Source organism: Rhinolophus ferrumequinum (genome assembly GCF_004115265.2).
Source record: "Rhinolophus ferrumequinum isolate MPI-CBG mRhiFer1 chromosome 15 unlocalized genomic scaffold, mRhiFer1_v1.p scaffold_54_arrow_ctg1_1, whole genome shotgun sequence".
Classification (NCBI taxonomy): Eukaryota; Metazoa; Chordata; class Mammalia; order Chiroptera; family Rhinolophidae; genus Rhinolophus; species Rhinolophus ferrumequinum.
Window position 1 is genome coordinate 116,686 of NW_022680357.1, and position 546,042 is coordinate 662,727.

The 546,042-nt window shown below is 53.3% G+C and overlaps 35 protein-coding genes, 2 long non-coding RNA genes, 3 other non-coding genes and 1 pseudogene across 80 annotated transcripts in view; 18 read left to right on the plus strand and 23 right to left on the minus strand.

Annotated features, from left to right (window-relative positions):
• Positions 1-4,033: 4,033 nt before the first annotated feature.
• LOC117019453 (integrin alpha-X) lies at positions 4,034-22,154 on the minus strand. Its single transcript, XM_033101137.1, has 30 exons — positions 21,735-22,154; positions 21,092-21,197; positions 20,522-20,625; positions 20,118-20,188; positions 19,884-19,998; positions 18,291-18,421; positions 18,044-18,189; positions 17,682-17,835; positions 17,260-17,410; positions 16,992-17,065; positions 16,691-16,820; positions 16,452-16,594; positions 16,127-16,267; positions 15,825-16,034; positions 12,981-13,111; positions 12,694-12,851; positions 12,424-12,578; positions 11,589-11,720; positions 11,422-11,495; positions 11,063-11,204; positions 9,037-9,153; positions 8,852-8,931; positions 8,679-8,762; positions 6,713-6,791; positions 6,513-6,620; positions 6,334-6,417; positions 6,034-6,147; positions 5,775-5,876; positions 5,400-5,510; positions 4,034-4,909 (listed from the first exon to the last, which is right to left on the minus strand). Exons 1-30 carry the CDS (start codon positions 21,769-21,771, stop codon positions 4,811-4,813), a joined length of 3,483 nt encoding a protein of 1,160 aa, XP_032957028.1. The 5' UTR covers positions 21,772-22,154; the 3' UTR covers positions 4,034-4,810.
• Positions 22,155-31,563: 9,409 nt separating this feature from the next.
• Positions 31,564-65,140, minus strand: ITGAM (integrin subunit alpha M). The gene is made up of 30 exons (XM_033101138.1): positions 64,989-65,140; positions 63,764-63,869; positions 60,821-60,924; positions 60,445-60,515; positions 59,688-59,805; positions 55,174-55,304; positions 54,635-54,780; positions 53,761-53,914; positions 52,658-52,808; positions 51,997-52,070; positions 49,040-49,169; positions 48,676-48,818; positions 43,411-43,551; positions 43,109-43,318; positions 40,356-40,486; positions 40,100-40,263; positions 38,213-38,367; positions 37,993-38,124; positions 37,754-37,827; positions 37,391-37,532; positions 37,174-37,296; positions 36,266-36,345; positions 35,394-35,477; positions 35,062-35,137; positions 34,118-34,225; positions 33,847-33,930; positions 33,575-33,688; positions 33,392-33,493; positions 33,044-33,154; positions 31,564-32,620 (listed from the first exon to the last, which is right to left on the minus strand). The coding sequence occupies exons 1-30, from the start codon at positions 65,113-65,115 to the stop codon at positions 32,549-32,551; spliced, it is 3,558 nt and encodes a 1,185-aa protein (XP_032957029.1). The 5' UTR covers positions 65,116-65,140; the 3' UTR covers positions 31,564-32,548.
• Positions 65,141-78,867: 13,727 nt separating this feature from the next.
• Positions 78,868-78,941, plus strand: TRNAN-AUU (transfer RNA asparagine (anticodon AUU)). Its single transcript has one exon. It is a non-coding gene; the product is annotated as a tRNA-Asn (tRNA).
• A 738-nt stretch (positions 78,942-79,679) lies between these two features.
• Positions 79,680-80,193, plus strand: LOC117019712 (60S ribosomal protein L23a-like; annotated as a pseudogene).
• A 9,905-nt stretch (positions 80,194-90,098) lies between these two features.
• On the minus strand, positions 90,099-101,839 carry TRIM72 (tripartite motif containing 72). 2 transcript variants are annotated; one of them, XM_033102070.1, is made up of 9 exons: positions 101,652-101,839; positions 101,223-101,409; positions 99,605-99,695; positions 97,834-98,230; positions 95,122-95,217; positions 94,802-95,032; positions 94,330-94,352; positions 93,242-93,360; positions 90,099-92,375 (listed from the first exon to the last, which is right to left on the minus strand). In XM_033102070.1, the coding sequence occupies exons 4-9, from the start codon at positions 98,221-98,223 to the stop codon at positions 91,801-91,803; spliced, it is 1,434 nt and encodes a 477-aa protein (XP_032957961.1). In that variant the 5' UTR covers positions 98,224-98,230; positions 99,605-99,695; positions 101,223-101,409; positions 101,652-101,839; the 3' UTR covers positions 90,099-91,800. The 2 variants fall into 2 exon arrangements, with proteins under 2 accessions (XP_032957961.1, XP_032957960.1); XM_033102069.1 differs by lacking the exons at positions 99,605-99,695; positions 101,223-101,409; positions 101,652-101,839 and adding an exon at positions 98,641-98,991 and having other exon boundaries at positions 90,100-92,375.
• Positions 96,158-97,207, plus strand: PYDC1 (pyrin domain containing 1). Its single transcript, XM_033102071.1, has 3 exons — positions 96,158-96,485; positions 96,795-96,837; positions 97,080-97,207. Exons 1-2 carry the CDS (start codon positions 96,220-96,222, stop codon positions 96,796-96,798), a joined length of 270 nt encoding a protein of 89 aa, XP_032957962.1. The 5' UTR covers positions 96,158-96,219; the 3' UTR covers positions 96,799-96,837; positions 97,080-97,207.
• Positions 101,840-104,045: 2,206 nt separating the features above from the next.
• PYCARD (PYD and CARD domain containing) lies at positions 104,046-105,315 on the plus strand. The gene is made up of 3 exons (XM_033101687.1): positions 104,046-104,436; positions 104,646-104,690; positions 104,983-105,315. The coding sequence occupies exons 1-3, from the start codon at positions 104,163-104,165 to the stop codon at positions 105,237-105,239; spliced, it is 576 nt and encodes a 191-aa protein (XP_032957578.1). The 5' UTR covers positions 104,046-104,162; the 3' UTR covers positions 105,240-105,315.
• An 11,274-nt stretch (positions 105,316-116,589) lies between these two features.
• On the minus strand, positions 116,590-126,076 carry FUS (FUS RNA binding protein). Of its 2 annotated transcripts, none has more exons than XM_033101638.1 (15): positions 125,941-126,076; positions 124,506-124,530; positions 124,265-124,416; positions 123,414-123,555; positions 123,061-123,248; positions 122,643-122,859; positions 121,001-121,035; positions 119,490-119,522; positions 118,839-118,942; positions 118,325-118,454; positions 118,002-118,103; positions 117,752-117,875; positions 117,331-117,431; positions 117,061-117,208; positions 116,590-116,793 (listed from the first exon to the last, which is right to left on the minus strand). In XM_033101638.1, the coding sequence occupies exons 1-15, from the start codon at positions 125,951-125,953 to the stop codon at positions 116,754-116,756; spliced, it is 1,554 nt and encodes a 517-aa protein (XP_032957529.1). In that variant the 5' UTR covers positions 125,954-126,076; the 3' UTR covers positions 116,590-116,753. The 2 variants fall into 2 exon arrangements, with proteins under 2 accessions (XP_032957529.1, XP_032957528.1); XM_033101637.1 differs by having other exon boundaries at positions 123,414-123,558.
• A 13,164-nt stretch (positions 126,077-139,240) lies between these two features.
• PRSS36 (serine protease 36) lies at positions 139,241-149,041 on the plus strand. 3 transcript variants are annotated; one of them, XM_033102091.1, is made up of 15 exons: positions 139,241-139,398; positions 139,695-139,730; positions 139,933-139,965; positions 140,189-140,351; positions 140,771-141,057; positions 143,590-143,756; positions 145,300-145,549; positions 145,650-145,779; positions 146,137-146,393; positions 146,476-146,639; positions 147,027-147,264; positions 147,372-147,513; positions 147,794-148,059; positions 148,137-148,253; positions 148,523-148,695. In XM_033102091.1, the coding sequence occupies exons 1-15, from the start codon at positions 139,362-139,364 to the stop codon at positions 148,555-148,557; spliced, it is 2,322 nt and encodes a 773-aa protein (XP_032957982.1). In that variant the 5' UTR covers positions 139,241-139,361; the 3' UTR covers positions 148,558-148,695. The 3 variants fall into 3 exon arrangements, with proteins under 3 accessions (XP_032957982.1, XP_032957981.1, XP_032957980.1); XM_033102089.1 differs by having other exon boundaries at positions 139,242-139,398; positions 148,137-148,258; positions 148,523-149,041; XM_033102090.1 differs by lacking the exon at positions 139,933-139,965 and having other exon boundaries at positions 148,137-148,258; positions 148,523-149,033.
• Positions 149,042-151,003: 1,962 nt separating this feature from the next.
• PRSS8 (serine protease 8) lies at positions 151,004-156,951 on the plus strand. Its single transcript, XM_033101714.1, has 5 exons — positions 151,004-151,536; positions 154,948-155,110; positions 155,391-155,662; positions 155,747-155,913; positions 156,017-156,951. The coding sequence occupies exons 1-5, from the start codon at positions 151,452-151,454 to the stop codon at positions 156,335-156,337; spliced, it is 1,008 nt and encodes a 335-aa protein (XP_032957605.1). The 5' UTR covers positions 151,004-151,451; the 3' UTR covers positions 156,338-156,951.
• A 90-nt stretch (positions 156,952-157,041) lies between these two features.
• On the minus strand, positions 157,042-166,937 carry KAT8 (lysine acetyltransferase 8). 3 transcript variants are annotated; one of them, XM_033101712.1, is made up of 11 exons: positions 165,997-166,298; positions 164,669-164,743; positions 164,417-164,592; positions 161,067-161,120; positions 160,808-160,972; positions 160,056-160,145; positions 158,411-158,551; positions 158,221-158,314; positions 157,986-158,136; positions 157,457-157,611; positions 157,042-157,202 (listed from the first exon to the last, which is right to left on the minus strand). In XM_033101712.1, exons 1-11 carry the CDS (start codon positions 166,205-166,207, stop codon positions 157,138-157,140), a joined length of 1,377 nt encoding a protein of 458 aa, XP_032957603.1. In that variant the 5' UTR covers positions 166,208-166,298; the 3' UTR covers positions 157,042-157,137. The 3 variants fall into 3 exon arrangements, with proteins under 3 accessions (XP_032957603.1, XP_032957604.1, XP_032957601.1); XM_033101713.1 differs by lacking the exon at positions 165,997-166,298 and adding an exon at positions 164,852-165,875 and having other exon boundaries at positions 157,044-157,202; XM_033101710.1 differs by having other exon boundaries at positions 157,044-157,202; positions 157,986-158,314; positions 165,997-166,937.
• A 1,930-nt stretch (positions 166,938-168,867) lies between these two features.
• Positions 168,868-174,736, minus strand: BCKDK (branched chain keto acid dehydrogenase kinase). 3 transcript variants are annotated; one of them, XM_033101706.1, is made up of 13 exons: positions 174,415-174,736; positions 172,999-173,277; positions 172,048-172,415; positions 171,854-171,922; positions 171,635-171,745; positions 171,291-171,338; positions 171,091-171,210; positions 170,917-171,015; positions 170,647-170,720; positions 170,180-170,308; positions 169,997-170,086; positions 169,431-169,589; positions 168,868-169,341 (listed from the first exon to the last, which is right to left on the minus strand). In XM_033101706.1, the coding sequence occupies exons 3-13, from the start codon at positions 172,240-172,242 to the stop codon at positions 169,197-169,199; spliced, it is 1,239 nt and encodes a 412-aa protein (XP_032957597.1). In that variant the 5' UTR covers positions 172,243-172,415; positions 172,999-173,277; positions 174,415-174,736; the 3' UTR covers positions 168,868-169,196. The 3 variants fall into 3 exon arrangements, with proteins under 3 accessions (XP_032957597.1, XP_032957596.1, XP_032957598.1); XM_033101705.1 differs by lacking the exon at positions 174,415-174,736 and having other exon boundaries at positions 172,999-173,447; XM_033101707.1 differs by lacking the exons at positions 172,999-173,277; positions 174,415-174,736 and adding an exon at positions 172,575-172,837 and having other exon boundaries at positions 168,898-169,341.
• Positions 174,737-175,994: 1,258 nt separating this feature from the next.
• On the plus strand, positions 175,995-179,185 carry VKORC1 (vitamin K epoxide reductase complex subunit 1). Of its 2 annotated transcripts, XM_033101708.1 has the most exons (3): positions 177,098-177,337; positions 178,136-178,245; positions 178,707-179,185. In XM_033101708.1, exons 1-3 carry the CDS (start codon positions 177,111-177,113, stop codon positions 178,913-178,915), a joined length of 546 nt encoding a protein of 181 aa, XP_032957599.1. In that variant the 5' UTR covers positions 177,098-177,110; the 3' UTR covers positions 178,916-179,185. The 2 variants fall into 2 exon arrangements, with proteins under 2 accessions (XP_032957600.1, XP_032957599.1); XM_033101709.1 differs by lacking the exon at positions 178,136-178,245 and having other exon boundaries at positions 175,995-177,337; positions 178,707-178,812.
• A 1,528-nt stretch (positions 179,186-180,713) lies between these two features.
• On the plus strand, positions 180,714-185,509 carry PRSS53 (serine protease 53). The gene is made up of 11 exons (XM_033101198.1): positions 180,714-180,798; positions 181,786-181,806; positions 181,913-182,075; positions 182,378-182,643; positions 182,777-182,931; positions 183,087-183,306; positions 184,036-184,186; positions 184,264-184,508; positions 184,586-184,731; positions 184,931-185,153; positions 185,389-185,509. Exons 1-11 carry the CDS (start codon positions 180,738-180,740, stop codon positions 185,406-185,408), a joined length of 1,671 nt encoding a protein of 556 aa, XP_032957089.1. The 5' UTR covers positions 180,714-180,737; the 3' UTR covers positions 185,409-185,509.
• A 173-nt stretch (positions 185,510-185,682) lies between these two features.
• Positions 185,683-194,526, minus strand: ZNF646 (zinc finger protein 646). Of its 3 annotated transcripts, none has more exons than XM_033101193.1 (3): positions 193,908-194,197; positions 187,429-192,776; positions 185,683-186,244 (listed from the first exon to the last, which is right to left on the minus strand). In XM_033101193.1, the coding sequence occupies exons 2-3, from the start codon at positions 192,692-192,694 to the stop codon at positions 186,123-186,125; spliced, it is 5,388 nt and encodes a 1,795-aa protein (XP_032957084.1). In that variant the 5' UTR covers positions 192,695-192,776; positions 193,908-194,197; the 3' UTR covers positions 185,683-186,122. The 3 variants fall into 3 exon arrangements, with proteins under 3 accessions (XP_032957084.1, XP_032957083.1, XP_032957082.1); XM_033101192.1 differs by lacking the exon at positions 193,908-194,197 and adding an exon at positions 194,390-194,526 and having other exon boundaries at positions 185,684-186,244; positions 187,420-192,776; XM_033101191.1 differs by having other exon boundaries at positions 185,684-186,244; positions 187,420-192,776.
• Positions 194,527-194,565: 39 nt separating this feature from the next.
• Positions 194,566-201,602, plus strand: ZNF668 (zinc finger protein 668). Of its 3 annotated transcripts, none has more exons than XM_033101196.1 (3): positions 194,566-194,956; positions 198,988-199,656; positions 200,176-201,602. In XM_033101196.1, the coding sequence occupies exons 2-3, from the start codon at positions 199,010-199,012 to the stop codon at positions 201,386-201,388; spliced, it is 1,860 nt and encodes a 619-aa protein (XP_032957087.1). In that variant the 5' UTR covers positions 194,566-194,956; positions 198,988-199,009; the 3' UTR covers positions 201,389-201,602. The 3 variants fall into 3 exon arrangements, with proteins under 3 accessions (XP_032957087.1, XP_032957088.1, XP_032957085.1); XM_033101197.1 differs by lacking the exon at positions 194,566-194,956 and adding an exon at positions 195,432-196,458; XM_033101194.1 differs by lacking the exon at positions 194,566-194,956 and adding an exon at positions 196,477-198,665.
• Positions 201,603-209,667: 8,065 nt separating this feature from the next.
• STX4 (syntaxin 4) lies at positions 209,668-214,766 on the minus strand. Its single transcript, XM_033102109.1, has 11 exons — positions 214,494-214,766; positions 214,209-214,310; positions 213,997-214,096; positions 213,800-213,874; positions 213,222-213,292; positions 211,727-211,835; positions 211,580-211,656; positions 211,230-211,367; positions 210,216-210,326; positions 210,014-210,112; positions 209,668-209,918 (listed from the first exon to the last, which is right to left on the minus strand). Exons 1-10 carry the CDS (start codon positions 214,521-214,523, stop codon positions 210,032-210,034), a joined length of 894 nt encoding a protein of 297 aa, XP_032958000.1. The 5' UTR covers positions 214,524-214,766; the 3' UTR covers positions 209,668-209,918; positions 210,014-210,031.
• Positions 214,767-224,484: 9,718 nt separating this feature from the next.
• On the plus strand, positions 224,485-241,988 carry STX1B (syntaxin 1B). Of its 2 annotated transcripts, none has more exons than XM_033102125.1 (10): positions 224,485-224,661; positions 232,856-232,930; positions 233,149-233,248; positions 233,338-233,412; positions 235,858-235,931; positions 236,307-236,415; positions 236,609-236,682; positions 238,094-238,231; positions 238,324-238,434; positions 238,713-239,333. In XM_033102125.1, the coding sequence occupies exons 1-10, from the start codon at positions 224,632-224,634 to the stop codon at positions 238,791-238,793; spliced, it is 867 nt and encodes a 288-aa protein (XP_032958016.1). In that variant the 5' UTR covers positions 224,485-224,631; the 3' UTR covers positions 238,794-239,333. The 2 variants fall into 2 exon arrangements, with proteins under 2 accessions (XP_032958016.1, XP_032958014.1); XM_033102123.1 differs by lacking the exon at positions 224,485-224,661 and adding an exon at positions 224,783-224,922 and having other exon boundaries at positions 238,713-241,988.
• Positions 241,989-242,075: 87 nt separating this feature from the next.
• HSD3B7 (hydroxy-delta-5-steroid dehydrogenase, 3 beta- and steroid delta-isomerase 7) lies at positions 242,076-245,376 on the minus strand. 4 transcript variants are annotated; one of them, XM_033102130.1, is made up of 8 exons: positions 245,227-245,376; positions 244,959-245,063; positions 244,711-244,882; positions 244,366-244,521; positions 243,956-244,064; positions 243,783-243,882; positions 243,462-243,624; positions 242,076-243,135 (listed from the first exon to the last, which is right to left on the minus strand). In XM_033102130.1, exons 3-8 carry the CDS (start codon positions 244,874-244,876, stop codon positions 242,720-242,722), a joined length of 1,110 nt encoding a protein of 369 aa, XP_032958021.1. In that variant the 5' UTR covers positions 244,877-244,882; positions 244,959-245,063; positions 245,227-245,376; the 3' UTR covers positions 242,076-242,719. The 4 variants fall into 4 exon arrangements, with proteins under 4 accessions (XP_032958021.1, XP_032958022.1, XP_032958023.1 ...); XM_033102131.1 differs by lacking the exon at positions 244,959-245,063 and having other exon boundaries at positions 245,227-245,368; XM_033102132.1 differs by lacking the exon at positions 244,959-245,063 and having other exon boundaries at positions 244,711-244,879; positions 245,227-245,360.
• Positions 245,377-245,871: 495 nt separating this feature from the next.
• On the minus strand, positions 245,872-267,246 carry SETD1A (SET domain containing 1A, histone lysine methyltransferase). 3 transcript variants are annotated; one of them, XM_033102126.1, is made up of 19 exons: positions 266,579-267,246; positions 265,671-265,835; positions 265,359-265,454; positions 263,345-263,615; positions 262,139-262,260; positions 261,696-261,925; positions 260,570-261,419; positions 259,632-260,417; positions 258,928-259,104; positions 258,746-258,833; positions 257,884-258,041; positions 257,673-257,760; positions 255,660-255,983; positions 249,415-250,443; positions 248,880-249,052; positions 248,677-248,787; positions 248,401-248,520; positions 246,787-246,924; positions 245,872-246,688 (listed from the first exon to the last, which is right to left on the minus strand). In XM_033102126.1, exons 2-19 carry the CDS (start codon positions 265,818-265,820, stop codon positions 246,515-246,517), a joined length of 5,085 nt encoding a protein of 1,694 aa, XP_032958017.1. In that variant the 5' UTR covers positions 265,821-265,835; positions 266,579-267,246; the 3' UTR covers positions 245,872-246,514. The 3 variants fall into 3 exon arrangements, with proteins under 3 accessions (XP_032958017.1, XP_032958018.1, XP_032958019.1); XM_033102127.1 differs by lacking the exon at positions 266,579-267,246 and adding an exon at positions 266,413-266,533; XM_033102128.1 differs by lacking the exon at positions 266,579-267,246 and adding an exon at positions 266,162-266,318.
• Positions 267,247-268,728: 1,482 nt separating this feature from the next.
• Positions 268,729-273,466, minus strand: ORAI3 (ORAI calcium release-activated calcium modulator 3). The gene is made up of 2 exons (XM_033102043.1): positions 272,994-273,466; positions 268,729-270,233 (listed from the first exon to the last, which is right to left on the minus strand). Exons 1-2 carry the CDS (start codon positions 273,219-273,221, stop codon positions 269,577-269,579), a joined length of 885 nt encoding a protein of 294 aa, XP_032957934.1. The 5' UTR covers positions 273,222-273,466; the 3' UTR covers positions 268,729-269,576.
• Positions 273,467-273,861: 395 nt separating this feature from the next.
• FBXL19 (F-box and leucine rich repeat protein 19) lies at positions 273,862-293,260 on the minus strand. Of its 6 annotated transcripts, XM_033101724.1 has the most exons (12): positions 292,370-293,260; positions 290,931-291,131; positions 289,420-289,563; positions 289,226-289,312; positions 288,916-289,134; positions 288,398-288,430; positions 288,065-288,160; positions 286,653-287,164; positions 280,092-280,255; positions 279,848-280,009; positions 275,677-275,895; positions 274,511-275,571 (listed from the first exon to the last, which is right to left on the minus strand). In XM_033101724.1, the coding sequence occupies exons 2-12, from the start codon at positions 291,105-291,107 to the stop codon at positions 275,393-275,395; spliced, it is 1,992 nt and encodes a 663-aa protein (XP_032957615.1). In that variant the 5' UTR covers positions 291,108-291,131; positions 292,370-293,260; the 3' UTR covers positions 274,511-275,392. The 6 variants fall into 6 exon arrangements, with proteins under 6 accessions (XP_032957616.1, XP_032957614.1, XP_032957619.1 ...); XM_033101725.1 differs by lacking the exon at positions 288,065-288,160 and having other exon boundaries at positions 273,862-275,571; XM_033101723.1 differs by lacking the exon at positions 288,065-288,160 and having other exon boundaries at positions 273,862-275,571; positions 288,269-288,430.
• Positions 293,261-293,359: 99 nt separating this feature from the next.
• Positions 293,360-349,482, minus strand: LOC117019680 (uncharacterized). 3 transcript variants are annotated; one of them, XR_004422535.1, is made up of 5 exons: positions 349,343-349,482; positions 297,224-297,377; positions 295,207-295,272; positions 294,767-294,931; positions 293,360-294,384 (listed from the first exon to the last, which is right to left on the minus strand). It is a non-coding gene; the product is annotated as an uncharacterized LOC117019680 (long non-coding RNA). The 3 variants fall into 3 exon arrangements; XR_004422536.1 differs by having other exon boundaries at positions 294,767-294,945; XR_004422534.1 differs by having other exon boundaries at positions 294,767-295,272.
• LOC117019679 (NADH dehydrogenase [ubiquinone] 1 beta subcomplex subunit 4-like) lies at positions 298,950-299,374 on the minus strand. The gene is given in 2 exon segments (XM_033101733.1): positions 298,950-299,329; positions 299,332-299,374. Coding segments are annotated over 2 exon segments (387 nt in total). The 3' UTR covers positions 298,950-298,985.
• Positions 306,558-310,502, minus strand: CTF1 (cardiotrophin 1). 2 transcript variants are annotated; one of them, XM_033101731.1, is made up of 3 exons: positions 310,447-310,502; positions 309,132-309,250; positions 306,558-307,651 (listed from the first exon to the last, which is right to left on the minus strand). In XM_033101731.1, exons 1-3 carry the CDS (start codon positions 310,469-310,471, stop codon positions 307,205-307,207), a joined length of 591 nt encoding a protein of 196 aa, XP_032957622.1. In that variant the 5' UTR covers positions 310,472-310,502; the 3' UTR covers positions 306,558-307,204. The 2 variants fall into 2 exon arrangements, with proteins under 2 accessions (XP_032957622.1, XP_032957623.1); XM_033101732.1 differs by having other exon boundaries at positions 309,132-309,247; positions 310,447-310,500.
• Positions 312,680-316,523, plus strand: BCL7C (BAF chromatin remodeling complex subunit BCL7C). The gene is made up of 6 exons (XM_033101730.1): positions 312,680-313,086; positions 313,613-313,691; positions 314,021-314,129; positions 314,207-314,368; positions 315,706-315,791; positions 316,329-316,523. Exons 1-6 carry the CDS (start codon positions 312,995-312,997, stop codon positions 316,452-316,454), a joined length of 654 nt encoding a protein of 217 aa, XP_032957621.1. The 5' UTR covers positions 312,680-312,994; the 3' UTR covers positions 316,455-316,523.
• A 5,280-nt stretch (positions 349,483-354,762) lies between the features above and the next one.
• LOC117019402 (uncharacterized) lies at positions 354,763-359,319 on the plus strand. The gene is made up of 3 exons (XR_004422489.1): positions 354,763-355,012; positions 355,123-355,360; positions 358,934-359,319. It is a non-coding gene; the product is annotated as an uncharacterized LOC117019402 (long non-coding RNA).
• A 12,562-nt stretch (positions 359,320-371,881) lies between these two features.
• ZNF629 (zinc finger protein 629) lies at positions 371,882-381,250 on the plus strand. 2 transcript variants are annotated; one of them, XM_033101823.1, is made up of 3 exons: positions 371,882-372,651; positions 375,446-375,553; positions 375,708-381,250. In XM_033101823.1, the coding sequence occupies exons 2-3, from the start codon at positions 375,481-375,483 to the stop codon at positions 378,239-378,241; spliced, it is 2,607 nt and encodes an 868-aa protein (XP_032957714.1). In that variant the 5' UTR covers positions 371,882-372,651; positions 375,446-375,480; the 3' UTR covers positions 378,242-381,250. The 2 variants fall into 2 exon arrangements, with proteins under 2 accessions (XP_032957714.1, XP_032957713.1); XM_033101822.1 differs by lacking the exon at positions 371,882-372,651 and adding an exon at positions 372,787-372,960.
• A 3,149-nt stretch (positions 381,251-384,399) lies between these two features.
• RNF40 (ring finger protein 40) lies at positions 384,400-395,797 on the minus strand. Its single transcript, XM_033101821.1, has 20 exons — positions 395,659-395,797; positions 395,346-395,549; positions 394,785-394,952; positions 394,509-394,650; positions 393,669-393,875; positions 392,993-393,114; positions 392,724-392,870; positions 392,560-392,634; positions 391,702-391,821; positions 391,430-391,609; positions 391,131-391,266; positions 390,185-390,306; positions 389,667-390,094; positions 389,469-389,586; positions 389,210-389,359; positions 388,903-389,115; positions 388,705-388,830; positions 387,762-387,902; positions 387,544-387,645; positions 384,400-385,602 (listed from the first exon to the last, which is right to left on the minus strand). Exons 2-20 carry the CDS (start codon positions 395,475-395,477, stop codon positions 385,426-385,428), a joined length of 3,006 nt encoding a protein of 1,001 aa, XP_032957712.1. The 5' UTR covers positions 395,478-395,549; positions 395,659-395,797; the 3' UTR covers positions 384,400-385,425.
• A 212-nt stretch (positions 395,798-396,009) lies between these two features.
• On the plus strand, positions 396,010-399,644 carry CFAP119 (cilia and flagella associated protein 119). The gene is made up of 9 exons (XM_033101827.1): positions 396,010-396,430; positions 396,728-396,759; positions 397,276-397,341; positions 397,464-397,633; positions 398,169-398,239; positions 398,398-398,514; positions 398,603-398,669; positions 398,742-398,837; positions 399,429-399,644. The coding sequence occupies exons 1-9, from the start codon at positions 396,227-396,229 to the stop codon at positions 399,605-399,607; spliced, it is 1,002 nt and encodes a 333-aa protein (XP_032957718.1). The 5' UTR covers positions 396,010-396,226; the 3' UTR covers positions 399,608-399,644.
• A 78-nt stretch (positions 399,645-399,722) lies between these two features.
• PHKG2 (phosphorylase kinase catalytic subunit gamma 2) lies at positions 399,723-409,813 on the minus strand. 2 transcript variants are annotated; one of them, XM_033101824.1, is made up of 10 exons: positions 409,677-409,813; positions 409,238-409,350; positions 404,027-404,202; positions 403,788-403,842; positions 402,697-402,762; positions 402,436-402,599; positions 400,768-400,858; positions 400,541-400,694; positions 400,347-400,472; positions 399,723-400,258 (listed from the first exon to the last, which is right to left on the minus strand). In XM_033101824.1, exons 2-10 carry the CDS (start codon positions 409,330-409,332, stop codon positions 399,965-399,967), a joined length of 1,221 nt encoding a protein of 406 aa, XP_032957715.1. In that variant the 5' UTR covers positions 409,333-409,350; positions 409,677-409,813; the 3' UTR covers positions 399,723-399,964. The 2 variants fall into 2 exon arrangements, with proteins under 2 accessions (XP_032957715.1, XP_032957717.1); XM_033101826.1 differs by lacking the exon at positions 404,027-404,202.
• Positions 409,814-413,644: 3,831 nt separating this feature from the next.
• TMEM265 (transmembrane protein 265) lies at positions 413,645-417,059 on the minus strand. The gene is made up of 3 exons (XM_033101835.1): positions 416,522-417,059; positions 415,358-415,525; positions 413,645-414,143 (listed from the first exon to the last, which is right to left on the minus strand). The coding sequence occupies exons 2-3, from the start codon at positions 415,520-415,522 to the stop codon at positions 413,982-413,984; spliced, it is 327 nt and encodes a 108-aa protein (XP_032957726.1). The 5' UTR covers positions 415,523-415,525; positions 416,522-417,059; the 3' UTR covers positions 413,645-413,981.
• A 109-nt stretch (positions 417,060-417,168) lies between these two features.
• Positions 417,169-454,454, minus strand: SRCAP (Snf2 related CREBBP activator protein). Of its 7 annotated transcripts, none has more exons than XM_033101832.1 (34): positions 451,511-451,788; positions 450,254-450,327; positions 449,403-449,665; positions 447,799-448,050; positions 446,353-446,538; positions 445,978-446,118; positions 444,845-445,067; positions 444,452-444,729; positions 443,762-443,855; positions 443,549-443,638; positions 442,912-443,097; positions 442,499-442,821; positions 442,221-442,398; positions 441,592-441,728; positions 441,206-441,375; positions 440,907-441,099; positions 439,526-439,662; positions 439,254-439,440; positions 436,823-436,992; positions 435,608-435,873; positions 435,112-435,399; positions 434,490-434,651; positions 434,008-434,193; positions 433,525-433,791; positions 431,772-433,186; positions 426,072-426,337; positions 425,731-425,933; positions 423,961-424,130; positions 423,609-423,805; positions 423,400-423,514; positions 423,117-423,236; positions 420,437-420,631; positions 420,232-420,315; positions 417,169-420,130 (listed from the first exon to the last, which is right to left on the minus strand). In XM_033101832.1, exons 3-34 carry the CDS (start codon positions 449,454-449,456, stop codon positions 417,485-417,487), a joined length of 9,579 nt encoding a protein of 3,192 aa, XP_032957723.1. In that variant the 5' UTR covers positions 449,457-449,665; positions 450,254-450,327; positions 451,511-451,788; the 3' UTR covers positions 417,169-417,484. The 7 variants fall into 7 exon arrangements, with proteins under 7 accessions (XP_032957723.1, XP_032957724.1, XP_032957722.1 ...); XM_033101833.1 differs by having other exon boundaries at positions 423,117-423,233; positions 434,490-434,654; XM_033101831.1 differs by having other exon boundaries at positions 434,490-434,654.
• Positions 443,939-444,067, minus strand: LOC117019902 (small nucleolar RNA SNORA30/SNORA37 family). The gene has a single exon (XR_004422587.1). It is a non-coding gene; the product is annotated as a small nucleolar RNA SNORA30/SNORA37 family (small nucleolar RNA).
• Positions 454,455-471,024: 16,570 nt separating the features above from the next.
• TRNAM-CAU (transfer RNA methionine (anticodon CAU)) lies at positions 471,025-471,098 on the plus strand. Its single transcript has one exon. It is a non-coding gene; the product is annotated as a tRNA-Met (tRNA).
• A 6,175-nt stretch (positions 471,099-477,273) lies between these two features.
• FBRS (fibrosin) lies at positions 477,274-487,963 on the minus strand. Of its 3 annotated transcripts, none has more exons than XM_033101768.1 (18): positions 487,390-487,963; positions 486,921-487,097; positions 486,122-486,157; positions 485,972-486,001; positions 484,978-485,026; positions 484,595-484,889; positions 482,842-483,143; positions 482,423-482,628; positions 482,267-482,311; positions 481,901-481,996; positions 481,631-481,699; positions 480,884-480,913; positions 480,430-480,501; positions 480,035-480,155; positions 479,850-479,930; positions 478,906-478,989; positions 478,547-478,754; positions 477,274-478,447 (listed from the first exon to the last, which is right to left on the minus strand). In XM_033101768.1, the coding sequence occupies exons 1-18, from the start codon at positions 487,837-487,839 to the stop codon at positions 477,877-477,879; spliced, it is 2,922 nt and encodes a 973-aa protein (XP_032957659.1). In that variant the 5' UTR covers positions 487,840-487,963; the 3' UTR covers positions 477,274-477,876. The 3 variants fall into 3 exon arrangements, with proteins under 3 accessions (XP_032957659.1, XP_032957658.1, XP_032957660.1); XM_033101767.1 differs by having other exon boundaries at positions 486,921-487,100; XM_033101769.1 differs by lacking the exon at positions 482,267-482,311 and having other exon boundaries at positions 486,921-487,100.
• Positions 487,964-490,495: 2,532 nt separating this feature from the next.
• PRR14 (proline rich 14) lies at positions 490,496-495,474 on the minus strand. Its single transcript, XM_033102104.1, has 12 exons — positions 495,325-495,474; positions 494,450-494,521; positions 494,158-494,326; positions 493,424-493,545; positions 493,161-493,350; positions 492,836-492,879; positions 492,524-492,633; positions 491,631-492,219; positions 491,426-491,495; positions 491,252-491,343; positions 490,918-490,989; positions 490,496-490,827 (listed from the first exon to the last, which is right to left on the minus strand). Exons 2-12 carry the CDS (start codon positions 494,470-494,472, stop codon positions 490,569-490,571), a joined length of 1,740 nt encoding a protein of 579 aa, XP_032957995.1. The 5' UTR covers positions 494,473-494,521; positions 495,325-495,474; the 3' UTR covers positions 490,496-490,568.
• A 12,560-nt stretch (positions 495,475-508,034) lies between these two features.
• Positions 508,035-514,106, plus strand: LOC117019853 (zinc finger protein 689). Its single transcript, XM_033102076.1, has 3 exons — positions 508,035-508,590; positions 508,805-508,918; positions 510,614-514,106. The coding sequence occupies exons 1-3, from the start codon at positions 508,386-508,388 to the stop codon at positions 511,765-511,767; spliced, it is 1,473 nt and encodes a 490-aa protein (XP_032957967.1). The 5' UTR covers positions 508,035-508,385; the 3' UTR covers positions 511,768-514,106.
• Positions 514,107-519,212: 5,106 nt separating this feature from the next.
• On the plus strand, positions 519,213-529,317 carry LOC117019869 (zinc finger protein 764). The gene is made up of 6 exons (XM_033102105.1): positions 519,213-519,903; positions 520,213-520,326; positions 521,100-521,617; positions 524,453-524,972; positions 525,140-525,253; positions 525,987-529,317. Exons 1-6 carry the CDS (start codon positions 519,714-519,716, stop codon positions 526,898-526,900), a joined length of 2,370 nt encoding a protein of 789 aa, XP_032957996.1. The 5' UTR covers positions 519,213-519,713; the 3' UTR covers positions 526,901-529,317.
• Positions 529,318-532,319: 3,002 nt separating this feature from the next.
• ZNF768 (zinc finger protein 768) lies at positions 532,320-535,496 on the plus strand. 3 transcript variants are annotated; one of them, XM_033102074.1, is made up of 3 exons: positions 532,320-532,520; positions 533,040-533,175; positions 533,467-535,496. In XM_033102074.1, exons 2-3 carry the CDS (start codon positions 533,088-533,090, stop codon positions 534,957-534,959), a joined length of 1,581 nt encoding a protein of 526 aa, XP_032957965.1. In that variant the 5' UTR covers positions 532,320-532,520; positions 533,040-533,087; the 3' UTR covers positions 534,960-535,496. The 3 variants fall into 3 exon arrangements, with proteins under 3 accessions (XP_032957965.1, XP_032957964.1, XP_032957963.1); XM_033102073.1 differs by lacking the exon at positions 532,320-532,520 and adding an exon at positions 532,549-532,838; XM_033102072.1 differs by lacking the exon at positions 532,320-532,520 and having other exon boundaries at positions 532,878-533,175.
• A 2,276-nt stretch (positions 535,497-537,772) lies between these two features.
• The window catches only part of ITGAL (integrin subunit alpha L), a 34,705-nt gene continuing 26,435 nt past the window's right edge, over positions 537,773-546,042 (minus strand). Inside the window, exons 25-31 of one of the 2 annotated variants that reach the window (XM_033101916.1) lie at positions 545,505-545,580; positions 541,261-541,374; positions 540,947-541,003; positions 540,755-540,856; positions 540,316-540,411; positions 539,554-539,664; positions 537,773-537,972 (exon numbers count right to left, since the gene is read on the minus strand). In XM_033101916.1, the coding sequence (XP_032957807.1) occupies positions 537,799-537,972; positions 539,554-539,664; positions 540,316-540,411; positions 540,755-540,856; positions 540,947-541,003; positions 541,261-541,374; positions 545,505-545,580 (730 nt within the window). In that variant the 3' untranslated portion in view covers positions 537,773-537,798. Of the gene's footprint in view, positions 537,973-539,553; positions 539,665-540,315; positions 540,412-540,754; positions 540,860-540,946; positions 541,004-541,260; positions 541,375-545,504; positions 545,581-546,042 lie in introns of both variants that reach the window. The other variant, XM_033101915.1, reaches the window with a different exon arrangement.

Here is a 546,042-nt window from a genome sequence, read left to right on the forward strand (position 1 = left end):
GTAAGCAATTACACACAAAAGAAACTTACGTGAAAATAGTACCTGTCACCTACTTGTTAGACAAGAACCCACTGCACTCCTTGCAATCCACGAACAGCCTTTAAAAACACAATTATTAAAAATATAGCAGGATTTCTGTGAAAGCCACCAATTTCAAATGGGTGAGATGTATGGGTTTAGAACTGTTCCTCTTTTTATTGAAGTATAATTGACATACAATATTTATTAGTGTCGGGTGTATGACATAGAGATAAGACCTCTGTATATATTGAAAAATGATCACCACAATCAGTCTAGTTACCATCTGTCACCTTCCAAGTTAACACATTATTGACCCTATTCCCCATACTGTATATTGCATCCCCATGACTTATCCATTTTGTATCTGGAAGTTTGTACGTCTTGATCCCCATCGTGCAGTTTTTCCCCCCAATCTCTTCCCTCTTCCCTCTGGCAACCACCAATCTGTTCTGTTTATGAATCAGTTTGGTTTGCTTTGCTTTGCTTAGTTTTGTTGTCTAGATTCAAACATCAGTGAAATCATGCAGTATTTGTCTGACTTATTTCACCTAGCATAATGCCCTCCGTGTCCATCTATGTTGTCGCAAATGGCAAGATTTCATTCTTTTTTATGGCTGAGTAATATTCTATTGTGTATATACGGGTACCTACCACATTTTCTTTATCCATTGGTGGACACTTAGGCTATTTACATGTCTTGATTATTATAAATAATACCGCAAAGCACATAAGGGTGCATTAGTGTTTTTATTTCCTTTGGATAGATACTCAGAAGTGGAACCTCTCCTGATAGTTCTAATTTTTTGTGGAACCTCCATACTGTTTTCCACAGGGACTGCACCAATTTACATGCCCACCAACAGTGCCCAAGGGTTCCCTTTTCTCCACATCCTCACCAACACTTGTTATTTGTTGCCTTTCTATAAAAGACATTCTGAAAGGTGTGTGGTGATGTGGTTTCGATTTGCATTCCCCTGATTAGTGATGTTAAGCATCTTTTCATGTGCCTGTTGGCCATTTGTATGTCCTCTTTGGAGTAATGAATAGTCAGATTCTTTGCCGCTTTTTTTTTTTTTTAAAGATTTTATTGGGGAAGGGGAACAGGACTTTATTGGGGAACAGTGTGTACTTCCAGGACTTTTTTTCCAAGTCAAGTTGTTGTCCTTTCAGTCTTAGTTGTGGAGGGCGCAGCTCAGCTCCAGGTCCAGTTGCCGTTTCTAGTTGCAGGGGGTGCAGCCCACCATCCCTTGCAGGAGTCGAACCGGCAACCTTGTGGTTGAAAGGATGCACTCCAACCAACTGAGCCATCTGGGAGCTCAGCGGCAGCTCAGCTCAACTCAAGGTGCCATGCAGGGGGCGGAGCCCACCATCCCTTGTGGTAGTCGAGGAATCGAACTGGCAACCTTGTGGTTGAGAGCCCACTGGCCCATGTGGGAATCAAACCGGCTGCCTTCGGAGTTAGGAGCATGGAGCTCTAACCGCCTGAGCTACGGGGCCGGCCCTGCCCGCTTTTTAATTGGATTGTTTGTTTTGAGTTGTATGAGTTCTTTACATATTTTGGATATTAACCCTTTATTGAATATATGGTTTGCAAATATCTTCTCCCATTCAGTAGGTTGCTTTTTTGTTTTGTTAATAGTTTCCTTTGATGTGCAGAAGCAGTTTTAGTTTGATGTAGTCCTACTTGTTTATTTTGCTTTTGTTTTCCTTGCGTTTGGAGTCAGATAAAAAAAAATCACTAAGACTGATGTTAGGGAGCTTAACACCTATATTTTCTTCTAGGAATTTTATGGCTTCACATCTACATTCAAGTCTTTATTACATTTTGAGTTAATTTTTGTTTATGGTGTAAAAATAGTGGTCCAGTTTCATTCATTTGCATGTAGCTGTCCAGTTTTCCCAACACCATTTTTTGCACAGTTTGTCCTTTCCCCATTGTATGTTTTTGCTTCCTTTGTTGTAAATTAATTGACCATATATGAGTGGGTTAATTTCTGGGATCTCTCCTCTGTTCCATTGATGTACAACAGGGGTGTCCAAACTTTTTTCAACGTTTTTCACCAAGGGCTGTATGCGGTAAAATATACAAACAGCCGGGCCACTCACTCGAGGTGAAGTACGTATTGCCTCGCCTGGTTTATTTAAGTAAACTAAATATATTTTTGGAATTTGCTGCGGGCCAATTAAAAATGGATTGTGGGCTGCAGTTTGGACACCCCTGATCTATGAGTATGTGTCTGTTTTTATTATACTACCACACTGTTTTGATTACTATAGCTGTGTAGTATAGTTTGAAATCAGGGAGCATGATACCTCGGCTTAGTTCTTTTTTCTCAAGATTACTTTGTTTTTTTTTGAAGTTTTTTTGTGGTTCCATACAAATTTTAGAATTATTTGTTCTAGTTCTGTGAAAAATTCCATTGGAATTTTGATAGGGATTACATTAAATATTTAGATTGCTTTGGATAGTGCAGACAATTGAACAATATTAATTCTTCCAATCCATGAGCACAAAATATCTTTCTATTTATTTGTGTCTTCTTCAGTTTCTTTCATCACTGTCTAATGGTTTTCAGTGTACAGGTCTTTCACCTCTTTGGTTAAATTTATTCGTAGGTATTTTATTGTTTCTGACGTGCAATTGGAAATGGGATTGTTCTCTTAATTTCTCTTTCTGATAATTTGTTTTCATTGTATGGAAATGCAAAAGATTTTTGTATGTTACCTGTATATCCTGCAAATTTACAGATTTCATTTATTCGGTCTAACAGTTTGCCTAATTGCTGTGGTAATGATTTCCAACAGTATATTGAATAAAACTGGTAAGAGTGAGCACCTTCTTTTGTTCCTGATCTTAGAGGAAGGGTGGGATTTTCTGGGTAACCGCAATCTGTGCCTCTCTTACCCATCTCAATGTGGTCCTTTTTTCTTTTGTCCTGTAGGAGCAGTTCATTTACTTTTCAGATCTTTTTCTGAGGGAAATGGTCCATATGTGGCTGTAGATTTGGTGTGTCTATGGGAGGAAGTGAGTTCAGGGTTTTCCTATGCCACCATGGGGACCCTTCTGTTGCTTACTTCTCTCTCTCTCTCTGTAATTTAGCACCTAGGAGACCACTGAAGACCCCTAGTGGTTCATGGAACACATTTTGAGAAATAACACTCTAAAACCAGATTCTCATGAAGTCTAATCTGGAGCCCCACTTGAGGCTATTGCCTAATAATCGGTCCTTCTGGAGACGCCACAACTTCAAAACATAAAAGGATTCTGGACCCTATGGTTGTTGGATGGGAGCGATATTTTTCCGTGGAGGTGAAGGGTTACTTTCCAGCTTCCCCTCAAATCACATCATCAACTGTCTCCCCTTCTTTCTTTCTAATTAAAACATCCACACGGCCTGCTCACCGCAGTGGTGGCACCAACGGGGGGATGTCTCCAGGGCAAGGAGGAGCCGTCTCTGTGTTGACTCCCAGCGTAGTGCCAGGCACCACTGTAAGCTCTAGGCCGAGATGGGTGGCATAATAATGACGGTGATGGTCTTATCGGAGGCAGCAGGTCCCTGATGCAGGACTTCAAAGTGCTCTCCAGTCACTAACCATATGCAAACAACGTTCCCTGGGACGCATCTCAGGATTTGTCAGAAACACTGTGTCTCAGCTCACTTCACTGACCTTTCCAGCTGGAAGAGTAGCCACTGAGGGCTGCCCCTTCTCTTTGCCCTCCCCCAACAGCCCTGCCAGTTTCCCCTCAGTGACATCCCTGAGAATGGAGTGAGTAGACTGAGGTCAGGTTACCCCAATGAGGGGTGTTTATGACCCCGATCAGTTTACCTGTCTTGCCCTGGCCTCAGGCCGCAGGGCCGCCTGGGATCTACCAGGAATAGGGGACCCCATCAGCGTCATTGTCCGGGACTCACAACCATCAAAGACCTTAATTTTAGACCTTTGACATATATCCCAAAAAAGGCACATACATCTCTTTTGTTAATGCAAGTATTTTAAATGCACCACTTTTATAACCATGTTCTGGCATTTATTCATTTATATATTTAAAGCCTCAAAAAGTGGGAGTGGCCTGAACCTCTTTTGCTAAGAGACCCTGGAGCTGAGTGAGCCCAAGTGGCATTGGGCCGATGCCCCTCCCAGCGGGGGGGCCTTCCCTCATAGCCTGCACTGGTGACCAATCCTGGAGGCCACGTTTACAAAGTCCAGGGTGCAGGCATTTCATTCCCAACTCCATTTGGGAAATCTGGACTAAGATTCCCAAGACAAAGCTAAGAACTGATCCTAACAGTATTTTACTGAAATGAGGGAGACAGAGGGAGATAAAGCCCATCTTCTGAAAACAGAACTGGATTCCTAATATCCAGCTGAACAAGTTCCGAAGTTATCATACGAACCATGGGGAGTCACTGAAGGTGGGTGAGGATGAGGATCTCGCCCAGTGGTGTATTTTGGAAAGATCACTGGCGGCTCGTGGAGGAAGGGACACTGGAGATTGAGGATATTGTGTGTGTACGTCTAGGTAGAATTCCAAGTCAAGTCCTTTGGGGACGTGGCCAGGATCCCATCCTGGGGTTTCCAGATGGAGCCGTGACAAGACACATGGCGCTTCTCAAGCAAAACACTTTGTGCAAGTAAACGGTACTCTCCCAAAGAGAGAAAGGAGCCTGTTCCCAGCCTCCCTCCTGTGGAACATTTCTTCCCCCTCAGATCTGACCTGGGTGAGAAGAAAAGGGCCAGGAAACCTCTCAGGGGAGAGCTGGTCCCAAAGAGAACAGGAGGTAGTTTCTTATTGGGCAACTTGGGGATTTGGTGTTGCATTTTCTGGGGCAGTCTGTCCATTTGCTTCCTCCATCATTTCCTTGTACTGACGTTTGAAGAAGCCAACCTGGGGGGTGGAAGGAGAGGAAAATCAGGAAGTCCAGCAGAAGAGAGGAAAAGGCATGGCGGGGGACGAGAGGGGTCACCATTTCAGGAACCGCTGCTCTGTTTGCAGCCTGCAGTAGGACATTTATAAACAGCGGGACCTTTAGACGCAACCACAATTCTGGGAGCTGGGTAGAAGTCCCTTCAGAAGGAGAAACCCAGACACTTGCCTACAGTCACAGAAAGGATCTGTGGCGGTGTCAACTTCAAATCCAGGGCGGCACTCTTATGTTATAATTTGATGTAAAGGGAAACATGTGGAGAGGCAGAGCCGAGTGGGAAAGCACAAACGTGGGGGACGGTTGGGGGCTGCTGACGTCACAGGTGGGTGTGGATTCCTCACAGGCAGTGACTCAGCAGAATGAGTACCTGACGCCAAGGTGGGCTCTTCCTTATACGGTAAAGAGTGGGATCGCATGCTGGTGGCGTCAAGTGGGGACGAGAACACGCACCTTGTACAGTGTGGCCGTGATGAGAGCCAGCAACAGCAGGCCCCCCACAGAGCTGCCCACGATGAGGGGCACCGGGTTATGGATCGCGTACTCCTCTAGCACCGTCCCCATCTGCAGAGGAGGGGACCCCACCAGGAAGTGTCAGGCCTCTGGCTGCCCCAGACTCTCCCAGGTTCCCCGACCTTTCACGACCCTCCCCCTTCTCCACACCAGACTCCAAGGGGTGAGTTTCAGATGCACTTAGGCCACTGTCCCGCCCAGGGACCTCCGTCCTCCCTCCCTCCAGGCTTCTGAGCCCCCACCCACCCAGCATCGCAGATTTAGCCTCAGAAGCCCCCTCACCCGCCTGGCCACTGCCCACCCCACAGTCACTACCTGGGCTCTCAAAAACGCCTCCTGTCCTGGGAACTGGGAATACACAGATGTGTCGAACGTGATTTCAGCCACACTCACCACCAAGACCTTCTTCTGCAGTGTCTGCAAAAGGGAGCAGGACAGCCGGGGGACCAGCTCTAGGGAAGCCTCAGGGTAGAGACGTGTCCCAGCTTGAGGCTGGGTGGGCCCAGACCCACCGGCACCACCTGAGTCTCGGGCCGGGACTCTGCTGCTGGGCCTGCACACCTGGCTGACCCACCTGGCTGACCCAGCCGAAGCTGAGGTTGCCCTTCAGGATGAAGTCAAGTTCCTCCTGGATGCCGAAGGAGGGGACGTCACAGCGGAACCTCAGGCAGTCAGCGATGGAGCAGTTCTAGGGACCGGGGAGGATGGGTTTGAAGGCAGAAGACAGCATTGAGCTGTCTGATTTGAGGGGAGAAAGCAGCCACATCTGAACTCAGGAGGGCTGTTCAGCAGACAGCCATCTGAACAGAACGTGATTCCCGAATCGAGTTCCTCCGCTGTGTGGTTTAACATGGGGACAGCCCAGAGTCCTCACCAGCACACGGTTCTCCTGAATGTGGGTCAGGAAGTTGGACTCTGTGGGCGCTGTTCTCTGTGAAGAGCACTGAATCGACGGGTTCTAGGCAAAGACACAGACGCAAGCGTCTCAGTGGGGACATCAGGAACTCCTGAGGGACTCGGGACTCCAGGGAAAGGGCCTTCATGGGGGAGTACCTGGGGGTGGGAGACCTCGATGTCTGTCCACACAGGCACCTGGTTCAGCTCCGTAGGAACCAGGAAGTTGATGCTGACAGGCAGATCCCTGGACCCCAGGTTGTTGACCTGCACGGAGGGCAGTAAGGCAGGACCATCCAAAGCCCCATCCCCACCCCGTCTCTGGCCCCAGCCCACGCTCCTTCGTCGCCACCACTCACCTGGTATCTGTGCTGGGCCACGCTGCTTTCTTTCTCCTCCGAGGCTGAGAAGTTGACATACTTGGTGGACTCTTCATGGCTGGGAGAGAAGAGGACCGGTGGGTTTAAAGTTCCATGGAGGCCTCCAGAGGAGACCCTGGCTGGGACACAACAGGACAGGTGGACAGTGGGGTCTTGGGGAGGGCGGGCCAGGAATGACGTCTGCGGCTGACTTGAAACACTGGGGAGACTTAGGGAGCAGGGTAGGCAGGCTTTGAGCTGAGGGCAAGGTGCTGGCAGAAGCTGCCCACAGAGGAAACGGCCAGGGTGGGGCTAGGCCTGCGGTGAAGTGAGAAGGACCTGACACGCTGGGCGAGGGGAAGCCAGGGCCTCTCCCTCTCTGGGCCTCAGTTTTCCTCTCAGGCCTTCGTGGGCACAGAGGATGCTGGATGGACCTGGGGGCACAGCAAAGGTTTGGGGAGATTCGGGTTGACACTGGCCACCCCTGGGGCCCTTCTTTCCTGTTTCCTTGGCTTTTCTGGGCCTGGGGCTTGGAGGTGAGGGAGAAGCCACAGCAGATGAGTCACTGCATCTCAGTGTAACAGCGCTTCCTCTGGCCTGCCTGGGCCCATGCCTGAAACCCAGTGGCCCCCCTAGCCCCTCACAGGGGTGGCTGGCCTCCCCTCTGCCTCTCAGGGCTCCACACCTTGGGTACCTGTCCTCTGCCTGCACAGTCCAAATCCTAGACCACCACTCCTGCTCTGAAGTCTCAGCCCTCCTCTGCTGAGTTGCTCCCCCAAAATGCCCCAGTCTCTTCTTGGGGCCTCCACGCCCAGAGTGCCCCTATCCACAGAGTTGCATCTGCAGAGGACAGCTGAACTGTGGGGCCACACTCTCAGACATGGCCTGCTCTGCCTGTGGGCGCCTGCAGGGAGGTGTGCTAAGCCCAGTGCACACTGAGCAAGCCAGCTCAGAGCGTGCCGGCGGCTGGGCTCCTGTGAGCCCCGAGAGCCGAGAGCTGGCGTGACTGCAGCTGAGGCTCTGGGTGGGAGGAGGACCTCCACCGAGACACCTGGGCGGAATCCGCCGGGGATACAGCCAGGCTAAGCCGCATGGGCCTGCCCTATGTCACAAGTGCACACACCAAACAAAGCCAGGGGTTTAGTCTGGTTTTGATTACACATAACAGAGGCTCAATGCATCCCTGTGAAGGTCACATGAATGTATGGAAAGCAGCCACACCGCTGTGCCTGAAGCGTAGCAAACGCCAGGAAGGTGTCTGCTCAGACACTGGGCTTTGACCCCTTAGTTTCAGGCCCCGTGTCTGCCCCTCCTTGGGCACCATGTCAAGGCCTTTTCCTTCCACCCAGCTTCTCCCTGACAGCAACCTCTGCAGCTCATTTCTCCCTCTATCCGTTTCCCAAAGGGGGCTGGGGAAAGGAAGAAGGGTGCTTCTAAGAGCCCTGCAAGTTGTAAATCTGTTCCTTGCAATGAAAAATTGTCTTGCCCCAATGCCAAGGACCAAGTCCAATGCCAGGGACACTTGGCGTTTAGCTGAAGCCTCCTCCCCTGACACGAGGCCCTACGCCGCTCTTAGAAATTCACATCGCTCAGGGTGCAGAACCACAGACAGGCCTTTGGTGAGATCCTGCTTTGGTTCAGGGTAACCTCGCTCCCCAAAAAGACTGTAGGAACCTTGAAGACAGAGACACATCTCCTATTAGGGAATTCAGGACAGTCTTGGGGCTTCTGAGAACTGCAACCTCATGAAATATAGGATGGAAAATCAAATCATTCTTCTTATTGTCATAGCTAGTGCACAAGAAACACCCAGAGATTGGTGAGTAAGTGCTGCTAGCAGCATCGTCTATCGATTGAAAGGTTGGCAATAAGACCTCCAGAGCCCAGAAGCTCCGCGGATGCAGGACTGAGCCCCTGAGCCCCACCAGTGATGGAGAAGAACCCCTTCCAGGGTGTGGTGTGGCACCTGCTGATCACCACGTAGATGGCATACTTCACAGGGAGCTCCAGCTGGGAGGTGCTCTTGCTGGTTCTGGGGGAATTATTCTCACTGGGGAAGTAAGAGGAGCCCAGTTAGCAAGTGTCCCAGAAGCGGAGGCCGGGCGGGCGGGGGCGCTGCCTGGGCCTGGCCCCACTCACCTACTCACATTGGCCGTCAGACGCAGCCGGTCTCCCAGCTCGGCCTTGGGGGAGACGTCAAAGGTGGCTGTGAAGGTGATCTGACGAAGAGGCAGGAAGGCAGGTGTGGGGGTTGGGCGGGGGGGGTCACCGAGGAGAGAGGCGCAGGGGGCAGTGAAGTGGGTGTGGGCAGAAGCAAGACTGACCTGGGCCCCCTCGCGGAAGATGACGTGTTTGATGCTGCAGTGGGTGCTCCGCGCTCCCTGGCTCCCCGCAGAGGAGCTGTCGCAGGTCAGGGGCAGGGAGCGCAACTGCCCTTGGTTCTAGGCGAGGGCAGGTGAAACGGCCATTGGTTAGTGTCCCAGGCAGACGCCACGAAGCAGCGACAGCTTCCCGGACTCTCCCTTAAGTTTCTGGTCTTAAAAATTCCCTAAGACACTACCTGGTCCCACCTCCTGCTCATGTCGAAATCCCAGATTTATTAGTTTCCCTCTTTTTTTTTATGTATTGTTATTTTAAAAAGGCTTTCTTATTATGGAAACTTTCAAACACATTCAAAAGTAAACACTCTAAGTAAATCAACCCCCACCCCTGTACCCATCACGCAGCTTAAATTACCCACATTTTTCTACTTTTGTTTTTTTCAGCTGCTCTCCACTTTTTTTCCCCCTGGATAATTTAAAACACATTTGAAACATCACATCGCCTCATCCAGAAATACCTGAATGTATACCACCAACAGATAAGGGTATGTTTTAACATAACCACAAGACTCAACAAATCACACCCAGTAAAATTAGCAATAACTCAATATCAGCTAATACTCAGGTCATGTTCACTTTTCCTAGATTGTCTCCAAAAATGTTATTTTACAGCTCATTTAAAATTTTTTTTAAACAGTTACTTTTTTTTTCTACATAAAAAATTATTTTATATCAGTTTCAGATGTCCAGCACGGTGGTTAGACATTTATATAATCTATAAAGTGATTTTCCAGCTCATTTTTAAAATCAATATCCACCATGGGTCCACATGTGGCATTAGGTTGATATGTCTAGAAGCACTTTCAGGGATGGGGCACCCACCCCTCGTGCAGCTGGATCTAGCCCCTTCTAGCGTTTTCCTTTGAATGCTAATGAAAATAGTATCCCGTTGGGAGTACTAACCTAAGAGAGACATAGGAGACCAGCCACCCAAATGTCATGTGTGGACCTAGTTTTGATGCTGGTTCAAATAAATCAGGCGTAAAAAGGCATTTTTGAGACAACTAAGAACGTTCCATGATGGTCTACATACTAAGGACTCACTCATTCCACTGTGTGTGCTAGTGGCACTGGGTCGTGTAAGATGTCCCCAGTGTCCAGCACTAAAGCTGAAACAGACAAGTGACATGATGTCTGGGACATATTTTAAAATACTTCTGCAACAGGAAAAAACAGACGAAGCAAATGTGGCAAAATGTTGATCATTGTTGAATCCGGGTGATAAGTTTCGGGGAGGTTCGGTGAACCACATTCTACTTTGGTACATGTTTCACATTTTTTATCGTAAAATGTTTGTTAAAAATCTGTTTCCCTTCGACTCCCGCTGGTCCTAGTTCCTTCTTCTAGAATAAGGATTGCCAAACGACCGGCCGCCACCAGTTTTTGTAGATAAAGTTTTACTGGAACACAGCCATGCTCGTTCAGACACATATTGTCGGTGGCTGTTTCCACTCTGAACAGCAGAGCTGGGCACATGCGACAGACACTGCGTGTCTCACAAAGCTGACGTATTTACTTCCTCGCCCTTTTGAGAAAGAGTATGCCAAGCCCTGGTCTGGAGTAACCCATCGATTTACGTCTTTCTTCTACAGGACAGTGTTTTAAAATATTTGAAGGCCTGTGGGCATGTTTTTCTTTAAAAGGGGAATACAGATAGGACGTGGACTACAGAGACATTTAAGGCAGGGTCCCCTCTCTCTGCACCTTCACGGTTTCCTGGGAACTCAGTCTTAACCGTCAGTGCCCTTAAAATGGGATGGCCAGAGTTGGGCACAACATGAGCTGAGCAAGTCCTACCACAACCATACCCGTCCTCAGACCACATCCAAAATCAGTCAGCTTGGACCTCTTGGTTTATGAGAGGCTGCAGAGCAATGGCAGCACCAGCCTGAGCTCTGAGCCCAGCACAGGAGTCTCTGCCGACCGACCCCCAGCCATCAGCCACGTCCTTCCCCTGAGGACTTAATACCTGGCTTCCTGCAACTCGTCGATAAGACAGCCCCAGTGGATAGGAGAAGGTGACTGTGGTTCCATACGAGTCCTCGCCATCATTACACAGTGTCACCTCCGTGGTCAGCTCTAGGTGAGTCCCCACTACCAGGGACTTCAAGCTAGATGTTGGGGCAGAGGGCGGGAGATGATTTGTGACTGAGGCTAGCAATGGTCTAGGGATGAAACACAGAGTGGGGAGGGCGGGCAGGGATAGGGGACAAGACGTCTGGGTTCTGAGCACAGGGCAGACAAGTTAGGAGAGCCGGGTGGCGCCCTCGTGTCCAGGAAGAGGGCGGGCGGGGGGACCAGGGCAGGTCTCAGGGGCTAGATGCTCACCCTGAGCGGCCAAAGGAGATGCCAAGGTCGTCCTGGCAGACGTGGTCGGCTCCACAGTTCTTCTCAAAGGGGAGCTGAGAGGGAAGGCAAAACGGGGGTTTTCCCCAAGGTCTGGAGTCCCCGCCTTCCACCCCCTCTGGGAGGGAGAGCCCAGCATCAGGACTCACAGAGGTCGTGAAGTATCTGGGGGCATCCACATCCAGCATCGGCTGGAGGTTCCCAAACGAAAGGATGGGCTTGCCCACCAGGGAGAAATTGAGACGCAAGATGACGGGGGTCACAGAGTCCTCCACACAGGCCTAGAGAACGAACGCACAGTGAGGGAGCAGGTGGCTGAGGAAAGCACCGCCACACGCACCAACTGTGTCCCATTTCCTTGTCTGTAAAATGGGGCAACAATGACACCCACCTGCGCTCGTTAAACACTGACTGCTGAAATGCCACCGTGGGCTCTGCGCCTCCATCTCCCTCCCCCTAGCTTCCAGCTGGCCCACTTCCTCCCTCAGGGTCTTCTCTCACTCCACCTGCCCACAGGCCTGCGGGCACCCCTCTGTTCTCCCCCTGGCTTTATCTTCCTTCTTAGTGTTTGTGGCTACCTGACCCCCGTCCTCTCGGGACTGGATTGTTTGGGGTCTTCCCCCAGAGCTCCCTGTGGGCAGGGACTGCTCTGTCCAGGGCTGTGTCCCAGCACCCAGGCCAGGGCCTCAGGGTCTCAGAGACCCAGCTCGATACAAGAATCTCAGCCCACTGCTCCACGGTTTTCTGAAGGAGCCGTACTCCTTCCTGAAATCCGGCTGTGTCATTTCTGGCCGTTCCCGTCCACGTGTTCTCACGCACTCACTCCTTTGGCTGACAGATGTGAAGCGGCTCCGGCATGCCAGGTGCCACACTGGGGCTGAGCCACAGCCAGGACCAGAACACACCCCATTCCGTCCCTCCCTGCCCAGTCGCTGCCAGTCTCAGCAGCGCCTGCACCCCCAGGGCCCCCCCCAGGCCCCTCACCGAGAGGAGCAACGCCACGTCCTCACAGTGCTGTCTCAGCCCAAGGTCTAGAGTGCGAGTCAGGTACCGAGCCCTGGTCTCCTTGAAGATGGCACGGGGACTCAGGCGGCCAGGATCGAGGGTCAGGTCAAAGGTCACAGAGCTTTCGAGGTTACCTGCAGGGGAGAGTAGGGGATGGGAGAGAACCAGGAATGCCCCAGGTGGGCAAGGGGCCAGGCAGGAGCTGGGGGACTCCAGGATTCGGGGTATCCTGGGGAAGAGAGGACTCACCCAGCTGGGTCTTGGTACTTTCATAAACATGAAGGCAAACAGTGGCATCACCCAGTGTCTGGAAAGAGGGCGTCTGCTCCCGACACTCAGACATGGACCTAGAAATCTCTGTCGGCGAGGTGCGAATGCTTGCATGCACCCAGAGCACAGGCCTGGTCCTGGGGGCAGAACGCTAAGCTAAGGACAGGCCCCTGGTCGCAGGAGGCCAGCCTGGGCTTGGGGTAGGAGGCCGGGGCCCTAGGGGGGCCGAGGACCCCTGGGGAGGGTCTACAGGAGTCTCTTCTCACCTGAGCAGCAGTGCGTGCCCCCGGGCCCCCACGGCCAGGTCCACCAGTCTGTCCATTGTGAGGTCCTGACCCCCGCTCAGTGACTGCCCAAAATACTGGAGCCTGGGGGACAGCTGGGAGCCTGCAATCCTCTGGCCAGAGAGGGAAGGGCAAGCATGGTTAGCGGGTGAGGGAAACAAGAACGGGGTGGGGGGCATGTGGGAGACGGAAGGCGTGAGTCGTGAAGAGACGTCACAAAGGAGGGCCTAAAAAGAGGGGTGGGGAAAGGATGACTGGAGAAAAGAGAAGATTTCTAAGACATCACAGGAGAACTGGAGTCTGAGGGACTGGCCTGGTGACCTGAGTTGCATCGAGTCTCAGGTTCCAATTCTGGCTCCTCCCAGGATGAGCCGGGGGCACAGATCCCACCCTTCTGTGCCTCACTTTCCTCATCTTTCACGTGGGGATAAGTGTACGCAGCGAATGAATTAATTCACAGAGTTCTTAGACCAGCACCTGGAACATGGTCACTAGTCCCTTACGAACGATGCTGAGTATTAGGGCTGGAAAGGACCTCAGGGCTCAGGAAGCTACACCTCCTTCTCGGCAGGCAGTGCCAAGGCCACTCGGCCTTTAAGAAGCCAACCCCAGACCTAGAGTGAGACCCTCTGATGCCTGCCGACGGCCACCCTGCCTCTTCAGAGGACAAGGGGGGATCCAGTCGGGGTGGGGAGTGGCTACACCTGTACGAAGACCTGTGGGTCCCTCTGCTATTTCCATTGCTCCTGTAACAAGCAATCCCTCGGAGACTGTGCCCTATAACTCTCCGGGCACATGAAGAGTAGTACTAATAAAATAAAAGAGAAACGTACCAATTACTAAGGAAGTTTAGAGGTGAAGAGGGGGGTAGAAAGCACACACACAGTCAAGTGTCCTTGTGCCCAGGAAGCTGACCTCATGGTGCGTGGGCCCGTGGGGAACAAGGCCCGACTGCCCCAGACCAGGGTGTGGTGAGACCCGTCATGGGGAAAAAAGGAAAATCACACGGCCATGAGTTTCGGGCGAGGCCTCGTGGGGATGACCCCGGGACTATTTGAAGTCGAAAGGCTGCGTGGACATGCCTCGTAAAGACAGTGTGACCCGAGGGCCGTTTCAGGGCTCTCGTTACTCTCAGCAAAGCCTTTCCAAGTTGTTTAGAACCCTCCCATTGTTAAACCGTATGGCAGTAATTGATTCCAATACAACGTCTGTTGTGGGCGGGCACTTATGTACACATGTGCAGAACGTGTTCTATATGCACCTATGTGGACTAACGCATTGAAGCCTCACAGCAGCAGCCCCGGGAGGTGGCTTTACTATTACTGCCATTTTACAGACGAGGACGCTGAACAAAAGAGGTGACTTAGGACCAAGGCCACAGAGCTGGGAAGGGACAGAACTTTCGGCACCTTCGTTGACTTGTTTTTCTAACAACTTTTTGAGATATAATTCACACACCGAACAATTTACCCTTCGAAAGTGTAAAACTCAACAGTTTTTAGGGGGGTTCACAGGTTACGCAACGAATTGATTTTAGGACATTTTCGTTACCCCTCAAAGGAAGCCCGTACCCCTTAGCGGTCACCTCGTGTCCCTGCACCCCCAGGCCCTGACGACCTCCAATCTACTTCCTGTCGCTATGGATTTGCCTGGAGGTTTCACAGAAATGCAATCAGACAATGTGTGGTCCTCTGTGCCTGGCTTCTGTCACTCAGTGTCAGGTTTTCAAGGGTCACCCACGTCGGAGCCTGTGTCAGCGCCTTACTCCTTTTTATGGCCGAATAATATTAATTGTACGGCTAGACCACACTTTGTTCATCCATTGTTCAGCTGATGAACATTTGGGTTGTTTCCACCTTTTGGTGACTATGCATAAGGCTACTATGAACTTTTTGTGTAGACAGGTTTTCAGTTCCCTTGGATGGAACGGCTGGGTCGTACAGTAACTCTATGTTTAACCCTGTGGGGAACTGCCAGATACTTTCCCAAAGCAGCTGTACCATTGTACATTCCCTCCAGCACTGTATGAGGGTTTCAATTTCTCCACATCCTCTCCAACTCTTGTTATTATGGTTATTATGTCTTTTTTATTCTAGCCATCTGGGGGGGGTGCAGAGATGTCTCATTGTGGCTTTTGATTTGTCATCAGCAAAAGTCAGCATCTTTTCACGGTGGTCCTTTGCATATCATCTTTGCAGAAATGTCTACTCAGATCCTTTGCCTGTGTTTTATTTGGGGCTTCTCTGACTTTTTGCCAAGGGAAGCAGCCCTTCCTGGCAGGGAACCCTCCTGGGTGGGTGGAGAGCTCCTGCCCGGTTAGGCATTTGGGAGGATTACTGATAGAGGGAGGGAATAAAGTCGTATAGCATCCAGGGAGATGCAGGCATGAGTGCACAGGCTGGCTGAGCAAGCAGGAGCCACCAAAAGACCAAGCACTGGTCAGAAGTCCGGGGGCTGGAACCTCCCTCATCACCATTCACGGTCTACTATAAACCTTGGACAAATGAAGTCACTTATCTTCTCCAGGTCCCAGCTTTCATCTCTATCATGAGTTTGCTAATGCCTGGCCTACATACCTTGTGAAGCTGCTGTGGGATTAAAAGCCTTGGGTGGAAAGCCCGTTCGAGTATCAAGTCCCCATACAAAGCAGGGAACACACCAGTCAATATTTCCGTTTCTTAAATTCCACAGATTTTGCCTCCTGCCTTTGCCAGTGGTGGGAAAAGGAGGAAAGATAAGGGAATGGCGAGTTCTCCAGGGGGCAATGTGGAAGATGGGGGAAGCAAGGAGGAGACTGTAGTGACATGATCTGTGACAGGGCCTCACCTGGCTGTGGGAGGGGCTGATGCCCAGACCTGTGGCTCCACGGAACAGGTAGACAGCACCTGAGTTCTCCTGCTCCCCCGGGGCCCCGATGGCCACATCGGTCAGCCTGTCCCCATTCACGTCCCCCAGCACGGTCAGGGCTGCCCCAAAGCGGCCCCAGGGGTGGCCCTGCTCCCCACGGAGAATGACGTCACACTGCCACTTAGCCCTCTGCAGAACAAAACCAGTGTCAGGCCCCAACCCAAGCAACCCTCCACCCCACACCCAAGCCCCACCCAGGCCAGGTCTCATCAGCCACTCACCCCCCGGGGCAAGGGGCACACAGACACCTGGCCCCCCCGAGTCAGCTCATAGTAATGGGGAGCCCCGATGAGGACCAGGTCGGAGCTGCCATCTCTGTCCACGTCCACGGAGCAGAGGGAGGCCCCAAAGTAGGAGCCGATCTGCCGGGCAGAGCTAAAGTCACCCTGCCTGCCCCGGCCAGAGGCACCCCTTCTGGGCCGGGTCCTGCCTCTCCCCAGGCAGCTGGACCTCCCCCCATGAGCCCCGAACCCCTTCCTCTGCCCCCTCTCCCCCCCGGAGACCGCGCCACCCTCAGGTTCCACTCTGGCTTCCTCCACACCCCACCTGGGTCCCTGTGACTTCAGCCTTCGGCTTCCATTGCCTGGACGCCTGGGTGAAGATGACCACCTTCCCAGTGTGCTGATGGCGGGGGGCTCCCAGGACCAGGCTCTGTACCCCCTTCCAGAGCGCCAGTTCGGTGGCGTAACCTGAGGGGCCAGGCCTCAGCTCAAAGGCTCCCCTCAAGCCCCTCCCCCCAGGCAGCTCCTGCCCCACCTGTCCTCACAGCCAAAGCCTTTTCTCACCCAGGTAAGAGTCCCTCATGTCCTCATGCTCCTGAGACATGTTGATGAAGGTGGGGTTTGCATTTGGGGGGTACAGGAAGGCCCCTCCAGACCAGCCGAAGCTCCCCACAGCCCCCAAAACGGGTCCATCCTGGGAAGATAAACGGGTCCATCCTGGGCTGAGCAGGGCGGAGAGGAGAGGACAGCCATCCCGGGGCAGTCCTGCAGCCGACTGCACTCACTACCTGCTGCCCACCCTCGCCCTCCCTCCTCCCCGCCGCCCCTCCTCCCACACCCGTGGCCTGACGGGGACCCCACTCACAGGTGTGAGCACAGCGCTAAAGCCCTCCTGGGACATCTCCAACTCGAAGGAACTGCTTCTTGAGGTCTTCGTACCTAGGGGAAGCCACGACACCTGGGTTCTGGGGGTGGGGGGATGGGCTTTGCCAGGTCTGAGCCGGGTACCTCAGCTTTAAGAGGATCTCGTGTTGGAGACTAAACCCCAGCAACCCATGGTTGCGGCCCATGACATGGGGTCCAGTGTCTAGAAGGAAAAGCGCTTATGACTGAGGCTGTCACCTCCGACTTACCCTCAATGGCGAAGATCTTCTCTTTCAGTTGGTTCTGAATGTCTCTCAAAGCATCGAAGTTCTCCACTTGAAATATATACTCTTGGGAAGGGCGCGATGCGATGTCAATTAATTCTTTCCAGGAAACTCTGTTCTGAAAAGCCGACCCCACCTGTGCCACACAGACCACCTCGGTGAGAATCATCACAGATTTCACGTCGCCGCCCTGGGCCGGGGGGCTGAACGCCTCCCATCACACCGCACGGTCCGTAATGTTAACATTACATCCAGCGTGTGGGTGAGAACGCTGAGGCTCAGAAAGGGAAAGCGTCAGGGTCCCCAGGCGAAGCAGAGCAGTCACCCTGAAGTCAGTGGACGCTCAGAGAGCTGGGTTGTGTCCTCCAAGGGGGAACCCACCGAAGAGGGCGCGACCCACACCCTACCCCGACCGCGTAACGGAGGACGCCAGCCGCCTCCGCCCGGGGGATGACGTCAGCATAACTCAGGTGGTCGCCGGTCTTCTCTCCGTCGGTGATGACGATGAGAATCTTTGAGGCATCCTTTCGGGCCCCTTTTAAGGCACTGAACAGCACTTTTCTGTCAGGAAAGAAGAGGGTCCAGAGGCCTGTGAACAGAGCTGCCACCAGCCCTGCCCCCTGCCCCCCCACCCCCGCACTGTGAGAATGAGGGGGTGCCCCTTCCGCTGGGAGGCCCCCAAAGGAAGGACACCCTGGGTGGGACGTGTTCCTCTCTCATGGAGACAATGAGGCCCAGGTCGCACATGACGCTCTGGGGAAGGACTCACGTGGCCCTCTGGATGGCTGTGGCCGTGTGAGTGTATCCTCTCAGCTGGTACACGGAATCCAGCAGGCCTAGTGGGTCTGAGCTGTCCATGAACTCTTTGAACGTGAAGTGCTCCCGGAATCGGTCAGAGAACTGCATCAGGGAGAACTGGGGGAGCCGCGTGGGGCTGGCACCACGGCCACTGCCCTGGACCCCGCGCCTGCGCCTGCGGCGAGCCGCCCACCTCCCTGCCTCCCCTGCCTGCACACCTGGGCGCTGGGTCTCTGGAACTGGCTCATCACGGCCTTGACGAAGGTCAGCATCTTGGCGAAGTCACGAAAGTTGATGCTCCCTGAGCCGTCAATCAGGAACACGATGTCCTGCTCCTGCCTCGGGCACTCTGGTGGCGGGGGAGGTGGCACTGGTCCTTGGAGGGGCCTCCAGAGCTGACCCCGCCCAGGACAGGGCCCTTTGGTCTCCTAAAGTCCCTAAAGAGGCTACATCTGTGGTTTAGCTGCTCACACCTGTACAGCCTGCCTGGCTGATAAAAAAGTGGAAGTTCCTCCAATCCAGAGGGTCGGAAGATTCTACCTTCGTGGCTTGGTAGTCCGTGGCCCTCGGGTAGGGGGTGGTCCTCCATACCTTTCCCCACAATGTCTCTGCCATCCACTCACAAAACGGCTCTGCTCCCCACCCCCCACCTCCCACCCCCGCCAGGGTCTGTCCTCCTTGGTTAGTGCTGAACTGTACTTCTGTTAAATTTTTCATGTCACCCTTGAGAATAGCCACACACTGGTCATGTTCTGTTCTCAGCTTACATACAGGTTCCCACTCCCTTCTGGGAGAATACGGAACCTGTCCTCAGAAAAGGGACCCCTCCCAGCTCTCAAGAAGGGAGCCCCATGCCATGTTTACCTCCCAGCTTCCCTTTTGTGCCCCAGAGGCCTCCCACCAGAGAGACTAGTGTGCTGGGTGTTCTCAGGGGAACCCAGGCACGTCTGGGAAAAGTTTAGAGCCTAGTAGGTGCTGAAAGAGATGCCCCACTCAGTGGCCAGATACCCCTCTCCCCAGGGGCCAAGTGTGAGTGTGAATGTGAAACCAGGGAGGGGCCTTGGTCTGCTGTGGGCGGGTCTGAAAAGCTCAACATCCCACCTCCTTGTCTGCTCTTCACAGCAGCACCAGGGATCCAGCCCCTGTGCCTGAGCCTGCACACACCCACACGCACATATGTACGGATGCACACGTGTACACATAAACACACACATGCATGCACACACACGTGTGCACACAGGCATGTACGTGTACACAACAAATACATGTACACAAACTACACATGTACATACACACATACACCGGTCCATGCATGCACATACACATATACACACATGTATCTGCACACAGGTACACACATCATACACATACACATCCAGACGGTCTACACCCTCATCACCATTTCCTAGCCTGCTGCACAAACCAGTCACTGATACCCCAGGGTGCACCGGGGGAAAATAAATCCCCTTCTCTCTAAAAATAACAGCAGTTGGCATTAAGTGAACCATGACTATGTGCCAGGAACCATGCTAAACTCTGGCCGTGGAGCATCTAATGTTACTCTCAGTGTTGGGTGTGTTATTATACCCATCGGACAGACCAAGAAACTGAGGCGCAGAGAGGGTAAGGTCACAGGAAAGGTTCTACGTGGGACAGTGACTCCCCAGTCCGTGTTTGAAACAACGACACCATCCCGCACATGTTTTTCCAGATCCCCTTTTTATCTACTCTGGTAAGAGTGTCTCTCAGCCCACGGCACCCCCAGTCCGATGTGTGGGCTCCTCAAAAGTCCTGGTGGCCTGAACACTTACCCTGCAGGGCAGAAGGGAGCTTCTGGGGCTGCCAGGAGCGGGGGACCAGGAAGAAGCAGAACCCGGTCAAGTACACGTTCTCCCTGCATGTCTGATGCACAGTAGGGCCACAGGCCTGGGGACAGAGGGGTGGTGGAAGGAGCTGCGTCAGCTCCCATCCCACCCACACCTCCCCCTTCCGCAGGAGCTCCAGGTCCCCACTCTGTCCCCAGGATGTGACTCAGGGCAACTCACCAGCAGCTGAAAGGGTTTGGTGGCAGCTGTCAGGGACAGGCCCAGCGACATGTTCACAGCCTCCCGGGGGACTAGCGGACAGACATGTGCATGTCACCCTCTGGGTCACCAAAGGGCACAGTGTACAATCTGGACCCCACCCCCGTCCCGTTCCTCAAAGCCCCAGCTCACCCGTCAACCTGGGGGAAGGAGGCGGGACAGATGAAGGGGCTTCCTGACCTTGGTGGAGCTACGGGGCTGCAGGGGTGCAATGGGCCAGGCAGCCTTTAAGGGGTCAGGACGTCTGTCTGAAGGTCTGGGTTGGCAGACAGAGCTGAAGCTGGGAAGCGAGTCCCCTGTTCTCCCCACAGGAGCCCCCAGCATGGGAGCCTGGACTTGGGTCCCAGGGAGGGGCAGCGACTCACCCTGCAGGTGGATGGGCTCACAGGTGCCCGTTCTGTAGTCACACTGGTAGAGACCGCCTGTTTGGTCGGTAGCCCTTATCTCCTGGGGGGCTCCAACCACCACCCTGGGGGGACAAAGAACACAGCAGTTGAGAGTGGAGCACGGAAGCCAGACCGGCCCTCCAGCAAGCTTGCTCCAACTCTGCAGGCCTCAGGCTCCTCGTCTGTCGAGCAGAGATTAACATCATGGCAGTCTAAGTTCTGCCTGGGAGGGGTTTTTTGCCCATTTTATTCTCTGGTAAATGCCTGGCTCCTGAGACAGACGGTGGGTGCTCCATAATTATGGAATGATGGATTCGTACCTCATACGGTTGCTGTGAGGCCTAAATCAGTACCCCATCCCGGGGGCATGGGACTAAGCAAGTGTTCAGTCAATGTTAGCTGTGGTTATCGAGATGGCAAGGCAGTATCTGTGTTCTGTCCAGCTCTTTGTAACCTCGGAAAGGAAGGCTTGGAGTAAAGGGAGGGACCGGACCCTGTGCGGGGACAGGAGTTGACGGGAGCCACGGGGGGTCCCCACCGGGTCCTCACCTGGAGTTGGAGTACTGGGCCACGCTGTGTCCGAACCCAGCCCCGTCCATGGAGAAGATTGTCGGCGTGTCCGTGTCCACGTTGAAGCAGACAGAGGACCCCAATGCTGGGGGAAGACGGTGAGGAGAGAAGCTGTGTTGGAGGGTCCTCCTCCTTCCCCATCCCCCACTCGCCCCTCCAGGCCCAACGCCCCATGTGTCCTGGTCTTCTAGACTCCCAGGCTCGGGCCTCCCCCGCCCGGCTTCTCCTTTCACACGGACAGCTCTCTACCCGCGGGCCTACTGGCAATTCCCAATTCTCCGTTTCCACCCAGCAACCTCTAAAGACGCTCCTTCCACGCCCACCAATGGGCTCCTCAGAGGGACAGTTCAGGAACACTTGGCAGCACATGGGCAGTGTGCACAGAGCACAAGGTGAACGGGCCGTGCCTACTTGAGAAATTTCCGGATTGTCCAGGCAGCTGGCTTCTCTTCCACCATCTCTTGAACTCCCCCTACAGTGGTTTCTCAAAAGCCGCTCTCTACACAAACTACACAATAACCCTAGATCCCTCCTCTAATGTCTGAGCCCAAAACGTGGGCTTTCTCAGCTCTCTCCCTACCTGGACACCATCCCGTCCCCTTCCTGACAGCCCCCAGCTCACCCGTCAACAGGAAAAGGGACGTCCCGGTGTTGGCCATGGCTGGACAGTCAGGCACTGCTCACGAGCCCCTGAGCTGCTCAGGGACACCTGGACCAAGAGGCCAGGAAGTGAGTGAGCAGCTCTGGTCAAGAGGCACAGAAGGAAGTTGACAGCATGACTCAGAAGTGAAGGGTGGAGAATATGACAAAAACAAGCAGAGAAGTGGACCGAGGCAGCCCACACACTCCTTTCTGGGAGTCCAGCTAGAGACGACTTGACTCGTTTCTCTTGCCTCACCAACCTAGGCTTGGGCATGTGCACCCCCCACCCCCCGCCTTCCCCTGCACTGGGTCTCCCCATTCCCCTGGTCTTACTGGCTGATGAGCCCCTTGACCTTGAAACTTCAGTTAGCCTGGGGAGAGGGAAGACACCAACGCCAGGGTTGGGTCGGGACCCTCCTGGATGGAGACTCTGGTGAGAATCCTCCCCTTCTGACCTGGAAATGTTTGGGTCGCGGTGTCACTCAGCTGGAGGGGCGCAGAGGGGGCATGCACTCATTTCTTCAACAAGTATAACCTGAGGTTGACTTCTCACACCCTCTGTTAGTGAAGGGAGAAAACACAAACCACAAGGCCTAGCCCCTAGTCGGTGGAGAGGGCAAGTGTGTAGACAGCGTTTTTTTGCTCAGAGGGGAAGCCCACTGACTACAGAGGACCTCACCCCGGCCGGGAGGGGCCGGTTTCCGGAAGGCGTCCTGGAGGAGGTCCCATTGGAGTTAAGTGAAGGAGACGGATGACAGGGGAGCTGACAGGGGAGCCTGTTTTAGAAGGAGGCCAAATGTGGAAGAGGCGCAAGACAGGAGGGACTCTGGGAAAATCAGTGATGGAAACCAGACAGAGGGAGGAGGGAAGTGGCCAAGGAGAAGAGGAAGAGGAAGTAGGCTCCGACCCCGGGAAGCCCCCTCAAGCCATGTTGGTTTTGTCCTGAGGGCAGAGGGAAGCATTGATCTTTACAGTCATATTTTGGAAAGCTAGAAAGGGGGGCTGTGTGGGGCCTGGTTTTATTGGGAGCTGGCTGGGGACAGATCGGTCAGGAGGGAGGTCACAGGGGGCTGTGGAGTGAGCTACCGCCATGGGCATCGACTAGAAGTGACTGGCCTGTGTGGGGCGGGGGGGACAGTGGTGATGGTCCCTGAGCAGGAGCAGGGGACGGGGTGGGCTAGCCCAGCTGTGGTTTTGAGAAAACCAAACACAGTGGTTGAGAGCTTGGACTCTTGCAGACTCTCTATGCCTCAGCTTCATTTGCTAAGTGGGGGTGTTAATAAAAGTATGCACCTCCTTTCGTTGCTGGGAAGGTTGAGTTCATAAGTGTGAAATGCTTACAAATGTAAGAGCGCCATTCGTTGGCGATTATCATCACAATGCCATGATTGTTGTGTCTGGTCAGAGGGGCCCAGAGGCTTCGAAGAAATGTCCTAGAGGCACTGGGTGCGTGGGGCTGGGTCTCAGCAGAAAATCTGGGCTGCAGAAGAGTTTGGGAACCATCCACGGACGTGCTGTCCGTGTGAGATCCTGGTGGGAGTGTGAAGAGGGAAGAGAAAGATGGGCCTGGGGTGAGTGCCAGGGAAATACCCATGTAGGCAGCTGAGCAGGAGCCCCTGGCACTGAGGACAGAGGCCCCAGAGGCAGAGGAACCCCGGAGAGAGAGGGGCAGCGGGGAAGGGCAGCCTCGAGCGGAGTGTGAGCGAGGTCAGGCTGCCAGACCGAGTGAGGCAAGGGATGAGAGAGTCCCCGGACCTGGCAACCGAGGCAGCTGGTGACTCCAGAGCGGGCCGTGGGGGTGGGGGAGCCAAGGGGGTGGGATGTGGGCACCAGTATCGCTTAGAGGGAAGCCGCCCTCCAGACCCCAGACACAACATGGCTGGGAAAAGGCTCTGGAATTCCTAGATATGAGGATGATGATGAGTGAGAGAGAGACAAATTCCAAGATGGAAACTGTGGCAGGAAAACCAGATAAAGAGGAAGAAGAGGCTGAGATTCGGGAGAGGGGACATGACAAAGCAGAAATGACTCGAGCCAGAAGAGGTCAGGGCTGGTCTTGAGGAGAAGGCCAGGACCAGAGCCCCCAGCCGTGAAGGGGCCTTGGGTTTGGCCTGTCCATCGCTCCCTTTCCTCAGGCTTGTGTCCACACTTGGGTGAGGGTGGCCAAGGCCAGAATGCTGGACGACCAAGACTCCACCTCCTCTCTCAAGATGCCCAACTTACATCCGTGATACTGCTGAGAAACACCAAGGTAAGAAACCCCACCTTTGGCCAGAATGACTTGGAGGATTAGAAAAGTGCAGAGCAAAAGGTATCTTCAAGCCAACATGCCCCCCCCACCCCATTTTACAGACGAGGGCAGTGAGGCTCCAGCCAGAGCCTTGGGGTGTCTAAAGCTCACAACCCCATTTCAGTGACTCATGACTGACATTTCCAGAAGAAGGATGGCAGCTGAGGGGATGACACAAGCAAGGAAGGAGCAGACAGCCAGTTTACCCATCTCCTCAGCCCAGGGGAATCCTGAGTCAGAGACACCCAGCTGGTCCCACTCAGGTGTTCGGAACCAGGCTGTGCCTGTGGTCAGAGGTCAAGGACAGACAGAGCACCTGGGGGAGTCTGGAGAGCGGCCAGCCCTGCCCACTAGCTGGCATTGCTGCCTCACTGCTTCTGCCCTGTCCCTGGGCCTGAGGTGCTACCTGAGGAAGATTCCAGCAGGATGGTGAGGCGGGAGGGGCTGATCGGCCACATCTTGGGGTAGGTGTTGGGGACGGAGAAACCAGGACAGAAGCTGCTTTAATTCAGGTCCGATGTGCCTGAGCTAAGTGGAACCGAGTCATTTGGGGTCCATCTCACAGGTTGTTTCCTTACGGGAAGACGAGGACAGAATTCTGCTGGGCACAAACCGTGGGTCCGTTCCCGCCCCACCCTCACCCGCAGGGCCTGAAGGACCTTCCTGGAAGTGTCTGCCCTCCTCTTGCTACATAAAATCTGTCTCACTCCTCTGTCTTTAAAGGATTATTCTCCATTCAGCCCCACATTTGCTCACAACAGAATTTATTTCAATTCTATAGTGAAGAAGCACACACGTTCATGGAACTTGGGGAGAGCCTCTTGCCAAAAGCACTTGGTTCTCCTGCTCTCCTAGATCCCTGGGCAGGGAGCCGGGTGAGAGGATAATGTGGGAGCAGGAAAGGTGGGAGCCAGTTGCAGGAAAGCTTGGGACACGGAAGGGAGAGGCAGGCCCAGGGTGATAATACGTGATGGCAGAACCAAGGGGCTGGGGCTGTGCAGTGGGTGTCTGCTGGCTTCCTGAACACACAGCAGCCCTTTGCGTGGGCGGACACTGCTCTTGTCCCCATTTCACAGATGCAGCATGGAGGCACAGAGAACCAGAGTCACATGTCTCGGCTCGCCTAGCTCGTACAAGGTGAGGATGGGTTGCAAAGCCCCACAGTCTTAACCACACTGCTAACGGTCTCAACTCCGTCCTGTCTGCACCACCTGCCACCTGTGTTGCTGCAGTTGTTCCAAGCTGAGGGCGAGGGAGGGTGTCAACAATCAGTCTTCCTTCCAATGACTACCCTGACACCTCTCTGGACACGCCGAACAGTATACCCTTTGCAAACAAATCTTTCCCTCGACTTAGTGCCTGCACACGCCTGCCGTCAGGCAGGCACTGGTTTACAAGTGGCGTCCCAGACCCCGTTCATTCTCTGCAGCCGCCCTGCCACGGCTCGCGGTGAGCGGAAGTGGCCGCCTGTGCTTAAGCAACGTGGGGAACTGAAAGTTGATGTAGAAGCTGGCCAGATGCTGCACTGCTCAGAAGCCCACTCTCCTGCCCCACGCACACGCCCACTTCCCCTTTCCTGTCTGTACAGTTTTTCTCATTTGTAACACGCTGCCAGCTCCCTTAATAAAACACATTTCCATCCGTGCCGTGGAGGTGCCCTGGCTGCGGCTACTACATAATAAGCTTGGTTATTCACGCATCAGCAAGTACGCATTGAGCGCCTATTACTAAGCTCCCAGGATGGTAGCCAGGACCAGGAAACAAACTCGAATAGGTTTTCAGATAGTGATAAGGGTTATAAAGGCAACAAAATGACGCAGTGAGCCAGAGAGTTCGTTGGACGAGTGGTCACCAGAGGTGTGATTTCCTAGAAGCAGAGTCTGAGATTAGAATGTGGGTGCTGACAATTTATCGAAGGAGGCTGTTGGGAGAAGAGGGAGAGGGAAGCAGGGAAGGAAGTGGAGTGACAATGAGACTAGAATCGAGCCACAGCCTGATCCCAGCGGGAGCTAGGGAACAGGAACCAGGAACGGAAGTACCGAACGGGTCCCACCTTGAGGCCAGCAGCACTTGCTGTCGGTCAGCCACTGACCGCTGGCCACTCTTCCACCCCCTCCCACACCTGGGATACACAGACCCTGCTCCTGTTCAGCCAAGAGCGACCCAGAGAAGGGCTGGGAAAGGTGAGCCTTTAGCAGCCAACACAACTGAGACATTGGTGTGAATCCAGTGGAGGGGTCTGGGAGGAGTCCAGGAGCAGCTAGTAACTACAGAAGGGTTGCATCTTAGTCTCTTTTTTGGGCACAAAGGAGCAAGGTGTCCAAGGAAGGTGGAGTGGGAGATCCGAACAGCAAACGTCAAGCGTCTCAGGAAGCTCATGGCTCAGGAGGCACAGTGACCAGAGGGGCTGGGCGGGAGGTGCCTGTAGGACCAGGGGATTCCAGAGAGGAGAGAGAGGCTGGGTCCTCGGCTCAGCTGCTGTGTCTGCGCCTTGGCTCTTTAGCAGGGCTCTTCTCCACAGGCAGAAGTGCGTCCGGAAGAACCTAGCAAGCAGTGCATCCAATTCGTGTTTACTCAGCCGGCCTCCTGAGAGGCCTAGAACTGTACCGACAGCAGGAGCAGGAAAGGGGACCGGTTTTGGCAATGGCTCTTCAACGTCTGTGCCAGCATGAGAATGTCCACAGAGAAAATGAAAAGGAAATAGCTCTATACTTTTTTTTCTCTCTCTCCCAGCAACTGGACCAGAGAATTGTGGCCATAAGTGAAGACCTCCCAGAAGCAATCAGACAAAGGTTGTTTTATGCTGAGCTCGTGCCAACAGAGCAGCCAGCCGCCTTTCCTTGTGTTTGGACAGACCCCTGATGGCAGGCAGGTGGATGGGAAAACTTTATAGAGGGAAAAAAACCGGGAGGCTTCCGGTGGGCTCTGATTGGAGGCTGTCACCATGGGGAAGCTGGAGGCGGGCTCACTACAAGCAGGCCATCCTGTGATTGGTTAAGACACATATTCGGCTGTCTCTGATTGGTCCTAAGTTGGAAGCAGGGACAAAACTTAGGGAAGCTCTCAGTTATTCATCAGGTTTTGGTCATTTTGAGCTGATTTTTACAGAAGTTACTGTTTGGCTTCCTGGACGGGTTGCCAGAGACAGTGATGGTCTGACTTCCCGCCAAATCTGACACAGGTAGCAGGCTGGACCCTTGACGGGTCACCGTAGATTGTGGGTCAGAGTCCCGTTCTTATACCTGGTCTGCCCATTGCGCATTTGTATATTCAGAATCTCAGGATTTAGAAAATATGAAGCAGGCACATCTAGATACTATATGGTCCTGAAGGAATGTGTTGCAACATAAGGAAACAGGTTTTTGGGAACTCTGTCTTCTGGTAGAGGACATAAAAAGTAGAGGAAGCCACCCAAACCTAGTCAGTCATTCATTCCTTCATTCATTCACTCAACATATATATTTGGCAATTGTTTTGTGTGTTTTTTGTGCTCCAGATATTGTCCTAGGGCTTCCTGTCCTCCATGAATGTCGTCTCCAGGTTACTGTGGCAGCATATGGGAGACAGAACTTCTCAGCTGGAGAGTGCTGGGAGGATCTAAGGACAGTCAAGCTGAGACACAATTCAGATGAAGGAAGAGAGCAAGTGAGAGCCGGGCAGAGGGTACAGCGTGGACAAAGGCCGGGAAGTGAGAGGGAATGTAGGGGACCACAGACCCATTCTGACCTGTCCCCAACAAATCATGTGTAGGGCTGACATTCCCAGTGTCATTACTGATAAGACGGGGATTATCATGGTGGCACTAACGCTTCTATTTTGAGAGTTCGACCTCGGGTATAATTTAACAAGTGTAATTCAGTTGGGGACTTTTTGAAAGCTTTCTTTTCCTTCTTTCTGCCACACATTTATGACTCTGCTTCCTATACATTTATGATACAGACCAGTTTCAGGGGTTCTGTTTACTGTGGCCCAGTGTTGGCCCTGGGACTTGGGAGAGGCTCTGGGCCAATACGGGATCCCCTCCTGGCTCCAACTTAAATCTACTCAACATCTGCAAGGGCTGTGATAACCAGTTTAACAGCACCTTCCCCCACCCCAACGGACGAAGCCAAACTCAACAGAAAATTCCATGCCAGGCCGAAGCAATTTACATCCTGGTTAGAAAATACAAGACCTCAGATGAAACAAAGACTCAGGGCAGTAGTTTCCAGCAGACTCCGCCCGGCCGACCCTTTTCTTACCACAATAACCCTTCTGTATTTCTACCTGCCTCGTGGATTCTTTCACAACCTGCAAGCGAGCAGCCACAATTACCAATAACATTCTCTTTTCACTTTCAATAGGATCCTGGTGGGTTGCGCTCAAGTAATATAGTGGCTGTGTGTGATGTCAGCGGGGCAGTAGATTGGGGGAGGAGTTGGGGCTTTGTACATCTGAAACTGATAATAATAATAATAAAAGATGGTTCATCTGAACACTATCCATTGAGAGGAAAGAGCACGAGCAGGCAGAACCCGAGCTGCAGAGGCAGGCGTGGGCCAGATCACACAGGAAGCAAAGGTCACCTTCACTACAGCGGGTCCTGGCCTCAGAGGCAGGATGGGATGTGGAGGGAACTGCCTGACAGGGTGTCTCTGCCGACCTGCAGCCTCGTGTTGCCAAACCCTCCCGTTTTTCAAGAGAAGCCATAAATTTGGATTTCTCTGAAAAATCTTTCAATTAAACTGTCAGCAACTCATCAAAATCAAATAAAGAAATAAAACCAGTGTGCTAAGATACCTGGATGTGGCTCAGAGGTTGCCAGCTTGAAATCTTTTTTTCTAAACTGTAAGTGGTTAAGAACTAAGGGTTTCAAAAAAGAACCAAAAAAATCCTGTGAGTTTTCCCTGGGGAAGGGAAATCCATACCGTCAGGACACACGTCTCTAGATAAATCTCTCAAGAGAGAGGGAAGGGAAGTCCCTTCCCAGTACCTTTCTTACACACATTTACAGGAGAAACAGTTCAGTTAATATCTCTGTCAGGTCATTTTGCCACCAGGAGGGAAGGGCTGAAGGGACAGGAGTCTCCCATGGTGCTGTCAGAGGTTGAGGAAACCACATTCCTGAACCCCTGGGAGAACATCTGAGACACAGGAAAAAAACAAAGCAATTGCCGAATATATGTTGAGTGAATGAATGAATAAACGAACGAATGAATGAACAGGTTTGGGTGGCTTCCTGTTCTTTTCATGTCCTCTATCAGAAGGCAGAGTTCTCAAAAATCTGTTGCCTAACACTGCAACACTGGTCAAAGCAATCCACGAGACCAGCCCAATTTCAAGGGGGTAGAGAGACAGGCCCCCCCCCCCCCCGAGGGAGGAGTGGCAAAGCAGCAGGACGGAGGGAGGCACAATACTTTGGGGTCATAATTATAACAATCTACCAGCGTGGCCCAAACAAGAGCCCTATTTCTAAGAAAAGGAGGGTGCAGACTGAAGATTATGTGTTCAGAAGCAAGAGATCCCAGGAAAGGAAAAACAAGTACAGACTTTCCTGGATTTCACTGCTTATCACCAGAAATTTATGGAATCGCTTGTTACTAATTATGTGTTCATGCCAGGGTAATTTGTCACTAGAAATCATTTACTTTCCAGCCTGTCATAAAGCTCCTAGTTGGCTGACTTCAGTGCCCACGTGGACTCTGAGCCCACAGGACCCTAACTACCCAGCCAGGGACAAGGGCCCGCACATTCAGAGGCCGTCTCCTTTCCTGGGTCAATTAAGGACCTCTGGAGATACCGAGGTCTTTTACCTTTGAACTGAAGAAAGAAGAAAGGCATTTTTAACAGGTTTTAAAGTCAGAGAGGAAAACTGTACAGAACTGTCAAAAGGTGACCTGTGTGTGGCACCCCCGAGGACACAACGGGCCATGGTCTCAACACCCTTTGATGACACCTTATTGTCCTTGGAATCAAACTGAAACGCCTCACTCTGGCTCACAAAGCGCACGTGCCTGAGGTCCTGCCCACTCTTCCAGCCTCACCTGTGCTCCCCTCTGACTGGAAACCCCCAGGAGAGCCAGGTGCCCTCCCCTCCCCAGGCTGAAGTGCCGTCCGTCCTTCTGGAACTGACATCCATCTAAGCCATGATTTTCTTACATTTCAATGAACGAAAGGAAATTGCCATTTTGGTCAACACATTTTACACGGTTCACCTAATATTATAACAGCTGAATGACAGCCTCTCTACCCACACCGCCCGCGTGCTGCCGCAGGGTCATCCCTCAGAGGCCAGCAGAACAGTAAGAGTTTGGCTTTGGAGCCAGACAGAGCCAGGCTTGAATCCCAGCTCCATTCCCTCTGCATTTGCGAGACCTCAGACCATTGGTCTGATCTCTAAGCCTCGGTTTCCTCATAAGTGAAATTCAGACACGATTAAATAGCAAGCGGCAGCCACATTGCAGGGCTGGTGAGCATGAGACTGGATGCACGCTCAGGCCAGAGCCCCGGGAACTGTGTTGACAAACGCATGGGATATGGTTTGGTCCAGGGGGTCCTCTCCCAGGAAGGGGGCCACCAAGACACAGCTACCAAAACTTCACTGTCACACACCCGGGGGACAGGCCGTCCATGCACTGCCTGGGTCCCTGTGCCAGAAGCTGGGCTCACCTGTCAGACTTCCAACTGGCAGCACACGCGTCCTTTTCTCCAGCCACGAGAACCCACTGTGCCCACATTCAAAGCAGGCCTGAAGAACCAGGGAATGAATGCTCCCCCACCCCCGCCCCCCGGCCCCAGCAGCCCTCAGCCTGGAACTGTGTGGCGCTGATGTGTGTACACTCCTTGTAGTGCAGGGGACCCTGCTCGCTGCGCCATGTGTCGTGCAGGGTGTCAGGCAGGGTCTCTGGTCCCGCTCCCCACATAAGAACACAGGATATGGTGAGGCCAAAAAGGAACACCCACGGAGCCATAAGTAGGGGAGTCATATCTCTATACTCTCACTGGCGGCTGGGTTGGAGACACAGGAACCAGGAGCAACACAATTCACAACCCTCACTGTGCCGCTTGCAGGCTCAGCCACCATCTTCTTGCCAGCCCCCATTTTCTGCTAGCCTCGCCACGGCAGTTATATTCATGGCTAATGGCTCACTGGTAACAGCTGACGGCCAACTAGCCACAGCTGCTGGCCATTTGATCACAGTCGATGGCCATTTACTACCTGAGCCAGCACCTTTCTATGTGAGGCCGAGAGCCTGGAAACTGCTTTTTGGGGCTCTGTCCCCACACTCCTTTCTCCCAGAAGTCCCCAGTGGGGTTTTGCTCCAGGGCTCACAGTAGTGCTTCTCTTGATAACACACCCTTTACTGGCTGCCTTCTCTTCCCCAGTTCACGTCTCTCCCTACTGGTATTTCCTGGGGCCACTCTTAAATAAACTTCTTCCATTCAAATTCTTATCTTGGGTTTGCTTCTGGGAGAACCCAAACTTCTGAGAATACGTCCTATAAACTATCCTTACACATGCAACATGACATACTCACTATGAATGCACAATTGTTTTAATCATGAGCGATTAGAAATAATATATCAAAAGGATACTGGTTAAACACATTGTGACTCCCCCACAGGATGGAATCCCATTGAGCTGTATAAAAGCGTAAGATCTTATGTCTTATACGAAACAATGTCTGAGGTACAGGAATGGAAAAAGCAAGATGCAGAACAGTATAAGTAATGTATGCTATCCTCTGTGTAAACAGCGCTCGCACGTGCGTGTGTGTGTGTGTGTGTGTGTACGCGCACACCTAGAGTCTTTGTGAAAGAGACCCTGAAACACGTAGCCTAGACTGCCTGCTAGGAGCGACTTGAATGGTTGGGGGACCAGGAAGGAAGGAACACTTTTCACCCCACACCCTCCACGTCTTTTGATTTCTGCACTATGGACCGGTTAATCAATTCAAACAAATAAAACAAACGTTAAACTAATAAATAAACAAGTAGATAGAAGGCAGCGTGTCATTGCTCACTAGACATACTCAGTTCTAGGGTTGGGACAGGCTCCCCGGCTAACCAGACCCTGGCTCTCGCAGGGCTTCTCCGGGTGGTGTTGCCCAGCTGCCAGGCCCCTGCAGGCCGCATGCTGACCCATGGAGGGAGGTCGCCCTTCCTGCTGCAGGGAAGGGATCTAACACCCTCCCATTGTGCTCATCCATAAGAGCTACCAGCCACGTGTGCCCCAAGGAAGCCTAAGTAACCCCCTTGTGCCTGAGCGGGTGTGCTGAAGGCACCTCCCCACGCAGGAGCCGTCTGCGTCACAGATGCAGCCACATACACACACACACACACACACACACACACGCACGTTTACATGCACACACACAGGAATGGAAACGGAAACCCAAGCAAGTCTTTCCTGAGTGTGACGTCACTGTCCAGCCTCCTGAGGGACGTGTCTGTCCAGCAGCCTGCACGTCGGCCTAACCCAGGTCCTGCTTGCTTTGGGGGAGGCCACTCGCAGACAGGAGCTGTTACTGAGACGGGGCAGCTTCGGGACCAGCTTCGCCCATCATGTCTTTGTACTGCCGTTTGAAGAAACCGAGCTATGGGGCAGAGACAGAGGAGTAAGGGCCACCGAAGCCAGGGCACTGGGTGCTGGCCGTGCAGACCAGGAGGGGACACAGAGGGACCAAGAGGTGTAACGTGGCAGGGTGTAGAAGGGACCCGGGAGAAGTGGGCAGGGAGGGAGACGGCATCGACACGGGGGCAGGAAAGAGAGAAAGATAAAATGTCGGGAGAAGGAAACGACTCCTTACACGTGGTCAGTCTGTGCCAGGGGGCACTGTGAGGGCTCCCACATCTTAACTCAGACGCCGTCACAGAATGGGCATTTATATCCTTATCTTAATGCTGAAGAAATTGGCACTTGTGACCTACCAAAGGTCGCATAGCCAGCAGCGCCACTGGAAGTCACACAAGGCAAGGAGGATGGATGGGAGCGGCAGGAAGGGGCCCTGAGGACGTACCTTGTACAGGCCAGCAGTGATGAGGGCCAGCAGCACCAGCCCGCCCACGGAGCTGCCCACAATAAGGGGAACCGGGTTTGGCATTTCATGCGGCTCCACTTTGGTCTCTGTCTGGGGCCGGGAAGGGGGCGTGTCAGGGGAGACAGACTGGATTCCTGGGGGGTCCCCAGCCCGACTTTGTGCAGGTCCCAAACCCAGGAACCCAGCCCTCCCGATGCTCCCCAACCCCGCCCTCACATGTGCCTCCTGCTCCCCACTTCTGTCTCTCTCTCCCCCACACCCAGAGATCTACACCATCCCAGCCTCCCCTCCTGCTTCCAATAGTCCCTCTGTGCCCAAGACAGATACCTGGGCCCTCACAAATGCCTCCTGTCCCGGAAGCAGAGCAAACATCATGTCATCGAACAAGATCTCTGCTGTGCTCTCAACCTGAAGGTGGCCGTGTGGAGTCTGTGGGAGACAGGGAGGGATGTGGCCGCTTGGCCCCCCAGAACCGTGCCCGGCCCGGCTGAGCCTCAGAACCCCACATACTTTGATGTACCAGTCAAAGGAGAAGTTGCTTTTGAGGGTGACATTGAATGCTTCCTGGCTCTCAAAGGACGGGAGGTCACACTGGATTCTCTGACAGACAGCAATGGAGCAGTTCTGGGAGAGGGAGGAGAAAGGCCAGGCCACTCGGAAAGCTGGAAGCAGCTAATGCGGCTTGAACCCAGCCCACGCAGCTGAGAGATGTGTGGGGCCGCAGCGAGGGGACATGGCAAGTGTGCGTGTGGCCCCAGAGCCGGGCTGGGGCCTCTCCTTACCAGCACTGGGGCCTTCTTAAGCTTAGCCAGGAAGTCAGAGTGCGGAGGGGCCCTCTTCTCTCTGCGGCACGAACTGGAGAGGTTCTGAGGAAAGGGAGACACGGTGACGAGAGAGACAAACGAGGGCTCCTGGGTGCCCCCGCCAAGGATGAGGTGGCCTAAGTCCACAAAGGCTCCAGAATCCAACAGAGGAATCTGAGACTTGAGGAAAGACCAGGGCTCTGCAGGGAGGAGTGGGGCCCACTCCTCAGGCCCTGTCTGTGGGGCTTACCTGGGAAAAGGTGACCTGGGGATCGTCCCATACGGTCACCTGGTTGAGCTGGATGGGAACCCAGAAGACCACACTGATGGGGAGGGCCCTCTGCCCCAGGTTGTTGAACTGCAAGGCGTGTGTTGGGGTGTCAGGGCTGTGTCTGTCTGTCCCCAGCGGCTCCCCCCCGCCCCCGCCCTCCTGACAGCCCAGCACCCGAGGGTTGCACAGGCCCAGTGCCCTGCCTGCCACACGACGCTGCCGGGGAGGGAGCAAGTGCAGTGATTTAAACACGCTCATGGGCGGCTTGTCCGCTTCCTGGCGAGGCCGCGTGTGTTTGTTAAGCTCTCGGAGCTCGTTTCTCCATCTTATACAGGGACGCGATAGCACCTCCACCGTGGGCATTATGAAGGTGAAATGCGTGAACTGTGTACGTGCGTGGACAGCCGGCCCTGTGTATCCCCGGGCCCTGCATCCTCCGGGTCAAGCAACCCTGGGTCGGAAACATCCGGAAAAAACTGTTCCCTTGTTGCTGACGTGTGCTGTGTAGTTAGGCCTACGGTGGTCGCCTCACGGGTATAGACGTTTTCTTGTCATTCGCCCCCAAACAAGACAGTGTAACAACTGCTTCCATGACATGTGCAGCCCATTAGGGATGCTAAGTAACGGAGAGACGCTTTTGAGTACACAGGACGGTGGGCATAGGTGACGTGCAGATCCTGCACCATTTTGTATAAGGCACTTGAGCATCACGGATTTCGTTTGTGGGGGTCCCAGAACCAGTCCCCCGGATACCGAGGGGCGACTGCAGGTGCGCGCGTGTGTGTGTGTGTGTGTGTGTGTGCACGCAGTGAGAGCACGCTTGCAACGGGGCCTGGCATGCACTGGGCACCTGACACGTATTTCCCATCAGTCTCTGCAGCCCCCACACACGCATCTCCCCGCCCAACCCCTCAGCTCCGCACCTGATACTGATGCGTTATAACGTGCTGGGTCTTCTCGGAAGCTGAGAAGTTGAGGTATTTGGTGGAGGCCTCCTGGCTAAAGATAGAAAGAAGAAGGGGCAGGAGGTGACAGGACATCAGGGGCGTCCTGGGAGGGGTGTGAGAGGGTGCACGCAGGGTGGGGTTCAGGGGCGATGTGTGTGCTGGTTTGGCCTCACACACACGTACACACTATTGCACACCCATGTACCCAGGCACCCCTGCACGTACATCCTCAGACACACACGCAGGCACACGATGGGCTGCGTCCAGCCCAGGGGCACGGGCGCAGGTCAAGCCCCAGAAGCCAGTACCTGGTGACCGCCATGTAGATGGCATATTTCACAGGCAGCTCCAGCTGGAACTCCGTTTTATTGGTCCTGGGTACGTTGTTTTCACTGAAGGGAAACAGAGAGCTCTTTCCTTCTCTCCTTACCGTACCCCCGACCTCCAGCCAACCCCAAGTCGGGTTCTCTTTGCATCCTAAACACCACGGTTCTCCGCCCCTGCCTCTGCCGAGCTCAGGCGCTCCTGGATGTCTGTGACACTTTCTTCTCACTGGTCCCTGAATTCCAAACTGCTGCCATCCCACCCCCAGCCCTCCCGCATGCAAATATCATGGTCATCATGTGACCCCAGGTTACACTGCAAATTTCCCAAGAGCACCCGTCAATCATTGGATGGCAGGGCCGGGATCTAACCAACTCCCTAAATCCCACATCCGGTACTCAGGCCACACTGCAGTGCAGCCTGCCCTTCCCAGTCTTGAGGTTTTGCTGGGTACACTCTTCTTTCCTTCTGTCGTCATGCCCACCCTCAATGTATGCCTTTGCTTGGCTAACTCACAGCCTAAACATTCCTTCAGGAATCTTCTCTGGACACCAGGCTCCCAAGAACACAGGACATAGTTCATTTTATACGGTCTTGTCACCACCAGCTTTCCTGTCTGTCCTTGCCACTAGATTGTCAGCTCTGTGAGGGCAGTAACCTCAGCTGTCTTGTCCCACCAGCACTGGACACAATGTCTGACAGATGGTAGGTGCTCATTCAGTGTTTGTTGAATGAATCAATGAATGAATGAATGAGCTGAAGGGAAAACCAGTGGGGAGAGGGCAGTGGTCCGCCTTCGGCAGAGGGTTGGGGTCCCAAAGGGGGAGACGCTTGTGGGAGGCCAGACACAGCCTACCTAGTCACATTGGCTTTGAAAAGTGCTCTGTTTCCAAAGAAAGCATTAGATTCCACGTCCAGTGTGATATTAAAGGTGACCTGCAGTTGGAGAAAGGAGAGGTGGTGCCAGGAACAGGAGAGAAGAAATAACCCAAGTGTTCATTAACTGAAGAATGGATAAATAAAATGTGATGCCGCCACAGCACAGAATATTATTTAGCCATAAAAAGGGGTGAAGCGGGGGCGGCCAGATGGCCCAGTTGGTTAGAGTGTGAGCTCTGAACCACAGGGTTGCCGGTTCGATTCCCACATGGGGTGGTGGGCTGCGCCCCCTGCAACCAAAGATTGAACATGGCGACTGGACTTGGAGCTGAGCTGCGCCCTCCACAACTAGACTGAAGGACAACGACTTGACTTGGAGCTTATGGGCCCTGGAGAAGCACACTGCTCCCCAATATCCCCCAATAACATTTATAAAGAAAAACAAAGGGAGTGAAGCACTGAAATGGGCTACAAATTGGGTGGCCCTGGAAAACACGATGCCAAGTGGTGACAGCCAGGCACAAAGGACCACATGTCACACGATTCCATTTGTAGGAAATGTCCAGAATAGATGGCCTAGAGACAGAAGTGGGCTGGTGGTTGCCCAGGGCTGGAAGACACAGGGGTACTGGAGCCAGAGGCTAAGGGGAGCAGGGTCACTTCTGGGCGTGAGAAAATCCTCTAACATCGATCCTGGTGACAGATGAATAACCCTGTGAACAGCCAAAGGGCCACTGCATCCTTTAAATGGCTGAATTGTGTGGTATAGAAATTATATCTCAATAAAGCTGTTTCTCCAAAACAGAACCTCGACTTTAAGAAAAGAGACGTAGAGAAGAACTCAGAAGACAGAGGAGAAAAGGTGGGGGGTGCCTACGGCCTGACCTCTGAGCTGCCTGGAAAGATGGGGTGGTTTATGTTGCATCTGCTGCTCTGCATGGTCCCAGGTCCTTTGCTGGAGGTGTCAGACACACAGATCACATGCCAGGACCGCCATGCGGGCTGGTTCTGGAAGGCAAGGGAGACAAAGAGGGTGATGTCACCCACCCTCCCTGGGGACCAGGAAAGCAAAGTCAGACAGAGCCTACAAAAGATTGGCTACCTGGACCCCGGACACCGTCCGATAGGACAAGCCAGATGGGTAGAAGAAGGTGAGGTGGGTGCTGTAGGAGTCCTCGCCCTGGTTCCTCACAGTCAGCATGACGTTGAAGTCTCGGGGACCGCCCACCACCAGAGTGCTCAGGCTGTGGGAGGAACAAGCCAGGTGAGAGGCTGAGGGCTCCCTGTGCAAGCGTCCTCTGGTGGGAAGGAGGCACGGACGTTGGAGAGAGACGACAGTGGAGGGGGCAGCCCACGAACAGCTCCAGAGCAGCTGATGGGCCAGGCTCCTTCCGGGGCCGAGGGGAGAGCAGAGCACCGGGTCTCGGTGGAGGCCTGGAGGTGGCAAAGATGAGAAGAAACTCGCCTCATGAAACTGAAGGTGACACTGAGTTCATCCTGGCAGATGGTGTCATTGCCACAGTTCTTCTCAAAGGGTAACTGCAAAAAATAGAATGTGACGAAATGAAATGAGAGGAAATAATGAAACGGTGTGAAACGAAACAATAAAATGAAATATTGAAATAACGTTCTTTGAAATGAAATCAAACAGGCTTCCACAATCTGGGCCTCAGGTCCCTTCCATGCCCCAACTCCAGGACTCACCATGGCCGTGAAGAGTCTCTGAGCATCCTCCGCCAGCACAGGCCGGAGGTTCCCGAAAGAGGGTGAAGGCTGCCCCATCAGAGAGAAGTTGAGGCGCAGGACGATCGGAGTTACGGAGTCCTCAACACAATCCTGAGAGAAGGTGGGGGCTTCCTCAGCTTCCCACGTGCCCCCCACTCCATGCTTGGAGGAGCCAGAAGTGTGGTTACCCCCTGCTCACCGGTAACTGTAGCTTCAGGGTCTCACATTTCTGATTCAGGCTAAAGGCCTGTGTCCGTCTGCTTGTGCGGTTCTTTGTCTCATCAAAGATGGCCCGGGGATGAGAGCGACTTGGGTCCAGAGCCAGGTCGTAGGTGACAATGCTCTGGATTTCTCCTGAGGGGGTGGGGCATCAGAGTGAGGAAGAGCCTGGCTTTGGAGTCAGACAGGCCGGAGTTTGCAGCCCAGCACTTCTCCCCAAGTGTATGACTTTGGGCATGATATCTGACCTCTTTGAATCTCGATTCCTTATTTTTAAATGGAGGACAATAATTGTACCTTCCCCGTGGTGAAAATGAAATGAAATAGTGTCTATAAAGCATTCAGCACAGTGCCTGCCAAATAATAAGTGTTCATTCAATAAATGGTAGTAGCTATTCTGTTACGTACTAGAAAATTAAGTGTATTTCTCTGGCTTCTTGTAACTTTTTTTCTTTGTCTTTGGTCTTCAGCAATCTGTGCCTTAGCATGGTACAATGCATAATGTTGTACACGCTACTTTAATGTGCCATTGTATGGTTTCCTTTGTGTCTACCCTGCTTTGATTTGATAGAGAATCTTGATGTCTTTCATCAATTTTAGAAAACTCTTCAACATTATTTCTTTAATTGTTGCTTCTTTCTTATTCTCCTTCTGTCTTTTTCTGTGTCTCTCTCTATCTCTCTGTCTCTCTCTCTCTCTCTCCTCCTCCCCCTTTGGGAATTCCAATTACATGTTTGGATTTCAAGTCTTCTCTGAAGTTCTCCATCATTTCCTGCTTTTTAAGAAGATATTAATTGAAGTTATCACCTCTAATTCCTCTAATATCTGAATCACATGTGGGTCTATTTCTATTGTCCATTGTTTCTCTTGGTTGTTAGATTCAATGGACATTGTCCCAATAGAAAGACCAAGTTGTTGGCCAAGGCCTCTCCCAAATCTCTGTTTCCCCAGGACTGAGAAGCTGCGGAATTTCTGCTCAGCTCTTTAGTTCTCCAGTTTCTGTCTTCTACTGACTTCCTTGGAGAATTGACCTGCACACGCATGGTTTAAGGGTCAGCCAATGACTTGAGAGGAATTTCTATGTAGATCTTGGGGAATTTTCTCTGCAATCTTCTACTCTCCAAGAATTTGCTCTCATTCCTAGCCATGCTGGCTGCCCCAAACTCTGACTGCAGTCTCCTCAGCCCAGTAAGATTACTACTACCGTGTTTCCCCGAAAATAAGACCTAGCCACACAATCAGATCTAGTGCATCTTTTGGAGCAAAAATTAATATAAGACCCAGTCTTATTTTACTATAAGACCGGGTATAATACCGGGTCTTATATTAATTTGTGCTCCAAAAGACGCATTAGAGCTGATTGTCCGACTAGGTCTTATTTTTGGGGAAACACAGTAGCAAACTAATTTTATGACCTCCCCTATTTTTCTCTAGTACCACCACTACTATTCCCCAACCCTGAGCACAATGCCACTCTTTAAAAGTAGAAACAAGGGAAGAAGTTAAGTGAGTTGTAATAAAAAAATGCATGTCTGAATGCTCTGTGAATTTGTGTTTAGCTGCATCAACACAACCTCCCCTTTAAATGAGTCATCGCTCAGTTAAAAAAAAAAACAACTCCCGATTAATTCACAGGTATGGTGCCCTTTTTATCTGGAGAACTCAGAGAGTCAGAGAGTGCCACATGCTCATTTCTTTGATGGGGGTCGCTGGACTTCAGCAACGGAATCGCCTGCTTACTCCAGCCAAGCTTGGAGAAGGCTGTCAAAACCTGTGAGAACTTTGCTCTGGACTGCCAAGAACAGCTGGGCTGCCCTTCAATGTCCACGGTCTCATTTAACCTGTTGAGACGTACCCCCAGCCTCACCTTCTTGCAGCCGGTCCCGTATGCTCTTGTGAACACGGAGGCAGACTCTGACCTCTCCAGCACTCTGGCCTTTCACCACATGTTCATGACACTCAAACACCTTCCTGGCCAATTCCCTGGGGGTGAACTCCATGGTCACGGCAAGCCTCAGCACAGGCTGGGACCTGGAGGGATACAGAGGGCCATCAGGGTGTTCAGACAGCAAAGCTGCTCCTTAAAGGGAAGATGCCTGGTGTGTTCCGAGAGAGGTGCTCACCTGAGCAAAAGTGCGTGCCCCTGGGCCCCCACGGCCAGGTCCACCAGTCCATCCATTGTGAGGTCCTGGCCCCCACTCAGAGACTGACCGAAATACTGGAGCCTGGGGGAGAGCTGGGAGCCTGCAATCCGCTGAGAGAAGAGGAAGGGAAAAAGGGAGTGGGAAAGAGTAGGGAAACCTGTGACTCAGTTGCCCAGGGTGACCCAAGGAAAGATTGTCGAGACACCATTCAAGTCTCCTCTCCCACAACTTCTCAAGGAATTAGGGCAACTATTCAGCTTTAGACCACAGTCTTGAGGTGACACCCAAAGGTTCCATTAATTGCCTGGACTGTTGAGTGAAAACAAATAGTTTTGCAGGAAAGAAGTGACATAGTATACTACTTGACTCAGCTGAATCTCATTTACATGGTCAGGATAACACGAACACTGAATATTAATCTAACCAAAATTATCATGTAAATATAAGGAGTGGGGGAGAGGTAGAAGGCACGTGAATATGTGAGGAGGGGTCTGAAAGCGCTCAGTCCTCACCTTCCATAGTGGAAAGTCAAAGCTAAAACAAAAATCAAGCCGCAGCAAAATAATCAGGTCCTTGGGAAGTATAGTGAGCTAAAAGTGGTTTCCTCAAGAGAAGGGGAAATAAAGAGGAAATCACAGTGTGGGTGCGGAAATTGTTGTTTTTCATGAGTCTTAAAGAATGATTTTGACTATCTAATCTATGTGCAAAAGTCACACTGAAAGAATAACAGCCAAATAAATTAAAAAGAACATTTTAAAGTGTTTTTGTCATGCATGTAATGCCACTGAACTGGACACTTTAAAATGGGTAAGATGGTGAATTTCATGTCATGTGTATTTTACCACAATTTTATAAGTGATTTTGTCAACGGAAAGGAAGCATGGGACGCTGGAAATCTGTTGCTTGGGTTCCACAGATATGTGAAAATTCATCCTTTAAGATTTGTGCGTTTACTGCATGTACACTGTACCTCAAATTTTTTTGAGAAAAATTGTTTGTGCTTTGTTGGGAGGAAGTTTTGTTTTGAAATGATGTATAATGTGGTAGTTGGGAGATCCACAGCCGGTTTGCTTGTCCAAACACTGAGTACCCCCTGCTCCAATCATAGGGGAAAAATGCAAAAAGTAGAACAATAGGATAGCATGACCCTTTTCGCATTTGTTTTCAACTCCAAAGACTGTGGCACTTGTGTGCATGCATGTGTGTGGATACGTAAATTATCTTCCTTGATCCTTGTTTTTTGTGTGTGTGGTGAGTTATGGCACCAGTAAGGGGAGGGAAGTAGGGCTCTCACTGTTTAGGTTAGATTTATAATTTTGTACAAGCATGTAAGGCTTTTGTAATAAAAATAAAGTAAAACCAGAGCCTTCAAACCCAATTTACACAGAGAAGCAACAGACACCAAATGAAAAGAGGCATTATTATAGTCACACAGTTGTGAACAGCGGCTCCATGACACAGGGAGAAGTGGGTGAGGCAGTGATTCTTAGCTCTGGCTACAACGAAAGAGCCTGTACACAATATTGGGGCCCACATAATGTATGATTCCATTTATATGAAGTTCTAGAATGGGCAAAACTAACCTGTGGTGGAAAATAATCAGAACAGTTGTTTCTTGTGGGATGGAATAGGGTCAGAAATTGAGTGGGAAGGGCCAGGGGAGAACTTTCTAGAGTTATGAGGTTCTGTATCTTGATACGAGGGTGGGTTACACAGGTGTATGCATTTGTCAAGTCACTGAATGGCTAAAGATTTGTGCACTTCCTGTTTGTAAATGTTATCTTAAAAGTAACAGTAAGCAAATACTGAATTCTAGTTAATGATATACAGGCTGGAGTATTTACCAGTGAAGTGGACTAAGATTGCAACTTACACTGAAATGCATTAATGAAATAAGATGAACTGTAGGAAAACAATGGATGTGTGGTCAAGTAAATGTAGTAGAATGTTAATTGTAGATTCTAGGTTGTACCGTGTTTCCCCAAAAATAAGACCCAGCTGGACCATCAGCTCTAATGCGTCTTTTGGAGCAAAAATTAATATAAGACCCTATATTACATTATATTATATATATTACATTATATTAATTATATATATTATATTATATTATAGCCGGTCTTATAATAAAACAAGACTGGGTCTTATATTAATTTTTGCTCCAAAAGACACATTAGAGCTGATGGTCTGGCTAGGTCTTATTTTTGGGGAAACATGGTAAATATATGGGTGTTCACTGTAAATTCTTTCAAATTTGCTTGTAAATTTGAAAATTTTCTAAATTTGCTCAGAGAGGAGACTTGTGTGACTGCACAAATCACAAGCCCCATGAAGCATGCAGTCCTGCTGGGGTGACCTACCGTATGGGTTTCCTGAGAGGGGAGACATTCTGTGCTAAAACCGGGACAGATCTCGGCAGACCAGGACAACCAGTTGCCCACCAAAACTGAGATTCAGTAGAAACAAATGCCTACATCCCACGCTTCCAGCTTACCATTTACCACCTCTCAGCATTAATCTCCTCGTCTGTACACTGTGGGTGCTGGTGCCCCCGTGCACTCCCTGTGGCTGTGGTAAGAATCAACCTAAAATTAAGAAGTCTGAGGTTTCTGTGAAGTGTGCTATTACTTTTAAAGGTTCTGAAAAGAAGTAATGGAAGAACCAATCTGGCAGCTGGGGGAACATTGAATTAGAAAGGGACAGATCAGCAAAGAGGATATTGTCAAGGGCCTCACCTGGCTGTGGGAGGGGCTGATGCCCAGACTTGAAGTTCCATGGAACAGGTAGACAGCACCTGAGTTCTCCTGCTCCCCCGGGGCCCCGATGGCCACGTCCGTCAGCCTGTCCCCATTCATGTCCCCCAGCACTGTCAGGGCTGCCCCAAAGCGGCCCCAGGGGTGGCCCTGCTCCCCACGGAGAATGACGTCACACTGCCACTTAGCCCTCTGCAGAACAAAACCAGTGTCAGGCCCCAACCCAAGCAACCTTCCACCCCACACCCAAGACCCACCCAGGCCAGGTCTCATCAGCCACTCACCCCCCGGGGCAAGGGGCATACAGACACCTGCCCCCCCCGAGTTGGCTCATAGTAATGGGGAGCCCCGATGAGGACCAGGTCGGAGCTGCCATCTCTGTCCACGTCCACAGAGCAGAGGGAGGCCCCAAAGTAGGAGCCGATCTGAAAGAGATGAGACCAAAATCACATACCTCTTCCCATCCAAAGAAGAATGTGGGGGTTTTCTCCCTGTGCAGAAAAATCATGCCTACTAGGAAAAGCCCCTTGGACCAGTTATGATCCTCTATGTAATTCATGATAAATTCTCCTTTGAACGTGCTACCAGTGAGAGGAGGCTATAATAGAGTTGGTGGTTTGTGGGTTAGCATTTACCCCAAACAGTGTTCCAGGGAGAGATTACGAGAGCAAAGAAGAAGGATGAGAAAACACAGACAGAAAAGCCTGTAAGAGCAGACAGGCTATCATTTCAATACATTGGAAGTCTTTAGAGGGATGGAAAAAAAAAAAAAAGCAAAGCTGGAAGTCTGGCTAATAAAGAATCAGCTGGCTTGAGTTAAAAATAACTATTGCTATGGGAATCTTTTTGTGTGAATATTGAGAAATACTGTCTACTTTTTAAAAGAATTTTAGGGACAGTCCAAGATGGCGGAATAGGTAAATGTCATGCCTGTCACCTCCCAGGATCCCATTAAAATTACAACCACGTTATAGAACAACCATCATCGAGAACCACTTGAAAACTTACTGAACAGAAGACCTATAACTAAGGATATAAAGAAGAAGCCACATCAAGACTAGGGGTGGAGACTCGGAACGGGCAGGTCCCATACCCATGGCATGGCAATTGAAAATCGGGAGGGATATCTCAGCTGTGAAGGACACCCCCCCTCCAAGGAGTTAGGCACCCCAGCCTCACACCAGGCCCCCCAACTCAGGACACCAATGCCCAGAATAAGAGTCTCCATAACAGCTGGCTGTGAAAACCCACGGGGATTGCACTGGAGAAATGCAAAGGGCTGCTAGAGACCAAGGCACTGCTCTTAAAGGGCCCAGACAAGACTAACTCGTTAACAAACCCATTCACTCTAAGCTCCAGCACTGGAGCAGCAGCTCGAAAAGTGCCAGGGGCCATACAAGGAGGAATTAAATTGACTAAATTCAGGACAAGGGCTGGAGGGGCAGATTTGGGGCAACTCTCTCCAGGGATGGACATGCTGGCAGGTGCCATTGTTCCTTTGTCAAGAGTTCCTCCTACACAGCAGGCCCAGCACAGGTAGGCAACAAATCTGAGCTCTCCATTAACTTGGCTTACACCACTCACCGTGCCCTGGTGACTCCCTGAGAACTCGCCCCATCCAACTTGTCCACCTAATCCAAGCCTCTTCCAGCAGCTCCTACCTACAAGTGGCCTGCTTCAGCTCATGCTGTGGACTTTACTAAAATCTCTAAAAGGTCCACAAACCCCAAACAAGCAGCAGCAGCCCTGACATGTCTTGTACTTCTTGCTAACTGGCCCCGAGCCTGGCACAAGTAGCAATCGTTCTCAGCTTGTATTGTAACACCCATCAGGTGGCCCCAGCCTGACATAGCAGTAGATAGTTTGGCTTGGAACATAGTTTTAACTAAGCAGCCATAAGCCCAGCACAAGTGGCAGCTGGCCTCAGCTTGCATCGTGGTGCCCACCTTCCTGACACTAGCGGCAGCAAGCTTGGTTTGCAGCACAGCCTCTCCCAAGCACTTCCAAGCTCAGCACAAGTGGTAGCTGACCTTGGCCTGCACTGCAGCCCATCCCAAGAGGCTCCAAAACCAACACACCCAGTGGCCAGATTCAGACCACACCAGAGCACCACCCAACCAACCCCACAGATAACATATCCAAAGGGCGAACTTGGCTGACACGAAAACCCTGCAAAAGTGATACAATGTACAATGTACAATGGAATATTGCTCAGCCATGGAAGGGAATGGGTTCTCACCATCTGTGGTGACATGGATGGACTTGGAGGGTACTGTGCTGAGTGGAGTGTGTCAGACAGAGAAAGACAGATGCAATGAGATTTCACTTATATGTGGAATCTAAAGAACAAAATAAACAAACAAAACAGAAACAAACTCACAGATAACAGAAAATATTTTGATGGTTCCCAGATGGGAGGGGGTTTGGGAGTGTGGGTAAAAAAAAAGGAGGGGGAAAGGGGTTAAGACGTACAAATTCATTATTACAAAGTTGTCATGGGGATGTAGGGTACAGCGTAAGGAACATAGTCAATAATATTGTAATAACTATGGTGTCAGGTGGGTACTAGATTTGTTGGGGTGATGGATGGAAGGGGGTTCGGGGGCAGGGCGAAAAAGGTGAAGGGATTAAGAAGTACAAATTGGTAGTTACAAAATAGTCCTGGGGATGTAAAGTAAAGCACAGGAAATATTGTCAGTGATACGGTAATAACCATGTATAGTGCCAGGTGGGTCCTAGACTAGTCAGGGGGACACTTCTTAAATTATATTATATTTATATTTATATATTGTATTATAATTATATTAAATTATAGTATATTCATTTCAGGTGTACAGCATAGTGGTTAGATATTGAATAACTCTGGTGTACCCCTGATACTCATATAATATTGCATGTTAGCTATATTGTAATAAAAATCTTTAAAAAATAAAATAAAAATGCTTTCATAATCCCAAGAATTAACTAACACTCAATACGCTATCTTGAATCATGAGATCCATCAGGTCTTGACGTCATCTAGACCTGCACCTAGAACTTCACTGTAAAATCATTTTAGGCATGTGTTAGGTTTCTGTGAAAACTTTATGGAAATGTAAACGTCACACCACAGTGTCAGTTTTCGTCTTCATAAAATGATATGGATTTTTTTTTTTTTGAAAGACTATCTGGAACTTTAAGCAAACAATCAGTTGGGAGGGTCTGTGAGAGGAGCGAGGGCTTATGGAAGTTCCTGCCCTTTACATAATCGCAAGAACCCTGCAGGAAGAAGCTTGTGTGTATAACAAAGCTCTATGGTTCTTACTTCCCCTTCCCTTTTCCCTTCTATAAATACCCCGTGCCCACGCAGGCCCGAGTGGGCACAAGGCTTGCCAGGTCTGCATGCAGTGGAAATGAATTGCAACCCTTTTTTTCCCCCAAATGAATCATTTTTGGTGACGAAACACTTAGCCGATATTATTTTTCACTCAACAAATAGTAAGTTTTGAAATTGGGAAGTGTGAGTCCTCCAATTTCATTTTTCTCTTTCAAAATTATTTTGGCGATTCTGGGTCCCTTGCATTTCCAGAGGAACTTTAGCATCAGCTTGTTCATTTCGGGACCGTTATTGAACAAGCCCTGCATTTCCGGGATAAAGCACACTTGGTCTTGACTATTATCCTTTGAAAGATTTCTGGGTTTAATTTGCTCACACAATTGACCCTTGAACGACACGGGAGTTTTGACCCCCCATGTAAATGAAATTCATGTGGACCTACACAGTGCAAACCCATATTGTCCAAGAGTCAACTGTATTTGCTCGAGGATTTTTCAATCTTTATTGGATATTGGTCTGTAGTCAACAAAGGGTCTTAAACTGAAGACTGATATAAATAGTTTCTCATTTAGGAAGTTCACCCTTCTTCTATGGATTAGAGGGAGGCAACAAGGGATTTGGGGGGACCAACAAGGAGGCTACAGCTAGGTCCACAGAAGAGATGGTGGCCTGGGGCAAGCTGATGGCCGTAGAAATGGAGGGAGCGGATAAGCTTGAGATTAATCTGTTTCCTACTCTTCTTTCCAGCGTTTTCTCCCACATTCCCCCAACCCCTGTACACACACACTCTGAACCCACGTGTTCTCCTTCCTGTGACCCTTTTCTTTCCTGCCTCTTCACTTCCCTAGTTCTTCTACCTTCACTGTCACTTCCTTCAGGAAGCCGTCCCTTATGTCCTTGTGGGGGGGGGGCCCTTCCATGTGCTCTCATAACCCCCAAACTGTCCCCGGTTAAGTATTCACCATCCTTGATTATAGTTGGCCATGGAATACCTGTGTGTGGTGGGGAGTCTACCAGCCACCCTTCCCTACGTGATCCTGAACCATGCACACAAAACAGAGAAGTAGAATCACACCCACGCTTGACTTCCTGAAAGGCCTTGCACATTCTCCCCCACCCCACCCGTCTAGTGCCAGGCAGTGATGCCATCAGTGTCCAAATGTGTTGGTAAAACCTTTGAAGATCATGTGGAGAACGTGACTATTAACAAACAATGACAAGCTTGTCACAGCAAACTGGTTTCATCCACATAGGATGCATTTACTGTAGACCAAAGAGAACTACGGATGAAAATGAAAAGAATACACACAGAACTACAGGCGGAATAGCGTGGGTAATGTCCTATTTCAGGGATTTCCAAGGATAATTTTGACTGAAGATTCATGCCTCACACACCATGTAAGGCACCACCCCACTGCTATTGCAGGGGTGGTATTAAAAAATTGAACTGTTCGGAGGGCTCAGGAACTGACCAGGGAGGGACTTAGCTGGAGTAGGTCTAGAGGTCCACTGAGGTGCCCTGCCTCAGAGTTGCTGGGGAAGTTCAAAGAATACTGGGGAAGGGCCCAGTGTGCAGGGGTAAGGGGGCACCTCAGGGAAACAACTATTTATTGACAGGAAATTATTTTGTATTTTAATAACGAATATGGCTACCCTGGTGTGTACTGTCAAATACCAGCTCCATAGACAGGTAGACTCATAAAGAGTTCTGCACAGCTCAAGTGCTGTTATTTATTGTTGTTAGAAAAGTGAGGGTCCAGCCCGGTGGTTCAGGTGATTGGAGCGCCGTGCTCCTAACGCCGAGGTTGCTGGTTCGATTCCCACATGAGCCAGTGAGCTGCACCCTCTACAGCTAAGATTGTAAACAACGACTCTCCCTGGAGCTGAGCTGCCGTGAGCTGCCGTGAGCTGCCAGCAGCCAGAGAGAGATGCTCAGCCCCGGGGGGTGGGGGGCGCAAGGCTCATAACACCCGCATGGGCCAGGGAGCTGTGTCCTACACAACTAGACTGAGAAACAACGGCTGGAACCGGAGGGGAGAAGGGAGGCGGAAGAAGGGGGGGAAAAGTGAGCCCACAACGTTCTCAAGTGCAAAGCTGATCCTGTGTCGCCAGCTCAGAGCCCTGTGAAAGCTCCTTTATGAAACTCTTCCACTCATGGCACCTGGGGACACCTGTCTTGGACTCTCCCAGCACCCAGGGTGCCTCTGTTTGCACATTCGTGACCCACACTCACCTGGCTGCCCTTGATGACAGTGCTGGTCTCCCAGGTACCAGCATTCGGTTTGAACAGCACCGCCATGCCCGTGTGTTGGTACCGCGGCGCCCCCAGAACGAGCATCTGTACCTTGCTCCGCGAGATGACATCGGCCGCATAACCTGGAGATGGTGATCCGAAAGAGGTCACCATCGCAGACCCCGCCCCCTCCAGCAGGCCCAGCCACTGAGCAGGGGCAGCCCCAGGTGCGCTCGATGGCTTTGTTAACATAATGAAATGAAGGTTTTAAAATTCTGTCTTAAAGCTATCCCAAGGGCCTGGGAAAGATCCAATATCCTCTCACGGGTTGAGTTCTGCCACATGCCCTGTCCTCTGTACTTACCCAGGTAAGCATCATTCATGTCTGAGTCCACCCTGGTTGTGTTGATGAAGATGATTTTATCTCCTGGCATGTGCAGAAAGGCTCCGCCAGCCCAGGCAAAGCTCCCGACAGCGCCCAGCAAGGGACCATTCTGGGGAAGAGGAGAGAGGACTGAGCCATCTAGAGCTTCCTGCAATCCCAATCAAAATCCCAATGGCATTTCTCACATGAAGAGAACAAATAATCCTAACATTTGTAGGGAACTACAACGACCCCATATAACTGAAGCAATTCTGAGAAAAAAGAACAAAGCTAGTAGCACTACACATCCTGATTTCAAACTATATTGCAAAGCTATAGTCATCAAACCCGTACGGTATAGGCATAAATACAGGCATATAAACCACTGGAACAGAACAGAGAGCCCAGAAATAAACCCATGCATATATGGTTAATTAATTTACAACAGAGGAGCCAAGAATGTACCATGGAGAAAAGACACTCTCTTCAACAAATGGTGCTGGGAAAACGGAACAGACACGTGCAAAACAATGAAACTGGACCACTATATTACACCAAAAACAAAAACTGAATTAAAATGGATTAAATATTTGAACATAAGACCTGAAATCATAAAACTCTCAGAAGAAAACATAGGCAGTAAGCTCCTGGACATCAGTCTCAGCAATGATTTTTTTTGGATTTCACACCACAAGCGAAAATAAACAAGTGGGACGACCTCAAACTACAATGCTTGTGCACAACAAAGGAAACCATCAACAAAATGAAAAGGCAACCTGCGGAATGGGAGAAAATATTTCAAATCATATATCTGATAAGGGGTTAATATCCAAAATATATAAAGATCTCATACACCTCAGTAGTAAGAGAACAAACAACCTGATTCCAGAATGGGCAGAGGATCTGACTAGACATGTCTCCAAAGAGGACATACATTGGCCAACAGGTACATGAAAAGACGTTCAACGTCACTAATCAGGGAAATGCAAATCAAAACCACCGTGAGACATCACCTCACACCTGTCAGAATGGCCATCATGAATAAATCAACAAACAAGTGTTGTGGAGAACAAGGATGTGGAGAAAAGGGAAGCCTCGTTCACTGTTGGTGGGAATGTAAATTGGTGCAGCCCCTGTGGGAAACAGTATGCAGGTTCCTCAAAAAATTAAAAACAGAACTACCTTGTGACCCAGCAATTCCAGTTCTGAGTATATACCTGAAGGAAATGAAAACACTAATTCAAAAGGATACCTTCATGTTCATTGCAGCATTATTTACAATAGCCAAGGCATAGGAGCAAGCTAAGTGTTGTGGATGGAAAAGGGGCCACATGTTAAACCTGACAAGCTCAGGAGACTGAAAATAACCACATAGGATGGTGTGAACATAAAATCTCCTAACTAAGGTGGGCCATGGCAGGAAGTCACATCCTTGTCCTGTAGCTTCCTTGAAAAAGGTCAATCTTTACCTTAAGTGAGACTGTCTGTTGTCTTTTTGCATCTAAGATGACGTACACTTGGAATGTCAGAGTAATCCCTTTTTCTGGACCCCCCCCCAGGGGGCACAACCCACCACACCAGGGCAGGAAACTACAAAATCCCTCATTGTCATCTTGTTCCCCAAAGACCATCTCTGTGTGCTGTAAAATGCAATTAACTATCCTGTACCCATCAATGGAAAAGAAGTTTGTGTCTCTCCATTTTGCTTTTCATCCAATCCCAGAGATTTCCCCGCTTTGCTTTCTCCCACCCCCTTAATCTACAACCAACGGATTTCATGTCACCCTTCTCCTTTGATTCTAATGTATAAAATGAATTGCAAAACAGCCATTTTCTGGAGCATTTTCTCAATTCATTGAGACTGCTTCTCGGCAATTGTTGTCAGTTTGGCTCAAGTAAACTCTTGTAAGCTTTCTCTTAGGCTGGATGTTTTCTTGTTGACAGTGTCCATCAGTGGATGAATTGATTAAGAAAATGTGACACACACACACACACACACACACACACACACAAATCAGCCATAAAAAAAAGAAGGAAATGCTGTCATTTGCGACAACATGGATGGATGGAGCTGGAGTGCATTATGCTAAGTGAAATAAGTCAGATAAAGACAAATACTGTATGGTCTCACTTATATAATCTAAAAGAAAAGTCAACAAAAACAAACTGATAGGTACAGAGAACAAATGGTGGTTGCCAGAGGCAAGGGGTGGGGCCTGGGCGAAATGGATGAAGAGGGTCCAAAGGTACAAACTTCCAATTATAAAATAAATGAGTCCTGGGGATGGAAAGCACAGCATGGTGACTATAGTTAATAATACTATATTGTATATTTGAAAGTTGATAAGAGAATAAATCTTGAAAGCTCTCATACAAGAAAAACAATTGTAACTGTGTGAGGTGATGGATGTCGACTAACTGTGGTGATCATTTCTATACAGACAGAGGGAGCCAAAAAAATGTACACACCTTTTAAGAAAGGAAAAAACAGAATAAAAATTACGCTGATGGGAACCACGCTGAGCACCTCTTGTCACTGCAGAAGTCAGACGTGACTTGTATCCATCTTTTGTTATCCGTACATATTGAGAATTACAATTTTAATCGTTTTTTTCCTTTATAAACATGTGTATACATTTTTTTGGCACCCACTCTCTGTATATGGAATCATTCTATATAGAAACTGATTCTATATAGAGAGAGACAATGATTATATATACGTATATATATATATATATATATATAATGATGTAATACACCTGAAGCTGATATCATGTCGTATGTCCATCATATCTCAATTTAAAAAGAACAGGACCCCCCCCAAGGGGCACAACCCACAACAAGGGAGAAAGGACCACTGCTCCCATTAAAGAGGTGACTCCCCAAATTCCCACCACAGAGCAAAGCCCCTTTGTCTCCACCCCCACCCTGCCCCAATTTAACACAGGACCACTTACAGAGGTGATGGAGGCACTGAAGCCTTCCTGAGACATCTCATACTCAAAGGAGCTGGTACTTCCCGTCTGAGTACCTGCGGAGAGGAGCGCGTGCTACAATGAAGATGGCAGAAGAGCCTAGAACAGGGGCTGGAAATTCAGCGCCATGGTGGGCAGGCCAAAGGAGGCTCAGAGGACAGTGGGGTGAATGAGAAAGCTCTGCTGCTTTGGGGATGTGGCCCTCAAGGTACAGCATGTCCCAGCTATTCAAGAGAAGCCATAAATCCAGACGGTGTGTGGACCTTCACCCAATTTTTAAATTCTTTTATTCAACGAACCGTTATTGAGTGCTATCCCAGGCACTGGCAAAACAGCGGAACCAGACAGACCAAGGCTGGCAATGTATTCCAAGTTGGGGGAAAAACACTGTGTGGGATTTGGCTCCCCTGCCCTCCAATTTGTCAGCCAAGAGTCACAACATTACGTAGAAACGCCTAGCTCCTTCTACCCCAAAGGGACTGACCAAGTGAAGCCAGAGTTCCTGGGACGTGGCGGGAGTGGCAAGCTGGTGCCCAGGGTCAGGAGACCAAGGGTGAAGGGGGCTGGTTTCTAGAGAGGAATATGTGTCTGGGGGTGAGGGGCTGTCTCTGGGCTGCTCCAGGGACACAGAACCTTAGCTCACCCTCGATTGCAAAGATCTTTTCCTGAAGCTGGTTCTGAATGGTCTTCAGAGCATCGAAGTTATTCACTCGGAACACATGATCGCGAGCCGGCGTGGAGGCAATGGTGTTAAGCTCTTGGCGCGATCGCTCCGTGCTGAAGGCCGATCCCACCTGTGATCAAGGGACAGTGGCTGCGTCAGACGCCGCCTGGGGGGAGCAGTCCCATCCAGCAAAGAAAATGCTGCAGAAAAAGTATCTGAACCCATATGTGTCACGTGAGGGAATGCAGTAGACGGCCCCAGCGACAGGACTGCCAGGTACCTTGGAGCAGGTTGTGCGCTGTGCAGGGCATTCTGGGATTGGGGGATGAAGGGTAGCCTGTGGCTGTTTGCCGTGCCGTGCCGCCTGACGAGGGGTGAAACTCTCTCCAAAGGAAGGGGAGCCTTTTGTCTTTATAGGAAGGTGTTTCCTACTTGCCCAAGCCACGCACCTTTTTCTGTCACACAAGGTACTGTGACAGTTTGATTACCCTGATCATCTCAACCCTTTCCCCACGCCTGTATCTAAGCCATTTCCCCCAAACTTTGCTGTGCCTTCCTATTCTTGGCAGAGTAATCTGCCCGGCTCATTGCCTCTGGCTTCAGCCACGTCTCTTGCAAGTTACTACATGTGATGCAAACAGAGGCTTGTGAAGGGCTTGCCCCATTTCCTCCTACTCTTTTGTTCCTCTGCCTTCACCACAGCACATGCCCAGGCTGCCCCACTGGAGGATGAGACCCAAGCAGAAGAGCCAAATTACCCTGTGGTTCTGGCCATTCCAGTCCAGCAGACAGACATAGCTGGCAACCCTCAGAAATGGAGAGAGCCTGGCCAAGACCTGCAGAGCTGCCCCCCAGCCTGCCGCTGCTTACAGGGCATGAGGGAGCCCAGCTGACCCACACCCTCACTGAATTCTGGGTTGGTTTGTTACGCAGCATCACTGTGACAATAGCTGACTGATACACACACATACGGGCCAGCAGGGGCCCCACTTTGATTTTATGGGTATTTGCTAATTGAAGGGAGGGTATATCCAAGCAAACACCCTGCACAGAAACATCAGCCTGGAGAGCCCATCTCCTACCCCAATGACATAGCGAACGACACCCGCTCTGTCAGCTTCAGGGATGACGTCCTTGTAGTCCAAGGGATCACGATATTTTTGTCCATCTGTGATGACAACTAGAATCTTAAGGGCATTGTCCCGGGCTCCGTTTCTTCTTTGAAACAGTTCCCTTCTGTGCAGGGAAGAGGAGGGGAAAGTCAAATGCAAGAAGACAGAGACACCCTTCATGCTAGGGAGATGTCAGCAGTCCAAGACACAGAGGCAGTTGGGCTCTGCCTGGGAGGAGCTTTGGCTCCCCTGCAAGGAACACAGAGATGGGGCTGCCCCGAGACCTGACAAGGCAGGAGGAGAGGGGAGAAGAGTGCGGCAAAAGAAGCCTCCACTGCCGGTTTATACTTTTGCATAGGTTGATTTTTTTTATATATATAATTGAGTATTATTCCTTCTAAGTTAAAAAACATTTTTTAAAAAATAAGCTTAATTTGGCCCTCCTCACACCTCTCCTGGTTTGATACAACAGCTCTCTAGCTCATTTTGTACATGTGTCCCAGCCCCCACCCTTCCCTCTACACACACTTGCACACAGAAATCAGAGTGAACTTTCCAAAACAAGATATGCCCACTGCCTAAACCCTTCAGTGGATCCCCACGGGCTTTTCAATTACATTCAGTGACCTGGCCGCATCTCATGCATCTTTCCAGCCTCCCTCCAGCACTTCTCTGACTCCTTTACTCCCAACGTGTTTTGCCATGAGCAGTCCCCTCTCCACAGCTTCACTCGTGCCGTCCCCTCTACCAGAAACATCCTTTACTCCAGCCCTGCCTGAACAACGAAGCCCAGCTAAAAATATCACCTCCTGCTTCCATCCCAAGCAAAGAAGGAAGAGCTTACACCACTTTGCGGATTGCTGTGGCAGTGTGTGTCCACCCCTCCAGCTGTTCTATTTGGTTCACCAGCTGTTCTGGGTAAGGGTTAGCTTCGAACGCTTTGAAGGTGAAATGAGTCCGGAAGCTGTCCGAGAACTGCATCAGAGAGAACTGGAAAGAAATGCTTGGCGTTACACTGGAGAAAGTGCTTCCCGCTCCTCTAGCCATCCTCCAGAAAGCCCCATAAAGCTTAAAATGCTTCAGTCTCCAAATTCTACACTGCCCACCCGCCTTCTGCTTCACCAGGAAAGAGATCTGCTTAGGACTAAGACTCAGCCAGAGATGGCATGTTGATTTCATCTCCCACGCCAACCCCTACTGAGTGGGAGCTGCCCAATTGACAGAGAGCTGGAAGAATACTGAGGCTGCATCCAGACAGCACCAGAAAGAGAATCTCAAAAGAAAACCACCACCGACTGGCCATTTGGGAAAGTCTGCAGTCGACGTAGGAGGGGGAAATGGCAGCCTTTGTGGTTTATTCCCGAACCGACCCCTGGCCCTCACCAAGGTTTTAGACTTTGTAAATTGATTCATCACAGTTGAGACAAACGCCTTCATCTTCTGGAAGTCATTTGAGTCGATGCTTCCGGAGCCATCGATCAGGAAGACAATGTCGCTTTCCTGCTGCGGACACTCTGCAGAGAAGGAAAAGGAAAGGTGGGAGGTGAGTGAGTCCTCCAGACCCCAGGTCCACGTTTTGCACGTCACTCTCTGCTGACAGGAGAGCGACTTCACGAAGAATGGCAAACAATTTGCCAGAGATTCAAAGGGAGAAATAAGGGACAGGAAAAAGGAATCGCACGTATAAAGATTTGCTGGATGCTCGCGTCCCTTCCTCCCGAGTCACAGCAACATGCGTTTTAGCCTTCAGGCTTCTAGTTGGATTTGCCAGTTACGAGCCTCAGCAGGAGACCGGAGGGAGGGAGGAAAGTGAAATCAGAGGATTCTTCTCTCAGCTCTCTCCCTGCAAGGTTGCTTGGGGCCAGCTGTGTCCCTCGACAGAAGATCGCAGCTTGTCTCAAGGAGACCCACTCCGCACGACTCTCTCTCCTCTGGATTCTGGTGGCATTTCCCTCTCCCTGTCCCACCAGCTCAGGGGTGGTAATAGCTCTGGTGCTGCGGGCCCTGAGCTCCTAGACTGTCCCTTGTAGTTCCCTTAGACTCTGCCACACCTTTATAATTAATCCCTTTGCAAATAGACCCTCCTCAAATTATATCAACTGGCGTGTGCCATCTGTTCCCACAGAGAGCCTGACTGATGTGGAAGGGGATGGGCCTAGATTCTGGCAGAATCCAGGGATGGATGCACCTGGGTGGGCAGGGCAGGCAGGAATGGAAACGGCACCACTAGGGCAAATCTATACGACGGGGGTGGGGACAAGGCGATGACACTAAGCAGAGAACAGTGGAAAGAGCCCCTCGATGCCCCCAAAAAGTGTGGCTTGATCCCTTAGGCAGTGAGGGGCCAGTGAAGGTTCTTAAGAAAGGACATTTAAGGAAGGTTCTCAGAAATGAGGCGATCTGTTTGGAGTTTAGAAAGCTTGCCCTAGCAGTGAACCGTTTCTAGCAGCTGTACTCGCTCCTGTGAAACATTGATGATAACGCAGACCTGTTTCAGTCGGTGGATGGCTGGCTCGGTGAACAGATGGTGGCAGATCCACGCAGTGGACTGTTACTCAGCAATTAAAAAGGAAGACCTACTGACCCCCAAAACAACATGGGTGAAGTGCAAATATATTACGCTAGTGAGAGAAGCCAAACTCGAAAGGTTACAGTCTCATTTATGTAGTGCTCTTGAAGAGACAAACTAGATGGTGACAGAGGACGGATCAGTGAGCTCCAGGGACTGGGGGTGAAAGGGAGGTGGCGATTCTGAAGAGAGAGTCAAAGAGTGTTTCAGAGGACGTGCTTGCTGTGGTTTCCACAAATCTACACATGCCTTAAAAATTCATGAAACTGTACACTGAAAAACTAGTCATTAAAGTACAGCATAAGGAATCGAGGCAATTATATGGTATAAGGTTGGTGCAAAAGTAATTGCGGTGTAAAAGGTTAAAAAAAAAAAAACTGCAAAAAACGCAAGTACTTCTGCACCAACCTAACAATAACTATGTACGGTGTCAGATGGGTACTAGACTTATAGAGATAATCACTTCATAAGGTATATAAATTTATAATTACTATGTTGTACACCTGAAACTAACATAATATTGTATGTCATCTGTAACTGGAAAACAAATTAATTTTTTTAAAAAGAAGAAAATAGGTCAATTTTACTGTATGACATTGAAAAAATAAAATTACCCAAAAAAGTATTGGCTTTTTTAAAAAAATAAACAAGCAGATTCTAAGGTTTATATGAAAAATATACAAAGATTAGCCAGAAAAATTTTTTTTTTAAATCTGACATATGTTAAGAGAATCAGGGTGCACCGGGCCCCACTGTGGCACAAAGCGCAGAATGTTGGGGTGCATGTTTGTGATACATGGAGCAGCTCCACAAGACACGAGAAATGGTAGCACCAAGGAAACAGGAGGCTGGGGGACCCCAGAGGGAGAGGTTTTTACCATACATCTTTAGTGCCTTTGGAGTTTTGAACCAAGCGCATGTATTATCTATTTGAAAAGAAATGAGATTTTGTTTTTTAAAGAGTCTTGAACTCCTGAGAAGTGAGGACGGGAGAGAGAAATGTGGGGGTGGGAGCTGAAGCCACAGAATCGGATGCAGAAAGGCAGGAAGGACACATGGGGAGGGTAGAAGCTCTAAGCCGGTGCCCCTGGGCAGGCAGGGAATGCAGAAGAAGGTGGCCTGGGCTGAATGAAGCCCTCTGCAGGGGGGGAAGTGCAGGGAAGGGAAAGGAAGGGCAGGGGAGGGGAGGAGAATGAGAGAGGGTGGGGGGAGGCAAAGTATAGAAGAGGAAAGGGAGAGAGGGAGCGTAGGGGTGGGGAAGGGAAGGGGAAGGGAGGGAAGCAGGGGAGGAGAGAAGAGGGGAGGGGAAAGATCTGAGGCTGAGGTGTTTGGGGAAGGGAGAGGTGATCTGCAGGTACTTCAGAAAGGTCAGTGAACGTGAGGACGGAAAAGAGATTTGTCCCTTAGGGGGTCACAGATGCCATCTGCAAGAGCAAGGTCTTACAGTGGGTGGGTAGAAGCCAGATGTCAGGGGATGAAGAATCATGACATGGGGGAAAGAGAGACGAGAGGAGAGAACCCCTTCAAGAAGCTTGGTGGTGAAGGGAAGGAGAGATGGCAGAACATGGGGAGGAGATCAGGAGGAGGGAAGGTCATTTTCATTGGTATCAGTTTTAGTGGTTGATTGTTTTTAAGATGGGGGGGTAGCATGAACATGTTTACATTCAAAGGAGGGGGAGAAATTTAAGCTACTGGAGAGAATGAGTGATTGAAGATATGGGCCCCAGCGCTGATGCTGTGCGAACCTCCAGAGCCCGGATGGCAGAATCCTTCATGGAAAGGCAAAATCAGGTCCTCCTCTAAACCAGTGACACACCAAGGGTGGTTGGTGCCTCTGTGGAAATTTGGACGAGGAAGAGGAGGAAGTGGAGGGAGCTCATGTCTGGCAGCCTTGGTTTTCTCTGCGAAGGAGGAGGGAAAGTGATCTGTTGAGAATGAAGTCCCAAGGAGTTTCAGGAAAAAACAAAAAAGTATGAAAGGAAGGCCCATCTGCCCTTGGTTCCAGAGCCAACCTGGAGACAAGCAAAAGGATGGCCACACAGTTGAAGAAATAAGTAACAGAAAGCAGCTGTAAAAAAGATCCAGTCACTACTCACTTTCCTTTAATCAACGAGTGTTTGGGGAACGGGGCTACGTAGGCAACCCCCACGATGGTCCCCAGGATTCTCTCGTCCTGGTGTTTATAGAAATACAACAGTCCCTGCAGTCTTGAGTTTGAGCTGGATTTTCTGACTCACTCGAAAGGAATGAGCTGTTAATTCCAAGATTAGATTATAAAGACTGCTGTCCTAGGTGCCTGTGCTCTCTTCTATCTCTTGGTTCGCTCCTGGGGGGTGAGGGGGGAAGCCAGCTGCTCTGTCCTGAGCTGCCCTATGGGGAGGCCCATGTGACAAGCCATGGAGGGAAGCTTCCAGGAGCTTGGCCGGGATCTTACCCCAGTCCAGCCCTCAGATGAGACCACAGCTCCTGCCTGACAACTTCACTTCTAGGCAGCAGCATCCAGCTTAGACATGCCCAGATTCTTGACTCTTTGAAAAACAAGACAGCTTAGCGTTTGTTGTTTTTAGCTGCTAAGTTCAGGGGTAATTAGGTAAGCAGCTATAGATACAAGGGCATTGAGTGGTGGATAAGCTAGACGATATCCCTGCTCTTGTGGAACCTACATTCCCAAAGAAAGCGCAGATAAGAAACAAGTAGAATACGGACATATGGTGATGAGGATGGTGAAGTCAGCCAATGTGATGGGGAGTGATGGTTAGAAGGGCCACTCGGGGAAGGCCTCTTTGCAGAGGTGACGTTTGAGCCGAGGAGAAATCACGGGTTGTCTGCTGAGATCTGGGGGAAGATCAGGCCAGACTGAAGGAGTAGTGAGTGCAAAGGCCCTAAGGCAGCGAGACGTCCACATGGTTCCTGGAGAAGGATGGCAGCCAGAGTGGCTGGAGCGCATGCAGTGAGGGATGCAGAAGTGGTGGGAGAGAAGCGGGAGGTGGTCGGGGCCTCAGCATCCAAGGCTTCAAAGGCCAAGATCAGGAGACTCAGAAACAATGGCTGGGACATCATCTCACAAAGATGAGTGGCTGTATCAGGACTGTTCTTAAAATGTAAGACTTTAGCACCTTCCCCCAGTGTCTCTGTGTCTCTGTGTCTCTGTCTCTCTCTGTCTCTCTCTGTCTCTCTCTCTCTCTCTCTCTGTCTCTCTCGGTGGGAGCCCCGTCCCCTCACCCTTCTGCCCCAGAACTCTAAGTGGCCCCCCGCCCAGAAGCCACCAGCCCCAGTCCAGCCCTGTCCCTGCTGCAGTCTGGTCCGTACTCTGCCAACGGCAGCCTACCTCTGAGGGCCTTCGGGAACCTCTGGGGCTGCTGCAGCAGGTTGCGTCCAAACAGGAAACACAAGCCGTTCACGTAGGTGTTCTCCTTGCAGGCCTGGTGTACGGTGGGGCCGCAGGCCTGGGGGGCAGGGTGTGGGTTGGAGGGGCTTTCCGCCCTTAAACCCAGCATCTCCACCCTCCACAAGACTCCAGCCACAACCTCTGGTCTCCAGGCCTCCCCTCAGGGCACTCCCCTTGAAGCAGGGCCCGGCTGGCAGCCCCATAATAGAAGCCTCACAGAGGCCCCAGCCGCACCCTTTCCTGACCCGACTACAGCTTAACAATAGGTGACCCCTGTGGCTTGAGCTCGGAATGTCCCCTGTCCCAGTTCCCTGTTTTAAAAAAAATTACTGTGAAACTTCTGATTAATACCCTTAGTCTTATTGATCACAATCTCAATGCATTCTGGAAAGAACAGCATTCTTTCCAGGCTCCTCCCGTCCTTGCTCCTGGGTTGCTGACACCACCAGAGAGCCACGTTGCCAGAGGGAAGGCTCCATGCAGACCCCCAGAACAGGCACTAGCTCCTGGAGGAACGCCCAGATTTTCCCTTCAACACCTCAAGCTGCTCTGAGAACCTTAAGGCGGTTTTGAAGGTGTTAACCCGCTGCCTTCTCGGATCACCAACCCCCGTGTCGGTCTATTGGCTGAGGCGTAGGCACTACGAGCCCCTAACTCAGTTGCCCTCCGGTTTCACCTCGACCCAGGGGCAACTCACCAGCAGCTGGTCAGGGTTGCTGGCAAATGCCAGAGACAGGCCCAGGGACATGTTCACAGCCTCCGGTGGGACTGAGGGGACAGATGTGTGCATGGTTACACTCAGGGAGATGAAAGGGTCTGTGTAAGAGCTGGGCAGGGATCACCTCGACCTCCTGGGAGACACGATAAGTCCGGCAGGTCAAGGGGGCACCCAGGTCGGGAAGAGAACACAGAGGGGGCGCCTGAACGTGTCTGGGGTAGAGTCTGCTCACCACACAGAGGCTGGGGAGCTGGACCCCTGGGCCCATCACCCCAAGTCCCCCAGAACAAAGGCAATACTGACAAGTCTGAGTGTATGCACAGGTGGAACCCCAACTCTGGGGGCAGCGACTCACCCTGCAGGTGGATGGGCTCACAGGTGGACGTGCTGTAGTCACACTGGTAGAGGCCGCCTGTTTGGTTGGCAGTCTTTACCTCCTGGGGGGCTCCAACCACGATCCTGGGGGAGAGGTGGGAACAGATCACAACAGGAATAAGAGAAAACTGACATCAGAAGAGAATGTCAGAGACCGTGGAAGAAGTTCTGCCCCCCGCCAAGGAAAGTGGGGGAGCCAACCCTCACACAGATTCCCCAATTCCTAGAAATAGAAGGAAGACTCAATACAGACCAAAAAAGAGGGAAAAATTTAAATCTCAGAGTGGGAAGGACCTCTCTAAGAATGACACAAAACACAAAGGTCATTTAAAAAAATGCTTAGGGGCGGCTGGTTTGCTCAGGGGTTAGAGCGCGGTGCTCATAACACCCAGGTCGCCGGTTCGAGTCCCACACGGGCCAGTGAGCTGCGCCCCCCACAACTAGACTGAAAGCAACCATTTGACATGGAGCTGATGGGTCCTGGAAAAACACACTGTTCCCCAATAAAAACTTTTTTAAAAAGATGGTTAGGGGGTGGCTGGTTAGCTCAGTTGGTTAGAATGTGGTGCTAATAACACCACAGTTGCTGATTCGATCCCCACCATTGTGAGCTGCACCCTCCTTAAAAATTTTTTAAAATTTTAAAAATTAAAATAAAAATAGTTAAATCCAACCAGACAGTCATTTTAAATAAATTTCTGTCTGTGACAAACTACCATCGGCAATTCAAAGACAAAGGATAAAGTGGTGAGAGAAAGATTAGCAACTCACACCCCAGCTTACTGTCCTCAATTATAGTTACAGCTCCTACAAACCAATAAGGAAAAATAATAATACGAATAATCCAACAGAAAAATAGGCAACAGGTACCGTGTTTCCCTGAAAACAAGACCTCACTGGAAAATAAGTCCTAGCATGATTTTTCAGGATGACATCCCCTGAACATATGCCCTAATGCGTCTTTTGGAGCAAAAGTTAATATAAGACCCGCTCTTATTTTGGAGGAAACAAGGTAAGAAAAAAAGTGTTCCCAGAAAAAGAAATAATCTTTCATTTAAAAAGAAATGCAATCTTGATACAGGAGAGCCCCTCCCATTATAGGAATTTTAAGTCTCCTTTCCCCCAGTTTCTCAGGTTCACCTTTCAAATCAGCTTTTTAATCTTAAATAGAAGATTGTTTCTAGCCTGAATCATAGGATGTCTCCTCGCCCCCGCTGCAGATAATTTCCCTGGAACCAACTGGTGATTTATACTTATTGATTGTAATCACTATGGCCCAGCTCCTGGGCGAACACCGCCACCCGAATGACCGGATTAAGCAGAAAAAAAGGCCCCAGACACCATGAAGCTAAACACGTTCTATCCCACAGCCACCTTGCGGCGATGGCTTTGGGTCCTGCTTCTTGGGCCCACACTTTTACCTCTGTTTCACCAAAATCTCTCTCTCCTTATCTAGGAGCTGAGGGGACACAAGTGATGCCCCAGCAAGACTTCCAGTACATCCCAACCGAAGAGGTCAACAGGGCCTTTCGAGCCGTCTCGAGACCCCTTCCCCTCCTCGAACATCAGATAGGGCGAGAGTCCCGTGAATCCCCAATACGCAGGGACAATGGCCACAGTCAGCAGGAGGCAGATACAGAAGAGGCAATCTCCTGTCCCTCAAGTTCCCACAGATTTATGGGGATCACATCTCTCCAGGGGGACATAAGGCAGGCAGTTAGAGATAGGAATTGGGTCTCTGAGACGCCCGCCCGAACACATCAGGTAACATTCCTGCACGTCCAACATGGCCTAGGACCGCCCAGACCTCTCCTTTAGCTACTATAACCACCATGAACCACTGGGAGGGAGTTCAAGGATACAAAGCACCCAACTAGATTAAACAGGCCACTCACACCTAGGCCACAGTGACCTTCATTTCACCTGGGCCTCATTATACCATCATTATAATATCATGCATTTGCCCGGAAGTTCATTAATATCATTATAACAGACTGAATTCTGGGAAGGAACATGCACAGTCTAAAAAAATGAGATAATCGCCTCTTGTCAATCACAGGTGTCAATCAAGTGATCCCACACCCAGAAAGGAACAGCCCATTCTGGAGAAAAGAAAAGAAAAACTCCAAGTCCTCGCCAGTCGGCTCCTTTTGAGCCACTGTGTTGCCCGGCCCGATCCCGACCCCATCTCTTTGGAGTGTACTTTGGCTTCTAATAAACTGCTCTCTTACACTGCCTTTTGGTGTCCCGCTCAATTCTTTGTTTGGGATGCCAAGAACCTGGACACCACACTGAGAAGAGTCTGCTCTCCAGTAACAGAAGCATAAAAGTAAGCTCTTTGTGCACTTATCTGGTAAGATTACCGAGCTCTACTAAGAAAACCAAATGCAAAGGACCGTATAGAACAGAAACCAGCAAACTTTGTCTGCAAGGATACTACTATTTCCATAAATATTATTTCTGTAACGGTAAATATTTCAGGCCATGCGGTCTTTGTCACAACCTCTTGATTCTGCCATTGTAGCACCAAAGCAGCTGGAAACAATAAATGATGAGTTGGGGCACAGAGTTGGAGGGGTGGGAATAATAAAACGTTATTTACAAAAATAGGCAGCAGCATAGTTTAAATGTAACATGTGCTACAAATTGTGTGTGGGCTGGGGTTGGGGAAATGTGGACGTCTGCCCAGCAGAGACCCTCTCTGGAAGAATGCACAGAAAAACCCTCCTAGGACGGGAACTGGGGAAAGCAGTGTGGAGGATTTTTCACTGCTAGACTCTTGTGTCTTTTGAATTAAGAACCCTGTCATTGTATGACCTATTCAACACTAGATCAAGGAAAATAAAACAACATCAAGGAAATTACGTTTTCTTTCTGATACGCAGGTCTTAGAGGGAAAGCCTGTGAGACACGCAGCCCTTACCGGGATCCCTCAAACTGGACCACACTCTGCCCGAAGCTCCTTGTGTTCGCTTGAAAGATCTTTGCGTTTTGAGTGTCCAGGTTGAACCCATGACACAAGCCCAAGGCTGGAAGAAAAAAAGGAATGAGGATCAGGTGCCGGTGGGGACGTAGTTAAGAAAGCAGCTTGTCCATCTTCCTGGCAGGATTCACCCTAACCCAGCACAGAGATGTCTGCTTCCCAGATCCAGTTCCAATGGCCTGGGGCAGAGGTCAGTGCACTTTTTCTCTAAAGGGCCAGAGAGTAGATATTTTAGACCTTGGGAGCCAACGACCTTGGGGGACGTAATATAACAAGAGAGAAAATGTGTTTCCAGAAATTTGTCATTAAGGAAATTCAAAATATAATAATTGAGCTCCCCCCCTTTTTTATTTGTAATTACAAATTTGCTAATAAGACCAATGGAATTCTTTGGGGGGGGATCTAACATTTCACTTCATTGGGATTCCAAATTAGTGTGCCCAGTCACAAATCGATTACAAGTGTGCACCTGCAGCCTGTGGTTGCTCTCAGACTGTACAGAAACAGGAGGTGCAATCCCTGCCTCATGCCCCCAGGACAGTTTTGCCACCACTACCACTGGTGCTTCCAGCCCCCCGCCGAGCTCCACTGTTGACCTGACCAACAAACAAGTTCCTAAACCCTCCCAGTTAGGCAATTTCCTTCCTGTGCAACTCACAAGCATTTCTTTTCCTTCTTTGACCCATTTACCACAAGACACAGGCATATAAGGAAGTAATGTCATTATGAGTGGTCAGTCATTCGACAAGCATTCGTACCAGGGTCCTTGAAAAATAGAAGTGGAGGCAAAGTGGACGTGGAACCCAAAAAGAAACACTCAGAAAGGAATCTGGTACTGGCTGCACACCCTGGGGCATGTCATTTCATCTCTCTAAGCCTCAGTTTCCTCATCTGTGACATCAAGGGGCCAACCGAACCCCCTCAGATCAATCGCCCATGAATTTAGCCGTTCACCTGGGCTTCTCTGGTCATGCCATCTTGGGCTAGCTCTGCTCTGCGCTCCTACAGGACTCCCTTATCCCGCCCCAATTCGCTTTATCTCTCCCCAGTGTAACTCCTAGATATTCTACATCCCTTCTAGATATTCTACTTGTGAGTAGAGACTCACAGTCTCAAAAGTTTTCCTCATCATCACGTAAGCCCCACCCTCAGACCCCTGGCCCACCTGTTAACAGAAGGACTCGGTGAATCATAGCTGAAAGGAGCAGGAATCCCGGGGCTGCAGGTGCCACGGAGCCACTTGAAGAAAGCCAGCAAGGACAGAAAAAGAGAACTAGAAAGCAGGAATACATTAGAGGCTCAAAGGAAGAAGGCGGAGGCTCAGAGAGCACACAGCACAGCTTGACCATCCCCCCGGGGCTGCCACAGCTTATGCTTCCTCTCTCCCCAGCGTCCGAGCCCAAACCACCACGGTCACTATTTCAAAGGTGTTGCTTGTTTGTCCACCTGCTTCCAGGGTTGGCCAAAGCATCATGAAAAGCCAGCTGCATAGATGGAAGGGCCTGCGTCCTGGAACATGTACTCTAAACATTAATTCAGACCAAGCAAATGTGGGAGATCACCCTCTGTGTCTCCCTGGAAGCACACTTTACAAAGTCTCTTTCCCCCCTGCCCAAGGAAACAGGAGAACCCTTCAGCCAGAATTGCCCTCCTTTGTAGACTTCAATACGGACAACTCCGGTACAGAGAAACCTAGTACTTTTGGAATAATATTTGTGTTTTTTAAAGCCTCAAACCCTTGGAAATTGCCCAGGAAATTTCACTTTCCAGAAGTTATCCTAAAAAGTCGCTGAGATGTACAGTCGAACATGGACGCCTAAGCTTGTGCTTTGCAGCATTGCTATTAATAGTGAAACATTAGAATGGCCTAAAAATCCAACAACAGAAAAATGGTTGAGCGATGTCTCACCCTGTGATATGTCCTTACCTTCCATCTAGTGACTTCAAAATCTGTTTCAAAGACACAGGAGCATACTTGAAATACATAGAACGCCAAACCATACCTTGTATCCCTCCAGTCCAATGTCAGAAAGCTGAGCGTGCGTTCCAGGAGCAGCTCGCATCCAGCTTTCAGCAGCAAGGGTGGGCAGTGAGACCTCACCCCCAAAATATTGGGGGTAGTGCTCTGTTGATTGCAGCTCCTGATCTCAGAAGTTCAAGCACAGAGGTGAGCAGCCATTGTTGAGCCCATCTCATTTTGAAAGCCTCTCCACCTCTGGCTGAAGCAACTCCCAGGGGATTTAAAGGCTAGCGCTTCCCCCCCTAATAAGTTCTTAAGACCTTAAGATCCCGGGCTGATCCCTGGCACAAAGACAGCCTATAGCAATAAAAATAAAATAACAGCAAACCCTGGGAAAGGAGAATAATCTGATTTTGTATTATTAGATTTGTTTGCCTAGTTTCCAACAACAACAAAAAAATCACAAGGCAATCCAAGAAACCAATTGCCTTTGATTGCCAATCTTTGAAAGCATGGCCCATTCAAAGAAAAAAAAACAAAAAGAAAACATTCCAGAGAAAGACCAGATGGCAGACTTACTAGAAAAGTACTTTAAAGCAACTCTCTTAAAGATGCTGAAGTAACTAAAGGAAGACACTGAGAAAGTCAAGAAAATGATGTACGAACAAAATGGAAATATCAATAAAAAGGATACCTAAAAAGAAACCAAAAGGAATTTCTGGAGCTGTAAAGTACATTAACTGAAATGAAAAATTCACTACAGGGATTCAAAGGCAGGTTTGAGCAGGCAGAAAACTGACTCAGAAAACTTCAAGATAGGACAATTGCAGTTCCTGAGTCTGAGAAATAGAAAGAAAAAAGATTGAAGTGAAAAGAGCCTAAAGGACCAGTGGAACACCATCAAGCTGACCAACGTACACATTGTGGGAATGCCAGAAGAGAGAAAGAAAGTGTCAAAGAGATTATTTGAAGAAATGATAGCCGAAAAGTTCCCAAATTTTATGAAAGACACGAATACAAATATTGCAGAACCTCAACAAAGTCCAAGTAAGATGAACTCAAAGAGGCCCATACCAAGACATATTATAATAAAACCATCAAAAGACAAAGACGGAGAGTCTTGAAAGCAACAAAAGTGAATGACCACATATTAGGGATCCTCAACCTGATTTCTCATCAGAAACTTGGAGGCCGCAAGGCAGTAGGCTGATGGACTCAAAGTACTGGGGGGAAAATATCAACCAAAAATTCTGTATATGGCAAAACTGCCCTGCAAAAGTGAGGGAGAAACCAAGATATTCCCAGATAAACAAAACCTGAGGGAGTTCGTTACCACTAGAACTGCCCTGAAAAAAATGCTAACGGGATTCCTGCTGGTTGAAATGAAAGAACACGAGACAGAAACTGGAAGTTGTATGAAGAATAAAAGATCTCAGTGAAGGTAAATACACGAATTATGAAAGTTAGTATTATGTATTGTAACAATGGTGTGTAACTCCTCTTTTATTTTCTACACGATTTAAAAACTTTTTAAAAACTATTCATTTTTAAGGCATTTTTTTTTTAAAAACGATTAGTCTAAAAGCTAGTAGTATTGTAGCTTTGGTTTGTAACTCCACATTTTGTTTTCTATATAATTTAAGAGACCAATACATTTTAAAAAAACAATTATTCATCTACAGTTTTGGTCACACAATGTATAAAGATGTAATTCTGTGGCATAAATAACTAAAATGAGATGGGGACGGAGCTGTATAGGAACAGAGGTTTGTATGTCATTGAAGTTAAACAGATATAAATTCAAATTAGAACGTTATAACTTTAGGATGAAGTTATAAATGAAAGTTATAAATGAAGTTATAAATGAAATCCCGATGGTAACCATTAAGAAAATAAATAAACAATATACACAAATGGAAATGAGAAAGGAATTACAATGTCTCACTGCGGAAAAAAGAAAAACTAAACACAAAAGAAGACAGAAATGCAGGAAATGAGAGCGATAAAAGTTATAAGGCATGTCAGAAATTAATAGCAAAATGACAGAGGTAAATCCCCCAACCTCTTCCCCTCTGGAAACCACCGATCCAACTCATAGATTCAAACAGTTTATTACTTACGTCGACGGCAAAAACAAATTTCCCACGGTTCTTTGCCCAGCAAAAAGGATGGCATCAGAATAGGGGTGCTATGGGCCGGCCTGGTGGCTCAGGCGGTTGGAGCTCTGTGCTCCCAAGGCTGCCGGTTCGATTCCCACATGGGCCAGTGCGCTCTCAACCACAAGGTTGCCGGTTTGACTCCTCGAGTCCCGCAAGGGATGGTGGGCAGCGCCCCCTGAAACTAAAATTGAACATGGCACCTGGAGCTGAGCTGCGCCCTCCACAACTAAGACTGAAAGGACAACAACTTGACTTGGAAAAAAGTCCTGGAAGTACACACTGTTCCCCAATAAAGTCCTGTTCCCCTTCCCCAATAAAATCTTAAAAAAAAAAAAAAAAGAAAAGAAAAGAAAAGGGAGGCTATAATCTAGACCAACAGACAACGCAGTTTTAGTCTATAGTTCTATTGGTGATGGCCCCAGAGCAGCTCCTCACAGGCACCCGCACCCCCACCCCCACCCCACCCCGTTCTCTCTGTTCTGGGAAGGTCACAGGTATTCTGCCAAACCTCAGACGATCTGTGGTCAAACCTTTGCTTTCGTGGCTGGTGTGGTAGCACCGGGGGCCAGGGCTCCATGGCAGAGCTGTTCCTCCACATTCAGCAGATGGCAACCACGACTTTCCACTTAGTCCCAAAGTCTCAGGAAATCCTAGGGCACTACCTTCTAACCAGCCTCGCTATTAGCAGAAGTGTGGAAGCCACCCCCATGCCACCTGGACTACGGCTTAGCCCTTTCCTGTGCCCCACTGTCTCTCTACTCCGCCCCCGCCAAGTCAGTTTTCAGCACAGTAGCCAGAGGGATCCTTCTAGAACACAAGCCATATATTGTTCCTCTGCTCAAAACCTTACAAAGTCTCCTTGCCTCACGGGGAGCAAGCCAGCCCTTTCCACAACCGATAAGGCCCTGTGAGACCTGCCACCATGGCCTCCCTGAGCTCATCTTTTCTTTGACCCCTTGCTCCTTCTATTCCAGCCATGCTGGCCTCCTTGAGGCTCCTCAGACATGCCAGGAACACTTCCATCTTAAGGCCATCACACTGGCTGTTCCCTTTGACTAGACTGTTTTTCCCCAGGTATCTGCATGGCTCACTCCCTCTCACCTCCTCCAAATATGTGGGTTTTGTATCACAGGACTCTCTATATTCAACTTCACAAACCCTTTCTTGCCATGTTTCTTCTCCCAAATTTCTCTGGCTTTGCCCTCAAAATAATGAAGGTGGTAGGGTCTCCGTCATCTCCCTTTGCCCCACGTGGCACCCAGGATCATGACTTCTCTCTTCCCAACACAATCTCCCAGACCCACCTGTCCGAATCTCTGTCCCTTGGCTACACAAACAATTTACCTCTGTCTCAATACCTCCAATTTGTTTGACCCACACACGATCTAGCCCCCTGGGAAGTACAAATAACAAAATATTGTTTTTCCATTACACCGAATTGCCAGTCAAGTTTTCACCCGAATATCCTTCTCAGCAATCTAGTTAAGGCTTTGGGGTGATAAAAGTGAACTGGCATCTTAAAATGCTCAAACCACAGAGCTGTGAGGACTATGGGTGGAGCTGGGCCCCTTGTTGACTCTTTGATCCTGACTTCCGGTTGGACTTTGTGGTACCTTCCGGGGGAGGGATGCTAATAAATAGAATAGCTGTCTTGGAACCGGGTTATTCTTCTTCACGTGGGCAGTCAGCTGGAGCCCCAGGTGGGAGGTGTGTATTCCCGCACTGCAGAGGTGGTTTTTGTTTCTTTTTCTTTTCCCGAATAAACCGCTCTTTGGGTGGATTTTCTGGTGAGTCATTTTTGCCAGTCGACAGGAGTCTGGGGCCAGACTACAAGGGGGTTAAAATCCTACCTCTGTGATTCTTGAGGACGTGATTCTCTGTATCGCACTGTCTTCATCTGGAAAATGATGGGAACAGCCGTACTTGTCTCTTGGGGTGATTGTGATGATTAAATGAGATAATAGATGTCAAAGTGCCTGTAGCGAATATTTAGTCAACTTTACCTGAAATTATTCTACCCACTGTGTCTTGGGTTGACCAGCCCCACAGACACATAAGTGGCACTGACACATAAAGAGTATGTTGTCCTCAAAGATGCCTGCTGCTCCATTAAAAGCATTCTAGACTGCTCCACCTACTGCCTCAGTCGTCCAAGAAGGGGGCCAAATGTCAAGCAGGTCAGAGAAATGGCCCTACCATCAGCTTTGTGGGACACTTGGATGCTTCCACCAAGGTCATACTAAGAGCAAGTTTGGCCAGAGGTCACTGACAGGGCAGGGACAGCCATACACAGCCAGTACTTCTGAAATACTTCCTCCTGCTCCAGCCTTGAAAGAAGAAGTAGCTCAGGTCCTGACCTGATCGGTACAGAGAAGAAAACTATGAATTCCTGGATTAGGACAAGAAGTTAATTGTATTCCCTTCCGAGGAGGAGAAGTACAAGAGAAGAACCACACTCCTCTGTGTGGATTATTTTGCTTCTAGGGGTGAGGAGGGTAAATGCAAATGTCAAAAGGCAACCACCTCTCCCCAGATCCACAGAACAGGTCATTTCTGGAGAGCGGTTCAGCTATGTCCAAAGATATGAGTCTGTCCCACCCCTAAGTGGTTGAGCCCAGGCCAAGGAAACCACTATAATTATATTCTTTGTCCCAATTTTTTCTAACTACACAAACAGTATTATGACAATATTAAAGAAAACAAGAAAAAAGAAGAGACAGTTTCACCACCCTAATATATCAGCGTTTCTTCATTCACTCCCAGCACAGATATCGTTTACACACTTGTCATGACAGGGTAGGTTTAATTCTGTATCACGGTTTTGACATATAATATTTTAGCACAAATATTTTGGGGAGCTTTACAGAACTCAATTTTAACGCATATAAAAGATTCCATGAAGTTAAGCGATTTTAGTGTTTTACTATTTTAGGCAATGCTGCATTAAATAATTTTCTACATACAGCCTTTTGCTTCTTTGGAATTCTTTTCTCTGGATGTAATTTTTACAGTGAAACGACTGGGGCAAATTAGATGCACGTTTTTGGGACCTGTCATACTTACTACCAAATAGCTCTCCAAGTGGGTTGTACCAGATGCATTTTATTTTGAAACTAACATTTGTAGAGTGCTTTATCGTTTCAAACCATTTTATAAATTTCATCTAAATTTCATCTCAACCACTCTGGCAGGTTGGTCTGACTTCCACCTCCCCAGGCAGGTGTTTTAGCAAATTAACTCCAGCTGCCTCTCCTTCACCTCTCTCCAGAAGAGACCTGAAAATCTGCCTACAGGCTCACCCAGCCGGCCTGGCAACTAGGAGCGGCCCTGTGACCCCATTCTTACCAATGAGATGGAAGGGAAAGCCTTGATGGACAGAGGGGCTGACACCGCCCCTCCCTGACACCTGGAGCAAACTAAGTTATGAAGGAGTAGAGGTACCAGGAAAGGAATGGAGTCTGTTCACAGACAAGAGCCAAGATACTTGAGGGAGCCACACAGCCATTCAGAGAGGAGACTGAACCCTGGAATAGCCTAGGTTCTGAGTGCTTTCCTGTTGAGTGCAGCCCTCACACATTCTCACACCTGAGCCCCATGTATCTTCACACCACACCCCTATTTTCATGTAGAAATTCAGGTGGGTTTCTAGTTCTTGCAGACAACCAAGTCTGCAGGGATGACAGCTATTTTTTTCTCACAATTTATATTCCATGTTGGTGGACTCAAAGGAACAGGGCAGTTAGGGGCTTTGTTCTTCCCAGGCCACAAGTGTTCCTACGTTACCAACCCACTCATCAATGTCTGAAGCACATGCATCGTGGAAGATGTGCTGTTTGCAGAAAGAACAGGGCTGCAGGGAGGGGCTGGGGAGGGAAGGAGGAAGTGCAGGAGACCAAGAAAAGAGATGAGAAAGATTTCTAAGAAAAGGTGCAGATACAGCAAATTGTAGTGGATTACAACACTATTAGCCTTGCTGGCAGGGAAAATATTTTCCAGCCGCACCCCACCCGCCCTGTGTCGCCATGACAGTTCCCACAAGGGCCAAGTAAAAGCAAGGGAATCCCACCTCCCAACAGGAAGGGGTGTCCATCCACAGTGAAGACCTGCCCTTGGGACACCGGGGACAACTGTGAGGCCAGCCGTGAATATTTTGCGCCCTCATTCAAATACAAATCTAAGTTTCTTTGTTCTTCTGGGCAGTTGCCCTTTATCCTGGTCTGCCCACTCTCAAGTCATCTGTCATGCGGGGTCTCTGGTCCCGCTCCCGCACAAGAATGCAGGATATGGTGAGACCAAAAAGGAACACCCACGGAGCCATAGATAGGGGAGTCATACCACTAGATTCTCGCTGGCGGCTGGGTTGGAGACACAGGAAGCAGGAGCCACAGGATGTTCAATCCGCTGTCTGCTTCTCTGCCAACCAACCAACCCCCTAGCTCAGCCATGGCAGTTATACTAGTGGTTAATGGCTAACCGGTAACAGCTGACTGCCAACTAGTCACAGCGGATGACCATCTACTACCCAAGCCAGCACCTTCCCACGTGAGGCTGAGAGCCTGGAAACTGCTCTCTGGGACTCTGTCCTCACACCGTCTTAAGAGTGTACTAGACTATTTCCTTTGATTTAATAAATCCTCTGCATGCTCAGCTTGCTTGGCGTTGTTTGCATGGATTACTAGTTGTACATCCTGGAATGCCTTCCTGAGACGATACAAGCACCTTTCGTACTCTCATTAACAGATGAAGCAGCATATTGGGATGAGAACCACATGCCCCTGATTTTACAACAATCTCAATTTCAGTTTTTTTGTTCTGTTGTCAAAGGTGCCCCCAGTATATGGCCAAACAAGACAGATTCACCAGAAAACGGCTCAAATTAGACTCTCTTTAAAGCGGCAGGTTAGCAGAAAGCTAATTGGGCACAGAACTGCTCTGTGGAGACTCAAACATAAATGCACCTGGTCGGAGTTTAGAAAGCTAAATACAACCCCGGGAAAACCTTGAAACTCAGATCCCGAGGACCATGAGCAAGAAATGGACCTAGTCTGCACCAGAGTGAGAAAAGGGCGCCCCTGACTACCCGTGGCAGCCAGGCTCCCAGAACACTGCATCTCTCCAATTCTTTCTTCCTAGCATCTCACCCTGGAGGAGCTACAATGAGAAGAGGGAAGGAGGAGGAGTGAAAGAGCAGATCGCAGCCCATCCCCTCTGAGCCCCTAAAGCCAGAAACAAACGAGACCGGTGTGGTGAATTGTGTGTAGGTTCATCCCCCAGACTATTCATTCAACAACTGTTTACTGAGCGCTCGCTAAGTGCCAGGTGCTATTCTCAGCTCTAAGGATACAGATGTGACCAAGAAAGGGGAAATCCCTACCGTCAGAGAGCTTGTGTTCTCCGGGGATTCTACAAAGTTGGACAATTAAGTTCGCAAACTTGTTGCAATGATGTTGCTAACCTTTTTTTGATATCAGAGGGATTATTCATTATGAATTTGTACCAACTGGACAAACAGTTAACCAAGTTTACTATTTGGAAGTGCCTGAAAAGGCTGCGTGAAAAAGTTAGACGACCTGAACTTTTCGTCAACAGTTCACGGCTCTTGCATCACGACAATGCACCAGCTCACACGGCACTGCCTGTGAGGGAGTTTTTAGACAGGAAACAAATAACTGGATTGGAACACCCTCCCTACTCACCTGATCTGGCCCCCAATGACTTCTTTCTTTATCTGAAGATAAAGGAAGGCCATTCCAGAAAAAGAGTTCCAAAATCGCTTTGAAGGGTGGACTAGGCACTGGTGTCAGCACATAGCTTCCCAAGTAGGGTACTCTGAAGGTGACCGTAGTGATATTCAGCAACAAGGTATGTAGCACTTTTTCTAGGATGAGTTCGTGAACTTCACTGTCTGACCTCGTGTACTGGGCCCCCCTTGAGAACGGACTACGCCATGTTTTTGGCTCTAGCCCATGGCCCAGAAATCATGGGAGATAAGAAATAATTATTGTTGGGTTTTTATTTGTTTAAGTTTTTTTGATACAGATTTAATTTTTTAGAGTAATGTTAAGTTTACAGCAAACTATATTTGGCTAGGGCTCAGTAAATGTTGTTTAGATAAACCACATCACATGTTTGAATTTGTGTTGGACACTTGTGGTTGCCTCCCCAGCACCCAATTTCCCTCTTTCTAGCAACTCTCAGTTTCCATCTGAAGGACTATGTTATTTGGGGAAAACTGACTTCACCCCCAGCTCCAAGGGCGGTACATGTGAATTAAGCCAGACGAATCAAAGTGGAACTGAGGACAGAGATGCGTTTTGTCCTTCCAGTGTAATGTAGACCCTGAAACTATTTTTGCTGCCATGAAGGAAATACACTTGAGGATGAACCTACACATCACAAAAACAGAACCCTCGGGCTGGGCCGGTGGCTCAGGCATTTGGAGCTCTGTGCTCCTAATGCCGAAGGCTGCTGGTTCGATTCCCACATGGGCCAGTAGGCTCTCAACCACAAGGTTGCTGGTTAAACTCCTCAAGTCCAGCAAGGGATGGTGGGTTCTGCCCCCTGCAACTAAGATTGAATACGGCACCTTGAGCTGAGCTGCAGCTGAGCTCCCGGATGGCTCAGTTGGTTGGAGCACGACCTCTCAACCAGAAGGTTGCTGGTTCGACTCCCACAAGGGATGGTGGGCTGCGCCCCCTGCAACTAGCAACGGCAACTGGACATGGAGCTGGGCTGCGCCCCCTGCAACTAGCAACGGCAACTGGACATGGAGCTGAGCTGCGCCCTCCACAACTAAAACTGAAAGGACAACAACTTGAAGCTGAACGACACCCTCCACAACTAAGATTGAAAGGACAACAACTTGACTTGGAAAAAAGTCCTGGAAGTACACACTGTTCCCCAATAAAATCCTGTTAAAAAAAAAAAAAACAGAACCCTCATGAAAATGTGAAATGCTGGATCAAACCACACCTGAAATCGTCTCTACCTCTGGACTTTTCAGTTGCATGCATCAATAAATTCTTTTCATTGCTTAAGTCATTTTGAGTTAATTTGTTTTCATTTTCAACCAAACGTATCCCTTTTGGTTGAAAGGGATGAAGGTGTATGACTGAGATAATAAATTTTACATAGTGGAAGAATATTCAAGCTGACATATGACACAGACTAACATTTTCCAAGGAACAGTCCCACACAAAATGAAAGAATGAGATGTATGCAAATCTACATGAGGTTTCAAACACCCCAAAGAAAAAGTACAGAATATCAAGGAGCTTACTTAAACATATTGGACAGCTCTTGCTGCCAAATTTGGATAAGAAGAGACAGTTGGACCCTCTAGGTGCCTTCTTAAAAACCTTTCAACATTTCCCTATCACCAACAGTTAAAAGCCAAACTCCTCAGCCCCTGACAATTTAGTCCACAAATAACTTTCAGTGTCGTGTCTATTTACAGCCCAAGCACACTATGTCGGTTACACTTAGCAGCCCTACGTGGCAGCCAGCATTAAGGACGGCCCCTAATCATGTTCCCCTAATATTCATTCCCTGTGTGGTCCTCATTGAATCATGGCTGGCCTGTGTGACCAACAGAATGCAGCAGAGGTGAAGGTGTGTGGCTTTCAAGACTAGCTTTGCCACTTTTGCCTTGCTCCCTTGGATCTCTCTCTCTCTCTGGAGGCTGGAGGAAGCCACTTGCCATGCTTTGAGGACACTCCAGAGCCCCAGGTGGAAAAGCACCGAGGCCTCCCAGCAGCTGTACCTCTGTGACGGAGCTCCTTGGGAAGCAGATCCTCAGCCACAGGCAAAGCTTCAGATGAGAGCAGCCCCACTGACATCTGACCATCACCTCGTGACACTGCTTCTCCACACCATCCCCAATTTCCTGACCCAGAAATCCTGGGAGATAAGAAATAATTATCGTTGGGTTTTTGTTTGGGTTTTTTTTTTTTTTGATATAGATTTAATTTTTTAGAGCAATGTTAAGTTTACAGCAAACTTGAGTGGAAGATTTCCCAGGTACCCCCGGGGCCCTACATACACCTCCTCCCCCACCATCAGCTTCTCCACCAGAGTGACACTTTCACGGTCTCCACAGTTTTGCCTTTTCCAGAATGTCAGAGTTGGAATTATACAGTATGTGGCCTTTTCAGACTGGCTTCTTTCACTTGGTCATATGCATTTAAGCTTCCTCCAAGTCTTTTCATGGTTTGGTAACTCGTTTATTTTTAGCACGGAATAATATTCCCTTGTCTGGATGTCCCACAGTGTATTTATCCATCACCTACTAAAGGACGTCTTGGCTGCCATAAACATCCACGTGCAGGGTTTTGTGCGGACGTATTTTTCAGCTCCTTCGGGTAAACAGGAGCTGGACTGTATAAGAGTATATTTACTTCGGTAAGAAACGGCCAAACTGTCTCCCACAGTGACTGCACCATTTTGAATTTCCACTGGCAATGCTTATTGTCGTTTTAAGTCATTAGGTTTGGGGTCGTTTGTCATGCAGCTTTAGATAACTAATACAATCTACCATTAAACATGTCTAGAATGCCTTTTACACCTTTTTGTCATCCTTACAAACTCCTACTTTTCCTCCAAGGGCCAATCAAGCTGTCATCTTTTCTGAGAAGCCTGCCCTGATTTTCCTCCTCTACCCAGGCTCTCTTAGCAGCTCTCACACTGTGGTCTCATTAAGTGTTTATTAATATAAGGTTATTTCTCCGACGATAGCTTATTGAAGGCAACAATTTTTAATTATCCAAATGTATATTCCCAAGACTGAAAATGTACATGCCACATTAAAAAGAGCTTAGCAAATGTTGATTGACTGAATAAACAACTGAAACGTCCGCTCTGGACAAGACAAAGAATACCTTACACTGGTCTGAGGAGAAAAGGAGGGGTAAGAAAGAAGGAAATAGTGGAGATAAGAACCAAAGATATTATTGCAGGACTGGTCTAGTTTCTAGCTCTTCAGTTCACTTTGAAAATTCCTTTCCCTGGTCGTAAAAATGCCAACAAGATACCAAGATGGCGCAGCAGGTAAACGCTGTGTTTACCTTCTCTTACAACCACATCAAAATTACAACTAATCTATAGAACAACCATTACTGAGAATCCCCTGAAATCTTGCTGAACTGAAATCTTACTGCCCTACAACTAAGGACATGCAGAAGAAGCCACCTCCAGACTGGGGCAGGGGCAGAGACACGCAGAATGGGCTTGTCCCACTCCCACGTGTGACCATTAAACATAAGGAGGGATATTTTGGCTGTGGGGGTCCACCCCACCCCCAGAGGAGCCAGAGATCCCAGCCCCACCGCAGCCCAGTGTGCCCGCGCCAGGGGGAGAAGTCCCCATAATTTCTGGTTGTGAAAACCAGCAGAGATTGTGACTGAGTGAGGCGAAGAGCAGCTGGAGCCCCAGGTGCTCCTCCTAAAGGGACGGCCCGAGGACTTACCACCAACGGAATCACTGGCTCTGAGCTCCAGCGATGGGGCAGAGGCTGGAAAGGCGGCAGGGACATATGGTGGGGAATTGAGTTGTCTGGCGTGGGACCGGGGCTGGAGAGGCGGCTTTCTCCTGGACGGGGGAGCAGGCGGAGACCACTGTTTCTTTGCTGAGCCCTTCCGTCCCCATACGCTGACGCAGGCGGCCGCCGTACTGAGTCTGCGCAGTTTGTTCGCCACGCCCTGGCGATTCGAGACCCGGCCCCAACTTATAGGCCAAACCGCTTGCAGTGGGTTTTTCATACAAACTGCCTGCCTCAGCTCATGCTGCAGACTTTAAAAGGTCTCTTAAAGGTTCACAGAACTCAGACAGGCAGCATGTGGCTTGAGTGTGTCCTGTACCTCTGGCTGATCAGCCCTAAGCTGGCACTAGCGGCAGCTGGCCTTGGTTCACGGCTTGGGTTCTCAAGGCGCTTCCAAGAACAGCACAGGGGGCAGCCATCTGCGGATTTCTTTGTGGCTCCTGCCGGGCGGCCCCAGGTGGGGCACAGGCTGTGGCTGAACTTGACCTACAGCAGGTCCCCTCCAAGGTGGCCCTGGGGTTAGCATCCCCCAGTGGCCAGCTTCAAAAGGAGCTGGGGCATCACGCAGCTGGCTCCAAGTATGACACACCCAAGGGGCAGATTGGGCAGGCACCAGAGTCTTGCTGAGGCAGGTCCTGCTCTGTGGGCTCAGCCCCTGCACAACCACTCTTCCACTGTGGTCATGGCCAGTCCTCACAACCACTGAGCCCACAAGTCAGTCCCTCACATTGATGGCAGTTATCAACCAAGGCTCAACCACAAGAGGAGGGCACATACACCCCACACAAGGGACACACCTGGAGCGTGTGGCTCAAGTGACCAGAAAGACTATGCCACTGAGCCCAATAGGACACCTACTACATAAGGCCACTCTAGTAAGACAGGAAGACATAGCAGCTCTACTTAATACATAGAAACAAACACAGGGAGGCAGCCAAAATGGGGAGACAAAGACACATGTCCCAAATGAGAGAAGAGAGCAAAGCTCCAGAAAAAGAACTAAGCGAAACAGAGATAAGCAACCTATGAGACGCAGAGTTCCAAACACTGGTTACAAGGATGCTGAGTGATCTCAGGGAGAACTTCAACAGAGAGGTAGAAAGCACAAAAATAGAGATGGAAGTCATGAAAAACACCCAGTCAGAAATAAAGAATAAAATAACGGAAATGAAGAATATATTACAGGGAATCAACAGATTAGATGAAGCAGAGGATCCAACCAGCAATGAAGAAGATAAGGTACCAGAAAACACCCAACCCGAACAGCAAACTGAAAAAAGAATTAGAAAAAAAAAATGGAGGTGGATTTAAGTGACCTCTGGGAGAATATCTAGCATACCAACATTTGCACAGTAGGGGACCAGAGGAGAAGAGAGAGTGTTGAGGGGGAGGCCGATTAGCTCAATTGGTTAGAGTGAGGTGCTATTCACACCAAGGTTGCTGGTTCGATCCCCGCATGGGCCACTGTGAGCTGCGCCCTCCTTAAAAAACTAAAGAAAGAAAGAAATATTTTAAAAAAGAAAACCTATTTGGAGAAATAATGACAGAAATTTCCCTAACCTGATGAAAGAAATGGACATACAAGCCCAGGAAGCACAGAGAGTCCCAAAAAGATGAGCCCAAAGAGGCCCACACCAAGACATATCATAATGAAAGTGCCAAAGGTTAAAGACAAAGAAACACTCTTCAAAGCAGCAAGAGAAAAGCAGTTAGTTCCCTATAGGGGAGCTCCCATAAGACTGTCAGCTGATTTCTCAACAGAAACTTTGCAGGCCCGAAGGGATTGGCACAAAATATTCAAAGTGATAAAAAGCAAGGACTTACAACCAAGATTACCTAGCAAGGCTGTCACTTAGAATTGGAGGACAGATAAGGAGCTTCCCAGACAAGAAAAAGCTGAAGGAGTTCATCACCACCAAACCAGTATTACGAAGAATCTTAGAGGGACTTCTTTAACATGGGAGGGGAGTTAAGGATGGGTGAAAGGGGAAGGGATTGAGAAGTACAATTTGGTTGTTACACAGTAGTCGTGGGGATGTAGGATACAGCACAAGGAATATAGTCAGTAATATTGTAATAACTAGGTATGGTGCCAGATAGGTACTATAATAGATATATCAGGGTGATAGACGGGAATGGAGTTGGGGGTAGGGTGGAAAAGGTGAAGGTATTAAGAATTACAAGTTGGGCCTTTTCACAAAGATGGCGCCGAAAGCGAAGAAGGAAGCCCCTGCCCCTCCCAAAGCCGAAGCCAAAGCGAAGGCTTTGAAGGCAAAGAAAGCAGTCCTAAAAGGCGTCCACAGCCACAAAAAAAGAAGATCCGGACGTCACCCACCTTCCGAAGGCCCAAGACACTGCAGCTCCGAAGGCAGCCTAAATATCCTCAGAAGAGCGCTCCCAGGAGAAACAAGCTTGACCACTATGCCATCATCAAATTCCCCCTAACTACCGAGTCAGCCATGAAGAAGATATAAGACAACAATACACTTGTGTTCATTGTGGACGTCAAGGCCAACAAGCACCAGATCAAACAGGCTGTGAAGAAGCTCTATGACATTGACGTGGCCAAGGTCAACACCCTGATCAGGCCTGATGGAGAGAAGAAGGCATATGTTCGACTGGCTCCTGACTACGATGCTTTGGATGTTGCCAACAAAATTGGGATCATCTAAACTGAGTCCAGCTGGCAAATTCTAAATACAAACTTTTTCACTGTAAAAAAAAAAAAAAAAAAAGAATTACAAGTTGGGCCGGCCCAGTCGCTCAGGCAGTTGGAGCTCCGTGCTCCTAACTCCGAAGGCTGCCGGTTCGATTCCCACATGGGCTAGTGGGCTCTCAACCACAAGGTTGCCAGTTCGATTCCTTGACTCCTGCAAGGGATGGTGGGCTGCGCCCCCTGCAACTAACAACGGCAACTGGACCTGGAGCTGAGCTGCGCCCTCCACAACTAAGCATGAAAGGACAACAACTTGACTTGGAAAAAACTCCTGGAAGTACACACTGTTCCCCAATAAAGTCCTGTTCCCCTTTCCCAATAAAATCTTTAAAAAAAAAAGAATTACAAATTGGTAGTTAATACAGTATGGGGATTATAATCAACAATGTTGTACAGATTATGTAAGGTGCCAGATGGGCACTGGGCTTATCAGGGGGATCGCTTCATAGACTGTGTAGATGCCTGACCAATAAACTACACACCTGAAGCTGAAGTAGAATAATATTGAATGTCAACTATAACTAAATATGTAGGTAGATATAGTCACAGGATGTGGAGTACAGCACAGGGAATATAGTTAATGGTATTGCAACAGCTATATAAGATGTCAGAGGGGTAGTAGCTTGGGGGGGGGTGCGTTATCACTTTATAAGGGGTTTAAATGTCTATTACATTACTTTGTACACCTGAAACTAATTTTTTTAAAAAAATGCCAACAAAAACCTAAGCAGTAGTGGGTGGTTCTATAGTGTCTTTGCTCTGAAAAATTAATCTGCAGGTAGAAAAATGTAAGAGCCATTGCAACAGAGAACTAGAGCAATAATGAGGCCAAAACCTGAGAGCCAGGGGCATAGCGGGGGGAAGGGACAAAGACTGGATCTTGACAGCATCTAGAAAGGAGGAAAAAACATTGGTTTCAGACACTTCCTGCTCAGAGCAAAGGGAGATGTGGTTTTAAAGGGGGCCAACCAGTGAGGGTAGAAAAGCTATGGGCTAGGGGTCTTTTTCCAGCATCTTGATAATAAAGATTATTTGGGGACAGAGGACAGAAAGGTCTGGAGGTAAGGCATTGAGTCTAAAAACAAAGTGAAATTTGAGAAGAGGTTGGATCGATGTCCAGTTAGAACGTAGCAAGGAGAGGAAGATCTTGGAAAGATTTCCAAAGTAGTGTCGAATGAACTCAAAGAGAGTCTGGAGACTTTGCTAGAAATTATGATAAAAGATTTAGTCAACGTTCTTAAAGTTTGCAAACTGGGGACACAGCTAGGCGAAAATCCAGAAGCATTCCAAAAAAGAAAGAAAAGTTAAGAGTTCTTACAATAAAAAGTGCTTTCTTAAGAAGACTCAGTCTTGAATTCTTAGCCCTAGGATTGGTCCAGGATGGTTATCAGTCAGATGTCAAGGTGTCTGGATGATACATACCCAGTGGTCTGGAGGATGGGTGCTAGGACGTCTGGTCACATACGGTGGTCTGAATAATGGATGTCAGGTGGATGTTAGGTGGCCTGCGTACGTGAGTCCTTCAGGGGGTAATCAGAGAGTTGTCTAGAGGTCTGGTGCACGTCCAGGTATTGACACATTATGAACTGATGTGTGTCCACATGATGACACAGGAACTGGGAATTTCAAAAGTGTAAATTCCCAGGCAAGTTAGAACCAGACTAGAATCGTTTCCTCAGGCCTCAACTTATTTGATTTTAGTAATTTAGCAGCTTGACTAGTGTGACTCCATTTTATTTCTTAAACACATTCCTCAGTAGAAATTGAGGACAAATGCTGATTTATAGACGTCAGTTAAGTGATTAAGCTGAGCAACACGACTAAAATGGCAGTATTAATAAATACACATGCATCCTCATATGTCAAACATTCACTTTCAGAAATAGACCAGTCTTTTAAGAATAAAAACACATTTTTTGCACATCTTTTCTTACAGTAATAATCTGTTCTTAACTTTATTAAAAATAACATCAGCATTATTAATAACTACAATTATTTAATGTGTTTGAAATTTCTCTGTATGTGTTTTGTCTTTAGAATATATTACCACATTTCAGAGTCCAAAAAAAGAATCAAAGTACAAAAACTATTTCAATTTTATGCCACAAAAGGGCAGAAATGATATATGCTATATTCTCTGATCATGTACATTAAATAGAAAATAAGAAATAGAAAATATCAAAAATACAAAAAAATACAACTAAAAATGCCTAATTCTGAAAATTGAACGTTTTAAGAACATAGAATAGTTAACATAGTATAATAACATGCTATATTTTAAAATAATAATAATCACTAATAACAACTGACACTGAGCATTGACTGCAAGTGCTTTCCATGTGTTCACTCATCTAATCTTCATAAAAATCCTAGGAAGATATTATTCCCATTTTGTAGATGAAGAAACGGGGCCCACAACACTTATGTAATTACATACCGAGTTTTTACAACAGAGCTTATATCTGTTGGGATGTTTTGGGCTACAAATAATAGAGATCTCAACTCAAACAATGACCAATGAGTCACATCACAGATATGTATTAAAAATGTATTAAAATTATAACTCAATAGACACCAATAACGAAAGATGAATACAAGTCACGTTTGACTTCTGCAAAGACAAGAGGTGCTCAAAGTGGTTACCATCAGCGTAATTTTAATACAGTTTTTTCCTTTCTTAAAAGGTGTGTACATTATTTTGGCTCCCTCTGTGTATGGTTTTTTTTTTTTAATTAGTTTCAGATGTACAGAACTTGAAACACAGGTTTGAACGCTGCATAACCTACCCCAGCAATTCCCCTTTTAGGTATTTGTCTAAATAAATTTAGCACTTATGCATCAGGTGACATGTGCAAGAATACTCATATACACACTCTATCCATAATGGCTAAAATCTGGAGACGACCCAATGGTAAGAAAATGGGCAGATCTAACGGATAAACAGAATATCAGACAGCCAAACAAACACCAGGATGAACAACGTAATGTTAAGTCAAATTATCAGGCTCCTGGTATTGCACGCTGCTGAGGGAGAAGTGCTGGTTTTGCTAGGTGTTGTAATACATATGTGGTTATGTTAAAAAATGTCAACAGTGTTTAGACATGAGTACTCAAGTATGTAAAATTTTTTGAGCACTGCATTGTAGTCTTTATTCAAGTTTATTTACAAATTCCTATCTCCCTAAGGTTGCTTTTTACTTTAACAGGTGCTTTGCACATTTACATCAGCTGTAGGAAGGGCTTTGCTGAAATGATGTCTAAGATTTATTTTGAACTATTCTAGGAAAAGAAGAAGAAAAACATGATAGATGAACCAAGGGCAGCAAAATCATGGTAACTATTGAAGCTGGATGGTCGGTATAGACAGGTTCGTGATATTCTTCATCTCTCTGTTTGGTGGATTTGAAATTTTCAGAGCAAAAAGTTTTTTAATAAACAAGCCAGTCCCAGAAGACAAAATATTTTCATGCCCCTCTTATACAGTTCAAAAAACAAGGAAAATGAAACTAAAAACATGTGTGACAATTAAGAGGAGGAACGGGGAAAAAACGAAAAACACAAATCCCGGCTCATGATCCCTCTGAGAGGGAGGCAGAGGCTAAGACGGGAGAAGCACATCTGTGAGTTCTTAGAAACAATCGACTTGTTGGGTTCGGCACTGGGCTCATGAATGCTCAGACTTTTTAACAGGTAACAGGACCCACACTAATGATGGCGCTGTGTATCCCCCAGTTCTGTGCCCCTGAGGTGAGAAGCAGGTAGGGTTCTGTGCCAGGGATCTTACTCTTCCCCAAATGGGAGTGATCTCTGCACTAGCAGTTGGGAAAGAGCGCCTCGGTTTTGTCTGCTACCAACTCCCCAGAAACTTTGGCAACTAGTCGCTTTGGGAAACTAATTCCTGTGTGTGACTGTTTCCTCACCTGTGAAATGAGCAATCTGGCCAAATCGTTGCTGAAGCCCCAATGCAAAGGGGAAACATGACTGAAGATCGGGCCGAAAGGCGAAACACAACAGGTGTCTCTGGCAACAGGTTTCCCTCCCGACACAGAGACCTCACCCCATCACACTCCCCTCCAAGGCCCTGGATGGCGCCTCCACTCTTCCCTGCTTCCTCGCTCTTGTAGAACCAGAGCTGAGCCCATTCCAGACCCAACACCCACCCAGAAACCCAACACCCTGGCCTAGCCGCTAATTATTCTCACAGGGGGAAATCCATTCTGCCTTCTTACCTGAAGACCCAGCGCAGGCCCGGTGGTTCGTGGGGCCATACGCCCAGTCCTCTCTTCACTCCTGGACATTGCTCCCACACACCCAGATGCAGGCAAGGCCAGAGGATGTCATTTGGTCCTCACAGTAAGGAACACTCAGAGAGCCTGCTTGGTGGCTCTGTGCCTCCCAGGCAAGTTCCACATGTCCCCTGCCTGTCCCCTCTGCCTTGCTCACAACCAGGAACTGGGAGTTCCCTGGAAGCCTCCTGCTGCCTCCAGCTTTATCTCAGGAAGCCCTCTGAGGCTGACTCCCAACCAATCAGAGTTGGGGGTGTGACGGACACTGGCTGGCTCCCTGGGCCTCGCTTCTGGGTGCTGGGGACTCCCCACTGCTGGAGCGGCTTCTCCCTGCCCGAGGGCTTGCTCTGAAGCCTCAGAAGGTAACTTTGCCCTTGCAAAGAGCAGACTAGAAATGCAGGGGAGTTAACCCCTCACAGCTGCCTTCCACCGCTGGCTGACTGGAGCCATGTCTGAGTTTCCAGATCCTTCGCCCTCAGGGGGGAGGAGGCACTCCTCCCAAAGAGCTAACCTGCTTCATAAAACACCTTTCCTGACTCCCTGGCTGGCTGCCCCACAACTCATGGATGGTCCCTGCACCTCAAAAACAAAGCTGCTTTTACTGGAATCTTTGTCTTAAGATCTGCTTCATTCATGTGGTTCAAAATTCAAAAGGTATAAGAATTCATACAGTGAAAGTTTCCCTCCCAGTCCTGCCCGCAGCCTCTGAGAACCCGTTTCTTATTTTTTTCCCGGGATAACCTGGGCCTACACAAGTGTGCATGAGTGTGTTATTTCTCACACATCTTATTTTACAAGTTAATGTTATATCAAAACCATAAATAAAAATCAGTATCACTTCCTTAGGAATAGAAAGGAATGGTAAAAGTAGACATAATGAATACAGACAAAATGAAACTCCTAGGAGACTTTGCTTGTTAAAGGGTCTGAGCCTAAGATGTACTCCTTTTCTGTTACCAAGAGGAGTAAGCGTCACAGGGAGGCAAAGGACCTGAAGATCCCAGGGGGGACTTTCTCCTGGATGGAATCAACAGAATTACAGAGAACCAGAAAGGGAATCCCATTCTCAAGTGGGAGCCACCGAAGAAAGCCACGCCTGTCCCAGCAAAACCAACTTAGAATTGGCAAAGCATCCCTCCAGAGACAGAATTGCCTTCATGGTCCTGAGCTGCAAAACCAGCTCTGAATTAGAGAGTCAGCTTTGCCACTTCCTATGTGCACCCACTGGCTTGATAAAGAAAACCCGCCCTGATTGTCCCCACCTACTGCGCACCTACTGCCTACTGCGTGCGGGCCCTGAGACATCCTGCATCTTCCTTCCTCCACCTCGAGGTCATTCAGACTGGCTCACTATGCAAAATGGGGAGACTGCAGAGAAAAATGTAAAGAAGAAACGTTCACTCACCAGGAATCCCATGGGTGACATGTTTTGGAATTTCTTTTGTCTTTTTTTTTTCAGAGACATTTTTTTCTCTTAATTGCAACCATGGTGGACACACAGTCTGACATGATGCTTTGTTGTTTCTCACTCGTGAATATTTCCCATTTCATTAAAAACTCTTCAACGTGGTATTTCATACTCCGGTTCATAAAATTTCACGATGGTGATCACTGCACTGTATACCTGAAGCTGAACAACAATGAATGCCAACTATAATTTTATATATATATATATATATATATGTATATATATATGTATGTATATACTTACAAGAAGCGGAGTACAGCATTAGGAATAGAAACAGTGGAAATGTAATGGCTCTGTGCGATGTCAGAGAGATAGTGGATGGGGGGAGGGGGGTTCACACAGTGTGAGGGATACAAATGATAAACGTCTAAGTATTACTTTGTCTTGTGCACCTGAAACTAATAAAAAAACATATATATATAAAAAAATAATTAAATTAAATTAAATTAAATTAAAAAAAAGAGTAAAATTTAAAAAAAAAAAATTCACGATGGTTTAAAGGAAAAGGCACCATGTTTACACCATGGGAATGGTTTTGATCCCTTCAGCTTTGAGCAACGGAACAGAGGTGTTTCCTGGCTCGAGTCTGGCCCCTCTTGAAACGCCCAAGCCTTGCTAAGTCCTCTCCTCCGCCTCTACTTCTCAGGACAAAGCCAGAAAAACAGTAGCAGCAGCTTAAAGGGTCTATGATCACCTTCAACTTTCCTAAACATTGGTCCTGAGGGTCTCAGGTTACGTGTCACATCCCCTGGAAATTCTCAGAATTCTTTTAAGATGGAGACAATATGTGACAGAAACACTGCCCCACGGTCTAGAGAGCGGCAAACACGCCCTTTGGGACTTGCCAGTGAGAGCAGGCCCAGCCCTGCAAATTTCCTCTGCATCACCCTCAACAGAATAGAGCTGTAGTGTTTCCCCTCCATGGACAGCCCCCCACACCTCAAAGCCAGTGAGAGGTTGCTCCAGAAGGACCCCTCCTGGTGCTGTGGGCATGGAAGGCCCACACGAAGGCTGGCGAGTTCTTAGAAGAACCTGACACATGTCCCGAAGTCCGGAGACCTACATGCACATGGAGACTAGCGCTGGCCTCCCTGCTGAGAAGTCCAGAGGAGCAGCCCAAGAGTCACACCCTGGCCTTTGGAGGACACACCCTGGGCCCCGTGAATGGTGCCCAGAATAGCTGCCCTTCCCGTTTTTGGGATAGGCTCCTGACCAAGACAACCGCTGTGACGTTTTAACCACTTCATGCCCAGACTCCTTCAAGCCCACCACTGTTTCTTCATTCACAATTTAATAGTAGAACCACTGAAATTTTAAAGGCACACATGCTAGGCACTCAGGATCTACCTCTGCAGGCGTGCACACTGGGGCACGCTCCCTCCCTCCTTCCCTCCTGCACCCAGGGTCAGACTGGCGTTCAATCTGATGGCGCCACTTTCTCTCACAGGGTCATGGTCCCTCATGGATCTGCGTCCATTTAATCCTGCCTCGGGGCGCTTCTCAGAGCTGTTCTCTCAGAAGGAGGCTTCGGGCTCTGGGACACCGCCACCCCCCACCCCAAATGCCCGCGGTGGGGGTTCAGTCACTGGCACGCATGTAGGACGGAGGTGCTGGGGTGAAGAGGGGATGGGGTGAAAGTGCTGCAGGATGAGGGATGTTCATTGGACAAAAATAACCTTTTCGCGTGTTCACCAAAAAAAGAGTTCCTTTGGGACAGAAAACAAAACCGTCACCTCAGGGTGGGAACACGCACCTTCCCGACAGCCGCCCACGTGCAAAAGAGGTGGACCTCTCAAGATGGCTCCTCTATATACACCCCCCCACAGGACGTTCCAACGCTGAAGCTTAACAGGAAGTGGGGTCTAGAGAGCACAGGACGCCCAGCTCCAGCCATAGACCTCCCAACTCCCTGGTCCATTTCCTTAAAGTGCCAGTTCGCTTTTATCATTCCCCTCTTTTAATCAAGATCTTTTCTCCAGGAACTGGGACCAGTGGCTCAGGCATTTAGAGCTCCGTGCTCCTGACTCCGAAGGCTGCCGGTTCGATTCCCACATGGGCCACTGTGCTCTCAACCACAAGGTTGCCGGTTGGACTCCTCCAGTCCTGCAAGGGATGGTGGGCTCCGCCCCCTGCCGCTAACAACTGGCAGCTGGACCTGGAGCCGAGCTGCGCCCTCCACAACTAAGACTGAGAGGACAACAACTTGACCTGGAAAAAGTCCTGGAAGTACACACTGCTCCGTAATAAAGTCCTTTCCCAATAAAATCTTTAAAAATGTGTATATATATATATATATATATATTTTTTTTTTTTTTTTTCTCCAAAAGCATCGTTGATCAACAGTCAGGTCTTTAGAGCTTGGGTTTTCCAGCCCTCAGCCTTTGGTCCCTTTAAAGGGAGTCAGGAAGGACTCCCTCTGGGTGTCATCTGTTCCATCAAGAGGAGAGTCATGGATCAGGAACAGCTGGTGTCTAGGGTTAGATGGGCATCAGGAGCAGAATGTTGTCATTTTTTAAGTGGGAACCATCTGTAAACCATGAAGGATCAGCTTTACCCAGAGGAGTCAGGAGAGGATCTGTCAGCCTCAGGCACTCAGGAGGGGCTTCCTCAGTCTCCGAATGGAGAAAAGTAGGTAGATTAAGGTTGTCGCAACGTGAAAGAGTTAAATAGAAGCAGTTAACAGAAGGATTTCATAGGGAGGAAGATAACTGACTGAAAGATGCTGGGTATAGAAAGTCAAAAGTCTAGGCAAGCTCACTGGCCAAATTCACCAAATCTAGGGTAGGCACAGTTCCCCATCCCGTCCTGGATCTTCTAACCAGGAGGGAAAGGTTTTTATTTAGCCCACTGATAAAGAATTAAAAGTTACACGTGTGCTGTCGACATCTGAAGAAAAACCAGAATTCTCCTTAAAAACCTACCTGAAGTCTGTTATAATTGTCATGAACAGATTCGTCAGGGCTTTGTGAGCATGAGTGAATTTTGCTCCAATCAATAGACCTTGGGACGTTCTTAGGAATTGCTCCAGGTGGTTTTCCAGTTCCCTGGTTTCCTCCCAGTTGGAGGTTTGCTTTTCTAAATCTTCATCAGGATGTTCCCATCCAGCAATCCTCAGCCAATGTCTCCCTCGGCCTTTATCAATTAACATTGATTAGCTGATACAAATCAGAAAACCCAGGCTGACAGGCCTGAATAGCAATGTCAAATTCTTACAGTCCTCAGTTATTTTAGGGAATTCTTTACGGTGGCTCGTAACTCAGCTTTAGTCCAGGGGACATGGGAGAGGTGGGGTTTTTTAGGATCTCCAGAGGGTTTGTCATGCAGGGTCTCAGCTCCCGCTCCCCACAGAAGAACGCAGGACATGGTGAGGCCAAAAAGGAACACCCACGGAGCCACAGATAGGGGAGTCATACCACTAATATTCTCGATGGCGGCTGGTCAAGACACAAAAGCCAGTACCCCAACGAGGGGTCTTCCTGTACCCCAGCCTCGCTGGTGGCTGGACGAGACATAGGAAGTAGGATCAAGATGATCCACAATCCACAAACCACTTGCTAACAGCACTTCCTAGCCCCTCGAAATAGGCATTCCATTCCTGTTTCATAAGTACAGTGCTGTTATCCAATTTAGTTTTAAGAAAATCAAGTTTGGGAATCTCAAAGGTTCCCCAAAATGGCGACTGATTTTCTGAGTTACTCTTAGTCAGATCTGTCCGTTTAGTTAACTACACGCACGAAAATTCCCCACCGGTTTTAAACATACACTCGGCCAGTGACCACGTTGGAGGCACAGTTTAGAAGGCTTAGACAGCAGAGATCCCATTTTTAATACTGGGCCCGAAACAACTCACAACTCGAGCAACCTGCAGGCTTAGCCAACTCTCGGGGAGTTCAGCTAAGGGCTGAGCTGGGTGGCAATCTTCTCACTCTCTCAAGGAGACAGCACAGTTTAATACCACTCAAGACTAACCAATTTCAGTAGAAATACCCTCTAATCCCAAGATAATTTTAGGCAAAGGCCAGTCTTTGTCTCAAAGGATAGCTTGTAAAGAATTCAAGCTGACATGCCACCACAAGCACTCATACAACAACAGACAAATAAGCCTCTAATGCATTCACACACACACCCCAAAAAAAATTTTTTGGTCTTTAATATAATTCCCGAATAAAGCCTGGGGCATAGAACCCAAATGGCTCAGTGAGACCTCAAAGCTGGCTTGCCCATGGTTCAGAAGCTGCCACAGTGCGTTCTTCTCTGGATCCTAGACGAGCCCCCCAAAATAACCTTTTAGATAGGTTTTATCGGCGGGAGGGAAAGACATTCCTGGCAGAGTTGTGTGGTGTCGGGAGTGGCCCGAGATGAGGCTGGAAGAGAGCAGGGTACCTCAAACGCACAGCAGAAGACAGGGCTTTCTCCTCTAGGCAACAAGGAGTTGTTGAAAGTTTTGGGTCACTGAGTCACATGAGTACATTGGTGTTTTTTGAGAGATCTGACGGCATGAAACTGAAGGCTGGGAGGGCAATAAGTAGGTCACTGTGTAGCAAGAGGTCATTTGTCTCTTCACATAGATTTAATGAAGAAGGACTCAGGATACAATCATTTTTATTAATGCTGCTGGATTTTACAACCAAATAACCCTTCTACTTTATTGTTTTATTTTCTAGACGGAAGAACTCCTACATGAATCCTCTCTTCTGTGACCCAGAGCCAGGGCCCAGCAGGCCTTCCTCCGGAGGACACACCCAGGAGTGCCCCTCCCCAGCAAACTTGTGAAGTCTTTCTTACCCCATCTACAACCTTCCTTTTTTCCCTACCTCTTAATGTCATTGCCCAAGAAAAATCCCCACTTTGGCACCAGGTGCCAAGGGTCGCCAGGCCTGTCACACTCAATAGCAACACCCTGCCTGGCAGAGTGAATGGCCCTCAGCCATCATATCTTCCCTTAAGATAGAACGGGCAGCGGCCTCCAGTTCCACCTGCTGAATCCCCAAATGCCTCTCCCTCCAGGGAAGAGAGACCCTCACTCTCAGCCTCACCAGTCATCAGAAAATGAGCCTTGGCGCTAAAACCACAGAAGGTGCGAACCAGCAAGCCAGTGGGTGGGGAGCCAGCTCAGGGGATGGGCTGGGGAGCCTTCTATTCTCCACAAGCAGCAGAGTCCAGGGTGGAGGGAGCATCAGGCTTTTCTAGTTTAGCAACTTGGGGGGTTTTCTGTGTCCAAAACACTCAGTAAACATGTTCCAGAGGCAAAGGGAAATAAGTTGGAAGTCAGTTTCTTCACCCAGCACAGGCTCTGGCTGTTTTCAAATGACTCCATCGTGACCTGCAGCACCTGTGTACTTGTCAGAAAGGCAATTTTGTGACCTGTCCCAGACCCACTGAACCAGAAACTCAGCCTTCTGCGTTCTAACAAGTCACCACTCTGTGCTTTGAGAAGGTGGTTTTGATCCACCTTCCAGCCGGAGAACTCCAGCTGGAGAACCACTGCCTGAAAGGCCTTTTGGTACGGTTTGCCCCCGTGCAGGGGAATGGGGGGCTGCAGGGGCTCCCCACTCCACAGAGCTCTCTAGCTCCCCAGGCTCCTGACACTTCCCTTCCTTCTCTCAACCTCAGTTTCTTCCTGGAACCCTGGGACCTCCTGGTTCCCACACCGGGATTTCCTCGTGGACCTGACTTTGGGTCTCCCTTCCCCACCAGCACCCCAACCACTCTCTGGCAGCCCCCTGTTCATGCCAACCCCCAGCTTCCCAGAATTCTTCTTAGTCCCCAGTCCCCAGCCCTACCCAGACCCCCGTGGCCCTCCCCGGCCGCTCCCTGCAGCCTGCCAGCCCCTGGACCCCCGCTCTCAGGCGCTCAGGCCTCCTCGCCGTCAGGCCCCACGAGCACCAGTGGCTGAGCGTTCTTGCCCTTGTCGTGCCAGCACACGTCGAAGAAGGGGTACACGGGCCCGGGGAGGCGCTCGCGGAAGGCAAAGAGCAGCTCCAGCGCGTCGGCGTCGCTGGCGTCGTAGAAGGAGAGGACGCCGTCCGCAAAGCTCAGGTAGAGGCCGATGCGCGCGGGCCGCGTCTCGGGGCTGCGCAGCGCCCGCGGCTCCTTGGCTTCCACGTGGGCCTCCAGCACCTTACCTTCGCGCAGCCCCAGGATCCAGAAGCCCTGCGAGGGCACGGTGTGCAGCCGGCCGCGGCGGCTGGCCTGGGCGGCCACGACGCCCAGCGCCCAGCGCGGCTTGTCGCCCACCGCCACCTCCCAGTAGTGCTCGCCGGTGGAGAGCAGCTGGTGCGCCACCAGCGCCACGGCCTTGTCGAACTGGCGCGGGTCGTCTCCTGCCGGCGGTGCCTTCTTCTCAGAGCACTCCACGCGGCGGCAGGACGGCGACAGCACCAGGCTCGGGTGGGCAGTGCTGGGGTCGAAGGTCAGCTCCTTCATCACTGCCAGGACGAGACCCATCAGGTTCCTGCGCCCCCGAGCCTTTTCCCACAGCCGGCTGAGGGGCTACCCTGGTCTCCTCTAATCCTCCCAGCCCCTGGGGAGAGGTAGGAGGGGGCTGGGAACCCCTCTCTGCTTACAGACTTCTGCCAAAGACTGCACCTTTCTGAGCTTCAGACTGCTCAGCTGTAAAACAAGGTCGTATGTGCCTCCTCACAGGCTTGTGGATGGATTAAGTTGATACAAGGCCCAGATCACAATGTAGGAGGCCGTCAGGAAGCCTGGTCCCAGGCCAGCCTCTACATCAAGGGGCTGTGTGACCTGCCAGTCTTGACCTAGTCTCTGGGTCTTAGTGTTCTCTTGGATAAAGCAGAGGCCCCAACGTCCCCCCACCCCATGTGCACGCATCCTGGAGCCTGTAACCTGGAGGATGTAACCTGTAATCACCCCATGTGATCCAGCTCTTGTGGAGACCAGTCTGAGCCCTTGGGTCTCCCCAGGCACAGGCCACCAGAATCAGTGTCCGACCCAGGCCCGTCCCCAGGGCTCCAGCTCTGCAGAGCCTCAGGCCCCAGTTAGCAGGCATTGTCGTCTCCATGGTCCAGAAGGGGCAGGGATCACACAGGGCTCAAACCCAGGCCCCAGCCTCCCCTGCTGCCAGCAGCAGCAGCAGGAGCAGCAGCAGCTCCCTTTCTGGAAGCAGCATCCTCTCCACATCAGACAGCCTCCTGCAAAGGTCCCCTTAGCGCAGGTTACGAGTGTGCAGGGGAACCCCAGAGGTAAAGGGGCACTGGGCACCTTTTGCCAATGACCGTCCCATCAACCACACAGTTACAAACATAAACCTGGAGTCAGATCCGCCGAATACCTGGCATCATAGCACGGAACATCTTCCTCCACACTTGGAATTTGAAGTCATCTGAGATGACGGGCAGCTGGATGTCCAGACGTGCAGGCGGCGGTGACTCCGCCAGGATCTTCCGCAGCCTGGGGTGGAGAGGTGTGGGGAGGTGTCTGTGAAGGGACTTCAGAGGAGGCATGGGGTGGGGGGGACCAAGAGACAGCACCCCAAAGAGAGGAGGGCAGGGCTGTGCCGGAGTTCCAGGATCTCCCCACATCACACCCTGGCTTACCACTTTAGCTGCAACAGTCGGATGTATCCAAACAAATAGATCCGAAATTTGTATACGTAAAAATGTTACTTATATACAAAGCAGCTCAAATTGTTCTTAAATGCATAAAATACTCCATATATCAATTTTTTGTGTGTTTTTTTTTTGTGTGTGGATTTCTGACACATTTTGGAGGGGAAAAAAACAACAATTTGGAATCAATTAACATAGCAAAAGAGTTAAAACTCCTCTGCTGAATTTCCAGTTTGAAAAGGTGAGAAGTTCTGGAGAGGGACAGTGGTGATGGTTGCACAACAGTGTGAATGCACTTACCGCCATGGAACCTAAAATGTATACTAAAAAATGCTTAAAATGGTCAATTTTATGTTATGTATATTATACCGCAATTTGTGTTTTCAATCTTCGGTTAGGATAAGGCCCAAGCTTCTCAGTCTTCACGGTTTGCCGCCACCTGCCACACCAGCTTCATCTTCTCTCCCTCGTGCGAGTCTTTGTAATGCTCTTCCCCCGCCAAGTGCAGTCCATCCCCCAGCACCTAACACCAATGTGCACCCCTCTGGGAAGCCGGCCCTGGCCACCCACGTCCCTCTTCTGCAACACGGAGCCCAGAGTGCCCATGGCCCTGCCCATGTCTGCCTAGGAGGTCACTGAGCAGCTGGACCTGGTAAAGTCCATGTCTATGTTCAACACAAAATGTAGGGAAATTGCAGTGGGCTGAACAGGGGTTTGCTGGCATGTCGTAAGGAGAGGGGAGCCAGCCAGTGTCCCTAAAGACAGGGCAAATTTTGGGGGAGGGGGAGGTGCAGGGCCTGGTTGGTCTCACCTGTTGGTCACCAGGCAGTATTTCTGGAGAAAGAGAAACAGAAAATGGAGGTGAGACAGGCAGGGGAGACTGAGACTTCTGAGGATGGGTTGAACCAACAAGAATGCCAAGTGAGGGGTCAGCAAGAATCAGAAAAAACAAAAGAAACCCAGAGTCAAGGCCACCCGCAGCCCTTTATCTCTGTGTAAATTAGAAAAAGGCACCTCCTTCCTCAAGAAACTAATTCTACCTGGTCGAAGATTGTCCTGATACATATGCGAAACTACAGTCGGTGATAAGAATGGTGCCTGCTTGTGCAGTGCCCAACCTGAACAACCATACAATAGGACTAGGACCCTTTCCTCCTCCATGTGTGACCCTGGCTTGTCCCTGCCTCTCTCTGACCTCAGGATCCCTGTCCAACAACAGAATGAGGTCTGTACGGCCTGAAACCCAGCCAACGGACAGAGAGGGGAGGCTGTTCAGTGCTCACCGTGAGAAATTCAGTCTGTGGCTTATCCGCCACCTGCTCCAGCACCTTGTCCATCTGTCGCAGTTGCTCCAGGTAAGAGTTCAGGTGCCCCAGCTCCCGCCGCAAGGCCACCCCTGCCTCATTCCGCACACGCTCGGCCTCACGATCCAAGGAGCCCTCCAGTGCAGCCAGGAACACCCGCATCTTGCCCAGCTGCTCCCCCACTGCCCCCCGGAACTGACGCACTGTCTCCTGTGGGGCAGACAGGCAAACACAGTGTACTGGGGCCCCCACAGCCTGGACCCCCCCCACCCTGGGCTCTGCCAGGCTGAGACCCTCACCTCCACCTCCACCAGCTGATGCTCCAGCACGGCCACGTTCTTCTCCTTACGCGTACAAGCCTCTTGCAGCTGCAGCTTCTGCTGTGGGAGCTGTGTCTGGGGGGAGACATAGAGAAGTGATGCTGTCACACACGTCCCAAGACCACACCTCTCACCCTAAACCTGCCCTCATGACTCAGCCTCAATGCCAGCTCCTCGTCCAACCAAGCTGGCATCTTTCCATTCCCCAAACGTCCTTGCAGGTTTCTGGGCCCTGGCCCATACTGGTCCTGATGTTTGGAATGCCTTACCCTCCCTTTGTCCATTTAGGTAAGGCCTCCCCAGCCTGATCTCAGCCCCTCAGCAGTCGGCCGCCAGCACAGGTCTTTGGGAGGATGATAAACACAAATGTGGTTGGGCCTCCTCCACCAGAGTTTGGCACACAGCAGGCAGGCTTTGGGGTGGGGGGTCGGGGTGGGGAGTGTAGGATGTGTGAAGAAGAAATGTGGCCTCCTCCAAGCCTGGGCTTCACCCCAGACTTAAAAGCAGAACATTAGTAAAGCAGCCCACTCAATCTCCCTGCACACTTTGGGCTGGGGGAGGGGGGCGGGCAGACAATTTAATAAGACTGTCTGCACATCAACCAACCCAACAGATCTGTGTGCGGGATCCTATCCCAGGCCTGCCAGTTTGTGACTCCTGAAATGGGGGTTGTCGGAGGGTTCCTAATACCTCCTGCCAAAACCACTCTGCTGGGAGATTCACGGCCCTGGAAACAGACGGCTCCAGTCCTGCCTCCATGGCTTCCAACCCCCTTTTCCTCTTCTGCAGAATGGGAAGAGTCATCCGCACCTCACCTGTGGCTGCACCAAAAGGGCAGCCTCCTTCCCCTCCCCCTAAGGGAAACTGGAAGACCCCACCATGTGCTGTTTGTGGGTGAGTGCCTGCCAGCACGGGCTACAAGATTGAACCACGGCCTCCCTGGCGAGTTGCCAGGGCAATCTCCTCCCCTAGACGTACTCCAGGCGGACAGCCCCACCTGCTGCAGCCCCACCCGCCTGGTGGCTCTGAGCACGGGGGCCGGGCCGTCAGAGGGGTCAGAGGAGGCAAGGCTGAGCCATGGGGAAGAAACGCGACGTCATCCTGGAGGTGCTGGAGAACCTGGATCCCAGCGAGCTCAAGAAATTCAAGCTGAAGCTGGCCGTGGTGCCGCTGCGCGATGGCTTTCGAAACATCCCGCGGGGGTCGCTAGTGGCGCTGGACCCCGTGGACCTCACTGACAAGCTGACGGCCTTCTACCGCGAAGACTACGGCGCGGAGATCACCGCAGAGGTGCTGAGAGACATGGGCATGCAGGAGGAGGCATTCCGGCTGCAGGAGCTCCAGTGAGTCCCCAGGGCCTGGCAGATTCCATTCAACTACTCCTGAGTCTTAGCAAAGGGTCAGGTCTGGCCCCAGCCCCTCCTGCTCGCCAAGGATCCAGGCGGCCAGTCCCACCCCAGCCTTCTTGTCCCCCCTTTCTTCAGGCTTCTTCTTGGGGTCCCCCTTCAGACCTCTGGCCAGCACCTCCCTGCGGCTCAGGGCTGAGCGGATGCAGACCCTGGCAGACTATACCCGGCTCCACTTGCCCCCTGGAGGCTCCTGGGGCTCCTGGTGCCCTGTCCGGTTTCAAGGACTCTGTTCTTTGTTCGCAGATAAAGACGGACGAGGATGAGAATTACGAGATTTTCAGCAGAGGTGAGCCTGGGTTGGGAGGGCTTCTGGGCTAGGAGAGCAGGGCACTGGACTGGGCACGCACGACAGGAGTGGGAGGCAAGCGGAGGCTGGGCCCCTACGTGAGTCTTGGGACCTTGAATACGAGCCTGAGGACTAGGGTGTCCCCACTCAAGGAGTCTGGGGGCCAGGGAGAAATGCAGAGCAATGCGGGTGTTTCTGGGCAAAGATAAGCCGCAGAAGCTCACCCCGACCACCGGTCCTAGGAAGACGATGGCAGTTTCTCCACCGCGGGGACAGAGGACCGCTCCGTGCCTCCGGACCCCGCCGCCTCCGCCCACCCTTGCACCTGTCGTTTATTCTTCCACAGGCGAATAAATGCTTTGTGACAGACCGTCCTGTGCCTGTGTAGACCTACGTGAGATTTGCCACACGTATGGCATGGGCGAGCCACTGTGTGCCCGTGTCTCCATTTGCCAATGTCTGGGTGTCTGCTGGGTACCGGTGGGGATCGCACACCTTCGCGGCGTGCACAACTACGTACGTGTGGGCACTGGAAGCGTTCAGGACTTCCAGCGCCAACCAGAAACACAGTCCGGACTCGGGTCTCGGTGCCAGCCAGGGCTGCGTGGCCAGGCGTGCCTTGCCCTCCCCGCCTCCCCTTCGGTTAGGCCCCATCTGGGGACCGTCAGGCGCGCCCAAGTACTGCAGCTCCCGGCGCCAGTGGGCCTCTGAGAGGCGGCTGTGCTGCGCTGGCCGGCCCCACCCCAGACTCCTGGCCACGCCCTAAGCCCCGCCCACCCCAGCGCCCCAGGTGCCCGCGCGCACGGGCTCCAGGCCCGGACTCAGTCCTCTACTCCGCCCCCAGCTCCTCAGACTTGGCTCAGTTCCTGCGCCCCCCGCGCCCCCACATCTCCGGGCGCGCTGCGTCTAGGTTTGCGCCGCGCCCATTCCGCCACACCCCGCCCCGTCCAATGCCATCCAACCCCGCCCCCTGCCGGCGGGCGCGGGGTCCCACACCTTGAGGCGCGCGTGAGCTTCGGCGGCGGGCAGCAGCTGGTGGCCGCGGTGCGAACCCAGCGAGGCGCACACGCCGCACACGAGCAGGTGGTCCTGCTCGCAGTAGATGCTGAGCGGGTCTAGGTGCTCCTCGCAGTGGCCCTGCGGCACCTGCGCCAGGCCCTCCACCAGGCGCGCCAGCTGCAGGTTGGTGCTGAGCGCCTGCGGTCGCGTGGGTGCCTGGCAACAAGGGCAGGGCGCCGTGCCGTCAGCCGCCGGCTCCCCTGCCACGCGGCTCAGGCAGGCGCGGCAGAAGCTGTGGCCGCACTCGGCGGTCACGGGCGCGTCGAACAGCTGCAAGCACAGCGGGCAGGACAGCTCTTGGTGCAGGAGGCCGGGCGCGGCCGACATGGCGGATCTGGGGAGAGGAGAGGTCGGTCAGCCGGGCTCAGCGGGGCCGCGATCCCGGCCCAGCCCCAGCCCCAGCCCCAGGCCGGGTCTGCGGCCCCACACACAGCAGCCCCAGCCTAAAAACACTCACATCCCTTACGGGATGTGACTCGGGTTCCGGCCAAGGGGGAAGGGGGATTCAGTCTCAACCCCAAAGACGATCTCAACTACAGTTCTCAGCCCCAGACCCCAAAACATCCCCTATCCGGGACATTGTCTCAAGCCTAGTTCCTAAACAGGAGCCCGCGGTGCAAACCCAGGTTTTCCCCTGTGTTAGCCCCCAATTCTCCAGAGACCCCACCCCCCGCTCCTCTCCAGGATCTCCAGCCCTCCCCGCCCCCATATCTCCAGGAGGCCCCCAGGATCCACGGGACTCACAGGTCTGGTTGGAGATCTTGGGCAGAAAGGAGATTCCCAGGAGGCTCAGTGGAAATCAGGCCTACCTAACCGTGCGGGGTGGGGGCAGGCAGAGCTGTGTCTTCAGATGTGTTAGGGGCGGCCGGCTGCTGGCTCAGAGCAAGGACAGGGGACTCTCAGGGGCAGCTAGCTGCGAACACCACAGCACCCGCAGCGAATAGCAGACAGACCCTCCCAGACTGAGCCCTGACCCCATGCCTATATTTAGTAGCCCTGCCGACTCCTTCCATCTCTTCTGGAAACCGTTCTAAAAGGACTGAGAGGTCAGGGAACAAGCATCATATGTCAAGGCCACCTGTCCTGGACCATCTTAGTGTCCTGTCCGCTGCCCAGTCTGGAGCCAGGGCTCAGAGCCAGCAGGAGACAGGGCCTCAAATACCAGAGAAGACAGAAACTTGGTTGGGAGGGGTCCCCTTTTCTCCCACCCCCACCTCCAAACTCTCCAGCTTCCCCCTTCCCCGGTGTGCCCTCCATCCCCAGCTTGTCACACTTATTTCCTCTGTAAGCTTAGGGCTCTCCAAGGTCACATTGAGACTATTATCTCCACCTGCCTGACAGGACCTCACCCCAGCCTGAAAGATTTTCTTCCTCCAGAGCTGAGGGGGGAGTCTTTTTTCTGTTGGTCTCTCCAGCGTCCAGTGCAAACCCTGAGGCAAGCGGGCCTCCCCAAATGCTTGGAAAATAAGTGATCAAAGGACAGTTGGATCCTTCAAATCAGTTTAAATTTCGTTTTGAAGAAAAACCAAAGTCCTCACTGCGACCTACAAAGCTCTACCCAATCGGACCCCATTTATCTCTCCTCCCTCCCCCACCCCGCAAGCCTTGGCCTTTGCACTTGCCGTGCCTTCTGCCTGGAAAACTCTTTTGAATCAAGGTAGTGCACTGTCCCCTCCATGTACCCCCTCAGATCTTTACCCAATGTCACCTTTTCAGTGAGGCTTCTCCAAACTCCGATTTTACTTTTCTTCATAATGAGACAGGTTAGCTAGGATGTCGCTAGGCAGACAGGGAGGTCCCTGGTGGAATAAACAAAGACAGCCATATCCTAAAACTCCAGGTTTTGAAATCACTCCTTCCTTGTAACACCCCCTTGAGGTTAATCATAAAATGCCTTTTGGCCTGACAAATGGAACAGATCTGACAGATAATTCCTTCACGATGGGCAAGCAGAACAAACCTGGTAGACAAATTTCATTATGCCAGCTCCCTTTCCCCAAACAGGAAAGGGAAGGTATAAAAGTAAGAGCTTTTGCCTCTGTCACTGGACTTGCCCCTCCCACTCAGGAGCTCGGACCCTTTGCTTTCAATAAACTATCCTCTTTTAAAAACTCTTTGCCTCTCCTGGGTCCGTGTTTCCATTCTTCAGTCTCACAATCCCGGCACTCACTCCCTCAAAATTCCCCTACAGCATTTGGGGACTCACAGAGACATGTTCCTACTTCAATAACATTTATCACCATCTGACATGCAGTGTATTTAACTTGAGTTTTTGTCTGTCTCCTCCTACCAGAATGTAAGTTGGTCTCCAACTTATAATAGAGTGTGCGGAACACAGCCTGTTCTTGATAAATACACTGCAAATGAGTAGACGCCACTAATTCACTCAGTCCTGGGCTTTTGGCCGCCAAGTCACATTTTCTCTCAGCTTCCCTCAGCCTTTCCCTGAATTTACTCTCTCTCCCTAGACCACTCTCTCAGAGTTTCTGTTTGTCTCTTAATTTCCCTCTTTGGACGCACTTTGCCTCACTTGGGTTTTTAATGTTCATGTGTTTTAATTTTATCCCCAATGTGCACACGAGGCATTCTGGATCAGTGACAGACTTCTCATTAAATACCTCACAGTAAATCGTAAATGTTTTGGCCCCCTATGCCCTAGGGTGATGCGATGAGAGCCAGGTCCATCATCTTATGAGAGTAACCAGACCCCCCATCGGTGAGCACCAAGAATGATTTTTCCTGCTTATAAAAAGGAAGGAGGCAGCTGTCCCCCTCCTCTTCTCACTCCAACTCTTTAGCAGGTCAAGAAATCTCCCCAGGGAGCAGACAGCTCCTTACACATCTTGGTTATGACAAGCCTCCAAGTCCTGGGGTTCATTTCTTCTTGAATGCGTGAATCTCTTGCATGGTGGCCAGCTTAGGAAGCTACTCCAGGCTTCCTGGCACCTTGGAGTCTTAACCTAAGAACCTTGCTCAGGCTGTAATCATTTGGGCCTCTCAGAGAGAGATAAGATAAGTTTTATTATTCTTTTAGATCAGAGCAAATGAACTATAAAAAAGACTCCAGATTTAATTCGCACGGTGTGTGAGCAGTCTCAAGAAGCCAACGCTTTTCACTGGAACCCTGGGAAACCTGGGGACGTTTAATGTCCCCCTCTATCTCTAAGCCTCTGATTTTCTCTCTGCCATTTTTGATGGCTCAAACTTGGCCCTAGGTTAGCAAACAGGAGTAGGGGGGCATCCGAGCATATCTAGAGCTGGTCTCTGAAACCACAAGCCATTTCACTTTGGCTCAGAAAAGTTCACATCCTGAACGTCCATCTTACCTGGAGTTTCCATCACTGCCAGGCTGGGGCTGAAGTTTACGGTCACTACGAGTGGGTAGCCAGGACAGGGAGGGGACAGTCAATGCAATTCCTCTCTGTCAATGGGCCAGGACTGACCTCTGACCCATGGAAAGGACATTGATTGTCTACAGCAGGTTGGAGGACAAGAAGTGGCCAGAAACCACATCTAGGGAAGGAGAAGGGAAGGACAAGAGTGGCTGACCCTGCGCCGGAGCTCAGAAGGGGCAGATTTCAGCTTGTGCTAAGGGAAGGGAGAGCTTCCCAACAGCTGCAGTGATGAGTGCACAGGGGATGAGCCCCCTGTGTTGGACAAATGCCAAAGGAAGCCAGGATCCCCCGGCAGGGCCAGTGCACACACAGGTCCTGCGTTCTGACATTGCGAGTGTATGCTCTGAAGACGTCACCTACCTCTTTGGGCTCTGGCATCCTCAGCTGCAGTATAAGTAGGATAATGCCGTCCCTGAAGGGCTGTCATGAGGATTAAATTTGATATTGTAACAAACACCAGGGTCGCTGTGCTGGCCCCAAAGGGCTTAGGAAGTGCTGTCTTCCACTACAGGTTCAAACTTCGACTCTGCTCTTTCTTTGTTGTGTGACCTTGGGCAAGTCCCTTAACCTGATTGTCTCAGTTGTAAAGCAAGGATCATTAAAGACTAGTATCAAGAATATTGGACTGTGGGCCAGCCTGGTGGCTGGGGCGGTTGGAACTCTGCGCTCCTAATGCTGAAGGATGCTGGTTCAGTTCCCACATGGGCCAGTGCCAGATGGCTCAGTTGGTTGGAACGCATCCTCTCAACTACACAGTTGCCAGTTCGATTCCTCGACTCCCGCAAGGGATGGTGGGCTGCGCCCCCTTGCAACTAACAACAGCAACTGGACCTGGAGCTGAGCTGCACCATCCAAAAAAAACAACACAACTTTTGCATTGTGATAAAGATTCAACAAGCTAATTCATGTAAAGAAAGCTCCTAGAACAAACAATGGCAGGCCCCCCAGAAAATGTTCAATCTTCCCTAGAACCCTGTAAGGTCAATAACATCATCCCCACTTCACAAGTTGGGAAACTGAGACTCAGGAACTTGAACAATGACAAAAGCACCTACTATTTGCTGGGCCTGTTCCAAGCATGTCACAATTCTTAATCTATGTATAACTTCATAACAATCCCACCGTGGTTCCTATTTTACAGGGAGACAATGAGGCACAAAGAGATTAAGTGATTTGCCCACTGTCGTTCTGGCCTTGGGAACAATCTGGCTCCAGCAAACAAAGGGTTACTTTTGTTGGGTGGAGGGTCACACACAGAAAACCTCTTACCACCACCAACTGCTCTGGCTCTAGTCCAGCGGGAAAGGGTGGGCCTGAGGTGAGACTGGAGGAGGTTCTTTCTTGCCAGGGGTCAAAGCCCAGGGCTATGAGACTTTCCCCAGAAACGGAGCTCAAAGGAGAAGGGGTTAGTTACTAAGGACCCATGAGTGCATTGCTGAACCCAGAGAGGGGACGACCCTTCCCTACGTCACATAGCTAAGAGGCAGAGGGTCTGGGAATCAAATTTGTGTGGGTCCAACACCTCTCACCTCCTGCTCTTCCCACTATCCAACAATCTTCTGAATGTGCTTTATAAATTCTAGAGCATTCTGGAAAGAGGAGGAAGTTAATATTACCATCACCATTCCTGCCTGAGAGAGGCATACATTTCCATATATATAATCTCTCCAAGCAATTTGTCAGTTTTTGAGGACACATTCGCTTTGAAGATGTTGGTTGACTTCGGAGTCAGATGGACATGGGGTACAATCGGTTTCATTTTCTACCAGCATTTCCTCCTCTGTAAGGTGGGAATAAATACACACACCTCAGGGGCTTACCGAGAGAAATAAATGAGATTATGCCTGTTAAGTGCTTAGCGAGTGCCTGGAACAGGAAATTCAAAAAATGGAAGCTGTTGTGGCTATTATTAATCTTCCACGGCTCTTACCACAGGGGCTGGGTATCGATAGATCATTAATACATGTTGTTAGAATAAAATAGATTCTTCAAAGACGCTGTCTCCGTCTGAGTTCAGAGTCTACCATGGACTCACGGAGCACAGCCACCTGCCAAAATATGTTCCGACTGAGCTCCAACCTGACACCCATGACTCACCTTCCAGGCGAGAATTTTAACCATTTCACATGTCTGTTGTCATCACTTCCCAAGACACGCAGCTCCTGGGACCGAATCCTGGCTCTCTCAGAAAGCATCTGGCAAGGTTTTAGGAGCCAACTGGTAGTCCATGTTAGGCTGGAATATTTATAAGTGGATGAGCAAATGGTATCCCCATTTTACAGACAAGGAAACTGAGGCTCAGAGTGATAAAGCACACACAGCTAAGCTCCACCCCCCTTTTTTTTTTTAACCCCTCATTTCTCTCCCATATGTGGAATTTGGGAAGCTACATGCTTCTGGCTGCTAGGCTTCTATGATTCTAACGTTCTATGATCTGTGCGAGAAGATGCTAAATTCAGGGAAACATGGAGGCTTCAGGGTTCTATAATCCCGATGCTAAGCCTTGGCGTTCCAGGAAACTGGGTTCCTGGTCTGTGTTAGCCAGTGCAAGCCTGGAGACGCAGGCACCACCCAGGAGCCCCTCTCCGCCCGGTCTTCCGGGGACCACCTGGCCCACCAGCTGGAAGATGGCATCCTGGCGCCTCCCGATGGCCAGGTGACTGAGGCCTGAAGTCTCAGTGGGTGGGAACCAACCGGGTGGTGGGCGGCACCCGATACCGGTGCCCCAGCGCAACGGGCTGGGGCGGAGGCGGGAGGCAGGAGAAGGCGGGGAACTACAGGTCGCGCCATAGAGCAGACTTCCTCGTCGTCGGCTAACACCCGGGGGGAGAGGCAGCGCGGCAGCCGAGGCGGCAGGGCACCCCAGGAGCCATGGGGCGCGCGCGCGACGCCATCCTGGAGGCGCTGGAGAACCTGACGGCCGAGGAGTTCAAGAAGTTCAAGATGAAGCTGCTTTCGGTGCCGCTGCGCGAAGGCTACGGGCGCATCCCTCGGGGGACGCTGCTGCCCCTGGACGCCATGGACCTCACCGACAAGCTCGTCAGCTTCTACCTGGAGGGGTACAGCGCCGAGCTCACGGCGGCCTTGCTGCGGGACATAGGCATGAAGGAGCTGGCCCAGCAGCTGCAGGAGGTCACAGGCCAGGGTGAGCGCGCCCCTCCACAGGCCCCATTGACCCACCGGCCCGGACGTTGCCCTCGGACTCTTTCGCTTCCTGTTCTTCCCACCCTCTGGTTAAAAGCCTCTTCTATCCTGCTGCTGGGGAGGGAGCCTTCCAGACCGAGGGGCCCGTGACACTGGGGCCTAGAGAAGCGGCGGAAAGGGAAGGGGACCACTTGACTTATTTCCTTACAGGCTCTGGGGCCGCACCAGCCGGGATCCAGGCGGCAAGCGTGTCAGGTGAGGCTTCACACCCAACCTCGCCTGCTTGAGCACCACCTCTCCAGCCCTGCCCCACCACCACCCTGCACAGCCTGTCTGTGGTCCCGCACCAGGAGAGAGCAGGACTGGGCCCGCCCTTCCCACCCACCCACCCACTCACGCCGCCTTGGGCGGAGCCTAGCTGGGGGAGAGTGCCACTCATCCCGGGGGGCTGCCCCCCTGAGCCCCACCTTTGGGGCGCGGCGTTCGTGTAGGCACCCAGCACCTGCCTGGATGCCCGCCCACCTGTCCGCTTCCCTCCCGCCCCTAGCACTGCACTTTGTGGACCAGCACCGGGCTGCCCTCATCTCGCGGGTCACGGACGTGGACGGGGTGCTGGATGCCCTGTACAGGAGGGTGCTGACAGAGGAGCAGTACCAGGCCGTGCGCGCTGAGCCCACCAACCCCACCAAGATGAGGAAGCTCTTCAGCTTCGCCCCCGCCTGGAACGTGACCTGCAAGGACATGTTCCTTCAGGCCCTGAGGGACACCCAGCCCTACCTGGTGTCCGACCTGGAGAGGAGCTGAACTGCCGCTGCCAGAACTGCCAGGGGGGTGTAGTATATGCGTCTACTTTTTAATACAGAATATATGCATGAAATCAGCTTGTCTTCGTGTGGCTCTTTCCACTTGGGCCTGGAAGCACACGCCAAGGTAAGCTACATACCCAGATGTCCTGGAGCATCCGGCTCCCTTCCTGCCTCAGTTGCCTGGGAGCTCTTCCAGAGGTCTGCCCTGCAGACTAGAGTGGGTCCTGTGGCCTAAAGTTAAAATAGAGGTACGTGCAAAGGGCCTGGAACTGCCGAGAGCCAGATTTGTCAGAGGGCACTGAGGACCAACACTTTGCTACCCTCCATAGCTTCTCTAGCTTTCACTTTCTCCATGGGAAGGAAAGTAATGGTACAACTGAAGCAGTTTTGAAGGGGAGAGACAGTATCATCTAAACAGGTCAGAAGACCACAGCCACCAAATCCAATCCCAGGGTCCCTTCTGGCACCGGCAGTGACCCCAGGGGGCTCCCGCCCATTGCCTGAAGGAAGGGGTTATAGGGTTCCATTTGCCCAGAAAACATACCAACCACAAAAGCAAAACTTCAGGAAATTAATTCTAGGAGCCATTTCCTCTCTCCATGGAATTTGTGCCTATGGAAGTAAACAGTACTTGACCCTTGAATACCCTTGGAGTTAGGGGCCCTGGTCTCCTGCAGTTGTGAATCCACCTAGAAAACTAGCCGGCCTTCCGCATATGGGCTTTCCCAACCACAGAGTTGACCTTTGAACAACTCACGTTTGATTTGTGCAGCCAACTGAAAAAAAACCCACGGATAATGGGACCCACACAGTTCAAACCCCTGTTCACGCATCAACTGTATCCATCTCCCAGAAAACAGCACTTACGGAGCCTTTCCAAAGGCTCTTAGGGAACCAGGATCCTCGGCCAACAGCCCAGGTACACCTTGCACCCAAATTCTTTCTAGCTTTTGGGGGGCGGGGCAGGAAGCCGTGTGTGAAGCAACAGGCAGGCCCCAAGGAGGGGTGCTTGGGAATTAGATCATTAGACACAAGGGACCCCGGCGTGCGCGTGCAGGCTGGTTCTGTGCCATTCACAGCACCAGCGGCAACCCATGAACAAAGCACAGGAGACCTCACGTGAATACCCTCATGAGGTGACACAGTCAGTCAGTGCAGTTTGTCCCCACACACTCCCTGAGGGGTGGAGGTACGATTCCTCTGACAGTCTGTAACACATCCCTGTTCTCATTTCCTGAGTCACCAGGAGGAAACAGGTGGTCAGCTACAAGCGGAAGCTACCCAGGAGCTAAGATGTGGCCACTGGCAAGGCTCCTAATGCTACTTGGGACTCCAGGAGGAAAGCTGAGCGGCCCCCAAAGTGGGAACCCACCCGCACCCCCTATGTCCTATGCCTCGGTCCTGTTTAAGCCAGTCACCCCCGTAAAATAAATGCTGGTGCTCAGCCTCTATCTTCAACCCTCTCCTACCAAGTCTCCTTGAGTCTTACAATTCCAGCCTCATTCAATCTCCGAGGTGTCACTAATACGTTCTGCGAGGACCTCACCATTTCCACTCCTTAAGTGCTGTTTTCCTGGAGCTGGATACAGTTGACGCGTGAACAAGTCTTCCTGTTACCAAGTGTCTTCCTGTTACCAACCTTCTCTGTAGCTTGACATATGGCAGCAGCAGCAGCCTACCCAGAAAACAGGAAATTCTAGCACATTCCATAAAGCCCAAACTTAGTTCGTCTGGCAACCATCTTGCTTTCCCATTTTCAAGTTCACGGCCACCTGGCTAGTGATTAACGTCTAACCTGCATCTCATCTATAATCTTCAAGGGCCTCAGTGATCAAAAGTGGTCATGGAAATGGACAGTCTCGTTTCTAACTTAGGATCTCTGCTCTCCTCCAGCCTAGCCCTCAAGGGCCCCACACAACCTCTCCTGTACCTTCCTCTCCCCATACCCAGGGATCCCAACAGCCCTACCTGCTCACACCCTGAAATTTTCGACCTGTCCTGGCGTGCCCACAAAGTATGGCGTGCCTTCTGCTGGGCTTCCCATGGTGTGTCTGTGGTGAGGCAAACCGCACTGTCGGTGCATTTTCACAAAGGACTCTAGTGAGACTGAGCCCCAAAACAAAGACATCTTTTCAACCTCTGTACAAGTGTCTTGCACAGAAAAAGTCAGAAATGGCAGTGTATCGCCAGCATCTAACAGGCTTTTGTAAAAAACTCATAGCAACCGAATGATTCTCATGAGACGGGGCCAGAACTAACAGTTCCTTGCGCAACAGATGCCCTTAAAAAGAGAAGCTACAAAACCAGTGCAGGCCAGAGGCAAAAGAAACGGAGAGGAAACAGCTCTACTAACTCAGAAAAACTTCGGGAGGGTCTTCCTTTTCCCCTTTAGGGATGCTAAGGGGGCAGAGCAGGAGATCTCAGAGTCCTAAGTCTTTAAATACAGTAAAACACGTGGTAAAGGTCACAAACCCCACAGCCGCAGAACACAGGGTCAGATCCCTGCACCCACCCCAAGGGTGCCTCTGCATCCACACCTATAAAGAAAACAGGACAGAGCTTGTCACCTCACAGCCACTGGCCCACTGCACGTGCACGTTAGTCAGCAGTCACCTCTAAGACGTTTGTCCCTGGCTCTCCAATGGCTTAGAACAGCCTCTGAAACAATCAGCAACTTGTGCTCAGATCTCTAAGCATCCCTAGACAAAACAAAGAAGGAGCGGAACAAAAGTCAGGGCCTGTGCTCATTACAACAAAAAGCCTTACGCAGGTCCCAGCTTCCCGGGAGCGACGTTTTTCTTAACCCCTAGCTAAAAACCCCTTTACGAAGAAAGTTTTATACAGTCGAGTTCCCCTTCACGGGAAGGTGGAGGAAATTAGCAGAAAAGGAGTCTGTATGACACAAGCACGGCTGTCAGTGTGATGTGGGACCTGCAGCCACAGCACCGGCAACTGGTACCCCAGCTGGACCTACGGGCTGATTAGAATCCACCTGCTCACAAAACTGCCTGATGACTCACGTGACGCTCAACTCAGACACACCGCTGCAGAGAACGCAGCCCCGCCATGTCAGTCTGACTGCAGACAGGCCTGCAGAGACCTTCCCACAGGGGCTTTGCTTGTTAGTCAGGAGACAGGACACAGAGTGAGTCGACCTGCCCTCGACATCTGAAAAAGCACAAACAAGCCCCCTCAGCCTAGATCTAACAGAAAGGTCCCACCCTGGAGGGGGGCTGCAGTGAAACCCTAAGACACTGAACAGCTTCAGGGAATCTGAGCGATTATGCAACACTGCCCCCTTGAGGTGTGTGCAGGGTGCTACATGGAAAGCTGGACTCCACCTCCCTCCCAAAGTTTTATTTTCCTCCCCACTCAGCCCACCTTGGAATTCTCCACTTACAGCCACCTAAGCTTGGTCCCCCTACAGCACAAGGAACCCCCACACTGGTGGGTCTCAATTTTTCTATTAAAGGAGCCCTTCTCTCCAGCACTGTAGCCAAGGAGTTGGGAGTACTGTGCCTGTACCCAAACCCCCATTCATGGCTACCCTTGTCCTCACTCAAGGACAATGGGAATTTTAGAATCAGGGGTCTCCCAAAGCTCTTGTAAGTGCTAACACTACAGGGTTGATGGCCTGAGCATTTCTACAAGCCCTGACGTCCCATCTGCTGGCAAGATCCACCTGACACTATTTCCTCAGCACCACGAACAAGATAATTTATGGAAACCTTCTTCTGAATCTAAAATTATCTCAAAATGCAAGAATGGTCATTTGCGTTCTGGTCAAGATGGCGGACTAGGTAAACACTGAGCTCACCTTCTCTAACACATCAAAATTACAACTACGAAACAACCATCGAGAATTGCCTGAAATCTGGCTGAACCAAAGTCCTACAACTATGGACATACAGAAGCCACCTCAAGACTGGTAGGAGGGGCAGACACACAGAACAGGCTGGTCCCACATGCGCATGTGACCATTAAAAATAAGGAGGGAGGGGTGGCCAGTTAGCTCAGTTGGTTAGAGCGTGGTACTAATAACACCAAGGTTGCTGGTTCAATCCCCGCACGGGCCACTGTGAGCTGCACCCTCCCTAAAAAAAAAAAAAAAAAAAAAAAATCAGGAGGGAGATCTCAGCTGCAGAGATCCCATCTGAAGGAACAAGGAATCCCAGCACCATATGAGGACCCCCCAGGCCAGAGTACAAGTGCCAGAGAAATTAGTCCTTGTAACTTCTGGTTGTGAAAACCAGCAGATTATAGCTGAGACGAAGGGCAACTGCCCTCCCAGGAACTCCTCTTTTTTTTTTTTCTTGAGGAAGACATAATTTTCTTTTTCAATTATAGTTGACATTCAATATTGTATTACTTTCAGGTGTACAGTATAGTGGTGAGACATTTATATAACTTACAAAGTGATCACCCCAGTAAGTCTAGTACCCACCTGGCACCATACACAATTACTACAAATATTATCAACTATATTCTCTATGCTGTGCCTTACATTCTTGTGTTTATTTTGTAACTACCAATTTGCACTTCTTAATCCCTTCACCTTCTTCACCCAGCCTCCCAAACCCCTCCCATCTGGCAACCAATTTGTTCTCTGTATCTATGACTCTGTTTTGGTTTTGTTTTGTTTTTAGATTCCACATATAAGTGAAATCATATGTGTTTCTCTTTCTCTATCTGACTTATTTCACTTAGCATGATACTCTCTAGGTCCCAGGCACTCCTCTTAAAGGGACTGTGCTCAGACTTAACCAATGGAATCACTGGCTCTGGGCTCCAGTGCTGGGGAAGCAACTGGAGGTGACAGGAACATGGGGGGGAAGAGGGGAAATCGAGTTGTCTGACTTCAAGACTAGGGCTGGGGGGGGCAGCTTTCTCCCAGACAGCCCTCCCCCTTCCCCGCATGCAGGCACCCTGAGTCTCCATCATTTGCCCCACGTTGGTGATTTTGAGACCCCACCCCAGCCAACTTTCAGGTACATCCAATCAGCTTCCAGTGGCTTTTTCATACAAACCACCTGTCTTGGCTCATGCTGCAGACTTTCCTAGGGTCTCTCAAAGTTTCACAGAACCCACACAAATAGCATCTGGCTTGAGTGTGTCCCATACTTCTGGCTGAGCAGCCCTAAGCCCGGCACCAGCCTTGGTTCATGGCTTGGCCTCTTGAGAAACTTCCAAACATGACATGGGCAGTGGCCATATGTGGACTGCTTTGTGGCTCCTGCCAGGAGGCCCCAGGTGGAGCATGGGCTGCAAGTGAACCTGACCTGCAGCAGGTGGCCAGCTTTGAAATGAGCTGGAGCATCTCCCAGCTGCATCCAAGGACAACGCACCCAAAGGGCAGATTGGGCAGGCACCAGAGCCCTGCTGAGGCAGACCCTGCTCTTAGAGTCAGCCCCTGCACAAGTCCTCCACTGTAGTCACAGCCAGTCCTCAGAACCAATCAGCCAAAAGGCCAATCCCTCCCAATGGCACGCAAACAGCAATCAACTCTCAACCACAACAGGAGGGCACACACAACCCACACAAAGACCACACCTGGAGTGCGTGGCTCAGGTGACCAGGAAGACTGCACCGCTGAGCCCCACAGCACAACTACCACATAAGGCCACTCTACTAAGATCAGGAGACAAAGCAGCCCTCCCTAATACATAGAAACAAACACAGGAGGCGGCCAAAATGGGGAGACAAAGACACATGTCCCAAATAAAAGAAGAGAACAAAGCTCCAGAAAAAGTAACAAAATGGAAAGAAGCAATCCACCATATGCAGAGTTCAAAACACTGGTGATAAGGTCACTTGATCATCTCAGGGAGATCTTCAACGAAGAGGTAGAAAACATAAAAATGGAGGTAGAAAACAAAAAAATCAGAAATTAAAAATAACAGAAATGAAGACTAAATTACAGGGAATCAACAGATTAGATGAAGCAGAGGATCAAATCAGCAATTTAGAAGAGAAGGTTGCAGAAAACACCCAATCAGAGCAGCAAAAAGAATCTAAAACAAATGAGGACAGTTTAAGGGGCCTCTGGGACAATATCAAGTGTTACCAACATTCACATCATAGGGGTACCAGAAGAAAAGAGAACAAGGGATTGAGAACCTAGTTGAAGAAATGACAGAAAACTTCCCTAACCTGGTGAAGGAAATAGACATACAAGTCCCAAACAAGATGAGCCCAAAGAGGCCCACACCAAGACATATCATAATGAAAATACCAAAGGTTAAAGACAAAGAAACACTCTTCAAAGTAGCAAGAGAAAAGCAGTTAGGTCCCTACAGGGGAGCTCCCATAAGACTGTCAGCTGATTTCTCAACAGAAACTTTACAGGCCAGAAGGGATTGGCAGGAAATATTCAGCGATGAAAAGCTAGGATCTACAACCAAGATTGCTCTACCCAGCAAGGCTATCACCTAGAATCGAAGGACGGATAAAGAGCTTCCCAGACAAGAGAAAGCTAAAGGAGTTCATCACCACCAAAACAGTATTACAAGGAATGCTAGAGGGACTTCTTTAAGATGGAAAAAATAAAAAATACGAATAAAATGTCAATAGTTACATATCAACAATTTTTTTTTTTTGCTCCCGCCCCACCCCCCCAGGTTTTTAAGCCATTGTTTCTCAATCTAGTTGTAGGGTGCAGCTCCCTGGCCCATGCTGGTATTATGAGCCTTGTGCTCCACCCGACTGAGGCAGTCGGTCACTGGTTATTGTTCGGCCTCTCATAACAGCTCCCAACAGCTCTCACCGGCTGCTGGCCACTCACGATGGCTGCCTGCCAGCGTAGCCACCGGCCACTCATGGCAGCCCACAGTAGCTCACAGCAGTCCATGGCAGCACACAGAAGCTCACGCCTAGAGTTTCCGACGGGAAGGGGGAATTCCTGCCCATTCTCAGGAATTTTTTTCACTTCCCCATTCCCGAATCCCGAGATACAAACTGTTTTCTGTTCTTCACGATGAATCGTTTCCACAAAGTGATGGCCAATACTACTACCAACCACCTGGGTTCAAGGAGCCGATTTTCCCACCAACTTTTCTCAGGATTCGGGAACTGAAAAGCAAACATAAAAAAATTCCCGAGAACAGGCAGGAATTCTCACCCAGAAACCCTATTCACGCCAACCTCTGGCTGCTCACAGGGAGAGCCGCTCACAATCTTAGCTGTAGAGGGCGCAGCTCACTGACCCATGTGGGAATTGAACCAGCGACCTCGGTGTTAGGAGCACGGAGCTCGAGCCACTGGGCAGTCCCAACAATTATTTTCAATGTGAATGGATTAAATACTCCAATCAAAAGATGCGGGAGGGGGGGTGTGAATGAATAAGAAAACAAGACCCTTACATATGCTGCCTATAAGAGACTCACTGTAGAGTGGAAGACACACAGACTGAAAGTTAAAGGGTGGGAAAAGGTGTTTCATGAAAATGAAAGAAAAAAAGCAGGGATTAGCAATACTTATACCAGACAAAAGGGACTTTAAAACAAAGGCTATAACAAGAGACAAAGGACCCAGTAATCACATTCTGGGTAATTATCCAAAGAAAGCCAAAATGCTACTTCAAAGGAATGTGCTCATCCATACGTTCATTGCAGCATTATGTACATAAGCCAAGACAGGAAGACCACCTGGGTGTCCATCAAGAGGAATGGATAAAGAGGTGGTACATTTATACAATGGAATATTACTCGGCTGTAAAAAATGGAATCTTGCCATCTGCAACAACATGGATGAATCTAGAGGGTATTGTGTGGTGTAATCAGACAACAAAAGACAAATGTCACTTCACTTATAAGTGAAATCTAAAGAACAAAATAAACAGAACACTGATAGAGAACATTATTTTTTAAAAAAATTTTATTGGGGAACAGTGTGTTTCTCCAGGGCCCATCAGCTCCAAGTCGTCCTTCAATCTAGTTGTGGAGGGTGCAGCTCACTCACTGCCCATGTGGGAATTGAACCAGCAACCCCGTTCAGAACTCGAGCTCTGAGCAACAGCCATTTGGCTACCCCAAAAACATTTTGATGGTTGCCTGATGGAGGGGGGTTGGAGATGGACGAAAAAGGGGAAGAGATTAAGTACAAATTGGTTGTTACAAAGTACTCATGGGGATGTAGGGTTTAGCATAAGGAATAGAGTCAATGTATGTAACATGTATGACGTCAGATGGGTACTAGATCTATTGGGGTGACAGATGGGAGGGGGTATGGGTGAAAAAGGGGAAGGGATCAAGAAATACAAATTGGTAGTTATAGTCATGGGGCTGTAAAGCAAAGCATAGGGAACACAATCAATATGGAAATAACTATGTATAATGCCAGTTGGGTACTGCTGAATAACTGACAGCACACCTGAAATATACCAGGGGATGCCAAAAAAACGTATATACATTTTAAGAGCTGTTAACACTTTGATAGTTTCTCAAGCAGTAGTTCGCTGTAATCAGAAGTGTGTGGACACTGATGGTAACCACTCTTGTAACTGCAGAAGTTAAACGTGACTTGTATTCGTCTTTTGTTATCGGTATATATTAATAGTTTTTTTCCTGTCTTAAAATGTGTATACATGTTTTTGGCACCTTCTGTAATGCATGTTAACTATATTTAATAAAAAACTTAAAAAATAATTTCAAAATCAAAATTTTTTAAGTGAAGAGGTTGTGTAAGTACTCAGGGCCCCACGGTAGGAAAGGGGGCCCGAGTTCTGGGAGAACTGGTTACAGATGATACCCCACAACTCACACTGAGTTGAACCTCTTACCAACAAGTAGAGGAAGTGAGATCTGGTTGGTCATTAGGAGACTGCAAGTGGGAAGAAACATGCCTAAAGATGTGTTAAGGGCAGACGGGCAGCTCAGTTGGTTAGAGCGCGGGCTCTAGGCAACGGGGCTGCCAGTTCGATTCCCACATGGGACAGCAAGCTGCGCCCTCTGCAACTAGAATGAAGTCAATGAGCTGCTGCTGAGCTCCAGCATGGCTCAATTGGTTGGAATGCGGGCTCTCAACCACAAGGTTGCCGGTTCAACTCCCACAAGGGATGGTGGGCTGTGCCCCCTGCAACTAACAACGGCAACTGGACCTGGAGCTGAGCTGCACCCTCCACAACTAAGACTGAAAGAACTTGATTTGGAAAAGTCCCGGAAATACACTGTTCCCCAATAAAGTGCTGTTCCCCTTCCCCAATAAGGGGAAAAAAAAAAAAAAAAAGGCACCTAGTGCTTGAAGACTATAGACTTGTTAACCATTCAGTAAATAACATATTCCTCAGAATACAAGACTAGTCTAAAATCCTCACCAATTGGCACCACGATTGGCTATTACTACTGGCCTGGCTGTTCCAAGAGACTGCAGTGGGGAGCAGAGGACCCAAAGTCCAACCCTCGAGCGTCTCACTCTTAGTTTCTCACCAAGGTGACAGCAGAACTGACTCCACAGAACCAACATTTCCTCTGCTTTGTCTTCACCCATTCTATAAAGGCCCCTAAATTGGACCTACCCACTGATCAAGACACCCAGGACTCTACTTCCTTTTATTTAAGGGCTGGCTAGCCAGTAACACTTCTGAAGCCCATTAAAGGACCTAAGAACATACTACCAACAGCCTGTCAGTAACCAGCTCTCACGAGGAGCTTCAGCGTCCGTCCTTCACCCCCAGCAGCAGGGACCAGGGAGCCACAACCAAACCTTAACACCAGACTCCTAGGTGAGGTGGAAAACAAGCTTATCAGAAGACACCACTCAGGCCATTCAAACCAACACTTAGGAAAGAAACAGCAGCAGCCAAGCCACACCAGGATGAACTAACTGCTGCTACATCCTTGGCTGTGAGGCTTTCTCACGCAGACCAAATTCAATAAGCCAAGTCAAAGCGTTGCCTGTCAGCCTACTCTTGGTTCCCAAGCACGTTCAGTAGGGGGACAAAGCCACAGCCTCTGTCTGAAGTCACCAGATTGGAGGATGAATCAACTCTTCTCTAGAAAAAGCCTCCAGCAAACTTGACAGTCGAGAGGAAAGCACTTCCCAAGGAGGGCCCCCAGGCATTTGAGATATGCTTCCGCCAGCGAAGTACTTTCTGCTGTTGGCTGATTTTCAGCTCTGCATAACTAGTGTTTCCCCGAAAATAATACCTAGCCGGACATTCAACTCTCATGTCTTTTGGAGGGAAAATTAATATAAGACCTGGTTTACTTTACCTTAAAACATAAGACCAGGTCTTGTAATTTTTGCTCCAAAAGACCCATTAGAGCTGATTGGCTAGGTCTTATTTTCAAGGAAACAGTAAGATTCACGCTCAACAACTGAGTGGTAGGCACAGGCAAGTTTCATAAACTCAAGACTCGAGAAACAGAAAAGGGTCTCTCGAGGTCAGGGACGGCTTCTCGTAAGGCCAAGGCACGGCGGTGACATTGCAACTCATTGGCCCCTCCCCAGGTGGGAACACTGCCCCCTTGGAAGGAGAGCCCTTTCCACCCCCCACTATTAAAGCTCCCCACTCAAGCCTCAAACAGCTACGACCACAACCCTCTGGGTACAGGCAGGAGTGGCCCAGGTAGACCAGTCTCCCTACAGCCCTCTGCCCAAGCCCTGCCACCTTCAGAAATGGGGCGCAGGGTCACTCACTCTGAAATACAAAGTAATGCCTCTACCTTCCTTCTCTTACCAGCTAACCTTCACCAACCACCCCCGCCCGCCCTTACCATCTCATTCCAGGGCCTCTTCCCTCAGATTTAGCCTCTCCAGGCCTGAGCAGGCAGATGCGTTTGTTTCCTTCAGAACAGATTTCAGAATGAAAACGAGGTCACAACACTAGGGACTCCATCCTGACTCTACCGTTTCGATTCCCAGAGCCACACCCCCCACACACACTTCACTTTCGGCCTGTAAGGTAAGCGAGGTCACAGGATCTCTGCAGCGAGCAGATTGCTCAGTTATTCTCCTTCCTGCGGAAGACCCAGTGGGTTGTCCACGTGGACAAGTCTGAACACTGTCCGTGCCAAAGACAAACCTGATTTGTTTGAACCCCACCCTGAGAAAAGAGCCAAAAGTACCACTTCAAGAGGTAAGGCTGCTATAAACAGTAAATTCATTTTAAGACCAGCATGTAAATACATGTGGCAAATTTGGGGCAACACTAATGACAACACACATGCTCTTTACTGACCCCATTCACACACCCAACCTCTGCGGTGACCGGGAAGTTTCATCTCTACTTTCAAGGACACTGCGTGACCGTTCCCCCCTGGACCAAGTATCAAACACTTTTTTATTCCAGTTACTGCCCTGGAGGAGGATCCAAAAGAGGAAAACTCCCCACATTCCTGAGGAGGGGGAAGAAAATTTAACTAAAACGATGGTTTTTAATGGAATCCAGAAATATGGTTACAATTACATAGTCCGACACAAAAAACCCGTGGGTGATCAGGAGTTGGAAGGTTACAAAATAATGGGGTAACACTGGGTATAGAAGAAAAGCTGTTCCAGAGCCTCAAGAGGCAAGCTAATAGGGCCTCTCCCTGCGGTCCTGTCTGTGGTCACCCCTGCAAGAAAAAGTATCCATTAAGCTCTGAGTCCCAACATTTTACCCTCCCACCCCACAATCCGAGCCCAAGACGTGTCTCATCTCTGTAGGTATAAACACGTGTGAGTCTACAGATCCGTTTCCTGAGATCATTTCCTTCCCTCCTTCCCCACCCGCTCTGCTGCTCTCCCAGCTTTCCAATCGAGCCCTCAAAAGGAAGCCACTTCTCAACAAAACCTTGCTATCCCATGACCTCTGTTCAAGTACAGTTTTGAGTTTTACTTACCTGGAGTCCATCTTGCCAGGGCCAAAGCCACCTCTGTCCCCACCACCCCGGCCCCCTCGGAAGCCCCCGCGGTCCCCGCCTCGGCCTCGGTAGCCTCCCCGATCGTAGCCTCCTCTGCTGCCGCGGCGGTCATCTCCATAGCTACCCCCTAGGACCAAGAAACATGATGCGTCACACCCCAAAGTCCCTCCCACCTTCCCTTGAGCCTCCCTGCTTAAAACTAAGGGCTTGCTGATCCCAAACCTCACCCCAGCTGTGCCTCTCCCTTACCCATGTGAGAGCCTCCTGGGCCCCCTCCGGGGCCGTCTGGTTTAGGGGCCTTACATTGGTTGCATTCATTCCTCCAAGAGAAGTTCATGTTCTCACATGTACTAAGGAAAAGCAAAGACCATTAGTTTGGAGGGGGTGGTGAGTAGACCCAGACCTAGAATTAGGAGCAGACCCGGGACCTTACAGACACAGTGAGAAACTGAGGCCTGAGGCCTCCAGCAGAACTAGAACAAAAACTGCAAATTAGTCCAGTACCTCCCACCAGTGACCTTACCCAAGAGCAAGTTCTCGGCCACCTGTCCCATCAGTGTGGCCTTGACACTCATTAGCTTGGAAAACACACTCCTCCACCACAGTCCCACGAGAAGACTCACGTGTGAGGAGACAGACAGAAACATGAGGCCCCCCTCCCCTCACTCACGGGTTGGGACACTTCCAGTCGCCAGCTCGCTGCTGTCCCCCGCCACCGCCGCCGCCGCTGGGGAATCCACCCCGGCCCCCACCACCGCCACCGCCTCCACCGTAGCCTCCACGGCCCATGGGTCCTGGAGCAGAGACAAGCGTGCGTCTAGTCTGCGTCCCAGTTCAGCCAACCTCACCACCTCCTCCACACGAGCCCCACCGTTCTCCCACCCGCCCGTCACGCCCTTAGTGGCATCAGGACAGCTCACCTCCACGCCCTCGGCCTCCACGCCCATTGCCACCGCCCCGGTTGAAATCTGCTCGCCGAGTAGCAAATGAGACCTTGATGGGATTCCCAGAGAATTCTTTACCTACAGAAATAAAGGAGGTGTGAAAGGGAGACTTTTTATGAAGACCCATGGGTCCAAAAGAACACTTGGTACAATCAACGAGGTAAAACTGCCTTCCAGGTTTACAAGCTGAGATGTAAGCGAACAGAAGACGACCAGAGCAGCAGGTGCACACGTGCTGGCAGACGCCGTCCATCTCCCAAGGCCCATGTGTCCTCCCCCTGCCCCGCAGCCCCACATACCGTCAAACCAGTCAATCGCCGCTTTAGCAGAAGGCGGGTCATCGAACGACACTGTTGCCTCTCCCTTCAGCTTGCCCGTCTCCCTGTCCGTGTACAGATTAATCATGGGCTGTCCCGTCTTCTTGTTCGTCTGAATAAAGCAACACGAGGTCACATCAGGCTTCTGGGATATGCAGTCCCACCAACTCCCAGCGTCCCCCTCCAGAACCGGGGACTGCTCATGGCCACATGTCAGGTCCTCTTCCTAATGTCCACTTCCTTCCTCACAAGCAACGAATGAAAGCCACTGATGCCGTCTCTTATCGTATTAAAAGATTCAACTAAAGATTGTAGACTACGGTTAAACGTTCAGGGTGCTCTTTTTTTTTTCACTGATTGTGCTTTGTGTTCTGCGATTTCTTTTAGCTAATGTTCTGTACTCAACAAACTGAGCTGACAGCCACCTCCTTTCACTAATGTCTGAGATGCAAAAGCCGGCAGCATAGACAGTTATCCCCTGCTTCCCCCCCATTACCTTAATAATACCGATCTGCTTGAAATAGTCGGCCACAGACTCGATGGTGACATTCTCGCCCAGGCCCTGCACGAAGATGGTGTTGTTGTCGGAATTGTCCTGTTCTGCTTGTGGAACGTTCCGGAACACAGGAGGAAATGTGAGTCAGGAGAGGGAAAACAAAGCTAGAATGAGTCCGTGACTCTTAACCTAACTTTAAGAAACACCCTACAGGGGCAAGCCAGTAAGCTCAGTGGGTTAGAGCACGAGCTCTCAACAAGGTTGCCGGTTCAATTCCCACACGGGGACGGTGGCTGCGCCCCCTGCAACTAAAGACTGAAAACGGTGACTGGACTTGGAGCTGAGATGCGCCCTCCACAACTAGACTGAAGGACGACGACTTGGAGCTGATGGGCCCTGGATAAACACAGTTCCCCAATAAAAATTTAAAAGCACCCTACATTAAGCTTTCAAAATGACTGTGGGGGGAAACCACTGATCAGTTGTTTCTGATACATGCTCATTTACAAACCACCACGAACTACAGCTACACGTAAACCCGCTTCGTTTTCCTTCTCCAACCCCGCTTTTTCACATTCCTTTAAGTTTCAAAGAGCATCCAGAAGTGCTGATACCACTTTAGCCATTTTTTTATGCTACCTCAGGACTCACCAGAGTCATGGCGTGATCCTTGGTCCCGAGGGCCTTAAGTGACATGAAGGAAAAAAAAAAAACAGGGAAAGAGAAGCGGTTAGTCAACAGGTAGACAGACAAGGAAAAAAATTATTAAATCCAAACTCTTGTAAAGTATCATTAAATGCTCACAGCCTCACTTCAAACCCTGTCCTGGGTGCCTGCCCAGAGAATCCTAGGCATGGCTGGGGAAGACACAGGCCCCTTTCCTTCAGATCTGTATGTAACTTGAGTCCCCAGAGGAACTCCACACTTCAGAAAATGCTGCCTCCCCCAGCTCAGGCTGGGAAATGTCCTCAGCACAGATGGGGGTGGCGGGGGGCAGGAGGGAAACCCATTGAAGTTTTAACAAACCAACTCATAGCTTGGCCCTGGTCTCTCAGCCGGAGAGAAACGGGCTTACCACCAGCAATGTGATATGCATCCATCCAGTTTCTCCAGACTTTAACACCAAAGACAGATTATCCCTTGTGGAACAATTTTCAATTTCATCTTTAGAAACCATTCTTTAAAACCATGTTGTTTCCCCAAAACCACTTGACAATAAAAAGACATAATAGCTATTGTATTTTTAAAGCATGTCCCAGGGAACAGACCAGAAATCTTATTTCCATAATGCAGCCTCTATTTTTTTTTCCAGAGACCATCTTTGACCAAAGTTTCTCTGAATTCACCATATAGAAATGTCATACCCACATTAAATGACACCTAAATCATGAACCGGGCCTTTGGCTTTAAATGGTGAGACAAATCAAGAAACCTTTTGTTAGTTAACCAAACCAGTAAAGTTCCAGCTTACTGGGAGACTTCTCAAATTTGCCCTTCTCCATGAATTGTTTGTGCCGTTTAAGACCTGGTTATTTCCCGTGAGCCACATGCTCCCAAGCTTTCTTGCAGTGCACACCTTCCTTCCCACAGCTAGTTCCTATGTGCCCAACTGAGTTAAGTACGTGTACGTAGAATTGAATTGACATCATTTAGGATTTAATATATAAATACACCAACATCACCATCCTCAGGGCAGGGTAGGATTTCACATCCCTCTTCCAGAATTCAAACATTTGGAGGTTGTTACGTATACACACACACACGCACACGCGCGCGCACACACACACACACACACAAACTAGCCTTGAACACACTGACCAAAAGGACCTAAAGCCAAGTTGGTACGTGTTCCAGCGCACACTCCAGTTTTTCATAATGGTGACCACTAATGCCAGGTGTGGCGACACTGTCAGGCCTACTAAACACCGCTTTGTGACCCTGGGTCAAACCAATTTGGTACAAGACCACAGCTGAGTCTCCCTTGGCCTGCCTCCAGGTTAGCACGCACCTGGCAGCAGGTGGAATTCTACCCCACCCCTTTCTGGAGGTGGTTCTGGACACTTCAAACCTTCGACACTTAAAACACGCTAAGACATCTGCAAATGAACAATCAGACAAAGCATTGCTGGGAGTTGGGAATTTTGGAAACTCTGTTCACTTACCACCAAATTTATTGAAGCCACCTCGGTCACTTCCGCTGGAGAAGACAAGTTAGAAGAAAGGACATGAAGCTTCCAACAGCTACAAAAGGGCGTTTTTTTGTTTGTTTGTTTAATATTCCCCAAACAAGGGTATGTGTTTTGGGAAAAAGATGCAAGTGGCTACTAAGATACATTCTCCTTCCTGACCACCCCTTGCCTGACCTTTGAGCATGTCACACACACGTGTGCAATTTCTCAGACACAGTTTTTAAGAATTTTGCTTTAAAAGGTTATATGTCTATTTCCACTAGAAAAAAAAATGACCCATTTTCCTTGGTTGTTCTTCCAACGTGGATGTTTTTTCCTCTTGCTGCATGTGGTTGACAACCTAGTAGTTGGTTTAAAAACTACCCAGTTCACCCAGTAGACATTTCACACCAGGCTGGGGTAGCCCTGAACACATTTTTGTGGTTTTTTGCTTTGAAAGCAGCAAGCAGACTCAACCCCCATTGCATAAAAAGTCAAAACCAAAGGCAATTTCCCCTAAAGCGAGACAAACTTAGCTAAACCCTATCCTAACTACTGAGCTGTTTTTGATCTCCCCCAAGCCCCGGGGTCACCCCTTCTACACTGCGAGAAGAGCCGAGTATTTTGCAATGTCACCTTTCATACCTGTGGCACATAAAATGCAGAGCAAGTTAACAGTCACATAACAGTTGTTTTTTTTTTAAGTTTTGCATTAAACACACTCACACAACAGAGTTTTCCTCATTTTTGTATAGTTTTTGAGATTGCCCCCACCCACCTCTGAATACTTACCATATGTATATGCATACATATAAACTCACATTTTAAAAACCTACTTTCTCCAAAAAAAAAGGAGAAACACACTGACGTTCCTCCCCTTTTCCAGGGAGACAGAATGTCGTCGTTCAGATCACATTTACCAACAGATTTGACAAATACTGTAACATCAAATCGAAGGTGTTACTTCAACTACAGCAGAAAGGGGAGCAAAGACGGTCCCGTTGGACAAGTGACCAGGAGAAGGGGGACAGTGGAGCAAATAGGGGGGACACCACTGTCAATCGTATTTTGTCCAAAAGGTCTGCACACTTCAAATAGCCCCATAAACCAAGTCACAAACAAAATCATCCGTCAGTCAAATTACTGCAAATCAAGCTTGTGGATTCAAAGGACTACAGAATACGGGAAGAGTAGCCAATTCCTGGAAGCTCAAGTCAGGTTAACCGTTAACAACTGCCCTCGAGGACACATGGGAATACAAGGTGACAAGTTTCCCTCCTACCAGGAATGGGATCATCAGTGTCCCTTGCACAGAAAGAAGTCTTTACTTCCATGTTTCTTGCCTAAGATATCAATGACTCCAACCCATACATACCCATGTGTTTTTCGTTTTCCTTTGGAAATATAAGTGTCAGTACTCAAATCTCTATTCAGAGGTGTGGGTGGGAGTTCAGGCTCCCAAGTTGTCACAAAAATAAAATGGGGATGTTGGAAGAAACAGTCAATGCCCCTCAACGAAAGCCCTCACAAACCCCTAGAATAAGACCACCCATGCACTAAGTAAGAGACTAGGCTTCAAAAGAGTCATGCAACCCCCCCCCCCACTGTGGCACTCCCTGGCTCACTAAACACCTACCCCATGCCGCCTCTGCCTCCACGGCCACCTCCACGGCCTCTGGGTTCATAGCCACCACTGCTGCGGTTGTAACCGCCACCACCGCCCCGGCCGCGGCCCCCTCGGTCCTGCTGGCCTCCCCCGTAGCCACCGCCGCCACCACCACTCTGGTCCTGACTGCCATAACCGCCGCCACCGCCGCCAACACTCATGGGGGGCTGATCTTGGCCGTAGCTCCCTGTCAACAGAAAAAACAAAGATACTTTAAGAGAAAACTGAAACGGTGTAAAACGGTTCAACAGCATCAGGGGATGAATACAAATAAAAGGACTAGGGAACAAGAAAATCAATTTTAAGAAGCCTTTTAGGGTAAGGGCCAAACAAAACACAAATCCTTCCAGAAAACAGGTATGAGACAGAACTGAAGACACCTGCTCACCTCCCCCGCCTCCACCACCCCCTCCGCTGCTGCTGTTGTACTGGTTCTGTTGTCCGTAGCCCTGAGGGGGATTATAGGAGCTTGGCTGCTGTCCGTAGCCTTGCTGTTGGCTGCCATAGCCAGACTGGGGCCCATAGCCTCCACTCTGGGGCTGCCCATAGCTGCTGCTCTGAGAACCGCTACCGTAACTATGGAAGAGGAAAAAGAAAAATGCCAGCATGTCCAAAACTTGCTTTCACTTTGTACATCCCATTCTCTGAACTCTGACCTCAACAGACACCCCCGCTACCCCTCCTAAGTGCCCCTTATAGATTCAGCCCTCCTGTTTCTGGCCTCCCCCCACAACGCCTTACCTTCCCGACGTGTTGCTAGGAGCTGGCTGCTGGCCATAGCCAGGGTAGGAAGACTGCTGCCCGTAGGACGACTGAGAACTCTGGCTGCCGCCATAGCCACCCGCTGAGCCATAGCCCTGGGGAGCTGACTGAGTGCTATAGCCTGCTACGTGGAAAAGAGAAAGGAAGTCATAAAAGCTACAAGGAAAGAGAAAGGCACAGAATGAACTGAAGAAAGCATTACATGTTACCTAATGCTCTACTTGAAAAGTCGCCTCTTAGAACCTGTTTAGAAATCTTGCAACTCATAGACAAAGGAGTTACCCTTCTCTTCTATGCTAAGGCTCATGTTCCAACTTCCACCAGCTTCAGAATTCCAATCTCAACGCCTTCATCCCAAAGCCCGTCTCCAGGACCACCAGTAAGCACAGCCCCAGAGGCCCCACTCGTTAACAGCACTTCAACCTACTCAGCTGTGCAGTATAAAATAGGACAACCCACATTCTCTACACTGCAGGACCTCAGGGCAAACTCCACCGCTCTAGGTAGCACATGATAACAGTCTGACTTCAAACATCTTCAGGCAAATCATGTCCTTCCTGTTAAGTATTAAAAGCCTACAACTTGCTCCCTTTAGTGAATACTTTCCCCACATTTCACCTTCATGCAACACAAATAGAAAAGTAAAAAGCCAAAAATGAAAAGAAACAAGCCCATAAGCGTTTGGTTTGAAAGGACTCAGATGCCAAGGGTTATAGACTGGATGAGGGACAAAGAAACATGTGACAGTTAACACTTCAGCTTAGGTTTAAGAAAAGCAACATTCAGAAAGAGCAGGAAGAGGCGGGGTGGCCCACTAAAAAGAGACTCACTGTTCTGGGTCTGTCCGTAGGAGCCGTAGCTGCTCTGGCCATAGCCGGAAGTGTCCGCTGACTGGCTGTAACCACCGTAACTCTGCTGTCCGTAGGGCTGATTGCTCTGCTGGGAATAGCCCTGTCCAGGCTGGGTGGGGTAGGCCCCATAGCTGGAGCAAAGAAAACCGGTGCAATCAGGAAACCTACCTTAGCAACCCTGGCCCTCCGCAACCTCTGGACGCCCAGAAAATACACTCACCTTTGGGTTGCTTGTTGGGTATAGTCTGCAAAAGAAAAAACAATCATGTCACCTTCGCCTGTCCCTACGAGAGGAGAGCACAAAGCAAAGAAAAGGCGCATTGCTACGAAGACTAAGAGGCCGCAACACCCACCGGCAACACCAAGTCTCGGCGGACACCCACCGTTCCCGGCCCGCAAATTCAACCGGCATCGGAAACCACACGCACTCACACACGTCTGGTTTCCACCACCGCTCTGGGAGGAAGGCCCGGCCGAGGGTCGAGCTACACAAGCTAAGGTCGGAGCCGCCGCAGCGGGACGGCCTTGAACGCAGGCCGGAGGCAGGAGGCAGCGCTGCTCCGGATGTGGCTCCGTGCTCCAGCCAGAACACAAAACCGCCCCCGGAGCGGGCCGCCTTCTACTGTCCGCCCCCCCTGGTCTGCGAGGCTGGGGAAGCGGCCTTTCAGCGCAAAGCTAGACACCCGAGGGGGGACCCCGGGCGTCATCGAGGCGCTGGTCTCGGGAGACGAGGTCACCGGCTCTCGAGCCCCGGGGCTGAGGCTCCCCGGAACCCGTTTTCTCACCGCCCCGCCCTCCCCGAGGCTTCCAGAGGGGGCGAAGCGCCCCCAACGAAGACGCACCGGCCAGACCCCCGCTCCCCACGGCGCCGTAAACGAGGGGCTTCCCCGCAGGGACGGGCCAAAAGACCGGGGGAGGGTGTGGCCGCTCCTTCCCGTTCCCACCGCGGAAAGAGGAAATTCAGGCGGGAAAACGCGGGGGCCCGGGCCCCACTCCCCTCGGACGACCTCCAGGCACCCCGCCTCCGGGAAACGGGTGCGCGGCCCGAACCCCGAGCCACCGCCCCCGGCCGCGTGGCACCCGAGGCGGGAACGGGGAGGTCCCGCCCCTTCCCGAGGGACCCCGGGGGCGGGGCCCACACCGGACGCGCCCCGCCGCGTCTCCCGCCGAGGGTCTCGCGACAGAAAGCCGCCCGACACGGGGCGGGGGCGGGGGGGTTCGCGCCACGAGCGAGGGGGGAGGGGCCAGCAGAGCGCGTGCGCCCGCCGAGTGCCCGGATGCAGCACTGCGACAAAGCGGGCCCCACGGCCGGGCCGGGGACCCGGGGGGAACGGCCACGGACGCCGCGCGTGTCCATCCGCGTCCCGCGTTTCCAACCGCCCAGGGGCTTCCCTCTTACACGGGCTCACCGTCGTGGGGCTTCGTAACGGGGCTGCGAAGGGAGGCCCTCCCGCCCCGCGCCAGGCGCCAGAGCGGCGAAACAAGATGGCGACATCGGCCTCCCCCTTCCACCCTCCGCCGCCGTTTCCCGCCACCGCGGTACGAGACGCTCCTCTACGCGACCGCCGCCCGGTCTCCCCGACCCACAAAACCGCCGCTGGGCGGGAACGAGGCCCCCCGTCGGCGCGCCCCTGCCGCCTCGCGCCCTCACATACCGTTTGAGGCCATGTCGGCGCACGCGCGCACGGGCCGACACGCAGCGAGATCCCGACACTACGGAGCACCGACGCCTAGAGGACTGAGCAGCCCCGCCGCCTGCGTCGACGTTTATGTACGCTTCCCCGCCTACGTACCGCGGAGGAATGTTCCAAAGGTGAAAGTAAGGGGGGGAGTCCGAGCGGCCGCCTCCCGCTCTACGGTGAACATAGACGGCTGAGCCGACAGAAGGGAAGCACGTCGACTAAGAGGCTTCCAATAGTATGTAGAACCATGTGTTTTCTAACAAAAAACTCCGATTCGCTCTGCAGGACTGGCCCACAATGATCTCTACCCCCCTAAAATAATGGTACGGTCTGATTACCCTCTGGGGGCGGGACGAGGGGGGGCCCAGGGCATCGGCGGACGGAACTGTAGTCAAAGCCTGGAACCGCAGGGCGGAACCGAAATTTCTCGGGCGGGCCCGTTTCCCTGGGCCCCACTTTCACTGGGGACGACGCGCCCCTACGCTGCACTCCCCTTGCACTGCACCAAGACGCCTCGTAGCTCGGGCGCCATCCTCCCCGGCTCTTGAAAGGACGTTTGTGTCTTCCCTGAAACACCCCCGCCCCCCCCCCCCCCCCACCCCGCACCCCCCCCCCCCCCCCCCCCCCCCCCCCCCCCCAACCCCCCCCCCCCCCCCCCCCCCCCCCCACCCCCACCCCCCCCCCCCCCCCCCCCCCCCCACACAACCCCCCCACCCCCCCCTCTTGCAGAGTCGCGTTTCCTTCGTCCTTGCCAGGGTGTGTGGATTGTGACGTTTCAGCTGCAGGACAGCATGCAGCGTCGCCTGACGCCGCGCTCATCGCCCCCCCAAACCCGCGGGACCTCAGTTTAGAGATGAGATGAGGGGTCTCTCAGTCTTTTACTGATAAGGAGCTTCTCTTTATTTTCCCGAAGCCCTACCAAGCACCACTGTGGACATCCAGTAGTGACATGTTTGTATAGGGCTCAAGTGCACAGTTAATGGTTTTTTTTTTTTTCCCCATCACGATCTTGGGAAGCAAGTAAAGCTGTGCCCATTTGATAGGGAAGGAAAGCGAGGCTCAGAGGCCAAGTGCAGCGAAAGGTCAGGGGTTCTCATTCGACCCCAAGTCTGTGTGGCTGCAAAACTCGCCTCTCGTTGGTGACGTGAACCCTTTGCGGGGCCCTGAAGTCTGTCCACTCCCTGGGAAAGCAAGGACAAAACGCGACGGTCGAAGTAACCTGTAACTTGCCTGGAACGGGAGATTTGAACGTATGGAATAAAACACCACCAAGGAAGTCATTCCTGGTTCACAGGCACACAGATTGTCCTTCCCTACATACCTGTGACCTCGGTTCCAGAGTTCCTTTGTAGGTTGGACGTGTTTTCCCGGAGAAACAATTGAGGGCTACGCCCTAGGCCTGCCCACAAACTGCTGCTAACCCCGATTTAGGCCCTGATGGCCCTGTCCCCCACCCCTACCCGCATTGAGAGGGCAGTGTGACTCTGGAGTAAGGGCAAAGGGAAATCCATCACTCATTCATTCGTTAATTCTACAAATATTAAGTGTTCTGGGCACTGAGGATGCACAAAACAGATGAAGTAATTTAACAACAAACTAACATTTAACCATAATAGTGTTTATATATTAAATGTGTAACGTTTATAAGAGCATAACAATTTCATAAAGCTTGCTAAGTATCAGGCACCATTCTGAGTGCTTTGAGTATAGCTTGTTCGATCTTATTCACAATAAAAGTTGGTGGAGGAATACATTTTTACAGATGAGCAGCCTAGGCACAGAAAGGTCAAAAGCTATGCCCAGGGCGACCCAGAAAAAGTGGCAAAGCCAAGTTCCCAACCCAGGCAGCCTGTCTCAGAGTTCCTGCTCTTAACCCCTGTGCTTCAACAAACATCTCTTGAGCACTGTGTGATATGTACAAAGCATAAAAATGGGTCAGTCCTGGAACCACAGCACCTTATAACCCGTGGCTGAGATGTGGGTGAGACCCAGAGACACCAAAGTGTACTCAAATTAAATGTGCTGTGACATAGAATCAAGGACTCCAGACACTATAGGGAAAGCGAGTCATCCATCAGGTAGACACCCAAGGACAGAAGATGAAAGAGAGGTGGTAACACTGAAGCCAGGCCTCCCAGGATAAGTAGGAGTTCACCAGCAGTGAAAGGAAAGGGTGTAACTGACAGAAGGAATGGCAGAGACAAAGCCATGGGTGAGGAAGGGCACTCGTGGGCAGAGTGGCAGGGAGAAATAGGCTCAAACTGTGACCTCCAGGAGGTAGGTTTCTCCGGACTCGTCTCTCTGAGTCACAGAACACGGGGCCTCTTACTTCTCCTTAAAAGTCTCTTTACACGAAGGACACCCCTCTCCCGACCCTCCCACCTTTCCCACCGTCATTCTATCTCCTGCCCCTTCGTTCTCTGCCTTTACTCACCCTCCAGGGTTCTGTCTTCAGCCTTCTTCGCAGCTCCTCTGAGACCCAAGACCCCAGCTGTGGGCCTGCTGTGAGATGCAGCTGCAGACAGGTTCTGTGTAGCCTAACGTTGTTTTTAATTTTTGTAACGAGTTGCCAAAACATAGAATAGGGCAAACTCCACGCTTCTGTCTTTTCTTGAAAACTGAGGGCTCGGGCCATCCTGTACATACTGTTGTTCAAGTATGTTATGGTGACCCCGTACACCCAATGCTAAAGAACACTGGGGTTCAGTTAGCAAGAAAGGAGAGGAATGGCTATCGCAATCTCCTTCTCATTTTTGTTTTGGTCTGTTCTCACACTAGCCATACAAATAGTGTATTGAAATAGGCCAGAAACGTAATTAGGGTGTATCTCTTAAAAGGGAAGATTCCATTTATAGCAACACTTGCCTGAAAGATACTCAAACTGAATACTGTATTTCATCACAACTGGTTCTGACCAGCTGAAGCTAATAAACAGGTGTGGCCTTTGAGTGACTCACTGGATGCCGGACCCTTATTGGACCTAACGAAGACTCCTTCCTGGCCAATGAGCAATGGGACTCTGTTTTAACCAATTGGGTCAGACCTATGAATTCATTCCCATCCATCCCAAGTGTTAGTTTTTCGTTGTTAATTAGCATATGACCCTGACAATCCCTTCCTAATACTCAAACCTCTCTTGACTTCTCACTCTCAGCAACCCTGCCAGTGAATGCCTCTTCACTGATGAGTTCCTTTGACTGTCAAGTACCGTCAGCCTTTTTCTTTTTTTAAACTTCGATGATCTTTGTTTCTTCACTGACGATCTTTAGAAATCATTTACATTTAGCTTTATAAAATAGTTTTAAATGAGAATCAGGGCCACAGTTTGACCATCTAGGAAAAGGGTCATTAAACTTTTCTGTTTTAATGGGGAGATGGTAAATACTTTAGGGTGTGTTGTTTTTTAACTTTATTTATTTTAAGTGTGTTTTTCCAGGACCCATCAGCTCCAAGTCAAGTAGTTGTTTCAATCTTGTTGTGGAGGGCGCAGCTCACAGTGGCCCATGAGGGGATCGAACCGGCAACCTTATTGTTAAGAGCACCACGCTCTAACCACCTGAGCTAACCGGCCACCCCCTACTTTAGGCTTTTTAAAGGTCTCAGTGGCAAGTCCTCAGCTCTGCCTTCATATCTCAAAAGCAGACATAGACAATAGGTAAATGAATGGGAGTGTCTGTGGTCCAATAAAACTTTACTTCAAAAACAGGCTGATGGCTGGAGTTGGCCCTAGGGCCATCATTTGCCAACTCCTGAACTAGGATTCAAGCCATTAAGCTATGGTCTATCATAAAAATCAACCCAGGGGCGGCCGGATGGCTCAGTTGGTTAGAGCACGAGCTCTTAACAGGTTGCCAGTTCAATTCCGCATGGGATGCTGTGCCCCTGCAACTAAGATTGAAGACGGTAACTGGACTTGGAGCTGAGCTGTGCCCTCCACAACTAGATTGAAGGACAATGACGTGGAGCTGATGGTCCCTGGAGAAACACACTGTTCCCCAATATTCTCCAATTAAAAAAAAAAATCAACCCAGAAGTAAGGTAGAAATCAAGTTGGAGATCCCCAGCTGTATTTGACTCTCCCCAGATCTAGCCCTCTGCAGAATGGTCCCTAGCAGAAGAGGATCAGAACGCCTCACCATTTCTTCCATGAGCTGAGTGGGGATAGCCTGTCGGACCCCAGACAGTTCATGTACTAACCTAACCAAGGCTTTAGTGATCAGAAACTTAAGACCATTGATAAGAAAGGTTGTAGCTATCAACGGATCCAACCCAATTCCAAAACCAAGATACAGAGCGGGCCCCCTCTGTAGATAACTAGGAGAAATACCAACCCTTCAGAGGGCAGGGCTAGTCAGAATCACCAGCAGGCCACCATCCCTGCTAACTGATTGGCCCAGCTTGAGACGATTGTCCTGGATCAAGAACTGGCCAGGGAGCTTAGGCCGTGTCCTTAGAAATGACTGATGGTATGAGATTGGAAAGAGCAGTCAGGAACCTCTTTCTTCAGGGCATTTTAGGCCATACCGAGGCGTTTGGTTTATTATGAGAGCCCTGAGCTGTCACAAGCAAGGGCAAACAATTTTTAAATTTGATTTAATAGCAGCTAAGCTTCCACCCCTGTGGAAAGCAGACAGGAGGAACGGTTATTGTGAACTGGACAAACCATCTAGAATGCTGGCTATCTAATGAGATATTCTGCAATGATAGAAATGAGCTGTCCCCCGGGTAGCCACAGGTGGTATGAACACTGGACATGTGGTCAGTGAGACTGAGGAACTGAACTTTAAATTCTATTTAATTTTAATTAATTTTAATTTTAGTAGCCACATGTGTTTAGTGTCCACTACAGTAGGACAGCACAGGTCTGGAAGTCCAGCACACATAGCTCTGATCTCCTGGGATTCAATAGGAAACCCACCACATCCTTATAATAATGTGCCCCTTTTTTATTAAGAGAGTTCGAATGGGTTTCTGTTACCTATACTTGCCTGCCTCATACGCACTGTTGTTTGAGATTTTTAGAATTCGGAACATGCAAACAAGCGACGGGAGAAATATCTGTGACAAGAGAAAAATTCTAAGACATTCTAAATTCAATTACAGCAGGCAGGAGAGGAAGAGAAACACAGGAATAATTAACCGGTTAATAGCTGTGGGCCAAATGACAAACGACTGCTCACATTCCTGAATGTCTGTGGGAGCTTTGAATCAACCTGCGGGCATCTCTCAGCCGACCACTAGATGCCGCCACGTCCTGAATGTGCAGGAACTTTCAGGACTGTCACCAGGAACCACTGAGAAGCAGTAAATATGTCTTCCTTACAGACCGTGCACTTATCCTAGAACTACCCCCTTTCACTTCACCTCTTCCAAGCCCCCATAGCTGCAGCCAATGTAAATCCTTTCGAAACAACTTACATCTTCCTCCCCCCAAAACATAATGTATGAAAGAGCCCTTCAACTCCAGGACGGTGGTTGTCTTTTCCACCCAGCCCTGCTGCTGCTGCTGGTGATTTCACGCCCCAGGACCGGGTTAGTTCGGGGCTACCATATGGCTCAGTAAACCCTTTCTTTCAGAAAAGCTTTCGGTCAGGGACGTTTTTTGATTAACATCTGCTATGGTCTGAGTACCTGAGGTCCCAGCATGCCTGTCATGCAGGGTCTCTAGTCCTGCTCCCCACAGAAGAACGCAGGATATGGTGAGGCCAAAAAGGAACACCCACGGAGCCACAGACAGGGGAGTCATACCACTATAGTCTCACTGGCGGCTGGGTTGGAGACACAGGAGGCAGGAGCCACATGATCCGCAACCCGCCGTCCGCTTCTCTGCCAACCAACCTCACTTGCTAACTGCAATCTACGCCTCTCTGCAATCCGCAATCCGCGCTTGCTAGCTTAGCCATGGCAGTTATATTAGTGGCTAATGGCTAACTGGTAACATCTGATGGCCACCCAGTCACAGCTGATGACCATCTACTACCCGAGCCAGCACCTTTCCACGTGAGGCCGAGAGCCGGAAAACTGCTCTCTGGGACTCTGTCCCCACAATGCCCAGTGCCCCATGTTTCCTGGAAGGGTCCGGAAAGCTCTCTGAGCTCAGAGGTCCCAGTCAGGACCTTATTGCCTCCAGCCACTTCTCAAAAATCCTGCCCTCCCATCCTCTCCTGGATTCCTCTCTCACCCCCAGGGGCTGCACTGAGCTCGCCCACACCTTCCAGTTTGTGCAGGAGGGCCCCACAGCTGCTCTCCCAGATGCCCAGGTCATTCCCTCTGTTTCTCTGGAACCATCCTCCAAACGGCATACAGCGCACCTCACTAAAGTGAGGTATTCTTGAAGTAGAGCTGCTCGTCTGAGACCAAAATGCCAAGTCCTGGGACAGTTTCTGACTCCAATAGGCTTCCGTTGCTGGCTGGCAGGGGAGCTGTATTGAGGGAAAGGATGGGGGACACAGGTGCCAGCGTGGTCCCAGGAGACCAGGTGATGGAGACGGGGTGGGGGTGTCTGGCCGTGCACTGGAAAGAGGGGCTGTTACTCTTCCTGCCACAAGGGGGAGCCCCAAGGGACTCGTCTGGATCATACCAGGTAACGCTGTGTCTGGTACAGACTGCAGTCTGTACACGTTCTGTCCTCCATTTATCAATGGTCTCTCAGATATTCTCCGATATTCAGAGGATCACCCCATTAAGTACCGTGGAGTGTGCTTTCAGACCCCACCGGAAGTTATTCTGCAGCACACTCCAGAAGTCTCCCTCTTCCACAGAACACACAGTAACTTAGGGTTGCCCGAATTAGCAAATAAAAACACAGGCCACCCAACAAAGTCTGAATTTCAGATAAACACAAAGACATTTTCAGTGTATTTCCCAACTATTTCATGGTGCATAGTTATCCAAAAACAAATATGCGTTGATTATCTGAAATTCAATTTTAAATGAACATCTATGTTCTCTGGCAAATTTCCCAGGGGTTACACCTGCTTTTGCAGCTTCCAAACTAAAACGTTTGCAGCCTTGCTCTGCTATGGCACCTTCTGGTGTTCATGAGAGCAGGTACCCCAGATTCTTGTCTCGGGAGACGAATGGCTCTGCCCACAAGATCTTCACAGCCCTGACCAGAAGTGCGGTGACATCTGTCTGCTTTGCTCAAGGAGGTGCATTATTGGCCAGCTTAGCTTGTGTGGAGCATCCATGGCCCTGCCCTCAACCTGTGAAGCCATGTCCTGCCCCCACCGTTCAGCACCTTCAAAAGCTTGGCTGAGTGAGAGAAACAATATTTTTCAAGGACTATCTGAAGAATGTCTTTTTTCTAGGTCAGTGATAATCAACCTTTTCAGTGAGAAGGCCAATTCAGAAAAAAAGTAACCCGTCTCCAATTTTTTTTTAAAAGAAATTATTTTTTTTATCACGAATGTAATATCAACAACTTTTGCTTAAGCATGCTTTTATTGGTTCTCCGGTTGCTAAAGGTTTTAATTATTGTGCCTACACTTTTGGAAACCACATAACACGGTATCTGAGGTAATGCTCTACCTTTTAGCGAAGTTTGCAGTCAAGGAAAACATTTTTGAAGCTGGTTCAATTAAATTTTTCCTTAACTGACCCTGGAATCCACTTAACTGCAAAATGTGTTTTGTCTCTTTTTATTCAGGTATAACGACCTACAATAAAGTGCATAGAAGTATACTAATCTTAAGGGTAGAGCTTAGTGAAATTTTGCATTTGTATCGACCCGTGTAGCCACCACCGAAATCAAGATATAGAGCTGCCCTGCACTCAGCAAGCTCCCTCATGCTCATTTCCGGAAAACATGTCCACCCAAGGGTAACCTAACCACTATTCTGAATTCTGTCACCATCGAGCGGTTTGTTCTTAAGTTTCACATCATTGGAATATTACAGTGGGACACATATTCTTTGAGCATAATTCCTGTGATAGGCATACATGTTGTTGCCCATGTCAGTAATTTATTCTTTTTTATTGCCGCATAGTATTCCACAATTTGTCAAATTTCCTGTTACTGGACGCTTATGTTATTTTAGGATTTTGGCTCCTGTGAATAAAGCTGCTATGGGAAGTCCATGTGTGGGAGGAGGTCATCGAGGGAACATGACAGCCAGCTGACCTTCAGGCTGGACCCGGGCAATCAGAGGCTCCTCACCCCGTCCCCTGTCACTGGAAGGTACGTTCTGCGTGCCAGTCCCACAGTGGGAGCCATTTTAAAGGATGCAGCCTTCAGAGAACAATGTGTTGTTGGGACCACCTGGATGGTATACATGACTAAACTCAGTCAAGGTCTCTATATAAACCTTTAAGACTCTGGCAGACGAGTGTGGAGAGCTACTCCTTGGGGCCACCCAGGGCGAGCCTTGTATGTAAGTTCACTGGCTTGTTAAACCTGCCTCCTCTCAATGTGGAGTGCTCTGCCCCTTCCTTCAGTCTTTCCTTGCCCTTCGTGTAGGTACAAACCAACACCACATAGAGTGACCACAGAAAAAGGAGAGACCTTGAGATTGCATGAGAAGGAGAGAGGCTCAGCCATCCCTGGTTAATCTCCAGGGGTTTCCAGGCCCAGTGGCAACGACACGAGAGACACCAAGACCAGCAGACGGACCATCTGATGAAGACCAGTCGCCCCACAAAACCATGAGAGATAATAAAATGGGTTTTGTTTTAAGTCACTACGTTTTGGAGTGGTTTATTACACAGCAATAGATAACTGAAACAAAATCTTTTGTCCCCCCCTTTTTTTTATTTGAGTCATTTGTCTTTTTTCTTAGTGCTTCTTAATGAAGGATTCTTCAAAGCAAGAGTTTTCCAATGGCAAACATAGTTATAGTCGTTACCAATCCACTCACTTTCAAATACAGGATTTTCATCAGCTGGTTTTCATTTTTTTGGTGCCTCCATAACTAGTGTTAACTGTTAGTCATAAAAATCAATACTCCTGGGGGCCGGCCCGGTGGCTCAGGCGGTTGGAGCTCCATGCTCCTAACTCCAAAGGCTGCGGGTTCGATTCCCACATGGGCCAGTGGGCTCAACCACAAGGTTGCCAGTTCGATTCCTCGAGTCCCGCAAAGGATGGTGGGCAGCGCCCCCTGCGACTAACAAAGGCAACAGAACCTGGAGCTGAGCTGCGCCCTCCACAACTAAGACTGAAAGGACAACAACTTAACTTGGAAAAAAGTCCTGGAAGTACACACTGTTCCCCAATAAAGTCCTGTTCCCCTTCCCCAATAAAATCTTTTTTAAAAAAATCAATACTCCTTCCCACAAATGTACATGAGCTGTTCCATAAACCACGCTTCTGATCCCTGCAATACCCAAATTGAACCGATATGCATTTGTAGCCAGCATGGCCAAGAAATACCAGCGCAGAGCTAGACCAATATTGGTGCCATTTGAACCTCCATTTCCCCATCTCAATATAAGGGACTCCCTAAAATTAGGTCTCAGGACACATTGAGAAGACAGGTGACATAACAGTCACCACTTATCTGGCTGTAGTAGGCAGAATAATGGCTCCCAGAGATGTCCACGCCCCAATTCCCAGAAATTGTGAGTAGTTCACCTTATGTGGCAAAAGGGGCTTTGCAGATATGATTAAGGACCTTGGGACAGGGAGAGGATCCTGGATTATCCTGGTAGGCCCCGTGAAGTCACCTGAATCCTTAAACTCAGAACTTTCCTGGTTTTGGTCTGAGAGAAAGCTAGGCAGACAGAAAAGGGGTCAGAGAGATGCAATACTGCTGCCTCTGCAGATGGAGGAAGGGAGCCATGAGCCAAGGAATAAAGAGAGCAGCCTCTGCAGGCTGGAAAAGGCAAGGGAATGGATTCTTCCCGAGCCTCCAGGAAGGAACACAGCCCTGATGACACCACAATTTTCGACCAGCAAGACCCGTGTCAGACTTCTAACCATCAGCATTGTCGGATCATAAATGTGGTCGTTTTAAACCACTAAGTGTATGATAACCTGTGTCAGGGAAAGAAAACGAATACACCCGCTACCACTAATCAGATCAGCAGAGAACGGTGTATCCAGGTATCTCCTCTCTTAGCCAGAGGCACCCCTCCCCTATAGTTATTTTATTGACTGTGGTTGGTTTGATTGTGGTGTGATTGGCTGACCTTCAACAGCACTATAAAATCAAACCCTGTGAAGCTCTTTGCTGCTCTTGCCATAATTATGTGTTGAGGAAGATTTCATTATGCCAAAGTGTCCCCTCCATGAGAACGTACAGGAGAAATTGATTTTCAGTCCTAGTACCTGGAAGAGAGAGACTCCTGCTTGGGTTTCCCTCTGTGTTGGCTGTTAGGAAGGTTGGAGCAGAGATTCTCGGGGTGGAAGAACACTCAGAATCTGTACTTGCACCCCCCAGAAATTCCAGTCTGTCTCACTAAAGGAGATCTCCCTTCCCCCACGGGATTCTCTGCTTTGGCGAGCCACCGTGCCATTTATTTTATGAGGAGCAAGTCCTACTCCTCAGGTCTCTTAGGTTGGGGAAGGAGTTACAAATCATTGTCTTAGAGCAGCAGTGCTCCAATATGGTCTGGGAACTCCTGGAGGGGTCCCCAAGATCCTTTCAAGGGGTGCCCAAGGCCAAAACTATTTCCATGATGTCATGTGGAGGTTTTTATTTTATTTTTTATTGTTTTTAAACTTTTATTTATTTTGTGTGTTTTTCCAGGACCCATCAGCTCCAACTCAAGTAGTTGTTTCAATCTAGTTGTGGAGGGTGCAGCTCACAGGGGCCCATGTGGGGATCGAACTGGCAACCCTGGTGTTACGAGCATCATGCTCTAACCAACTGAGCTAACAGGCCGCCTCCTACAGTGTAGGGTTACTTGATACATGATACCCCAAAAGGCTGGATGCAAAAGCTGATATGAGAATATGAATATGTTTTCATTTATGATGTTTAAATGAATTCACACGTCTTTTAAGTGTTTCTCGGTTTTAATTTTAAATGCAGTAAATATTGATAAATATAACCCACATAAGCCAACACTCTTTGGATTCCTCGATAATTTTTAGGGTGCAAGGATGTCCTGAGCCCAAAATGTTTGAGAACCACTGAATTGGAGCAGTTTGCAGGTGAGGAGCTTCATGGCTTGCATGTTTTGCTTTAATTGCCCTACATACTGTATTCTTCCCGACCTTTAAACAATGCCAGTTGCCTCATTTTTCTGAGTGTTTGCAGAATAAATGACTGGTTCTTTATCCTTGGAGGGACTAATGCCTACAAATGAGTGCCCGAGGGGACTTAGAAACTCCAGGGTTGTGTTACCAGTACCACTAACTTTAGCTTCCTTGTCTGCCATGGGCTAGCAAAGGCTGCCAAGATGAGCAGTTGAATCCAGTCAACTGTCCGCATTCCCAACCTCCCACATCACCTCTCCTTTTCCCTCTCTCTCTCTTGCGCCCAATAAAGCCAGCACGTAGCTTTTCCCTAGGCCTCTGTTTTCTAGGGAAACTGGACTAACAAAGTAATATTATTATTAGCTTATATTATTAGTAAGAAAATAGATATGTGTGTGTGGATATTCTTTGTTGGACCCTTGTCAGACATTCTCAAAAAGAGTCAGGAGGCTTTGCTAGAAATAAATGACAAGGGGCGGCCAATTAGCTCAGTTGGTTAGAGTATGAGCTCTTAACAACAAGGTTGCCGGTTCGATTCCCCACATGGGATGGTGAGCTGCGCCCCCCCCCCTCCACCCCACAACTAGATTGAAAACAACGACTTGACTTGGAGCTCATGGGTCCTGGAAAAAACACAGTTACCCAATAAAAAAAACAAAAATTTTAAAAAGAAAAAAATGACAAAGGTTTATTTAAGGTTCTTAGGGTTTACAAACCAAAAACACAACTAGGCAACACCCAGTGTTCCAAGGGCAAAGTAAACAGTATCTTCTTGAGGAGAATCAGTTCTGCATTCTTAGCCCCTGATTGAGTCAAGATGTATCCATCACGTGTCCAGTGGTCTAGACCACAGAACATTTTCTTGTTGAGGGCGTGCAGATGGCTAACTGAAGGCCTGACGGATGTCCAGGCATTAACACACAACACACTGATGTGCCTCCCAGTATCGAGGCCGAACCGTCAAGTTCAGAAGCTTAAGTAAGTTCCCAGAGTCAGTTTAAAACAGAAATAGTCGTTTCCTGGTGCTTCAGCCCACGTCAATCAAGTTAATAATTGAGCAGCTTGACCTCAGTGATTCCATTTTATCTCTTCACTCTATTCTTCACCCTCCTTTTTCCCTCTCCACCCTTCTCTATCCTCATCTGTTTCCCCAGGGCATGACATTTATGGGCCACACCGTGGGTACCTGTGCTTCTGTTAGGTTTCAGATGAAGGGAGGAGCGGGCCGGTGATCAGACAACAGGAGGAGAGCGGGGGACGGGGATTTTTATTTCCCAGCCCTCCCTGCCAAGCCAGTTTGATAGAGGCTGCTGTCCATGGGAGGCACTGCTTGGATGGCTCTCGTTTACATCTGCAGCTCTCTCTTTCTGGGTTCCAGGAACTTCCCCGTCTTTTGGCCTCGTCAGGCAGGGCTCTCCACTACTGCTAGCCCCCAGCTGCTTCACCGTCCCTTCTTGGTTTCCCTTAACCCTGCCTACACCTCTGCGAATAGTTCCCTCATTAAACTCTCCTCAATGCCACTTTGAGATGCCATCTGTTTCTTCAGTGGGGTTGAGTGACTTCCCCAAGGTCACACAGAGTGACAGAACACCGGAGAGAACTCACTGGAACACAGAGAAGGGTGGAGACTTTTCCCGACCTTGACAGCCGGCCCAGCCTCCTCCCAGAATCTTGTACCTGCCCAACCTGCCGGCCTCTGTGATCCTTTTGTTAGGATGGGATTGAATTCCCTAGGGCTCCTTTCCAGGACGTGGCCAGCAACGCCAGTAACCAGAGCTGTGTGAGACGAAAAGCCCAAACCACTAGGGTAGCCGCACCCCAAAAAGAGGTGAGGTCTCGGGTGAGTCATGCCAATGAGGGGCCACTTCCCTTGTTCCAAGGGCCCACCTGCCTCCCTGAGGACCCCGAACATCGGCCTCCCAATGCCTGGCTACGCTTTCCTCCTATATGTTCACAGGGTTCTGCACTCCTCCCTCCCCCACCCAACAGGTGTCCTGGATCTAGGACATCTGCCTCCCACTCCCAGACGGGGCCTCCAGAGATGTGAGATGGGACAGGGCTCTGGGTTGGGCCTTCAGGTTCCCTACTTCCCCCTTCCAGCCCCAGATCCTCTCAGATTCCCAGGGATGGGCTCTGGCCAGGGAGGGTGGGGCTGCTCCTGGGACCATCAAGAGTCCTGGGTGCCCAGACAGTGACAGCGCTGTGGCAGACAGCAGACACTTCACCCATCTCTGCCTCCCGCTGACTCCGATGTGCCATGTTCCAGCACCTGTTTCTCCCACTGGTGACCCTCGGTAACCTCAGGAGATGGGATGGGCTGCAAGGGACCTTGGTTTTGTTATCTGGAAAGATGGAAAGCAGGACCCTCGGCTCTGCGTAGGGACTTGGGTGTCACAAGAGGAAGGGGAGGTGGCTGTCAGAGGAGGGAAGAAGGTGTGAGGTATCAGGAGGGAGAGGAATGGGGTATGAGAGGAGGGGAAAGGAGGCCTGGCTGCAGTGGCGAGGAACAGCAGCGAAGCCTGGGGAGGGAGCCACGGAGGGTGTGTCGTAAGTGTGTGTCTCCAGCCGCTTCCTGCCTCCCTCTTTCCAGCCATCAGCCCCATCCCAGGAGTCTCCCAGGACTCAGGTAAGGCAGCTGGACTGGGGAAAGTCAGGGACAGAGGCAGACAAGATAGGAGGGGTAGCACAGAAGCCGGTGGGGTGGGCGGTTGCTGAAAGGGCAGGGAATTGGGGAAGAGGGTGGAGGATGGAGAATGAAGATGAGGGCAGGGCACTGTCAGGGTCTGGAAGTCTCCAGCCTCTGCCCCTCTTTGCCCTCTGCCCCTCAGCTCCCAGTCCTACCCAAGAACCTGAAGATCTGGGTAAGGAGGGGGGTGGTCTCAGCTCCTAAAAGAGGTTAAGGCTGGCTGGGCAATGAGGGAGGCGGAAATGACCAGAAACTTATAAGTGCCTAGATCCTCTTTGTTCTTTGTTCAGGGGGGCAAACTGAAGCAGAGTGGGGGGTGGGGTTTTGTCCTGAGTTACCTGGGCCTCCGGCGTGGGGGTCCCCGGGCGGGTGGTGACCCCCACTGCACCCCATTGCAGACTGCGGTCGCCCTGAGCCCTCTGACCGCATCGTGGGGGGCTCAGACGCGCAGCCGGGCAGCTGGCCATGGCAGGTGAGCCTGCACCTGGGCGGGGGCCACGTCTGCGGGGGCTCCCTCATTGCCCCCTCCTGGGTCATCTCCGCTGCTCACTGTTTCGTGGAGTGAGTATTCGCCCTTGTACTGCCCCTCTCCTTTGAAAGCCAAGCCCGGCCGGCAGCGTGACTCAGGCTCACTTGGAGACTGGCTGTCCCCTCTCCGCCTCCCCGCCCTCCCCCAAGCTAGGTGCCCTGCGCGGGTGTCCTGGTTCTGAGTGTTTTGACGACGGGTCCCACCACCTCACTCAATATCCAAGTCTGAATTCCACCTTCCCCGCCTCACCAAGCAACCACCTCCGAACCGGCTCCGCTCTTCCCGCACGCGTTTAGAACGTCCATCGCCCCAGCCCACCAAAATGGATCCGACTCCGCCCCCACCCTCCGGGCTCCTGCAGACTCCACCTTCTTCCAGGCTCGAGCCCCCACCCCCATGAGGGTCTGTCCCTTCCTTAGGGTCAATCTAACCCGCTCCCTCCTTGGCGCAGCAACGGGACAGGGGCCATGGAGCCCATGGAGGAGTGGTCGGTACTGCTGGGCGTGCACTCCCAGGACCGGCCCACGGACGGCGCGCACGTCCGTGCAGTGGCCGCCATCCTGGTGCACGACAACTATAGCAGCGTGGAGCTGGGCGCCGACTTGGCCCTCCTGCGCCTGGCTTCGCCCGCCAGGCTGGGCCCCACCGTGAAGCCCGTCTGCCTGCCCCGCGCCTCGCACCGCTTCGTCCACGGCACGGCCTGCTGGGCCACCGGCTGGGGGGACGTACAAGAGGCGGGTGAGTGAGATGGTTGGGGGCCCCAGGGGTGGGTTATCCGAGAGGTGGAGTTTGTAGAACCATCCTCTGGGCCGGACCTGGCGGCACGTCCTAAAATCTAGGGCCCCAGGTGCGCGCGCCCCGGGGGTGGGGCCTCGGGAGTGGGGCTCACGGGGCGAGGCTGGGGACGGGGTTTGCAAGTCCAAGGGTGAGGGCTGCGCCAATCTCCATCCGTCCTCCTCCTCAAGGGCTTTCAAACTAAGATCCCTGAATCATCCTTACCTCTCCTTCTAGTTCTTTCTTCCCCGGATTAAGGATCAGAACTCGAGTTCCCATCCCAGCTTTGCTATTTCAGACAAAGCAGTTCACCATTTCCTCCTCTGAAATTTAAGGAAAATAGTGCCCACTTCATGGGGTTGCTGGGTGGATTACATGAGAAAAATCCACGTAAAGTTTATAACACAGTGACTAGCACAGCAGTAATTCGTGCATTTAAGGTAGTTTTACCCTAACCCTTTTGCCGCGACGGTCAGATATACCCGAATGAATATACCCGAAATTTAAACATAAAAAAATGTCATTTATATACAAAGCAGCTCAAATTGTTATTATTAAATGCATAAAATAGTCAAAATATCAATTTTTTGGGTTTTGTGGATTTCTGACATATTTTGGGGAAAAAAATCTTGAAATCATTTAAGGTGAAAGAGCTAAGTGGTCCGGCAGTAAAGCACAGCACCAGCCTTATGGCAGGCGCTCAGCAAATATCAGTTTCTGCCCTCTTTCCTCCCCTCCCCCCCACTCATCTCTACGCCCCACCTCCTGTCTCCCCCGTGCTTCCCCTCATTAATTCAGCCTGTCTTGCATCCATTCAGCAGATAGTTAGGCGTTAGAGCTGTGCCATGAACATAACAAGCGAAATCCCTGCCTTCCCAGAGTTTACTTTCCAGTGGGCAATCACACTCACGTAGCTGAATAAGCAAACACGTCAGGCAGCCTGGGGAGAAACGGACCTACGTTCCCCATCAAACCTGTTATCCAATGCTAACCTTCCCTGTCAGCAAGTCCCCACCATAATTCCGCACTTACTGTGACCAGGTCTGCAGTGCCCGGGGCCCTAGGTAGGATGCATTGGGAGCAGATGCCACAGCCACTGCTGCAGGTGCCCCATCGGGGCTGGAGGTGACAAGGAAGGGTCAGTCTGAACACCTAGGAAGTCTGTGTGGATGGGACCAGGCTACACTGACAATCGGCACCCAGAGCCAATTTTTTGTGGAGGTTTTGTGAAGTCAGAATCTAAGCTGGCATCACAGGAAGGTGGGGAGAAATAGAGGCCATCCTGGGGACCTCGGTGAGGCACAGTCGATAGAGAAGGGCCAGGCTGCCAAGCTGGAGTGCAGGGGGCAGCGGCAACAGAGACCTCAAGCACCAGCTGAAGGCCTCCTCAGACTGACGGCCAAAGCACCCCACCAGCGCCAGGGATCCCCAAGACAATCCCTAAACCTTCCTGGTGGACCCTACAGTATAGCCTCAGATGTCACTGACCTCTCAGGTCTGGAGGTGGGGAGAAAAGGGGGTCTGTCCACACTCTCCCCCACCCTTTCTGGATGCTGAGACTTTGTCTCCATTGGAAGCAGGTTCAGCTCAGGAAAGGACTGAGGCCTCCCGTTTAGACAGTGGGATCCATTGATTGTTCTTGGAAAGAGCAGAGCAGGGCTTTAATGACATTTGTCCGACAGCAGCAAGTGGTGGCTGGGTTGGGGGACAGACCCGTGAGGAGGCCGGGCCAATCATCCAGGCCCAAGGTTATGCCTCCTGGACTAGGGCTGTCACGGTGAACATGCCCCGAAGTAGGGCTTCCGGGTGGGAATTCCCACCCGTTCTCAGGAATTTTTTTCCCTTTTCCGTTCCCGAATCCCGAGAAAAGTTGGCCGGGGAAATTGGGAAAATCGGCTCCTTGAACCCAGATGGTTGGTAGTATCAGCCACCACTTTGTGGAAACGATGCATCGTGGAGAACAGAAAACAGTTTACATCTCGGGATTCGGGAATGGGAAAGCGAAAAAAATTCCTGAGAACGGGCAGGAATTCCCGCCTGGAAGCCCTACCCAGAAGTCACAAATGAGGTGTTCTGGACTTGGGGGCTCACTGGACGACACCCAGATTCCACGCTTGGCACCTTGGTGCAGGACTGCGTCTAGTGTATGTGGCATCTTCTTGGAAAAGGGTGCCCTCTCAGGACCAACACGGCCCAATCAGGGCTGAAAGCTTAGTGCTTTTAGCCCCCACATGTCCTCTGTTGGCTGGGTACCTTTGTATAGTACACAACCGTCCATAGTAGCTCTCACTGTGTGCCATTCCTGAGACGGGGATGTAGGAAGAAGGACGGAGAGGAGCAGGAGACAATAATTGGCATTGGATGTGGGGGCTGAAGTGCCACAGGCCATCGAGGTAGAGATGCCCAGGAGGCAGCTGGAGGCGACATAGCTGAGCCCTGGGGAGTGGGGGACTCCATACCTGCCTCACAGCATTTTCTCTCTGGTTCCGCCCACAGACCCCCTGCCTCTCCCCTGGGTACTGCAGGAAGTGGAGCTAAGGCTGGTGGGCGAGGCTGCCTGTCAGTGTCTCTACAGCCGGCCAGGACCCTTCAACCTCACTTTTCAGCTGTTGCCAGGGATGCTGTGTGCTGGCTACCCAGAGGGCCGCAAGGACACCTGCCAGGTGAGGGGAGGCCCCTGCACCTGCCTGGAAAGGCTAGGCAGAGCCCTAACCAATAGGAAGCAGTGTGAGAAACAGGTCTCTGTGAGCCTTATCTGCAAAAAGAGGACAAGATTCCCAATGGATAGGACTGATTCTAAATGGACAGGACCCGGGATTCAACGAGTGGGCACTGTTATTGATGACAGCACATCACTGAGGTTGCGTACCAGACTCCAGAGTGATTCAGCCTGACTTGAAGCTCGGCACCACCACTTATTAGCTGTGTGACTTCGACCAAGTTATTAAACGTCTCTTATGTCCAGACGTTGTCACCTGGAAGATGGAGAACATAGTGTTACCTCTTTCATAGGATGGTTATGATTAAATGAATTTGTATATGTAAGAGCACTCAGAACAGCATATGGCCCTTAATAAGAGCTAAATAAATATTAGCTATTGCTATTAATTATTATTATCCCACATCCCAGCCCATAGGACAGCGCCTGTAACTTAGTAGGTAATAGTCATATTTAAAATGAATTATTCCTCCACAGAAGGGAATTGTCCAGATAACCTGCTGCAGGCCAAAACATAGTATAGTTTAACCATTTTCCCCAGAAACCTTCCTCAAATGGCACACATTTTTTTAGGGCACTCAGCATGCATGATGGTGATGGGGATTCAAGCCAAATGGTCTTCAGGATCCCTCCCAATTATGAGGGTCCAGGACCCATGGACATAAATAATTCTCTGGCTTCTTGAACAGGATAGCAAACAATTCAAATTCCTCTGGACCAGCGCTGTCCAGTAGGACTTCCTACAGCGGTGGGAATGTCCTGTATCCGTGCTGTCCAGGGTGGTAGCCACCAGCATATCAGCTCCTGAACATTTCAAATGTGGTTAGTGTAACTGAGGAATTACATTTTTAATTTTATTTAACGTTAATTAAAATAGCCACCTGTGGCTAGCGTCTGCCATGTTGGACAGCACAGTTCTAGAGCCTGTTTCTGAGCCTCCTTCGTGACGCGGTTCAGATCACAGTGATGGACTACCTCTGTATCACTGCCTCTGACGTCTTAGGGATAATGCCTGGAAGGATTAAACAGCCTAGAACCATTGTTTTTGTGTCTGTTCATGGTAGTTCTTCCTTCTGACTTGCTTTCAAACTGTCTCTTCTTGCTGCCTTTAAATTTCCTATTTCTAACAGCCTCTTCCTCCTAGATGCTGGCACCTCTGATTTACTTTAACAAGTGGGTGAACTTAGAAACCCAGCCAGCCGTCATTTGAACTCTTCATTGAACAAGAATCCTTCGGCTCCGAGTGAGCCCTGCAGGCCCTCTGGCATGGCCATCAGTGTGGCGCTCTTGGCTTTGGCTGTTCGTCATCAGCCTTTCTTCTGTTTAGAGTTGTAGGGAACGCAGAAGATAACGCAGCCAAGGTCGATTCCTAGGAGAAGGTGGCTGTATGTTGGGCCAACAAGAGGTGTAGGACCTTTGCATGATGGCACAGTATAAGCCGGTGGGTCCCTGGGCTGATCCCCTGACACTGAATCATCTTTCATCAGGGAGACTCTGGGGGGCCGCTGGTATGTGAGGAAGGCGGCCGATGGTTCCTGGCAGGAATCACCAGCTTTGGCTTTGGCTGTGGACGGAGAAACCGCCCCGGAGTCTTCACTGCTGTGGCTCCCTATGAGGCCTGGATCCGAGACCAGGTGATGGGCTCAGATCCTGGACCTGCCTTTCCCATCCAGCCCCAGGGGCCCCAATCAGGCGCCTGGGAGCCCATGGATGAGAACTGCACCATCGCCCTGCCAGGTGAGGTGGCAGGCCCCCAGATGTCTGCTAGACATGGGAGTTGGGATGGAAAGTGTTGGTGGTTCAAGGGGCCCGCTGACCCAGGCCTCTCATCCTTCAGAGTGCGGGAAGGCCCCGCGGCCAGGGGCCTGGCCCTGGGAGGCTCAGGTGATGGTGCCAGGATCCAGACCCTGCCATGGGACGCTGGTGTCTGAAAGCTGGGTCTTGGCACCTGCCAGCTGCTTTCTGGAGTGAGTGAAAACCCACGTCTCAGACAGATTCTTGCCCCTCCTTCCAACGGCCCGAGACACTATTATCTGGCCCCAGCCCTTGGGCCAGGTAGGGGTTGGGGGGACACCTCAGAGTGGAGTGCAGAGCGAGGTTTCTCCTTGGTAGGTGAGGCTCCAACTCGCAAAGTGGGGTCCTAGTCTATCGGGGGCGAGTAAAGGGGTAGTAACTTCGGTCCAGGATGCGGGGGTCTGAGTGCGCAGTTCTCAGGCCGGCGATGCAGGTTCCCAGCCTGGGGTGTGGAGCTTAAGCCAGGGGTGCGGGGTCTCGAGCGGAGCGCGCAGGCTCTGGCCCACGTCCCCAGTGTCCGCATCCCGCAGCCTCAGCGGCTCAGACCCCCCGCCTCACCACCTGGACAACTGGCGCGTGCTGCTGCCCTCGCGCCCGCGCGCGGAACAGGTGGCGCGCCTCGTGCAGCATGAGAACGCCTCCTGGGACCCCGCCTCTGACCTGGTGCTGCTGCAGCTGCGCGCGCCCGTGAACCTGAGCGCGGCCCCGAGGCCCGTGTGTCTTCCTCACCCCGAACACTACTTCCTGCCCGGGAGCCGCTGCCGCCTGGCTCGCTGGGGCCGCGGCGGTGAGCAGGGGCCCGGCGCGGGGCGGGGTGGCGCGGGGCCCGACGGCGCTGCAGTGCGGGCTCCTTCCCTTCTCTCTCCCAGAACCTGCGCCCGGCCGCGGCGCGCTGCTGGAGGCCGAGCTGTTAGGCGGCTGGTGGTGTCACTGCCTGTACGGCCACCAGGGGGCGAAAGTGCCGCCGCCGGGAGACCCGCCGCACGAGCTCTGCCCCGCCTACTGGGAGGAGGAGGAGGCGGGCCGCTGCTGGGTGAGCGGCGGGGGCGGAGCCTACGCGTCTGAGTGGGTCCCAGAGAGATGGGCCTGGCACTGGACTGAGCGCTTCAGGGCGGGGGCGGGGTCAAGGCGGGGCCAGAATGCGTTGGGGGCGGAGCCTGGGCCCGGAGGACTTTAGGGAGGGAGGGGCCTGAGGCGGGCCCTGGGCGCTGGAGGTTATTCTCCCTGCCCCCGGGTTTACCCCTTATCCAGATTAGTATTGGAGCCTGGCTTGGAGGAAGTGGAACCTGTGTCCGAGAACGGGAGAATGTGGGGTTCAGGAAAGCCCCAGGGCCCTTAATACCCTCTCATCAACTGTCACACACGCACGCACACGCACGTGGGGGCGCAGAGGTTGGTAACACACACTCTCTTGCTGCAGAACGAATCGAGTTGGAGTCTTCTGTGCCAGGAGGAGGGGACCTGGTTCCTGGCTGGAATCAGAGACTTCTCCAGTGGCTGCCTGCGTCCCAGAGCCTTCCACCCTCTGCAGACTCACGGTCCATGGATCAGCCATGTGACTCGGGAAGCCTACCTAGAGGACCAGCTGGCTTGGGACTGGGGCCCCGAGGGCGAGGAGACTGAGACACAGACTTGTCCTCTCCACACAGAGCATGGTGGTGAGCAGGTCTTTGGGCCTTAGTTCTCGTGAGTGCTTAGCGCTGTGGTAGGGGCTTCAGGGTTCTGCTGTGGGGCCCCCACTGAGGCACTTACCTCCTCTCCCTAGCCTGTGGCCTAAGGCCAGAGCCTGCTCCCGTGGGGCTCCTGTGGCCCTGGCTGGCAGAGGTGCATGTGGCTGGTGAACGAGTCTGCACTGGAATCCTGGTGGCCCCAGGCTGGGTCCTGGCAGCCACTCACTGTATCCTCAGGTGGGTCTCATCCATCTCCAATCGGCAAGAGGGAACGATTGGGAGATAGGCCACAGGACTCTTGAAATAGTGGGACACTCCCTGTAGGGCTCCTACAGCACAGGGAAACTGCTGTGAAGTGTGTTGAGACAGACAGATCTGGAAGGAGGAATAATGAAGGAGTTAGTGGAATGACCCTGGAGATTCATTCCACGCTTTCCCCAGGCTGGGAAGGACTTTACCGGCCAGGGGTGAGGGTGGGAGAGTGGCTAGGAGGTGACATTGGGCCTTGTTCCAACAGGCCAGGCTCTACAACAGTGCCTTATATTGAAGTGTACCTGGGCCGGGCAGGGGCCAGCCCCCTCCCACAGGGCCACCAGGTATCTCGGTTGGTCATCAGCATCCGTCTGCCCCGGCACCTGGCACTTCGGCCCCCCCTGGCCCTCCTAGAACTGGACTCCCGGGTGGAACCCTCCCCTTCAGCCTTATCCATCTGCCTTCACCCAGGGGGTCTCCCCCTGGGGGCCACCTGCTGGGTATTGGGCTGGAAGGACCCCCGGGACCGAGGTGAGAACCCTGGGTCTTGGGGGTGAGGAAAGGCTGGAGGCCAGAACCCCAGGGACAACCATCTTTCCTGTCTCCAGTCCCTGTAGCCGCTGCTGTTTCCATCTTGACACCACGCCTCTGTCACTGCCTCTATCAGGGCGTTCTGCCCTCTGGGACCCTCTGTGTCCTGTACGAAGAGGGGCAGAAAGAAAGGTGTGAGGTACAAGGGCCTGAGCATCCTGGTCCAGGGAAAGGAGGGGCAGTGCTGGGCAGTGGGACCCTAGAGAGAGAGAGAGCAGGGTTGGGGTTCGTGGGTGCTGGGCCCCAGATGGAAGGAAGCAGTGCTCCCTGGCTACCTTGGAGAGCGACCAGGGTCCCGGATGCCTGAGGATGGAAACAAGTAGGGCTTTCTGGCTGGACCCCAAGAGAAGGTACAGGGGACCAGGAGGGAGGGTAAGAGACGGCCTTGGCTCTGACTCTGCAGGTGACCTCAGCACCTCCACTCCTGTGCCAGACTGAGGGAGGCTCCTGGGTCCTCGTGGGCATGGCTGTGCCAGGAAGCCGGGAGCTGTTTGCCACCACTGGCCCTGACGAGGCCTGGATTTCCCAGACAGTGGGAGAGGCCCATTTCCTCCCCCCCAGTGGCTCCCCCTACTGGCCCCCTGAAGGCGGCCACCTCTGCCCCATGGACATGGCAGGGGCCTCAGGCTCTTCTCCTGCTGCTCTGTTCCTGCTCCTGCTGACACCCCTGATCCAGGGCTGAGGGGGCCTGGGTCCCTGGGCCGCCTCCCCTTTTCCTGCGCCATCCCCTCCAGCCCTCCACTTCCCGCCCAGTGGGCCTGGAATGTGACCTAACTGGCTCTCGTTCCCTTTGCCAGAACCTCCAGAACTCCCCACCCACCTAGACAGCAGTGGCTTCAGATAATTGGGTCTCAGTGCCCAGCTATTTTGTGCCCAGGAATTCTTGGGGGCAGCAGGAACAGACAATAAAGTTGTCAACACAAACACGTGGCCTTGTGGCATTGCTGAGGGCAGGCTGGGGAGCTCAAGGGAAGCCCAAGGCACAGGGCGCCTCCCTCCTGAGTCAGGCCTTGGGCTCCCAGGAAGCATGTCCCTGATAACGTACGTGGCAGCTGTCCCTCATTCCTGCCCCAGAGCGGGGGTGGTGGGGCGGCCAGCTGGGTGTGTGTCACCTCCCCAATGGAATCAGCTTCCCCAGCACCTGCGGGACACCTGAGCCTGAGCTCTGACCCTGCTGCCCCTCTCCCAAGAGCAGGAAGGACTGAGGGTGAGGGTCTTTGGAGGAAAGACCCAGAAGTCTGGAAGTCCAGGGTCTACTTACCATGTCCTGTACCTACAGGGGGCCGCCCCCATCGACTCACCTGAGGAACGATGTCCCAAGGTGTACACCTCCAGTGTCCCCGGTACACACACCACATTTGTATCCTTCAAGAGCCCAGCACTGTCACATCCTGCCCAGTGGCCCCGGGCTTGGACCCCCTCACCCTTCTTGTCTGCACGCCACACCTTACCCACCACTGGTGCCTCCCTGCACTGATTCAAGCATGACCCCTGCCACAGCGAGGGTCTCAGGGATAAGCCCACAAAGTACTTCCTATGTCGTGGGGAACACGTAGGGACACCCCTGGCTGGGGTTCAGGAAAGGGTCATAGAAGTGATGTTTGAGCGTTTGAGCACAGAAAAAGGGCAAATGGGGACCTGGGAAAGGGGGTTCCCTGGGGTGGAAGCCAGTGGATGAGGGTGGCAGAGGGGTCACCTCTGGGGCCGGAGTCAAATCTCTGGGTTGAGTAGGCAGAGGATGGGCGAGGGGAGACCTAGAGGGCAGTTCTCTCGGGAGGGACGGGGGAGATGGACAGGGGTTCTTAGAGGGCCAGGCTTAGTTTTAGCTGTCAGGTCCCAAATAGAATATTGCCTGGAATCTCTGCAGGGACATACTTCCCCACCTATTCCCCATACCCAGTCACCCATATGCCATTCCCCTACCCTCTACCCACAAGGCCCAGTGTCTTGCCCCCTCCTCCCCAGTTTAGGCCCCTTCCACGGTCAGCACTGTCTTCTCACCCAGGGTCCGGCCCTCCCCCCCGTCCCCCTCCCCCAGCCCCCTGCTCCCACCACCTGGACCCTGAAGATCTGGCCCACAGGTCCAGGTGCCTAGTCTACATGGAGGGTGGGTGGGGAGGCGGGGCTGTTTTCCTGAAGCTTAACGCCAACATGGCATTTGCCCCCAGACTCACCCTCTCAGGGGATGTGCCTGACCCCTGACCCGGTGGCTGGGACCTTCTTTCTCTGAACCTCTGCCCCCTGCGCCCCCCCCCCCCCCCCCCCCCGCCCAGAAGGCTCCGCTCTTCCCCCGTTGTCCTGGGAACTACTTTTCACAGCCCCGTTTGGCCTCGGGGTTGAAGGCATTTCCTTGCGGAGCCCTTGTCCCCGCCAGCCTACGTCAGGCTCCCGTGAGCGGCTCCCGTGAGTGGCTCCCAGAACCTCCATTCTAATTTTCTTCATCACAGTTCCTTGTTGGAAATCATTCTATAATTGCTTGTATGATTGTTTGAGTCAAGTTGGTCATCCCTACTTCCGGGTGAGCTCAAGGAAGGCAGGGACAGTGTCTGTTTTGTCTCTCGTGCTTGGAACAGAACCGACACTCAGTAAATATTTGTGAGATGATTGTCCTTGCCAGACACGCTCACCGCAGCTGAGCACACATAAGAGGTTTCAGGCTTTACAGAAGGGCCCAAAACAGCCCTAGCCTGGGGCAAACCCAGGTGTCCTAGGTTCAGGTGCCGGCCTGAGGAGGGAAGGGGGGAGGAGCGGCTGTGGCCCCAAGATAACAAAGGCTGGGCCAGGCCCTGGGGGACATAACTGGTCTGGGAGACCTGAGAGACCTGGGACCAAAGGGTTTCCAGTTTCCTGCCCTGCCTAGGGCTGCTCTCTGGTTAATCAACCCCCAGCACGCAGACACACGCGCAGACACACACACACACACACACACACACACACACACACACACACACGCTGGGGGGCTGGGAGGATTTAGGACTTGGGTGGCTCCAGAAGTTGGCCGACCTGAGCGGAGAGGGCGGGGCCAGGGGAGGAGCGGGCAGGTAGATTCCTTTCTCCCAGGAGCTGCCACTCAGGAAGGTCTCTGCGTAGCCAGGCCATGCTGGGGACGAGTCCTCACTGACGGACAGCTGTGGACGCAGAGACTGCAGCATTTCCCCGTGTGCCCGCGCCCTGCCTTTGAAGTGGCCCTTGGACACCTGCTCCGATCTTCCCAACGTGGATTCCGGGATCCCGGCCCTCTGGGCCCAACATCTGGATCTTGCCTTCTCAACCAGTCCTAGGTCCCTTCCTTTGGGTGCCTGGCGTCTCCCCAGGGGCCCTCATCCTGGGCCATGGCCCAGAGGGCAGACCTGGGGCCTAAGCGGCTAAAGGCTGTGGCCATTCTGCTTTTGCTTGGATCATTCCGGTCTGGTCTGGGTGAGTGACTGTGTCCGCGCGGGTGGGAGCATGGGGAGGGGTGGTGCACAGGGGCCAGGGTATAACCCTTCTCTGGGGCACATCTCTTATCCTGGACTCCAGAAGCCCAGCTCCCTAGCGCTTGGCTTCTCCCTCTCCCTTCAGCTTTGAGCTCGGGGTGGGGGGGTAGGGGAGGGACAGCTTTCCCGAGAAGTGGCACGTGCTAAGGGGTCTGGGATCTTGGGTCTTCCCTGCTTACCCCTCTCTCTTTCTCTTGCCCTCCAGGAGTTGAGGGGGCCGAGGCAGAAGGTGAAGCTTGCAGTGGGGGGGGTCGGGGGGAGGGGAAAAAAGGGGTTGGGGGTAGCGGGGGAGGGGAAAAGGACAGGACGTGGATTCAGATTTCCATGGAGTATTTAACGAGTACCTGACCCTCTCTCTGCCAGAACCACCCACCCGTTAGTGTCTTAGTATTTAAGTCCCCCCAGTAGCTCTGTGAGACAGAGATTATAGCCCTGCTCCACCGATAACTAAGGCGCGGAACCTGTGTGCCCAAAGGCACGCAGGCAGGAAGTGGTAGAGCTGGGATTTGAACCCAAAGGTGGGCTGTTTTGAGGGAAACAAATCAAGGGTCTCCTTTATTCAAGGGCACACCCCCAGACTACGTCGGATTTTCAGTCCCTTCCCCTCTGAAATGAAGTTGATTCTGTGTGTCTCTTGGGGCTGTTTGAGGAATCCAGAAGATAAGGAAGTGAAAGCCCCTTCAGGGCCTTGAACAGTCACTAAATAGTAGCTATTGTCATTGTGGGGACAGAGCCCCAAAAAGCAGTTTCCAGGCTCTCGGCCTCACATAGAAAGGTGCTGGCTCAGGTAGTAAATGGCCATCGACTGTGATCAAATGGCCAATAGCTGTGGCTAGTTGGCCGTCAGCTGTAACCAGTGAGCCATTGGCCATGAATATAACTGCCGCGGCTATGGAGGGAAGTCGAGGAGAGAGCGGAGAGAGGAGGAGACTGAAGGAGAGTGGAGGAGAGTTGGTCAGTTGGTAGCAAAGCGGACAGCAGGTTGCACGTCGTGTAAACCCAGCCTCCAGTGAGACCATAGTGGTATGACTTCCCTACCTATGGCTCCGTGGGTGTTCCTTTTTGGCCTAGCCATATCCTGCGTTCTTGTGTGGGGAGCGGGAACAGAGACCCCGCCTGACACCCCGCACAACACATGGCGTAGTCGGCAGGATCCCCTGCACTACAAATGGCGCAACGAGCAGGGTATGGTGTCGGCCAAAGCTCCCCAAAGGGCAGTGGAGCAGTTTGTGCATATGAACACTCAGTTGCAGGAAGACCAGGAGGAGCAGCTGCCTGAGAGCTGGACCCCTGTGGAGGGGTGGGAAGACATGGACAGTTCCCCAACCAGCAGAGGCCAGAGAAAGCAAAGGTTGTTGCAGCCCTGTGATCTGGGACGTGCTTGCTGAGGCAGCCCGGATGCAGGACCTGTAGTCCCAGGAGGAAATGCTTGCTGAGTCCTCCGTGGGAGCTGAGGGTGAGGTCAAGGTCATCCCTCACCCCCAGGACAGCCCTGGCAAATGACTATGGACTATGGGGAATTGCCTTCCATCCCTAATTTAATTGACCACTTGACTGTTTGGGAACATACCACCATGTAGTGGAACTGGCAGATGTTTGCTTTTGTGTCTTGACCGGCTGCCATAGAGAATATGTAAGCACCTTGACTGTGAGCCGCTGTTGTTCCAGCACAGTGCCCTGAGAGGCCCAGAGAGAGTGGCAGTGCCCTGAGAGCCCTGGCTGTGTCCAGGAAGTCTGGCTGTGTCCAGAGAGAGTGGCAGTGCCCTGAGAGCCCTGGCTGTGTCCAGGAAGTCTGGCTGAGCCCAGAGAGAGTGGCAGTGCCCTTAGAGCCCTGGCTGAGTCCAGGAAGTCTGGCTGTGTCCAGAGAGAGTGGCAGTGCCCTGAGAAGCCCTCGTGTGCCCGGGGAGACTAGTGGTACCCTAAGAAGTCCAGGAAGTCTGGCTGTGCCCAGAAGTACTGGTGGTGCCTTGAGAAACCCTGGCTGTGACCAGAGAGCTTGGCTGTGTCCAGGAAATAGCATTCACCTCCAGGCTCCTCGCACAGGGCCCCTCGCGGAAGATGCTTGTCACGTAGATTGTGAGGCGAGACCCTGTAGGGGTGGAGTGTGGGGACAGAGCCCCAAAAAGCAGTTTTCAGGCTCTCAGCCTCACATAGAAAGGTGCTGGCTCAGGTAGTAAATGGCCATCGACTGTGATCAAATGGCCAGCAGCTGTGGCTAGTTGGCCGTCAGCTGTAACCAGTGAGCCATTGGCCATGAATATAACTGCCGTGGCTAGGCTAGCAGAAAAGGGGGAGCTAGCAAGAAGATGGTGGCTGAGCCTGCAAGCGGCGCAGTGAGGGTTGAGAATTGTGTGGCTCCTGTTTCCTGTTTCTCCGACCCAGCCGCCAACGAGAATATAGTGGTGTGACTCCCCTACCTATGGCTCCGTGGGTGTTCCTGTTTGGCCTCACCATGTCCTGGGTTCTTATGTGGGGAGTGGGACCAGAGACCCCGCCTGACACCCCGCACGACAGTCATTATTATGAGGAGGAGGAGCCTGGCTGGGCAGTTTTTTCTGCTCCTGGGAAGAGGAGAAGGGCAGTTGAAGGGCACTTGGGTCCTATTCCAAACAGCTGGCCCCTGTGGGGGTGGGGCAGGAGCCCAGCTGTTCTGTTCCTTTGTTCAGCAGACATCCAGGACTCTATCTGTGTGACCAACCCGTGCGGGGCGCTGGGGACACGGGCGCCTGCCCTTAGGGAGTGCCCAGGTTGGTGTGGTTGAAGCAGCCACAGAACAGTCATGGTATCGGGCAGTGTCAGAGAAGCACAGGCCCTGGGAGAGCCTGGCATTGCCCAACTCAGCACATCAGGGCAGGCTGAGGAGGGGCTGCCATCTGAACAGTCGCCGTAGGCAAATCAAAATCTGCTGGGCAAAGTAGGGATGAGCAAAGGTATTCTAGGCAGAGTGACCTGGAGAAGCCAACATCTAGAGGTGAACAAGCGTGTGGCCCCAAGCCTGGAACAGGCAGAGGGCCAGCTGGAGTAGATGGCAGTGGCACGGAAGGTGACGTGGCCAGGTTTCTCGTTTATAATAAGCTTCAGACTCCTAAGAGGTGGACTGGATGGGAGGCAGGAAGGCCTGAGAGCAAGGAGGCTGTGAGACCTGAACTGGGTGATGGGGCAAGGATGGCACCGCGGCAAAGCTGATACCTGGGAAGCTGTGGGAAGGGGACACGGGATGGCTGGCTTCTGTGAATTCACTTCCCGGGGTCCACACCAGATCTCCAGGGCTTTGTCAGGGTGGCGGGCCAAGGACCTGCTGTGGCCCCCCCTCCCCCCGCAGGGCCTGACTCCTCCTCTTCCTCCCCGGCAGCCTCCTGCGGTGTGGCTTCCCAGGCACGAGTCACCGGTGGCAGCAGCGCCGTCCCTGGCCAGTGGCCCTGGCAGGTCAGCATCCTCTTTGATGGCACCCACGTGTGTGGTGGTTCTCTCGTGTCTGAGAAGTGGGTGCTGTCGGCTGCTCACTGCTTCCCCAGGTACCAGCAGAGTGGGTGGCAGGGGGCAGAAGTCAAAAGGGGGCTGGAGGCCCAAGTTCAGGGAGCAGTTTAGGTCGGAGGTTGGGGTTCTTGAGTTGGGTCTGGGGGTATTGGTAGTCTGAAAGGACGTGTCAGGGGAGAAGGCCAGAGGACACAGGTCCTAGGGTAACATGAGGGCACCATCTGAGCCCTTTGCCTGGGATCAGAACCTGGGCTGGATGCCCAGTAACGGGTCGGGGGAGCAGGACAGATGTCCCGGGTCCCTGTGTCCTACTTGCAGGGAGCACCAAAAGGAAATGTACGAGGTGAGGCTGGGGGCCCACCAGCTGGACTCCTTCACGCCTGAGGCGGAGGTCCGCACCGTGGCCCACGTCCTCGTCCACCCCAGCTACCAGCAGGAGGGCTCCCAGGGCGACATCGCCCTCCTGCGACTCAGCAGCCCCGTCAGCTTCTCCCGCTACATCCGGCCCATCTGCCTCCCCGCGGCCAACGCCTCCTTCCCCAATGGGCTCCAGTGCACGGTCACTGGATGGGGCTACGTGGCCTCCTCAGGTGAGGGGGCGGGGACAGTGGGCGGCATGGAGGGAGCCTGACTCAGTGTTGGGGGCCCTGGCTAAGCCTCTGCTGCCCCCACAGTGAGCCTCCAGGCCCCCCGGCCACTACAGCAGCTCGAGGTGCCACTCATCAGTCGGGAGACGTGTAACTGCCTGTATAACATCAACGTGAAGCCCGGCGAGCCCCACTACATCCAGCAGGACATGGTGTGTGCTGGTTACGTGAAGGGGGGCAAGGACGCCTGCCAGGTAAACACAGGGGCCAGGGAACAGACGAGATGAGTGTATCCTGAGCAACAGGATTGTAGCCTGGGGCCGGTCCTGACTGCTGTCATATGGCTTTTCTCCTCAGGGTGACTCTGGGGGGCCACTGTCCTGCCCTGTTGGGGGCCTCTGGTACCTGGCAGGCATTGTGAGCTGGGGTGATGCCTGTGGCGCCCCCAACAGGCCTGGCGTGTACACTCTGACCTCCACCTACGCCTCCTGGATTCACCACCAGGCAGAGGTACAGCCCCGTGTGGTGGGCCAGACCCAGGAGTCGCAGCCCGACATCGGCCTCTGCAGGAACCATCTGGCCTTCGCCTCTGCCCCTGCCCGGGGACGGCTGGGGCCCATCCTCCTGCTGCCACTAGCCCTAACCCTGGGCCTCCTCCACGCACACTGGGAGCTCTGAGCTGCTCCCCTGCGAGCTGACCCTGCCGCCAGGACTGCCATGCCGCACCCAAGAACGGATGCCTACCTGTCTCCAGGAACGCACCTGGACCCTCTGTGACACTCGTTGGGCCTGGGGCCTGGCTTGTCACCCCTTCCTCCCAGGAATCCGTGGACCTGGGTCCCATCCTGGACTTCTGTGCCTACTCAGTGGGGTGTGTTCTTTAGGACCACAGCCCAGTTGGGTTTTACTGCCCGTGGTACTGGCAGTAGCTCTGGCCACCTGCTGTCCATGAGCCCACTGGCTGTGCTCCTGTGGGGCCCCCCACGGAAATGGGCCCTGGCTCTTGTGTCTTAAAGACTGGGCAGTTGCCCGCCGACTGCTGCTGAGGGGCTGGCTCCGTGCCCCCATTCTGCCTGAGGAGCCCCCATCTCTTCACGCTCCTCTCGTCTTCCGGGCTCGGGTCACCTGTGGGCCACACATTTGCGAGGACAGAACAGGCCCCCATCCTGCCTCATCGGCTGCCAGGCCCCCCTTGAGCCCCGACTCGTGGACTCCGGAGGAATGAGCCCCCACCGGAACTGGGCTTGGGCTGGGATCTCGGGGAGGGGGGCACAAGGAGCAAGAAGGAGTAAAACATTTTGAGCACAGCTGGCTGTGTGTGTGACGTGCCTCGAAGGAGATCAGCTCTTGGCATCTTCTCCCACCCCCGGAGCCCAGAGCCACCAGCAGAATGTTCTTTATTAAAAAAATGACGGAACAGGTCTGTACATATTTACAGGCAGGGGAAGGAGGTGCAGGTCCAGCAGGCCCCAGGCTACTCACTTCTTGGAGAGTTTGACTTGCTTATGCTTGGGGGGCGCCCACTTGAGGCAGAGAGAGTCCACTGTGGGGAAAAGAGGCGTGAGGGGCGGCTGCACCCCTGGGCCCAGGCCAGGTTTCACCTCCAGGTGAGAACAAGGGCCGACTGAGTCCTGGGAGGGGGCAGGGAAGCCCAGGCATGAGCAGCCTGCCCCGGGCCTGGGAGCTGGGAGCTGGGAGCTGGTCCGACTGGTTTGGGACCATGTGACAGCGAAAAGGAGGCCTGGGTTCCCAAGAATCCTTAACTCCACCCCCCAGCCCTAGGCAGCCCCCACCTACCTGTTATGGGTGGTTTCTTATACTGGGCACTTTTGAGGTGTTCCTCCACCAGCTTGGGCGTGACACAGATGACATGCTGGCCTTTCCAGTACTTGACCATGTTAAGGGACTGCAGAGTGCTGATGATGTCATTCTGCGTGATGCTGGTCATCTGGCTGCACAAAGGGGCCGGAGCAGATGCCAGAGGTTCCTTAGTGGGGGTCTGCTGGGCCCGTAGGGGTCAGGGGTAGAAGCCTGGCCAATCCTAGGAGGACCCTTCCCTGTGTGAGGGTCCTAGGAAGCCCGCCTCACAAGGGCCCCGATGGACAGGGCTGGGGCCGGGGCCTCACCTGGGGTCCCTGATGGACAGGGCTGGAGCCAGGGCCTCACCTGAGGTCCCCGATGGACAGGGCTGGGGCCGGGGCCTCACCTGGGGTCCTTGATGGACAGGGCTGGGACCTGGGCCTCACCTGAGGTCCCCGATGGACAGGGCTGGGGACAGGGCCTCACCTGGGGTCCCTGATGGACAGGACTGGGACCTGGGCCTCACCTGAGGTCCTTGATGGACAGTGTGCCACGGAAGTCTCGCAGAATCTCCAGCAGGACCCAAGACCAGTAGCTGCGGTAGCTGAGTTTGCCCAGGTCTGACAGCGGCTTCTCAGGGGAGCCGACCGTACTTTCCAGCTTGGATAGCTCATAACCTGGCAGTGGGAGAAACGGAGTCCTGCAAACCCAGCTCTGCCCACGCACTCCAGCCCCTTCCTGGGAGGCCAGGAGCCACTCACTGAAAGCAATGAGGAACTTTCCATAGCCACGGCGCTGGTAGGGGGGCAAGGTCAGGATGCAGGCCACGTTGTTCCCATCTGGAGACTCCTTCTCCTGCAGGGGCGGGAGGTCAGGACCTTTGGGAGGGCTCAGCCCCCCCCTGCAGCTCACACGCCCCACCCTCCCTCACCCTGGGCATCCGAGCTGCACCTTGGAGAAGTAGCCAACGATGTGGGCTCCCTGCCTATCCACCTCGGTCAGGATGTAGAAGACGAAGGGCTCCACGTCGAAGTACAGCGTTTTATGGTCCAGGAAGAGCTTGGCCAGCAGACATAGGTTCTGACAGTAAATCTGAGGCGGGGGAGGTGGGCGCAGGCTCAGGACCAAGGACAAGCAGCGCACTGCGGCCTGGGCCAGAGCTGCCCCCTGCCCTGCGAGGGCCAGGCCAGAGAGCAGCAGCCTTCTCAGCAGAACGGCAGCGTGGGGTTTCTGTGTGTGTGTGTGTGTGTGTGTGTGTGTGTGTGTGTGTGTACACGTGCACAGTGCAGCTCAGGTGGTTGGTTCAGGCTGTGTCCCAGCACCTGGCCCAGGGCTGGCTAAGCGCGGAGCTGGGTGTTTGGTCACTGTTTACTGAATGGACGAGCCTTGAGCCCGCCTCCAAAGCCTGAGTGGTTGGCCCGCCTGGCCACTTGCCGAGTCTCACCAGCCGCCCTGCTGCCCAGACACCCACCCAGGCCAGAGACCAAGGTCGGGAGGAACAACGGGACTTTGAGGTTGGCTTCCTGGCACAGGTCAAGGGTCCCTCTGGGGTATGACCTGTTTTGTATCCACTCTCATGACCCAACAAGGTGTAAGCCCAGCATGGCTCCTCCCATTCACTCAGGAGGAAACAGGTTCTGGGCGAGGAAGCGTGTGCCTGAGACCTCAAGGCAGCAGAGGGCAGAGCTGGCAAGAACAGCCAAGTCACCCGCTGGAGCCCTGTCTGCCACTCCCCGGTGGTGCTCAGGAAGGCACCACCCGGTGGTGGGGAAGACCTGGGCTCAGTGGACAGCCCCCAGGCTGCTCCTCACAGGACTGCCTGAGCCCCGACAGGGCACTGATGATGCCCCGTCAGTAAGCACCGACTGGCTGCCAGACGCCCTGCAAAGACGTGACTGCGGTCGCAGGTACACCGCTAACAACCCCTGGGGTAAATACTGACTCCTGTCTCACAGATGAGGAAACAGGAACACACAACGTTAAGTAACTTGTCTGAGGTCAGCCAGGAAGTGCCAGGGTGATGTGAAGCTAAGAGCCCCGAGAAGCCTGCCCTCTTCGTCTTCGTCTATTGTCCTTCCATGGGAAACAGGGACGTTTGGTGAGACCTTCCCGGACTGAGTAAGGAAAGGCCATGTTCTCAACGACAGCAAAGGCAGGTCCCACAGGCCCCACCTGGCCCCACTGAAGTCTCTTTGTCGGAAACAAGGAACTGAGCCATCAGAGACGCAGGGCTGGCAGGCAGGAAATCTTACACAAAGCAGTTCCCTCCCAGGGAGAGGCAAACACCTTTTCTTCAGGCAGAAAGAGACAGTGGTTCTAGCAGCAGCCGCAGGCACGGCAACCTCCCCTCTGGGTTCCAGAACCACCCAAACCTAAGCTGCCCCATCAGGAGACAAGTCCTCAGGGAAAGAACAGAGCCCGGTCCCCGAGGCTGGCACCGCAGGGCACGTGCTCACTGTGCACCAGGTGGGCCAAGCGCCAGGCTGAGCCTGACCCCGCGTGCCTGTGCCGCGGGGCTCCTAGTGAGGTGGCCTCTGTCTTCCACCGGCGTGGAAGTCGTCCGGGAGGTCACCCCCACCACCACCACCTGGCTCACCTTGTGGTCTTTACCATCCACCTCGTACACAGATATGTTGCTCTTGCGGTAGATCTCCTTCCCGGGCGGCTGCCGCCACTGGCACTGGCCCTGGGAGGGGGGCGGGAGGCAGAGGCTGGGACCCTGAGGTTCTCTGCCAGGCGCCCCACCCTGCCCGTGGGGCTGCTTCTCTGAGCGTCCCCATATGCAGACCCTGTGTTCAGCCTTCACCTCCCAACCACCTGAGGAGGCAGGGTGTTTTACAGGTGAAGAGAGCAAGGCTCAGAGGGGCTGGGTGAGTGGCTCGTACATCCCACCGCTAGGTAGCTTCTAGTCCCAGCCCGCTGGGCTCTAGGGAGCTCGGGCAGGCTCGGCTCTACGATCACGGTATTTTCCAAAGTGCCTGACTTTGGCCCGGACCCCACCTTGGAAAAACACCCAGGGCAGTGGCCATGTGCCAAGGCCTCCACCTGCCCACACCTTTCGGGCCCACTGCTCAGGGCTGTGCTGGCTTCTGCTTTGGCACTGAGCGGGCCTTCATAAACTGTGGTCAAGGGCAAGGGACCTGAGGAGGGGGAGGGCAGGATCACTGTCCCCATTCCACAGAAGAGGAAACTGCAGACTGCCAAGGTCACTGCAGCAGAGGCAGACAGAGCCAGGCCGAATCCTGGTCTCCAGACCCACGGGCAGCTTTTTCCCGGACGCCATGCCGCGGGCCCACCCGTCCCCAGGGCTGCTGTCCCCACGCCCCAGCGCCCCACGCGTGGCCTCACCAGGTGGAAGCGGTAGCTCTTCTCGTACTTCATGTACTTGAGGCAGTACTCGCACAGCCAGAGCTTTGGCTGTTTGCCGTAATCTTCCGGGAAGGGCGAGAAGTACCAGGCATCGATTTCATAGTTCCCGATGTGGATCTTGTCCACGTACTTGACCTTGGTGATCTGTGCAAGGCAGTGGATGGCTCAGGGGGAGCAAGGGAGACGGGGGGGGGGGGGGGGGGGGGTTGTGCCGCGTCAGGACCCCTGCCCTGCTTACCGCCTCATGCTCCTTCTCCAAAGCCGCGGTCGTGGGGTCCATCTCCGCATAGGTCTGGGCAAGGAAAGAGCCGTGAACAGGCGTGAGCACTCGTGGCAGGCAGGACCCAGTACTTCCCTCCCTCCCGTCTTGCAGACCTCTCCCCCTGAATGGCAGTAATCACATGAACAGCTGACTTGTTTTACCTGGTTCTGAAGCTCGCTGGTCCGCGCTCCTCTCCCGCCTGCCTGTCTACAAATACACCCCAGCCATCCCTGACGCCCGCGTGTGCATCTTTCGTCAGACGACCAGGGCAAGGATACAAGGGGATCAATCTAGCTCAGCCAAAACTGTGGTGAGATGAACTAACAGGTCTGGTCTTTCATGCCCTTCACAGGAACTGCCTGCCAATGTGCCCGGACCTCTTTCCTGACCACCGAGGAGCTGCGTGCCCAGGGAACGGCTCCAAGAGGTCCTTCCACATCAGACTCAAGGCGCCCCGAAGGGAACTGGGCCTTTCCTCTCTGCAAACCTCCTCCTCCTCCTGGGCTCCCCATCTCACTGGGACCATCACCTCCCGTCCAACTACCCAAGACCAATCATGGGCCTGCTCTTAAGGCTCTTCCCCTCAGCCTGGCATCAAATTAAAGGCCAAATCCTTTCAACCCTACCTCCCTGAACTCTCTGGAACCGGCCCCTCTCTGGAATGCTCTGTCCCACTCCAAATGGCCACTGCCACCACCTCAGGTCTGGACAGTTGACTGGGTCTCCTTAAGAGTCCCAGTCTCCGGCTTCAGCCCCTTTCAGTCTCCCCTGCTGCCAACTCCCCTCTTCCAGCCTCCGTGCCTCCGTACATGCAGTTCCTTCCACCTTGAATGCCCTTCCCAATCCTACTGCTACCGGAAAAATGCTTCTCAGCCCAGACCAGAGCGTGAGCCAGGTGAGTGCACGGGGTGAGCTACAGCTTGTAATTGTTTTCACTGTGCTCTTTCCGGTCCTGTGCCTTAGGGCCCAGCTCCCTTCCTCCCCCCAGGAGGCAGGGTATACTGTCTCCTTTCCACGTCAGGAATACGAGGCCAACGACAGTTTTCCCCACTTGGTTTTCCCAACCAGTGCCCCCACTTGGTTTTCCCTATTTTCCATGTCCTTAGAGCAGGGACGTCACACTCACAGCACAGCCTGTTCCCAGGCCAGACGCTGTAGGAGGAACCAAGTACAGCCTGACAATGGGTTGGGGACCCTGGAAGGCCCAGGACCTTCATCAGAGCAGACGGTGGCCCTGCCCTGGAGCTGAGCAGGGAGCAAGGGGCCAGCGTTTTACCCAGAACCCCCTCCACAGAGCACTTTGCAGTGTGGCCTCATTTAACCCTTTTGGCAACCCTGATACACAGAGAAGTAAACAGGCAGGGAGAGGTGACATCACTTGCCCTTGGGGACAGGCTAGCTGCCATTTATTCCAAGTGCCAAGCACTCCACAGGCATTATTTCATTTAGTCCTCACAATAAGCCCGAGACCAGAGTGCTCATTATCCACGCTGCACAAAAGAGGAAACTGAGGCACAGAGGTACGGTCACTTGTCCAAGGTCACAAAACTGGTACTCAGCACAGCTGGGCCTAGGCTCATCATCTGTCCAACTCCAAACCTAACTGACAAGAGACGGGAAGAAAGGTTTTCTTCCTCATATGGTTTCTTCCTTAAAACATATTCCCCAACTCTCACAAAACAATCCTCTTCAAGCAAATGCATTAAAGAACTACAAAAACACTACTTTTCATAGATGCTGCAATTTATTTAGAATTAAACATGAATTAGGTTCTGAAGAAACTTGCCGACTGTTAGCTTGACGATCAGCCATTCTTTGATTTTCTCACCACTGGCCCACTGCTCCCCATCCGGCCGATGGCCAGCTCCAGGGCACATCTTTGGGACGTAACTGGCCAGTGCAAACTGGCTGAGAACCTGTGCTGTCCAATCGAGTAGCCCATACCGACCTGTGGCTACTGAAATTCCAATTCATTCAATTTAAAGAAAATTGATTTCTTAGTCACACATTTCTGAACACATTTCAAGTTCTCAACAGCCACAGGTGGCTAGTGGCTATTGCACTGGATGGCACAGATATAGAACATTTCCATTTATCACATGAAGTTCAATTGGACCTTGAGGGGTCTTTCTAGTTCAGGGTGTTTCAATTTTCTTTTTTTATCAGAACCCACAGTAGGAGGTGCACTTAAGCACTCTACGTTAGCTGATGTTGGCGTGTGCGTTTGTGTGAAATAAAAGGTTCTCAAAATAATACTTACCTTTAATAAAGTGCAAAGTACTCCTATTTCTTTCTTTCATTTTAAACATTTAAATGCTGGTCACAACCCACTGAATTAACTTGTTAATCTATTAACAGCTGTGCCCCACGGTTTGAAAAACACGGCTGCAAGCACCAGGTACTCAGAAGGATGAAATCCCACTGGTTGAAATAACGAATATCTGTGCCTTCAGAGCTCAAAAAACCCAGTTCTCCTTTGCACCCCCATTTTACACATCAAGAAACTGAGGCACAGAGTGGAAGGAAGGTAATCTCCCAGGGGCAGGCAGGCCAGGGACAAGAACCCGGGTTTTGGAAACCAGTGGCCTGAGTTTCTAGGATGTGTCAAAGTCATGGTTAAGGATGTGTCCCTGAAGTAGGACAATCTGGTTGGCAAATCTAATTCTGACTGAGTTCCTAAACCTATCCGTACCTCCCTTGTAAACTGGCGACAATAATGCTTACCTCACAGGGCTGCTGGGAAACATGAGTGGTATTAAAATACTTAGCCTAAAACTCTGGGTCCGGAGCCAATAAATGTTTGCCATTATTATTCTAAGTCCAGCCCACCCTTTTACTAGCTGTGTGACCTTGGGCGTGTTACTTAACCTCTCTGAGCCTGCTTCCTTATCTACCAAAACAAAAAAAGTGTCCCTGTGATACGGAATGGTTAGGGTGGACGTGATGAGCTCACACACGTACAGTACTCAGCGTGGTGCTTGGCAATAGCAGGAGTCCAGTATCATTCATTCTCTTCCTACCCCTTGGACTTCAAGTCAATTTGTCTAATATGGCACAACCAACGAAGACCAAACACGCTATCAGTGCAGAGGCCCGAGTTCAGGCCCAGCTGTGCCATTTCCTTGTTGCAACTGCAGCCAAGCCCTTGCCCTCGCTGAGCCTCAGTTTTCTCATCTGTGAAGAGGACATGAAAGTCGGTAGGAAAAGTCTCTGACGTACTGCAGGAGCTAAGAAACGGAAGTGCTATGGTTTTGGCACTGGGACCCAGGGGAACTGGCAGAAGGAGCTGAGCCTCCAGGGGCCCTGGGGAAGGGGGGAGCCCGGACCTTCTGCACATGGTTGATCTCGTCATGCTTGCGCTTCTGGTTGCGAGTGATCTTGCGCTCCGGCTGCTCAGCCAGCTCGCTCAGGTACTTCTCAGAGTTCTTCTGCACGGCGTCCTTCACCGTCTTGGTGAGCGCCAGCCGGTTTTTGTCTACCCATTCGTCCAGCCGCCGGTTAACTGTGAGAACGGGCCATGAGGTGCCGCCCTTCCCTCCCTCTGCCCCACCCAGGCCCAGACACCCCCAGTCACTCACAGCCCACATAGTGTACATAGAATTCCTCTCGGCCCTCCTGGTCATTCACTCGAGACTGGATCACTTCGGCAGAATCTGTGAAGGAAAAAAGGCTCCGATCAGGAGGCAGGCGGGCCTGGAACACGGGCACCCTTCACACTGAGGAGCTGTTTCTAGATTCAGATACAAGTAAGTGAACCTCACCTGTCCACATCTGCCATTCCATCCAATCACTGCCTGTGAGGTGTGCCGGGTTGGGGCTGTTATTCTTATTTTACAGATGAGAAAACTGAGGCTTCTCCAGGCTCACAGATTTGAAAAGTGGTAAGAGCCAAAACTTAGCTGAGCTTACGCCTGGCTTCAAATCCAATGCTTGTTTTACTATATTTGTTTATTTGCAAGTTATTTTGGCATTTCTTCATCTGTAAAATAGAGATAAGGTGCCCACCTTTTAGTATAGTGGCCAACAACTAGCCGATTATTCACTAAACGAGGGCCACCGCTGCGTGTCTGGCCCTAAGCTGTGTTGTTGCGGGGTTCAGAGGACACAGCAATGAATCACAAGCAGTCCTGCCCCCCCAGAAGTCCCCACTTTGATAGAAGACAGACAACGACAACAATGGTACATATATCATGGCTGAGGTATGAGGAAAACGTTTCAGGAAGATACAGAAGGGAATGACTCACTTTGCCTGCAGGGAGTCCAGAATGACATCACGGGGGTATATGGTGTTAAAAGGATGAGTAGGAGCTGGCCAGGTGAGCAAGGATAAAGGGAAGAAAGGGCAGTCTAAGCAGAGGGCACTGCGGCAAAAGGCACATGGTGGGTCTTTCAAGGGTGTAGCGTGGTCTGGTCTGGCAAGGCGTTTGTTAGGGGTGGCCAGAAACCAGAGGGATCACAAAGAGGAAGGCCCTCCTACGGAATTTGGGCTTTATTTTGAAGACGAGGGGAGGGGAGGGAAAGGAAGAGGTGACATCGGAAGGAGAAGGGGAGGGCGGGGAGGGGAAGGTCGTTTGTGTGTTCTGGGAGGTCCTCCCCGCAGGTGACTGCAGGGAACCGGTGGAAGGCGAGTCGCAGAGACAGGAGAGACCAGTGAGGACGCAGGGTTCACAGGAAAAGAGAATGGAGCCTAAGGTTGGGCAAGGAAGTGGGATAGGAGCTTCACATGCACAAGAAAAATTCGGTAATTGCCTGACTCGTGGGGTTTGTAGGCGGAAGCCGGGACAGCCCGAAACTCCACGCTCGCCTCCCCTCAAGCCCCGCCCCCAGGACTCCCGGCCGCTCACAGAACCCGCCCTCCGACTCCACCCTGTGGGCCCCGCCCCCTGGCCCTGGGCTCCGCCCTCACGCCAGGTGCTATCCGGCCGCCGGCAGAGGTACGTTTCTCCGATCTCCACGGTGACTTCCGGTTCGCCGCGCGCCGGGGTTGGCGGGGAGACGCGGCCCGGGGACGGGGCGGTCCCTTCGACCGCCGCATTCTCCCCGGGCCCTGGCTCGCCCTCCCCCGCGACCCCTGAGATCGCCGCCGCAACCGCCGCCGCTGCTCCCTGGGCCGCCATCGCTGTAGTGGAAGTGACGCCAGAATTCGGCGCCGCGCAGCGCCTTTGGCTCCGGGTCAGCTCCTGGGGCGGGGCCGCAGCCGCCCTGGGGGTGGGGCCTGTGACGTGGCGGGAGACCATTGGTTAGTGCGGCCGGGTCGTGGCCGCGGCGCTGTGTACCGTGCCGGTTGTCCTTTACTTAGTTCTTTTCCATGTGAAACTCAGGCTGCACCCTTGAGCTGAAAAGAGGTCTTTCCGGGTGTGATGCCTCAGCTCCGTGTTTTTAAAGGCCCTGGTACCTGAGGAAGCCAAGACGTGCCCGTGTCCACGGGGCGCTATCCCCGCTTGAACCGGGCGGCGCCAGAGCAGCCTCCCTGCCTACCAGATTTTAGGTCTGTGGGCCTGGAATTAATACCCCGCGCTGCCACTTCCACCAGCCTGATACCGGCCACCCGTTTTTTGAAGATTGAAGAAATGGGCCCTCCTTGTTCAGGGTGGGAAAAGGATACAGTTGAGGTGGGGGAAGCAGGAGGACTGTCAGGGACAACCAGTCACTCTTCTCAAAATCAAGTTTTTCCAAAGCAAGGACCAGGCCCCCAAAACCAAACGTCCCCGGAATGGAAACGAGCGAAAGGCAGTGGGACATAGTGGAGAGCATCTTGGGCTTAGTGGGTGAAGAATCCTGGGTTCTGACCCTACTCTTTGTACGCTGTACAAGGTTAAACCATGTTATTTATCTACTAGTGTATACACGGAGGGTGCCAAAAAAAATGCATACACATTTTAAGAAAAGAGAAAGCTATTAAAATTGTAATAGTATATACCGATAACAAAAGATAAATACAAGTTATGTGTGTACATTTTTTGGCATCCCTGGTATAAATACAAGTGCATTGCAGTTCAGTAAACTCCCCTTGGCCACTCTCTGAATCTTGTTTGACTTGTAATTTGGTTATTGGACTTAGAAACAATTCTAGGAAGGGCAAAATGCTCAGGGCCAGAGAATGGGGCTCAGAGGTTACACATCAAGAAATATCTGAGTTAGGGATTTGTGGGGAATGGCAGTGGGACGTGCTGGTAACTTGTGAGTGTGGGGACAGAACCAGGAGTGCAGTTTCCAGGCTCTGGCCCTCACGTGGAAAGGTGCTCACTTGGGTGGTAAATGGCTGTCAACTGTGATTGGATAGCATTCAGCTGCGGCCAGTTGGCCATCAGCTGTAACCAGTGAGCCATTCGCCACTAATATAACTGCTGTGGCTATGCTAGTAGCGAATGGGGGCCTAGCAAGCAGATGGTGGCTGGCGGAGTGTGGATTGCGGATTGCAGAGAAGCACACGGCGGGTTGCGGATCGTTTGGCTCCTGCTTCCTGTGTCTCCAACCCAGCCACCAGCGAGAATATAGTCATATGACTCCCCTATCTATGGCTCCTGGGCCCCACTATGTCCTGCGTTCTTATGTGGGGAGCGGGACCAGAGACCCTGCACGACACCCTGCATGACACTTGGCTTTTGAGAAATGGAGTTTGGGGAGAGGGGCAGTGAATACCAGGTGTCTGACAATATAAAAAAGGCAAGAAAAAATTAAAATTGTAATACCTTCTCCCGCTCTCTACCCCACCCCTATCTTCAAGATTGTTATTCTGTCCACCCAGGGTCAGTTTGCAGCCTGGGGAATTCAAGTGCCTCCCCACCCCCACTTCCCAACAAGATATTAACCAATGATTGTCAAGTGGAGTTCAAAGACCGGAGCTTAGCTCTCTTGCCCCCAGCTGTGCTGCAGAACTTACTGGCTCTGGAATTTTGCCTGAAATCACATTCTTCCCAGGCCGGCTGCCCTTCCCTTCCTGCTTCCTCTGCACCTTTCCGGGAGCACTTTCTCGACAAATCTCTTGGACACAAATCTACCTCTCAGGGCCTGTTTCTCGGGAATCCAACCTGAAGCGTCCCCTCCTAGCTTAGAGCCCATCCATAGATCCCTGCTGCCTCCAGGATAAAGCCCCTGCTTCTGGGTTGTACATCCATGGCCCTGCGCCCTGACTGCCGCCTCTCTCTCCAGCCTCACCCCCTGTACCACAGCCAGCAGGATTTTCAGCCTGGCCCGTCACCAGTTTCCTCTCCCTCCTCAATCCCCCACTTCCTTCAGCAGTTCCAAGAAGCAGGCTCCCGGGCCTTTCTTCTCTACAAAGTGGGCAGGGGGGCCCCACCTGTTCTGTGGATCCCTTTCACCCTCCCTACCAGGCACCCCACTCCTGACTACCCCGTCCTCTGGGGCCTGCCAGGGCAGACTCTGTGTGCTCCTTTCCTTGGCAGCAGTAGGCACAGGTGTCAGGCGGTATTTTTAACCTTCCTTGGGCTCAGGAATCAGGTGGCTCAGGAGGCCGCCCAGCCTGGTGACCTTCACTTCCAGAAACTGTGACTGCCAGGCAGGGAGGAGTCAGAACCAAGGCCTTGAAGCTGGGCCGACCTGGGCCTTCAATATCATGTGGGAACCAGAAACAATTGTTCAATGAATGAAAAGGTCTTCGCACAACATGCCAGGGTCACCTCCACTCCCACCAAATCAGATGTGCGAGAGACAGAGGGCCCGTTCTACTCCCGGTCTGCAGGCTGTCAGGACAGTTAAGTGACTAGCTGAACCCAAGGGCCCAGGGAACCTGAATGGGGTCGGAAACAAAAGCTCTCCTGCCCTGTCCACACACGGGGCCCAAGAGGGCATTCAAAAATGTGAACTTTAATAAACAGCAGGTCAAAATGGGGTTCCCCAGGAACGAGAATGATGGAGCTGGTGCTGGAGGCCTCAAGGGTCCCCACGTCCTCCCCTCTCAGGCCTGGAGTCAGGGAAGCAGTAATCCCTGATGAGCTGGCACCGGCTCCTTGGAAGTCCATTTGTTTGGGGTCCTAAGACCCAAGATGCAGCAGAGTGTGGAGCAGGGTGGCACCCTAACCGGCCCAGGTCCTTGCAGGGTGTGTGGCCCAGGTCGGGCAGGCAAGCGAGTCATGGTCTGTGGGGTCAGATGCGGAAGCTTTCCTCCCGGCCATCAATGTGACGCAGCCGCAGGTAGACATCTGTGCCGATACCCTGCAGGGACTGCAGCCGCAGAGAACCTCCCAGGTACTCCGCATAGGCCCGTGACGTGGGCAGCCCGAAGCCAAAGCTGGGGGAAAGCAGGGGACAGGACAGGGGTGTTAGAGGCCAAGTCTCCTGGACCCCCCACCCCTCCATCCTGGCCGGGTAGGGCCTCACCCATGCATGGGTCCTGACTGGCCACCACTGTGCATGTCCAGGTGGCCGAAGAGGGGGTTGATGCGGGGGTCCTGGGTGCTGGACTCGGCTGTGGTGAAGTGGTAGTCCATGACTCGGTCCAAGTCTTTGTGGGCGATTCCTCCGCCCCGGTCGGAGATCCTGGCAGGAGGCCGAGGACAGGGGCTTGGCTCGGCTTCAGTGGGGAGCTCACTGCCTCCCAACCATACGGTGCTGTCCTGTCCCTTCCACCCAGAGGTGGGAGGTGGTCCACCTAGAGCCTTGGCCTTGTGTTTCACCTCCACCTGGGCCACTGACTGCTTACACCTTCTCACAGCATTGGGTTAGGACTGGTGTTTCCTGACTCCTTCCCCATTCTGTACCCCTCAGTTGTTAATAAGGACAGGGCCCTGGGGCCTGCAGCCGCTCCAGGCCCTTTCTTATCCAGCTCACGGCAATCTTAGGACCAAGTCTCCAAGTGGGGCGGGTACTGGCTTGAGGTCACAGAGCAAGTCCCAACCAGTGCCTGGAAACCCTGACCACCCCACGCCAACGCCCCCTGGGCAAACCTGATGACAAGATCAATATCATTGTTGGCGATGGTGACAACCACATCCGGAACGTTGTAGGGAGTGTCGAGGTGACTCTCCATCGTGGCTCTGTGCAGGGGGAAAAGACCAACAGTGGGTGGTGGGACCCCGGCCACACTCCAGTTCCTGTCCGGCCCCTTTCAACAGGTGCAGCTGGCCCACCTCATGGCATTCTTCAGCAGCTCGGGCAGGATGTAGTCCAGGGGCATAGGGATGAAGGGGAATCGGGCAGCCACGTGTCCATTGATGCGGACGCGGGGGGCGTTGCCATACTTGTGCTCACACAGGCGTCTGTGGATGGTAGCAAGGGTTCACACCTTGACCAGGGGTCCCCAGCTGGAGGTGCCTGTCCACATGCCCCACCTCCAGGGAAATAATTCAATTTCTAAAGACATTTTTGCTTGTCACACCTGGGGAGTGCCCCTGGCATCAAGTGAGTCAAGGCCTGAGATCCTTCTAAACCTCACAACTGGCACAGGACAGCCCCCCACAAAACAGAATTATCTGACCCAAAATGTTAATAGTGCCACTGCTGAGAAACCCGCCTTAGACCATGCCCCGGGCAAGGGCTCAGACCCCAGCCCTCCCTGCCCGAAGACATCCACGGCCCTCAGCCGTTCCAGCCTCACCTGGCAAAGTCGACCCACTTTTCAATAATCTTCTTTGGCGAGAGACGAGCACAGATGATGCCGACAAAGTCAGGCTGGCAAGAGAAAGGCGGTCAGGACTAGGCGGCACCTCCACCCACACCTCGGCCACCAAATGCGTGCAACCTCTGGCCTGCGGAAGTGGCTCCAAGCCTCTCCCCAGGTCCTTGGCCCAGGATCCTAGCCCAAGGGGGCCCCTGGCTCAGTCCCCTCTGCCCACTTGTCAGTGGGTCTCAGGTCCCAGAGACTCACCTTGTCCTCATGCAGCGCCAGGTGATGTGTGGCCAACATGCGGATCCCAAGCCTCGACGTCAGTGTCTTGTCCAAGAAGTAGCGGACGAGCTTCTCATCCTGGGAAGAGTGGGGCCTCAGTAACCCTGGGTCCTTGCCAGGCCCCTTGACAGACCCCCAGGCGCCACCTCTGACCTCTATGTGCTTCCGGCTCTCACGCAGGCCCTCAGCTAAGAGGGTCACCACGTCCTTGTGGTCGTCCAGCAGCTGACGCACCAGCTGGCAGTATCGTGTCTCATCTGCCTGGTCCTTGATCTGCCGGCCACAGAGTCATGAACATGGACGGTCCAGCCCTGCCCTCTCAGCCCCTAACCATGCCCTGGCCCAGCCCTCACCGGAGGGAAGTCTGTCAGCTTCTGGAAGGCACGGATGTACAGCTCGTGCTGCAAGGAAGAGGTGTTGGAATCACAGAGATGCTGTGGGCAGTGAGTACACAACTGTCCGGGTCTACCCGTCACTCCAGCTCTCTAGGTTCAAACCCAATCGTGGCCTTTCCGGCTGCCATGAATATGCCGCCCTGGCCTCAGCAGGTTGGGTCTGAGTCCTCTGATCCTGAAACCTTGTGCCTGGCAAGTCTCTGCCACTCTGGTCCCACCTCCCATTTGCCCCTTGGGTGGTGGGCACACTGATCTAAGGTCCCCTCTATTAGGGAACCCAGGCCCTCTGGAGGCCACCTTACCACATGCAGTATGGTGGGGTTGCAGCCAATGATGAAAGGAAGGCTGCGGAAGCCCTTGACGCGATGAGCAATCCTCACTGGCAACTCTTGCTGCAAATACCGGGCACTTTTCTACAAAGAAAAAAGTACAGAAGGCAGAGCTGGGGCCTGAGAGGCTGGGCAAGAGCTTCAGGCATCAAGAGAAAAACGGGGCGGAGGGGCGGGGGGCAGGAATCTTACCAGAAGGTGGCTGCCATCCTGAGAACGGCCCGAATAGAGCATCATGGTCGGAGTGAGGCGGACTGAGGGCTGCAGGGGCAGATGGGGTTTGAACACGATCTCCCACGCCGCGCGCGCCCCGCCACATTAGCTCCACCCCGTCCCGGGACACCCACTCCAGCGCGGGACCCGGGCCTCCCTGCCCAGCGGCGCACCTTCTCCGCTGCCACGTCGATGGCCGACTGGTTGTAAAAAGAGGTGACGGTCTTGGAGCGCTCCCGCGCCATCTCCACGTGGTGCGTGTCCGTGGCTGAGGTGGAGCGGGCCCGGAGCAAGAGTGCGGGTCCCAGGAAGGGACGGAGCGGAGGCCGGCTCCGGGGGCCACTGGCCAGCACCGACGCCAGGATCATCGTCCTGCTCCTTTGTCGGACTAGCCGGCCACTAGGGCTAAGGACCGGATAGACGGAGGCGACCCCAAAACGGGGCAAGGGGGATGCCGGTGAGCAGGGGCTCTTCTCTAACTTCAGGGTCGAGGGCCGTTGCAGGATGCTGACAAGCTCAGCCCCCAGGGAGCAGCTCCCATCTACCGGGGCGGGAGAAGGGGAAGTTGTAAGAATCCGAATCCAGACGGACCCGCACCATCTCTCCACGTAGACACTGGTACCCTCAGACCTGGGCAATCTCTGCCCTCCCTTTCAACCACCTCCCCCCCCCCCCCCCCCCACACACACACAGGCCGAACCTGGACAACCTTGCTTTCCAGAGCTCGTATTCTTCCACCTAAGGCTCTGTCTGGTGGTCTGGAGCGGAGGGGATCCTCAGACCCGTCCAGCCCGAAAAACCTCGCCCCCGCTCCCTCCGTTCCTGGGCACCGTCGTTGCGAGGCGGGGCGACCCCTCGCCAGCGCTTTCCGACCCGGCCTCCTCCCCCAGCCTGGCCGGCGTTCGCGCGGCACACTGCATTGTGCGCCCGAGGGCCCGCTGCATCCAAGCTGTGACCCGGGAGTCCCCATCTGGATCCCCCCTCCGCAGGTCACTTGGTTCGGCCCGGATCACCACCCCCCCCATATGGTAGATGCCAGCCCGGAGTCCAGCACAGCGGCGGAGGCTGCGGGCGCGCGCGGCGAGGCCTCGGCAGGCCGGATCTGTGCGGGTTGCTCCACTTACCGTGGGGTTAGAGCCAGGGCCGGGGTCCGCGCCTAAGGGCCCAACAGTCGACGGGCCGGGCTAGCGGAGCTGACCTCGCCCTCTGCCGCTGTGACGTCGCGTGGACTGTGGGCACCCGGTGCCTCCCGGGAGTTGTAGTTTGGAGCGGAGGACTCGCAACCCCGGTGCCGGCCCATCCTGGCCACGCCGGTGCTCACGACAAATAAATGCCACGGCTTCCTTCACAGGGCTCCCGGAGTTATCTGTGGTCTCCGTGGTCTAGTCTATAGGATGGATTTCCTGGGAGCGAAACGGGAGAGGGCGAGAAGACCCTTGGACATAAAGCGTAAAGCGCACAGACCAAATTCTACCTGAATTGCTTCCCTGAGGTCCCGGCTTTCTGCTTCCAGCTCTTGATTCATTTATCGGAAACCGGACAGCCTCGTTCCAACCCCAGCTCAGACACTTAAAATCTGAGGCAAGTTGCTTTAAGTTGCTCAATGATAAATGGCTCAATTGAAATGGGTAAAATGAGAATGTAGTAGCCTCAGGGAGTTGTGTAGTTGCTTACATGAATGTCTGTATGTAACGTGCCTAGAACAGTGCCAGGTGTGGAATTAGCACTATACACGCGTTAGGCGTTGTTATTATTTATTTTATCATTATTACGAATTCATTCATTCATGCCTGCAACAAATTCTGCTTGGGTAACTTCTCAGGGCCGGAGAGGAGATTGGGTGTTGAATCAAATAAATAAGACCCCGCCCTGCCCTGAGGACAGTTTCAGTGTCTTGAGCTATGACGAGGGCCGCACTGGAGGCTGCAGGAGCCGATAGTAAGACTTGGCCAGGCCCCAGAGCTGAGTGGGAAGGGCATGAGGACCGTGTAGAGAACAACCTGGGTAATCTGAGCATGTGGCTGCAGCCATGTGGAGACTGGGAACTAGAGGGGCTGAAAGGGGTGACCAGAGCCAGATCACGAGGAGAAAAGAGTCTGCATTGGTCCTGCGGTAGTAAAAAGCCACTGGAAAGTTTTAACTTGTCAGCTTTGCTCCTTAGAACCCTTGGGCTGTAGTGATTGGGAGGGTGGGGATGGGTGAGACCAAAGGCAGAGGGACCAGTGAAAAGACAATTCCTTTTTCTAAGCAGGAGATGATGGGAGACTCTGTGTGTGTGTTCTTGCACTAATTGCATTGTGCTTTACTGTGGTTATGTATTTTCTAAATATTTTTAAATGTTTTTTTTAAGAAAAAGCTAAGTGAAGCAGGCGACATCTTTGGAGCCCAAAAGCTGTCTTGGAGCCTCAGCAGAGGTGGACTGTTCACTATGGCTGGCCTATCTGAGGAATTGAGGGAAGCACTGCATAGACCATGAGAAAGGGGCTCTTTGAGTCTCTGGATTTCCGTTTGCCCACCCCCCATCCCCACAACACACCCACCCTTTTTTTTCCAGCATCCTGGCAATATCCTGAAGCAGGCATGGCTTGAGCCCGTGGAAGAAAGGAGAGGGAAGGGTCCCCCGGCCGGGAGGATGGCACGGGCAGAGAAGCAAGGACTCGAAGTGCTTGTCTTGTGCCAGACCTCGGCGCTCACCGGGTGCGGCAACCGGCGGCGGTGGCTGCCACAGAGTGGGAGGCGCCTGGGAACGGCGTCACCCTCACTCTGGCCAAGTGCTCTTTCGGAACACGTTGCTGCCACCCGGCGGCCGAGGTTAAACATGCAACTCACGGGCCCTCTTCCAGAATACTCCGAGCTTAAATAAATGAAAGAAATACTGGGCTTTATTCTCGGAGCTGTTGAAACTGAGGGTCCCTGTTATCCATGGCTGGCTTCCCTCAGAATGCGTGATCTAAGAGGAAGGAAGATGGAGGCCGCAGTAGCTTTACGACTGAGGCTGGAAAGTCACACATGGTCATTTCTTTGCATCAGGTTAGCCTTTTTTAGTGTGAGGAAAGGCTACGCAATGACACGAATACCAGGAGGTGCAAATCATTGAAGACAATTTTGGAAGCTGGCTGTTGTAGCCTGGAGGCTACCGTGCTGTGAGGAAGCCCAAACTTGCCTCTATGGAAATTACATGGATACCTGCATGGCCCCTGAGACTAGGAGAAGAGAGAGAGAGCTGCTAGGTTATCCTGCCGCTGCCTCCTCTCCCACTGTTCCAGCGTTAGCCGTCCCTGACTGCAATTATGTGAGCAGAACTGCCCGGCCAAAATTCTCTTCCCAAATTCCTAACCCATAAAACCTGAGAGAAAGTAAAATAGTTGTCATTGTTTTAAGCCACTATTTTTGTGGTGATTTGGTGAACAGCACTAAGTCCTCAATGATCCCCGCCCCCCTCCTGGTACTCAGACCACTCTAGTCTCTTTCCACACTGATCAGGGCTGACCTGAGCCACCAGGATCATGGAGAAATGATGGTGTGTTACTTTTGAGGCAAAGTCGTAAAGATATTGTGGTTTCCATCTTGCTCCCTCTTAGATCACTCATTCTGGGGGAAGCCAGCCATAGATAACAAACACTCCAGGAGACTGGAAAGAGGTCAGGCCCTCATCCTCTGGATTCGTTTCCTATTGCTGCTGCAACAAATTGCCACACACTTAGTTGCTTAAAACCACACAAACTTATTATCTTACAGTTCTCTAGTTCAGAAGTCTGACATGAGTCTCTCTGGGCTAAAAGCAAGATGTCAACAGTTTCTTTCTGAAGGATCTCGAAACAGTTCCTTTCTGAAGGCTCTAGAGGAGATGCCATGTCTTTGCCCTTTCCTGCTTCTAGAGGCCACCCACATTCCTTTGCTCATGGCCCCCTTCCTCCATCTTCAAAGCCAGCAACATTGCAGTTCATGTGCCTTCCTGCTGTAGTCACACCTCCCTCTGACTCTTCCTCTGCGGCCCTTTTCACTTTTATGGACCTTTGTGATTACACTGGAACCAGAATCTCTCTGGAATCTCTCTATTTTATAGTCAGCATATTAGTGACCTTCCTCTCATCTGCAATGTTATTTCCCATTAGGATATGGATGTCTGTGGGGGCCATTATTCTGCCGGCCATACTGTCTCGAAGAAGAGAAGCGGGTCTGAGAAGGAGCAGCCAGAGAAAGGAGGAGAGCCAGAGGAGAGTGACATGTCCCAGAAGAGAGGTAGTGACATAGTGCTGGGAGGTCAAGCCTGATGAGAACTGAAAAATACCTGCTGGTTTAGTGTCGTGAGGACACCAGCCATTCGTGGTCAGCGGTGTGTCGGGGGCAGGAGCTGGTTTCTGGTGCCCTGTGCAGCAAAGAAGAAGTGAGGAGGTAGAAACTGGGAGTGTAAAATCTTCCCCAAAACCTGATTGCGAAGGGAGCTTTGTTGCCGTTTCTAAAATGGGAAAGGGAAATAAGTTTCCCTGGGATGGGAAGGAAGGAGAGGTATAGGAGAGATGGGTCATCATCAGATGCGATGTCTGTGAAAGGGAGAGTTCAGCTAGACCACGGGAAGCTTGGAAAAGCGGGACAGTTGGATAGACCCAGGCTCAGAAAACGTTTTGCCAGGCGGGCTCCACCGCAGAACAGAGGTTAGGATGCTGTCAAGGGTGTGGCGGAAGTGATAGAGCTGGGAATTTAAAGGAGAGAGTGATCAGCCGGCAGGAGGTGCTGGCGAGGCAGGAGGCGCTGGCGAGGCAGGGGGCAGGGGCTGAGCAAGTTAGGGAGATACTAGTCCTAAATGGTGTCTGAAATAAGTTCAGAGAAAATGCTTGATTCTTGATTGGATCGCGGTACTTGCTGGATTCCCTGATCTGCTGGTCTCTAGGTCCCGCATGTTCCAATCCTTAGAACAGTGTTTGGCATCGAGTAAGTGCTGTATATTGTTAATCACGATTAATATACCTTCAGTAATTTTTAAAACTTCGGAGACTCCATTTCCCTTGAGGCATTGCAGCCGTTCGGACTACAACTCCCATGATGCCCGGCAGGCCGCCTCATCCGTAATTATTTACCTACGCACGTCCCTTAACTTGGTTTTCCAGTCCCAGCATTCCTCGCTGTTTTCCTACCTCCCCAGCACGCCTACCCGTCCTAGGAAAAACCAATTGGGTCAGGGAGTGCGAGACCAGGCCCGCCCCCGCCTGGTCAGAGGGGCGGGAGGGGCGTGGCCATGTCCTGCCCCGCCCCTGCCCCGTGGCTGGCGTCTCCGACGCGACCAGGAGACATGGGCGCTACCTGGAGGGGTCCCGGCTGGGCTCGGCTCGCGCTCTGCCTCGCGGGCTTGGTGCTCTCTCTCTACGCGATGCACGTGAAGGCGGCGCGCGCCCGGGACAGGGACTACCGCGCCCTCTGCGATGTGGGCACTGCCATCAGCTGTTCGCGCGTCTTCTCCTCCAGGTGCGCGCGGGAGTGGAGGACTTGGGGCATCGGGCTTGCTGATGGGAGTGGTGCACTGGGGCCAGGTGTGCACGGCGGCTAGGTTGCCAGATGATTCTGGAGTCCGGGATCGGGGTGTCAGGGAGCGGCTACGGGGAGTGGGGGGTGGGGGGTGGGGGGCGGACTGCTCGAGGGGAAGCAATGCCTGGCGAATCAGGTGTGTTGGAGATGGAGGGGGCGCACATAATGCTGGGGACTGTAGTTATTCTGGGGAGTAGAGCGTGGATCTGGATGCCAAGGAATAACGGTGATGGGGCAGGAGGGGGAGGTTGGGTGATGCGTAGAGACCGGGATGGTCTTGAGGATGGCGGTGCCTGGAGACAAGGTAGCCAGGTCTGGCTATGCTTGAGGGCCCAGGGTTAGGAGGGTGACCAAATACAGAAGCGGGGGAATGGGCTTCCAGGGAGCTAGAGATTGAGGGGTCCAGGGCAGAGAGATTCTGCTTCGGATTCCCAGTCTCTTAACTGTAAAGCAAGGTCAACCGTTATTACCCACGTTGCCATCTTAATAATTATTGAAGGTCTAGGATGAAAAGAGGGGCCTGGGGATCGGGGAAAATAGGAGCAGACACATGGAATCCTGACATGGCCAAAGGGAGACCAGGCCAGGAGGTCATCGACCCTTGGACTCAAGTGGGGGTGGAGGATTGGGGAGAAGGGGAGGGAGGACAGCCCAGGTGGCTTTTTGGAAACCACCTCTCCAGGACAGGGCCCAAAGCACTGGCTTGACACTTCTAACCTAGGTCCTCCCCTCTGCCAGGTGGGGCCAGGGCTTTGGACTGGTGGAACCCCTGCTGGGCCGGGATAGTGTCTTCAATCAATCCAACAGCATATTCGGTTGCATCTTCTACACATTACAGCTGTTGTTAGGTGAGTGGCCCTGCCCTTCCTTGCAGGCCCTGCCCCTTCCTCCCTTGGCCAGTCCAGCCCCATCCCTGGCAATGTTGGGGATCCACACAGCTGACAGCCAGCTGCTCATCTCTGAGCACCCTGGAGCCGGGAACTAACAGGAGTCTTTCAGTTGGTTTAGGTACCATCAGAGCCAGAGGACCCTTAAGCGCTTGCTCGGGCACCAGTTTTGTGTGGAAGATCAGAAGTCCCTTTCTGGGGGGATCCAAGGGTTGTCTTTCATCTCCTGTAGAGCTGAGCAGAAAAATTCACTGTCTGGGTCCCAGAGATCATTGACCAGAGAGGAGAACCAAGGCCTTGGTGGGGCCTGTCAGAGTCTCTTGTTTTACAGACTCTTCCCCAGCAGCCCCTGCTGTTGGGGTGGCACCATGAAGTCATGACCAGCCCCTGAAGTCCGTGCCTGACCCTTTTCTGCCTTGCAGGTTGCCTCCGGGCCCGCTGGGCATCTGTCCTGCTGGTACTGAGCTCCCTGGTGTCTCTTGCTGGTTCTGTCTACCTGGCCTGGATCCTCTTCTTTGTGCTCTATGATTTCTGCTTCGTTTGCATCACCACCTATGCCATCAATGTGGGCCTGATGATGCTCAGCTTCCGAGAGGTCCGTGGACCCCAGAGCAAGGTCAAGGGGCACTGAGCCCTCACCCGAAGCCAGGCCGACTTCATCTGCTCTGCTTCGGCATGTCAGCCTTGCCCAAGGGGGCCACGTCTGGGTCCTTAGAAGAGTCGGCAACCCGCCTCCGCCATATTCCCAACACAAGACAATGGACCAAATGTGCCACACTCTTTCCTCTACCCTAGTGCTTCTGGCTCTGTCCCCAGGGGCTGATGTCAAAGCCTCTGCCGTTGCCCAAGGAAGGAAGGTTCTGAACAATAAAATTTCTTAAATAAATTGGCCAAGTCTGAGGCACCTGTCTACCAGTGACCCTCATATTGGGCCCCTGCCAGTCTTGCTTCCTCTGGGACTGGAACCATGTGAGTCAGAGGGAGCGTGGAGGGCCTTCCTGGGAAGGGTGGTGAGCTCCTTCTCCAGCACGCGGAGTCAGCAAGACCTGGGGCCCCCACCCCCAGGAAACAGGCTGGCAGCTTCTCCCTGCAGCCCTTGGGAGCCACGCCTGCTCTCCTGGGAGGGCCAAGCACATGAGTGCAAGGACAAACGGCCCTTCTGGTTCTGGGCATGCTTGCTGGGAAGTTCTTCCCATAATCTTACCTTAATCCCTCTGGCTGCCTTATTTACCATGCCAAGCCAGTCCTGGCAGCCCGGAAGGGCCAGGGACAGGTTGTAAGTGTTTTTGATTTGTTTTTCGTAATATTTACCGAGTACTTCTGTATGCTAAGCACAGTTTAAGAACATGAAATCGGGGTGGCCGGGTAGCTCAGTTGGTTAGAGTGTGGTGCTGGTAGCACCAAGGTTGCCGGTTCGATCCCCACCTGGGTCACTGTGAGTTGCACCCTCCTTAAAAATAAAATTTAAGAAAAAGAGTAGCTTAAAAAAAAAAAAACATGAAATGTGTTAATTCACTTAATCCTTAAAGCAATTGTATGAGGTACGTACTACTGTTAGTATCCGTATCTTGATGAGGAAGCTGAGGTACAGAGAGGCTAAGTAATTTGCCTAAGATCACACAGCTAGTGCTTGAAAGGGGGCCGGGGAGCCCTCAGGATTTTGATCCCCCGGGGCCATCTGGCTCCAGGATCTGGGCTCTGAAGCTTCGCCACTGCTGCTTCTGTGTTGGGGGCAGAGTTCCTGAGCAGCCTGGGTTGGCCTGAGTTAGAAGTCAGGAAGAGACTGTGTTCCATCCTCCTGACCGAGTCTTCCAATACCTGTGAGAAACGTGGGCATCACCGTCAGCCTGTCTGCCAGACAGGTGGCAAGCCCAGAGAGGTGCCGAGATCTGCCGGCTCATAGCCAGCAAGTAGCAGAGAGCCCTGGCCCCTCGGCACCCGCCCTGCACATAACTGCGTCTGAAGCCGGATGGGAGAATGTAGGTGGAGCCCACCTGGCCCTGGTCCTGGGGGAGTCGGGGAAGCTGAAATGAAAGCGGGAACTGGGGGCGGGGGGGCTTGCCCCCGGGACCCTTCACAGTTGCAGGACAATAGCTTCCATGCTGGGAGCAGCTATACTCTATGCCAGGCTCTGGTCTATGCATTTTTACATTCAACAATTGTGAGTTTTTCTGACAAGGCATAGACTGGCTAACTGTCCACGGTCATGCAAGTAGTAAGCCGGAGACCCGGCATTTGAACCCAGGTATTCTGACCGTGGCTGAGGCCCAAAGATGGTCGGTGAGTACCCCAGGACCACACAGCCACAGCCAGCCCCAGAACTCGGAGCAGCTGGCTTCCTTCCAGCCCAGGAAAAGCAGTGCGCCTACTGGGGGGGGGGCGGAGCCGAGGCGGAGCCAGGGAGACTGGCGGCCTCTCTGAGCCCCAGCGCAGGCAGAGTTGTCTGGAGCAGCATGAGGCAGAGCCGCAGACCCGGGCTGCTGCTGCTCCTGGGAGCCGTGGTCCTCACGGAAGGTGAGCTGCCCGAGTCCGATGGCGGAGGGAGGGGTGTAGGAGGGTTGGGGCCCCCCTCGGCCCCAGCAGCCCCTGCAGTTTGGTGTGTGAGGGAGAATGCCTGTGGGGTCTGCCTGTGGTGCTGTAACTGGGGGGGCGGTGTCCAAATGAGTGGGGTTTTCTTGTGTCCTTGGGAACTGTCATGGGGCCTGTATGTGCCCAGTGCCCCATCTGCCTCTACCGGGGGTGCCAAAAAAAACGTGTCCACATGACTAGTAGTCATCTTCTGTTATCGGCACATACTGAGAATTTCCATTTTCATAGCTTTTTTCCTTTCTTCAAATGTGTGTGGACATTTTTGGGGCGCCGTCTGTATTTCCAGGACGACTTTAGGCAACAAGTTGTGGCCCTTTGGCCTCCGTCTGCCCATCCTTCTATCCCATTTCTCCTGACTCAGGTGTGCCCTGGGTGTGTTTGTGTGGGCCTGTCATGGGCCCCAGGCAAGGCAGGGGACCCTTCGGTTTCTGGGAAGGAGGGGAGTCTGAGCTGTCAGAATGGGTGGGGTGCGTCTCGACCTCCTGGAGCCCTCCCTCACTTGGACATGACGCAGGCCTCTAATCCTTCCTCTCAGGCCTCCATGGCTCAGGGCACAATTACACTAATGCTCCCCGGATCCACAGGCCGCCTCCCTAGCTCGGTGGCAGGGGCAGGAGTGGGATTCGGAAGCCCGGGTGAGGGTTGGACTGGTCCCAGGTGGAAGCCCAGGCCCTGCAGCTCAGGCCCAGGAGTGCTGAGCACAGCTGAGGGAGGAGAGTTAATTACTGAGCCCAGGCTCTGAAGAGGTGCCCATAAAAGATGCTTCTTGACCTCATATAAATATTTTCTTTCTGGGAGGGGCTGGTGAGGTAGCCACAGAGTCATGGGCCTGCCCCCGACGTGTCCCCTTCACCGAGGCTGGGCCAGGCAGGGAAGGATCCCCAAGTCTCACCTGTGTCTCTGTCTCCCCAGGTTTCCAGGCAGCTCAGCGCGGTAAGCTCTGGGGATGTGGGGCCTGGGCCTTGTCTGGGTTTGGGTCCGACCCAGGTTGAGGGCAGGACGGGGGCCTGCTATCCGCCTGACCCACTCCTCTCTACAGCCTGTGGGCAGCGTGGCCCTGGCCCCCCCGAGCCTCAGGAGAGCAACACGGAGCCTGGCGAGTGGCCGTGGCAGGCCAGTGTGAGGAGGCAAGGGGTCCACGTCTGCAGTGGCTCGCTGGTGGCAGACGCCTGGGTCCTTACTGCTGCCCACTGCTTTGAAAAGTGCGTTATGGCTGGGGTCAGACGGGGTTTCTGGCTTTGAGGGTGGGTGGTTTGTCCCCAAACCCCACAAGACTAATCCCGGTCCCCAGGATAATGAAGCACCATTTATTGAGACGTGCCACGTGCCAGGTACATGAATCAATCAAGTTAATCTTAACATTTCATGGTAGCAGCCTTACAAATGAAAAACAATTTGGGAGAAGGAAGGACCTTCCTTCAAGCCATGGGCTGATACATTGATTTCCATGGTTGTCACTGTCCCCCTTTGCGCTCCACACCTGGCTTTGTCCCTCTCCTTCCAGGGTGGCAGTGACAGAACTGAACTCTTGGTCAGTTGTGCTGGGTTCTCTGCAGCGTGAGGGGCTGAGCCCAGGGGCTGAGGCCGTGGGGGTGACGTCCCTGCAGTTCCCCAGGGCCTATAACCACTACAGCCAGGGCTCAGACCTGGCCCTGCTGCAGCTCACCCGGCCCGTGGCCCGCACACCCGTCTGCTTGCCCCAACCTGCCCACCGCTTCCCCTTTGGGACCTCCTGCTGGGCCACCGGCTGGGATCAGGACATCAATGAGGGTAAGTGCTGTCCCCGACCGAGGCCCAAAGAGACACTCCACTGGCCCAAGGGCACTGCCTCAGCGGCCAGCTGTCCCTGCTCCGTCTCCCAGGCTTCCCAGAGCCCAGACCCCAACCACCTGTCTCTTGCCAGCTCCCCAGACCCTGCGGAATCTGCGCCTGCGTCTAATCAGCCGCCCCACGTGTAACTGTCTCTACAACCGGCTGCACCAGCGGCTGCTGGCCAGCCCGGCCCGGCCAGGGATGCTGTGTGGGGGTGCCCAGCCTGGGGTGCAGGGGCCCTGTCAGGTCTGAGGGGGAGGAGAGGGCAAGGGAGCAGAAGCGGAGGGGTCCTGGCCTTGGGCCGGGTGCTCCGTCCACAGGGGTGGGTGGGAGGGCTGCACAGGAGGTCTGCCCAGGGCTGGGGCTCAGGAATCTGTCCTTGAACCCTTTGTCTGCTCCAGGGAGATTCTGGCGGTCCCGTGTTGTGCCGAGAGCCCAGTGGACGCTGGGTACAGGTTGGGATCATCAGCTTTACATCAAGCTGTGCCCAGGAAGACACTCCCGTGCTGCTGACCAATATGGCTGCTCACAGCTCCTGGCTGCAGGCCCGAGCTCGGGGGGCAGCCTTTCTGGCCCAGAACCCAGGGACCCTGGAGATCAGCGATGAGGACAGCTGCGTAGGTATGAGCTGTTGAGAGTGGGGTGTGTGGGGCCACTCGGGCCTGCATGCGGACGTGTGGCAGCTGGTGGAAGCCACCGCTCAGATTGGAGAATTGACACAGAACATCTACCAACTGCCACACACCAACGAGGGGGCCTTGAAAGGCCCCCTGCAATGGGAATGGCCCCCCGAGGGCTGAGAGGCATAGACACTTCAGAACTTTATAGGTTTGGAGTTTAGGTAAGAAGAGGGATCTCTGAGGTCTGGCTGAAGGTTTGGGGTAAGCTCTGTTTCTAGGCAGGGACCCAGTGAGATTGGAGAGGGCAGGGCACCCACTCAGAATTCTAGCATTAAGTGACTAATGTGCAAATGGCATGCAAAATAATTCCTGGGAAGGAAGCTGTGTCTTGATGGTGAGAAGCACTAGTGAGGCAGGAATTCTGGGGCCAGTCCAAGCCTGGAGGGGTGCAGACAGGCAGAGTGCAGGAATGGTGATGCAGGCCACGCCCTGAGGCTGGACCGGCACAGTTAAAGCTCAGGCGGTGGCTGTTGAATCCGAGTCGGCTACTCGCCTGTGGTTACCGAGCTGGAAGCTCACTCGGCCTCTCTGGAACTTTGGTTCCAAGGGTAACGAAGTTCAACTTAGAAGGCCGTTGTGAGGATCTGAGCACGAGAACGCTTGCTTAGCGCAGGGCCTGGCCTCGGGGAGCTCTGAGCAGGGAGACAGGTGGTGTGATCCTGTGTTGCAGCCTGTGGGTCCCTGAGGAGAGACGGTCCCCAGGCAGGAGCCCCGTCCCCATGGCCCTGGGACGCCAGGCTGAAGCACCAGGGGAAGCTGGCCTGTGGCGGGGCCCTGGTGTCAGAGGAGGCCGTACTGACCGCTGCCCACTGCTTCATTGGGTGAGCCTTGCCTCCCTCACCTTCGCCCCCAACTGCTGGCACCCCACCCCCCGGTGCTCAGTGCTCTCTCTGTACAGGCGGCAGAGCCCAGAGGAATGGAGCGTAGGGCTGGGGGCCGGGCCAGTGGAGCGGGGCCTCAGGCAGCTCATCCTGCATGGAGCTTACACCCACCCCGAAGGGGGCTACGACGTGGCCCTCCTGCTGCTGGCCCAGCCCGTGACACTGGGCCCCAGCCTGCGGCCCCTCTGCCTGCCCTATGCTGACCACCACTTGCCTGATGGGGGACGTGGCTGGGTCTTGGGGCTGGCCCACCATGTTGCAGGTACGTAGGACAGGGCCACCAGCAGCTGTCCCTCCAGCATGGAGGCTGCTGGGCAGCGGGGTCTGTCACCCCTGCAGGCCCCGGCTCCCCTCAGACAGTGCCTGTCACGCTCCTGGGCCTCAGCGCCTGCAACCGGCTGCTCACAACCCTTGAGAGTGATGGCATCACCCTCCTGCCAGGGATGGTGTGTACCAGCGTGGTGGGTGAGCTGCCCCGCTGTGAGGTGAGCCCCGGAACCCCCAAACCTTACCCCACAGACCCCTGGCGTCCTCTCCCTGCAACTCGTAAGCAGACCTTCTGCCAGGCTTGGCCTCCAGACCCCTCTCCCCCGAAAGTCAGCCTTTCTGCCAACTGGCTCCCAGCCTGAGCCCCTCGCAGCGGCCTCCCCTCAGGCAGTCAGCCAGCGTCCCCTGACCCGACAGGGCCTGTCTGGGGCGCCGCTGGTGCACGAGGTGAGGGGCACCTGGTTCCTGGCTGGCCTGCACAGCTTCGGTGACGCCTGCCACGGCCCCGCACGGCCTGCGGTCTTCACAGCACTGCCCACGTACGAGCCCTGGGTCAGCGGTCTGGACTGGCAGGTCTACTTCACCGAGGAGCCCCAGCCCGAGCCTGAGCCCCAGCCGCAAAGCTGCCTGGCCAACACGAGTACGTGGCCCCGGGGTCTCCGTGACCGTCCTGGCTGGGGTGGAGCAGTGGGCAGGCCCAACGGAGTCACATTCTGGCTCCAGTCACTGTGTGACTTGGGGCGGCCCCTCAAACTCTTTGAACTTGTTTTCTCATCTGTCACGGGGGCTAAGTGGCACCTCCTTACTCCTGCAGGGCGGGGGGCCAGCTGCGAGGATGAGGCCAGCCCCCCACCCCACCTTCCTCTTCCTGACAGGCCAACCAGCTGGCTGTTGACCCTGGGACACTGCAAACATGTCACTGCCTCTGCCCCTCCAACCCACGCCCAGGCGATGCCAGGCACTGGGGAGGCCCACAGCCGGGGGGCTTTGGGACGGGCCTGCCCGGGTCGGCAGCCCCACTCCTCACCCTGCAGGACAGCATCGCCGTGGACGCTGCCTCCTGGGCTCCGCTCTCTGACCCGGCTGCCCAGCTTTCCCTGTACGTTCATCCCCTCGGATACAATCACACCCGGCCACATAGTTTGAAAAAAATTTTTTTGGGTGGGGGGGGGGTGCAATTTTCCTTTTTTAAACTTAAATAAATTGTTACAAAATAGATTTTAGAAAATAAGTTACAAATTGTAGCAAAAGGCCCCCCCTTCCACAGGCAAGGTTCCTACCAGCAGCTCTTTGAATCGGTCTCTTCCTGGTATTGGCATCTGGTTGGTGAGGGGGGCCCGGCAGGTGGCAGAGCCTGGCTGCCGCCAGGTATCTTGCAGGGCTGGTCACAGGGAAGAGCGAGGTGACAGAGGCTGGGGACGGAGGTCCTTCAGGGGCAGGGGCGTGAGGAACAGCTCACTCCCTACTTTGGAAAGATACCACACCTGGGTCCTCTTCACGGGGCAGGAAGAGGTGGGGAGGCCCACAGCTCCCGAGCAGAACACAGCCAGCCAGCCTCCCTGGCAGCCTGCACTCCCGCCCCGTGCGCTGATTTTTGGAGACTTGAAGTTCAGAGGGAGAAGCTGAGGTCTGCAGGCCACTGGGGTGAAGAGTCCAGGAGCGGAGTCGTGGGGGTGGCTGGAGGGGGCAATGACAAGTCCCCTCTGCCTGCTGCTGGGGTCTTTGGGGCTCCTGGGGAGAGAGGGAGGGAGAGAGGGGAAGTCAGTGCCGGGGTGCGGGGTGGGGCACAGTCCACACAGTTTGTCCCCTCCTCCCCAACCCTGCTCATCGCCCCCGAGGCCTGTACCAGAACCCCAGAATCCCAGGACTTCAATTATTTTCCCAGACCGGCTGACTCCTTACTCATTCCCTTCAGGTCCCAAGAAATCCTTCATCCTGAAAGCCACCTCCTCAGCTCTCTCAAGGGAATTTCACCCACCATCAGCTCCTTCCCTGCCAACCCCTGGTCAAAGCCCCATCTCAGCACCCCCACCCTTAGTGGCTGCTAAATGGAACGTGTCCGGGGAGACCTCTGCAGGAGCTGGGGCTCCGGAGGGAACAGGCTGTCCCCCCACCCCCTCACCTGCAGCTGGCCTGGGTGGAGGTGACTCGGGAAGGACATTCCCGATAGAGGAGGGAGATAAGGCTAATGACTATTGTTGCTACAGCTGGGCCTGGCTTCAAAGAAACAATTATGTGTGACTCAGTCCTCCAGTTACAGGGGTGCTGGCGGGAGGGGGTGTGCAGGTGGAAAGGATGGTTTGTTGGATCCTGAAGGGTTGAATAAAGGCAAGAAGAGACGGGAGGCGCTTCTGGTAGGAAAGGACCAAAGGTCTAGTCCAAAGGGGACTGGGGGAGCAGAGACCACATACAGGGACAGAAGGACAAGGAGCTGGGGGCTCGACGGTGACAGATTTCTCCGGCCCAGTCAGCACCGAAGCCCCAAAGTCCAGTCGGGGGGTACCTCCCACACCCCAGTCTTCACTGCCTGGCTCCATGCCTGCTCTAGGAAACAGAACTCGGGTGACCTTTTTCTCTGGAGGGTTTCTGGATGAAGCAGCTAGATGGTACCCCACGACCGCCCCTCCCAAAACACGACCACTCCTCTTTGGCTCTGGCACGGCTGCCCCCCGCGCTCCCCCCACGGCTGGCCACCGTGCTGTCTACTTACCTGGCCCAGGGCTCAGATCTAGGCCACTCAGAAGGCAGCGTCCTCAAAGCAGTTTTTCTCACTCCACACCCAAGCCCCTGGCCACCTCCTGGAATCCATGTGACCCTGTCCTCTTACTCCTTGCTCCCCCACAACCTTGGGGCCAGACTTTGCCCTCCACTGTGTGCCCACCTCCTCTGCCCAAGCCCATTCATACCCCCGGTACCAGAGCTGTCCACAGCCCACTCCTCCTGGTGCTGCTGCAGGTGCTGCAGGAAGCTGACGTGGCGGCGGAAGTGGCGGGGACAGTGGGGGCAGGCGAAGGGCCCCTCCCGGGGGGCATGGACCCGCCTGTGGCCCTCCAGCCGGGCCGCTGTCCGGAAGCCCTTGCCACAGATGCCGCAGCGATGGCGCTTGGGGTCCGTGTGGGTCCTGCCGTGGTTCTTGAGGGAGAGCAGGTTGGGCAGAAGTTTGGGGCAGAGGGAGCAGGGGTAGAGTCCGGTGGCATGGGCCTTCTGGTGGTTCAGGAGGCTGCCGGCATGGCGGTAGGAACGGCCGCACTGCGCACAGCAGAAGGGCCGCTCGTCTTCAGCCAGCGCAGACTCAGCTCCCTGCCCCCCGTCAGCCCTTCCAGCGCTCTCTCCTGGGGCCCCGGAAGGTTCTGAGGGGGCCTTCTGGGCTCGCCCCTGGCCAGGGGGGCCCACCTCATCCTGCCTGGTCCCGGCGTCAGGACCTCGGGCCTCTTCCATCTGGGGTGGCACCTGACAAAGGGCACTGGCATGAGAGTGCAGGTGGCTGGCGAACTCGCGGTGGGACTCGAAGGACTTGCCACAGTCCGAGCAGGCAGAAGCCTGGGCAGCTACATGGTTGTGGCAGCGGCTGTCAGGGGCCACAGGACCCAAGGGCTCCTTGGAGCAGAGCAGGCAATAGTGGCAGTCTGTCTCACGGGAGTCGTGGCTCACGGGCCCTTCCGACTGGCGGCAGGAAAAGGGGGGGCTGTCTGGCTGCAGCTGAGGGCTGCTGTCTCCACCGTCCCAGCTATCCACCTGACTCTGACTAGGCTCACTGAGCTGGCTGTTGCCCAAGTGGCAAGGACTTCTGGGGACACTGTCCCCTGACGCGCCTTCTGTCTTGGTTAACACATGACCTGGAGGAACCCAATCTGCTTCCCGACTCACTGGTCCCCCGACTGCTCGCCACCCACCTGCCTGCCCCATGCCCCAGGACACTGGCTCTGTGGCTTCGGGACCTGCTGTCCCGGTGGGGCTGCGACTCTGCCCCCCTGGCCTCCCGGCGCCACACTCCAGGCGGGGTCCCGACCCGGCACCATTCCATCTGCCCTCTAGGTCCTGGTCAGGGGCCCGGCTCCCCTCGCTGCGGCCTCCCTGAGCTCTTCTGGTCTCCTCATGCTGCCGCAGGTGCTCCGGGCCGCTCTGGCCAGGGAAGCCCCGGCCGCAGCGGGCGCCGGGCACAGCTGCCCGCCGGGACCGCCCTGCTCGCCGCCGCTGGCTGGCCGCGTGCAGCCTCTGGTGGTCCCGCAAGGCAACGCGGTTGGAGCAGGTGCTGGGGCGAGCGGGACAGCCGTCGCGGCCCGTGTCCCGGCTGCACCGGTGGTTCAGGAGGCTGCCCGCATGGCGGTAGGTCCGCCCACACTGCACACAGCGGAAGGGCCGCTCCCCCCGCGTCCCTCTCTGGGCGCCCCCGACCCCACCCGGCTCGGCGTGGACCCGCTGGTGGCTCGCCAGCTGCTTCCGCAGGCGGAAGGCCTTCCCACAGTAGCTGCAGCGGAAACGCCGAGGGTCTGCATGGACGCGGACGCACCGGTGGCTCTTGAGGGACACGAGGCTCGAGAAGCCCTTGGAGCAGGCCCGGCAGCAGAAGTGGGCGGCGTGGCGGCTCTGCCGGTGATTGCTGAGGCTGCCGGCGTGCTTGTAGGAGCGGCCGCACACCTCGCAGCTGAACGGCCGCTCGCAGCCCGGGTCGGCGGCCTCCAACTTCAGCCCCAGGTGCTCCTTCTTCACAGCGGTCTCCGCCCACGCCGCCTCCTCCGGGGACTCCACTTTGAGTGCCTCCCGGGGCTTCCCCACTTCTGCCGGCGCCGCCTCCTCGGAGGAGTCCTGGGGCTCCCTGCCGCCTCCCGCCTCGGGGAAGGGGACAGGGACGGGGCCGGGCCCCACCCGGGGCTCGGAGCCTTTGCACAGCGGGTGGTTGCGCAGGTGGTTGCGGTAGGCGGCCAGGTTGGGGTAGCGGCGGGCGCACACCGCGCAGCCGTAGTCGCCGGTCTGGTGGGTCTTGCGATGGTTCACCAGGCTCCCTCCGTGGCGGTAGGTCTTGCCGCACTGGTTGCAGCGGAAGGGGCGGGGCTGCGCCTCCAGGGCACCTTCCCCACCGTGGGCGCAGAGGCGGCTTGCAGACGGGGCACCGACACCCTCGGCAGACGTTGTGTCCCCACCCTCTGCGGAGACGGACGTCCCGGTGCCCTCAGAGAAGCCATCCGTGACCATCTGCCTGGCATCACTGGTCTCTCCCACGGGGCTGGCAGCTCTGTCCGTGGTGTTCCCGGAACTCTGACTGCGGTGGTGACGCTCCAGGCTCCCCAGGTCATCGTAAGTCTGACCGCAGCAGCCACAGATGTGCCCGTACCCGGCTCCGTCCAGCGCCTCCACCTCCCGCTGCAGCTGGTTCAACAGCTCTGCTTCTGAGAGCTGCAGCGGGGCGCTGGGCGTGGAGGGGGCGGCGGCCGCCCCTTCCTCGTCGCCCTCCTCCTCCTCCCCCTCAGTCATGCCGGAGGAGCCATGAGCCTGGCGCCTGTGGAGCCTGTAGCCTGCCCGCCCGGGGAAGATCATGCCGCAGAGGCAGCAGAGGAAAGGCTGTGCTGGGGCCACCTCCCCGGGCCCGTGGTTCTGGAAGTGGCTGCGCAGGGCGGGCAGGGAGTCAAACTCCTTGGGACAGAGGGAGCACTGGTAGATGCCGGGCGGGTGGCAGGGCCTGTGGCTCAGCAGGCCGGTGGCGTGGGGGAAAGAGTGCCCACAGTCAGAACACGTGTGGGCCACCTCAGCCTGACAGCCAGTGACAGCTCTGGCAGAGTGGGCAGAGCAGCTGGGCTGGCCAGGGGCCAGCTTCTGGTCTTCACCCGCCCCCGGGAGGCCATCACAGAAGCGAGGCCCACCGCTTTCCTCGTCACCTGGGATGTCCAAGCTGTCAAGGAAACAGGCCTCCTTCCTCTCCAGCCCTTCCTTAGGGCCTCTGCTCTCCTTATCACCCTGGAAACAGGCCTCGTCCCTCTCCAGCCCACACCTGTCCCTTGCAGCTTGAGCCTGCAAAGAGTCCCCCTCGCTTTCCAAGCTGCCCTCAGCTCCATGAGGACTTTTCCCTGGCAGGTCCTGGGGACAGTCCAGGCCCTCACTGTCTCCCGCCAGCTCCCAGTTCCCAGGGAGCGTGGCGCCTCCGTCACTGCCGGCACTGTCGGCCTGGCCCCGCAGCTGCCTGCCCCGCCGCCGACTGTGGCGACGCAAATGGTTCTTCATGGCAGCCATGGTGTGGAAGTGCTTGGCGCAGGCAGCACAGCTGAAGTCCCCCGTCTGGTGGGTCTGCCTGTGGTTGATGAGGCTGCCTGAGTGGCGATAGCTCTTTCCACAGTCTCGGCAGGCAAATGCCCGGGGAGGTGACAGCCTGGTCTCTGTCCTGCTGCTTTTCCCTTCTCCGAGGGTTTGGCCATGCCGTTCAAGGTTCTCAAGGTCTTCAAAGAGCACCCTGCCCATGCTACATATCTGTGGTGCTGTCCTATTTGCTGCTGGGGGGCCCTCCGTGGACTCCTCTTCGTGTTTGCACCCATCGCCCTGATCTGTACATGGGGCTGCCTTTGCTCCCCCCTGGTCAGCGGGAACCTCCCCCTTGAGGTGGCTGGGGGGACCTTCGGCCCCTGAGCCAGTGCTGAGGCGTGCAGACTTGCAATGGACTCGCACGTGGTTGCGCAGGGCCATCAGGTTGGGATACTTGCGGGGACAGAGCGAGCACTGGTACTCTCCTGTCTGATGGCTGTGGCGGTGGTTCACGAGGCTCCCGCGGTGGCGATAAGCCCGACCACATTCATTACACTTGTAGGGGCGATGGTCCAGGGTGGGGCTGGGGACCTCTGTCTCTTTATGGGTGGTCTCGGCCGGGGGCAGGGAAGCTGGTAGCACTGATGGCCCATCCTCGCCAGCTCCTTGCCGGGGTCTGTGATGAGCCCGCACATGGTTTTTGAGAGCGGCTGCGTTGAACAGCTGCTTGGAACAGATGGAGCAGGGGTAGACACCTGTCTGGTGGCTCTTGCGATGGTTGATGAGGCTCCCGGCATGGCGGTAAGTACGGCCACAGTCCCCGCAGCGGAAAGGTCGATACTCCTCCAGGCCACTGTCCTCCAGGTCCCCAGAAACGCTGAGCTCCTCAGCGCCATTCAACATCGGGGCACTAGGGAGCTGGTCCTGGCTGCTCTCATCTGTGTGCCCGTTGGTGGTGGGTACCCCTTTCTCTTCCCACAGCCGCTCCTGCCTCTCACCCTCATGGGACTGCTGGTGTTCCAGCAGCTCTCGGGGGAGCCGGAAGGCACGGGGGCAGTGAGGACACTGGTAAGGCCGGTACTGGGCATGGAGTCGCGAGTGGTTCTTCAGAGCCATGAGGTTAGAGAACTCCTTGAAGCAGATGGCACAAGGGTAGATGCCGACAGTGTGGCTCTGGCGGTGGTTGGTGAGGCTCCCGGCATGCTTGTACGTCTTGCCGCATTGACTGCACTTGTACCGCCGTTCCTCCTCAGCAGGAAGGGACTGGGGTGGCTCCTGACCCCCCGTGAAATTCACCATTGACTCAGCTAAATACTGTTCCAAATTGCTAAGGAGGCTGCTGGCCGGAGTAGGGAGCGGTGGGGCTCTGGCAGAGTTGGTGGTGGGCCCCCAGCCCTCTGCACCCTCCTCAGAATGTGGCTGGCTTTCCCAGCCTTCCCTTTGTCTGGTGTGTGGATCTTCCCAAGTGCCCAGAGCTGCCTTAGGGTCAGGCTCAGATGCACAGATAGATGTCTCTTCGGTGTGTTTTTTCTGGTTTCCCCAGCTTTCCCCATGGCCAAGCCTCTGGCCCCAGGAGTCAGTGGATACTGTCTCCCCCTGAAGGTGTTGAGTGGCTTCCTTGGGGCGGGGGGGTCTGCGCCTGCGGCGGCCCTCAGGAGCATGAGTCCTCATGTGGCTCTTGAGGGCCATGGGATTGGTGAAGTCCTTGCCACAGGTGGTACAGGGGAAAAGGCCAGTCTCGTGGGTCCGGCGGTGGTTGACCAGGCTCCCTGGGTGGCGGTAGCCCCGCCCACACTGCTGACAGCGGTAGGGCCGAGGGATGCTGTCAGCCTCCTCACTGTCCTGGTTGGAGGATGGATGGAGTAGTTCTCGGTGCCGTGACAGTTCCGGGAGGCTAGGGAAGTGGCGCTGACAGTCACAGCAGCTGAGTGAGGTGGGCGCGTCCTCCATGGGGCAGTGCGACAGAAACCTGGAGGTTTAGGAGGACCAGGCAGGTGGCAGCGGCATCTTCCTCCGGTGTTGGGGCCAAGGCCTAGGAAGATGGGGCAGTGGTCAGAAGAGAGGCCTGAATCAACTTTGCCCTTTGGCTCTGTAAGCAAGTTCACCAGCGGTCACAGAGAGGTTCCCCAAGCAGCGATGCCCAGGGACCGGCTTTCTATGGACTAATCTGGAAGCACCATCAGGTAAGACCTCCCTGCACACAAGCTCCCTAGGCCTACCTCATCCCCACAGGTATAGAAAAGGAAACTTAAGTCTAGAGAGATGTACCCTATCTCTGATCACAAACCTCTTAAGCTGTTCTTCAGACCAAATCCAGAAAGTCTTCCTGCCCCAACCCTCTCCTCTCTACAACCAACCAACCTATCTTCTGTGTCGTCTTAACAGGAAACCCGAACCTTTTCCAGGACTTTCAGTAAGAGATGTCCAATCCTCCCTTCTTCACCCCTCAGCTAAACAGAGTAGCCTCGAGGCGTTGACAAAGCAGCCTCTTTCTCCAGGTGACCTGAGAGGTGACGTCAGGGGCCCCCTTCAGAGAAGGGGCTGGCTTGTTCCCCCACATCCGCATGTGATTCTTTCAGGGTCACAAGGTCTCCTTTTCAAAAGACTCTCTTGGCCACTTCCTCCACCTACTTCCCCTGAACCCAAACTCTATTCCATCATGGAAAATTCAATCCCATTTCTGGTGTCCTTCACCCCTTTTTTCTTTCCCACACCTCCTCACGATACCGTCACCACCCCTTGTCATTTTTTTCTTCTAATACTGAGGATGACAGCAACGCATGTTAGCTGGGCACCACCGTGTGCCCGGCGCTGTGCGAATCGGAGACTATTCATTGTCACTTAATCCTCAAAACACACCGCAAAGCGGGAGGTCCCCGTTTACACAGGAGCAAACCCACTGATTCAGGCAATCGTCTCTCCCAAGCCCTTGCCCTCCCCACAGCACGCCCCGCGCTATCTCTGCCTCTGCTTCTTCACTCCCCTTGGACCCAAACACAACTCCTCCCTCCGACGAAGCCCCTCGCTAAGCCCCTCACGGAACCTGCTCCCCCAGTTCTCACCACACAAAGCCCCTTCGCTCAAGAGTCCTGTCTCCTGATCGACCACCGAGGTCCTCTCGCCTCATTCATCTCCCGGGCCAACTTCCTCTTGGGACCCCTACCTGGCACGAGTGGCCCCTCCTCGTTCCCGCCGCGGGTGCGTCCGTTGGGGACCGCGAACGGGAGCGCGCCTGCGCACTGGGACCCTCACTCTAACTGCAGCCGCGCGCCCCACGGGGTGGCCGTGGGGAGTTCTCGCGCTCCCACACACGCACCCTCCGCCAGAGCTCCCAGGAGGTGGGAGGGGAGGGAAAGAGGGAAAGGAGAAGGGGAATAAGGAAGGAGGCAGAGCAGAGAGGGCGCAGCTGATCCGAGCCAGGGGTCTAACCCCAGCTCCGCGGATACTTCCTATTGTTACTAGGAAACAGGAAGTGTCCTAGCCGCAAAAGCTTCCCCGCGAAACCTCGGTCTGGAGAACACTTCCGGACCCGCCTCCAAGCAGCCCTGCTACACAGACACACTTCCGGCGCTAAGCAAGTAGTAGCTACAATGCGACTCTGGCCCCGCCCACGTAGGTCACAGCGCGGCGTCGTTTCGCACTAACCTCAGCCACATTTCCGGCCAGAGGGGCTCAAGCCGTTCCGGTGCAAAGTGACCGAGTTCGGAAGAGGACAACAAAAACAGGGTTCTGCAGCCGCAGCCTTAGGACTTTGGCGACACTTTTCGTGGGGCTCCCTGAAAATCTTCTCAAGACAGATGGAGGGAGCTTCACGCACGCACTCCTTGCTGTGAAGGGAAATGTGAAATATAAGAGGATTTAGGAACTGCAGTGCTTGAGCATGGCCTTTCTGTATTCCCACCTTCTAGTTCTTGGTGATCTGGCCCCAAGCTAGCAGTAGCCCTGTGTCACTAGGAAGCCTTTTCGGCGTCCCCTGGCCTGAGTCCCCACAGCGACCCCTTGCAAGGTGTTTCTCCGCCACCTTCGGCCGGGGATGCGCTGGTAAACTTTGCCTTCCTCCCCAGCGGGGGGAGCTCCCTTCCACTTCCGTCCCCCGGCCCCGCCTCCCCCACCCGCTGGGTCCTAGCGCCTGCCCCTCCCTGCTAGTGTCCCGGGCTCCGTCGCTGAGCGGAGCTGCCACTGACGCCAAGGAGCCAGCCCAAGTCGGTTCAGGTAGGAAACGCTGCGGGAAGCCGCGGGGACCCCAGCACGCAATCCGATCGGACCTCAGTTTCCCTGTGGGCGCCGAGGGCGAATGGTGTTGGCCTGGCGCGAGCAGCGCGGGCGGGGCGGGAGTGGTGCGGCCCAGGGAGGGAGCGGGCGGGCTCCGGGCCCAGCGGGTCCTAGAACCCGCCGGCTGTCCCCACCGGAGGGCTGCTGCGGATGCCTGGGCTCGGCCCGCGCGGCTGCCCGCCTTGAGCTGTGCGGGCTCGGGGGTCCTAGAGCCCACCATGTTGCAGGCTTTTGTCTTAGGCGCGGGGCCCGCTTAGGTAGGGCCCCGGCGCCTGCGACCCCCCTCCCCGGTCGAGGTCCTCGTCGCCCCTCCCGCGGTCCTAGAGAACGCCATTTGCAGGCCTTTGTCCAGCGCCGGGCCTCGGTCCATTCATTTGTTCATTCTCTCATTCTTCGTTTCCTCCTTGCCACGTTCTCCGAGGCCACTTTTTCCCAGGGCTTATTACGAGATGAGTCAGCCCAGGGCCCTGCCCTGCTAGGCTGTCTGGCGGGAGCGCCGACAGAGAGAAGGTTGCAGGGAGCGAGAAGCGCAGGTTTTCTGCAGCTCTCAGCCTTTCCTCGGCGCTTCTCGGATGCCATAACGCTCTTCAAACTCCCACGTACCCCAGAGGCCCCAATTTATTGATGGGAAAACCGAGGCTCAGAGCGCCGTGGCGCCCTTACTTCTGCTGCCTGTTAAGTATTCCTGAGGGCACTGGGGAAACAGGCATTTGAAGGATGCAAAAGAGTTTTCCCTTGGGGGAGAAGGCAAACAATGGCTTCCGAGGAAGAGGGCACTCACTGCCTGTGGAGATGCATTTAGGTGGGGAAGTTTGAGAATTGTGGCGGGAGGCTTGGGAGGGGGACATTGCTGCTGGAGCCTAGGCTGGAAAAGTAGGTTGTTTACTGACCAGGGTGGAGGCTTAGGAGATGATTGGCTCTAACCTTTGCGCGGTTCACAGTTCCCCATCCACCCTTCCAAATCTGTCAAGGGCTGTGAAGCCTGTGGGTGACTGCTTGTTTAGATGTAGGGAGACTAAGGTGCAGAGAGGATAAAAAGTGGCTCCCTTTTCACCTCACCCCTGTTCGCAGGGCCCGAGCCTAAACTCTCCGGGAATTAAATCTCTGCATCCCTAGATTTAGAGCCTGTTTGGGTACCAGGACTTCATCCCAGTCCTGAGCCAGTAGTGAAGCGCACACCTCCCTCACTAGAGTGACGAACCCAGTGTGGAAAATGGGGTGCTATTTGGACTTGGGAACTTGGACAGGCAGAGAAATTCAGTTAATAGTTGTTGATGGACGTTCTCACAAATGCCTACTGTAGCTCCAGGCCTGGGTTTGTTTTGGGGGCGCCAGTAACAGTTCTAGGGGTAGGGGATCCAGAATAATAAAGGTTACGGACTCCTCACCAGCCTAGACTGTTGTGCTGGAAACAGAGAATTAACAACCAAGCTGTAAAATGGGTAAGTGCTACCGAAGCAATAATCAGGGGGCAGAGAGTGGGAGTCTGGGGGGCAGACCGCCTGACTCTGACTCTCCTGCCTGTGACTGTGACTAGATATTTCGTTTGTGTGGGCCTCAGTACCCTTGTCGGTAACATGGGGGAAATGATGCCGTTTAATTGAGTCTGTTCAGGCTATCAAAACAAAAACCACAGACTGGGGGGCTTAAACACCAGAAATGTATTTCTCACAGTCCTGGAGGTTGGGAAGTCCAAGATCAAGATGCTGGCCAATTCAGTTCCTGGTGAGAGCTCTCTTCCTGGCTTACACAAGGCCACCTTCTCGCTATGTCCTCACGTGTCCTTTCCTTCTTGCACACACACATTCAGCCCATAACACATTTCTAGGCAGTTATGAGGCTTAGCTTAAGCGGTACACGTAAAATTCTTAGGATGATACCGGCCCGTGGTAAACTTGCAAGGAATGTTGTCCAAATGAGCACCGTAAAGGAAATTCAAGGGGTGGGGGGTATAGAGAGTGATCAGCAGGGGTGCAGATGGCATTAAGAAAGGTGTTCAGGAACGCCCTCTGAGGTGACAGGGAGCTGAGAGTGAAATCAAGGAGACAGCTGCACAGATATCCTTGGGGATAGTGGTTCCGGTGGAGGTAAGTGCTAGTGCAAAGACCTTGAAGTGGGAAGGAATTTAGCTCTCAGAGGAAAAGAAAGGGAGCCTAGGAGCCAGGGAAGAGGGGTGGGAAGTGAAATGGGCAGGAGTTAGGTGGTTCAGGGCCTTGTTGACCATGAAAAAGATATTGGTCTTTGTCGTAGGAGCAGTGGAAAGTGTCATGATTTGGCTGGTAAGCCTTAAGTAAATGAAGACTCGTAGACAAAGAGCCCAGCCAGAGATCTGAAGATGTGGGTTTAAGTCTGGGCTCCTTGACCAGCTGTGTGCCCTTGTGCATGTTGTCCCCCTTATGGGGGCTTAATCTCCACACCTGAAAACAAGGTATAGTAAGAACGCTTCTCGCCTAGAAGCTGTGACGATGTATGGGCGTGTCTTTCGTTCTTAAATGCTGAGTGTTGGTTGGAGTGACACAGAGCATGTCCACGGTACAGATTTTGAGTTGTGCCCCTCACTCCCCAGATTGTTATTTTCATATAGGGGGTGCCCAGACCTGATGTGGAGAATTGGGTGGACACGTCCTCAGTCAGGTGTGAAGCGAGGAGCTAATGGTGGGATTTGAGGCAGGGGCCTAGCCTGCCTGGCCCTCTGTTCTGTGGATTGTGTGTGTCGGGGTGGGGGACTGAGGCAGGCTCCAGGCCGAGGGTGCTGACTCTAAAGATGCAGCCCCTGCCACTCACCCCAGGGGCTTCCCTGTCCTCCCGGGGTCATAACTTAGAAGCCACCCATCCCTGGGGCGTACAGATAAGGAAACAGTCTTAGAATAGAGGAGGGATCTCAGGCTTCCTACCTCCCAGCCTCGGCTCTGGGCACACCAGGCTCCCCACTCCCCTTCTCTGTGGCAAAGCCTCAACCCCCCCCCCCAGGCCACCCCCAGCAGCAAAGCTGCCCAGCTCCTTAAGTGGATCTGCCGTAATCCTCTTCCCTTCATCCTCCAGGGAGGATGAGCCGGTGTTAGGACTAATGCAGCTGTTAATCCTATTTCCTTCCAGCCATGATCCCCAGGAACAGCTGTGTGGAGGGTGTCTGGGCTCTGAACCGGGAAAGAAGGGGCCTCCGCTAAAATGGGTGTCCCGGGAGCCAGGCTAGATCAGACACATTGATTATGACTCAGAGGCTTCTAACTGCTAGCAAGCTGCCTTGAGAGTAACTGAACTTTCCATGGTCAGAACTAGAACTATGGGAACAGGAGCCCAACAGCGATTCCAGAGCAGAAGGCAGACCGGGATTCCTGTCTGGGGTGGAGTCCCTCACTTGTGCAGGGCCAGAATTCTGCATGGACAGTTGCTGTGTCTGAAAGCTAACCAACCAGAGGGGAAAATAAAACACATGTGCTGGGGAACTATCACTTCCAGACAGGCGGTGCCAATCACCACCTTAGCCCACTGGTTCTGCTATCTTCCGGACCCACCTCTGTCTTCACTGGGCACTTGGAGACCTTCAGACCAGACCCACAGCTGGGTAGCCTATGTCTGCAGCCCTGCATTCTGGCACAGGCTGACTTGAAGAAAGAAGATATGAGATGGATAGAACCAGTGCCACCAGGTGTGGAAAAGCTCAGAGGCTGGGGAAGGAAGTGAGGTGGCGTTTTGATGACCCCAGACTCCTCCCTTAGCCCCTCTGAAGTCACTGGCTCCGACTCCCTTCATCAGTGAACAGATTAGAGAGGAAAGTTGAGCAGAACATCAGAGCCAGGAAGTGTTAAGGAGAAAGGATGTGGCGGTCCCAAGTGGGACACGCAAATGAAACAGGGTTCCTTGGCAGGCCTCAAGAGGGCATTGGGGAGGGGAGAGGCCTTGGAGAATAGCAGGGGGTGTGGTTTGGAGAATAGCAGAGGGATGTGCTTCTAACTCTGCTTCTCTCGCAGAGAAGCTTTGCCCATCAAGGCCATGGAGGTGGACGCTGTGGAGGCCCGGTCCCAAGGCCCCGGCTATAAGCGCTCCGGCCGGCGTTACAAGTGCCTGTCCTGTACCAAGACGTTTCCAAATGCGCCCAGGGCAGCGCGCCACGCTGCCACTCACGGGCCTGTAGACTGCACAGAGGAGGCGGCAGAGGTGAAGCTGAAGCCAGAGGCAGAACCCAATGCAGAAGATGCCGGCGGGGACAAGGTGTCAGGTGCAGCAGCTAAGCCTCGGCCCTATGCGTGCCCGCTGTGCCCCAAAGCCTACAAAACGGCCCCCGAGCTGCGTAGTCACGGTCGCAGCCACACGGGTGAGAAGCCCTTCCCTTGCCCCGAGTGCGGCCGCCGCTTCATGCAGCCGGTGTGCCTGCGTGTGCACCTGGCCTCGCACGCTGGCGAGCTGCCGTTCCGCTGCACGCACTGCCCCAAGGCCTATGGCGCGCTCTCCAAGCTAAAGATCCACCAACGCGGCCACACCGGCGAGCGGCCCTACGCCTGCGCCGACTGCGGCAAGAGCTTTGCCGACCCGTCAGTGTTCCGCAAGCACCGGCGCACACACGCCGGCCTGCGTCCGTATGGCTGCGAGCGCTGTGGCAAGGCCTATGCAGAGCTCAAGGACCTGCGCAACCACGAGCGGTGAGGGCTCCGTAAGGGGCTGGGAAGAGCAGGCCAGCGGGGTAGAGGCGGGACGGCAGCAGCTCCCCTGTGGGGACCAGTGGGGCCCCTGGTTGGGTCTTAAGGAACGGGATGAGCCAATGGGAAGATGCGTGGGGTGGAACCAGGATTGGTGAGCACGTGGGAGAAGCTGGTGGCCCTGATTGGTTGGTGCGTGGGGCCGCCTGCTGTGGGATGGGGCCTTGGAGGATGGGAGTGCAGTCTGATTGGCCTGAGTTCCTAGGCAGCATGAAAAGGGGCGGGGCTTCAAGTTGGGCTACCTAGAGGGTCTCTGGGGGAGACCAGAAGGCCTGAGTGGGGCCTGCTCTGTCTAGGTCTTTGGGGTGCTGAGAAGGGTCTCTGAGGTGCAGCCCTGTGGCTCTTAGAGGATTGGGCCAATGCTCCCAGGATGTTAGGGGGCCCGAACTGAGCGTACAGAGGGCAGCAGGGGTTGGGTGATGGGCCTGCCACCCTCATGCCGGGTTCCCCACACTCCCGCAGGTCCCACACCGGTGAGCGGCCCTTTCTCTGCTCAGAGTGCGGGAAGAGCTTCTCCCGCTCATCCTCGCTCACCTGCCACCAGCGCATCCATGCAGCGCAGAAGCCCTATCGCTGCCCGGCCTGTGGCAAGGGCTTCACGCAGCTCAGCTCCTACCAGAGCCACGAGCGCACTCACTCCGGCGAGAAGCCCTTCCTGTGCCCGCGCTGCGGCCGCATGTTCTCGGACCCCTCAAGTTTCCGGCGCCACCAGCGAGCGCACGAGGGCGTAAAGCCTTACCGTTGCGAGAAGTGTGGCAAGGACTTCCGGCAGCCTGCGGACTTGGCGATGCATCGGCGGGTGCACACCGGCGACCGGCCGTTTAAATGCCTGCAGTGTGACAAGACGTTCGTGGCCTCCTGGGACCTCAAGCGGCACGCGTTGGTGCACTCAGGCCAGCGGCCCTTCCGCTGTGAGGAGTGCGGGCGAGCGTTTGCCGAGAGGGCCAGTCTCACGAAGCACAGCCGGGTGCACTCCGGGGAGCGCCCCTTCCATTGCAACGCCTGTGGCAAGTCCTTTGTGGTGTCGTCCAGCCTGAGGAAGCACGAGCGGACCCATCGAAGTAGCGAGGCCGCAGGGGCCCCCCCACAACAGGAGCTGGTCGTGGGGCTGGCACTGCCCGTCAGTGTGGCTGGCGAGGGCTCGGAGGCCCCAGCAGCAGGGGCGGGGTTAGGGGACCCTCCACCAGGGCTGCTGGGGCTGCCCCCAGAATCAGGCGGGGTGATGGCCACCCAGTGGCAAGTGGTGGGCATGACGGTGGAGCATGTAGAGTGCCAAGATGCTGGCGTTGGGGAGGCTCCTGGTCCCTTGGGGGGCGCAGGCGAGGTGGGGGCTGAGGAGGTAGACGAGAAGCCCCCGCAGTTCGTGTGCCGGGAGTGCAAGGAGCTGTTCTGCACGCCGACGTTGCTGCGACGGCACGAGCGCTCACACCCAGAGCTGCGGCCCTTTCCCTGCACCCAGTGCGGCAAGAGTTTCTCAGACCGGGCTGGGCTGCGCAAGCACAGCCGCACACACAGCGCTGAGCGCCCCTACACCTGCCCCCACTGCCCCAAGGCCTTTCTGAGTGCCAGCGACCTGCGCAAGCACGAACGCACCCACCCTGTGCCCATTGGGACCCCCACGCCCCTCGAGCCCCTCGTGGCTTTGCTAGGAATGCCTGAAGAGGGGCCAGCCTGAGGCCCATGCCACTTCCTGGGCACTCCTGGGAGCCCAGCCCCCACAGGGTGCCTCCCGAATCTCCCTTTGCCCAGCTTACTCTTTAGACCAGATCCCTGCTCTCCCGGCAGCCAGCTCACCTTCCCAACAAAGATCTGGGGACAGTGGAGGCTGGCCCCCTGCTGGTGAGAGTCATGGCTCTCTCTGAGTGACACTATTAAAACATTCACTTTGACACTGGGTTGTCTTCTGTGTTCCAGTTGGGAGTAAGGGAGGTTGGACATCAGATGAGGTTCAGTGGAGAACCTGGATTGATAGATTAGAGACTAGAATGTCTTGGAGTGCTTTGTTTCTCAAAGTATGTTTCAGAATGTCTTGTGACAAAGGGTTCCATGGTCAAGTAAATACAGGAAATTCCCTGTGCCTTAGGGATTCTTGGTGATTAAAAGTGCAGTAAAGTCAGTGATAAGTCCTGCAACGAACAAATCTATTTAGCTCTGTTTATCCTGTGTATATATATATATATATATATATATATATATATATATATTTTTTTTTTTTTTTTTTAAAGATTTTAGTGGGGGAAGGGGAACAGGACTTTATTGGGGAACAGTGTGTACTTCCAGACCTTTTTTCCAAGTCAAGTTGTTGTCCTTTCAATCTTAGTTGTGGAGGGTGCCGTTCAGCTTCAAGTGGTTCTTTCAGTCTTTGTTGTTGTGGAGGGCGCAGCTCAGCTCCAGGTCCAGTTGCTGTTGTTAGTTGCAGGGGGCACAGCCCACCATCCTTTGCAGGAGTTGAACCGGCAACCTTGTGGTTGAAAGCCTGCGCCCCAACCAAATGAGCCATCCAGGAGCTCAGCGGCAGCTCAGCTCAAGGTGCCGTGTTCAATCTTAGTTGCAGGGGGCAGACCCCACCATCCCTTATGGGATTCGAGGAGTAGAACCGGCAAGCTTGTGGTTGAGAGCCCACTGGCCCATGTGGGAATTGAACTGGCAGCCTTCGGCATTAGGAGCATGGAGCTCCAACCTCCTGAGCCACCGGCGGCCCCTCACTCTTCTGCTCCAACTTCCTTTACCTCCCTGGATCTCTACCAGGGATCTCTACCAGGGCTGCATCTTGGGAATGCGAAACCATAGGCCCTGCTGCTGGGGCAAGAGCTGGTATCACCCCTGTCTGTGCTGGGGACTATAATCGTCATCCCCTCCCCCGCCAAATGACTGGGTAGATTGGAGTCCTTCGCAGGAATGCTCCAGGACCAGGGGTGATGCACAGGCAGGGCAAGACAGCAGGCTTTGGAGGTGGGACAGTCATTCTGGATTCAACTGAGGAATCTTGGAGACTTTCTCAATGACGTACACACAGCCCACTCTCAACAGAAACCCCTGCCCTGGAGCCCGCCTTCCATTCAGTACCTCCCCCAGCTCTGACCTCATCTCTAATGTAGTGCTTCCACTCAGCATGTGCCAGCTGTGCTGGCCTTCTGTTTTGTTTGTTTGTTTCCTCCTACTCTTGGGCCTTTGCACTTGCTCTTCTCTGGAGATGGGACCCATTACCCTAGATTTGCCCGTGATGGTCTTTGTCTGCATTCGTCTCAGCTCAAATCTTACTGTATTAGGTCCCTATTGCAGCATCGTAATGACCACAAACTTAGCATCTTACAAACGGCACCCATTTATTATCTCGTAGTTCTGTACTTCAGAAGTCCGGGCTGACTCAGTTTCTCTACTTAGGGTCTCACAAGGCTGAGGTCAAGGTTTTGGCCAGCCTGGGATCTCATTTGGAGCCTCTGGTGTAGAATCCACTTCCAGACTCATCCAGGTTATTACTAAATCCAGTTCCATTTGGCTGTAGGACTGAGGTCCCCCATTTCTTTGCAAGCTGTCAGCCCAAGGTGGTTCTCAGCTTCTAGAGGCTGTCTACATTACTTGGTGGGGAGCCCCTCCATCTTCGAAGCTGGCAATAGCACATCAAGTCCTCCAGCTCCAAATTTCTCTCACTTCTCATTCTGTCTCCTGCTTCTGTTATTAGCTGGAGAAACTTCTCTGCTTTTAAGAGCTCCTGTGATTACATTGGGCCCAGCTGAATAATTCAGGATACTCTCCCTATTTTAAGGTCAGCTGATTAGTAACCTTAATTACATCTGCAAAGTTACCATCTAAGGTAACATATCCATAGAGATTCGGGTATGGACTCTGGGGGCCGTTACTATCCTTATCAGAGTTTATCTTCTAGCCCTCAAAAATTCACATCTGTCCCATACTCAAAAGTACATTCACTTCTTCGCAAGGTCCCTAAAAGTTGCATCCCATTACAGTAACAAGTCAGAGTCCAAAAAAAAAACAAACAAAACAGCTAAATCTCATCAAACCAAAGCCCCTCCTCTCCTTGCCTAAATTAGATTCAGATGTGGCTCTGGGCATCATCCTGGAGCACAAGTCTTCCATTTGTGGACCTGGGACAGGCATAGAATTATATAGACATTATGGTTTAAAACGGGGAGAAATGTAAAGTAAAAAGTAGTCACTGATCCAAAGCAATTTCAAAACCCAGTGGGGAGAATTCCCCTGGGTTTCCAGGCCTAGAAATAACCTTCCATGGCTGTGTTCTGCCCTCTGAGCTCCCAGTTCTGCCATCTGGATTAGTCACCTTCCCCTAAGACACCATTCCTGACTGTCTCCAGGGTCCGCTGGGTGGATCAGGTTAACGCCAAGGTCACCAGTTGGAATCCCACATGGGCCAGTGAGCTGCGCCCTCTACAGCTAAGATTGTGAACAACAGCTCCCCCTGGAGCTGGGTTGCGGTGAGCAGCTGGAGTTCGGCGTGGGGCTGTGAGTGGCCTGAGTGGACGACTGGCGACCCAGGGAGAGCAAGGCTCATAATACCAGCATGGGCCAGGGAGCTGTGTCCTACACAACTAGACTGAGAAACAACGGCTTGAACCGGAGTGGGAGGGGAGGCGGAAGAAGGGGAAATGAAAAAAAAAAAAGACAACCACCTCGAATCCCTTGTCATTTTTTTGTCATATCACACTGTTTAATTTTTAAATAATGCGTATCGTGGGTTTGGACTACCTTAGCTATTTTTTTTACTTATCCTCCCCATTAAAATATAAACTCCATGGAAGCAGAGACCTTGTCTATATTTTCACCTTTATTTCTTTAGCATCTGCCATCATGCCTGGTACGAGAAAGTCTTGCTCAGTCAACATTTTGTGAATAAATAAATGAAGGAAGGCAGTAAATGTGGAATGGGGTGGTGTGGTAGGCTGAACACGGGCCCCCTAAATAAGTCCACATCCTAACCCCTAGAACCTGAGAAGGTCCCCTTATATGGAAAAAGGGGATTTTGCAGATATGGTTAAGGTAAGGCTCCTGAGATGGGAGATTACCCTGGAGTATTCGGGTGGGAAGGAGTCCTTCTAAGAGGGAGACCAGAAAGTCAGAGGAGAGGGTGACGTGATGAGAGAAGCAAGACTCGAATGCTGTGCTTTGAAATGGAGGATAGAGCCGGTAGCCGGCATCCATGAGAAGCTGAAAAATGCAAGCGAGGGGCGGCCGGACGGCTCAGTTGGTTAGAGCGGGAGCTCTGAACAACAAGGTTGCCAGTTCAATTCCCGCATGGGATGGTGGGCTGCGCCCCCTGCAACTAAAGATTGAAAATGGCGACTGGACTTGGGGCTGGACTGTGCCCTCCACAACTAGATTGAAGGACAATGACTTGGAGATGATGGGCTCTGGGAAAACACAGTTCCCCAACATTCCCCAATAAAAATTAAAAATTAAAAAACAAGAAAAATGCAAGCCAGTGGTTCCTCCGGAAAGAACCTGCCAACTCCTTGACTTGAGCCCAGTGAAACTAATTTTGGATTTCTGACTTCCAGAACTGTAAAATAATAAATGGGTGTTGTTTAAAGCCACGAAGTTTATGGTCATTTGTGACAGCAGTAATAGGAAACGAATACAGTTGGGATGGGTTAATACTCAGAGTGTGAGTATTATTGGGGGACTGCTGGCAGCCCCCCAATATTTGTTTTTCCAGAATGGGACTGCTTCTTGGGGATAGTTCCCTACTTCCCCTAGAAATTTTATATGGGCAAAAATCTGCCCAGAGCAAAGATTCTGTTCCTCAGCCTCCCTTTCACCTCGATGTGGCCATGTGACTACATTCTGGCCAATAGGATTAGAATTATTCACGTTGCTGAGGACTTTATGCAAAGACCCACCATACTAACTTGGACTTTTTTCTAAAGCAAAAGAAACTACTGTCTTGTTTAAGCTATGGTCAGTTTGGGTCTCTGTTTCATGCAGCTATACCCATACTGAAACTGGCACAGAATTTCCATTATGTTGGGGCATCTTGGAAGGGTGGATATCCATGCAGTTAAGGAGAGATTGAGCTTTACTTTTACACTTTTCTTCCCTTTGGGCAATTCCTTTGTAACAGTGCCATTGTGGTCTTAGGGTGTATGTGAAACGGACTTACGAGGCACCAAGTTGATGCTAGAAGGTTGGGGCCCCATCCCTCCAGATGTTTCTCTAGTTCCCATGAGCAGCTGCCAAGAATCAAGAAGGCTCACTGGACCTGAGGGGAAATATCGCTGAACAGGGGACAAAGGTTGTGATTCTAAAATCCTGCTGGGCAGATGCTGAGAAGGCCCCCACCTTCCCCTGGGAGTGGGCCTGTGTCCTGGGACTAGCTCCCCAGGTCATTCTCCTCTTCATCCTTGACTCTACCCTTAGAGTGGCCCATCCTTTACCACTGTTTTTCTCCTTGAACACATTTGAGAAAATACTAGAGGTTATGCCTTTCTGAGGTAGAGCTCTCTTCATGCCCATAGAAATTTGGGAGCCCTCAAGGTCATATTCTTTTTTTTTTTTTTAGCTTCAGATCAGATTAAGTCTTCAACACTCACAATCTTTCAAGAATCCAAGCTAATGGCTTTTTTTCTTTGCGGGGGGAGGGGGCTGCTTACCTATTTGGTTCTAGTCAGCTCCATGGGCCAACAGCCAAACCCGCAATTGTTTTCAGACATGTCTCCCTTTAGACTTAATTGTGGGCAAACAGAGCCTACACTCTCCTCTGGGGGAGTCACGCCCTTTGTCTCATTTCTCTGAATCATCTTGACGAACTGAAAGGATTTACTGGGAACCAGGCGGACAGATTCAGAGGTTTTCACAGAAGGCGGGAGAGCCGGGCACTCCATATGGTCCTTGCCACAAAGATGAGTTTTAGTTCAACTCTATGGCTTATGGACCTTGTCAGGTGTATCTGTGGGGACAGAGTGCCAGAGAGCAGTTTCCAGGCTCTTGGCCTCACGTGGAAATGTGCTGGCTCGGGTAGTAGATGGCCATCAGCTGTGACTAGTTGGCCATCAGCTGTTACCGGTTAGCCATTGGCCACTGATGTAACTGCCGTGGCTGAGCTAGCAAGCGCGGATTGCAGATGGCAGAGAGGTGTAGATTGCAGTTAGCAAGTGAGGTTGGTTGTCAGAGAGAAGTGGACTGCAGGTTGCAGATCGTGTGGCTCCTGCTTCCTGTGTCTCCAACCCAGCCGCCAGCGAGAATATAGTGGTATGACTCCCCTGTCTGTGGCTCCGTGGGTGTTCCTTTTTGGCCTTACCATGTCCATGTGGGGAGTGGGACCAGAGTCCCCACACGACATCCCGCATGACAGTGTCTCTCCCTGGTTAGGATGTGGACCACTTGCCTGGAGTTTCTATGTTCTCTTCCATTTCTGCTTAAAAACTGGCCAATTACTTTCTGAGGCAACTCTTTCTTACAGTAATTTGTTGACTGCTCCCAATAGCAACCAAGGCATACTACTAATCGTCTCTTCCCGACACTTTTTGCCGAAAGCCCCAAGCTCATTGGACAGAATTTGTATTCTTAGATATTTGCAACTTACAGTTTAACCAAACGCGTCTCCACTACATAACACGCATCACCATCTTTCCAACTTTCCGTGGTAGTTTCTTCACCAGCCACTGTCCAGCTCCAAGGTCAAAGTCATATAATTCAGGTTTATATTTTATTATAGCAGCACCCACCTCTGGGTGCTAGTTCTGTAAGAGTTGGTTTAGACTCATGATGATGTGGTAACAACCAACCTCCAAGAAGCAGTGGCTCACAGCAGGAGAAGTTTATTTCTCACATTACACATTGTTTTAGAGGTGGGCTATGACTCAGCCTCGTGTCATTTTAATGCTGGGTTCCAGGCTGGCAAATGCCAGGCTCAACGCAGCGGGAAAAGAGAAGGGAAGCTGCCAGACTATCTGTTGGTGCTTAAAGCTTCTATTTACATTTCTATTCACATTCCACTGGCCAAAACAAGTCATGTAGCCAAGCCTATTGTAAGAGGGGTGTGAATGGTACAATCCTCCTACAGTGAGGGTCCTAGTAGGAAGAACAGTATATATTTGGAACTAATACAGGGCAGGTACCAGAAATGTCAATCATGGAGCTCATCCACTCCTCCTCCACACATACTCTGCTTCAGCGTTTTGTATCATGTAACCCCACATACAGCTTGGTCAAGGATAAAGTCTTGACTCAAGGTAGATAAATCCCAGGCAGGTCATGTAGCCTGACCTAGACCAATCAGGTTTCTTTGCTTTGGAATTGGAACCATGAAACATTGAGTGAACAAGGCGGTAAGTGGAGAGAGCTGCAGCCGAAAGATTGTGATGCAAGATGGATTTAGAAAAGCCGCCACTAACCAAGACCCTGATTTCTGAACGTTAGGCTGACAGCAGCCAAGCCAGGATTTCAGTGCAAAACCTGCCCTTAGCGCCTCACTCGTGTCAGTTTCCCACAGGGAAGGGGCATACACACGGAGCCCGTGCATGGCTCCCCCTGTTTGCTACGTCTGCTCCAAACCTGCTACTCACCTGTTCAAAAACCTTCAAGGCGTCCCCTAGCCCACAGGAAAAGCTCAAACTACGAAGGCCGACCTCTGAGGCCTCGGCAGGTTCGGACAGCTTCCTATCATGTTTAATCCGGGGGTGCTCAGTGCCCCAGGACTCCCGGAACGACGTTGAGGTCCGCTGGCCAATCGTTTTCCAGTTGCGACCCAGTCACCACCTCCACCACGCCCCATATACTCGTGGCCAAGTGTACGCACTCGCACCGGGCGCAGGTGCCATGCGGCCGCCGCTCCAGGGCCACTGGGAGGAGCCGCAGGCGGGCACCCAGCCGCGGCGGGAGGTAGAGCAGCAGGACTTGGGTCTGGGGCGCGATCCCGCTCTCTGGCCCCGCCCCCAGCCTGCTGCCCCGGCCCCCAGCCCAGGTCCAGGGGCGGGATCGAGACCGCACACGGACCTCGCATCCGCCGGTCCACAGCTCTCGTGCGTGCGTCACTGCTGCACCCACGTGTGTGCTCCACACTCGGGGGCCGAAGCAAACGGTACTGCGGCCGACCGGCCGGCCAAGAGCAGCAGCAGCGACAGTCGCAGCACAGGCCTGTGGGGTCGAAAGTGGAATGGGACTTGGCAGCCGAAACCCGGGCTCCGGACCGTGGATGGACCTTGGATGGGGTCAGTCGCCGCCGTATTCCAACCAGGCTTCGGAACCAGGAGACGGCTTAGCCCTGAAACCAGGTGTCTGGGTACTGGCACCACACCTGGCTCCAGCAAGTCGGCATCTGGACTTGGACTCATTTGGAGTCAGGGCCTGGGGCTCAGGTGCCTCGCGGAAACCAGGTTCCTACCTGCCTCCTCCACCTGCTTCAGCCACATAACGCTTTAGGAACAGGGACTGCGGCCCCGGAGCCGCTGGCCCTTCAGGCCGAACTCTTACATAAAACGCATTGCCTTTTTCTGGGCATAGAGCCTGGACCACGGTGGGACCTGGCCTGGCAACCTCTTCCTCTGTCTTCCCTTCACTGGCTCCATCCCACTCAAACGTCACCCCTCCCCAGACAGTCCATTCCTTATCCACTGTATCCAAAATAACAAGTTACAGGGCCTCTTCTTGGCTTTGGGAATGCCCGCTGATGGGTGTCCGCCCCCCCCCACCCCCGCCGGCCCCATCTCACCTGTGTCCCTGCATGACCTGGCCCAGCTTCGCTTCTGCCTTAGGTGCTCACAGCGGTCTTTCCCCAGGGACAGTACTGAGCGCCGGGTGGCTGTTACCCCCTCCCAGCCCCACCCTTTCCTGTGGGGGAGTAGCTGCAGTGACAGTGCTTAACAGCCTGATTTGAGCTTGCCCCAAGAATAGCCAGGAGGTGGGGAAACGACCCCTGCAGGCCCTGCGCTTCCAGGAACACACATGCACAGGTGCATTTCCAACCTTTTTTTTTTTTTTTTTTTTAATTTCTTACAAAACCATGTGTCCCCGCCAAATAGGACACTGTAGTCCGTCCTCCCCTCCCCAGGCATCATGGCCCAAGGGGGGAGCCTGTGAACAAGTGCCTGCCAACCCCAGAAGAGCCGTCTGTCCCTCTGCACATGACCAGTGAGAGGAAGGGGTTCCGGCTGGGGGCTTTGTCCTGCCCCCCCTACCGCCCCAGCTGCTGGAAGAGAAGGCAGACCCTGGGTCTCTGCTGCTCTTAGTGCCTACAAGGGAAGGGGGAGAAGAGGGTCTGAGGGGAGGGGGACAGGCTCGGGGACGGGGAGGGGGCAGGCCAGGGGGCAGGCCCACAGTATCTCACCGAGAAGGTGCGATGCTATCAAACGAATATGGAGACGCAAATGATAACTGCCAGAATGAGGACTGTGATGGACACACAGATGGCGATCAACACTTTCTTCTGCGGGAGAGGTGGGCGTCAGGGAAACCCACGCAGCGGGGAGGGGTGGCCCCCCAGGCCCGCCCCCCCCCCCCCCCCGCCCCCGGCGGGGCCGGACGCTCACCTTCCGAGCCTTCTTCTGGTTCTCCAGCGCCATCTTGACGTGTTCCTGCCCACGTTCCACGTAGTCCGCTGAGCTCAGGATGTTCTTTTCAATCCGATTGATCATCTCCCCCTGCTCCAAGGACATGGCCGGTCAGGCAGGCAGGGGTGACTGGGGGAGGAGGGCCCAGTAGTCCACTCTGCCACCCCAGCCCCAAATGACCCAAGGACACTCCTAGCCAAAACTGATGCACTAAGAGACGTGGAGGCAGGACCCATCCGACACACGGTCACGCTCCCAAGGGTGGCTTCTGCCTCCTGCTCCCTGGCCTCATACAACCTCCGTTTGCAGCCTGGAACCAAGTGCCTTAAATGACTCCTACCTTTTCAGAGGGTAAACGTTTGTCCCCTCACAAAATTGTCTGAATTGGCTTGTCTCCCAGCAGTTGCAAGGCCCTTCCTACCCCTGCCTCCTTGTGGCACTGCCAGTCTCCAGCTTCTGGTACTCCTGCTGAATGCAACCCATTCCCCACCACTCCCAGCGGTAACAGGGTGTCGGCTGCAGCACTCGTGGGTCCGGTCGTCCAGGACAGGGCTGGAGGCCGCCTCACCCCATGCACCAGGCCCAGGGGAAGAACACAACGCCACGTCCCATGGGAACCTTGTCCAGATTTTAGGAGGCATGCCCTCTAGGGGGAAACTCTGAGTACAGCTTTTAGAGGTATAGGCTGGCTTCTATTGGTAAAGGAGGGTTGGGGCCACACCTGGGGGGGGCCTCAAGCTTGTGGCTGAGGAATGCTGTGCACATAGAAGTGGCCACCTGCCTAGCTGTAGAGGTAGATGCAATGCTGGGGTGTTGGCTATGGATGAAGAAAGGGCCAGCCTGGGGGCATGGCCCAGTCTGGAGGGGAACAAAAGCCTCGGACACACAAGCTAAGGGTGGGGGTGGGTGGACAGTCACAGCTGGGCTTCTGACTAAATAAGGTCTGACATCTGGACTCTGGGTTAAGGCCAGCCAGCTCCCTGGGGTACCGACCTGCATCTCCACCTCCGTTGCCAGAAAAGTGAAGATCTCGTGAAGTTCACGGATACTGCGTTCAAGCTGCTGGATCTCACTGTGCCGGGCCGAGATCTCATTTAGGGCCTGTCGAGTCACCTGTGTGTCCTTCAGTATCTGGAAATGGACAGGGGTAGAGGGACAGGTAATAGGGAAACCAGCATCAGTTTAGAAGTTCCTGCTGGGCTTTGGGGCAGCCCTTTGGCCTAGAAGTGGGCCAGCGCCTTGCTCCGGCACTCGAGGCATAAGGATTCATTTCCTTCTGGCCTCAGTATCCCTTCCGTCATAAAGGGCCAGGCTGGGAGAGGACGGCAGACGTGGCCACTTACATTGGACACAAACACCTCACTCTGCCCGCTGTCCAGCATCTGCTCGAGCTCCTCATCGGACACCATCCCAGCGTTGGCTGTGAAGGAAAAAGCCAGGTTCAGAGCCGGGTCAGGCCCACCACCCGGCAGCCAGGCGCCACGACTCACTGATCTTCAGCTGCCTCCGAATGCGTTCCACGTTCTTCTCCCGGTACTCGGACTGCATCGAGTTGCACTTGTTGATGAGCTCCACGAATTGCTGGGACAGGACCCCGTGCTGAGGATGGAGAATATGCGCTGGGCACCTCTGGGAGGATCTCCACCCTGTCTGGACCTCGGCACTCCGTGAGCCAGCAGCACAGGCTTTCTAGGGACCTGCTGCCTTCATGACCTTGCAAGGTTGTTACCAGGACCTGGACCTGCCCTCCCCTGGCCTCCCTGGGACCCACCTCCTCCCACTGTGCCGCCCTCACTCCCTCCAGCCGCAGTGGGCTCCTTCCTCTTCCGGCACAGAGCACACCCCACCTCAGGACTCTGCACTCACTGTTCCTTCCGCCAAAACACTCAGGCCCCACAAGGTCTTAAGTTCCGATGGTACCTTCTGAACAAAACTGTCTCCACCTTACTGAAATTACAAGCCTTCTCCCAGCACTTTCAATCCCTCTTCTCCCACACCTTTCCCCTTAATACGTAATGATGTTATACAATCATGTTCTAGGGATGATTACGATTGTCTCCCCTCATGAGAATAGAAGCTCCCTGAGGACAGGGATCTTTGGTTCAACACTGGACCCCAAACAGCTGCTTGTTGAATGCCTGTTGAAACCAGCCTCACTGCTTAGAATGGACGGGTGCTAGTATGCATGCAGTTCAGACTGCTGCCCAGATTTTACAAGCCCACCTGGGCCCCCAGCCTCTCCCACTGATGACCATGGGTCCCTTTTGAAATGCCCTCCTGCCTTGTCCATGTGTCTGACGCCTTATTCCTTGGAGTTCCTTGCTCTCCTGGCCTCAGCTACACCCTTTCAAGATACCCAAATTGTGCCATCTTTAATCTGGGCTCCTTGCTGAGCTCTGAGCCCACCTACTCTGACTCTGACCTCCAAGAACTGCAAACCAGTTCTCAATGGACACACAGAGGGGGCCAGTCAGATCACCTCAAATCACCTTCCAAAGATGTTGACCCCAGGAGGTTCCTTTCCCTGGTTTCTTGAATTCTGCCCACGGGGCAGAGGGTGTCCCTGCCACCTGGGCAGGAAACCTCCCAGTCATTCATGATTGCACTCTCTTCTTCGTGGGCAGAATCACTAGCTACCAAGTCCTACCTGACTAATATTCTTGTTACCTAGTCAAGCTTAACTTCCTCTCTTGGCTCCTAAAAGCATGTCTCCCACAGCTGAGCCCAGGTCACCTCTGGGGAATCAGCAACGTCTCATTGAATGGAGCAGAAGAAGGCAGGGTGTTAAAATGGACTCGGAATCAGAAGAATCTGGCTTCTTGACCTTGAGTGAGTCCTTCCTCTCTTTGAGCCTCAGTTTCCCCATTTGGAAAATCATCAGGTTGGACTTGATGATCTCCAAGCACCTTTCCCTCTTACTTCTGTCGTCTAATGAGCTATGAAGCACATACTGAAATGTGTTCGTTCTGGGACTAACAAACCCACCTGGGTTTTTCTCATTCTTGTGTTGACCGAATTATAATTCTCATCGGCTTCCTCCTTCTGGGGCTCTATGGCTGTGGGAAGAACAAAGGTGTGGTGGGGGAGGGGGTTTGACCTGTAGCTTCTGAAAATTGTTTGGGCTTCAGGACACAGGGCCAGGGCCACACCCCAGCCACACAACAGGGAGGTGCTTGTCTCCATAAGATTTTTTCGGGACATATAATTTATCACTAAATGACTAATTCTGAGCCTCTGACAGGAGACAATACATTTTTCTTTGCAACACATCAGAGAATTCCCACAGCTATGCAGAGGCCACAGAACTAAACCCTCATCTTCCTGCCCAAAGAAGGCACACTGGGCAGCCAGAACTGTAGGAGTAAACGGTTTCATAATAAAGGAACCTGAGAAGCAGCCATGTGCTGTGCAAAGTGCTATGGACTGGCAACCCGGGAGATGGACATTCTAGATTGCTGTGACCTGGATTTATCACTGGCTTCTCTGGGGCACACACTCCCCAGATCTGTCAGGAGCTGGGCAGAACCCCAGGAAAGGATGTGTCTGAGGTCCTAGGAGCTCACCCTTCAGCTGCCCGCGGATCTCCCTCCCCAGCTGTTTGATCTCGTCGCGCAGGTTCTGCAGGTCCTGTTTCATGCCTGAACAAGAGAAAGCAGTCCCTACATCAACACATCTCCCTGGCCACCACCTGCGTGGAACTACAATCCCCAGAATCCCCTGGTTGAGCGTCTGTGCGTTCTGGATCCAGGTTTTCACTCACTCTCCTCGGGAAGGGGCGTGGCCAGGATGGTGACCTGCTGCTTCTCCAACTCTCGGACTTTATTCTCCAGCTTGACAATAGCCTGCCGAATTATCCGGACCTGGGAAGGGTGACCGAGAGGGCTGAAGGAGATATGGGGGTACTGCAGACCGCACTGCCCCTCGGGTCCTCCAGCCCTCTCGTGAATCCTGGCGGAGACCCCAGCCTTTTACCTTCTGGAAGAACGCATCGTCCGGGCTCTCCAGCCGTGCCGTGCCCGGGTGTACCACCAGGGCGACCCGCTCCTTGTCCTCGTCGTCCGAGCTGTCATCCCCCTGCCAGGGCCGGGTGCACTGGCATCACTTCCTTGCTGTGGCTCTGTCCCCGCAGGACTCTCGGGCTTCCGGGTCTTCCTAGCCCTCAAGCCACCCCTCCCTGCTCCGAAGACCAGGAGCCCTGCCTTCCAGCCAGACCCCAGCCTGTCCTCCCGTCCCACCCCTGCAGCCCCGACTTCTCACCTGCCTCAGCTCATGGGTCCTGTCCCGCATGGCGGCCCGAGCTCCCTCTTCCCAGCGCCTCAGCCCCGAGGGCCTCAAGATTCTAAGTTTGGAACTCCCGTACCCCACTCACACCCTGACACTCCCAGTCTGCCCTCACCCTGCGGATCCCCAAGCCCCCCGCGAGCCGCCAGAGGCTCTGTCCCTGACACCATCCACAGTCAATGGTAAGGAGCCGACCACAGTGACCCCCAGGGTTCCACAGGTCGGAATTCCCTTTTCTTTCCCCCCCTCCCGCTCCAGCAGCCTCGGCCCCGCCCACTCTGGGTTGACTCGGGGCATGCGCACCGGGTGGCGACTCTTCCCCACCCGAGAGAAAGGCGGAGGTCGGAAGCGACAGCGCCCCGAGCGGAAGCACCGCTGCCAGGTTGTGAGAGCCCGCCCCCTTGACCGGAACTGGGGCATCTTCCAACCGAAGTCCTGTTGCCAAAAGGAGTGGGGATGCGTCATGTGTATGTAATCGGAGCGGCCCTGCATCTCACATCACCCCATGGTACTCCCCTCGCGCCACGTGACTGGCCCGGTCCCAGCCTCCCGGGCCACCGAACGTGACGCTCTCACTGTCACGAGTCCCGGATTCTGTCAACAGAGCTCGTCTCTTGGAACACCCCTCGCCACGACGTCCCCGACCCCCGGCGCCCGAGCCACGGCCCTCCGGCTCCCACGAGGCGGGGACGGGGTGCTGACTCTCTCCAGAGACCTTGTGAGGCCCTGGGTGGCAGGGCTATTGATGAACTCGGCTCTGTTGCTTTTGAGTCCAGGGGCGTGTGCAGACGGACGACCTAGAACTGGAGGCTGTCAGCGCGATGGGACCTTGGAATCCAGAAAATGCTAAGCTCCGGCGTCAGAGACTTGCAGGGTTTTGAAGGCAGAGAAGCTGGGGGTGGGAAGTGACTTCACTCGAGGCAGAACTCTCTCCTCCCGCAGACTCGGGGTGCAGCCTCTGACGTGGGCGGCTGGCGCCCCGCTTGAACACAGCAGGCCGCCACCTTCTGAGCAGCCAGGGCAGTTAGACTGAGAAAAGCCTAGTCTGTATTGTATCGAGCCGTTTGCCTTACACCTGGGTCTACCCTCCGGGGCCCACACAAAAATCCGTCACAATGTTCCACTTTATAGGGAACTGAGTGCTCCGGAAGTACGGGCATGACTGTTTGGTTTTCACCCGAATCCCCAGCGCCTAGTTCCGTCCCTAGCACCTAATGTACTCCCAATAACTGTTTGTGGACAGAGTATTAGCTTTTCACGTGTCTGGAGAGAAAGCTCACGGTTCCTTGGTCTTCTCTTTTAGGCTTCAGGCTTTCACAGTGACGCTACCCTACTCAGGACCCTCTAGAGACATTCATTCATTCAGTAGATATTTATGGGGCACTTAATATGGGCCAGACACAGTTCTAGGAGCCAGAGATACATCACAGCCTAACAGATAAGAATACCTTGCACTTGTGGAGCTTACATGCATGAGGGAGAGTCCCCAAGGCGGCAGATTGAGTCTCAGCACACCCGGAATGACTGACAGGTCCCCGGGATCCCAGGGCTCTTTCCCAGGGAGATTTTATGAAGGTTCAAGCAGGGGAAGGAATGTCCCCTCTCTAGTATGTCCTGGTAAGGAAACCTAGACTCCTATGCCCGAGTTGCTGTGGACTTCTGGAAAGTCACTTGTCGTCTTTGGGCTTCCGTCTCCCATCTACGCAATAGGAGGCAGTAGGGGGATGGGGAGATAATCTTTATGTGTATTCTCTGCTGTGAAATTCAATGTTTATGTGGTTGGAAACTGGCAAGTGCTGTCTGATTCTGTATGAGGGTTTTGATCCTTCTTCTCTTCCCTTTAGAACCCAGCTGGGCTGGGAGCAGGAATGAAGGAATGAGAATGCTGCCACACTGATCGAGTGTTGCAAGCACCTATAAGGGCAATCGCTACACTTCAGTCTCTTCCTGAAAGTCAGGGGGACATTAACCCCTGGGCAGGGCCCTACGTCCCTGCGTGGTACTTGCGACATGAGTGGGGAACAAAGTCCTGGCACACAGGTTCAGATAGAGTAACACAGCTTTATTTGGGAGCCAATGTCCCTCCAGAGGCCAGTGCTCTGGCAAGCACAGAAGGTTGTACAGAGTAGAATAGACTTTAATAACAAACCAAGTCCCAGAGTCAATCGGGATGGAGAAGGTTCCTGGTCCGGGAGAGGCGACTGGGCCCACGAAGTGTCTGAGGCGAGCTGGTCTTGCGAGGAAGAACTTCGGAGAGTCCGGGAGTATCACAGCTTGCATCTTGCAGAGGGTCTTAGCCGGAGTGCCCAGTTGACCACTCATGGCACTGCTCTGGAGTTCTGCTTTTATCTTCTTTTCCTTGCACTTGTTTACTTCTTAGGTGATAACCAGAAGTGGTTTGCCAGGAGTTGTTTATCTCTTAGGTGATAACCAGAAGTTGTTTTGGTAAAGATGTTTATCACTCAATTTTGTTATGCTCAGTTTCACACAAAAACATGTTTTTCACTTCACTCTTATCCGTCTCACACATGTGTGGCCATAGTCCTGTCCCTAGTAAACAACTTGTTTTGCAAACATATATAATACATTTTCTATGCTCTATACATCAAGCCACTGGAAAATTAAGGCTTGGAGGGCTTTTCAGGAGCCAAGCCCTGGCCCGTGGGCTCCTCTGATGGTCCTAAGGAAGGGTTTCTTCCCTTCTCTTGGGTGTTCCATATCAGCCTCTCTGCCCCCCTGAACCGCACCCCTTTTCTCTCTGTCTCTGTCTATCTCTCATACTCCGTCTCAAGCTTGAGTGGTACAGTGGAAGGAATTTTGGATATCTCGCTACTGGTTCTGGGTGTGATTTTAAATAATTCATTGCTCCTCTCTGGGGCTCAGTTTCTCCCTGGTTATTTCCATCTTGCCTAAGGTAAGAGCTGAAGAGTACCAAGAGCGGTTAGGAAGGACATGGAAGGGTTTTGTGAAGTATCGAGGGTTCCCACTCTGCAGGCTTTTACTGCTGTGGGTTCAGCTCTCTGGGCCCACCTGTCTCTCTCTGCTTCTCAGCCTTTGCTGACATGCCTTCTTGGTTCCCAGCTGTGTTTTGGAGTTGTTGCTGACTTTCTTAAATTGCTCAGGAGTATGATAGTCATGATTTTATTTGTGGTCTTTGGGTGGAATCGCGGGGCTTTGGGAGGGTGTCTTAACGTTCCCAGGGATCAAAGCCTTGTGGACCGGTGTGTGCAGGGGATAGGGGTGAGGGGCCGTCTAGGGAAAATGGCTCTTGGGATGGGGCCCTCCAGAGCTGAACCCCTATCTCTGTGCCATGGTCCTCTGTTGCTCAGGCCCGCTCAGCAGCCTGGAAGTGGGTATTAGGCATATTGGGTCTTGGATGTGCGGGTGTTGGTGGTGTGTGTGTGTTTTCCTTTCAGTCCGTGTAAGGATCAGGTCCTACCTGGTCCTGTGGCTTGGCAGCGTGCCCTGTCCCTTCCACTTGTAGGCTCGTCCTACCAACACTGGAGCTAGACGGCCTGGCCTGGAACCCCAGCTCGTTCACCTACTGTATGACTCTATAAGGCAGGTTACCTAACCTCTCCCTGCCTCAGTTTCCTCATTTGAAAAATGGGAACAATAACAGTACCAGCCTCTTACACAGGGCTGCTGTAAGGATGACATGAGATGACACATGTAAAGTGACTAGAACAGTGCCTGGTAGGCAGTAAGCGTCGTGGAAGTGTTTGCTGCTATGACCTGAGGTCTGACGGTGGTTGTTACTAGGAAGGCGTCTGCAGCCCCAGTATCCTCTCCAGGGACCCCACTCTGCTGCTTATCCAAGGTGTCTGTCCCCTTTCCATCTCCTGAGCCCCACTGTGTTGGTCCTAAGCTGCTAGCCTTGCCAACTCCTGCAAATCTCTCCTGTCTGTGCTTGGATCTGACACATCATATTTTGCTTGTTTATTTTATACATTGTCTGTCCTCACCCCTCCTCTCCACCCTACTAGAAAACAAGCTCCCTGAGGACAGGGATTTTCACCTGTGTTGCTTACGGCTGTGTCCCCGGCTCCTACGGCACAACTCTGCCTGGCACAGAGGAGCTGGTCAATATATATTCAAATCGAATGAAATTATTTCTCTTTAATTTAAAATGTCTATAGCACTTACTGCGTGCCAGGCACCGACAGGCACTTCATAAATATTTACTCACTTAATCCTCGTATCAATTCTGTGAGAGTTCTATTATCATTCTCATTTCACGGAGGAGGAAACTGAAACACACAGTCATTAAGTAACCGATGTCCATATGCCAGCTCCCCGACACAACGTGTCAGGATAAACGCCATAAAAATACTAGAAGAAAATATGGACGAAATCCTTTCTAACACTTGGAGTGAGAAAGGCCTTTCCAACTGCAGCTAAACTTTCAGAAGCTATAAAATAGAAGATTAATATATTTGTCTACATGAAAATTTTCTGCACGGCAAAAACATCAAAGCAAAATCAAAAGACAACAGACTGGAAAAAAAATTGTAATTCTTATCAAAAGGCTAATATCCCTACTATTTAAAGAGCTCCCACATATTGACAAGGAAAACCAACAGTTCAATAGAAAATATGAAAAAAAATATGACAGACAGATCACAAAAAAATACATAAAGACTTGAAGACATATGCAGATGTTCCACTTCATACATAATAAGAAATGGAAAGTTAAGACAATACTGAAATACCATGTTTTATTGCATTCGCAATAAAAAAAATTAAAAATCCATATATTTGATAAAACACTCTTTTGGCAAAAGTCGGGGGGAGACAGAGATTTTCACCCATTGTTGGTGGGAATGCAAAATCATATACCCTAGACAATATTTATCAAAATTCCAAATGCATGTGCACTTTGAACCAGCAATCCCACTTCTGATCTATCTGAACGGTTTTCCTGCTGTATCAGCTACTACTTTGTAACAAGCCACCTCACTACTCACTGGCATAAAACAACAATTTATTATTTCTCCGGATTCTATGGATGGCTGGTGGCTGTTCTGCTGGTCTTGCCTTAGGTTACATAAGTGTGGCAGTCAGTCTACTGTGTTTCCCCAAAAATAAGACCTAGCCGGACAATCAGCTCTAACACATCTTTTGGAGCCAAAGGTCTTATATTAATTTTGGCTCCAAAAAAATGTGTTAAAGCTGATTGTCCAGCTAGGTCTCATTTTTGGGGAAACAGGGTAGTACCCACCTGGCACTATACATAGTTATTACCACATATTATTGACTATATTCCCTATGCTGTACTTCACATCCCCATGACTATTTTGTAACAATCAATTTGTACATCTAATGCCTTCACCTTTTTCACCATGTCCCCTGACGCCCTCGCCATCTGGCAACCATCCAAGTGTTCTCTGCATCTATGAGTCTGTTGCTGTTTTGTTTGTTCATTTATTTTATTCTTTAGATTCCATATGTAATTCAGTGCATATGGTATTTGTCTTTGTCAGTCTGACTTATTTCACTCAGCATAATGCCCTCTAGGTCCATCCATGTTGTCACAATCAAACTTTTGTTTTACAAAGACCCCTCTGGCTGCCACGTAAGGGCCACCACAGATGGCTGTGCCCTTTGCACTACTACACAAGACGTGACGCACGACGGCCACCAACCACCTTGTAGACATCATATATTTGAATATTTATTACAACAATTATCTGACAGATGGAGGTAGAGGGTCATGAGGAAGAATCGCCATTTTTTATTTGCACGAGGGTTGGTAGTAGCCCTGGCTACGTGAAGGTTGATGGGCAGATCAGTTAGAAATCACCCCAGGGACAAAATAAAAAGGAGAGGTGAGGGTGGAACATCCAGTAGAGTCTGTCAGACCAATTGCAGATGGAAAGGGTGGTGAGGAAGTGGACGGGGCCTTGATCCCTCCTGGGTTTCTGGCTCCGGAAGTATATGGAGGCAAGTTTGCTGGAATAAGAGAAACGTCTTAAAATAAATTGACTGTATAAATTACAGCAATAGACATGTAGGAAATGTAAAAACACCATCTATAGAAACATATAGTACCTACATAAATCTTTAAAATGTATGTGAATATTCTTTATGAGAGAAAGTGTTAAGATTTTTTTTAAAGCAGTCCTAACTAATGGGTAGACATACCATATAAATGGACAGGAGACTCAATATTGTAATGATATCAGTTCTCCCAAAATATACCCCCAACGTCAGCACCGTGATCCGGTCTTCACTGCATGGCAGTGACTCTGATTTTGGTGGAGGGAAGGGCTGGAATGAGCCTCCCAGGAGGCAGATACTGGTCAACCAGGAGAATGTTTCTAGCCCAGGATTTCTGCCTGGATTGGATCTCAGCTCCCACCTTGAGTAAGCTCCTTCACCCTCAGTGCTTGGGTTTCCCTATCCGTAAACAGAGGCAATAGCAGTCCCCTTAGATGTTTGTTGTGAAGATTCAATCAGTTAACACATGCACTTAACACCGCGCTTGGCTTATGACAGGTGCTACGTAACAATCAGCTTTTCATACTGTTAATATAACAGTCGCTTTTAAGGCTCATGACAGCTTGAGGGGCCATGGGAATGGGAGCGGAAGGACGTGTTGCCAAATTCCAGTGGCTGGATGAATAAAACCTGAAGGTTGAGGGTTGGAGGAGTGGGAAGAGGCACTGTGGGGACAGAGTCCCAGAGAGCAGGTTCCAGGCTCTCGGCCTCACGTGGGAAGGTGCTGGCTCGGGTAGTAGATGGTCATCCGCTGTGATTAGTTGGCCGTCAGCTGTTACCGGTTAGCCATTGGCCACTGATACAAGTGCCGTGACGGTGTTGGTTAGTTGGTTGGTTGGCAGGTAGAGAAGCAGACAGCGGATTACGGATTGTGTGGCTCCTACTTTGTGTGTCTCCAACCCAGCCGCCAGCAAGACTATAGTGGTATGACTCCCCTATCTATGGCTCCGTGGGTGTTCCTTTTTGGCCTCACCATGTCCTGCGTTCTTATGTGGGGAGTGGGACCAGAGACCCCGCATGACAGGCACCCACCAGCGTCACAGGCTTGTTCACATCTGCTTGAATCAAGATTTTCAAGTTCCAGGTGGCTTTCTCCAGAAACCCTCACACTGTGCCTGAGGGGTGAGTATTATGGCTCATTGTACAGATTTGGACATTAGGGCTTAGAGAAATTAGGTGACTGGCTCCCCAGGGACAGGTGGACATCTGTTTTGCTCACCTCTGCGTCTCCAGCAGAGTGTAATCTTAGTACAAAGAGCAGAGTCGCAATCGACAAGTCCTGGTCCTGTGCCTGGTACATTGGGAAGCAGAGATGAGTCAGACAGGTCCGTGAGCATGAGGCATTCAGAGTCCAGCCTGTTGATAAACTATGTACAAACTTCTCCACCTGAAGCACTGAGTCTTCTTCAAAGGACAGAGGCCCTGGGAAGTAACCCAAACCAAACCCACTGCCAAGACAGAGCTTAGTTGTTGAGTCGCTGAGATCTGGGGCGTGTTTCTCACACAGCATCACCTGGTCTTGGTCTTGCCTATCTGATAATGGCTGCAGATAAGAACTGCCAGAGGTAATTATAAATTCCTGGACCCCAACCCAGGTTCCTGAATCAGAATTTCCAGGGTACAGTCCTGCTCATTTATATATTTCACAGGCTTTCCCTCCAGCTTCAGGAAGGTCAGGAAAGACTCCAACAGCTAAACTTTGGAGAGCCATAAAAAAGAAAGAAATCTTACCATTTGCGACAACATGGATGGACCTAGAGGGTATTGTGCTAAGTGGAGTAAGTCCGACAAGGAAAGGCAAATGTTATATGGTTTCCCTTATAAGTGGAATCTAAAATAAACAAACAAACAAAGCAGAAACAGACTCATAGATACAGAGAAAAAACTGATGGTGTCCCAAGGGGAGAGAGATTGGGGTGATGGGTGAAAAAGGTGAAGGGATTAAGAAGTACAAATTGGTAGTTACCAAAAAAAAAAAAAATGTTAGTTACGAAATAGTCAAGGAGATATAAAGTATAGCATAAGAAATATAGTCAATTATACGGTTACAACTATGTATGGTGTCAGGTGGGTACTAGTCGGGGGGAATCACTTCTAAGTTATACACATGTCTACCCACTACGCTGTACGCTTGCAACTAATATAAAATAATATTGACTGTCAACGCTAATTGAAAATAAATAAATAAATAAATTTTTTAGAAAAGAAAGAAGAGTAGGAGTTGGGCTTCGGGGTGTGAGGGGGCAGGGTGTTCTAGGAACAACATGGAAACGCCTGGCAGTGGGAAGATGCCGAGAACGGCTGGGACTGGAATCAGAGCACAGGATGGATGGTCGTGTGCCCTGCCGTGGAAAGTCAGGTGAGGAAGCCTGAGCCACGGGGAACCAAGGAGATTTTCTAAGCAGCAGCTACTAGGAAGTTGGGAGGATCATGGGAGCTAGTACCTGGGACCCAGTGGATGCTCCGAGTGGATGGGGGAGGGAGCCAAGGGCAGCTTTCTGTCTGCTTCGAGTGCCAGGCGTACGGAGATCCCATCTCTGATGGAGATACAGGAAGGAGCACTGTGGGGTGAGGTGAGGCCACCACAGGCTTGGAGCTTCTAACGTCAGAGCCCTGGCCTCACTCTCTGTACTCAGGGATCTACTCATGTCTCCAATTGCATCTGTGGTCTCTGTGTCCTCGTGCCCACTGTGTGCTCAGGCACATAGTAGGTGCTGCCTTTGAGGGGCAGGATCTGGTGGGGGGGTATCATAGACACAGAGGTACAGCTGAACCTGGGGGGCAAGAGGGTGAAGAAAGAAGAGAACCTGGGATGGAGACCAGGGAGCCCTGGCGCTGTTGAGGAGTGGTGGGAGAAGGGAGGGGCCTAGAAGGAGGCTGGGAAACAACATCCAGAGATTTTTTGGGGTAAGGGATGGTCAGCAGGAGGTGGGCCAGGAGCCAAGGAAGGGAGCGCTTACAGAAGAGAGAGGTCATCAGGGTCATATGTCGCTGAAAGACCCTGGAGGATAAGGCCTGACCCGTGGTCCGTGGATTTGGTATTACTGGGTACTTGGCAAAAACAGGTTGCCCCACTGCGGGAGTGGAGGAGCTGACGCGACATTAGGACATGGAGATGGCGAGAGGAGAAGTGGGAGTTAAGGAGAGCGATGCAGGGTCCTTGGGCCCTCAGGCTACCAGAATTCCCCTCCCAATATGGAGGGATTTCATTTCTAGCAGTCAGCGCCATCTAAAGATAGGCCGAGTGTGTGGGGAGGTAGTGAGTTTCCCGTCCTCGGAGGTAGACAACCAGACCCACTGCTGCCCAGCGACTCTCACACTTAGCGTGGGGCAGGCTGTTCATAAGAACCTGTCCCTTGCCCTTCTCAGCTAGGCTTGGTTGGTCCCTTGCATCACAAAAGCCACCTAGAGGGTCAGTCTTGCTATTTCTAGTGTCCAAAGAGCGTCCTTCAGGGACACACACTCTCACACACTCACGCTCGGGTGGTCCTGCACAGGTTCACACAGCTACCCCCAGACACAACATAAAACCTGTCTCTGTCTCCCGGTGTGGAGGGAGCCACAGCACCTCTCCCGGGTTATTCCCTCAATTCATTCCCTTACCCGCTCTCTGCTCTTCACCCCACCCCCACCCCACGCCAGCATCTCGGTGCCTCCCGCAGCATCGCGTCCGTCTCCCTGCTTCTCTGGCTCTGCCCTTCCCCACCCGCCTCTAGGACTCGAGTTCCCCTCTCCCCGGGTCCCCCTCCCCGGACTACAACCCCCAGGCGCCCCCAGCCCCCGGCGCTGCGCATGCCCCCTGCTCCCCGCCCCCTCCAGGTTCCCCCCTCCCGCTCTTCCTCCTTACCTCCCTCCGCCCCCCTCCCCCGCGCTTCGGCTCCCGCATCCCTCCATCCAAGCCTGTGCCGCAGCCGCATCGCCACCGCAGCCCCGGCAGAGCCGAGCCCGGCCCAGGCCCCTGCTCCTGCCCGGCCCTCGACCCTCGGCCCGCCGCCCCCGGCCCCGCCCCCGCCCGCGGTGCTCCCCGGGCGGCTCCGGTGTCCCCCCGGCGCCCCCAGACCCCGGCCTCCAGCACCGAGGCAGGAGGACGAGGAGGAGGAGGAGCCGTCGCAGGATGAAGGATCGGACTCAGGAGCTGCGGAGTGTGAGTTTGGGGGTGGGGAAAATGGGAGGGACCCCAATGTTGGGGGAGCGCGTGGGGTGGATTGGGGGAGGTGCCGGGATGTGGGGGCAACTGGAGGTTGGTGGCAGGGGCGCCACGACATCGGGAGGCACCTGATGTTCTCCAGTGAGCATGCATTTTGGGGACAGTGGCCGGAAGGGTTGGAAGCCCATAAGACACAGGGGGCGGTGGACACCCCGCGTTCCCAGCAGGGCCCGGAGTTTAATCTGGGGATGGGAAAGAGTGAGTGTCAGGAGAGAATTGCAGGGTGCTGTCAGCCCTCCGCGGGTTGGCGGAGTTGGAAGGGTGAGGATGTTACTGGGCCAGGCAGAGTCTGGCTGGACCCAGAAATGGGGGTGCCATGGGAAGGACACAGGCGGGGACTGAGATGCCAACACCTGGCACTGAATGAAGTGCGTGTGTGTGTGTGCACGCGTGTGTTGCTCTCTGTGGGGAGGGGACACCTCTCAGAGATAAGAAGGGAAGGGGTGGGCTCAGAAGACAGCCAGAGGGCCAGGGCCTGAGACGGGGTGACCCCAGAGGTGGGAGATGGGGTTGCAGAGGAGAGGGGAGGAGATTCCACTCACCGGGCCGGAATTGGGTTGTATGCCATGGACTGTGCGCTGTGGGGGTAATTGGGGCATCCGGAACAGTCCGGGCCGGCTGACGTGGGCCCCTGGTCGGCAGGCCTGAAGAGCCCACACTCCAGGAGTCTGGCCAGGCAGTTAGCTGTGTTTGGGTGACGGGGGAGGAGGGTGGCACGGGTGTCTGCACTGCAGGCTGCCGTTTGGAGGGGCCGGGGAGTGGGGCCTTGATGAGAATGGTCTCTGGCACCCAGACAATGCTGGAGGATTTGGAGAAATGACCTGAGATTCCAGGAGGCAGAGCTGACAGCCTGCTGTGTGCTCAGATTTTGTGGACTTATGTTCATAAGGTACTAGCCCCAGACGATCTACCCCATTTGACGGATAAGGAAACTGAGGTCCAGAGATGGGCAGGAAGTTGTCCAAGGTCACCAAGCAGGTGGGAGGATCTGACTGGACTCTGGGTTTCCTGTCTGCCGTGTTGACATGTGTCTGTGTGTGTTTTGGTCTTTGAAACAGAAGTCTCAACACTGGGGGTAAAAAGCTCTGTCTTTGGAGAGCCCCCTGGATTTGAGGGTGGGAAGACAGGTTACAGAAAGACAAGAGGAAAGAGCTTGGAGGCAAGTGGTTGTTGTCTCTGGGGAGAGATGGGTGGGCAAGTGGGAAGGAAGGCGGAACTGCTGGGTGAGGGAGGGAATTTTAAAGGTTTATTTCTTTATGAGACTTGTACTGAAAAGGCATCAGGAAAATGACAATAATAAAAACAACCCACACTCATGTGCCAGACATTGTTCTAAGTGTTTTATTCACTCATTTTGATCAACCCTAGGAGGTTGGTACGAGTATTATCACATTTTATAGATAAGGAAACTGAGGCCCAGAGAGGTTAAGTAACTCGACCAAAGTCACGTAGCTGGTAAGAGGCAGCCAGGCAGGCTGGCTGCAGCATCAGTGCTCTAAACTACCCTTCTCTCACGATGCAGTTTTCCTCCAAAGCAGAAAACCATCCATAACCTCGTTAGACCTTCACCAGCCTCCTGGTAAGACAGGCAGACTGAAAGACTGCCTCATTTTATAGCAGAGGAAACTAAAGCCCAGAGTGGTTAACTAGCTTACCCAAGGTCACACAGGTAGCAAGTGAGGAGTCTAAATTTGAACCCAGATCCCCTGCTGCCAAGACTCTTCCATGACTCCAAAACCCAGAGAAATGGACACTTGGGGTTGGAATGAGATGGTGGAATTGTGGAATAATTCGAGCGAGAGAGGGAGGGAGGGAAAAAGGAGGAAGGAGGAGGCTGAGTGGGTCAGGGGACCCTGCGCAGAGGTGAGGAACCCTGTCTGCTGGGGGCAGCCAGGTGGAGGAGGTGGGAAGCGGTGTGGAGAGGTGAGGGGGCTGGGTGAATCCTGGTAGCTCTGGTGTTAGTCACATCTCAGGGAAACGAGATCTGGGAGAGGGTGGGTGGGGCAGCAAGAAGCTGCCAGATACAAAGAATACTGAGGGTCTCCCTGCCTGTGCTGAGAGCAAGAAGGCTGGGAGGCAGGAGAGATTGGGCAAAGTGTGGGAGGCCTGGGAAAGGGGCCTCTTTAAAGCTCAGAGGGCTGGGGGCGGGCAGTGGTGGGAGGGGATGTCAGCCCCAGGGGCCTGATCATCTTTCTAAAAGTGCCTTAGAGTTCCCAAAGGGTTCTCAGATCTGTTTATCATGTAGCAGTTGAGGGCACAGATTTGGGATTCAGACTGTCTGGGTTCAAATACTACCTTTCCTACTTCCTGTGTGACCTTGGACAAGTTGCTTAGCCTCTCTGGTCCTCAGTTTGTTTGTTTTTTTGTGAGTTGAGAGTAATTCACACTTTGCTGGGTTGTCCTCAGGGTTGAAATGAGTTACTATGCAAAAAGTACCTAGGAGAAGGTCTGGTGCCCAGCTGTTCTCTATGAGAGTTTGTTATTCCACAGCTGACTTGTTTATTTCTGTGGAACTTCACATCAGCCGCCTGGGCAGGATGTGACTCTGAATTATTTTGGAGTCAGTTGAGGGCCACCGAGGTAACCTGACTTGCCCAAGGTCACACAGCTGTTAATGGCAAAGCCAAGGTTGAACCGGGCTTTTCTGTCTCCAGTTCATCAAGCACCTTTGGTTTGGACCTGGGAGGCGCTGGGCTGGTGTGGAGGTTGTGATGGGGAGATAACCAGCTGGGGTGGTGTTCCAGGGCCCAAGGCCCTGCAGGGGGAGAAGGGGGGAGCCAGTGAGGTAGAGAAGAAGGCTGGTGGGGAAGCGAAAGCAACCACGAGGTGGGCTAGAGCCTGTGGGGCGGCCATGTGCTGGGAAGGCAGGAGACAGAAGAAATGGGCAGACTGGGAAAGGGGGAAGGTGAGGCCCGCTTGAATCTGAGGCCAGGTGGGAACGGAGGCTGTCACAGGTGTAGCACTGTGTGTAGCACTGAGGTATGGGACAGGCGCAGTAGGTGTTTTAGAAAGGCAGATCTGAAATGACAGAAGGAAAGAGTGGCCCAGTGTGCCAGAGAAGGGGCAGGGACCCAGAGGACCCGGGTGATGGGTGGCACCGGTCAGCAGCACTGGGCTTGTTTCTGCTATTCCAACACCAAGTTCACCCCGGCTCGAGGTGCTTTGCCCTTGTTCCTTCTGCCCAGAATGCTGGTCCCTCTGCCTGAGATACTGTCCCCTCCACTTTGAATTCTGTGTTCTCCAGACTGTGGCACAGTTGACTCCTTCAGAACTTAGCTCAAGTGTCACCTCCCGGAAAGGCTTCCCCCCCACCACCATCCTGTTGCCCATTTCTCTCTCTCCCATCTTCAGGTTGATCTCCCTTCTGCTACTTAGCACAACCTGAAATTGTCTTGTTTCTTTGTCACTGTCTGTCTCCCTTCACTGGAATGTCAGCCCCTGGGACGCAGCCCCTTCTTCCTGCCTTGCTCACCTCTGTTTGCTCAGCAGCACCTGGAGGAGGACCTGGCACAGATCACACGTACTTGTTCGATGAATGAAAGACTCGGAGGGACAGAGGGAGGGGAGGGAGGCAGTACGTGGCCAGGCGGGAGAGGCAGAGGAGAGAGGCTGGGGTGAGGGCCAGGCCGGAGGACAGGTGGACAGCAGCGGGGTGCTGTGGAGAGAAGCTGCTGCCTCTAAGTCCAGCGACGACACTTGCAGCCCTGAGGAGCCCGTGTGAGCACGTGTGTGTGTACATGGGCCCCCTGTGTGTTTACACACACACACATGCCCACACACTCTGTGACTTTCCTATCCCCCAATTCCAGTCCCTTTCCTCCTGTCACCATCTGTCTCTTCGGTCACTGGCATGCTGGCTCCGGCGCCTCCTTCCATCTCCGCATCAATGTTGTCTCCTGCCGCTGACACCCACACGAGGGCCGGTGGTGTCTCTGGTGGGGAAGGACTGAAGCTAGAGGTTTGGCTCTGATGACCCCTATCCCAAGGTGGTTCCAGAAGGGCTCTCAATCCCTTTGAGGAGTTTGCAAGCACCACCCTGTCAGCACCACCAACTGTGTGGTCTCTGGCTTCCATCCCTCTCAGCCTCAGTCTCCTCATCTGTCAAATGGGAATAGCAATAGTATCTACTATAGTGGACATCGGTATTAAATGAGAAATGCGCGGCATTGTAACAGGGTCCATCTCATGGTGATCAGTGCCTGTTAGATGTGTAAGTCTTATCTTCCTCTTTTTGCACACGAGGAAACGGAGGCTGAAATTTTCCGTAAAGTGGATTGGGGTACACTGGGTCATCTTTTCCTGGGTAGTCTCATTTACCCACAGCCTGCTTTCTTTCTTTCTTTTTTTTTTTTTTTAAAGATTTTATTGGAGAAGGGGAACAGGACTTTATTGGGGAACAGTGTATACTTCCAGGACTTTTTTCCAAGTCAAGTTGTTGTCCTTTCAATCTTAGTTGTGGAGGGCGCAGCTCAGCTCCAGGTCCAGTTGCCGTTGCTAGTTGCAGGGGGCACAGCCCACCATCCCTTGTGGGAGTCAAACCGGCAACCTTGTGGTTGAAAGGACGCGCTCCAACCAACTGAGCCATACGGGAGGCAGCTCAGCTCAAGGCAGCCCAGCTCAACACTGCCGTGTTCAGTCTTAGTTGCAGGAGGTGCTGCCCACCATCCCATGCGGGACTCGAGGAATTGAACTGGCAACCTTATGGTTGAGAGCCCACTGGCCCATGTGGGAATTGAACCAGCAGCCTTCAGCTTTAGGAGCACGGAGCTCCAACCGCCTGAGCCACCGGGCGGGCCCCTGCTTTCTTTTAGGCTGGCCAACTTCTTCCAGAAATGGAGGCTGTACTCATGACAGAACACCCACACCTCGGAACAGGGAGGGCCCCTGGTGAGCACACGACCAGCCAGAAAAGAGCTGAGATATTCCTAGGGTCACACAGCAAGTCAGGTGGAGGCCAGAATGCCTGGGTTCTTTCCACAGCCAGGTACCTCCTACCGGCGTTCTGTCCTGGCCACAGGAGGTGAGCAGCAGTGAGGACAGCAGAACGGCCTCTATGGGGCCAGGTAGGAGTAGAAGGATGGAGGGAGGAAAGGAGCCTGGGATTTAGCAGCAGACAATTCAGGTTCCACCCTGGCCTTATTGGTTGTGAAGCCTCAGGCAGGTGAGGCAGCTTCTCTGAGCCTGTCTCCTCACCTGTGACATGGGAGCAAGGGGTAAGCCAGCCCCTGCTGAGCTCTTGTTCTCTTGCTGGCAGCATCAGGCATTCTTCCTGGCTGGTTTCACTGCTGGTCTCACCATTTGGGGCTGACATCACTGCCAGTCAGCAAATACAAAGGCTGTGGCCTTCTGGCTGCTGACCTGGGCAAGTTCTTTAGCCACAAGGCCTCAGTTTCCCCATCTATAAAAGGGGGCTATAATGTCTACCTCACGGGGTTATGTGTAAGAATTAAATGGAGAAATCTATGCAGAGTACAGAGAATGGTCTCCCTGACATGCTAGGTAAATGTTTGCCATAATTTATAATTACATTGGTCAATGGTGCCCATAGAGTTTTATGAAGATTAAATGAGATAAGAAGGAGGTAAGGACTATGCAGTGATGCTAGTAAATGAGAATCTTTTGCTAGGATTTCAGGGCACAGAGCCTCACCCAGATGGGCCTGAGCAGAAGCCACCTGAGAGGGAGAATAGCTGGGAGGGTCGAGTGGGGAGGCATGTCTTAGATGCCGTGGGTCTCAGCCCCTTTCAGCCTGGGTGACCTCGGACAACTCACTTTCCCTTCCCCGCTCTGACCTCCTGGTGCCTCATCTGTGAAATGGGGACAATGACATTTGCTCCCTCTTTCCCAGCAGGGTCCGTGGGGGTGAGGATCAAAGGGAATATAGATACCAAAGTGTTGGTAAACTGTAGAGGTTGTTAGCTGTCAGCTTCCTGTAATTACTATACCAAATAAGCCACACTTGGGCCCTCTGCCTTTCTTCCTATCTCAAGGTCAGGGAAACAGGAAGCCCAGGATGCCTCAGGGCAGAACCTAAGGGGACTGGCTCAGGGAACAACAGGAGAGAGAGAAATTAGACTTCGGGAAGTCTAAAGTCAGCATGAGGAAGGGAAAGAGAGAACGGGAGAGTTTCCAAGCACCTCATTACCTGTGGGCAGCTGGGCTGAGGCTTGAAGGCACAGAAGGGGCAGAAGAATGGCTTTTGGCGTTAGGGGTGGGAGACCTCGTGGGGCAGCTGGCTCTTTGAGGACAAAGCATCACGGGAGGCCCGTAGGGCCTCAGAGATGAGCCAAACGTCCCAGAGCCTCTGAGGGTCCAGGTCTGCTGGGATGGTCCTGGGTCCGGTGGCAGCTTGAGAAGCCAGAAGTCCCATCAAGGTCCCCAAGCCCCGGCTGGTGCCACGTCTACTTCTTGGGCAGCTGTGGGCAGAGATGGAAGAGCCTCTCTTTCCCAGTGGGTATTTGGGATTGTCTGGAAATTAAATGTAAGCGCTGACCACACTTTCTGACACTTGTGGGGCCCAGTGTCTATGAGGAAAAGCCTGGAGTTTTGGGGCGGGGCTTGGGCAGAAAACTGGGGTGGCTTTGAGAGTGTCCGGCTGCGTCTCCTGTGGGCTTGCGGCTCTTCCGCTGCTGTCGGGGTCTCTGCTGATTCTAAGTGTACTCGGCTGTCTAGATCTCATCTAGGTCCCATCTGGCTCTGTCTGGGTTCGATCTGAGCTGTCTGGTGTCTGTGTGCGCCGAGTCTGGTTCAGTCTGACTGTCTGGCTTCTGTTAGGTCCGGTCTGTGCCCTGTTTGGATCCGTTGAGGTTGAGTGTGAGCTCTTCTCTTTAGAGCCCAACTGGCCATACCCCAGGGAGACGCTTTTTGGATCTGGTCTTGATTTTATGCAGGCTCTGGGCGTTAAGAGGCTGTCGGAGTTTTGGCCAGGTTCTTTCTAGAAATTAAGGTGAACCGTGTTTCCGTTTCCACTGGAGCTGATTAAGGCTCCAGATGTAATTAAGCTTGAAGGGCTCAGCTTTTGTCTTCAGCCTTCTGTCCCAAGCATAGAAGAGTCTTGAGTCGGAGTGTGTAGCACTGGGGAGCTCTCCCTGCCCCCGTATCCTCTTTCCCAGATCTGAATGAGTGTGCAGACCTGAGGCTGGAGGGGCTGGGAGAACAGGCTCAGAGGGCCCTGCAGAAGGTCCCTGGGGCGCTGGTGACCGGCTGTGTCCACACATGGCAGCATGCAGCTCTGCTGTGGGTCTGTGTGCGGCTCAACGTCAGCATGTCGCTGCATCTCCGTGTGGGTGTCCGTGGGCCTGTCTCTGTGTGCCTTGTGTGTCAGCCCTTCCGTCTGTGCCACTAGTCTGCCTGTTGGTGGAGGTGTGGGTGGGTACGTCCCTTTGTGTCTCTGAGCCCTGGGGGCGGAAGGCTGAGCAGCTGCAGGTGGCAACTGGGAAATCCAAGCAAGTGAGAAGAGGTGGGTGTGAAGTTGGAAGGGTTGCTTGACAGCAAGGGAGAGTGGGGAGGGGCAGAGCCGAGGGGGTGCAGGTGGGCGAGAGGAGGAAGACCGGGAGCGAAGCGGGTCAGGGTGATGCTTGTCTCTCCTCCAGCCCTCACTGGGCCTGACTGCTTGCTCAACCCATTGCCTGCAGCTGGCAGTGAACTGACCTTGCATCGGGGACAGTGGCTGGAGGGGAAGAGGAGGGGAGCCAAGTGAAGCTGGGGCAGGAGGAGCTGGAGGGAGGGCGGAGAGGGTCAGCCACCTGGGGCTCCATCCCAGGCCTCTTCTCAGAGCCCCGAGTCAGTTATTGCACAGCTGACATTCAACTGGTTGTTACAATATTGAAATCCTTCCATCTACTGGTTGGTTAATAGCAGGTGTTGTGAGTGCCACCTGTCTCCAGGTGACTGCATTCAGAGGGCCGCATCCACCCCGAAAGGATGCCTTTTGCTGATTCCCTCCCAAGTGTCCTTTGGCCTATCAGCTCCCTGGCCTCTGGACCCTGCTGCACAAGACACGCCGCGTTGGTTCTGACTGCCTGGGGCCCTGGCTGTGCCCCCTACACACGACCCCTCTCAAGACCCCTGCTCTGAGCCTAGAGCTGGGTGGGGGCGGCTCATGGTGTCTACCTTTCTTTGCTCCCTCCAGGCGAAAGACAGCGACGATGAAGAGGAGGTGGTCCACGTGGATCGGGACCACTTCATGGACGAGTTCTTTGAACAGGTAACAGAGCTTCCAAGGCCCCCAGACCCAGGACGTGGCCCCCAGCCAACAACTCCCTTCTCTCTGCCCACCGCACCCCGCGTTCCCCGTTCTCTACTCCCAATACCCCTCGGTCCTTTATCAAGCCCTCTGGGTCTGGCCCATCTCCCTGACCGAGCCCCCTGGATGCCCTCGCCCGGCCTGAGGACTTGGCCGGCATAGCTGATTCGCTGCTGCAGGTGGAGGAGATCCGGGGCTGTATTGAGAAGCTGTCAGAGGATGTGGAGCAAGTGAAGAAACAGCACAGTGCCATCCTGGCTGCCCCCAACCCAGACGAGAGTGAGTGCAGCTGCTCGGGGGCTGTGGGTGCTATGGAAGGGGTCCGGTCCCACTCAGACCTCTCATCCGCCCTGCCCCGCTCCTCTCAGAGACCAAACAGGAGCTGGAGGACCTCACTGCAGACATCAAGAAGACGGCCAACAAGGTTCGGTCCAAGTTGAAAGGTGAGGACTGCCATCCCCCGATGAGGAGAAAAAGTTTGCCTTCCAGTGAGTCAGGCAGGCCTTCCCCGTCAGGAACGTCTACAGACTTCTAGAAGCCAGATTCCTAAACAGGGAGAAAGCACAAGACCCCAGAGTTCCCTCCTTGCTTCCGCTAATCAGGGAAATGCAGAAGAGGAGGCTGTGTGTTCAGATTGCATTGGAGCTCTGCCGGTTCCATCAGCGTGAAGGTCCCCCTAGAAAAATAGAGTCTTCCAAGTGGCTTTAGTTTCATTGAGGCCTCATTTCTCCAGAGCAGGTGCCAGGCCTAGCACTCAGCACCCAGTAGGTGGGTTCAGCAAATGCTTCGGAATTGGTATCCTCGGCTCAGGACAGATTGGACTGTGTAGCTGACATCAGGGGCTGGCAGGCTTTCAGGAGGGACTTGCCAAAGACTCATGGATTCACTCTAATTTAAGGACTTGGGTGCTGCTGATAGCCCCTTTTCCCCAAAGCTCTGTGGGTTGGGGACCCTGTTGTCTGCTGCCACCAGAGGAACAGCAGCGTTCCCGTGATGCAAATTTGTATGGTCATAGTAATTCGGCATCAGAAAACATTTGCCAAGCACCTACTCCACCCACGGCCCATTGCCGGGCTTTGGGGAAAAGGAACCATGTCGAATGACTGGCCCTGGCCCTCTGACCTTGGTCCAGGGAGAGGGGGATAGAGGACTGGATGCCCTCCTGGACTCAACAGGAGGCCGTGTGTCAGCCTCCAGGGCGGGTCTGTAAAAACATAGCTTTTGCTGGGAAGGAAAATGACCTAAACTGGAAACACATTCAGTGCACATCCCGGCAGACAGAGGCCAGCTTACATCATTCGTTCATGCTGGACAACTACCCTACCCTCAGCTTCCTCAGGAGTATAGTACGAAAAACTGAAGCCGTTTCAAAACTGGCTTTTTTTTTTTTTTTTTTTTTTGGCAGCAAAATTCTTTTTTCCCCAAATAAAATCTTACAAAGAATTCCAGTATATACAGCACGTTTAAGTCAGGCTGTTCTGGGTGAACGAGGGTCGGGGCGCCCAGGGCTCCCCTTCACTCCTATTGATAGCCCCTGAGGTGCCTTCTTAGAAGCAGGGTGCCATGGGACAGCTGAAAAATCCCTGGGCGCAACGATTTCTTTGGGCCCATCAAGCTCTGACCTTAATAGTTTCTAGTAGACCACGAGGAAGGCTTCATGATTTAGGGGTTCAGGAATAGACCAAGAAAGAAACTAGGACAAGTGGCAGTGGCTTAGCGATGCCGACCTTCCAGACCTTCTCAGAAGTTTCTCTTCATCGTCTTCCTCCAGCTATGGGGTGGCACGGGCTCAGGCCTTGTGTGTGGCTTTGAGTGAGTTTTTCACCCCTTTGAACCTCAGTTTCTAGTTTGAAACATGGGCTGATATCACTGAACTCCCAGGATTGTTGGAAGAAGTCAGTGAGCCCCTGTAAAGTAAGGGACCCCTTCCTTCAGGGTGACGCCCCAGCCCCCAAGTCTGACAATAGGGTTCCATCCTGGACGAGAGGTCCCGTATCCCCGTATCCCCCGTATCCCCGGGTGTGTGTTCCTGTGCTTTTCCTGCAGCAGCTGGGCCCCAGCTGTCACTCAGTCACTGCCTGATATTGCTGGCAGGGAGGCTTCCGGTGCCATCCCGCCCCCTCTGCTGCCAGTAGAATGGAGAAGTGATGGAGGCTCTTCCCGGTCGGAGAGGGCCTGTGATTCATCCTGCTGCGTTTTTGTAGCACAGTAGATCTTACCTCAAGCTCTTTTTTAGAAAATCTGAATACGTGTCGGGAGTGCTTGATCCGGAAGGAGGAATCCCAGTTAATCTGTGCGCTTTCCCAGACATCCTTTCAAAGTGGGAATTCCCAGGACAGGGATCCCCTTGGAGGGCAGGGGGCAGCTATTTTCTCTGTGGGAACATCTACCCTCTCACCCCTGAATTTTCCAAGGAGAGGGTGGCCACTGGAACCTGACTCACCTGGGAGTACCTACCTTCGACCAGAAAAATCCCAGGGTGGGTTCCTGCCCCTTTCCAGAAGATGTAGGAAGTGGAGTCCTCTGCACACAGGGGACCTTCATGGTGCCCTGGGCCCACACCCCTCCTGAGATTGGGCCGCAGTCACAGCTACCGGACTTTCCAAGACCCAATCTTTCCGACAGAATAAATAGATCCCCTTCTGTCTGCTGAGCTGCCGACCTGCAATCTCCCTCCTACCTGCCTTCCGGACCCCCTCAAACGTCTGTGCCTTGACTCGCCCCACTCCTGTCCCATCCTGGATCTTTTACCATCTGTCCTCGCCACGGGTGTGACATCTCTTCACAGGCCTAGGGCCTGCCTCGGGGTGTCGGCCCTTCAGACATCCCGGACCCCCGCCCCACACGCCCCTGGTCTCCCGCGGGTCACTGCGTCCTCTCTCCCGCAGCGATCGAGCAAAGCATTGAACAGGAGGAGGGGCTGAACCGGTCCTCCGCCGACCTGCGCATCCGCAAGACGCAGGTAGGAGGCGGCGGCCAGGCAGGGACTGGACCTGGATGGAGCAGGGGAGGAGAGGGAGGGGTGGAGTGGGCGGGCCGGAGCGGAGCTCGAGTCCGGGGCGTGGCCAAGGGGCAGCCGGGGCGGGGCTATCACGGAGGGCTAATGGGAGGGGGGCGGAGGGCTAATGGGAGGGGGGCGGGGGGGTCCCTCGGGACTCCAGCCAGGGCCACAGCTGGTCTGGTCGTAGGACACGGGGCGGCTGGTGGGGGACGGTGCACTTGTGAGGGGTGGGTGTCACGGCACTGTCCCCCCTTTCCCACCCGTCCCCCGCACCGCCGGCTCAGCCCCTCGGTCTGTGTGTGCTCCCTGCCTCCTGATATGTGTACCCCCACCCAGCACTCCACACTCTCCCGGAAGTTCGTGGAAGTCATGACCGAATATAACGCGACCCAGTCCAAGTACCGGGACCGCTGCAAGGACCGGATCCAGCGGCAGCTGGAGATCAGTGCGTGTGCCCCTCCTCCAAGCTCCCCAGGCCGCCCGAGCCCCTTCCAGGGCCCCTTCCAGGCCTTTCTTCGCAGAGGGGGCGCCTGGCCCAAGGCCGGGTGGAAGGGTGGTCTCCCGGGTCCCTGCCCCATCCCACCACCCCAGGCCCCAGGCTGGCCCAACTCCGGAACATGAGCTCTTTCTCCCCACAGCGGGAAGGACTACGACCAATGAAGAACTGGAAGACATGCTGGAAAGCGGAAAGTTGGCCATCTTCACCGACGACGTGAGCTCCAAGTGGGGGTGGGGCTGTTTTTGGAAAGCCTTTGCCTCTCCTCCCCAAGCTTAGGTTGGGCTAAAGTCCTAAGTCTACCCTGGAATAACAGTCAGCGGGAAGCCTGGATCTGGGACTGGGGGAATTCCATGGAGGCCCAGCCGGAAGGCACCCCCCCTAAAAACGGCTCAGTAGCGTGCCAGGCGCTGTTCTAAGCACTTTACACATTTACACTTACCTACAAAACTCATTTAATCCTGCCCACAACCTCTGAGGGAGCCACATTTCACTGATGAGGAAATCTGGCCAAAAAGGTTGAATAGCTTTCAGTGGTCGCACAGCTGGGGGCAGGGCCAGGATTTGGTTCAGAGTCGGATTCCTGGGTACTGAGATACACAGCTCCCTATTGAAGCAAGTCATTTCACCAAATGACTAATGTGCTGCCATCCTGAAGATTTTTTAAAACCCCTATTTGGGTTTTGCACACTGCACTGCCCGTGGCATCTTATGTATGAATGGATGGGCTTCCCCAGCTGTAGTTCCTCTTCCTCTTTGTTAACTTTTGCCCTCCTCTACCCAGTTCTGTTGATCTATTTCTGTTTCTGGTGGCAGAATAGCTCTGGTTAAGGTTTCTAGGCCAGGATTAAAGTATGTTCAGTGACTGTCTAGCAGGTTTCAGCAAGTTGTGGCTTAGATCATTGGTCTTCGTTAAATGAGCTTTGACCAATTCGATGGTGAGCAATTAGCCTGGAGCCCTCCCAAACAGCTGTGTCCAGGCTGTGTGTCTGTCTGAGAATGGAGGGAAGGCCGGGATGGTTCTAAGGAGACAGGGCTGAGCCCAGCACTGCAGGGGAGCCAGCCGGTCATTCCAAGGCAGGGTGGTCTCCCTCCCACTGACAACGTGAGGCCTGTGGTGCACTTCTTTATGGGGTTTTCCCCCCATCTCATGGCATGGGGATCCAAGGGACTTGTGGGCACACTGCCTTCTCATCAGGGCTCCTTCTCTGCTTGCCATGCTCTATGCTATGTCCACTTGCATTACCCTGTCTGCCTGACCAGATGGGAGCCCCCATCCTGGTGGGGTCCTCGAGCCCTGTCTCCCTGCTGTATGTGGTACAGGGAGTCCTGGGCTGAGGACAGGTTTTGCTTCCTATAATTTAACAGACTTCTCTTGAGCGTTTCATGTGTGTCAGAGACTGTTGTAATCAGTGTACACATATTAAGTCATTTCATCTTCTTAACAGACCTAAGGTGGGCACTGTTATTAACCACATTTCCTAGGTGGGGAAACTGAGGCCCCGAGAGGTTAAATAATTTGCCCACAGTGACAGCCCGATTTGAACCCAGACACTCTGGCTGTAGAATCCAAGCTCTTATGGGGGTGCAGGGTGGTGTTCAGCGCCCCCTCCCCTCATCGCCCTAGATCAAAATGGACTCGCAGATGACGAAGCAGGCCCTGAACGAGATTGAGACGCGACACAACGAGATCATCAAACTGGAAACCAGCATCCGCGAGCTGCATGATATGTTCGTGGACATGGCTATGCTTGTGGAGAGCCAGGTGCGGCCTCTGCCCTGTGCGCCCCGCCCCCATTCCCCTGCAGCCCCCTTCCAGCCCGGCCCCACCCCTCCCTGTGCACATCCCCTCTGCAGGGCGAGATGATTGATCGCATCGAGTACAACGTGGAGCATTCAGTGGACTACGTGGAGCGGGCTGTGTCCGACACCAAGAAAGCTGTGAGATATCAGAGCAAGGCCCGGAGGGTGAGCCAGGGCAGGGCCGTGGGCAGGTGGGCGCAGCCGGGGCGCGGCTGGGGGCAGGCGTGGAGGGTGAACCAGGGCGGGCCGTGGGCAGGTGGGCTGGGCCAGTGATGAACCCCCCCCCCCCCACAAGGCCTTATCTCTGGCTCTGACCTCTGCCTTCTTCTGTTTTCTCTCCCCTCTTTTCCTCACACTCTCCTCCCTGTCCGTCTGCTTCTCTCTCTCTCTCTCTGTCGCTCTCTTTTCTTCTCCTTCTTCCCGGTGGCCCTTTCTACCTACAGAAGAAAATCATGATCATCATTTGCTGTGTGGTGCTGGGGGTGGTGTTGGCGTCATCCATTGGGGGGACGCTGGGCTTATAGGCCCCCCACCCCTGTCTCCCCAGACCCTTCCCCCACCACATTGGGAGCAATACCCCCACCACCCCTTTCACTCCACTCCCCCTGCTCCAGGCTCAGCCCCAAGACAGACCCAGGCAACCCTCCATTTCCACCCCCATCAGACTGGAGTCCCGGACCTCGGCGCCGTGGATCACCCCGCCCTGCCCATAAATAGCAGGCGTGCACACACATGCACACCAACATGCATGCCGCCGGTGCGTGCTCGAGATGTGTGGACAGCCCAGCGTGCGTGCGTGCGTGCCCGTGCCCGTGCGCGTAGATGTGTCTGGAGGCGCCGCCTCCCCCTTCTTGCCCTAACCTCAAGTCTGTGTGTTGTCTGAGCTTCCCTCCCCACCCCCCCATTCACTTGGTTGTTGTGTAGACCGTGGCGGGTATAACACAGCAACCCACCAAGCCCTGCTCTGTCTTCTCTGTGTGTATGTGTGTGTGTGTGTGTGTGTGTGTGTTCACACAATTTGTGTACGTGGACTTTTGTGTTTATTTGAATCTAAGGCGACAGCACTTCTCTCACTGAATCCCCCCCATGTCTGCTACAAAGGGGGTGCGTTGTGAGTGCACAGACGCTCATGCTCACATTCCCAGAGGCTCCAGGCACACCCCAGTGTATGCAGAGCAAACTTTCCTGGCTTAGTCGCCCAGGCATGTGTCCTGGGGCGTGTGGTTGTGTGTGTGTGTGTGTGTGCACATGTGTGTGCCTTGGAGTTCTGCCAAGATGAGTGGCAGCGTATACGTTTAAATAACCGAGCTTGGCTTGTGCATACATTTGCATTTCCCCCAGCAGGTGATGTGAGAAACGTGCGTGTGTCAGGATGTGTCTGAAGTGGGGTTGGGACTCCCTACTGCACTGGCCCCGGGTTTGGGTGGCGCAGCCTTTCTGTGCCATCTAGACTATGTCCTTATGTGTGCGTGTGTGTGTGCACGTAGATGCTTTCTGCGCAGTGTGTTTCTGGCCCCCTGGGTATTACGTGCACACACGTTTCCCTTTAAGGACTTGTACCCATCCAGGTTGGTTTTGGTGGGTTTGTTGCCCTCCCTCTGCCCCGTCGCTGGAAGGGCCTCCTACAGCCACGTCGTAAACAGGGTTTCCTGCCTTGTCACGTCCAGCCCTGTGCCCACCAGCCCACATGCTTATCTCCCTGTTTCCACCACACGCCAGGCTGCACCGTAACAGCTGGTACAGGCCAGGGCGGAGGGGCTCACGAAGGTGGCCACACACACACACGCACACACACACACACACACCGGAGCGCACGTGCATGCTGACACACATGGTTCCCACACAGGACTGCACCCATTTGCACACGAATGCCTCCTGGAAGGGCTGTTGTGAGAACGGCAGTGCTGAGGCGAGTGGCAGGGGTACTCCCAAACGCACTGAAAATGACAGCACCCCTGCCTTCCTCACACCACAGAGCTGGGAGAGGCCGATACTGGCCCCACTGCCCTCCAATGCTCTGGGCTATGCCTTGGGGCTCTTGGGTTTGGGTAACTCTATTTCTGACACTCTGGAGTGGCTGGTGTGGTAGCAGCCACTCAAGGTGGGCTACGTCCCAGGATCCATCTTCTCAAATGTCTACGATAGCTGTTCCCCCAGCAGGGTGCGACTGGGGGTGGGACACGGGCCAGGTTTCGGATGCTAAGGAAAGAGCTAGCTCCTCCCTCATGTAGACAACCTATGCACCGGTGTGTGTGTCTGTGTGTGCGTTTGGTGGCAGGTGGGAGGTGCGTGGGCAAAAGACAATGTTAGAAGCCCCCCAGGCCACGGCCAAGAAACATGGACACACAAGTAAGGACTGTATTCTGCCCTGGGGTTGGGCATACATATGTACGGGGTGTGGGCAGATTGTGTCCCAGGGTCTTACTTCACGGGAAATGTGTGTGTGTGTGTGTGTGTGTGTGTGTGTGTGTGTGTGTAAGAGGCAGAGAACGTAGACGTGACCTGGAATAGTTACTCTCCCCACCCCCGCCCCAGCTCAGATAGCCAGCTTCTTCCCTACTTGGCTGTTGGAGCCCCACCTGTGTGTGGCCCACACGTGTAACCCAAGGTGGCCTGGCCTGGGGAGGGCCTCTGGCTGCCCGCCACTCCCAGAATGCCCTTCTGCAGGGCGGCAAGTTTGCCCATGTCTGACTGCAGCCCTCCTGCTCCTTCTCAGGCTTCTTTGAGACCGGCCGAGCCGCCCCATTTCCTCTTGCTGCCCAGCCAGGACCCTCTTTCAGCCCAGGTGTTTCTGGAATTCTCACAGCCTAGGGGCTGCAAGGAGAAGGGTGGGGCCATGGCTGGAGTGAGGCCACTGCCTCCTCGAGTGGTAGTGGTTCTCTAGCTGCCCATCTCTGGGCCTCAGTTGGACTGGAGGGACCCCGAGGGTCTGCTATGCCCCAATTTCCACAAGTCCCGTGCTCGTTGTTTGCTTGGTGGCTGCTGTATCTGTGTGTGTCCTGGAGTGTTGTCTGGGGGCTAGTGTCTTTTGCATGTTCTCAGAGGAGTGTGTGCTGCCCACCCTTCCCACACCTACAACCACGTGTGCCCCGTGGGTGGTCCCGGGCCTGGCCAGGGCTCGTTGCTTCCCTTCCCCCTTCTCCCTAGCCCTGCCTCTCACGAAGCACACTGCGCGTGTCCATCCCATGTGCCTGTGGGTTGACGCACACTCTTGCCACGCCTTGAGCGTGTGTACATGATGTGTTCTATGCATTTACCCTGCCCCCCCCGCCTGCCCCGCAAAGGACAAGATGGGTGGCCCCCGGCTCCCTTCTCCCCCACCTGCCCCTGCCCGCTGTGCAGCCGTGTGCGTTGGCGTGTGTTTCCGTGTCGCTGGCGTGTCACGTGATGTAGCCGTGTTTGCTGACATGAGCCCCTACCCCTTCTGTTTCTCCATTGGTTTCTAGAGCTCTTTTCCTCCCCGGAGGGGACAGGACTCTCGGGGCCTGGCTGGGGGCCCAGAGCCAGGCCACCCTCTCCTGTTAGCCCTCAGAGACCCATTTCTCTCTATTGGTGACCAAGTTGCAAATGGATAAAACACAGGAAAATTCTGCCCTCTCTCCCCAGCCCTGCATGTCCTGTCCCCAGAGCCCCCCACCCCCACCCTGGGCCGGGTCGGGCCCCGTGGGACGGGAGAAATAGCAACCAATCCAACAGCGGGCATGCTGCGTGCTGACTTCCTTCTGTCCCCACAGGGGATGGGCGCCGTGGGGTCAGGGAGACACATGGGGGTAGGTGGGCTGGGTGACTGGGCAGGCGGCTGGACGCAGGCTTCGTAAGGTATTTTAATCCAGGGCTTGGGCAGGTACAGAATTACTGGGGCATCCTCAGGCAGGGCTCTCACAATATTGCAGAAACTGAACGGGGCTTCCAGGGGTGGGAAGAAGTGAAGACACAGGTTTCCTCAGGTTTCATTCAAGATAATGAGAAGAGAAACATCTAAGGATGGTCAAGGTTTTCCAATAATGGGAATATGACGCCCACCCCACCCCTCGCCCCCAGGAGGGACAAAGGTGGTAGGTAGGAGGAACAAGAAAGCCTCTTCGCTCTAAATCCAGGCCCGAGGCTCCGTCTGGATGTCAGAAGGCCAGCGCGAGGCTTGTGGAAACCTACCCACTTCCTGACTGAAAAGCCAGTGTGGGATGGGGCAGTTGAGAACATCGGGAAACTCAGACCCTCGCCCACCCGCTGTCAGGCCTGGGTGGAGAGTGACGACGTGCGTGCCCTGGAACTTGGAGGCATCAGGACACGGGCTCAAGGCTCACGGGTCGATTTAACGCGTGGAGAGCTCTAGGACGGCCATCTGGCCCCGGACCTTCCCCCCAGCTCTAGAATGCAGGTTTCCCTCCCCACCCAGGGTTTGAGGGCTGGATGGACGTGCCAGGCCGGGCCCCAGGCCCCAGTGCCCTTGTCACGGGGCTGAACCGTCCATGGCCCGCACCCAGCCGATGGTGCGGGTCCGACTGTCTTCCCAGGAGAACAGGGGCTCGTAGCCAAAATGGCGCTGAGCCTTGTTGGTGCTCACTGTGAAGGTGGTGTTGGCCATCGCCAGCGTGTAGGGGTTGAGCAGGGGCGCGTAGAGCAGGAGCGGCCGCAGCAGCCACTGCAGCAGGGCGTTGAGCACAGCCAGGAACATAAGCAGCCAGTAGGGCAGCAGCGGGCGGGTGCCCACCAGCCGCAGCCCGCAGGGCCCCAGGATCTCCATGTTGAAATCCTCGTAGCTCTTGTAGGGCGAGCTGTCGTAGCAGAAGTACGCCTGGCCACCCATGAGTGCCCCTCGCTGCTGCAGCTCCCGGGCCACCAGCACGTGCATCCAGGCCACGTTGCCTGTCGGTGGGGATGGGGTGGACACGCCCCTGAGCGTCCTTTCCACCAAGCAATTCAGCTCTTTCCTGGCCAGCCCGGGTACAAGCCACCTCCTGTTGGGGCCCTGCTCCTCCCAGGGACACGCTGCTGCCATAACGGTAGTCCTCTCCTCAGCCCGTGACTTGTGTGTCTGCCTTTCCCAACGTGCTTGGATGCTGTTCCCTCTGCGGCCCGTGCCGACAATGCCTACAGACAGTCGACCCTGGCCTGTGCATAGACCATCTTTTTCTAGCCAGGCTCCAGGGCAGCCCACCCCCCAGAACAAGCGGGTCCTGCCCAGGCCTCACCTACGTAGACCCGGCCGTGCTCCACAGAGGCTGGGATGGCCCGGAAGAGCCGGCCTCCCAGGCGCTGGCCCTGGTAGAAGATGTCCCTCATGATCTGGTGACCTTCACCGTAGATGCCGGTGGGACGCAGGGCACAAGTCACCAGGGGCCTCCCTCCACGGACCTGGGGACCAAAGGTAGGCACTGCTTAGCTTGGGACCCCGTGGCCCACCCTCTGCCCCAGCCTCCTCCAGCTGGAGGTGGGAGGGAGGCGCCCAGGGCAGGAGGCAAAGAAGCCCGCTGGCCGTGGCTCTGCATCGCGTCGGCTCCATCCAGCCTCACCTTCCTTCCATTGGCTTCCAGGACTAGCTGCTCAGCCAGGGCCTTGCTGCGAGGATAGGGGTGTTTGTGTACTGCTTCATATGGGGTGTCCTCATCGCCTCTGTGGGGGAGACGGAAGACTTAATGCTGAGGGGAGGTGGGGCTCTTAAAGAACCGGGGGGACGTCAGCTCACCTGTAGAAGGGGTGACCTTTGATGTTGGGCCCCACCACTTCCATGCTGCTCGTGTAGACCAGGAACTGGGTTCCAGTCTGCACACAAGCGTCGATCACGTTCTGTGTGCCTGCAGGTGCGGGGTATGTGTCCACACTGAAGCCTCCTCCCTCTGCATCCTCCCCTCCCCCATCCCAAATCTGGATGAGGGCACGTGGCTTCCTTCCCCAGGTCCAGGGAAAACCGCAGCAGGCCTGAGAGGGCCGGCCTGCCGTGACAGGGGCGGAAGTACACACAGGACAGACAGAGTGTTACAGGAGAATCAGAGGTCAAGGTCAAAGGGGGGAGAGGGACACAGACAGGCCAGATCAGGCTGTGTGTGCGCCAGGAAGTGTTAGGTGCTTTTTCAGAGCAGGTGGAGAGTCCCTCACCCTGCACGTTCACCTCATGAATGGTCTCGGAACTGGCCCTCCCAAACACGTCCACCAACCCAGCTGTGTGGATGACCACGTGGGCTCCAGCCACAGCCGCTGCCACCTCGTGGGCCTGGGTCACATCCCCCTGGATGGCAGTCACCTGCACGGGCCCTGGGAGGGGACAGGGGCCGTCAGAGCTGGGGCCACCGCCAGCTGCTGGTTCAGCCTAGTCCCTTGGGAGGCAGACATTCCCAGTGTGACTCACTCCACCCACGTGCACTGAGGAACATGAACAGGCAGCATCTTTTCCGCCAGTGAAGGGAGCCCACATCCTCCCCCCTCCCTGCCTACCACGGTCACCTGTCTGCAGCTCCTCCAGCCAGGGCCCCAGGTGCAGGTCAAAGACCCGCAGCTCATGCAGCCGGGGTTCCCGCTGTAGGAGCATGCGAACTACATGCTCCCCCAGGAAGCCACAGCCACCTGTGACCAGGTACACCAGCTCCTGGGCTTGTGCAGTGTCGGCCATGTCCTGCTGGGGAAAGACAACCTGGCTCACCTGGGTGGCTTGTCACCACCAGCCACCACCTGCTCCAGCACCAGCAGCCCACCTGTTACTCCTTAAAGGGGCCTCCGGCCAAATGGACAGACCAGGCCTGGTCCTAGTGGATGCAGCAGCCAGGCTACCTGCCCTCTGACCCGGCCAACGGCAGTTACTGAGATAAGAAAGGTGAGGGCTTGGCATGCAGGGTTTGAGGTAGAGGGGGAGGTTCTGGGACAAAAAACAGGGCGGGAGGAGGGGAGTTGGGAAGGGAAGGCGGAGAAATGTGGGCAGGGCCAGGACAGGGGGAAGGGACCCCTGGTATCACCTCTGCCTACCTGCAGCGTCGGTCCCAGGGTGCCCAGACTGGCCGCCGGAGGGGCTATCTTCTCTCGTGTCCTGGGCCAGCCGGCCAGCAACACACCGTCCTCTCCTTCCGCTTGCTTCTCCTACCTCCTCCCCATTCCAGGAACAGCCCAGCCCAACCTCCACCCGTTCGTTCCCCACTCTTGCTACCGGTCGCCCCCTGGCGGCCACTCTGTGCTTTTTCTGGCATCTGGTTCCAGCAAAGAACTTGGGAAAAGGGCGGTGGGGAAGCCAAAACCTGCTGGGTGGGCGCTGCGGGGTTTCCGGCCTCAGAACGGAGCAGGCAGGGTGACCTCACTCTTACTGCATGACGTCAGCCCTCCCGGCTTGCTGGATTTCCCAGGGGCCAGCTCAGCCGCAGCTGTGGTCCTGTGAAGGGGAGGGAGGCCTGACCTTGGCCAGCTCTGGCTGGCCTCAGTGGGGGATTTCTAGATGGCTGTTCCAGCCGATCAGGTGGCTCAGAGCAATGGTGGCTGAGTCTGCAGGTCTGGGCTCTGGCCCGAAGCCTCTCTATTCACGCCAACTCCAGGCCACCCAGTTCCCCCCTTCACTTGTCCCACCCTCTGTCCTCAACCCCGATCCCACCCTACTCTTCCCCAAATATACCAAACAAGCACTTTTGTACAATAAAGTTTAATCACAATTATAAAAATGTGGCATTGGGTTTGTGCTATTAACATATGTACAATCCAGCCCAACAGAAAGGGCCTGCCCCCTCCACCGCCCGGCCTGGCTGCGCGAGCCTCCAGACACCAGGGTGGGAGGGTGACCCACGGGGCCTGGCAGGAACAGACGATGAGGCAGGGTTCCAGGCACGGAGTCCCCAGGACTGGGGGGCGCAGGCCCCCCCCAGGGGGAGAACATGGCCACTGCCCCTCGAGACCCCTGAACTGGGGAGGGGTGCACGCAGGGCACGAAGGGGAAGCCCCATTAACACAAAGCGAGGGGGGTGTGCATCCCCCAAGGACAGGATCTGTACAGGCTGGCACCCCAGGTTTCCACAGGAAACAGCTGCTGGCAGCTACAAAACATTTACAGCTTCTTCTCCGCAAAGAAAAAAAATTAGGGGGTGGGTGAGGAGTGACAGGGGAGGCACAAGTTGCCTCAAGGGGCTGAGGCTCCCTTGCAAGGCTCAGGGCTCCCCGCTCCATATTCAGAGTTGGGGGCATGTGGGCCCTCTTGAGCCCACTAAGGCTGGGGGGCTGGGAGCTCAGGGCACCAAGGGGAATAAATAGGGGTGTGGGCGCCAGTTGGCCCGCCTCAGTTGAGGGAACCGCGGCAGCTCTCGGTGCCGCACAGACACGGGATCTTGTTGTCCTCCAGCGGGAACTTGTAATCGTAGGTGATCTCCTCATCCACGCCGATGGGCTGCTTGGAGTAAATCACGATCTTCTTCTGGGCCTCGATGGTGATCACCTTGGCATAGCAGTTGGGCTGCGGGGTGGGGGGGGCGGAGTGAGCCGCGCCCCGCCCGCGGCCCCGGCCCCGCCCCCATGGCCCCGCCCCGCCCGCTGGCCCCGCCCCCCACACACCGTGCAGCAGTGATTGATGAACCTCGCCAGGTTGCCACACTTGGTGGCATCGATGATGGTGTCGTGGTCCACCCGGAACAGGTAGCTGCTGCCAATGCCCTCCTGCGCGTAGCGCTTCTCCCGCATGTCAGCCACCATCTGGTAGGGGGGGTGCCAAGTCAGGGAGCCGCCCCCCAGCTTCCTGCCAGACTGGCGGGTCCCCCAGCCCTGTGATGGGAGTCTGGATAATCTCCATGACCCCCTGGGGCCACTGCAGGTCTCCTCTGGCTCCCACTCAGCCCAGGCGTGGACACCCCAACGTTGCGTCCCTCCTACAGCCACCCCACTGTCCCTTCGGCTGCTATTTAAGTCACTCGGAGGACCCCGGGCGGGGGAGTCCACACTGGTCACCGGGCAGAAGCAGCCACTGGCCCCCAGTGGAGCCCCCAGTGTGCCGTGGGGCTGCGGCAGTGCCCGAGATGACAGTGGCCGTTTCATGGACCAAACCCGACTCGCCTCCTCACAGGACCCACTGGCCTGTAACATTCTTACGTGACAAGGAATAACTAACTCTTCCCCAGAAAGTGGGGCACAGCCCCCTGCACTCTCCCCGCAGGGGGACTCTCGCTCGGGGCTTCAACTGCCAGCTAAGTGCTGGGGGCTCCCCCAATCGTCCAGCCCCAGCCCCAGTCCACCTGAGGGCCTGCTGGGTGTCACCCTCTAGAGGCCCCCCGGCACTGGAACCTCAAGCGTTCTGACTGGAGCCCATCTTGACTGCACATCTGCGAGTCCTCCTCATTCCTGACTCTGGCACGGCTCCAGCCCTGCCCTCATCCTCCAGAGCGAACTTGTGGCCTGGCCTGGTCCTGCCAGCTCCTTTGGCGGCCACTGCCGGGTGCAGGTGCCCCGCCTTTGTCTGGTCTCTACGACAGCCCCCCACCCCCCACTAGTCTCAGTCTAGTTCTCTCTTCACCCGAGGGAGCTGATGACCCCCGGAGTCCCCTCTTCACGTTTAATGCTCTGCACTGTTCTCACCATCAGTCCGAACCTGACGTGGCTCGTAAGCTCTGGGCAGTCTGGCGGCCACTGGCCGCCCCAGTTGTACACGGCAGCCAATGGCCTGCAGTTTCCCACCTCGCCTCGGTACCCTCCGGACTCTCTGCCTGCAGGCCCGCGTACATGCTGCCCCCCTCCCCCACCTGAGGCTGGAGCTCCTCCTCCTCCAGCTCCTGGTACACACAGCACTGCTCAAACTGCCCTTGCCTCTCTGGACTTCCCTTCTGCATTAAACAACTGCCATTCTTTACTGGCGTTGCCTGTTTACCTGCCTTCCCCACTGAACTGAGGTCCTTAAAGGCAGATACAATATTAGTCTTGTTTCTTGCTGGGTCATTACATCTAGTTTACTACTTTACTAGGACCCATTACCCATAGGGAGGGAGCGGGAAGGGAGAGGGTGGGGGTGAGAGAAGGAGGGAGGAGGAGAAGGAAAGAAAGGAGGAGAACAAAGGCAAAAAGGAGGCAGGCTGCACTGGCTAACTCTTGGAAGGTCTGTGGGGCTCTGTGCAGAGGTAGGCGGGCCTCAGGTCGGCATCCCACGCTGCCATCAGACCTGGGCCGGGCATGGGGCCTCACCTGGCGGATGTTCTGACCCACATACTCGATGACCATCTCATCTGCTGCAATGGGCTCCATGGCAAACAGGCCCCACTCGTGGATCCGGCTCCGGCCGAATCGGAGCTTCTTCTTCCGGAACTACAGGCAGAAGGCAGGCTGCTGGAGGCCTCCCTCATGCGGCCTCCTGGCTTTCCCTGCAGCCCTCCAGGCCAGGAGCGCCTTCTGGCTTCTGGGCCCACCCCCACCCCTAGGGGACTCCACAGGGACGCTGCCCCTCCCCAGCTCCGGGCGCACCTTGAGCTGGTTCAGCTTCAGCAGATCGCTGTCCACGATGGCAGAAGTGCCGATGGCACTCAGCAGCCGCCGCTGCTCAGACCGGCGCTCGGAGAGCACCCGGTTAGTCCCCTGTGAGAAGCAGGACACCGAGGGAGCAGATGACGACAGACCCCGGGACAGGGGCGCATGCCTGCGGGGCCTGTGCCAGGGCAGAGCCTCACCTGAGTGTCCGCCCCTTCCAGCTGCCGGGCTGAGACGGGGCACACGTCCAGGTACCGGTCCTTTTCCTTCTTGCTGATGGGGTAGTAGCCTTCGCTGCGGGCCGAGCCCGTCTGGTGCTCCCGGGGCCCGTCCTGGGGCCGCCGCCGGCGTCTGGGAGCGCTCAGGTTGGTGAGTGCAGGGCGCGTTAAGGAAGAGAGCGGGTTCCTGCCGCCCAGATCCCTACGACCCCACTCCCGTCCCCCTAGGCCCAGCCCCAGGCTGACCTTCGCTGGAGGGCCTGAGCGTGTGGCGTGAGGAGGACAGAAGGATGAGGAGAAATGAGTCTTAGAGCACCTTTCTGCCAGAAAAACTTTGGGAGGCGGAAGAGAGGCAGGGGGCAGAGAGAAGGGTGGCTTGGTGGCCAGAGGAGAACCACCACGCAGAGGAGAAAGCCAGGAGGCCGGAAGATGGCAGAAAAGTGGACAGGGAGGGGGACACTCCCGCGTGGCCTCGGGAAGGCCGCCCCACCCCACTCGGGGCCTGGACTCAGGATATTGGTGTGGTGGACCCAGTGGGTGTCGTTGAGCCAGTCCGCCCCGCTCGTCTGCTGCAGCAGCTGCTCATAGGTGAGCCGCAGGTAGCCCATGTCCTCCAGGTCCAGGCCCGAGTTCCAAATGTCATACAGGATGGTCATCTGCTCAAACTCGCTGCGAGCCTCGAAGGCGGAGGGCGGGGCCGGGGGCGGGGCCGGGCGGCGGCGGCGCGTGTGCGAGCGGAGGCTGCGCCGCCGGATGGCGCCGTCGCTGCTGCTGCTGCTGCCGCTGCTGCTGCTGCTCTCGGACGACTCGGAGCCCTCCTCCTCCGCGCCCGGCCCCTGCTCGCGCTGCGGCGGCTTCGGCTCCTCTGCCTCGGTCACCACCACCTCCGGGGCCTCCAGGACCTCGTCCGCCGGGGAGCTGAACAGGGCGGCGGGGGCAGGCGCAGGCTCCGGGGGCCGCGGCGCCGGCGTGGACGGTGGCGGCTTGACGGCCAGAGCGTAGTTGTGCTCCAGCAGGACGTGGCTGAGCAGCGGGCCCAGGCGGTCGGCCTCGTCCGACGTCTCCGTGGCCTCCGAGTCGTCGCCAGCAGGCAGGGCGGCCAGCCTGCGCCGGGCGGGGGTCAGAGCCAGGTCGGCCAGCACCGCCAGGTCCACCTCTGTCCCCGACTCGGCCTCTTCTTCCTCAGTGGAGCGTCCTCGGCCGGCAGCCCGGCTCCGACCTCCTCGGGACACCTCCTCGGGCCAACTCTTGACCAGAGATGCATGGTCCAGGGGCAAATTGCGAATGGTCCGCTCCACGCCGCGGGGGACTTTGCGGGAGCTGGGGCCAGGAGACCGGACCTGCAGGGGGGCCGCCGGGGAAGGCTCTGGGGCTGGTGCCTCCTCCACGGCACAGAAGGACACGGTTTTCCGGCGTTTCTTAGGTGGGGGCAGGAGGGGGATAGGCGAGGAGGGGCGCTCGTGAGGGCGGGGGGCAGGGGTGGGAGGCCCCGCCGGTGGCTCTGGCGGGGGCTGCGGCACTCGGTGAGCTGGCTCCTCCGCAGATCCTGGGAAGGAAGCAGCACAGGGAAGGGGAGAGGGTCAGCTTCTCGGCCCACCATCGCCAGACCGACCAGCCGCCCGGGGCGTCCACAACCCCCCAGCTGCCTCTGCACTGGGGGCGGGGAGGGGGCGCACTCATCCTGTCCTCCGTCCCTGACACTCCTGCCCGTCACACCTGCAGTGTCTCCAGCGCTGTGGTCCCCTCCACAGGAGGGGTTTGCACCTGTGCGTTCATACACTCCACATTACTGAGCACCAACTTCATGTCAGGTATGGAAAAATCACTGAGCAGATACTTCGAAGTCCAACAGTTACAGGAAACAAATCACAGCCCCAAAGGGGAAGGGGGAAGTGGGGAGAGGGGGGCTCAAAGGAAACAAACCCTCGGCCTCCAGAACTATATCCACCAAGTAGGTGTCCAGACCGAGATACTTTTGCCGCGGCATTTACAGTGAGGATGCAACAGCCACATCTGAACTAAAGTATCCATTATTTCAACCGCAAACAACATTCTATTTAGTGAGGTGGAAGAGATACAATGTAAAAAGCTGAATCTTTGTATTAAACTATATTATAAAATTTGCCTCCTCCCCACTGCCTCCCAAATGGCACTGGGGATCTGCTCAAGTGGGGAGGGTGTCAGGAGTCTCCCCTAAAGAAGCTGAAAGGCAGCTGACACCCCAAAGATGAGGCTGGGCTGGGGGGGTACCCGGCCTGTCTGAGCAAGCCCTGCCATTCGTCAGTCCCCAGCTGCCGCCCCCAGGACCGGGAGGGAGCGCATCCTCCCTCTGTCGGGACCCTCCAAGTCTGCTGCAGGTGGACAGCCCTTTCCCTGGAGCGGGCAGACCCTGGACAAGCCCTGTGAGGCTATTCTACGCCTCACCCGCTCACCCTAGGTTTTAGCCACCCAAACTTGCATGGCCTTTTAGGGTCCTGGCGCTTGCTGACGTGTACGTGGTTCCCTTGGTTTGGAATGCCTCCCCCCGTGCCCATGGGCAAAGCTGACACGCAGCTTTTAGACCCGGCTTAATGCCGCCTCCTCTGTGAAAGCTCCCAACTTCCTCAGATGTCGGTAATATCTTCCCTCAGAACCAGCAGGCTGGTTGGTGGCTCTCAACTGCCCGTCTTCAAGTTGGCTGCAGCAGGTTAATAGCTGGTATTGGATGCCAAGCACTAATCCACACCTTTACATGTGTTAACTACTCATTTAATTCTCCCAGCAACCCTAGGAGATGGGGACTCATATTAATCCTATCTGACAGACAAGGAAACTGAGGCAGAGAGAGGTTAGTGACCTGCTCAAGGCCACACAGCTAGCAAAGGGCAGAACAAGGTGTGCCCTGGGCAGCCCGAGCTCAGTCCATGCTCTGGCCTCCTGCACTGGGCCTCAGGGGTTTCACAGCTGCCTCTGCCGCTCAGAGCTGGACAGCACCTGCACCAGGCCCATCGAGCAGGCCGTCATCACGTGTCCACTGCCTGTGCCCCCGTCCAGCACCCTGAGCAAGGTCTTCGGCTGCGCGCCCCACGGCCTGAGGCCATCTGGGGTCCACTGTGAGGCCAGCGAGGTCCCAGGAGCTCGGCCCAGGCTCTCCAGGATCTGGGAGTTCTCTCACCAATTCTCCCAGAGTTTTGGGGCAGCCTCCCCTCTGAACCATCCTCCCAGCCTGGTGCCCTGTGCCCTCTGGAAGCCTGGCTCTTGAGGAGAACAAACGCCCATCTGGGCTCAGCGTCTTCACACAACATTCCCTGCCCTAAAGGACACCTTCCCTTTAGGGAGACAACTTTCCGGATAGTTTCCCAGTCTACACAACTCCCAGAAGCCACTGTTTCTACTGCAGGACCTGCCCTGCTCTCTGCCCCCCGACCCTCATTACCTGACGGCTACCTGACCCTAGTAAGCCGAACCAGAACCTTCCCCAGAAAGAGGATCTAGGACAGGACGTCTGTCTGAGGGCGAACCCCCCCTTATGGAACGGACAGCAGAGGAAGCCCATTCGCAGGAGAAGAGAAAAACCCGATCAGAAGACAGAAAAAAGCAAGTCCTAGAGACACCAGGTCCTGTCTTTGGGTTCCACCAACAAGCCCCCTCCCCCAGGCTCCTGCCATTCAGGCCACACAGTCCCCTATCTGGTCGCATTTGTGGTAACTGGGATTTCCCTCTCATTCTCTAAAAGCCAAGGGACCTGCCTTAATCGTCCTCTCGTCGCTCACCTCTGCCATCTGCCTCCGGGACTCTGATGTCCCCCGTTTACCCGATTTCACATGTCCAGTAACCTCTTCCATCTTGTTACCCTTCACCAGCCACACACCTGACCTTGTCACCCGCAGCACAGTCCCCCCTTGGGCCCTGACCCTCTGACCACAGTTTCGCAGGTCCCTTCAGCTTACCCCAGGGCACCCTTGCAATTTCCCATCCTCTCACCGCTCTCTAGCCCCATCACCTTCCTCCCAGATGCACTTTCTTTCTTTCTCGTGCCCAGACTGCAGGCACCCTCACTTTGCCCTCTTTCATAGCACTTTCCACCCTGCGGACCCCCCACCCCTGCCTTCTCTCCTCCTTTAGCCCCACCCTCCACTGCACGGAGGGCTTCTGATTCTCTGGCAAACCCAGCCAGCTTTCCTCCTCACTCGCCTCACTTTCCAAAGCTCCTACTTCACCGTAAGGCTCAGAAAACTTCCCACTTTTCTGCGGCAGAGAGAAAAGTAGGCCTTGAGGCACGAGCCCCCAGGTGTGTGCACGACCCCCACGTGTGCTAACCCAGCAGGTATGCCTCTCTCCTGGTTCCTCTGCCGGCTTGGGAACACACTCAAGTGTCACCTCCTTTGAGAAGCCACCCCTCCCCCCATCCGCCCTGCATTCTGTCCGCGCTGTCTCCAATCACAGCTGGGTAACCTCGAGTAGTTCCCTAAACCTCGACGTCCTCCCCTGTAAAATGGGAGTAAGAAGGATGTGGTGAGGACTGACCGAGAAAGGGAAAGTGCAGGCCTGGAGCCTGGTACTCAGGCACTCAACAAATGTTAATAAGTGTCATTAATTACACCCCCAAGTCCCTCTCTTCTTTCCCAACAGAACAGTCCAGAAGGTAGGCCAGGGCCTGTCCTCACTCCTTCACACCCTGTAACTTGGCTGCAGTCTGACCCACTCCACTGAAACTGATAAGGTCACCAGTGACCTAACTGCCAAATCCAACAGACACGTTTCCTATCGTACACCCTCCCCTGTGGTCTGCTGATACGAACCACTCCCTCCTCCTGGGACTCGAGCGGCCTGCTTTCCTTCCCACCTCGCTGATCCCTCCTTTTCAGCCCCTCTGGCTCCCTCTGCCCGCCTGGCTCCTGGAAGACTGCAGGGCTCTGGCCCTTGCTCTCGTTTCACGCATCCTCCTAGGCAGACGAGCACACCACACCCACACCGTCACTGCTCTCAAGCACCAGCCTCATTCCCAGGGCTGCGGATCGATTGCTTCAACTACCTGTTACTCAACTGGTCAATTTCTACCTGGCGGTCCCAGAGGCATGACAAACGCAAGCCAACGAAACGCACCGGCTTTCCTCCTAACTGGTTCTCCCTGAGCTTCCTTTCCTGAGAAGGAGTTTAACCAAGTGGTTCTGTCTCCTCCATTTCTCTCAGATCCTCACCCCACGTCTACTTCCTGCACCCCGTAACCACCCCGCTTTAGTCTATGCCCTTCACTCACCCACACCCCCCAAACCTTCTCATGGGTCGTCTGCCCGACCACTTTCCTCACGTCTTCCAAATCCCTCAGCCTCTTGCCAGACTGATCTTTCTGAACTGCAAATCCGACCACATCCCGCACTTTCTTCCCACCCTAATGAAAAAAAGGTACCAGACTGATAACCTCTGACCCATGACCCCACTGGCTCTTCTGCTACGGAGGGTCTGAGGCCGGCGGGCACCATGGGGTTAATGAGCCTCCAAGCCTCCTCTCCAGGGGTCTGCACCCGGACAGAGCGCCCAGCCTGCGGTCCCCTCATGTGGCCACTGCCTCTCAGACTGCAGAGTCTCAGTCACGTGCTGGCGATCTCTGAGGACGGGGCATCTCTCAGCAGGTGCGCAAACAGTTCCTCACCCCACAGACCACCCTGCTGCACGGCGCCCGCGCTGCCTAATGACAGCAGCGGCCTCAACCTTCCTGTATCAGCTCTGGCCCTTCCCAAGTTCTCTCCACACTCCATCTTTTCAAACACCAATGCAAGCCTGTCGCTCCTCTGATGCCATTTCCCACTGCCTTCAGGTGACGAGTAAGTGGCCTCTCATTCTGCACTGCCCGGGCCAGCCCTGCTTCACTGCTCACCCCAACCCCCTCCTTTCAACCCTCCAGGTTCACTTTCTTTCCTGCCTTCCTACACGCCGCTTCCATGCCTTCGGGCCTTGGCACATGTTCATCACACCCTCCTGTGGGATTGGCAGGATTTCACAGCCCTGTGAGGCTGCAGCAGGAAGGACGTCTAACAGGTGTGACGTCCCCACAGATCGCAGATGTGCTCAGCTTCTCAGAGTACCCTGTTCCTTCATGGTGCTTATCACAGCTGGAAACAGATTCTTAGCTTTCATTACTCAACTGTCTCTCCCTACAGACCATAAGCTGCATGAGGGCCAGACGGGTTGTGCGTACATCATCATAGGCTCTCCCCTATGCTAAGTACTCGGTGAATAAACAGCGATTGCCTGAACACACACAGTCCGCGCAACAGGATAAAATTACGCGTGTGCTAGAAAGTAACAATTGAATGTGCAAGTCTACAAAGGAAGGCTGAGCTAGAAATAAGTTCTGAGTTAACGTTTTTGGTAGTTTTCTACCGATCTGTCCATTTAATCCCATGCAAGTATATACTACACTTGCATGTAGTATATGCAAGTGTATAGGCGTATCAAGGAATAGGCGTAACAATAGCACAGGAGGAACTGGTCGGGTTGGGAGTTTTTTCCTTAACTTACTTGGGAAGAGACCACTCTGCTTTACTTCAGTACCGAGTGCCTGGTCTGGCTCTGAAGCCACTTACGGCCACGCAGCTGGAGTGTGTTGGGCAGTCAGCATCCTCCAGGGACGAGGGACAGGACAGTGACTTCTGCCCAACTTTGTATGTTGTCCAGCAAAGCCAGACACGTACGCACGGCTGATAAGCGCCAACCCCAGCACTGCCACTGACACACACGCGCACGCGCACACCCTCGTAAAGCCAGTTCCGCGCCACCTACCTGCAGGCCTTGCTGGAGACTTCTCCTGCTCGGGGAGCAGCGTGACGGGGGAGCCCACAACCCGCTCTGGCCTGGGCTCCTCCACCGGGGCTGGCAGGGGCGCAGGGCTGTCTCTGGGGGGTGGGGATGCCGAGGGGATGGCTGCTGGCGGCTCTTCCTCCTCCTCTTCTTCAGAAGAGGATTCAGATGACGCCGAGGATGCCAAGGAGGAAGAGGAGGAGCTGGACGAGCTGCCACTCTCGGAGTCCGAGGCGCTGTCGTCGTCCCCATCTGAGTCGGCATACAGAGAACATTTGGAGGACGAGCCGCTGTCCTCGTCCTCGCCTGCAAAGCCAGAAGGGGCAGTCAGGCGAGGTGGGAAGACCCTCTCTGGGCCCCGACGGGTCGCTCGCTGACTCCACCATGAGGGTGTGCCAGCCTGTGCCAGGTGGGCCAGTCCCGCCCGCAGGGAGCGGGGGACCACTCGTTCAGGGGGATAAACCACAGTGAGAAGGGTGGGGGGCCTGGATCCTGCCTGCAGGGCCAGCTCAGGGGAGGCGTTCCTGGGCCGGGGATACTGAAGGTGAGGACGATGATGAGAACGGACACGGGGACTAAGCAGGATGTCAAAGGTCAGGAGAAGACGGGGCACTGGAGACTGGCGGGCAGCCTGCTGACGATCGAGCTTTTCCCCAAGTGCCTGGATGACAGGCGGAAAAAGGGCTGAGGCAGAACAAGCTCAGGAAGCAGCACAAGCTGTGCCTCTAGGTGATGATACGTTGGAAGGGTTCTAAGAAATTAAGAGTTCTGCAGCCTTCGAGAAACATAAATGGGTGAGTTGGAGTAGAAGGCGGTGGCAGCCGGGCAGGGGTCTGGAGAATGAGAAGATGGAGCTGAACAGGTGACACGGGAGCCAGATCCTAAACAGCCTGAAGCATCAGGCTGAGGAATCGCCTGTGGGACACGGGCAGCCAGGAAAACACGTAGCGGAGGAAGAAACAGGATCCGAAGTGGTCATCCCATGAGCAGGCTGGAAGATGGGCTGGGACATGGGGGGAGGATGGAAACAGACAGGGAATCCTGTCGACACTTCTGCAGCCTCCGAGTGAGAAAAGGCAGGGCAGCAGGAAACGGAGAGCGGGACTGACACAAGGCGGGGACCCCAAGGACGTGCGGGGTCTGCACAACCCCCCGCCCCATACACAGACGACCTGTCCTGTGCTTTACTGCGCAGGTGTCGGGTCACCAATCTCACCGTTCTGGCCTCTGCGGACACGGCACCTTCTTCCACCATCGGACATGAAACAGCTGCTCTTTCCCCAGCCCCCACCATCACTACTTCACTAACCTACGTTACCTTCTTCCAAGCACGCATCTGTGCCACAAACGCTAGCTACCATTTGTTCACTTGTTTGCCAAGTCTCCTCCTCCCCACCACTGGTCACAAGCTCCACAAGAGCAGGACCCACATCTGTCGTGGTCACTGATATGTCCCCACCACCTACAAGAGTGCCTGGTACAGAGCGGGGCTCAGGACATAGTTCTGCACAAACGCGTGAAAAGACACCATGGACGCGAACACCAGTGAGTGTGGAGGGGCAGACAGGTGTCAGCTGAGGAAGAGAAATTGTGTCTGCGGATGGCAGCCGCAGGGAAGGGAAGAGGGAGGCATGGCTTAGTGGCTGAGCCTTAAAGACAGCTCAAAGCTTCCAGGCGGAAAAGCAGTCTGGTGGCATCGGGGACAGCAGGAGAGGCACCCCTTGTCCCGACTGCTCGGCAAAGGATCAGGCTCTGCCAGGCTGCCTTAGGGGGAGCCGCGTGGGCAGCAGAGCGGGGAGGAGGGAGCATTCCGGGTCCTGGGCTACTGTTCACAATGGGCCCAGGCTGCCAAAGGGCGGCACCACAAAGTTGATTTGCGGGAGGACACAGTGGCCGTAAGCCAGCGGGAAGGTTCTGTGGGTCAGGAAAGGGCTGCCTGGGGAGCGGAGCCCCTTGCCCCCCGGCCGGAGTCCTGCCGCCTCTGGCCCTGCTTACCATCCGACGCCTCTGTCGTCTTCTTCGCAGTATCCATGGCTTCCTCACGCTCTTCATCTTCCTCATCTTCCTCATCCTCGTCCTCATCCTTAAGGAAAGGGACAAACGGGCACTCACAGGAGGAGGCCGCTGGTCCTCCAAAGGACAGAGCTGCCTGGGCCCCAGGGCCCAGGAAGGAGACGGGCCTTGCAGGCCGGGTGCTGGCTCGTACCTTCTCCGAGGAGGACTCCTGGGACGCCTCCTCCCCCTCACTGTCCAGAGCGAAGGCCTTGCGCTGTTTGCCCTGGGCCTTGCTCCGCTCTTCGTCTCGCTTTGGGGGTTTGGTCCCCGGCCGCCCCGGCTCTCCAGCCTCCTTCTCCCGCTCAGGATCTAGGACCCGGGAGTAGCAGTTAGGGCCGTGATATGAGAAGTGACATCACTGCTTCCTGACCTCGAGGGACGGGCTCTGCGTACCCTGACCTTCCTGACCGTCCCACAGACAATTTATAGCCAAGAAGTTGAAGCTCAGCACAGAAGCACAAGGACCTCAGAGGCCAATTAACATCTGATATGGTTTTAAACGCATCACACTCGTTTTGCCTTTCACTGTTTTCTGGGCAGCGGACTGACTAGGTCTGGTCCAGGAAGAAACTACTAAGGCCCAGGGTTCCCAGGCAGACGCGGCCGACGAGGGAGTGGCCCAGCCACAGACGCTGTCAATCGGGGGCTCAGGCTGAGACCACGGGTAAGGAGGTTACAGAAGGGCTTAAGCGTTAGGCAGTAAATGTGGGGAGATGACCTGTTTGTCCCCCATATTGTGATTTTAGGTGCTGCGGTTAGCATTTCTGTTTTACAGCAGGAAACTGAAACAGAAAACTTGACTCCGCATACCAGAGTAAGAACCGTAACTAAAACCCCGGGAGCAACCCACCTGAAGCTTCTCACCCCTCTCAGAGCTGCTTCTTACAACCCTGCCCCCCAATCTCCACTGCGCCCTTGCCTGTGAGACACCTCACCCCTTCACCCGCCTCCTGCTTTCCTCTTGGGGTCTCAGCAGCCTTTGCCTTTCTCCTTCTACCTGACCCGCCACTCACCATCTTCATCTTCCTCAGCTGGGGTGGAAGGTCGGGGCCTCTTCTCCTCACTGGCCTCTGAAATTTCTGAAGGCTCTTTTCGCTTCACCTGACGGACGGGAAGAGACGAGGCCCGCTTAGAGCTCAGACACTCCGGGTTCCCAGCCACCCTCCCCACCGGGCGAGGCCCCGGCTCCGGGCACCTTGAAGGACGGCAGCCGCAGGGCCCCTCGCAGGCCTGTCCCAAAGGCGAAAGCCTCCACGCCGGTGGTCCCCCCGCTCTTCGCCCAGTCTACAAGGGACAGCAGGCCTGGCTCCTTCAGCTTCGTCTTCTCTTTATCCTCCTCCTTGGCTTGCTGTTTGGCTGCATTCTGGAACGGCTGTGGGCACGAGGGGACTGAGCCCAGATCCCCGGCGCTCCCTCCTGCCTCCTGCCAGAACTACAGCCAGGCTCCCGGTGCACAGAACACGCCTCCTGGCTCATCCGCCTGGCGCCCACCCCTGCCGTACCTCTGCTGCACCAGCCCCCAGATAGGCATTTCCTCACAGGTCTGCGAGCTTACAGTCCAGGACCCTGAGGAAATAGTTCCTATCCTCCCCACCCTACAAACGGAGACGCTGCAGATTAAAGCCCAGAGACAGACACTGAAGAGCCTCGTCCACCGCAAGCAGGCATCGGAGCCGGCACAAGGCTCTTCGGGCTCTCGGGCTCATGCTCTTCTGCGGTGCTATGCGCCCCCCGCGACGCTGCCCACCTGGTGTCCCCCAGGTGCCCCGTGTCTGTCCACGTGCCCTCACCGTCCATCCCTTTCTCTATTCTGAGCGGCGTCTCCGAGAGAAGCCCGAGGGCTGTTTCCTCCAGCGGAGCCCCAGCTTGCCCGGGGCAGGCCCTGGCCCTGGCCCTCACCTTGGCCTTTTCCTCCTTGCTCTCCCACCACTGGTCGAACGCGCCGAAGGCCACGTTCTCCACCATCTTGCGGTTGAGGTCTCGCTGCATGATGCTCTTCATCTCCTGGACCAGGGTGGCCAGCACGCGGCCCACGGTGCCGGCCGACGGCAGGGCCTTGCCCTCTGCCAGCTCGGCTTCCTCCCTGGGGGGCAGCCGGGCCTCCTCTCCTGAGACTGAGGACGAGGGCAGGGGCTCGGTGGCCATGGGCAAAGGCAGGTGGTACGCCTCCCGGGAGTAGGCCCCGCGGCCTTCTTGCCCTTGTGTGTACAGGGCGTAGGGTAAGCCATAGGCCGCCTCTTGGGGTGGCGGGAACGGGAGGAAGGCTTCCCCGAAGGCCCCGCCAGGGGGGCCCGTCGAGGCTGCAGCCAGCCCCTTGCCCTGCCGCAGCTGGTGGAGCCGAGTCAGCATCTGGGTCTGCATCTGGAAGGACATGGGCATCCCTCCCCACTGCGCCCCAAGTCGGTCCATGAGCTCCAGGGAGTTCACAAAGTCATAGATGTGGGGGGGTGGCGGTGGAGGCGGCGGGTACTCAGGGGGCGGCGGCCCCTCAGGTCGGGGTGGGAGGAGGTAGGCAGGCTGGTGGGGGGGGTAACCAAGGGGAAGGGAAGCCAGGTAGGGGGGCGGGGGAGGGGGCGGAGGGGGCGGGGGCGGAGGCTGCTGGGGGGGGGTGGGGGCCGGAGGGGGCGAGCCGCCCCTGTCGTCATCGGAGATCTCCATGTCCTCTCCGGAAGAGCATGGAGAAGCCTGGGGATGCAGAGGAGGGTCACAGGAAGCTTCTGCCCGTACCCTGGACTTTCCCGCAAACCCCTGCTTTCTTGCCAGTGCCCTCCCCGCTCCCCTGGGCCTGACCTCACCTCCCTGACCCCGGGCACCTCTGCTGGCTGACCCCACCTCACCTGGCTCTGCCCATTGGCCTTGGGGGACTCCCGGGCAGCCACTGGTTCCCCACTCCCTGCAGGGGCCACGTCCTCAAAGCTGGCTGGAGCTGGAGGGGGGGTGCAGGGCCCGTGACTTGGCCCCGCCGGCACCTCCATCCCCGTGTCTCTGGCCCCAGGGCCCGTGGTGCTGTTTTCTTCCTCTTCCTCTGTGTCAGAGGCCAGGAAAGAAAACTTGGAGCGCTGCTCCTTCAGCAACATCTCAATGCGGGAATCCAGGCTGCTGTGCTGAGCGAAGGGCACACTCTCATTGGTGGTCTCTGGGGCTGGGGAGCCGGAACGGGCAGGTGAGGCTGGGCGGGGGGAGGTCCGGGCTTCTTCTCTCTCAGGGCTGAGCCCCCCAGCGCCGCTGCCTCCACCAGGTTCGGGAGGCTCCGGGGGCGGAGCCTCTGAGGCCGGAGGCCGGTAGTCCTGGTCGGCGGGCCGGCTGGGCTCCGGGGGCAGGTAGGAGGTGTAGGCGGGTGGAAAGCGTTCGGCGGTATTTTCAGCAAAAGGTGCCCCAGGGGCCTCCTCCCGAGTTGCCCGGCGGGGTGGGAAAGAAGGATGGCGTTGGTAGCGATTCCAGCTTTCGTAATATGCTGGGTAGTTTGAGTCTGAACCACGAAAATGAGAGGACGAGGAAGAGGAGGACGAGGAGGAGGACGAGGACAGGGAGGAGGAGGCGGTGGAGGAGGTGGCGGTGGCTGCAGTGGTGACAGAGACGGCGGCAGAGGTGGTCGTGGGGGCCGAAGACGCAGAGAAGTGGCGGCGGGAAAAGGAGTCCTGGTAGCTGTTCTCTGACCGCCGGGGCTTGAAGGAGGCCGACGTGGTGCTGGAGGGAAAGCGCAGGGTGAGTCAGTGGGGCTGGCGGAGCTGTGGCGAAGCCCAGGTTCAGGCCTCAGCACCCAGCGCCCCTCCGCAGCCCCCAGAGGAGACCCACTCGCTGCTGACACCCAGCCAGTGCGAGCCCTGAGAACAGGGATTTGTCGGCTGAATCTAAGAAAAACTAGGACAACTTATTCCCAACTCCTTCTTCGGGACTCTGGGTTTCTTTTTCGCAGCGGCCGCTCCCAGAACCTGGGGGTCCCAGAGGGCAGGCAGTCTGTACCTGCTGGAGTAGGCAGAGTCCTGAGAGTAGGGGGTACTGCCCCGAGACGTGTACGGGGTTCCTTGGGAGGACTGAGGGGTAAACTGGCCAAAGGAAGATGGGGTGTCTTGCCGGCTGCTGGAGAAGCTTGTGTCCTGGGAGCAAGGGGTGCCGTTGCCAGGCGTGCCCACCCCAGCGGTGCCTGCCGGGTAGGCAGCCGTGTCGGAGGAGGACCGGCGGCGGGATTCGGTCTGCAGGGGAGAATGGAGCACGCAGAAACGAACAGTGAGTGCCATTTAACACCTTACCTTTCTCCAAACCAAGAACCCCAGTTCCCTGTCTTTCGAAAGTATCGAGACATCTTTTCTTGGCTCTTCTAATACTTGCAGAACCTCCCGAAGACCGGGCGTCGCACTCAAGCCGCCGCTCACATGGCGAGAGCTATGGCCCCACAGGCTTCTCACCGTCTCGGCGGCTGCACTGGAGCCCTGGAACTTCTCACTCAGGGCCTTGCCCCCTGTGGGCACCGTCTGAGGGGTGTAGGAGCCATTGACTATCAGCTCATAGTACTTCATGCGTTGTTGTCCTGGAGCAAGAAAAACGGGAACCCACAGGGTCAGATGGGGGAAGACAACTCCTTCCGGACTTGGTATTCTCACGTCGTCCTCAGATGTCAAGGTAAGTATCAGGTTTGGGGATTTCAATTCTTCTACCTTCTGTCTCTACCTCCGGGACCTTCTACCTCACCTCCACCTGACAACTACTACAAACGACATGGATTATGACACTTCCGCTTTCTCAAAAGGGGTTAATATACTGGATGACCACGGGGAGGGAAAAGTGTTGGTGCCCCTTCGTTAGAGACTTAAAAGAAAATGGACCTGCACAAAGTCACAAAGTTGGTCAGTGGCAGAACTGGAATTCAAGCCCAGGTCGTCTGGTATGAGGTCCTGTCATACTCTTCATCCTACAAACAACCTAACGGCAGCCTCAGGGCTAAATCCAGCCCACAGCTGTTTTGTTTGCCTTACACAGTCACTTAAAAAAAAAATTTTTTTTTTTTTGGTGGGGGTGGGGACCCAACATTTTAAAACCATGAGATTTCACATAAAAATCTAGACTTCTGGCTTTAAAAAACCGGAATATTTGGCAATATTAGTCCTCATTCCCACTTGCAAATTGGCTGATACCAACTAAGGACTGCCCCCCTGTAGCTGGCACTGCATTACAGCTCGCCATGAGCCCCACCCTCCCTGTTACCCTGACACCGAAGCCTAGAGTTCTTCCCTCACTCGCCTATACAACAGGTCCCTAATTCTCAATCCAAAATTTCAAAACCCCAAAACCTCAACACCCACTATTTTGGGGAATTCAGTGTCACAAGCTGAGCTGAGCTGAGGCTACTTACTAGTTTTCATTCATCCTACCTAGTGTGACCCTTCATCCATTTTCTTACAAGTATAGTCACGTGCTCCCCAAGCCTGCTGGAGATGACACAAAACATTATGTACCACAACACCTCTGTAAGATCCTGATTCCAGAAAGCCACCTGGCTCCAAGAGGCTCAGGTAAGGCTCATCGCGAATCTGATCGCCTGCCTGGCCGCAGCAGCCATCGGGGGCACGGTCTCCGCTGGGGCCCTACCGCGGCGGCGGGCAGGGGAGCCTCACCTTTGATGTCGAGCTGCGCATGGATGATATTGCCCATGACCGAGGTGAGGTGGAGGTTCTTGACCGTCTCCTTGGCTCCCCGCGTGCTGGTGAAGAGCACGCGGGCCAGGCCCAGGTGCTTGCGAGTACGGGGGTGAAGAAGGATCTCTACCTCCTCCACCTCGCCATACTTCCGGCACATATCCTTCAGGAAAGTCTCCCGCACGTTGTCGTTGAGCCTTGCAAAAGTCACTTCCTTCAGCGGGATCTGCCCGATGTAGAACTCATCCAGCTGCGGAGAGGACGAGAGCTCAGTGTGGGGTCTCAGAGCTGACCTCTGTTTCTTTGTCCACTGGGAAACTTAGAGCAAGAGAAACTTAGAGCAAGAGTCAAGAGAAACAGAACTGGGAAACTGAGAGACAAGGGAATAGGAAGGGACTCCATCAAGGGATACATCACTTTTGACCCCTCTCTTCCCTGACCTCTTCTCACCACAGCACAATGGCAAGAACCAGGAAAAGTAATGTACAAACTGAGGAACAAACACACACGGAAGGAACTATTTGTAGAGAAATAATTCACTAACAGCTTTTACGAAGTGATCACCATGGACGGGGCACTAGGAATCCACAGATGGACTGCTGGCCCACCGTCTGGGAACGTCGGCAAGACAGAAAGACACACACAATGCTAACAGGACACAGGACGCGCTGGCAGAGATGCAGACAGAGCGTACAGGAGCCCACAGGAGGAGACCTCTGTTCAGAGTGGGAGGCAGGGAAGATTGCATGGAGATGGTGTCACTCATCCTGGGCGTTTTGGACAAGCAGGAGTTCACCACCAGGACAAGCACTCAGAAGGCACTGGGTAGAAAATAACTTAGCATTTCCTGGAAATTGCAAAGTGTATGGAACACAGGTACGCAGTGGCAAAGGCGGAGGTGTGTCAGTCATATGTATCAATACGCAAGAACACAGACTTGGCAACCGGAGTAAACTCAGAGAATAGTGAAATAAAAAAGACAAAATGACAGCACAGCGGAGCATAAAATGGAGAAAGGAGGCAAGGAAACCAGGTGAAATGAAATGAACACGAGTCTACATTACAGAAATAGCAATGAAGTGGAATTATTAAGGTAAAAATATACGTTTAGGAAAAAGAGTCAGCAGAACTTTGTTACAGATGATGTGATAAATGAAAGGAGAATCACAGAATGGTTCCCGGGTGTCTAACTTGTGCAGCTGAGTAGATGGAAGGGAGAGCAGGATTAAAGGGGGAAAGGGAATTTGCTTTCGAGTCTGAGACGGCCGTGGGGCCTCCAGGTGGAGCTGTCCCACTCCCAGGCACCTATGTCTGGAATTCTAGAGACTGATCTCATCTGGAAACCGAGATTTGGAAGTCATGGACATTTCAGCAATAGTCAAACTCATGGGTGTGAAAGAGATTGTCCAGGCAAAGTGTACGAACTTAAAAAAAGAGGGGTGAGAGAACCCAACACACGATTTACTTACAAACGAAGAAGAAGAAAGAGTTAGTGAAGGAAACTAAGAACCACCAGTTTTCTAAGCCCAGCCTGTGGAGTATCCTGCCTGGTCAGGAAAATGGGAATCTTTGAGGAAACGTGATGGAGGATCCAATGGCCAAATGAAGGGTGAGGCACAGAGGACTCCAGGGATGGGGTTCCTGGCCTTGACAGTCCCCTTAACCGTTGAGAACCTGGGGTATCACACCAGGGCACTGTCAAGCTGTGCACTGTCTAGAATACAGAGTGACAGGGAGAGCAACTGAGCCTGTCTTTATAATATCCTTCAAGAAGTCGACACTCCTGCTTGGGACCCCTCACCTATACCTTTCTAGAATGTGAACCACACCTCCTGTCTAGAACAATCCCCTCACAGCTTCAGACACTGCTAGACCTGGCTGAGACCCTTTCATCGGAAAACTCCCTTTTATTGGCTACAGTACGGCCAGACAGCGAGGACGGACCCCCACCCCCTCCAAAGGCCACCACACCAGGACACCAGCAGACACATACCTTAAATTTAGGGACTGGGAGGGAAAAGTCTCTGTTTTTGGACCTGACGTGGCAACGGGGGTCTTGGAGGTCTTCGACCGGTATATACTTTGAGTCCTAGAAAGGAAAGCAGGGATAGAAAGCACACGATGTGAAACCACATTATGGAGCGCGAAGAAGCCCCTCCGGAGACCCCTCTGCAAGAGCTGGCTGCTGGGTACCCACTTTTTAAGCCAGCAGGTTATGGGCACAGACGTTCTGGGGGCTGCACAGAGCTAACCGGAGAGTGGGGCCGAGTTCCCCGGCTGGCAAGGAGCGGCCCGGGGCACTCACGTTGACACTGAAGTGGACTCCATCGTAGCGGTACACCTTTTGCGAGGGCCTGCGCAGGGCAGGGTCCAAGGCAGGATCCACGATGAGCTTGTAGTTCCTCCACTGGAAGCTCGGGGCCTTCTGCCCATCTCCCCCACCTTCCTGATCCATCTTTGCTCATTTACACTGTGAGGACAGAGGGACACGCAAAGAGGGGGGCGCGGGGTCAGGTCTCAGGCTTGCCTCCCTTGCTGCCCCTCACCGACCAGCCCAGACTCGGGGTCCTCGCATCACCCCAGTTTCCCCACCTCCCCATGACCCGTGGCGGCCCCCGATGTCCCCCCAAGCACACTTTCGCCACGACACCCCATTCTCTCTCCACCTCCCAACTCTCTTCGCGGACCCCAGGCCCATCTCGCGCCCCGGCTCTCCCCAGCGCGCGCCCCACTTGGCCTCGGCGCAAGACCCCTCCCCCGCCCCCTGGCAGGCCCCGCCCCCTCCCGCCTCCTCACCGGCCAGCGGCCCGGGCCAAGCCCGGCTCCCGCTCCCACACACCCGCTCGCGTCCCCGCGCCCCGATCCTCCAGCCAAGAGGTGGCACCTATTCGGGGCGTTGGAAACACCGCGAGACCGAGCCCGAGCCCCGGCTTCGGCCCCGAATCGGAGCAGGGAGGTGGCAGGAACGCGCGCCGCTGCCCTCTCCTCCCGCCCCGGCGCTTTCTGCCCCCCCCATCTCCGCGCACGCGCGGCGCGGCCCCACTCACCCGCTCGTGTCGAGCGGCTCCCCCTCCCCCCACCCCGCGCAGCACCTTAGTGGCGCGAGGCGGCGGCTGCGGCGGCAGCGCGAGACCCGGCCCCGCAGCGGTGGCGGCGGCGGCGGCGCCCCCCCACCACCACCTCCCCGGCGCGCGCACCAAACACCACCGCCACCTGCGCGAGGCCCAGCGGGCACAGTGTCCACATTCGCACTTTCGCCACGGGCGCCACCGGGAGACCCACGGTGCCGAGGATAGCGGTTTCGCCTCGGCCGGCGCCCTGTAAGGGTCGAGAATTGCGGCCCAGGGAGCCTGGAGACGGGCCGCATCCCCCGGAGAGTGGGTTTCTCCACGGCTATCCAGCTGCTCGGGCCTGGGGTCGTTGACGAATCGGCGGCGACGAAAGCAGCGACTAATCCCTGAGGAAAAGGGGGCGGGGCGGAGGGGAGGAGGCCAGCCCGAGTCGGGGAGAGGAGTGGTGCGTTGAACGGGCGCAGATTCGTCAGGCGGGCGGGGCGAATGGGTGGACGGGACGCGCGCTCTTTCGCTCCTCTTGCCTGCCCCTTCCTTGCGCGGCCAAAAGTCTAAGAGGCTGCAGATTCGCCACAGGTCCCGGCCCCAGCTGTTTCCTCCCTTTCCCCGCCTTGGTGGAGTCAAGAAAAGAATGCCTGGTTAGCCAAGCCCTGTTGGCAAGAGTCGGCCACTTTTTATGGATCTTTCTCACTAGCACAGCTCGGGGAACTGCCCAGTTCCGACCCGGGGGAGATAAATACGGCCCAAAGCTCCTCTCCGAGTCCCATGAGAATTTTCGGTCGAGCCCAGAGGCCTGAGTAATTCTGAGGAACCGGCCTAGCGAATCTGCGAATTCTCCTGTGGGCGGAGCCAAGGCGTCGTGCGCAGAGGGCGTGGTCAGAGCGTACCGAGGCCGGCGTCGCGGGGGCGCTTCCTGTAGGACCCACCGAAACGGGGCGGGGTGGGAGGGGCTCCCGGGAGGTGAAAAAATACAACGAACGGCGGTGACTCAGGCCGTTTCCCTGGCGCCTCGCGTAATGCAGGGAGCGGTTTCCTCCCGTTATCCCTCTTGGGCCTCTCGCAGTTTAACGTGCCCACTTGACAGATGGGGAGACTGAGGCCTGCAGAAGGTGCCACATTTTCCCCTGCTCGGCTCACCGTTGGTGCTTAAATCCGAGGCTGTCTTAAAGTTCTGTGGTAAACTTGGTGCGACCTAAAGGCCCTTAAGTGGGTCCTGTAAGAATTAAACTAGGTTTTACGGGAACTAGGGTGGGCTTGTCGACTCTCCAGGCATCACGGTCCCAGTGCCCGCCGTTTTCAGCCGGTGGTGGTGGTGGGGGGGGTGCCTATGCTTACGCGGTCCCGCCGCTGGAGGGCAGCACCAGCACAAGCTTACACCGGGGATCCGGGGCTAAGCCCGCCCTGACGCTGGTCACCCTCTCTTGGATGCAGGGTGTCCCGTCTCCAGATAATGGCATTCCCAGGAGGCACCTCTGCCCTAAGACCCAGACATCTCTATATACAGCTCTTGCTGTATGACTTCTCAAAGCTTCAGAGTCTTCCTCTGAAATGGACATTAATCCCCGTCACGCAGGACTACCGCAGGTATCAGAACAGCACAGGAAAAGCCCCAGAAGCCTGGTGCATGCAAATTCACCATTTTAAGTAACAGGAAAAGAGCAAAGGAGACTTGTTCTCAAGACCTCACACCCTAAGAATGGAAGAGAGAGGATTGGGACGCTTTAAATATTTGAGGGAAACGAAGCTGGAAACAATTCATTTACGTGGAAGCACGTGTGATGAGATCATATCCCTTTTTCTTGTCCCAGTGGAAAGGTAGGGGCTCCTTTTCTCAAATCAGAGATTCCCCATGTGAGGGTCAAAGTAGTCCTAGTTTTCACTGACTGGCTGTGTGGCTCTGGGCACAAGCCTGAGTCTCGGGCCTCAGCGTCCTTACCTTGGAAATGGAAACAAGAAAGACGTCTCGCGATGGAGGTGAGGTCTCAAGGAGATAACCTAAAAGCTCCTCATAGGTAGCAGTCACTCAAGAAAGAAACTTATACTAAATCCTCAGTGGAAGAGAGAGCACCTGGGCTCGGGAACCAGCGTGCCAAAGCCCTTTGCCTTGGAATAACTCAGTCTCCACCTGCAGAAGCTACCGGCCCGTCAGCACCAGGAAGGGTTCACACCTGGAACCCACTCTCCCCCAGCCGTGCCCCGCCCCCAGGTACACTGGCCTCTGCTGGGCTTTTGGGAACAAGTCGCCCGATCCCAAGAGACCTCCCCTTCACCCCACTCAGAGCCACAGGGACATCTGTGAAATACAATTTATTATACAAAACAAGGTGCATCAAAAATTCAGTGTCAGGATACCAAAGGCTCGGGAGGGGCTGGACCTTCTCCTTTAAAACCTCACCCCAACCCTTGATAAGGCAGTCAGTCTGGGGCTCACAGGCCCTCGGTCTCCAAAGACCCCCGTGCCCTCCACCCCCAATCCTGGCACAGAAGAGTGAGAACCAGTTATAGAAGCATCCAGTGTGGGTCTAGGGAAGTTGGACAGGCGCTTGAACCTCCAAAAACAGGGAGGCTCCTTCTAGGAGAGGCTGGACCTATGCCAGGGCAGAAACGCCCAAACCCCTCTCTACAGCAGCTACAGCAAGAGTGTGGAACCCATCAAAATCTGGGGATGGGAAAAAGCTTCCCAATAAATGGTAACCACAAAATAGATTCTACAAAAATAATAAAAGCCAGGGTTTGCTGCCTTCTGGGCAGCTGGGAGGGTGTGTCCTATACCGGACTGCTACGTCTTGTATAGGGGCAAGAAGTAGCTAAGGGTCAGCACCAAAGGTCTGACCAGGGTCTCCCTGCCTCCCCTCCACCTATCCCAGGAGCCTGGACTGAGCACTTTTCACTCGCTCCTCCAAGCCAGTATAGAGCAGAACTTACAAAGCCCATGGAGCAAGCTGACAGGGAGAATCCCTTGGAATGTGGGAGCTGCTCCAAGGCCCCGCCCACAGGACCCTGCTGGCAGGAATCTGGTCTCTACCTGAGAGTGGCCTCAGGAAGTGGCTCCAGGCAGAGTCAGGGCAGCGGTCGGCAGACCTGGGATCTGTGGTTGAACCCGGAGGGAGGCAGTGTTTGTAGAGGTGGCCATACCAGCCTCACACAGCCTGCAGCTCCCCCTGCAGGCGACTCAGCTCCTCTAGCTCCTGCATGTGGCGGTCTGTCTTGTGTGCCACCAGGGAGCGGTAGAAATGCAGAGCAAAAGCCACAAACACAAGCCCTACGGGTACCATGATTGCTGTGGAGGCCATGGCTGCTTGCCAGCCTGGTCCATGGGCCCCGCCGCCACAGACCTGCCGGGGTGGGCAGGCCTCAGACGTCTCAGCCTGTGGCGGGGTCACAGGAGCAGAGGATGGCTTGGAAGCGGGACTAAGGGAGGTGGCCACGGGTGGCAGAGTCCCAGGCACGTGGGAGGGTGGTACCACGGGGGCAGGCGTGCCCACGGGGGCCCCAATGGGCACGAACTTGACCCAGCCCACCAGGACAACTTCAGCAAGGAAGAGGAAGGTGCCCAGGGCAGTGGAGAAGCCCCAGGCCAGCTCCACATAGCGGTGGAGTCGCTGGTGTGGAGACTGGTGGACAGAGTTGAGGTTGTGGATGTTGCTGACAGCTTCAATGTGGGGCAGCAGACACGTGGAGACCATGAGGGCAAAGAGGTGAACCGCCACCAGCACAGTGGTGCAGGCACTGAAGGCCACCAGCAGGCCTGGCGGGTATTGGTAGTTGTTCTCCAGCTGTACCTCCACCATGGCCACCTGTGGGGACAAGAGACCACGGACTCAGCGCTCGTAACCTTCTCCACATAGTGGGATCTGCCTGCTGGCGCATATCCCTTACGTGGCCTTAGGCCCTAGAATGGTGGCTGGCGGGAGGAAACAAGGCTCCCAGCCTTTGTTGAGTGCCTGAAGGGGCAGCCTTGGCAAGGCTCTGGCCTGTTCTGGGTCTGGGTTCTCCCACCGAGCTATCAAGAGGGCTGGGTGACATGTTTCTGACGATCTTACCTCGTTACCACACACGGGTTAAAAAGCACAGGTTCTGGAGCTAGGCTGCCTGGGTCCCTTCTCAGGTCCACAAGCGGTGTTGTGTTGAGCAAGTGACTTAGTTCTCTCTCTGTGCATCAGTTTCCTCCTCTGGAAAATGGGGATTAATACCAGTACCTACCTGCCTTACAGGGTCGTTGTGAAAACTGACTGATGGTATATACATCAAGTTATCAGAATAGTGCAAGGCACGAGTCAGCACTAGGTGTTTCGGTGATTATTGGAGCCAGTGCCGAAGTGCAAGGCCAGAGTTTGCAAACTGGCACGCTATGAATTCAAGCCAGCTTGCAGACATGTTTTTCTTGGCTCATCCAGTGTGTTTCTTAAAGAATTAAGTTGCCAACTTTTAAAACTCAAGAGATTTCATATAAATATTCCTATTTCCAGATCCTCCAGAAAATCTGACAGACCTGGTTACACCAGGCCCATATTCCGGCGTGGACACTAGCAGCTAGAGTTGAGTCACAGCTGCTGCCTTGGGACAGGTCACATATATCCTCAGGCCCCACACAGCCAACTTGGTATCCATATTACAGGCCTGGCCCTTGCAAACATTTGATGATCCTGTTCTAAACTTGTATAAATTTGGACTCTAGAACCAGACTGCTTAAGTTCCAATACTGCCACTTACTTGCTGTGGGACCCTGGGCAGGTGTCTTAACATCTCTGATCCTGCTTTCTCACCTGTAAAATGGCCATAGTAACGGTACCTACTTCATTCGATAATAGAAAGATGATAAACACAGAAGCACTACCAGCCTGATACTTAGTGACAGTTTAGTACTATTTTTGTATGTTATTCTAACCCAGGCCACCGGGATTCCAGAATCTGGATATTACCCCAGCCTCGTTCTTGTGGGATCCATTAGATTGCTCCGGGCTGAGGGAAGGAGGAAGGTGCAGAGTCTGGAGAGTGGTAGTAGGAAGACAAGTCTGAGTATTTTGGGAAATTGGGCCATGACGGGTGTTAGCAGGTGTCTTCCACAAACGGATCTGGGCCAGGCCGTCCTGGTGTCTCCTATAGCCTGACCCAGCCACACTCTCCCCTGGCAGGACTGGAGCCGATCCTGCCCCCAGAACGTTCCCATCTGGCCTCTCGATCCTGCAGAGAAGATCCTGACCCTTAAGCTGTGACCCCAGCAACACCCAAGTCCAGCAGCAGGCCAGGCTGTCACCACGGGAACAGATGGACCACAAGGTTTTGGAGGTGAAGGTCCACGGGACTGCTTCCCTCCCTCTGCGGTCTGTACTCCCTGTCCCTAGATGACCACATCAGGAAGCGTGGACTGGCCTGTGGACCCCGGGCCCCCACACAGAAAACCATGGACCTAGGATAACCGTGAGAGGTAGAGACTTTCCTTTTCATCATTTCAGGTACAGAGGCCGGGACCCAGAGAGGGGCAGGGACGAACCAAACCACCTAGTGCTATGACCCTTCTATTCTCATCTCCAATTGATCCCAGCAGCCTAGTCCTATGAGGACCTCCCCCCACCCCACCAGCCGCTGCCTCTGTCCTGTCATGGTGGTGGGGAAACCCTGGACGAACAGTCCAGTGACCCTGGGTCCTAGTTTATTCTATATCCTTCACCTACTGAGTGCTCTTGGCAGACCCACTGTCCCGTCCTGGGCCTTGGCCTCCATGCCTGTCCAATTAACAGGTAGTTGGCGCCATCTTTGATGTGTGTCTTGCTCTAACATGCTGGGATGTAGGATTTGATGACAACAATCGGCTCATCCTGTGGCAGGTACTTGGCAGGCTACAGAGGGCACACCCTCCAGCATCTCACCTTTTCCCACTGACCTGCGGAGTGCTGGCCTGTCCAGGGTGACACCGCTGGCCACAAGCAGGAAAGAGCCAGGACTTGCGTCTGTTGACTCCTCACCCGGAGGCCAACCTCAGTACCACCTTCTAGGAGGCCTCCACTGGGACCGTTAGCTGATAGCATCGTCCCACACCCCCAGTGTTATCAGCTTCCTCATCAGCTTCTTTACCCAGAGGCTCCCTCACAGCCATTCTCTCTTCGCAAAGCTTCCCTAGGCTACACTGAGCACCCTTTGCACCTGCTGGGGCCAGCCCTCCTCGGGATGCGCCCACCTTGTTGGGTGGCCACTCCAAGTTTATTCTTTGACTCCACCCCCTTCCTGCCCGGTTTCTACAGCCTCCACCCAGCTCTGATTTGCCTCTGAACTCTCTTGGGGATCCGGTCATCACTCCTGCCTGGACTACGCTTTCGGACTCTGTGACCCATCCTTGCGCATGTATACGCCTCAGTGCTACCTTTGGTACTTGTTTATCGTCCCTGTGGCCCAGCTCATGCCACGGGTGTTCACACACACCCCCACCCATTAGAAAGGGACTTGTGCCGCCCATTGGGACCCCGTTTGCTCTCCTCTTTCCCCGTCGCCCTCCTCCAGTGGGTACCCGTTCACTGTGCCCACGACCCCCGCGCTGTGCGTGCCTTCCCTCCCCTCACCATGGCGAAGCCCGAGAGCAGGGCAGACGTGCGGCTGGAGGCTTTGAGCTTGGCCCGGCTGAGGTAAAGGCGGCGCCAGCTGAGCGCCCGCAGGGAGTGCTGACTGGCCCCCATGAGGTCCAAGTAGCCGCGGTGCACGAACTCTCCGTACGTGGCCGAGCCCGCGGGGCTCTCGGCCTCCGGGTTCAGCGGGGCCTGTTCGCCCGTGTCCCCCTCGCCGCCCTTCATGCTGGGGGCCGCGGCGCCAGACTGCAGAGCGGTCACGGCGGGGCCAGGTCGCCTCGGAGTCTGCAGGAGGGCCGGCCCGGGCCGGGGGGCGGCCCCATCCCCCGGTGGGGCGAGCAGAGATGCGCAGGCGGGCTCCCAGAGAAAGGAGGCCCGGGGCGGAGGAGCGGCTGGCGTCTACTGGGAGCCCGAGGGACCGCAACAGGACAGCACAGGCCGAAACAGGAACTGGGGCGGAGGCGGAGCCGGTGGCCACATGATGGGGTGGAGCCGGGGGGTCTGTCCGCAGAGCTCCCGAGGGACCCCGCGACCCTAGACTTAGCATGTCATCCAGACGCCAGAGCCCCGCTGCCGTGAACGGCCGGCCCCAGCCCGTGACCCGGAGTTCCCGGGCCCCGCACCTTTCCAGCACACTTGGCCACCTAACCCCTACCTAAGTTGTGAACTCGGGGAAGGCGAGCCTGTTCGACTGTGGGGATCCCGGGGGACCCTGCATGCTCGGCTCCAGGAAGCCGTCAGGCCCAGACTCCCAGATCCATCCAAACAGCCCCTCCTCCGAGAGCCCCAAAGGGTGACCACTGCGGTCATCCCCTCCCTACCCCAACGCCCCCGACGCCGTAAACAGACACACAAACTCGGCAGCCCCAGCTGGAAGATTTTGAGTTTTATAGCAAACCGTATTGTACAGATCCGGGGCCCAGCCCGGCTGGGTCCCCCATTCGTCCCCCGCCGGGCTGCCTCCTCTCCCTCCCCCAAGCGGCCTCATCCTCAAGCCTTACGCGATCCCCAGGACCCCCTCCCCTCGGCCTTTGGTCCGCCCAGTCCCTCCCCCCACCCGCGCACCTCCCTGTTACCTGAGGTATGTGGATTCCCCCCTCCCCTACATGGTACAACCCAGCTCCCACCCTGGCCGGGGCTGAGGGGCGGGCCCTGGCTTCCCAAACCCCGCCCCGCCCCGGAGGCAGGGGCAGGGACGGGCCAGGAGAGTTACTAAGTTCCCATGGCAACCAAGAGGGGCCATTTCCAGCCTTAGTACTGGCTTTGGGACGTGTCCATTGGCTGCTATTTCCATGGCAACCAGGAGTGGCAGTTCCCTGGGAAAATGGGATACAAATTTCCACGACGATGAGTGGGAAGAGCCAAGCTGGAGGAGTCCCCCATTCTCATCGTTGGGCCGGCATCCCACCCCTCCCCACCCACCCCACCCCATCTCAGGTCCGGAGGGGTGGAGCTGCTCAATACAGTAAAGCAAGAGAGCCTGCGAGTGGGGCGCAGTCCAAACGGGGCGGGGCGCGCACCGGCCCGTCTCCGTCCAAACTGGTCCTGGCCCCGCACACTCCGGCTCCCCCAGGTCCGAGGTTCCCCAGGTTCAAGTAACACTTCAGTACAGATGAATGTTCAAGTATTGAGCGGGGAGGCAGGTAGGGGGCTGGGGTACCCCTCACCGCTCCCCTGGGGCACGCTGAACCAGCGGGTGGGCCAGCGGGCCCCCACTCCTACCAATAGCTGCCATTGTCAGTGACGTTCAAGGAGTCAGGGTGGGGGAAGGGACTGAAATCTGGGGAGGGATTAAGGAGAGGGGTGACCCCCCCAGGGGGTACTACTGCCCCCAGAGCTGGTCGTGCCCCCCACCCCTCTCAGCCCTGCCTGGTTTTCCCTGGTTCCCCAAGTACCCCCACTTCTGACACCTGGATTCCCCAGTTGCTGCTCTGGTTTCCCTTTTTGGCCCCCCACCCCACCCCCCAACTCCAAGAATCTGGGCTGTTCCCTGCCTCCTCGGTGGTCGGCTTTCTGCTGCCCTCCCCCAGCCCCTGGCTGCCAGTATCTGGTGTGCACCCATCCTCCCCCGTTCTCCCTCCCTCCAACTTGCACCTTAGCCCCCTCCCACCATCCCTTTGGCTCAGCACCCCCAGTACCTCTGACCCACTCCCCCCAGGGGATGGACAATGAAGCAGGTGGACGGGGGAGGGGATAGGAAGGACAGACCCCCAGAAATATCAGTGCAGGGGGCAGAGAGTGGGGAGGCTGGCTCGAGTCCCTGGGCAGGACTCCCAAGTCAGAAAACTCAGGACTCCCGAGTCATGAGGTGGGTAAGCTGGCCTTCTGGCGGGGTGAAACGAAGGCCCGAGGTTCAGGCTCCGGACGAGTCCTGGGGAAGGGTGGGGGGCACCCAACTAGCTGTCCTTGAGAAGCAGCTTCTCCTCTGGGCAGCGGAAGGGGCCGGGGGGCCCGGCGGCTGCCAGCCGGGCACAAGCTTCAGGTGAGAGTTGGCGGCAGGAGCGCAGATCTAGACGGCGGAGGCGCGGGCAGCGGCGGAACAGCGGAAGGCAGTGGTCAGTGAGGCGGTGGCAACCTGGGGATGGGGCAATGGTAGCCGACACCGGGAAAGTTAGGGGGTAGGCACTGGTCATGGGGACCGACAGGCTAGCAGGATGCACAGACAGGGGACCATGCTTACCAGCAAGATTGAGGTGCACCAGGGTCTCTCGGAGCGGGGAGGTGGGGGCCGTGAGGAGGTGGACGCTGGGGTCCCCGACGTGGGCGCAGTGGCTGAGGTCCAGGGCGCTCAGCTGGGGCGCATGGCGCAGCAGGAGCCGCAGGGAGGCATCTGTCAGCTCCAGGCCTGCCAGGCGCAGCTCTGCTACCCCCTGCAGCCGCCCACGGCTCTCCGTTTGCCCTGGGCAGGCAGGTCAGAAGTCAGTACTGCCCGCTGCTTCCATCCCTGAGCCTGGGCATGCAGACCAGCTACGTCCCCACACTCATGCCTCACCGCCTCTAAACCTGCTCCCTCTATACACGGAGCCTTGGCTGGCCCTCTGCCTGGCTTGCTCTTCCCCCAAACACCCCCACAACCTGACTTTATCTCATCTGTCCACGGCTCATGTCGCCTCCTCGGCTCATGTCGCCTCCTCGTTGAGGCTTGCCGTGATTATTCCATGTGCAGTTCTAACACTCCATCCACTCCTACCCTTCCCACCAGCTGACATGTGTATCTTTTTCTCTCCTCCCAGTGGAACGTCAGTTCCACGAAGGCGAGAACTTTCCTGTCTCGCTCTTGCTCTGTCCCCAGCAACTGGGATACAGGTGCTCAGGATACAGTCACTCATCCAACAAATGACACCCACCGCCCTCTCCTGCCATGACTAGTGACGCCACCAACGGGATCCCTTTCTCTCCACTCACCGTCCACCACTCTTCCCTGAACCCTTGCCCTGGCCTTCTCACTCACTCAAGTCTCTCCTTTCCACCCTGGAATCCAAAGAGCCATTCTTAGCCCACGTGGGACTTCTCTGCTAAAGCCTCTGAGGGCACCTCACAGAAGTCCAATCTCCTTGGTGGAGCACCCAGTTCCTAGAAGATCTCATCCTTTTCTCAGCTCTCAACTCATCTCCCTCGCCCCCAACAGCTGGGCGGCCCTGAGAGACTCTGCCTGTGGCCACCTGTGCTGTCCTCTGCCTGGCCCGTGTCCCCGGCTGTCAGGTCTGCGATCCAGGCCTCCTCTTCCCCCGTCTCCAGAGTAGAGGAACGCACACAACTCATCTCTGCATCCAAAGCGTATCGTCTGCTTCCCCTTATTCTATCTACCATGTTCCTGCAGTAGTTTTTGTTTTGTTTTTAAACTAAATGCCTATGGTATTGAGCACTCACTGTGGGCCAGACACAGGCTCGGTGGCTGCCTGCCCCCAGGCCAGGGGCTCACAAACCACATTAGTGGCAGGCTAGTGACAATGGACTACTGGCCCTGCCCCCCAGAGTTTAGGTCTAAGGTGGGGGGGCCTCAGAGTCTGTTTTTCTAACAAGTTCTCCGGGAATGGTGCTGCTGGTCCAGTGACCACGTTTAATCAACCATGCTCCATCTTCCACAGCCCTGGGAGACAAGTTCTCTGATTATCATGTCTGTCCACAGATGAGAACACTGAGGATCAAATCATTAAGCCATCTGCCCAAGGTCACATAACTATGAAGTGACAGAGCCAGGACAGCAGGCCTGGTAATGAAGTCCAAACCCTTACCACAAGGCCATGTGTCTCCCAGACACCAGCCTAGCCCCTGGATAAACAAGCTCAGATGCCACCAACTCATGAACCTCGCCACACAAGTGTCTGAGGGAGTCTGCAGAGGACGAACGATTTTCTTAGTGACTAAGGCTACAAAAAGGACATTTTTATAGGGAAATGCAGACATTGAACTTTGTGAGTTCCGGCATCACCTGGGCACCCCTTTCACCTGACAATGACCGCCGGGCCGGGTTGGTAGGGGCCACTCCCGAATGCCCTCCAGCAAACCCAGCACTCGTTCGTTACCTGCCAGGCCGCCCACCCCTGTGGGTACCTGACCGGCACGCTCTGAATTCCACCCCCTGCTTATTTTCCTTTGAGAAGCCAAGGGCCTGGGAATACGTCTACAGATACCCTCAACCTTGGGCCACAGCTAAAAGCCATTAGAGGGGAGTAGGGGAAAGAGGTCCTTTCTGGCTTGGGTGGGGAAGAGGAGGCATCAGCGAGGAGTTCACTGACATGGCAGCATTTAAGCTGGGCTTTCAAGGACATAAGAGAGGTGGCATAAGAGTGTGCCCGGCAGAGAGCAGGAGGGGCAGGAGCAAGGAAGCAGCCCTTGGCTTTGCTCCGGGAAGGCTGCACAAATCAGGGAGCTGAGACCGGAAGGGCAGGCCAAATCCCCGCACACACATCAGGCCTCAAGCGCCCAGAAGGTTCCTGTTTGCGAGCTCCTGCTAACGGGCTTAGACTGAAAGGGACTCAGGCAGGAGATGCGTCCGTCTGCCAGTCTCACGGGACGCACCGTTCCCAACACCCGCCCTTACCTGCCCCATCTTCCTGGCTCAGGAAAAGGGGGGCATCGGCTGAGAGGGGTGCTCTGGCCCGGCTTTGCCTGGTGACTTGCACCAGTCACTCAACCCCTCAGGGCCTCATCCAGAAAACGCAAAGAATCCTCACTGCTTCTCTAGTCCTTTTCCAAGGTTGCTGTGACCGGGGTAGGTGGGAAGAAGGGAGCCATGAAAGAGAGCTGTGAAAGCAAGGTGCTTGTCCTCGCAGAGATTAAAAACCCAGCGAGAGGAAACAGATTTTAACCAAACCACTTCACAGCTGTACCGTGACATTCCAGAGGGGACCGCTCTCAAAGCTGCAGAGGGGCTCTGATCCGCAATGCGGGAGGGGATCCTGGAGGGCTTCTAGGAGGAAGTGGCATTTAGGATGCCACTGAGGATGATTAGGTGCTAATTAGACGGCGGAGGATAGAGCATTCGAGGCAAAGAGGAGCGGGCAGAGGCCCTGGGGTTGGAGGGGACCGGCCAGGAGGTTGAGGTGGCCCAAACGCAGTGACGGCAGAGGTCAGTGGGGACCCGACCAGACCAGGTCTTAGCAACGATGGCACAACACTGGTCTTTGTCCACTGAACACCACAGAGCAATGAGAGTTCAGCGCGCTCAGAGACGGGGCAGGGCAAGGAGTGAGGTGGTTAGATTTGTCCTTCTGGAAGGTTCCCCTGGCTTCCGTGTGTAGAACACACTGGTGGGGGCCACAGAGGATGCCACTGTGAGCAGCCCCCCTCCTGGCTGGCCGCGGCGCCCCCAGACCTCAGTGCCCCCACCCCACATGGCCGCGTGACCCCAGCGACTGGGCCTCTGCTTCTGCACCTGACGAGCCTCGGCTCCCAGCACCTCCCTCGGCCAATACAGGCCTCCGGCCCCACGAAACCTCTTACTTTGCGTCACACACCCTAGAACATCCCTGTGCTTTCAGGACCAAGTTCAAATAGGTCCTTTTAAGGAGGGCTTCTCTCACTGCCCCGACTGTCAACCATCTTTACCACATGCTGCCACGACTTCCTATTTCTGAGTCTCTCTCCTGAGTGACGGGGGCGCCCCCAGGCGGGTTCCGTTCAGGTCCCGAATACGCGCTCAACAAGAAAAGCCAATGTTCCCTGGCAGGGTCCCCGGGCCTGACCCCGGGGAAGAGCTGCCCAGTCTGACCGGGCGATGGCACCGCATCTCCACACAACCTGCCAAATCAACTGGCTCCGTCGTTCTGCTCTCTGCCCTCAGGAAAACCCTCATCCTCTTATTGTAACCAATCTAGGGGCCAAATTTATCGTTCAGTCACATTTTTACTGGGTCTACACGGGAACTTGAAAAGATTCTGAATTAATTTCCATCACTTAAAAACCAAGAGATTTCACAGAAAGCTCCCCCTTTCTGGCTCCTCGTGACAAACGGAACTGACTGGCCCCAGGGGCCCGGGCTCTTCCTGCATCGGCACTGCTCCCCTGGGGGACGCTCTTCAGCAGAGCCCAGGACACCCGCGACGTCACTCACATCCCCGGCTTCCCCCAGAATCCTGCGTCATTCTCCTGTCCTGTACTGAGCTTCACCCCATAATTCCCTCCCCCTGGAGGGAGGGGCTGCGTCCTTATGGGGTTCCCTCTGCTCCCATCACAGGGGGGCGGGGGCGGGGAGGGGGGTGTGAATGAATGAACAAGGGCCAAGTAGGGCCTTCCTAGGCAAACTCAAGTGTTCTCACTGTTCTTTCTTCAAATCTCTGAACACCCAGCACGAGTCGGAAGGGTCTCAGAGCACCCCCTCGCTCTGCGGAGGAGTCGAGAGGCCGCACCTGGTCTGGTGTCTGGTGGCGGCAGCAGCAGCTCACGGAGCTGGGAGTCTTTGACGTCCTCGACCCAGCGCAGGTCCAGGAGCCGCAGGGCAGGCAGTGGGGCTGAGCCCAGGGCAGAGACGGAGAGCCAGGAGCAGCCGGACAGCACCAGCTCCTGCAAGCCTGGGGGTCAGAGAGCGGGTGCTGGAGGGCTCTGCCCCGCGCCGACCCCTCCTCTCTAGCCTGCCCCACCTTCCCGCCGTACCTTGCAGTCGGTTCAGAAGCCACATGAGCTGCTTCTTGGAGACACCTGTCCAGCTGAGGTCCAGGGCTCGGGGCTGGCGACGAACCACACCGCTAAGCATGGGCGGGGTCAGTGACTTCCGCCGGCTCAGGTCCATTCGGGGCCACAGACGCTTGTCATAGCACCTGTCGACCACAAGGGGGAGACAGCCCTCAGCCCTCAGGGAGCCCACAAACCTCCCACACTCAATGGTTCCCCGTTTTCTCCAGGTCCATACAGACAGCGAGGGAGGTAGGGTGGGGGTGCTGCAGGAAGGTCTAGACCCCAGGCCAAGAGCAATGAGCTTGGGGCTCAAGCACGTCACTAACTAGACGCAACACCCTGGGGAAGTCCCTTCCTTTCCCTGAGCCTCAGAAGCCGCATTTAGAAAGCGGAGATAGGGATCCACACGTGGTCTGCCCCGCATGGGGACTGTGAGGTCACACGAGGTCGTTCTGGTTTGCGGGCCATTCAGCTTATACACCATTCTGCCAATGGCACACCCACTGCACTGATGTAACACCCCAGGGGTCTGCCTGCACCCCCAGCCCCTTGGACTGCTCCTGCTGGCTCCGGGGCATGTCCCACCTGACCTCTGCCCTCGACCCCCACGTGGCCCGTCCTGATGGCCATGGCCCCCAGGGCTGGCCTTTCGGCCCCACTTGCTCTCTTTGTGTCTCCAACTGGAATGTAGGCTCCCCAAGGGCAGCACTGGCTTCCCCGTGTCCCCAGGGCCAGCACTGTGCCAGGCGCACAGTGGGTTATCTGCTGCACATCTGCTGAATGAACCCATGGTGCTGAGCTTTCACGGAGCAACCCCACCACACAGCTCCTTTACAGCTTTCCGTTACTCGGTCGATGTGTACGGAGGACCTGGCAGGTCCCAGGTCCTGAAGCTACAAAGACGAATCAGGCCCCAACAAAAGTAGACTGAGGTTTCCCAACCCCAGCAGTTCCCAGAGCCTTGACCAGTCTGACACGCAGAGAACTGCAAGGGCTTCCCAAACTTATTCTACCAGGGAACTCTTCCCCACCTCTTCCAAGGTTATCTATGAACACTCTGGGGTTCACGGAAGGTCCCTGAGACTCCGTTTGAAAACTCTTTTAACATAGCAGTCTCAAAGGCATCCCAATTTCTACTGTGCAGGGTGAACTATGTCAGAAGCAACAGGGGTGGGGAGTGGCGAGGAAGCTGTATCTTACCTCCCTCCCACACCCCAATTCTGACGGGCTCTTTCTTCCAGAAGTTCTGGGCTGGAGCAGTGAACCCCAACTCCAGTCACTGGCTACCCACTTATCTGCAGACCGCGAACTTATCTTTAAATCGATCCCCTCTGCACACTTAAAACCAGTACTGTTTCACATAAATATGTTAACCTTAGAAATAAACATAATAAAAAACACACCAGGATTATGAAATTCTAGCCGGGTGGTGCTGTGTCTTCACGCTACCACCTGAAGACTGTTTTTGTTAAACAGGGAGATAAGTATTAGGATGGTGTTAAAGATATAATAGCGCATAATGGAGAGACTTTCTTTGCAAAATTAATAAAAGGATCAAGCCAGGTTTTTGTGTCACTTAAAACTGCCAGGCATACACCAGAGCCCCTGGGTGACATTTCAGGGAATGCTGGAGGCAGACAGGAAGGTTTCAAACTGCACAACCCGACCCCCATGCCCCACCCACACCTCCTATCATTCCCCCTCTCCTGGCATCCGAGCTTCTCCCTCTCCCAATCCCATCCCCTTGGCCAATAAACATTTGCAAATCTCTCCAATTCTAAAAAGGAAAACAAACAAACAAACAAACAAACAAACAAATCCACCCTCAACGCAGCTTCTTCCCCTGGGTCCTGCCCCCTTTCTGCTCAGTAAATTCTGCTCCGTCCCAAACCTCTCTCTGCCCGCTCTGTCCCAGTCTTGAGTCCCACCACCATGAAGCCCCTCCCGGACCTTCCATGGCTGGAAGGGAACCCTTCCCCTCGGGGGCTCACACAGGCCCTTACACAGCTGTGTTTCTGTACCATGTCCCACAAGAGCCAAGCCAACCACCTGCCTGCCTATAGACACACAATGCTTTCTGGTGCCAACACATCTGGGTACAAATTGTGCTTCAGCTGGAAATGCCAACCAGCCCAGATCCTTCCAGGCTCAGTTCCAGTGCCTCCTCTTCCAGGAAGTCTCCCCAGACTTTTCCTGGCCAGAGCTAATTGGTCCCTTTGCCCTTGTGTGACCAGGACACTGGGTTGAAACCTCAGACTGGCAGCCAACAGTCCCTGAGGGCCCTACTGAGACTGTGTGTCCAGCCTCCACTGAGCACAAAGCAGTCAGAACAACGGGGAAACAGACAGGGCCCAGCAACCGAGGCAACAAGGGACATGGTGGAAGTCAGTGAGAGGACTGGGTAGAAGAGCCTCCCAGAGACAACACCTGATGAGACTTGAAGGCAGGCAGTAGTTATTCAGGGGAGGAGAGGGGAGTAAGAGGGCGTAGCTCTCCAGACGGGGGAGAACTAGTGTGCAGGTCCCAGACCCATGAGACAGCTTTGAGAACCTCAGGCAGAAGGACCACAGGGCGATGCATCATCTCGTAATAATGAGGATGACGGCGGTAACTACAGCTCTAGTGACTCGTGTTCACCGCGAGTTCATCGTGTGCCAGGTACTGTTCTACGCATTAACCATGTCGCCTCCCAACGGTCCTAGGAGGGAAACACTATTACCATTTCCTCTCAGAGGTGGAGGAGGCTCAGAGAGGTTAAGACACTTGTTCAAGGTCCCACGAGATGGTAGCAGACGGCTTGAACCAAGCGGGTCTGGAGCTCTGAGTGGGACAGAGACAGGAGTGAGGCCGCAGAGGAGGCCTGGGGAGGGTGCCATGGTGAGGAAGGCTGGATGCCAGGCCGGTCGTCACGCCCGAGTCCAGGGGTGAAGCGTGAGCCCTGCGGGCACCTAAATCCCAGCTCTCCAGCTCTGTGCTTTTGGGGACCTTAGGCAAGTCACTTTCCTTCTCTGGGTCTCCACTCTCCAAACCACGAAAGGGAGGAAATGCAGCACGTAGTCCAAAGGTTTGCTGCAAAGAGGAAGACAGCTCCTACAGAGGAAGCGCTGAGGGCAGGCACGTCCCAGTGTCCAGCAGGACACTGGTGAGGGAGCCATGGATGGGTTCTAGCTGGCAATGACACCAAGGCAGGAAGCATGAAGAACGTTTCAGAGGCCAGGGCACGCCATCATCCAGGCAGTCAGGGATCCACGTCCAACTTCCCGAACCCACTTACTTCGTCCTCGACTCCAGCCTGCCCCTGACCGAGCTAACCCCCTGCTAAGCTGGCCTCCAAAATCCTACATCCTGGTCCTAAACCTCCCTCTGGCAGAGGCCCTCTGGGGTCACACAGGTGGACCAGCCCAAACCACACCACCAGTGAGGAGCTCATAGCCACCTGGGCCCTGGCCAGAGCCAGTGTTTCCCTCTAGCTCCCTGGGCTCCCTGAGGCCACCTCTGTCCCCCAATCTGTCCACGCCCAAGCCTTTACTCCCACCCCCAACTGGCCTTGACTCTGTGTTCCAGCCCCTTCTTTGCCTCCCCCCCGCCGCCCATGGCCTCCAAAGTCCCAACCCTCTTCCCTGCGACCCCACAACTCCCCCACTTTTCTCCCACCCACCCTCTTGTCCCTCCCTCTGCATAGATCACTTCACCTCCCAGTTCCAAGACAAGATAAAAGCCACCAGACAGGAAAGCCTGCAACTTCCTGCTCTCCCACCTACAAATGTCTCTCCAGCACCACCCTCACTACCTCTTTCTACACTCCATTCTGATTTCCTCACTGCCATTCATTCATTTATTCATTCAACCACTCACCCGTTCATTCAACAAGTATTTTTTCAGTACCTACTGTAGGCTACGTGCCACCTTAGAAACTAGGGACACAGCGGTGAGAAAACAGATCCAGCCCCTGCCCTGAAGCTGCTATCCTGGACCCCACGTGACCTGGCTTTGGTCCCTCCACCCTCACAGAGCACAGCCAAGGACACCAAGGCCTCCTTGTAGCAAAATCCAACCACCACTTCTGGTCCTTGATCTCTCCGAACCTTTGCCAACACCCGACACTTTTATCACTCACTCCTTCCTCAGTCTCTCCCCCTTTGGACATACATCCACCCTCGATCTCCTCCAAGTCTGGCTGCTCGTTCTCTACCTCGTAAAGATGGACATCGTATCTTCTGCCCTCTTCCCTGAAGCTGACACCTATAGATTGAAAACTCATAAACTTGGATCTTTCCCTCGGTAGACATCTTCGCTTTCTAGTTCCGAGAAGACAGACGCCACCATACAGGACAGCCTGTACGTTGCTGCTCTGCCACCTCTTTATTCACTGCTGTGTCCCAAGTTCCTCGATGTGGATCTTCCTCGTGACCATCAGAGCCGTCCACCCAGCTGTTTTCCTGCCAGCTCCCGACTGGCCCACAGGCCTTCGGCCAAACCTGTCGAATCTGAGCACTTCACTCCCCTCGGGAACCCACGTCTCTTCCTCCGGCACTCCCAGACGAGGGGAATGGCACTGCTGCCCATACAGACTTGTGGGCCAGAGGCTCAGCTGAGTCACCCTGCTGCCCTGTAGCCATTAGTCACCAAATGCAAGCTACTCTGCTTCTTAACCGGAGTCTGTCCTTTCCACTCCCACTGGCCCTGCCTCCTTCTGCCCCCAGGCCTGACAGCCTCCTGACTGTTGCCACTGGGTCCACCCCAGACCCCTGCTCTGCCCTACCCTCATCTGACCAAAAGCAACCATTTTACTGAGTGTTGTGTACCCTGCAGGTACTACGCTACGTGCTTTGCAAGGAGCATCTCATTCAATCCACACAAGGTCTTAATACGAACCCCAGACTACAGATGAGAAAACCGAGGCCTGGACAGGCAGCTGTGCCCCCATCACCACATATCCAGGAAGTGCCCGCGTCACAGCTGATGGCACTCATGATGACCAGACTCCAGGGCCCACGCTGGGAAGCCCCGGCCAGTCCGGCCTCTCTCCACTTTTGGTCACAAGTCTCTCCTTGAGGCAGAAACAGAGTTCTCTCCAGGTGTGGATCCCACGTGCCAAACGTTCCCTCAACGACGGCATAAGGCGGGGGTCGTCACCCCAGCAACTGCTCTGACAATTCGCTTCTATGCTGCAGGTTGACTGCGAGCTTTTGCAGGACACAGGTCCGTGTTCCGAGGATGGAACAGGCTGTGCTTTCTGTAATTACTTCTAACTGAGAGAATAATCAGCATTAGCGTTACGGCACTGAGTCGTTTCTATTTCCCAAGAACTGTCCTGTTTTTCAGGTATGTTTGCTCACAGCACCACTCTCAAGTAACTGCTTTGGTTCTCCTGCTTTAACAGACGAAGAAAATGAGGCACAGAGAAGGTAAGAACCTAGCCCAAGGGTACACAGCTCACCAGAGAAGAATAAGATTGAACCACAGGTAATTCATATCCGGAGCCCACGCTCCCGGCTGAGCTCTACCTGCGGCCTCCACGCAGACCAGCAGACATCACCAGCACCCAGCACCCAGTGGAAAAGGACGCGAGTCTAGTGCTGCCACTACTCTGCATGACTTCAGCTGCCCCTCTGCCCTCACGGGGACAGACATGAGAAACACAGCAGCGACCATTCCCGAAGTGGCCAGCAGGACACGCGGCCCATGTGAGCGCCTGGGGAAGAGCCTGAATTTACCTATTTAATAGAATATTTCTTGAGCACCCACACTGCCCCTCGTCCACAGGTGGGAACATGAAGGTGAAACAGACACAGTATCTGATTGGCACATGAAAATGAACGAACTAACGAAAGACTGTCAACGTGCAGAAGGCCTCCAGGAGCTGAGGGGAGCAGATCTGTGCGAGTTTGACCGGGGGACGAGAGGTGTCAGAGGCAGGATCGAAGAGGGGGAGCAGGCTGGAGAGGACGACCAATATTTATGAACAAACGAGGCTGAAGAAGCAGTGGGAGACGGACGGGGGACGATGGTGGAGGGTGGCTCTGGTGCACGAAGAAGTTACAAGAGGGGCCGAGAAGCCCAAGGACGGCTGCCTCTAGAGGGCAGGGACCACCGCAGCAGAGCTTCCTTCTGTGTAAGGGGGACCCGTGAGACTGTCCTCGGAAGGCGCGAAAAGCAAATCAGGTGACGCACGTACCACACTGCACTACGCTTGGCACACACTAAGTGCTCACAAACGATACTTATGATTAAGAGCAGAGATCCTGGAGCAGGCGGGCCTGGATTCACGTGCCTGGTCCCACTGCTTCCATGTGACCTCGACCTCGGCTTTCCCTGTCAAAGGGATCACCTCACCGAGGGGCTGAGGGATAAATGAGCTCAAATATGGAAAGCGGCCCATGTACAGCAAACACGGAAGAATCTTGCTGTAACATGTACACACGACAGGAGTCCTGGCAATGCCAGAACAGTGACCAGAGAGGGTCAGGCACTGGCCGCAGGTCACACAGCAGGTGAGGAGTGTCAGCAACGGGCCCCAGGCCCATGTGGGCCACTCACCAGCGGCTCCAGGTCCGGCAGACTCGCATGCAGACGCACAGCTCCCGGGGCCCAAGGTGCTGGAAGACGCGAAGCCAGGCAGCTCGGGGCAGGGGGTGGTCGGATCCAGCGGCCAAAGGCAGCGTGTCGGGCTCGGGGCTTCGGGGTGGGGGCCGTACCACATGCCGCTCCAGCTGCGGGGGCCGGGGCGGTGGGGCGGGGCCCAGGGGCCAACTGAGGAGGGGTCCCCCACTGCCAGGGCGCACAGCCCGCCGCCCCCCACGGTTCTCCTTCTCGCCTGAGCTGCCCCGGGCTGGCCGTCGCCCGTTCCGGGCCTCGCCAGGGGCCTCATCCTCACTCAGCGACGTGCCTGATGAGTCGGAGTCTGAGTCCGAGTCTGAGGAGGACGAGGAGGTATCAGGCACGCGCTCCAGCAGCTGGCACATCCGCTTGAAACGCTCTAGCTTCTCCCTCTGTGGTGATGGCGACGGCGCCGCGGGGCCCTCAGCAGAGGCCAGAGGTGGCTTTGGTTTCTGCAGGGAGACAAGAGACTGTTCCAGAGCCTGACACACACTGCCCCACCCCCTGCCCGAGGAGTCACCAGGGATGAACAGCCCAAGGGACAGTCCTGAGCTCCGCCCGGGCTCTGCTTCTGATGTGTGGCACCAGCCGAGCCATGCCCCTCTCTCAACTTCAGTTTCCTTCTCTGTCACACGAAGGTGCTGATTCAAAGATTAAAAGCCTAATGGGTTTCAATAGCTTATGAATTCCCAAAACCACTGAGCTAAAAGGGCGAGCTGGAGTACTGGCTTGCCTACCAACTCTGTGTGTGACCTTGGGAAGACCCCTGCCTCGTCATCTACAACGTGGGATGCTGGACTAGAGGATTCCAAAGTGTCTCACATTCAGCAGCATGAGAATAACAAAGCTCGCCTGGCCCCAGGCACAGCATCCCACACCCTGACGCCCCCATCCTCACGGTGCTCGAACAAAAGGGCAACCTGGTCACCCTTTTTAGACAAGGAAACTGAGGCTCAGAGAGATGAAGCGCCCACGGTTACAAACTGACAAATGGCAGACACGGGGTTTGAATGCAATCAGCTAGACCCTGCATTTAGCATGTCCCTGCAAAGTGACATCTGAGTTCTAGCTTTGCCATGGGACTTTAAGCAAGTCTTTTCACCTCTCATTTCCCTCGAATCCAGGTAAGTTTTATAGCTTACAAAGCTCACCTACTTTCATTAAACAGTTCTGTGGGACAGGCGGATAAGGAAGCAAAGCTATACCATCTCTATTTCAAAGACGAAAAAAACTGAGGCTCAGAGCAGCTGACAAGTTGCCAAGACCACATAGGGAGTCAGCGAGCAAAGATTTAAACTCAGTTCTTTCCCCTTTAAGGTTTGGAAGGACGAGACAAAAGGGTCAGGTAATACCCCAAGGGTTCCTGGAAAGTTAGGGGGTCCTTGGCATGGCCCCAAAGCACTCTCCCCTCCATTCTTCCCAGGGGTCCAGATGCCCACGGTGGCCACCTGGAGCAAGGGCAGGACAGGTGAGCAGGAAGGGAGAGATCTCTGTCTCCAGGGTGGAGGGTGGGGCAAGGACAGGTCGGAGGGGGAGGGAGGAGGTCCCCAGCACACCTCCCAGTTCTCGGGAGGGAGCCCAGGGTGGCAGGACGAGAAAGCCTGGCTTGGATTCAGAACCCTGGGGGGCAGAAGGCCTGGGCCGCCTGGGTCCGATCCTCGGAGGAGGCAGGCGTCTCCACCCACCTTCTTCAGGTGCCTCTCACGGCCTCCTTTCACCTACCAGGGCAAGAGGCAGATATGGGGAAAGGGAGAGATCCCCTTAGCCACTCACTGTCCATAAAACTATGAATAAGATGTGTGCCCTCCTTAGACTACAATTCCCAGAAGCCCCCATCTCAAGGAGAACTCTGAGCATGCTCGTCTTCTAACCAGTGTCCTGGCTCACCGAGCATGCTCTCATCTCCTCTTTCTTCCCCCTCGGGCCCTTCCAGCCCCTCCCCTTTGTGCTGTGCCAGCTCTGAGCATGCTCTTCCCTGCTCCCTGAAGTACCCGGGCTCCCAAAGCTTCCCCGTCCAGTGCCAAGTGCCCCTCACCTGTACCTCTCCCCCACCCCCCATACCTCCTGAACTACCTCTCCCAGCACCCCCTGGGGGCACCCACGAGCACAGCCTCAGGCCCACCCTCCCCGAAAGGGAACAGGACAGGACGCCTGCTCTCAGAGTCCCTTGAGCTAGACCTCATGAGCATGCTCCTTGGCTCACCTTTTTCCTTGGGGTGGGGGGCTCATTCCCTGCCTCCCTCTCCTTTCTTTTGGGGGGCCCAGGCACGTCCTCTGGGGGGGGGCCAGCAGGCAGGGGGCCCTTGCGCCTGGGCGGGGGTGGGGGAAGTGGCGGCTCCTCCGTCAGCTTCCACCCGCTCCCCAGGCTGGCGCCCTCCTCTCCGTTGTCGGCCCTGCGGCGGCCTGGTCCCTCACCTGAATCCTGAGGACATAAAAGCTGGTGTGAGATTCCGCACGGCCCCCAGCCCGTTGCCCACCCCCAGCCCAGCGCCCAGCCCAGCCCCTGCCCCAACCTTGCTGGTCCGGCCTTCCTGGGTGCAGCGAGGGCACTCCCAACAGTTAGGGATTTCCGCATTGATGACACCCTCGGCCTTCCCCATCTGTGGGCAGAGGGCAGGGAGTGGATGCAGGGTGCCAGCAACCTGGAGGCCGCGCTCCCCACCTGTGTATGCCCCAGGCCGGACGGCAGGGCCCCCAGGGCCATCACCTTCAGGCAGCCAGGGTGGACGATCTCATTGCAGATTGTACACTCCATGAGGCTCAAACCAAACTTCTCTTCCTCTCCTTCCACTGTGTCCTCCTTCCCAGCCTCCCCACACAAGAGGCACACAGCTGTGTGTGGGAGCACGGGCTGTTGGGGGAGAGGGGGCATCAGGGACCCTGAAAGCCAACAAGGACAAGACCCTTCCTTGCGGGAACCCCGGCCAGCTGCTGGATGAGGTTCAGCACGGATGGGCCACGCGGGGTCAAATCCTGAATTGCTTCTTTCTTGGCAGTATGACCTTGAGCAACTGATTTACTCTCCTTAGGCCTCTGTTTCTCCATCTGTAAAATGGGGCTAAGAATGTTCCCACGCGGGACCGCTGTGAGAATGAGATAACGCACGCGAGCCACTCGATACAGTTTATCCTCACTATTGTGAAGGTTGCAGCAGGATCCGGGGCTTGTGTGACCCTGGAACTGCAGCTGTGGCAGGGACAGAGACCACGGGCAACTAGGACAATACTCAGAGGCAGCCGTAGCCTGTGATGAGTCTGAGTTTGCTCAATGGGCAGCCCAAGGGTGGCTCTGGCCCCCACAATGAGCCTGGTTTTGGTAAGAGCCCTGGGAACACCAAAGGCTGTTCCTGGGGAAAAGAGGGTAGCCTTCAGAGAATGGGACTTTTGGGAGGGCAGTGGTCACATTGAGTCGTATCAGGGATGCTGAAAGTTGTGAGACAGGCTCAAGGAAGAAATAGGTAGGGGGAAGAAGGAACAGGAAAGGAGGCAAGGGTTGGGGGACAAAGGAAGAGACGAGAGGGGCTCCAGGGTGAACCGACCAAGCAGGGAAGAGTGGCTGGAGGGAAAAGGAGGTGGTGGTGTGGGCAGGGGGACACAGGATACAAAGGCTGCTTTCTGGAGCCCTGGGAAGCTCAGAGGATGAGGACGGCCAGGAAGAAAGCCACGTTCCCCGGATACCTACTGTGTGCTGAGTCGTGCAGCAGACCCATTCACATCCCTGCTACTGTTTACAACTCAGCGAAACAAACATTTTACAGAGAAGGTACCTTGAGATCCAGTGACTTGCTCAAGGTCACACAAAGGGTAAGCCCGGCCTCAAATCCAAGACTACTTTTGTGGGTGAAGAAGAGGCCAGAGCAGGCTAAGACTTACTCACTGGGGCCGGCTCTGGGGGTGGGCCCCTGTGCACACATACCTCCAGGGCGGGGACGACAGGGGCCAGGCTCTCTATGGGTCTGAGCCTCTGCAAGTTGGGAAAAGTACGAAGGTGGGGACTGGGCTGGATCCTTCTGTGTGCCCGGATAGTGCCCCCCGCTTAGAGCTGAGGACAAACACGGGCCTGGGGGACACGTGAACAACACAGTGAATGAATGAATGAATGAATGAATGAATGAGTGCACAGGCGGCAATCTACCGCAGACCCTAGAAAGCAGCCACCAGCCCCCTAACCCCCGGAAAGGCGCCCAGCATCCCATGGTGGTGGTGCGGGGGGACTCACGGCGGTGCACTGCCGGAGCAGGCACGACTGCTTCATGCGCCCGGGCCCCCCGAACTTCTTCATGTCTCGACAGAAGTGGCAGTCCCCGCACTCAGTGCGCACACAGGCGCGACAGCGGCGGCAGCGGGTTCGGCGTCGGCGCGCTCCGGCCCCCGGCCCCCGGCTGCTCGACGACATTGGGGGCGTCAGCAACGCCGAGGGCTGTGGGTGAGTGGTGACAGGGTCAGGCAGGCCAGCTGGGGCCGACTGGGCAACCTCCCGGCAACTCCCCCACTTGTAGGCAGCCAGAGTTCACCCTCCCACCCCTGGAAACAAGGCACGGGGAGGTCACTCCTCCTGCAGGGGGTGGGGAACCCGCCTCAACCAAGGCCTCTGCCTCCCAGGCCGTTCGCCGGGCTCCTCTGGCTTCCTGACCTCACGCGCCTGGGGGTGCTGAAGGAACCCTGGCCTCTCCCGCGGACATGCCCCCCATCAAAGCTCCCGGTAAAGCCAGGGGCTCCCTGTCTGCAGTTACATCAGGGGGTCCCAACGTTTCCCGTTATCCAACTGTACCCCACTCCATGCTCTCCCCAACCTAAACGTCCCTACATTTAATTCCAAGACACCCAGAGATTCCTGGGTGAAGCTCCAGACCTTTCTTCCTCCCTCCTTTCTCTCACACACAACTACCACCCAAAACCTAGATATCATCCCCAGATCCAGTGGGATCTTCCCCCCTGGTTCCTAAAGATTCATTCTGCTGCCCAACTTTCAGGGCTCTGTGACACACACCTCCTGTCCCCTCCCCCAACCTCCTCAAATGGTGCTTCAGGGACCCCTCCTTGGGCCCAAGATCTCCATTCCTCTGCTCCCCACGAGCTCCCTCTGCTCAGACACCCTCCTCTTGGATATCTCAGGTCAATCTGGCCATCTCCCAGTTTCCCCCGGATTCTAGAACCAGCCTGACATCCTTAAAGAACTCAGGATGGGCTCCTACGGGTGCCCCCCCACCCCCAGCTTCCCAGGCTGCTTTCCATCCCTAATTGTCTAGAATCTCTTGGGCTCCCCTTCCCATGGAAACCAGTTCCTCCAAGATCCCACACGGACTCAGCAGGCCTGGAGGGGCTCTCTCTCCATGGCCTGAGTCTTACCCCAGCTTCCCCCTTTCCAGGGACTTCCAGACCCATCCATGGGGGTGGGGAAGGGACCCTCCTGCGCTCCAGGGGAGGGGCCTGGAGGGCGACGACTGCAGGCGGGGATGGGGGTCTGCAGGGGGAAGCAGGGTCTAGGAAGGAAGGCCAGTTCCCCAGGATTGAGAGGTAACAGGATGGACTGGAGATGAGGAGTTTGGAGCAAAGAGAGGGTGAGGCTGGGGGCGGGGAAGGTGGCGAGCCAGGCTGAGATGAATGGAAGTCGGAGCTGCCCAGGTCTGAGGGTGGGGGGGGGCCGCACGAACCCACCTCACACGTGTCCCGGGAGCCATCTCTCCCTTCTCGGCAGCTCCCGGCGGGTCGGCGGCCATCGGCGGCGGGGGGGCCGGGCGGCGCGGGGCGCAGAACGCTCTGAACGCAGGGGTCCACGGCCCCCCGAGGGCGCTCGGCCCCTCCCTCCGGCGGAGGCCGGGACGGCAGCGAGTGGAGATGGGGGTCGCCGGGGGCGAGGCCCTCCCACGGGCTGCGGCGCGGCCCTTCCAGGGGGAGGTCCTGCTCTGGGGGGCTCAGTCCCTCAGCCCCCCCTGGCCAACGGGGGCTCCTCGGGCGCAGTGTGCTCAGCTCCTGCCCGGGCCCCACTCAGTCCGGGGTCCGAGTCCCAGCTCCCCTCCCCCCACCCCGCCCCGCCTCGCCTCTCCCCAGCGCCCCCGACCCTTTAACTGGCCTCTTCCCGACCCTAACTGCCCAGGGGTCCAGGGCCAGGCCTGGGCCCCCCCACCGTTTCCGGGGTTCAAGCCCCGCCCACCGCCGGTTCCCGGGGAGGGGGGGGTCCCTGTAACCTGCCCCCCTCCCCTGGGCCCGCCCCTGGGCTGCGGCCCCTGCCCTACGGCTACCCGGCGAGCGGAGGGGGGTGAAGGAAGCTGCTCGGGCCCCGCCCCCCCAGCCTGCGCGTGCCCCCGCCTTCTCCCTCCTCCCCCAGCGCTCGACCCTCCAGAGATAGGGATTTAAATAAAATTTGAATAAACCCCCTTCCTCAAGCAGGAGGGTGGAAGGAAAGGATGGAAGGAAGCAGGGAAAGGGGGAGGGGGGATTGGGGTGCCTCAGCCCCCTTGGTCCCCCGGCCCCGCGCTGCTTCGGCCCGGGGCCCTGGCCGCCTCTCTCATCCTTCCTGAGCTCCTTCCTCCTTCCTCCTCTCTTCCCCCTCCCCTCCCTCCTCCTTCCCTCCTCCTCCTCCTCTTTACTCCCTCCTTCTCCCAGAGGAACCCCGCCCCCTGCCCTCTTCTTCCCCCACCACTCCACTTTCCAGGCAAGACGCGCGCAGGGCACGACGGAAGTCGTAGTCCTGAGGACGCTGGTGCCTCCGTGGGAACAATGGGACGCTGGGGCCTACGGGGACTACAAGCAAGATGGCGGAGGGCGTGCCAAACCGAGAGCCGAGAATGCCGGGAGTTAGAGTCCAGTTGCCCCGAGGCTCCCCGTTGCAGAGCATACAGAAGGAGTGGGAACGAGGACTACAAACAAGATGGCCTGCTTCCCTGACCCGACCTCCTTCCCAGGCACTCACACGCCCCCCTGTCCACAACTCTCCGCGTGTGTGGTACCTGACGGGAGTCGCAGTCCATCTGCTGCCATCCCGCTGCCATTTCTACTCGTCAGGAACAATGGAAAGGTGAAAAGGAACGCGGACTACAAGCAAGATGGCGGAAGAGGGGCGTACACCTGACTAGTAGTCTATTTTATGAGGTGCGATGGGAATAGTAGTTTTTCTTGCCTTTTAGTGTTCCTTAAGAATGACGGAACCGGGAGGTTAAGGAGACTACCATAAAGATGGCAGGCTACCTAGCCTCTACCCGTCCCCTCTTTTTACCACCTTGGGCACCTCGCCCGCGTCTATAATCTCGAAAAGCCCCTCCCCGTGCCGCAGAGCCTGACGGGAGTTGCAGTCTTCCCGGCGCCTCTCTATTATCTTCGGTCGAGACAATGGAAAGGAAAAAGGGGCGGGGACTACCAGCAAAGATGGCGGCCGAAGGAAAGGGGCGGGGACGACCTGGGATTTGTAGTTCACGCGCTAAAGCTACTCCCTGCGGAAACGGGGGAAAGGACTACAGTAAAGATAGCGGCCTACCACTCGCTCCCTGCGGCAACACCTGCTGGGGGACGTAGTCCCTTCGGTAGCTTCTAGAGAGAAAGGAAGTGGGCTGGTGAAATGTGCATCACGGTGGACACGCCAAATTGCAAGCCGACGGAAACCGAGTCTTTCCTCCTCTCCGTCACCCCTTCTCAACGACCTGCCGGGAATTGTAGTCTCACGCCTTCACTCGCTACTGGAAAGGGGAAAATTTATGTCACCAGTGGGGATCAGTGTGGATGAGGAGAAAGCAGTCTGGGCGACCCAGTAATATATGATGTCCCCGTGTGGCGTGGGCTTCATAGTTCAGGGCTCGGCTCTTACAGGAAAGCGCCGGGAATCGGTATTATCGCCAGGCAGGCGTGGTTCTGGCCGAAAGGATGGCCAAGCTGTTGTCCCTTGGAAAGCTTGTACACCTCACACCCGACGCCTGTTCCCCTAAACCTCAGGGAGCCAGTGTCTTCCAAGTCGTGAGCGCCCCAGGGAAAAGGCTCAGGAGTCGTACAAAAGGCCCCGCCCCTCTGGAAGTCACCAAACCTCGGTTTTCCCATCTGAAAAATGGGGACAAGGATCCCTACTTCTCGCAGCAGAGCTAGGCGTGTTAAGACAGTGTTCGCGAAAGCGCTCAGCTCAGGGCCTGAATGGGGGCACGGGTTGGTTGATGCTTTTTCGAGGTTCCTGGTTCCTGGTTGCCTGGTTGCTCTGGGACCCCAGGAATCCATCGTGCTGGAAGGAGTTCGCTCCTGTGAGGACAAAACTGGCGGGCAGGCAATTTGAGCCGCACCCTCTCTCCCGTCCCACTCCTTCCTCAGCTCGGGCCTCGGCGTCCACTACCCGGCGCTGCTCCCAGGGGGCGCCCATTTTCCACTTGACTGAGGTCTAGCTTCAACCTGAAGTTGCCGGCGCAGTGCCGGGCCTGGTCTCATCTGCCGCCCGCCTTGGAGGCACCCCGCCCAACCCCCAGACACCTGAACTGCCAAAGCAAACAGAACTGCTTTCCACCTCTGTGCCTTCTTACCTGCCTTCTTGGTATTCCTTCTCTGCCTGGAAAATGACTCACTTTTGACCCCACAGCTTCCCTCTCCTGTGTTTGAAAAGAGAGGGTTAGAGGGCCCTGCGTTGAAACGTTGGGGGTGGTTTTTCTGTGTCACAGGAAGTTAACCTCTCTGGTCAGTGAGGTGTGAAGACCTAAGTCTGCAGGGGCTGAACTCCGGCTGAACTGAAGAGGCTCCTTGTCGCTCACGCTTTGTCATGACATTCAGGAAACCCTTGGCTGCCAAAGGATTGTCGTCTCTACTGCTTTAGCCTCAGCTTGCATGATTACTTCAGGGCTTTGTCACAGCTGTTCCCTCTGCCTGTTGGACCCATCTCCTCCTGTCCCACTTCCCTACCCAATTAGTTATTCATCCTTCGGGTCTCTGTTTAAATGCCACTGTCCCAAGGAAGCCTTCCTGTAATTCCCAGATGAGATTCATTTATTGACACTTCCACTAGATCGTGAGTTTTATGAAGGGTCCATCTCACACGTCAAGTGCTTTCAGCATCTCATTTGATCCTCAAGAACCCTATAAGGTAGAATCCCATTTTACAGATGAGGAAACTGGGGCTCAGAGGGACGACTGCTAGAGTCCGGATTCAAACCCAAGACTGCAGAGCCCATCCTTGTAACTACTGCAGCACCCACATACTGATCAAATCCAGCCCCTGTGTGGGGTTAGGGTGGTGGAGCAACAACAAATGTCTTAGGCAAAAATGGGTTTACGCTTTCACTTGAAATCCTGAAATCTAGCAACACTGAGTCTGCGTTCCTTGGACAAGAAACAGCTGGAGCTGAGCAGTGGCTGCCCCTTTTGGATGGGACGCCAAGTTTGACACCAAGTCCCCACCTAGTTTGCGTCCCTTCTAAGCACTTTCAACCCCACTCAATGCACCAGAATACTCCTATTGAGGGTCAAGACCATTTCTTACACTAGCACCGCAGTGCCGGGCGCTGGGCTTGTGCCCACAGCCGGGTGGGTAAGGGGATGGCAGAGTGGGATTGCACATAAAGGTACAGGAAAACTTAGGGTGGCCAGTTAGCTCAGTTGGTTAGAGCATGGTTTGCCACTTTGATCCCCACATGGACCACTGTGAGTGGCGCCCTCCTTAAAAAAAAAAAAAAAAGAGGAAAACTTGTCCTTTCCACTTTATAACCTACTCTACAGTTTGAAGTTCTTACCATGAACACATATTATGTACTTAACACATGAGTTGAAAATACTATAAGCCAGCCAGGTTGGTATTAAATTATAAAGATGATAGAGCCCAGACGTAGATGAACTCAGGGAATACAGCACCCATGAGCCCCGTTTCATTTGTACCAAAATGATGTTTGTTCACTGTCAACCTTATACATGCATTTTGTTTAAGAATCTTTGGAAGGATGGCTTAAGACCACTTGGTTTCCTCTGTGAGAGTCTGTCATGCAGGCTGTCATGCGGCGTCTCTGCTCCCACTCCCCACATAAGAACGCAGGACATGGCGAGGCCAGAAAGGAACACCCACGGAGCCATAGATAGGGGAGTCATACCACTATATTCTGGCTGCCGGCTGGGTTGGAGACACAGGAAGCAGGACCCACACGATCCGTAACCTGCCGTCCACTTCTCTCTGACAACAAACCTCACTTGCTGTCTGCAATCCGCCGTGCTAACTGCAATCCGCTCTTGCTGCCTCAGCCACCACCTTCTTGCTAGGCCCCCATTTGCTGCTAGTGTAGCCACGGCAGTTATATTAGTGGCTAATGGCTCACTGGTTACAGCTGACGGCCAACTAGCCACAGCTGATGGCCATGCAATCACAGTTGATGGCCTTTTACATTGAGTGAGCACCTTTCCATGTGAGGGCCAGAGCCTGGAAACAGCACTCCTGGCTCTGTCCCCACAGGGTCTGGGCTGTGGGGCTGCAGACCAGTTTCAGAAACAGGTCGGACCGTTCCGGCTCCAGTGAGGAGCTGCTAAAAGGAATGGAGGGGACCTGCCCACTTTCAGACCTACCTGCAACCTTGCAATGAGCACACGGAATTCAGGAGCTGGAGTGGCCCATTGGTCTTGCGACTCCTTTTTAGCAGTGGCTGCCCCTTCTTCTCTGCCTCTCCTGGATCTCTAGGAGGTTCCAGCTTCTGGAGCAGCCAGGGTAGGCTAGGGTCTCCTGCAGTGACAATAACACCCACATTTTGGAGGCTTGTAATGACAAAGGTCTGCTTGCTCGTGCTGCACGTCTAACGTTGCTCAGGGGGAGGTCAGCCTGTTCCAGTCACTCGGAATAAGGCCGAGGGAAGAGGCTCCATCTCCATGAGAGCTTCTGTGATCACCATCCAATCAATCCAGGATGGATGGTGGGGAAGGGCTTGGTGAAACACACAACGCTTTTTATGCCCAGAAGTGACACGTGACAGTTGTGCTGACATTGTATTGACCAGTCCATAGCCTTATGTAACTTCAAAGGGGGCCAGAAATAGAACTCTCACCATGCCTGGAAGGAGAACTGGAATACTTGCGAGCAGCCCTAATGCCAAGCACAGCTCCCTGTGGGTCCTGGGGGAGTTAGTGCTGCCATAGGTAGGATTTCTGGGCAAGCACCCCTCTGCAAGACACGGAGTGGGCTGGTTTTTTTTTTTGTCACATCATGGCAATAGCCACGTAAACTGGAGAGGACTCTGAGCTACACTGAATGATGGCGGACAAGTGGACAGAAAGATGTGTCAGTGAGTGGTTGACGGTCAGCCCTGGAACCAGTATTCACAAAAGGCAAGGCTCCCAAAAAGCTGTGTGGATCTGCTCAGTGTCCGGTCCCAGCCGTGAAATGCTGGGTGTGGCTTCCGGTGGCTTCCCAGGGCTCCTTGGCCAGTGTTGCTGGGGCCTCTGATGTCAACGGTAGAGGAGTTTCTACTGGGAATCCATGTTGCCAGTAGGAACTTCTGAACGTCTTCAAATTGATCACGTAGATGATATAATATCAATTTTCTTTTTGCAGATGTGTCCTTTCATGTGGGAGCCAGGACTGATGCTCTCAGTGGCTTCCGGCAGCGAAGGCTCTGGATGTTGTAAAAGTTTCCCTTTGGAAGATGGTAAATTACATATATATATAAATTAGACAATTAAGTTCACGAACTTGTTGCAATGATATTGCTAACCTTTTTTGGTATCAGAGGGATTATCATTCATTATGCCGTTGCACCACCTGGACAAACAGTTCACCAAGATTACTATTTGGAAGTGCTGAGCAGGCTGCATGAAAAAGTTAGACGACCTGAACTTTTTCGCCAACAATTCATGGCTGTTGCATCACGACAATGCACCAGCTCGCACGGCACTGTCTGCGAGGGAGTTTTTAGCCAGGAAACAAGTAACTGTATTGGAACACCCTCCCTACTCACCAGTGACTTCTTTCTTTACTCAAAAATAAAGGAAATATTGAAGGGAAGACATTTTGATGGCATTCAGGACATCAAGGGTAATATGATGACAGCTCTGATGGCCATTCCAGAGCTGAGTGTCCTGCAGTGGGGACAGGACAGATCCCTTGGGAGCGTATGGATGGCTCGTGGGGACTGAGCTCCAAGCATGGGTTGTGGGGTATTGACAGAGCATTACGTGCCATTGGGGACACCCTGGAGGGGCCTCATCGCAGACAGCGGTCAAGGAACATGGTGGGTGGAGTCAGTGACAGCCTGAGAGGTGGCAATTCTTTTTTTTTTTTTTAATCATTCATAGGAGATTTATTTAAACAATAATACATATGTCATCATTGCCAGACTTAATATGAGATGTTAAATGTTCGATCCCATTTTCTTTCCCGGATAAGTTTTTCTTTCCTATCTCTGTCACTTTTGAAAACATAATACCAGAAGAAGAGAGGCCCAATTCCAGCCAGAGCTCCTAAGAGGGAGGTCTTGGGGGTGGGTCTGAAGTTGGGGTAGACATTTGCTGATCTTGCATAGGTCCAACGAGCCAAGGCAGGATCTTCGATGAGCCCGTGACGGCTGGGGTCGTTGTACTGAAGCAGGTACTCCCTTTTAAGCCGGGATCTTATGGCCAGCCGCTCGGCTTGCGCTTTCCGGGTTTCCGGAGATATGTCGTATTCAATCGGGTCGAGGGTAGGGGCAAGGTGGCCAGGCACGATGGCTCGTACTTGGGGGACTTCATCTTGGGAACCCGGCGCTCAACTGCCGAGAGGTGGCAATTCTTATCCTGGTTTCCAGATGAGGAAATAAACTGAGGCTCAGAGAGGTTAAGTAACTTGCCCGAGCTAGTGACAAACAAAAGCAAGATTTGCACCCAAGTCTCCTGACTCCTAAGTTCCTGGATTCCTCAGGTATCAGCTTCTGGTGAGACCAAAACAGACATGGAGCCAGGGGGGCTGCAAGGTGGGGTTGGACAGGGTGGCAGAGCGAACGACCTCTGCCAAGACAGGTGCCCAGGACAAATGGGACAGTTGGGCCAGGGATGGGGACCAATTCCTCCAGCTGTAAAGATGCACCTGGGGTCCAGAGAGAGAAAGTGAAGCCCCCGAGAAAGGTGGGAGGTGGTGGGGTTGGGTGAGGGTGATTCTTCCCTCTTGGACAAGGCCTAGCCCCACGTACACGGTTCACCTGTGAATAGTACCAGGCTGAGGCTCTGCCTCCCTCCTCCCTTCCTGCCCTCCTCGCTCCTCCCTCTGCCCTCCTTCTCCTCCTCCCCTCCTCCAAGCTGGCCTGGCCCACACCTCAGTGCACCTAGACTAATCCCCTGACATCACGTCTGCCCTGCACGTGTCCTGCCTGAGAGCACCGGCAGCCCCTGGCCTGGAGACTCAATTTAGGATACCCCATCTCAACATCCATCTTTCTCTTAACCTCTTTCCTCCTTCAACTCACAGTTCAGGTCGGGGACACCCCTGATCCAGTCCCAAGCTTGGGGGCAGGAGTCTAGGGTCTGTCCTGGCCTTGCTGTGTGACTTCAGGTAAGTAGCTGCCCATCTCTGGGCCTTGGGCTCCTTACCTAAGGCTCCTGGACCCTGTTTTATCTAATTACATCAACCTGTTTTGGCTTCTCAGAACCTTGTTGCTTTAGGAAATTTTTTAAATCCATTTATAAGTTTGTTGTTGGTCTCCCCCCTGGAGAGTGTGTCCCATGAGAGAGGGAACTGGCTCACCTTATTATTCAACCTGGTGCCAGCACACAGTAGGGCTCCATCAATATCTCCTGATGGCTGAATGAGTGAACAGATGTGTCCCCTGCCTCAGCAGAAAGGGTGTGGGCCTTCTTCCTCCACACCAGCCCCTAACAGAGAGGGGGTTAGAGCAGCACTCCAGCCCCCAACTGGATGGAAGTAGGATGGGCTCTGGCAGACTACTCTCCAACTCAGTAGGTGGGCAGGGACTGAGGACTGAACAATGACCCCTTATGGAGAGATGGAGAAAGTGCAGAGAGAGACCAGCCTGGCATCTGTCTCCCCACCCTCCCCCTCTGCCATAAGCCTCCTGGGGACCTCAGATATGTGTCTGTGTGTGCTGTCTGGTCGAGGGCAGCCACTGGCTCAGATTTCCCAGGGCAGCAAAGGCTGAGACGGAGCTAGCTCTCAGGACTCCTGCAGCCCAGCTGCCTGTGTGTCTGTGCACACATGTGGCCCTGACGTGTATACACCGTGTGTGCATGTGTGTATTTGTCTGCTCTGCACATGCCCCTCCAGCAGGGCTCCCAGATGTGGCTGTGCATTCACATGTCTGTGCATCTGTGTGGACACGTGTGCTCACCTGTCTGGCTCTCTCTGCATCTCGTGTGCCCGCCTGGCTGGGTGTGTGTGATACAACACGTGTGTGGGCATGCAACTCCACAGAGGCCAGGATTTCTGTCTTACTTGTCCCCTGCTCTATCCCAGCACCTGGTACAGGGACCAGCATGCAGTAGGTATACGTATTTGAATGAATGAATGAATGAATGAGTGTGTGTGTGCACATGTCTGGTGTGTGTCCACGGACCAACGTGGGTGTAGACGTGTGCACACGCCTGTGTCTAGTGTGCACCTGGGGTGGGTGATGTCGCTCACAAGCCACCCCTCTTGTCCCTTTTCCAAACTCCTCGGGAGCCAGGGCCCAATGCCTGGGTCTCCATGGGGCGGAGCAGGGGGCCGCCTCCTCGTGGGAAACTGGATCCCAGGACGTGAGGAGCTGCAGGGAGCAGGGCGGCCCCTTTGTCCCCCATAATCCCTCCTCGCCTGACCCCCTCCCTCCCAGCATCTAGGATTTAAGGTCGAGTTGGGGGCTATAGGGGACGAGGGTGTCATGTCAGCCTCCCCTTCCCTGTCTGTCCCCTAACTCTGGGGTTTCTGTACCGCCCCCACCCCGTGTGACTCCTTCCCTCCCTCTTGGGTGGCTCCAGGGCTCAGCCCCAGGTATAAAGCCACCTGAGGGACAGGCCAGGTGCTCCAGAATGAACCAGAGACTGCAGAGAGGAAGCAGCCAAGGAGAGAGCATGAGGTGTTGGCTGGGTGAGTGAGGAGGTTAAAGCACCAGGGCCCGGCGGTCAGGAGGGCAGGGGGCACTGCCAGCTGACTCAGGCACCTGGCTGCCTTTGCATCTGCTGCGAACCTCCAAATGCTTGCACACCGAACGTTTCACTCACCATTCATTCATTCATTCATTCATTCATTCATTCATTCAAGAAATAGTTATGGAGTGCCTATTTTGTGCTAGGTAGTATTCTGAGCATCTGGGGAGAGAGCAGTGAACAGACAAAAATCTATAGCCTCATGGAGATTTCATTCTGCACACAGACAATACATGCAATAAAGCAGTAAATTAGAATGCCAGTGTGACAGGTGAGAGCAATGATACAAGTTTGTGGGAGGGATGGATGGATGGATGGATGGATGGATGGATGGATGGATGAACGAACAAATGAATGAAAAGACCTTCACTTTCAGCCTTCCCTTAAGTTCTGAACTTCTGGGAACTCTGTAGAAAGGGGAACAGAGGAGGCCATCCTGGTTGGCCTCTAGCCTCTCTCGCTTCCTGCTGGGAACGTCTTCTCTGAGCCTCACACTGCTGATGGGACATAAAGTCGGCCCAACCTCTGAGAGGATAATTTGGCAGCATTTACTCGAATTTAAAATAAGCATGCCCTCCAGTCCAGACATTGCCACTTCCAACAGTGCCCACAGAGGCCGGGAGAAGGACGTTGATGGCAGCATTCATTCATTCAACAAATATTTAATAAACGGGTGCTAGGTCCTGGGGAAACAGCAGTGAATGGACCAGGTGAGGTTTCCTGGAGCCAGCATTCGAGGGGGAGAGACAGCATCAAGCACGTAGACAAATAAATACATGAGGTAGTGGCAAACAGCAAAAATCTCTGAAGACTGTCAATCACGGAGAGGGAGGGGCTTTGGGTACCAGGCCTTCGGGCCACACAGAGAACCTGGGCTTCACCATGGGAGGGTTCAGGCAGGGGAGGGTATGTAGCTGGCCTCAGGGGTGGGCATGCAGAGGGGAGTCAAGGGTGGAAGCAGAGACCAATGAGGAGGATGCTCTAATGTCCAGTGGGAGGTGCTGGTGGCTGGGACTCAGGTAGATAGGTAGTAGCAGCAGCGGGAGGGGAGAAGCGGTTAGACTCTGAATGCATGTTTGCCTGTTCTAAAACTTTGTGTTAAGACTAACAAGGATACAGAAAAGAGCACAAGTCATAAGTGTTCAGCTCAGTGAATAGTCACAAGATGAAGAACCCTTTTCAGGAGCACTCAGATCGAGGAACAGGCTTGTGCGGGCTGCTCTTTAAGGACAGAGGCCGCAGGACTCTGACCGTGCAGAGGACGAGAGGACCCCTGGTTTCGACACGGGGAGGCTGGGGCAGGGGAATCCAGAGTTGGGTGTTGGGTATTTCGAGTTTGAGCTGCTTATTAACATCTAAGGGAAAATACGAATACATGGGTTTGGAATTTAGGGGGACACTCTGGGCTGGAAATAACCGTCGTCCAGGGGGACGCTGTCCTGACTTGGATACAGAAGACGGTTGTAGACCACAAGGGCTGCGCCCGTTTGAGGAGTGATGAGGGGGACGAATGAGCTGAGAGGTGGGGTCGGGGAGTTGGGGCTGACCTCTGATTTCTTCTGCCAGGCCTCCTCTGTCTGCTGACCCTGCAGATGGCCCCGCTCAGTCCGGGCGCCCCCATCTCCCCCGCTGAGCCCATCAGTCAAGCCTATAGCCTGGCCATATACATGCAGAAGAATACGTCAACACTGGTGCAGACTTATGTGAGTGACACTGTGCACAAGCGGGGATCAGGGGACAGGGACACCACCTTCCTGGCCCAGCCCTGCATAGGGGAAACAGAGCAAGGCCAGGAGAAAGCTCCTTCGTGGGCCTGAGGGTACAGGGTTCCATCAACTGGAGACACACCCACACAAACACGATCACCGATGGTTTGTGACCTCGGGCCAGTCATTCTTTCTCTCTGCCTCAGCTCCCTCATCTGCAAAATGGGATGGTGATCCTACCTTTGCTTACTTCTCAGAACTGTTACGAGACTCAAAGAAGCACACAGAGGGAGCGGCGTGACCATTTCCACAACCTCTGTGTGCCTTCTGCCATGCTGGGGGCACTCTAACACCTCACAAAGTTCTGAAAGACGGAATTATAATGCACTTTACAGATATGAAAATGGAGTCGGAGAGAGGATCGCTAATTTTCCCAAAGTCACACAGCTAATAAATGGCAGTGCCAGGATTTTTTTCCCCCCCTTTCTTCCACTTCGCCCCCCCACACTCCGGTTCAAGCCGTTGTTTCTCAGTCTAGTTCTGTAGGACACAGCTCCCTGGCCCAAGCTGGTATTATGAGCCTTGCGCTCCCCCTCAGTTGGTCGCCAGTTGTCAGTCAGCCACACACAGCAGCTCACGGCAGCTCTCCCTGGCCGCCGGCCATTCACGCCGGCCACCCATTCATGCTCATGGTGGCACAAGGTAGCCCACGGCAGCACACAGCAGCCACGGCAGCTCACACCAACCTCTGGCTGCTCACGGCAGCCCAGCTCCAGGGAGAGCTGTTGTTCACAATCTTAGCTGTAGAGGGCGCAGCTCACTGGCCCATGTGGGAATCAAACCAGCCACCTTGGTGTTAGGAGCCCGGAGCTCCAAAGGCCTGAGCCACCAGGCCAGCGCAGTGCAGGATCTTAAACCAGGTCTGTGGCATTTGATGCCAATTCCCCCCGTCCCCCAGAAATTCAAACTGTCAGCCTGTTGGCCGGGTCTGACCCACAGATGTGGTCTGTTTTGGCCATGCAGTGCTTCTTCAGAGTTTGAACGCAAAAGCCCATCTCAGACACGCACAGGGGTTCTTCTAACCCAGCCATCTTAGTCCTGCTTTCTTCCTCAAGTGACATGACCTGCCTGGCCCTGCCCCTGCGCAGTGTGTGACTCCTTCACGGGACTATATTCTAGGCCTGTGTGCAGTCACTTCATCCTTCCTGGGCTATTTCCTCAGGTGCAACATGGGGGTACTACGGTACATTTGGTTTCTGGCCCCATACATGGTACCACTCCCTGGGTAACTCGGGGCACCCTGAGCCTGTTTCTCCACCTGTAAAATAGGACTAGGTGATCTGTCAATCGGGGGGTTTATCACCATGCACCCAGATTGTGTGGGTCCAGGTGTGTGCAGGCAAGAACTGTCATGGAGAAGGCACTCGACTACATTGAATACTAAGAACGATTGTTCATCAGTGGTTATAGTACAATTCACAAGCACGAACTACTAAATGCTCTAAATGAAAAAGAAATGTATTGGGCTATGACTACATTGTCCTAACATATTTAGACTGAAAATATAATCATAATGATCACTGTAGTAACATGTAGTAATTCATGGTGGCTTATCATGTCCTTCTCATATGCCAGGTACAGCACTTAGGACTTTGTATATGTGCTTCTTGTCATCTGCATGATGACACTGCCATGTGGGAATTAGTGACGCTGGGATTCAGAGTTGCACACCTCGTACTCGGAAGAAGCGGAACTGGAGCCTCAGAGAGCCCCAGCTCTGTGCTAGGACATCCCACCGATTCTCTGGGGGGCTGTGACTGGCAACTCCCCCTGGGAAGATGCTAGTCTCGTAGAAGGCAGAGGGGAACTCGGGGGAGCGGGGGTGGGGTCCTCAGAGTGCCGATCTCGTCCCTTTACCATCTCTGTCCCTTGTACAGCTCCAGTACCAGGGTAGCCCTTTTAGTGACCCAGGATTCTCCGCCCCCGAGCTCCAGCTCAGTAGCCTGCCTCCTGCTGCCCTTTCCTTCAAGACCTGGCACGCTTTGGACGATCAGGAGCGGCTGGGCCATGCCCAGGGGGCCTTCCTGGCTTTGACCCAGCACCTGCAGCTTGTGGGGGACGACCAGAGTGACCTTAACCCCTGCAGCCCTATCCTGCTTGCTCAGCTCAGGGCTGCGAGACTCAGAGCCCAAGGCCTCCTGGGCAATGTGGCTGCGATCATGACTGCGCTGGGCCTGCCCATCCCCCCAGAAGAGGACACCCTTGGGCTCGTCCCCTTCGGGGCCTCAGCCTTCGAGAGGAAATGTCGAGGGTATGTGGTGACACGGGAATATGGCCACTGGACAGATTGAGCTGTGTGGGACCTGGCTCTGCTCAAGGCCAAATACCCCGGATAGAGTTGGGGGGACTTCTTGTCGGAGGCTGCAAAGCTTCTGTCATAATGGACTTTTCTCTGCCTTGCTTTGTGGCTGGAAAGACTGCTTGTTTAGGAGACAGGGCTTGTGTGCCATGTCCTGATAACACTTCCTGGGAGCCAGGCCTGCCTTCCAGGTCTGGGTGGGACTCCACGGAAATCATTTCATGGATTACCAGTCCAGTGGTACTGGGTGCCCACTTCCTGGGTGGAGTGGGCTTCCCTCCTTCCTGGGCTCTGCCTAGAACTTTGGCTGCCTTCTGGTCTCCGTCTACCTCACCTTCTCGATGAAGATATGGACGTTGGAGCAGACAGACCTGCCTTCTTGCTGGAGTGCATTTCCTCCCCAAGTGTACTGCTCCAACGGTGGCCACTGTGCCAACTTCCCATCTTAAGGGGCTTCACTTCCCGATCCATGGCAGCCCAATTGAAAAACTAAGGATTCTTGTCAAATCTGTTTCCTGCGGAGGACACATCCGCTTCCTGCTCTGGGCTGACAGACGGCCTCCCTGAGGGGAGGGAGGGAAGAGGGGGCTCAGGAATCTCGTATTTATACGGTGGGTTTGGGGGATGTCTGGGGGACCGGGCTGTACCCCAAGGATCCCATTCTCCTCAAAGGTGTATCCCCATTTTCAACAACTATATATACTGGTAACTTGAGTGTTCTTTTGATTGTATTTTTAACATTTTATTTACAAAAAAATTTAATTTATTCTCAGAAATAAAACTCTTTGAAGGTGTTGATTGCTTCTCTCCACAGACCTGGCTTGGGGGCGGGGGCGGTGCAAGGATAGGGCAGAGGGAAAGGATGAAGGGGAAGGACCTCAAAGGGAGAGTGGGCAGGGCCCCAAGGCCCAAAGAGATGGCATGGGACCGGAAGGGAGAGGACAGCAGGTGGAGTGACCCTGGGGGAAAGAGGCTGACCTTTGTCTGGAGCGGCCCTCCCACCCAAGGGCCAGTAGCAAAGGACAGGAAACAGAGTGACGAGGTGTCTGTCCCCTCCTTGAGATGAGCTGAGATGTACATGTGCTCACCTGGCGCCAAGAGGAGCTAAATGGGAGAAGGGGAAACAAAGTGGCGCCCAGACGGTGGCCATGAGAGCCTGAGGCAGGCCCGATTGATGGAGAAAAGAGTGGGAAAGCAAGCATGTGATGGACATGGACAGTCACATACAGAAACAGGAAGGTCCTGAGAGAGAAAGAGAATGAGAGCGTACAAAGCAAATCGGGACGACAGAGGCAGAGAGATGGAGAGGGTCCGAGCTCCTACCGGCCCTAACAGAGATGGAGCAAGACCAGGAAGTGACAGCGAGCCGCAGACCGCCCGCGCTCAGGCGGGGCCCCCGGGCACCAGCTGGCTCAGGTCGGCCTCGGTGCGGCTCACCCACTCGCTGTAGAGGCCGCACACGCGGAGCCCCAGCACCTTGGCCGGGAAGACGCCGGCGGCGGAGGCGGCGGCGGGCTCGAGCCGGGGCCCGCGGGGCTCGGCGCCCAGCGCAGCCAGCACGGCCTCCACCGCAGCGCCCAGGGCCCGGGCCTGGCGCGCCGCGTCCTCCAGGCGCCGCAGCAGGCGCAGCGCGCGCGGGTTCAGCTCGGCCTGTCGGCGGCGCACCACTTCCAGCAGCGGCGGCAGCGCAGCCAGCGCCCCCGCGTCCAGCTGCAGCTGCTCGGGCACCGGCAGGCCCGCGTGGCCCGGGGCCGGGGCGCTCAGGCCGGCCACCGGCAACCGCGGAGGCGAGAAGCCAGGGAGCCCGAAGGGGTCTCCCTGGTGCTGCACCTGCGAAGACAGGGCTGTCAGTGGGGATCCCGGAACTCCTCCCCTCTCCTGGAGCCTCACTTTCCCCTCTCACAAAGGATAAATTCCTCCTAACAGAGCTGCTATGTTTGAGATAATAAACAACAACAACAACAAAAAAGTGGGCTCTACACCAGGGCCTTCATTTCCTCATCTCCAAGATGGAGGTATTAACACTATCAACTTCATAAGGCAGTTATGAGCATGTTAGAATGCTTACGGCAGGTCCTGGTCCACTGGAAGGGCACAATAAATGTTAGCTCATTTATTAATAAGATTTTACACCCCAGTGTGCAAATCCTGTCTCCACCATTTACTAGCTGTTTGGTTTCCCACAAAACCATTTCCCTTCTCTGAGCCTCAGTCTTCTCATCTGTAAAATGGGGAAACACTCCCTGTCCTGTCTCCCTACCAGGCGTCTCCTGAGAATCACACAGATAGTGCAGGGACCAAGTCTGTTTCCCTCCCTCCCTTCCTCCTCCCCACCTCTGTACCTGCCTGGCACACAGCAGGGGCTCCATGAATAACTGTCATCTGAATGAACAAATGAAAGTTAAAGGTGATTTGTAATTTGTCAAACTGCTATAACAAAACCATTTATCCTTTGCTAACATCTTGCCTCGGGTTCAGCATTGTGCTTACTGCTCTAACACCCTATTCCTCGTCTTCCCAATGATGGGTGTGGTAATGATGATTTTGTAAGTGAAGATGTAGCGGTTGACGAGATACAGTGAGGCCCTAGGCCCTACATCTAGGAAGGGACAGAGCTGGAATTTGAACCAAAGTCGGCAGGACTACAAAGGTAGTTCTATAATCCCACTACTTACTGTCAAAATGGTGACATCCTTATTTTAGGGTTATCATCCCTGCCCAAGGTCACAGCATGGCGGCAGGCAGACCTACAGTCTATCTGATTCCAAACTGTATCCTCCCTCCACGACAAGAGTCATTTGGGGAAATATCTTCTTTCCCTGGGCAGGGCCTTCTGCCCAACCAAAGACGTTGACAGATTCCCCTCCTTTGTCAAAGTCCCCTCTTGGGATGGAATTTCTGCCCCTGTACTGAAACCCCTTCTGGGTCTCTCGGCCACGCACTGGTAGAAGAGTTCACAGCTCATCCTTTTACAGTTGGGGAGACCAAAGCCCATGGAGGTGAGGTGACAAGATCACACAGAGCCTAGAAACCAGGTTTCCTGACTCACAGAGTGCAGTTCTCTTCACTCTCAGGCGGCCTCTGTCTTAAGCCCCAAGGAGGGAGCCTACAAGCTGAGGTGGCTGGAAGGGCATTGGAGGCACAGAGATGGGCCTCCAATGTGTGGCCAGGGGCAAGTGACTGAGCTCTCGTAGGAGCCCCCATTTCTGCAGCTGGGAAACGAGGCCGAGAGAATGGGTGGTGAAGAACCCTGACGAGCTGGACTTGCGCGTTCCCCAGGCCCCGGCTCCTCCACACCAGCCCTACTCACATATTCCTGGAGCAGCTGCTCGGCGTATTTGGTAAGGAGGCGGGCAAGGCTGTGTGTCTGCCGGATCTTGGCCTCCAAGAGCGGAAGGGGTGAGACTGAGGAGTCAGCCTGGGGGTCTTCTGGTGGGAAAAGGGGGGGAATGAGGGTAGCCCAGACCCCTACTCCTTGACCACTTTGGTCAAGCTGGCTCTTCCTTCCAGAACCCAGAAGCTCAGCTCTGACTTGTGCAACTTGAAGCCAGGCAGGCTCTGTCCCATTCCAACTGAGGGGAAAGGAGGCATCAGACATTTGCCAAACGGTTGTTCTACTGGAAATGTGTTCCCTGTCTCCGAATCACTGTTGAAATCCTATTATAGCCAAACTCAAATACTGTCTCCTCAGTGCAGCCTGGGAATCACCTCTCCTTTAAATTAACTTCTTCCTTCTACTTAAAGCCATTTGTTCATACTTCCAAGGTAGTTATTTTAATGGCTCTTTGACCTATGTGATTTGGCCTCCACCTCGGAGTCCTTTGAGAGTAGGACTCACATATCTCTGTACCTCAACGAACTGTGGGTGGAAGTCAACATCTCTGTAGCACAGAACATCACATCGGAATGTGCCTTTCAGCCCATTTTACAGACTGGGAGACTGAAGTCCCATTCCCTCCCTGATGGCCCTTCTGTGGAAGGCGCTGGGCTGGGTAACCGGCAGTATCAATGCCTGAATCAGCGATCAGCCGTCCCTAGCACAAGCTACAGGGTGGCTCCCTGGCAGGACTACATTTTCTGAGACGCCCAGCGCAGCGCCCAGGGCATGCTGGGGAATGTAGTCAACGCCCGCAACTCCTACCCCGCCCCCCACCCCCATCCCCGCCCCACTCGTCCCCCTCGCCTGAGTTTCCCACCGCCTATCCCTATCCTTAACAGCCTCGACTTTCCTTTCCAGTTTCCTTTCCAGTTTCTAGCTCTCGGGACCCAAAGACTTCCTCCCCTAACTCTAACCTTCCCTGTGGCCCCCAGCTCTGATTCTTTATCAATACTGAAGGAGAATCCTGGCGTCCAGCCCCAGCCACCACCCTCCCCCAGGGTGTACTCGAACCAGTGATCTAACCCTGGAGCCCACGTCCCTAAAAGCACAGCCCCAGGCCTCTAAACTCTGGCGCTAGCACCTTCCCACAGCTCACCGCTTGTTACCTGACACCGGGGCCCTGCTCTCCTCCGCTCAGGACGATCCCTTCCCGGACCCAGGGGTGGTGGGGACCCAGACCCCAGCTTCCAGCCCTTCGGACCCCTGCTCCCCTTGGGCACTCGGCACAGGCCCTTCAGCCCCTTACCCAGACTTCCCTCCCTCCGGCTCATGCTGGCCCCTGGTTGATACCGGTTGCCTCCACGCCCCCCTTCCGAGGGGGAGAAGGGGGGAAAAGGGTAGGGGCGTGGCCCGGGCGCAACCAATCAGGGCTCAGACCCCAAACAACCCACCCCCGCCCTCCCACCCCCCGCCCCAGGCAAGATTCCTTGTTCCTGAGCTCAGCTCCCTGCCCGCGCCGCCTTGTCCAGAAACGGGCCTGAGGAGGGCGACAGGTTGCCTGCATGGTGGACTCGGGACCTCGATGCTGGGGGCGCCCGGGCCTGGGAGGCAGCCCAGCGTCCCGCCGGGAGGAGGCTGAGGCTCTGATCTGGGGCAAGGCTTGGGTGCTCGGTTTGCTTTTCGGAGAAAGCTGAGTAGATAGGAGAGGGTGGAGCTGGCAGGGCTGGAATGTGGTGCCCCTCCCTTTTGGCTGGAAAGCAGGGGTAGAGAGGGTGCGAGAGAGGCCGGTGGAGGCCCTCAGGCTCGGGCCACACCACGCCTGGCCTACCTTAGATACTTTGTGCTGCTGGTCTCATTGTCACAGCTACCAGGAGGGGGACAGATACACCAGCTCCTCTCACTTTACCAGGCTCAGTAAGAGAACCCCTCTGACACACCTACTACATAGAAATACTGTAGTATTTCTACTACATACAGACTTTCATTCTTACACAGGAACAAGCTTCAGAGACAGGTACAGGAAGTCATACACTGCCAACCCCACTAACCTGGTGCAGACAAACACCAGGGCCCCTCTGTTTTGGGCCCTGGTATTGAGGTGCTTCATACTTGGTCTCTGGTCCTCTGAGGAGCTCACAGTCTGATGGGGGAGGCCACAGACAACAAGTAATGGGGTTTGTGAGTGAAGAGCCTGGGAAGGAGGTCTGTGTGTCTGTGAGGATATTGCCAGAATGAAGGGAGAGGGCACAGCAGGTGCAGTGAAGCCAGACTGTTGATAGCAAGCACGATCACACACTTACTAACAGCGAATATTTACTGGGTGTTGAGTATGACGTACAAGACGCTGTTCTAAGAGCGATCCACTGCTTAACTCATTCCCACGTCATCCATGAAGACAAGTGACTTCTCCAGGGTCATTGGACAAGCAGATGGGGTTCCCCCCAGCAGTTTGGCTCCAGGAATGCTGTCATAACCACCTTCCTACACCTTAATCCCTGTGGACAAAATCACACCAAACCGCACAGGCACAATAGTCACTCTTGAAACACGCACACACATAGCAACACAAATTTAGACGCGTTCTATCTGCTGGCAAACACAGCCTCAAATGAAACCAACCAAGACACGCTCCTTTGAAGTAAACTTTTCCTTGACGTATGATGTACATAGGGAAACGTGCACACCTCCTAACTGTAGAGCTCCGTGAATTTTCACAGAGTAAATAACCTGCAGGGAACCGGCCCTAGGTTATGAAACATGATCAGATCCCAGAGCCCCCTCTGAGCTCCTCTCAATCCTGAGGATGACCACTGCCTGACTTCTCACACCATACATTGGTTTTGTCTGTTTGGAGCTTCCGATCAACGGAACCATACAGTACGTACTGGTGTATTTTACTTTCATGAGACTTGTACCGGTTGTTGGGTGTAACCGGACGTCATTCTCCTTGCTGCATCCAAGGCGTGAATAGGCTTCTTCCACTCCCCTTGATGGGTTGTTTCCAGTTTGAGGCTATTATAAATGGTGCTATGAACATACCGACGCTTTTCGGTTGGGTGTTACTGACCTAGGAGTGGAATTGCCGGGTCATAGGGTTGGGGTGTATGCTGGGCTTCACTAGAAAACGGCCTTTTCCAAATTGTCTCTACCAGTTTACTCTCCCCCAGAAATGTGAGAAGCCCAAGTTGCTTTACTTCTTCGCCTACCCTTGGCATGCATGGTCCGTGGTCCGTCATTGTCATTTTAGCCATTCTGGTGGGTGGAGTCCCACTCATATGTAGCGTCTGGCATGTACTTGGCACTCAGTTAATAGATTGTTGAATGAATGGCTAAAGGAACAGTTGGACAGTGTACAACTGGACAGTCTGGCGAGGGTGGACACGCACACGCTCACGGCGTTTCAGGGACGCCCACGCGCAGCGGACGCACACCGGGACACCGGCCCTCTCGCGCCCCTGGCGCCCACGTGGTCTGAACGCACCCCTCAGCCCCGCCGCGCGCGCGTCCACTCGCGGAGCTTGCCGGCAACCTCCCTCTGGGCGGCGGGCAGGGGGCGCTGCGCGTCCGGGCGCCCCGAGGGGGCGGGCCGGGGCGGGGCGGGGCCGGGCGGCTGCCAGGCCTGGGCTCAGGACGTCCGCGCCGCCGGGCCGCTCCGGAGACGGGCCGGGGCGGGGCGCAGCGGCAGGAAGCGGGGCGGGGACTCGCGGAGGCGTTGGGGAGCGAGGGAGGGCGCGGCCAACTCCCGGAGGGACGACTGGCAGAGCGAGCGGCGCCCGGGCCTGGCGCCGAGCCTGAGCCCGCCGGACGGGAGGCGGCCCAGCCACGGGCTGGGCCTCGGCTCCAGCCCAGCCAGCATGGCCGGTCGGACTGTGCGGGCCGAGACCCGGAGCCGGGCCAAGGATGACATCAAGAAGGTGATGGCGACCATCGAGAAGGTCCGGAGATGGTGAGCGCTGTCCCGGGGTCAGGGACGGGACATGGCGGGGCCGCCCCTCCTCCAAAGGCGTCTACCCTCCCTTTGCCAGCTGTGGCCCCAGGTGTTCTGTGCGCTTCCCCCGGTCCCCCCACCTGCGCCCTGGGTCTACAGGGCTCTGTGCCCCTTATCCTGGCTACACCCTGGGGTTTACAAAGCGTGTTCCCCAGCCGTGCCCTCTCAGAGCGGTTGCTCCGCCTCCTAAAGCTTTGACACTCCTCCCGCAAGTATGCCCGCATCCCCAGCCAGGCTCGTGGCCGCGAGCCCCAAGTATACCCCAGGGGTCTGCGAACCATGGCCCTAAGCCACGCTCTTACTGGAGACACCCCATGTATGCCCTGGGGTCTGCGGGGCTCTTTTCTCCCTCTATGCCCCATTAGCAGAACTGCCCCTTCCCTCTTGCACCACCCAGATCTCTGCAGGTATCCCCAGATGTGTCCAGCTGCTCGGGGGCTCTGTCCTCTGGCCTTTCTGACCCAGTCCCCCCACTCTCCCACAGGGAGAAGCGCTGGGTGACTGTGGGCGACACTTCCCTTCGTATCTTCAAGTGGGTGCCAGTGGTGGACCCCCAGGAGGAGGTGAGCAAACCCCCCCAGCCCAGACCCTGCGTCTGTGCCGCCACAGGCAGGGCCCTCCCCATCCTGGCCTCCCCCCCCACTACGCACTCTGAGACCTCCAGAGCAGCTGCCCAGACAGGTGTTAACAATTACGCGCACCTCCGCTGGCTCTCCCTTTTTCCTGCTCCGGCCAGACCCTGGAGTTCAAGACCTAACCCAGTGTGCGCCTCTCTGCCCTCTCGTGCAGGGCCTTTTGCTCCTCTGTGCCTCAGTTCACTTGTCTGTAGAGTGGGGGCTTTGCAAGTGGTAACTGGAAAGCGGGTTCTGAGCCTTCCCTCTCTAATCGCCAGGAACGACGGAGGGCAGGTGGCGGGGCAGAGAGGTCCAGAGGCCGGGAGCGGCGGGGCAGGGGTGCCAGTCCCAGAGGAGGGGGCCCTCTCATCCTGCTGGATCTCAATGGTAGGTAGGGATCCTGGGATTTGGGAGGAGGGGGCTGCGGGCCTCAGACCCAACCCTTTCCACCTTTGCTCCCACAGATGAGAACAGTAACCAGAGTTTCCATTCGGAAGGCTCCCTGCAAAAGGGCACCGAGCCCAGTCCTGGCGGCACTCCCCAACCCAGCCGCCCTGCGTCACCTGCTGGACCAACGGAAGGGGTCTCAGAGGAAGCTCAGCCCCCACGGCTGGGCCAGGAGAGAGGTAGGACCAGGTGCCTCTCAGGAGCCCTGCCCTCTCAAGTCTTGTCCTCTCCCAATTTTAAGCTCACCCCCGTACACGCACTCCACACCCCACTGGGTCCCTTCCTTTGACTTCGTCTGATCTCTACATAACGTATCACTGTGGGATTTTTCACGCAAATTTAATTTTTAGTACCTAAGTGTCTTTCTTCCCCCCTCCCACCTCACGTCTGCTTCCTGAATGTTGGGCTCCTATTGACCTTGCTCACTTCAGAGCACCATAGGACACATAGTAGGTGCTCAATAAATGGTTGTTGCGGAAAACATAATAGTGACCATCCTGAGTCATTAATAATAACAGCTGATCGTTACTGAGCTCTTAGCACATGCCTTGCACCCTTCTAAGCACTTGACACGTGTTATCTCATCTAATCCTCACGACCCACCACCACCCCCCGCCCCCGTGAGGGTTTTTAATCACCATTTACACCCAGAGAAGTACAGTCAGTTGCCCAGGCTCACGCAGCTGGTGAGCCAGCCTCCTAAGTCCCGCTCAGCTCCTCTTTTCTCCAGAGTCAATCCCCTTCCTGTCTGGTCAGTACCACCTGCCAACTGTCCACCTGCCTGGCCCTGCCCAGGCTCTGTCTTCGGTCATCCACACCTGACTTCAGCCTCCTTGTAGGGTCTCCTACCCTTCAGTCACCTCCACACAGTGGCCAGAGCCATTTTATCTAAAGCACAAGTCTGACAGGGTCATTTTGCAGCTAAAGCCTCCGATGGTTCTCTGTGGCCTTTGGCTCCTCATCCTGGCACCCTGGGCCGTGTGAGCCGTTCCCTGCTGACCTTGTTGTCCCCTTTCAGGACACCATGACTTGGTGTGGTATGGGCTGTGTCTAGACTGGGCCATGCACCTGTGTATCTTTACCGACATAAAAACAGTAACTGGCATTTACTGAGCACTTACTATGTGCCAGACAGTGTGCTACCCGCTTTACCTGTATTATCTCATTTAATCCTCCCAACTTTTAAGTGGTAAATACTATAATTATCCACATTTTACAGATGGGAAAACTGAGGCCCAGAGAAATGAAATCACTTGCCCAAGGTCAGGGTTTGAACCCAGGCAGTCGAGCCCGGGTTCTGTGCTTGCTCAGAATCTGTGCTTGCTCAGCATATGTTCCCTCTGCCTAAGACATGCTCCATCTGCCCACCTGCCTACTCACCTGTCAAGATCCCACCTGGATGCCCGTCCTGTGTCTTCTTCCTGGGTTGTAGCCAGGTGCCTGGCTCCCTCCCCAGGGCTCCCACAGCTTGGGGGCTTATGTGACTCAGGGAATGTCTGTTACCTTGACATTCCAGATCCTGGGGGCATAACGGCAGGTGGCACGGACGAACCCCCCATGCTGACCAAGGAGGAGCCTGTTCCAGAATTGCTGGAGGCTGAGGTGAGAGAGGCCAGAAGGCTGAATTCCTGGGGCTTGGAGGGAATGGGGGCTCTGGGGCAGCCGAAGGCTTGGGGGCTGTACCGCTGAGGGCCAGGTGGGACACGGAGACTTCAGACACAGCCAAAGGCTTAGCGCTGGGCTCTTGGGACGGAAAAGGAAAGGGTATTTTAGAACTAAAGTCCTGTGGGTTGGACCAGGGCTGGTTTGAGACCATTAGAAGCCTGAAAAGATTGCGGTGCTCCTCTGAAATTCCCCACTTCAACAATTAGCTTAAGAAATCACCCCCTCAAATTTCTGACTTCCGCCACAAAGGACTGCCGTGATACATTTCCCAGAAATATCAAATATCGACTCTTGCCCCAAAGCAGTGCTGTTTCCGGTGCCCTACTTCATCTGTATCCTGGGTGCCTGGCTCTGGGCTAGACTCCTGGGTCTGGGAGGGGAGTGCAGTGGAGGCTTTGGAGAAGGCAGACGAGGCTAGGAGGCTGCACGCCTGGACTTGGGTGGAGCTCATGCCTGTCCACCCTTCCTCTCCAGGCCCCTGAAGCTTACCCCGTCTTTGAGCCAGTACCACCTGTCCCTGAGACAGCCCAGGGTGACACAGAGGACTCGGAGGGCGCCCCCCCACTCAAGCGCATCTGCCCCAATGCCCCTGACCCCTGAGAAGCCGGCCTGCCTGTCCTGTCCCCCAGGGCCCCCTTTGACTTTTTACAAATAAAGACCCTTTTGTAATTTTGTGTCATGTCATTTCCCCGTCAGGGCTGGGGAGGGTCTTTGGAGACTGTTTTGTCTCAGGCTCCATTTCTCAGATGGGAGTCCCTGAAGCTCTCAGGGACCTTCCTATAAGTCACACCGTGAGCCAAGCATGGAATGGGGGCTTGAGCCAGGACCCTGCCTCCCCAACCCTCTCTCCCTCCACCCTGCCCTGTCCCTGTTACCTCCAACCCTTCCTGACCTGCCCTTCTCTGGGAATCCCAGGATCCCTCTTCTTCCTGCTCAGCCCTCCCTGGGGCCCAACAATTACCAAAGGTCTAGGCAGCTAGGCCCACAATTGCCATTCATACACAGGTACACAGTGGCTCAGAAAAACTTTGGGGTCTGGGACACCCCAACCACTTCCCTGTCCTCAGGAAGCTGTAGCACCACGCCTCCCTGCCTCTGCTTAGTCATTCCTCTACTGGAACCCTTGCCCACATTTCTGGTTGAGTTTTACTTGTCCCCAGCTCCATCACCACCTCCTCCAGGAAGCCTTCCCTGACCCCAGGCAGTCAGCTTCCCCTCCTTCTTGGGCTCCCACACCCCTTGTGCTTCCTTTGCTTTGTCTTGGCATTTATTTGGCTGTGTGGGGTGTCTGTCTTGTTCACTAGGCCATGGGCCCCTGAGGGCAGAACTTGGTCCCCAGCTTTGCCTGGCACCACACTGGTGAATGAATGAAGGAATAAATGAATGGGCTGAGGCCATCCAGGAAGGCTTCTCTGAGGAGGTGGCACATGAGCTGGGCTCTGAGATGTAAACCTCTGAGTGAGAGATCTGAAGGCAGAAGTCCTGGTTCGAGTTCTGGCTTTGTGACTAGCTGTGTGTCTGTACACAGGCCACTTCCCCTCTCTGAGCCTTAGTTTGTTCGTCTGAGCAATGGGCACAAAAAACTAGGCCTCATCTGCCCCAGTGGTTTGTGGGAGCCTTTAAATAACATAAGGCATCTTCACGCTGTGCCTGTTAAGAGTCAGGGTCCTATTTTGATTTTTAACCAAGGAAGAGACTGAGGCTCAGAGAAGACGAAATTGGAACTTTAAAGAACTATTCAAAACTGTAAGGGTGTTGGCGTGATAGCAGCCACAGTAATAGTTGGGCCAGGGCTGGCGAGGGGAGCCTGGTGTGCGGTGATGTGGCCTATTCATTTTCTGTTCCTGCTGTAACAAATTACCACAAATTTAGTGGCTTAAACAACACCAATTTCTTGTTGTCTAGAGGTCAGAAATCCAAAATTAGTCTCACTGGCTAATGTCAAGGCATCGGCAGGGCTGGTTCCTTCTGGAGGCTTCTAAGGGAGGGTCTGTCTCCCCGCTTTTTCCCGTATCCGAGGACCACCTGCATTCCTTGGCTTGTGGTCTTGCCCTCCGTCTTCAAACCCAGCCGCGTGGCATCTTTCAAACTCTCTCTCTCTGCTTCCTTCGTCAAACGTCTCCTTCTGTCTCTCTTGCCTCCCTTTTATAAGGACTTTTGGGCCCACCTGGACACTCCAGGATAATCTTCCCAGCTCAAGAGCCGTAATTTACTCACACCTACAAAATCGTGTTCGCCATGGTCAGCCACATCGTCCCAGGTTCTGGGGACTAGGGTGGGGGCGGTTTGGGAGGGCTGTTCAGTCTCAGCCAGTTTCCGGAAGTGTAGGTCATCTCATTATTCCCCTCGCGCCCCCCCACCCCGAGGTGATGAGCGTGCTCTGTAAACTGTAAAGTACCTTGTACGGGTTAGTAGTACAGAATTCAGGCCCTGGGTTTGAATCTCAGCATCTCCATTCATTCACTGCGTTACCTTGAACAGGTGACTTAACCTGCCTGGGCCTCAGTTTTCTCATCTGTAAAATGGATGTAATAGTAACATCAGCCTGGTGAGACTACCGTGAGGATTAAATGAGGCAGTGCGAGAGGAGAGCGAGTCCTTGGCTTGGCACATAGTAAGTGCTCGATAAAGTGGCAGTTCTTTTTCCTATGATCCATGTTACAGATGAGGGTACTAGGGTGCAGGCCAGAGACGTGCCTGTCAGTGAGGGGTCCATTTCTGAGCAGCCTCGAGAGGCTAAAGCTTGAGTCTCCCCCATTCCTGTCTGTCCCCTAGCCCAGGCCTGCACACACACCCCTACTTGTGACCTGGCTTAAAAGCCACCTCTTCCATAACCACACCCCTGACCATCATCTTGCCGTGCCCACCCTGCCCCCTCCCCATGTCCAAACTCTCTTTTTGGAAATTCTGTCCCTGGCTCTGTGGCCCTGGCCTCCACGCTACCCCACTGTCTTCCCCTCTGGCGTTCCCCTCTTCTGGATCCCTTAAAGATCTCTTAGCCTGGCCTAGCTCTTCTCTCCCTGAACACTCTTCTGCGGGGGCCCACATATTCCTCGAATTTAACAGTTCCCAAGTCTCTGCCTCCGATCTGTCCCCTACCTCCAAGCTCAAAGAGCCAAATGCCTTCATGACACCTCCACTGGGGTGTCCCACAGACCCTCGTCCTCCTCCCGACATGTTCCCACTATCCCAGAAATGGGAGGGGAACAGCCATCAGGGGAGCCTGCTTGGAAATGAGATCAGTGCTGCTGGAGCACACGGGGTGGGGAGGGAGAGGGGGTGGGAAGTGAGGTCAGGTCGGGAAGGGTCTCACACGCCAGGCAGGCACCTGATCTGTCATTCAAACTTTGAGACTCACAGAGGATGATGTTTATAATTACGCCCCGATAACAGGTGAAACCTAGGATGACCAGAATGTATGGCCATCCTGCTTGGAGGCCGTTGTCAGGACTTTGGCTTTCACTCTGTGTGAGACAAAGTGCTACTGAAGGGGTCCAAGCAGGGGAGTGACATGCTCAGACATAGGTTGTTTTCCCTTGATGTTTTATTATAGGAAGTTTCCAACATACAGCAAAGTTGGAGGAGTTGCACTCCCCAACTGGATTCTGTAACATTTCACTGTATTCACTTGGTCACATATCCATATGCGTCCATCAGTCTCTGATTCTCTGATGCATTTCAAAGTAAGTTGCAGACATGCCTTCTAAACACTTGGGCACGCGCATCATTACCTAGAGTTCAGTTCTTATTTATTGTTTAGTTTTTCTTTTCCTGTGAGGCAAAATATCCACAGTGAAATTCACAGGTGTTGGCTGCATGATGCAGTGTTTCAACAAATGCAGACATCTGCGTAATATAAGCCCTTGTCAAACGCTTTACTAGCCTCCCGGAAAGGGTCTTGTTGTCCCTTCCCTGGGCCAATGTCCATTGTTCTGAGCTTGGTTTTGATTAGGTGACTGGTGGTAGGACTCCACCTGCATGGAATTACAGGGTGTACACATTTGCATGTTTTCTTTCACTCAGCATAATGTTTTTGAGCGTCATCCATACTGTTGCCTGTTCAGTAGTTCGCTCCTTTCTACTGCTGGTTGTATTCCGTGAACTTGGCTTTGACTAGGATGGCTCTGCAGGGTGGAGAACAGATAGGTGCTCCCAAGGAGATGGACGGCTCTTTCCCGGGGATCTTTCTCAAATGTAGAGTCTGGGGAGACAGGCCTCTATCAGGGGTAGGATCTAGGGTGACCACGCATCCTGGGCAGACTGGGATGGTCGGTCACCCGAGCAGGATCCCACCTTTGTCACCCCAGACGACATGCGCTTCCACCTAAGAACTGATGTTTCTGAAACTCTCAACCGGTCTGCGCTTCCCCTGCTCTAAAACTTCCCAAGGCTCCCCATGCCTCTGCCCGACAACCCAAAGGACAGACAGGAACACTCAGGGATATTGCGGGGTCTGTTCCACCCCATCCCAATAGAGCAAGTATCACAAGAAAGCGAGTCGTAGTCTTTTCGCGGGTGGAGGGTCTTGCCTTCCATTTGTAAAAAGGGCCACACCCGTGAAGTACAATAAAGCAAGGTGTGCCTATACTCAGCCTACAGCAGTGGGTCTCAAACTCTGCTGCATCTTAGAACCCCCTGGGGAATTCGGATGCCTGGCTTCTATCCTGACTTTCTCATTGGTCTGGGAGGCGACTTGGGCATTGGGAGTTTTCAAAGCTCCACAGGTTGATGCTCATATCCTGCAAAGTTTGGGAACCATTGGCCTATGGAGATGATGCACTTGGCTTTCGTGGTGTTGAATATGTGGCCAGCATTTAAAATCAAGGGATTGCATATGAAAATCTGGACTCCCCGCTCCCTTTGACAAAGCAGGTCTGAGACGTGGCAGTGGCCTCCAGGTGTGGTTGTCACCAGGTGTGTCACCACTGACAGCACGGGTTTCCCTGGGAGATGGAGTGTGGGCTTCCCACTCCCCGCCACCCTTTCGTGGTTTGCTCTTCTCCTATGTGTCCATTTGCATGGCCGCCGTCTGAGCTCTGCCCCCGGCACTCCCAGGTGCAGGCATCTGCTCACTTCCTCAGCCCCTTCTCTTCCATCCCAGCATGCTCTTCTCACTTCTTGCCCTCTGGCTGCACCTGCCTCATGGTTCCCTTTCACACCTGCCTTCGCCCATGCAGTTCTTCCACCAAACTCCTTATCACGGCAGAGGAGACCCTGCTCAGTTTGGCCCCTACCCCTCTTTCTTGCCTCTCCCCAACCCCTGCCCTGCTGAGTGCTCTACTGTAAAACACGCAGAAATTGGACCCTGCGGTTGGCCAGGCTAGTTTCCATCTTTGCACTTTCTGCTCCCTGCCTAGGAAACTCTTCCCTTCCTTCCTTCCTCTTTCTTCTTGGCTGATGCCTACTTCTCTTTCAGGCCTGGGCCTAGATCTCAAGTCCTTCAGGAAGGTTCCCTGACCCTCGAGCACCAGATCTGCAGTTAGTCACCGTACTTCCTCCTTCACTTGACATGTCACTTCCTCTGCTAGAACAAGGTCACTCATGTTGTTCATCTCTGTGCTCCCAGGGCCTGGTGTCGTGCCTGGTAAATACGCGTAGTAGGTGTTCATTAATGATACATGAATGAAAGCACAAAAGCAAGCACGACCTCCTTTTCTCCACTGGCAAAACTCCTACCCTTCTGGTTCCATTTCTATGATAGTATTCAACTCCCTGTGCTCCGGGAGACCCCAAACCTCGCTGAGCTCAGGTCTGGCTCACAGTGGGCCCGAGAATCCCTAACCGCATCCTGTGCTTGTTTTCCTGGGTTTCAGAAGGTGTGACTGGAGCAGACATCCTTAGCACCAGCAGAGTCGTCAGTCACATCAGTTGGCTGGGTCTGCACTGCTGGGAGGCAGGGCTGTGTCTGGTGGGGGACCAGGGCCCCACCCAGGGCCCAGCACAGTCACTTCCTCTCCACTCCCTTACATGGCTATCGATTTTCAGGTGGCAGTGGCTTTTCTGCCGGTCTCCTCCATTGTTTCTCCAAGCACCTCTGGGAGGCAGCTGTGATGTCGATAGAGAAGGGTTGGGCCGCACGGTAGGAATGGAGGTTTCCCAGGTTCAGCTGAGTGATCGTACCTGTGTGATCTAGGGTCACGTCACTTCCCCATCATCTGAAACGTGGAGCCAATGCTCTTTCCCTCCTCTTTGGGGTCCCCCACCTTTGAACCCGGCCAGGAACAGCGGGACCCAGTGCAGAGCCTGCACTTGAGAAGCTGGATGTCAGCCCGATGTTTGTAAAGCGCGGAATAGGTACAACCTTTAATTTTTTAGACTCACCGGTAGGGTCCCTGGCACACTAGGAAATTTAGGAAACTCAGTGCCCGACACGAGTGCACTGAAATCGCTCATCATCCCCCATGACGTTTTAATGGACCTAGTTTACGATAGTGCGAGGCGGTTGGGATACGTGAAAACATGCCCCCAGAGGGGCGCCGGGACGTACCCAGCGGCTGGGTGACTTCAGTGGCCTGGTCTGTAGACTGGGACCCTCGGGCCCGGCTCCGCTCGCGACCGTGGTGAAGCTCGGAGGAAACAAAGGAGGGCGGCGCGCTCCCAACGGCGGCGCGAGGGTTAAAGCCACCGAGCGCCGCGCGGCGTCCTAGAGGGGCCGCGGGAGGACTTCCGGCCTCCGGCGCTGCGCTGCGTGACCCGCGTGACCGGGCGCGCGCCACCACACGTGCGCGCCGGGTTGAGGCTGCGTGGCGACCGGCGGGGGGTGGGGTGGGGGGGGTGGGGACGTTTCCTCGGGCGCCCGCCCACGTGTCCGCGTCCCCCGAGGCACGGACAGACGCGCGGTGTTGACCGTGGGCTGCAGCCGAGCCTCTCTGGGCCTGGGTTTCCCCGGCCGCCCTGCGCGCGTGAGCATCCGGGGGCTGGCCGAGGACCGTCGGGGCTTCACTTTACTTGCCCCTGGGAAATCCGCTGCGTCCCCATTATACAGCCAAGGCAACTGAGGCCCAGAAGGAAGACGTGGCCGTGGAGCGGCGACGGCGTGCTTTCCCCCTGGCCCGTCCGGCCCGGCGCGGGCAGCGCCCGGCCGCATCCCTTGAGTCATCCCGGAGTCAGACCGCGTCTCTGATCAGGGCCCCCGCGGAGAGCCAAACGGTGCCGGGAGCGGTCCCCCTATGTCTCCTCTTCCCCTTATTGCAACTCCCGAGGCAGGTGCTGTTTACCCACATTTTACAGGTAAGAAAAGTGGGCTCAGGGCGATTTTCTGCAGAATCGTGAGGCTGGTCCACGGCGGCGTAGGGAGGAGTAGGAACTCAGAGTTGCCTCACTTGGCTGGCATATCCGTTTTGGGGAAAATATTAGCTAAAGTTTGAGCGCTTACAGCGAAATCCTTTCCCAAAGGGGCAAAAGCGAACCAAGGAGGTGCTGGGGGAGTGGGCAGGGGGGTCCCAGACCCAGCAAAGTCTGTCGTGGCCCTGGTTCAGGTGTCTTTGCATCCCTTCCTGTATCTCAAGTAGAGAGAACCTAGTTTAACATCGTCCTTTCTAGTAACTGCTTTGTTGAGCTATAACTCACTATACAATCCACCCATTTAAAAGGTCCAAGTCTGTGGTTCTTCGTATGTTCACAGACGTGTGCAACTATCACCATTGTCAATTTTGGAACATTTTCATCACCCGTCAGCAGTCACTCCCACCCAGACCTCCCACCTGCAGACTTTCACTAATCCTCTGTCCCTATAGATTTGCCTATTCTGGACGTTTCATAAGAAGGCCGTATGTGACCTTTTGTGACTGAGATCATTTTTTTTTTTTTTTAAACTAAGTCCAGGCTTTGGCCTGTGACTGTAGGCAGCTAGACTTGAATAGCATCATTTTGATTTTGTTTGTAGAGTGGTATTTTTACCACTCTAGCGTAGGCTATAGGCATTTCCGGTTCATGACAGTGATATAAAGTTTCCTTTTTGAATACTAAATCATTTTCACAGGACAGTGAGTTGATATTTTTAAAGAACAAGATTGACGAATAATAGAGGTGGCGCACAAATATGCCCGAAAGTTGGGAAGACGGGAGGTGAATGAAATTTGGAAAATACTAGATTGATGAGAGGTTCTCCAAGACGTAGTTTGAACACCATCCCGTTTCTCCATTTCACTCTCCTAACAGCTCCAGTGAGGAAGCACATGATTGTACTGATGGAGAGACAGGTGCAGCAAAGTGAAGTACAGTAACGTGTCCGGGGTCACCCAGCTACTGGCAGAACCTAGACTTTACCTAAGGTCTGTCTAATTCCAAAGTCCAGAAGTGAAACGGGTGAGCAAGGGACAAGCAGGCTTGAGAGAGGACTGTAGACGCTAGACAAAAATATGGGCACCAGGCTGGTTAAGTTGTTTTGGGTACAAACTATTCAGATATTTCAAACACATTTCTATAAAATAACTCCATTTGTGACTCTACACAGAAATCCATCTCAGTCACTGGTGGGGCTTTCTTCTTCTCTCAAGGGCATTCCAGGTCCAGAAGGCGTTGCCTGGATAACCAGGGTTTTTTCGGGGTGTGCCTGCACATGCGTGTTTTCACACGTGGTGGTGTTGCTGCTGGGGAATCTAATCTCTACTTCATCTTGATTGTTGTTGCCCTCACTGTCCAGGCCAATGACCCCAAAAGTCCATGGCCATGGCTTCTGCCCTGTACCACGTACGTGGGGCTCCAGAACCTCCAGGCTGGCTGACATGCCTTATACGCAGGGACCCATGTTTTCCTGGAGCATCAGGCAGCCATTTGCTCTCAGGACTGGCTCCGTTCGTAGAGCATGGCCACATGTGCAGCGGGACCCCCTATGTCCCCTTCCAGGCCAGGGGACCTTTCCATCCCCTGTCACCACCTCCAGGATCTCTACCTTTCCCCTCAAGCCCTTCTTATTCCGCTCCTTATTCTTTCCCTGTGGGCTTTAGTAGCACGTTAAACTCAGAGCCCCATGTCCAATAAAACTAGCTTCCTTTTCCTCAAGTGCAGAGAGAGCTTAATTTTTAAACCTTACCTATAAAAAAGGTAGCATGTGGAAGACAAACAACAACCAAATCGTGCCACGCTGTCGTCAGCACTTACGTAGCTCAGTCCTCTCCTCTCATAGCTGTGCAATTCAACTTGGACCCAAACTTAAATTAACCACACATGTCCTCCTTAGGAGGCAGTTAGGGTCCATCTGTTGTTACTCCGCTAGGCTGAGCGTCTTAGCCCTAATCCTAAGCAGCTAAGATCTAGGAGTGATTTTGTACCATATATGAGTAAAACGAAATAGGTAATACTGAGCCGGGTAACAATAGTCCAAGAGCCGTACTTGCACGATTTCACAAATCATTTCAGCAACTCTGTGAGGTCAGTACTGTTTTATGTCCATTTTACAGATGAGAAAACTGAGACGTGAAGTTAAGTCACTTGTCCAACCAAGGTCCCCCAGTCAATAGTAAAGGCAGGTCTGAATCCACATAGTCTGACTTAAGAGCGTGTGCTCCGAATTTAGACGTGGACAGTTTCTTCCATCTTTTACAGCAGATGTTAGCGTTCCCTATACATTGACACCCTCCTGGAACAGTCTATAGCCACTTGGGGAGCAGAGTTGAGAATCCTCCTTCCCAAAGAATAATCTGAGCACCCGGAGATCTGGCTCTCCCCTCCCCAACCCCTTCCTTTCTGGGCATGAGTTAACTAACAACTGTTCCCCTAACCCAAACTGCCACCCTGCGTTACTGCTACGTGTCCACATCGGGCGAGGTACATTTACAGTTTCTGTGTGTTGCCACAACCCATCAAGGAATTATCCCAATTTTACAAACAAGTAAACAGGTTTAGGAAGGTGAAGTGACTTGCCCAAGGTCACATGGCTAGTGAATGGAGCAACAGTGACTGGAGCCCAGATGCCTATCCCTGCGTCCCCTGCTCTGTGAACTGCTTCGTGGCCTTCCAGAGTTGAGGGCCACACGAGTTCCTGGGGGTGACGACTGGCTGTGGTACCCAAGCCAGTCTCTTACCCACTCTGGCACTATTTCTTGATCTGCAAAATCTCTTTTTCCCTCGACTTTCTAATGAAACCAGGCTTTTTTAAAATTTCAGTTTCAAAATGAAACCCCAAAATGAGAAGAGGGTGTTCTTACAAAGAAGAGTCTCACCCCTTTCTTGGGGGGTGTGCGGGGTGGTCACACGGTCTGCTCTAAGGAGACTTTTGCTGCCTCGGCTTCTCGAGCAGCAGCTGGATTGAGGGGTTTGGGGGGAACGAGCCTGCGTGGGGAACAGGGATGTGATGGTAACAGTAGCTCCCGATTCCTGGGTCTTCGTACCGGGCCAGTCCCAGGGCTAAGGGCTGTGTGTGGGTGTTTTAATGCAATGTGGACACACGCACACATGCTGGAGGCCCTACTCTACTTCTCTACCTTTAGAGGGGAGTTTTCTTAGAGATTGCCTCGTCCCACCTCCTAATTGAGAGGTGAGGCGTCGTTTCGGTTCATCCCCCCCCAGTCATGGAGGTTCTGTGCTAGGCTGGGCCCCATGCTGAGCTCTTAGAAAAGACAGAAAAGACCAATGCAACGTGTTAGCAGAAGGAATCGCTAGGTGGTGAGAATGTAGTGTTATACTTAGTTTTGCTTATCTGTGTTTCTCAACTTTCTACAATGCACACATGCTGCTTTTACAATACAATAAAAACCAGTTCCCTTCCCTCACAACGTGCCTCTACTTGTACAGCACTCTTTCTCCAATTTCAGTCATTGCATCCCTCAAAATCCCCAAGGTGGGAGAAAGTCCAGGGAAGGCACTCAAGACCTTGTACTAGAGAGGTGTGCCCCTAATTCAAGTGGCAGCCACATCTGCAGTCCCTTCTGAGTAAAGGGACCAAATGTCTTGACGCCCCACTCCTCTCAAATCCCTGATTAACCTGGGATTGGCCTCTGCAGCCAGCTTTCCATCCATCGCAGTGTTGTCTGTTAGCAGGGCCACACGGCCTGAGCGTTCCGGCGGCACCGAGCAGCAGACCCTTTGGGGCTGCTGCGGGCAGGCAGCTGGCACAGCCAGGGATGCTGAGCATCCAGGCAGCCCACACAGCCACCATCCCACCCAGAATGCCAGTGGGCTCCTGGCCTGTGGCCTCGGAGGGGTTTGGGCCTGGAAATACTGTCTGGTTGGCTCATGGCCACCCAGCGGCTCAGCCCTAACCTCTTAGGAAGTTTGAAAGCCAAACCCAGAAGAAGTGAACAAACATCCGGGACCACAAGGGCCCACGTCAGGAGTCTGGTGCGTCCACTGTGCTGGGAGTGATGTGCCACTTCTCAGGGACAAGGACATCGGGGACCCCCCGACTTCCAGGGCGTCTCAAGGGCATGACCAATGTCCCTGTGTCTGTGAGGCTCCAGCATGAACACTCAGCCACTAGATGGGATGTGTAACTTCTGAGAAATCCTGCAAATGCTTGTCCTTTTCCTGAAAGTCACTGAATAGCCAATAAGTGGCATTTTAAATAATTTAAAACTACTTCCTCTATTAACGGGTATTGTACATACTCTTCCTTATTTTCTTTTTTTAATTATTATTATTATTTTTTTAAATTTGGGAATATTGGGGAACAGTGTGTTTCTCCAGGGCCCATCAGCTCCAAGTTGTTGTCCTTCTGTCTAGTTGTGGAGGGCGCAGCTCAGCTCCAAGTCCAGTCATCGTTTTCAATCTTAGTTGCAGGGGGCACAGCCCACCATCCCATGCGGGAATCGAACCGGCAACCTTGTTGTTGAGAGCTCACGCTCTAACCAACTGAGCCATCACGCCACCCCGCTTCCTTATTTTCTTGAAATATTTTAGGATCCATTCTTTGCATGGGTTATGTTGGGACAGGTAACGTGCCATTTAAGAGGGAAATTCTATGGGATGTTTGCTGCCTTTTTAATTTTACAGCTCCGAGTCCCAATGAAACATTTTTATCACGTTATCTTAGGTATGCTTCTTATAAATTGCTTATAGCTAGATTTCTAAAGTAATTTAGTCTGACATGCTCTGTCTTATAATAGACTAATTCAGCTTGTTCGTATGTATTGCAATAACTAATATACTTTTTTTCCACCTTATATTCATTTACTATTTATTTTTCATTAATGTTTTCCTGCCTTGTTTTTAACTTTTTGGGCTTGGTCAAGTTTCTGTTATTACCTGCCCCCCACCCCCCCATTAACCTGCTAGTGTTTATCTTCTCTTTCCTAACAATCACAATTATTCTTAAACTGTTGTATCAGCACGTGGTAATAATCCTACTCCTTCCCCAAAATGTTTGACCTGCCCTCCACAACCTGCTGAAAGATGCCACGTTTAGAATGCTTTTAACTTCCCCACTCTCTTCACTCCTGGAGTTTTACTAAGATAGCTTACAATTTTTCGTTGTAGTCTATTACTGGGTTTTCCATCAAAGTTAATCACTCTGCAAGAGTCCTGACTTAACCCTTAAAGCACAGATTCCCATTCGGTCGTCTGCCATTTAAACTGAATGCTCCGCTGTATTGCAAGATTCATTGCCCAGCTCTGCTACTTCACCGCGTCCTTCATTCTGAGGAGCTCTCGGTCAGTACTACTGAGAGTTTCTTGGGCACGTACCTTAGAAGGGCATGCACGTGACATACGAACTGAGCCTTGTATGCCAGGTATCCTTTTGCCCTGGCGGGTCGTGATTCTACATTCCTTTTCGCTTAGTAGTCTGTATTCTGCCGTCTCCTAGCTTAGATGGGCTGCAGGCTTAAGCTCATCTGATACCTGTTCCTTTGTAAGTAACACAGTCTTTCTGTCTGGAAGCTTATGTGTTGTTTTTTTCCATTTCTGAAATTCGGGCATTTCATCAGGAGATGTCTAGATGCTTATCTTTATTCATGTACGTCCTTTTCATCTGCAGACTAAAATTTTCCTCACCATTTGTTACTCTTCTCTTCTTTTAGGACTCCTGATATTTGCATGTTAGGTCTTCTTTGTCCTTCAAAGATATATATTTCATGGCATGATTTCCTTTCCCTTATATTTTTGACGTGCTGTAAAATTTCTTCCAGCATCTTTGAGTTTCTCACTAGTGACTGTGCCAGTCATCACGTGTGTCTATATTAATAATAAATTCAGCCATTGAGGAAGTAGCCATTGGGTGGGTCCATGGGCCACCTGGGCCACTGAACTGGCCTCCATAGTTAAGACTCCATCTGTCACCTGACTTTTGTAAGCCCCTCCTTTGAGTGGTGGACCAGGTGGCATTTTGCGTCCCCAGGAATAGAGCCAACGCCTGATAACCCTGGAGAGGTCGGGATGTTTCCTTTGCACAGTGCACAGTCACTCTAGTAAATGACCGGAGGTCCCGTGGTGAGAGGCTTGGAGGAAGATTTAGGAGGAGCACTCCCAGCAGGGGTGCGGGCTCAGGAGCCACAGTGTCACCGTCAGTCAACAGGCCCTGGGTCTGTGACTGACACGGGGCGGGGACGGCGAGAGGCTGTGACTGCACTGCGGCAACGCAAGTCAGAGTTCTGGCTGCCAGATCTAGGGTTTCTGTCTGTTGTATAGATCAAGCAGGAGAGAAACACTTCCGCAATGATGGAGTAAGGACCCCCAAAAAGTCACTCCTCCATAGAAACAAGAATTCTGGCAAAAAATGTCAAAATCAGCTTTTTCCGAACTCTGGAAATTAACCAAAGGTTAGCTACAATCCAAGAAGCATTTATTCAAGAAAAATAGCTGTATCCGAGAGATACCATGAACTTTGTGGAGTTTTGACTCGCCCTAGTCCCATTCTCCTCTCTCCAGGTCCACAGGAAACTTGAAAATTAAAAGCCTCACAGCTAAAGGAGCTGTGAAAAACAATGGCCTAGCAGCCACTGGAGGGAGAAGAAGAGGTTTGTCACTCTACAAGAGCCCCCACCCCAAGGAAGCCACTATTTGACCTGTCCGATAGTTCTATGAGAAGCTCTGTTCGCAGGGTTTGCCTTATTGGACCTGACTCAGAGCTCTCCCTGTGCTAACAGCCACATCCCTAGGGAAATGTTGAAAACAGTCACTGGCAGGTGTTTAGCATTGCAGCTGCCTAAAGTTGCAAATCTGTTGGGGGTGCAAAAAAAATCTTAAAAGGAAAAACTCGGGAATGAGATATCCATAGAGGGCCTTAAAAAAGCTCTGACATATTTCTGGGAATTCCTAGGTCACAAGCATGTGTGCGTGCCCCAGGAAAGACCTGAGAAGACCATAAGCTCTCACCTCCAGCTGACCTTGAGGCTCAGTGCAAACAGGAAGTGAAAGTTAATGCAGTCTTACACACACACACACTCACACACGCACACCCACAACACACACACAGCCCCGCAGAAAAGCTAGGACACCAGTTGAAAGCATTTAAGGAAATTTTTGTCCAGTCATTAGTTGACTATTAAGCAAACTACCTGAGCAGAGACTTCAGTGACACACGACAAAGAATACAGTCCTTATAGAATTAGTCCAGGGAAATCACTGAACAAACAACAGCAATAAAACCGGGAGAGGGGTGATATCTGATTTTCAGAGTTGCCACAATTTAATGTTTAAGATGTAACTTTCAACAACAAAAATTATGAGTCATACAAGAAATAGGCACGTATGGTCCATACAAAGGAAAAAAGGAGTCAAAAGAAACTCCCTGAGAAAGCCTTTCAATCAGCTCTTATAAATATTTTCCAAGAAGTAAAGGAAACTATGTCTAAAGAATCGAAAGAAAGTATGGAAATGATGTTTCACCAAATAATATTAATAGGAAGGTAGAGATTTTATATAAAACTATATAAATGTATTTTTAAATAATATATATTTTAATATAAACATATTTTGATATATTTTTATTTTTTAAATATATATAATGCCAAATATGTACCAAATATACTTGTATATATACCAAGTAGAAATTCTAAAATACAAAAACTGAAATGAAAGATTCACTAAAAGGGGCTCAAAAGCAGATTTTACCTGGCAGAAGAAAGAATCAGCAAACTTAAAGACAGGCAAATTGAGATAATTTAATCTGAGGAACAGAAAGAAAAAGAATCAAGAAAAATGAATAGTGCCCCAGACACCTGTGGGCACCATCAAGTGTATTAATAGACATATACTGAGAGTCCCAAAAGGAGAGAAGACAAAGGAGAAGAAAGACTATTTGAAGAAATAATGTACAAAAGCTTCCCAAATTTGATTAAAAAAATTAATCTACACATTCAACAAGCTCAAAGTAGGATAAACGGAAAGAGGTCACATTTAGACACATCATCGTCAAACTGTCAAAAGACAGAAGGTAATGGATTTTACTATTTGGGCTTCTCAGCAATGTGAAAAAAAAAAAAATACTGAAACTGCAAGAGGAAAAGCAAATCATAATGTATAAGGGCTCCTCAATTAACAGCTAACTTCTTATCAGAAACTATGGAGGCCAGAAGGCAGTGGGATAACAAAGGGATGACTGTTATCTGTAATTATTTAAATTGTTTTGTCCGATCCATCAGGAAGACATAATACCATGTTTCCCTAAACAAAAGACCTAACCGGGAAATAAGCCCCCAGCATGATTTTTCAAGAGGACATCCCTTGAACATAAGCCCTAATGCGTCTTCTGGAGCAAAACTTATTATATAAGACCCGGTCTTATTTTCGGGGAAACATGGTAAACATATACCTATGTATCTAACAGCAGAAAACCAAAATACATGAAACAAAAACTGACAGAATTGAAGGGGAAAATGGACAATTCAACAATAATATTTGGAAGCTTCAATACCCTACTTTGAATAATGAATGGAATAACTAGACAGGAGATGAAGAAGGAAATAATCAATACTGGAGTGGGTTGCCCATCTGTTTCATTCCTAGGGACACTGATCTTACCCACTGCCAAAGACCTCTGCGAGCCGAGAGCCAGCCTCCGGGTGGTCCCTGCTGCCCTTTACAGTGGGGGTGTCCACCTCGTCTGCATCCCATCAAACCCACTGAGATGAGGGAGCCCATATCAGTGGTTGTAACCCCTACAGCCATACCTGACCTACAAAGAAGAGCAACCAGAGAGAGAGCTTTTAAAGGAAGGAGGGAGTTACTCCCTTCAAGGCCTTCACGAAGGAAGTATCTCCTGGGTCCTCTCACAGAACACAGTTGACAGGTCACACGTGATAAGTCCAGTCTCTCACACTGAGCCTTTGGATTCCCTGTCCCGTGGGATGCCAGGGAAACTCTGGCCTCTCCACTTCACTGACTATAGACCACTGTCAAGTCCAAATTTCAGGCAGCTAAGCAAGTAACTTCTTAGAGCCGACTTCAGGGCCCGAGCTAGCACGTTAAACCTGGAGTTCCAGGTAGACGCACCCACATCAATGAATTCTGCCCCATTTAGTGTTACATTCTTGTCTCATTAGTCTAATACACTTAGAATCCATTCTCACGTGCTCCCAGGTTTTGGCCAACGGACCAGCAAAGTATTGAATTCTTCTGGTGTATAAGCCATTTCTTCCTGGATCATGTGTGTACCTGTCCCCCCCGGAATATGCTAGATCTGACCTTTGTTAAAAGTCTAGTGGCAACAGGACAGCTGTGCTAGATGTTGAATGGCTTGAGTATCCCCTCCCCACGCATTTGCCCCAAGTGAGGGTACCCAGGGTTTTCAGATGGAGGAAAGTTAGTGTTTGCAGACACAGAGGGCAGGCAAGTTCTGCTGGCAAGGGAGACTTAGAATGACAGGATTTCCTAGCGTCTGGGTCCAACCAGAGGCACCAGTCCAAATTTCTGGGTCTTTTCCTGACCAAGGCCCTGGTTTTTCCACGACAAACTTGATAAGACTGTGAATTCAGTTGTCCCGATAAATCAGCAACCGACTGAATTACGTTCTGTGCTTGACTTGTAGCCCTGGGTCTACTTAAGTGAGAGACTGTTTTAGAACTGTCGCCCTGCCGGACGCATCCTGGTTCTGACTGACTTGTGCTGGGAGGTCATATGCCTGGGCTCATCATTTCATCTCTGTAGTCACTCACATACACTGAAAAGAATCCATCCTACAACGGTCCTTAGTCCTACGGCTGCCGCAGCATTTGGGGGCCGCGGCCGTCTGGGTTCCCCAGGCAGGTGCCTCCGCTGATCGGAACCTCAGGTGACCCCGTGATTGACTGATGCCACTGCAGGCTGCAGGTGACTGGCATCCCATCCTACTGGCGAGCACCTCAGCGCCGTGCTGAGGTCCAAGGGTGCGACCAAGTCTGCTGCAAAATCCCATCGCCAAGAAGGTCCAGTCCGGAGACAGCAGCCACAATGGGAAAGTTTAACAGAAAGAATTACTCATGGGCGATTTGGGATCATAGGGAACTGGCTCGTGAGAGCTAAAAACAACTTTAAGTACAGAAGTAGCAGCTACTATGCCCACGGCTGGGAGAGGGCCCAGGAGGAGTCAGGTCCCAGCAGGACTGAGCTCCAGACTCCATCCGAAAGGGCAAAGTCACTGCCTGCCTCACCAGTGGGACTTCTAGGAATCCGCTGTCTGGGGTGCCAGGTGAAGCTGTGAGTCACTGAGCGCGGCTGGAACCCAGACCGGAGGAATGTGGTCTGCGAGCCGTCCAAGGAGGAAGCGCTGTACCAAGTGGTGCCGGGGCCGGAGCATGTGCACGCGGCAGCAGCCCGCGCTGCAGAAAGCTGCACCGGGCAGGAGTCCAGGGCTGTCCGCAGTGCAGCCAGCCTCCGTGAGAGCACATGTGCGGGAGAGAGCTCACTCTGCAGGAGGTCGGTGCTGGAGGAAGCCGTGTGAGGGCCAGGACAGGTGGAGGCGGTGCAAAAAGAGTCCCCGTGTCAGGAGGTGGCGGCCTGTGTTCTGGGGTGTGTGCTGTGCACATGGGTACATGGGCTGCCACAAGCGGGGGTGAGGGAAGGGCTGTGAGCTGCCCAAACGACCCATCACTCTGGACACACGTGTAAATGAGGACTCCTGAATGTAGCCACATACACGTGCCTTGCAAAGGCCTTAACAAGACCAGAAGCGGGAAGGCCAGCCCCGTCCTCTATCAGCGTCCCTCTGGCGCCCTCTACTGAAAGCTTCACGTCCTGCTCAGGCCCGGAGAAACGCTCAGTGGTCAGCCGCATCTCAGCACCTACTACAGAGCGAGAGGCACTGAGCTGAAAACTGACCAAGTGGAAGGATGCACTCTCCTCTCTGACCCACACAATGGGAGCTGAAACGGCAGGAAGGGCTAAGTGAAATTCCCTAGAACTTCCCCTCTGCACAAAGAAAACAAACCAGCAGACACACCATAGCCCTGGGAAAAGTGCAGAGATTCTGCTGCCGCCAAGGATTTGAAAGAAGCAGGCCTGGGAGACCCCCAGTGTGGCCTGAACAGAAGCTGGGGGTGGGGGTGGGGGATGAGGACCATCGTGGACCTGATGGGGTGCTGATTCCGGCTGCAGTTGTCCCGGGTGTGGTATCGTTCCCTTGCTGTTTGGGGTGCAGCTGTCAACCTGGCTTTCTCTTCACATCTGCGTGCTGGGTCCAGCGGAGCAGTTTCAGCTGGAGGCCACCAGGTGTCAGGTGGCCTCGGGGCGTGTCACTTCTGCTGTCATGCATTCTGCAGAGACTGCGGCCCTCTTAACCGTCCACACAACCTCACACGGCATTATTGTACCCGATGAGAAGGAAGTAACAAGCGCTCTCACTGCCTTCATTACACAATTTACAAACCAGAAGGTCGGAGATACAGCCCAGAACATATTCGGGGCACCAGCTCTTCAGTGAAGTTTCCGGGGACTCAGGGATGGGGCGTGTATATAAAGATGCCTCTTCCAAGATGAAAGACACGTTGTACCTCATACAATTTCCTCCCAACAGACGGGCAATGCTTGGAAGGCCCGTGTGGGGCAGTGTGTCTCACAGGTAGCGGCCCCGTGAAGCCACTCTGGGGTCGGGCCCAGAGCGCGAGGAGGCTCTGCAGCAAACGCAGGCTGACATCCTTCCATTCGGTACTTAGGACCCAGCCGAGCAGTGACACGCAAAGTGCCCAACAGGGATGCCATACGGAACCACTAGCTGGCACAGCAGTGGAATCAAGGCACAGACTCACTGAGTTTTCAGACGTAGGCCCTTCTACAGATGGCCATTGGACTTTTGAGAAACAGCTCTGCTTCCTATTGGGACTTGAAAGGGACTGGACACCTGACCGGGGACATCAGGTGACCGTGCCACCCGAGCTTCTCATCACGAATGGGGTGTTGTCTGACCCCCCAACCATGAGGCTGGGTGTGCACAGCAGCTGTCTGTCAGCACCTGTAGGAGACCAGGCTCGGAAAGGTCCAGAGGTGCGCTCCACTGACGAGCACTGTCTTCTGTCCCTCAGTCAATGCCTGTGACCTCCGGGGGTGTCCTGGGGTGTGACATCCTGGGCTGACGAAGGAAGAGAAAACTCCAGCCTGTTCACAGATGAGTGTCTGATGTAGTTGTGGGCTGACAACCCACTCGGGTGAACCTGTGGGTGGAAAATAGCGTCACAGAGGACAGAACTGGGAGCCGTGCACCTGGCCATCCTCTGTCCGCCATGAGAAGTGGACAGAAGAATAGGCCTGTGAGGTTGGACAGTTAAGGTTGCGAACTCATCCTAGAAAAAATGCTCCATCCCTCATGGCTGAATATCACTACGGTCACCCTCGAAGGACTCCCCTTGGGAAGCTATGCACCGACGCCAGCGCCTAGTCCACCTTTTAGAGCAATTTTGGAACTTTTTCTGGAATGGCCATCAGAGCTGTCGTTATATTACCCTTGATGTCCTGAATGTCATCAAAATGTCTTCCTTTCAATATTTCCTTTATCTTCAGGTAAAGAAAGAAGTCATTGGGGGCCAGATCAGGTGAGTAGGGAGGGTGTTCTAATACAGTTATTTGTTTCCTGGCTAAAAACTCCCTCACAGACAGTGCCGTGTGAGCTGGTGCATTGTTGTGATTCAAGAGCCATGGCGAAAAGTTGGCGAAAAGTTCAGGTCGTCTAACTTTTTCACGCAGCCTTTTCAGCACTTCCAAGTAGTAAACTTGGTTAACTGTTTGCCCAGTTGGTACAAATTCATCATGAATAATCCCTCTGATATCAAAAAAGGTGAGCAACGCTGTTGCAACAAGTGCGTGAACTTAATTGTCCGACCTCCTACGGTTAAGATGTGGTAAGGGGCTTCAGCACTAGATCTTCCTGGACAGCGGACCCTTTGCTTGTCCTGGGTTCAAGTTCCGGTCACGTCCTGATCCTTTTATGGGGAGTTGAGCCGAGACTTTGGTTCGGGGTGCAGTTTTCTGTGCAGCTTCAGCTGCAGGGCATGCGGTTTGGGTCTGTTGTCTCTGAAAAGCAACCCAGTGTCCTGTCAGGAACAGGGTAGGACCAGTTTGAGCTGGTTCTGCGCTTCCGCCTCAGTTAACTGTCAGAAACTAAGCTTGGCCAGGGCCAGCCCCAGCCGCTGCCTGCGTCAGAAACACAGAGCTTTGTCGTTTCCCAAGGCTCTCCTCCACGTCGCCCCGAGGAGGACTCCCAAGGTGGGTCTTCCTCGTCCTGGGGGTGATGAGAATGAACACTGCCCAGGTTCTTCTTTTGTCCCCGCAGGATTCCGCAGTCAGAGTGACACGGAGGACATTCCACGAGAAAGGCCTGAAGGCCGAACCCCTCAGGAGGCTCCTTCCCAGGCGGGGTCTCCGCACGAACGCCCGGCCCAGGCCCAGCACCACGCTGCCGCTGGACACCAGAGCTCCTGGGGGAGGAAGCAAAGCCCCCAGGGCACTCAGGACGACGCCCCAGGGCAAGGGGAGGTGAGCCGGCTCCCCAGGCAAGGCCAGGCCCTTGGCCACCCCAGGATCCAGCCACCCACCTGTTCCCGAGGTTGGAAGGAGCTTCCTCACTAGACAGCCATGGTGGGAACGCATGGAGGGAGCGGCCCCCCCTGCCTCCAACCGAAGGTCACAGCACCCGTCTTGCTCGCACCACCTTTCACAGTGAGCGACCACCAGCACCCCACTTGTGCGGGAACGGCTTCAGACACAACGCGGACCACACCCAGCGCCTGAGGCTGCATCGCTGAAGTGCAGGGAGGGCTCCGGCCACAGGGCCCACCTCCGGGCCCCTGGGCTCCAGCCCGGTCCTCGGCCCAGGTGTGCGTGCAGGGAGGGCGGCTCCAGCACTGAGGCTTCCGCTAGCCTCCCGCACCGTGGGGCCTCGCCTGGCTGGTGGGTCACCCAGAGGGCCCTGCCCATTCCGCACCCCACCCCGACCCCTCCTAACACCTTCCCCGAAGGGGAAGGCCCACAGATGCCAGTCCTGCGGGCAAGGATACCTTGATCGCCAGGGGAGGAGCAGCAAGAGCTTCCACCAGTACCAACTGCGCCAGCTCCCTGGAGATCCAAGTGGGCAAGAGGCTTTTCGTCCGAGGCACCTGCCTGGCCATCTTGCGCTGCTGGACCCAGGTAGGGGCAGGGCAGGCGGCCTGGGCCAGGCCGGAGGCCGGGAGGCTTCAGGCCCAGGAAGGTCCCCACCTGGAGAAGGTGCAGGGCAAACGAGCCCTCCCAATACCTCCCAGGGCTTTCCCCAAGTTCACGGCTGACCCCACTGCTGGGCCTGTCGTAACAGGAAATGACAGCACCTCCCGTGTACTGAGGGCTCACTCTGTGCCGGGCTCTGTGGTTTATGGAAATTCTCTCATTTAAGTCTCACAACATCCCTGTGAAATTGGTGTTAGTATCAGCATTTTACAGACGCCAAAATGAAGTCTCAGAGAGGTTCAGGGACCTGCCTAAAGTCACACAGCCTAACGGAGACCCAGGTCTCCTTGCCTGACTTCACAGCTGTCCTACTGCGCAGCTTTCTCCTGCTGTGCACGAGTTAAGTACAGGCTTGACAGGGTATCTGTTTATCGAGCACCCATTTTCCTCGTGGCATTTCTACAAAACATGGTTTATACTAAAGTGAGCAGGTCCTCCTTTGCACCAGTGGTTGAGATGCCACCTGAGAATGTCAGAGACATTTCGTGTGGAGGCCAGTGCTTTTCAGGCTCAGCCCCTGGAACCCGAAAGTGACCTCTTCACAGACCTTTGCCTTAGAGGGATGTTGGCCAAGGAAGTGGTGCTCTGGGACCAGCTCCTGGGGGGGGGCCTTCCTGGGGGCCCCATTCTACCGGGTGGCTTGGGAAGGCCGGCCAGGACCCCCGGGCTCAGGTTTCCAGATTCCCAACAAGAGATTGATCTTCAGGATTTGAGCTTTTGGGAATTCCTGAAATTCACTTCTGTATTTTTCATAACTTTAGATGTTTTTTTTATAAATAAGAAATACACATTTGGTAGTAGTCCCACAGACCTGTAGGCTATAGCAAGTATTCTACAACCAGACAATACCAGAGAACACGAGTGGGTAGTATTCAAATAACAAAATGTTTAAATCCTCAACAAGACGACCTGCACTCCTCATGTGCTGAAATTGCCAATTTAAGGACTTAATTGTTTCCCAAACTTGTTATTTCTTGGAACATCATAGGATTTGCATAAGATATACGATGCGTGTAAACTGATTAATATTTATTTGTGCGAATGACTGACTGTGAACAGCAGAACCAGGCCACAGACACATTGAATATGGCAATAGCTACAAGAAAGACTGACTAGTCTGTGACTTCTCTTCTCTGTGCTCCTGTCCCAAGTTCCAGAAGTGTCTCCCTTACCCTTGGACTCGGGTTGTCAGTGTTTCCTGCTCTTGTTTTCTACTCAATGTCAGCAGATTCCTTCAACCCAGAAAGGCCTCTAGGTTCATCGTTAAGCGTTAATTCTCACAGGAGAATTACAATACTTTTTTCTAGTTTCCCAATTTTTTGACTGATTGTTCTTGGGATTCAGGAAAACATCAAATTTCCAGAAACTGTCAGGAAGGACTTGCCTATAAATACTCATGTGGGCTGAGCAGGATCAGCATGGCAAGTCTGCTGCAGAAATAGTCACCGAGCTAGCTTCAAGCCCCGTCGCGGCAGCTCCACGGTTTCAGGTGCTCCGTGCCAGGAGACCCAGGTATGGATCCCAGCCCTGCCCACTCCTGCCTGTGAGACCTGGGGCAAGCCTCCTTACCTGTCTGAGCTTCAGTGGGATGGGTAGAATGATGCCTGGGAAATAATATACTTGCTTTGTGAGGCAACAGTCTAGAAGGTTAAAAGTGTGGCTGTGGAGTCCCAACCTGAGGTTCGCATCGATTGAGGGCAAGTGCTAACCAGTCAGAGCCCCATTTCTGTCTTCCGTAAAATGGAACAACGGAGCCCACTTCAGAGGATTTGAGTTTACATGAGATCACATGTGAAAATGCGTCACACAGACCGTGGTGCCTTGTAAATGCTCGACAGACGTGGGCCGGTTGTAGTGAGCTGTTGTGTCTACCTGACAAGGCAGGTGTGAGGCTGAGGGAGGTTCCGCCGTGAGGTGCTTTCCGAGCTGTGAGGTGGTACCCATACCCTTCTCTTTCCTTCAGAGATGAGACTGGCAGAAGCTCCTGGCAGACAGTAATATTCCCTGGGAACGCGTCCTCACCTCCACAGAAGGTGGCTGTGCTGAGGAGGACGTGTCACCACAGTTACCTGGAAAACAGGGTCTGGTTGCACTCAAGCAAGCCAATTCCAGCGTCATCTGCTTGGGGCACACTTGGGGTGTGGGGGGAGGCGTGTGGGGAGCCCATTTTTCAGGAGGCGGCTTTGGAGAAAGGCGCCTGCCCACTGTAGGCTTGTTTAACAGGGACTGAACCAGGGAGGGACGTGTGACAGAAGGAGGGAGGGGCCTGGCCTTCTGAAGCCCTGTGGTGGGCTGAGCTCAGGAAGCCGCCACCGAGTAGCCGAGTAGCCGAGTAGCCGGAACCGGTGCAGCCTGCGCGAGCACTTCCCAGGCTCATTCATTCCTGGAGTGCAGACTCAGCGTGGGTCACAGGCTTTCCCAGACGGTCTTGTGGAGTCCTGACGGCAGCGCCACAAAGCCAACAGGAGCATCACTCCGTTTTGCAGATGACGGCTTGGCGTCAGGGAAAGTTAAAGGCACTGCCCAGGGTCATGCAGCCTGTATGAAGTGGAGTCAGGTTCAGAGGGGGTCCAACCCATTAGCCACCCTCCCCACCCCCCAAGGCTGCCTCAGCTCACAGGAGCCAGGTGTGAGCTGGAACAGCAAGAAGGAAACGCACACGTAGGGGATTTAGCGCCTCCACGGCCTCCCCTCTCACGTTTTCTAATTTTTTTTTTTTTCAGTTGACATTCAATATATTTTCAGTGTCGATGTGGCTTCTTTATAGCCTTAGTTATAGAACTTCTGTTCCGCTGGACTTCAGATGGCTCTCCGGGTTGCTTGCTCGGTAATGTAGGTGTCATTTGCGTGTGGTCCCGGGAGGAGGCAGGTGTCGACTCTGCCATCTTGGATCTCCAGCCTCCAGGGCAGCAGCGGTCTCCTGTCTTGCTTTCTGTGACAACTCTGCCGATGTCTCCTGCTGTTCTGGACACGATTTCTTTGCTTCCAGGGATGTTTCTCTCTGCCTCACCTGGAAGTCCAGATCCTTGTCCTGGGACTCTTTCTTTTGCAGGAATCTGTGTGTGGGGGGGGGGAGTGGGGAGGTCTGCTTCCTTGCACAGCTGTAGCCCCTGGTCATCTCTTGCTCTGACACCGACTGGCCCTCTGGCACCAGCCTCGTCCAGCCAGCTGCCTCCCGACTGCCACCATCACCTGTCCTTTACCATCCCTCTCCTCCCAGCTCCCCTTCCTCCACCCATGGCCTCCTCATGTCTAATGCGGGCACAGTGGTGGGAAGTCCGAGCGGCCTTTGCAGGTGAAGCCCCTGCGATCAGTCCTTGGGGCTAGAGCTGGACTCTCGGGTGTGTTTCCTTATAGCTGCCGGCAGTTTGGGGGTGAAGGTGGAGGGTGGAATTCACCTTCTCGTCAGCTGCCCACTAAGTGCCAGCGGTGTGCCAGGCCCAGGAGCAGGGGTGGGGGGGAGAGAGGATCCCTGGCTCTGGGGAGATTTCAGGCCACGAGAGCAAGTGGACATTAAGCACAGCCTCTTACACATGGTGACAAGTGCTGTGAAGGAAACGTCCAGGGTGCTGTGAAAGAACAGACCAGATGTATACTAGGTTGGGGTCAAAAGCCATCTGAGAAAATGACAATTGCCATGGCCCTGAGAACTGAGCAGAGGGAAGAGAATTCCATTCAGAGGCAACAGAAGGTGCAGGCCCAGGGGTCAGGGGGGAACTGGTGTTGGGAAAACTGAAAGCCGACCAGTGTCAACGGAACCCTGTGTGCCAGGGCACGCGGTCCAGATAAGAGGGCAGGCTGGCCAGGGTGGTGGCCGGTGCCCTGGGGGCCAGGTAAGCAGCCTGGAGTGTTTGGTTTAACTTTTAATTTGGAAATAATTCCAAAGTTACAGACAGAAAAGTGACTAGTACAAAGGATATCTGGATGTCCTTTACCCCAAATTCACCCATTCAATTACTTGCTCTTTCTCTATGGAGTGTATACATGGGACTTTTACTTGAGAACAAGTCGCATACATCTTGCTTTTACCCCTAAATACTTACAGGGTATATTTCCTACCACAGTACAGCACAATAGTTACCACTTCACCAAACTTAACATCCGTGCACTACGGTACCCAGGCTCCCCACCATTTGGTCAGCTGTCTCCCCACTATCCTTCATAGAGCATTTTCCCTCCTGTCTCGCGTCCAGTCTGTACACGATGTCTTGTGTTATTTGTCCTTCCTCTGCGGTCTCTTACTCTGGAATAGTCAGCCTTTCTCTGTCCTTCCTGACACTGATGTGATGGAAGAACGCCGTCTTCTCATTTGGAGCGTGTCTGCCATTTCTTCATTGTTGGGCAGGCTTCTGCTTTCCTGGCTGGAGGACTGCGTCCTTCTCCGTGAGACACGAGGGGCATACAACGTGCTCCTTCGTGGTGATTTCGCCTGGTTTCTCCAGTCTGCAGTTGCTATTTTCCCTTGTAACTCACACGCCATCGGGGAGATGGGTGATGGCCGTGCAGATGCCCTCTTCCTCAGATTAGGAAATAGACGAGGTGTAGCCTCCAGGTTGGTTCTTGCCTGAGTCCAATCAGTCTTTGTCGTGATGGTTACACAACAGTGACTTCGGTGCCAGCATTCCCTCCACTAACTGTTTTCTGCCCATTTATTTATATACTTATTCATAAGGACTTTGGGGGTTCCACTATTTCTAATGATTTTATAGCTATTAACCTTAATTATTTTGGTGCTCAAATTGTCTCTGATCTGGCCAGTGGGAACCCCCTCAAACTAGAAGCCTGGATTTTACCCCAAATACGGTGGAGTGGCATGATTCCATTTGCATATAAGACCAGCCTGGCTGTGGCAAGACAATGCATTGTGGGGACCCAGACAGGGAAGCAGGGAGACCCCGAAGGGGGGCTGTGCAGTCCAGATGAGAGTGTGGCTTAGACTAGGGCAGTGTCACAGGACAGAAGGGAGGGATGGAGGGGTAGGAGACGGGCAGCAGAGGCAGCTGGACTTAAGGGCAGAGTGAATGTGCAAGCAGCAAGAGAGGGAGGGCTCGGGCATGAAGGGAGGACGGTGGGGAAGGGTCTGTGCAATGGGTTTTACAGCTGAGTCTGAGCTCTCCGACATTCACGTGGAGATGTCATGTGGACAACTGGATATGCTGCTCTGGAGCTGGAGAGAGAAACCCAGACCGAAACCAAACTCAGGTGCCGCAGCGGACTTTTCACTCCACAGTCCTGGGAGAAGTGCTGTCAGGGGAGAATGTATAGTGTGTGTGGGGGGCAGATTGGGAGTGCCGAGGGAGCTCAGTTTGGGGGCGTGGGAGTCTGGGGGGCCAGACCCCATGGAGCCAGTCGTAAGGCCACACCCTGACGACTGTGGGAACCCACGGGGGGCTGTGCGCAGGGCAGCGCGTGACAGGCTATGACTTGAGTTTTAGAAAGGTTGTCCTGACAGAGGCTAATGCTGTGGTTCTTTCTCAAGTAAATGTGTGTATGACGTTGCCCAGAGGGACCCCTGTGCCTGGAGAGCCCTTTCGCTGTTCTTCTGGGCACAGAACAGATGACCTAAACATCTGCCTTAACTGCACTTAGCGGCCCCAGGTCCTGCAGCCGCAAACCCCATCCCCTGCTTCATTTTGGCTGAAGTCACACGACTGGCATGGGGACCGCTCCCCAGCCAGGCACAATTCAGGTGTCAGTGTGCCGGCTCCTGAGGTTTGTGGGAGTCCGTTTGGGGACCGTGATCTGCCCGTGTGCTTTGAGTTCCCTATAATGTTTGTCACCTAGGCAACTGCCCATTCAAACCAGTGTGTTGTCCCCTGGCCACCACTGCACATGCTGGGGAAGGTGTGTGGAGCCTGGGTGAATGTCCTAGTGTGTCTGCATACCAGGTGGTGTGTGCAGGAGACCTGCAGTCTGCTGAGAGGGTGGCGACAGCTCGAACCCAAGGCAGACATTTATGAGACCACAGGGAGAGGCAGATGCCCAGCAAGCCCAGGAAAGGGACGAGTGTTTCTAGTTGGAGAAATTAGGGAAGTTGCCCAGAGAAGGTGGCCTTTGAACCTGCCTTGGGGGTAGGACTAGTTTCTTTTTCACAGGAAAGTACTTGATTAGTCAGTGGGAGAGGAGATAAGACAACAGTCAAAGCTCCACTTCCTCATGTTTGGCCACCATGGTCCACACCATCATTCCTGGCTGCGTAAACACCCCTCGCAGACCCGTCACGGTTAGTCCTCCTGCTGCTGGAACAATTCAGTCCAGGCCTCTGACATTGCTTGACGGCCGTGGGGGGCGGTGGGCAGAGAGGCAGCCAGGGACCAAACGCAACTCAGGAGATAGTGCGCCAGCCCATCCCACTCATCTTCCATCTTCTGTTCAGCAAACGTCTACTAAGGACCTTGCTCTGGGGGTCCAGGGAGGATGAGAACATGCTTCCTGTCACGGAGACCTCGGGTCTCATAGGAAGGGGAAAAGCATGACGAGGGCCCTGTGGATGCCACCACGAAGACAGGGTGTGAGGTGCAGGCGGCAGAAAGCTGAGCAATGAGCAGAGCAGGCGGAGCGTGAGCAGGGAGGTGGGACAGGGACATGTGCAGCCTGGCTGCCTACTTCCCTGTCCACAGGCTGGAAGGTACATCTTTCCTACTCAGGCCTCTGGGTATTTGGTCAGTTTTTTAAATTTCAAATATTTCCTTTCTTTTTTTGGGGGGTGAGGGCTGTTTTTATACTCTTTTCTAAAATCTCAACTTGCTTAATTCATTTTCTCTTGTTGACACTAAAAGCATTTAATGCTGTTAATTTTACCTCTGCAGACACCTTTGACTGTGTCCTGTTTTTTATTATTTTCTAAATAGTTTTTTTAGTCTTGATTTGTCCTAAGGGTAATTTGAGACACTATTTATGTGTTTACATTTCTAAATGGTATGTTTTATATTATTGTTAGTTGAAATGCATTTTGATTAGAGACTGACTTCTAGAATTTCCCCCTTTTCAAAATTTACTGAAATACTCTCTGTAGCTTAGTATTTGTTGAATTTTTTTATTGTCCGTGAAACTTGAAGAGAAGGTTTATTTGTTTTCAGGGTAAAAAAAAAAAAGGATATGTTCCTATCTTCTGTGTCCCTATTTATTTTTTATTATTTGTTCAGAAAATGTATTAGAATATTTCCAATAAAACTGTTTCTCATGTTTCTCCTCGTATCACTAAATATTTCATTTCATGGGTCTTGGATGTTATTTAACACATAAGAAATTAAATTCCTTCACTGTCAATTACCCCTTTTAGAAAGTGAGGTTAAGAGCTCAAGTTCTCGGGGGCCGGCCCGGTGGCTCAGGAGGTTGGAGCTCCGTGCTCCTAACTCCGAAGGCTGCCGGTTCCATTCCCACATGGGCCAGTGGGCTCTCAACCACAAGGTTGCTGGTTCGACTCCTGCAAGGGATGGTGGGCTGCGCCCCCTGCAACTAACAACTGGCAGCTGGACCTGGAGCTGAGCTGCACTCTCCACAACTAAGACTGAAAGACCAACAACTTGACTTGGGAAAAGTCCTGGAAGTACACACTGTTCTCCAATAAAGTCCTGTTCCCCTTCCCCAGTAAAATCTTAAAAAAAAAAAAAAAAAAGAGCTCACATTCTGTAGTCAGAACAGCCTGGGTTCAAACCCCAACCCCACCATTTATTAGCTTCAATTCCTTATCCATAAAACGGAGACGATAATGGAATCTCCCAGGTACAATTGTTGGACTAAATGAGACGTTGAACGTGAAGCATTTAGAATGCTGATTGGAGCACGGTAAGTGTTGATAAAGCTGGAATGTGCTATGACAACATTGTCATCTGACCACTGCTGGCACGTGAGGCTGTGCTACGGAAGGAGAAAGGACCTTTGGGAAGCGCTTTCTTGTTCTCTGTCCAGTACACATTTGGTAAACAGAATGCTTCACAGAGAACATGAGAAGTCATTGTGACAAACAGGAAGAAAAGGAAGCCGACAGCTTCCCGGCACGGCACACAGGGTAACACATTTTAGTTTTGATGCTGGGGTCGCTGAGGCAGCCCACGTGTTGGCATGTGGGTATTAGTGGCATGGGGAGAGGGCAGGCAGGATGGGAGCAAGAGAGAAAGGCCCAAGTTTCCCCAGATACAGGATCAAACTGGCCACCACCACCGTCCCCAGCCCCTAATCCTCGGATCCCTTTTATCAGTGCTACGAGCCTGGATTCTGTATGTTTTCCTGCAAATACTTTACACCCACCACCTTCAGAGACTGGAGCCAGTGTCCACATGGGAACTTTGATGTCCCCATGCCCTTCCCCCGGAGGGACTGACAGCCATAAAGGTGTGTAAGCACAAGGGCCCAGCTCCTTCTCCTGACGTACAATGATCTCCAGAGCTATTCACACACACTCGCTAACCTGCCTGCTTCATTCCCTGACCGGTTTTTTCTGGGAACCCTTCTTTAATCAATAGCTTGCACTTTCATCTTTGGCCCAGGTTAAATTTCTGGGAGAAGCTGACTTTAAGACAGGCAGCTTCATTCTTTCCTGACGGGAGGGATTCTGACATGGAGAGAGCATCGTGGTCAGTTTACGTCTCTGTAGCTGTGAAGATTTAGACCCAAAAGGTACTAGCTTAGACGAGAAGGGGGGTTAGAAGGATGCTGGGGTATCCCGAGTAGTCACAAGAGGAAAAGAGTCCCCGTAGCCACAGAGGCGTCTGGGATGGGCATTCTCCCCCTGCCTTTCTTCACGCTTCACTCATGTCTGCATCATTCCCTGAGACTGGTCTTTCCAAACAGCTGGAAACAAGGCTGCAAACAGTGTCTCTGTTTCACTTTTCCTCAGCTCTGCCCCTGGTTGGTTCAGTTTGGGACCAAATCACCCCCACTGGGGCAAAGGAGATATTGAGCACAATTGGGGCAATTCCTAACTAGTGCTCATGAATCTTTTCTATTCCTAGTGACAGAGGGGCTGTGGCCAGAAGGAGGAAGGGGTGTGGATAGAGAAAACCTAGATGCCCATCTCATAGTTCTTGTGATGAAAAGAGCGATGAACTCAAAAGGTGTCGCTTACTTGTGCACCCATGTTCACAGCAGCCGAAACGTGGAAACAACCCAGACGTCCATCAACAGATGAATGAATACCCAAAATGGGGATCTACACAGACAGTGGAATATGACTCAGCCTTTACAAAAAATTCTGATACCTTCTACAACATGGATGAACCTCGAAAACATTATGCTAAGTGAAAGAAGCCAGTCACAAAAGGACAAACATTGTATGATTCCATTTACCTAGAATAGGCAAATTCATAGATACAGAAAGTAGAATAGAGGTTACTAAGGGATGGTAGAAACAGGGATAGCAAGCTATTGCTTAATTGGGCTCAGAATTTCTGTTTGGGATGATGGAAAAAAAATTCTCAAAATGGATGGTGGTAAAGGTTGCACAACATTGTGGATATATTTAATGCCACTGAATTGTGCAATTGAGAAAAGGTTAAGGCCGGCCCAGTGGCTCAGGCGGTTGGAGCTCCGTGCTCCTAACGCCGAAGGCTGACGGTTCGATTCCCACATGGGCCAGTGGGCTCTCAACCACAAGGTTGCCGGTTCGACTCCTCGACTCCCGCAAGGGATGGTGGGCTCGCCCTCTGCAACTAAGATTGAACACGGCACCTTGGGCTGAGCTGCTGCTGAGCTCCCAGATGGCTCGGTTGGAATGCGTCCTCTCAACCACAAAGTTGCCGTTTTGACTCCCGTAAGGGAAGGTGGGCTGCGCCCCCAGCAACTAACAACGGCAACTGGACCTGGAACTGAGCTGCACCCTTCACAACCACGATTGAAAGGACAACAACTTGACTTGGTAAAGTCCCAGAAGTACGCACTGTTCCCCAATAAAGTCCTGTTCCCCTTCCCCAATAAAAAAATTTCTAAAAAAAAGAAATAAGTCAGATAGAAAAAGCAGAGAACCATATGATTTCACTGATATGTGGTATATAAACCAAAAATAACAAAAGAACAAGATAAACAAAAACTCATAGACACAGACAATAGTTTAGTGGTTACCAGAGGGGAAGGGGGGGGGTGGGAGATGAGGGTAAAGGGGATCAAATATATGGTGATGGAAAGAGAACTGACTCTGGGTGGTGAACCATAATGTGATATATAGATGATGTATTACAGAATTGTACACCTGAAACCTATGTAACTTTGCTAACAATTGTCACCCCAATAAACTTGAATTAAAAAAAGAAAAAGATTTCCCTTGGGTATTGAGTGCATGAGTAAGGAAAGTACCTGACACCCGGGAAAGAGCCACGTGAAAGGATGATGGAGTCGTGCCTGGCATTCGTGCAGAGCAGTGACAGGCCCTGCCTCCCCCATCCAGACTTAAAACACTCATCCTTCATGAGGGAGTTGGCAGAGGACTCAGGGAGGTCTTCCCTCAGACACAGGAAATAATTAGCCCTAGACGGAGCACTGCTCAGGACCTAACAAATCATCTAGATGTGTTAGAAGTCACATCTAAAGGAGTCAGACTATCTTCAAGCATTCTAACTACACCCTAGCTCAAAGAGCAGCATTTATATGAATAAAAAGCTATCCGACAACCAATCAGGCAACATTCACAATGTCTGACATCCAATAAGAAACTACAGTCATGCAAAGCAGGAACATATGATCCATAGTGAGAATAATCAATGAAAGGTGACCCAGATTGGAGATTTTAGAATTAGCAGAGAATGGCATTAAAAACAGTAATTATGACTGAATTACATATGTTCAAAAAGTTAAATAGAGACATGGAAAATATCAAAAATGTCAAACTACGAGAGGGAAAACGACACAATCTGAGATGAAAAATATACTGCATGGCATTAACACCAGAAGAAATGATTAGTGAACCCCAAGGCATGGCAATAGAAACTATTCAAAATAAAACACGGAGAGAGAGAAAAAAACAAAACAAAAGCATCAGTGAGCTAGGGGACAACTTCAGGTGGCTTCATATATGGGTAATTAAAGTCCCAGAAGGAGGGTTGGGAACAGAAACAAATATATGAAAATATAGTGGCTGAAAATGTTCCAACTTAAAGAAAACTACAAACCCTTAAATTCAAGAAACTCAATAGAGGGCTGGCCCGGTGGCTCAAGCGGTTAGAGCTCCATGCTCCTAACTCCGAAGGCTGCTGGTTTGATTCCCACATGGGCCAGTGGGCTCTCAACCACAAAGTTGCCAGTTCGATCCCTCGAATCCCACAAGGGATGGTGGGCAGCGCCCCCTGCAACTAAGATTGAACACGGCACCTTGAGCTGGGCTGCCGCTCAGCTCCCGGATGGCTCAGTTGGTTGGAGTGCGTCCTCTCAACCACAAGGTTGCCGGTTCAACTCCCACAAGGGATGGTGGGCTGTGCCCCCTGCAACTAACAACGGCAACTGGACCTGGAGCTGAGCTGTGCCCGACACAACTAAGACTGAAAGGACAACAACTTGAAGCTGAATGGCACCCTCCACAACTAAGATTGAAAGGACAACAACTTGACTTGGAAAACAGGCCTGGAAGTACACACTGTTCCCCAATAAAAGTACTGTTCCCCTTCCCCAATAAAAATCTTAAAAAAAAAAAAAAAGAAGCTCAATAGAGAAGAAGCTATGTGGAGACGGGTAGGAGGGGTGGAGACGTGAAACAGGCTAGTTCCAAACCTCCGTATGGCGGGAGAAACTTGGGTGGGATATCTCGACCACAGAGGTCCTCCTGGAGGAGCGATGGACCCCAGTCCCTCAAACCACCCTCCTCAGCCCAGAATACTGCGAATGGGAATACGAGCCCCCACAACATCCGGCTGTGAAAAACAGTGGGGATGGCGACCAACCGAGTGGGGCGGCGGCGGGAAACGCGGGCGTGCTCTTAAATGGCCCGCGCGCGCACTCGCCCACCTGCAGGCACTCACCTTGGGCTCCAGCGGTGGGGCGGTGCCTCTGGGGTGTCGGAGACACACGGGGGGCACACTGAGGTGGGTGGCTTCAGGCGAGGGCTGGAGGAAAGGCACCATTTTCCCTGTGTGGGCTCCTCACACAGCCAAACAGCCGGCAGCCAAGCGCCATCTTTCCTGTGTTGAGCCCGCCCCCTACACTTCCGGTCAAATTGGAAGCTGATTGGCCTGATGAGCTCCACTTGCTCCCCCATGCTGACTCACTGAGACCCTGGCACAGCCAGCTCTATACCGCTGAGGCTTTATCAGCAGCAGAACCTTCCGTGAGCCAGTAACCGGCACCAGGCCAGAGTGTCCCGGCATTTCGCGGAGCTGCACCAGACCTGGTACTGGTGGCAGACATCCTCAGTTCACAGTGTGACCTCTCCCACAGGCCTCCAGGTCCAGTACAGGCAGCGACTAACGGTGGATTGCGTTATAGTTTTTATCGGGTAGCCCCTGACTGGTCACAGGCAGTGGAGGACCTGGGCCTGCACCAGAGCCCCTCCCAAGAGGTCCCAGAACCGACATTCTTGGAGGTTGCTTCAGACCACAGTGGAGCACTGTTCAATTAGCCCCACAAGCGGCACACACAAAGGGCGGTCTCAACAGGCACCAGAGCCCACTGGGGCAAATCCCACTCAGTAGGATAAACCCCCTACACAGCAGCCCGAAAGCTGTGGGCGTGGCCAAACCCCACAACCTGTCAGCCTGAGGGTCAATCCCACCCACTGATGTTCCAATAGCAATCAAGGCTCAACTATAACAGAAGGGCACACACAACCCCACAATGGATGCTTCTGGAGCATGCAGAACAAGTGACCAAGGACACTGTGCCACTGGACCCCACAGGGCACCTCTTACATATGGCCACCTGGTCAACACTGGGACAGTAGCATATCTACCTAATAGATAGAAATAAAGAGAAAGGCAGGCAAAATGAGGAAACAAAGAAATACATCCCAAATGAAAGAACAGGAAAAATCTCCAGAAACAGAACTAAACAAAATGGAGGCCAGCAACCTACCAGAGACAGAGTTCAAAACAATGGTTATAAGGATGCTGAAGGAACTTAGTGAGACTTCAACAAAGACATAGCAAGCATAAAAAACGACATAGAAACCATAAAAAGAACCAGTCAGAAGTGAAGAATACAATAAGTGAAATGAAGAATGCACTAGAAGGAATAACCAGCAGACTAGATGAAACAGAGGATGGAATCAGCAATTTGGAAGACAAGGTAGCAGAAAACATTCAATCAGAACAGTAAAAAGAAAAAAGAATCCCCCCAAAATGAGGATAGTTTAAGAGACCTCTGGGACAACATCGAGCATAACAACATTCGCATCATAGGGATACCAAAGAAGAGAGAAAGCAAGGGATTGAGAACCTATTTAAAGAAATAATGACTGAAAACTTTTCTAACCTAGCGAAGGAAGTAGACATACAAGTCCAGGAAGTGAAGAGAGTCCCAAACAAGATGAACCCAAACAGGCCCACATCAAGACCCATTATAATTAGAATGGCAAAGGTTAAAGACAAAGAGAGAATCCCAAAAGCAGCAAGAGAAAGGCAACTAGTAACTTATAAGGGAGCTCCCATAAGATTGCCAGCTGATTTCTCAAGAGAAACTCTGCAGGTCAGAAGCGATTGGCATGAAATATTAAAAGTGATAAAAAGCAAAGATCTATAACCACGATTACTCTACCGAGCAAAGCTGTCATTTAGAATTGGAGGACAGATAAAGAAGTTTCCAGAGAAGAAAAAGCTAAAGGAGTTCATCATCACAAAACCAGTATTACAAAGAATGTTAGAGGGACTTCTTTAAGATGAAAAAAAGGTAAAAAATATGAATAATAAAATGGCAATAGCTATTATCTATCAATAGTTACTTCAAATGTAAATGGATTAAATGCTCCACTCAGAAGACATAGGAAGGCTGAATGGATAAAAATACAAAACCCTTACGTACGAGGTCTGACAATTAAGTTCATGAATTTGTTGCAACAGCGTTGCTCACCTTTTTTGATATCAGATGGATTATTCATTATGAATTTGTGCCACCTGGACAAACAGGTAACCACGTTTACTATTTGGAAGTGCTGAACAGGCTGCATGAAAAAGTTAGACGACCTGAACTTTTCACCAACAATTCACGGCTCTTGCATCACGACAATGCACCAGCTCACACAGGACTGTCTGTGAGGGAGTTTTTAGCCAGGAAACAAATAACTGTATTAGAACACCCTCCCTACTCACCTGATCTGGCCCCCAATGACTTCTTTCTTTACCCAATGATAAAGGAAATATGAAAGGAAGACATTTTGATGACATTCAGGACATCAAGGATAATACGAGGACAGCTCTGATGGCCATTCCAGAAAAAGAGTTCCAACATTGCTTTGAAGGGTGGACTAGGTGCTGGCGTTGGTGCATAGCTTCCCAAGGGGAGTCCTTCGAAGGTGACCGTAGTGATATTCAGCCATGAGGTGTGTAGTACTTTTTCTAGGATGAGTTCGTGAACTTAATTGTCTGACTTAATATGCTGCCTATAAGAGACTCATTTCATATTGAAAGATACAGAAAGAGTGTAAAGGGATGGAAAAGATATTTCACTAAAATGGAAATGGAAAAAAAATCAGGTGTAGCGATACTTCTACCAGACAAAATAGATTTTAAAACAAAGGCTATAACAAGAGACAAAAAAGGACCCAGTAATCCCACTTCTGCGTATTTATCTGAAGAAACCCAAAATGCTACTTCGAGGGGATGTTTGCATCCACATGTTCATTGCAGCATTGTTTACAATGGCCAAGATGTGGAGGCAGCCTGGGTGTCCACTGGTGGGTAAATCGATAAAGAGGAGGTGGTACAATGCACAATGGAATATTGCCCGGCCGTGGAAGTGAATGGGTTCCTGCCATCTGTGGTGACATGGATGAACCTGGAGGGTACTGTGCTGAGTGGAGTGTGTCAGACAGAGAAAGACAGATGCAATGTGATTTCACTTATATGTGGAATCTAAGCACAAAATAAACAAATAAAACAGGAATAGACTCATAGATACAGAGAACATTTTGATGGTTGCCAGATGGGAGCGGAGTTAAGAGGGTGGGTGAAAAATGGGAAGGGATTAAGAAGTGCAAATTGGTTGTCACCCAGTATTTATGGGGATCTTGGGTACGGCATAAGGAACATAGTCAATAATACTGTGATTATTAATACTATGTATGGTGTCAGATGGGTACATGATTTATCGGGGTCATACATGGAATGGGGTTTGGGGGACAGGGTGAAAAAGGTGAAGGCATTAAAAAGTACAAATAGGTAGTTACAAAGTAGTCATGGAAATATAAAGTAAAGCATAGGGAATACAGTCAATAATATGGTAATAACCATGTATAGTGCCAGGTGGGTACTAGACTAGTCAGGGGATCACTTCTTAAATTATATAAATGTCTGACCACGATGCTGTGCACCTGAAATTAATACAAAATAATATTGAATGTTGACTGTAATTGAAAAATTAAAAAAGGGGGAAAGGTTGTGTCGGTGGTTGAGACTGAAAAGATTTCCCAAGTGATTCTGATGTGACCCCACATCTCTCATTAGAGCATCACTGGGGTAGCTTGTCACCCTCACAGAGATGAGAGGCCTTCCTGACTCTTGGCTAAGTTACCAAACCCTGTTTTGTGTCCTGGTCACATTGGTGCTTCACTAATTGCAACATTCCACTTATATCAGTAAATATTGATTTCCCCACGACCCCACGGGGGCTCCACCCCCAGCCTTTTCTACCTCATTCGATGGCAACTCCTCTTTCAGTTGCTCAGTTCAAAAAAAGTAGAGTGATTCTTAACTCCTGTCTTTAAATCATACCCAATTTCCAATCTCTTGAGAAATCCTGTAAGCTCTTCCTTCGGAATATATCCAGAATCGGACCACGTTTCACCACTTCAGGACAAACTACCACCATCTCCTACCCACGATGGCATGCATTATTGCAATAACCAGCAGGCCTCCCAACATCTCGACCCCCCTTCCACTGGTTCTCAACACAGCAGCCAGCACGGTTATTTTAAAACGTAAGTCAGGTAAAAATAAATAAATCAACAATATAAAATAACATGTAAGTCAGATACTGGGGCTCTTCTTCGCAAACCCTGCAGTCGCTCTCTATTTCAGAGTAATAGCCAACATACAAGACCATGTAAGACCTGCACTCCCTTTCCCGGGGCTCCTTTCCTACCATTCTCCCCGCGCTCACGAAGCCCTGGCCACCGCCACACTCTTCTCCCTCCGTCCTTCAGTGACACCGGTCAGCTGTGCCTCTGCCTGGAACGCTCTGCTCCCAGATAGCTCACTGGTGACCATCTCGCCTCCTCCAGTGTTTTGTTCAGATCTCACTGGTTTCTCGCCTGGCCATCTATTTAATGATGCAACCTGCTCCCGTTCACCTCGCTCTTTCCCCCCACCCCGCCCCCTCGCCTTGTCCCATCTTCTAACATATGACTGTATTGTCTCTTCTTGTGAAAACACAAGCTTCCAAGGAGGCAGGACTATTGTTCACGGAGCCCAAACATTTACAACCCTGTCTGACACACAGCAGGCGCTCAATAAACGTTAAACGTAAACATGAAATGCCTGTATTCTCGCAATACGACTGTCAAAAAAGTGTAACTAACGACATCCGGTGGTGGGACCCAGGAGTTCCTGCTCTCACTACCTCCACCCACACCTAAGACGGTCGTTAGTTTGAACTGGAAACACCCAATTTCCAGTCCACCAAAGTCCTGTCTCTGCTCCGCTTCTCAAAAACATGCTACCCCGCCTCCCGGTGGCCAACGTGGGCGAGGTTGTCAGCGCCAGGGTCACGCCAGTGAGTGTATTGACTCATCCAACCAACCAATCAAAATCTCCGTCCTTTTTACCCTTTAAAGGACTTGGCTTCTCGGCTGCTGTGCCAAGAGGGGCGGGACGCAGCAAATTTAGCACGTGGAGGGAACGCTAAGGCCGGTTGCCTAGGTCACAGCGCAGCGTTGTCTCAGCCCCGAGGAAAGTGGGCGGGGCCGGGTCGCGGACACCCCGCCCCCGTCAAAGGCGTGGCCTGGGATTGGCTCGCTGCGGCCGGGGGCACCTCAAAGGCCCGGACGCCTGAGCCCTGGCCGGGGTAATCGCACTGGCTCGGCGTAGGGAGAGATGCCTCTGATCCCGGGGTCCCCTGCGACCACACATTCCCCGATTATTCGTACAGGCTGCGGTGCGAGCCTGGAGGTCTGGACCCAGGTCGAGTAAATTCGAGAAACTTCAGCCCTGGGCCCGCACTGGTCTAAGCCCCTGATAGAAGAGACTGGACTCAACAGGTGATCTCCCTCTGACTGGCCCCATTCTTCATGGAAGTCCCCGGGCTTCTCTGGGCTTCGGCTTCCTCGAGTGTAAACGGTTAGGAATGGAGCAGCAGGGAACTGGCCCTGGCGATGGCACTTGCTGTGGGGTGTTGGGCAAGTCACGTCCTATTTTTAGGCTTCGTTCCTCATCTCAGTGTGAAGGGATTGGACTAGATGGCCTCTCCGTTCCCTTCTAGTTCTTCCTAACTGTGAAACAGCCTTGATAATACGTGTGAAGCTTCCTTGTAAATGTACACTTTAAGTAAGTTGTATGTATAGTACGTGAATTTTATCTCAACAAAACTGTTACCACAAAGGGAACATACAAAAACCAAACCAAAAGTGTATGTGTTTACATCCTCTCACTTGCAGGCGATCTGGGCGGCAGTTCCGGGCCACCTGCCCCTGCAGATGCTTAGCGTGTGACCCCTGGGGTAGCCCACCTCCTTCTCTGACCACTACCTTACACTCTGCCTGGATCCATGTAATTGAAGGAAGCACACTAGTTCCCTTGCTCACCTGCTCACTTGCTCCAGCTGCCACTTCATTTCTTGGATACTATGCATGGAATTGGGATAAAGAATGGAAGGACAGACAGGGAAGAACAGAGGTGAGTGTTGCGTGAGATTAGAGAAATGAGAAACCTTCTAGGGCAAAGTCAGAAAGAACAGGGGCAGCCGGATGTCTCCGTTGGTTGGATAAGCGCGAGCTCTGAACAACAGGGTTGCCGGTTCGATTGCCACATGGGCCAGAGAGTTGCGCCCTCCACAACTAGATTGAAGGACAACGACATGGAGCTGATGGGCCCTGGAGAAACACACTGTTCCCCAATATTCCCCAATAAAATTTATTAAAAAAAATCAGAAAGAACAAAAGGGACTGTTGAGAAAGAAAAGAATCAACTTCAACCTTTTGTGATTTGTTTCCCTCCTTCAGGGTGGCAGGAGGTGCCAAGCAGTAAACAATGCAAAACAATAATCCAGAACCCAAACTAGCAGACAGCTGAGTCTCTGGGTCCCACCTGGCATCCCTCCCTCTTCAGGCTCAGGTGTTGGAAGCAGCACAATTCTAAGCACAGGGGCCCTGGAATGAGGGGCCCTGTATGGACGAACTCTGGTTCAACCTGTTACTATATGGCGTTAGGCAAGTTACTCAGGCACCTGGAGCCTCAGCTTTCTCCTCTAAAAGAGGAGGTGCAGTGTTGACTCCCAGGCAGGTGTGACGCTGGAAGGAGGCCACTGATTCGAAGCATTTGGCTCAGAGGGTGCCCCCGTACCTGTCAACTATTGTTATTATAGAGCTTCGAATTCAGAAACAGAATCAGACTGGGGTTTTCTCACGAAGCTACATGGATACAGCTGGGTCCTAGACGTAGCTGCAGCTGAATCCTGCACAGAGCCTCCAGGTCATGGGGTTTGTAAAGTGCGCCCCACTTTTAGGACTAAGTAAGGCCTCTGCTCTGTTCTCTGGGACTGCCTCTCCCTTCCGCTGCACCTAAGTCTTGGGGGGTGGGGAGCTGGGTGATGCTTCCAGCCATGGGACGGACTGAAACTCAGTATCTGCTGCTTGTCTGAGGCACCTCCTTATGGCACATATTTCCTCAGACGTCACCACATGTCAGCTATGTGCCAGGCATGGCGCTAGTTGCTAGGGCAGTGCAAAGATAGATACAATATGGACCCAGCCCCTCAAAGATCTTTAAATCCAAGTAGAGCAATGAGGTGTATGGGACTGGGCCACGGACCCAGTTGATAATTATTTATTGATCACCTACCAGGTGTACGACATTGATTCAGGCACAGCCATAGACATCCAGAGGAGGGAGAAATGGTGGTGGCTTGGGCATACCCATCTAATGCACGGCCTGACCTCCAGAAATGCTGATGAGATGGACAGATGGAGTTGGTTGGATGGCTGGTCGTCAGGGAAGGTGTCACCGAGTAGAAGTAGCCAAGAACCCTGTTGAATAGAATTTTGTCAGTGGAGAAGATGGTGCAAAGCAAGGTATGGTCCTCAGGTTCTTTGAGAGGCTGTGATGCAATTAGCCAAGCTGTATGTGAGGGTCTCTGTAGAGCCTGAGGGGAAATTTCAGGTGGCTATGTGCTCCAGAAAGACAAGCAGGTAAGCCAAGGATGCTAGGAGCCTAGGTCTGTTGTCTACACATGCATTCCTTGTGGCATCCTTTCCCTTTCTGCTCTTTTGATAGAGATACAGCAACCAAAACCTACTTCTCTATTTTAGGAAACATCAGTGCAAGCACAGTTGATTGTTGCGCTGAGATCGGAGCTATTGGGAGGGGGTGGAACTAAGTTGATCTGGGGGACACAGCCCTCCTTAGGGGGGCAGCCACTTCTCAGTTCACACCAGCAGCTGAATGTAAGAACATGGGACACTGGTTCCAGCTCTACTGATGTTTCAAAAGAAGCTGGAAATCTGGGCTTTTAAATGAAATCTCCCAATTTTAAAATCAGTAGCAACTTGAATTTTCAGAAGACACTCTGTGAACCATTTTTCAGTTGTAGCTGTGAGTCTGTAACCTCTACTTAGGGAACCAGAGAAACCAGGTTAGAAAGACGGGCTGAAGCCAACTTTCAAATGGCCTTAAATGCCACGCGAAAGCGTTTTGACTTGAGCTTATAGACAGCTTTAGTTTTAAAGAATAAAGGGTTTTTTGAACAGGGAAGTAGCTTGATGCAAGGGGAGTGAATTGGCAATGAAATACAGGCGGAGGCGTCAGGAGTGCAGGTTACTACAATAGCAGGTGTGTGACAATGAGGCTGAAAGATGGTGGCAGTGGCACTGCAAAGATGGGTTGGACCAAAAAAGATGAAGACTAAAAAGACGGTAAGGAAAGGAGGAGGGAGGCAAGGGGAGGGCAGGAGAAAAAGTAACGGAGGCCCCAACTTGACTGACAATGAACCATCTCTGTTACCAAAGAGAAAGACCAGCCAGGTAGGTGTCAGACCGGCTGAGTTGAGAGAGGTCACCCCGATGTCATCACCCCCACACGGCAGAGCTCAGGAGCCCGAGGGTCTACCCAGCGCCCGCAGTCCGGGCTCCTCTCCTGGCCGGCGGGAGGCTCGGACAATCCCGTTTGTGAAACAGACTTTAGAAGCAAGGAGACTACACAATGGGGACGGTGCCACCAACTCTGGGTAGATGTGGGGAATAAGGAGGCGGCGGAAGGGCCGCACTGGGGAGGCGGAGCGCCGGTCTTTCTTATCCAGCGCTCTGGGAGGCTCTCGGTCTCCGGGAGGGGCCGGCAGGGGGCCTCGCTCGTCGGGGACCAGGCTGCCGGCCCTCCCCGGAGAGCCGCCCGCCTCCTCGTGCCTCCCCCGACCAGCCTGGTGGCGAGAGGCCCAGAAGGCACCGCGGCGGCCAAGTTCAAAGACGCCTTGTCCCGCACCCCCCACCCCCCACCCCCGCGCACCACCGCCCCTCCCCTCCCCAGCTGAGAGCCCTCCCTCCCTGGAACTCAGGGGGTCCGGGGTCCCTCCATGGGACCCCTGTCCCTTCCCCCGCCCTCCGCACGGGACGGGGACCCTCCGCCGGGAGGCCCACGACAGGCTGGACGCCTCGAGCCGGGAGCCGCTCGTGGAATTCCCGGAGTCCCTACACTGGCCGGAAGCGCACTCGCCTCCCGCCCCAGCAGCGCCTCTCTAGGAGACCTGGGTGCCGGCGTCTCAGTGGGAATAACCCCTTCGGCCCCAGCTGCTCAAGCTAGAGCTGGAGGACTTGGTTTATTTTTTTCCCTGAGCCGGGCTGAGTGTCTTGGGGTCACTTCGACGAATTGTTTTGATAAGTGGGGTGCCAGTATCTAATGGGCAGAGTCCCACCGCCTGGGTTTCCGACCCAGCTGGGCCGAGATGCTGAGCCACCTGGGACCGGTGACAACCTCTCTCAGCTTTGGCTTTCATGTCTGTAAATCTCATCTATCTCAAGGGCTTGCTGTCAGGATCCGATGAATTAATCCATGTAAAGCAATTAGAAGAGCGCCTGCTGTATCATAAGTACTCAATACATGCTAGTTATTATTTTTATTGCTACCTTTTTAAAAAAGGACTGTTGGTAGAGGGTCAGTTCTGCGATAAGAAAACAAGGAACACGATAGAAATGATAGTGAGAGCTTCTCTCTGTTGAAGGCCTTCTCTGTGCTAATTTCCTTACCTTATCTCTTTGGCAGTGGGGCAATTCTGTGAAGGGAATAGTGTGAGAAAACTGACATTAATAACCGAGCACCTGCCAGAGTCTGATTTGAACACAAGGCGCTGTGATTCCAGGGCTCCGATCTTTTCCTCTCCACACTGCACCTCTGCTTTTGGAAACTTTTTCTGGGAATTCCAAACCAAAAGTTTCAAAAACCCATGATGTCCCACGTGGCTGGCTCGTTAGTTCCCAGTTGAAGAGGCTGTGCAAAATCACCTAATTCCTGCAGCAGGATAAAAATCAATAATGAATGGTGCTGTCCCAGAATGAACACCAGCCTTGCTTAAAGAAAGGGATCGCGTGACCTTAAAAAGAAGCGAGTTTGCAGACATCCAAAGAAAGTCACTGGATATATGTTTTAGGGATAAAAATAAAACCATGTTTTTATGTGCAAAAACCATTACCATCCAAGTCGATCTTTCACACAACCTGCGGAAACCTTGGAGGCCAGTTGGACCGGCCATTTCTTCCTGCTCCCATCCTCAGGGTCCCTCTGGGCAGTTTCCACATTCAGTTTCAACATTCAGTACGAAAGATATTTGATCAGAGCTGTGGAGAACAGAGCCAGGCTGTCCTTTCTTCCTTTCATTTCGTTCCCTAGACAGTTGTGCAAGAAGGCAGCCCAGGAGAATGTGGGCGTGGGAGGGTGAGTGAAAAGGGCGGGGAAGGGAGATGAGGAATTGGAGTTGGTGGGCACGGATTCCCCATCTCTGTGCCCTTGGCCATGCTCCTCCCTCTGCCTAGCTGAAGCTACGAGAGGGTGAGAAGGTTGTCCATCTTGTTGTTTCTGCGCCCTAAATGCCGGGAAAGGTGGGCCTTCCCAGGATCAGTCCACAGGTTACTGGTGTGGTCAGAAAGCGACGTTGAGTGTCTCCCATAATGTACCCAAGGTCAGGAGGAGTGTGGCACCCTTTCGAAGACCACACACACTTGCTCCCTCAAGGAACTCACGCCCATACCACACAGGGTAGTTATGTTCTGATAAGATTTGGTTTACATGTTTCTTTTTCACCTCTTTTTGTATTTTGGAAAAAAAAAATTCAAACTGTATGAATAGATAAAAGTGAAAAGCAAGCCATGCCCTGCCTCTGCCGGCAGGTGCCCATCCCATCGTCATCTTCCGTGTCTTGTGTATCTTTCTAGACAGAGTCTTGGCAGGTGCCAGCGTCACCTTGTAGAAAAGCACAGGATGCGAGTGCATTGTGGTTCCTTGCTTCCCCCTTGCCTTTCCCACATGACATCATATTTCAGGTCAGTTTGCACATGTCTGCGTCATTTATTTTCAAAGCTGCTGAGTATGCCATGATGTGGATATGCCAGAATTTATTTAATAATTTATTTAAACTGATTGATGGACATTTTGGTTAATTTCAGTCTTTTGCTACAGAAAGGACATTTCAATGGATGTCTTTGTGTGCCTGTGCCGCCTGGGCCTGCAGGATCTGGCGGTGGACTTGTTGGGTCCAAGTGTGTGAGTATTCTGAATTTGATCAGTGTAGCCAAATTGTCCTCCCTCTAAAGAGGTGCTCGCGAATAGTGTTGGAGAGTGTCTCTTTCTCCACGGAGTCTATGACCAACTTTTAATGTTTGATAACCCCTTAGGTTAAAAATTATATTTCATGGTTGTTTTCATGTGCGTCACGAGGTTTCTTTTATAACAAACACTGCTAAGAGGAAATGGACACCTCACATTGAGGGGGTGAAATTTTAAGAACGCATTGTGCTGCTTTGAATGAGTCCCCGTCTCCTGATCTGACATGGACAAATAAAACGAGAACATTTGAGTAGAATCAACAATAAAGTGATAACTATGTCCAGTGCCAGGTGGGTACTAATCAGGGGATCACTTTCTAAAGTATATAAATGTCTAACCACTATGCTGTGCACCTGAAATTAATATAAAATAATATTGAATGTCAAACAAAACAAAACAAAAGCTGGATGGCTCAGTTGGTTAGAGCGCGAGCTCTCAACAAGGTTGCCGGTTCAATTCCCACATGGGATGGTGGCTGCGCCCCCTGCAACTAAGATTGAAAACGGCGAATGGACTTGGAGCTGAGCTGCGTCCTCTACAACTAGATTGAAGGACAACGACTTGGAGCTGATGGGCCCTAGAGAAACACACTGTTCCCCGATATTCCCCCCGCCCCCAAAAAAAGAATGGTAATGCCAAAAAAAAAAAAAAACCTGGAAAAAAATAAAATAAAATGAGAAAATTAGCCAGTGAGCGTTCCAAGCCACAGGACTCTGATGAACAAATGACACACCAATATTTTTAAAAAAGGAGAAAGATATTAATAATATAGGAAACTTGATGTTTAACTCAATTGGAGTTCTAAAGCAGATCATCAAACGGATAATTTGTGAGGCGGATGGCATGGTGTAGGGAAGACTAAGGTCCTCACGCCCTACAGGGCTGTATGAAATTGCAGCTTTTATAGCAGGATGACATTGGACAAGACACTTTCTATGTCTCTGAACTTCTATTTCTTCAACATAAAATAGAGGCAGTGATAGCCACCTGCCGAAGTTACGGCAAAAACTAACTAATGTCAAATGCTTGGCACAAAAGATGTTAGTTAAAATGGAGGGAAGAAGGTCAAATCCAAGCCCTCTGGGGTTATAAGCCCTAGACCTTCTGGGTAAAGAGGAAGGAGGCTGGACAGATGACCTGGAGAGAGAACAGCTGGAACGAACACAGCTTGATTGCCCCTGTAGATGGCAGGCTCACTCCTGATCGTGGTCAGATCTCAAGGGTGAAAAACCAGGCAAACAACCAAACCTCCAAATACTATTCCCCTTTATGTGTAAAACACAACCATCTTCTTTCTAATTGGGTATTTCTAAGGCCACCAAGTTACAGTCTTTGTGAGTGGTCCCTGGAGCTGGCAAGGAAGAAATACTGTGTATCTGTCTACCAACACCACAGAGCCGGAAGCTGTACGTTGGAGCAAAGCCCCTTACTGGTTGTTTATGGCCGGGATCTGTGACTTGTAACAGTGGCTTTAAAAGCATGACTGGCGGAATGTATTCAGCCATGCTCCATAGGGTGCCCCATGGGGCGGGGGGCGGGGGGGCTCTGTCAGCCCCTCTGTCTCTGTGTTGGACTGGATCCAGAATTAGAGGATGGGGTTGAAGACACGATCCTCTGTGTCACCACATTTCACCTTGACGAGGACTCCCAGGAGAACTTTCTCCTAAGTCTCACGCGAATTATGTAACAAATATTTGCTTGGGCCTCTGGAAAGCTCAGCAAATCTCTACCCCACTCCTAGCAATTGTATAAGCAGAGCTTTGCACTGTGTTATGGGTACAAACCTTGGGTTCAGGTTATCTTTTTCCCTCTTATTTTTTCCCTTTACCGTTTTCTCTTTTATCTTGTTAATGATACTCTCCTACGCCAGCTACTAACAGTAAGAATGGCGAGCATTTAGCGGCTGTCTTTCTAGATGCCAGGCACCTGTTGTATAATATGTGGCTCCACAAATGCCTCAAGTCCCTTTTGAAACCAAGCAAGGTATAAACAAACAAACACACACAACTGCCCAATCCCCTCATCTCCTTTCTGTTACCCACCTACAGGTGTCCTCTGAAAATCGGAGACCCTGTATGTTAGAGAAAGGCTCCACCTCTCTGACTTCATAGCTCTCCTTCTGAACCTGTGTTTGAAAACAAACAACCCTACAAAACAAAACAAGAACCACTCAGATACCATCAGTCAAACACCAATAACCTTACAAAGCTCTAAAACCCCAATAAGGAAAGTGGTGATTACTAAGAACCTCAGGACCAGACGGCTCTGTGGCATTTATACAGTGAAAACAAGAGCAGGGATTGGCAGTGATCGACATCACGCATGCCAGACCCCCGTCTAAGCTGTTACATCAACACGTTTAAGTGTCACATCCACCCTATGAAGTGGGAAATATATTCTATGGTGATAAATCACTAGGTTCATAGACCCAGGAACCCAGATCTAGTTTATATGGATTTTAGCAAGGCATGTAATGAAATCTTTTCTCACATGCTTTAGACAAAAATGGACAATCGTAGACAGTATGTTGCATTTAGAGTCACAAGTAATTATGAGATTACGTACCGCCAAAGCTAGAGAAATGCTCATAAAGCTGCCCCCATATTTTTATTTCTGGGACTGTCTTTTAAGAAAACAGTCAAAATTTGGGAGACATATTCTCAGAAATGTTCATCAAAGTTTTATGTAGAGGAGCAAAAATGGGGGCGGTATAAATATTCAACAGCAGGGAAACGATTCAGCAAAATGTGGTGTATTTTTGAAATGGTATACACAGCCATTAAAATTATGGCCATGAAGACAATGAGGCAGCACAAACTTACAACTCTGTTTAAAGAAAAACTTAGAAAAAAAATACAGGGAGGAAATAAAACAAAATGCAAACGTAGTTTAACTACAGGCAGGTGAAAAATGAGTGATTTGATTTTTTTATATTAATATTTTCTTTAGTAGGGTTATATTACTTTTCTAGTGCAAAAAAAAAAATGTGTTTAAGCCGAAATGAAAGTTGATGCTAATTAATGGGAAAAATAGGGGCTGAAGGGGACAAAACTAATGGTCAGTGTGTGTGCCCACAGCTCGTTTAATCTTCACACTCTTCTGAGCAAATATTTTCCCCATTTTATAGTGGAGGAAATGGAGCATTAGGGACGGCCCAGTACTTAGAACAAGTTCTCACAGCTGGAATGTGATGGAAACGAGAATAGTGACAGAATCTGACTGGCTTTCTAGTTCACACCCTTTTCACAACCAGGTTTCCCAAAATACAGAGGAGGGCTCAGAAAGACGTCCCTGAGGGCAGACGCAGAGAGACCCCTCCTCGGGGCAGAAGCAGCCCCTGTTCCATAGCCTCTGGATTGTGGGTTAAGCCTGGGTTGAAATGAAACCCTATCTGTCCCCGTGGCAGGACACCAACAGTACCAGCGCCCACATAATAGGCCCTGGGGTGGCTAGTGCCCCAGGTCGTAGGTGGTCTCTGTCAAGTACACCGAGAAAGGTGGTCCTTCTACTTCTCCTCGGGCTATCTGACACCTCCCCCCCACCTGCCCCCGGAGAAAGCCTCAGATCTGTGTGTGTCACTCCTCGCCTCTCTCACATAGACACAGAAACAAGCCCCTTGGACCCAGAGCCTCTACCTTAATGAGGCGACACTATATAGGTGGCATTCATTTCCCTAATTTAATAGCAACATTCGAACTTCAACAATTTTAAAGTATACAATTCAGCGACACCGAGGACCTTTGCAGTGATGTCAAACCATTGCCACGATCTAGTTCCCAAACATTTCCATCACACCAAAGGAAATCTTGCACCTGCTGAGCAGTCACGCCCCCTTTCTCCCATCCCCCAGCCTCCGGTAACCATTTGATCTGCCCAGTTTCTCTATGGATTCGCCTATTCTGAATACTTCGTGTAAACAGAAGCATCCAATATGCGGCCTTTTGTATCTAGTTTCTTTCACGCAACATAATGTTTTCAAGATTCATCCATGTGTCGGCGTTTCATTCCTTTTTATGGCCGAATAATATTCCAGGGTATAGACACAGACCACATTTTGTTTATCGTTCATTAATTGATGGACATTTGGGTTGTTTCTACTTTTTGGCTATTATGAATAATGCTGCTATGAGCATTTGTGTACAAGTTTTTGTGTGGACACGTTTTCATTTCTCTTGGGTACATATACCTGGAACTGCTGGGTTTATGGTCATTCTATGTTTAACTTTTTAAGGAATTGCTAAACTGTCTTCCACAGTGGCTGGTCTATTCTACAGACCCACCAGCAGTGTACAAAATTTCCAATTGCTTCACGTCCTCAGCTACACTTGTCATTTTCAAGTTTTTAAAAATTACTATTATTATTGGCAACCTTGCAGGTGAGAAGTAGTATCTCATTGTGGTTGTCATTTGCGTTTCCCTAATGGCTCATGATGTTGAACATCTTTTCACGTGCTTGTTGGTCGGTTGTATGTCTTCTTTAGAGAAATGTGCTTTCAAGTTCTTTGCCCATTTTTAATTGGGTGATTTGTCTTTATTGTTGAATTGTAACAGTTTTCTATATACCCTGAGTTCTTCCCACCATTCCGTAGGTTTCCTTTACTGTCTTGATAGTTTCCTTTGATGTATAAATATTTTTTAATTTTGAGGAAGTCCGATTTACCTATTTTTTCCTTTTGTTGCTTTTACTTTTTGTATCCTTTCTAAGAAACCACTGCAAAATCCAAGGTCATGAAGATTTACCCCTATGCTTTCTTCTAAACATTTTATAGTTTTAGGTCCTAAATTTAGGTCTTTGAACAATTTTGAGGTAATTTTGCATTGTCTTTATTTTTATAATTTATAACTAGCAATTTTCTATTTACTGATACTGAGATTCCTTCTCAGCTATGTTCCTTTCAATTAGGAAAAATGAGTCAAACTGAAGAAAAATGTCAAATAAATAACAGTATGGGGGGGTATGTGGCTAACACGGTGAGTAAAACTTAGGAATCGCTATAGTACGCCCATGACCACGTGAGGCAGTAATTGAGGATGCTGTAGTCTAAGAAGGAAGAGGCAGGATTTAGCTGGATTTTGAAGGAGGGAAGTCCCAGACCTGGAGTCAGAAATCCCAACATACCCCCATCCCAAGACCTGATAGTTGTCCTGTGACCTGGGACATGCCATCTGACCTGAAGCCTGTTTCCTTGTGAGTAAAAGGAGAACGATACTACCTGCCTCTTGGAAGTGTCAAGAGAAACAAATGCATTCATGTGCATAAAAGCATGTATTTTTTTTTTTTTAGTATATTTTCCCAGGACCCCTCAGCTCCAAGTCGAGTAGTTGTTTCAATCTAGTTGTGGAGGGCACAGTTCACAGTGGCCCATGAGGGGATCAAACCGGCAACCTTGTTAAGAGTACTGCGCTCTAACCAACTGAGCTAACCGGCTGCCCCGAAAGCATAAATTCTTACCCAACGTGGATTGATATCAGGACCTGGACTTACCTTGGTTGGCATTTAAAAGGACCCCTGTCATGCGGGGTCTCTGGTCCTGCTCCCGGCACAAGAACGTAGGATATGGTGAGGCCAAAAAGGAACACCCACGGAGCCACAGATAGGGGAGTGATACCACTATAGTCTCACTGGCGGCTGGGCTGGAGATACAGGAAGCAGAAGCCACACGATCCGCAGCCTGCCGTTCGCTTCTCGGCCAACCAACCAACCCCTTGCTAACTGCAATCCGCGCTTGCTAGCTCAGCCACGGTAGTTATAGTTATATCATTGGCCAATGGCTAACTGGTTACAGCTGATGGCCATCTACTACCCGAGCCCGCACCTTTCCACGTGAGGCCGAGAGCCTACAAACTGCTCTCTGGGACTCTGTGCCCACAATGCCAGTAGTGGAATCAGGCTTCAAGTGTGGACACAGGAGAGCATTCGTTCCAGGGGTGATCCCAACTCTCCAGGTTAGTCCATGAGTCACATATGGGCAGGAAAACAGCTGAATTTGACTTACGGTGACTTGGGTCAGTATGAACCTGAAAAGGAAATCAACATGTTGTAATCCCTTAATCTCCAGTCCCAACTTCGTACTCTAAATATTTACCACCTTAAAAGTGTTTCCTTTTTTCATTGGAAATCATCAAGCAGAACAAAAGGTTACAAAGTTAAATCTCCCTCCTACCCCAGATCATCAGTCCTCCCCAGGAGTAACTGTTGTTTCGGGACATTTGTGTATCGTCCCCCCAAATAGTCAAGACATACATAAGCTACCCACAGATTCAGAGGTTCCGGGTGAACATCTCATCGGACCCCGTCATTTTGCAGGTGAGGAAACTAAAGCCCAGAAGAATCAGGGACTAGAGGTATTTTGGCTCACAACTTAATGCTAGTATTCGGTTACAAAGTAGTATACAGTGGTACCTCGGTTTTGGACCGTGTCCCGTTCCGGAAGACCATTCGATTTCTGAAACGTTGGAAAATAGCCCCCAGCTAGGCCTCGGGATCTTGCACGCAGTGGAAGCCACGTGACATGTTGGACTTCCGAGGCGCGTTCGAAAACCAAAGCATTTACTTCCGGGTTTGTGGCGTTCGTCCGCGGCGACGTTTGAAAACCGAGGTACTACTGCACATAAATTTTATTTATATTTAATATATACTTAATGTATACATTTATTTTATCTACCCCATTACAGATGGTTTTCTATAGCTTAATTAGTTATTTTGACTTTTTAAAAATAGAAAAATTCTGTAATTTCCGAAACAAAGAAAAACCCTCTCTGTTGATACTGAGGCCCCCGGAGGTATTCTGTGCACACAGTGGTGTTTTCAGGAACGGGGCGCCAGATGGGTGGGGAGAAGCGATGGGGGGTGGACCCAGGAAAGTCACTGCAGTAATTCAGGCATAAGAACGAGGGGGCCACAGTGGCCTGGGGCAGAGCGGAAGAGAGGTGGCAGATTGGGCGGGGTGCCCGTAGGCCGGAGGACTTACTGGCTAAGGGAATGCAGAAGGGGGCACCCCTCGCCCAGACCGTGGGGAGCAGGATGATGAGGTCACGCAAGGAAATGGAACCAGTGAATCTGGGATGAGTGCAAAGCAGACAGGTCTGCAGGGCCTCAAGGACGCGGGCAGGGCAGGCAGCTAACAACTCAGGATTTTGGAACTGACCACCTGGGGCGGTAGATGTTTGAGGAAGAGAGTGGGAAGGGAGGACCTGGTTCTGAGCCTTTGAGAACGTGCTAGTTAGGAGGAACCAGGTGGGTAAGGCTTGATCCGAAAGCGTTGGGAGCCACGGTAGGTTCTGGAGCAGAGGAGTGACTGACCCTGGAATTCCAGACTCTCAGAGGCAGAAGGGACCCAACTCTGGTCCCATACTTGAGGCCCAGGTTCCCGAAGAGGAGCCACACCTGTGGACACGGACCTCTCCAGGAAGGAATGCCCCATCTTTCCTGTGGCGGCATCTGACAGCCGCCTCTGCCTGTGGTGAGACGGCTGATCTGAGAAGACTCCTCGGCTGTGAGGTGAGTGGACTCCTGCAGCCTCACCGGCTTGGCTCGGTTTTGGCACCCCGCCGGAGAGCATCCCCACCTGTGGGGCAGAGGCTCAGAGCATCTGGCCATGGCCCCGAGTCGCCCCAGGTTAGTCAGAATATTGGTTTCTGGGCTCCTGGCCCTTCCACCCACAGAGGAGCAGGGAGGCAGCAGTTGGTCAGCTCTGAATTCTTGCGTCATCTCATTGAAGCCTCCCGTCCCTTGGAAACCAAGGCTTATTCCCTTTCCAAAGGAGAGGTAACTGAATCTCCAAGAGGCAAAGTCACACTGAGCTGCCCAAGGTCACACGGGCAGTGAGGGTGGAGCAGGATCTGGACCAGGGTCCTCTCCAGGACCTCACTCACTGCTGTCACAGCAGCCTGGGGCTCGCCACACAAGGGCCTGTGTGAAGGGGCGATGAGGGAGCTGGAAGCTGTCACCAAGAGGTGCTTAGTGGTGGGTTTTGCATGAAACACATGATGGGGTGGGGGCCGTCCTCATCCTTCCAGGAGTCCCCTGCCGGGAGAGTCTCCTTCATGCCACTGTGCCAGCTTCTGTAGGCACAGGACAGCATGGCCACCTACAATCAGAGCAGCCTCTGCCCCCCTAGGAACAGGACACACAAACCGTCCCTGGAGAATGGCATGGCCCAAATGGGAGTGCGCTGCCCTTCCGGACTCCTCCTCCAGCTCCCGGAGCAATGAGGGCAAGCACCTCGGAGCCGAGGGCCTTCCTGTGGACTCCCAGGCACACACGGCAAGCTGAGCCTGGTGGTTCAGTGCCCTGGGAGCATGCCAGGGTTTGAATCCGGCTCTGTCACTAGTGAACTGTATACAAGTGACTTACTCTAGCAGGATAATGGTAATATTGGTGTGAGCGGTGACGATTCAAGGAATTACTACAGCCATTTGCCACTTGATGACGGGGGTACATCCTGAGAATCGGTCGTTAGGCTGTTGTGGGAACCTCCCAGGGTGCACATACACACACCTAGCTGGTACAGCCCGCTGCACACCTAGGCTCTGTGGTATAGCCTGTTGCTCTGAGGTTATAAGCCTGCAGAGCCGGTTACTGTACAAAACAACACGAGATTAAATCAGGCACAAGAGACGATACAATCGAGATGCAATCGTAAACAGGAGCTGTATGAGGCTGGTGCCGGTGCCACGACTTTTTTCCCGCCAACTTTTTTTTTACTAAGTAGGAAGAACACGCTAACATAATGATGAAAAGTACAGTATAGTAAATACGAAGTGTGATTGAAAAATAGTGACTGTGTAAATTTTAAAAGTTTACAGCAAAAGACACATTGTCATTCATCCCCCTCAAAATACTACCCCTCGCTTCAAACATGCTTATTCCATCGTCCTTGCCACTTTCTGCAGCACTTCTGGAAGTCCGCTTTTGTGAGTGTCTTTACTTCATCCTCCATCATGACAACCTTCTGTGTTATTCATCATTTCTGGTACACAGAAATTTCTGTCAAATAAAAACATTAGAGTGTGTCCTCTTCTACCTTATTCACTGGATCTGGCACCGTGCAACTTCTGGCTCTTCCCCAAAGTCAAAACAATTCAGGACATCGAGGCAGCCACAACGGTGCAACTAAAGACATCCCCGAAAGAGGACTTCCAGAACTGCTTCCAAAAGTGGCAAGAATGATGGATGGGACAAGTGTGAGGGGGAGTATTTTGAGGGGTATTAATGGCAATGTGTCTTTTATAAATGATTTTTATTTACACATTCACCATATTTTTTGATCGCACCTCGACATAAACCAGTGACATAGTCGTTTATTGTCATCATTATATATTCACTGTACGTGCTACCCTTTCCCTCGAATGGCAGCGCAGGTCTGTTCACACCTGCATCCCCACAGACATGTGAGGAAGGCGTTGCACTGCCACGTGGGGCCGGCCACGCTGTCACTGGGCGATGGCAGTTGTTCGACTCCACGAGAGTCTCTGGGACCTGCCAGACGTGCGGTCCGTCATTGACTGAAACATTATGGCTCATATGAATACATGTGAATCCTAGGAACCATGCCTGGCACATGGTAAAGACTCCAAACCATGGAACAACATATGTGAGAAGACACGATCCCCACTTCTTACTCTGAACCTGGGGACACAGGTCAAGGGGTGCAAAATAACACCAACAGTGCAAGACTGAGACTCCCCACCTCTCATCTTCACGGCGGGGGCCACGATAAGCGTGACAGAGACGATGGCAAACTGGAAAGCCAGCGCCCCTCTAAAGAAGGCAGCTAATGCCCCACCTGTTGTTGCCATGTGAAAATTGGGGTCATGTTGCCACATCTTTGGATTTGTCCAAAGAAGCAGGAAATCTGGATGTTTCTATGAAATGTACCAATTCATCCTGTTGAAAAAAAAATTGTGTAGGCCAAATGAAACTCTTCGGCGAGCCTCCAGGGTGCCGCTTTCCTGTAGACTCACCGTCCCAGGGCCAGGTCAGGCTTTTACAGCCCTTGAAGGGCCGGAGAGACCAGTGAAGGCGGGGTCTGCCCCCAAGTCTCTCTGATTCCAAGTCGCCCTGGTTGGCCCCTGACTCTCAGAGTGAGGAGTGGGGAGTGGGGGTGTCTGTGAGCAAATGGGATTGAGCAGGGGAGCCCCACAGTGGAGGCTCTGCTAAAGTTTGCCCCATCTGTACTGCCTGGGGATTCATCCAGAGACAGATGGAACAATGCATGAAGACAATGCATGACTTCATTCTATGCATTGGGCAAATTTAGCTCCTGCTACATGCCACTCACTGTTCTAGGTGCTGGGGAGACAGCAGTGAATACAAGAGGCCCAGCCCCGCCCTGGTGGAGCCGAGGTAAACCGTGAGTGCACAGGACCCGGGGCGGGGGGGTGCAGACACAAGTGGTAAACACAGACATTCTGTCAAGGGTGATACCTGCTGTGAGAAACAGAGCGGGGTGAGAGGTACCAGGAGGGCAAAGAGCCGCAGGTGAGAGGGAGGTGTCACGGTGATGGGAGCCAGGGATGAGACAGATGTGCCCAGAAGGGTAGGAGGGTGAGGGACGCAGGCTGAGGTGACCAGGGGCTGGGCCAGCAGGGTCCTCTCCTGGTGGCCACACCCTCTGAGTCCCAGAGATAGGCCCAGAGCTGCATCCTCTTGAGCAGTTTCTGACATGTGGTTTCTTCTTCCCCTTACACCCTCACATCTCTGGACAGAAAGCCCTTTTAACATTCTCCTCTAATTCCTCTGTGTCTATAACACACATGCAGTCAAACTTCTTGAGGAGAGAAAGCCCGATTCTTGTTCCACTCTCAGGTCTCCCCACTTCTACGAGGTCGGACAGACAATTAAGTAAGTTCGCGAACTCCTTGCACAGATGTTGCTAAACTTTTTTGATATCAGAGGGATTATTCATTATGAATTTGTGCCAACTGGACAAACAGTGAACCAAGTTTACTATTTGGAAGTGCTGAAAAGGCTGCATGAAAAAGTTAGATGACCTGAACTTTTTGCCACCAATTCACGGCTCTTGCATCACGACAATGTACCACCTCACACGATACTGTCTGTGAGGGAGTTTTTAGCCAGGAAACAAATAACTGTATTGAACACCCTCCCTACTCACCTGATCTGGCTCCCATGACTTCTTTCTTTACCCGAAGAGAAAGGAAATATTGAAAGGAAGACATTTTGATGACATTCAGGACATCAAGGGTAATACGACGACAGCTCTGATGGCCATTCTAGAAAAAAAGAGTTCCAACATTGCTTTGAAGGGTGGACTAGGCTCTGGCGTTGGTTCATAGCTTTCCAAGGGGAGTCTTTCAAAGGTGACAGTAGTGATATTCAGCAGTGAGGTGTGTAGCCCTTTTTCCAGCATGAGTTCGCAAACTTAATTGTCCGCCCTCTATGTTGTCCACAGTCCCCAGGAATAATAAGACTCGATATACAGATGTGCTAAATTGAAATAAAGACACAAGCACCTTACCTCACTTCTAACACCTTGGTTTTCTCTCCTGTAAAATGGGGATAATATACTGTCCTATCTCAGCAGATTGTGGAGAGGAGGAAACGAGACGAAGGCTACACAAATTGGGAGTCCAGATAACCTGGGCCCTTGGCAGGCCACCAGCATTTCCAGGTTTTTCAAGGTTGTAAGCTGGGTGCCCCCTGAGCTGCTGGGAAAGGTTCTTGCCCTTCTTGGTCAGGGACTCCCCACTCCTGCCTCCATGGGGCCTCAGTGTCCTCCTCTGAGGGGAGCAAATGGAGGAAGAAGGGCCAGCACACACTTCCCAGTGAGGCTGGGGCCAGGAGCACAGGCTGCCACCCATTCGTGCTGGCTGCACGTGTCCCCTCAGCCCAAACCCTTGCTGCCGTGACTAATATTTCATTTTAGTCATTTTCAGCCTGTAGGACGTTCCCTCTTGGATCAGCCCTGCCAGCCCCTGCTTCCCAGGGGTCCCCACAACCCCGGCGTCGGGGCCCTCTCTCTGTGGGTCTGAGTCCCAACAAAGGCAGCCCCAGGGGACCAGCAGCCACCAATCCGAGACAGGACCTTCCTGCAGCTGCTGATCGAGCCCCTGGGAGACGGAGAGTGGCCAGTAAACCGGAGACCCTCACTGGTACCTGGGTTCCCCCGGAGGATCCGCTCCCACTGGGCACAGAGGTGGGCATCATCCGGGCCACCTCCCTGTTCCCCGTCCTCTTTTTTTCCCAGGCTGCGGGAGGCAAAGAGTTAAATCCCATAGAGCTGATGCTCTGACTCCAGGCTAGAGGGGCCCGGGAAGCTGGGGTCACTTCCTGCTCCGTCCCAGTCACCCTGAACTGGTCCCCGGGTCCTCAGCCTGGGATCACCCCTTGAGAAGGACCCCCGAGCCCTCGGCATCTAGCCCGCCCCCCACCCCAGGCAGGGCATTCAAGGGGTTAAGTCCCTGGGGCTGGATTCCGCCTTCCGCCTTTCCCAGACCCCAGAGCCGTGAGTTGGGGACGCCTGGGTTCCTAAGGGGTGGCCCGCAGGGCCCGGGAACAATGGGGCGCGCGGAGGCGGCACCCCCGGCCGGAGCCCCCTCCCCCGCCCCTGGTCGCAGGGGTATCGCTGGGGGCTGGGCAGGGACGCCGAGGGCCGGGGATTCTGGGAAGAGCGTGAGGGTCTGGCTGTGGGGGAGGGGAGGCGTGAGCATTCTGGGAAGAGGGAATTCGACCACGGCCGGGGCTGGGGGCTGCGGGGCAGCGGGGGAGCCTGGGGCTCGGGTGGGGGGGCGGAGGATGCCCTGCTCCGCGCGCTGGGAGCCGAGAGGTGGTGGCAGGGTCCAGCTGGAGCAGAAGTTCAGGGTCTGGGCTGGTGCGGCCAGGGGGGGTCCGGGGGCCAGGATGGCTGCCCGCCTGCTGCCGCCTGCACGTCAGGGTCACCCTGGGCCGCTCTGCACACCTCTCAGCGAGGCAGCCTGCTTCCCTCCCTCCCCCCGCGGTGGGGCTGGCCAGAGGTGCCAGGTCTCGGGCCTGGGCCTGGGTCTGCTCCAGGCACTTCCTGCCCCCCGGGGTCTCCCCACTTCTCGTCCCCTCTCGGCGGCCTGGTCCTCAACCCCTTGCCTCTCCTCTCGACCCCTGAGTTTCCATTTCTCAGAATAAGCAAGGTGCATGAGGTCTCACCTGTCCTCAGCAAGCAGCAGGCCACCCTCCAGGCCTTCTGAGAACAGTCAGGCAGTCCCAGCTTGGCAGAGGTCTCTGCTTCCACCGCCCCAAAGACACTTTCCGATGGGGGAGGGGAGGTGCTCATAGCCTAAAGAGCTGCAGAGATGAAGAAATTAATTGACTTCCTAAACTCCAACTGCTATCTCCCCTGCTGCTATTCAGCAGGGTTCAGCCAGCTCCTGCTTCACTCAGGTTTCCTCCCAGCTGCCTCTCCTCTGAGTTCTGGCCACCTCTCCTTGCACCACTGCCCCCATACCCACAGTACCCATTCCACACGGCCACCCAGAGCCCAGGCTTTCCCCAGAGGCTCTCTTAAGGGTCTAGACATTGTGGGAAGTTCACTTAGCTCCCGTAGCCATCTTCCCTCAGCCTGGAATCATATCACCTGCCGTGGAGTGAGAGCTGGCTCTGTTTTACCAGGAGGCCACTCTGACCTGTCCCTTTGCTGCCATCCCCTTGCAAACTGACCTTTCAAGGCATTAGACAAACAGGTTTTCCAGGAGCAAGGGGAATCTCATTTATTTTTCGTTGATTCAACAAAATGTATTCGAATACCTTTTATGGGTTAGGCCTTGTCTTAGGCATGGCATGGGGCAGGAACCGATCAGAAAAAAGGGACCAGAAGGAGGGGACCAGAATGGGACAGACGTGGAAGCCTTCCATAGGGAGAATGTGAACTCTGCAGGGAGTTCACAGGCGCAGAGTGTCAGGCCAGTGACCAGATCCAAGCCCTCTTTCTATAGCCAAGGACTTCTTGATCCCAGCAGTTTCTCCATCCCATTCTCGTGGCCAGCAGGCTCCCTCGGAGCTTTCCTCATCACCCGTCCCTGCCAACAGCCCACGTTTATGAGTTTCACATGACTCCCAAGGTCATGTCCCTCTCGGAGGCTGGGGCAAGCCAGACACAGAACCTTGCATTTCTGGTCTGGGCCACTTCCTGGCCGGTGACCTTGGAGAAATCTCCCTGAGGGTTGGTTTCCTAATCTGTGAAATGGACAACCTGATTTCTGGGTCTCCTCGTGGGACTGTGGGGAAGGTTGGGTGAGATAACGAGGGCAGCACAGCAGCACTTACTGTGTCAGCGGCCAGGTAGTCTCCCCACACTTCTCCTTTCTCCTCCTTTCATTGCCCTCTCCAGGTGGTTCCTGCAGAAGCCCCTCCCCCCACCTCTGGCCTAACCTTTCTGTTCTGGGATAACGGTGGTGGTGGTGGCGGGAAGGGGCCCCAGTCCTTCTGGAGGGCCTCGGTCCCCTCAGGGAAATCAGGGTGGTTTCTTTTTCTTTTTAACTCTTTAAGAGTTCCAGGCAGTCTCAGTTCTCTGTGAGGCTCTTCAGGAAAGTTTATGGGTCCCAATTAGCAGCCCCATTAAGGAGGAAAATTAGAGTCTTAATGAGCTTCCTCTGATTAGCACAATAACAGGTTTCCCAGCCTCTGGGCATCAGAGGGGTGGGGTGAGAGCCTCCTTCCCCTGTGGGTGTCAGATATTTCTCCAGCCCCCAGTCTGGGTTCAAAGGGTTATGACTGATGAGCTTTTAATTACACTCTGAAATTCACCTACTTGCTCCGCTGTGATCTTAAGGTCTGGAGCAGGAATCTGGCCGGCCAGTGTGGGCTGGGGGGGGTGGTACGGTAAGATCCATGCTCAGCAAAATGGCTTGGTAGACAAGTGAAGTTCAGAAAAGGAGGAATGAGAGCTGGGGGGGCGGCAGGTGGGGGGTAACGTGTGGGAGGTGCGCTCCCATCGTATGTTCCTGTCTTTCCTCCTCCAGGGCCCTTGGAACACTGGGTAGTGCTGAGCTCTGGGATGGAGCCTGAGGCGGTGCTGTGGGGCCCAGACCTGCGGGGTCCAGAACAGAGCCCCGGCGATGCTCACAGAGGTGAGGGGCGCCCGAAGGGACTGCAGCTCTGACAAGACAGTGGCCCCGGTTCAGGGAGGGGCCCAGACTTTGGGGGAAACTCAGGGGAGGGAGGAGAGACCGAGCCCGTGTTCTGAAAGGAGATGGGGGCTGGAGACTCCCTTTCTTTCTGTAGGTGCCGAGAGCGGGAACGAAGAGGATAGCCCTCGGCAGGAAAGTTCTGGGGAGGAGGTCATCTTGGGAGATCCAGCTCAGAGTCCAGAATTCAAGGACCCACCAGAGATGCCCCTGGAGAGAGCCTCCCAGGATCCCTCCGTGCCCCAGGACTCCCCAACCGCACTGGATCACCCCAACCCCTTGGACCACCAGACCTCTCTGGACCACCCCACCGCCGAGGTAGTCCCTACCCCGTCGGACTGGACCAAGGCCTGTGAAGCCAGTTGGCAGTGGGGAACTCTGACCACATGGAACAGCCCCGCGGTGGTCCCGGCCAGTGAGCCCAGCCTGCGCGAGCTGGTGCAGGGCCGTCCCTCCGGGGCCGAGAAGCCCTACATCTGCAACGAGTGCGGCAAGAGCTTCAGCCAGTGGTCCAAGCTGCTGCGGCACCAGCGCATCCACACAGGCGAGCGGCCCAACACCTGCTCCGAGTGCGGCAAGAGCTTCACGCAGAGCTCGCATCTGGTGCAGCACCAGCGCACCCACACGGGCGAGAAGCCCTACAAGTGCCCGGACTGCGGCAAGTGCTTCAGCTGGAGTTCCAACCTGGTGCAGCACCAGCGCACGCACACCGGCGAGAAGCCCTACAAGTGCACCGAGTGTGAGAAGGCCTTCACCCAGAGCACCAACCTCATCAAGCACCAGCGCTCGCACACGGGCGAGAAGCCGTACAAGTGCGGCGAGTGCCGGCGCGCCTTCTACCGTAGCTCCGACCTCATCCAGCACCAGGCCACGCACACCGGCGAGAAGCCCTACAAGTGCCCCGAGTGCGGCAAGCGCTTCGGCCAGAACCACAACCTCCTCAAGCACCAGAAGATCCACGCCGGGGAGAAGCCCTACCGCTGCACCGAGTGCGGTAAGAGTTTCATCCAGAGCTCGGAGCTGACCCAGCACCAGCGCACGCACACGGGCGAGAAGCCCTACGAGTGCCTGGAGTGCGGCAAGAGCTTCGGCCACAGCTCCACGCTCATCAAGCACCAGCGGACGCACCTGCGCGAGGACCCCTTCAAGTGCCCGGTGTGCGGCAAGACCTTCACCCTGAGCGCCACGCTGCTGCGCCACCAGCGCACGCACACGGGCGAGCGGCCCTACAAGTGCCCCGAGTGCGGCAAGAGCTTCAGCGTGAGCTCCAACCTCATCAACCACCAGCGCATCCACCGCGGCGAGAGGCCCTATATCTGCGCCGACTGCGGCAAGAGCTTCATCATGAGCTCCACACTCATCCGCCACCAGCGCATCCACACGGGCGAGAAGCCCTACAAGTGCTCCGACTGTGGCAAGAGCTTCATCCGCAGCTCCCACCTCATCCAGCATCGTCGCACCCACACGGGCGAGAAGCCCTACAAGTGCCCCGAGTGCGGCAAGAGCTTCAGCCAGAGCTCGAACCTCATCACCCACGTGCGCACCCACATGGATGAGAACCTCTTCGTGTGCTCCGACTGCGGAAAGGCTTTCCTGGAGGCGCATGAGCTCGAGCAGCACCGGGTGATCCACGAGAGAGGAAAGACCCCAGCCCGGAGAGCTCAGGGCGAGGCTCTCCTGGGCCTTGGGGACCCCGCCCTGCTGACCCCGCCCCCTGGAGCCAAACCACACAAGTGTCTCGTCTGCGGAAAGGGGTTCAACGACGAGGGCATTTTCATGCAGCATCAGAGAATCCACATTGGAGAAAACCCCTACAAAAATTCAGATGGCCTCCCCGCACACCCGGCCCCCAAGCCTCCCCAGTTCCGGCCCCCCAGGCTCCCTTTTGGAGGCAATTCCTACACAGGTGCTGCGGAGGGCAGAGCCGACTCCCCGGGACAGCCTTTTAAAATGCCTGACGGCCAGGAGGGCTTCGGCCCAAGGCTGGGCCTGCTCTCTTCCAAGTCCTACATTTGTTCCCACTGTGGAGAAAGCTTTCTGGATCGCGCAGTGCTCCTCCAACACCAGCTCACCCACGGCAACGAGAAGCCCTTTCTCTTTCCCGATTACAGGATTGGCTTAGCGGAAGGGGCAGGGCCCAGCCCCTTCCTGAGTGGGAAGCCCTTTAAATGCCCTGAATGCAAAAAAAGCTTCGGCCTCAGTTCCGAGCTGCTGCTACACCAGAAAGTCCATGCAGGTGGGAAACCCCAGAAGAATCCCGAGCTGGGGAAGAGTTCCTCTGTCCTTCTGGAGCACCTCAGGAGCCCCCTGGGGGCCAGACCCTATAGCTGCTCAGATTGTGGGGCCTCCTTCCTCGATCGCCTGGCCCTCATCCGGCACCAGGAGACCCACACCCAAGAAAAGTCCCCCAGACCCGAGGACCCCCTTCCAGAGCCAGCCACCCTGCCCACAAGCCAGGAAGGTGAGGGAGAGGCCTCCAACCCCACAGGAAGCAGCCGCCACGGGGAAGGGGAAACTCCCAAAACCCTCTTGGAAGAAAAGCCCTATTTGTGCCCCGAGTGTGGAGATGGCTTCACAGAAGTCGCAGCTCTCCTCCTCCATAGGAGCTGCCACCCAGGGGTCAACCTGTGAAATGGGTCTGGAGACCAGGGGCCTCTCTCCTGAGAGGAGCACTGGATCTCCCAAAAACATTATATGGGGGAAAGGAAGAAACCCCTATCAGAGTGTAGACATGGGGAGGATCGAGGACCCTGGGTAAAAATAGTGCTTTTACATCAGTGACAAGAAACCCTACGAAATTGTTGGTGGGAACCACTTATAATACAGTAGAGAAAAACTGTTGGGTTAGAAACCCTATAAATATGTAGGAAAAAAAGCCCTTTAAGTCTGTAGCAGAAAAACCCTATAAACCATAGTGGATAAAAGCCCTATTAATTGTAGGAAGAGGTCCCCCTATAAAATTGTATCAGAATCCTTGTAAAACTGTAGGGTCGGGGAGGTGCGTGCAGGGAGGACAGCAATGGCAGGGCCCTGGGGGGGGGCGACCCGCAGAGGGGCAGAAGGACCTCCCGGGGACTTGTTCCACAGTGTTCTCTCCCACTGGAGTAGGGCGGCAGGCTCATTCCCACGAGCCTTGGACAGTTAACACTGAGGAAAATGCTCAGCGGCTAGTGTGGGAATTGGGTGGGCCTGGAAAGGGAAGAAAACAAAGACAGGAGCAAAATAAGTGACGAGAATCCACAGAAGAGCAAAGGCCCAGGCACTGAGGGTTCCTCGGGGGACGAGGCGACTCTTAGAGGAATTGTGGGTGAGAGAGAAAGAGGCCCACGGAATTCCTTATGAGAAAGAAGCCAAAAATGGGGAAGGGGAAAAAAAAGGATGTCCTGGTTTTTGAAAGGCTGAAGTGTGGGGTACATACCACAAACATTAGGGGGGATTCTGTTGGAGGGCTCTGAGGGAAGGAACCAAGTGGAGAAACGGATCGGATGGAACCCAGGGACGTCCAGGCTGCCCAGTGCTCCCCCGCCAGGCAGGACAACCTGTCCCCCACCCAGCTGGGGGCTTCTGCTCTGAGAGGCCTCCAGGCACGGAGGGTCCCTCCTACATTCTCAGGGCTCACTGTCAGGAGGTGTCTCCTGAGATTGAACTGCCACAGTCTTGCTGCCGTGGCAGCGCATTTCCTCGAATTCTGTCCTCCGTGCAGAGGGAGAGCCGCAGCCAATCGACCCCCAAAGAATAGGCCCTTCAGCGACGTGCGGCCTGAGTGCTCTTCCCCAGGTCAGCGAGAGTCCACAGGCAGGTTCTGTGTGGCAACGAGGGACAGCAAGTGGCCAGAATAGAGAGCGTGGATTAGCCAGCGACCTGCCTTTCCACTTCTTTCCTCTGAGCTGACAGCATGGCTGCTAGTGGGACAAGCCAGCATAGAGTAGTGGGTGTCCGAACGGGACCCCGGGTCCTTGAAGAATATATGGAGGCCTGACCACCTTCCTCACCCATGGCTGGAGCCCTCTGAGCTTGTGACAAGCCAGCTCGATCATGGTCTTGATAAGGGACGGATTCCACCCCCTCGGTTCCTCTCCTCCTGCGCCGGAAATCCTCAGAGGGAAATGAAAAGATGAGAAGCACACTTCTCGGCCAGATCCATCTCCTGTCTGCACACACCACACAGTTACACACTTCCATGAACCCAGCCAAACCCGATAATGTGACCGGGTGTGTGTGGCCGGGGAAAGAGACTGTTGCCCGCTCATGTGGCTGGAGAAAACTCTTGAAACATCTGTAACAAGAATCCCATCCCCTAACCCTGGAGACTCCGTCCAGCACTGGGTCCGAAGGAAGTGCCCACTGAGCCCATGCTGGCCGCAGTAACGCGCTGTGATCCTGGAGTAAGAGAGCTGAGAGGCCAGGTGAGGTGGCCCTTCGGGAGTCATCCCTGGAGCGGGTGACCCGGATTCCTCCCAAGCTGTGGAAAAGACCTCTGATCTCATTGTCTAACGTTCAAAGGGGAAAACTCCTTCGCCCTCCATCGACCCTGCTACCAAAAGGAGGACCCTCATATGGAAAGGATCACAATCTAGAACATTGTCGGAGGAAACACTCAGGCCTGCCGGGGAGAAGGAAAAGGCAGGCCTCGTACGATTGTGGGGAGACCCTTGTTAACATCTGCATGACAGCCCCACGCGACCCACGTGCCAGGTGGGAAAGCACTACTGAGGTAGGAGCCTGCCTGCCACACCCCTACTGACAGAAGCGTCCATGGAGAGGGTGTCCCTGAGACTGAGGAAGAGGAGACCAGCCTCCACGTCAAAGCAGATGTTTTTCCTTCTAAGATGGTAGCAGAAAGAAACTCTAGTTGTAGACAAACCCCTTGTAAAGCCAGCAGCAGATCCCCTCAGAACAGGTGTGAGGAATCTGGCTACAGAAGAGGCAGCCTTGGGGCTCTGGGGCCAGCCCGGGGGCCAAGGGCCAGCTGCGGGCCTATTGAGTGTAGCGCACATAGTAGGATGCTCGCATGTTGTAGGAATGGGTGATGTGAACATGATGAGTTGGGGGTCTGGGCTTTGGGAGCAGAAAAGGGTCCGAGTTGGAGACCTTTTGGGGGGGACCTCTGTGGCCCACCTCCCCAGACTACTTTCGCCAGGGGCTTCCCTCCCGGAAGGAGGTACATCTTGGGAGGAAGGAAGCAGGGAGCTGGTTGGGGGCAGTGGGAGTGTTGAGACCCTCTGGCCAGCTCAGGCCACAGCCAAGCTCGGAGTGGACAGCCTCGTGTCCAGCTCCATGCTGGCCTGACTCTTTGGAAGCCCAGCAGACGGTCACAGAGTCACTGGTGAAAGCAGAGGGAAGAGTAGAATCTGATCTGAGCTTAGGGTGAAACCGGAAACTGCTATGGGTATGGAGGTCAGATGGGAACGGGGCATGAATCCTGAATGATGGGGAAACGTGAAACCATCGCCACCAAGGGGTGGGGCTCCATGACACCTGCCCCGGACGTGCGCAGCCCCCAGACTCCTCTGCCCCCATTCGGGAAGCCCCACTCGTCTGACTTGTCCCCCTGGAATGAAGAGAGGCCCCACTTTTGAGTGTTGTGTGTTGATAACAGTGTTGTGTCAGCGGTGGTCATGTTGATTAGAATAAAGGGAACGAGACTTCCCAGGTGCTTTCTGTCCTCTTTCAAGCCTAGAGCAAGCCGACAGGGCTTGGCCGCTCCCCAACCCAGGGTCCATTCGGGACCTCCAAAGCTCAGTCTGGCCCGTGCACCCTCATCCAGGCGGCCCTAAAATTCCCACCCCGTGTGCTGGTGGGAGCCCAAGGGTCCACGGAAACTTAAAATCCGTACCCTTGGGAGAAGCATTGTCAGGTGGCGGCAGAGCCAGGCAGCGCCAGTTGATGTCTGGCTTTGGCGGCAGCACCATGTGCTCACTGCTGGCTGGCTCAGGGCCAACTGTGCAGCCCGGGGAGACCTTTCTGGCCACAACACCCACACCCTGTGCCCCGCCCTGCCTCCCCCCCGCCAGACTGCCACATGGGAAGGCTCCTAAGATCCCCTTCCAGAAACTGGAAGCCACCTCTCCTGGTTCACCTGGGTCTTCAACCTGGCCCAGTCCTTTCTCTGAACCAGATGGACCTGAGGAGAGGTGGGTGGAGGAGAGCTGGCTTGTCATCTCTCAGGATGGAGCCTAGAAAAGGGCAGCCACTTGCCCAAGGGCCACAACAGGGCAGGGAGAGAAAGCAGAATGGCCGCAGCAGGCTGTGCACCCACCACGCCACCCCCGCTGCTGGGCCTGCCCTGGCCTGGCCCGGGCTCCTCACTGTCAGGCCAGGCAGAGCTGCTCTGGTAAATCCGCAGGGCCATCTCCTGGGTCGAGGGCTGGCAATGGCCCCTGAGCCTGAGGCCAACACCTGCTCTCACCCATCCCCTGCCTCTGCCCCCGCCCCCGTTGGGCTGATTCTCCCACCCAGACTCCTAGGGTGGGCTCTCTCTCTCTCTCCTTCTCCTTAACTAACTTGGAAGCAGGGCTGGGGTGGGGGAAGGGCAGAGGACGTGCCTTTTATGGAGAGGAGAGGAATGAAGGCTAGCCCCCATTCCCTGCATTCTCTGCCCTGGGGGCATTAAGGTACAGCAAACCGGTTCCAGCTCAGGAGGAGTCTTCAGTCAAGTAAGGGGACTACAGCTGGAGCCAGGGATGTGTTCAGACTTAGTAGAAGGGGCTGAGGACCCAGCCATGGAGCCTGCCACAGCAGAGGGTCAGGAAACTGGCTGGAGGAAGTGACCTAAGGAATGAAGGTGGAGAAACAGGAAATAGTATGTGTGTGGGTGGGGGTGCCGATAGAGGGTGCCTAGCAGTGGGTGGGGGTGTAAAGCATAGAGGGTTGGGGATTGAAGGAAGGTAGAGAGCAGAGGCCAGAATGGAGCCCCTTATTTGAGGAACTTACGGAGAGGGCCCCACTGGGGGTTTTAAGGGCAGTGGCATGATTTTACCCCCCATGCCCCAATGGTGTGTGGTTTGTCCAGGTCTGGACCTCAGGAAAGAGCTGGGGGAGGAGTTGGGCCTTAGCAGCTTGGCTGCAGCAATGGCCGTGGATAAACAAATCCAGGAATAGTGGCAGAATAGAAAGGAGAGAGTCTAGCTTATGGGTGGAGGGAGAGGACCAGCAGAAGATAGTGAGGAAAACCAGGGGAGTGCAGCACCACAGGGCCCAAGGCAAGTTCTGGGAGTGGTCAGTTACACGTCCACGAGAACCTGCGGGGCATCAGAGTACTCCTAGGTCTGGCTGAACCAGTCATGTTCACCCTGAGGCCAACATCTGCTCACCCCCGAGAGGTCAGCCAAGGTCAGCGTTGGTCTAGTTCTGGCCTGCCCATCCCTGGGAACCAGGGTTTTACAGCCACTGAGGACCCTGGGCTGTAAGAGGTCAAACCTCTGGCTGGAGGGGCCTGCGGGTCCCTAAGGGAGAGCCTCCTGGCAGCAGGCGGGCTCCTTGCACACGTTTATGGAGTGCGCTCTGTCTTTCCGGAGGCATCGCTGCTTGCTCCTACCAGTGAAATCCTGACGTCTTTACCCCCCTTTCTCGGCCTACTTTATTTAAAGTAGGAGGACCCACAGGAGTTCTGAGCTGCTGTGGACATGGAGACTGGCCTAGGGGAAGATGCTTGGGGAGGTAACGTGTAGTAACTTGCATTTACTTAAGGAGCCCACGTGGAGGTGACGCACAGGAACGAGGGTGGCGCTCACAGAGGATTGGCTGACCACTCGCCGCTCGGGGTCCGGGCTCCTTTTAGAGCCCGGCCGCCTCTCTATGATGCAATATGCTGCGCTCTCCCACCAGCCCTGCCACCGTTGCCCCGGGCCACACACACTGCCTTGGAGGCTATGCCATCGCCCGCCGCAGCCCGTGCCTCGCTGAGCGTGCCCACCACTGCCAGCCCGGCACAGGATGTCACTGGAGCCCGTGTGTCCGTCTCCAGTCCGACCTGGTCCAGCCGATGCGGCGCCCCCGAAATCCTGAGCGCCAGGTGGGGGCCGAAGACGGACAAGGTCGCGAGCCCCTGCGAGGGCGCCACCACCAAGTCTGCGGGGCCGCGCGAAAACGCGGCTGCAGCCAAGCCCGCGGGCCTAATGCCAGCTCCGCCACCAACTCGGGTCAGCACCGGCCCCAGTGTGAGCCCTAGTACAGCCTCGGTAACGGCCCTCTCTGGGGACCCGACGGCGCGCTGAACCCAGAAACGCCCCTCGACACTCGGTTGCCCAAGGGGAATAGTCAGCGGCCCACGCAAATTGCAATGAAGGAAGTCACCCGCTGAGGCGTCCCTATCTGTCCGTCCGCGCGGGCGGGGCGGGTGAAGCCGTGGGGTAGGGACGGCCCGCAGACTGGGTCCAGGCCCACCCGTGGCCAGCACAGCGGGGAACCGGCTCTCCTCTCTGAGGACCTTGTGCCCAGTTACCAATAAGGGACTACATGTCCCAGGGTGCAGCTCGCGGCCTCTCAACAGCCAATGACTGGGGGCGTGGCGTGCCTGCGCGCAGGGGACTGGCGGGTCTGTTGGGACGCAGTGGGAGGGGGGTCAGGCTGGCTCCAGTGCCGGCGTCACGTTCTCCCGGCAGACCGCTCCGCCCACCGGCCCAAGCCAGAATCCGACAGTCGTTAGGACCGAGTCATTAGGAGCTGGACTGGCAGGAGCGGTGTCTCTCACCTGCGCAGGCGGTCCAGGTTCCACGCCAGCCAGCAGGGGTCGGCTCGGGCCAGGTGCAGTAGCTAAATCAGGCCCACGTTTAGGGCAGGACACCAGCTGAGGGTTGGACGTTTATTCATAGCGTACAGCCTACACATCCGGGGCAGGGACCGAACGGGCCCTGCACCTGTCAGCAGCTCCACCTTCCCGGACCGCGCGGCGCGGCCGCCTTCGCAGCCCGTGGTGTTGGGTTGCCAGGGAACCCAGAAGCGTCGTATAGACAGGCTCAGTCACAGGCTTGGGTGAAGCTCTTCTACTGGAATGATCCGAAGTTGGCCCAGCGGCCCGGCGGTCCCTTCCCCTCCCGGGAAGTCCTGCCTCCACTGCAGCTAAGGCCACCAGAACGCAAGCAGGGTCAGGGCGGGGACCCACTGCAACCTTGGGAAGCAGGAGGTGGGGAGTGGGCTCGGGAGAGGAGAGATTAGGAAGGGCCTGATTCGAATAGAAACGGTTGATTCACATTCCTAAAAAGCGGGCAAGGTGACCAGCGATCATAGCCTCCCAGAGGAAGAGGATGCTGCCCCTGCCCCCCCAGGGGGTATCCCTTTCAGCCCTTCACACGAGAGCCAGACCGAGGAGCCCACAGAACTCCACGGGAGAGAAGCCCTGCCCAGGCCTGGGGGGCCGGGGGTGAAGGTCTCCCTGGGTTCAGAGCACAGGTCTGGGGGCCTGGCCCACCCCTGGTCCTCAGTGGGTGTGTAAGCAGGTGGCGAGCCTCCTCTTTCACGAGGTCACAGCCCAGGGAACTTCCCCATGGGCTGGGACAGGCCTGTAGAGACAGCTGGAGAAGGGATGGAGCGGCTTCCAGGAAGCTCCGTGGGAGGTTCTGGGCCCCTCCCATGTCGCACAGCAGACCTTTGCTGCAGGGCAGGTGCCCCCGGGCTGCAGCTCTGACTGAGGGGAAAGGTGGGACTGAGCTGGGCTGATCTCACTCCCACTAGTGTGCTCTGGGGCTCCCCAAAAACTAGGTGGGGAGTGGCCGGGCCCACAGAGCGCAGGGTGGGGGCCACTGGATGCGGGGTGGGGCGGGGCTGGGGGCACAGCCCCCAGGGTCCACAGGTGCCAGAGTCCCCGAGTTACAGATTCAGCTGATGTAGACGCGGTGGAAGTCGTGGGCGCCAAAGGCCGAGTTGCACTTGGGGCACTTCCTCTGGCGGGCCTCGTAGCGGCCTCGCACACACTCGAAGCAGAACACGTGGAAGCACTTGGTAAGGACAGCATCCTTCTTGCGGGTGTTACAGCAGGGGCAGGTCAGCCGCGCCTGGGCCAGGCAAAGGCGTCAGCTCGGGCACAACCATGCCCGTGCCCAGACCCCAAGCTGACGGCAGGTGGCCGGGCGAAGCCACCGCAGGGCGCAAAGCACCTGACTCTGGCCATAACCCTAGGAGAGGACGAGCCCCCGCCATGAGGAAGCCGAGACTCAGAGGCCGCACGCGAAGCTCCACAGCACACGTGGATCCTAACCGGACCGCACTGGGCCGTGGGCACGTGTCCCTCTCAAGGCCAAGGACCCACAGGCTCAGCTTAGGCTGCTCTGCACTAGGGCTTCACCACTTCCCACTCTGACCTCCTCTGGAAGAACCCCAATCCTGTTTTCAATCAACTGTCTACTCAGCTGGGCATGGCAGTGCCATGAGAAATAGACTATGTCCACCCTCAACTGGGCCCATCTCTGGTGCTGCCAGAGATCCTGCTGTGGGTCCCTGGAGGTCTCCCCAATCTCCAGTCCCATCCTGAAACCTGCCACCGGCCCCCAGGTCTCACTGCCAACTCCAACTCCAGACGGGGATGCCCTCAGGTCAGCGTTCGCCAGCATTCCGCCTCTGCTATCTGCCTGGCGTCTCCACCCGCCCGCCGCCCGCCCCTTCCTCCTGAATTCTTGGAACCCCAGCATCCGACAGGCTCCGCCGTCTGGCCCTTCTCGAGAGACCCTTCCCTTCTCCCCAGGGCCGCCTCCTGCGGCCTCTGCTCCCTCAAGGCCAAAGTGCTTCCCAAGGTTTATTATTTACTGACCCACCTCCGCCCTCTCTTCGCTCCAGTTACTGAGTGGGAACAGCCATTCCCCCCAAGACGCCAAACCCAAGGGGCTGGGTAGCGCCGCTCCCTCAGTCCACCTGCCTCTGGGTGCTGACAGCCCCCACCCCCACCCCACCGCAGTCTCCCTGAACTTGTCCCCCATCAACTCCATGTCCCTCTCCTGCTTCTCTTTCTCTGCTCGTTTAAGCTCTGAGGTCCCCAAGGGAGAAGGAGGAGCCCTGTCCCTTCTCCTGCCACAGACTCCCGCCTCCTCCGCTCCCTCTGCTGACAGCCCGTCCCCAAGCCGTTCCGACACCAGACAGCCTGCAGCAAGTCCCAGCGGCCCTCGCTCTGAACGCCGCCCCAGCCCCCAGCCCTCAGCAGGCTTCCTAATCCCACCAGGTGCCGCTTATCACCCACCCACTGTCTCAAAACAGGAGCCAGGCGTCCTCCGCGGCACCCAGCCTGTCCCTGGACACTACCCCCTGAGCCCCTCTACTGGTTTCTAACACCCTGGACTAGCTCCTCTCAGGTTCTGCCCTGACTCCACCAGCGGAACAGGTTCCCTGCCTCTCGCCCAAATCCAATAGCCAATCGGACCACGTCACTCTCGGGTCTAAAACCCTCTCACACGTCCACGCTGCCCACTGGGTAAGCCCAGTACCTCATCCTGCCTTAGCACACCCTTCAGGACCTGACGCTGCCCAGGCCCAGGCTTGCCGCCTGCCACAGAACCCACATTCTGTCCCCCAGCACGGTTCTCAGCTCGGGGCCTCCCCTCTGCAGGAAGCCCCTTGCCCCCATTCCCCATGGCCAGCTCTGACTCCTCCTCCACGATTCCTTCGGAAGCCTGCCAACCGCAGGACTGGGTTAAGGTCCCCCCTGAGTTCCCACAGCCCCTGGCCTGTCCTCATGCTGCTCGTTACTCAGGTGGGAGAACTGGGGGGCTGCGTCCTCTAGCACACTGTCCGTTTCCAGAGCGCTGAGCCCAGGTCTGGTTGTCGCCTGGCCACACCTAGCCAGGCTCTCTGCCTGGCACTCACTGCGTGTATGGTCCTCGATCAGCTGTCTGATTCCCCACAATGGGGACCCCCTATTTCTGGGGTCCCCAGACTACCCACTACGTCCACCAGCCCCCACCTAAGACGCCCCCACTGACGGGGCAGCGCTCGGCCCACAGCCGCACCTTGTACTCCTTGATCTCCTCCTGGAGGATTTCGTCGGCATCTGCGTAAACCTCCACCTTCCTCTGCTTCTCCAGCTTGCGCCGCAGCCGGGAGATGTCCTCCTGAAGTGGGGGAGCGGGGGGGCTAGGCTAAGGCCGAGGGTCCGCAGCCCACAGCCCGCCCAGACCACAGCAGGGGCTGGGCTGCCCTGCCCGCCGCCGGCCCCCCACGCACAAACCTGAGCCCGCTTGAGGTTGAAGCTCTCCTTCTCTCGAGCAGCCCGGCTCTCCGCCAGGCAGGGCTGGATCTCGCGCAGCCGCGTTTGCACGTGCTCCAGCTGGACCTTCAGGTCTTCGGCCAGCTGGGCCGCTTCCACAGCCTGAGGCGGGCGAGAGAGGGACGGGGTGCCACCCCCTGAGCCGGGGGAGCCAGGCACGTGGTGCCACGTCCACAGCTCGTGTGCAGCATCCCAGGGCCTCCTGCTATGGGGACCAGGTCCAGGATGGCTGCTCCCCTCCCCACTATGCGGACATTATCAGTTCCCCACCTGCACATGCTCTCCCATCTCGGGGCGTTCCCTCTGCTCCCAGCCTCCCCCACACACACACATGTTTCCTACAACTCCTCAGGCCTCCGCTCCAAGGTCTCTTCCTATTTTTCTTTCGCAGCACCTTAGTTTCCTTCGTAAGACTGAGCATGATAGGTAATAAAATCATTTTATCTGTCAGATTACTGGCTTGCTATCTGTCCCTCAAGACTGGAAGTCCCCACGCTCACTAGTCCTCTGTTGTTCCCAGTGTCCTTAGCCCTTGGTTCAGGGCCTGGTATACAGAGCAAGAACATCTGTCTGGGAGACTGAATGAAGGATGCATGAAGGAATGAATGAACGAAGCAGGAGAGAAAAGCCCGGCAGGGAAAGACAAAACCAGTGTTCATCTTAAGCCTTTACCAAAAGCTAGACGTTTCTTAAGTTACTACGACGACGGGGCGGGAGTCAGCACCCCTTGTACAGCCAACTGGTTACAGAGGGGTCAGGGTGTGGGTCTGACCTTGCTCTGGAAGGGGGACAGTAACAAAACCCTTGCAGGACAACTGAGAGGCTGCAATCCGACCAGGTAGGAACGTCCTGAGCCAGGTGTGAGCACAGGAAGCGTTGGCGCCCGGCCGCAGCCCGGCCTCACCTTCCTCTTATTGAGCTCCAGCGCCTGGCTGCGCAGGGTCAGCTCCTTCTCCACACCCCCGAGGCTGCCCTGCAAGGCCCGCTCCTTCTCCTCCAGCTTCTGCACGGTCAGCAGCTGGGCATCCACCTGAGGACCGGAGGGAGTCAGCGCCGGGGGCACCGGCCCCTCCGCCCCACCCTGCAGGCCCGGCGACCGCACCTGCGCCTTGAGGCCGAGAACCTGCTCGCCCAGCTCGTCCTTCTCCTCTCGCAGCAGCTTGTGAATCTGGTTGGCCTTGATCCGCTCGGACATCAGCTTGAAATTGGCGTCGTCCTTCTCCCGCAGCTGCTGTAGCAGCCGCCCGTTCTGCTCCTGCATGTCCTCGAAAGCCTGGCCCGTCACGTCCATCTCCGACAGCAGAGCCTCCTCCTCCTGCAGGGGGAGGCACAGAGGGGCAGGTGGCCATGGGGACCCCAGGAAAGACGGCCGAGCAGAGCGCAGTGGGGTGCAGGGCCCAGGGCCACACCTGCTTGGTGGCGCCCAGCTTGCGCTGCAGGTGTTCGATCTGTTCCTCCGCCTGCCGGATGCGTCGCAGGGCGTCCTCGTCAGCTATCTTCTTGCTCTCCCGCCGGTCCCGCTCCTCCAGCTCCCGGATGCGGCTCCGCAGCTCGTCCACCTGCAGCACCACAACGGGGGCTGGCGTGTCACGCTCCTGCCGGCCCCGGCAGCCTGTCCACACACGCCCCCGCCCCCGCCCGGCCCCGGCCAGGCCCTGCTGCCCTCACCTCGGCCTTGGCCTTGCGTTCAGCCGCCATGAGCTGCACCTTGTCCCGCTGCTCCTTGGGCGCTGACTTGTACATGTCCAGCAGCAGCTTCATCTCCTTCTGACTCTCCTGGGCCTTCCTGGGGGGGCACAGGAGGAGGCCCCGTGAGGAGGCTGCAGGCCCCCGCAGGGCCCGGGATGGCCAGGGCGGGGGCCTCACTTGAGCTCCACTCGGAGGCCCTTCAGCAGCTCCGACTCCTTCCTCTTGACCTCCTCGACCTTGACCTTCTCCCGATCAGCTCTCGAGAGCGCTGAGGCTACGGAGGGGGGCCCCAGGCCGGGCCCCTCCCGCTCCCGAAGCTCCCGCTTGGGCCTGGCCTCGGGTTCTCGGCCCCGGGAGGAGGGGCCCTGGGCCCCGGGGGTGAGGGCCTGGGCTTCGTCCTCAGGGGGCACGGGCTCCTCCTTCTTCACGGACGAGGGTGTCACGGCGGCGCCAGGCGTGGACGCCATCTCCTTCCTGCCGTCAGGAACACTGACGGGGCCTGGCCCACCCTCTTCCTTCCCTGGGGCTGGAGCACTGAGGCCGGAGTCCTCTGGGTGGCCCAGGCTGGGGATGGGGTGGGCAGAGCCGCTGGCCTGGGCTCGGAGCTGCAGAGAACAGGAGGTGACGGGGCTGAGGGGGCCGGGCTCCCAGGGGCTCCCGGGGCGCAGCCGTGGCCTTCCGGGCAGCCTCCTCACCTTGCCAATTTCGGCCTGCACTTCCCGCAGCTTCCGCTTGTACCGCTGGGCATCCCCCTTCAGCTGGTGGTTGTGGTTCTGGAGGCTGCTGATGAGATGGCGCATCTCCCGGTTGATGGGCCCTGGGGCGGGTGGGGACGCAGGTCAGACGGCAGGTCAGACGGCCTGTCACGGCCCGAGGCCTCGGGGGGCGGCCGGCGGGGCCAGAGCCGTCGCGCCCATTCTGACGGGAGAGACTGAGACCTTACAGAGACTGAGCTCGTCTAAGTAAATAACACAGACTTGAAAGGAAGTCACCCCAAAGTCACCTGACATAACACTGTCTACGTTATTTCTGCTAATGCAGACTTTAATTCTAACAAATTTCCTTCAAAGAAGCACGTAACTGTAACATTCACAAAATAAGTCATCCACTTTTTGACTTTTACACAAATGTCACCTTCTCGGTCACACACTTCTCTGGCCTCCCCACCCCAAATCGCAACACTTTTTCTCCTGACACTTCCTATCTTCCCTCCCCGCTTTATTTTCCGTGCTGTATTTGTCACTAGCATGCAGGTTATTTTTCCTTTTCTATGGCCTGGCTCCCCACGTAACACTCTCCACGCCAGCGGCATTGCGTGTTTTCCTCACTGGTATATATCCCACTGTCCAGAACACCTGTGGCTCACAGGTGGTGGTCACTGAATCTTTGCAAAGTGAACCAATATCTCCGAGAGACAGCGAAAGGCCCAAGCAGCAGAGCCGGGGCTGGGGGCTGACAGCCCGTGACCTGACCAAGCCAGCTCCGTCATCCGCCTCAGCTGCTGTGACCCTCACCAGGCCTGCCCTGGAGCCGGGCAGCAGGGTGTATTTCCCCAGGGCTCAGCCTCCTGCGTCTGGGTGAGCAGGGCCCACACCAGGCCCGGCAGCCCCAGGCCCCCCGCCACCTGCCGTTGCCACATACCTGCCTGCTCGTTGGCCGCCAGGTTCTGCTCAAACTCGATGCGCAGCATCTCGTACTCCTTGCGTACCTGGGCCAGCGTGTCCTCCAGCTGGATGACCTCCGTGCGCAGCTTCTTCTGCAGCCCCAGCTCATCGCTCTGCGGGTTGAGGCAGGAAGGATCCACGCTAGCCCTCAGCCCTGGGCAGGCCCCCACCTCACGCCTTAGGGCTTCAGCCTTTATTTCCAGGGACCCCTGGCCTTGACCCAAGGGTCTGGCCCTTACCCTGGCATCCTCCCCGCCTCCCGTCCCAGGGCCACACCTCCATGTGCTCGATGTGTCGCAGGTGGGAGTTCTTGGTGGCCAGCAGCAGCCCCCGGGCCTCGTCCAGCTGCGTCTTCACTTGCAGAGACTCGTTGTACAGCAGTGAGAACTGGGCCTGAAGCATGCGGTACTCCCCCGTCTCCCGCACCACCTCCTCTGGCAGGCTCCTCAGGGCCACCTACGGGCAGGGACACCCCGCAGTGAGCAGCAAGGGGGTCAGGCTCAGCCCCTATTACGGGCTCAGGCCCTCCCCGCCCAAGTGCAGCTCACCTTGAGACGTTCATTGGTCCGCACAGCCCCCTGAAGTTCGGCCTGTAGCTTCTCCAGCTCTGCCATGCGGCTGTTGGCCAATTCCTGGTTTTCCTCCAACTCCGCATTCAGCATCTCAAACTGGAAGGCGGGAAGGGCTGTGGGGGCCAGGCCAGGAGGCATGCTTCCCCTACATCGCCACCATGAGTCCACCCAGGCTCCCCTACATGTAGCAATGACACATTCTGAAGCCCCAGGGACAAGCCCGACCCAGGCACGCTCCTAAGAGTTCCCAGGCAAATGGGAGAAAATTCGAAACTGCATGGTCAGTGCTGGGAACTAGGCTTGTAACTGACAAGAGTCAGGGAGCCCTTCCTGGAAGCTGAAGCACAAAGGAAACAGGGCACGGTGACCCCCACGGCACCAAGAAAATATGGAACAGCCCAGAGGTGAGAGAGCAAAGGCAGGATGAGGAATGAGACAGTGGTTAAATGCACCTTCAGCAAGCCTCTGCTTCAGCCCCCAGCTAAGAAGTCCAGTTGCCTCTAACCTATTTCCACTTACCTCTTTCCTATGCTTTTCCTTTGTGCTACTTGTAACCAATAGACGTCTCACTTGCCTCTTGCCAGATCCGCTAACTAGAAACTAAGCTCCACGACGGCTTTGATTTCTGTCTATTTTGTTCTCCACTACGCTTGCTTCCTAGCAGAGTGCCTGACCCTGAACGTCCAGCAATTACTTACTAAACACATTTGTGTGTGAATGAAACAAAGCAGCTCAAGTGGCAGGGAAGGGCCTCCAAGACCACAGCTGGAGGTCTGTCCTTCATTCTACGGGGAATACCAAGGGCAGAGGAAGGGGATGGGAGGCAGTGCTGACCTTCTGCATGCTGAGTGTGATCTGGCCCCCCTGGAAGCCCGATGAGCTCCCAGACACGTAGTAGCCAGAGTTGAGCTGTGGGGAGGAGAGACGGGTGAGCGTGGAGGGGAGGCGCCAGCCCGGTGCCCAGCCCTGGCCCTGCCCTGGACGGCAGCCGAGCCCACCTGCTCCAAGGCCTCCGCCACGTGCTTATTGAGCTTCTGCTCACGTTTGCGCAGCTTCTCAATGTCCCACTGCAGGTCCTCGACAGTCGTCTCCATCTCCAGCACTTTGGTCTCTGCTGATGTCACTTTATCCTGGAGCTCAGAATACTGGGGACCAAACAGAGGGCAGGTGCTTAGATGAAGGCAATTGGCTCCCTGAGATCCTTGGGTGCCCAGCTGGTCCAAACCCTGCCCTGGTTCTAATCCCATCGCCTAAACCCAAGTCCCACCTCCAGTGAGATTCGGTGGTGCTTCTCCTGTAGCTGGGTGGCCAAGTCCTGTAGTCGCCGGTTCTCACGGCCCAGCTCTCGGGTATGTGCCCGAGCCGCCTCACCGGGGGGCTCACTGTCCCCTGGGAAGGCAGGGCTCGGGTAAGAGTCAAGTCCAGGGCAGTGGGGAAAAGTACTAACTCATTCCGGAGTCAGCTATGTGCCCGGTGTGATCCACCAGCTGTCTTGCCAATGTCTCATGACAAAGCCAGGAGTCTTTATCCCCACTGTACAAAGGAGGAAACCAGCTCAGAGAGGAGAGCCAATTGCTCAGAATGCCCAGGGTAGAATGACAGAGCTAAGGCTGGGAGAAGCCTGTCTGTCTGCACAGCCTGGGCACTGGCTACGAGGCCCGTGGACCAGCCACGGCCACCCAGGTCTGTGCAGAACGCTCTCAAGAGATATCCAGCCAGAAGGGGGGGGCCCCACTGGAATCCACAACTCCTCGCCCCATCTCTTTAAGAATCCAACTTTAGGAATCAAGGCCAGAGTCTCCATCTACAACCTAACCCCTCCCCAGAACAGGGCTGACTTATTGCTTGGGGAATTCTGGCTGCTGCTGGACTAGGGACACTGAGGGACATCACGGAGACGCAAAGGGTGATGGACAGCTCTGGGTGGGGCACAGAGAACCCACCTCGGCTGTACACTCGCTGGCAGAGCTCCTCCACCCGGCGCTGCAGGCAGTCTGAGGCCTCCACCACACGGGACACCGCCGCCTTGGAGAACTCCATCCGGTCCTGCAGCTGCAGCTCCACCTCCTCACTGCTGCTGGCGCCCAAGGCCACCACAAAAGCCAAGGCAGGCTCGCTGAGCGGGGGCCGCAGCGGCACTGGCAGGGTCTCTGGGAGGGACAGACAGACCTTCGTGAGGGTAACAGCAGCAGTTACCACTGCTCTGCACCAGTTTCCAGACTGCGCTTCTCAACACTCCATGGCTCACTAAACCAACATGACCAATTTCTGTAAAACAGTCACCCCCAGCTTGAAAATGAAACAAGCGAGATCAAGGAGGTCATTTCCCCAAGGCCATAGAGCTCTCAATCTCTGCCTCAGGGAAGCCCTCTCGGCTTTCCCAATCTCAATTAGAACCACACACTCCAATTCCCGTGCAGGGGCCCCTCTCCTTCTTATTTGTGGTTTACAATGACTTCCTCCCTGAAGGCAGGAATCGTGTTTCTTTTTGCGGACCTCTGTCTCTTCTGAGTCTAGACCAGCGCCAGGCACGTACTCAACACTCAACATTAATACTTTTTTGAACTGAGAGTCAAAACACGATCTGCACTATGAACCATGTCACTCAGGCGCCAAAGCTTGTGTTCTTACCACTGCACTCTGCTGCCCAAACACGAAATCAATTTTGTGTGCCCGTGTGGGAGGGGACGCACGGATTTCGGAGCCTAATATTCAAGTCCCTCCTCTCAGGACCTCCCCCGGAACTTCATTAAGCTCCCGAGAGCCTAGGGCTCTGGCCCTACCCCTCAGTTCCGATGTCCCTGGCTCGGTGAGAGGGGTCTCATCACGTGTCGGCCCCTCCTGGGTCCCAGCCACCTCTGTCCCTGAAGACAGCTCCCCCTGGTTCTCGTGGTGTCGGAGAAGGGCTTCCACAGTTTCATCCAGCTGAAGAGGAAAAAGCACCAGAAGTGTTATGAATCTCTCAGGTGCTTCCCTGCACAGCACTCTGTTCCCAGCAGAGGAGTCTGAGGATAGACAGCTGATCAGGGCCAGGTCTTGGAAAGCAGAGGGGACTCCACCTGGGCCCAGTAGCGATTGACAATGAGAAGTGTGGCGTCATCCGTGGCCTGCCGCTTTTCCAGCTTCTCAATTCGTTCTCGGAGTTCATCCTCACACGCCTGCCGTTGCTCCAACCGCTCTGCTAGCTTCTTGTTCTTGAACTGCAGAACCTTGAGGTCCATTTCTTCCTGCCAAGGAAACAAAGGAGCTAAGGCGCGTCAACAGGGCCCAAGAAACCAAGCTCAGAGAGACAAAGGGACGCGAATGGCATGGGTGGGAGAGGGGATTATCCCCAGACTGACTGCCAAACAGGAGTTAAAAAGGCTCAGACGCCCAGAGATCCTGTCCTGGCGGGGAGCAGGGCTGCCACCCGCTTCTGCCTCTTCCTAAGTCTCTGGCAAAACACACGTCCTAGGGGCCTGTTTTCCTATCTGTAAACGGAAAGCAGGCGTCGTGTCCTTGGTTTCTTTCGACAGAGTGTTTTGGACAGTTGATCCTGCTCAACTCGGGGAAAGGATTTGGACGGAGCACGGTGATGGGACCCCGGCAGGTCGTGCCGGCTGGGGCAGGAGCCCACGCACCGTGGAAGAGATGCCCCCAAGACGAATGGGCTCTATGAGAGTGGTTGTGGTCTTCTCCTCGCGGCTCAACTTCTTCTCCGGGGGCCCCGAGCCCCCGTCGCCGGCGGCGCGTTTGTTGCCGGGCCCAGACATGGCCGCGGCGGCAAGGAGAGGCGCAGGGGCTCCCGAGGGACGTCAGGCAGGCGGAGGTGGCCCTTCCGTCACCTGCGGAGGACAGAAAGCAGAGATGGGGACGCGGCCCGTGCTCCGCGGCCCCAGCCCTCCCCCGCACACACCTGCTGAATCCCGCCCCCGCCAGCCCCAGGCCCCTCACCGGCGGCAGGATCAACCCAGCGCCGCCATCTTGGACTTCACCGGACATCACCGAGCTCCCCAGCACAGCGCGCAGGCGCCAGAGGCAGCGCCGGATGTCACGGAACTTCATTTCCTGTTTCTATTGGTCGCTCTTTGTCCCGCCTTTCGGGTCCGGTTGGGTTTCTTCCAGAACACCTCCTCTTGCTCTCGGTGATTGGCCAGTAGACAGTTCCCATGGTAACTGACACCACACTCCCACCGCCCACCCCGAATGACAGCGCCTGCCTCTCCAATTGGCAACTTTGAAGAGAGGCACAAGGGCGCAGTTAGCCACTTACTACGCACGCGCGTTCTCTTCTCACCGATTGGCGAGAGCATCGCACTTGCTCTCCTTCCCCGAGCCCCTTAGCAACGGTCACGGTTGAGCCCGAAGGAGACGCCCCCCCACGCGGATTGGCTGCTCCCGACCTCTCCGCAGCGTCGATTGGCTGAAGCGCGGAAGGCGGGTCAGGCCTTGGAAGTTCTGCGGGAGAACCGGTGGACCCCGAAGAGGCAGGGCCGAGCCTGCGGCACGGAGCAGTGGCCAAATGATCCGCCGGAAGTCCAGCCTATTCCAGGGGCTGAGAATGCAGTCGGAGCTGCTACAGCCCTCCGAACCACGGCGGGATCCCGAGAATGATCTCAGCTCAGTGGGGGAATCGGCCACGCGTGTGGGAACAGGTGTGCGGACCGAGTCGGGGACCGCGGCCTCAGTGAGAGCGGATGACGATCCTGCAGCCAACTTGTTCCCGGTGAGGGCGGGACTGAGTGGTGGCTCATGAATGTTTATGAAAAGGGCTCCCCGGCGGGCCGCCACCCGTCGTCCTGTTTACTAACGTTCCAGAAGTTTCCTGGGCTGCCTCGGTTAAAAGGCGAGTGTGTGACCGGATTGTTAAAATGCTCATTAACAGTAGGACCTAGGGCCCGCCGGCGTTGCTCGTTCATAGCCCTTAAGATGAGAAGGCGAGGTGGCGCGTTCTCACGCCCGCTGGAGATTCACGACTGGCCAGAGATCAGGGTCCTGGGTCCAATCCGCTCTCTCTCCGCAGCCTCCGCTGCCCCGACCCCGGGTCTGCATGTGGTGAGTGTGAAGAGCCTTGGGCGAAAGGTCCACTTCACTCTTGCATTATTCCTTGAGTGGCCCCCGCCCACAACAATCCTGTCAAACAGCTAGGGCATCCCCACTTTACAGATGAGACCGAGGCCCCGTGATGCCATTACCCAAGGTGACCAGAAGCCGGCCATCCTGCCTCCCCAGGCCCAAGAGCGAGTGGGAAGAAGGGAGCCTAAGGATGTGGCTGGAGTAGCACAGCCACTCTGGGGTCCTGTCCAGTGGGGACACTAAGGCGCACGGTGGTTGGTGGGGGGGACTTGCCCAAGGTCACAACAAGGCAGTGACAGCACAGACAAGAACTCAAGCTTCCTAACCTAGGCTTTATATCGCAGAAGATCGTAAGAGTTCATTTAGGCCACACCTGGTATTTATAGATGATAAAGTGAGGCCCAGAGAAGGAAGTGGCTCGTCTACCCAGCAAGTCCTGCCATGCGTCTAGTGCATAAAGGACACCAACACCTTCTGTCCTCTTCCCTGTGACAGGAAGTACCTGGACATCCATTCCATGCACAGGCTGGAGAAGACGGACAACACCGAGGCTATGAGAGAGTACGAGGGCGGGGAGGGGGGCGGGGCCTGCTCGTGGGAAAGGCCGGTGCATTGGGAGGGCGTGAGCAACGCCTGGAAGGGGGCTCCTCTTACCACTCGCTCCTTCCTCCCTCCCTCCTGAGGGTGCTGGCCGAGCTGTTGGGGTTAGGCTGCCACGAGCGGGGCCTGCGGGACGCCATCACCCTGGACCTCTTCTCCTACGCTCTCATCTTCTGCCGCCAGCAAAGCTTCTCCCTGGAGCAGACGTCAGCGGCTTGTGCCCTGCTCCAGGATCTCCACAAGGCCTGTGCTGGTGAGAGGAGGCAGCTACCAGAGGTTTGAGCCCAGGGAAGAGGAGGCTGCACAGCACAGCGACCGTGGGAAGCAGAAGTAGGGGGGTTACCACCTGGGTCTCTTCTGCCGTTACTAGCAGCTACCACAGTTATTCCATCTTTAAAATACGGATACAACACTAACTTTGTGAGACGGTTCTGAGAAATGTATGTAAATGCACAACAGTTCTCGGTAAAACAGCTCTTCTTTTCCCCCTTTGTCCCCAGCACTGATTTTCTTCAGGATACTTTCCAAGAGCTGGAATTACGTATTTCTTGGTTCACTGTGTCACTCCCCTCGGATATGAGCCTCTTACGGGCAGGACCCGACTGTCTTGTTCAGTACCCAGAACAGTGCTAGTGGGTACTCAGTATGTGCAGAGCGCACTGAAACATGCCAGCTCTTAAACCTCCCTTTGTCCCCTTCTGAAGCTCCTGCTCAGTCAGCAGCTGTTGTGTGAAATGAATGAATGCTCATCCGAGGGACTGACCGTCACATGTCGCTTTTCCTCCCAGCAACCCCCTTGGGCAACGTGGAGGAATGCTACCGCTCTTTCACCAGTGTGCTTTTCTGCCACGGAGTCAGGGTCAGTTCCCCTGACGTGAACCCTGCCTCTGCCCCACTAGCTCAGCCCAGTCTCACGCTTGTCACCCTCCCCGTCCTCTGAGGGCCACCTGGGCTCCCATGCTCCTGGGCTGCCGGGGATTTGGAGCAAAGTCCTCTAACTCCCCGTTCCTCCCCTAGCGCCCCCCTTTCAGTATCGACCTCTTTAAGGAGGAGCAGCTGCTGGCCCTAGCTGACTATGTGGTTAACACTTACTTCCGTCACTTCAAGCTCTATAAATACGTCTTCACACCCCAGGTACTGGGCCGTGGGCCCCGGAGACCGCCCTCATTCCCCCTTCCCTCTGTACAGATGCCCTCCGCAGCTGCCCTCTTCCTCTTCCCAGGTGCGGCTGGATCTGTCTTTGACGTACCTGGGGCTGCAGGCACCCCAGCTCTTGCCAGAGGAGACAGGTAGGGGAGAAGGCTGGGTCCGGGGCTGGGCCTGGGTGAAGCCTCACCTCTCTTCCTGCTTCTGGCTTACAGAGAAAGAAGGAGCCGAGGAGGCGGAGAAGCAGGCAGTCACCCAACAGGAGGAGGGACCAGAAACAGCTGTCACGCCAGAGCCAGAGCCAGAGCCAAGTGAGCACCGGGGGGGCTAGGGTCCCCTCTGACCTCGGGCAGGTGGAACACGAAGGGTTTCGACCACACCGGGACTTCAGACTTTCTGTTTTTGTCATGGTGTCCTTTCTGCAAATGATTCCTCATGCAGAAGTCCAGGATGACAAACAGATAAAAGCACAGCTGCTCGGGGTGAGGCAGGAGCCCCGGAACTGACAACAGTAACAGCCAGCACGTTAGCTGGCAACACTACGTCCCAGGGAAGCCGTCTTATTAACCATTTTACACATATTAACCATTTCATCCTCCCTCAATCCTAGATGCCAGGTGCTGTCACCATCCACATCTTACACGGGAGGAAAGTAAGGCATGGAAAGGTTAAATCACCTGCCTAAGGTCACACAGCTGCTAAGCAGCAATGCCAACATAGGTGGGCACAGCCGTTCTGCCCACCTCTCTCAGAAGGGCTGGCTGACATTTCCTGAACTGAGCCAACACTTCCACTGGGGTAGCCCCCAGGGGTGCCTTGGAAGTTGTGTTTGCCCAGCTCAGGGTGTCCTTCAGCCCCAGGCAGCACCTCCCCTGACCTGCTCCTCCTTCCCTGCCCTGCAGGCCAGGTCTCCATCCTCGGTGCCTACATCAAACGCCAGCTGAACAAGGAGCTGGGGCAGCTCCAGCAGCTGGTAGAGGAGCGGCTCAAGGCCAGTGAGCAGAGGCTCAACAGCAAGCTGACCGCACTGGAGCAGCCCTTCCGGCCACCTCCAGGCAAAGGCAGGGGCAAGGCCAAGTGACTCCCAGTGCTTCCCCAATAAAGGCTTGGCCACAGCGGCCTCGTCCCCGTCCTCCCTTCTGAGCACCACTGGGCTTCCCTGGCCAGGCCGGACACCAGACGCAGGGCACCGGCTCTCCCGGGCGTGTAACAGCTTTTATTGCATACGCAGCACTAAGACGACCAGGCGTGGCGTGCTGAGTGGCTCCCTTCCACCCCAGCTCTGATCGCGAAGCCCTGGCGAGCGGGGGTGGGGTACCGGGTTGGTCATTATGACAATATGGTCGGTGGCGGGCATGGCCAGAGCCCACAGTGGGCGGAATGATACAAATCCTGCTCCTGGCGAGTCCTGCTTCCGGGATCCCCCAGGCCTGAGGCGCTAGCCCAGCACCAGCAGGGCCTCCTCCTCGGGGATGGCGGCTGAGTCCCCCTCCTCTTCAGGGCCCATGCTGGGGAACGGCCCAGGGGGCCGGTGCTGGAAGAGGGCTGCCCGGTTCTGCTGCTCGCCCTTCTTCACCCAGTGCCCGTAGAGCCGGAAGGCACAGCTGTCGATCAGGCGCCGCACTGGCCGCAGCGCGTAGGGATCCCTCACCAGCGCGCTCCTGGTCAGCGGCCGAGCCCGGTGGGAGCTTACGGCCACGCGCCCGGCCGCCAGCACTGTCCACACGGCCACCTGGGAGGGGACAGCGCGCTGTAGGGCAGCACCCGCCACGGGACACAGGTGACGGGGCAGCAGCGCGGCCCCGGGCTCTCGGACCTACCCGGAAGCGCTGCCGGGGGCTGAGGCTCCAGGGCTGGCTGCCTTCGCAGCGCTCGAAGAAGGGGTGCCGCAGGGCTTGCTCGGCCGTCAGGCGCCCCGCGGGATCCACGTGCAGCAGCCTCGAGATCTGGGGGGATGCCAGGGCGTGAGCGGCAGCCCGCGGGCCTCCGCCCCCACCCCGAGGCGCCAGCTCACCAGGTCCTTGACGGTGTCGGAACGGTCGTCCCACTCGGGGGAGCCGAACTGGTAGCGGCCCTCCATGACCATGCGTAACATCAGAATCTGACGCCGGTGCCAGAAGGGCGGCGAGCCGGCCAGGAGCGTGAACAGGATCACCCCGCAGGCCCAGCTGGGAAAGACACACGGTCAGGCAGGACGCGGGGCTGAAGCACGCACAGGAGGGCGGGGGCACCACAACTCACAGGTCGACCTCCTTGCCGTAGCCCGGGTGCGTTTCATCCATGGAGCATTTAAGGATCTCTGGCGCTAGGTACCCTGGGGTCCCACACAGCTCTGGGGAGAGAGGGCTGGGGTGGGTGGCATGTCACCAGCCCCCGCCGAGTCCCAGGACTAGACCCTGACCCTGCTGAACGCCTGCTTGGGAACAGCTGACTTTCCGCTGTGTTCCTCGCCTCCTCCAACCCTCTGGGCCAAGCCGACACCCCCGTCCTCACACAACACGCCACCACGTTTTCACATACATCACACACATGTATCTTCCCTGCATTCCTTCCTGCCCACGCCTACTCCTCCCAGAATTCACTCTGGTTAGCAGAGTAAGGGGAAGCCAGTGGGGGATGAGTGGGCATGTGGGATCCCCCTGAGCACACATGGGTGAGTCCCCATTCAGAGCCCTTCCCTGGCTCCCACTGCAGCCTCAGGATGAAAGCATCTCCTACAGCGGAGCCCCCACAACTCAATCCAAACCTGTACTGTCAGTTCCTTCTGCCACTTCAGGCACACTTCTCCCACCCCAGCGATTTCCAACAGCCCTGCGTGGCACACTGCCAGGAGATCTAACAGCCGAGACTGAAAATGACTATCCTAGGAATTCATTCTACACGAAGGATTTACCGCGTACCACATACCAAGGAGCACACTGGCCCTGGGGGAGTTAGGTGTGCCCTCACCAAACTCACGTCTACCAGGAAGCAAATAAGAAACAACAGCGGAAGACGTGTGCCAGGAACCGGGCAAAGAACAGAACTCAGGGGATCTGAGCTGACCTAGAGCTTTTAAGGGAAACCTGAATTTCCCAAGCCCAGGGAGAGGACAGAGGAGGGAGGCAATGTGATTCCAGAACGGGGACGCTAGTCTGTGGGAGCCTAGAGGGAAACATCACAGCTGAAAAGCATGAGCTCTGGAGTCAGACTGCCCGAGTTCAAGTCCCAGCCCCGTGACCTTGGCCAGTCACCATACACCTATGAAATGGGGACACCAATACCATCGATTTCAAAGAGCTGCTGAGAGGATCTAGAAAACTAAGCCATATAGACAAGATGCAGTGTGGGGCCTCGCTCACACTAAGTGGCCAGTAAATGTCGGCGAGGGGAAGTCCAGTGCCAAGCCGGTGAGCGAGAGAAGGCAGCACAGTTAACACTTGGAGGGCTCCTGCAGTTGAACTTTCCTTCCCCATTTGCACCAGAAATATTTCCCTCACGAAAAAATACTAACATGGGTTGAGCCTACATCCCAGCTTCCCAGGTGAGCAGTGCCCTCTGTCTCCGCCAGACCCCGAAACTGCAGCTCACCCCCCGAAACCCTGCTATATGCCTCTCCCTTTCTTCCCTCCTGGGACAGACCCAGCCTCCCAAGAACCAGCTCCGGAGCCTCTGCTCGGTGGGTCCCTCCAGCTAAATCAGGAGCTCGTTCCTCCTGGCGTCCTCCTGCGTGGCCTCTAGCCCCTTTGTGTGCCTCTTACCTGTTTACCCATCTGTCTCCATCGTCCCTGGGGAAAGACACCCACTCTGCGCTGCACATCAGGCTTTGTCCCCAGAGGACACGAGCCCCGTGCTCAGCGACTCCCCTCCTCAGTACACAGGACTCAGGGCTCAGACGCAGCCACCAGCCTCAGGCCCAGGTCCCCTCACCTCGGAGCTTCTCGCCAGGTTCCAAGTGGCAGGAGAACCCAAAGTCTGAAAGTCGGATCTGCATATTGTCATCTAGGAGAATATTCTCGGGCTTCAGGTCTCGGTGCACAATGTTGTTGGCGTGAAGAAAGCTCACTGCTTCCAGCAGAGACCTCATGATGGACCTGGGGTAGGGGCAGGTGGGGGGCGCAGTCTCCTCTGCTTGTCCCCGCCCCGCCCCCCACTCCTGCTCACCCCAGGGGCTGCAGGCTCAGTCATTACCTGGTTTCCTTTTCGGAGAGGGCCACCTTCTCTGTGAGGTAGTCAAACAGCTCTCCCTTCCGCATCCTGAGGGATGGAATGGTTGGTTGGCAGGTGGGGGCCCCTCACAGTGGGGGCTGAGAAATAAGCTGGTGCCCACAGAAAACACTGTAGAGGACAAACTAGAGGGTCTGAGACAGCACCCCAAAATGAGCTGTGTGCTGGGCAGCGTGGCCTGGTGGGCTGGCAGCGGAACCAGGCGCTGTGCCATTAGGGGGGCTATTTGGGTAAGAATAAGTGCCTTCCTGTGCCAATAACTTACAAGAGATCCTTGTTTTCTGACGTTCAAGAAGGGCCTTTTAAAGTGGATCTATTTATACCACTGACCAAAATTTCAGTTAATGGTGGCAAAAACGTTGAATAGGACTTTATTTTGAGTTTTACTTATTTTGTCTTCTCTTTAAAAATGGAGGTTATAATTGCAACTCTGCGTCAAACCTTGAAATATGACAAACACATCAAGTATTGTTTTGGACAGTTACCACTGATCTGCAAAGTTGCATGACGGTAAAACAGACGCTTCCTACCTGCCCTTGGATTTCTGCGGAGGGCCATTTCTGTATGAAGACCTTGTGAATTTTTTCCAAGGGCCTCTCTTTAATATTTGGTATTCAAACCATTCCCCTTTGAAGTGCCTTTGCAACTGGTTTGCATTCTATTGTGTGACATCTGACAGTCAGATTCAGACTGACCAGAAAAAGCACTGACAGGCAGAGACAGACACCAGTAGAAGGTGTTAAACAATGAGGTTGGTGAGTGAGAGTCTGGTTCACACGTGGTCAGCTCCCGGGCAGACACCCCTCTTACACCCGCGCACCTTTAACCATGGAGGGCTGGGACAGTGGCCCTTGGGTCCTGAGGACTCTTTGTACTTCACTGATTGGACCTGAACTTGCCTCAATCCGGGCACCGAGGCCAGGGGGTGGCGGGCAGGCCCTGGCTGGAGCAGAGGAGGGTTGGCAGGTGGGTCTCGGCCCGCCCACTGCACTGTAAGGCTGGGCCATGCATGGAGGTGAGGACGAGGCTTCTGAGACGGGGCCGGGAATACTCACAGGTCAAACACGAGGAACATGAAACTAGAAGACTCGTAGGAATCGATGAGCGTGACTGCGGAAAGAGGCAGAAGGGCAGAGACAAGAGATGGAAAGTGACCGTGTGCTTCAAGGGGCTTCCACCCTCAGGGAGCAGCGGCTGTTACTGGGGAGGAAGGAGAACCACAGGAGGCAGCGGGGACCCAAAGGCTGGCCACGCCGAGGGGGGGTGCGGGGGGCGGCGGGGAAGGTGGCCTCACTGATGTGGGGGTGGCCAGCGACCTGGCGAAGGATGTGCGTCTCCCGCCGCGTGGCTTCCCGCACCTCCTCCAGCTGCTCAGGACTCAGCCGCTCGGTTGTCACCTCCATGATCTTCACGGCAAACTCATGGCCAGTGGCTCGGTGAACGCATCGCCGGACCACAGAGCTCACTCCTCTGCCAGAGCCAGAGAGCGCGGTCAGGGCTCCTGCTCTCCTTGCCCCATGAGAGTGCAGAGTCCACCCACGCAGCACCGGACGAATGACCCCTCTGGTCATGGCGGCCTCCCGAGCAGCTCCTCCTGGCCTACGCAGCTTCACAGTAGCCTGAGCAAGCCACCTGGGCACCAGCACGGGGTGACACAGAGCCCCCGAGAAGGCAGGCAGGGTCCTAGACTCAATCTGCCCAGGGCTGATCCTAGGCAAGGCTGTTCCACACTGAGTCCCAGAAGCTGCTCCCTGCTCTGAAACCCACAAGGAGAAAGTGGCAGGAAACGATCTAAGGCTCCCTCCCAATTTGACCCCCACTTCCCTGATTAACCCAAAGTCCCAAACCCCAAACCTCCCCTACATGAATGACCTCAAGTGTAGGAGGCTCCAAATAAATACGGAGCCACTGACTAGAAGACCAAAGCTGAGACTTAGGAGACCTGGGTTTAGGCCCCAACTTGCCATTAATTAACCGCTTGGTGACCCACTGACATAATAAGCCTCTGGGGTTCCACTTCGCCAGCTCTGAAATGCAACCAACAGCATCTTGGAGGGATGCCGAGAAGGCATTCGTGAGGCAGAGCCAGGAAAGCCCACCTGGCTTGTAAAGACGAAGTCCCAGATAGGCGTTTCCTTGCTTGGGCCGTGTCACCAACGCCCTACGAGCCTACACACTCCTCAGGCGAAGGCGCAGATCTCTGCACCATCTGGGCTCACACCCCATTTCCTCCCGGGTCTCTGGCTGCCATTCACGGCCCTGCTGCTGTGCGCTGTGGCCTCCTGCTCTTACATAACCCTGCTTGCAATGCCTGTCACCACATCCGGTTCACTCAAGGGATGCAACTTATTGACCCTCTGGCCAAATGCAGACCACAGATCTGTTATATTTCGGTCAGTGCGATGTTCTGCACAAATCTGCATCCATAGCTCTCAGGCGGGACAAGACCCCTCCAGCTGCCACATGCTCACCACTTCCTACTGTCTTACAGCTACTTCAGTTTAATTGACTCCCCAACCACCGAGAGCATCTGAGTCGGAGGCCCTCGTTGAATTATTGCTTATCTTTTAATGAACCTGAGAAACTGCTGAAAGCTGGAGACCTCGGCCACATACACACAACATCTGTTACCATTCCAGGGGATTCAAAGACCACGGGAAGCCATCCAGCTACGAATCCCTGCTACCTCACCAATTCTTTGGGAATTCTCCAGCAGGAAGGGCCCCAACGGTGTTTCATCCGTAAGAGCACTCACTCTCACTCACTCTTTCTGCTATGGAGCATGGCCACCTGGGTGGGCAAGCCAGGTCTTCAGACTCAGAGTCCAAACTCTTTTTACTGATAACACACCAGTGCCTTGTGCTCTGCCACCCTCCGTCCCCTTAATGTGAAGACTCCCCCAGGACCCCGTCCTTGGGCCTGTTCTCAGGCCATACACACCCTCCCTCAGTAATCTTATCCACTTCCATGACCTCAGCCTTCATGCCCAGATGTCTCCCTGGAGGGTCAGGCCAACACATCTTAACTGAAGATGGCTTCCCCAGGGTCCTAGAGACATCTCACATCCACTGTGACCCCTGAACACCTCATCTTCCCCCGAAACTAGAATAGCTCCTTCATCCACATTCCTGGGCTCAATCACTGACAATGCTATTCAGTCAGACTCCCAAACTAGAAACCCTGCAGCCATCGCTGGCTTCTCCCTCTGCTTCACAAGCTACCACACCCGACCAGGCCTGTCCATTCTGTGGCTCTCTCAAATCCGTTCCCCATCCCACAACCACAACAGCTTCCCTACTGCTCTTCCTGCGGCCAGACTCAGCCCGTGCTCCCCATCTGCCACACTCCTTCTAGAATTAGCTGCTTAAAACAGTGCCAATCATGTCATTCACTGCGTAAGAACTTTCCAGCTTAAATTCTGCGAGGTTCTAAGTGTTCCCTCATCCCTCTGCAGGACACCGAGAGCCCTCTTTTTAAATGATACCTAATACTTTCAACCGTGTAGTTGTGGAATGCACTCAAAAGTCTTGTCCTTTCTCTGCACTGCCTCCCTACTACCTACAAGATAAAAATCAAATCCAGCTCCTTCACCTGTCATTCAAGGTCTTCACCAAATGGTCTCAGTGTCTTTTCAGCCTCGTCTCTGGCTATCACCCTGCTATTCCACCTTTGTTTCAGTGACTTAGAACTTATCACCAATTTCTAGAATGTGCCAAGCTCTTTTAAAGCTCCCGGCCTTTATACATGAAGAAACTGGTACTCTGGGAAAAGTAATTTAGGGAGAGTGTGCAGGTAGTTTACTGTGCAGAAAACAAAAAAACAGAAAAGGTAGAGGAGACAAAGGACGATGCTAATCTTTGAACGAGATGACAAGGCTCCTATCCTCTGTTCTGCCTTTTCCCAAACTGGGCTTTCTGTGCCCGTTGGCAGGGGAACCACTGTACTTCCCTACGGGTTTTTCCTCGCCTCCAGGAACCCTCCCTTCCCTGGTACAGAAACCCGGGCGACCTCCATCCAGTCCCAGGGGCTTCAAATATCAACGATGCATAAAAGACTCCGGCTACACCGTCCTGAGCCTTCACTTCTCTCCAGAATTCCTCGTTCCATTGGCCTTTTGACGTCTCCATGTGGTGTCTAAAACAAATCTAATGGACACACTCCACTCCGCTTTCCTGGGCCCAGTAGCATATGTTGTAGCAGACCATGCCAACCTTCCAGAAGCCCATTCTTCCTGTGGTCCTTTCTGACTCACAGACAGCATCGCCTTAGCCTCCCTTGCTGTTTCCTCCTCCTCCATCCCCCTCAGGATGATTCTGTCTACGTTCTGTTGCCAACTGCAGCCTATGCGGAGGCCTCCCAAATTGATAGCTCTAGCCAAACTCTCTCCTTGAGTTCCAGACTCACAGGCCCACAGTGCATCTCAAACTTGACATTTCCAAACTGAACTCTGGGCTCGCTTGCTCGCCCCTCCCTACAGTACGATCCCCCATTGGCAGGGGAACCACTGTTCTTCCCTACGGGTTTTTCCTCGCCTCCAGGAACCCTCCCTTCCCTGGTAGAGGGTTCTCAGTCTTCTCCATTTCAGTCAACGGTACACCAAGTGCTCGACTCCAAACCTTAGAACTTATTCTTGTTTTCTTCCCCTTCCCTCATGGTTCATATCCAATCCTTCGGGAAACTGTATCAAGTCTTCTTCAAACCACCACCTAAATCTATCCACTTTTCTCTATCTCTGCCACCACCACTCCAGTCTTCAACCATCACTGTCACTTGTCTCGATGAATCAGTAGCTTCCGAACTGGTCTCTGTGCTTCCATGCTTGCCCGCTCCTACCCATTCTCTACATAAGAGCCAGAAGGTTCTCTTTTAACTGTAATAACACATCTATATTGAGCACTTTACCATGTGCCAGGAAGTGTGCTAAGAGTATCATGTTAACTCTTTCCATCCTGACCACAACCTCCCAAAGTAGGATCTATTTTTATTCCCAATGACAATGGAGAAACCGGGGCATGGAAAGGTTAAGTTCCTAGCCTACAAATCACAGAAACAGATCATGTCACTACTTTGCTTGAAATGACCACTTTCACTTAAATGAAATTTAAATTCCTATCGTGGCCTAAGGCCTTATATAACCTAACCTCTACTTACCTCTCCAATTTAATTTCCTCCTTCTTTTCCCACTTCTAGCCACTGTGCTCTTTCAATCCTGAATAGGCCTTTCCTACCTGAGCCTTATACATTTGCTGTCCCCACTGCCCGGAACATACAGGGTCTGACAATTAAGTTCGTGAACTTGTGGCAACGATGCTAACTTTTTTTGATATCAGAGGGATTATTCATTATGAATTTGTGCCAATTGGGCAAACAGTTAACCAAGTTTACTATTTGGAAGTGCTGAAAAGGTTGCGTGAAGAAGTTAGATGACCTGAACTTTTCGCCAACAATTCATGGCTCTTGCATCACAACCATGCACCAGCTCACACAGCACTGTTCGTGAGGGAGTTTTTAGCCAGTAAACAAATAACTGTATCAGAACACCCTCCCTACTCACCTGATCTGGCCCCCAATGACTTCTTTCTTTACCTGAAGGTAAAGGAAATATTGAAAGGAAGATTTTTTGATGACACTCAGGACATCAAGGGTAATACGACGACAGCTCTGATGGCCATTCCAGAAAAAGAGTTCCAAAATGGCTTTGAAGGGTGGACTAGGCTCAGGCATCTGTGTATAGCTTCCCAAGGGGAGCACTTTGGGGGTGACCCTAGTGATATTCAGCCATGAGGTGTGTAGCACTGTTTCTAGGATGAGTTCACGAACTTAACTGTCCCACCTCGTATCCTGCCTCAGTTCATGCTCTGTTCATTCACATCCTTCAGGTCTCAGCTGCATTAGTTACTCATTCTGTCCCTGTTCATTTTCTCCATAGCGCTTACGTTGACCTTTATCTTGTTTTCGTGTTTAGCGCCTCTCTATCACTAGAACATAATTTCCAGGAGAACAGAAACCTTGGGGGTCTTGTATCCCCCAGTGTCTAGCACCGTTCACCCAGCGTACTGCATGTGCTCAGGAAACCTTTGATGAATAAACGTACCTGCCACTACAGGCCTTCCTTTTTCTCTGCAGGCTGAATTCCTCCTCTGGGTCTCACCTCTTCTGGGAAGCTGTGGTTTTCTGAGACCCGCCCCTCCCATAAGCACTTTCTACACAGCCTGGTACTTTTTGATATTCGTGGGTCTCTTTCAGTCACCTCACTTGGAGTACTTCCAGGGCATAAGCATCTCTTCTACCCAACTCCTGTTTAGCTTTGTCTGGCACAGGGCAGGTACTTAACTACGTTTGTAGAGCACGTCAATGAACGAACTTGTGAAAAAACGGGGGTTGACCCAGAATAAGAATCTATGGTCCAAATGTTCCCCCACTAACCGCTGACCTTTACCACTTAGCACTATCCTGTCTGGGACCCAACGTCTCCGGACCTCCGTTTCCCTGGTCGTGGCCTCACCTGCCAATGACGTCCTTAGGATCGTACTTCTGGTAAAACTCCTTGGCCGCGGCCCAGTCGGGCAGCTCATCCTCCGGTCCCACGTCCAGCGTCATTCTGCAGGAGGTGGGGGCCTGTGTGGAGGAAACGGAGGACACTGAGGGCAGGGAGGCCCACAGGCTCTGAAAGGACGCACATCGCGACTCGCGGAGACACAGGCCTTGGCCTTGCGGCTGAGGCGCCAGTGTCCTGGGGGGTGGGGACGGGGTGGGGGAAGGATCGGGACTGGGGAGACCCCGCGAAAGGGCCTAGGGAGTCGGAGGGGAAGCAGGGCAGGGCGGGGGAGGGAAAGGGAAAAGGCGTGGAGAACGGGGAAGGGGGACACCGGCAGGTGGCTGTTGCTGCGCAAGCGCACTTGGGCGAGTGCTGGGAGACGGCGCGGGGTCTCGCGCAGACTCACCCGCGGAGACGGGGAGAGAAGCCAGGGTCCACGCAAAACCGCTCGGTCTCGGGGTTCTCCTGCAGGTCCTCACCTTACCCCGAGGCGGGGCCGGCAGCGACCTCAGGGCCCGCCCCCATCCTGTCCGCCAATAGCCTGCGCCGCCGGAAGACTGAGGTTGAGAAACCCTTCCGATTGGAAACTGGTGGCCCAATAGGAAGCCGAGAGTCCCTAGGCTGGCGCGGGCGTCGGAACTCCGAGTTACCGCAGGCTTCGACGCTGGGGCGTGGCTTCAAATGTGGCCAATCAGCACACGGCATCTGTTGGGGACAGCAGAGGGCGGAACTTGTTGACCAGTGTGGTTGGACGCCTGGAACGGGATCCGGAAGTTGTTTACTGGGAAGCGTGACCTCTGTGCTGCCGGCTTGGGGGACTCGCTGCGCCTCTGATTCCCCGGCGTGGGCACGACCCGCTGTCTCCTCCTAGTATCCCTATCTGAATTCCGCTCTGTATTAGCCGCCAGGTCCAAAGCGCCTGCCTTGAGGGGCCGACTCCAGCCGTTCAAAGGCTCGGAGCGCACAGCTTGGACCCCAACTTAGCCTCTTGGTGCGGACTTGGACTTGCCACGGTCCATCAGCCAGAAGACGAAGCCTCGTCCTGTGGCTGCTCCAACTCCTTGAATACCTCCAGAGCCCCAGTGCTCACCATCGGGAGTCATACCTTTTCCCAAACTTCCACCCCCCACCCCAAAAGGCTTGGGCTTATTACACACTGTTCTAAGTCCACCAGGTTGGGAGATTCTGCCAGGACAGACTTGCTTCATAAGCTTCTCAGTGCCGAGCTCAACCCTGGCATCCACTTACTCACTCAACAAATATTTGTTGAGCGTCTAAGCGCTAGACTAACAGCAATGAGAAAAAAAAAGTCCCTACCCTTGTGGAAGTTATGTTCCAGCGAAAGAGGCACAGAATGAATTCACTTCATCTTCTAACAACTATCTTAGAACTGTTACTTTGGGAATCGCAACCATGTAAGAAGTGAAAAATCCCAAGTTAATTTTTAATGGATTACTTTGACTTTATACCACCAATCTAAAGACAAAATAATTGCCAAGAAAATCTTGAACTTTACTTAGTAGGCTTGTTATTTGGTAGTATAATGGGATAATAATTTTGAAATTGATGAAGTGAATAAACATACTGATGTAGTTGGCAGCCAAGATTCTTACTGTGGGAATATGGTATTTGGAATGGGGAAAGGAAAATCTCACGAATGATTTAAATTGGAGGTGTGAGTTTTAAAAGATTTAAAACATAAAATTATAGTCTACCGTGTTTTCCCAAAAATAAGACCTAGCCGGACCATCAGCTCTAATGTGTCTTTTGGAACAAAAATTAATATAAGACCTGGTCTTATATAAGACCCGGTCTTAGTAAAATAAGACCGGGTCTCATATTAATTTTTGCTCCAAAAGACACATTAAAGCTGATGGTCCGGCTAGGTCTTATTTTCAGGGAAACAGGGTGGCTCTAACCTCTGAAAGGGCCTACCTAGAAGCAATAACATCTCAGTAGAATGAGCACAGCCAGTGTCTAGATACTGATTTCAAGGTAACAGTCCCCATAAAAGGAACCAGGGCCTATTGGGAGAAATGGCCCATTCCCAGGCCGGAGCAGAGAAAGCACAAGATGAGCCTGGAATAATTTGTGCCAGAAAGTAAGTGAAGAAAGGTGGGGACTTATCAGAAGGACACAAGAAGGGGTTTCCACTGGCCAAAATCAGGGAAAAAATAATGAGACTGAGAGGGCCATGAGGGAACCTTCTGATCTGCCAGAAATGTTCTGTTTACCCAGGTGGTGTTCACATACAAACATTCAGCACGATGCACACTTAAGATCTGTGCACTCTATGTAAATTACGCCTCAAGAAAACATTTTAAGGAGGATAATCACAGTAAGGCATGGAACAAATTGAACTAAAGAACAAAATGAGACCAGACGGACACGAAAAATTGTAAATAAGTAATGGAGAAAACACGTTATTTGTAAAATGCCAACTAATAAATGTAGAAAGAATGAAACTTAAAACATCAACATTTTTGTAAGCCTTATAATTGACTTGGGCAAACCGGGCATTAAAATTGTTGGTGAAAATTTGCTGGGGAACAGGATATTTATACAGATGACTTTTTAATTACAAAAGGAAAAAAAGTATCTTAACCTTGCAGAAATCTGACAGACATTACATTCACCAAGTTGTCAGTGTTATGTCACTACCATTGGGGGCAAATTGACACCATATGCCTCTTGATGTGATGTACTGAGGACACACCTTACGTAGCATTTCTAACCTGAATCCAGTCATAGGAGCCCAAATTCTACAAAGCAGCCTGCTCTCAAACATGTCATGAAAGACAAAAAAAGAAAAGATGAGGACCTACTAAAAACTGAAGGAGACCAAAGAGAAATGACAACTAAATGCAATGAGTATTCCCACACATATCTTAAAGCAGAGAAGAAAATGCTATAAAGGACGTTATTGGGACAACTGGCAAATTTGAATATGGACTCTGTATTAGAAGACATACATTGTATTGATGTTAACATCTCTGAATTAAATCAGTTTGGGGGAATGGGATATTTTTTTGTAGTAAACTGAAGTTACTAATTCATCAAATATTACCTTTAAAAAAGTTTCTGTAAAAAACCTCTCTAGACTGTTATGCTGATGACCGTGCAGCACCTCACACCACCTGGATGAGAATCTCTAGAGGTAAAGCCCAGTACGTTCTAAGACTCCCCTGGCAGTTCCACTATTGAAGCCATGGCTGAGAACCACTGCCCTATGTATGGCTTCTACCCATTGTTGTAATTCTAAACTCCAGGACCAACAATGGATTCTCTCCACTTTTCCTTCCTGGAACACTTTGAAATACTGAAGACACCCTCATGGGCCTTTCCTTCCCCTTTCATCTTGTCTCTTCAGGGTGCAATCTCTCTCATTCCTCTAGACACTGTGCTGGCCTCTGAATTATGGTGAAATAAGCTCAAAATTCCATTCCCAGGGCACACGTACTCCAAGAGACATATACAAGAAGGTCAGCATGACTCATAACATCCCCAAACTGGAAACATCCCCCAAATCCACCCACATAAAATGGATAAATGGCAATATATTCATAGAATGGAATGCAACACAGTAATGAAAACTAGAGCTATACAAAAATTGATTCATCTCAGTGTTAAGTTAAAGAAGCCAGACATAAAAAAAATACCTATGAATCAATTTATATAATGTGCAAACGCAGGCAAAACACAGTCAGAATGGTAGGTACCTGTGGGGAGAAAGGAAGGAGCAGTGATTAGGAGGCGGCTTTAGAGCGCCTGCCATGCTCAATGTTTTGACTAACTGCTTTTTCAGACGTTTGCTTTGTGTTAACTTACTGAGCTATGGATTTGCCTTGGATGTTTTCCTGTATGTGGGACATACCTCACTTTAAAAATGTTTACAATATGATCCCGAGATCCAGGATAAAGGCCATGAAAATTCTTTATAATCATAGAAGTCTCCCTATCCAGGGAGATGGGTGCTGTATCCAACCCTTTCACTCCTCTCTCAACTCTGGAACCAAACAGCCTGGATTCAGTCCCAGGGCTGCCTGCCCCTTACTAGCTGTGTGACCTCAGGGAATCGTGCTTGTTTCCTCAACCACAAAATGAGTGTGAGGGCTGAAGGGGTTAAGAAACATGAATAGTTAGAACACGGCCTGGAAGGCAGCAAGCACTCGATCAAGTAGCTGCAGCTGCTCCTCTTACTCTCTGGCCTGAGGGTCTCTGTTCATGTTAAGGGAGAAACTGGGGTCTTTTCAAGAAGAGAAGCTTCTAGAAGGTTTCCTTCTCATGGAGCAGCCAGGTAAGGGGAGACGCAGACTTCGGTCCCCAGTCAGATGTCCAGGCTGTCTCTCACCAAGGTCTCAGGGGAAGCTGGGGAAGAACAATTAGACGGAACGGTGTTTCACCACTAAAAAAGGATTTTATTACAAAACAAATTCTAATAAAATCAGGCCTGGTCTTACACCCCACCTCTGGGTAGAGGCCCCTAGGAGGGGGTGAGTTGGGGGAACAGGGAACGGTGGGCACTGAAAGAACAGAGCAGGCTGACGTCGTCAGTCTCGGCTGCTGCCTCCTCTCATAAAGGGCCAGAAAGAAGAGCTCATCAATGCCCTTTGAGGAGACACCGTCTTTCCAGCCAGGAAGGACCACTGTGGCACCGGACCCTAGCCATGCTGCACTGCGGGATTCAGGTCTCAGCAGAGGCCACCCAGGGTCACTCAGCCTGCGCGATGGCGTAAGAGAGCAGCCACAGAAGCAGGGGACCCAGGAAGAGGACAGCGAACCAGACGGCAAAGCTGGCCAGGATGAACCTCTGGGCCCGGGCCGCCCAGTGCACGGCCTCCTCCAACCGGCCTGCCTTGCGCCGCTCTTCCGCCTGTGGGGGCAGGGGTCCTGTTAGCTTCTTCCCCGTTCTGTCCCCAAGTGCCTGATGCCCCACTCTAACCCTCCACCTCGTCCTGGCTTAAAACCACACACCCCCCAAATCCTCCACCTCCAGCTCCACATGCTATTCATCAAGCCTCATCTGCCAGGTGAGTTGTCCTCCCTGCTCTGCCTACTTTTCAGCATGGCCACTGTTAGCTCCTAAGATGACACATGGAAAAGAACTCTTCAATCCTGTTATTCCCTGGCCTCTGCTACTCATCCCAGATTCACCCCAAACTTGGAATTCTTGGCAAGAAACAGCGAGCTATCTTGGAGTATTTTACTCAGGTCCAAACAACAGCTCAATCTGCGCAGGGGCTTCATCTTCATTACTGAGGATTTTTTTTGTGATTTTGTCCGAAGGAAACCCAGAAATTCGTACGATGCTAGGAATAGCTCAATCGGTCAACTACAACTAGTGTTGAGAAAACTATTTGTTAGCCTGTAGTCTTTCAAAAGGTACATGGTGGGTTTGGAAGTAATGGAGCCTCTGTCCGTCTTCTGGACTCCCACAGCCTGCTCTCTTCACGGGCAGATACCTCCAGTCTTGCCCCTTCCCGCTCCTGCACCACGTCGGCCGTGAGAGGGGACCTTACTGAAATACACGTCTGACCGTGTCATTCTCCTCTGCAAAAACCCTTGAGTGGCTGGCTCCCCAGTCCTTTCCGGATGAAGCTGAACTCCGAAGCACAGCACGGGGGGGCCCTCGGGAATCTGGGTCCCCTGACTTCCTCTCTATTCCTCACTGGTCCAGTCATGCCGGATTCACCGTCCAGGCTTTTGTACACACGCTCACTTCCCCTGGAATGCCCTGTAGCCCTAACCCATTCATCCTTTAAGGGTCTTTTCCTGTGGCCTCCCAGGATGCCTTCGCTGTCACCTCCTCTACTGTCGCACAGATGGAATCACACACACAGACCCTCTCTGGCTCCCAGGATGCCCTGAGCTTCCTCTCTCTCAGTTCTGATGAGCTGCATTCCATTAGTGAGTATCCTTTTGCACAGCAATCTTCCATCAGACTGCAGGCCACAGGATGGCAGGACCGTGTCATGCTCTTACTCCTGGCACCAGGCCCAGTGCCAGGCCTGACAGATGCCAGGTAACTGCCTGCCTTCCCACCCCACCCCACCCCACCCCGGCTACCACAGGAACTGCATTCCTCACCTTGATGGCAAACACGAGGGCCACGACTCCCAGACAGGAGCAGCCACAGATAACGCTGGTGGCCGCCAAGCAGCGGAGGTGGCGCCAGCAGCAGTGGGTGGGGGCCGCAGGAGCCGCTTCCGTGGTGCTCACCAGGACCTCGCCGGCCTTCTCCTCATCCTCCATCACCTGTGGGCGACAGTCATGGTACTTTTAAGCCCAACAACTGCCCATGGCCTGGCTCGCTCAGACTCCACTCCTCTGATCACGTTCTTGTGGCCAAGCCAAACCCTCAGGAATGCCGCCTTATTGTAAGGGGAATTCCTCAAGTGACTCAGACCAAGAGAGGAAATCTTAGGTCTTCGGCTTAAGGTTCAGGGTCTCCAAAGGCAAGCCAGTATGAGCACGGGGTTACCTGTATCACTCGCTGTTTTGACACATGGGGAGAAGCACAATAACAGGTGTTGAGAAGCAGGAGAAACAGAATCGCAACAGCTGCTGGGCATCTGAGACTGTCCCAGCCTGATTGTAAGCTGCGGGTCACAGGGCCCTAAACTTCCCTGGAATTCCTCCAACTGGCCTTGACACCGAGGGAGCAGAGAATGCACCCTAGGCCCTGTACCCTACTTCAAGCAAAGCAGCCACTTCATGTGCAAAGAAGTCGGAGAATGGGAGAAAGGAGGGAAAAGTACCCACCTATGCTCTCCGTATAGTGAGGAAACTGACCATCAGAGACCTCACCTCCCAAACTGGGGCCTTCTTTGCTAGGCTGATTCCCTGCCAGCTCCTCTTTCCATCTCAACCCACGCCACACGACATAATCAGATGAGTCCCAAGTCCGAATGACCTCATCACCCGCACAGAAACCCGCATAATGACCCTTTCCTTCATCATTTCTCAGCTCCCGTTTCAGGTTCTCTGAGCTCTGGCACCAAACTACCTCTCCACTGTGTCTCCAACGATTCCTATATCCTAGACAAAATGAAACCATGTGCAGTTCTCTGAACACAAGTATAGAAAGGGTGAAAAAGCAGCAGCAAGATAAGCCAAGAATGACATGTGCCACAGAGCTGCAGAAGCATGTAGAAGGGAAGAACCCAGAGGAGGTCAACACAGACAGGCATTGGGGGAGAGGGTCCAGGGAGCTGAGGTTGAGACAATGGACAAACGAACGGGGGCGCTTACCTGGCTCTACGCCTTGAGGGACTGGGAGTTTCGGCTTCTGCTCAGGTGTGACTTGGCGTGGGTAGAGATGGAGCTGACTCAGGGCTCCAAGCCCAGCCCAGGGGTGGGGCTGGGGGGCCAGCACCACCTGAAGAGCCCCAGCTCAGATGCAGGCGTGGCTGCCTCAAACCAGTTTGGCTAGATGGAGGAAAGCAAGGAGGGGAAGAGGATGGGAGCAACTGAAGGTGGCAAGGCCGGCCTTCTGTAAAAGGAGTGAACACACCTGAGCAAGAGATAAAGCAGGGAAAGTCTAAGGCATTGGAGAGCTGAGGGCGTGTTGGGAACAGATTAGTCTGTCAGAGGGACTGAAACTAAACCTTCAGCGAAAGACACCCTACCAGGTCAGATTCACCAAATCTCTTTTCCTAGGTGGAGATTTCTACCTCAAAGGTATATAATACAAGGTTAGAGATGAGGTACGAGGGTCTTGGCAAGAGCAAGAGAGAGAAGAAAAAGGATGCCCAGGTTCCCACCCAACCCTCCACCAGACCAGAAAATCAGAAGCCTCCTTACACGGATGCTCATACAGAAACTAAGTTTATTATTTTTTCTTCTTTAAAAAAAAAAAAAAAGAAAAAAAAGAAAAAAAAGAAACTCATTGTAGAGAAGCCCCTCTCCCTTCCCCTAAGGGTGCGGGGCTGTAAAAGACAGCTGGGGAATCAAGTACAAGGGGGTGGGGACAGAGACATCTTGCCACCCTTAACACTGCCCAGCCATGTGGGGTGGAAGGGAAGGGGGATGTGAAGTGCCCCGTTTCCATGACAACCAGTTGCCTACTCCCTACTTTGGTGGAAAGAAGGGAGAAGCCCCGTCTCCCCGGAGGCTTTCCCCCTCCAAAGACTTCAAGTAGTAGTTAGCAGAGTCGGCCGGGTCACGCACGGAAGGAGGGGCCATGGCGGAAAGCCCGGGCGAGGGGCAGCCCACTCACGTCTTGGCCTTGCGGCCTCTGTGACTACCAGTGGGGCCGGCCAGGGGGGGCGGGGCACTGCTGCGGAGGATGCGCTGGTCCCCTTGGGTGGTGGTCGCCCCAGGACGGTGGGGGCCAGGCCGGCGGCGTGGGGTTCCGTCCCCTTCCTCCTCACCCGAGGCGTCAGCCTCGGACTCCTCTACTGACCCCTCAGGCCCCGAGGGGCTGGGGGGCTGCAGGCGGCCCCGCTTTGCTGGCCCAGGACCCCTGCCAACTGGGACCCCCGCCCGCTTGCGAGGCACCTTTTCAGTCTCTAGCGGGGGGACTAGAGACCCTGGACGCAGCCGGGTCGAGCGCAGTTTGGGAGCCAATGAGACCAGGGGAGGTGTCAATTCTAGGCTACCTGGCCCGCCATCTGCTAAGTCCAGGTCATCCTGGAGGACGGCCACCACCATAGGCCCTTCGCCCTTCTGGCCCCGCAGCCCCTCCGCTTCCAGGCGCAGGCGTGCCAGGCGGGTGAAGGGGCGGCTCCCATCCTCATCAGAGGAGCTGCCCTCACTCTCCCCTTGGCCCTGGGGCTGCCGCCGCCTCCCCAGGCCGCAGCTCTCGAGGACAGAGGAGATGTCACGGTCCGCGGCAGGCAGCGGGCTGGGCCGAGGCGACGGGGGGTTCTTGGGAGGTCGGCCCCGCTTCCGCTTGGGTGGGGATGTTGAAATGGTGAGAGTGGTGACAGTGTTGGCGACAGGAGCAGTGGGACAGGCGAGGAGTGGTAGGGGCGATGGCAGCAGGAGTGGCTGTGTCCGGCTCTCTAAGTTGCCGTCCCCTGGAGAGGAGGAAATGGTCCCAGGAATGGGCAGATCTCGGGCCTTGGGGGGCCGCCCACGCCTCCGCTTCTCCACAGGTGAGAGGATGATGGACTCGGGTCTATGAACTGGCTGGGGTCCGACAGGCGGGGGCCCAGGACTAAGCGGGGCTCCCAGAACAGGCTCGGCAACAAGAAGGGTCTCCACCTCGGGGGCTGGGTCGGCCCCGTTGTTGTGTCCCTTGGAGGATGACGAAGGTGCCTCGTCCACCCCTTGCCCAGCCTCTGCGGGAGACCTGTTCTTCTTGGGGGGCCTCCCCCTCCGACGTTTCACAGCAGGAGGGGTGAAGGCAGGCAGCGCCCCTTCTCCATTCTCCGGGCTGCCCTCTCCAGGCACCGCCAGCTCAATGTGACGGCGAGCGATGAAGGGGTGCTGGGTGGGCGAGGGCAAAGTGGAGGGAGGAGCAGCTTCACAGAGCCCAGCGCAGGGAGGTGAGGAATCCGGCCCCGATGCGCTGTGGGCAGCCGGGCTTCCTGGGCAGGCCCCAGGCTCGGCGCCCCCGGGCCCCAGGGTGCTGGCAGGCCCCCGCTGCTGGCGCCGCCGCCGCACCAGCTCCTTTTCCTCCACCACAGTCACGAGCCGTCCTGGCAGCTTGCGAAGCACTTTGGGGCCTGGAGGCTGCCCCGGCCGCCCAGCCCCCTGACCCCGAATCTCTACGTCGGCACTGGTTCGCCGCCGAGGGGGCCGGGCCAGCAAAGGACCCTCAGGTGAGGAGCTGGCTGAGGACGAGGTTGATGGAGCTGTGGCCTCAGCGGGAACGAGATCCTGCGGCTTCTCTGGGCTGGAGGTGGGGGTCTGAGCTCCGAGCTCTTCTGCGTCCCTGTCGGCCTCGGACGGCTCGTCAGGGGCGGCTGAGGGTGGGAGCTCCAGGCCACTGTTCTCCCTCAGCTGTGCGGGCAACTCCTCCCCAGCGGGCAGCACTGTGAGAATGGTGCCCTCGGCAGGCTCTGGAAGCTCCTGCTCGGGACCACTGGGGAAGCTGCCCGCCTCCAGGATCGGGCTGGGGGCCGACGACGCCAGAGAAAGGCTCTTCTCTGACGCAGGCAGGATCTCGACAGCCACTGGCAACAGATCCTTAGGGGGCACGAGGGTAAGCGAGGAAGCCTCAGCGCTGGGCTCAGCCAGCTCCAGGGACTCGGCAGATGCCAACGCTTGGGCACACAGCTGCGCCTCAGGCCCCAAGGCCAAGGGCAGGTTGGTGACTCCAGGGGAGATGGGCAGGGAAGGGAGACCAAGCAGGAGAGGGGAGGTAGGAGTTAGGAGAGAAGTCTGGGCTGGAGGTGGGGTGTGAGCTGGTGGGGGTGTGCAGGCAGGAGGGGGTGTGCAGGCAGAGGAACACGAGGGGGGCATCTGTGGAGGAAGGGGGGGAGCAGGCAAGATATGGACAGGAAGCATGGAGACTGGGTTTGGGGCTGAAATGGGGGTGGGGGCAGGGATCGGGACAGGTGTCACAGCAGGAGCGGAGACCGGGGTGGGTCGCGGCCTCCCTGCCAGCCTGGGAACGCGCTCCCTGGCAGGACTGCAGCGGGGGGGCGTGGAGGTGCTGCGGGCAGGATGGGTGGACGCCACAGGAGTGTGGTTTGCCCCTTGAGTCTCAGCCCGGGCTCCCCGGAGACGCTCACTGACGCGCGTCCCTGGCCTTTCAGGGGCCTTGGCCTTCTTACTGCGCCGGTGGCTGCCGCCCCCAGGCCCACAGGAAACTTCATCTCCAGCCCCCGGCCCCTCTTCCTCCTCTTGGGGCAGGCGGAACACCTCTTCCTTGGCTTGGTCCAGGTCCTTGCGGGCAGCCTCCACCTGCTCCTGGCGACAAGAGCCCCCGGGCGGTCAGACAGGCAAGCGGGGCACTGAGCGGCAGAGCGCAGCAGCTTCCCACCTCCGTCCCCACCCCCACAACCACTCACCTCCGCCTGCTTGAGCTCCTCTCGGCTCACCTCCTCCAGTGAGGCTTCCAGGAATTTCATGGCATAGCGCTCAATGGGGGTCAACTGTGGGAGGAGCAGTGATGAACCCAGTGCCCAGGGCCCGTCCCCCACGCCTTTCTGCCCCCGGGTCCAGACACAGGCGGTACAGAGGGTGAGGCTGAGAGCTGCTGGGTCCAACACTGACCTGTTCCACAAGGGCGGCGATTTCCTGCTCGGCCCGGGACATCTCCTCATCTTCGGCCACAGGCCGACATGCCTCCTCGCCCTCACCAGCAGGAAACCCTTCGTTCTCGTTGAATTCCGCAAGCTCAGCTACCTGTTCGGCCTTGGCCTGGGTGGCTGCACGGATGTCCTCTTCATCCTCCGCCCGACACAGAGCCTGCGACGGTGGAAGGAGAAAACCCAGGACAATTCACCTTTACATCCTGTGATTTGATACCAGCAAAAGCTTGAGGCCAAGTTTATACCAAACCCAAAAAACAAAAACAAAAAAACAGCATCAGGCTGGGAGTCCTAAACCCTGGGTCCCAGGCCTGGATCTGTCCTTGTCTTTATTCATGGACAGGTCAATTTTTCTTTTTAGCTAGACAAATTCTCACCCTTCAGCTCTTTTCCTTTCTGTAAATGAACCAAATGCTTGGTGGGGAAGACAAATCAGCTAACTTTTTTTTTTTTTTTTTTTAATTGGGGAAGGGGAACAGCACTTTATTGGGGAACAGTGTGTACTTCCAGGACTTTTTTCCAAGTCAAGTTATTGTCCTTTCAATCTTAGTTGTGGAGGGTGCCATTCAGCTTCAAGTTGTTGTCCTTTCAGTCTTAGTTGTGGAGGGCGCAGCTCGGCTCCAGGTCCAGTTGCCTCCAGGTCCAGTTGCCGTTACTAGTTGCAGGGGGCACAGCCCACCATCCCTTGCGGGAGTCGAACCGGCAACCTTGTGGTTGAGAGGATGCACTCCAACCAACTGAGCCCTTTGGGAGCTCAGCGGCAGCTCAGCTCAAGGTGCCGTGTTCAATCTTAGTTGCAGAGGGCGCTGCCCACCATCCCTTGCGGGACTTGAGAAATTGAACTGGCCACCTTGTGGTTGAGAGCCCACTGGCCCATGTGGGAATCAAACCGGCAGCCTTCGGAGTTAGGAGCATGGAGCTCTAACCGCCTGAGCCACCGGGCTGGCCCCAAATCAGCAAATTTTTATGCAGCACTTTCCTCATCTATTAAATGAGGTCACGGAGCCTTTCCTGCCGACAGACATGTTTTCTGTCTTTAAACATACTGTATGTTTATAATTTATGAAGTGTTACAAGGGTGATATAAGGACTGGACTAAACTGGTTCTTCCCTCTACACAGATGATTCTTGAATAAATCAAGTATTGTCTTGGTCATATCCCAGGTTAAAAAAAAAAAATGGTTTATGACAGAACTCAACTCTCTACTGAGCCCCCAAAGTTACCAAAGCCAACGCAGTGGTCCCCAGGGGATGGAATGGACTTGCCCAGGGCCCCACCAGGGACAAAATAGCTAACTGCTGTAGAGACCTCTCACTCCTCTGTTCGAGTCAATCTTAGATCTTCTTAAAAAGCAGGAAGTTTTAAATACAACAAATCCCTAAGTCTTTTTGGCACTGAGATGCCTCATGACAACAGACTGGCCCCAGTTACTCTTCCCTTTGATGTGTGGGGAGATGACACCTGAGTCAGGGAGGTGCCTGCAGGGTCAGCGGTGGGGGAACGGGACCTGGTGGGAAAAGCGTCTCCACGACACTCGACACCTGGGCTTCCTAAACATCTGTCTATTTCTGAAAAGCTTTGAAAAAACACAAAAATACAAATGCCCAGACCTCACCTCCAAAAATGATCTAGTAGATTTTGAGATGGGGCCCAGGAATCAAATTTTTTTTTTTTTTTTTTAAGGAAGGCACAGCTCACAGTGGCCCATGCGGGGATCGAACCAGCAACCCTGGTGTTACCACCACTATGCTCTAACTAACTAAGCTAATCGGCCACCCCTCAAATCTTTCTAGAAGCCTTCCAGGTGATTCTATTATGCATCAATGTTTGGAAAACAGGTTCTATACCATGTCCAAAGCACTTAACCCACTATGCCATTTAATCCTCAGTCAACTTCCTTCTCATTAGCATTCACTACAGTGGAAAGTAAGGCTCAGCAGACCAAACAGACTGGCTTAACAAACACAACTATTAAAAAGCACTGTTGGGGCCGGCCCGGTGGCTCAGGCAGTTAAAGCTCCATGCTCCTAACTCCAAAGGCTGCCGGTTCGATTCCCACATGGGCCAGTGGGCTCTCAACCACAAGGTTGCCAGTTCAACTAGAGTCCCGCAAGGGATGGTGAGCTCTGCCCTCTGCAACTAAGACTGAACACGGCACCTTGAGCTGAGCTGCCGCTGAGCTCTCGGATGGCTCAGGTGGTTGGAGTGCATCCTCTCAACCACAAGGTTGCTGGTTCGACTCCCGCAAGGGATGGAGGGCGGCTCCCCCTGTAACTAGCAATGGCAACTGGACCTGGAGCTGAGCTGCGCCCTCCACAGCTAAGACTGAAAGGACAACAACTTGACTTGGAAAAAAAAAGTTCTGGAAGTACACACTGTTCCCAATAAAGTCCTGTGCCCCTTCCCCAACAAAATTTTTTTTTTTTTTTTTAAAAAGCACTGTTGGAACTCAAGTCTAGAACTAAAGACTTCAAATCCTGTCTTTTTCCTATGAAACCACGTGAACCAAGAAGCAATCCACCCGTAACTACCTAAGGCCAACTGTACCCTGGGAAGCAGCAAAAACAGTTCTTTCCTCCTGGACAAGCTCAGTGGACTGAGCAACAGAACACTGTACCCGTTGACCCCACTCTTTGGTCACCTGCTCCAGGATGTGGGTCTGCTTGCTGGCCACAGTCTCTTCGTCCTCTTCAGGGGCCGAGGACACAGACGAGCCAGACGGCTCTTCCAGGGGCATATCAAACAGCTCTCGGATGGTCTGCTTTGGAGAGAACAGAGGGAGAAGTGTTGGAGTCCATGGAACGCTGGCCCTGTGTCTCCAACTAGGAGGCACCACAGGTCTGCAGAGCCCAAGCACCCCTTTAAGCAGAGGAACGCCCGCCTACAGGCAGAGCAGACGTCCCGCCCGGCTGGAGGGTCAGTACCTGTTTAAAATAGGCCGTGGTAAAGTTGCCCCCCTCGATGGCCATGTCCCCCAGCATCCTCTTCTGATTGGCCTTTTTCAGAATGTTCTCCTCCACTGTCCGTTCACTGATGAGCCTACAGGGCGACGCAAGCCATGTGTGAACAGCCAGATGCATCCAGAAAACCCTACGGGCAAAGAGGAAGCTGGGGAAGGGAGGGGAGGCGACACCTGTAGATGTGAACGTCTCGGGTCTGGCCAATCCGGTGACAGCGGTCCTGGGCCTGAGCATCCATGGTGGGGTTCCAGTCGCTGTCATAGAAAACAACTGTGTCCGCCCCCGTCAGGTTCACGCCCACACCCCCACTACGAGTTGAAAGGATGAAGCAGAATATGCGTTTGTCTGCATTGAATCGTTCCATCAAGGCCTAGAGGGAAAGGGGAAAAAAAAGCATTAGGAGACATTCCCAGACATAGACCCAAAACAGACCCAAGGTTTACTGGGGCCCCTCCTTGGACCCCAAGGTCTGGAAAAAGGAGACAGGAGAGGTGAGCCCCTAAGGGCTACAGATGCCAGGATTACCTGTCTCTGTTCAACTCTCGTGGACCCATCCAGACGCAGGTAGAGGTGGCCGTGGTAGGTGAGAAACTGCTCCAGCACATCCAGCATCCGGGTCATCTGGGTGAATATGAGCACCCGGTGGCCCTCCGCCTTGAGCTGGCGCAACAGCACAGCCAACGTCTGCAACTTTCCTGAAGAGACAACGAAGGGGTACCGGGAGCTAGCTACAGGCTGGGGTGGGGCGGACACTCAGTCCTGGAAAGCTGTCGTTGAAAGACAATCAAAGTTTTAGGCCAGGATCTCAGAGCCTAGGATGTCAAAAATGTTTGGCTTTGTATATTCTCTCCCCTTAAGGGTTCCTTGCCCTCTTCAGTCTGCTCCTGGCTCGGATCTAACTTCTCTGAGTCTAACTAGGGGCGAAGATCTAGACCCTCAGGAGAAAAAGGGGATCCTCAATGGCTGTTAAACACTACACTGAGTTACAGCCACTGAAACACACAACGGATTCACCAGATGGGTATCAACAAATCCACTGACGTCCTGGCTTCCAGACAGGGACTGAAGGTGACTGAGGTCAGAACCAGAGGAGCAAGGAGCTCAGGTTACCTAGCTCGATAGCCCATCAAACACAAAACTAACTCCTATAACATTTTTGGTAAGTCACTCTGAAACACTCTGAACAAATACTTGCAATGCATCAACTCTGATTTCAAATATTGTTTTTTACTAAAATACGTATTGAGCACATATTAATAAAAATTCTGCAGTCTTTCTTGTATTCTAAGACATTTAGGAAATCTCTAAAAACATGTTCCTATAACTACATCAGTGCAGGGCTGCGGCTAAAAGACTGTTGGTTAACAGGACCTGATTATCTTGTGGACACCTGGCAAAGACACCTGGGTCCCAGGAGGTGCGTCATGACTGGTCTGCATAATTAGCCAGAGTTCCTCTTTGCTATTTCCCTGGGTCGGTCACTGCTGTAGGAAGGGGCACATGGCCCAATTTGAGCCAATGAGCTGTGAGGCAAAGTCAGCTGGGGGGGCGGCAGGGGTGGGAGGCTTTCTTTCCCAGGAAAGAAGACCTGCTAAGAGTATTCTGTCAAGCCCTCTCTTCCTGCTTAGAGCAGTTGCTGTGCTCCCCGGAGTGCAGCCATGTTAAGACCACGAAGAACTAAGCATGAGAACACGAAGCCAGAAGCTACGGGTGGTGTAAAGCGAGGCAGAAAGGTGGGAGACCCTGGGCCCTGAAGATGCCACTGCGCCAGATGTGCACCGCTGTTCCCGGACTTTCCCGTTCAGGAAACAGTAAACGCGCTCTCGTGGTTTAAGGCACCGGGGCTGGTTTCTGTTATTTGCAGCCAAATGCGTTCTAACAAGCAGGATTCTAACCAAAAGATCAGGATTCTCATCTTTTCCCAAAACGAAATCAACTATTTACTGTGCAGGCTGACACCACTGCATCTTTACTCACAAATCTGAAAGCTGTGTACTGTGCCATCTCATTTGCTATTGTATCCCCAATGATTAGCAAAATGCCGTTCACAAAATAGTCACTGAATGAATGAATGAGTGAGCACACATTTTCAACTTTCATCAAAGTCAAACACACGAATGCCAAGGATCCGTTGTAAGGCCTACAATTCTCCACCTTGCCCATCAGCACAAGCTAAAAACCGGTCTCAGGTTTAATGAAACCCACACAGGCTGTATGTACAGCGTCCCTGATATAACAATCTGGCTGTTGAGGCAGGAAAGAAGGCCAGGGACCCTTCCTGGCCAATGCACTCACCGCAGTCATACTGGATGAGCCTCAAGTCGGGGAACTGGGTGCGCATGTTGCACACAATACGGTGCAAAGGACGGGCCCGGGGCCAGAGCTCACAGGCCAGCTGCTCCTGGAAGGCCGCCTGGCGCGGGGCCAGCCAAGGAGGCGGGTGGCAGGCATGCAGGGAAGGGGCAGGTGCCTCCACAGGAGGCATGACGAAGATGAACCTGCAAGAGAAAGAAGGCGAGAGTCTGAGAGACTGAACTCCGAAGGGGCCCGGAAGTCAGCACCTTCACCAGCCCTGAGCGCTACATCCGCTCAGAGGCTGCAAGCCCCTCTTCCCATTCACACTCAGCCTGGCCCACCTCTCAATGATTTCCGACAGCTGGTCCAGTCGTTGCTGGGGAAACAGTACAGCCCGGCGGGCAGCCTCAGTATAAGTCCAAAAGGTGGGGTGGCTGGGGCGAGGAGAACAGGGGCCGACGGGGCTGGCAACAGGTTGGGGGAGGGTACAGAAATCCAGGACTTCGGTCCCGTACACGGGGGCCAGGGCTCCATGAGTCTCGCTAAGTTGGAAAATCCGTTCCAGGCGTTCAGACCGCTGTCGCTTCCGCTTTTCCTCTAGAGAGTCCTAGGGATGAGAGAGAAAAAAATAAAAAATAAACAGAAAAGAGTAATCAGTGTCCTCATAGAAAACCTGACAGTGCCTCTCAGAATTACACATCATCTGTTGAAACCGTAGGATTCAAACACACTACGCTTTTAGTACTCTGCCAAGTCACCAATGACGGGCACTACCCTTCACAACGTCAATGAAATAACCTCTCTCCAAGAAAAAAACCATCTTCCCTGTACGCCACCAAAGCAGAATGCCTGAATATTCAAAGTTAAGATCTACATCACCAACAAGCTTACAGAACAGATGGGAACCTCCTATATAACACTTGGATCTTCTTGCAGTAGATCCAAAACAATGATTACAAGCCTTCCTGAAATCACCGACCAGGATAGAGAGGGGTTAACCAAATCCACAGTTTTCTGCCAGGGGCCAGCCTGGGATGAGACGGGACAGTAACCAGACATCTAGGTGGCATCACCGGAGAGAGAAAAGAGGCGTGCCCTGCCAGAGAGGAAAATTCGTCTGACTTTGACTCAATCCTTTCCCATCTCTGTTCCCAGTTTCACAGGCTATAAAACCACCTTTTCTTTCTTTTTTTTTTTTTTTAAGCACTTAACACACTTGTAGCTTTACATCTGTGAATGCTTTGATTCGTGTCTTCTACCCACTAAACTGTAGTCCCATATAACATGAGCTGTGTCTGATCTCGTTCACGATAACCACTCAATGCCATGTTTCCCTGAAAATAAGACCGGGTCTTATAATAATTTTTGCTCCAAAAGACACACTGGGGCGTATTTTCAGGGGATGTCTTATTTTTTCGTGTACGACAATCTACATTTATTCAAATACAGTCATGTCATCTTCTTCTGGAACATCGTCATAACGTACTAACTGCGTCCGTCTGGCTGATGATCTTAACTGGGCCTTATTTTGGGGGTAGGTCTCATTTTCGGGGAAACATGGTATCTAGCTCAGTGTCTGGCACAGAGTAGGCTCTTGATAAACATCTCTTAATAGAATGAACAAATAATAAAGACTGGCTCCCAGAGACGGTGCTGCCAAACAGCAGTGCCCCAAATCTCCCTTCTTGCCTGCTGCCTTGAGCTTAACTCTTGGCTCCTTCTGATCTAAGTGAGAAGGGAAAGCATCTGAGCAGAGGGAAAAATCAATGCAAGTCAGACCTCAAAGAGTAGGAGCAAAGGAGGAAATATTTGATGGAACTGGGGCTGGTACCATGGATCTGAAAAGAGACTTGTATCCAGGATATATGAAGAACTCTTACAACTCGATAATATGTAAAATCATCCAATCAAAAAGGGCAAAGGATCTGAAGAGACATCTCTTCGAAGACACACAAATGGGCAACAACCCCTGAAAAGACACTCAACATCATTGGCCGTCAGGAAAATGCAAATCAAAACAAGATACCACTTCATACCCACTAGAAGGGCTAAAATGAAAAACACGACAAACAAGTGTCAGCAGAGATGGGGAGAACCCAGAACCCCTACCGGCTGCTGGTAGGAATGTAAAATGGTGCAGCCCCTTTGGGAAACTGCCTGGCAGGTCCTCCAACGGTTAAACCCAGTTACCACGAGGCCCTGCAATTCCATTCCTAGGTGTTTATCCAATTATCACTGAAAACATGAAAAGAAACAAAATCTTATGTTCATACCGTATTTCCCCGAAAATAAGCCCTAACATGATTTTTCAGGATGCTCGTAATATAAGCCCTATCCCAAAAATAAGCCCCAGTTAAGATGGTCAGCCAGACAGACGCATTTAGGATGTCCATTGCAACACACAACAGATGCACTGAATTATAAAATAATATTTATAATTAAATATAAATATTATTGACATTAATATTTAAAATAAATGGCAATATAATCATTTGTAAATACCCAAGCGGGAGCCTTTGGATGAGAGCTAAATGCCTACGTAAACAGATGAACTCCAGACTTACTGCCGAATAACCAATCGGAGTACAGATATAACGCATGAATAACATGCGCACTTGATAACGAACGGACGTGGTTGTGGCTAATATCAATCTTCATAATTCAATACGTCATGTGTTGTAACGGACGTACATAATGCACTCGTGTGAAATAAAGAAACGTTTTCTGAATTTTGGTGCCTGCATTTTTCGTCGCTTTTGTGTGGACCATTATTAACTGTCATCATTTTTGTTGCCACTCCTGTCTCGTAAGTCTTCAGTTAAGATTTAATGGTAGATTTAAAAGGAATAATATCTAGACCCCCAAACAAAATGAATGCAAAAAGAAAGAGCTATTCCATCGAGTACAAGAAAGGAATCGTGGGGGACTCCCGGGGCCAGAATCTTATGGCTTTCTGCAAAGAGAAGAAGCTGTATCTCCAAATAGTCCAAAAATGGTGAGCAGAGTGCAATAACCTCAGTCAACAAGTAGACGAGGGAAATGCTAAGAAGTGCAAGTGTGGATCAGGTCGGCAACCATTATTTCCTGAGCTGGAAGACTTCATCTGTGAATGGATTGCTGACAGGAGAGCAAAGGCTTTGGTCGTGCGCAGGGCTGATATTCAAGCATTTGCCCTTGCAATGGCACCACAGTTAGAAATATCCTCAGAAGAATTCAAAGCATCACAATACTGGCTGGATGGCTTCCTTCAGCGATATGAACTGTCTCTAAGATCGGCAACACTGTTTAAGCTGGAAGATACTTAAGTTATTAAACATGCACTTGCATTCAAGTCCTTTGTTAATGACATCGCCTTTTCTAAATACCAAGTCTCCAACATGATTGTGACGGATGAAACTGCAGTGTTTATGGGCCAAGGATCTCAAATGACAATTGGTCAGGGGGTGCCTCGTCAATCTACATTCCCTCCACTGGTTACGAAAGTGCACGTGATACCTGTATTTTGGCAATTCCTCTGGATGGAAAGAAAGCCCCAGCTTTAATCACCACTAAGGGCAAGAAAGATAAGGTTGAACGTGTTTCAGGCATTTATGTTCTTGAAACCACAAGAGCCTGGTGCACACAAGCAGTTATGAGGAAGTGGGTCGATTTAATGCTGCCACTTGTTTGACGAGGTGGCCAAAGAGGTCTGCTAGTCTGGGATTCAGCCAGCACTCAGCACACTAAAGACACGAAGAACTTCCTTGCAGAGAGAAGAATAGATCAAATAATGATTCCCGCAGGAATAACTGCCTATCTCCAGATTCAATATTGCAATAAACAAGCCATTCAAGGACCATTTGCACATGGAAATCAATGACTACATTGAAAATAGAATGGAGAGAAATCACGTGGAAACTTTGTGAAGCCTAGACTGCAAGAGGTCGTGACTTGGGTGAAGAATTCCTGGGATAAAATCACTGACAGCTGTGTTGCCAATGCACTATGAGCAGGCTACACAGACAAGACATGCTCATTTAAGGAGAGCTCTATTGCTGGACATGAGAGATTGGGGCCAATGGTTCTACAAGAAAGAGTCACAAGAAATTCAAGCTGGAATTTGGGGTTTGGAGAGTTATGACGATGTTCCAGAAAAAGATGACATGACTGCATTTGAATAAATGTAGATTTTTGTACATGAATAAATGAATAAATGTAGATTATTGTACATGAAAAAAATAAGACATTCCCTGAAAATAAGCCCTAATGCATCTTTTGAAGCAAAAATTAATATAAGACCCAGTCTTATTTTCAGGGAAATTCGCTAGCTGTATTATTCATAACAGCCAACAAGCAGAAATAATCCAACCGTCCCCATCAACTGATGAATAGATAAATAAAATGTGGTATGTCCATACCATGAATTATTCAACAATTAAAAAGTGAAGTATGAGCTATAATGATAAAATGGTACGTGCTGTAACATGAATGAACCTCAAAAACATTAAGCTAAGTGAAAGAAGTCAATCACAAAAGACCATGTATTACATGGCTCCATAGGTGAATTTACGAGGACAAAAAACAATTAGCAGTTGCCGAGAGCAACGAGGCATGGCGGGGGTTCAAGGAGGACAGCTAAGGGTGTGGGGGGGGGTTTGTCAGGGCCACGAAAATGCTCTAAAGTATGACAACAAACAGTCACACTACTCTGTGAACACATTACACTAAAAGCCACTCAACTATGTACTTTACATGGGTTAACTACATGGTATGTGATTTATATCTCAAACTGTAAAGAAAAGAAGTGTCCAGAAGCTGCTACCTGCTTCAGAGCCACCAGAGTGTAGCAGAGCGCACGCGGGCTGACCCTCGGGCTAGGAGCCAGGCTCTCCTCCACTTCCAACAAGCCAGCCCAACCTGGCAGCGTCAGAAAAGGACAAGATGTGGAGTCAGTGGCCCTGAGGGAGGTGAGGTGCAGAGTCAGAGGCAGCTCGGCAACAGTGAGAAACAGACAGAGGGCTCCAGGGACTCCCCAGATCACTCTTCTAGTTAGCTCCTGGGTTACTGACTTGAATGTGAGTTTTAAGTTTAACGTAACCAAACATATATGGAACCGCATAGGTGTATATGGGGAAAAAAAGGCTAGAGAAAGCTGGCGAAGGAACAGGGAAGAGAGTTCTCTGTACAGCCCACTGAATCACCATGGAGATGAAGAACTACGCGAGATGACCATCAAAGTCACAAAGAACCACATTCCATGGTGTCACCCCTCCCTTAGAAGTTCAAATACTTGAGGATGGTAATAATTGTCGCAACTGAGAAATGTCAAAGTAAGCCCTGCTGCCTCTCGTGGGCGAGAGAAAGCAATGGAGTCAGAACATCTCTGTTCTCACAAGTTGTGTGACTTTCGTATCATTTAATGGGCGAGATTCTTCATCCTGAAAATGAGATGAGATGCCAACACTAACTCAAAAGAGCAAGCAAAATACAGAGACCAATGGGAACAAGAAGGCCCTAAACACAATAGTGATTAATAGTTTTAAAAATACATTAGGTCCCTGGGGCGGCCAATGGCTCAGTTAGAGCGCGAGCTCTCAACAAGGTTGCTGGTTCAATTCCCACGTGGGATGGTGGCTGCGCCCCCTGCAACTAAGATTGAAAACGGCGAATGGACTTGGAGCTGTGCTGCACCCTCCACAACTAGATTGAAGGATAAGACTTGGAGCTGATGGGCCCTGGAGAAACACACTGGTCCCCAATATTCCCCAATAAAAATTAAAACAACAAAAAAAAATCATTAGTTTAAAAACAAAAAACAAAAAAGAAAACCACGTAAGGTCCCCAATCACCCCCCCGAGCAAAGTGGAACATGACTTATTATTCCCACTTTACAAATAAGGACACAGACCCAGAAGACTCGTCCAATGGCACTCAAGTGTCAGGTCCACAAAACTAGGCTCTGTCATTTCCCAAAAGTGACATTATTCTGTGCCATTCACCCTACTGACACTCCAGAGAAACTCAACTCCCCAACCCCTCTCCTTCAAGAAAGTACAACTTACCAGATAGAAAGGGGACCGAGGTGGCGGTGGGGGCTGGCGCCGAGGCCGGGGACCACTGAACGAGGTAGCAGTGGAGGGGGGACTGGGGGGCCCAGAGCGCAACGTCAGTGTCTCAGGCTCCTCCTTGGAAACAGGCAGCCGGGATACCATGGTGACAGGCAAGGGAGCGGCACCAGACGTGGCACCCACCAGGGAGGGTGCCTGAGAAGCTGGGGCCAATGCCAGAGTCTGAGCTGCGGCCGGGCCCAAGGCGGACCCTGCAACTGGGGCAGGGCTCAAGGTCAGCGTTTGCACTGAAGCTGGGGCCAGGAGTGGAGCAGATGACGACACCGGAGCCAAAGTCAGAGTGTGAGCTGGGCTGGGGCCCATCGGAGAAGCAGGAGCCAGAGGGGGTGCTGGAGCCAGAGACAGCGTCTGAGCTGGAGTCGGTACCAGGGGTGATGCTGGAGTCAGTGACAGCGTCTGAGTGGGAAAGGGCCCCTGGGGGTTCCCTGTCGCCAGAGAGAGGTTCTGAGATGGCGACGATCCACCAAGAGTGTGTGCTAAAGCTGGGGTTAAGGCTGGTGCCTGCGCAGAAACCGGGCTTGGCAGAGGCGATGGAACCGGGGCTGGTACCATAGTCTGAGTTGATGATGGAGCCAACACAGGAGTTGGGACTGACACCAGTGAAGACGCTGAGGCTAAAGGAGTTCCTGGAGCAGATGATGAAGCCAGAACTGGAACCGGAGTCTGTGATGGAGCCAGGACTGGAAGAGGAGTCAGAGAAGAAGCTGGAGGAGCCAGGATTGCTGTCTGTGGAGCTGCCATGGGAGCCAGAGAGGTGGCTAGAGCCTGAGGTGCAGAAGGTGCTGGAGCCAGAAGGGAAGCCTGAGCTGGAGCTGGATTTGGTGCTGCCGGAAAAGAATTGGCCAGAGCAGAAGCTGGCACCAGGACAGGTGAACACGCTGGGGCCGTGGCTGAGTTCAACCCTGGAACATGTGGAGAGGCTGGAGCCAACAACAGAGGGTGAGCAGGTGCCTGAGACGGGGACAGGGATGGAGCTGTGGCCAAACCAAGAGTCAAGCCTGCCGCTGACGGGGAAGCCCCAGCTGGTGCCAAAGAGGGAAGTCCAGGCGCCGCAGACACAACAGGTGCCAGTGTCGGAGTCACATTGGTCAACAGAGCTGGGCCTGAAGCCGAAACAGGTAAGGGTGCTGAGATGGGGATGGGTAGCGGAGCGGAGGCTGGGGTAGCAGGTGCGCTGGACACTGAGATGGGGAGTGAGGACGGCGCTGGAGCCGCGACCGTAGAGGTCCCAGGACTGGCAAGGGGAGAGGAGTTGGGAACTGGTGCTGGAGAAGAGGCTGGCCCAGGGAGCGAGGACGACACAGGAAGAGGAGAGGAGATGGTCAAGGGCGCAGCTCCGGGTGCTGATGCTGTGGAGACAGAGGAGGAGTTCGCTCGGAATTCTGTTCTTCCTCCTCCTGTTACCCTGCCCCGACTCTTCCCTTACCCCAAGCTTCACCTAAAACCTTCACTCCCCCACCAGGGCTCAAAGATCCAAGGGACCTGACAACTGAGCATTTCCTTTCCCGCCAAGGTTCCAGCAAACGTATCCTGGAGTTAGGCCAGGGCTCGGCAGCCCAGCTCAGGGGCCCCAGCCCAGCAGGTCAGTCTGCGGGAGGACGACGGGGTCTGTTGTGACTGAGAGACCGCGGGGCCATCCTATCCCCGATCCTGGCAAACATTTCTGGCCTCGGCCACCTGGACTCACCACTGACTTCGGGCGACGGGCTGTGGAGCAGCTTGAGAAGGGGCCTCACCAGGGTGGACGTGGGGATGGGGGCCCGGGCGGTACCCAGAGCAGGTGTGGGCAGCCGGCCAGGGGTTAATGTGGAGCGTGGAGTCAACACAGTTGGAAGCCCAGAGCTCGGAGGCCGTGGTGCTGGCGCCAATGGAGGCACAGGAGTCAGTCCGTCCCGAGGGGTCTGTCTCACTACAATCTTCACCACGCCCGTGTTGTTCACCATGGTTGGTGGCACTGCAAGAGGAAGCTACATTGAGGGGAAGGCAGAAAAGAAACGAGAGACCCAAAGGATGGAAGAAGGCCGGGGCAGGACAGGGCGGCAGACACACGCTGGAGATACTGACAAGGGAAAAGAGCCCTGGGCAGGCGGGGCGGCGGCAGAAGCCCGGGGCGGGCCTGCGAGTGCCCCGGCCGGCGGGAGCGCAGCGATGGGGAAGCCAGGAGCCTCACCCTGGTTAGCAGCAAGCGGAAGGCTGAGGCCAGTGGGGGCAGGGGTGGTGCTGGGGGTCGAAGAAGGCAGCACAGAGACAGGGGTGGGGCCAGGGGGCGGGGCCACGGCCTGGATGAGGGCCACGTGGGCAGGCTGGCTGATGAGGTGGTGCTGCCCCCCTGCTGACACCAAGTGCACCACATTCCCTGGGTGGAGGGGAGAGAGAGAGAGAGAGAAAGAGAGAGAGAGAAGCAGCTATCAGCAGGAGGAAGGCAGAGGCTAGGGTCTAAGAGGAACGGGAAAGAACATGGAGAACTGCTCTGGGATGACCTCAGCCTGATCTGTCAGTACCTCCCTCCAAACCTTCCCCCGCCCCGCCCCCCCCCGCCCCCACTGAAAGCTAGGCAAAGAAACAGAAAGGTTGACGTCTGAAAAGAGCCACAAATACAAGACGACAAGGAGGAAGAGGAAAAAGGCAGGACAGGGGGTGGGTTTTACCTACTTTGCAGCGGGCGGGGCTGCCCCACAGCCAGCTGGCGCACCTGGGCACCAGTCAAGGTCAGCTTGTTGCCCTGGATTTGGAAGGTCAGAGGCTTGCTGCCCCCTGCACTAGCCACTGGACGTTGTGCCAGGGAGGCCAGCTGCCCGATGCTGACCACTTCGCCTGCTACGAACAAAGAAGGGGCTCATGCGCACGGGGCTCTCCGCAGGCCCTCGCGAGGGGCCCGGGGCCCCCACCCCACCCCTCACTTCAGCACCTTCCAGCCAGCGCAACCTTGGCCTAAGGGCTTCTCCTCACACCCCCCGCCCCTTGCTCAGCAACCCCCTTCCATCCTCTCACGGCCTGCATCTTCCTGAGCCAATCAGCACCCCGCCCCCTCACTGCCCTTCCACGCCAGCCCTGCCGCTGTTTACTCCTCTGGGTGTCGTCCCCCCACGAGACTGAACCAACTCCCTGAAGCTCTGACGCCGCTATGCATCACCCGTGTCTGGCAGAGCACCTAACGTGTGTGAGCGACCCAGACTGATGCTCTCATGTTCCCGAGCTTTTCTCCCCCAGCTCCCGGGACAGAAGCCTTGCTCCCCCCTCAGGGGACCCCCCTCACAGAGCCCTGGCCACTTACAGGGCAGGCGAGCTTGCATATCAGGAGACAGGATGAGGCGCTGCGGGGCGGGAGCAGGAGCTGTGACTGCCGTGGACGGAGCGGTGGCTGTGGTGGCAGAAGCAGTGGTGGCAGCTGCCGAAGGGAAGGTGTAGCCTGGTGGCACCGTCAGGGGCTTCAGTAAGCTGGAGGAGCCTGGGGGTGGGGCAGGGCTCAGGCGAACAGGGGCAGGTGGGGCTGGCTTCAGGGACAGAGTTGGTGTGGGAGGCCGGGAGGTCCCACTCAGGACCCCCAGAGGGGAAGGCAACACTGTAGACACAAAGCAGGCATCGTCAGGTGGACCCTGAATAGAGCCCCGGCGGCTCACAGAAGCCCTCATACATACTCCCTTTCAGCCCCATACGCACCACTCCCGCCTGCAACCCAGCTCCGCAAATGCTCTCATGTCGTTGCTTCTTCCCCAATCTGACTAATCTACCAGAAGAACCCCCAGCACCCTGGCTCCCTTGCAACTCACCCTGGGGGAGAGGCCCACTGTTTGGCTGCAGTGGTGGCAACAGAACAGGGCCAGGAGGCCGGGATGCTGGAATCAGTGGGGGTCCAGCCGGGGAGGCTGACACCATCAGTGGTGCTGGCAGCACTGGAGGGGTTGGGCCAGGGCTGGGCTGGGCTGAGAGCTCAGGGCCTGGAGGGGGTCGGACAGGGACAGGACCCAGGAGAGTCCGTGGGTTGTTCACGACCACCACTGTCCGGCCTTCTTGCTTGGGTACTGGCTGCAGCATCCTGCGAGAAAAATAACACAGGGGTAAATAGGAAGAAGAAAGAATCAAGAAAAGAAAGCAGACATTATGTTAAGTGAAATAAGTCAGAGAAAGACATTATGATCTCACATGTGGAAGCTAAAGAACTGAATAAATACGCAAAGTAAACAGAAATCGTCTCAGAGATATAGAGGAAAAACTGATGGTTGCTAGATGGGAAGGGGATGGGAATAAGGGAGAAGGGGAGGGGATTAGAAAGCATAAATTGGTAACCACAATATTTCCACAGGGATATGAAAGTTTGGGGAATATAACGAATAATGCTGTTAAGATTTTGTAGGGTGTCAGATGAGTACATGTCTTATTAGGGAGACCACTTCATGGACGGTGTAGATGCCTGACCACTGCAGTGTATACCTGGAGCTGAATAATATTGCACGTCAACTATAATTCAACATATATATATATAGTCAAGGGATATGGAGTACAGCATAAGAAATAGACAAAGGAATTGTAATAAATATATATACGATGTCAGAGGGGCAATAGATTGGGGGAGGGGGGTTATCACTTTGTGAGGGATGAAATGTCTAACTATTACACTGTTTTGTATACATGAAACTAAGAAAAAAAAAGAAAAAAGGAGAGTAAGGAAGATGAGGCAGAAAGAGATCATAAAAACAAAGGGGGAAAAAGGAAAAGACCCAGAGGTGAAAGGGAAAGAAATCCAAGATAAACAAAAAGCGACTGGGGCAGGGGGAGGGGAATAAATGACAAACACCAGGACCCCTCCCCTCTTTGAGTTATCTCCCCCGCAATCCCTCCACAGTATTTTGCATCCACCCATATAAACATTCTAGCCTAGCCTCCAACTCTTTCTTCTCCATCTTAAATCACCAGCCCCCCCGCCAGCTGTCGCCACTTTTTCTAGGAATCCATCTTGTTATTCCCATATTCCCCAGCCCTGGTACCTGTTGACCTTCATCTTGACTGATTTGGGTCGGGGTGGGGGATCAGGAGCAGTAGCCACCTCTAGCAGTACCCGGCGGGACAGGCGGTGCCGGGGTAGAAACGTGTCAGCCTCATATCTGGAGACTCGACCCTCCAGGCCAATAAGATCGAAACGGCCCATGTCTATCCGCTGGCACAAGAAGGAACACAAAGCATGGTGTCAAAGGGGCCAATGTGACAATAGTTTCTTGGACTTCAAAAGCACAGGCAACAAAATAAAATTTGATAAATTGGATTGCAGCAAACCAAACTATCAACAGCATGAAAAGGGAACCCACAGAATGGCACAAAATATTTGTAAATCATGTATCTGGTAAGGGGTTCCAGTCAAAACGTATAAATAACTCCTACAACTCAACAACAAAAACACCAACAACCCCATTAAAAAATTGGCAAAGGTCTTTAACAGACATTTCTCCAAAGGAAATATACAAGCAGCACATGAAAAGATGCTCAACATCACTAATCATCAGGGAAAACACAAATCAAAACCACAAGATCCCCTCACACCCATTAGGACAAAGAGAATCAGGAACAGGAAAAAGACAGGGCTTGACAATGATGTGGAGAAGGCAGAACCTTTGTGAACTGCTGGTGGGAACATAAAATAGAGCAGTCGCTATGGAAAACAGTACGGCAGGTCCTCAAAAACTTAAAGTAGAACGACCATGTGATCCGGCAATTCCACTTCTGGGTATAGAGTCATGCGCCGCGTAACGACATTTTGGTCAACGACGGACCGCACGTCCGGCAGGTCCCAGAGACTATCGTGGAGCCGAACAACTGCCATCGCCCAGTGACAGCGTGGCCGGCCCCACGTCGCAGTGCAACGCCTTCCTCACGTGTCTGTGGGGATGCAGGTGTGAACAGACCTGCGCTGCCATTCGTGGGAAAGGGTAGCACATACAGTGCGTATTTAATGACAAAAAACGACTACGTTATCGGTTTATGTGTTTACTGTACTTTTCATCATTAGAGTGTTCCTTCTACTTTCTAAAAAAACAGTTGGGTGTAAAACAGTATGCCACACGTAATGTGAGCTATAGATGATGGACTGCAGAACTGTACACCTGAAATCTATGTACCTTAACTAACACTGTCACCCCAATAAACTTTAAAAAAACAAAACAGCAGCCATGTTACACCGGCAGCCACCCCATACATCTCGTTTATTGCGTCCCTTGATTGTATCAGTGTCTCTTGTGCTTCATTTAATCTTGTTGTTTTATACACATAGGGTAGCCTAAGTGCCCAGCGTTTATAGAGTGCACAGCTGTGTATAGCCACGTAGGCTTTCACAATCACTCATTCACTGACTCGCCCAGAACTTCTGGTCCGGAGAATTCCTTTTATAGCAAGTGCCCTATGCAGGTGGACCATGTTTATTTTCTACACGATATTTTCACTGTCTATGTTTAGGTGTGTTTAGATACACACTTGTCATCGTGTTACACTTGCCTACAGTATTTACTCCATTACGCTGAGCAGGCTTAGAACCACACAGCCTAGGTGTGTGTAGGCTGGACCTTTTAGGTATGTGTACGTGCACTCTATGACGAAATCACCTAAGGACACACCTGTCAAAACTTATCCGCATGGGTAGGCAGAGCATGACTGGACACCCAAAAGAAGATTGAAAGCAGGCACTTGAACAGTTATTTGTACACCCGTGTTCAGAGCAGTATTATTCACAATTGCCAAGTGTCCACTGGCGGGTGAACGGATAAACGAACTGTGGTATGTGGGTGTGTGTGTGTGCGCGCGTGTGTGCACATGTATGTATGAACATCACTCAACCTCACAAATGGAAATTCTGACGCATGCTACAACGCGATGAACCTTGACGACCCTATGCTAAACGAAAAAAGCCACTCACAAAAGGACAAATACTATGTGATCCCACTTATGTGAAGCACGTAAAGTACTCAAAGGTACAGAGACAGAAAGTAGAATGGTGGCTGCCAAGGGCTGGGGGAAGAGGAAGACTGGGGAGTGATTATTTAATAGGTGGTTTCCGTTTGGAAAGATGAGAAAAGTTCTGAAGCTCGATGGAGGCTAATAATGCAAATGTCCTTCATGCCCCTAAACCATACACTTAAAATGGTCAGAGCAGTAACATTTGTTATGTGCTCTTCACCATGATACAGACAGACATTTGGGGGGAAGTGGCCAAAAGAGGGAAGGGGCAGGAAAACAAAGTAACAGTATTACTAACGTGCCAAAAGTATTAGCCCGACTCTCACAAACCACGTCACATGGCTCGAAAACAATGGAACTAGGGGACCAGTGCCGAGATGCTGGAGAAGTTAGGATGTAAAAGGCCGGCCTCCAGCTTCGAGAGGTGCCGGGGGGGGGGGAGGGGGGGCCGTGGCCTGGAGGGCAGCCACTCACCTGGAGGGGATGGACGTCAGTGGCCCCGAGCACCAGGGAAGCGGTGCTGAGGCAGATGCCGGGGGTGATAAACGGGGAGGTGACAGGTCGAGGGTCAAACAGGTTGGGATGGTTGCACACCTTGCGCAGCTGCATCAGAATGTTGATGACACTCATGAAGTGGCCGGTGGCCAGTGTCTCCTTGGTTCTGGGAGAGAACACAGGTAAGTGGGGCATCCCAACCCCAACCTCTGCTCTGCCCTGGGGCCAGGCCCCTGTCCGCCCTCCCTTACGTGGTCTGTGCCATGAAGTCATCATAGAGACAGCGCTGGCGCTTGGACAGCCGGCAGCGGATGACATGCTCATACTTCTTAGGCATCTGCTTCTCAACGTCCACCTTCACTCGGCGGAGCAGAAAAGGCCGCAAAACCTAAATGCAAGGAAGCAGGAGGCTGATGGGGACGGCAGGCACTGAGCCCCTGCCGAGCCTCTCTAGCCAGGTCTTGGCTTGATGACCAGATGGGTGCTGGCCTGGCCCATCAGTACTCATGGAGCAACCAGCATGCCAGGAACCAAGCACATAGAGGAGTCAGGCGCAAGCCCTCCTCTCAAGGAATCTGTCTGCTGAAGGAGACGCAATCAAGATGACAACGTAAGAAGTGATAAAGAAAGCACTGAGGGCAGCGCGACTAATTATACAGGAGGGATGACTCCAATTACATTTCAAGGAGTAAACACGTAAACTGACAAGATTATGAATGTAAATCCAGGGGAAAGGCTGAGAACGAAAGCTCTGGCAGTGACAGCCGCATAGAAAACAAGGCAAATCTGTGATCTCAGGAGGTAAAATGTGACAGGACAGAGTCATCAGGTAACACGGACGACGGAAAGGAAGGGAGACGAAGGACGATGTCCAGCTAGGAAGACTTCTTGGTTTCTAGTTTGATTTACCAAAACTACGGTATCATTGACCAAAGCAGAATAGAAATAATAGGCTATACGTCCTGAAATGTTTGGGTTATAACAGACTGAGTTCAAGAGGTACTTTGGATTAAAGACATCGAGTCAAACTTAAATACAGGTGGAGTGATCTAGAGTTAAAGAATTAAAAACACAAACCGGGGTCTTTAAAGCCTAATGAATGAGTATATCTGTAAGATAAACTGCGAGACAAAAAAGTAAAAATCAGAATGCTGAGAGATGTTATTTAAAAGCTAGACAAAGAAGGAGGAACCAGAAAAGACACGGAAGGGCAGGTAGGAGAGAGAAAAGAAAGGAAGGGGAGGGAGAAAGAGGAGAAAAAGGGAGGCGGAGGGGGAGATATGGGGGGAGGGAGGAGAGAAGGAGAGATGTGTGAGGGAGGGAGGGAAAACACAACAAAAATACGAAATTGAGGAAAGCCAGGTGACAAGAAATCCAAGCAGCACCAATCAGCAGCATTGTTCCCCTCAGAGCACAGAACAGAAACGTCAGCGTTACAGAGAACGAGCAGGATGACGATGGAGATGAGGTTACTCATCCGCCATGCGTTAGTCGCTCAAGCAGTGTGGTCTGACGGCTGGGTGACCTCTGCCTCGCCCGCTCGCTCTGCCTTCCCTCCCTACGGGTTTTCTGGGGACTGACCTTGGTTCCTCACCGTTCCCAACGCCCCTGACAAACGGCTACAGGCCCTACCTTGTGGAGGCGCTTGACGAGACCTTCATTGTACTCTTGGCTGCCCTCAATCATGCCGGTTAGGGGGTTAGAGAACCATTCTTTGAACTCGCGATGAGACTGGAAGACATGGGGCATCAAAAAGTGCATCAAGGACCACAGCTCCATGAGGCTGTTCTGCAAGGGCGTCCCTGTCAGGAGCAGGCGTCTCTGGCTGCAGAGAGACGGGGGGAAAGGGAGGGTGTCAGCAAGTTCCCAGCCTTGCGAGCACCCCCGCTTGGGCCCAGCAGCCCTCCCACCAGCGCCCGTCCCGCGCCCACCTGTTGAAGTTGAGCAGTGACTGCCAGCGCTGTGACTTGAAGTTCTTGATGTTCTGAGCCTCATCCAGGATGAGGTAGCGCCAGTTCTTGCGACGGAACGCCTGGTGGTCCTGCAGCACCAGCTTGTACGACGTGATGCACACGTGGAAGGCATTGGGCTTGGTCCAGCCCTGCGGAAACGGGAACAGCAGGTCGGGGGCGGGGAAAGGAAGCAAAGGGTCAAGGGAAGACACGCTAAGGGCCTCAAGGGACAGAAAACAGGCTGAGCTGAAAGAAGTCCCAGGAGCAGCAGAACGGGGCGGGGGGGATGACACGCTCATCCGAGAGGAGGGGAGGGAAGGGGGTCACTGACTGGGGTGGAGGGGTGTCCGGATGGAGCCACGAACCTGCCGCTTGAGCTTCCTCTCCTTCTGGGCTCCATAGTAGGTGAGGATTTTAAAGCTGGGGCACCACCGCTTCAGCTCCATCTCCCAGTTCAGCATCACACTGGTGGGGACAATGATCAAATGGGGGCCCCAGTTACCTGTTTAGCAAAAGAATGAGAGACGTGTGGCACGGTAACTATAGTTAACAACACTGTACAGCATAATTGAAAGTTGCTAAGACAGTAGACCTTACAAGTTCTCATCACAAAACAAAATCTTATAACTACATGGCAGACGTTAACTAGGTTTACGTCTCAACATACACAAACATCGAATCATTATGTTGTACACCTGAAACCAGTATATGTCGATTATACCTCAATTTTTAAAAGTAAGATTTTACACAGAGGACTCTAAAGGGAAAAAGAGAGGGTAAGAAAATGGTTAGGAAGCACACTTGGGGGTTCTGGCCCCCCGGGCCCAGCGTTGCCCAGTGTGTCCTGAGAATCGCAGCACTGACACTGGCGTCTCTCTACAGGTCCTGACCAGAGCCCACGAAGCCCCTCCATCCTGCAGCTGGAGCCTCCATTGGACAAGCTGCCCAGGGAGGTGGCCGAGGAGACCCCAGGGGAGGGGCCCTGCCCAGTCACCTTTCTCACAAGCCAAGTGGGCCAGCAGGGAGATGGTCTGGATGGTCTTGCCAAGCCCCATTTCGTCAGCCAGGATGCCGTTGAGCTTCTTCTCGTACATGGTAACCAGCCAGTCCAACCCAATGTGCTGGTACTCCCGCAGCTGGCCCCGCAAAAGCAGGGGGATGGGTGTCTTCACCTGACAGGGAGAACGAGGTGTCACGGTGGCGCTGAGGCACGTGTCCCTGAGGACCAGGGCAGTCAAGGTCTGGGAGAGCAGCCGCGGGGGCTGGGAATACCTGGGTGGTGGCCAACGTGTAACCTTTGGGCTGGAGGCTTTCGGCGGCAGCAGCAATGTCGGTGATTTCTTTCTTCGGGCCCAGCGTGGTGGCGGGCCCTGGGGTGGGAGGCCCGCTGCCCCCATCGGCCTCGCTCTGCTCCTCGTCCCGGGCGAGCAAGTATTCCACTCCGAAGTCATCGTCCTCGTCCTCATCTGCTTGGCTCTGTGGCGGGGCCTCCTCGGACTCGTCAGACTCGGACTCCTCGGATTCTGAACTCCCGCTGGTCTCTTCCTCCTCGGACTGCTCCCCATCCTCGTCCTGGCTCTGCTCGGCGGCAGAGTCTACAACACAAGACGGAGGCCTGGGCTCGGCACGCCACTCCCCTCCCCTCCCTGGAGGCTGCTGCCCGCCCCGCCCAGGACCACACTCACCAGCCTGGCTGCTGCTGTCCTCCTCTGCGGCCCCCTCCGCTTCACTGTCCGAGCTGGTGGCTTCCAGCTCCTCTTCCTCTTCCTCCTCCTCCTCCTCCTCCTCACTGCTGGCAGAGCCCGGGGCAGAGGCATCGGATGCGTAGGCTCCTGCGTACTGCCGCAGCAGCTCCTCCATAGACAGCTCCCCTGGAGGAGAAATGGCAGTGAGCGTGCGGCAGCTGCCGAGAAGGCACAGCGGCCTGAGCGCTGCCAGGCCATCTGACTCGGGTCTCTGCACACAGCTAAGCTCAGGTCCACAGCAGCCAGAAAAGCTCACTTTCAGTACCAAATATCTAGAACCACGGAAGGAGCTGCCTCGGCTGGAAGGACAACCTCCACCTGATAAACCTCATTTAAGGTTCAGGTCAGACACAACCAACATCCTCCTCTGCTTCCTCCCGCGAGCTCGCACATCCCTTTGATCGGAATTCCACCATCACCACTCAGCCCATGCTAGTTACACCTATTCATCAATAAACGTGTGTCATGAGACCCGGAGTTCCTCCAGAGGGCACAAGGGTCTCATGCATCGCTCTGGCCCTGGCACTCTGCAGGAGACGCGACGTAGACGCTCAGTAAACTGTCTAGAGAATGTCACCTTCTCGAGCCAGCTCGCTCAGCTCTGTGGCATGATCCACGTCCCCTTCCAGCTGCTCCTCCGCTGCTATGGTGTCCTCTTCATCCTCGGCTGAGAAAGAGAAGGGAGCACAATCAGCGGGGACGGGGGCACAGGCACAGCCCACGTGGACGAGGTGAGAAAGCTGGAAGCGTTCTGTCCGAACTACTCAAGGACCAAGAGAACAGGCCTGACCTTCGTCCTCGTTGGCAGTGAACTCGTCGTCGTCCTCATCGGGGTGCCAAGGCTGCTTGTTTCGCTGTGTGACGGAGGAGGACGGAGGCTTTACCTGGCGGCAAAGGACGAGAAGGGAGAAGACAGAAGGTGAGAGCCCCAGGACAGAGGCCCAATACTAAGACTCCACAGAAGAGTTTCTGTCCCATTGAGTGAAAGCTGCCACTGGCACAGGCCCAGGGCAAGAATGCAATCAAGGGTTTTCTTTCAGCACCAGCTACCAAATCCTGGCCCCACAGTCTGGGGGAGGACCTGTGAAAGTGCTAGCAAGAGTGTAGGCCCCCACCCCCACCCTGCACTCAGACGCATGGAGAAACAGAGAGCTCAGGTCCAGAAGACACTTCAAGGTTACCTTCTCAGTTCCGCACCTAGAAACCAGTCAGGGCGTGTCAGGGCCCTTTCCTGAGTGTGGCCGGGCCAGGAGAAGCGTTTGTTTCAAGGTCAGCCAGCCGTTTACAGAGTACAGTGCGGTACACTCTTCCACTACAGCATCACAAACTCCCCATCTCAGACTGCAACTTGCCCAAACCCAGATTCTTCCCCATCCATCCCCAAATGCCCTTAACCAGGGACGACTCCGGAAACCACCCCCTCACACCAGAGCTCAGTCTGGACCGCTCTCCCTCTGCCCCCATGTCCTCCTGCCCTTACCTTCAGCACCTGAGACGGCTCCTCCTCACCCCTTGCTTCAGGTCCCTCTCGGGTGTTGCTATCACGAGATGACGGGGCTCTCGAGGGGCTGCAAGACCCTCCAAGCAGCTGAGGGGGAAGGGACCGAAGCAACTCTTCCAGCGGCAGCTCCCCCTCACGTCTAAGCAGCTCGATCTCACGCCTCTGGGTCTCTGCGTCGTTGCCTTCCTGTTGTTCCTCCACCTCAATCGTCTCCTCGTCATCCTCTTCCTCCTCCTCCTGGGGTTGGAAGTCCCCATCTAGAGCAGGAGAACAAGGTCACAAAGTCCACGGGCCCTGCAAGCCACAGGGGGGGTTTTCAGCTCCAGAAACGGGCACATGAGGAAGAGTACCAGAGCCAAAGAGGACACACACCTTCGTCGTCCAACTGGGAAACCGGGGGCGGAGGACTCGAGGCGGCCGAGGAAGAGCCCAGGCAGGGGGAGGAGCCAGCTTTGCTGGAGGCTGGCGGCTGGTTGAGGCTCTGAGACAGAAGGTCCGAGTACTTCTCCGTCTGCCCCACGATGAAGTCCAGGTGAAGGTCCAGAGCCTTCTTGCGCTTTTCCTCCAGGCGTGACTGTTGCTTGAATTGCACCACCTGCCACAAGCACAAAAGGAATAGATCACCCAGATGATCTCTGTTCAGAAGGAAGAGCTAAATGACCTGAATGGAGCTCCTGAGTCGGTGGAGGGAAGAGCCAGCTTAGCTTCAGGCAACAGAAAAAGATTTGCAAATGTACCTGGAGCTGAATCGCAAGGCCCAAGGAGGCGTTCCCTAAGTGGAAATGAGCAGCAGGAGAAGCATTCTCAGAAGCAGAAAGCCACATGTTAATGGAGGGTAGAGTTTTAAGCGGAAAGGGGAGGAAAAGGACCTGGCAGGACACACTGAAGACTAAAAATACATACAGAAGCCAGGTACGGTGTTTCCCCGAAAATAAGACCTAGACGGACAAGCAGCTCTAATGTGTGTTTTGGAGCAAAAATTAATATAAGACCCAGTTTCATGTTATAGTAAAATAGGATTGGGTATTATATTATACCTAACCTTATATTAAAATAAGGCTGGGTCTTATGTTAATTTTTGCTCCAAAAGACACATCAGAGCTGATTGTCCGGCTAGGTCTTAATCTCAGGGAAACACGGTAGTGCTTGAGAAAAACTTACAATGTGATACACGTGAACAATTTAATCAGTAAGAACTTGGATGGTATTTAAGCTGGTAACTGGCACAGAAAGCTTTCAGAAAAAGCATGGTGAATGCCCTGAAAATGACGGACGGCACACAGGAGTCCCGACATCCTATTAACAATCCCCAAAGGCAGGGCCCGTATTTTTTTCTTTTCTATAGCACTTGATGCAAGAAAGGGCCAATGCGTAACAGAAACACCATGAAAGTTGCTTGAAACGACACTATTTGCTCTCTCACAAAGCTTTGATCATTCCGGCTACCACGCTACCCACCAACCAAACCCAAGGCATCCAGCTCCGTCCCAGGCCGTGCAGCCCACCTTCTCCACGTTGCTCCAGAACTGCCGGACGTCCTTGGCCATGGTGGAAGCGATTCGACGCAGCTTGGCCTGCTCCTCCCTCCGGGCCCGTTCTTCTTTCTGCCGCTGCTCCTCGTGGTGCCGGATCACCATGCGAACCACCTGCGGGATGCGAAGCCAGCATGAGGATGCCCGAGGCCAGGCCCTGCCTGCGCCCCAAGTCAAAAGCGTAGAAAACCATCAGGGCCAAGAAACTTGGCAAGTCAGAGATCACCCCTTGAGAACACGGGCATTACTACATATCCTACACTGTCCAGCTTGGCTTCCCTCCAACCAACCCAACCGTCGAGGAAAAGCACACCTGAAAAAGAAAAGCAGGCCCGGTTGAAGACATACCTTCCGGGCCACGCCACGTTTCCAGCGGCGTTCCTGAGCAAAGTCGGCAGAGAGCCACTGCATCTCCTCACACAGATAGTCCCAGTGGCCTTTGGGGCGGGGAGGCTCGGGCACTTTGGGCAGCCTCTTCAGTGACCAGAAGCCCTCCTTTCGCAGCTCAGCAATCCGAGTCTCAATCTCAGCCTCCTATTGAGGGAGAGCTACATCAATCAAGTTACTGAACACAAACTCCACCTCCTGACCATGGCTGAATTCCAGAGCACTGATTCTGTACAGGCACTGGCTGCACTGAGTGTGTTATACGCGTCTCAAGTCCACGTACTAAGTCTACAAGTAGGTATTATACTCTCTTCAGGTGAGTTGAAAAAAAAGATCACAGAGATTACACAGCCAAGAAGTATTAACAGCTGAGAATTAAAAATAGGTCTAATGATTCCAAACACATTTCATGCTCTCTCCATTATTTCACACAATCTCCACTCCCCATGAATAGGCGAGACTTAGGAAAACATCCCAACGGAACCGCCGAGAGAAGCAGGAGCAGGAGCGCATGTTTCTTTACTGACTCTCGAGCCAAGGGTTCTTCAGTGCTGTAGAATTTTACTTATGTACGAGAACGTTCATGCTTAGAAACATGCTATCAAACCCAATTTACACAATCCTGTGTTTAAAATACTGCTTTTATAAAAATGTACTTTTTATGAAAATACTGAAAAATTTTAACAAAAAGGTTAACGTGGTTTCTATACTGATTATATTGCATAAGAGAAAAAAATGAAAACGTTTAACACTTTTTTAAAAGAGGTGACTTAAAAACTTAGGACAATTGCTTTCATTATTCTTGCCCTCTCTCGAAAAAAACTGAATCAGAGGAAGTAAGAGCCAGAGATCAATCAGGCAACTAAACGGCCTGATGGTGAAGAAAACATCAGGAAAGACACGAGCACCAGACGAACAGCTCTCCAATCTGAGCGTGCAGCAGAATCTGAAGCGCTTGTTACGACAGGTGGCTGGGCCCCCGCCACCCTGTACTTTGCAGTGGGTAGACAGAAGAGGGGTACCAAGAATTTGCATTTCTCACAACTTTCCAGGTAATGCTGATGCTGCAGGCCCAGGAGCCACACTTACTAACGGGTATGTGGCTACAGGATAGAAATGAGCAGCAACTTAGTTTCAGGCAATAGTAAATCGTAGGAGCCTCACAGTTGACAAAGCACTTTCATGTCTCCAACTCACACCTCCTACGCCTACAGACTAGTAGTACACCATCCCTATCTTACAGAAAAGATGACTAGGCTCAGGGGTCCGCGACTTGCCCAAGATCGTGGTAGTCAAGGCAGAAACTACACTCTAAATTCACGAGGAAGAAAGAAAGGTGAAATACCCATGGGACGTAGGAGCTCTGGAAGACTCCCAAGACGCCTCACGAGCCTTCCCAATACGTACATGCTTGGCCTGCTCTGCGATCTCAGCATGGCTCTTCTCCCACTTTGGGCCCCTGTTAGCCAGGTCAGCCACCTGGGGTAAGCTGAGCCCCTCCAGGGGCGCTGTGGCACCATCTGGGGGCCCCGGAGGTCCATCCAGAGAGGAATCTTGAGCTATATGCTGGGGAGAGATGCCACCTGCCCCACTAGAGGCTGGGGAACTGGAGGAGGCAGGGGACACAGGATGGCTGCCTGTCATGCCGTCCGACACCATCTAGAAAAAGGGAAAATGAAAGGCAAAATAAATGCACTGTACTAGGAGTTTGAAGTATGTGACTTCATTCTATCTTCACAGGAAAACACTCTGGAGTAAGGTATCAACCTCATTTCTGTAAACACAAACTCTGGGGTAGAGTTTTAATAAGGTGCTCAAGAAGGCAGAACCAAGTTTATAGTAGATGTTTGGCATACAAGAGGAGTTACAGCCTGAGAGCCAAGAATATTACGATATAGCATGTGATTTCAAACATTAATGAAACTTCCAGAACTTCAATGATTTCACTCACAGAAACAAATCCCTATTTTTCCCTCTTTTTCACAGCAAGTATGGAAATTCACCTCTGCAAGTCAATTTGAGCTTGCAAATTCAAAAGGCATCAAAAAACCAAACAATAAAACAGAAAGCAAGACCACCTAAACCTCTCTACAGTCATTACCAGTTTTGGTGGTGCCCTTTACTGGGGAGTTGTGAGGGGAAGGGGAGGGAGGGCTGGCTACTCTTCTCAAAGACCACCTACTACTTTACAAGATCCTGCACAATCAGGAAGAAGTGGAGAACAAAGTCCAAGTTACATGTGGATAGTGAGGAAACTCATGAAATTCACTCCAGCACACAAGCTTCACTGTGTGCCACTCAATATCCTACTTAGTAAGTGACGAATTTCCCAGCTGCTCAGGAAAATTATAAATATCAAACCCATAACCATCAAAAGCCCACTGCAGCTTCCAGTCAAGATGGCAGAGCAGGTAAACGCTGTACTCGCCTCCTCCCAGGACATCAACATTACAACTACAGAACAACCATCATTGAGAAATACCCGAAGTCTCGCGAAACAGAAGTCCTACAACCAGAAGCAATACTGAGACTGGTCAACTGTAAATAAAATATAAAGATTTATTTTACAAAAGCCAGTACTGTACACAAACCTAGCTCTGTCTGGTGTCAAAAGCCATGATTTTTTTCTCCTATCCCCCACACTTCCTTGGGATAAGAAAAGAAGGATTACTACACACCACCCATAACACTTAACTTGTTCCAGTTCCAAAAGAAACTGAGCTATTCTCAAAGCACAATCTCACAAGCATGTTGTCCCAACCTGGCCTAATTCAACCTTTTTCAGGTAACGAGAAGTTTCCACACTCAGAGGTCAACGTTCCACTAATGTCCAATACAGTGAGTATCAAACAGGCTTAACTTAACAGCCCACCTGAACACCAGAGATTCTCCAAACTCAGTTCCCAGGTCCCTAGGATCACGGAAACATGGCTAGGACCTGCCACATTTCTTCTGCCTGAGCCAGCAGCCCAGAAGGCAGTAACAGAGTAGGAATCTTCCCCCTTTCAAACCTGTGTCTGCAGGATTGGGAGCTGAGGGTGAGCAGGGGAGGGGCTGCTCTGCATGGTCCCACTCCCAGGCTCCTCTTTGGGTGCCTTAAGAATGACTCGGTCGTTGTCACCACTGCTGCTGGCCGAGGGGCTGGCGTCCGGCTGCAGGGCATGCTGGGAGCTGGCCTCATTCTGGGCCACCGGCCACCGGGACCCGCCTTCCAGGGCCCGGGGCCCACTAGGGCGTCCCAGCCTCCGCTCAGGTCCACCGGCCTCTGGAGCACCTAAAGCAGGGTAAAAAAAAAAAAAAGTAGAAATGGGGTTTTAAAACTTAAAAGTCTTTTAAATAAGTAGGAATAACATTTAAAAATAAAGATGAATGAACAGACTGATTAGAGCCTACATGTCTTGAGTACCTACTGGGTGTCAGACACTTAGTACCTACTCTATGTGTTCTGTAATCCTCACATCTACCTTACGAGCCAGGTACTTTCCACGCCATGACCTCAGTTCCTTCTATATACAGAGAAGGAGAGCTATGCAGAAAAGATCCCTGACTTAAATGAAGCTTACATCCTTATAGTTTCTCTATCTTACAAGTTAGAAAATCGGGACACAAAGAAAGCAAATGACCAAATGACTCGTCTAAGGTCACACAGGAAGGAAGTGGTAGGAGACAGACATAAACCTGGGTTCTGATGGCAAAGCCACAGAGGCCATGCTGTTCTGCTTGGCACAGCCGGGGTGATCGGCTCCTCCTCTGTCCACAGCCCCCGTCCTTTTACTGCAATGCTATCATCAACCCAGACGTATTAACCTATCATTTCTCTCCTTGTTGGCATCAGTACACAGACCGGCCCCTGACCCCTCACCTGTGTGAGCTGAGACCACACCCCCTGTGAAAGTCTGAACTTCCACGGTGCCGCCGTTCTGAGGGGAATCGCAACTGAAACAAACGGAAGGGGAGAGAAACAGCAGTGAGGGATCGATCCACCTTTACCAGCACCCACCACAGGCTTCTTTTCCCACCTCGTAGGAGGCCTGTAAAGACACCCCAATTAGTTCAAAGGCGGAAAAAAGTTACAGTAGCAGGGAAAGCTTACATTTCAGAAAATTGAAAGTAAATCGTGTTCTGTGAAAGCAGAATTCCCTAGGGACAGAGGATTCTGCCGGGTGGGAAGCGCAGGGAAGTGAAGCAAAAAAAAAAAAAAAAAGTTTTAAAAAGCCTGCGCAAAGTAAAAAGCTCCCAACACCTGCATGGAGGGCAAATAAAGGAAAAACGAAACATGTCACATCCACAAGTTCAGAACGGTGCTGGCTGCCCGGCAGCGGCTCCGCTCGCCAGGGAGGGCAGCACAGTCACGGGAGAAACCACCCTTGCTCCGGGCAGGGCCTTGGGGCTCCCACATCTGCGCCAGGAGACACTTCCCCAAACACAAGAACTACAGCAGGAAACACGGCAGGAGCAGTAAAATGCGAGCCAGGCCGCCCAGCGAAGGACCAGGGCCCGGAAACGGGCAGGGGACCCACACAAGGCCCGGAAGTGTTTCCCCCGTGCTGAAGGAAATTCCCTGACCACGGTGCTGCCTCGGATCCACTCCCTCCTCCACGACGGGACTCACGCGAACTAGCGCCCAAGAAGCCTGAACTCGCAACCCCGAGCGTCCTTGCCCGCTCCCGGCCCCTCCCGACCCACTGACCCAGCGTGACCCCTGACCTCTGCCCCCAGTCGCCACTAGCCCTAACGTGGCCCCGCCCCCTCCGAGGCTCCCACCCTACCCAACGTGCGCGACCGGCTGGGGGAGGGGCCCGCGCGTGCGCGGCTGGAGGCGGAGTAAGCCGGCTGCGCGCATCGCCCGGGGGCTCCCGCCAGAACCCAAACCCACGCACACGAGGGTCGCGGGGCCGGGCTGCCCCTCCGCCCCGCCTGTCAGGGCGCCCCGCCGCCGCCACCGCCGCCGCCACCAGACGGCGAAAGGCTGAGCTACGGGAGGCTTCGAGCCGCCAGGTCCTGGTCCCTGACTGGCTATGGTGGGCGCGCGCCCCGACTCCTCGTCCCACGCCCCCCTTCCCCTTCCCGCGCGCCCCGGAGGGGGGGGGCTGGGGTTGGTGGGCGGGCAGGAGCGCACCTGGGTCCGTCCTCTCAGGGCTGGCTCGCTCGCTCCGGCACGCGTGCGCAGACGTGCGGGAGGGGAGAGGCGACGCGCCCAGGCCCAGCGCCGGCCGGCCTGGCCCCCCTCAGTCTGTGTCTATGAGCGCGCGCCGACAGCCTCGCGCACCGGCCCCGGGGCCCCGGCCGAAGGTGCGCGCGCAGCACCCCGGGAAGGTGGGAGGAGAGGTGGTGGCGGAAAGATGCGCGCGCAATCACCCGTCAGGGGAGGGGGAACTGTGGAGCGTCCGCCATCTTGTCTCCCTCTCCTTACCTGCGTCCTCGGGGGCGTGCGCACCACCCCCCTCCCGCCGAGGAGGGGGAGGGCCCCCTCTTGGCCGCCGCCTTCGCGGCCTTTAAATTCCCCTGGGGCCCGCGGTTATTGCCACCGCCTTGCTTCCACTACCTCTTCTCATGCCACAGAGGTGCGGGCGGTGGGTGGGGAAAAAGAGACGCTAGTACCAGCGAGCCGCCGCCGCCGCTTCCGAGGCCTCACCAAAATGGCCGCCGCCTTCTCGGCCGCCACCACCACCGCCACCACCACCACCACCACCACGGCTTGCTATCGCTACCGCCGGCGCGGCCCGTCCTCTCGCGAGAAACAGTAACTGGAGGTTGGGAGAGCGGAGATTTCGCGTGCTAGCGTAGGGCGCTGTCCGTGCGCAAGGCGGGCTGGGAGTTGTAGTCCTGCCGGAGACCTCGCGCTCGTCCCGCGGCAGACCGTCCGTACCCTCAACCACCGAAGCTGCCACCGGCTGCATTGCGGCTGCCGGCTCGGCCCAGTTCCCCGCTTGTTTTACGGTTTACCCAGACCGCGCAAGCCGTTTGTCGTGTACTTTCAGCAAGTTGGCAGTGCAGCCTGGGCCTCTGGACTCCCATGCAATCCACTTAAAAGAGCTGCTACGTTTTTTCTCGAGGGTGGTGGTTGGTGTTCCCTATACTAGCTCCCAAGTACCTAGCCCATCTGGTCGCCAACTTCGAGGTTGCGAACCCACTTGAGAATCTGATATCCTAATCCCAGAATAGAATAATAATAACGGCTGCTCTATGGAGGCCACGTTGTGCACTGATTACCTTTTAATCTCAACAGTACTTCATTTTACCGATGAATTGAGACTCGTAGCTGAACGGGTGACAGAGCCCAAAGCCAGATTCATAGCCAAGGAGTCTAAGTCAGTAAGACGCTCACTCACCCATCGTACCACCTACAAGTCCTGATAATGCCCTCATTCATCTCTACTTCGTTTAGCTCTTCCCTGTTCTACGCAAAATGAGGGTCATTCTATCTTTGGGTCATTGAGGTGAAGTCCTGTTTTTCTTACAACAAAAACCAGGGGTTGGAAACTCAAAAAGCTGGAAGGGCCAGTGAAGAGGAGCAGGTGAGGAATTGAAGAACAGGAGACCACACGCTCTGTCCCAAAGGAACCACCACTGTTCAAACCTATTTCAATGGTTGCCCTATAGGAATGTGGGCGGAAATACATGTAAGGGTCACACTCAGCCCACAGGCTGCCAGTTTGCTGCCTCTGGCGTCTCCTGGAGCCTCAAGGCACATGGAATACCTAGGAGGGGTTGGCTGAATAAGTGGATGAATGCCCATCCATGCAGACCAAGTTCAAAGTCCTTTCCCAGGCCAAGCTTATATATTTATGAGACCCCATCATAACTGAGCTTCCAAGAGATCTCACATCTCTTGGCCCTCCCGTATACCTTTTCATCCTATTTCAAATATTCCTTAAAATTTACCTCAAGAGGCACAACCTTTAGGTGATCTCTCTTGACCACCCCCAGGCTGGTATAACCCCTTCTGGCTCCATAGCTTCCTGGGCTTCTTTAAGTGCTGGTTGCATTGTATCTGGATTCATGGTCTGCCCACAACACCCCAAAAAGTATTGTTAACCCTTCGCGGGTAGGAACATGGTTTATATATGACAATTCACTGTGCCAGTTTCAGATTATTCAGGAAATTTGTGTGAGCTACTTGCATTATAATACTTTGTTAAAAACAAAAATAACTGGTATTGGATACATGAGCTCAAACTCAAATCTAAAATCTCTTTTCTATTTCCATGACTATTACCCCGGTCCAACCACCCCCACCTCTTGGGTGGGTTACTCCTAACTGGACTTCCCACTTCTGCTCCTTTTTCCCTTTACTCCATTCTTGATACAGCAATCAGAGTGTCCTTTTCATATAAATCAGATCATGTTGCTCTCACACTTAAGACCCCCAAATGGCATTTTAGTCAACTTAAATGAAAACCCAAATTATATGTCATGACTTAAAATCCCCACAGGACAGACATGATGAGTTGACCATTTGTATAAAGTTTAAGAGCAGGCAACATTAATTGATGGTCATAAAAATCAGAGTAAAATCTATTGGGGGAGAGGGATTTTAAGTAGGAAGAGGCACAAGGGGGAATACTAGAAATGTGCTATATCAAAGGTTGGTAAATTTGACCCGAAGGACAAGTCTCACCCTCCACCTATTTTTGTACAGCCCACATACAAGCTAAGAATGGTTTTTACATTTTCAAGTGGTTGAGGAAAAATCAAAATAAGAACAATAGTTTGTGGTACATGGAAATTAAATGTAATTCAAATTTCAATGTCCATAATTAAAGGTTATTGAAACCCAATTGTGTCCATCTGTTCACAGCATCTATAGCTTCTTTCCTGCTACAATAGCAGAACTGAGTAGTTGTAATTGAGACCATAGGCCCACAAAGCCTAAATTATTTCTGTCTGGCACTTTACCAAAAAAGTTTCCTGACCTCTGTTCTATATCTTGATCTGGATGAGGTCACATCTATGGGCGTATGCAGATGTAAACATTCACTGAGCTGTGCACTCAAACTTTATACACTTGACGTACCTCACAGCATGTATTTTATCATTAAATTTGTAAAATAAAATAACTACAGGAAATGACCTCTGTCCACCTTTTTTTTTTTTTTTTAACTTCATTGCTCACAATACTATAGCCACCATGCTCTTCTCCAAACCATCAAGTTCATTTCGGCTGCTTCCAGAGCCTTCGTCTTTGTTGTCTGAATATTTTTTTCTCATGGCTACCTCTGCCTTTTCATCAAGGTCATAGTTCAAACGTGACCTCCTTAGAGAAGTGCCCTGATGTTAAATAGCCCTTTCACTGCCAGTCACTTTATCACATGCTTTCTAAACTTACCTGAAATTATTACATTTATTTGTATGCTTGTTTATTGTCTCCCTCCCTCCCCAATAAAGGATAAACTCTCTGGGAACAGGGACATTGTCACAGAGTTCACAATGCTCTCTAGACAACTACTGAATGAATGAAAAAAATTTCAAACAACTTTGTGAAAAAGAGAACACTGGTTCAATTATACAAATGAAATTTTAGTTGAATGAAAAATAAATGATGAAGACTCAATATTGTCAAGATGTCAGTTCTTTCCAAATTGATCTAGATAGTCAATACAATCCCAATCAAAGTCCCAGCAAGTGGTTTTGTGGTGCGAACAAACTGCTTCTAAAGTTTATATTGGAGGAGAAAAAGATCCAGGATAGCCAACACAATATTGGTTTTTAACAGCACTTTATTGGGGAACAGTGTGTACTTCCAATCAGCTTCAAGTTGTCCTTTCTTCAAGTTGTCCTTTCAGTCTTAGTTGTGGAGGGCGCAGCTCAGCTGCAGGTCCAGTTGCCGTTTTCTAGTTGCAGGGGGTGCAGCCCACCATCCCTTGCAGGAGTCGAACTGGCAACCTTGTGGTTGAGAGGACGCGCTCCAACCAACTGAGCCATCCGGGAGCTCAGTGGCAGCTCAGTTCAAGGTGCCTTGTTCAATTTTAGTTGCAGGGGGCGCTGCCCACCATCCCTTGCGGGAGTCAAGGAATCGAACTGGCAACCTTATGGTTGAGAGGATGCGCTCCAACCAACTGAGCCATCCGGGAGCTCAGCAGCAGCTCAGCTCAAGGTGCCATGTTCAATCTTAGTTGCAGGGGGCGGAGCCCACCATCCCTTCCGGGACTCGAGGAGTTGAACCAGCATCCTTGTGATTGAGAGCCCAGTGGCCCGTGTGGGAATTGAACCGGCAGCCTTTGGAGTTAGGAGCATGGAGCTCTAACCACCTGAGCCACCGGGCCGGCCCACCAACACAATATTAAAGAACAAAGTTGAAAGTGACACAATCTGACAGCAAGACTATTAAGCTGTAGTAATCACGACCGTGATAATTGATGAAAGACAAGTTAAATAGATTAAAGGAACAGAATAGAGAGCCCAAAAGTAGACCTGCATAAATATAGTCAGCTTCTTTGACAAAGGAGCAAAGGCAATACAGTGGAGCAAAGACAGTATAACAAATACGTGCTGGGACAGTTGGACATCCACATGCAAAAAATTTCATGTAGACACAGACCTTACAACTTTCATGAAATTAACTCAAAATGGATCACAAACCTAAATGTGAAGTGCAAAATTAGAACTAGAAGATAACAGAAGAAAAACCTATATGACCTTGGATGTGGAGATGATGACTTTTTAGATACAATGTCAAAGGTATGATCTATGAAAGAAAGAAATTGACAAGCTGGACTTCATTAAAAATGAAAACTTCTGCTCTACGAAAGACAATGTCAAAAGAATGAGAAGATAGACCACAGACTAGGAGAAAATATTTGCAAAAGACACAGCTGATAAAGGACTGTTATACAAAGAACTCTTAAAAACTATAGACCACAGACTAGGAGAAAATATTTGCAAAAGACACAGCTGATAAAGGACTGTTATACAAAGAACTCTTAAAAACTAAACAATAAAAAAATACACAATATGATTTTAAAAAAGGGCCAAAGACCTTAACAGACACCTCACCAAAGAAGGTATATAGATGGCAAATAAGGATATAAAAAGATGCCCATACAAAAACCTGCACACGGATGTTTAATTATAATTGCAAAATTATATAATTGCAGTTTTAATTATAATTGCCAAAACTTGGAAACAACCAAGATGTCCTTCAGTATATTAATGGATATAACCTGGGGTATATATTTGATAAGAGGTTAATATCCAAAATATATGAAGAACTCATACAACTCAATAGCAAAAATAAATAACCCAATTTTTAAAAATGGACAAAGAACCTGAAAAGACATATTTCCAAAGATGTATGAAAGGCTAACAGGTACATGAAAATATGCTCTACATCACTAGTCATTATGGAAATGCAAATTATAACCACAATGAGATATCACCTCACACCAGTTAAAATGGCCTTTATAAAAAAAAAACAAAAACAACAAGACATGGGCGGCTGGATGGCTCAGTTGGTTAAAGTGCGAGCTCTCAACTACAAGGTTGCCGGTTCAATACCCACATGGGATGGTGGGCTATGCCCCCTGCAACTAAAAGATGGAAAACGAGCAAACACTTGGAGTTGAGCTGCGCCCTCCACGGCTAGATTGAGGGACAGCGACTTGGAGCTGATGGGCCCCTGGAGAAACACATTGTTCCCCAAAACTCCCCAATTAAGAAAAAAAAGGCAAGGGATGCAGACGGCATGAAACTATATAGAGAGAACCTAAAGATTCCACCAAAAAAACCTATAGAAGTCAAATTAATTCATTAAAGTAGCAGGATACAAAATTAATATTCAGAAATTGGTTGCATTCTTATACATCAATGAACTATCAGAAAGAAATTAATAAAACAATTTTACTTATAATTGCATCAAAAAGAATAAAATACAGTGGTACCTCGGTTTTCAAATGTAATCCACGAGTTCTGAAACATTCAAAAACAGCTGACAGCTAGACCTCAGGATCTTGCACTCAGCGGAAACCAAGTGACATGTTCGACTTCTGAGTCACGTTCAAAAACTGAAGCATTTACTTCCGGGATTACGGCATTCATAAATCAAAATGTTTGTCAATGGAGACGTGCAAAAATCGAGGTACCACTATACCGAGGAATAAATTTAACCAAGGAGGTAAAAGTCCTGTACTCTGAAAATTATAAGACACTGAAGAAAGAAATTGAAGAAGATACAAACAAGTGGAAAGTTACACCGTGTTCATGGGTAGGAAGACTTAACATCATTAAACTGTCCATACTACCCAAAGCAATCTACAGATTTAATGCAATCCCTATCAAAATACCAATGGCATTTTTTATAGAACTAGAACAAATAATCCTAAAATTTATTTAGGACCACAGAAGACCCTGAATAACCAAAGCAATCTTGAGAAAGAAGAACAAAGTTGGAGGTATCAGGCTACCTGATATCAAACTATGATATAATAATCAAAACGGCATGGTACTGGCGTAAAAATATACACAGATCAATGGAACAGAATAGAGAGCCCAGAAATAAACCAACACCTATATGGTCAATTAATCTATGACAAAGGAGGCAAAAATATACAACGGGGGGATAAGACAGTCTCTTCAATAAATGGTGTTGGGAAAACTGGACAGACTCAAGTAAAAGAATCAAACTGGATCACTGTCTTACACCATATACAAGAATAAACTCAAAATGGAGTAAAGACTTAAATATAAGACCTGAAACCATAAAACTCCACATATATATATATATATATATATATATATATATATATATATATATACATATATTCTCCTTGGATAAGGGAAACAAAAGAAGAAAAACAAACAAATGGGACTACATCAAACTAAAATTTTTTTGCACAGTGAAGGAAACCATCAACAAAATGAAAGACAACATACTGAATGGGAGAAGATATTTGCCAATGATACATCCGATAAGGGGTTAATATCCAAAATATGTAAGGAACTCATACAACTTAACACCAAAAAACCCCCAAACAATCCAATTAAAAATGGGCAGAAAACCTGAACAGATATTTCTCCAAAGAGGACATACATCAATTATATGATAAGATGGTAAACACCACAAATCATCAGGGAAATGCAAATTAAAACCACAATGAGATATCACCTGTCAGAATGGCCATCATGAATAAATCAAACAAGCGTTGATGAGGATGTGGAGAAAAGGGAACTCTCATGCACTGTTGGTGGGACTGTAAATTGGTGCAGCCCCTGTGGAAAAGAGTATCAAGATTCCTCAATAAATTAAAAATAGAACTACCACATGACTCAGCAATTCCACCTCTGGGTATTTGAAGAAATCCAAAACACTAATTCGAAAAGATAGATGCACCCCTATGTTCATTGCAGTATTATTTACAATAGCCAAGATATGGAAGCAACCTGGGCATCTATCGACAGACAGATGGATAAAGAAGTGGTACAGGGGCCGACATGGTGGTTCAGGCAGTTAGAGCTCCATGTTCCTAACTCCGAAGGCTGCCAGTTCGATTCCCACATGGGCCAGTGAGCTCTCAACCACAAGGTTGCCGGTTCGACTCCCGCAAGGGATGGTGGGCTGCACCCCCTGCAACTAGAAAACGGCAACTGGACCTGGAGCTGAGCTGCACCCTCCACAACTAAGACTGAAAGGACAACAACTTGACTTGGAACAAAAAAGCCTGGAAGTACACACTGTTCCCCAATAAAAGTCCTGTTCCCCTTCCCCAATTAAAATCTTTAAAAAAAAACAAAAACGTGGTACATACAAACTTAGCATACAAACTTAGTATGATATATAGGAAAGTTGTTAAGAGAATAAATCCTATGAGTCCTCTTCACAAGGAGAAAATTCTTTTTATTGTTTCTGTATGAAATGATGAACATTAGCTGAACCTATTGTGGTAATCATTTCATACTCTATGTAAATCAAACCACTATGCTGTATGCTTTAAACTTATACAGTGATGTATGGCAATTATTTCTCAGTAAAACTGGGGGGAAAAAATAAATCGTGGTCCATCCAGACAATGGAACATTATTCAACGCTAAAAACAAATGAGCTATAAAGCCATGAAAAAACATGGAGGAAACTTAAATGCGTATTACTAAGTGAAAGGAGCCAACCTAAAAAGGCTACGTAAGTATGATTCCAACGATAAAACATTCTGGAACAGGCAAAACTATGGCGACAATAAAAAGACCAGTGGTTGCCAGGTGGGTGGGTGAGGGATGAATAGGTGAGGCACATGGGATTTTTACAGCAGAAAACACTCTGTATGATGTTATAATGGTGCATCCATGTCATCATACATTTGCTTTTGGTCATTATATATAACCCATAAACTGTACAACACTAAAAGTGAACCATAACTATGGACTTTGGGTGATTATAATCTGTCAGTGTAGGTTCATCAGCTGTAACAAACTTTCCACTCTCACGGGACGTGATGGTAAAGGGGGAGGCTATTGCAAGTGTGGGGAGGGGCTCATAGAGGAAACCTCTGTGCCTTCCCCTCAATGCTGTGAGCCTAAAACTGCTCTAAAAAAAATGAAGTCTTAATTGAAAACCGAAAAGTGAATGATGCCCATCTTTTTAGACCCTCCTCCCATCACCCTCGGAAGACAAGAGGCCAAGCCAGAGTCTGAGTGAGTTGGACCTGACCTTGTGCTACTATTGTCTTTCTATGTGACCTTGACCGATTCACTTCACTTCACTGAGCCTCACTCTTCTCATCTGTAAAATGGGGACAGAGTTGCAGATGTAAAGTTGCTTTGAAAGCTCTAATAAACAACCTAAATGCAGGGGTGTATGCTGGACTATATTTCCATCTCAAACTCATGATTTTCAGGTCAAGTTTAGTCTTCAGATGTGCTTTACAAGTGCTTGAATGTTCTGAGTATTATTAATACTTCAGGCAGGAAAACGAAGCCTCCTGCTTGCCACAGGCCCCACCATTCCTAGTTGTCTTCCGCCTCGTAATTTCACACATTGGCCATATCTGCCTGGCTCCTGAAGGCAGCTGAATTTGCGACCTCTTGTTCCGAAATGAGTGGTAGTGGATGCGCTTTCCTACCAACCCATTGAGTGTCAGGCCATGAGCTGGTCAAGTGGGAGAGACAGAGGGGTAGATGACACTGTCCCTGCTCTCAAGAATTTAGTCTCATTGGGGGAGGATCTGTGAGCTTGGTAAAAATTGGAGCAGTGTTTTGATTCCACTGGAGAAGGTGGTGAAGGGTAAGATCGGATCAGGGAGGGCTTTCTAGAGAAGATGTCATTAGAGCCTGGCCTTGAAAAATGTAGGCATGAAGGTAGGCACTTCAGCAAGATGACACAGCGTCCATAAGGTTAGAGGGTGGGGGGACCCTGAATAGATCAGCTTATCTTTTTTTTTTTTTTTTATGAGGGAGCAATTGAGACAGGTAGATCGGTCCCCTGGAGACAAGGAGCCAAGGCTGGGGTGCAGAGCACTAGTCTGGACATGACAAGGAGCTAATGAAAGTTTTTGAGCAGAATTGTCATGGTCCAGGCTCCATTTTCCAAAGGATGATCTCGTAACAGGATGTATGGGATGGCTGCAAAGAGGCTGGACATCCGCCAGAGCAATTAGCAGTTGTAATGGGGCTATTGGCCAGGAGGTGGCAGTGGGATGGAGGGAGAGACTGCAGAGGAGGAATTAGCAGAACTTGGGGGACAGTCGCTTGCTTGTGATAACAAGCCTCTAAACAGCCTTCATCTTGCCTTCTAGGAAGCAAACCTTTCCCAGTCTCCTACCGCTTGGCCGCCGCTTCTCAGTTGCCCGACAGGCACTTCTCCTGGACCCGGCACCAGTTTTGGGGTTCCCCAGGATACTTCCCCAAATTGCCTTCTCTAATCCTACATGTTCTCAAGGGCAGAGGCAGATACCCTGCTGCTAATGAAGCTCAAGCCAGGACCCTTCTCTTACAGGGACCCTTCATTGCTAGAACTGGGGGTTATAGAACAGTCTAGATGAGGTTGGGAAACCAGGTTGCAACCAGAGAGCATTCACACGTATGAATTGCTGGTAATTTGCCTAAAGAGATCTCGGAAGAAAAAGGCATTAATCACGAGTAATTTGTCATGATTGCATTGTGTGTTCAGTTGACGTAAGAAACGTCCAAACCTTTAGAGAATTTCTAGAAGAGTTTATCTGAGCCAAACCGATGACATTGCTGGGAAACAAGATGTCCAATGCTCTGGAGAATAACAGTTTGGCAGCTTCTTTTACACATTTGGAATTTAGGAGGGAACTTAAGATTACATGAAAGGGGGAGAAAGCAAGGTACAGGATAGTTAATATTATGTGCTCCCTGGAGGGTGGTTATGCCTCTGAGGGGTCTGGAAAAGAGAATTACTTTTGGCATTTCAAAGGTGTGTTAACCTAGTTGTGCAAGAACAATGGACAGGGCTGGCTTAAAAATCTTTTACTAAAGAAGTTATGGACCTGGGGCATGACTGCCGATGTGACCTGCCCAGCTAGGAATTTCTGATCAGATCACCCTGTGTGGTTACTCTCAGCCGCTGGACTTGTACATACTCCCTTTTTTGTCCACAATTCCAATAACTATCACTTACGCCAAGGACTCCCGCAGACTATTCCCAGCTCAGAATTTGGGTTCCTGTCTGTCTAACTCCTGGATTCCTCCTCGGGTACCCCAGGCACCTCGGGCTCACACAGCCCAAACAGAACTCATGATCTGAACCATCAGATCTGTTCTGAGGCAATGGCACCACCATCCACCCAGGTGTTCAAACTAGAAATACGGGCATCACCTTCCCTGTTGCTCACGCCCCACATCCAGCCACCAAGTCTTGTCGATTCCATCTGAACTCTTTCTCCATTTTCCCCATTCCTCTCCAGTCTCAGCCAGTCCTTAGCCGTTGACGATTTACCATCGGTGACAATACCAAGAACTGGCTTGTTGGGACTGCTGGGACTTGAGTCCCTCCCTGCCACCATTATCTCCAATTGCCTCCCCACTCCATTCTTTGATGTGGACAATTGCTGTTTTCTTAGTCTTATGTAAAGTGCTATGCAAATGAAGCTTCCACCTGAGTCAAATCCTGCCGCCTCCTACTCTACTAGCCAGGATCGCTGTTCCTAACCATCCTCGCAAGTAAAAATTCCAGGGTTTGGCCATCTGCACCCACCTCCTAATGGGTATCCCTGGGGCTCATCTCCCTCCCTCCCCCAAAGCCCTAGCGCTGGCAGAGGTTCCATTCCAAGGGGGGTAAACAGAGAACAAGCACAAGAGCGTAATATAATGTCAGGGACCGAGGGGGGTCCAGTCCTCTCATCAGAGGTGGAGAGGGGCAGAGATGAGGGGTAGGGGAGATGCCATTTTAGACAAGGTGGTCTCTGGTGAGGTGGCACTTGAACAGAGACCTAAGAGCGTTTCTCCACACAGCAGCCAGGGGACCCTTTTCCAAGAGCAAAGCTGACGGATGGAGTCACGGCTCCTTGCAGGATGGGGCCCTGCTCCATCATCCTGCAGCCTCCTCTCGCCCGGCACTCTCCACTCCAGCCATGTTGGTCTTACCACCGGTGTCTCTACAGAGGCTTTTTCTCCATTCTGGGCTTTCACACACACGGTTGTCTCTTTCCTTTCCACGTGGTTAAAACTTGCAGGGTAACATTACTCCCCCAGAATCCTTCCCTGCCCCTCAGACTACATTCTGTGTGGGTTGTTTTGATTGTTTGTTTGTTTGTTTTTGCCTCTCAGTACTTTAGCCCTAGGAATAATGACTGGGGTTCCTGAAGGCTCATGGGAAGAGAGGGGTCACATCTGTCTTGTTCACCTCTGTCCTGTGTCTATACCCAGTGTCTATACCCAGTGTCTGGGGAATGCCAGGCTATACTGTATCCTTCGATAGGCTGGTTGATACCTGCATGCACACAGGATAGCAACCACCCATACGTGTTCAGTTCCCTCAGAAATAATACGAGTGTTTTTACATGAATTAACTCACTGAAGTCTCACAGTAGCATTATCGAGTAGACTAGCATCCCCATTTTACAGATGGTAAAAAGAGGGGTAGGTGACGTGAACCCAGAGGCTGACCCACCTGTATGTCCTTACCTGCTGTGCAGGACAGCCTATCGGACCCCGGTCTTCGGGATGCCAGGCACCATTCTTGGCACCAGGGAGATAATATTGGAAAAACGAACCAGTAAAGAACTCACAACGTTCCAGCTTTTGTCAAGCTCGCATTCCTGGTAGGGGAGACAAAGAATCAACATATAAACAAGTGAAAGTATAAAAAAGTTGAGAGATGTTTGTGTGTTCTGAAGAAAATAAAGTGGGGTTGGGAGAGGGCATGAGGGGTGCGGGCAGTGCTGTTTTAGACAAGGGGGTCTGGTAAGGCCTCTCTGGTGTGGTGACATTGGACAGACACACGGATGGTTTGGGGAGGGCATTCGAAAGCAGAAGGATGCAAGTGCAAGGGCCCTGAGCTTGGCCCAGCTAATCCCGTCAGGAAACAGCCAGAAGGTCCAGGAGGCTGTGGGGTCAGGGAACAGTGAGGGATGCGGTGTGAGAAGAGGCCTGCTTCCCGCAGGGCTTTGAAGGCCAAGCTAAGAAGTTTAGGTGGAATTCTAAGTGTAGCAGAAGGACATGAGCAGAGACCAGTGTTCAAAATGGAAGCCAATAGCTGTGATGGAGACTGAAATTTATAATCTTAAGCAGGAACCTGTGGGGAAGGGTGGCCAGATTTAGCAAATAACTCTTCCAGGGAACCTCTGTCAGGAGACCCAGGAAGGCAGTTGTGGGGTCGCTGAGGTACCAGAAGCTAAGAGAAGGTGGAGAGATTCTAGACTTCTCTCTGAAAGGACTGAGAACTTCTGAGAAGATGGCCAAGCACAGCAGAGGCTTTACAGGTTGAATCCAGCACATCTTAAGCAAACACACCAATGCAAAAGATCCCCAACCCTCAAAGAAGGAAATGAAAATCATGACACACAGTTCTAGGAAGGGTGTGGGAAAACAGGTACTCACTTGGGGGGGAGTATAAATGTGCACAACTTTTGTTACTCTGGATTTTTAAAGACTGTTTCTTAAAAATAAAGTTTTACATTTAAGAAATACATATATTTTGCTCCAGAAAATCCACTTTTGGAAACGTATTCCATGAATGAATCAGGAAAACGAGCAAATATTCACATACAAAGATCTTTATCACAGCACCGTTTACAAAAGCAAAAGAAATGGACATACGGTTCAATAAAAGAAAAATGGACGAGGGCATGAAGAGGTCGTGGGGGGGCAAGGAAATTCAAATGGCTAATAAAAAAAAAAAAGAAAAGATGGTCCCCCTGAGGAATAATCAGGGAAATGAAAAAGTGATGGCAGAAGCATCTTGCAGAGGAGAGGACTCCACCATTATCTGTAAAGCTGCATCTTACTGAACAATTCTGCAATCCTATTGTGCACCTTAGGGCCCAGATTATGGCCTCTGAAAACAACTAAGACTGGTTGCAGAAAAGGCTGGGTCTGTGTCTAGGACTGTAAGGTCCAAGGTGAGCCTGGAACATCTTCTTGAACCAGAAAGCAAGGAAGCTTTCAAAGATTAAAAGTCTTTTGCAAAGACACAAGAACCATCCCAAACGGACTCCCCCCTGCTCAATGCTAAGACCAGTGAAACCCGAAAGGGATAGAGAATAGTGGGCTGAAGTCAATACTGGGCTTGATCCATTAAATGATTCACAAAAGAGTAAACGTAAAGTACTGCGTTCTAAAAAAAATGATGACGAGAATAAGATGCATCCTATTTTCTTGTCTTAGTAAGAAAAAAAAGGAAGCAACAAACAAACAAACAAACCAAAATGTTGTTTGTTAATTCTAGGAGAGTGGTACACAGGTATTTGTTATACTTTTCTTATTTTTTAACTTAAAAATAATTTAAAATGTTTCTAGAGTAGAGGTAACACAAATATTTGCTTTATAATTACTCTTTTAAAAGTACACATATTTTATACATTCCGATGTTATATGTCATAATTACAAAGTTGTTTTTAAAACAGCAACAGCAAGGGATTGCTTGATTAGCACAATGGGTAGTTATTAAAATGATGTACTGACATGGGATATATTGAAAACAGCAGGGTACAGCGTAGTACATTTTATGATTCCAATTACAAATTGTATAGGCAAAGAGAGAAATATGAGTGTTCCCTAGTATTAACTGGAGTTACCCCTGGGTAGTACAATTTGGGGATGATTTCAACTTTTTGTATGCTTGTCTGAATTTTAAAATTTTTTTGTCACGTGCATGTATCACTATTATAAAAGCAACATACTATAAAAATCCAGAGCACTCAAATATTTGGTGATGGAAGAACTAACACTGGGGTGGCAAACACACAATGTGATATACAGATGATGTAATACAGAATTGTACACCTGAAGCCTGTGTAACTTTACTAACAATTGTCATCCAATAAACTTTAATTTAAAAAAAGAAAAAAAATCCAAACCATTTCAATTCAATGTCCCCATGGACCTACTGTCAACAGTTTAATGACTATCCTTATAGATGGTTTTTTCAGAAATTTACACACACACATTTTCTATTTTTCTTTTTAACAAAAGTGAGATGATACTGTACATGTTGTTCTACAACTTGCATTTCTTATTCAGCAACAGTTATAGAAATACAGTATTTTCTCTCTGATTCACAATTGTATGATCAGGAAAAAAGTGCAATTATTTCCGATTTTGGAAACAATTGATGCTGTAGATATATTATCACTGATGTGATAAAGTGTGGGGGGGAAAACCTAACAATGTATAACATGATTCCATTTTTAACGATAAATATAGCTAAATAAATAAGCAAGCAAGCAAAAAAGCAGACAAAAAGTATAGAAGAATATTCCTCACCTTGTTAAATGTGATCATCTCGTTGAGGATGAAAGGGCGAAATTGTGATCTTTTCTTCTTTATTTTCTTCCATGTTTTTTTGAAAAACATTTGTTTCACAGAGAGCATACATTGCTTCTTTTTAATTTATGAACATTCCCTCTGCTTTACTGATATATAGACATCTCGCACTGGGTTTTGAACTTCTACAGTGGATTTGTTTTGTTATAGAGATACTGTGTTTGCCCTTTGTAAAAAAATCAAATCCAGAATTACAAAGTATAAACCAGAAAGTATGTCCTCCCCTCTACGTTCTCCATTTCACTCCCCAGAAATAGCCAGTGGTAACAGTTGTGTGCATTTCTTCAAAAATCTTCCATGAGTATGTGTGTCTTTGATGCCTACAAACGATATTACATTCTATATATTGTTCTACAGCTTCCCTTTTTACATTTAATATAAGTGTAACACCTTTCCAGGTCAATACATATAGATGTACCTCTTACTTTTAAATAGCTGCCGAATAGTCAATTGTGTGGTTATGCCATGTGGATAGCTCCCTTTGTACCATGCTGTGATGAAGAACCTTGAACATTTATATCTTGAGTCGTGCAAGGAAAGCTATAAGATCAATTCTGGGAGTGGAAAAGACTTGCTGGGTCAAAGATTTCCATGGACGCGACTAAGTAAGTATTGCCCTCCAAAGGGGACTGCATCAATTTCAAGCACTATCTGCAAGGTACGGGTGCCCGTGGGCCCCTCCCTCATCAGTATCACTAATTCACAAGCTCTTAAAATGCCTACTGTGAAACATCAACTGTCCTGAATCCAAGTTTTGTTTTTATTTTTATTTTTTTATCTTCACACAAACTCTGATTGAAAACACCTTCTGTGCACAAGGTCAAAGGAAACAGAACAAACACTCCAAACAGTGCACAAAGGTGTACATTAAAAAAAAATGTCTACTCGTGACTTCCCACCTCCTCTACCCTCCTGTTACCCTGTGAAAGGCTATTTTATGAATATAGAATTTTATATGTATGGATAAAATCCCTCACTAGTTTTTTGCACAAATAATAGCATATGGCACATGCTTTTTTTTTTAGAAAGGACCTTAGGTACAAAGAACTGGATTAATTAAAATCCTTAATCTGGGGTCGGCTGGATGGCTCAGTTGGTTAGAACATGGGCCCTGAACAACAAGGTTCCCAGTTCAATTCTCACATGGGCTGGTGGGCTACGCCCCCTGCAACTAAAATTGAAAACAGCAACTGGACTTGGAGCTGAGCTGCGCCCTCCACGATTGGATTGAAGGACAACGACTTGGAGCTGATGGGCCCTGGAGAAACACACTGTTCCCCAATATTCCCCAATAACATTTAAAAAAACATCCTTAATTTGTGACATATTGTATTTTCTGTTCATGGCCCTCTTTTATTTACTTACTTGTTGTTTTATGTTTTTATTTGGTTATATATTTAGTTATTACTATTACAATACTATTGACAATAATTCACATTTTCTAATGGGCTCTACCTCTAGCCCATGCTCCAACCGAGCCATCCGGGAGCTCAGCGGCAGCTCAGTTCAAGGTGCCGTGTTCAATCTTAGTTGTGGGGGGCACAGCCCACCATCCCTTGCGGGAGTTGAGGAGTCAAACCAGCAACCTTGTGGTTGAGAGGACGCACACCAACCAACTGAGCCATCTGGCACTGGCCCCATGTGGGAATTGAACCAGCAGCCTTCGGCGTTAGGAGCATGGAGCTCCAACCGCCTGAGCCACTGGGCCAGCCCTCCCTAGTTATTTTTTGTTTGTTTGTTTGTTTTAAGATTTTTTTTTATTGGGGAGGGGAATAGGACTTTATTGGGGAACAGTGTGTACTTCCAGGCCTGTTTTCCAAGTCAAGTTGTTGTCCTTTCAATCTTAGTTGTGTGGGGCGCAGCTCAGCTCCAGGTCCAGTTGCCGTTGCTAGTTGCAGGGGGCGCAGCCCACCATCCCTTGCGGGAGTCGAACTGGCAACCTTGTGGTTGAGAGCCCACTGGCCCATGTGGGAATCGAACCGGCAGCCTTCGGAGTTAGGAGCATGGAGCTCTAACTGCCTGAGCCACCGGGCCGGCCCCCTAGTTATTTTTTAATTGGCTTGTTGAGTTTCATGAAAAACCCTGTTGAAGGGGCCGGCCCGGTGGCTCAGGCGGTTGGAGCTCCATGCTCCTAATTCTGAAGGCTGCCGGTTCGATTCCCACATGGGCCAGTGGGCTCTCAACCACAAGGTTGCCAGTTCGACTCCCGCAAGGGATGGTGGGCTGCGCCCCCTGCAACTGGAAAAAAACGGCAACTGGACCTGAAGCTGAGCTGCGCCCTCCACAACTAAGACCGAAAGGACAACAACTTGACTTGGAAAAAAGGCCTGGAAGTACACACTGTTCCCCAATAAAGTCCTGTTCCCCTTCCCCAAAATAATCTTTAAAAAAAAAAAAGTTTTCTTAGCATTGCATTGACTCTCACAGATCACTTTGGAGAGTATTGTATCTTTACCATATTGAGTCTTCCTATGTTCGTGAACACAAGCTATCACCGTTTACTTACTGATCATAAATCTTGAAGACGATTCCAGATCTGCATGTTGGGATCTAACTCAGAACGTTCAAGGCCATCCTGTTCCATTGTGCGGATGTCAAATGATCGAATCCATTCTCTTTTGGACATTGGGTTGTTTCCATTCTCTAAGTCTAGAAACAATATTGTTTGCAGTGGAGACACAAGCACTGCAGAGGAAGAGCAGTGTTTGTTTGCCTGAGTGTGTGTGTTGCTGACTTAACCAGCCTGTTCTGCATCCAGCCCCGTGGCCCTCGGTGCCCTCGGGCCTCCTTCGTCCCTTGTCTTCCTCAAGAGTTTAGCAGCAGCTCCGTGATCCCAGCGTCAGGGTCAGGCTCCGAGGGAGTCTCCAATCGCTTCTCCTGAAGAAGGGGGGCAGTGAGGTGGGGAGGCGTGGGGTAAAATAAACTGATTTCCTTAGACCAGAAAAATGGCTTTGTGTCTAAGGGGTGCCATGACCTTCATACACAGTTCACCAAAGCTGTGCCGCTCCCCCTCCTCCCCCCCCCCCCGCCCGCGCCCCTGCCCCCCAGCCCTGAGAGGTCAGCCTTTTTACCCCATTGTTATTCCTACCTTAGCCTGAGACACTTTTTCCACACCGCCGTTTAGAGACCTTGACTGAATGCCAGCCTGGGGTTATCCCAGCAGGCCTTAGGAAGTGTTGATTGACAAGGAGAGCAGGGTGTGAGCATCTCAGCTAATACTTGTTAAGGGATCGCTCTCCTTTCAGAGTCCTAAACCAGCCCGTTGTTTTGGTAATGAAAAGTCAACACTCATTTGCATCACTGAGGGCCTCTCCTCCCCCCCTTCACGGTGGGGTTGGGGGCAGCAGGAGCTGGTGTTAGGGAACGAGTGCCGCCGCCAGGAGCCCAGGAGACCTGATCTTTTGTTGTTCTGATCTCGGCACCTAACATAGAGTCTGACACCTAGTTCCATAAACGTTATCTCCAGAACATTTACTACCCTAATAGCTGCTACTTCATGGACATCTACCATGCTCCAAGCTCTGTGGGATGACTTTTTCTTTTGCAGCAGGTTTTTCTTCTTTTTTTAATTTTTATTGGGGAATATTGGGGAATAGTGTGTTTTTCCAGGACCCATCAGCTCCAAGTCAAGCTGTTGTTTCCTATCTAGTTGTGGAGGGCGCAGCTCACTGGCCCGTGTGGGAATCAAACCGGCAACCTGTGTGTTACGAACACCGCGCACCAACCACTGAGCAAAACGGCCACCCCAAGAGGCCCTTTGGATAGGTGTGTTTATTACCTCTCAGCTTGCACAGGGAACTAGCCTAAACTCTCAAAGCAGGTAGCTGGCAAAGCAGGGATTCAAACCCCTATTTGCCTGACCCTCAACTCTGCCCATCTTGAGTTTTCTACTAAGTACGGATAAGCCCTTTTCGTCTTTGTGCCTCAGTGTGCTTGTGTAGAGAATGGGGTGGTCCCTACCAGTCTGGCCTGCCTCACTGAATAACTGTGAGCATTATATTCTCGTTACTAGCGCTGGAGGCAGGCTACTATTAGCAAGAAAACTACCCGTTTTTAGAACACCAATAATTCTCAGCACAACTCCACGGAGACAGGCTTTGTTATTATGCCCATTCTGCAGGTGAAGGATGTAAGGTTCGGAAAAGTGAAGTCATTTGCTCAAGGTTCACTACTCTGGATTTGATAGGTCCTGGAGACACACTGGGAGAGGGTGAAGGAAGGCAAGAGAGGGCTGACTCCCTCTACAACCCAGGTCAGGGCCTCCCCCGACTCGGGGAGCAGCTGGGAGGAACGGGGAGCTTGGTGAAGGCATTTGTCGGTCTCAGCCACCACTGCGCACCAGCCCAGGGCCTAACAACATGTCTGGCATGTAGAAAGGTCTTCACACACTCTCCTCATAGGCTATTCTCCACTCAGTAGCCAGCAAGGGCCACCGTGGCCTCCTGGCTGGTCCTCTAGATGACCCAGCACATTTCCATCATGGGGACCGAGCACTGCTGTTCCTGCCAAAAGCATTCCTTCTGCCAGTTTTTTATTTTGGCATTGTAAATTTCTGTTGTGATTATTTAAAATTAGGTTTTAATAAAATGATACATATACACATTTTTTTAAAGTAGAGAAGGTAAAACATTACCAGTAAAGGTGAAAGAAACCCAATCTCCACTCCCTTGAAGTTCCTGTTAAGAAATTCTCAGGGGTGGCTGGTTGGCTCAGTTGGTTAGAGCGCGGTGCTCATAACACCCAGATCGCCGGTTCGATTCCCACATGGGCCAGTGAGCTGCGCCCTCCACAACTAGATTGAAAACAACGACTTGACTCGGAGCTGATGGGTCCTGGAAAAACACACTGTTCCCCAATAAAATTTAAAAAAAAATTCTCAGCTATCTTTCTAGAAATATTCCATGTGTGTTCACACCCACACGTATATATACTCTTCTAATACAAATGGTAGCACACTACACGCACAGTTCTCCACCTTCATTTTTTCCCCCTTTTTCCACCTCTCTCCCCCTGCCCACCGCTCCGGTTCAAGCCGTTGTTTCGCAGTCTAGTTATGTAGGACGCAGCTCCCTGGTCCATGCTGGTATTATGAGCCTTGCGCTCCCCGGGGCTGGGGCACATTTCTTTTAAACTTTACATCCCTGAGAGCGTTCCCTATCGTCCACGTCTGCTAATGCAGACACGTCTCACTCTCTCTAACTGCTCCATGGTTTATCCACTGACAACTGCACACGTTTATTGAATATATCCCTGTGGATAGACATTCGGAATTTTCTCAGTTTTCGTGCTATGACAAACAGGGTTTCTGGGAACATTCTTTATTATGATTATGATTGACTTACGATGCATATGCTATGAATTCGCCCTTCTGAAGCACACAATTCTGGATTTTTAAAATATATTCACAAAGTCGCACCACTGTGACCACTATGTAATTCTGGGAACATTCCTGAACACACAATCTTAGGTCCTGTATGACTGTGTCAGCAGGAGGCCCGCATAGAGGTGCAGTGGATGAGCTTTGGGCAGGTGATTCCTTCCCAGAGGAAAAGATGGGCTTAGTCGTCACCACAAGCAAAAGCCTTGGGCCTAGAGGCTTGGCATCACCACGTAACACCTGCCACATTGAGCACATGCCACGGCAACCACTGTCCAGCCCCTCGGAGAAAACCAGGTCCATCTGGATGGTCACACATCAGAGAGGCTTAAAGCAGGCCAGGCCCCTAAATAGTCCCGTCAGAACACGCTAACGATGGGAACACGCCCCAGTAACACGTATAGTGTAATGTCTCAGTTCACAGACAGACCGTGCTCTTGTGTGGTCTTTTACAAAACTACATCGGGTAACATTATTCCTCTGCGCCAAAACTTTCACACACACACACACAAAAGGCACAGCCAAAATAAACAACATGAACTTTGCAATGGGCAGTCTCTCGCTCGTAGTAGAAGCCAACGTCCTTACAAAGGCCTGCAGGGCCCTACCTGACCTGGTCCCTGCTCACCCTTGGACTTCACCTCCCAGCCCCCTTCCCTCTCTCTCACCATGTTCCGGATCCTTCAGCTCACCCAACATGGTCTCACCTCAGCGCCTTACCCTGCTGTTCCCTCTGCCTAAAGCATCCCTCTTCCAGATGATGGCATGGTTTCTTTCCTCACTTCATTCCCATCTCTGCTCCCTTGGCATCTCCCAGAGAAACCTTCTTTAAGCCCCCTATATAAAATAACACCCTGTAACTTTCTAGCCCACACCTTGCTTTTTCTCCAATCGGCATATATTTATTTCTTTACTCTCTGTCTGCCCCATCTAGAATTTTTATCTCCTAAAGGTAAATACCTTTGTCTTTTCTGTTCACTCCCGTGTCATTAAAATAGAGACTGACACACTGTAGGTAATAATATTTGTTGATGGAATACATGAATAAATAGCTTTCACTGAGGCACAAAACAAAGGTTATAAAAAATCCAAAGGGTGGGGGGAGGGGGAATGGACAGGGGACCTAAACAGACAATTCACACAAAATGAAAACACAGATGATTTGTAAACGTCAGATAAGATATTCAGCTTCACGCATAATAAAAGAAGTGGAAATTAAAACTTCTATGAGTAACCTTTCACCTATGGGATTGGCAAAGATCAAAAAGCTTGTTCGAGGTCACTGATCGTCAGAGAAATGCAAATTAAAACCACAATGAGATATTACCTCACACCTGTCAGAATGGCCATCTCAATAAACAAACAAGTGTTGGCGAGGCTGTGGAGAAAAGGGAACCCTCGTGCACTGTTGGTGGGATTGTAAATTGGTGCAGCCCCTGTGGAAAACAGTATGGAGATTCCTCAAAAAAATTAAAAATAGAGCTACCTTATGACCCAGCAACCTCACTTCTGGGTATTTATCCAGAGAAATCCAAAACACCAATTTGAAAAGATATATACACCCCTATGTTCACGGCAGCACTATTTACAATAGCCAAGATATGGAAGCAACATAAGTGCCCATGAATAGATACAGGAGATGTGGAACATACAACGGAGTATTACTCGGCCATTAAAAAGAATGAAAGTTTACCATTTGCGACATGAGGATATTATGCTAAGTGACACGAGTCAGACAGAGAAAGACAAATACCGTATGACCTCACTTATATGTGTAATCCAAAAAACAAAATAAATGAACAAAACAGAAATAGAGTCATACGCGGTCGGACAATTAAGTTCGCGAACTCATCCTAGAAAAAGTGCTACTGTCACGCAGGGACTCAGGCGAGGTCTCTGGTCCCGCTCCCGCACTAGAACGCAGGACATGGTGAGGCCAAAAAGGAGCTCCGACGGAGCCATACGTAGGGGAGTCATACCACTATAGTCTCGCTGCCGGCGGGGGGAGACACACGAAGTAGAATCCACATGATCCGCAGTCCGCCATTCACTTCCTCTGCCTGCCGACCAACCAACCAATCAACGCAGTCCCGCAGTTAAATCAGTAGCCAATTGGCTGACCGGTTACAGCTGACGGCCAACCAATCACAATCGATGGTCATTCGCCACCCGAGCCAGTACCTCCCCATGTGAGGCCAGAGAGCCTAGAACCTGCTCTCTGGGACTCTGTCCCCACAGCTACACACTTCATTGCTAGGGTTTCCAGGCAGGAATTCCCGCCCATTCTCAGGAATTTTTTTCGCTTTCCCGTTCCCGAATCCCAAGAAAGGTTGGTTGGGAAATCGGGAAAATCAGCTCCTTGAACCCAGTAATACCCACAATGGGAAATAAACATACTACTCACAATGTATCTCTTAGACATTTTTCCTATTTATCGCTAGGGTTTCCGGGTGGGAATTCCCGCCCATTCTTCGGAATTTTTTTCGCTTTTCCGTTCCCAAATCCTGAGAAAAGTTGGTCAGGAAATCAGAAAAATCGGCCCCTTGAACCTAGGTGGTTGGTAGTATTGGCTGTCACTTTGTGGAAATGATTCATCGTGGAGAACAGAAAAGAGTTTATTGTATCTTGGGATTTGGGAAGGGGAAAGCAAAAAAAATTCCTGAGAATGGGCGGGAATTCCCACCTGGAAACCCTACCTCATTGCTGAATATCACTACAGTCACCTTCGAAGGACTCCCCTTGCGAAGTTATGCACCGACGCCATTGCCTCGTCCACCTTGGAACTCTTTTTCTGGAATGGCCATCAGAGCTGTCCCCATATTACCCTTGATGTCCTGAATGTCATCAAAATGTCTTCCTTTCATATTTCCTTTATCTTCAGGTAAAGAAAGAAGTCATTGGGGGCCAGATCAGGTGAGTAGGGAGGGTGTTCCAATACAGTTATTTGTTTACTGGCTAAAAACGCCCTCACAGACAGTGCCGTGTGAGCTGGTGCATGGTTGTGATGCAAGAGCCATGAATTGTTGGTGAAAAGTTCAGGCCGTCTAACTTTTTCACACAACCTTTTCAGCACTTCCAAATAGAAAACTTGGTTACCTGTTTGTCCAGTTGGTACAAATTCATAATGAATAATCCCTCCGATTTCAAAAAAAGGTTAGCAACGTCGTTGCCACAAGTTCGCGAGCTTAATTGTCAGACCACGTAGGTAAGCTTTCTCCTCAGTAGAGCTGCGAAGATGTGCTTCTTAGAGTTTCTGATCAGGAAGGCAGCATTCCATGAGCACTCACTCTGTGCCAGGCACTGTCCTGAGAGCTTTATGCTTATTCACTTAGTGAATTCGCAGAGTAATGCTAGGAGAACCCATCAAAACACCACCTTCATTGCTGGTGGGAAAGCAGCCCCTTTGGACGCTAGTTTGGCAGTTCCCCCAGATGTTAAACATATGACCCAGCAATTCCACTCAAAAGGTGTACCTAGAGCGAAGAGAACTGAAAACGCCGTTCTCATACACAAACTTGTGCACAGACCTTCACGACAGCATTGCTCACAACAGTCCAAAGAAACAATCGAGGGTCCATCAACTGAAGATGTGGTTTATCCACACCACGGAATATTGTCTGGCAATAAAAAGGGATGAAATACTGACACACATGGATGAAACCGGAAGCCATCGGTTTTCCTGCTAAGTGAGAGAAGCCAGGTATAACAGATGGTGAGTTATACCTCAACAAAAAAAACCCCTTTTACAAATAAAGAAACCACAGCACAGAAATAAGGGCTGTTCAGTGGATCAAGGGAGGGAAGAGGGGTTTTCTGACCTGGATGCGAGTCACTCACAGACATGGAAATGGAAATGGGGTGGGGGGTGCAGCATGAGGTCTAGGTGATCGGGATATGGGGCACGAGGGAGAAACCTGGGAGAGGGTGGACACACATACCTGGGAAATATTTCACTGAGAGTGCTGACAAGGGAAGTACCTTTCATCGTGACAGTGGCCTATTCCTACACAATAGAGTAGGAATAGATCATGTCCCATCTCAAGGGACAGTTATAGGGAAGCAGATACAGTGTCAACAGATGTTTGGATGTTTCAAGAGAAGCTAGAAAGAAGGACTGCCATGGGAAGTCCGGTCTGCAAGGACCGTTTCCCCTGGTCACCCGTTCCCGCCTTCTGTTGAAACGGTCTGTGCGGTGGGAGCAGAGAGCGTCAGACGCGCCTCTCTCCTAAGGCGATGGGTACACGCAGAACACGTCGATGCCAGGTGGCTGAGAGGGAGCCAGCCTGTTTAGGAGTCACTTGTTTTTCAATGATTATATCAAAGAATAACGTCGCGTGCAAAAAGGTAGTTGCAAAATAGTGCATTTCACAGGATCCCATTTTTCCACGCTACTTTAAGCACATAGTCAGAAAAAGAACTGGAGGAATATACCCCTGAGAGCAACAGTGGTTATCTCTGGGGGATGAGGCCCTTTTCCTTTGTTCGGTGTATTTCTGTTTGAATTGTTTCAGAATGATCACGTAGCAGAGAGAAACCAATACAGATGTTAACAATTACAGACCTTTTCTAACGTAACCGTGCGTGTACGTACGAGCCGGTAAAGAGCCGGGGCATGGAGAAGTCCACCGAGTGGTGGACAGTGGTTACCTCTGGGGAAGGGCGTAGGCGGGCGCTGGGTGGCAGGTAAAGGGGAAATTCAGATTTGCTGTTTCTGTCATGTTTGAATCTTGGATATGTCATCCTGGGTTGTAGAAAAATGACAAACTCCAGTGCCCGACACTTGGATCCATCCATCCAGAAGTCGAACAATTCTCCCACGTGGGAGGGAGGGGAACACCTTCGTCAAGACACGGGCAGTATTATCCCCGGCCCTCCCGCACCCCAGGACCCAGCCCCATCCCCCGCCCCCACAGGTCACCCACACACACTGAAAGAGGAGCCAAGGGGCCTCATTGTAACACTCATTTTTATATAAATATCCGGAAGTCATGTTACAGAATAAGCACCCCCTGGGAAAAAAGTCAACATTGTTTTTGTTAACTGGCCCCTGCCTTCTAGGTTGGGCCCCAGCCTGGGGGCGCCTGCTGCTTTGGGAAGGCTGGGGTTACTGCACAGAGGCTGCTGACAGAGCTGCCTGTGTGGCCCCCACCCCGCCGGACCGACCCCCTTCTTTGGTGTGTGGTACCTGGTGACCTCCTCTGGCCCCCCTTAGCCTGGGGCAGGGCTCTGGGAACAGGGTTCTGGAGAGCAGGGCCCAGGAGGCCTGGGGGTACTTGGAAATTGGAGTTGGGGGCACTGAGTCGCTAAGAAGTAGATTCTGAAGCTTAGAGGTTGAGCCACTGGGGATGGGGACACACAAAGGTAACAGGAACATGTCGGGGGAGCTGGGCTGTCAGCCAAGCAGGAAGCCTGTGCCCTTCTTCCCGGCCTGGCACCCAGGTCCCTTCCCGTTGGTCCACCTCCTGCCAGACCCCACATTCCCAGGGAGAAGCCCCGGGCCTGCCTGTCCCCTTCCAGCAACACCCCCTGCGATTTCCCTCCCCCCCCACAGAGAAGCCAGAGGCTAGGAACACAGCACCAGTCTGAGGATTTAATTAACCAGGAAGGGGGGGTATTGGGAGGGGCACCCCTGTAAAAATGTACAAAAGGTCCGCGGGCCACGTGGAAGGGGAGATAAATATGTACATGGAACCCCCCTTCCTTTAGCCCCTCCTCCCCCAGCCCTGAGAGGGCTTGAGGACTTGGGTGGTAGGTGAAGGGGACGCGGGGAGGAGGGGGGCACTTTGGCCTCTGGCTTAGTGAGCCCTTGGGGAGGCAGGCCAAGGGCCTAGGGGCCCTCAAAAGGGGGGATGGCGCACCTCAGGAGGTCACGAGCTATGACCTCTTAAGTGACCCCCACTCTCATGTACGTACGTACACACACACACACACACACACACACACACACACACCCCTCTCTGGAGGCTTGTGACCCCTGCCCTCCCAGTGACCCCGAGGTTCATCTGGTGCTTGATCTCATGGTGGTTGGGGCCCTGCTCTCAGGTCCCATGACCTCAGAGGTGGCTGGTGAGGTCACACCACTTGCCCTCCAGCCCTGGCTTGAAACCTCAGCTATAGGACCTTGTCAAAAGGAAAGGGGGGGATGGAGCTTTGCCCCTGCCCCTCCCCTCCCCTCACCTGTCAGCCCGGGCTGGGCCAGGGGCCCGGGGTGGGGAGCCAGGCCGGGGCGCGGGCACAAGGGGAGGCGGCGCCCCTAAAAGAGCTCCTGGTGGGGTCTTGCTGAGAAGGTGAGGGGTTCCCGGGGCCGCAGCCGGTGGCGGGGGGGCCAGGCGGCTGTACAGCAGGGGATGGGCCGGCTCCAGACCATAGAGGCGGGCAGCGGCCACGGCCCCAGGTCCAGTCAGCTCCTCGCCCGCCTCATAGAAGCGAGGTGGCCTTGCCAGACGGGGGGGCCCCGCCAGCCAGGCTGGCTCCAGGAAGCCCGCGCAACGCTCCGGGGGGCTAGGGCCCAGGAAGGGGGGGGGCCTGGGCCTCTCAAACAGCAGGTGGAGGCCCTGGGGCCCGGCGGCGGCTGCGGCAGCGGCGGCGGCGGCGGCAGCGGCGGCAGCAGCGGCGGCAGCCTCCTCCTTCCGTTCTTCTTTTACCCGCACCGACTCCTTGGCTGGCCGGGCCCCTTCCTCGCCAGCCCGGGCCTTGGGAGTGGCAGGAGATACTCGCAGCTGGGGCCGTGAGAACGGGAGGTCCCTGGGGCGAGGGGAGACAGTGAGGGGACGCCAGAGGTCAGGCAGGCCGAGCGGCGGCGAGCAGGTAAGGGTGCCGGGTGCGGGGCGGCAGGAGGCACACCTGTCTTTATCATCCTTGCTGAGAGACGCCTCCCTTCGCTCCACAGGTCGCTCCTTGTCTGAGCCTGGCGTCCGGGCGGCCTCAGGGGGCCGGACCCAGGCAGGAAAGGCCAGAGGGCTGCGGTGCAGGCGGCCCCACGGGTCTGGCGGGGAGGCGAAGGCTGGTGGGGCCCCTGGGCTTTCTTTCTGGGCAAAGACGGCGCCGGAGTCTAGACAAAGGGCAAAGGAGAGGGTGACAGGAGCCAGGAATGGGGGCCCCTTAGGGGACCCCGCAGGTGTCCCCTCAGCCTCCGGCCTGAGCACGTGAACCCACTGCCACAGAGCCCCCTCCCTGCCACCCCCCGCCTGCCCAGCACTCACTGAGTGTGGGGCTGCCCAGGCCGCCAAAGGCCCCGCTGGAGAGGGCAGCCAAGGAGGCGAAGCTTGTGGGACGCCCGAAGGGATCTGCGGGGAAAAGGGGCGGCTCAGAACGCTGGCCGCCTGCTCCAGGCGCCACCGAGGGCTGGCAGGGAGGAGGCAGAGCCGCGAGCGGGCCCCAAAGCCCTCGGCCACGCAGTCTCCACGGCAGGTGCAGAGCACGTCCTTGGGCAGAAAGGCATGTGTCCTCGCACCTCCCAAGTCCCATCAGGTAACAGGGCCGTCCCCACTTAAAGGGGACGGAACAGGCTCAGAGAGGTGAAGTGACTTGCCAGCAGCATCTACTCAGTGAGTGGTGGCCCAACCCCAGGCCTCTCGGACTCCAGAGGTTGAGCTCTCAGCCCACGCTCCCACACTGGCCGTCCGGGGCAGCTCGACAGCAAGTTGCCCGCCTGAAGAGCTGTGCTGGCTTCTCCCACGGGGCATGCAGGGCCCTTCCCATCTGACCCTAACTTCATGCACGTGTCACAGCCAGTCAGAACGAACCCAGCCCACTACAGGAGCCTCGCAATTTCCTCTTCCAAGAACACCCTCCCTAGAGCACCAGGCTCCAATCCTCATGCACCCGAACCCGGGTTAAACCCCCGGGAAGCCTGCCTGCCATGGCTGGGAGCCATGCCCATGCTCGGCCTGGGTCCAGGCAGCCCTCCTCCACCTTCCTCTCCCAAGCAGCACACTGCCCTCAGCACAGGCTATTTCAGAGATAAGATCTGAGCTGGCAGATGAGCAATCAGTCTTCCCTTCCTTACCCATTTTACAGATGGTGAAATCAAGGCTCAGAGGGGGTAAATAACTTGCCCAAGGTCTCCTCCCATTCCAGCTGCCTCTCCGGTCTAACTTTCATCCCCGGCTTGCAACCCCCTGGAAGCCAGAGACCAGGCTCTTACCAATGTGGGTGCTGGGGCTCAGAAAGGGTCCGTGGGCCCCGGGAGCTGCCGTAAAAGGGTTGGCTGCAGCGTGGACGGCACCTGGGGCAGAGAGGCGGAGACTGATGAGGCTGAGGAGGCAACGTGGGCCTCGAGCTACAGACACTCAGGGACCCTCAGGACCCGACAGGGCTGGCCAGACTCACCAGTCGCAGTGAAGAGGGAGGCGGCCGGGTGGGAGAGCTCCTGGCCAGTGGGCAGGGCCCCGTAGGGCCCCGGAAGGCAGGGCAGGAGATCGTTCCGGAAGTCAAGCTTATGGGAGTCGCCCTGCAGGGAACGGGGCGGCCAGCAGTGAGCTGGGCGGCCCTGCTCCTGCTCCTCCACCCTCGGCCCCTCTGAAGGCGGCCGGCCCCCGATGGGCCTGGGTGCCTCTGCCTCGCTCAGCCTTCTCTGACCAGCCCCCAGGCAGGCCAGAGAACCAACCCAGTGCTAACTGGGCCAGAGCGGCCGTGACCCGGGCAGGGTGGGGTGTTTCTGACCAAGACCGCCTGGCCCAACAGCGTGGAGGCGGCCCGCTCTCCCAGTCCACTGGCCCCAGTACCTTCATCTTTTCCTGGTGTCTCAGGATCATGTAAGCCACATGCACGTGCATGGCACACCACTTCCCTGGTTTCTGCCGCCCCGAAGGAAGGATGACCAAAGGCAAAGGGGAGGAAAGAATGTTCACTCATCACCCGCTCCAGGCCTAGCCCTGCACCCTGTGCCCTGCGCCCCGACTCGCCACACAACCTCTCCTGTTATTCTTACAACTGCGGGAGGATAACTTCCCGGCCTAGGAAACTGAGGCTCAGAGAGAAACTACCTTGCCCAAGGTCCCACAGCCCGCGCTGTCTGAACCCAGGCCTGTGGCTCAGGCCTTTGGCTTTCTGCGGATCCACACCTGGCTGTCTCCAGGTCTTGGGCTTCGTACTCATTCCCAAGCAGGACCCCACCCGAGCCACACACCCTGAGACCAGCTCCCAGCCTCATGCAGCCTGAGGCCCTCACCAACTCACCCTCAAAGGTGGCCGGAAATGGTCGGGGATCTGGGGATGGCAAAGCAGAGGTTGGCAGCGATTCACACCTGTTTCCTGACCCGGGCACCTCATCTCCACAGCCCCCAAGTGCCCCACAAACACCTCCCCGAAACCTGTGTGGCCCCTCGAGCCCTTCCTTTCCCTGCTGCTCCCACTCTGGGTCTCGCCCCTCTAGCACCTCCAGGCCCCAGGGAGATGGTCTACGACAAGGCTGAGGAGAAGCCATCCTGGGAACGACGTGATATAACGAGGGTCTGTTTCAGATCTTTAGGCAAAAGTTTTGACTCTGGCTAACAGGCTGGAAATGTCTGGTCTGGTCTGATCTACCCGCAGGCGAGTTTCCCGGCCTCCAGGTTTGCACGTGCTCAGTGGGACGGCAGGCTTGGCCTCCCTCTGCCACTTCACAAAGGGGCAGCTTATCTTCTCACTGTTTTATGGACACGACTTCCTAGTATGACGTCATTTTTTTTTTTTTTTTAAAAAGGTTCTGCGACTTAAAAAATTTGAACCCCCCCAGAACCACCACTGCCCTAGTAACCTAATTTCTGGGACGACTTCATGAAATTCCTATTCCTCGTGCCTGGGAAACCCGTCATTCCATCACTTCCCTCGTGTCAGATTCTCAGGGGCCCCCAGCACACATCGGAAGGAAAGATCTGTGGTTTGTCCTCAAGTCAGCCAGACCCCCCCCAGCGACCCCAGGACCTGCCGTAGCACCCCCCTCACCTGTGTCCCCTTTGGGGGAAGCCCGCTCGGCACTGGCCCCAGTCGTGGTGGCAGCTCGGGGTTCGTGCTCTGGGAAAGGGAGTGGAGGGGTCAGTCAGGAGCGCTGGCATGAATGGGGTGTCAGACGAAGCTGGGGCTGGGACAGGGAGGGGACACAGCTGTGGGGCAACCTGGGTCCACAAGGGGAGGGCAGGGGGAGGGGCAGGGCTTGGGGAACGGGAAGAAGGTACGTGGATCAGGGTGTCTGGGTTCTCGGGGCTGGGGGCTCACCTTGGGCTGGAAAGCCCCCTGCAGGGAACCAAAGGAGACAGCCGGCGGGAGGCCCGGAGGCAGGCCGGGCACGGTGGGAGGGAAGGCCGCGTACGGCTGTGGAGAGAAGGGACCAGTCCACGCTGGGGCGGGCATGTGGCCCTCTGCTCTGCCCAGCAGGCCTCTGGCCTCCACCCTAAAGCCCCCCAGGGAGCTCTCCCGGCTCAAGGCTCTTGCTTTTGAAGCTGAAGACTGGACCCCACCAGTCAGGGCCACGCGCACTGATACATCTATGCCCAAGCCACACTCACACACTCTCACACTCATACATCCACACTCACACACACACACACACACTTACACACACACACACACACACACACTCACATTATGCCGGAAAAGGCCTTCCATCTTTCCTGGGTATTTCTCAAACTAGGGAAGAGAAGGGAAGAGTAAGCCGCCAAGCCAGGGACCCAGGGCCTCCCCTGCAGGCCAGACCCTCCCCCCATCTGAGCTTCACCACCAGCCCAGTGAGGAGCTCACCATGTGGGGGCCGTGGGGCGGCAGCAGGCCCGGGGGGTAAGGGGTGAAGTGCTGGTGGGTGTGCTGGTGGGTGTGCTGGTGCTGGTGGTTGTGCTGGTGGAACTGGAAGGCCAGGGGCCGGGCCGAGCCCCCTGCCCCCACCACCTCGGGGCCACCCTGGGCATTCAGGTAGCGAGAGTTCAGGTCCTGCCCGATCAGGTCCTGTTCTGTGGGAGGGGAGGGGAGGGAGGGGGGAAGGCTGTAATACCTGTCGCCACCACGTCAGCCTCCTTGGGCCCGGGTGACTGGCCTTCCCTTCAGGCCTGGAGCCACTCCCTCCTCAAGCCCTGCTGTCTGCTAAGGGCCAAATGCCCCAACGCTAGCTGGGCCCAAGCCCAAGGCCATGGCCCCCCACCTCCCGGCCAGGACCCCAAACTCACCAGAAAGGGCGTTAGCAGCTGAGGCCCCAGGGTGCCCTGGCACCTGCAGCAAGGGTGGGGGTGGGGGCAGGGTGGGGCCAGGGGAGAACAAGGAGGGGTGGTGGGGGGGTGGGGGTGGCCGCAGCCCGGGTGGGGGGAAGCTGTGGGTGGACAGCGGCAGGGGCAGTGAGGGCGTCGGGGGCCGGTGGGTGAGCTGCGTGGACGAGGAGGAGGCAGATGAGGAGGAAGAGGACGAAGAGGATGATGAGGGGGGAGGCTGAGCCACGGGAGGGGCCGGGGCCTTGGAGGGCGGCCGTGAAGAGCTGGGGAGAGAAGTGGGGAGATGAGTGAGGGGTCGGGAGGTGCCAGCTCTGACTGGACTGGGTCAGAAGCCTGGGCGAAGCCTTGACCCTGGTTCTCCAACACGGACCGTGGTAGAACCCGGCCCCAGGACCCCACCCCCGCCCAAGGAGCTGGTCCTCAGACTGAGGTACCGCCCGCGGCCAACAGTCCCTCGCTCGTCTCCAGGCATCCCTTCCGCGCAGCTGCCTCTGATGTCCCTGGCCACGTGACTTTCCCTTTTCTGACTCAAGCAAAGCACAAAATGGATCATTCCCTTGGACACTTCATTCCAACAGGCCACCTGGGTCCCTGCGCTGAGACAGTGGAAGCAGCGCCCTGAGGGCCTGGCCTCGGAGCTCCAGGCCCGTCCTGCCATTAGCACCTGGGGACCTTGAGCAAGTCACTGCCCCTCTCTGAGCCTTAGTTTTCTCAGTAAGAAAGAGAGTAACGATGACCACGTGATCACCGAGACAGCATCAATGACAGCACGACACTCTTACCCCTCAGCGCGCACTGACGAGCGGCCAAGTGCTGCCACTTGCTTTGCATGCTAGTCCAAGGCTCCAGCATTTCACACCCCCTTCCCACCTGCTGCCGCACCCATGTAACCTGTACCATCACCTCTTTCTTGAACATGACTCAGTTTTCCTTTTTTATGTAGCGTCACCCCAGCCATAACATTGGAAACCAAGGGGCACTAATCGTATTTTCCTAAAGCACGTAAAAGTTGAGAAAAACGTTCTCACGCGTCATCTGAAATTATCTCACACGTCACTAATGATGCGCGCACACACTTTGGGAAACACCGCAGTAACTCACAATGAATCCTCACAACAAACAGCTTTAAGATGAAGGCACGATTATCATCTCATTTTACAGAAAGAGACAATAGAGGCTCAGAGAGGTTAAGTGACTTCTCAAAAATCACAGCCAGTAAGTGGCAGAGGAGGAATTCAAATCCAGGTCTGACTGAAACCAAAGCCAGAACTCTTCATCATCATGTCAGCATTTCCCAAAGTATGTTCTAAAGAACACTGTTCCGAGCAGGTGCCTTGCAAAAGGTCTCACCAGCGGGTGACACTGGGAACGGCACAAACTGGAATCCCTGCATGTGAACATACCGTGTTTCCCCAAAAACAAGACCGGGTCTTACATTAATTTTTGCTCCGAAAGATGCATTAGGGCTTATGTTCAGGGGATGTCATCCTGAAAAATCATGCTGGGGCTTATTTTCCAGTTAGGTTTTATTTTCAGGGAAACACGGTACAAAGGGTTCTGATGAGTCTGTAGTAACCTCTTTAAATGTGTTTCACCCCGTGTCTTCCAAACTTGTCAGTCTCTGATTCCTTTTTCAAATCACATCCCCAGGGCCCAGCCACAGAATGCAGGGGTTGGCGCCAACACGACCAGCCCAAACCCCTGGACAACTCACCCGCCAGTGCTGAGGTCCAGGCTGCTGCCATAGGGAGAAGTGCGGAGGCCAAAGGGTGAGACCCGAAGCTGCAGCTGGGGTGGGGGCGGCAGACTGGGGGCGGCCGGCAAGGGTGCAGGGGGTGAGACAGGAGGCCGAGGGGCTGGTGGAGGTGGCGGTTCCTTCGGGGGGAAAGGCACTAGCAGCGGATCGGGCCCTGGGGGCTGCTCCTGGCTCCGCTCCAGGCCCGACACTTTAGGGACTACGGAGAGTTTTGCTTCACAGTTCCCATTGAAGGCGCCGTGGGGGCCTGAGGCTGTGCGGGCAGAACAGCAGACACTCAGCTGAGGCCCACACTCACCCCAACTCCCTCCTTGTCTCCAGCCCCAGCCCCTGGCACCAACCTTTGCTGGTTGAGACAGTAAAGGATGGGTCGAGGTCATCATCGGAGACCTGGGGAAGAAGGGGAGGGACACGGTCAGGTTCAGGTCACGCGACACCCTTACCCAGGAAGGCCGCCAGCCTCTGGAGCCCGCTAGGAGCTGGCAGGGGTGGCAGGTCTACCATCTCCTTAGCTGAAATCCATCAGACTGGACTCTAGGGCGCCTATGCTCGGGAAAAAGGGGGAGCGCTGAGCCTGAGAACCTGCTAGGCCAGAACTAAATCAAGGCCGAGAAGTACGGAAATCAATGCGAAACTGTCAGCTGTCACTAACTGCTGGCCAACAGGCTGACTGGCTCATTTGTCCGGTACACAAGTGTTCGCAAAAGATTTTAAACTAATTGCTGATATTTAGAAATCCAAAGTTGCCCCATAAAAACTCAGACTTGCAGGTCCTCTTAAGAATCCCCGAGTTTCACATGGCAACAGCGAGCTGGAACTGGCTGGTGCCTGCCCCCCTTAAACACACAACTCTCTGGTTCACTCTAGTCCCTGCCCGCCCAACTTTTAAAACTAAAACAAGACACGTATCAGGGAGGGCAAATTGAGTTAGTTTTAGGGGTAGAGCATCAATAGCTAAGACCCGCTATTTCCGAGCACCATCAGGCCTATTCATACGCCGAAATTCACCTTTGCAGTTTGTGTTCTGACACTGACTACAATGGTTTAGTATCCTCTGCTCAGACTCTACTCTGTAAGACTGACTGGTGCTCAGCAGGAAGGATCAGCTTGGTTCCACAGCCACTTGGGATTTCCGTGGAGAACCAGTACTGTTTGGTCAACTGGCACTAGTCACCAAAGAGAAGAAGTCACTTATGCTCTCAATCCACCCCCTTCCTCCCAAAATCTAATCCTAACTCCATCTAAGCCATGTTCCTCACTCAGGGAGACCTCTAAGCTGCAATGCATTTTCTAAGCTGTGACACCGCCGACCCAACAGGTTCTAGTTCTACTCACCCTCTCATCCAGATCGCTTTCCGCATCACACTGGGGGAGAAGGAAAGACAGAGGTGTCACACAAAGGAAGAGGAGAGGAGCCCAAGGTCGAGAGGGGACTGTCAGAGAGGGAGTGCAGGGGAGGGGCCGCTGGAGGTGGAGAGCACTTACTATGTATCCCGCTTCCAGAGAGTGACGGGAGGAGGCCTGAGAAAGACCAGAGTCCAGAGGTAAGGGAGGCTGGCTGGCAAGGCCTTTGGATCACGTCTCCACCCCCCGGCAAGGCACTCGAGGCCCCTCAGGACCTACTCTCCAGCTCCTTCTAGCTGCTTCTCCTGCTGTGCTCCCAGTGTTCCCAGTGCTCCGGCCACTTTCCAAACACACCAGACTCTCATATGTCGGTGTTCTAGGCCCAAACAACTCTGCTGCGTTTCTTCTCTTAGCAAACGTCTGACTCTCCTTCCAGGCCTAACTGAGACATCCTAGGGGGCTTTCCCTAACCACAGCCCTCCGCCCATCCCCCAGACAGAATGAGAGGCTTCCTCATGGGGGTTTCTGCAGCGCCTCTCCCAGATCTCCGCCTTCTGTAGCTTCACGGCTTTGGGTAGAGGTACTTGCTTGTAGATTGTTGTTTTTCCTGCTAGACACCCACTCCCTCACTTGAAGGGGAGGGCACAGACCGTGTCTAACTCATTTATGATTCAACTAAGTCCTTTTGCCACATCTCTTGAATTATCAACACGTTTGAGGCAGACTCAGCACTCGCCAGCAGCAGACGAGTCTGACCACGGACGTGTCTGTATCAGACCTGGATGGGGGAGTGGGAGCTCCCATGTGCCAGGCTTCCCTCTGCCTTTGGAGGCTGGGGTTCCCGTTTAAAATGGGTAGTGGCATTGCTCCTGGAAAACGAGTCTTTGGGAAGGATGTTCTGCCCCGAGTTTTAAAGGATAGGGATATGAAACACACTCACCTCCTTCCTTCTCCGCTTACTGGGCCATTTTCGGGCCCGATCCCCAGAGGGCCGGCCTGGCTCCCGATCAGAGCTGTCCCCTGGCTCCCCAGTGGCCCCACTGGAGGCCCCCCTCTTCCGCTTCCCAGAATGCTTTAGCCGATGTTCCAGCCGCTCTGGGGGCTGAAGTGAGGCATCCTTCTGTGGAGGAGGAGGTGGGACTAAAGTGGATGGAGAAAGGGAAGCTCCCGACCTCTCTAGAGATGACCAGGCCACCAAAGTGGCCCTCAGGTCAGGTAACCCGGTTGGTCCCTGGAGGCCAGCTCTACCCCCTCCCAGCCCAGGGTGGGGCAGAGGCCTGGCCAGAGGAGCCGGTTGCTCTGGTTTGGGGTGCCAGCATTCCCCCCTCCACTCCACCCACTCCAGGCACCGAGCCCTCCTCTCTGCCCCTCCGAAGCCCCCCAAGTTCCCCAGCCCCCTCAGGCCCCACCTGCAAGGCCTCGAGGCTGGCGAAACTGGCTATGGCGAAGCCATCGATCAAGTCTTCCTCCTCTTCTTCCTCCTCCTCGGGCTCCTCCTCGGCCTCCCCGTCGTCTGCGCCCCCCTCCTCCTCCTCCTCCTCTTCCTCCCCGCGGCTGCCCGAGCCAGCAGGCCGCTTCCTAGCTCGGGGTCTCGGGGGTCGAGGCCTGGGCCGGGGCCGTCGCCGTCTCGGGCCTCCGGGCCGCTCTCCAGACGAAGCTGACGACCAGGGCCGGGCGGGCGGCGGCGGCGACGACGAGGACGACGAGCCTCGCGGGGCGGCCAACAGGGCCCGGGGCGCGTCGCCGCCAGGACCTCGGCGGCGCCGCTGCTCCCGGTCTCGGTCTCGGCGCGAGCAGCGCCGCCGCCGCCGCTCTCCTTCAGCGGCCCAGCCCGGGCCCGGAGCCGCGGCCGTCTCCATGGCGACCGCCCTCAGTGCCGCATCCGGAGGCGGCGGGGCCCGAAACGGCCTGTCCGCAGGCCTAGGGTCGCAGGCGCGGCGCTGGCGGCTGCACAGGGACGAGAGGGCCACGGCTTCCCCTTTAGAGCAGGATCGGCTGGCCCTGAGCTTGCCCCAAGGCCAAGGCCTGGGGAGCCGGCGCCGCCCCCGGGGCGACAAGCCCGAGGGGCCCCCCCCCGTGGGGCCGAGACGGCAAAAACGGGGCGCCCGTCCCTTTAAGGCGAGGCCTCAAGTTGTCCAGCCCCTGGCCCCTTTAAGACGACCCAACAGTGTCCGGCTGGCCTAGTGCGGTGGCCGCCCCCTGCCAGGGGTCGAGACAAGACTCCCCGAGGAAGAGGAAGGGCCACCCCTTTAAAAGGGACCGAAAGCTCGCCCCGAAACGCAGACCTCCCCTTTAAAAGTGCCTCAGGTCCTCCGGCTAAAAGAGGCCACCCCTTTAAGGAGTCCAGGGTCCTCAAAACAGCAGGCCGCCCCTTTAAGGGCTCGGGAGTTAAGTTTCTAGTCCTCCACAAGCGGCCACTTCCCCTTTAAGCTGAATTTAAAGGACTTCTTGCGTGGGGGGGGAAGAGCAGGCGAGAATCCTCACTCGCTCCAATTCTCCCAACAGCACAGTTCTCAATTTGTCAGCTTCTGTTCGGCGGCTTCCCCTTTAAGGCTGGCGTTGTAGTCCGCCGAGTTCAGTGGCCACCCCTTTAAGGAGATTTAAAGGGGCCTCTTCCAGGCCCAGCTCTTCCAGCCTCCGCCTCCGGTCGCCATGAAAGGCGCGAGGGGGGGGCGGGGCCGCGGGGGCCAGCCCTCCAAAGCCCCGGATGTGAGGCAACGGTGACGGGTAGAGCCTCTCTGTCCGCCGACATAAAAGTCTCTTCCTCCTTTCCTCGCCTGTGTCTGACTTGAGCCGTAAGGGATCCGGAACGGCCGTTGGGCAGCGAGGGAGCTCCAGCGCACCCTCCTGTTGTCTCCTTTGGAGTCTCGGGCCTCTTCTCCTCCAGGACTTCCCTGCCCCTCCTCCCTCTTCCTCCTCAGCCTACGCCTCCTTCCTCTCTCGGCCTCCTCCCACTCTCCGCCCCCTTCCCCTCACCCCTCTACAGGTTTAGTCGTTGATAGGTTGAAAAGTGTGCGTCAGGGTGGGGGGCGGAGCCAAACTCGGGGAGTGGATAATTTGTAACCGCCCTCAAACCCTGGATTGGGTACACGTCAGATTAGCTCCGTCCTTCATCGAGTCTCGTGACTCCACTGGTTAGAAGTAGGTGCTCGGGGCGGACCCCGCCTCTTCCTGCTCTTCGCTCATTGGTCGGCCGTCTGATGAGTCAAGGAGAGGCGTCTGGAGGTGGTGCGCGAGCCGGAGGGGGCGATCGACCGCTGGGCGGCGCGCGGCCTTGGAAGGAGCCTGTCCACCGCCTGTGACATCGTCTCTGCCTTTCCGCGGTTTGGCTTAACCCACCGGCGGCCTGGCTTCTCGCGCACGCGCGTGGCAAGCTCGTGGTCCGGCGGGCCGCTCCGTGGGGTAGCCCCGCGGCGCGAGGTGGCCCGAGCACGCAGCGTGCCTAGCGAGCGCCAGACGCGTGCGAAGGAGGAAGCGTTCCGTTATCGTTCTGTTCAGTGGGAAAGTGGTGGCCTGTGTTCTCTGCGTGCCATCGAGAAAAAAATAGCTTGCTCTTGTGCACCGGCCACTTTCTACCCTATTAACTCCCCGGGTAAAATTGTTTTAGGAAGGTGTTGCGATTGGCCCTACTTTACAGAGGGGGAGCGGATGGACGCACAAACATGGATCCTAACCAGGATTTGGACTCAGGAAACCGTGCTCACGTCAACCACCATTGTAATTTGCCTGTATGTTATGAAAGCTGCAGAGGGCCGCTTCTGGCCTCTGGTTGCCTGGGTTGCCCTAGTATTGTGGACATCTGCACAGACACTTGGCTCGCTTTCCTATGTATAAAATGGGTAGAATTCCCTCTCACACGTTATGTACAGGTCAAGTACATGGGAGAGTATGTTGTAGGCGCTCAATTATAGCCGACTACTCCGCTCTTGAATCTACCGTGTGTCCCCGAAAATAAGACGCGGCCGGACAATCAGCTCTAATGGGTGTTTTGGAGCAAAAATATATTAATATAAGACCCGTCTTACTTGACTAAAAAACCGCGTCTTATATAAGACCCGGTTTTATATTACTTTTTGCTCCAAAAGACGCATTAGAGCTGATTGTCCGGCTGCGTCTTATTTTCAGGGAAACACGGTAGCCACAGGTCCTGGCCTGCACCTTAGAAGGAAGTCAGGGCCATCGTGATCCAAGCCTTGGTCCACTCAGTCTCCTCTTTGATGGAAGTGAATTGGGAGAACCCTGACCAGGGTCCCGGATCACAGGATCTTCTGGGGCAGATTCAGAAGTAATCCCTCTACACAAGAAAATCCTCAAGTCAATAAAATATCTCCAATGACCATTCCCTCACCCCCTCCCTGTATGCAACCCTCATTGCCTTCCCTGGCACCTCTCCCACTTCCCACTATTTGGGGCCAAAGTATAAACATTAGCCAATACTGCCAGTCAGGCATCAGTGTCAAACTCAACTGAGAACATACAAAAGAATCAGAAATATATCAAAAACTTTACTAGAAATATATAGAGAAAAAATAAAATGGCCTCGAGTCTTCCCTTTCCTCTCGGATAGATGGTCCAATGGGTCTGCACCCTAATCCACTCTCTCCTCTTCCAGGAGCAAGGCATCCAGTTCCGCCAGCCGCTGCTGCAGCAGGGTTCCCACATCTGGGCTGGGGGCCAGGTTGGGAGTAATGGTCCTGCCAGCCGCAGCCCGGACCCCACGAGATGGCCGCCGGGATCGAGGAAGGCTACTGTCCCGAAATTCTACAGCCCGTCGCAGCTTCCTCGAGCTGGTGAAAATCAGAGTCCCGTTGCGCTCCCGGGGTTCCTCGAAGATGGTCTCAAAGGCCCTGGACCAGGCAGGGAGGAACGCTGGTTACCAGCATGCCCCCTGGTGCCAGCCTTCCCTCTGTCACCCCCAAGCCTTCAAAGTGTCTCACCTCCTGGTTGTAGGCGACTGGTAATTCTTGTTGGTGTAAATTTCTTCCAAGCTGAACTCTTTCTTATTCAACCTAGGAGCAAAGAGCAGAGGCCACTGAAAAACCTGGGGCCAGAGGGGCCTGGAGAAACGATAAGCCAGCCTGGTCTGTATTTCCGTTTCTGGGACATACCATGGGCCAGGAGCGCTGCCTGAGGCAGACGGTTCTAAGCACAAACCCAGCGGACTCCTCTGAGCTGGACTGTGCTCCCCGAGAGGAGATAAAGCCACAGTTCAGGGGATGTGAGCCTCCATCCGTTTAGCCAAGGCAGCTCCGTGCACAATAAGCACCTCACCTGATGGGTCGAGGCAGCCCCATTGGTGTGAGGTTTAGCTGAGGACGGGCCGGGGTCCTGCGTATTCTGAATCGAGAAACCTTTCCCATGGTCTGCAGAAAGGGGGCCGAGGGTAAGACTGTGCCATGGGCACAGGCTCCCACTTGTGTCCTCCCCGCCAACCTGTCCACCTACCTTGGTCTCAGGGTCTGAAAGCACCTGGTCCTCTGAGGCCATTGGCTCCTTCCCCTTGGTGGAGCCCAACCTGCGGAGAAGGTCAAGGCTCAGAGACAAACAGCATTCACAGCAGTATCCCCACGTCCTGCCCACTGGACACTAGGGGAGGAGGCTGGGCCCAGACTGTCACCGGGCATTAAGGAGGGTTTATCGAGGGCACTACCTGGGTTCTGCAGGTTCAGAGAAGGAGGAAGTAGATGCAGTGGACGAGCAAGATGTGACGAGGGGAGGAGAGCCTCCCACTCCTCCAAGAGGGAAGACCTCTTTCCGGAGACAGAGCCGAGGGGGTGGCGGGGCTCGGGCCATCTCGCCACCACCCACAGTGTGCCGCCGGGGCCGTGGCCGGCTCAGGTGGTGTGGAGCAGGGGGCCAGCTGCAGGGATCTGAACCTGGGGGCCCCAGATCAGGGCAGGAGTGGCTTCGGCCCAGAGAGGGCTTAGGGAGAGGTGCTAGTGGGGTGTGGTCTCGGGCCCGCCACTGGCGGATAGGGGGTCGGGGACTGACAGATGCAGTGCTCTCAGCAGCCCTGGACTGATCAGCCTCTGAGATGGCAATCTTCAGCTCCAACTTCATAGGGGGTGAGGGGGGCGGGGGCTGCGGAGCTTTGTTGGCTGTGAGGAAGATGTCAGCAAAGCTCTCGAGCTTGGAACGGACGGAGCGGAAGAGGGGGGCCAAGCCCCAGGGACTGAGGCGGGGGCGTAAAAGGCTGGACGGCGGTGGGGTCGATGGGGGCTCCAGAACAGGATCTGGGGCTGAGGAAAGGAGAGGGTCACAAGTGGGTATTCCTCACTGCAGGCGTCTAAGCCCCACTTCAGCAGCCTCAGCTCCTCCCCTAAACACTACGCCGCCCACAGAGGAATAAGCCCACTCCTGAAAAACTAAGCCCTATCTTTAGGAGGTGCGCATCAGGCCTCTGAAGTCTAAACCCCATCTTTACACACCAAGCTCCACCCTAGGAGGGGATTAGGCCCCACCCCCACCTCTGCACCTGACACTTAGAAGCTCAGCTAGGATTTTCCAGAGCCTCAAGTCTCCTCCGTGTCTCTGAGTCCTTACCTGGCGATGGGTTCTCCAGAGGGTCTGCAGGCAAGGAAGATGGCTGGAATGGGGGTTCCAGGTCCCTGGGCGGAGGCATTGGCTGGTTCACCATCGTCACGGACTCAGCTCTGGAGTGAAGGGATAAGATAAAGGCTGGGGGAGCTTCCAGGTCCAGATCCGACCTGAGCCAGCACCTCCCCTGTCCCTTAAGCCTTCTGAAGGTGCTACAAGAAACAACTGGACAAGTCCATTCTGAGGCCCTTAGCTCTGGCTGCCTAGACAATGGTTGTTGCCTGGACATCTTAATAATTCCTTCCCCAGCCGTCTCACCTTCTGGCTGGGACGATGAAGTTGGGAGCCTTGTCGGCGAAGCCCTGGATGTAAAAAGGGGGTATTTGTGGGGAGGCAGGGAAGCCCCGCTGACCTCCCTAGCTTCCCACATCCCGACTGTCTCTGTCTTCAGATGCCCGCCTGGGCTCACACCACAGACTTTTTCATACAGGTCTTTGCTCCAGCAGTGTCTTCTGCCTAACCTGCTGTCCTCCTGGCTCTGAGCAAAGGCCACCCAGGACTCAATCCTCCTACCTGTCTCCTACACCCGCTGAGTGCCTGCCCCCAGCTGCACCCCTGCCATCCTCACCCGAAGTTCCCATACCTCAGCTGGGGGTCTGGGGCTGGCAATGTCTTCTAGCATCACCACCAGAGTGGGCTGGGGGCCCCCGTCCACCGCTCGTGAAGGGCCCTCGTCTGGGCCAGGGGTTGGCTGTGATCGACACCTCAGAGTGGAAGGAGACCGATGGATGTGGCTCAAGGGCTCTCGGCATAAGTGCAGGGGGTCGGGAGGCCTGGAGAGGGAACACACAGATCAGAGGGGCTCTGCTGTGTCCCCAGCTGCCCCCCAAATCCTGCCATGCTCACCTGGCCTGGGACAACCATATGGCTTTTTGGGGTGGCAAGGCAGGCGGCTGGTTTCGGACAGAATCCTGACAGTTGGCGGGGTGCCGTGGGGTGGAGGTCTCCTCTCCTGGCACTAGGGGGGCCTAGGAGACAAGGTGTCAAGAGTAAGATGAGGGAATGAGTTGGACTGGACAGGATCTCCCTGTGCCTAAGTGTCCTAGGCCACAAAGGTGACAGAGGTTGTGGCTAGAATTCACTCAAGATCCCCAAAGAGGTGAGTCAAACTGAATTGGGGGTCAGATATTAGTGTTGTGAGCTGCAGCTGTGGGACCTGGATCATCTCACCCACGCTGTTTGGAGTGTGAAAAGAAGGTGACTTTGGGTGAGTCACAGCCCTGTTTGGGACTTCAGTTTTGCTATCTGTACAATGGAGCCAATGACCTCGGTCTGCTTCCCAAGGATTGCCTAAAAGTTGGGCTGGGAAGCAAGCAGAAGCGTTTCTCGTATTTCCAGAGTAGTAGGGACGAGGTTCCAGCCCCACTGGCTTGGCCGTGGGGAATGGGCACTGGAGACCCCGCCCAATTTGAGGAGGGACTAAGAGAGCCAAGCAGAACGTTAGCATTATGGAGGCCGGCTGGGCGACGGGTGTGAGAATGAAGTGTTTGGAAGTCAATTATCCTCATTAGTGATCTGGCCTAATTGGTACTGAGGAGGAACTGGGTTGAGAAAGGGGCTTCTCAGTTCGGGGGGCTCACCATATGGGCAGCCATGACATCTTCCAGCACCACGGCCAGGACCCGCCGAGAGGCCTTTTCCAAGGGTGAAGGGGCCACCACGGGCTGCAGCCTCGCCCGTTTCGGGCTTCTGGCTCCCCATAATGCTCGAGCCAGGGGCTGGCGGCATAGACGTGGCTGGCCAGGCGGGCTGGAGGATGAGAGAAGCAGAGGACGGTTGCCCAAGCCTGTCGTTGGCTCTGTGGTTCCCCTGTACGGCCGCCAGGCTCCCCGTTTCCCGGGCTCACGACAGGCTGGCGGGGTGCACTCTCACCTGGAGTCCCCGGGCAAGTCCATGGGGGAAGCGGCAGCTTCGGGGAGTCCCTGGGGGATCCCAGGCTGCAGCCTGGGGTAGGGTGGGGAGCGGAGGAGTGGGGAGTGAGGGCCAGCCCTTCCCCTGGGGCTCTGCCCTTCATGGTCCACCCGCAGCTCCCGGTAGCCCACGGGCCGGAGACCTGGGGCGCGAAAGGGCGCCCTCGGTCGGCCGTCCGGAGCGGGTGTCTTCCCACAGCCGCTGCCGCCGCCGCCGCGATCAGCGGATCACTCGCGCACTTCTGGGCACTTGCCAGGAAAACCTGGATTGCAGCAGCCCCAGTTCTGCCACGGCCGGAGCCTCCTGGGGCCTTTGTCCCTGCAGATTCCGCCCTGAGATTCCCCGGGATCAGCTAGGATCCCGGTCCTGGAAGGCTCAGTTTCCACCAGATCCCTCCGCGATCCTCATCCACTCCCAGCGAGCGACCAAGGGCTCTGAAGCAATATTCCCACACGCCGACGACTTCCCCCTCCCGCCAGATCCCCTAGACTGGATCCAAGAGGAAAGAATCCTCCAGCGCGGTTCCGCCAATCAGACGCCGCACGAGGATCCTCCTCTCCCTGTGAGCTTCGGCTCCGTAAAGCTCCGCTCAGCCAGGGGAAGACCGAGCTTGAGCAACGCGAACTCAGTCCGGATCCCCGGGGATCCACTGTCAAGCGGATAGCCCTCCACTCCAATCCCGGGAGGTCCCGCCCACAGACCCCCTCCCTCTGCCCTCCCAGGATCCCCGCCCAGGGCTCTCCCCAGCCCGGGAACAGATGGTTCAAACGACTCCTTCCCTCCCTCCTCCCGCCCTCTCTCCAGCCGCTCGGTTCCCTCCCCCGCGCGCCGCTCACCGCCGCCTCCCGCGGATCCCGGGTCTTCGACGGCTCCCACCTGCGGCTCCTTTAAAACCAGCCTTTCCCAACACTGCCCAACCGCTGAAGGCCTTCTTCTCGGAGCCTCCGGACTGCGTCCAATCGGCGGCCCGCGTCTTCCTGGGTGGTGAGAAATGAAGTGAAGCCTCCTGGCAGCCATCATCCCTAGGGGCAAACCGCCCAATTGGGCTGTGCCACCATGATAGTTGAGGGCAGATAGCGCCGTCCTCAAGGCACGGAAATGGACCGGGTGGCGTCACCTTCTAAGGCCAGGCAGCGGCCGAAGACTATGCCAAGTTTCTCGAGCTACTGAGATAACTGTAGCGAAGCTAGAGTGTCGCCACGTTTTTTAAGGGCATCTTCCGGTTCTTTAGCTTTTAGGCCAATCAACAAGAACTGAGCGCTAACGATAGGTGAAATTCCCAATTTCCTAGAGAGGCCCCATCGAGGCCGGTTCCGGTACCACCCCGGGTTCCTCAACCGGGTACCCACGTCGCAGCGAACAGTTAGGGAGAGGGTGGCGAGGGCCGGACTAGGGGAGTGCCCCTCCCGACCCCGTCGCTCGCGCGGTGTCCTGGAGAGGCTGAGCTGAGGCAAAGTGGGGGCGCCGAGTTTCCCTTTACCCGAGTGTTGTGCACTTCTTCTTGGAGGAGTGGGAGTTTCTGCGGCGGGTGCAGAGGGCTCAATATAGGGGCGTCATTGCAGGAAACCAATAACCAACTTGGCGTGCTCGCTTTCTTCTCTGTTCCACGTTCCCACGAGCCCTCTTTCAAGAGAGGCCAGCCTGGTGGGCGTGTAAATAGTCCTTAGTAGTTACGGGCCAGGGATGGAATCCTGGAGCTTGGCATTTTTATCGGGAGCAGGGCTGTTGGTGGGAAGGAAGTGGGTATGTCCTGGCCTCTTGCGTGGTGAAGGCGCCTTCACTGCCCAACCAAAGCCCGTGCCTCCATTAGTTCTCCTTCCCTGGGAGTCCCTGGTCCAAACCAGTCCTTCTATTCTTTTCTTTTTTTTTTTTTAAGATATTTTTTTTTGGGGGGAAGAGGAATAGGACTTTATTTGGGAACAGTGTGTACTTCCAGGACTTTTTTCCAAGTTGTTGTCCTTTCAATCGTAGTTGTGCTCTAGGTCCAGTTGCCTTCTCTAGTTGCAGGGGGCGCAGCCCACCATCCCTTGCAGGACTGGAGGAGTTGAACCGGCAACCTTGTGGTTGAGAGCCCACTGGCCCATGTGGGAATCGAACCGGCAGCCTTTGGAGTTAGGAGCATGGAGCTCTAACCACCTGAGCCACCAGGCTGGCCCAGTCCTTATTTTCTTAATGCAAGAGAGCCTGAAGCCTAGAATTCTTGATCTGATATGAAGGTACAGAGTGACCTACCCTGCTCTGCATGATTGTCTATTAGAGGGTTGAGTGATAAAAGAAATGGCACAGAAAGGATGATATGGAAAGAGCAGAATCAGTAAGAGTAGGTGTGGAAAGCGAAACCTCCCCAACACTGGAGACCCATCAGGGTAGCTCTCCCAGGACTACAGCTACTCTGTAACCCAAAGCCTGCTGGGTCTTATGGAACCCCATGATGAGTCTTCTGGAGGACGCAAGCGGTAGGTAGCTCTTTCAGATAGAGGTGACTTCTCTCCCCTGGATCAGGGCTGGCTGCATCGAGCCTCAGGACGTTCCTTGGGGTATGGCGCATCCAGCCTTGAATGCTTGGAGACCCTTTTCAACCTCAGTGTGTTGAGAGGCGCTATGTAGGCTCTCACTTAATTGCTTAAACACACAGGTGCTTCCCAGGCCCCAAGGAGAGAAAAGCTTTCAAGGGCAAAGCGTGCCTGATCTGAGTTTCAATTCTCTAGGTCTCCTGAAGAACTCAATACCAAGGGCAAAGGAAGTAGTCTAAAGAAAGGGCCTGGGCCTGAGAATCTGGTAGGGAGCGCTCAGCCCTGAGATCCAAACGGATGCTGGAGTTCATCAAATTGAAGTTCTAGACACCAAGTTGGTGTCTGGCCTCAGTCCAGGCCAGCAACTGCAAGCCTTCATAGCTTCACGGTCTTACTCTGTCCTCTGTGACTACCATTTCAACAACTACTACCTTACCCACCTGTGTACACACCCTAGGGCATGGCCAGTGTGTGCTAACCCAGTGGCCAGAGGCCCCACACGGCCTCCAGCTGGTGATGTGGCTGGAGGCTGGTGTTAGGGCACCTCATTCTTCAGAAACTCTGGGCCCCTTTAGACTCTGGGTCTCCCACCTGCTTAACTGTTCCCTGGCCTTGGTGATTTCATTTGTAAAATGAGAGCAATACACCCTGTCATGCCTATCTCAAAATAGACTTGGAAGGTCAAGATCAACTGAGGAGACACAGCTGAGTGTGCCTGATAAATAAGTCTCAGGCTACAGGTAGAAAGAGGATGATAACTCCCCCTTCTTCTGTATGAGTATCCTGTGCCTTCCGGTCCCTACGAGAGCTGCTCTGCTCAGTAGCTCTCTCCACAGGTTGAGGATCTCAGAATCCTGGTTTTTTTCTGGGCTGATCCGAGGGAGTTCCTAGAGGTTTCCTGTTGTTAGCAAGGAGTGTGGGGGGAAGACCTTTCACAGGAGCATAGCAATGCCCCTAACTGAGGCATTTTATCAATCCCCATGGACAAGAGGGACTCTTGGTGAGGGGTCAGTGGGCCCAGGATTCGATAGAACTATGAGCCAGGTATGGGGACTTGGGGACCTCTTTAAATCAACTATCCAGGGGAACTCTGACTCACATCTTTGAATTTTCCCATGGCCCTCATCCTCACCCCTCCAAGAACTGTGAAAAGCCTCATGGACTAAAACTGGTTACAACCCTGAAATTCTCCCTCTTTTCCATCAGTAAACAAGGGGAAGGAAACATAGAAGTCAAGAAACCTTGGGAGATAGAGATACCAGTGCCAGAGCAGGTGCCTCACCCTGAGACAGAGAACCAGGGCCTGGCACTCAACGATGCCCTGACGCCTTTGAACCCGAAATCTCCATCCAAGTCTGTGTTAATCCCCCACTGCAGACTCCATGAATGTTGCCTTGACTGGAGCTGAGTTTTCTGCAAACTCTACCTTGGATTTGCACCCGAGGTGCATGGCCTTGCCTCTTCCCAGAGTGTGGCTGGTGCTTCTCTAGCAGCCTAGTTGCTGATTAGCCTCTCAATACAAGCAGTATTGGTACAGGCAGTACCCAATAATGTTTCACTACTGTTCATGAAGTGCAGGGCCCTTTTTAGCTCTCACAGGACATCACCCAAATGAGTGAGTTAGAAGTGGCCTCACGTCTTTCTCAAAGGTCTCAAGTATTTTTCCTGGCTACAAGCTCTGATTAAGCATCAGCAGAACCACCCTCAGTGGTAAAATAAACAAACAAATAAATCCAGATACATATTAAGAAGCAGCCAAAAGAGCTTGGGTCTCAGTTCTTAGATCCAAATCCAGAGATATCTTCCGGAAGTCTAGGTTAGTCAGCCTAGGAGAGTAAGGGGTGGGGGCGCCAGGGATTTAGGAATGGGAGATATCTGAATGGCCTCAAGGGATGAGAGCTGAAGAAGAGCAGGTGAAGACCATACCCCCAACCTTCAAGACTTCTCCAAGAATAAGATTATGTATGTATGGCATTTTCTCACTGCTTCAAGATAGGAGCATCTTGTTGGAGGAGGTCATCAAGAGGACATGATGATTGGTTGGTCTGCGAACCAAACCCAGGCAATGAGAGGCTCCTCACCGCCTCCCCTCTCCTTGGAGGGTATGTTCTGCTTGCCAGTCCCACGGTGGGAGCTGTTTTCAACGATACGGCATTGAGAGAGTAATGTGTTGTTGAGACCACCTGGACAGGATACCTGGCTGAACCCTATTAAGGCCTCTCTATAAAATTTTAAGATTCTGGCAGGTGGAGGCAGAGATCCACTTGTCTTGGGGTCGCCCAAGACAAGCCTTGTAAATAAGTTCTCTGACTTATTAAACCTGCCTTATTAAACCTACCCATCTGGATTGGTCTGCCTCTTGCCTTCGGTCTCTCCTTGCCCTTGGTGTATGAGGACCACTTTCAGATTTCACCTGGGATATTTCCCAGGTTACAAACCAACAGCTTTCTTCCTGGTAGGCAACTTCCATCTCCCTCAGATAATAACTCCCTTGAATTAACTGCCTACTATAAGACCCACACGTACGGTTAACTCCTTTAAACTTCAGTGACAGTGTCTGTAAGGTAGATAGTATGACCCCAATTTCACAAAGAAACGCACACCATCAAGATGAAGTAACGTGCTTACCTTATACAGCTGCCAAGAGGTGGGGGCAGGGCTCAAGAGTTTCCCCGACTCCTAACGCCTAAGCTCTTTCCATTGAATTATAAGACCATCACAAGTCCTGTGCCTCATATCTGTAAAGGGAGTTAATTATGGAATGAAGGTCCATTGTGAACCTCTGGAAGTAAAAAGACCATCTCTTGCTTGGGGGGAGGGGCAGGGGGCACAAGGGAAAGGGGAAAGGAAAGAAAAAAATTTTAATTACTTCGATATTTTTGAGCAATTGCTGTATTGAGAAGCAGCTGTATAGCATAATGGGTTCAAAGTAGGATACATTGAATTCTATTACTGGCTCAGCTGTGTTACCGTGAAGTTTCTTACTGGACTGAGCTTGAGCGCCCCCGTTCGGAAAGTGACGTGATCAGCCTCAAGGGCGTTGTTTGGAAGATTAAATTACATTAACGAAATAATGACATAATGCATTTGGAGTGTTTTGCACAATTCCTGGCACAGTGTGTGGGTTGCTGTTTTTCTTATCACTACAGTTATTAGATGTTTAGGAGCAACAAAGAATAAGATTCTGACTTTGCCGAGAGCGGTAGAGAAAAAGGAATAGGGCGCTTCTGTAAATCAGTAACGTCCCGCTGGTGGCCAGGGACGTCTATCCCACTAGCGTGTGTAAGCTCCTCCAAGGTCGGGCTGGCTCAGAAGGGAACACCTGGTGATTAAGTCAATACAAAGAGCACTGAACTTGGAGTCAGATCGGTCTGGGCACCAGTCAGCCTGTCTCAATTTCTTATTTTGAAATAGGGACAACACTCCCTACCCTCACATGGGGAGCTGCTCAAGGTTAGGTGATTCCATAATGTAGAAATTCCATAAATGTGGAATTTTGGGAAGCTTCCCAAAATTGGCTTTTCTCAGGACAGAAACCCAGTTCATTTTGCGGCCAGGACGTGCTCTCTGAGGCCTGATGGGTCAGCGGAACAGAAGGAGCCGAGGTAGAATCGCGCAGAGAACGCTGACCAGGGCGAGCTTGTTACACGGTAAATCCCTCGAAACGCCTTATCCTGCGTGTCAGAACCCGGCGTCCTGTCAAGAGTTACCTAGCAACAGCGTCCTAGAGTCTGGCCCAAGTGGCCAATCAGCGCGGACCTAGTTATTAAGGTGATGGGAGCAGTCCAATCACTGGGCGCTGTCAGAAGTCCTCAAGCCAATCACCGGAAGCGCCTAATGAGGGGCTAGGAATTATAAGAGCAGAAGCTGGTATTTGGAGCTGACTCTTATTTGATAAGATCAACTAGAGTGAACGAATATCGAGCTTCCAACTGCATCTCCATGTTGGTCGTGGGCAGGTTGCATCCATATTCTCTTGGGGCATTTTGTTGTCCACTCTGAATATCAGAGTGACCCCCGACGCGACGCTGGGATTCCTCTGTTCCGGCCGCAGCTTGGCCCCACATGGAGATAGATCCAGGCCGGCTCCGACGCCGGGTCCAGCGGGGCGGTGTCCCCTCAGCCCAGAAAAGACAGCGGCTCCAGGGTTGCAACATCCAGGACCTGGGGGCTGGAAGAGTCCAAAGCGCCGACCCCGCCCCTCTCCCCATCTGGAGCCCAGAGCCGGGACCTGAGCAGAAGTGGCTGGGGGCCGTGTATTTCTTCCTGGGGGAGTGGTGACGCCAAAGGTGCAGAAGGCCCTGGACCGGAACGTGATGCCAGAGATCTAGGGCCACCTGGGTGCGCTCGGTGAGGGCCACTGGGACTCCTCTCTCTGCTCCTTTTTACTCACTCATTTATTCACAACGTACTCAAACCAGTTCTTGGGCAAGACCTGCAGTCGCGGAGATTACCCAAAGAGCGCAAAATGCCTACAGGGGATGGGGAAAGGAGAAGCTAAAATGGCTGAGGTTTGGGGAAGGGCTGTCCCAGGAGGCCTCCTGGAAGTCTTGAGGTTTTTTTTTGTTTGTTTTTAAATAATTTACCATGACCATCTTTCCATGTCTCTGCGGACAACATAGTTATTTTTAACAGCTTTATGGAGATGTTTGTTATTCACAATCCATATAATTCACCCATTGAAAATGTACGATTCAATGTTCTTAGTATATTTAGTTATGAAACCATCACCACAAGAAATTGTAGCACATTTTCATAATCCCAGAAAGAAGTCCCTTAGTCACCACTTAGTCTCCCATTCTCCCCTTCTCCAGCCCCTGCCAAACACTAATCTATGAGGAATTTGCCTATTCTGGACATTTCATAGAAATGGAATCAAAAGATATGTGATCTTTTTATATGGCTCCTTTTACTTAACATAATGTTTTTAAGGCTCACGCATGTTGTACGAGGAATCAGTTGTTTTTTAAAAAATGTATTTTTTAGAATAGCTTAGGGTTCACCGTAAAATTGAAAGTGCAGAGAGTTCCCATATCCTTCTGCCTTCACACCCGCACAGCCATACCAGAGAGGTACATTTGTTAAAATTTATGAACCTACATTGAAACAATATTATCACTCAAAATCCATAGTGTACATGAGGGATCACTTTTGGTGCCGAACATTCTATGAGTTTTGACAAAAGTCTAATAACATGTATCCACCATCACAGAATCCACCATCAACACAATAGTTTCACTCCCCGAAAAATCCTCTGTGCTCTGCCTATTCCCTCCCCATCCCCAGCCCCGGGCAACCACTGATCTTTCCATTATCTACATAGTTTTGCCTTTTCCAGAATGTCATAGAGTAGGCGTCATACAGTAGCCTTTTCAGACTGGCTTCTTTTAGTAATATGCATTTAAGGTTCCTCCACGTCTTTTCATGGCTTGGTAGCTCATTTCTTTTCAGCGCTAATATTTCACTGTATGCATGTACCACAGGTTACTTATCTGTCCATCTACTGAAGGACATCTTGGTTGCTTCCAAATTTTGGAAATTATGAATAAAGCTGCTACAAACATCTGCGTGTCAGCTTTTGTGTAGGCACAAGTTATCAACTCGTTTGGATAAATACCAAAGAGTACAATTGCTGGATCGTATGGTAAGAGTATGATTAGTTTTGTAAGAAACTGACAATCTTCCAAAGTGGCTGTAATAACGTTTTTGTTTTTTTTTTAAATGAATTCCTTAGGAGTTTATATATCATGTCATCTAGAAACAGCAATAGTTTTACACCTTCCTTTCTAATCTGGATACATTTTATTTCATTTTCTTGCCTAACTGTTCTGGCTAGAATCGTACAATGTAATAGAACAAAATAGAAGTGGTGAGAGTAATAGTGGTGAATGGGATGGGATAGGATAGGCTAGGATAGGGGTGAATGGAATAGATTAGGAAAGAATAGGATAGGATAGAACAGAGTAGGCAACAGTGGACCTTCTCGTTCCTGATCTTAGGGAGAAATCATTCCGTCTTTCATCAGGTTGAGGATGTTTTCTTCTAGTCTTAGTTGTTGAGTGTTTTTATCCTGAAGACGAGTTGGATTTTGTCAAGTGCTTTTTCTACATCTGTTAACATGATCATGTGGTTTTTGTCTTTATTTTATTGCTATATGATGTAATACATTAATTGATTTTCAGACGTTAAACCAACCTTGCAATCCTGGGATAAATCCTGTCCAATCATGATGTATAATCCTTTTTATATGTTGCCGGATTTGATCTGCTAGTGTATTTTGTTAAGTATTTATTTTTATTTGTGGTAAAATACACATTAACACAAAATTTACCATATGAATCACTTTTAAGGGTATAGTTCAGTAGTTTTAAGTATACTCACATTATTGTGCACTTACCTCCAGAATTTTTCATCTTGTAAAATGGAAACACTTATTAAACAACTCCCCATTTTCCCCTCTTCTCAGCCTGTGGCAATCACCCAACCACCATTCTACTTTCTGTTTCTACGAATTGGACTACTTTAGATACCTCATATAAGTGGAATGATACAGTATTTGTCTTATTGTGACTAGTTTATTTGACTTAGTATAATATAATGTCCTCAAGTTTCACCCATGTTATAGCACATGTTAGAATTTCCTTCCTTTTTAAGGCCAGATAATATTCTATCACATATATATATGTATGTATGTATATATATATATATATGTGTGTGTGTATGTATATATGTATGTATGTATATATATGTATGTATATATATGTGTGTGTATGTATATATATATGTATGTGTATATATATATATGTATGTATATATATTACATTTTGTTTATCCATTCATCTCTTGATGGGCACTTGAGTTGCTTCCATCTCTTGACTGTTGTGAATAATGCTGCTATAAACATCGGTGTACAAATCTCTCTTCAAGACCTTGCTTTGAATTCTTTGGGGCATATACCCAAAATGGAATTGCTGGATCATAAAATAATTCTATTTTTAATTTTTGAGGAACTTCCATACTGTTTCCCATGGCAGCTACACCACTTTAGATTCTGACCAACAGTGCACAAGAATTCCAATTACTCCACATCCTCGCCAGCACTTGTTCTTTTCCTCTCCTTCTCCTTCTTCTATAGTAGCCATCCTCTACTGAAGACAGTAGAGTTTTCTGAATATTGTAGGCAGGACGGTATCTAATCATCCTTGTTTTAAACAACTGCTTTTAATGTAATTTCTCAAGTTCTTTCTCCATGTTTCAGCCAGTTGGGAGCTATTTACCATTCTTCCTATCACGCGGGAGACCCTGCTCGCTGCGCCATTTGTCGTGCAGAGCGGCCTGCGGGGTCTCTGGTCCCGCTCCCCACATAAGAACGCAGGACATGGTGAGGCCAAAAAGGAACACCCACGGAGCCATAGGTAGGGGAGTCACACCACTCACTATATTCTTGCTGGCGGCTGGGCTGGAGACCCAGGAAGCAGGAGCCACACGATCCGCAACCTGCTGTCCTAACTGCAATCCACGCTTGCCAGCCACCATCTTCTTGCTAGCCCCCATTTTCCTGCTGGCGTAGCCCCAGCAGTTATATTAGTGGCCAATGGCTCACTGGTGACAGCTGACAGCCAACTAGCCACAGCTTATGGCCATCCAATCACAGTTGATGGCCATTTACTATCTGAGTCAGCACCTTCCCACGTGAGGCTGAGAGCCTGGAAACTGCACTCCTGGCTCTGTCCCCCCTGTCACTTTGCCCCCGCCTTCTCCTTCAAATTCTTCTCTTCTTCATGACACAGTGCTTTCCTTTTTCTGTGCTCACCTCAGAGGTGACAGACTGTCTCATAATTCCCTGGAGTGTCATGCCACTGTGGCTTTCTCATAGTAGATCCCATATAAAACTTCACAGACAAATATGTCAGAAATAAGGCTGCCACCTGAGGTGAACTATGCAAGAGGCCTACCGTCCTGCCCTCAGGTGCTTATAGAAGACACTGAGCTAGGAGTGAGGTCTGCCCCTATTGTGAGGAATCAGCTGCCCGCGGGCTGCTGTCTCCATCAGGGCTTTTCCAGCCCGAGGCACCCAGACCTTTGTGTGTCGTGTGTCTCCCTCTCCAGGTCGTAAGCGCCATTGCGACCAGGCACCCTTAGAGCCAGGAAAACTTTCTCCAGCACCAGCTGGTGAGCAAAACCACTGCTTCCAACAGAGGCTCCTTTGGCAGATGCACCCACAGTATGGCAGCTGCTTCTCCCACTCTTTTCTTCTGCTCAGCCACAGGTGTGTCCACTCTGATGAGAAGCCCTTTTCCGGCTTTAAGTGTGGGAAACGCTTCAAGAGAAAGTATGCTCTGAAAGCCCACCCGTGGATCCATTAGCAAAGAGGGTGAGGCAGAGTATGGGAGACCTTCTGGGAAGTCCCTGTGCCAGGCTTCTGAGCTTGGGGACAGCACCCCCAGGCATGTCCACTATTTCTCAGATAAACTCCTGGAGTGTGGGTGACCTGGGTCAGTGCTGTGCAGCAGCTGCTGATGGATCACATCCCTCCTCCTCAAATGGTGGCCATGCAGAGCAGGCCGGGGCAGGGGGGGCGGAAAAAGAAGACGTACAACGTGACAAGGTCTGTGGGTGAATCGAAGGCCCCTGCTCACAGCAGGACATAATCGGAAATGTATCAGTAAGTTACCTCACTCGGAAAGGGAACAGGTTGGAACTTGATTACATGAATCTGTTAAGAAATGGTGAGACTCCATTATCATTACCCCAGGACTAACACTGCTTGTCCAAGTCTGGCTTTGGGACATCTTAGGCAAAGATTAGGTTCCAGGCAGTCTACAGGGTGAGGTCTGTGTGTACTAAAACCGAAGGCTGCACTTCCAGGCATTTTCCTCCCTGAACATGAAACAAGGAGACAGGAATCTCAAAGCCTTTCACCCAGTTTACAGCTACAGTGCAATGTAGAGGACATTCCAGGTTCAAAGCTCATTCCTGCCTTTACTAACAGGTTTTGGGAAAGCTGCTCAACTTCAGTCCAGCCTGCCTTTCTACTTCTTGGATGTGGAAAGAGGGCCCGGCACTCTCTCATCTCAGTATTTAATCTTCTTTCCTGTTCAATGTCAGCATCTTCTCCTTGTTCGGGTGACAGCGTGTCATTACCATGTAGACAAGATGTCCACGGAGGAAGTGTGATTCTTTTCAGCCTCCTCTGTTTAGTCACTTTCTTCCTTCCAAAGGAAATGGTTTGCTATTGATTTTACTTTTTATTCCCATAGCAGCCTAATTTTACATTCTTATTTCTCCAAACTGAACTGTGTGTAGCAGAAAGAGTAGGGACAAAGTTATCAGCTCATCCTGCAAACTACTGGAATCATCTTCCTAAAACATGCTTGGAAGTTCATCGGTTTCTCTAGACTCATTTAGAGCGCCCCAAAGAACAGGATGAAGCCCTCCAATAGCTGGTATCAACCTACCCTTCCGTCCTTCAGTTTTACTATAGGTGTATCTTCTGCTACATCAGAAAGTAGCATCATTCTCCTCATATTCAGAATTTTCTTGAATTCTGGGCTTTGTGCCAGAGATCTTTACGGCCATGGAATTCAGCTGTTTATTCAACAAATAAATATGATGAGTACCACTGCCCTCCTTAAATCCTACCTTCACAGACCAAACTCATCTCCCACGTGATGCATCAGTCTGAAAAGTCCTTAGGAAGAGGGGCTCTATCTTATTCATTTCGGCAATCTTGACATTCCACCTATTACCCCAGTAGTTTTTTTCAATCAAGTCACTGTCATTAGGACAGAGTAGAAGTTGGTGAAGTTTCCCTGCAGTTTTTTTTTTCTTTTCCTTGGATAAAATCATCTTCTCTGGAATGTCTGTTATCTTGTGCTTTCCTGTCACATTACTTGTCTTTATTCCCTGTAGGCTTTGGGGTAGTGCTTTGGCCATAGTAGGTGCTTTAAAATATTAATGGGTTGGAGAGAGAGAGGTGTATGTCACCAGCTGAGGTAAGAGATGTAGCAAACGCTATATTCTGCTCCCAGTTCCCTGGGAAACGCCGTCCAGCTGGCAAAACTCTGCATCACCACACTTACACAGAAGTGGGGACAGACAAATGGTGTGAATGCTACTAGTTCCATCAGCAATTTTCCTTTCCAATATGCCTTTCCCATACGTGCTGTATCATTCTGTTATTAGTTGTGAATGTATACGTCTCACTAAACTCCATTCAGAACAGGGACCAGGAGTTATTTCTGTGACGCAGCCCCTCCTAACTACCAGCACTGTGTTCTCTGTACATGGAACAAATGTCATGTCAAAATAAAGTCTGGCGAGATATGCAGAAGATTGAATCTTAGACATGTGAAACTAATACCATATTGAGTGTTAACTGTAACTGAAAAAAAAAAGAAAGAAGATTGAACCCGAGAAGAGACCAGGAGCTCTGGTGGATTCTTCAGTTAGCAAGAGGGCAGAGTGATGGGAACAACGGCGCCGTCAGCCCCGCGTTTGAATCTGTTCCTCTCCTTACTAACTAGCAAGCAGTATCCCTCTGAGATCTTTCCTCATCAGTGGAACTGGGGTGATAACCATCCCCCCACGCAATGGCGGTAAAGAATAAACAAGACAAAATGTATACTATGTTGGGCAAGGTGCCTGCACACAGGAAGCACTAACGTTAATTCCCTTCCCAAAAGGGCAACGAGGAAGTTCCCCATTACCCAAAGCGAAGGCTCCTCTTAAGAAAGCCACGAAAAGGAGCCAAGGGGCATCTCAGGCCTGGGTGAGCCGGAGTGGCTCCCTCGCCCACATCCTTCCTTCCCTCAACCCGGCAGCGCCTGCCGCAGAACCGGCCGCTCGCTGATCCCCGGACACGCCGCCGCTCGCTGCCTCCGGACTCAGTCACCCGACACCACCGGGTCGGTTTCCTGCCCTAACGCTTCCGATGGCTTTGTCCAAAAGGGCTTTCGCCAGAAGCCAATCAGAACGCTCGGTCTTCAGCCACCGCCCAATGACCGCGTGCAATGGGGGGAGGGAAAGGGCATGAAGCCTATCGCAGCGCCATCACACTTGAGGGCAAAGAGGGTAGGAAGCCGGCATGGCGCTCCGGTCAATAAAATCGATAGCTGGAAGCTGCCTGTGTTGCAGGCAAAGGCGGTGCAGTAGCAGCGCCGCCATTTTCCCCGAAGGCATCTTCCGGTGCCTTTCGCCCAAGTTCGGGCAGGAGTTTCCTGAATAACAGTGAGAGGTTTCCGTTAACCCCGGAGGCGGCCGACTGCGATTCCCTCCGGGTCTCCCCTAGACACAGTCCAGGTCCAGCGGGGGCTCGAATCCCGGGACCCGCCGGGGGCCGAGGCTGGGACGGGGAAGGCCGTGGCGCCGGGTTCGCGGGTCCAATGGCGCCGCCTTCGGCAGCGCTCTCCGCACGGGGACCAGGAGAGGCCGGACCGGGCCGGAGAGGGGGAAGGAAGCCGAGGGGGTTGAAGTTCGCGGACGTGGCCGTGTACTTCTCCCCGGAGGAGTGGGGGTGCCTGCGGCCCGCGCAGAGGGCTCTGTACCGGGACGTGATGCGCGAGACCTACGGCCACCTGGGCGCGCTCGGTGAGGCCCGGCCCAGTCTGCTTCCGCGGGGCCGAAGGGATGGAGGAGCTTGGAGGGGGGCGTGGGGGGCAGGGAGTCCAGAATGTCCAGAGTCCTCGCCTGCGACCAGGTTGTGGCAGGGACGAGGACGGGGGCTTGGCAGGAGGTGCCACTGGGTAGATATTTACCCAGCGTTACGTATGAGCAGGACCTCTAACTGGTTCTCCTTCCCCAGGGTGCGCAGGTCACAAACCAGCCCTCATCTCCTGGTTGGAACGAAATACCGATGATTGGGAACCGGCTGCCCTGGATCCGCAGGATTGCCCACGGGGGGTAACAGTCCAAAGAAGTGAGTGAAAAATGCCCGTGGAGGGCCCGCAGGCTCTAATCCCTCAGTCCAGACAGAGTTTTGGTGGCGAGGGGTACCCGTGACCCATGTTGTAGCACTTCATTTCTTGGGTTCATTTTCAGTTTCCAGCTACTGTTTATCATGGTGTGGGGTGGGTCCACCACACAAAGATTCATGTCAGTTTGCAAAGTAACCACCTGCAGTTCTCTAATCAGTGGTCTTTTAAAAGAAGCTACCCTCCTGCCTGCTTCGCAGGATCCCGGCCACCAGCCTCCTGGGAACTGGGCTCTGACAGAGACACCTTCTACCTCTCTGAGTTGTCTGTGTTTCGGTTGAAGGGATCTCCTGGACAGCAGCTGCCTGGGGTGCAGGGACCTCTTTCTGCCCATCTAACAGATTCCCCTAATCGGTGCAAGACACACTGCCCTCTGCCCAGGACCAAGCCGGCTCTGGTTTATGCCATTCAGGTAGAAGGCCCTAGACCACTCAGAGAATTCTCTGGGTTGGAATTTCTTGCCAGATTCTCTAAGACCAGGGCTATCTAAGGTTCAGATCTGACCGTGATATTTCCTTGCTTAAAACCTTTCAGTTTGGGCAGACGGGTGGCTCAGTTGGTTAGAGCGTGAGCTCTGGGCAACAGGGTTGCCGGTTCAATTCGCTCATGGGCCAGCGAGCTGTGCCCTCCACAATTAGGATGAAATCAATGAGCTGCGCTCAGCTCCCCGGTGGCCACGTGGCTCAGTTGGTTGCAGCCTGGGCTCTCAACCACAAGGTTGCCAGTTGGACTCCTGCAAGGGATGGTGGGCTGCGCCCCCTGCAACTAACAACGGCAACTGGACCTGGAGCTGAGCTGCGCCCTCCACAACTAGCATTGAAAGGACAACAACTTGACTTGTTAAAGTCCTGGAAGTACACACTGTTCCTCAATAAAGTCCTGTTCCCCTCCTCCCCCCCACACACACATAAAAAAAACTCAGTTTTTTTGCCAGGACAGGTTGTCCGACAGCCTTAGTTATATCTAAGTCACTTGGGGAACTTGGTATGAAAGTACAGATTCCTGGACCCCGTCCCAGAACCACTTATTTATATTCTTATGGATGTCTAGGAATGTGTTTGTGTTTGAACAATCACAGTTGATTTCGATGTATGTATAGGTTTGAGAACCATTGGGTAAAACACAGTCCAAGCTCCTTATAGCAGTGGTTCTCAGTGTGGGCCACAGACCAGCAGCAGCTGGTCTCCGGATCGGTTTTTTTGGAAATGCAAATTTCCAAATTCCCCGACCTGCTGAATCCCAACTGGGAGTAGGGCCTGGCAGTCTGTTTTAATAAGCCCTCCAAATGATTCAATCACCATAAACTTTGGAGAACCAGTGGCTTAGAGGGCCTTGTGACCTAGTCACTGCCAGCTTGCTCCTTTGTTTCCATGTCCCGCCCTACGCTTACCGCTTCACAAACTTTTACTTTTTAAAGTCAGCTTCATCCCCTCCCAGAAACCTCCCCCAGCTTCTCTGAGTTGGGGGAGGGGCTGCTATAATTCTCTCCGTATTTCCATCGCACTATGTATCACTGCGTTATCTGTCACTAACAGTCCTTGAAGATGGGGGCTGAATCTGTTTGTCTTGTAACCTATAACACTGTAACAGGCAAGAGTAGGAGCCCAGTATTCAAGTGATGTCTCACTGTGTCCCTGTAGGAACCAGAAAGAATGGCGAGAAGGAAGTATTCCCACCCAAGGAGGCACCCCGAAAGGGGAAGAGAGGGCGGAAGCCCAGCAAGCCACGCCTGATCCCCAGACAGACGTCTGGGGGTCCCATCTGCACTGACTGCGGTTGTACGTTCCCTGATCACCCGGCCCTGGAAAGCCACAAGTGTGCCCAGAATCTGAAAAAGCCTTACCCTTGCCCAGACTGCGGGCGCCGCTTTTCCTACCCGTCGCTGCTGGTCAGTCACCGGCGGGCACACTCTGGCGAATGTCCCTATGTTTGTGACCAGTGTGGCAAACGTTTCTCGCAGCGTAAGAACCTGTCCCAGCACCAGGTTATCCACACCGGGGAGAAGCCCTACCACTGCCCTGACTGCGGCCGCTGCTTCCGGAGGAGTCGCTCCTTGGCCAATCACCGGACCACGCACACGGGTGAAAAGCCCCACCAGTGCCCCAGCTGTGGGCGTCGCTTCGCCTACCCGTCCCTGCTGGCCATCCACCAGCGCACGCACACCGGGGAGAAGCCCTACACCTGCCTGGAGTGCAGCCGCCGCTTCCGCCAGCGCACGGCGCTGGTCATCCACCAGCGCATCCACACCGGCGAGAAGCCCTACCCGTGCCCGGACTGTGAGCGCCGTTTCTCCTCGTCCTCCCGCCTGGTGAGCCACCGGCGCGTGCACTCCGGGGAGCGGCCCTACGCCTGCGAGCAGTGCGAGGCGCGCTTCTCCCAGCGCAGCACGCTGCTCCAGCACCAGCTGCTGCACACCGGCGAGAAGCCCTACCCCTGCCCCGACTGCGGCCGTGCCTTCCGGCGCAGCGGCTCCCTGGCCATCCACCGCAGCACGCACACCGAGGAGAAGCTGCACGCGTGTGAGGACTGCGGCCGCCGCTTCGCCTACCCCTCCCTGCTGGCCAGTCACCGGCGCGTGCACTCGGGCGAGCGGCCCTACGCCTGCGACCTGTGCTCCAAGCGCTTCGCCCAGTGGAGCCACCTGGCGCAGCACCAGCTCCTGCACACCGGCGAGAAGCCATTTCCCTGCCTCGAATGTGGCCGTGCCTTCCGCCAGAGGTGGTCTCTGGCCGTCCACAAGTGTCACCCTAGATCTGCTCTCCAGGGGCTCAACCAGAAGGGCAACGCCTTTTAGAATGGGGAGGACTGTCTTCTGAGTTCATTTCATTTCGAGGAGAGACGCAGAGAAGGAAGGAGAAGCTCCAGGTCGTACAGGGCAGATCCAGGACTAAAACCCAGGTCTGTACTATAGACCTCAACTGAGTATTCCAACGCACTGGCTGCCTTACTATGTGCGTCTGTTAGAACAGACATCTAACAGACGCACATAGTAAGCGAGGTGACGTCATTTGGTTCAAGTTGAACAAGCTACCCTACCCTAAGAGAATTTCTGTGCTCGGCCACCAGGGCCAGAAGTTCTCCCCACCTGTTTTAGGAGCCATCTGCCTTTCTAGTTTGTGCATACAGGGGTTACCTGTCCCCTTGCATATGGTGGGGAGAATCCCATTTATGGGGGGGCAGGATCTTGCCCTCCTCTGCCTCTTCATTCCAGGTGTAAACAAACCTGGGTTAGCCCCTTTTTACAACACTCCTGCCAAGTGGTGTTCTGCCCTTGCTTTAAAACCTCCCTTGACAGGGAGCTCACTACCTCACAAGGCAGGTCATTTCATTTTGGGATAGCTGATCCTTAGAAGGTGGTCAGTGCCACATTCTCCTTCCCTATAAGCCTTATCCACAGTATGTTTAATACTTCCTCTATATGGCAGCCCTGCAGATAACTTAATCACAACTATTTCGCCCCCGTTTTCAGGTTAAATAGCATTACTTTGATCGGTCATTCCTTAAAGACAAGGTTTCAATTCCTACACAAGATCTCTCTCCAAACAAGTGCTGGTTCTTCAGTGTCCCTTTTAAAGGGTCATTTATACAAAGTCAGCCAGCACCTCAGTGTACAACCTCCTTGGTCTGTACTTGTTTTAACAGCTCTAGGTTGCATTGGATTTGGGGGTGAGGGAGTGGCATCTGTACCCAGCTTTTTTAAAAAACAAAAACCACGTGCTGTGAAGCTAAGTCTGCTGCACACTGTGTTTGGAAAGTCGGTTCAGGTTGGGTCTGGGACATAAGTGCAGGGAGCTTTGGGAAAAGATTGATCTTAAGGAAAAAGCAGGGAAGGTGTGGGCTAGCAGCAAGAAGGGAAAATGGGACTGGCTGGTAGTTTTCCTGGTGGATTTACATTATTTCCAGGCAGCCAGTGGTTGGAAAATCTTTAAGAACTAGGTCTCATTCCTCCCTGATTCTCATCAGAATAAGGAGACGTCAGCATAGAATTTTCCAGGAGTCCTCAGTCAACATATTTTCATGAAATGAGCCGGAGGCCATTCAGGGAGGGTAGAAAGTTAGGTAATTGAATGCAGAGCAGAAACAGCCTGCCCTCTCAGGTAAGTTCTAGAACGCAGCAGTGTGTCCTAATCTTTGAGGTGCCGTCATGGCACCCGCCCTGACCGAGGGGCTCAGTAAAGCTTTACAGAGTTGAATGAACAGGCCGGCCAGGTTGCCTTGGGGAGCTGCACCAAATGACTTCTCTCATATTCCAACAGCTGGAAGGGGTCATCCTATCCCTGTTACTTCTTTTTTTCCCCACTTCTTCCGCCTGCCCCCAATTCTGGTTTAAGCCATTGTTAGTTGTGTAGGACACAGCTCCCTGGCCCATAATGGTGTTATGAGCCTTGTGCTCCCCCTGGCTGAGGCAGTCGGTGGCCAGTCATTGGTGGGGCCGCTCACAGGGCTCTCCCGGCTGCCCACCCTCACACTGGCCAGCAGCCTCTCATGGCAGCCCAGCTCCAGGGGGAGCTGTTGTTCACAATCTTAGCTGTAGAGGGCGCAGCTCACTGGCCCATGTGGGAATCGAACCAGCTACCCTGGAGTTGGGAGCAGGGCGCTCCAGCCACCTGAGTCCCCACCCCCCTACCCCATTACTGCTTCCTTCAGCGCTCCTGGTCTCAGCCGCAGAGAGGGGGAGCAGCTGGGGAACACAGCTTTTGTAATTACCTCTGTTCTGCTGGTGTTTAGCAAGTTGCATTGTAACTGTTTCTCCTTGGATGATGAGCTACCCCAAGGCAGGGGTCAGACCAGATTGGATCTCATTAAAATGATGAATGAATTATGTTCCTTGTGGAATTACTGTTTATAAAATAAATCTAGTTCTTGACCGAGTAGACATTTTTATAGATCCAATGGAGACCTGCCTGCCCTACCCTAGCAGAGACTATCAGATATTTGCTCAGCCTCCTGTTCTAGAACTGGCTCTTTTCCCTACTTATCACCAGGCTGACCTATTTCCTTACCTAGGAATTTTATACCTTTTTCTTTGGGCCTGACTGTAACTCATTAAAGCTGGGGAGCCATTGGTGGCCAAGCTCCACTGTGTGGTCTCGGGAGGGGGGGGGCACAGATGAGAGACAACTTCGGGGTTTCCCAAAGTACTTCAGGCTCAGATCCATCTTTTGAGCAGCTGTGACCCTGGCCCAGTACTCAGTGGGAGATTCCAGTAAATTCCCCCTTCGGCTTCACGTTTCGTTGAGTCTTCCTTGCAATCAAACGATTGCTAACTCATACACAGCCCCAATATGGATTCATCTCTCATCAGCCTTCATGGCTGTACTTAGGCTACGAAGAAAAACAAGGGCAGTGCTGCTGGGAGGGTCAGCCACGATACCTTCCCTGATCTCCAACCTCAGGTGAACCTTCGGTATTACTTACATCGTCCATGTATCTAGAGCCAGTGAATACCTTCTCCTTCGCCAAGAAAACACAAGGTATCAAATGGGAAGTCCTTCAACATTCCAAACTCCCTGCTCCGACTCCCAGTTTGCCAGTGTGATCACTTGTGTTTACTTCCTTCCAGCCCACCTCTGGGAAGCCCCTCATACAACGCTCGTCAAAATCGCGGCGGGTGGATTTCACCAACTGCCCCTCAGGGACTCGGCTCCATCTTTTATCTTTCTCTCCTCCCCAGCCTATAAACATGCTAAAATCTGTCTTTAAAAACATGGGTAACTTTCCCCATCTCCTATTTCCAGCTAAATTTCTTGAAGCAGTCGCCCAGGTTAACTGTAGCCACTCGGCTCATTCTGCAGCCATTGCGTTGAGCATTTATGATGTACCATGTAGTACGTTAGGTACTTTCTATACATTCCAATCTAATTTTCACAAGAACTCCATAAAGTAGGTGTTAGTAGATGCTCCTCCAGGGGTCTCGTGTTGCATGGAGCTTGGACAACATACAAAAGAATGAGGTTGGATCTCTACTTTCAACCATATACAAAAACAAACTCAAGTGGACGATAGACCTAAATATAAGAGGTAAGACTATAACTCTCAGAAGAAAACATAGGCATAAATCTTTGTGCTCTTGGATTAGGCAATGGTTTCTTAGCTATGACACTGAAACACAAATGACCCCCCCCAAAAAAGATAAATCAATAAATTGATTTCATAAAAACTGAAACTTTTCTGCTTCAAAGGACACCTTGAAAAAAGTGAAAAGACAATCCACAGAAAGAGTAAAAATTTGCAAATCATATATCTGAAAAGGGATTGGTGTCCAGAATATATTTTAAAAGCACCTACCCTGATACCAAAGTAGACAAAGACACAAAAAAACTACAGACCAATATCCCTCATGAATATTGATACAAAAATCCTCCACAAAATACTAGCAAACCAAAACATCACATTAAAAGGATTACACACTATGACCAAGTGGGATTTGCTCCTGGAATTTGAGAATGGTTCAACAGATGAAAATCAATCAATATAAGATGCCTCATTAATAGAATGAAGGGAAAAGCATGGTCATCTCAGTTGATGCAGAAAAAGAATTTGACCAAATTCAATATCCTGTCATGATAAAAACACTCAAGAGACTAGAAATAGAACGAAACTTCCTTAACACAATAAAGGCCGTATATGAAAACTCCATCGCTAACATACTCAGCGATGAAAGGCTGAAAGTTTTCCCCCTAGAATCAAGAACAAGACAAAGATACCCACTTTTGCCTCTTCTATTCAATATTATCCATGTTATATTGGAAGTTCTAGCCAGAGCAATTAGGTAAGCAAAAAAATAAAAGGCATCCAAATTAGAAAGGTAAAGTAAAATTATCTCTATTTACAGATAACATGATCTTATATCTAGAAAACTCAATTACACACACACACACATGCATACACAGAGTTAGAGCTAATAAATGAATTCAGCAAAGTTCCAAGATACAAAATCAACACACAAAAATCAGTTGCATTTCTATATAATAGCAACGAACAATCCAGAAAGATAATTAAGAAAACAACTCCATTTATAATAGCATTAAAAATAATAAAATACTTAGGAATATATTTAACTAAGGAAGCGAAAAAATTATATACTGAAAACTATAAAATACTGCTAAAAGAAATTAAAGAAGATCTAAATAAATGGAAATGGCTTAGAAGACTTAATATTGTTAAGATGACAGTACCACCCAAAGAAATATACAGATTTACTGTAATCCCTATCAAAATCCTTCTAGTGATGAAGTTTTGAAAGTAGAGAGGTGATTGCACAACATTGTAACTACACTAAATGCCACTTATTTGTACATTTTAACATGATTAATCGTGCTTTGTCTAAGCAATATTAAGTTTGTTTCTTTTCTACTCCCAACATTCTATTTTTTAAGTTTTCATACATACAGTAAAATGGGAAGAATTTTATACTCACCACCTAGATTCCACCATTGACATTTTACTCTACTTGCTTTGTGTTTCTACTGGTCTGTATTATTTTTGATGCATTTCCGAGAAACTCTCAATATCAGTACATTTCACCTCTAAACATTTCAGCATATATCTCATTAACTAGAACTCAATATTTGGTTTACATGTTTTTCATTTTTAGTTAAAATAAAACGTACAACTTTTAAGTGTATATTTGCTGAGTGTTGACAAATGTATACACCTGTGTAACCAAAACCCATATCAAGATATAGAACGTTACCATCATCCTAGAAAGTTCCCTCATGTCCCTTCCTAGTTACTCCCTCACAAGAGACAACTACTGTTCTAATTTCGTTCCTGCCATAGATTTGTTTTCTCTGTATAAAATTTCATATATTTGTAATCATACAGTGTGTATTCTTTGAGCTAAGGCTTCTTTCATGCAGCATGTTTTTAAGAACTGCTTCTCTTTTAGATCTTCAATTCTTGAATTCAGAGCTGGAAGAGTGCTCCCACACTCAGTACAGTACTTGACAAAGCTCAGAAAGAGTTACTCAACAATGTTACCTGTATTCCTTTCCTATTGGTACTCTAAGAAAATACCACAAACTTGGTTTATTATCTTACAGTTCTTCAGGTCAGAAGTCTGAAAACAGGTTTTACAGGGCTGAGAAACTATTTCTCTAGAGGCTCTAGAATCCATTCCTTGCCTTTTCCAACTTCTAGAGGCTGTCTGCATCCTTTGGTTTGTGGCACCTTTCCATCAATGCATCTTTGTTTTTGTTGTCACATAATCTAACTTTGATCCTCCTGTCTCCCATTCATTAGGACCACAGTGATTCCATAATCACACCTGCAAAGTCCTGTTCACCAATGTAATGTATTCACAGATTTCAGAGAGATCTTAGGACAGGATACGGACATCTTTGGGGTCCATTATTCTGTCTACCATGTCACCCAAATAAATAAAAGACCTTAAGACCATGCTTCTCAAAACTGGGCAACTTGAAGATACAAAATACGGTATATCTTTTGGATATATCAATTCTTCTCGTGGATTTGGGAGAAAATGTTAATAATTTAAATTGATACATGGCTTAAAACACTAGTCTTCCCTTTGAATCAGCAATTCCCTGAAAGTTCAGATGCACCCTTCATTGATAAGTAAAATGTATGAACCATAACTATCTCCTGTATATTCTATAACTTCTCATAATTATCTAATCCTGAGTCCTGAACATTTACAATTTGGTAGGCAATAAAACAATTGGAAAGCAAGACCATCTTTGTATTTTTATGATTGGCAGGAAAAACAACATGACATCAGCCACTTATGATGGAAGAGTTTTAGTCTTGAAAGTTTATTTAAATCTGACTAGTTAACAGCCAGGTTTGTTGCTAGCTCCGTCTTTTTCTTGGAAAAAAAAGAGGGCACAGCTCAAAGTGGCCCATGCGGGGATCAAACCAGCAACCTTGGTGTTAGTAGCAACGCGCTCTAACCAACTGAGCTACCCTGCTAGCTCCATCTTCATAAGTCTTATCCATCCTTAGTGCAAAGAGAATCAATTCACAACATGGTACCTGAATAAACAAGTGTTTTTCGGAGCCGGCCAGGTGGCTCAGGCGGTTGGAGTACTGTACTCCCAACGCTAAATGCCACCGGCTGGATTCCCACATGGGCCAGTGAGCTGCGCCCTCTACAGCAAGATTGTGAACAACAGCTCTCCCTGGAGCTGGGCTGCGTGAGCAGCCCTGGGCTGCTGTGTGTGCTGTGTACTGCAGTGGGTTACATGTGCCGCCATGAGCGGCCAGCAGCCACTCAGGCCCGTAGCCAGTGACAGCTGCCTTGAGCTGCCGTGAGTGGCCAACCCACGACTGACCGCCCACTGAGGGGGAGCACAAGGCTCATAATACCAGCTTGGGCCAGGGAGCTGTGTCCTACACAATTAGACTGAGAAACAACGGCTTGAACCGGAGTGTGTGGGGAGGGGGAGGTGGAAGAAGGGGGAAAAAAAAAAGAAAGTAGTGATGACGGTAGCACATTATAAATGTGCTAAATGCCACTGAATTGTACAGTTTTAAATGGCTGATGTGTAACGGTTTATGTGATGTGTATTTTCCCACAATAAAAAAATTGTGTATTGACTGGAAAGTGTGCATATCTTGTTTGGAGTGATGGTTCATACGATTGTACACATTTGTCAAAACTCGGAGACTTTTACACGGAAGATCTGTGCATTTTACTGTATGTATAATAACCATTCAAATTAATAGAGTTGGAAGTGTTGCCTCTAGGGAACAGCGGATTGCTTTTTTTCATTAAAAACCTTTTGTACCATGTGTTTTTTTTTTAACTATGTGCATTAATTCATTTGGAAAAATTTAAAATTTCCCCATTCAAATTCCAACCTACCCGATGCTCCAGTCCAGAGACTGAGGGAGCCCAGCCGCGGATGCAAAGAGTCGGGTGGGCTCCGAAGCTGGGGTCCCAACTGCAACTGCCACCTGGCTTCTACCTCGCCTGTCCACAGGGTGTAGGCAGGGTGTGCGTTTTTCCGCAGGGACTGGGGACCAGATTCCAGACCCCGCTGTCGAGAGGCAGGGAGGGAAGACCGTGGGGGCCACAATCCTGAGCTCCACAAACGACAGGGTTCTCTACTGGATCCAGAACAAGCGCACGGAGACTTGGGGACGCGGGCGCCGTTTTTCAAACGGCCCGCGCGTCCCAGGCTGCGCGGCGCGCCGCTTCCGACGCTCGGGGCCAATGGCCGTCGCTTCCGGCGCTCGGGGCCAATCGCCGCCGCCGTGCTGTGTCGGCAAAGGGAGGTGCTGAACGCCGGCGGCCCGTCCATTTTTCTTGAAGGCAGCAAGGCTCTCCTCGACCTCCTTCCCGTTCCCTCTCCCCGCCTGAAACCCACCTACAACGGCCATTCTATTTGAGGGCAAGTGGACGAGGAGACCAGAGGAGCCAGGCGGGCGCCATGTTTGATATGATCAAGGGACGGCGCCCTTAAGAGCAGTCAGTGACAGCTGAAGCCAGGATGTCGCCATATTTTCTAAAGGCACCTTCCGGGTCCCACAACCCGGGTATCTATGGCCAAGAAGTGAATAAACACCGAGGGGGTTGGTTTGTCCCCATCAGAATCCCCGAATCCCTAGTAGCCAGTCCCTGCTACTTCGGTTCCCTCGGCTGCGTTCGGACGCCAAGTCTGGGAGGGCCCGCAGCCTGGGGACCCCTTCCTGCAGACGACGAAAGCTGAGCCGAGGGCGGGGAGGCGGTTGCTCCGGGGACAAGGCGGCCTCTGCTCGGGGCTGGGAGGCCCCATGGCGCCGCCCCCAGCCCCGCTCCCGGCGCTGACAGCGGGGGAGACCCGGCCTGGTTGCAAGAAGCCCGTGAGCTTCGCCGAGGTGGCCGTGTACTTCTCCCCAGAGGAGTGGGGGTGTCTGCGGCCCGCGCAGAGGGCTCTGTATCGGGACGTGATGCGTGAGACCTACGGCCACTTGGGCGCGCTCGGTGAGGCCCGGGTCAGAGCCCCCCTCCTAAACTGGGGTTCACAGAGGAGATGACATGGAGGGACCCAGAGGATTGTGAGCCCTAATCCCAAACCATTCCACCAACAGAACCAGCCACCTCCTCTTCCCAGGACTTCAGGTACCCCCTTGGGAAACCTTCCATCCCGCATCTGTTTCCTTCAGGCAGGAGCACTGAGCATAAGTCCAGGTTGAGCATAAGTTCTGAGGAAGTGCCCTCACCCTGGCAGGGGGATGCCATCTTCCCAGGGCAGCCTCTCAGGCTGGCACTGTGATCCCTGTTCTCTCCCAGGATGCCCAGGCCCCAAACCAGCCCTCATCTCTTGGATGGAACAGGAGAGTGAGGCTTGGAGCCCCGCCGCCCAGGATCCTGAGGAGGGGGAAAGCGTGGGAGGAGCTCTGAGAGGTGAGGGATTGTCCCAAGTCTCCCCCGACCTGGCGCTCCAGGGCTTCCGGTTTGGCAATGTTTTCTTTCAGATCCCCACTCCCAGCACCTCTAAAGGAATGAAAGAGCCACCCGATGTTGGATAATAGAGGAGAAAAAAAGGCAGAACTGGTACAAAGTTTGCAGAACGTTGGACAAGTCATAATGTTCAGACCAGAGTAGGAAAATCAGGAGCCCAAGTCCTAGCCTCAGATTTCCAGGTCCCTGTGTTAGAAAACACCATTCTCCCGTTTTCAGTAACAACTAAAAACTCCTAAGAATGGAAGTGGCTTCAAATCCACCTTTCACATTCTTCAAGCAAAGCAAAGTAGCACATGACAAAATCCCAGTAATCGGCAATTTGGCTCTTCTCCCCGCACCGGCTCCCTAGCGGAGTCCTCTCCGGCGACTAGGTTTCCTCATCTGTAAAAGGCTTACCCTACAAAAAAATCGAGAAAACACAGTACTAATAGCTACTGCGTACTGAGCGCTTACTAAGTATTAACTTGCTTCTACTGATTTCATCCTCCCCCAAACCCTGAAAAGAAACCGTTATGATTCCCATTTGACGCAGGAGGAACCCAGGCCCAGATCAGTCGCTCGTGAGAGATCTGAACTTTGTTTACCGTCCTTCAAAGCCTGTGTGATAATCACTAAGGTTTCCTTTCTGGCACTTCTTTAGGTCAAAGCACCCTGTAACCTGAGCCCGTCTAAGCCAATGTGTTTTAAAATGTAAGTTCATTCCTATTTCTCAGGAGATGCCCCAAACAAGAAGGAAGAGGCACCAGAAAAAGGACCAGGAGCCAAGGGACCCAGAAAGACTCCTGGGAAGGCGAGGCCTGGAGAGCTGATAAAACGCAACCCTGACTCGGCCATCGGCAAGGCGTCGGTAGGAGCGCAGCCACCCACGAAAGCTGCGTGGGTGCAGAGCACAGGTGCGCAGCCCCCGGTCCCAGTGCCTAGCGGTGACGCTCAGGCCAGCCAGCGGCGCCACGTGTGTACAGACTGCGGCCGCCGCTTCACCTACCCATCGCTGCTGGTCAGCCACCGGCGCATGCACTCAGGGGAGCGTCCCTTCCCCTGCCCCGAGTGTGGCATGCGCTTCAAGAGGAAGTTTGCCGTGGAAGCGCACCAGTGGATCCACCGGTCCTGCTCTGGGGGGCGGCGGGGGCGGAGGCCGGGCATCCGGGCTGTGCCTCGCGCCCCTGTCCGAGGTGACCGGGACCCGCCAGTGCTCTTCCGGCACTACCCCGACATCTTTGAGGAGTGCGGGTGAGTGACTTCCGCAGGCGGGCTTGAGCCTGACCTGGCGCGAAGGACTGACCGGGCCCTGAGGGAGGCCGCTACGTCAGGGACTTGGGAACCGGATTTCATCCTTTGGGCTTCCCTCAAGTTTCCAAACTTGTAAAAAGGAAAGTGCCTGTAAAGATTCAAATAGATTAAATTTGACACACCTCTCCCCAGTCTTTCTGAAAAAACAGAAGAGTAAAACGCTGGACTTTTCTCAGTGTTATCTCAGTAGCAGGTGCAACCAAGATCTTTCCACTGCCTCAAAAACAACAACAACAACAACAAAAAACCCTTGCTGCTTATCTACAGGGGAGGTAAATGCTGAGGGGGCCTAAGGCCTGGGGAGGGGGCCCAGGGCCCAGATGGAGGCCACGGTCAAGCCCTGGCTAACTGACACCAGCAGGGAGCTGAGGAAGTGAAACCAGTGGAAGAAGCCCAGGAGCCCAGGCACAGAGCTAGTCTCTGCTACTCACCCCAGGGCACAGCTGGTGGTTACAGGCCCTCCTGAGCTTCACTCTGTCCCTCGCGTGTAAAATGAGGATTACCTATATCTACCTCAAAGGAAAGGGTTAACGTGAAGAATGAAATTTTAACAAGATAGTATGTACGACATAGTAAATGTGCAATAAACATTTGTTGAAAGAGTGAAGTATCAACATTTTGCACTTGCGAAAGTGTAAAGAGCCTAAGGAGGCTGGGTATGGATATCGACAGCCAGGCTTTGCACATGAGTAAACGGAGGCTCAGAGAGATGACGTGATTTTTTCAGTTTCACTGCTTTAAGGCAGCAAAGCTGGAAACGGACACAGAGCCCAGGTATTTCTGCCACCTCCTCTGAGCAGTCAGATCTGGACAGAACACGGGTCGGGCTCAGGTGACGTGTAATACAGAGCAGAATAGCCAGCTAGAGGCAATGTAGTGATGTAAGGATGTTGCTTAGTGAATGCCGGGGTTCATAGTCTCATAGAGCCGCAGAATGGATCCGCAGACCAAGGAGAGGCAAAGAGTGGCCCAGGAAGACGGTTTATTATAGTAAGCAAAGAGTTACAGCTCCCGAGCAGGAGGGCGTACCCGAAACTGGGATGCCCAGTAGCTAAGGCAAAAAGCTCGTGTTTACATATCTTTATTTCTACTTGGGAGGGGGATGTTGGGGTGCTGGTGCCTATGGATACAGTGTTTCCCAGACTCGCTCTGCTGCTCAGCTTGGGGGGACCACTGAAACAAACCCATTTGCCCCAGAGCATGATTGATTATATTTCTGTCCTGGTACGGTTGTCTTGAGTTCTGTTTTTGTTGTTTGTAGGCTCAGTCTACCAAGGAATTTCTAACTGCCTGATTTCATACTAACTTGCCTCAGAAACGGCTAGGATTCCCAATTCTCCTCCCTGAGGCCCGGGTTCAACCCCCGGTGTGGGAAGCTAGCTGGACTCTGCCCAGACTCCACTGGTTTGGACCCTCAGTGTGAGAGCCAAGCCCAGACATCTCGCTGAGAAGGGCCCCCTCTCTGGTAACAAAAGCATGTCTTCTTCGGGCAGGTTGTTTACGAAGGTGGGTAAATGTGCCCAGTGAGAGGCGGAGGTTTGGAGGTAGAAATGATGGGGAGAGTTGGTGCCATATGGTGAGATAAAGACGCCAGGAGGGGCCAGTTGGGGGAAGAAAGGGATGACTTCAGGTTGAGCCATGCCGAATCCGAGGTGCTTGTGGGCCATCCATGCAGGGACAAGATGGCAGGTGGCTCTGTCATGAAGAGGTGCCTGTCAGGAACCAAGCTTGGGCTAAAGGCAAATACTGGGGTGTCATGCAGGGACTCAGCTCCCGCTCCCTGCACAAGAACGCAGGACATGGTGAGGCCAAAAAGGAACAACAACGGAGCCATAGATAGGGGAGTCATACCATTATAGTCTCGATGGCAGCTGGTCGAGACACAAAAGCAAACATCCGCCAGTACTCCAACGCGGGGTCTTCCTGCACCCCAGTCTCGCTGGTGGCCAGGCGAGATACAGGAAGTAAGAGCAACATGATCGGCGATCCGCAATCCGTAATCTGCTTGCTAACCTCACTTGCTAGCGTAGCCCCGGCAGTTGTATCAGTGGCTAATGACTAACCGGTAACAGCTGATGGTCACCCAGCAACAGCGGATGGCCATCTACTACCCGAGCCAGCACTTTTCCATGTGAGGCCGAGAGCCTGGAAACTGCTTTCTGGGGCTCTGTCCCTACACGGTGGTGCCAAAAAAATGTATATACGCGACTTGTATTCATCTTTTGTTGTCGGTATATATTATTATAATTGTAATAGTTTTTCCTTTCTTAAAATGTGTAGACATTTTTTGGCACCTTCTGTAGATTGGGGGGGGGGGTCTGCAGGGCATGTTGAGGGGAAGGTAAGCTCGCAGAAACAGGCCCTTCTGACCTTTCTCAGACCTTACCCTACCCTCCTCCAGCTGCCCCCACGATCTCCTGAAATATTAATAGAAGCTCCCAGAATTTCAGGCTCCAAATAGCTTCCAATAGAGAAGGTTCTCTTTCACCCACTACATTTTTTACCCTCAACTTTGGGAAAAGGCTGCTTGCTGTCACCCAGTGATGGGCCGAAGCCCAATTATAAACGTCCTGGCCACGAAAAATGGCGTCCGAAGTCCCAAGGGCGGAGGGGCCGTGTCAGGGTTGGAAGAGCGGGGGCCAGTCGCTGACCTCCCGCCGCGCCGGTGGGTCCTCCAAACCCGGGCGGGGATGTCGCCGGTGGGATGCTCCGCCCCGGCCGCCGGCTCCCGGGGGAGGAGGAGATGGGGGCGGGGCGCCCGCTCCCTCACTTGTAGCCGGCGCGGCCATTTTGGCTGAGGGCAGGCGGCCCAGCGATCCGGATACCTGGGGTGGCGTCTTCTGGGCCAAACTGCTTCAGGGCCAAGAACGTGAGGCCGCGTTGCCGCCATTGCTCAGGAAGGCGTCCTCCCGTCCTGATTGTACCTCCAGCCACCAACTCAGCTTCTAGCCCCCGCGTGGGCCCTGGAGAGGCCTCTTCCTGCGCCCCGGCCTCCCGGCCGCGCCCCGACCCTCGAGCCCGCGGGGCAGACGTTCCCGATCACGTGAAGCCTCGCGGACCCAGGGGCCCCTCTGGCTCGCCGCCGGGGCTGGCACTTCACATGGCGCCGCCTCCGGCCCTGCTGCCCGCTCAGGAACCCTATGGGGCCGCGCGCGAGGAGAGGAGACCCGCGCCCGTGAGCTTCGCGGACGTGGCCGTGTACTTCTCCCCGGAGGAGTGGGGGTGCCTGCGGCCCGCGCAGAGGGCTCTGTACCGGGACGTGATGCGCGAGACCTACGGCCACCTGGGCGCGCTCGGTGAGAGCCCCAACGCTCTCCTGGGCCCACGTCCCTGACCACCCTGCCCAGCCTCGGGGCCCTGCACGAGTGGGGGGCCCTACGTCCGGGACGTCCGGGCTGCGCGGGTGGGGGTGGAGGCGCCCTCCCACCCCCCGCAGCTTGGAGTGGGCATTCTTCTCCCCCAGGATTCCGAGGCACCAAGCCCGCCCTCATCTCCTGGGTGGAGGAAGAGGCTGAACTGTGGGGTCCAGATGCCCGAGATCCGGAGATGGGAGAGTGTCTGACAGAAGCAGACACAGGTGAAGTACTGGGGACTCGGTCTCATGGGACTGCCTCTGGGTCGGACCCATCCTGCCGTCCTCTGCCAGCTCCATACCCTCATCAGTCTTTTCCCTGAATTGTTTTCCCATCTAAGGTGATTATGCCTGGGCCCTGCTGGGGTGCAGGTCGCTGGCACACCTGCCTCTCCACTCCCAGCTCCTGCACATCTGAGCCTCTCCTGGCTTTTGTTTTCAAAGCTCTGCTGAGCTCCAAGTCACCCCTCCCGTTTGCCTGCATTTCCGTTCCTGTGTTGTTTTAGTTTACTTTCTTTTTGTTGTATTTTTGTGGCAGCCTCCTCTCTCTTGGCTTCCAGTGTTTCCTTCTTCCATTTCATCCTGTCAACCTGTTGTGCAATGCCCAGCCCCTCTGAACTTGGCGATGCCCGACAAGTTCATGTGTCTTCTCTGTGCTGTTCCTGAAGCATCCTCAAGCATCCATTCACTCATCCTCCCTGATCCAGCTGAAAGGTCGTCCGCCTCTCCCATCAGCCATTTCCCCAGCCCTGAGGCGGGGTGGAATGCCCCGTTCTTTCCTACTCTCTCTGTCCTCTGCAGCTGGGGAAGGTGTCACTTCCACCTTCCCTGTTCACACAAAGCTGAGTCCCCGAGGCAGCTGTGGGCCCAGAAGGTGGCTTCTCCGTCACCCTGTGGGGTGTGGGATTCAAGGACCAGGATAAGCCAGGGGCTGAGCTCTCCCTTTATATCCCAGCAGATTCCAGAAATGAAGAAGAAAAAGGACAAAGAGGCGGGACCGAGGCACTGAGGAAGAAGCTTTCCGTGGACGCGCAACTTTCTGGGCTGAAGGCTGTCAGTCCCCCTTGGGCCGGAACCCCATATAGTTTGGAGCAGCTTCCCAAGGGGCCTCGCCGGGGGCGCCCCCCATTCTGTGCCCATCCCCCTGTCCCAAGGGCTGACCGGCGTCACGGCTGCTACATGTGCGGGAAGAGTTTTGCGTGGCGCTCCACCCTGGTGGAGCACCTGTACACCCACACGGGCGAGAAGCCCTTCTGTTGCCCTGACTGTGGCAAGGGCTTCAGCCAGGCCTCGTCTCTGAGCAAGCACCGGGCTATCCACCGTGGGGAGCGGCCCCACCGCTGCCTGGACTGTGGCCGGGCCTTCACGCAGCGCTCTGCCCTCACCACCCACCTCCGGGTCCACACGGGGGAGAAGCCCTACCGCTGTGCTGACTGTGGCCGCTGCTTCAGCCAGAGCTCAGCCCTCTACCAGCACCAGCGGGTCCACAGTGGCGAGACCCCCTTCCCCTGCCCGGACTGCGGCCGCGCCTTTGCCCATGCCTCAGACCTGCGGCGCCACGTGCGCACCCACACAGGCGAAAAGCCCTACCCGTGCCCAGACTGCGGGCGCTGCTTCCGGCAGAGCTCTGAGATGGTGGCGCACCGGCGGACTCACAGTGGGGAACGTCCCTATCCCTGTCCTCAGTGTGGCAGGTGCTTCGGCCAGAAGTCAGCCATGGCCAAGCACCAGTGGGTCCATCGGCCTGGGGCCGGGGGGCGCAGGGGCCGGGGTCCCAGTGGGTTGCCTGTGCCCCTGGCCCCTGGCCAAGGGGACCTGGACCCACCGGTGGGCTTCCAGCACTACCCAGAGATATTCCAGGAGTGTGGGTGAAAAGACAAAGAGTGAAGATCTAGACATTGCCTGAGGCCCCACCTGGGCTTGGTCCTAAACCTCTGGTGGTTCCAGAAGGTCAGAGAATTCCTAGCCAGCACTGGACCTGGGGGATGAAAACCATCTTATGTTAGGCCCTCACCAGCTTGATCTACTGGCATCTTACTCCCTCCTGTCCCAGACTCCAGAAGCCTCCTTTGCTGAGTTAGGGTTCAGGTAAGCACCCCAGTAGAAGAAAAGGCCATTTCTCGGCTTAGAGGTGCTGAGAGGATGATGGTAGAGGGGAACCCATTGTTTTCTTACTGCAGCAGTTAATAATGGATGGCCATGTACTGAATCAGGCTTACAGCTATCTTTTATTTTTATTTTTTTGGCCTAGCCAGCATTTTAAAATGTTACAAATGATTGGTTAAGATTTCACACAAAAGTCCAGGTTTCTGGTTTCTCTTGAACAAAAGTCCAAAGATTTGACAACTTGACCTAAGCTCAGGGAGCTGGGGGTAGCTGCCCTTTTGGATGGAGCCGGAGCCTCTGCTTTCCAGTTCAGCATGCCCGCCCCTCCTTTTCAGCTCCTGACAAGCGTCAGCTGGCACTCATCAGGGCTTGGCCGGGTCTCTGGCAAAGCAGGCTCTGTCCATCTGGTATTTTCCACTCATTTACATGACCCATGGAGCACCTATGGTCATTACAATTTTGCAAGCTCTGGTCTATAGCATTCAAGTTTTCCTGAATGGGATTCAGGATACATGAAAGGGTGGCAGGAGAAAAGTAAAAGCAAGCTTTCTTTTAGATCTTGCTTGCATCGCATTTTATGGCTCACAAAGCCCTGTGTTGTCCATCCACTCACTTCATCCTCAGAACTAACTGCCCAAGGAAGGGGGTGTTGTCATGCAGGGTCTCTGGTCCCGCTCCCCACACAAGAACACAGGATATGGTGAGGCCAAAAAGGAACATCCACAGAGCCATAGATGGGGGAGTCATACCAGTATATTCTTGCTGGCAGCTGGGTTGGAGACACAGGAAGCAGGAGCCACACGATCCGCTACTTGCCGTCTGCTTCTCTACCAACACACCTCACCTACTAACTGCAATCTGCGCTTGCTAGCTCAGCCACGGCAGTTATATAAGTGGCCAATGGCTAACTGGTTACAGCTGATGGCCAACTAGTCACAGCTGATGGCCATCTACTACCCGAGCCAGCACCTTTCCACGTGAGGCCGAGAGCCTGGAAACTCTCAGGGACTCTGTCTCCACGAGCGTCTTGCTGGGAGAGGACACCCCAGTCAGGACTGAATCCTTTGCCCCAAAGCAGTGGCATGTTTGCCACACCAGAGAACCACTCTCAGCTGATGGCAGTTCTTGGTTTTGAAGGTGAAGGCCCTGAGGCCACCCTCCAGTCCTTGTGCTTCCCTGGGAGGGAGAGCCCTGTCGCTCAGTCCTCAGCCACCCTAGATCCAGCCTGGAAGAGATCTGAGCTCTTCTTCCATCCTTTTGCAGTTGGGGACGCTGAGACTGCGGAAGGCTGGGCAACCTGTCCAAGGCGACACAGAGATGGCAGGGTTCTTGGTACACAGCTCTCTTCACCTCACTATTCCCGAATTTCTAACCAGTGTCTCGGCCAGGGTCCTGGAGGCCTCTGCCCACTCCCTCTGAGGGCACCCAGGCACTGAGTTGGACTGGGTACGGACCAGTTCAGAGTCAGTGAAGCCCAGGTACAAGAGTGATGAAACGGCCACGTAGCAGACCAAGGCAAGGGAGAAACAAGCCTGAGAGCAGAGTTCAGGACAAACAAGCAAAGCTTGATCTTCACTCTCTGGGTACCTACCATCACCAGCCCACGGGAACTAGGCCAGGAATGGTGGCTTAGTAGCCAGAGGGAACTGTAGTCATCTATTCTCTGCACAGAATCTCCCTAGCACCTTGAGACTCCATTATCCATCTGATCCCTTTGTGGTCAGCCCCGCCCTGTCCATGTGATGGAAGCAGCCAGCCATGGGCAGACATGGTCCTGCCTCTGGTCCTCTGGTCAGGACAACCTTTACCTCGAGTGGCAACGGGTCGGTCTTCTGCTGGCCTGTGTGCACTGACCTCCTTTACCCAACGTAGCCCCATGTCTTGAACTGACATGATTCCAATCTTCAAACCTCAGCCCACCACGACCTTCCTTCCCCTAAGCTTTTCTGGGAGGATTGGCTTGTGTGCCTCCTTGTCATAAGTGGGACACGGTGTGAGAAGAGGCATCTTGGCTGTGGCAGCGACCTCTGTACCAGCTTTTAATTCCCCAGAGAAGCCAGTGTACAGAGAAGCTCCCCTAACCCTGAGCTCTGCCTGGGAAAAGCCCGGCTTGCAACACCAGTTCTCAGCTCAGCTGGACCCAAGCCTCAGCTTGCCAATTAAAGGTGCCACACTTACTGCTTTCTCTGAGTGCTGTGAAGTTTGCAAGCCTTGCTCAGGGCCAAACACCAGACCCAACTCTTCTGCTTCCCGCCTTCGTGTCCTAACTTTCCACCATGAAATCAATTTTGGGGCATCATGAAATGCTTAAGCCTCAGCCTCACTCTGTTTCTTAGCCCCTTGTTTCTTGGCACAGATACATCCACCAAAGGTAGGGCTCCTTTTGCTCTCTGCTACTGCAGGTCTTTGAGGCTCAGAACCCGAAGCAATTTAAACCGGGAAGAGAGTTCTAGGGCTCCACTGGTGCATCAGGAGAAATGCTTGTCTGTCCCAGATACAAGGAGCCCATCCATATGGATGGCCAGAGGGAGAGGTCAGGCCATGGCCACATGTCCCTAGCTTGTCCAAGACATTTAAAATAAGGGTAAGCATTAATTTGAGTTCCAAAGACCCCTAACAATTTGGGGACTGTTAGGTGCATCTTCCTAGGAACAGGACGTGCAAAGATGTTTGTGACCCAAAAAAGCTAAAACCTGCTCTAGGCCAGTATTCAAAGAAAGGCCTTCCTGCCAGGAGTCACGTGCTGTTCCTTTAAAATGTAGCAAGCTCCCTGGGCCCTGTCCCTAGCTGCTGAATCAGAATCTCCAGGGATGTAATCTCATGACTGCAAAACTTGGGAGAGAACCACTGCTCTGGACAAAATGTTATTTTCTGCTCTTAGCTTTGCAGGAGTAGGGCCTGGTCTCAGGGCCTGTGCCAAATGTCAGGCCAGGGGATGACCTAGCCATACGAAGACTCCTGTTTCCTTTGTTCTTCCCAAAGGGGCCTGTGCCATAGCTGGTCTCTTCCCTGGTATTTCAAATCCCGATAGACTGGGGCATCTCTTGTAGGATGACAGAAAGCCTCTTTGAGGGCTTGTTCCTTGGGTGCAGGGTGGGCGCAATTCATGCAGGAACCCTTCTCCCATGGAGAACTTTTTGAGGGCTTGCTCAAGGGTGGGCTAAACCATAAGCCCTGGCTGCACACCAGGGGATGGTGCAGTGGGCAGAGGCTGCTCAACCTGGGACACGTAGGGCTCCTTCCACATCAGCACAGTGGTAGAACAAGGTCAGAGGACTCCTACCTTGGATTAGTGGGTGCCAGGTCAAATTGGAACCCTCGTCAGGGACTTCCCTGTGCTTAAAGCCTCTCACTGCTGCGTGCAAGTGGCAGGTGGAGGCTGGTTGCCGCTTGAAGCCCCATTTCATAGACAAGTCTGGTTCTAGAGAATGCTGCCTGAAAGTGAGCTACTCTTTTTCTCTAGGTCCTAGTGAGACTGAATTTGCACGAGGACATGATGGTGCCAGAACAGCTCGAAGCCCTGGCCCAAGCTCTCCTACATGTGGGGCTATGAAGAGGGCCGGTAGCGGGCCCTGTCAGACTTGCGGCTGGAGGTTTTGCTACTCATTTTGCATGGGTGGCTGCTCTCCCGTGTGGTGGTTAATTTTCTGGTGGTTAAGCAGGTCGGAAAGTCAGAGAACAGCATCTTATGAAGGAGACTTTTGTCTCTCGCTTTTGTGAGTGCTTTGGGGGATGACCAAGGGAACCCCAGGTGCAACTCCTCCCATAATCAGTGTAGTTGTAGGGTGTTCAGCCTGTGTGGACCCTCTAGTGTGGGTCACATGAGCCATTCTTAGCAAAGGTTTTAGGACAGACAGACCTTGGGATGGAGAGGTGTGGAGCTGGAAACTTGTTCCAGAGGGCAGAAAAGTACTCACATTTCATTTGATGGAAGGTATCCGTCTGTGATTTTGTTTGTAAGCCTCTATTGAGATCATTCTCTCCAGCCTTTTACCACTTGGACTTCTCCAAATTCTTGTTCTCCTCTCTTTTCAGGAGAATGGAAGATGCCATCTTTCCTCCTAACCAGTTTCTTCCCTTCATTTGTCTGGGAAGGCAACAAAAAAACCCACAAACCATGGCTCCTGCATCACTCACAGAATTTGGCTCTTTAGCTGTCAAGAATGCTACCAGGCTAGTTTCAGCGGCAAAGGTAGAAAAGGAACAAGGATTGGATCCTATTAAGTTGTCTTTCCAGGGTCACTTTTTCCTTGATTCAAAGCTGCAGCTAGGGCAGTGTTTCTCAGGTTTCCTTCCTTCACAAGCATCTGTCCAAGTCAGACAGGACCGGAGAGTTCTCAGATGCCTTAAAGGACGGCTGGTTCTCTGTCCACTTCCACTCCTGAACTCTATCCCCCTCACCTGGATGAAATTCCCACAGGATCCTTGCCTCCCTGCGAGAACAATCCAGGACCGGAGATTCAGGCTCCCAGGGATTGAATTAAACTCAGGCTTTGGGGAAGGTGGAGGGAAGAGGCATGGTAATTGAAGAGAACGCAGCCTCTCTGAGGGAGCATCCCCGACTGGCCCCTGCAGCACCTGGGACATAGGAAGAAGAAAAAGGAAGTGCAGGAAAAACCGAGGGAGGGAGGGTGTCTGTCCTCAGATCCCTTGGCTTTCATTCTTCAGAAAGATAAAACATCATGAAGAGTAAACGGGGGCGGGAAAAAGTTCTCAAAGCACAGGCCACGCTCGAGGGGAGACGCCAGGCAGATTCCTCCCACCCCTCCCGCAGGCACAACTGGGGGACAGAGGAGGTGGGACCGGCCCGCGCACCCCTCAACCAATCAGGAAGATGCCTCGCGTTCCCTGGAGACCATTAACGCCTAGCCTTTGGTGTGGGAGGTGGCAGGTGAGAGCACGGAGCTCCACCCGCCAATCGCTGCGCTGTCTGAGAGGGAGGGGCGGTGCCTCTGTACACCGGAGGCGGAGCTGTTTCCCTGGCAACGATCCTAGCCCAGCCGGAGCGGGGGGAGGAGCGAAGGGGGGCGGGGGGGAAGGGTGAAAAATTAGGAAGAGCAGAGGGGGCAGGGAGCTCGCAGGGTGGGGGTGGGCGCGCCGGTCTGGGGGAGTGAATTCGAGGAGGCGGGAGGGAGGGTCCCAGCCTCACGAGTCTCGAGGAGCCCGAGGAGGGGTGCGTCCGGCCAGGTTCCCGAGGCGCGGCCGGAGCTGACCCCGAGGCCCGGGAGCGGAGGGGAACTAGACACCGCCCCCGCTGGCGCCGGGAAGCGTCGCTCTTTCTCGCTGACCTTGGTCTCTTGTCGCCTCGCCCTTGGCCACAGTCACTGACGGACGCAGAGCCCGAGAGAAGGGCAGCTAGGCCCCTGGACGGACGGGAACCTAGCACGTAGGCACACACATTGCCCCAGCCTCTCCCGCCGGCTCCACCGCGCTCAGACCTCCCCCACCTCCAGGCCGGGCCATCCAGCCCAGGGTTAATGCCAACGAGTTTCCACCTCCAGCCGCTCCTAGAGAGGCCGCGGCGTTAGCCAACGGGGGAAACTGGCCGCGGACGGACACTTCCTGTGCGGGGGGAGGGGGTCGGACAACCGCAGCCCAGCCCGAGCTGGGGGGCCAGACGGCGGGGTCTCGGGCGGGAAGCGGTGTCTGGGGGCGGCAGGGCGAGTCGTGAAGCCCCTAGTCTCCGAGGCCACAACGCGTGGGGGTCTGTGAGGGCCCCAGGGCGAGCTCAGACCTTGTGGGTGGGGGCGGGGCCGCGGGCAGGGGAGGGGCCCGGCCGGCCGGAGAGGCCCAGGGTCAAGACGTCCGGCCTTGGGTGCCGGGGCTGGGCAGCGGGTCTGCTGGGCGGCGCTGAGCGGGGGGGAGGCGAGGGCCCGGGTCTCAGGGCACTCTGGCCGGGTCGCAGGATCGTCCGCCATCGCCGCCGCCGCCGCAGCACTGGAAGCCAGCGGGGATGGAACGGGAGGCGTCGCCGTGGGGCGTCGAGCCCCGGGATGTGCAAAGTCCTGACGAAATAGGGAGCCCCGAAGGGTCCCTCAAAGGTGAGGGAGGGAGCGCCCCTCCGAGGAGCGTGCCTGAAAGCGGGAGAGAGGGCTGTGGTCCGTGGGAGGGGAAGAGAGCGGGGGCCGTGGACACCTGGCACTTGGAGGAGGCGGCGGTGGGGACCGGGTGTCCAGGGTTTGCTGAGGGGGAGGTGGGGATTTCAGCACCTGCCCGAGGGCCAGCGACCGTGTTTGAGGAGGAGGGAGAGGTTTGTGGCAACTAATGGGGGGACCCAGCGACCTTCCAGGCCCCACACAATCTGGGTTTTCTGTAATTGTCTGATCCTGCAGGCAACATGAGCGAGAATGAGGAAGAGGAAATTTCTCAGCAAGACGGCCCTGGGGACTATGAAGTCGAAGAGATACCTTTTGGGCTTGAACCCCAGAGCCCTGGGTTCGAGCCGCAAAGCCCAGAGTTTGAACCTCAGAGCCCCAGGTTTGAGCCTGAAAGCCCAGGTTTCGAGTCCCGAAGTCCTGGGTTTGTGCCCCCAAGCCCTGCATTTGCACCCAGAAGCCCTGAATCAGATTCTCAGAGTCCTGTGTTTGAACCACAAAGCCCTGGGTATGAGCCCCGGAGCCCTGGGTATGAATCTCAAAGCTCCGGGTATGAACCCCAGAACCCTGAGTTCAAAACCCAAAGCCCTGAATTTGAAGCTCAGAGTTCCAAGTTTCAGGAAGGTGCAGAGATGCTTCTCAGTCCAGAGGAGAAGAGTCCGTTGAGCATCCCCTTGGGAGCCCATCCCTTGGACTCCTTCACCCAGGGGTTTGCGGAGCAGCCCACAGAGGGCCTGTCCCTAGGGCCACCTTTTGAGATTCCCACAGGGGCCCTGTTGTCTACACCGCAGTTTGAGGTGCTCCAAAATCCCCTGGGCCTGACTGGGAACCTGAGGGGTCCAGGCAGACGGGGTGGCCGGGCCAGGGGTGGGCAGGGCCCTCGGCCTAATATCTGCGGCATCTGCGGGAAGAGCTTTGGGCGAGGCTCCACCCTGATCCAGCACCAGCGCATCCATACCGGTGAAAAGCCCTACAAATGTGAGGTCTGTAGCAAGGCCTTCTCCCAGAGCTCTGACCTCATCAAGCACCAGCGCACCCACACAGGCGAGCGGCCCTACAAGTGTCCCCGCTGTGGCAAGGCCTTCGCCGACAGCTCTTACCTGCTTCGCCACCAGCGCACCCACTCTGGTCAGAAGCCCTACAAGTGCCCACACTGTGGCAAGGCCTTTGGCGACAGCTCCTACCTCCTGCGGCACCAGCGCACCCACAGCCATGAGCGGCCCTACAGCTGCCCCGAGTGTGGCAAGTGCTACAGCCAGAACTCGTCCCTGCGTAGTCACCAGAGGGTGCACACCGGGCAGAGGCCCTTCAGCTGTGGCATCTGTGGCAAGAGCTTCTCCCAGCGCTCGGCACTTATCCCCCACGCACGCAGCCATGCCCGCGAGAAGCCCTTCAAGTGCCCTGAGTGCGGCAAGCGCTTTGGCCAGAGCTCAGTGCTGGCCATCCATGCCCGCACCCACCTGCCGGGCCGCACCTACAGCTGCCCCGACTGCGGCAAGACCTTCAATCGCTCGTCCACGCTGATCCAGCACCAGCGCTCACACACAGGCGAGCGGCCCTACAGGTGTGCCGTGTGTGGCAAGGGCTTCTGCCGCTCATCGACGTTGCTGCAGCACCATCGGGTCCACAGTGGGGAGCGGCCCTACAAGTGCGATGACTGTGGAAAGGCCTTCTCCCAGAGCTCTGACCTCATCCGCCACCAGCGGACCCACGCCGCCGGCCGGCGCTGACCCGAGGGCCCTGTCGGGGGCAGGGCGGTGCTGGGCCCAAGAGGAGGGGACAGGGAGCTGGAGAAACCTGGAGAGAGAATAGTGGGAAAGCCGGAGGAGCAAGGAAGAGTTGAGGATTCTAGGAGACGGGGACCAGGGTGGGGGAAGTTACGTGCCCTGGAGACTTACGGGAAATGGGTAATGAAGAGGGGCTGGAGGGAGGCCAAACGGGCAGCGGGAGGCCCTGGGAGAATCCAGAAAGAGGTCAGCAGACAGCTGCCCTCAGCAATGGCGTGTACCTGGAAGATGCCTGGCTTGGCAAAACGCTAGGTGGGGGTGGGGGGAGGGAAGGGTTGGGTCACTTCGTTAGAGTGGGGTAGCTTAGATTGGTAGCTACTGAGACCCTTGTTGAGTCAGGAAGGGGTGAGGGTAGGTGGGGTGGGGAGTAACGCCCGGAGTGGGGCCTGGGTCTCTGAGTGCAAACCCCAGCCTCCCTTGTCTTCTTCAGGCTTTGGAGCCCCTGAATTTGAGTTCAATAAAAACCTTTATGTGGTAAAAGAGGTTTGTCCTGAAAATGTGTGCATGGACAGTGCCCTGGGCAGTGGGAGACACGGTGTCCTAACCGACCAGCCAGTGAAGCCATAGGGCTGTCTCAGGAGACATGCTCGTATCTGCCCAAGTTCATGTCCCGTGCTTTGAACGTGCACAAACACAGAGGGGGCCATTAGGGGTTTGAGAAAGCCCTCAATTTTGTGGATAGGGTCTTCCCAAACACAGTCTGCCCTTGGGCCCGAAACAGTCCCTGATTCTCATCTGCAGGCATGGAGCGTGTGTGCCATCTCCTTGGCTTCCAGCACGCAGCCGTGCCGTCCCCCCTACCACCCTCACACCCCAAGCTAGAACCTCCACCTCTGTGCAGAACCACAGTTTCCAACCACACCCACAGGGGGTCATGTGTGGGACCTAGTATGACGATTGGATTTCAGCCTTTAAGACCCTCCCACTGGCTGGGCCTTTCTGGGCCCCTGGTACCTACCCTGTTTCCCCGAAAATAAGACCGAGCTGGACCATCTGCTCTAATGCGTCTTTTGGAATAAAAATTAAGATCTGGTCTTACAGTAAGGCAACCTGGACAAAAATATCCACTGCCCCCCTCCCTGCCCCGCCCGTGTCACAGAATATCACTTCCTCAGAGACTTTCCTGATCACGTGTCTAAAAGAACCCTCTACCCCATTTTCCTGCTTTGTTATCTTCACAGCCTTCCCACTACCTGGAACGGAACCACATTTCCACTGTCTTACTGTTTTCCCGTTAAAGTGAAGCTTCCGAAGGGCAGGTACTTACCTGCCATGTTCATCCCATGTCCTCAGAGCGGAGACCAGGGCGTGACACAAAGCACTCAGGAAATACTGTGTAAACGAACACAGCCTGACTTACACCTCATGAGACCTACAGAGCATTTCGTGTGCTTTTAGTAATAGTTCTGAGATGTTCCTGACAGTTAACACATTTTCCCCCTCTCCGGGAAAATGGAGCTCACTCCTTCCTGATGTCTTGCTTCCGAGCCAGCCTCATGGTTCTTTGGGGGCTGGACCAGAAGGGGGTGGGTGAGGTCGGAGAGGCCAGCCGGCTTTGAGAGACTGTTCTAGGCCTTGTGTGCCAGGCTCAGGAGTGTTCATTGACTCCCCCTTTAGGCAGAAGGGAACCATCAAAGGTCACTGCTTGGGGACCACATGTTGCTTCTTACCTCCCAGTGCTGGCCCCAGAGCTGTCCTTAGGGTGTCAGTACCCCCCAGGGGTCCTACAGACAAGAGGGCAGCAGTGACCAGCCCCCTCTCTCTAAAGGTGGGAGCATCAGTGTTTAAAAAAGGGGTGGGGAGTGTAAGGAGGGGGTCTATTCTCATATCTTAATGAATTGGCAGGGCTACCCTAACCTTTTCTCCTTTTCTATGTCGCTCTGCCTGCTTCTTTTGAACTAATTCCAAATCCAGTGCAGGTCAGTCTCTGAGGGGCACCATGGCCAAAAAAAAAAAAAAAAAGCTACTATTTGGGTCCCACTTAATAAAAGGGTTGAGAAGAAAATGTTCATTGAATTTAGCCAGGCTGGAACATTGCATCAGCACAGAAACATCACAAAATTGGACAGAATTTCCCATTTATTGGGTAAATCTATGCAGGGAGTGTGCTTGGTACTGGGAGTCAGGTGAATGGGTGCGGTGCCCACTCTTGAGCTCAGTCTCACGGGGGGAAGGAGGGGGTCACAGGTGGGTGTGATAGAGTCCCGTTGGGGTCTGTGGAGGGAGGGGACGGACACCCAGGGAAACTGAGCCTTTAAGAATGGGGATGCCATCCAAACTTTTTTCTCTATCTTCCCACAGGCTCCCTCACGAGTTGAGTGAAATTACGTCAAGCACCTACTATGCGTCTGGCTCTGGGATATCACCAGGGATCCCAAGGTATGGTCCCTACCCATGGAGTTCACTACTTTGAGAGATGGATATTAAGTCCATTATTTGTTAGGTGTTGCAAAAGTAATTGTGGTTTTTGCAATTTTTAACCCTTTAAACCACAATTACGTTCTCTTTCAGAGAAGGAAACTAGGAGGGGATGGTGGAAGCTGGGGCCATCTGAGAACTCCAAGGCCTCCCCTCGGGAGCCTTCCTGGCCCCTCCCTCAGTGAACCCTCACCGTGACCCTGCAAAGGAGGCAGGCAGGCGTGAACTCCATGTTCAAGACACAAACAGTGAGGCCTAGGATGGGGCAGGGATGTGCCAGAGGACACAAAGGGACATGCAGAGAGAGGCGGCCGGCACCAGGCACCCCAGGTCCCGTCCTGGGCCCTCGTTTCAGACCTGGGTCTCAGTCCGTATCACCTCCATCCTGGGCCTCCTTCCCATGGAGCAGGTCCAGGCAACCTGGATCCATGGCTTCTTCATTAGACACCAGCTGCCCAGGGTCTTCTCCAGGGATTCCATTGGACGCATCCACAGTCGCCTCCATCTTCTCCTTCAGGTTCCGTTTGAAGAAGCCAATCTGTAGGAAAAGAAAACTGAGTGAGCAGAAAGTCCATGGAGCAGGGTTGGCCCTGGCAAAACATGAGCACACTGTTTAGGTCAATAAATCGTCCGTGCCACAGGCAAGTGGTGCCCACTCCAGGGGTGGGGGGTAAGGGGGTCTGCCACACCTGGTTGTGGCAATGTGTTAAAAAGCTGTACATTTACTAGTTCACTATTTAGACTCATCAAAACGTCATGTACCAATATTTTAAGAGGGTGATTTGACAATATCTAGTGATACAAATAGTAAGAGCCCACGCTTATAGTGCTTACTACCGTGTTTCCCCAAAAATAAGAACTAGCCAGACAATCAGCTCTAATGCGTCTTTTGAAGCAAAAATTAATATAGGACCTGATCTTATTTACTATAAGACCAGGTCTTGTACTAATTTTTGCTGCAAAAGACACACTAGAGCTGATTGTCCAGTTAGGTCTTATTTTCAGGGAAACACGGTATCATGTACTCTCTGTTGAAAGCTCAAAACAAATATATTCTTTGGCTCAGCAATTCCAGGTCTAAGAATTAATTCTAAAGGATATTTGGACAAGTGTGCAAAGATGTGGGTAACAAGAACCTTTCTGTGTCATACTGTTTGAAACAGATGTAAAGTACAAACGATCTAAGTGTTTGTCAGTAGAGAACTTGTTAAATAAAATGTGGGGCACTCAGACAGCAGAAAGCCACCCCGGTTACAAAGTCAGAGGTAGATCAACTTGGGCTCAGATGGAAAGACGTCAAGATATAATATCCAGAGGAAAAGACAAGTTCCCGGCAGTACAGACAGTCTAATCCCATTTCCATTTTTGTCATATACACACATACACTGATTTTTTTTTTTTTTTTTAAGGAGGGCGCAGCTCACAGTGGCCCATGTGGGGATTGAACCAGCAACCTTGGTGCTATTAGCACCACGCTCCAACCAGCCAAGCCAACTGGCCACCCCATGACTTTTCTTTCTCTCATGCTCACTCATACACACATACGTTCACAATAAAACTACAACCTGGACGAATAAAAACAAAAAAGTTGTTAATGACAATCCTCCAGGAGTACAATAGGAAGAAACAGATTTTTTTGTTGTTGGTTTTTTTCCACCCCGGAATATTTGCATTTTTTTCCATGGAACACCTGCCCTCCAGCACTCTTCATCTGGAGAACTTCTAGTCATCCTTCAAATCCCAATTCCAATGCCACCTCTCTTGGGAGGCCTTCCCAGACTCCCCCAGCTGCGTTAGCCTCATCATGTGTGTTCCCCTCTGTCTCCCCATCAGACTGTGAGCTCCACAAGAGCAGGGCCCATGTTTGGAGCATGTGCCTCTGTATGCCAGTGTCTGACCCTCGATATGCAGTAGAGCCCTTCTCCTTCCTCTGCCTGGGTATCCAGTCCTGGCCCTGCCAGGGGGAAACGTCTCGCGTGCTCTTTGGGCCTCAGTAGCCTTATCTGTAGAAGGAGGGTATAGGCCGAGGCCCCTGCTAGCTTTGATACTCCCTGCTGTGTTGTCTTCTGTCCCCAGCCTGCTTATTTCAGCCATGCCCACTCCCCCCAGAAGCTCCCACCTTGTAGAGAACCAGGAAAATCAGCAGCAGCAACAACAGCCCCCCAATACCGCTCAGCACGTAGAGGTAGAGCATTTCCTTCTGGTATACAAGATCAACCTTCATGACGACCTGCAGGGGACAAGAGGAGGGGCGTGCAGGAAGAGGCCAACCCCCCTGCGGACCTTTCCTGTGAATCAGCCCCTCCCTCTAGGTCTCCACCTTTCCAGCCTGGACTGTGGCCCTGGTCCTCTCTCCACTATAGCGCCCCCTGCAGCCACCAAAGTGAGCGGGCCAAGCATGCACCATGACCTACCTGAAGCCCTTAGACCGCTTCCCTTAGTTCCAGGAGAAAATGCCAGGATGTCAGCTCAGGATGCAAAGCCTTCCAGAACCTGGCTCCTGTTGACCTTTCTAGCTACCCTTCTCTTCTCCTGCTCTGGGCCTCCTGCTCTTAAACCCGCCTCGCCCACTCCCTCAGCTCCGGGCCTGCCCTGGCCACCTCTGGTAGAGTACCTTCCCTGCACGCTCTGCCTGTGGGGTGGGCACTCCTTGGCTGAGCTGCCATCCAGTTGATCGTGACCTGACACATCTCAGACCGGTGACCTGCGGTCGGCTTGCCCACCAGGAGTGGCTGCCGGCTCTGGCTGACCATGGGGCGTTCTGACCATGCTAAGCCCCCACCTCCCATTTCAAGCTCTGGCTCTTCCCGCTCTGCCCCATGCTTCCTCAGATCTATCTGCTGGCCTCCGCTCCCAGTCTTCTGAGGAGGTGAAAACATACCTGGGCCACGGAGGCGTTGCTGCCGTACAGGTGGAAATGCCTGCTGCTGTTGAAGGAGACGGCCAGCGAGCTGCAGAGGCTGAACGTGGAGGAGGCCTACGGGACATGGGGAAGGCTGAGGGGTCACAGGGCCCCAGACCCACTGCCTCCTGCCCGCGTCTGCTCAGCTGTGCACCCCAGTATTCTAATGTGCTACGCCCTGTAGCTGCAAGGACAGAAAACTGTCCTATAAAGAACGTAAGAGAACCGTCCGCGGGGCCGTGAAAAGAGCCCTGCACATCTCACACAGGTCACGGCTCTTTCATCTGCATCAACATGGGGCTCTTCCCTAGAGGTAGAACAGGAAATGCAGGCAGACCCCAGGTGGGAAGCCCCCGCACTCCCACCTGACGCCCCCAGCCCCACAACCACTTTGCGTGCTGCCAGCAGGGGGCGCTACCTCGATCTTCTCCACCAGGTGCACAGTCCCCGTGACTCGGACGAGAATATCCTGCTGTTTGAAGATGATGGGGCAGCGGAAGAAGGCTCCTGGCAAGCAGGGCTTCTAGGAACAGGAGCAACAGGGGTCAGTGAGGCCTCCTTCCGACCTGCAGCCTGCCCCCACCCCAGTCTCTTAGCTCCGTGTCCATACCTCAGCCACACTGGGTGGCCTCTCCAGAATCTCAGAGCGGCAGGGGACAGGCGGCTCCTAGGAATGAGGAAGAGGGCTCTTCAGTTAGTCCAGAGCTGAGCGAGGACACTCGCCCCTTAAGGCCGGAATCTGGCCTTGCTCCTCACCCCCCCCCCCCATATGACCTTGGTATCTGCCTCCTCCCTGCCCGCCCCCTGGTGGATTCACACATCAATGAGCGTGATGAGGTTCATCCTTCCCCACTCCTTTCCCACTTTATGAGCCCACCCCAACCCACAGACCTGGCACCCCTAACTCCTCTGGGCAGTACTCACCATCTGCACGCTCCAATTGTGTGTGATGGGTCCCTCAATGAGACGCGGTGGCACCCCAATCAAAGCCTCCAGGGCAGGCATGTGGTGGTCGTGGACAAACGACTGAATCCTCACCTGTTACCGAGTACAATTCTCACTGGCTGAGGCCCCAGGGCCCACTTGTCAGGCAGTGGACAGTGGTCGAGCACACCCGCCCCTCCTCAGTTCAGGGTGGGTTACAGGCACTGCTCTGCTTTCTCCACGTGGCAAAGCCTCACATGTCCTGCAAGGTGCCGCTCAACTACCACACTGCAAGTCTGGCTGACGCCCCAAGGATAGGGCCGCTCTCCGCCTGTGTTCCCACAGCATTCTGCATCCTGGCAGGATGGCAAGTACCTGCTGTCTCTCCCCTAGACTGTGGGCTTCGTGAGAGCAGGAGCTGTGGTTTATTTCACCTGCAATCCCTGCAGCTTGACACAGCAGCTCATAGGTGATAGGCCACAAGCAGTTTTTTTGAATGAGTAAACGAATGAATGCTATTTAATAAGGATCGATGCAAAAATTATTTGCAAAATGCAAGTGTGGTCAAGACTCATTGTGGCAAGTAAATCGAATGAATAAATATTTCCTGAGTGTATTTTATACAAAAGAGCTATCTGTGCTAGGGTTGGAAGACCCAGAAATGTGTGAACAAATGACACAGAGTAGCACCCACGAAAGTCTCAGGGACGTCAAGCAGGGAAATATATATCCAATTCAAGGGGTTCTATCATTTATTCACTCAAACATTTGTGGACATTTAAAAACATGTCAGTTAAATTAAACTAAAAGGTCTAATGTCAGAGGCAGCATTTGAACTTCACTGTGAAAGACAGACAGGAAATTAACAGATGGAGATGGGAGAGGCAGCCAGAAAAAGGAAGTGCAGGGACTTAGACAGAAGCAGGTGAATGTGATGTGGCCAGAGGGTCGGCGCCTAGAAGGAAAGACAGGAGGTAAGTCTGGAAAGGAGACGGGGTCAGACTATGGGGCACAGCGGCCTGAGGGCAAGAAGTCAGGGGCCAGTGGCCAGGTGATGGTGAATCATGGAAGGCAGCTGAGGACAGGCTGACTCCAGGGAACTCATCCCCTGCAGGCATGGAACAGAAAGAACTTGGAAGAGACGGGTCAAGGCCAAGTTGGGAGCTGGTGACAGTAATCCAGAGGCCAGAAGACAAGGAACTGAGTCTGAACAGTACTGGGGACAAAATTGAGAAGAGGACAGACAACAGAACGTGAGGAGGCAGTGGGTCCCAGCACGTTGGCAAGAGAAATTCACCCAGACTTGGAAGTTTTTCTTGAGGAAAAAGTGCTTCTAAAGGATTTCTAAGCCAGCCAGAGCAGATGCTAGTTTAGGAAAAGATACTATGTTTGGTTAGAACACGTTGAGACCAAAGTTGCAAGAGGAGCAATTGGAGTCCTAGTTATGTATCTAAGAGAAATAAAACACCTGTCTACCCAAAAATGTGTACAGGAATGTTTCAGCAGCATGATCCATAATAGCCAGAAAGTGGAAATAACTCAAATGTCCTGACCTGATGAGTGCAGACATCACATGTGGCTTCTCCTACAATGGAATATTATTTGGCAATAAAGATGGAGGGGGTGGCCCGTTAGCTCAGTTGGTTAGAGCGCTGGTGCTCTTAACAAGGTTGCGGTTTGATCCCCACATGGGTCACTGTGAGCTGCGCCCTCCACAACTAGATTTAAACAATTACTTGACTTGGACCTGATGGGTCCTGGAAAAACACTTAAATAAGTTTTTTAAAAGTTAAAAAAAAAACAACTTGTATTTAAAAAAAAAAAAGCATACTGACACGTGCTACAACATGGATAAATCTTGAAAAGTCTTTGCTTAACCACTGTCACCCCAATAAATTTTAATAAAAAAAGCCTATACTAAATGAAAGAAGCCAGGCACAAAAGGCCACATAGTATATGATTTCATTTACACATAATGTTCAGAACAGTTAAATCTATATAGAGATAAAAATAGCGATAGCCAGGAGCTGGGGGAAAGGGGAGAATGAAGTGACTGCTAATGGGGACAGGGCTTCTTTTTGGGGCAATGAAACTGTCGTGCAATGGGATCATGTGCATGTTTACACAACTTTGTGAATATACGAGAAAAGCCATTGGATGGCACCCTCTAAGTAGGTAAATTGTATGGTTTATGAATTATATCTCAGTAAAGCTGTTTAAAGACCAAACGAAAGATGCTAGGAACACGTCACAGGGGCGACGACTGACAAGCTGCAGGGACAGGTGTGCTGGAGGAGGAGTGAGACAATCTCAAGTTGTCACTTGGAAGGGGACACTGGCACTGTGGAAACAGATAGAGAGCCATGAGTAAGGCTCCCTACCCCCCAGAACCACATACCTGCTCAGAGGGAATGGCAGTGATGCCAAAGCAGAAAACAGCGGGTTAGAACCTGCGTGTCGTAACCATCACCGTTTACCGAGCACTTCTGATTCTCACTAAAAGGACCATCTCACATAGTTCTGTCAGCATCCTATGTGGTGGGCAATTCTGTCACCCCCATTTTACAGACGACAGAATTGAAGCTCACAGAAATTAATTTGTCTGAAGCTATCAAGCAGGAGAGCTGCCATGTTAACCTAGGCTGACTCCAGAGTCTAGAAACACTACCTCCATCACCTTCCATGGATGACAGTGTTGATAATGCGAAAATCTGCCAAAGTTGACAGATGTGTCAAGCATTAGGCTAAGCATGTAACACGTATTTTCTCATATCCTCCTAACCACCCCATAAAGTAGGTGCTATTATCCCTGTTTTATAGATTGAAAAACTATAAAGGCTCAGAGAGGTTAAGTAAATGGCCTAACGCCACACAGCTTTCAATGGCAGAGTTCAAAAAGATTTCAGATCTGGCTGAAGCCTATGCTCCTGACCAGCCAGGGGAGCCGGGGACATGAGGAAGGAGCTCCTGTGGCCCAGCTGTCCAGCTCTCACTGGGTTCCTTGCCTGTCTAGTTCACAATGAACCTCAATTCTTAGAGCTGACCTCCTTGTGGCAAAAAGGGCCTGACTAATGGGACGGTTTCACCCCTCCATACTGTGCTGGGTTTAGTCCAAAGAGAGACCACATTAGAGCCTGTAGCAAGAGCGATTGCTTGGGGGTCAGGCGGGGGCGGTGGGGGGCAAACACTTGGCTTCAGATGCTGGAGGGAGGGGAGATGGAGTCACCTAGCCCTAAAGATGCTTCTCAGGGACGGAGGAAGCTCACGAGGTTTGAGCTGGTTCTGCGTTGAGTGAGGCAAGGACGTAAGGCTGCTCCCTAGGTAGCTGGGGGATCGCAAGGCTGCAGCACAACACCCATCTCCCCCCTCTACCAACCTCCACTTCCCCAGGCACTCTGCAGGAAGGGAAGTAACTCACTGAACCTCAAGGCCACACCTATGAAGTTCTTGTTCCAAACCTCCCCCAGGGACCCAGCACCGTCCAGAGAACAGCACTGGAAGCCAACCCCGCTGGCTCTTTCCAAAATTCTACTTCAGTTCAGAGGGCATGTGACCTTCCCAAAGCCCACGCCCCGTCCTGGTCCTCGCAGGGGCGGCCTCCCGCTTCTGAGTTCCCGTAATGAGGGTTGCTGTTACAGCACCGAGCGCATTGCGTGATAGATAGATCCTGATAGATCCTTAACTCAGAGGTTCAGCACGCACATCTTGGTGTCCACATAAGCGCTTGAATCTGACCTGTCCCTTATTAGCTGTGTAACCTGGGCAGGTTACTCGACACGTCTACGCTGCAGACTCTCCCCTGTAAAATGGGGAAACGATGCCTCTCTAACTGGATTCTCATAGGCCGGGGTGAGAATTACGGGCGTTGCACACGTACAACACGAGGCACGGAACAGGGACCCTGTCTTACCCAGGGCCACCCCAGCAGCTGGCAAAGTACCTGAACTAGAACAGCGGCTCCTTACATGTTTGAATAAAAACTAGGTTCTCTCTCAGAGCCCTCTGGTTGGTTCTCAAGGTCGGTACACAGTTTATCCAGCAGCGGAAAGCAGTGAGTGAGTGGGTTGCCTCTGCAGGCATCTCGGTGGAGGCCATGAAATAATATGGAAAGGGTCATAGAACCAGGTGGAGGGGCAGGACTCAGAGGACAAGGCTGCGTCTCATCGGTCTGTGTCCTCGGTGCCCAGGATCGGGGCTGAATGAACGTGTGACCTCTGGGGACCTTTTCACACTGAGGGTCATACCTGATAGGTGTGTATGACAGGGTGGACCTTGGGTCCCTTGGAAGTCAGACTGATGTAGAGAGTGGAGTTTTCCTGGCTGTGGAGAGAAAAGATAGGGAGAAGGTGGTGAAAACGGCAACCCAGGCTGCAGGAGGGTGGGGCCTTGGTCAGGTGGGGCCCTGAGTGCCAGCACTGGGCTAGGGACCCCCACCCTCTGCCCCATGACCTCACGTGAGCCTCACGGCACCCTGCTGACCCGTGAAAGGGGTCAGCCTTTTGTGGAGAACCAGGACTGGAAGCCAGCGGCACATGCCTTTGGAGCCAGGCTCTCCACTGCAGACCCCCTCATCAGATTCTTCTCTGCACCGGGCGGGGCCCCACGGCTCATCTCCTAGGTAACTGCACCAGCCTCTGGCTCCTTCTCCCACCCCATTTTCCCCTTGACTTTCTTAATGTCACTCTTTGATCCTGCTGCTCAGCTGTGCAGAATCCATTTAAGCTGACAGATAGCCACAGGGTGGGGTCTGCCTGCCTGCTGTCCCGGCACAGACCTGCCCAG

Excerpts from the sequence above, each read along its gene's own strand:
- FBRS (XM_033101767.1), bottom strand. The coding sequence starts at position 487,839 with ATGGAGACGGCCGCGGCTCCGGGCCCGGGCTGGGCCGCTGAAGGAGAG. Across the intron at positions 480,156-480,429 it reads GACACCAGGAAAAGATGAAG|GGCGACTCCCATAAGCTTGA; the intron begins GTACTGGGGCCA and ends CGTTCCCTGCAG. Across the intron at positions 479,931-480,034 it reads CTCCCTCTTCACTGCGACTG|GTGCCGTCCACGCTGCAGCC; the intron begins GTGAGTCTGGCC and ends TCTCTGCCCCAG.
- PRSS8 (XM_033101714.1), top strand. The coding sequence starts at position 151,452 with ATGGCCCAGAGGGCAGACCTGGGGCCTAAGCGGCTAAAGGCTGTGGCC. Across the intron at positions 155,111-155,390 it reads GCTGCTCACTGCTTCCCCAG|GGAGCACCAAAAGGAAATGT; the intron begins GTACCAGCAGAG and ends TCCTACTTGCAG. Across the intron at positions 155,663-155,746 it reads GGGCTACGTGGCCTCCTCAG|TGAGCCTCCAGGCCCCCCGG; the intron begins GTGAGGGGGCGG and ends CTGCCCCCACAG.
- CFAP119 (XM_033101827.1), top strand. The coding sequence starts at position 396,227 with ATGATCCGCCGGAAGTCCAGCCTATTCCAGGGGCTGAGAATGCAGTCG. Across the intron at positions 397,342-397,463 it reads AACACCGAGGCTATGAGAGA|GGTGCTGGCCGAGCTGTTGG; the intron begins GTACGAGGGCGG and ends CTCCCTCCTGAG. Across the intron at positions 397,634-398,168 it reads TCTCCACAAGGCCTGTGCTG|CAACCCCCTTGGGCAACGTG; the intron begins GTGAGAGGAGGC and ends TTTTCCTCCCAG.
- PRSS53 (XM_033101198.1), top strand. The coding sequence starts at position 180,738 with ATGAGGCAGAGCCGCAGACCCGGGCTGCTGCTGCTCCTGGGAGCCGTG. Across the intron at positions 180,799-181,785 it reads AGCCGTGGTCCTCACGGAAG|GTTTCCAGGCAGCTCAGCGC; the intron begins GTGAGCTGCCCG and ends CTGTCTCCCCAG. Across the intron at positions 185,154-185,388 it reads AAGCTGCCTGGCCAACACGA|GCCAACCAGCTGGCTGTTGA; the intron begins GTACGTGGCCCC and ends TCTTCCTGACAG.
- ORAI3 (XM_033102043.1), bottom strand. The coding sequence starts at position 273,221 with ATGAAGGGCGGCGAGGGGGACACGGGCGAACAGGCCCCGCTGAACCCG. Across the intron at positions 270,234-272,993 it reads TGCTCTCGGGCTTCGCCATG|GTGGCCATGGTGGAGGTACA; the intron begins GTGAGGGGAGGG and ends TTGTCCCCACAG.
- BCKDK (XM_033101706.1), bottom strand. The coding sequence starts at position 172,242 with ATGATCCTGGCGTCGGTGCTGGCCAGTGGCCCCCGGAGCCGGCCTCCG. Across the intron at positions 170,087-170,179 it reads CTGCTGAAGAATGCCATGAG|AGCCACGATGGAGAGTCACC; the intron begins GTGGGCCAGCTG and ends CCCCCTGCACAG. Across the intron at positions 169,590-169,996 it reads GATATTGATCTTGTCATCAG|GATCTCCGACCGGGGCGGAG; the intron begins GTTTGCCCAGGG and ends GCCTCCTGCCAG.
- PRR14 (XM_033102104.1), bottom strand. The coding sequence starts at position 494,472 with ATGGACTTGCCCGGGGACTCCAG. Across the intron at positions 494,327-494,449 it reads GACTTGCCCGGGGACTCCAG|CCCGCCTGGCCAGCCACGTC; the intron begins GTGAGAGTGCAC and ends CTCATCCTCCAG. Across the intron at positions 491,496-491,630 it reads TCTGAACCTGCAGAACCCAG|GTTGGGCTCCACCAAGGGGA; the intron begins GTAGTGCCCTCG and ends CCTTCTCCGCAG.
- SRCAP (XM_033101831.1), bottom strand. The coding sequence starts at position 449,456 with ATGCAGAGCAGCCCCTCCCCTGCTCACCCTCAGCTCCCAATCCTGCAG. Across the intron at positions 435,400-435,607 it reads CAGTGGGCCTCTCCCCCAGG|TGTTGCCTTCCCCTCTGGGG; the intron begins GTGAGTTGCAAG and ends TTGTGTCTACAG. Across the intron at positions 434,194-434,489 it reads GCAGCCCCGCCCGCTGCAAA|GGAATGTGGTGCACTTGGTG; the intron begins GTAGGTAAAACC and ends CCCTCCACCCAG.
- STX1B (XM_033102123.1), top strand. The coding sequence starts at position 224,812 with ATGCATTTTGGGGACAGTGGCCGGAAGGGTTGGAAGCCCATAAGACAC. Across the intron at positions 233,413-235,857 it reads GGTTCGGTCCAAGTTGAAAG|CGATCGAGCAAAGCATTGAA; the intron begins GTGAGGACTGCC and ends TCTCTCCCGCAG. Across the intron at positions 236,416-236,608 it reads CCAGCGGCAGCTGGAGATCA|CGGGAAGGACTACGACCAAT; the intron begins GTGCGTGTGCCC and ends TTCTCCCCACAG.
- LOC117019853 (XM_033102076.1), top strand. The coding sequence starts at position 508,386 with ATGGCGCCGCCTTCGGCAGCGCTCTCCGCACGGGGACCAGGAGAGGCC. Across the intron at positions 508,591-508,804 it reads CGGCCACCTGGGCGCGCTCG|GGTGCGCAGGTCACAAACCA; the intron begins GTGAGGCCCGGC and ends CTCCTTCCCCAG. Across the intron at positions 508,919-510,613 it reads GGGGGTAACAGTCCAAAGAA|GAACCAGAAAGAATGGCGAG; the intron begins GTGAGTGAAAAA and ends GTGTCCCTGTAG.
- BCL7C (XM_033101730.1), top strand. The coding sequence starts at position 312,995 with ATGGCCGGTCGGACTGTGCGGGCCGAGACCCGGAGCCGGGCCAAGGAT. Across the intron at positions 313,087-313,612 it reads ATCGAGAAGGTCCGGAGATG|GGAGAAGCGCTGGGTGACTG; the intron begins GTGAGCGCTGTC and ends ACTCTCCCACAG. Across the intron at positions 315,792-316,328 it reads CAGAATTGCTGGAGGCTGAG|GCCCCTGAAGCTTACCCCGT; the intron begins GTGAGAGAGGCC and ends CTTCCTCTCCAG.
- CTF1 (XM_033101731.1), bottom strand. The coding sequence starts at position 310,471 with ATGAGCCGGAGGGAGGGAAGTCTGG. Across the intron at positions 309,251-310,446 it reads CCGGAGGGAGGGAAGTCTGG|AAGACCCCCAGGCTGACTCC; the intron begins GTAAGGGGCTGA and ends TTTTCCCACCAG. Across the intron at positions 307,652-309,131 it reads AGCAGCTGCTCCAGGAATAT|GTGCAGCACCAGGGAGACCC; the intron begins GTGAGTAGGGCT and ends CTGTCTTCGCAG.
- ITGAM (XM_033101138.1), bottom strand. The coding sequence starts at position 65,115 with ATGTATTCCTGCTTTCTAGTTCTCTTTTTCTGTCCTTGCTGGCTTTCT. Across the intron at positions 43,552-48,675 it reads CTGTCATCAAGGGCAGCCAG|ATCGGCTCCTACTTTGGGGC; the intron begins GTGAGTGTGGGT and ends CATCTCTTTCAG. Across the intron at positions 38,368-40,099 it reads ACGGGACCGGCTGCAAGAAG|GAGAAATCCAGAGCATTGTC; the intron begins GTGAGGCTGGGG and ends CCACCCCCTCAG.
- SETD1A (XM_033102126.1), bottom strand. The coding sequence starts at position 265,820 with ATGGATCAGGAAGGTGGGGGAGATGGGCAGAAGGCCCCGAGCTTCCAG. Across the intron at positions 262,261-263,344 it reads TGCGCAGCTCGACATCAAAG|GACAACAACGCATGAAGTAC; the intron begins GTGAGGCTCCCC and ends TTCTTGCTCCAG. Across the intron at positions 249,053-249,414 it reads CCACTGGGTCCACCACACCA|TCACCAACCTGAGCGCTCCC; the intron begins ATATCCTGAGTC and ends CGCGCCCTGCAC.
- FBXL19 (XM_033101723.1), bottom strand. The coding sequence starts at position 291,107 with ATGTCGTCGAGCAGCCGGGGGCCGGGGGCCGGAGCGCGCCGACGCCGA. Across the intron at positions 280,010-280,091 it reads GCTTCTGAACCGACTGCAAG|GCTTGCAGGAGCTGGTGCTG; the intron begins GTACGGCGGGAA and ends TCTGACCCCCAG. Across the intron at positions 275,896-279,847 it reads GCCACCAGACACCAGACCAG|GGCAAACGGAGAGCCGTGGG; the intron begins GTGCGGCCTCTC and ends CTGCCTGCCCAG.
- PYCARD (XM_033101687.1), top strand. The coding sequence starts at position 104,163 with ATGGGGCGCGCGCGCGACGCCATCCTGGAGGCGCTGGAGAACCTGACG. Across the intron at positions 104,437-104,645 it reads GCAGGAGGTCACAGGCCAGG|GCTCTGGGGCCGCACCAGCC; the intron begins GTGAGCGCGCCC and ends ATTTCCTTACAG. Across the intron at positions 104,691-104,982 it reads CCAGGCGGCAAGCGTGTCAG|CACTGCACTTTGTGGACCAG; the intron begins GTGAGGCTTCAC and ends TCCCGCCCCTAG.
- VKORC1 (XM_033101708.1), top strand. The coding sequence starts at position 177,111 with ATGTCCTGCCCCGCCCCTGCCCCGTGGCTGGCGTCTCCGACGCGACCA. Across the intron at positions 177,338-178,135 it reads TCGCGCGTCTTCTCCTCCAG|GTGGGGCCAGGGCTTTGGAC; the intron begins GTGCGCGCGGGA and ends CCCCTCTGCCAG. Across the intron at positions 178,246-178,706 it reads CACATTACAGCTGTTGTTAG|GTTGCCTCCGGGCCCGCTGG; the intron begins GTGAGTGGCCCT and ends TCTGCCTTGCAG.
- LOC117019453 (XM_033101137.1), bottom strand. The coding sequence starts at position 21,771 with ATGGCCAACACCGGGACGTCCCTTTTCCTGTTGACGG. Across the intron at positions 17,836-18,043 it reads ACAGCCATCCAGAGGGCCAC|AAAAGTGCTGTTCAGTGCCT; the intron begins GTGAGTCCTTCC and ends CTTTCCTGACAG. Across the intron at positions 6,621-6,712 it reads TGGCCCAGCACAGATACCAG|GTCAACAACCTGGGGTCCAG; the intron begins GTGAGTGGTGGC and ends CCCTCCGTGCAG.
- ZNF768 (XM_033102074.1), top strand. The coding sequence starts at position 533,088 with ATGGAACGGGAGGCGTCGCCGTGGGGCGTCGAGCCCCGGGATGTGCAA. Across the intron at positions 533,176-533,466 it reads CCCCGAAGGGTCCCTCAAAG|GCAACATGAGCGAGAATGAG; the intron begins GTGAGGGAGGGA and ends CTGATCCTGCAG.
- ZNF668 (XM_033101194.1), top strand. The coding sequence starts at position 198,643 with ATGGATAGAACCAGTGCCACCAG. Across the intron at positions 198,666-198,987 it reads GATAGAACCAGTGCCACCAG|AGAAGCTTTGCCCATCAAGG; the intron begins GTGTGGAAAAGC and ends CTTCTCTCGCAG. Across the intron at positions 199,657-200,175 it reads GACCTGCGCAACCACGAGCG|GTCCCACACCGGTGAGCGGC; the intron begins GTGAGGGCTCCG and ends ACACTCCCGCAG.
- PRSS36 (XM_033102089.1), top strand. The coding sequence starts at position 139,362 with ATGTTCCAGCACCTGTTTCTCCCACTGGTGACCCTCG. Across the intron at positions 147,514-147,793 it reads GCCACTCACTGTATCCTCAG|GCCAGGCTCTACAACAGTGC; the intron begins GTGGGTCTCATC and ends TTGTTCCAACAG. Across the intron at positions 148,060-148,136 it reads GAAGGACCCCCGGGACCGAG|TCCCTGTAGCCGCTGCTGTT; the intron begins GTGAGAACCCTG and ends TCCTGTCTCCAG.
- TRIM72 (XM_033102070.1), bottom strand. The coding sequence starts at position 98,223 with ATGTCGGCCGCGCCCGGCCTCCTGCACCAAGAGCTGTCCTGCCCGCTG. Across the intron at positions 95,033-95,121 it reads ATCAGCTGGTGGAGGTGGAG|GAGACAGTGCGTCAGTTCCG; the intron begins GTGAGGGTCTCA and ends TCTGCCCCACAG. Across the intron at positions 92,376-93,241 it reads GTTCCGTGCTATGATGCCAG|TGATGAAGGAGCTGACCTTC; the intron begins GTATTCGGCGGA and ends TCGTCCTGGCAG.
- LOC117019869 (XM_033102105.1), top strand. The coding sequence starts at position 519,714 with ATGGCGCCGCCCCCAGCCCCGCTCCCGGCGCTGACAGCGGGGGAGACC. Across the intron at positions 519,904-520,212 it reads CGGCCACTTGGGCGCGCTCG|GATGCCCAGGCCCCAAACCA; the intron begins GTGAGGCCCGGG and ends GTTCTCTCCCAG. Across the intron at positions 521,618-524,452 it reads ACATCTTTGAGGAGTGCGGG|CCGGCGCGGCCATTTTGGCT; the intron begins TGAGTGACTTCC and ends CCTCACTTGTAG.
- RNF40 (XM_033101821.1), bottom strand. The coding sequence starts at position 395,477 with ATGTCTGGGCCCGGCAACAAACGCGCCGCCGGCGACGGGGGCTCGGGG. Across the intron at positions 392,871-392,992 it reads ACCACCGAATCTCACTGGAG|TATTCTGAGCTCCAGGATAA; the intron begins GTGGGACTTGGG and ends TTTGGTCCCCAG. Across the intron at positions 392,635-392,723 it reads TGGCGGAGGCCTTGGAGCAG|CTCAACTCTGGCTACTACGT; the intron begins GTGGGCTCGGCT and ends TCCTCCCCACAG.
- HSD3B7 (XM_033102130.1), bottom strand. The coding sequence starts at position 244,876 with ATGGCCGACACTGCACAAGCCCAGGAGCTGGTGTACCTGGTCACAGGT. Across the intron at positions 244,522-244,710 it reads GCTGGAGGAGCTGCAGACAG|GGCCCGTGCAGGTGACTGCC; the intron begins GTGACCGTGGTA and ends GTCCCCTCCCAG. Across the intron at positions 243,136-243,461 it reads GCACGGCCGGGTCTACGTAG|GCAACGTGGCCTGGATGCAC; the intron begins GTGAGGCCTGGG and ends CCCCACCGACAG.
- PHKG2 (XM_033101824.1), bottom strand. The coding sequence starts at position 409,332 with ATGACGCTGGACGTGGGACCGGAGGATGAGCTGCCCGACTGGGCCGCG. Across the intron at positions 400,473-400,540 it reads CCGACACCGTCAAGGACCTG|ATCTCGAGGCTGCTGCACGT; the intron begins GTGAGCTGGCGC and ends GCATCCCCCCAG. Across the intron at positions 400,259-400,346 it reads GCCCCCGGCAGCGCTTCCGG|GTGGCCGTGTGGACAGTGCT; the intron begins GTAGGTCCGAGA and ends GTCCCCTCCCAG.
- FUS (XM_033101637.1), bottom strand. Across the intron at positions 118,455-118,838 it reads AGCAGATCGGTATTATTAAG|ACGAACAAGAAGACGGGACA; the intron begins GTAATGGGGGGG and ends TGCTTTATTCAG. Across the intron at positions 116,794-117,060 it reads CCTGGCAAGATGGACTCCAG|GGGTGACCACAGACAGGACC; the intron begins GTAAGTAAAACT and ends TTTTTCTTGCAG.
- ZNF629 (XM_033101823.1), top strand. The coding sequence starts at position 375,481 with ATGGAGCCTGAGGCGGTGCTGTGGGGCCCAGACCTGCGGGGTCCAGAA. Across the intron at positions 375,554-375,707 it reads CCCCGGCGATGCTCACAGAG|GTGCCGAGAGCGGGAACGAA; the intron begins GTGAGGGGCGCC and ends TTCTTTCTGTAG.
- PYDC1 (XM_033102071.1), top strand. The coding sequence starts at position 96,220 with ATGGGGAAGAAACGCGACGTCATCCTGGAGGTGCTGGAGAACCTGGAT.
- ZNF646 (XM_033101192.1), bottom strand. The coding sequence starts at position 192,694 with ATGGAGGACGCGCCCACCTCACTCAGCTGCTGTGACTGTCAGCGCCAC. Across the intron at positions 186,245-187,419 it reads GGACAGCTCTGGTACCGGGG|GAGCCCCAAAGACCCCAGCA; the intron begins GTATGAATGGGC and ends CTCTCTCCCCAG.
- STX4 (XM_033102109.1), bottom strand. The coding sequence starts at position 214,523 with ATGCGGGACAGGACCCATGAGCTGAGGCAG. Across the intron at positions 213,875-213,996 it reads CACGCCCCTTCCCGAGGAGA|GCATGAAACAGGACCTGCAG; the intron begins GTGAGTGAAAAC and ends TCTCTTGTTCAG. Across the intron at positions 210,327-211,229 it reads CAACGGAGGTGGAGATGCAG|GGGGAGATGATCAATCGGAT; the intron begins GTCGGTACCCCA and ends TCCTTGGAGCAG.
- TMEM265 (XM_033101835.1), bottom strand. The coding sequence starts at position 415,522 with ATGGAGGATGAGGAGAAGGCCGGCGAGGTCCTGGTGAGCACCACGGAA. Across the intron at positions 414,144-415,357 it reads CCCTCGTGTTTGCCATCAAG|GCGGAAGAGCGGCGCAAGGC; the intron begins GTGAGGAATGCA and ends CTGCCCCCACAG.
- KAT8 (XM_033101710.1), bottom strand. The coding sequence starts at position 166,327 with ATGGTCTCCCGCCACGTCACAGGCCCCACCCCCAGGGCGGCTGCGGCC. Across the intron at positions 161,121-164,416 it reads AGATCAACCATGTGCAGAAG|ACCTATGCGGAGATGGACCC; the intron begins GTCCGGGCTCCC and ends TTCCTTGCCCAG. Across the intron at positions 158,315-158,410 it reads TCGTTGGCTACTTCTCCAAG|GAGAAGGAGTCTCCAGATGG; the intron begins GTGCAGCTCGGA and ends CCGCCCCTGCAG.